This window comes from Schistocerca gregaria, unplaced genomic scaffold, assembly GCF_023897955.1.
Source record: "Schistocerca gregaria isolate iqSchGreg1 unplaced genomic scaffold, iqSchGreg1.2 ptg000394l, whole genome shotgun sequence".
Lineage (NCBI taxonomy): Eukaryota > Metazoa > Arthropoda > Insecta > Orthoptera > Acrididae > Schistocerca > Schistocerca gregaria.
In genome coordinates this window covers 1,756,543-2,333,258 of record NW_026061833.1, presented here as the reverse complement: position 1 = coordinate 2,333,258, position 576,716 = coordinate 1,756,543, and positions in this window count along the sequence as shown.

Below are 576,716 nucleotides of genomic sequence, written 5' to 3'. Positions count from 1 at the left end.
TACTCGTAGGACAACGATCATTTGGTGACCCAGGCAGTAATAGATGCTTGGAGATAAATCTGCTGGAAGACGATGTTCTGGAAACCATCGCAGAATGTGTGTTCCATCGTAATTGAGAGTATGAGAGGAATACAATTAACTGTCAGTTTTGCGTCGAATTTGAAAACTAGACTGACAAAGCGCGACCATCCGGTGACCGAAGCACAAATAGACTCATCTAGATAGTTACGCTAGACATCAATGTAGTGAATCGAGACGCTATTTGTGTGTTCCGTCGTCCATACCAGGATCTGACGGTGAGAATTAGCTGAGAGTTTTGAGTCGGAGACAGAAAACTTGACAGCCAAGTTGTACATCCATCTGGTACGAAGCAGCGTTAGACCCTCGGAGATAAGTCGGCTAGTGACCAATGTATTGAATCGCGACGCAATTTCTGTGTTGCATCGTCATTAGGATGGTGGGAATGTCACAATTAACTGTCAAATTTGCGTCGGATTCCCGAAACTTTACTCGTAGGACAACGATCATGTGGTGACCAAGGCATGCTCGGAGATAAATCTGCTGGAAGACGATAGTCTGAAAACCATCGCAGTATGTGTGTTCCATCGTAATTGAGAGTATGGGAGGAATAATATTAACTGCCAATCTTGCATCGGATATGTAAACTAGACTGACAAAACGCGACCATCCGGTAACCGAGGCACCAATAGACCCTTGCAGATAGTTACGCTGTACATCGATCTATTGAATCGCGACGCCATTTGTGTGTTCCATCGTCAATACCAAGATCTGACAATAAGAATTAACTGTGAGTTATGAGATGGAGAAAACAAACTTGACTGCCAAAGAGTACGTCCATCTGGTATGAGGCAGCGATAGACCCTCGGAGATAAGTCGGCTAGTGACCAATGTATTTAATCGCGACGCAATTTCTGTGTTGCAACGTCGTTAGGATGGTGGGAATGTCGCAATTAACTGTCAAATTTGCGTCGGATTTGAAAACAAGACTGACCAAGAGCGAACATCCGGTGACCGAGGCACCAATAGACCCTTATAGATAGTTACGCTACACATCAATGTACTGAATCGCGACGCTATTTGTGTGTTCCGTCGTCCATTCCAGGATCTGACGGTGAGAATTAGCTGAGAGTTTTGAGTCGGAGACAAGAAACTTGACAGCCAAATTGTACATCCATCTGGTATGAAGCAGCGTTAGACCCTCGGAGATAAGTCGGCTAGTGACCAATGTATTGAATCGCGACGCAATTTCTGTGTTGCATCGTCATTAGGATGGTGGGAATGTCGCAATTAACTGTCAAATTTGCGTCGGATTCCCGAAACTTTACTCGTAGGACAACGTTCATGTGGTGACCCAGGCAGTAATAGATGCTTGGAGATAAATCTGCTGGTAGACGATGTACTGAAAACCATCGCAGTATGTGTTCTATCGTCATTGAGAGGATGAGAGAAAATAAAATTAACTGTCAGTTTTGCGTCGGATTTGAAAACTAGATGACAAAACGCGACCATCCGGTGACCGAGTCACCAATTGACCCTTGTAGATAGTTACGCTGGACATCGATCTATTGAATCGCGACGCTATTTGTGTGATCCATCGTCATTACCAGGATCTGACGGTAAGAATTAACTGTGAGTTATGAGAGGGAGAAAACAAACTTGACTGCCAAAGAGTACGTCCATCTGGTATGAGGCAGCGATAGACCTTCGGAGATAAGTCGGCTAGTAACCAATGTATTTAATCGCGACGGAATTTCTGTGTTGCAACGTCGTTAGGATGGTGGGAATGTCGCAATTAATTGTCAAATTTGCGTCGGATTTGAAAACTAGACTGACAAAGAGAGAACATCCGGTGACCGAGGCACCAATAGACCCTTGTAGATAGTTACGCTAGACATCGATGTACTGAATCGCGACGCTATTTGTGTGTTCCATGGTCGATACCAGGATCTGACGGTAAGAATTAACTGTGAGTTACGAGTCGGAGACAAGAAACTTGACAGCCAAATTGTACATCCATCTGGTATGAGGCAGCGTTAGACCCTCGGAGATAAGTCGGCTAGTGACCAATGTATTGAATCGCGACGCGATTTCTGTGTTGCATCGGCATTAGGATGGTGGGATAGTCGCAATTAACTCTCAAATTTGCGTCGGATCCCCGAAATTTTACTCGTAGGACAACGATCATGTGGGGACCAAGGCATGCTCGGAGATAAATCTGCTGGAAGACGATGTTCTGAAAACCATCGCAGTATGTGTGTTCCATCGTAATTGAGAGTATGGGAGGAATAATATTAACTGCCAATCTTGCGTCGGATATGTAAACTAGACTGACAAAACGCGACCATCCGGTGACCGAGGCACCAATAGACCCTTGTAGATAGTTACGCTATACATCGATCTATTGAATCGCGACGCCATTTGTGTGTTCCATCGTCAATACCAAGATCTGACAATAAGAATTAACTGTGAGTTATGAGAGGGAGAAAACAAACTTGACTGCCAAAGAGTACGTCCATCTGGTATGAGGCAGCGATAGACGCTCGGAGATAAGTCGGCTAGTGACCAATGTATTGAATCGCGACGCGATTTCTGTGTTGCATCGGCATTAGGATGGTGGGATAGTCGCAATTAACTCTCAAATTTGCGTCGGATCCCCGAAACTTTACTCGTAGGACAACGATCATGTGGTGACCCAGGCAGTAATAGATGCTTGGAGATAAATCTGCTGGAAGACGATGTTCTGGAAACCATCGCAGAATGTGTGTTCCATCGTAATTGAGAGTATGAGAGGAATACAATTAACTGTCAGTTTTGCGTCGGATTTGAAAAGTAGACTGACAAAACGCGACCATCCGGTAACCGAGGCACCAATAGACCCTTGCAGATAGTTACGCTGGACATCGATCTATTGAATCGCGACGCCATTAATGTGTTCCATCGTCAATACCAGGATCTGACGGTAAGAATTAACTGTGAGTTATGAGAGGGAGAAAACAAACTTGACTGCCAAAGTGTACGTCCATCTGGTATGAGGCAGCGATAGACCCTCGGAGATAAGTCGACTAGTGACCAATGTATTGAATCGCGACGCAATTTCTGTGATGCAACGTCGTTAGGATGGTGGGAATGTCGCTATTAACTGTCAAATTTGTGTCGGATTTGAAAACAAGACTAACAAAGAGCGAACATCCGGTGACCGAGGCACCAATAGTCCCTTACAGATAGTTAACGCTAGACATCAATGTACTGAATCGAGACGCTATTTGTGTGTTCCATCGTCGATACTAGGATCTGACGGTAAGAGTTAGCTGTGAGTTTTGAGTCGGAGACAAGAAACTTGACAGCCAAATTGTACATCCATCTGGTATGAGGCAGCGTTATACCGTCGGAGATAAGTCGGCTAGTGACCAATGTATTGAATCGCGACGCAATTCCTGTGTTGCATCGTCATTAGGATGGTGGGAATGTCTCAATTAACTGTCAAATTTGCGTCGGATTCCCGAAACATTACTCGTAGGACAACGATCATGTGGTGACCCAGGCAGTAATAGATGCTTGGAGATAAATCTGCTGGAAGACGATGTTCTGGAAACCATCGCAGAATGTGTGTTCCATCGTAATTGAGAGTATGAGAGGAATACAATTAACTGTCAGTTTTGCGCCGGATTTGAAAACTAGACTGACAAAGCGCGACCATCCGGTGACCGAAGCACAAATAGACTCATCTAGATAGTTACGCTAGACATCAATGTAGTGAATCGAGACGCTATTTGTGTGTTCCGTCGTCCATACCAGGATCTGACGGTGAGAATTAGCTGAGAGTTTTGAGTCGGAGACAAGAAACTTGACAGCCAAATTGTACATCCATCTGGTATGAAGCAGCGTTAGACCCTCGGAGATAAGTCGGCTAGTGACCAATGTATAGAATCGCGACGCAATTTCTGTGTTGCATCGTCATTAGGATGGTGGGAATGTCGCAATTAACTGTCAAATTTGCGTCGGATTCCCGAAACTTTACTCGTAGGACAACGATCATGTGGTGACCAAGGCATGCTCGGAGATAAACCTGCTGGAAGACGATGTTCTGAAAACCATCGCAGTATGTGTGTTCCATCGTAATTGAGAGTATGGGAGGAATAATATTAACTGCCAATCTTGCGTCGGATATGTAAACTAGACTGACAAAACGCGACCATCCGGTGACCGAGGCACCAATAGACCCTTGTAGATAGTTACGCTATACATCGATCTATTGAATCGCGACGCCATTTGTGTGTTCCATCGTCAATACCAAGATCTGACAATAAGAATTAACTGTGAGTTATGAGAGGGAGAAAACAAACTTGACTGCCAAAGAGTACGTCCATCTGGTATGAGGCAGCGATAGACACTCGGAGATAAGTCGGCTAGTGACCAATGTATTTAATCGCGACGCAATTTCTGTGTTGCAACGTCGTTAGGATGGTGGGAATGTCGCAATTAACTGTCAAATTTGCGTCGGATTTGAAAACAAGACTGACCAAGAGCGAACATCCGGTGACCGAGGCACCAATAGACCCTTATAGATAGTTACGCTACACATCAATGTACTGAATCGCGACGCTACTTGTGTGTTCCGTCGTCCATTCCAGGATCTGACGGTGAGAATTAGCTGAGAGTTTTGAGTCGGAGACAAGAAACTTGACAGCCAAATTGTACATCCATCTGGTATGAAGCAGCGTTAGACCCTCGGAGATAAGTCGGCTAGTGACCAATGTATTGAATCGCGACGCAATTTCTGTGTTGCATCGTCATTAGGATGGTGGGAATGTCGCAATTAACTGTCAAATTTGCGTCGGATTCCCGAAACTTTACTCGTAGGACAACGTTCATGTGGTGACCCAGTCAGTAATAGATGCTTGGAGATAAATCTGCTGGTAGACGATGTACTGAAAACCATCGCAGTATGTGTTCTATCGTCATTGAGAGGATGAGTGAAAATAAAATTAACTGTCACTTTTGCGTCGGATTTGAAAACTAGATGACAAAACGCGACCATCCGGTGACCGAGGCACCAATTGACCCTTGTAGATAGTTACGCTGGACGTCGATCTATTGAATCGCGACGCTATTTGTGTGTTCCATCTTCATTACCAGGATCTGACGGTAAGAATTAACTGTGAGTTATGAGAGGGAGAAAACAAACTTGACTGCCAAAGAGTACGTCCATCTGGTATGAGGCAGCGATAGACCCTCGGAGATAAGTCGGCTAGTGACCAATGTATTTAATCGCGACGCAATTTCTGTGTTGCAACGTCGTTAGGATGGTGGGAATGTCGCAATTAATTGTCAAATTTGCGTCGGATTTGAAAACTAGACTGACAAAGAGAGAACATCCGGTGACCGAGGCACCAATAGACCCTTGTAGATAGTTACGCTAGACATCGATGTACTGAATCGCGACGCTATTTGTGTGTTCCATGGTCGATACCAGGATCTGACGGTAAGAATTAACTGTGAGTTACGAGTCGGAGACAAGAAACTTGACAGCCAAATTGTACATCCATCTGGTATGAGGCAGCGTTAGACCCTCGGAGATAAGTCGGCTAGTGACCAATGTATTGAATCGCGACGCGATTTCTGTGTTGCATCGTCATTAGGATGGTGGGATAGTCGCAATTAACTCTCAAATTTGCGTCGGATCCCCGAAACTTTACTCGTAGGACAACGATCATGTGGTGACCCAGGCAGTAATAGATGCTTGGAGATAAATCTGCTGGAAGACGATGATCTGGAAACCATCGCAGAATGTGTGTTCCATCGTAATTGAGAGTATGAGAGGAATACAATTAACTGTCACTTTTGCATCGGATTTGAAAACTAGACTGACAAAGCGCGACCAACCGGTGACCGAAGCACAAATAGACTCATCTAGATAGTTACGCTAGACATCAATGTAGTGAATCGAGACGCTATTTGTGTGTTCCGTCGTCCATACCAGGATCTGACGGTGAGAATTAGCTGAGAGTTTTGAGTCGGAAACAAGAAACTTGACAGCCAAATTGTACATCCATCTGGTATGAAGCAGCGTTAGACCCTAGGAGATAAGTCGGCTAGTGACCAATGTATTGAATCGCGACGCAATTTCTGTGTTGCATCGTCATTAGGATGGTGGGAATGTCGCAATTAACTGTCAAATTTGCGTCGGATTCCCGAAACTTTACTCGTAGGACAACGATCATGTGGTGACCCAGGCATGCTCGGAGATAAATCTGCTGGAAGACAATGTTCTGAAAACCATCGCAGTATGTGTGTTCCATCGTAATTGAGAGTATGGGAGGAATAAAATTAATTGCCAATCTTGCGTCGGATTTGTAAACTAGACTGACAAAACGCGACCATCCGGTGACCGAGGCACCAATAGACCCTTGTAGATAGTTACGCTATACATCGATCTATTGAATCGCGACGCCATTTGTGTGTTCCATCGTCAATACCAAAATCTGACAATAAGAATTAACTGTGAGTTATGAGAGGGAGAAAACAAACTTGACTGCCAAAGAGTACGTCCATCTGGTATGAGGCAGCGATAGACCTTCGGAGATAAGTCGGCTAGTGACCAATGTATTGAATCGCGACGCAATTTCTGTGATGCAACGTCGTTAGGATGGTGGGAATGTCGCAATTAACTGTCAAATTTGCGTCGGATTTGAAAACAAGACTGACCAAGAGCGAACATCCGGTGACCGAGGCACCAATAGACCCTTATAGATAGTTACGCTAGACATCAATGTACTGAATCACGACGCTATTTGTGTGTTCCGTCGTCCATACCAGGATCTGACGGTGAGAATTAGCTGAGAGTTTTTAGTCGGAGACAAGAAACTTGACAGCCAAATTATACATCCATCTGGTATGAAACAGCGTTAGACCCTCGGAGATAAGTCGGCTAGTGACCAATGTATTGAATCGCGACGCAATTTCTGTGTTGCATCGTCATTAGGATGGTGGGAATGTCGCAATTAACTGTCAAATTTGCGTCGGATTCCCGAAACTTTACTCGTAGGACAACGATCATGTGGTGACCCAGGCATGCTCGGAGATAAATCTGCTGGAAGACAATGTTCTGAAAACCATCGCAGTATGTGTGTTCCATCGTAATTGAGAGTATGGGAGGAATAAAATTAATTGCCAATCTTGCGTCGGATTTGTAAACTAGACTGACAAAACGCGACCATCCGGTGACGAGGCACCAATAGACCCTTGTAGATAGTTACGCTGGACATCGATCTATTGAATCGCGACGCCATTTGTGTGTTCCATCGTCAATACCAGGATCTGACGGTAAGAATTAACTGTGAGTTATGAGAGGGAGAAAACAAACTTGACTGCCAAAGAGTACGTCCATCTGGTATGAGGCAGCGATAGATCCTCGGAGATAAGTCGACTAGTGACCAATGTATTGAATCGCGACGCAATTTCTGTGATGCAACGTCGTTAGGATGGTGGGAATGTCGCAATTAACTGTCAAATTTGAGTCGGATTTGAAAACAAGACTGACCAAGAGCGAACATCCGGTGACCGAGGCACCAATAGACCCTTATAGATAGTTACGCTACACATCAATGTACTGAATCGCGACGCTGTGTGTTCCGTCGTCCATACCAGGATCTGCCGGTGAGAATTAGCTGAGAATTTTGAGTCGGAGACAAGAAACTTGACAGCCAAATTGTACATCCATCTGGTATGAAGCAGCGTTAGACCCTCGGAGATAAGTCGGCTAGTGACCAATGTATTGAATCGCGACGCAATTTCTGTGTTGCATCGTCATTAGGATGGTGGGAATGTCGCAATTAACTGTCAAATTTGCGTCGGATTCCCGAAACTTTACTCGTAGGACAACGATCATGTGGTGACCAAGGCATGCTCGGAGATAAATCTGCTGGAAGACGATGTTCTGAAAAATATCGCAGTATGTGTGTTCCATCGTAATTGAGAGTATGGGAGGAATAATATTAACTGCCAATCTTGCGTCGGATATGTAAACTAGGCTGACAAAACGCGACCATCCGGTGACCGAGGCACCAATAGACCCTTGCAGATAGTTACGCTGGACATCGATCTATTGAATCGCGACGCTATTTGTGTGTTGCATCGGCATTAGGATGGTGGGATAGTCGCAATTAACTCTCAAATTTGCGTCGGATCTCCGAAACTTTACTCGTAGGACAACGTTCATGTGGTGACCCAGGCAGTAATAGATGCTTGGAGATAAATCTGCTGGTAGACGATGTACTGAAAACCATCGCAGTATGTGTTCTATCGTCATTGAGAGGATGAGAGAAAATAAAATTAACTGTCAGTTTTGCGTCGGATTTGAAATCTAGATGACAAAACGCGACCATCCGGTGACCGAGGCACCAATTGACCCTTGTAGATAGTTAGGCTGGACATCGATCTATTGAATCGCGACGCTATTTGTGTGTTCCATCGTCATTACCAGGATCTGACGGTAAGAATTAACTGTGAGTTATGAGAGGGAGAAAACAAACTTGACTGCCAAAGAGTACGTCCATCTGGTATGAGGCAGCGATAGACCCTCGGAGATAAGTCGGCTAGTGACCAATGTATTTAATCTCGACGCAATTTCTGTGTTGCAACGTCGTTAGGATGGTGGGAATGTCGCAATTAATTGTCAAATTTGCGTCGGATTTGAAAACTAGACTGACAAAGAGAGAACATCCGGTGACCGAGGCACCAATAGACCCTTGTAGATAGTTACGCTAGACATCGATGTACTGAATCGCGACGCTATTTGTGTGTTCCATGGTCGATACCAGGATCTGACGGTAAGAATTAACTGTGAGTTACGAGTCGGAGACAAGAAACTTGACAGCCAAATTGTACATCCATCTGGTATGAGGCAGCGTTAGACCCTCGGAGATAAGTCGGCTAGTGACCAATGTATTGAATCGCGACGCGATTTCTGTGTTGCATCGGCATTAGGATGGTGGGATAGTCGCAATTAACTCTCAAATTTGCGTCGGATCCCCGAAACTTTACTCGTAGGACAACGATCATGTGGTGACCCAGGCAGTAATAGATGCTTGGAGATAAATCTGCTGGAAGACGATGTTCTGGAAACCATCGCAGAATGTGTGTTCCATCGTAATTGAGAGTATGAGAGGAATACAATTAACTGTCAGTTTTGCGTCGGATTTGAAAACTAGACTGACAAAGCGCGACCATCCGGAGACCGAAGCACAAATAGACTCTTCTAGATAGTTACGCTGGACATCAATGTAGTGAATCGAGACGCTATTTGTGTGTTCCGTCGTCCATACCAGGATCTGACGGTGAGAATTAGCTGAGAGTTTTGAGTCGGAGACAAGGAACTTGACAGCCAAATTGTACATCCATCTGGTATGAAGCAGCGTTAGACCCTCGGAGATAAGTCGGCTAGTGACCAATGTATTGAATCGCGACGCAATTTCTGTGTTGCATCGTCATTAGGATGGTGGGAATGTCGCAATTAACTGTCAAATTTGCGTCGGATTCCCGAAACTTTACTCGTAGGACAACGATCATGTGGTGACCAAGGCATGCTCGGAGATAAATCTGCTGGAAGACGATGTTCTGAAAACCATCGCAGTATGTGTGTTCCATCGTAATTGAGAGTATGGGAGGAATAATATTAACTGCCAATCTTGCGTCGGATATGTAAACTAGACTGACAAAACGCGACCATCCGGTGACCGAGGCACCAATAGACCCTTGTAGATAGTTACGCTATACATCGATCTATTGAATCGCGACGCCATTTGTGTGTTCCATCGTCAATACCAAGATCTGACAATAAGAATTAACTGTGAGTTATGAGAGGGAGAAAACAAACTTGACTGCCAAAGAGTACGTCCATCTGGTATGAGGCAGCGATAGACCCTCGGAGATAAGTCGGCTAGTGACCAATGTATTGAATCGCGACGCAATTTCTGTGATGCAACGTCGTTAGGATGGTGGGAATGTCGCAATTAACTGTCAAATTTGCGTCGGATTTGAAAACAAGACTGACCAAGAGCGAACATCCGGTGACCGAGGCACCAATAGACCCTTATAGATAGTTACGCTAGACATCAATGTACTGAATCACGACGCTATGTGTGTGTTCCGTCGTCCATACCAGGATCTGACGGTGAGAATTAGCTGAGAGTTTTGAGTCGGAGACAAGAAACTTGACAGCCAAATTATACATCCATCTGGTATGAAACAGCGTTAGACCCTCGGAGATAAGTCGGCTAGTGACCAATGTATTGAATCGCGACGCAATTTCTGTGTTGCATCGTCATTAGGATGGTGCGAATGTCGCAATTAACTGTCAAATTTGCGTCGGATTCCCGAAACTTTACTCGTAGGACAACGATCATGTGGTGACCAAGGCATGCTCGGAGATAAATCTGCTGGAAGACGATGTTCTGAAAACCATCGCAGTATGTGTGTTCCATCGTAATTGAGAGTATGGGAGGAATAATATTAACTGCCAATCTTGCGTCGGATATGTAAACTAGACTGACAAAACGCGACCATCCGGTGACCGAGGCACCAATAGACCCTTGTAGATAGTTACGCTATACATCGATCTATTGAATCGCGACGCCATTTGTGTGTTCCATCGTCAATACCAAGATCTGACAATAAGAATTAACTGTGAGTTATGAGAGGGAGAAAACAAACTTGACTGCCAAAGAGTACGTCCATCTGGTATGAGGCAGCGATAGACCCTCGGAGATAAGTCGGCTAGTGACCAATGTATTGAATCGCGACGCAATTTCTGTGATGCAACGTCGTTAGGATGGTGGGAATGTCGCAATTAACTGTCAAATTTGCGTCGGATTTGAAAACAAGACTGACCAAGAGCGAACATCCGGTGACCGAGGCACCAATAGACCCTTATAGATAGTTACGCTAGACATCAATGTACTGAATCACGACGCTATTTGTGTGTTCCGTCGTCCATACCAGGATCTGACGGTGAGAATTAGCTGAGAGTTTTGAGTCGGAGACAAGAAACTTGACAGCCAAATTATACATCCATCTGGTATGAAACAGCGTTAGACCCTCGGAGATAAGTCGGCTAGTGACCAATGTATTGAATCGCGACGCAATTTCTGTGTTGCATCGTCATTAGGATGGTGCGAATGTCGCAATTAACTGTCAAATTTGCGTCGGATTCCCGAAACTTTACTCGTAGGACAACGATCATGTGGTGACCCAGGCATGCTCGGAGATAAATCTGCTGGAAGACAATGTTCTGAAAACCATCGCAGTATGTGTGTTCCATCGTAATTGAGAGTATGGGAGGAATAAAATTAATTGCCAATCTTGCGTCGGATTTGTAAACTAGACTGACAAAACGCGACCATCCGGTGACGAGGCACCAATAGACCCTTGTAGATAGTTACGCTGGACATCGATCTATTGAATCGCGACGCCATTTGTGTGTTCCATCGTCAATACCAGGATCTGACGGTAAGAATTAACTGTGAGTTATGAGAGGGAGAAAACAAACTTGACTGCCAAAGGGTACGTCCATCTGGTATGAGGCAGCGATAGATCCTCGGAGATAAGTCGACTAGTGACCAATGTATTGAATCGCGACGCAATTTCTGTGATGCAACGTCGTTAGGATGGTGGGAATGTCGCAATTAACTGTCAAATTTGCGTCGGATTTGAAAACAAGACTGACCAAGAGCGAACATCCGGTGACCGAGGCACCAATAGACCCTTATAGATAGTTACGCTACACATCAATGTACTGAATCGCGACGCTGTTTGTGTGTTCCGTCGTCCATACCAGAATCTGACGGTGAGAATTAGCTGAGAGTTTTGAGTCGGAGACAAGAAACTTGACAGCCAAATTGTACATCCATCTGGTATGAAGCAGCGTTAGACCCTCGGAGATAAGTCGGCTAGTGAACAATGTATTGAATCGCGACGCAATTTCTGTGTTGCATCGTCATTAGGATGGTGGGAATGTCGCAATTAACTGTCAAATTTGCGTCGGATTCCCGAAACTTTACTCGTAGGACAACGATCATGTGGTGACCAAGGCATGCTCGGAGATAAATCTGCTGGAAGACGATGTTCTGAAAACCATCGCAGTATGTGTGTTCCATCGTAATTGAGAGTATGGGAGGAATAATATTAACTGCCAATCTTGCGTCGGATATGTAAACTAGACTGACAAAACGCGACCATCCGGTGACCGAGGCACCAATAGACCCTTGTAGATAGTTACGCTATACATCGATCTATTGAATCGCGACGCCATTTGTGTGTTCCATCGTCAATACCAAGATCTGACAATAAGAATTAACTGTGAGTTATGAGAGGGAGAAAACAAACTTGACTGCCAAAGAGTACGTCCATCTGGTATGAGGCAGCGATAGACCCTCGGAGATAAGTCGGCTAGTGACCAATGTATTGAATCGCGACGCAATTTCTGTGATGCAACGTCGTTAGGATGGTGGGAATGTCGCAATTAACTGTCAAATTTGCGTCGGATTTGAAAACAAGACTGACCAAGAGCGAACATCCGGTGACCGAGGCACCAATAGACCCTTATAGATAGTTACGCTAGACATCAATGTACTGAATCACGACGCTATTTGTGTGTTCCGTCGTCCATACCAAGATCTGACGGTGAGAATTAGCTGAGAGTTTTGAGTCGGAGACAAGAAACTTGACAGCCAAATTATACATCCATCTGGTATGAAACAGCGTTAGACCCTCGGAGATAAGTCGGCTAGTGACCAATGTATTGAATCGCGACGCAATTTCTGTGTTGCATCGTCATTAGGATGGTGCGAATGTCGCAATTAACTGTCAAATTTGCGTCGGATTCCCGAAACTTTACTCGTAGGACAACGATCATGTGGTGACCCAGGCATGCTCGGAGATAAATCTGCTGGAAGACAATGTTCTGAAAACCATCGCAGTATGTGTGTTCCATCGTAATTGAGAGTATGGGAGGAATAAAATTAATTGCCAATCTTGCGTCGGATTTGTAAACTAGACTGACAAAACGCGACCATCCGGTGACGAGGCACCAATAGACCCTTGTAGATAGTTACGCTGGACATCGATCTATTGAATCGCGACGCCATTTGTGTGTTCCATCGTCAATACCAGGATCTGACGGTAAGAATTAACTGTGAGTTATGAGAGGGAGAAAACAAACTTGACTGCCAAAGGGTACGTCCATCTGGTATGAGGCAGCGATAGATCCTCGGAGATAAGTCGACTAGTGACCAATGTATTGAATCGCGACGCAATTTCTGTGATGCAACGTCGTTAGGATGGTGGGAATGTCGCAATTAACTGTCAAATTTGCGTCGGATTTGAAAACAAGACTGACCAAGAGCGAACATCCGGTGACCGAGGCACCAATAGACCCTTATAGATAGTTACGCTACACATCAATGTACTGAATCGCGACGCTGTTTGTGTGTTCCGTCGTCCATACCAGAATCTGACGGTGAGAATTAGCTGAGAGTTTTGAGTCGGAGACAAGAAACTTGACAGCCAAATTGTACATCCATCTGGTATGAAGCAGCGTTAGACCCTCGGAGATAAGTCGGCTAGTGACCAATGTATTGAATCGCGACGCAATTTCTGTGTTGCATCGTCATTAGGATGGTGGGAATGTCGCAATTAACTGTCAAATTTGCGTCGGATTCCCGAAACTTTACTCGTAGGACAACGTTCATGTGGTGACCCAGGCAGTAATAGATGCTTGGAGATAAATCTGCTGGTAGACGTTGTACTGAAAACCATCGCAGTATGTGTTCTATCGTCGTGAGAGGATGAGAGAAAATAAAATTAACTGTCAGTTTTGCGTCGGATTTGAAAACTAGATGACAAAACGCGACCATCCGGTGACCGAGGCACCAACAGACCCTTGTAGATAGTTACGCTGGACATCGATCTATTGAATCGCGACGCTATTTGTGTGTTCCATCGTCAATACCAGGATCTGACGGTAAGAGTTAACTGTGAGTTATGAGAGGGAGAAAACAAACTTGACTGCCAAAGAGTACGTCCATCTGGTATGAGGCAGCGATAGCCCTCGGAGATAAGTCGGCTAGTGACCAATGTATTTAATCGCGACGCAATTTCTGTGTTGCAACGTCGTTAGGATGGTGGGAATGTCGCTATTAATTGTCAAATTTGCGTCGGATTTGAAAACTAGTCTGACAAAGAGAGAACATCCCGTGACCGAGGCACCAATAGACCCTTATAGATAGTTACGCTAGACATCGGTGTACTGAATCGCGACGCTATTTGTGTGTTCCTTGGTCGATACCAGGATCTGACGGTAAGAATTAACTGTGAGTTACGAGTCGGAGACAAGAAACTTGAAAGCCAATTTGTACATCCATCTGGTATGAGGCAGCGTTAGACCCTCGGAGATAAGTCGGCTAGTGACCAATGTATTGAATCGCGACGCGATTTCTGTGTTGCATCGGCATTAGGATGGTGGGATAGTCGCAATTAACTCTCAAATTTGCGTCGGATCCCCGAAACTTTACTCGTAGGACAACGATCATGTGGTGACACAGGCAGTAATAGATGCTTGGAGATAAATCTGCTGGAAGACGATGTTCTGGAAACCATCGCAGAATGTGTGTACCATCGTAATTGAGAGTATGAGAGGAATACAATTAACTGTCAGTTTTGCGTCGGATTTGAAAACTAGACTGACAAAGCGCGACCATCCGGTGACCGAAGCACAAATAGACTCTTCTAGATAGTTACGCTGGACATCAATGTACTGAATCGCGACGCTATTTGTGTGTTCCATCGTCAATACCAGGATCTGACGGTAAGAGTTAACTGTGAGTTATGAGAGGGAGAAAACAAACTTGACTGCCAAAGAGTACGTCCATCTGGTATGAGGCAGCGATAGCCCTCGGAGATAAGTCGGCTAGTGACCAATGTATTTAATCGCGACGCAATTCCTGTGTTGCATCGTCATTAGGATGGTGGGAATGTCGCAATTAACTGTCAAATTTGCGTCGGATTCCCGAAACTTTACTCGTAGCACAACGATCATGTGGTGACCCAGGCAGTAATAGATGCTTGGAGATAAATCTGCTGGTAGACGATGTACTGAAAACCATCGCAGTATGTGTTCTATCGTCATTGAGAGGATGAGAGAAAATAAAATTAACTGTCAGGTTTGCGTCGGATTTGAAAACTAGATGACAAAACGCGACCATCCTGTGACCGAGGCACCAATAGACCCTTGTAGATAGTTACGCTGGACATCGATCTATTGAATCGCGACGCTATTTGTGTGTTCCATCGTCAATACCAGGATCTGACGGTAAGAATTAACTGTGAGTTATGAGAGGGAGAAAACAAACTTGACTGCCAAAGAGTACGTCCATCTGGTATGAGGCAGCGATAGACCCTCGGAGATAAGTCGGCTAGTGACCAATGTATTGAATCGCGACGCAATTTCTGTGATGCAACGTCGTTAAGATGGTGGGAATGTCGCAATTAATTGTCAAATTTGCGTCGGATTTAAAAACTAGACTGACAAAGAGAGAACATCCGGTAACCGAGGCACCAATAGACCCTTGTAGATAGTTACGCTAGATATCGATGTACTGAATCGCGATGCTATTTGTGTGTTCCATGGTCGATACCAGGATCTGACGGTAAGAATTAACTGTGAGTTATGAGTCGGAGACAAGAAACTTGACAGCCAAATTGTACTTCCATCTGGTATGAGGCAGCGTTAGACCCTCGGAGATAAGTCGGCTAGTGACCAATGTATTGAATCGCGACGCAATTTCTGTGTTGCATCGTCATTAGGATGGTGCGAATGTCGCAATTAACTGTCAAATTTGCGTCGGATTCCCGAAACTTTACTCGTAGGACAACGATCATGTGGTGACCAAGGCATGCTCGGAGATAAATCTGCTGGAAGACGATGTTCTGAAAACCATCGCAGTATGTGTGTTCCATCGTAATTGAGAGTATGGGAGGAATAAAATTAACTGCCTATCTTGGGTCGGATTTGTAAACTAGACTGACAAAACGCGAACATCCGGTGACCGAGGCACCAATAGACCCTTGTAGATAGTTACGCTGGACATCGATCTATTGAAACGCGACGCCATTTTTGTGTTCCATCGTCAATACCAAGATCTGACGGTAAGAATTAACTGTGAGTTATGAGAGGGAGAAAACAAACTTGACTGCCAAAGAATACGTCCATCTGGTATGATGCAGCGATAGACCCTCGGAGATAAGTCGGCTAGTGACCAATGTATTGAATCGCGACGCAATTTCTGTGTTGCAACGTCGTTAGGATGGTGGGAATGTCGCAATTAACTGTCAAATTTGCGTCGGATTTGAAAACAAGACTGACAAAGAGCGAACATCCGGTGACCGAGGCACCAATAGACCAATAGTTACGCTAGACATCAGTGTACTGAATCGCGACGCTATTTGTGTGTTCCGTCGTCCATACCAGGATCTGACGGTGAGAATTAGCTGAGAGTTTTGAGTCGGAGACAAGAAACTTGACAGCCAAATTGTACATCCATCTGGTATGAGGCAGCGTTAGACCCTCGGAGATAAGTCGGCTAGTGACCAATGTATTGAATCGCGACGCGATTTCTGTGTTGCATCGGCATTAGGATGGTGGGATAGTCGCAATTAACTGTCAAATTTGCGTCGGATCCCCGAAACTTTACTCGTAGGACAACGATCATGTGGTGACCCAGGCTGTAATAGATGCTTGGAGATAAATCTGCTGGAAGACGATGTTCTGGAAACCATCGCAGAATGTGTGTTCCATCGTAATTGAGAGTATGAGAGGAATACAAATAACTGTCAGTTTTGCGTCGGATTTGAAAACTAGATGACAAAGCGCGACCATCCGGTGACCGAAGCACAAATAGCACAAATAAACTCTTCTAGATAGTTACGCTAGACATCAATGTACTGAATCGAGACGCTATTTGTGTGTTCCGTCGTCCATACCAGGATCTGACGGTGAGAATTAGCTGAGAGTTTTGAGTCGGAGACAAGAAACTTGACAGCCAAATTGTACATCCATCTGGTATGAAGCAGCGTTAGACCCTCGGAGATAAGTCGGCTAGTGACCAATGTATTGATTCGCGACGCAATTTCTGTGTTGCATCGTCATTAGGATGGTGGGAATGTCGCAATTAACTGTCAAATTTGCGTCGGATTCCCGAAACTTTACTCGTAGGACAACGATCATGTGGTGACCCAGGAAGTTATAGATGCTTGGAGATAAATCTGCTGGTAGACGATGTTCTGAAAACCATCGCAGTATGTGTGTTCCATCGTCATTGAGAGGATGAGAGAACATAAATTAACTGACAGTTTTGCGTCGGATTTGAAAACTAGATGACAAAACGCGACCATCCGGTGACCGAGGCACCAACAGACCCTTGTAGATAGTTACGCTGGACATCGATCTATTGAATCGCGACGCTATTTGTGTGTTCCATCGTCAATACCAGGATCTGACGGTAAGAAATAACTGTGAGTTATTAGTCGGAGACAAGAAACTTGACAGCCAAATTGTACATCCATCTGGTATGAGGCAGCGTTAGACCCTCGGAGATAAGTCGGCTAGTGACCAATGTATTGAATCGCGACGCAATTTCTGTGTTGTATCGTCATTAGGATTTTGCGAATGCCGCAATTAACTGTCAAATTTGCGTCGGATTTGAAAACAAGACTGACCAAGAGCGAACATTCGGTGACCGAGGCACCAATAGAACCTTATAGATACTTACGCTAGACATCAAAGTACTGAATCGCAACGCTATTTGTGTGTTCCGTCGTCCATACCAGGATCTGACGGTGAGAATTAGCTGAGAGTTTTGAGTCGGAGACAAGAAACTTGACACCCAAATTATACATCCATCTGGTATGAGGCAGCGTTAGACCCTCGGAGATAAGTCGGCTAGTGACCAATGTATTAAATCGCGACGCAATTTCTGTGTTGCATCGTCATTTGGATGGTGGGAATGTCTCAATTAACTGTCAAATTTGCGTCGGATAACCGAAACTTTACTCGCAGGAGAACGATCATGTGGTGACCCAGGCATGCTTGGAGATAAATCTGCTGGAAGACGATGTTCTGAAAACCATCGCAGTATGTGTGTTCCATCGTAATTTAGAGTATGGGAGGAATAAAATTAACTGCCAATCTTGCGTCGGATTTGTAAACTAGACTGACAAAACGCGACCATCCGGTGACCGAGGCACCAATAGACCCTTGTAGATAGTTACGCTGGACATCGATCTATTGAAACGCGACGCCAAACGCGACGCCAAGAACTGACGGTAAGAATTAACTGTGAGTTATGAGAGGGAGAAAACAAACTTGACTGCCAAAGAATACGTCCATCTGGTATGATGCAGCGATAGACCCTCGGAGCTAAGTCGGCTAGTGACCAATGTATTGAATCGCGACGCAATTTCTGTGTTGCAACGTCGTTAGGATGGTGGGAATGTCGCAATTAACTGTCAAATTTGCGTCGGATTTGAAAACAAGACTGACAAAGAGCGAACATCCGGTGACCGAGGCACCAATAGACCAATAGTTACGCTAGACATCACTGTACTGAATCGCGACGCTATTTGTGTGTTCCGTCGTCCATACCAGGATCTGACGGTGAGAAGTAGCTGAGAGTTTTGAGTCGGAGACAAGAAACTTGACAGCCAAATTGTACATCCAACTGGTATGAAGCAGCGTTAGACCCTCGGAGATAAGTCGGCTAGTGACCAATGTATTGAATCGCGACGCAATTTCTGTGTTGCAACGTCGTTAGGATTGTGGGAATGTCGCAATTAATTGTCAAATTTGCGTCGGATTTGAAATCTAGACTGACAAAGAGAGAACATCCGGTGACCGAGGCACCAATAGACCCTTGTAGATAGTTACGCTAGACATCGATGTACTGAATCGCGACGCTATTTGTGTGTTCCATGGTCGATACCAGTATCTGACGCTAAGAATTAACTGTGAGTTACGAGTCGGAGACAAGAAACTTGACAGCCAAATTGTACATCTATCTGGTATGAAGCAGCGTTAGACCCTCGGAGATAAGTCGGCTAGTGACCAATGTATTGAATCGCGACGCAATTTCTGTGTTGCATCGGCATTAGGATGGTGGGAATGTCGCAATTAACTGTCAAATTTGCGTCGGATTCCCGAAACTTTACTCGTAGGACAACGTTCATGTGGTGACCAAGGCATGCTCGGAGATAAATCTGCTGGAAGACGATGTTCTGAAAACCATCGCAGTATGTGTGTTCCATCGTAATTGAGAGTATGGGAGGAATAATATTAACTGCCAATCTTGCGTCGGATATGTAAACTAGACTGACAAAACGCGACCATCCGGTGACCGAGGCACCAATAGACCCTTACAGATAGATACGCTATACATCGATCTATTGAATCGCGACGCCATTTGTGTGTTCCATCGGTAATACCAAGATCTGACAATAAGAATTAACTGTGAGTTATGAGAGGGAGAAAACAAGCTTGCCTGCCAAAGAGTACGTCCATCTGGTATGAGGTAGCGATAGACCCTCGGAGATAAGTCGACTACTGACCAATGTATTGAATCGCGACGCAATTTCTGTGATGCAACGTCGTTAGGACGGTGGGAATGCCGCAATTAACTGTCAAATTTGCGTCGGATTTGAAAACAAGACTGACAAAGAGCGAACATCCGGTGACCGTGGCACCAATAGACCCTTATAGATAGTTACGCTAGACATCAGTGTACTGAATCGCGACGCTATGAGTGTGTTCCGTCGTCCATACCAGGATCTGACGGTGAGAATTAGCTGAGAGTTTTGAGTCGGAGACAAGAAACTTGACAGCCAAATTGTACATCCATCTGGTATGAAGCAGCGTTAGACCCTCGGAGATAAGTCGGCTAGTGACCAATGTATTGAATCGCGACGCAATTTCTGTGTTGCATCGTCATTAGGATGGTGGGAATGTCGCAATTAACTGTCAAATTTGCGTCGGATTCCCGAAACTTTACTCGTAGGACAACGTTCATGTAGTGACCCAGGCAGTAATAAATGCTTGGAGATAAATCTGCTGGTGGACGATGTACTAAATACCATCGCAGTATGTGTTCTATCGTCATTGAGAGGATGAGAGAAAATAAAATTAACTGTCAGTTTTGCGTCGGATTTGAAAACTAGATGACAAAACGCGACCATCCGGTGACCGAGGCACCAATAGACCCTTGTAGATAGTTACGCTGGACATCGATCTATTGAATCGCGACGCTATTTGTGTGTTCCATCGTCAATACCAGGATCTGACGGTAAGAATTAACTGTGAGTTATGAGAGGGAGAAAACAAACTTGACTGCCAAAGAGTACGTCCATCTGGTATGAGGCAGCGATAGACCCTCGGAGAAAAGTCGGCTAGTGACCAATGTATTTAATCGCGACGCAATTTCTGTGTTGCAACGTCGTTAGGATGGTGGGAATGTCGCAATTAATTGTCAAAATTGCGTCGGATTTGAAAACTAGACTGACAAAGAGAGAACATCCGGTGACCGAGGCACCAATAGACCCTTGTAGATAGTTACGCTAGACATCGATGTACTGAATCGCGACGCTATTTGTGTGTTCCATGGTCGATACCCGGATCTGACGGTAAGAATTAACTGTGAGTTACGAGTCGGAGACAAGAAACTTGCCAGCCAAATTGTACATCCATCTGGTATGAGGCAGCGTTAGACCCTCGGAGATAAGTCGGCTAGTGACCAATGTATTGAATCGCGACGCAATTTCTGTGTTGCATCGTCATTAGGATGGTGGGAATGTCGCAATTAACTGTCAAATTTGCGTCGGATTCCCGAAACTTTACTCGTAGGACAACGTTCATGTGGTAACCCAGGCAGTAATAAATGCTTGGAGATAAATCTGCTGGTAGACGATGTACTGAAAACCATCGCAGTATGTGTTCTATCGTCATTGAGAGAATGAGAGAAAATAAAATTAACTGTCAGTTTTGCGTCGGATTTGAAAACTAGATGACAAAACGCGACCAACCGGTGACCGAGGCACCAATAGACCCTTGTAGATAGTTACGCTGGACATCGATCTATTGAATCGCGACGCTATTTGTGTGTTCCATCGTCAATACCAGGATCTGACGGTAAGAATTAACTGTGAGTTATGAGAGGGAAAAAACAAACTTGACTGCCAAAGAGTACGTCCATCTGGTATGAGGCAGCGATAGACCCTCGGAGAAAAGTCGGCTAGTGACCAATGTATTTAATCGCGACGCAATTTCTGTGTTGCAACGTCGTTAGGATGGTGGGCATGTCGCAATTAATTGTCAAAATTGCGTCGGATTTGAAAACTAGACTGACAAAGAGAGAACATCCGGTGACCGAGGCACCAATAGACCCTTGTAGATAGTTACGCTGGACATCGATCTATTGAATCGCGACGCTATTTGTGTGTTCCATCGTCAATACCAGGATCTGACTGTAAGAATTAACTGTGAGTTACGAGTCGGAGACAAGAAACTTGCCAGCCAAATTGTACATCCATCTGGTATGAAGCAGCGTTAGACCCTCGGAGATAAGTCGGCTAGTGACCAATGTATTGAATCGCGACGCAATTTCTGTGTTGCATCGTCATTAGGATGGTGGGAATGTCGCAATTAACTGTCAAATTTGCGTCGGATTCCCGAAACTTTACTCGTAGGACAACGTTCATGTGGTAACCCAGGCAGTAATAAATGCTTGGAGATAAATCTGCTGGTAGACGATGTACTGAAAACCATCGCAGTATGTGTTCTATCGTCATTGAGAGAATGAGAGAAAATAAAATTAACTGTCAGTTTTGCGTCGGATTTGAAAACTAGATGACAAAACGCGACCAACCGGTGACCGAGGCACCAATAGACCCTTGTAGATAGTTACGCTGGACATCGATCTATTGAATCGCGACGCTATTTGTGTGTTCCATCGTCAATACCAGGATCTGACGGTAAGAATTATTTGTGAGTTATGAGAGGGAAAAAACAAACTTGACTGCCAAAGAGTACGTCCATCTGGTATGAGGCAGCGATAGACCCTCGGAGAAAAGTCGGCTAGTGACCAATGTATTTAATCGCGACGCAATTTCTGTGTTGCAACGTCGTTAGGATGGTGGGAATGTCGCAATTAATTGTCAAAATTGCGTCGGATTTGAAAACTAGACTGACAAAGAGAGAACATCCGGTGACCGAGGCACCAATAGACCCTTGTAGATAGTTACGCTGGACATCGATCTATTGAATCGCGACGCTATTTGTGTGTTCCATCGTCAATACCAGGATCTGACTGTAAGAATTAACTGTGAGTTATTAGTCGGAGACAAGAAACTTGACAGCCAAATTGTACATCCATCTGGTATGAGGCAGCGTTAGACCCTCGGAGATAAGTCGGCTAGTGACCAATGTATTGAATCGCGACGCAATTTCTGTGTTGCATCGTCATTAGGATTTTGCGAATGTCGCAATTAACTGTCAAATTTGCGTCGGATTTGAAAACAAGACTGACCAAGAGCTAACATTCGGTGACCGAGGAACCAATAGACCCTTATAGATACTTACGCTAGACATCAAAGTACTGAATCGCGACGCTATTTGTGTGTTCCGTCGTCCATACCAGGATCTGACGGTGAGAATTAGCTGAGAGTTTTGAGTCGGAGACAAGAAACTTGACACCCAAATTATACATCCATCTGGTATGAGGCAGCGTTAGACCCTCGGAGATAAGTCGGCTAGTGACCAATGTATTAAATCGCGACGCAATTTCTGTGTTGCATCGTCATTTGGATGGTGGGAATGTCTCAATTAACTGTCAAATTTGCGTCGGATAACCGAAACTTTACTCGCAGGCGAACGATCATGTGGTGACCCAGGCATGCTTGGAGATAAATCTGCTGGAAGACGATGTTCTGAAAACCATCGCAGTATGTGTGTTCCATCGTAATTGAGAGTATGGGAGGAATAAAATTAACTGCCAATCTTGCGTCGGATTTGTAAACTAGACTGACAAAACGCGACCATCCGGTGACCGAGGCACCAATAGACCCTTGTAGATAGTTACGCTGGACATCGATCTATTGAAACGCGACGCCATTTTTGTGTTCCATCATCAATACCAAGATCTGACGGTAAGAATTAACTGTGAGTTATGAGAGGGAGAAAACAAACTTGACTGACAAAGAATACGTCCATCTGGTATGATGCAGCGATAGACCCTCGGAGATAAGTCGGCTAGTGACCAATGTATTGAATCGCGACGCAATTTCTGTGTTGCAACGTCGTTAGGATGGTGGGAATGTCGCAATTAACTGTCAAATTTGCGCTGGATTTGAAAACAAGACTGACAAAGAGCGAACATCCGGTGACCGAGGCACCAATAGACCCTATAGATAGTTACGCTAGACATCAGTGTACTGAATCGCGACGCTATTTGTGTGTTCCGTCGTCCATACCAGGATCTGACGGTGAGAATTAGCTGAGAGTTTTGAGTCGGAGACAAGAAACTTGACAGCCAAATTGTACATCCATCTGGTATGAGGCAGCGTTAGACCCTCGGAGATAAGTCGGCTAGTGACCAATGTATTGAATCGCGACGCGATTTCTGTGTTGCATCGGCATTAGGATGGTGGGATAGTCGCAATTAACTGTCAAATTTGCGTCGGATCCCCGAAACTTTACTCGTAGGACAACGATCATGTGGTGACCCAGGCAGTAATAGATGCTTGGAGATAAATCTGCTGGAAGACGATGTTCTGGAAACCATCGCAGAATGTGTGTTCCATCGTAATTGAGAGTATGAGAGGAATACAAATAACTGTCAGTTTTGCGTCGGATTTGAAAACTAGATGACAAAGCGCGACCATCCGGTGACCGAAGCACAAATAGACTCTTCTAGATAGTTACGCTAGACATCAATGTACTGAATCGAGACGATATTTGTGTGTTCCGTCGTCCATACCAGGATCTGACGGTGAGAATTAGCTGAGAGTTTTGAGTCGGAGACAAGAAACTTGACAGCCAAATTGTACACCCATCTGGTATGAAGCAGCGTTAGACCCTCGGAGATAAGTCGGCTAGTGACCAATGTATTGAATCGCGACGCAATTTCTGTGTTGCATCGGCATTAGGATGGTAGGAATGTCGCAATTAACTGTCAAATTTGCGTCGGATTCCCGAAACTTTACTCGTAGGACAACGATCATGTGGTGACCAAGGCATGCTCGGAGATAAATCTGCTGGAAGACGATGTTCTGAAAACCATCGCAGTATGTGTGTTCCATCGTAATTGAGAGTATGGGAGGAATAATATTAACTGCCAATCTTGCGTCGGATATGTAAACTAGACTGACAAAACGCGACCATCCGGTGACCGAGGCACCAATAGACCCTTACAGATAGATACGCTATACATCGATCTATTGAATCGCGACGCCATTTGTGTGTTCCATCGTCAATACCAAGATCTGACAATAAGAATTAACTGTGAGTTATGAGAGGGAGAAAACAAACTTGCCTGCCAAAGAGTACGTCCATCTGGTATGAGGCAGCGATAGAGCCTCGGAGATAAGTCGACTAGTGACCAATGTATTGAATCGCGACGCAATTTCTGTGATGCAACGTCGTTAGGACGGTGGGAATGCCGCAATTAACTGTCAAATTTGCGTCGGATTTGAAAACAAGACTGACAAAGAGCGAACATCCGGTGACCGAGGCACCAATAGACCCTTATAGATAGTTACGCTAGACATCAGTGTACTGAATCGCGACGCTATGAGTGTGTTCCGTCGTCCATACCAGGATCTGACGGTGAGAATTAGCTGAGAGTTTTGAGTCGGAGACAAGAAACTTGCCAGCCAAATTGTACATCCATCTGGTATGAAGCAGCGTTAGACCCTCGGAGATAAGTCGGCTAGTGACCAATGTATTGAATCGCGACGCAATTTCTGTGTTGCATCGTCATTAGGATGGTGGGAATGTCGCAATTAACTGTCAAATTTGCGTCGGATTCCCGAAACTTTACTCGTAGGACAACGTTCATGTGGTGACCCAGGCAGTAATAAATGCTTGGAGATAAATCTGATGGTAGACGATGTACTGAAAACCATCGCAGTATGTGTTCTATCGTCTTTGAGAGGATGAGAGAAAATAAAATTAACTGTCAGTTTTGCGTCGAATTTGAAAACTAGATGACAAAACGCGACCATCCGGTGACCGAGGCACCAATAGACCCTTGTAGATAGTTACGCTGGACATCGATCTATTGAATCGCGACGCTATTTGTGTGTTCCATCGTCAATACCAGGATCTGACGGTAAGAATTAACTGTGAGTTATGAGAGGGAGAAAACAAACTTGACTGCCAAAGAGTACGTCCATCTGGTATGAGGCAGCGATAGACCCTCGGAGATAAGTCGGCTAGTGACCAATGTATTTAATCGCGACGCAATTTCTGTGTTGCAACGTCGTTAGGATGGTGGGAATGTCGCAATTAATTGTCAAAATTGCGTCGGATTTGAAAACTAGACTGACAAAGAGAGAACATCCGGTGACCGAGGCACCAATAGACCCTTGTAGATAGTTACGCTAGACATCGATGTACTGAATCGCGACGCTATTTGTGTGTTCCATGGTTGATACCAGGATCTGACGGTAAGAATTAACTGTGAGTTACGAGTCGGAGACAAGAATCTTGCCAGCCAAATTGTACATCCATCTGGTATGAAGCAGCGTTAGACCCTCGGAGATAAGTCGGCTAGTGACCAATGTATTGAATCGCGACGCAATTTCTGTGTTGCATCGTCATTAGGATGGTGGGAATGTCGCAATTAACTGTCAAATTTGCGTCGGATTCCCGAAACTTTACTCGTAGGACAACGTTCATGTGGTGACCCAGGCAGTAATAAATGCTTGGAGATAAATCTGCTGGTAGACGATGTACTGAAAACCATCGCAGTATGTGTTCTATCGTATTTGAGAGGATGAGAGAAAATAAAATTAACTGTCAGTTTTGCGTCGGATTTGAAAACTAGATGACAAAACGCGACCAACCGGTGACCGAGGCACCAATAGACCCTTGTAGATAGTTACGCTGGACATCGATCTATTGAATCGCGACGCTATTTGTGTGTTCCATCGTCAATACCAGCATCTGACGGTAAGAATTAACTGTGAGTTACGAGTCGGAGACAAGAAACTTGACAGCCAAATTGTACATCCATCTGGTATGAAGCAGCGTTAGACCCTCGGAGATAAGTCGGCTAGTGACCAATGTATTGAATCGCGACGCAATTTCTGTGTTGCATCGGCATTAGGATGGTGGGAATGTCGCAATTAACTGTCAAATTTGCGTCGGATTCCCGAAACTTTACTCGTAGGACAACGTTCATGTGGTGACCAAGGCATGCTCGGAGATAAATCTGCAGGAAGACGATGTTCTGAAAACCATCGCAGTATGTGTGTTCCATCGTAATTGAGAGTATGGGAGGAATAATATTAACTGCCAATCTTGCGTCGGATATGTAAACTAGACTGACAAAACGCGACCATCCGGTGACCGAGACACCAACACACCCTTGCAGATAGATACGCTATACGTCGATCTATTGAATCGCGACGCCATTTGTGTGTTCCATCGTCAATACCAAGATCTGACAAGAATTAACTGTGAGTTATGAGAGGGAGAAAACAAACTTGCCTGCCAAAGAGTACGTCCATCTGGTATGAGGCAGCGATAGACCCTCGGAGATAAGTCGACTAGTGACCAATGTATTGAATCGCGACGCAATTTCTGTGATGCAACATCGTTAGGACGGTGGGAATGCCGCAATTAACTGTCAAATTTGCGTCGGATTTGAAAACAAGACTGACAAAGAGCGAACATCCGGTGACCGAGGCACCAATAGACTGAATCGCGACGCTATGAGTGTGTTCCGTCGTCCATACCAGGATCTGACGGTGAGAATTAGCTGAGAGTTTTGAGTCGGAGACAAGAAACTTGCCAGCCAAATTGTACATCCATCTGGTATGAAGCAGCGTTAGACCCTCGGAGATAAGTCGGCTAGTGACCAATGTTTTGAATCGCGACGCAATTTCTGTGTTGCATCGTCATTAGGATGGTGGGAATGTCGCAATTAACTGTCAAATTTGCGTCGGATTCCCGAAACTTTACTCGTAGGACAACGTTCATGTAGTGACCCAGGCAGTAATAAATGCTTGGAGATAAATCTGCTGGTAGACGATGTACTGAAAACCATCGCAGTATGTGTTCTATCGTCATTGAGAGGATGAGAGAAAATAAAATTAACTGTCAGTTTTGCGTCGGATTTGAAAACTAGATGACAAAACGCGACCATCCGGTGACCGAGGCACCAATAGACCCTTGTAGATAGTTACGCTGGACATCGATCTATTGAATCGCGACGCTATTTGTGTGTTCCATCGTCAATACCAGGATCTGACGGTAAGAATTAACTGTGAGTTATGAGATAGAGAAAACAAACTTGACTGCCAAAGAGTACGTCCATCTGGTATGAGGCAGCGATAGACCCTCGGAGATAAGTCGGCTAGTGACAAATGTATTTAATCGCGACGCAATTTCTGTGTTGCAACGTCGTTAGGATGGTGGAAATGTCGCAATTAATTGTCAAAATTGCGTCGGATTTGAAAACTAGACTGACAAAGAGAGAACATCCGGTGACCGAGGCACCAATAGACCCTTGTAGATAGTTACGCTAGACATCGATGTACTGAATAGCGACGCTATTTGTGTGTTCCATGGTCGATACCAGGATCTGACGGTAAGAATTAACTGTGAGTTACGAGTCGGAGACAAGAAACTTGACAGCCAAATTGTACATCCATCTGGTATGAAGCAGCGTTAGACCCTCGGAGATAAGTCGGCTAGTGACCAATGTATTGAATCGCGACGCAATTTCTGTGTTGCATCGGCATTAGGATGGTGGGAATGTCGCAATTAACTGTCAAATTTGCGTCGGATTCCCGAAACTTTACTCGTAGGACAACGTTCATGTGGTGACCCAGGCAGTAATAAATGCTTGGAGATAATTCTGCTGGTAGACGATGTACTGAAAACCTTCGCAGTATGTGTTCTATCGTCATTGAGAGGATGAGAGAAAATAAAATTAACTGTCAGTTTTGCGTCGGATTTGAAAACTAGATGACAAAACGCGACCATCCGGTGACCGAGGCACCAATAGACCCTTGTAGATAGTTACGCTGGACATCGATCTATTGAATCGCGACGCTATTTGTGTGTTCCATCGTCAATACCAGGATCTGACGGTAAGAATTAACTGTGAGTTATGAGAGGGAGAAAACAAACTTGACTGCCAAAGAGTACGTCCATCTGGTATGAGGCAGCGATAGACCCTCGGAGATAAGTCGGCTAGTGACCAATGTATTTAATCGCGACGCAATTTCTGTGTTGCAACGTCGTTAGGATGGTGGGAATGTCGCAATTAATTGTCAAATTTGCGTCGGATTTGAAAACTAGACTGACAAAGAGAGTACATCCGGTGCCCGAGGCACCAATAGACACTTGTAGATAGTTACGCTAGACATCGATCTATTGAATCGCGACGCTATTTGTGTGTTCCATTGTCAATACCAGGATCTGAAGGTAAGAATTAACTGTGAGTTATGAGAGGGAGAAAACAAACTTGACTGCCAAAGAGTACGTCCATCTGGTATGAGGCAGCGATAGACCCTCGGAGATAAGTCGGCTAGTGACCAATGTATTGAATCGCGACGCAATTTCTGTGTTGCAACGTCGTTAGGATGGTGGGAATGTCGCTATTAACTGTCAAATTTGCGTCGGATTTGAAAACAAGACTGACAAAGAGCGAACATCCGGTGACCGAGGCACCAATAGACCCTTATAGATAGTTACGCTACACAACAATGTACTGAATCACATCGCTATTTGTGTGTTCCGTCGTCCATACCAGGATCTGACGGTGAGAATTAGCTGAGAGTTTTGAGTCGGAGACAAGAAACTTGCCAGCCAAATTGTACATCCATCTGGTATGAAGCAGCGTTAGACCCTCGGAGATAAGTCGGCTAGTGACCAATGTATTGAATCGCGACGCAATTTCTGTGTTGCATCGTCATTAGGATGGTGGGAATGTCGCAATTAACTGTCAAATTTGCGTCGGATTCCCGAAACTTTACTCGTAGGACAACGTTCATGTAGTGACCCAGGCAGTAATAAATGCTTGGAGATAAATCTGCTGGTAGACGATGTACTGAAAACCATCGCAGTATGTGTTCTATCGTCTTTGAGAGGATGAGAGAAAATAAAATTAACTGTCAGTTTTGCGTCGGATTTGAAAACTAGATGACAAAACGCGACCATCCGGTGACCGAGGCACCAATAGACCCTTGTAGATAGTTACGCTGGACATCGATCTATTGAATCGCGACGCTATTTGTGTGTTCCATCGTCAATACCAGGATCTGACGGTAAGAATTAACTGTGAGTTATGAGAGGGAGAAAACAAACTTGACTGCCAAAGAGTACGTCCATCTGGTATGAGGCAGCGATAGACCCTCGGAGATAAGTCGGCTAGTGACCAATGTATTTAATCGCGACGCAATTTCTGTGTTGCAACGTCGTTAGGATGGTGGGAATGTCGCAATTAATTGTCAAAATTGCGTCGGATTTGAAAACTAGACTGACAAAGAGAGAACATCCGGTGACCGAGGCACCAATAGACCCTTGTAGATAGTTACGCTAGACATCGATGTACTGAATCGCGACGCTATTTGGGTGTTCCATGGTCGATACCAGGATCTGACGGTAAGAATTAACTGTGAGTTACGAGTCGGAGACAAGAAACTTGACAGCCAAATTGTACATCCATCTGGTATGAAGCAGCGTTAGACCCTCGGAGATAAGTCGGCTAGTGACCAATGTATTGAATCGCGACGCAATTTCTGTGTTGCATCGGCATTAGGATGGTGGGAATGTCGCAATTAACTGTCAAATTTGCGTCGGATTCCCGAAACTTTACTCGTAGCACAACGTTCATGTGGTGACCCAGGCAGTAATAAATGCTTGGAGATAAATCTGCTGGTAGACGATGTACTGGAAACCTTCGCAGTATGTGTTCCATCGTAATTGAGAGTATGGGAGTAATAAAATTAACTGCCAATCTTGCGTCGGATTTGTAAACTAGACTCACAAAACGCGAACATCCGGTGGCCGAGGCACCAATAGACCCTTGTAGATAGTTACGCTAGACATCGATGTATTGAATCGCGACGCTATTTGTGTGTTCCATCGTTGATACCAGGATCTGACTGTAAGAATTAGCTGTGAGTTTTGAGTCGGAGACAAGAAACTTGACAGCCAAATTGTACAACATCTCGTAGGAGGCAGCGTTAGACCCTCGGAGATAAGTCGGCTAGTGTCCAATGTATTGAATCGCGACGCAATTTCTGTGTTGCATCGTCATTAGGATGGTGGGAATGTCTCAATTAACTGTCAAATTTGCGTCGGATTCCCGAAACTTTACTCGCAGGAGAACGATCATATGGTGAACCAGGCATGCTCGGAGATAAATCTGCTGGAAGACGATGTTCTGAAAACCATCGCAGTATGTGTGTTCCATCGTAATTGAGAGTATGGGAGGAATAAAATTAACTGCCAATCTTGCGTCGGATTTGTAAACTAGACTGACAAAACGCGACCATCCGGTGACCGAGGCACCAATAGACCCTTGTAGATAGTTACGCTGGACATAGATCTATTGAATCGCGAAGCCATTTTTGTGTTCCATCGTCAATACCAAGATCTGACGGTAAGAATTAACTGTGAGTTATGAGAGGGAGAAAACAAACTTGACTGCCAAAGAGTACGTCCATCTGGTATGAGGCAGCGATAGACCCTCGGAGATAAGTCGGCTAGTGACCAATGTATTGAATCGCGACGCAATTTCTGTGTTGCAACGTCGTTAGGATAGTGGGAATGTCGCAATTAACTGTCAAATTTGCGTCGGATTTGAAAACAAGACTGACAAAGAGCGAACATCCGGTGACCGAGGCACCAATAGACCCTTGTAGATAGTTACGCTGGTCATCGATCTATTGAATCGCGACGCCATTTGTGTGTTCCATCGTCAATACCAGGATCTGACGGTAAGAATTAACTGTGAGTTATGAGAGGGAGAAAACAAACTTGACTGCCAAAGAGTACGTCCATCTGGTATGAGGCAGCGATAGACCCTCGGAGATAAGTCGACTAGTGACCAATGTATTGAATCGCGACGCAATTTCTGTGATGCAACGTCGTTAGGATGGTGGGAATGTCGCAATTAATTGTCAAATTTGCGTCGGATTTGAAAACTAGACTGACAAAGAGAGAACATCCGGTGACCGAGGCACCAATAGGCCCTTATTGATAGTTACGCTAGACATCAGTGTACTGAATCGCGACGCTATTTGTGTGTTCCGTCGTCCATACCAGGATCTGACGGTGAAAATTAGCTGAGAGTTTTGAGTCGGAGACAAGAAACTTGACAGCCAAATTGTACATCCATCTGGTATGAAGCAGCGTTAGACCCTCGGAGATAAGTCGGCTAGTGACCAATGTATTGAATCTCGACGCAATTTCTGTGTTGCATCGTCATTAGGATGGTGGGAATGTCGCAATTAGCTGTCAAATTTGCGTCGGATTCCCGAAACTTTACTCGTAGGACAACGTTCATGTGGTGACCCAGGCAGTAATAGATGCTTGGAGATAAATCTGCTGGTAGACGATGTACTAAAAACCATCGCAGTATGTGTTCTATCGTCATTGAGAGGATGAGAGAAAATAAAATTAACTGTCAGTTTTGCGTCGGATTTGAAAACTAGGTGACAAAACGCGACCATCCGGTGACCGAGGCACCAATAGACCCTTGTAGATAGTTACGCTGGACATCGATCTATTGAATCGCGACGCTATTTGTGTGTTCCATCGTCAATACCAGGATCTGACGGTAAGAATTAACTGTGAGTTATGAGAGGGAGAAAACAAACTTGACTGCCAAAGAGTACGTCCATCTGGTATGAGGCAGCGATAGACCCTCGGAGATAAGTCGGCTAGTGACCAATGTATTTAATCGCGACGCAATTTCTGTGTTGCAACGTCGTTAGGATGGTGGGAATGTCGCAATTAATTGTCAAATTTGCGTCGGATTTGAAAACTAGACTGACAAAGAGAGAACATCCGGTGCCCGAGGCACCAATAGACACTTGTAGATAGTTACGCTAGACATCGATCTATTGAATCGCGACGCTATTTGTGTGTTCCATTGTCAATACCAGGATCTGAAGGTAAGAATTAACTGTGAGTTATGAGAGGGAGAAAACAAACTTGACTGCCAAAGAGTACGTCCATCTGGTATGAGGCAGCGATAGACCCTCGGAGATAAGTCGGCTAGTGACCAATGTATTGAATCGCGACGCAATTTCTGTGTTGCAACGTCGTTAGGATGGTGGGAATGTCGCTATTAACTGTCAAATTTGCGTCGGATTTGAAAACAAGACTGACAAAGAGCGAACATCCGGTGACCGAGGCACCAATAGACCCTTATAGATAGTTACGCTACACAACAATGTACTGAATCACATCGCTATTTGTGTGTTCCGTCGTCCATACCAGGATCTGACGGTGAGAATTAGCTGAGAGTTTTGAGTCGGAGACAAGAAACTTGCCAGCCAAATTGTACATCCATCTGGTATGAAGCAGCGTTAGACCCTCGGAGATAAGTCGGCTAGTGACCAATGTATTGAATCGCGACGCAATTTCTGTGTTGCATCGTCATTAGGATGGTGGGAATGTCGCAATTAACTGTCAAATTTGCGTCGGATTCCCGAAACTTTACTCGTAGGACAACGTTCATGTAGTGACCCAGGCAGTAATAAATGCTTGGAGATAAATCTGCTGGTAGACGATGTACTGAAAACCATCGCAGTATGTATTCTATCGTCATTGAGAGGATGAGAGAAAATAAAATTAACTGTCAGTTTTGCGTCGGATTTGAAAACTAGATGACAAAACGCGACCATCCGGTGACCGAGGAACCAATAGACCCTTGTAGATAGTTACGCTGGACATCGATCTATTGAATCGCGACGCTATTTGTGTGTTCCATCGTCAATACCAGGATCTGACGGTAAGAATTAACTGTGAGTTATGAGAGGGAGAAAACAAACTTGACTGCCAAAGAGTACGTCCATCTGGTATGAGGCAGCGATAGACCCTCGGAGATAAGTCGGCTAGTGACCAATGTATTTAATCGCGACGCAATTTCTGTGTTGCAACGTCGTTAGGATGGTGGGAATGTCGCAATTAATTGTCAAAATTACGTCGGATTTGAAAACTAGACTGACAAAGAGAGAACATCCGGTGACCGAGGCACCAATAGACCCTTGTAGATAGTTACGCTAGACATCGATGTACTGAATCGCGACGCTATTTGTGTGTTCCATGGTCGATACCAGGATCTGACGGTAAGAATTAACTGTGAGTTACGAGTCGGAGACAAGAAACTTGACAGCCAAATTGTACATCCATCTGGTATGAAGCAGCGTTAGACCCTCGGAGATAAGTCGGCTAGTGACCAATGTATTGAATCTCGACGCAATTTCTGTGTTGCATCGGCATTAGGATGGTGGGAATGTCGCAATTAACTGTCAAATTTGCGTCGGATTCCCGAAACTTTACTCGCAGGAGAACGATCATATGGTGAACCAGGCATGCTCGGAGATAAATCTGCTGGAAGACGATGTTCTGAAAACCATCGCAGTATGTGTGTTCCATCGTAATTGAGAGTATGGGAGGAATAATATTAACTGCCAATCTTGCGTCGGATTTGTAAACTAGACTGACAAAACGCGACCATCCGGTGACCGAGGCACCAACAGACCATTGTAGATAGTTACGCTATACATCGATCTATTGAATCGCGACGCCATTTGTGTGTTCCGTCGTCAATACCAGGATCTGACAATAAGAATTAACTGTGAGTTATGAGAGGGAGAAAACAAACTTGACTGCCAAAGAGTACGTCCATCTGGTATTAGGCAGCGATAGACCCTCGGAGATAAGTCGGCTAGTGACCAATGTATTGAATCGCGACGCAATTTCTGTGATGCAACGTCGTTAGGATGGTGGGAATGTCGCAATTAACTGTCAAATTTGCGTCGGATTTGAAAACAAGACTGACCAAGAGCGAACATCCGGTGACCGAGGCACCAATAGACCCTTATAGATAGTTACGCTAGACATCAGTGTACTCAATCGCGACGCTATTTGTGTGTTCCGTCGTCCATACCAGGATCTGACGGTGATAATTAGCTGAGAGTTTTGAGTCGGAGACAAGAAACTTGACAGCCAAATTGTACATCCATCTGGTATGAAGCAGCGTTAGACCCTCGGAGATATGTCGGCTAGTGACCAATGTATTGAATCTCGACGCAATTTCTGTGTTACATCGTCATTAGGATGGTGGGAATGTCGCAATTAGCTGTCAAATTTGCGTCGGATTCCCGAAACTTTACTCGTAGGACAACGTTCATGTGGTGACCCAGGCAGTAATAGATGCTTGGAGATAAATCTGCTGGTAGACGATGTACTAAAAACCATCGCAGTATGTGTTCTATCGTCATTGAGTGGATGAGAGAAAATAAAATTAACTGTCAGTTTTGCGTCGGATTTGAAAACTAGGTGACAAAACGCGACTATCCGGTGACCGAGGCACCAATAGACCCTTGTAGATAGTTACGCTGGACATCGATCTATTGAATCGCGACGCTATTTGTGTGTTCCATCGTCAATACCAGGATCTGACGGTAAGAATTAACTGTGAGTTATGAGAGGGAGAAAACAAACTTGACTGCCAAAGAGTACGTCCATCTGGTATGAGGCAGCGATAGACCCTCGGAGATAAGTCGGCTAGTGACCAATGTATTGAATCGCGACGCAATTTCTGTGTTGCAACGTCGTTAGGATGGTGGGAATGTCGCAATTAACTGTCAAATTTGCGTCGGATTTGAAAACAAGATTGACAAAGAGCGAACATCCGGTGACCGAGGCACCAATAGACCCTTGTAGATAGTTACGCTGGTCATCGATCTATTGAATCGCGACGCCATTTGTGTGTTCCATCGTCAATACCAGGATCTGACGGTAAGAATTAACTGTGAGTTATAAGAGGGAGAAAACAAACTTGACTGCCAAAGAGTACGTCCATCTGGTATGAGGCAGCGATAGACCCTCGGAGTTAAGTCGACTAGTGACCAATGTATTGAATCGCGACGCAATTTCTGTGATGCAACGTCGTTAGGATGGTGGGAATGTCGCAATTAACTGTCAAATTTGCGTCGGATTCCCGAAACTTTACTCGTAGGACAACTTTCATGTGGTGACCCAGGCAGTAATAAATGCTTGGAGATAAATCTGCTGGTAGACGATGTACTGAAAACCATCGCAGTATGTGTTCTATCGCCATTGAGAGGATGTGAGAAAATAAAATTAACTGTCAGTTTTGCGTCGGATTTGAAAACTAGATGACAAAACTCGACCATCCGGTGACCGAGGCACCAATAGACCCTTGTAGATAGTTACGCTGGACATCGATCTATTGAATCGCGACGCTATTTGTGTGTTCCATCGTCAATACCAGGATCCGACGGTAAGAATTAACTATGATTTATGAGAGGGAGAAAACAAACTTGACTGCCAAAGAGTACGTCCATCTGGTATGAGGCAGCGATAGACCCTCGGAGATATGTCGGCTAGTGACCAATGTATTGAATCGCGACGCAATTTCTGTGATGCAACGTCGTTAGGATGGTGGGAATGTCGCAATTAACTGTCATATTTGAGTCGGATTTGAAAACAAGACTGACCAAGAGCGAACATCCGGTGACGGAAGGCACCAATAGACCCTTATAGATAGTTACGCTAGACGTCAATGTACTGAATCGCGACGCTATTTGTGTGTTCCGTCGTCCATACCAGGATCTGACGGTGAGAATTAGCTGAGAGTTTTGTGTCGGAGACAAGAAACTTGACACCCAAATTATACATCCATCTGGTATGAGGCAGCGTTAGACCCTCGGAGATAAGTCGGCTAGTGACCAATGTATTGAATCGCGACGCAATTTCTGTGTTGCATCGTCATTAGGATGGTGGGAATGTCGCAATTAACTGTCAAATTTGCGTCGGATAACCGAAACTTTACTTGCAGGAGAACGATCATGTGGTGACCCAGGCATGCTTGGAGATAAATCTGCTGGAAGACGATGTTCTGAAAACCATCGCAGTATGTGTGTTCCATCGTAATTGAGAGTACTTGAGGAATAAAATTAACTATCAGTTTTGCGTCGGATTTGAAAACGAGACTGACAAAGCGCGACCATCCGGCGACCGAGGTCCAATAGACCCTTGTAGATAGTTACGCTAGAAATTGATGTATTGAATCCCGACGCTACTTGTGTGTTCCATAGTAGATACCAGGATCTGACGGCAAGAATTAACTGTGAGTTTCGAAACGGAGACAAGAAACTTGACAGCTAAATTGTACATCCATCTGGTATGAGCAGCGTAGGACCCTCGGAGATAAGTCGGCTAGTGACCAATGTATTGAACCGCGACGCAATTTCTGTGTTGCATCGTCACTAGGATGGTGGGAAAGTCTCAATTAACTGTCAAATTTGCGTCGGATTCCCGAAACATTACTCGCAGGAGAACGATCATGTGGTGAACCAGGCATGCTCGGAGATAAATCTGCTGGAAGACGATATTCTGAAAACCATCGCAGTATGTGTGTTCCATCGTAATTGAGAGTATGGGAGGAATAAAATTAACTGCCATACTTGCGTGGTATTTGTAAACTAGACTGACAAAACGCGACCATCCGGTGACCGAGGCACCAATAGACCCTTGTAGATAGTTTCGCTGGACATCGATGTATTGAATCGCGACGCTATTTGTGTGTTCCATCGTCAATACCAGGATCTGACGGTGAGAATTAGCTGAGAGTTTTGAGTCGGAGACAAGAAACTTGACAGCCCAATTGTACATCCATCTGGTATGAAGCAGCGTTAGACCCTCGGAGATAAGTCGGCTAGTGACCAATGTATTGAATCGCGACGCAATTTCTTTGTTGCATCGTCATTAGGATGGTGGGAATGTCGCAATTAACTGTCAAATTTGCGTCGGATTCCCGAAACTTTACTCGTAGGACAACGTTAATGTGGTGACCCAGGCAGTAATAGATGCTTGGAGATAAATCTGCTAGTAGACGATGTACTGAAAACCATCGCAGTATGTATTCTATCGTCATTGAGAGGATGAGCGAAAATAAAATTAACTGTCAGTTTTGCGTCGGATTTGAAAACTAGATTACAAAACGCGACCATCCGGTGACCGAGGCACCAATAGACCCTTGTAGATAGTTACGCTGGACATCGATGTATTGAATCGCGACGCTATTTGTGTGTTCCATCGTCAATACCAGGATCTGACGGTAAGAAGTAACTGTGAGTTATGAGAGGGAGAAAACAAATTTGACTGCCAAAGAGTACGTCCATCTGGTATGAGGCAGCGATAGACCCTCGGAGATAAGTCGGCTAGTGACCAATGTATTTAATCGCGACGCAATTTCTGTGTTCCAACGTCGTTAGGATGGTGGGAATGTCGCAATTAATTGTCAAATTTTCGTCGGATTTGAAAACTAGACTGACAAAGAGAGAACATCCGGTGACCGAGGCACCAATAGACCCTTGTAGATAGTTACGCTAGACATCGATGTACTGAATCGCGACGCTATTTGTGTGTTCCATGGTCGATACCAGGATCTGACGGTAAGAATTAACTGTGAGTTACGAGTCGGAGACAAGAAACTTGACAGCCAAATTGTACATCCATCTGGTATGAAGCAGCGTTAGACCCTCGCAGATAAGTCGGCTAGTGACCAATGTATTGAATCGCGATTCAATTTCTGTGTTGCATCGTCATTAGGATGGTGGGAATGTCGCAATTAACTGTCAAATTTGCGTCGGATTCCCGAAACTTTACTCGTAGGACAACGATCATGTGGTGACCAAGGCATGCTCGGAGATAAATCTGCTGCAAGACGATGTTCTGAAAACCATCGCAGTATGTGTGTTCCATCGTAATTGAGAGTACTTGAGGAATAAAATTAACTATCAGTTTTGCGTCGGATTTGAAAACAAGACTGACATAGAGAGAACATCTGGTGACCGAGGCACCAATAGACCCTTGTAGATAGTTACGCTAGACATCGATGTACTCGATTGCGACGCTATTTGTGTGTTCCATGGTCGATACCAGGATCTGACGGTAAGAATTAACTGTGAGTTATGAGTCGGAGACAAGAAACTTGACAGCCAAATTGTACATCCATCTGGTATGAGCAGCGTAGGACCCTCGCAGATAAGTCGGCTAGTGACCAATGTATTGAACCGCGACGCAATTTCTGTGTTGCATCGTCATTAGGATGGTGGGAATGTCTCAATTAACTGTCAAATTTGCGTCGGAATCCCGAAACTTTACTCGCAGGAGAACGATCATGTGGTGAACCAGGCGTGCTCGGAGATAAATCTGCTGGAAGACGATGTTCTGAAAACCATCGCAGTATGTGTGTTCCATCGTCATTGAGAGGTTGAGAGAACATAAATTAACTGTCAGTTTTGCGTCGGATTTGAAAACTAGATGACAAAACGCGACCATCCGGTGACCGAGGCACCAGTAGACCCTTGTAGATAGTTACGCTGGACATCGATCTATTGAATCGCGACGCTATTTGTGTGATCCATCGTCAATACCAGGATCTGACGGTAAGAATTAACTATGAGTTATGAGAGGGAGAAAACAAACTTGACTGCCAAAGAGTACGTCCATCTGGTATGATGCAGCGATAGACCCTCGGAGATGAGTCGGCTAGTGACCAATGTATTGAATCGCGACGCAATTTCTGTGTTGCAACGTCGTTAGGATGGTGGGAATGTCTCAATTAACTGTCAAATTTGCGTCGGATTCCCGAAACTATACTCGCAGGAGAACGATCATGTGGTGAACCAGGCATGCTCGGAGATAAATCTGCTGGAAGACGATGTTCTGAAAACCATCGCAGTATGTGTGTTCCATCGTAATTGATAGTATGGGAGGAATAAAATTAACTGCCAATCTTGCGTCGGATTTGTAAACTAGACTGACAAAACGCGACCATCCGGTGACCGAGGCACCAATAGACCCTTGTAGATAGTTACGCTGGACATCGATCTATTGAATCGCGACGCCATTTTTGTGTTCCATCGTCAATACCAAGATCTGACGGTAAGAATTAACTGTGAGTTATGAGAGGGAGAAAACAAACTTGACTGCCAAAGAATACGTCCATCTGGTATGATGCAGCGATAGACCCTCGGAGATAAGTCGGCTAGTGACCTATGTATTGAATCGCGACGCAATTTCTGTGTTGCAACGTCGTTAGGATGGTGGGAATGTCGCAATTAACTGTCAAATTTGCGTCGGATTTGAAAACAAGACTGACAAAGAGCGAACATCCGGTGACCGAGGCACCAATAGACCCTTATAGATAGTTACGCTAGACATCAATGTACTGAATCGCGACGCTATTTGTGTGTTCCGTCGTCCATACCAGGATCTGACGGTGAGAATTAGCTGAGAGTTTTGGGTCGGAGACAAGAAACTTGACAGCCAAATTGTACATCCATCAGGTATGAAGCAGCGTTAGACCCTTGGAGATTATTCGGCTAGTGACCAATGTATTGAATCGCGACGCAATTTCTGTGTTGCATCGTCATTAGGATGGTGGGATTGTCGCAATTAACTGTCAAATTTGCGTCGGATTCCCGAAACTTTACTCGTAGGACAACGTTCGTGAGGTGACCCTGGCAGTAATAGATGCTTGGAGATAAATCTGCTGGTAGACGATGTACTGAAAACCATCGCAGTATGTGTTCTATCGTCATTGAGAGGATGAGAGAAAATAAAATTAACTGTCAGTTTTGCGTCGGATTTGAAAACTAAATGACAAAACGCGACCATCCGGTGACCGAGGCACCAATAGACCCTTGTAGATAGTTACGCTGAACATCGATCTATTGAATCGCGACGCTATTTGTGTGTTCCATCGTCAATACCAGGATCTGACGGTAAGAATTAACTGTGAGTTATGAGAGAGAGAAAACAAACTTGACTGCCAAAGAGTACGTCCATCTGGTATGAGGCAGCGATAGACCCTCGGAGATAAGTCGGCTAGAGACCAATGTATTGAATCGCGACGCAATTTCTGTGTAGCAACGTCGTTAGGATGGTGGGAATGTCGCAATTAATTGTCAAATTTTCGTCGGATTTGAAAACTAGACTGACAAAGAGAGAACATCCGGTGACCGAGGCACCAATAGACCCTTGTAGATAGTTACGCTAGACATCGATGTACTGAATCGCGACGCTATTTGTGTGTTCCATCGTCAATACCAGGATCTGACGGTAAGAATTAACTATGAGTTATGAGAGGCAGAAAACAAACTTGACTGCCAAAGAGTACGTCCATCTGGTATGATGCAGCGATAGACCCTCGGAGATGAGTCGGCTAGTGACCAATGTATTGAATCGCGACGCAATTTCTGTGTTGCAACGTCGTTAGGATGGTGGGAATGTCTCAATTAACTGTCAAATTTGCGTCGGATTCCCGAAACTATACTCGCAGGAGAACGATCATGTGGTGAACCAGGAATGCTCGGAGATAAATCTGCTGCAAGACGATGTTCTGAAAACCATCGCAGTATGTGTGTTCCATCGTAATTGAGAGTACTTGAGGAATAAAATTAACTATCAGTTTTGCGTCGGATTTGAAAACTAGACTGACATAGAGAGAACATCCGGTGACCGAGGCACCAATAGACCCTTGTAGATAGTTACGCTAGACATCGATGTACTCGATTGCGACGCTATTTGTGTGTTCCATGGTCGATACCAGGATCTGACGGTAAGAATTAACTGTGAGTTATGAGTCGGAGACAAGAAACTTGACAGCCAAATTGTACATCCATCTGGTATGAGCAGCGTAGGACCCTCGCAGATAAGTCGGCTAGTGACCAATGTATTGAACCGCGACGCAATTTCTGTGTTGCATCGTCATTAGGATGGGGGGAATGTCTCAATTAACTGTCAAATTTGCGTCGGAATCCCGAAACTTTACTCGCAGGAGAACGATCATGTGGTGAACCAGGCGTGCTCGGAGATAAATCTGCTAGAAGACGATGTTCTGAAAACCATCGCAGTATGTGTGTTCCATCGTCATTGAGAGGTTGAGAGAACATAAATTAACTGTCAGTTTTGCGTCGGATTTGAAAACTAGATGACAAAACGCGACCATCCGGTGACCGAGGCACCAGTAGACCCTTATAGATAGTTACGCTGGACATCGATCTATTGAATCGCGACGCCATTTGTGTGTTCCATCGTCAATACCAGGATCTGACGGTAAGAATTAACTATGAGTTATGAGAGGCAGAAAACAAACTTGACTGCCAAAGAGTACGTCCATCTGGTATGATGCAGCGATAGACCCTCGGAGATGAGTCGGCTAGTGACCAATGTATTGAATCGCGACGCAATTTCTGTGTTGCAACGTCGTTAGGATGGTGGGAATGTCTCAATTAACTGTCAAATTTGCGTCGGATTCCCGAAACTATACTCGCAGGAGAACGATCATGTGGTGAACCAGGCATGCTCGGAGATAAATCTGCTGGAAGACGATGTTCTGAAAACCATCGCAGTATGTGTGTTCCATCGTAATTGATAGTATGGGAGGAATAAAATTAACTGCCAATCTTGCGTCGGATTTGTAAACTAGACTGACAAAACGCGACCATCCGGTGAACGAGGCACCAATAGACCCTTGTAGATAGTTACGCTGGACATCGATCTATTGAATCGCGACGCCATTTTTGTGTTCCATCGTCAATACCAAGATCTGACGGTAAGAATTAACTGTGAGTTATGAGAGGGAGAAAACAAACTTGACTGCCAAAGAATACGTCCATCTGGTATGATGCAGCGATAGACCCTCGGAGATAAGTCGGCTAGTGACCTATGTATTGAATCGCGACGCAATTTCTGTGTTGCAACGTCGTTAGGATGGTGGGAATGTCGCAATTAACTGTCAAATTTGCGTCGGATTTGAAAACAAGACTGACAAAGAGCGAACATCCGGTGACCGAGGCACCAATAGACCCTTATAGATAGTTACGCTAGACATCAATGTACTGAATCGCGACGCTATTTGTGTGTTCCGTCGTCCATACCAGGATCTGACGGTGAGAATTAGATGAGAGTTTTGAGTCGGAGACAAGAAACTTGACAGCCAAATTGTACATCCATCTGGTATGAAGCAGCGTTAGACCCTCGGAGATTATTCGGCTAGTGACCAATGTATTGAATCGCGACGCAATTTCTGTGTTGCATCGTCATTAGGATGGTGGGAATGTCGCAATTAACTGTCAAATTTGCGTCGGATTCCCGAAACTTTACTCGTAGGACAACGTTCGTGAGGTGACCCTGGCAGTAATAGATGCTTGGAGATAAATCTGCTGGTAGACGATATTCTGGAAACCATCGCAGAATGTGTGTTCCATCGTAATTGAGAGTATGAGAGGAATACAATTAACTGTCAGTTTTGCGTGTGGATTTGAAAACTAGACTGACAAAGCGTGACCATCCGGTGACCGAAGCACAAATAGACACTTCTAGATAGTTACGCTAGACATCAATGTACTGAATCGCGACGTTATTTGTGTGTTCCGTCGTCCATACCAGGATCTGACGGTGAGAATTAGCTGAGAGTTTTGAGTCGGAGACAAGAAACTTGACAGCCAAATTGTACATCCATCTGGTATGAAGCAGCGTTAGACCCTTGGAGATAAGTCGGCTAGTGACCAATGTATTGAATCGCGAAGCAATTTCTGTGTTGCATCGTCATTAGGATGGTGGGAATGTCGCAATTAACTGTCAAATTTGCATCGGATTCCCGAAACTTTACTCGTAGGACAACGATCATGTGGTGACCAAGGCATGCTCGGGGATAAATCTGCTGGAAGACGATGTTCTGAAAACCATCGCAGTATGTGTGTTCCATCGTAATTGAGAGTATGGGAGGAATAATATTAACTGCCAATCTTGCGTCGGATTTGTAAACTAGACTGACAAAACGCGACCATCCGGTGACCGAGGCACCAATAGACCCTTGTAGATAGTTACGCTGGACATCGATCTATTGAATCGCGACACCATTTGTGTGTTCCATCGTCAATACCAGGATCTGACGATAAGAATTTACTGTGAGTTATGAGAGGGAGAAAACAAACTTGACTGCCAAAGAGTACGTCCATCTGGTATGAGGCAGCGATAGACCCTCGGAGATAAGTCGGCTAGTGACCAATGTATTGAATCGCGACGCAATTTCTGTGATGCAACGTCGTTAGGATGGTGGGAATGTCGCAATTAACTGTCAAATTTGCGTCGGATTTGAAAACAAGACTGACCGAGAGCGAACATCCGGTGACCGAGGCACCAATAGACCCTTATAGATAGTTACGCTAGACATCAATGTACTGAATCGCGACGCTATTTGCGTGTTCCATGGTCGATACCAGGATCTGACGGTAAGAATTAACTGTGAGTTACGAGTCGGAGACAAGAAATTTGACAGCCAAATCCATCTGGTATGAGGCAGCGTTGGACCCTCGGAGAGAAGTCGGCTAGTGACCAATGTATTGAATCGCGACGCGATTTCTGTGTTGCATCGGCATTAGGATGGTGCGAATGTCTCAATTAACTGTCAAATTTGCGTCGGATTCCCGAAACTTTACTCGTAGGACAACGATCATTTGGTGACCCAGGCATGCTCGGAGATAAATCTGCTGGAAGACAATGTTCTGAAAACCATCGCAGTATGTGTGTTCCATCGTAATTGAGAGTATGGGAGGAATAAAATTAACTGCCAATCTTGCGTCGGATTTGTAAACTAGACTGACAAAACGCGACCATCCGGTGACCGAGGCACCAATAGACCCTTGTAGCTAGTTACGCTGGACATCGATCTATTGAATCGCGACGCCATTTGTGTGTTCCATCGTCAATACCAGGATCTGACGGTAAGAATTAACTGTGAGTTATGAGAGGGAGAAAACAAACTTGACTCCAAAGAGTATTTCCATCTGGTATGATACAGCGATAGACCCTCGGACATAAGTCGACTAGTGACCAATGTATTGAATCGCGACGCAATTTCTGTGATGCAACGTCGTTAGGATGGTGGGAATGTCGCAATTAACTGTCAAATTTGCGTTCTGAAAACGATCGCAGTATGTGTGTTCCATCGTAATTGAGAGTATGGGAGGAATAAAATTAACTGCCAATCTTGCGTCGGATTTGTAAACTAGACTGACAAAGCGCGACCATCCGGTGACCGAGGCACCAATAGACCCTTGTAGATAGTTACGCTAGACATTGATGTATTGAATCCCGACACTATTTGTGTGTTCCATAGTAGATAACAGGATCTGACGGTAAGAATTAACTGTGAGTTTTGAAACGGAGACAAGAAAATTGACAGCCAAATTGTACATCCATCTGGTATGAGCAGCGTAGGACCCTCGGAGATAAGTCGGCTAGTGACCAATGTATTGAATCGCGACGCGATTTCTGTGTTGCATCGGCATTAGGATGATGGTATAGTCGCAATTAACTCTCAAATTTGCGTCGGATCCCCGAAACTTTACTCGTAGGACAACGTTCATGTGGTGACCCATTCAGTAATAGATGCTTGGAGATAAATCTGCTGGTAGACGATGTTCTGAAAACCATCGCAGTATGTGTTCTATCGTCATTGAGAGGATGAGAGAAAATAAAATTAACTGTCAGTTTTGCGTCGGATTTGAAAACTAGATGACAAAACGTGACCATCCGGTGACCGAGGCACCAATAGACCCTTGTAGATAGTTACGCTGGACATCGATCTATTGAATCGCGACGCTATTTGTGTGTTCCATCGTCAATACCAGGATCTGACGGTAAGAATTAACTGTGAGTTATGAGAGGGAGAAAACAAACTTGACTGCCAAAGAGTACGTCCATCTGGTATGAGGCAGCGATAGACCCTCGGAGATAAGTCGGCTAGTGACCAATGTATTTAATCGCGACGCAATTTCTGTGTTGCAACGTCGTTAGGATGGTGGGAATGTCGCAATTAATTGTCAAACTTGCGTCGGAATTGAAAACTAGACTGACAAAGAGAGAACATCCTGTGACCGAGGCACCAATAGACCCTTGTAGATAGTTACGCTAGACATCGATGTACTGAATCGCGACGCTATTTGTGTGTTCCATGGTCGATACAAGGATCTGACGGTAAGAATTAACTGTGAGTTACGAGTCGGAGACAAGAAACTTGACAGCCAAATTGTACATCCATCTGGTATGAGGCAGCGTTAGACCCTCGGAGATAAGTCGGCTAGTGACCAATGTATTGAATCGCGACGCGATTTATGTGTTGCATCGTCATTAGGATGGTGGGAATGTCGCAATTAACTGTCAAATTTGCATCGGATTCCCGAAACTTTACTCGTAGGACAACGATCATGTGGTGACCAAGGCATGCTCGGGGATAAATCTGCTGGAAGACGATGTTCTGAAAACCATCGCAGTATGTGTGTTCCATCGTAATTGAGAGTATGGGTGGAATAATATTAACTGCCAATCTTGCGTCGGATTTGTAAACTAGACTGACAAAACGCGACCATCCGGTGACCGAGGCACCAATAGACCCTTGTAGATAGTTACGCTGGACATCGATCTATTGAATCGCGACACCATTTGTGTGTTCCATCGTCAATACCAGGATCTGACGATAAGAATTTACTGTGAGTTATGAGAGGGAGAAAACAAACTTGACTGCCAAAGAGTACGTCCATCTGGTATGAGGCAGCGATAGACCCTCGGAGATAAGTCGGCTAGTGACCAATGTATTGAATCGCGACGCAATTTCTGTGATGCAACGTCGTTAGGATGGTGGGAATGTCGCAATTAACTGTCAAATTTGCGTCGGATTCCCGAAACTTTACTCGTAGGACAACGATCATTTGGTGACCCAGGCATGCTCGGAGATAAATCTGCTGGAAGACAATGTTCTGAAAACCATCGCAGTATGTGTGTTCCATCGTAATTGAGAGTATGGGAGGAATAAAATTAACTGCCAATCTTGCGTCGGATTTGTAAACTAGACTGACAAAACGCGACCATCCGGTGACCGAGGCACCAATAGACCCTTGTAGCTAGTTACGCTGGACATCGATCTATTGAATCGCGACGCCATTTGTGTGTTCCATCGTCAATACCAGGATCTGACGGTAAGAATTAACTGTGAGTTATGAGAGGGAGAAAACAAACTTGACTCCAAAGAGTATTTCCATCTGGTATGATACAGCGATAGACCCTCGGAGATAAGTCGACTAGTGACCAATGTATTGAATCGCGACGCAATTTCTGTGATGCAACGTCGTTAGGATGGTGGGAATGTCGCAATTACCTGTCAAATTTGCGTTCTGAAAACGATCGCAGTATGTGTGTTCCATCGTAATTGAGAGTATGGGAGGAATAAAATTAACTGCCAATCTTGCGTCGGATTTGTAAACTAGACTGACAAAGCGCGACCATCCGGTGACCGAGGCACCAATAGACCCTTGTAGATAGTTACGCTAGACATTGATGTATTGAATCCCGACACTATTTGTGTGTTCCATAGTAGATAACAGGATCTGACGGTAAGAATTAACTGTGAGTTTTGAAACGGAGACAAGAAAATTGACAGCCAAATTGTACATCCATCTGGTATGAGCAGCGTAGGACCCTCGGAGATAAGTCGGCTAGTGACCAATGTATTGAATCGCGACGCGATTTCTGTGTTGCATCGGCATTAGGATGATGGTATAGTCGCAATTAACTCTCAAATTTGCGTCGGATCCCCGAAACTTTACTCGTAGGACAACGTTCATGTGGTGACCCATTCAGTAATAGATGCTTGGAGATAAATCTGCTGGTAGACGATGTTCTGAAAACCATCGCAGTATGTGTTCTATCGTCATTGAGAGGATGAGAGAAAATAAAATTAACTGTCAGTTTTGCGTCGGATTTGAAAACTAGATGACAAAACGTGACCATCCGGTGACCGAGGCACCAATAGACCCTTGTAGATAGTTACGCTGGACATCGATCTATTGAATCGCGACGCTATTTGTGTGTTCCATCGTCAATACCAGGATCTGACGGTAAGAATTAACTGTGAGTTATGAGAGGGAGAAAACAAACTTGACTGCCAAAGAGTACGTCCATCTGGTATGAGGCAGCGATAGACCCTCGGAGATAAGTCGGCTAGTGACCAATGTATTTAATCGCGACGCAATTTCTGTGTTGCAACGTCGTTAGGATGGTGGGAATGTCGCAATTAATTGTCAAACTTGCGTCGGAATTGAAAACTAGACTGACAAAGAGAGAACATCCTGTGACCGAGGCACCAATAGACCCTTGTAGATAGTTACGCTAGACATCGATGTACTGAATCGCGACGCTATTTGTGTGTTCCATGGTCGATACAAGGATCTGACGGTAAGAATTAACTGTGAGTTACGAGTCGGAGACAAGAAACTTGACAGCCAAATTGTACATCCATCTGGTATGAGGCAGCGTTAGACCCTCGGAGATAAGTCGGCTAGTGACCAATGTATTGAATCGCGACGCGATTTATGTGTTGCATCGTCATTAGGATGGTGGGAATGTCGCAATTAACTGTCAAATTTGCATCGGATTCCCGAAACTTTACTCGTAGGACAACGATCATGTGGTGACCAAGGCATGCTCGGGGATAAATCTGCTGGAAGACGATGTTCTGAAAACCAACGCAGTATGTGTGTTCCATCGTAATTGAGAGTATGGGAGGAATAATATTAACTGCCAATCTTGCGTCGGATTTGTAAACTAGACTGACAAAACGCGACCATCCGGTGACCGAGGCACCAATAGACCCTTGTAGATAGTTACGCTGGACATCGATCTATTGAATCGCGACACCATTTGTGTGTTCCATCGTCAATACCAGGATCTGACGATAAGAATTTACTGTGAGTTATGAGAGGGAGAAAACAAACTTGACTGCCAAAGAGTACGTCCATCTGGTATGAGGCAGCGATAGACCCTCGGAGATAAGTCGGCTAGTGACCAATGTATTGAATCGCGACGCAATTTCTGTGATGCAACGTCGTTAGGATGGTGGGAATGTCGCAATTAACTGTCAAATTTGCGTCGGATTTGAAAACAAGACTGACCGAGAGCGAACATCCGGTGACCGAGGCACCAATAGACCCTACGCTAGACATCAATGTACTGAATCGCGACGCTATTTGCGTGTTCCATGGTCGATACCAGGATCTGACGGTAAGAATTAACTGTGAGTTACGAGTCGGAGACAAGAAATTTGACAGCCAAATCCATCTGGTATGAGGCAGCGTTGGACCCTCGGAGAGAAGTCGGCTAGTGACCAATGTATTGAATCGCGACGCGATTTCTGTGTTGCATCGGCATTAGGATGGTGGGATAGTCGCAATTAACTCTCAAATTTGCGTCGGATCCACGAAACTTTACTCGTAGGACAACGATCATGTGGTGACCCAGGCAGTAATAGATGCTTGGAGATAAATCTGCTGAAAGACGATGTTCTGGAAACCATCGCAGAATGTGTGTTCCATCGTAATTAGGAGTATGAGAGGACTACAATTAACTGTCAGTTTTGCGTCGGATTTGAAAACTAGATGACAAAGCGCGACCATCCGGTGACCGAAGCACAAATAGACTCTTCTAGATAGTTACGCTAGACATCAATGTACTGAATCGAGACGCTATTTGTGTGTTCCGTCGTCCATACCAGGATCTGACGGTGAGAATTAGCTGAGAGTTTTGAGTCGGAGACAAGAAACTTGACAGCCAAATTATACATCCATCTGGTATGAAGCAGCTTTAGACCCTCGGAGATAAGTCGGCTAGTGACCAATGTATTGAATCGCGACGCAATTTCTGTGTTGCATCGTCATTAGGATGGTGCGAATGTCTCAATTAACTGTCAAATTTGCGTCGGATTCCCGAAACTTTACTCGTAGGACAACGATCATTTGGTGACCCAGGCATGCTCGGAGATAAATCTGCTGGAAGACAATGTTCTGAAAACCATCGCAGTATGTGTGTTCCATCGTAATTGAGAGTATGGGAGGAATAAAATTAACTGCCAATCTTGCGTCGGATTTGTAAACTAGACTGACAAAACGCGACCATCCGGTGACCGAGGCACCAATAGACCCTTGTAGCTAGTTACGCTGGACATCGATCTATTGAATCGCGACGCCATTTGTGTGTTCCATCGTCAATACCAGGATCTGACGGTAAGAATTAACTGTGAGTTATGAGAGGGAGAAAACAAACTTGACTCCAAAGAGTATTTCCATCTGGTATGATACAGCGATAGACCCTCGGAGATAAGTCGACTAGTGACCAATGTATTGAATCGCGACGCAATTTCTGTGATGCAACGTCGTTAGGATGGTGGGAATGTCGCAATTAACTGTCAAATTTGCGTTCTGACAACGATCGCAGTATGTGTGTTCCATCGTAATTGAGAGTATGGGAGGAATAAAATTAACTGCCAATCTTGCGTCGGATTTGTAAACTAGACTGACAAAGCGCGACCATCCGGTGACCGAGGCACCAATAGACCCTTGTAGATAGTTACGCTAGACATTGATGTATTGAATCCCGACACTATTTGTGTGTTCCATAGTAGATAACAGGATCTGACGGTAAGAATTAACTGTGAGTTTTGAAACGGAGACAAGAAAATTGACAGCCAAATTGTACATCCATCTGGTATGAGCAGCGTAGGACCCTCGGAGATAAGTCGGCTAGTGACCAATGTATTGAATCGCGACGCGATTTCTGTGTTGCATCGGCATTAGGATGATGGTATAGTCGCAATTAACTCTCAAATTTGCGTCGGATCCCCGAAACTTTACTCGTAGGACAACGTTCATGTGGTGACCCATTCAGTAATAGATGCTTGGAGATAAATCTACTGGTAGACCATGTTCTGAAAACCATCGCAGTATGTGTTCTATCGTCATTGAGAGGATGAGAGAAAATAAAATTAACTGTCAGTTTTGCGTCGGATTTGAAAACTAGATGACAAAACGCGACCATCCGGTGACCGAGGCACCAATAGACCCTTGTAGATAGTTACGCTGGACATCGATCTATTGAATCGCGACGCTATTTGTGTGTTCCATCGTCAATACCAGGATCTGACGGTAAGAATTAACTGTGAGTTATGAGAGGGAGAAAACAAACTTGACTGCCAAAGAGTACGTCCATCTGGTATGAGGCAGCGATAGACCCTCGGAGATAAGTCGGCTAGTGACCAATGTATTGAATCGCGACGCAATTTCTGTGTTGCATCGTCATTAGGATGGTGGGAATGTCGCAATTAACTGTCAAATTTGCGTCGGATTCCCGAAACTTTACTCGTAGGACAACGTTCGTGAGGTGACCCTGGCAGTAATAGATGCTTGGAGATAAATCTGCTGGTAGACGATATTCTGGAAACCATCGCAGAATGTGTGTTCCATCGTAATTGAGAGTATGAGAGGAATACAATTAACTGTCAGTTTTGCGTGTGGATTTGAAAACTAGACTGACAAAGCGTGACCATCCGGTGACCGAAGCACAAATAGACACTTCTAGATAGTTACGCTAGACATCAATGTACTGAATCGCGACGTTATTTGTGTGTTCCGTCGTCCATACCAGGATCTGACGGTGAGAATTAGCTGAGAGTTTTGAGTCGGAGACAGCCAAATTGTACATCCATCTGGTATGAAGCAGCGTTAGACCCTTGGAGATAAGTCGGCTAGTGACCAATGTATTGAATCGCGAAGCAATTTCTGTGTTGCATCGTCATTAGGATGGTGGGAATGTCGCAATTAACTGTCAAATTTGCATCGGATTCCCGAAACTTTACTCGTAGGACAACGATCATGTGGTGACCAAGGCATGCTCGGGGATAAATCTGCTGGAAGACGATGTTCTGAAAACCATCGCAGTATGTGTGTTCCATCGTAATTGAGAGTATGGGAGGAATAATATTAACTGCCAATCTTGCGTCGGATTTGTAAACTAGACTGACAAAACGCGACCATCCGGTGACCGAGGCACCAATAGACCCTTGTAGATAGTTACGCTGGACATCGATCTATTGAATCGCGACACCATTTTTGTGTTCCATCGTCAATACCAGGATCTGACGATAAGAATTTACTGTGAGTTATGAGAGGGAGAAAACAAACTTGACTGCCAAAGAGTACGTCCATCTGGTATGAGGCAGCGATAGACCCTCGGAGATAAGTCGGCTAGTGACCAATGTATTGAATCGCGACGCAATTTCTGTGATGCAACGTCGTTAGGATGGTGGGAATGTCGCAATTAACTGTCAAATTTGCGTCGGATTTGAAAACAAGACTGACCGAGAGCGAACATCCGGTGACCGAGGCACCAATAGACCCTTATAGATAGTTACGCTAGACATCAATGTACTGAATCGCGACGCTATTTGCGTGTTCCATGGTCGATACCAGGATCTGACGGTAAGAATTAACTGTGAGTTACGAGTCGGAGACAAGAAATTTGACAGCCAAATCCATCTGGTATGAGGCAGCGTTGGACCCTCGGAGAGAAGTCGGCTAGTGACCAATGTATTGAATCGCGACGCGATTTCTGTGTTGCATCGGCATTAGGATGGTGCGAATGTCTCAATTAACTGTCAAATTTGCGTCGGATTCCCGAAACTTTACTCGTAGGACAACGATCATTTGGTGACCCAGGCATGCTCGGAGATAAATCTGCTGGAAGACAATGTTCTGAAAACCATCGCAGTATGTGTGTTCCATCGTAATTGAGAGTATGGGAGGAATAAAATTAACTGCCAATCTTGCGTCGGATTTGTAAACTAGACTGACAAAACGCGACCATCCGGTGACCGAGGCACCAATAGACCCTTGTAGCTAGTTACGCTGGACATCGATCTATTGAATCGCGACGCCATTTGTGTGTTCCATCGTCAATACCAGGATCTGACGGTAAGAATTAACTGTGAGTTATGAGAGGGAGAAAACAAACTTGACTCCAAAGAGTATTTCCATCTGGTATGATACAGCGATAGACCCTCGGAGATAAGTCGACTAGTGACCAATGTATTGAATCGCGACGCAATTTCTGTGATGCAACGTCGTTAGGATGGTGGGAATGTCGCAATTAACTGTCAAATTTGCGTTCTGACAACGATCGCAGTATGTGTGTTCCATCGTAATTGAGAGTATGGGAGGAATAAAATTAACTGCCAATCTTGCGTCGGATTTGTAAACTAGACTGACAAAGCGCGACCATCCGGTGACCGAGGCACCAATAGACCCTTGTAGATAGTTACGCTAGACATTGATGTATTGAATCCCGACACTATTTCTGTGTTCCATAGTAGATAACAGGATCTGCCGGTAAGAATTAACTGTGAGTTTTGAAACGGAGACAAGAAAATTGACAGCCAAATTGTACATCCATCTGGTATGAGCAGCGTAGGACCCTCGGAGATAAGTCGGCTAGTGACCAATGTATTGAATCGCGACGCGATTTCTGTGTTGCATCGGCATTAGGATGATGGTATAGTCGCAATTAACTCTCAAATTTGCGTCGGATCCCCGAAACTTTACTCGTAGGACAACGTTCATGTGGTGACCCATTCAGTAATAGATGCTTGGAGATAAATCTGCTGGTAGACGATGTTCTGAAAACCATCGCAGTATGTGTTCTATCGTCATTGAGAGGATGAGAGAAAATAAAATTAACTGTCAGTTTTGCGTCGGATTTGAAAACTAGATGACAAAACGTGACCATCCGGTGACCGAGGCACCAATAGACCCTTGTAGATAGTTACGCTGGACATCGATCTATTGAATCGCGACGCTATTTGTGTGTTCCATCGTCAATACCAGGATCTGACGGTAAGAATTAACTGTGAGTTATGAGAGGGAGAAAACAAACTTGACTGCCAAAGAGTACGTCCATCTGGTATGAGGCAGCGATAGACCCTCGGAGATAAGTCGGCTAGTGACCAATGTATTTAATCGCGACGCAATTTCTGTGTTGCAACGTCGTTAGGATGGTGGGAATGTCGCAATTAATTGTCAAACTTGCGTCGGAATTGAAAACTAGACTGACAAAGAGAGAACATCCTGTGACCGAGGCACCAATAGACCCTTGTAGATAGTTACGCTAGACATCGATGTACTGAATCGCGACGCTATTTGTGTGTTCCATGGTCGATACAAGGATCTGACGGTAAGAATTAACTGTGAGTTACGAGTCGGAGACAAGAAACTTGACAGCCAAATTGTACATCCATCTGGTATGAGGCAGCGTTAGACCCTCGGAGATAAGTCGGCTAGTGACCAATGTATTGAATCGCGACGCGATTTATGTGTTGCATCGTCATTAGGATGGTGGGAATGTCGCAATTAACTGTCAAATTTGCATCGGATTCCCGAAACTTTACTCGTAGGACAACGATCATGTGGTGACCAAGGCATGCTCGGGGATAAATCTGCTGGAAGACGATGTTCTGAAAACCATCGCAGTATGTGTGTTCCATCGTAATTGAGAGTATGGGAGGAATAATATTAACTGCCAATCTTGCGTCGGATTTGTAAACTAGACTGACAAAACGCGACCATCCGGTGACCGAGGCACCAATAGACCCTTGTAGATAGTTACGCTGGACATCGATCTATTGAATCGCGACACCATTTGTGTGTTCCATCGTCAATACCAGGATCTGACGATAAGAATTTACTGTGAGTTATGAGAGGGAGAAAACAAACTTGACTGCCAAAGAGTACGTCCATCTGGTATGAGGCAGCGATAGACCCTCGGAGATAAGTCGGCTAGTGACCAATGTATTGAATCGCGACGCAATTTCTGTGATGCAACGTCGTTAGGATGGTGGGAATGTCGCAATTAACTGTCAAATTTGCGTCGGATTTGAAAACAAGACAGACCGAGAGCGAACATCCGGTGACCGAGGCACCAATAGACCCTACGCTAGACATCAATGTACTGAATCGCGACGCTATTTGCGTGTTCCATGGTCGATACCAGGATCTGACGGTAAGAATTAACTGTGAGTTACGAGTCGGAGACAAGAAATTTGACAGCCAAATCCATCTGGTATGAGGCAGCGTTGGACCCTCGGAGAGAAGTCGGCTAGTGACCAATGTATTGAATCGCGACGCGATTTCTGTGTTGCATCGGCATTAGGATGGTGGGATAGTCGCAATTAACTCTCAAATTTGCGTCGGATCCACGAAACTTTACTCGTAGGACAACGATCATGTGGTGACCCAGGCAGTAATAGATGCTTGGAGATAAATCTGCTGAAAGACGATGTTCTGGAAACCATCGCAGAATGTGTGTTCCATCGTAATTAGGAGTATGAGAGGACTACAATTAACTGTCAGTTTTGCGTCGGATTTGAAAACTAGACTGACAAAGCGCGACCATCCGGTGACCGAAGCACAAATAGACTCTTCTAGATAGTTACGCTAGACATCAATGTACTGAATCGAGACGCTATTTGTGTGTTCCGTCGTCCATACCAGGATCTGACGGTGAGAATTAGCTGAGAGTTTTGAGTCGGAGACAAGAAACTTGACAGCCAAATTATACATCCATCTGGTATGAAGCAGCTTTAGACCCTCGGAGATAAGTCGGCTAGTGACCAATGTATTGAATCGCGACGCAATTTCTGTGTTGCATCGTCATTAGGATGGTGCGAATGTCTCAATTAACTGTCAAATTTGCGTCGGATTCCCGAAACTTTACTCGTAGGACAACGATCATTTGGTGACCCAGGCATGCTCGGAGATAAATCTGCTGGAAGACAATGTTCTGAAAACCATCGCAGTATGTGTGTTCCATCGTAATTGAGAGTATGGGAGGAATAAAATTAACTGCCAATCTTGCGTCGGATTTGTAAACTAGACTGACAAAACGCGACCATCCGGTGACCGAGGCACCAATAGACCCTTGTAGCTAGTTACGCTGGACATCGATCTATTGAATCGCGACGCCATTTGTGTGTTCCATCGTCAATACCAGGATCTGACGGTAAGAATTAACTGTGAGTTATGAGAGGGAGAAAACAAACTTGACTCCAAAGAGTATTTCCATCTGGTATGATACAGCGATAGACCCTCGGAGATAAGTCGACTAGTGACCAATGTATTGAATCGCGAGGCAATTTCTGTGATGCAACGTCGTTAGGATGGTGGGAATGTCGCAATTAATTGTCAAATTTGCGTTCTGAAAACGATCGCAGTATGTGTGTTCCATCGTAATTGAGAGTATGGGAGGAATAAAATTAACTGCCAATCTTGCGTCGGATTTGTAAACTAGACTGACAAAGCGCGACCATCCGGTGACCGAGGCACCAATAGACCCTTGTAGATAGTTACGCTAGACATTGATGTATTGAATCCCGACACTATTTGTGTGTTCCATAGTAGATAACAGGATCTGACGGTAAGAATTAACTGTGAGTTTTGAAACGGAGACAAGAAAATTGACAGCCAAATTGTACATCCATCTGGTATGAGCAGCGTAGGACCCTCGGAGATAAGTCGGCTAGTGACCAATGTATTGAATCGCGACGCGATTTCTGTGTTGCATCGGCATTAGGATGATGGTATAGTCGCAATTAACTCTCAAATTTGCGTCGGATCCCCGAAACTTTACTCGTAGGACAACGTTCATGTGGTGACCCATTCAGTAATAGATGCTTGGAGATAAATCTGCTGGTAGACGATGTTCTGAAAACCATCGCAGTATGTGTTCTATCGTCATTGAGAGGATGAGAGAAAATAAAATTAACTGTCAGTTTTGCGTCGGATTTGAAAACTAGATGACAAAACGCGACCATCCGGTGACCGAGGCACCAATAGACCCTTGTAGATAGTTACGCTGGACATCGATCTATTGAATCGCGACGCTATTTGTGTGTTCCATCGTCAATACCAGGATCTGACGGTAAGAATTAACTGTGAGTTATGAGAGGGAGAAAACAAACTTGACTGCCAAAGAGTACGTCCATCTGGTATGAGGCAGCGATAGACCCTCGGAGATAAGTCGGCTAGTGACCAATGTATTTAATGGCGACGCAATTTCTGTGTTGCAACGTCGTTAGGATGGTGGGAATGTCGCAATTAATTGTCAAACTTGCGTCGGAATTGAAAACTAGACTGACAAAGAGAGAACATCCTGTGACCGAGGCACCAATAGACCCTTGTAGATAGTTACGCTAGACATCGATGTACTGAATCGCGACGCTATTTGTGTGTTCCATGGTCGATACAAGGATCTGACGGTAAGAATTAACTGTGAGTTGCGAGTCGGAGACAAGAAACTTGACAGCCAAATTGTACATCCATCTGGTATGAGGCAGCGTTAGACCCTCGGAGATAAGTCGGCTAGTGACCAATGTATTGAATCGCGACGCGATTTCTGTGTTGCATCGGCATTAGGATGGTCGGATAGTCGCAATTAACTCTCAAATTTGCGTCGGGTCCCCGAAACTTTACTCGCAGGACAACGATCATGTGGTGACCCAGGCAGTAATAGATGCTTGGAGATAAATCTGCTGGAAGACGATGTTCTGGAAACCATCGCAGAATGTGTGTTCCATCGTAATTGAGAGTATGAGAGGAATACAATTAACTGTCAGTTTTGCGTCGGATTTGAAAACTAGACTGACAAAGCGCGACCATCCGGTGACCGAAGCACAAATAGACTCTTCTAGATAGTTACGCTAGACATCAATGTACTGAATCGAGACGCTATTTGTGTGTTCCGTCGTCCATACCAGGATCTGACGGTGAGAATTAGCTGAGAGTTTTGAGTCGGAGACAAGAAACTTGACTGCCAAATTGTACATACATCTGGTATGAAGCAGCGTTAGACCCTCGGAGTTAAGTCGGCTAGTGACCAATGTATTGAATCGCGACGCAATTTCTGTGTTGCATCGTCATTAGGATGATGGGAATGTCGCAATTAACTGTCAAATTAGCGTCGGATTCCCGAAACTTTAGTCGTAGGACAACGATCATGTGGTGACCAAGGCATGCTCGGAGATAAATCTGCTGGAAGACGATGTTCTGAAAACCATCGCAGTATGTGTGTTCCATCGTAATTGAGAGTATGGGAGGAATAATATTAACTGCCAATCTTGCATCGGATATGTAAACTAGACTGACAAAACGCGACCATCCGGTGACCGAGGCACCAATAAACCCATGTAGATAGTTACGCTATACATCGATCTATTGAATCGCGCCGCCATTTGTGTGTTCCATCGTCAATACCAAGATCTGACAATAAGAATTAACTGTGAGTTACGAGAGGGAGAAAACAAACTTGACTGCCAAAGAGTACGTCCATCTGGTATGAGGCAGCGATAGACCCTCGGAGATAAGTCGGCTATTGACCAATGTATTGAATCGCGACGCAATTTCTGTGATGCAACGTCGTTAGGATGGTGGGAATGTCGCAATTAACTGTCAAATTTGCGTCGGATTTTAAAACAAGACTGACCAAGAGCGAACATCCGGTGACCAAGGCACCAACAGACCCTTATAGATAGTTACGCTACACATCAATGTACTGAATCACGACGCTATTTGTGTGTTCCTTCGTCCATACCAGGATCTGACGGTGAGAATTAGCTGAGAGTTTTGAGTCGGCGACAAGAAACTTGACAGCCAAATTATACATCCATCTGGTATGAAGCAGCGTTAGACCCTCGGAGATAAGTCGGCTAGTGACCAATGTATTGAATCGCGACCCAATTTCTGTGTTGCACCGTCATTAGGATGGTGCGAATGTCGCAATTAACTGTCAAATTTGCGTCGGATTCCCGAAACTTTACTCGTAGGACAACGATCATGTGGTGACCCAGGCATGCTCGGAGATAAATCTGCTGTAAGACAATGTTCTGAAAACCATCGCAGTATGTGTGTTCCATCGTAATTGAGAGTATGGGAGGAATAAAATTAACTGCCAATCTTGCGTCGGATTTGTAAACTAGACTGACAAAACGCGACCATCCGGTGACCGAGGCAACAATAGACCCTTGTAGATAGTTACGCTGGACATCGATCTATTGAATCGCGACGCCATTTGTGTGTTCCATCGTCAATACCAGGATCTGACAATAAGAATTAACTGTGAGTTATGAGAGGGAGAAAACAAACTTGACTGCCAAAGAGTACGTCCATCTGGTATGAGGCGGCGATAGACCCTCGGAGATAAGTCGGCTAGTGACCAATGTATTGAATCGCGACGCAATTTCTGTGTTGCATCGTCATTAGGATGTTGGGAATGTCGCAATTAACTGTCAAATTTGCGTCGGATTCCCGAAACTTTACTCGTAGGACAACGATCATGTGGTGACCAAGGCATGCTCGGAGATAAATCTGCTGGAAGACGATGTTCTGAAACCCATCGCAGTATGTGTGTTCCATCGTAATTGAGAGAATGGGAGGAATAATATTAACTGCCAATCTTGCGTCGGATTTGTAAACTAGACTGACAAAACCCGACCATCCGGTGTCCGAGGCACCAATAGGCCCTTGTAGATAGTTACGCTATCCATCGATCTATTGAATCGCGACGCCATTTGTGTGTTCCATCGTCAATACCAGGATCTAACAATAAGAATAAACTGTGAGTTATGAGAGGGAGAAAACAAACTTGACTGCCAAAGAGTACGTCCATCTGGTATGAGACAGCGATAGACCCTCGGAGATAAGTCGACTAGTGACCAATGTATTGAATCGCGACGCAATTTCTGTGATGCAACGTCGTTAGAATGGTGGAAATGTCGCAATTAACTGTCAAATTTGCGTCGGATTTGAAAACAAGACTGACAAAGAGCGAACATCCGGTGACCGAGGCACCAATAGACCCTTATAGATAGTTACGCTAGACATCAATGTACTGAATCGCGACGCTATTTGCGTGTTCCATGGTCGATACAAGGATCTGACGGTAAGAATTAACTGTGAGTTACGAGTCGGAGACAAGAAACTTGACAGCCAAATCCATCTGGTATGAGGCAGCGTTAGACCCTCGGAGATAAGTCGGCTAGTGACCAATGTATTGAATCGCGACGCGATTTCTGTGTTGCATCGGCATTAGGATGGTGGGATAGTCGCAATTAACTCTCAAATTTGCGTCGGATCCACGAAACTTTACTCGTAGGAGAACGATCATGTGGTGACCCAGGCAGTAATAGATGCTTGGAGATAAATCTGCTGAAAGACGATGTTCTGGAAACCATCGCAGAATGTGTGTTCCATCGTAATTAGGAGTATGAGAGGACTACAATTAACTGTCAGTTTTGCGTCGGATTTGAAAACTAGACTGACAAAGCGCGACCATCCGGTGACCGAAGCACAAATAGACTCTTCTAGATAGTTACGCTAGACATCAATGTACTGAATCGAGACGCTATTTGTGTTTTCCGTCGTCCATACCAGGATCTGACGGTGAGAATTAGCTGAGAGTTTTGAATCGGAGACAAGAAACTTGACAGCCAAATTATACATCCATCTGGTATGAAGCAGCTTTAGACCCTCGGAGATAAGTCGGCTAGTGACCAATGTATTGAATCGCGACGCAATTTCTGTGTTGCATCGTCATTAGGATGGTGCGAATGTCACAATTAACTGTCAAATTTGCGTCGGATTCCCGAAACTTTACTCGCAGGAGAACGATCATGTGGTGAACCAGGCATGCTCGGAGATAAATCTGCTGGAAGACAATGTTCTGAAAACCATCGCAGTATGTGTGTTCCATCGTCATTGAGAGGATGAGAGAACATAAATTAACTGTCAGTTTTGCGTCGGATTTGAAAACTATATGACAAAACGCGACCATCCGGTGACCGAGGCACCAATAGACCCTTGTAGATAGTTACGCTATACATCGATCTATTGAATCGCGACGCCATTTGTGTGTTCCATCGTCAATACCAAGATCTGAGAATAAGAATTAACTATGAGTTATGAGAGGGAGAAAACAAACTTGACTGCCAAAGAGTACGTCCATCTGGTATGAGGCAGCGATAGACCCTCGGAGATAAGTCGGCTAGTGACCAATGTATTGAATCGCGACGCAATTTCTGTGATGCAACGTCGTTAGAATGGTGGGAATGTCGCAATTATCTGTCAAATTTGCGTCGGATTTTAAAACCAGACTGACAAAGAGCGAACATCCGGTGACCGAGGCACCAATAGACCCCATGTAGATAGTTACACTAGACATCAATGTACTGAATCGCGACGCTATTTGTGTGTTCCGTCGTCCATACCAGGATCTGACGGTGAGAATTAGCTGAGAGTTTTGAGTCGGAGACAAGAAACTTGACAGCCAAATTGTACATCCATCTGGTATGAAGCAGCGTTAGACCCTCGGAGATAAGTCGGCTAGTGACCAATGTATTGAATCGCGACGCAATTTCTGTGTTGCATCGTCATTAGGATGGTGGGAATGTCGCAATTAACTGTCAAATTTGCGTCGGATTCCCTAAACTTTACTCGTAGGACAACGTTCATGTGGTGACCCAGGCAGTAATAGATGCTTGGAGATAAATCTGCTGGTAGCCGATGTACTGAAAACCATCGCAGTATGTGTTCTATCGTCATTGAGAGGATGAGAGAAAATAAAATTAACTGTCAGTTTTGAGTCGGATTTGAAAACTAGATGACAAAACGCGACCATCCGGTGACCGAGGCACCAATAGACCCTTGTAGATAGTTACGCTGGACATCGATCTATTGAATCGCGACGCTATTTGTGTGTTCCATCGTCAATACCAGGAGCTGACGGTAAGAATTAACTGTGAGTTATGAGAGGGAGAAAACAAACTTGACTGCCAAAGAGTACGTCCATCTGGTATGAGGCACCGATAGACCCTCGGAGATAAGTCGGCTAGTGACCAATGTATTTAATCGCGACGCAATTTCTGTGTTGCAGCGTCGTTAGGATGGTGGGAATGTCGCAATTAATTGTCAAATTTGCGTCGGATTTGAAAACTAGACTGACAAAGAGAGAACATCCGGTGACCGAGGCACCAATAGACCCTTGTAGATAGTTACGCTAGACATCGATGTACTGAATCTCGACGCTATTTGTGTGTTCCATGGTCGATACCAGGATCGGACGGTAAGAATTAACTGTGAGTTACGAGTCGGAGACAAGAAACTTGACAGAAAAATTGTACATCCATCTGGTATGAGGCAGCGTTAGACCCTCGGAGATAAGTCGGCTAGTGACCAATGTATTGAATCGCGACGCGATTTCTGTGTTGCATCGGCATTAGGATGGTGGGAATGTCGCAATTAACTGTCAAATTTGCGTCGGATTCCCGAAACTTTACTCGTAGGACAACGATCATGTGGTGACCAAGGCATGCTCGGAGATAAATCTGCTGGAAGACGATGTTCTGAAAACCATCGCAGTATGTGTGATCCATCGTAATTGAGAGTATGGGAGGAATACAATTAACTGCCAATCTTGCGTCGGATTTGTAAACTAGACTGACAAAACGCGAACATCCGGTGACCGAGGCACCAATAGACCCTTGTAGATAGTTACGCTATACATCGATCTATTGAATCGCGACGCCATTTGTGTGTTCCATCGTCAATACCAAGATCTGACAATAAGAATTAACTGTGAGTTATGAGAGGGAGAAAACAAACTTGACTGCCAAAGAGTACGTCCATCTGGTATGAGGCAGCGATAGACCCTCGGATATAAGTCGGCTAGTAACCAATGTATTGAATCGCGACGCAATTCCTGTGATGCAACGTCGTTAGGATGGTGGGAATGTCGCAATTAACTGTCAAATTTGCGTCGGATTTGAAAACAAGACTGACCAAGAGCGAACATCCGGTGACCGAGGCACCAATAGACCCATATAGATAGTTACGCTACACATCAATGTACTGAATCACATCGCTATTTGTGTGTTCCGTCGTCCATACCATGATCTGACGGTGAGAATTAGCTGAGAGTTTTGAGTCGGAGACAAGAAACTTGACAGCCAAATTATACATCCATCTGGTATGAAGCAGCGTTAGACCGTCGGAGATAAGTCGGCTAGTGACCAATGTATTGAATCGCGACTCAATTTCTGTGTTGCATCGTCATTAGGATGGTGCGAATGTCGCAATTAACTGTCAAATTTGCGTCGGATTCCCGAAACCTTACTCGTAGGACAACGATCATGTGGTGACCCAGGCATGCTCGGAGATAAATCTGCTGGAAGACAATGTTCTGAAAACCATCGCAGGATGTGTGTTCCATCGTCATTACCAGGCTCTGACGGTAAGAATTAACTGTGAGTTATGAGAGGGAGAAAACAAACTTGACTGCCAAAGAGTACGTCCATCTGGTATGAAGCAGCGTTAGACCCTCGGAGATAAGTCGGCTAGTGACCAATGTATTGAATCGCGACGCAATTTCTGTGTTGCATCGTCATTAGGATGGTGGGAATGTCGCAATTAACTGTCAAATTTGCGTCGGATTCCCGAAACTTTACTCGTAGGACAACGATCATGTGGTGACCCAGGCATGCTCGGAGATAAATCTACTGGAAGACAATGTTCTGAAAACCATCGCAGGATGTGTGTTCCATCGTAATTAAGAGTATGGGAGGAATAAAATTAACTGCCAATCTTGCGTCGGATTTGTAAACTAGACTGACAAAACGCGACCATCCGGTGACCGAGGCACCAATAGTTACGCTGGACATCGATCTATTGAATCGCGACGCCATTTGTGTGTTCCATCGTCAATACCAGGATCTGACGGTAAGAATTAACTGTGAGTTATGAGAGGGAGAAAACAAACTTGACTGCCAAAGAGTACGTCCATCTGGTATGAGACAGCGATAGACCCTCGGAGATAAGTCGACTAGTGACCAATGTATTGAATCGCGACGCAATTTCTGTGATGCAACGTCGTTAGAATGGTGGGAATGTCGCAATTAACTGTCAAATTTGCGTCGGATTTGAAAACAAGACTGACAAAGAGCGAACATCCGGTGACCGAGGCACCAATAGACCCTTATAGATAGTTACGCTAGACATCAATGTACTGAATCGCGACGCTATTTGCGTGTTCCATGGTCGATACAAGGATCTGACGGTAAGAATTAACTGTGAGTTACGAGTCGGAGACAAGAAACTTGACAGCCAAATCCATCTGGTATGAGGCAGCGTTAGACCCTCGGAGATAAGTCGGCTAGTGACCAATGTATTGAATCGCGACGCGATTTCTGTGTTGCATCGGCATTAGGATGGTGGGATAGTCGCAATTAACTCTCAAATTTGCGTCGGATCCACGAAACTTTACTCGTAGGACAACGATCATGTGGTGACCCAGGCAGTAATAGATGCTTGGAGATAAATCTGCTGAAAGACGATGTTCTGGAAACCATCGCAGAATGTGTGTTCCATCGTAATTAGGAGTATGAGAGGACTACAATTAACTGTCAGTTTTGCGTCGGATTTGAAAACTAGACTGACAAAGCGCGACCATCCGGTGACCGAAGCACAAATAGACTCTTCTAGATAGTTACGCTAGACATCAATGTACTGAATCGAGACGCTATTTGTGTGTTCCGTCGTCCATACCAGGATCTGACGGTGAGAATTAGCTGAGAGTTTTGAATCGGAGACAAGAAACTTGACAGCCAAATTATACATCCATCTGGTATGAAGCAGCTTTAGACCCTCGGAGATAAGTCGGCTAGTGACCAATGTATTGAATCGCGACGCAATTTCTGTGTTGCATCGTCATTAGGATGGTGCGAATGTCTCAATTAACTGTCAAATATGCGTCGGATTCCCGAAACTTTACTCGTAGGACAACGATCATGTGGTGACCCAGGCATGCTCGGAGATAAATCTGCTGGAAGACAATGTTCTGAAAACCATCGCAGTATGTGTGTTCCATCGTAATTGAGAGTATGGGAGGAATAAAATTAACTGCCAATCTTGCTTCGGATTTGTAAACTAGACTGACAAAGCGCGACCATCCGGTGACCGAGGCACCAATAGACCCTTGTAGATAGTTACGCTAGACATTGATGTATTGAATCCCGACGCTATTTGTGTGTTCCATAGTAGATAACAGGATCTGACGGTAAGATTTAACTGTGAGTTTTCAAACGGAGACAAGAAAATTGACAGCCAAATTGTACATCCATCTGGTATGAGCAGCGTAGGACCCTCGAAGATAAGTCGGCTAGTGACCAATGTATTGAATCGCGACGCGATTTCTGTGTTGCATCGGCATTAGGATGATGGTATAGTCGCAATTAACTCTCAAATTTGCGTCGGATCCCCGAAACTTTACTCGTAGGACAACGTTCATGTGGTGACCCATTCAGTAAAAGATGCTTGGAGATAAATCTAATGGTAGACGATGTTCTGAAAACCATCGCAGTATGTGTTCTATCGTCATTGAGAGGATGAGAGAAAATAAAATTAACTGTCAGTTTTGCGTCGGATTTGAAAACTAGATGACAAAACGCGACCATCCGGTGACCGAGGCACCAATAGACCCTTGTAGATAGTTACGCTGGACATCGATCTATTGAATCGCGACGCTATTTGTGTGTTCCATCGTCAATACCAGGATCTGACGGTAAGAATTAACTGTGAGTTATGAGAGGGAGAAAACAAACTTGACTGCCAAAGAGTACGTCCATCTGGTATGAGGCAGCGATAGACTCTCGGAGATAAGTCGGCTAGTGACCAATGTATTTAATCGCGACGCAATTTCTGTGTTGCAACGTCGTTAGGATGGTGGGAATGTCGCAATTAATTGTCAAACTTGCGTCGGAATTGAAAACTAGACTGACAAAGAGAGAACATCCGGTGACCGAGGCACCAATAGACCCTTGTAGATAGTTACGCTAGACATCGATGTACTGAATCGCGACGCTATTTGTGTGTTCCATGGTCGATACAAGGATCTGACGGTAAGAATTAACTGTGAGTTACGAGTCGGAGACAAGAAACTTGACAGCCAAATTGTATATCCATCTGGTATGAGGCAGCGTTAGACCCTCGGAGATAAGTCGGCTAGTGACCAATGTATTGAATCGCGACGCGATTTCTGTGTTGCATCGGCATTAGGATGGTCGAATAGTCGCAATTAACTCTCAAATTTGCGTCGGGTCCCCGAAACTTTACTCGCAGGACAACGATCATGTGGTGACCCAAGCAGTGATAGATGCTTGGAGATAAATCTGCTGGAAGACGATGTTCTGGAAACCATCGCAGAATGTGTGTTCCATCGTAATTGAGAGTATGAGAGGAATACAATTAACTGTCAGTTTTGCGTCGGATTTGAAAACTAGACTGACAAAGCGCGACCATCCGGTGACCGAAGCACAAATAGACTCTTCTAGATAGTTACGCTAGACATCAATGTACTGAATCGAGACGCTATTTGTGTGTTCCGTCGTCCATACCAGGATCTGACGGTGAGAATTAGCTGAGAGTTTTGAGTCGGAGACAAGAAACTTGACAGCCAAATTGTACATCCATCTGGTATGAAGCAGCGTTAGACCCTCGGAGATAAGTCGGCTAGTGACCAATGTATTGAATCGCGACGCAATTTCTGTGTTGCATCGTCATTAGGATGATGGGAATGTCGCAATTAACTGTCAAATTTGCGTCGGATTCCCGAAACTTTACTCGTAGGACAACGTTCATGTGGTTGACCCAGGCAGTAATAGATGCTTGGAGATAAACCTGCTGGTAGCCGATGTACTGAAAACCATCGCAGTATGTGTTCTATCGTCATTGAGAGGATGAGAGAAAATAAAATTAACTGTCAGTTTTGCGTCGGATTTGAAAACTACATGACAAAACGCGACCATCCGGTGACCGAGGCACCAATAGACCCTTGTAGATAGTTACGCTGGACATCGATCTATTGAATCGTGACGCTATTTGTGTGTTCCATCGTCAATACCAGGAGCTGACGGTAAGAATTAACTGTGAGTTATGAGAGGGAGATAACAAACTTGACTGCCAAAGAGTACGTCCATCTGGTATGAGGCACCGATAGACCCTCGGAGATAAGTCGGCTAGCGACCAATGTATTTAATCGCGACGCAATTTCTGTGTTGCAGCGTCGTTAGGATGGTGGGAATGTCGCAATTAATTGTCAAATTTGCGTCGGATTTGAAAACTAGACTGTCAAAGAGAGAACATCCGGTGACCGAGGCACCAATAGACCCTTGTAGATAGTTACGCTAGACATCGATGTACTGAATCGCGACGCTATTTGTGTGTTCCATGGTCGATACCAGGATCGGACGGTAAGAATTAACTGTGAGTTACGAGTCGGAGACAAGAAACTTGACAGAAAAATTGTACATCCATCTGGTATGAGGCAGCGTTAGACCCTCGGAGATAAGTCGGCTAGTGACCAATGTATTGAATCGCGACACGATTTCTGTGTTGCATCGGCATTAGGATGGTGGGATAGTCGCAATTAACTCTCAAATTTGCGTCGGATCCCCGAAACTTTACTCGTACGACAACGATCATGTGGTGACCCAGGCAGTAGTAGATGCTTGGAGATAAATCTGCTGGAGGACGATGTTCTGGAAACCATCGCAGAATGTGTGTTCCATCGTAATTGAGAGTATGAGAGGAATACAATTAACTGTCAGTTTTACGTCGGATTTGAAAACTAGACTGACAAATCGCGACCATCCGCTGACCGAAGCACAAATAGACTCTTCTAGATAGTTACGCTAGACATCAATGTACTGAATCGAGACGCTATTTGTGTATTCCGTCGTCCATACCAGGATCTGACGGTGAGAATTAGCTGAGAGCTTTGAGTCGGAGACAAGAAACTTGACAGCCAAATTGTACATCCATCTGGTATGAAGCAGCGTTAGACCGTCGGAGATATGTCGGCTAGTGACCAATGTATTGAATCGCGACGCAATTTCTGTGTTGCATCGTCATTAGGATGGTGGGAATGTCGCAATTAACTGTCAAATTTGCGTCGGATTCCCGAAACTTTACTCGTAGGACAACGATCATGTGGTGACCAAGGCATGCTCGGAGATAAATCTGCTGGAAGACGATGTTCTGAAAACCATCGCAGTATGTGTGTTCCATCGTAATTGAGAGTATGGGAGGAATACAATTAACTGCCAATCTTGCGTCGGATTTGTAAACTAGACTGACAAAACGCGACCATCCGGTGACCGAGGCACCAATAGACCCTTGTAGATAGTTACGCTATACATCGATCTATTGAATCGCGACGCCATTTGTGTGTTCCATCGTCAATACCAAGATCTGATAATAAGAATTAACTGTGAGTTATGAGAGGGAGAAAACAAACTTGTCTGCCAAAGAGTACGTCCATCTGGTATGAGGCAGCGATAGACCCTCGGAGATAAGTCGGCTAGTAACCAATGTATTGAATCGCGACGCAATTCCTGTGATGCAACGTCGTTAGGATGGTGGGAATGTCGCAATTAACTGTCAAATTTGCGTCGGATTTGAAAACAAGACTGACCAAGGGCGAACATCCGGTGAACGAGCCACCAATAGACCCTTATAGATAGTTACGCTACACAACAATGTACTGAATCACATCGCTATTTGTGTGTTCCGTCGTCCATACCAGGATCTGACGGTGAGAATTAGCTGAGAGTTTTGAGTCGGAGACAAGAAACTTGACAGCCAAATTATACATCCATCTGGTATGAAGCAGCGTTAGACCGTCGGAGATAAGTCGGCTAGTGACCAATGTATTGAATCGCGACGCAATTTCTGTGTTGCATCGTCATTAGGATGGTGCGAATGTCGCAATTAACTGTCAAATTTGCGTCTGATTCCCGAAAAATTACTCGTAGGACAACGATCATGTGGTGACCCAGGCATCCTCGGAGATAAATCTGCTGGAAGACAATGTTCTGAAAACCATCGCAGGATGTGTGTTCCATCGTAATTAAGAGTATGGGAGGAATAAAATTAACTGCCAATCTTGCGTCGGATTTGTAAACTAGACTGACAAAACGCGACCATCCGGTGACCGAGGCACCAATAGACCCTTGTATATAGTTACGCTGGACATCGATCTATTGAATCGCGACGCCATTTGTGTGTTCCATCGTCAATACCAGGATCTGACGGTAAGAATTAACTGTGGGTTATGAGAGGGAGAAAACAAACTTGACTGCCAAAGAGTACGTCCATCTGGTATGAGACAGCGATAGACCCTCGGAGATAAGTCGACTAGTGACCAATGTATTGAATCGCGACGCAATTTCTGTGATGCAACGTCGTTAGAATGGTGGGAATGTCGCAATTAACTGTCAAATTTGCGTCGGATTTGAAAACAAGACTGACAAAGAGGGAACATCCGGTGACCGAGGCACCAATAGACCCTTATAGATAGTTACGCTAGACATCAATGTACTGAATCGCGACGCTATTTGTGTGTTCCGTCGTCCATACCAGGATCTGACGGTGAGAATTAGCTGAGAGTTTTTAGTCGGAGACAAGAAACTTGACAGCCAAATTGTACATCCATCTGGTATGAAGCAGCGTTAGACCCTCGGAGATAAGTCGGCTAGTGACCAATGTATTGAATCGCGACGCAATTTCTGTGTTGCATCGCCATTAGGATGGTGGGAATGTCGCAATTAACTGTCAAATTTGCGTCGGATTCCCGAAACTTTACTCGTAGGACAACGTTCATGTGGTTGACCCAGGCAGTAATAGATGCTTGGAGATAAACCTGCTGGTAGCCGATGTACTGAAAACCATCGCAGTATGTGTTCTATCGTCATTGAGAGGATGAGAGAAAATAAAATTAACTGTCAGTTTTGCGTCGGATTTGAAAACTAGATGACAAAACGCGACCATCCGGTGACCGAGGCACCAATAGACCCTTGTAGATAGTTACGCTGGACATCGATCTATTGAATCGCGACGCTATTTGTGTGTTCCATCGTCAATACCAGGAGCTGACGGTAAGAATTAACTGTGAGTTATGAGAGGGAGAAAACAAACTTGACTGCCAAAGAGTACGTCCATCTGGTATGAGGCACCGATAGACCCTCGGAGATAAGTCGGCTAGCGACCAATGTATTTAATCGCGACGCAATTTCTGTGTTGCAGCGTCGTTAGGATGGTGGGAATGTCGCAATTAATTGTCAAATTTGCGTCGGATTTGAAAACTAGACTGACAAAGAGAGAACATCCGGTGACCGAGGCACCAATAGACCCTTGTAGATAGTTACGCTAGACATCGATGTACTGAATCGCGACGCTATTTGTGTGTTCCATGGTCGATACCAGGATCGGACGGTAAGAATTAACTGTGAGTTACGAGTCGGAGACAAGAAACTTGACAGAAAAATTGTACATCCATCTGGTATGAGGCAGCGTTAGACCCTCGGAGATAAGTCGGCTAGTGACCAATGTATTGAATCGCGACACGATTTCTGTGTTGCATCGGCATTAGGATGGTGGGATAGTCGCAATTAACTCTCAAATTTGCGTCGGATCACCGAAACTTTACTCGTAGGACAACGATCATGTGGTGACCCAGGCAGTAGTAGATGCTTGGAGATAAATCTGCTGGAAGACGATGTTCTGGAAACCATCGCAGAATGTGTGTTCCATCGTAATTGAGAGTATGAGAGGAATACAATTAACTGTCAGTTTTGCGTCGGATTTGAAAACTAGACTGACAAAGCGCGACCATCCGGTGACCGAAGCACAAATAGACTCTTCTAGATAGTTACGCTAGACATCAATGTACTGAATCGAGACGCTATTTGTGTATTCCGTCGTCCATACCAGGATCTGACGGTGAGAATTAGCTGAGAGCTTTGAGTCGGAGACAAGAAACTTGACAGCCAAATTGTACATCCATCTGGTATGAAGCAGCGTTAGACCGTCGGAGATATGTCGGCTAGTGACCAATGTATTGAATCGCGACGCAATTTCTGTGTTGCATCGTCATTAGGATGGTGGGAATGTCGCAATTAACTGTCAAATTTGCGTCGGATTCCCGAAACTTTACTCGTAGGACAACGATCATGTGGTGACCAAGGCATGCTCGGAGATAAATCTGCTGGAAGACGATGTTCTGAAAACCATCGCAGTATGTGTGTTCCATCGTAATTGAGAGTATGGGAGGAATACAATTAACTGCCAATCTTGCGTCGGATTTGTAAACTAGACTGACAAAACGCGACCATCCGGTGACCGAGGCACCAATAGACCCTTGTAGATAGTTACGCTATACATCGATCTATTGAATCGCGACGCCATTTGTGTGTTCCATCGTCAATACCAAGATCTGATAATAAGAATTAACTGTGAGTTATGAGAGGGAGAAAACAAACTTGTCTGCCAAAGAGTACGTCCATCTGGTATGAGGCAGCGATAGACCCTCGGAGATAAGTCGGCTAGTAACCAATGTATTGAATCGCGACGCAATTCCTGTGATGCAACGTCGTTAGGATGGTGGGAATGTCGCAATTAACTGACAAATTTGCGTCGGATTTGAAAACAAGACTGACCAAGAGCGAACATCCGGTGACCGAGGCACCAATAGACCCTTATAGATAGTTACGCTACACAACAATGTACTGAATCACATCGCTATTTGTGTGTTCCGTCGTCCATACCAGGATCTGACGGTGAGAATTAGCTGAGAGTTTTGAGTCGGAGACAAGAAACTTGACAGCCAAATTATTCATCCATCTGGTATGAAGCAGCGTTAGACCGTCGGAGATAAGTCGGCTAGTGACCAATGTATTGAATCGCGACGCAATTTCTGTGTTGCATCGTCATTAGGATGGTGCGAATGTCGCAATTAACTGTCAAATTTGCGTCTGATTCCCGAAAAATTACTCGTAGGACAACGATCATGTGGTGACCCAGGCATGCTCGGAGATAAATCTGCTGGAAGACAATGTTCTGAAAACCATCGCAGGATGTGTGTTCCATCGTAATTAAGAGTATGGGAGGAATAAAATTAACTGCCAATCCTGCGTCGGATTTGTAAACTAGACTGACAAAACGCGACCATCCGGTGACCGAGGCACCAATAGACCCTTGTATATAGTTACGCTGGACATCGATCTATTGAATCGCGACGCCATTTGTGTGTTCCATCGTCAATACCAGGATCTGACGGTAAGAATTAACTGTGGGTTATGAGAGGGAGAAAACAAACTTGACTGCCAAAGAGTACGTCCATCTGGTATGAGACAGCGATAGACCCTCGGAGATAAGTCGACTAGTGACCAATGTATTGAATCGCGACGCAATTTCTGTGATGCAACGTCGTTAGAATGGTGGGAATGTCGCAATTAACTGTCAAATTTGCGTCGGATTTGAAAACAAGACTGACAAAGAGGGAACATCCGGTGACCGAGGCACCAATAGACCCTTATAGATAGTTACGCTAGACATCAATGTACTGAATCGCGACGCTATTTGTGTGTTCCGTCGTCCATACCAGGATCTGACGGTGAGAATTAGCTGAGAGTTTTGAGTCGGAGACAAGAAACTTGACAGCCAAATTGTACATCCATCTGGTATGAAGCAGCGTTAGACCCCCGGAGATAAGTCGGCTAGTGACCAATAGATTGAATCGCGACGCAATTTCTGTGTTGCATCGTCATTAGGATGGTGGGAATGTCGCAATTAACTGTCAAATTTGCGTCGGATTCCCGAAACTTTACTCGCAGGAGAACGATCATGTGGTGAACCAGGCATGCTCGGAGATAAATCTGCTGGAAGACAATGTTCTGAAAACCATCGCAGTATGTGTGTTCCATCGTCATTGAGAGGATGAGGGAACATAAATTAACTGTCAGTTTTGCGTCGGATTTGAAAACTAGATGACAAAACGCGACCATCCGGTGACCGAGGCACCAATAGACCCTTGTAGATAGTTACGCTATACATCGATCTATTGAATCGCGACGCCATTTGTGTGTTCCATCGTCAATACCAAGATCTGACAATAAGAATTAACTGTGAGTTATGAGAGGGAGAAAACAAACTTGACTGCCAAAGAGTACGTCCATCTGGTATGAGGCAGCGATAGACCCTCGGAGATAAGTCGGCTAGTGAACAATGTATTGAATCGTGACGCAATTTCTGTGATGCAACGTCGTTAGAATGGTGGGAATGTCGCAATTATCTGTCAAATTTGCGTCGGATTTGAAAACAAGACTGACAAAGAGAGAACATCCGGTGACCGAGGCACCAATAGACCCCATGTAGATAGTTACGCTAGACATCAATGTACTGAATCGCGACGCTATTTGTGTGTTCCGTCGTCCATACCAGGATCTGACGGTGAGAATTAGCTGAGAGTTTTGAGTCGGAGACAAGAAACTTGACAGCCAAATTGTACATCCATCTGGTATGAAGCAGCGTTAGACCCTCGGAGATAAGTCGGCTAGTGACCAATGTATTGAATCGCGACGCAATTTCTGTGTTGCATCGTCATTAGGATGGTGGGAATGTCGCAATTAACTGTCAAATTTGCGTCGGATTCCCGAAACTTTACTCGTAGGACAACGGTCATGTGGTGACCCAGGCAGTAACAGATGCTTGGAGATAAATCTGCTGGTAGCCGATGTACTGAAAACCATCGCAGTATGTGTTCTATCGTCATTGAGAGGATGAGAGAAAATAAAATTAACTGTCAGTTTTGCGTCGGATTTGAAAACTAGATGACAAAACGCGACCATCCGGTGACCGAGGCACCAATAGACCCTTGTAGATAGTTACGCTACACATCGATCTATTGAATCGCGACGCCATTTGTGTGTTCCATCGTCAATACCAAGATCTGACAATAAGAATTAACTGTGAGTTATGAGAGGGAGAAAAGAAACTTGACTGCCAAAGAGTACGTCCATCTGGTATGAGGCAGCGATAGACCTTCGGAGATAAGTCGGCTAGTAAACAATGTATTGAATCGCGACGCAATTCCTGTGATGCAACGTCGTTAGGATGGTGGGAATGTCGCAATTAACTCTCAAATTTGCGTCGGATTTGAAAACAAGACTGACCAAGAGCGAACATCCGGTGACCGAGGCACCAATAGACCCTTATAGATAGTTACGCTACACATCAATGTACTGAATCACATCGCTATTTGTGTGTTCCGTCGTCCATACCAGGATCTGACGGTGAGAATTAGCTGAGAGTTTTGAGTCGCAGACAAGAAACTTGACAGCCAAATTATACATCCATCTGGTATGAAGCAGCGTTAGACCGTCGGAGATAAGTCGGCTAGTGACCAATGTATTGAATCGCGACGCAATTTCTGTGTTGCATCGTCATTAGGATGGTGGGAATGTCGCAATTAACTGTCAAATTTGCGTCGGATTCCCGAAACCTTACTCGTAGGACAACGATCGTGTGGTGACCCAGGCATGCTCGGAGATAAATCTGCTGGAAGACAATGTTCTGAAAACCATCGCAGGATGTGTGTTTCATCGTAATTAAGGGTATGGGAGGAATAAAATTAACTGCCAATCTTGCGTCGGATTTGTAAACTAGACTGACAAAACGCGACCATCCGGTGACCGAGGCACCAATAGACCCTTGTAGATAGTTACGCTGGACATCGATCTATTGAATCGCGACGCCATTTGTGTGTTCCATCGTCATTACCAGGCTCTGACGGTAAGAATTAACTGTGAGTTATGAGAGGGAGAAAACAAACTTGACTGCCAAAGAGTACGTCCATCTGGTATGAGGCACCGATAGACCCTCGGAGATAAGTCGACTAGTGACCAATGTATTGAATCGCGACGCAATTTCTGTGATGCAACGTCGTTAGGATGGTGGGAATGTCGCAATTAACTGTCAAATTTGCGTCGGATTTGAAAACAAGACTGAAAAAGGGCGAACATCCGGTGACCGAGGCACCAATAGACCCTTATAAAAATAGTTACGCTAGACATCAATGAATCGCGACGCTATTTGTGTGTTCCGTCGTCCATACCAGGATCTGACGGTGAGAATTAGCTGAGAGTTTTGAGTCGGAGACAAGAAACTTGACAGCCAAATTGTACATCCATCTGGTATGAAGCAGCGTTAGACCCTCGGAGATAAGTCGGCTAGTGACCAATGTATTGAATCGCGACGCAATTTCTGTGTTGCATCGTCATTAGGATGGTGGGAATGTCGCAATTAACTGTCAAATTTTCGTCGGATTCCCGAAACTTTACTCGTAGGACAACGTTCATGTGGTGACCCAGGCAGTAATAGATGCTTGGAGATAAATCTGCTGGTAGACGATGTACTGAAAACCATCGCAGTATGTGTTCTATCGTCATTGAGAGGATGAGAGAAAATGAAATTAACTGTCAGTTTTGCGTCGGATTTGAAAACTAGATGACAAAACGCGACCATCCGGTGACCGAGGCACCAATAGACCCTTGTAGATAGTTACGCTGGACATCGATCTATTGAATCGCGACGCTATTTGTGTGTTCCATCGTCAATACCAGGAGCTGACGGTAAGAATTAACTGTGAGTTATGAGAGGGAGAAAACAAACTTGACTGCCAAAGAGTACGTCCATCTGGTATGAGGCAGCGATAGACCCTCGGAGATAAGTCGGCTAGTGACCAATATATTTAATCGCGACGCAATTTCTGTGTTGCAACGTCGTTAGGATGGTGGGAATGTCGCAATTAATTGTCAAATTTGCGTCGGATTTGCAAACTAGACTGACAAAGAGAGAACATCCGGTGACTGAGGCACCAATAGACCCTTGTAGATAGTTACGCTAGACATCGATGTACTGAATCGCGACGCTATTTGTGTGTTCGATGGTCGACACCAGGATCTGACGGTAAGAACTAACTGTGAGTTACGAGTCGGAGACAAGAAACTTGACAGAAAAATTGTACATCCATCTGGTATGAGGCAGCGTTAGACCCTCGGAGATAAGTCGGCTAGTGACTAATGTATTGAATCGCGACGCGATTTCTGTGTTGCATCGGCATTAGGATGGTGGGATAGTCGCAATTAACTCTCAAATTTGCGTCGGATCCCCGAAACTTTACTCGTAGGACAACGATCATGTGGTGACCCAGGCAGTAGTAGATGCTTGGAGATAAATCTGCTGGAAGACGATGTTCTGGAAACCATCGCAGAATGTGTGTTCCATCGTAATTGAGAGTATGAGAGGAATACAATTAACTGTCAGTTTTACGTCGGATTTGAAAACTAGACTGACAAAGCGCGACCATCCGCTGACCGAAGCACAAATAGACTCTTCTAGATAGTTACGCTAGACATCAATGTACTGAATCGAGACGCTATTTGTGTGTTCCGTCGTCCATACCAGGATCTGACGGTGAGAATTAGCTGAGAGCTTTGAGTCGGAGACAAGAAACTTGACAGCCAAATTGTACATCCATCTGGTATGTAGCAGCGTTAGACCGTCGGAGATATGTCGGCTAGTGACCAATGTATTGAATCGCGACGCAATTTCTGTGTTGCATCGTCATTAGGATGGTGGGAATGTCGCAATTAACTGTCAAATTTGCGTCGGATTCCCGAAACTTTACTCGTAGGACAACGATCATGTGGTGACCAAGGCATGCTCGGAGATAAATCTGCTGGAAGACAATGTTCTGAAAACCATCGCAGGATGTGTGTTCCATCGTAATTAAGAGTATGGGAGGAATAAAATTAACTGCCAATCTTGCGTCGGATTTGTAAACTAGACTGACAAAACGCGACCATCCGGTGACCGAGGCACCAATAGACCCTTGTAGATAGTTACGCTGGACATCGATCTATTGAATCGCGACGCCATTTGTGTGTTCCATCGTCATTACCAGGCTCTGACGGTAAGAATTAACTGTGAGTTATGAGAGGGAGAAAACAAACTTGACTGCCAAAGAGTACGTCCATCTGGTATGAGGCAGCGATAGACCCTCGGAGATAAGTCGACTAGTGACCAATGTATTGAATCGCGACGCAATTTCTGTGATGCAACGTCGTTAGGATGGTGGGAATGTCGCAATTAACTGTCAAATTTGCGTCGGATTTGAAAACAAGACTGACAAAGAGCGAACATCCGGTGACCGAGGCACCAATAGACCCTTATAGATAGTTACGCTAGACATCAATGTACTGAATCGCGACGCTATTTGTGTGTTCCGTCGTCCATACCAGGATCTGACGGTGAGAATTAGCTGAGAGTTTTGAGTCGGAGACAAGAAACTTGACAGCCAAATTGTACATCCATCTGGTATGAAGCAGCGTTAGACCCTCGGAGATAAGTCGGCTAGTGACCAATGTATTGAATCGCGACGCAATTTCTGTGTTGCATCGTCATTAGGATGGTGCGAATGTCGCAATTAACTGTCAAATTTGCGTCGGATTCCCGAAAATTTACTCGTAGGACAACGATCATGTGGTGACCCAGGCATGCTCGGAGATAAATCTGCTGGAAGACAATGTTCTGAAAACCATCGCAGGATGTGTGTTCCATCGTAATTAAGAGTATGGGAGGAATAAAATTAACTGCCAAACTTGCGTCGGATTTGTAAACTAGACTGACAAAACGCGACCATCCGGTGACCGAGGCACCAATAGTTACGCTGGACATCGATCTATTGAATCGCGACGCCATTTGTGTGTTCCATCGTCATTACCAGGCTCTGACGGTAAGAATTAACTGTGAGTTATGAGAGGGAGAAAACAAACTTGACTGAAAGAGTACGTCCATCTGGTATGAGACAGCGATAGACCCTCGGAGATAAGTCGGCTAGTGAACAATGTATTGAATCGTGACGCAATTTCTGTGATGCAACGTCGTTAGAATGGTGGGAATGTCGCAATTATCTGTCAAATTTGCGTCGGATTTGAAAACAAGACTGACAAAGAGAGAACATCCGGTGACCGAGGCACCAATAGACCCCATGTAGATAGTTACGCTAGACATCAATGTACTGAATCGCGACGCTATTTGTGTGTTCCGTCGTCCATACCAGGATCTGACGGTGAGAATTAGCTGAGAGTTTTGAGTCGGAGACAAGAAACTTGACAGCCAAATTGTACATCCATCTGGTATGAAGCAGCGTTAGACCCTCGGAGATAAGTCGGCTAGTGACCAATGTATTGAATCGCGACGCAATTTCTGTGTTGCATCGTCATTAGGATGGTGGGAATGTCGCAATTAACTGTCAAATTTGCGTCGGATTCCCGAAACTTTACTCGTAGGACAACGGTCATGTGGTGACCCAGGCAGTAATAGATGCTTGGAGATAAATCTGCTGGTAGCCGATGTACTGAAAACCATCGCAGTATGTGTTCTATCGTCATTGAGAGGATGAGAGAAAATAAAATTAACTGTCAGTTTTGCGTCGGATTTGAAAACTAGATGACAAAACGCGACCATCCGGTGACCGAGGCACCAATAGACCCTTGTAGATAGTTACGCTACACATCGATCTATTGAATCGCGACGCCATTTGTGTGTTCCATCGTCAATACCAAGATCTGACAATAAGAATTAACTGTGAGTTATGAGAGGGAGAAAAGAAACTTGACTGCCAAAGAGTACGTCCATCTGGTATGAGGCAGCGATAGACCTTCGGAGATAAGTCGGCTAGTAAACAATGTATTGAATCGCGACGCAATTCCTGTGATGCAACGTCGTTAGGATGGTGGGAATGTCGCAATTAACTCTCAAATTTGCGTCGGATTTGAAAACAAGACTGACCAAGAGCGAACATCCGGTGACCGAGGCACCAATAGACCCTTATAGATAGTTACGCTACACATCAATGTACTGAATCACATCGCTATTTGTGTGTTCCGTCGTCCATACCAGGATCTGACGGTGAGAATTAGCTGAGAGTTTTGAGTCGCAGACAAGAAACTTGACAGCCAAATTATACATCCATCTGGTATGAAGCAGCGTTAGACCGTCGGAGATAAGTCGGCTAGTGACCAATGTATTGAATCGCGACGCAATTTCTGTGTTACATCGTCATTAGTATGGTGGGAATGTCGCAATTAACTGTCAAATTTGCGTCGGATTCCCGAAACCTTACTCGTAGGACAACGATCGTGTGGTGACCCAGGCATGCTCGGAGATAAATCTGCTGGAAGACAATGTTCTGAAAACCATCGCAGGATGTGTGTTTCATCGTAATTAAGGGTATGGGAGGAATAAAATTAACTGCCAATCTTGCGTCGGATTTGTAAACTGGACTGACAAAACGCGACCATCCGGTGACCGAGGCACCAATAGACCCTTGTAGATAGTTACGCTGGACATCGATCTATTGAATCGCGACGCCATTTGTGTGTTCCATCGTCATTACCAGGCTCTGACGGTAAGAATTAACTGTGAGTTATGAGAGGGAGAAAACAAACTTGACTGCCAAAGAGTACGTCCATCTGGTATGAGGCAGCGATAGACCCTCGGAGATAAGTCGACTAGTGACCAATGTATTGAATCGCGACGCAATTTCTGTGATGCAACGTCGTTAGGATGGTGGGAATGTCGCAATTAACTGTCAAATTTGCGTCGGATTTGAAAACAAGACTGACAAAGAGCGAACATCCGGTGACCGAGGCACCAATAGACCCTTATAAATAGTTACGCTAGACATCAATGAATCGCGACGCTATTTGTGTGTTCCGTCGTCCATACCAGGATCTGACGGTGAGAATTAGGTGAGAGTTTTGAGTCGGAGACAAGAAACTTGACAGCCAAATTGTACATCCATCTGGTATGAAGCAGCGTTAGACCCTCGGAGATAAGTCGGCTAGTGACCAATGTATTGAATCGCGACGCAATTTCTGTGTTGCATCGTCATTAGGATGGTGGGAATGTCGCAATTAACTGTCAAATTTTCGTCGGATTCCCGAAACTTTACTCGTAGGACAACGTTCATGTGGTGACCCAGGCAGTAATAGATGCTTGGAGATAAATCTGCTGGTAGACGATGTACTGAAAACCATCGCAGTATGTGTTCTATCGTCATTGAGAGGATGAGAGAAAATGAAATTAACTGTCAGTTTTGCGTCGGATTTGAAAACTAGATGACAAAACGCGACCATCCGGTGACCGAGGCACCAATAGACCCTTGTAGATAGTTACGCTGGACATCGATCTATTGAATCGCGACGCTATTTGTGTGTTCCATCGTCAATACCAGGAGCTGACGGTAAGAATTAACTGTGAGTTATGAGAGGGAGAAAACAAACTTGACTGCCAAAGAGTACGTCCATCTGGTATGAGGCAGCGATAGACCCTCGGAGATAAGTCGGCTAGTGACCAATGTATTTAATCGCGACGCAATTTCTGTGTTGCAACGTCGTTAGGATGGTGGGAATGTCGCAATTAATTGTCAAATTTGCGTCGGATTTGCAAACTAGACTGACAAAGAGAGAACATCCGGTGACTGAGGCACCAATAGACCCTTGTAGATAGTTACGCTAGACATCGATGTACTGAATCGCGACGCTATTTGTGTGTTCGATGGTCGACACCAGGATCTGACGGTAAGAATTAACTGTGAGTTACGAGTCGGAGACAAGAAACTTGACAGAAAAATTGTACATCCATCTGGTATGAGGCAGCGTTAGACCCTCGGAGATAAGTCGGCTAGTGACTAATGTATTGAATCGCGACGCGATTTCTGTGTTGCATCGGCATTAGGATGGTGGGATAGTCGCAATTAACTCTCAAATTTGCGTCGGATCCCCGAAACTTTACTCGTAGGACAACGATCATGTGGTGACCCAGGCAGTAGTAGATGCTTGGAGATAAATCTGCTGGAAGACGATGTTCTGGAAACCATCGCAGAATGTGTGTTCCATCGTAATTGAGAGTATGAGAGGAATACAATTAACTGTCAGTTTTACGTCGTATTTGAAAACTAGACTGACAAAGCGCGACCATCCGCTGACCGAAGCACAAATAGACTCTTCTAGATAGTTACGCTAGACATCAATGTACTGAATCGAGACGCTATTTGTGTGTTCCGTCGTCCATACCAGGATCTGACGGTGAGAATTAGCTGAGAGCTTTGAGTCGGAGACAAGAAACTTGACAGCCAAATTGTACATCCATCTGGTATGTAGCAGCGTTAGACCGTCGGAGATATGTCGGCTAGTGACCAATGTATTGAATCGCGACGCAATTTCTGTGTTGCATCGTCATTAGGATGGTGGGAATGTCGCAATTAACTGTCAAATTTGCGTCGGATTCCCGAAACTTTACTCGTAGGACAACGATCATGTGGTGACCAAGGCATGCTCGGAGATAAATCTGCTGGAAGACAATGTTCTGAAAACCATCGCAGGATGTGTGTTTCATCGTAATTAAGAGTATGGGGGGAATAAAATTAACTGCCAATCTTGCGTCGGATTTGTAAACTAGACTGACAAAACGCGACCATCCGGTGACCGAGGCACCAATAGACCCTTGTAGATAGTTACGCTGGACATCGATCTATTGAATCGCGACGCCATTTGTGTGTTCCATCGTCATTACCAGGCTCTGACGGTAAGAATTAACTGTGAGTTATGAGAGGGAGAAAACAAACTTGACTGCCAAAGAGTACGTCCATCTGGTATGAGGCAGCGATAGACCCTCGGAGATAAGTCGACTAGTGACCAATGTATTGAATCGCGACGCAATTTCTGTGATGCAACGTCGTTAGGATGGTGGGAATGTCGCAATTAACTGTCAAATTTGCGTCGGATTTGAAAACAAGACTGACAAAGAGCGAACATCCGGTGACCGAGGCACCAATAGACCCTTATAGATAGTTACGCTAGACATCAATGTACTGAATCGCGACGCTATTTGTGTGTTCCGTCGTCCATACCAGGATCTGACGGTGAGAATTAGCTGAGAGTTTTGAGTCGGAGACAAGAAACTTGACAGCCAAATTGTACATCCATCTGGTATGAAGCAGCGTTAGACCCTCGGAGATAAGTCGGCTAGTGACCAATGTATTGAATCGCGACGCAATTTCTGTGTTGCATCGTCATTAGGATGGTGCGAATGTCGCAATTAACTGTCAAATTTGCGTCGGATTCCCGAAAATTTACTCGTAGGACAACGATCATGTGGTGACCCAGGCATGCTCGGAGATAAATCTGCTGGAAGACAATGTTCTGAAAACCATCGCAGGATGTGTGTTCCATCGTAATTAAGAGTATGGGAGGAATAAAATTAACTGCCAAACTTGCGTCGGATTTGTAAACTAGACTGACAAAACGCGACCATCCGGTGACCGAGGCACCAATAGTTACGCTGGACATCGATCTATTGAATCGCGACGCCATTTGTGTGTTCCATCGTCAATACCAGGCTCTGACGGTAAGAATTAACTGTGAGTTATGAGAGGGAGAAAACAAACTTGACTGAAAGAGTACGTCCATCTGGTATGAGACAGCGATAGACCCTCGGAGATAAGTCGACTAGTGACCAATGTATTGAATCGCGACGCAATTTCTGTGATGCAACGTCGTTAGAATGGTGGCAATGTCGCAATTAACTGTCAAATTTGCGTCGGATTTGAAAACAAGACTGACAAAGAGCGAACATCCGGTGACCGAGGCACCAATAGACCCTTATAGATAGTTACGCTAGACATCAATGTACTGAATCGCGACGCTATTTGTGTGTTCCGTCGTCCATACCAGGATCTGACGGTGAGAATTAGCTGAGAGTTTTGAGTCGGAGACAAGAAACTTGACAGCCAAATTGTACATCCATCTGGTATGAAGCAGCGTTAGACCCTCGGAGATAAGTCGGCTAGTGACCAATGTATTGAATCGCGACGCAATTTCTGTGTTGCATCGTCATTAGGATGGTGCGAATGTCGCAATTAACTGTCAAATTTGCGTCGGATTCCCGAAACTTTACTCGTAGGACAACGATCATGTGGTGACCCAGGCATGCTCGGAGATAAATCTGCTGGAAGACAATGTTCTGAAAACCATCGCAGGATGTGTGTTTCATCGTAATTAAGAGTATGGAAGGAATAAAATTAACTGCCAATCTTGCGTCGGATTTGTAAACTAGACTGACAAAACGCGACCATCCGGTGACCGAGGCACCAATAGACCCTTGTAGATAGTTACGCTGGACATCGATCTATTGAATCGCGACGCCATTTGTGTGTTCCATCGTCAATACCAGGATCTGACGGTAAGAATTAACTGTGAGTTATGAGAGGGAGAAAACAAACTTGACTGCCAAAGAGTACGTCCATCTGGTATGAGGCAGCGATAGACCCTCGGAGATAAGTCGACTAGTGACCAATGTATTGAATCGCGATGCAATTTCTGTGATGCAACGTCGTTAGGATGGTAGGAATGTCGCAATTAACTGTCAAATTTGCGTCGGATTTGAAAACAAGACTGACAAAGAGCGAACATCCGGTGACCGAGGCACCAATAGACCCTTATAAATAGTTACGCTTGACATCAATGAATCGCGACGCTATTTGTGTGTTCCGTCGTCCATACCAGGATCTGACGGTGAGAATTAGCTGAGAGTTTTGAGTCGGAGACAAGAAACTTGACAGCCAAATTGTACATCCATCTGGTATGAAGCAGCGTTAGACCCTCGGAGATAAGTCGGCTAGTGACCAATGTATTGAATCGCGACGCAATTTCTGTGTTGCATCGTCATTAGGATGGTGGGAATGTCGCAATTAACTGTCAAATTTGCGTCGGATTCCCGAAACTTTACTCGTAGGACAACGTTCATGTGGTGACCCAGGCAGTAATAGATGCTTGGAGATAAATCTGCTGGTAGACGATGTACTGAAAACCATCGCAGTATGTGTTCTATCGTCATTGAGAGGATGAGAGAAAATGAAATTAACTGTCAGTTTTGCGTCGGATTTGAAAACTAGATGACAAAACGCGACCATCCGGTGACCGAGGCACCAATAGACCCTTGTAGATAGTTACGCTGGACATCGATCTATTGAATCGCGACGCTATTTGTGTGTTCCATCGTCAATACCAGGAGCTGACGGTAAGAATTAACTGTGAGTTATGAGAGGGAGAAAACAAACTTGACTGCCAAAGAGTACGTCCATCTGGTATGAGGCAGCGATAGACCCTCGGACATAAGTCGGCTAGTGACCAATGTATTTAATCGCGACGCAATTTCTGTGTTGCAACGTCGTTAGGATGGTGGGAATGTCGCAATTAAATGTCAAATTTGCGTCGGATTTGCAAACTAGACTGACAAAGAGAGAACATCCGGTGACTGAGGCACCAATAGACCCTTGTAGATAGTTACGCTAGACGTCGATGTACTGAATCGCGACGCTATTTGTGTGTTCGATGGTCGACACCAGGATCTGACGGTAAGAATTAACTGTGAGTTACGAGTCGGAGACAAGAAACTTGACAGAAAAATTGTACATCCATCTGGTATGAGGCAGCGTTAGACCCTCGGAGATAAGTCGGCTAGTGACTAATGTATTGAATCGCGACGCGATTTCTGTGTTGCATCGGCATTAGGATGGTGGGATAGTCGCAATTAACTCTCAAATTTGCGTCGGATCCCCGAAACTTTACTCGTAGGACAACGATCATGTGGTGACCCAGGCAGTAGTAGATGCTTGGAGATAAATCTGCTGGAAGACGATGTTCTGGAAACCATCGCAGAATGTGTGTTCCATCGTAATTGAGAGTATGAGAGGAATACAATTAACTGTCAGTTTTACGTCGGATTTGAAAACTAGACTGACAAAGCGCGACCATCCGCTGACCGAAGCACAAATAGACTCTTCTAGATAGTTACGCTAGACATCAATGTACTGAATCGAGACGCTATTTGTGTGTTCCGTCGTCCATACCAGGATCTGACGGTGAGAATTAGCTGAGAGCTTTGAGTCGGAGACAAGAAACTTGACAGCCAAATTGTACATCCATCTGGTATGTAGCAGCGTTAGACCGTCGGAGATATGTCGGCTAGTGACCAATGTATTGAATCGCGACGCAATTTCTGTGTTGCATCGTCATTAGGATGGTGGGAATGTCGCAATTAACTGTCAAATTTGCGTCGGATTCCCGAAACTTTACTCGTAGGACAACGATCATGTGGTGACCAAGGCATGCTCGGAGATAAATCTGCTGGAAGACAATGTTCTGAAAACCATCGCAGGATGTGTGTTCCATCGTAATTAAGAGTATGGGGGGAATAAAATTAACTGCCAATCTTGCGTCGGATTTGTAAACTAGACTGACAAAACGCGACCATCCGGTGACCGAGGCACCAATAGACCCTTGTAGATAGTTACGCTGGACATCGATCTATTGAATCGCGACGCCATTTGTGTGTTCCATCGTCATTACCAGGCTCTGACGGTAAGAATTAACTGTGAGTTATGAGAGGGAGAAAACAAACTTGACTGCCAAAGAGTACGTCCATCTGGTATGAGGCAGCGATAGACCCTCGGAGATAAGTCGACTAGTGACCAATGTATTGAATCGCGACGCAATTTCTGTGATGCAACGTCGTTAGGATGGTGGGAATGTCGCAATTAACTGTCAAATTTGCGTCGGATTTGAAAACAAGACTGACAAAGAGCGAACATCCGGTGACCGAGGCACCAATAGACCCTTATAGATAGTTACGCTAGACATCAATGTACTGAATCGAGACGCTATTTGTGTGTTCCGTCGTCCATACCAGGATCTGACGGTGAGAATTAGCTGAGAGTTTTGAGTCGGAGACAAGAAACTTGACAGCCAAATTGTACATCCATCTGGTATGAAGCAGCGTTAGACCCTCGGAGATAAGTCGGCTAGTGACCAATGTATTGAATCGCGACGCAATTTCTGTGTTGCATCGTCATTAGGATGGTGCGAATGTCGCAATTAACTGTCAAATTTGCGTCGGATTCCCGAAAATTTACTCCTAGGACAACGATCATGTGGTGACCCAGGCATGCTCGGAGATAAATCTGCTGGAAGACAATGTTCTGAAAACCATCGCAGGATGTGTGTTCCATCGTAATTAAGAGTATGGGAGGAATAAAATTAACTGCCAAACTTGCGTCGGATTTGTAAACTAGACTGACAAAACGCGACCATCCGGTGACCGAGGCACCAATAGTTACGCTGGACATCGATCTATTGAATCGCGACGCCATTTGTGTGTTCCATCGTCAATACCAGGCTCTGACGGTAAGAATTAACTGTGAGTTATGAGAGGGAGAAAACAAACTTGACTGCCAAAGAGTACGTCCATCTGGTATGAGACAGCGATAGACCCTCGGAGATAAGTCGACTAGTGACCAATGTATTGAATCGCGACGCAATTTCTGTGATGCAACGTCGTTAGGATGGTGGGAATGTCGCAATTAACTGTCAAATTTGCGTCGGATTTGAAAACAAGACTGACAAAGAGCGAACATCCGGTGACCGAGGCACCAATAGACCCTTATAAATAGTTACGCTAGACATCAATGAATCGCGACGCTATTTGTGTGTTCCGTCGTCCATACCAGGATCTGACGGTGAGAATTAGCTGAGAGTTTTGAGTCGGAGACAAGAAACTTGACAGCCAAATTGTACATCCATCTGGTATGAAGCAGCGTTAGACCCTCGGAGATAAGTCGGCTAGTGACCAATGTATTGAATCGCGACGCAATTTCTGTGTTGCATCGTCATTAGGATGGTGCGAATGTCGCAATTAACTGTCAAATTTGCGTCGGATTCCCGAAAATTTACTCGTAGGACAACGATCATGTGGTGACCCAGGCATGCTCGGAGATAAATCTGCTGGAAGACAATGTTCTGAAAACCATCGCAGGATGTGTGTTCCATCGTAATTAAGAGTATGGGAGGAATAAAATTAACTGCCAAACTTGCGTCGGATTTGTAAACTAGACTGACAAAACGCGACCATCCGGTGACCGAGGCACCAATAGTTACGCTGGACATCGATCTATTGAATCGCGACGCCATTTGTGTGTTCCATCGTCAATACCAGGCTCTGACGGTAAGAATTAACTGTGAGTTATGAGAGGGAGAAAACAAACTTGACTGCCAAAGAGTACGTCCACCTGGTATGAGACAGCGATAGACCCTCGGAGATAAGTCGACTAGTGACCAATGTATTGAATCGCGACGCAATTTCTGTGATGCAACGTCGTTAGAATGGTGGGAATGTCGCAATTAACTGTCAAATTTGCGTCGGATTTGAAAACAAGACTGACAAAGAGCGAACATCCGGTGACCGAGGCACCAATAGACCCTTATAGATAGTTACGCTAGACATCAATGTACTGAATCGCGACGCTATTTGTGTGTTCCGTCGTCCATACCAGGATCTGACGGTGAGAATTAGCTGAGAGTTTTGAGTCGGAGACAAGAAACTTGACAGCCAAATTGTACATCCATCTGGTATGAAGCAGCGTTAGACCCTCGGAGATAAGTCGGCTAGTGACCAATGTATTGAATCGCGACGCAATTTCTGTGTTGCATCGTCATTAGGATGGTGCGAATGTCGCAATTAACTGTCAAATTTGCGTCGGATTCCCGAAACCTTACTCGTAGGACAACGATCATGTGGTGACCCAGGCATGCTCGGAGATAAATCTGCTGGAAGACAATGTTCTGAAAACCATCGCAGGATGTGTGTTTCATCGTAATTAAGAGTATGGGAGGAATAAAATTAACTGCCAATCTTGCGTCGGATTTGTAAACTAGACTGACAAAACGCGACCATCCGGTGACCGAGGCACCAATAGACCCTTGTAGATAGTTACGCTGGACATCGATCTATTGAATCGCGACGCCATTTGTGTGTTCCATCGTCATTACCAGGCTCTGACGGTAAGAATTAACTGTGAGTTATGAGAGGGAGAAAACAAACTTGACTGCCAAAGAGTACGTCCATCTGGTATGAGACAGCGATAGACCCTCGGAGATAAGTCGACTAGTGACCAATGTATTGAATCGCGACGCAATTTCTGTGTTGCATCGTCATTAGGATGGTGCGAATGTCGCAATTAACTGTCAAATTTGCGTCGGATTCCCGAAAATTTACTCGCAGGACAACGATCATGTGGTGACCCAGGCATGCTCGGAGATAAATCTGCTGGAAGACAATGTTCTGAAAACCATCGCAGGATGTGTGTTCCATCGTAATTAAGAGTATGGGAGGAATAAAATTAACTTGCGTCGGATTTGTAAACTAGACTGACAAAACGCGACCATCCGGTGACCGAGGCACCAATAGTTACGCTGGACATCGATCTATTGAATCGCGACGCCATTTGTGTGTTCCATCGTCAATACCAGGCTCTGACGGTAAGAATTAACTGTGAGTTATGAGAGGGAGAAAACAAACTTGACTGCCAAAGAGTACGTCCATCTGGTATGAGACAGCGATAGACGCTCGGAGATAAGTCGACTAGTGACCAATGTATTGAATCGCGACGCAATTTCTGTGATGCAACGTCGTTAGAATGGTGGGAATGTCGCAATTAACTGTCAAATTTGCGTCGGATTTGAAAACAAGACTGACAAAGAGCGAACATCCGGTGACCGAGGCACCAATAGACCCTTATAGATAGTTACGCTAGACATCAATGTACTGAATCGCGACGCTATTTGTGTGTTCCGTCGTCCATACCAGGATCTGACGGTGAGAATTAGCTGAGAGTTTTGAGTCGGAGAAAAGAAACTTGACAGCCAAATTGTACATCCATCTGGTATGAAGCAGCGTTAGACCCTCGGAGATAAGTCGGCTAGTGACCAATGTATTGAATCGCGACGCAATTTCTGTGTTGCATCGTCATTAGGATGGTGCGAATGTCGCAATTAACTGTCAAATTTGCGTCGGATTCCCGAAACCTTACTCGTAGGACAACGATCATGTGGTGACCCAGGCATGCTCGGAGATAAATCTGCTGGAAGACAATGTTCTGAAAACCATCGCAGGATGTGTGTTTCATCGTAATTAAGAGTATGGGAGGAATAAAATTAACTGCCAATCTTGCGTCGGATTTGTAAACTAGACTGACAAAACGCGACCATCCGGTGACCGAGGCACCAATAGACCCTTGTAGATAGTTACGCTGGACATCGATCTATTGAATCGCGACGCCATTTGTGTGTTCCATCGTCATTACCAGGCTCTGACGGTAAGAATTAACTGTGAGTTATGAGAGGGAGAAAACAAACTTGACTGCCAAAGAGTACGTCCATCTGGTATGAGGCAGCGATAGACCCTCGGAGATAAGTCGACTAGTGACCAATGTATTGAATCGCGACGCAATTTCTGTGATGCAACGTCGTTAGGATGGTGGGAATGTCGCAATTAACTGTCAAATTTGCGTCGGATTTGAAAACAAGACTGACAAAGAGCGAACATCCGGTGACCGAGGCACCAATAGACCCTTATAAATAGTTACGCTAGACATCAATGAATCGCGACGCTATTTGTGTGTTCCGTCGTCCATACCAGGATCTGACGGTGAGAATTAGCTGAGAGTTTTGAGTCGGAGACAAGAAACTTGACAGCCAAATTGTACATCCATCTGGTATGAAGCAGCGTTAGACCCTCGGAGATAAGTCGGCTAGTGACCAATGTATTGAATCGCGACGCAATTTCTGTGTTGCATCGTCATTAGGATGGTGGGAATGTTGCAATTAACTGTCAAATTTGCGTCGGATTCCCGAAACTTTACTCGTAGGACAACGTTCATGTGGTGACCCAGGCAGTAATAGATGCTTGGAGATAAATCTGCTGGTAGACGATGTACTGAAAACCATCGCAGTATGTGTTCTATCGTCATTGAGAGGATGAGAGAAAATGAAATTAACTGTCAGTTTTGCGTCGGATTTGAAAACTAGATGACAAAACGCGACCATCCGGTGACCGAGGCACCAATAGACCCTTGCAGATAGTTACGCTGGACATCGATCTATTGAATCGCGACGCTATTTGTGTGTTCCATCGTCAATACCAGGAGCTGACGGTAAGAATTAACTGTGAGTTATGAGAGGGAGAAAACAAACTTGACTGCCAAAGAGTACGTCCATCTGGTATGAGGCACCGATAGACCCTCGGAGATAAGTCGGCTAGTGACCAATGTATTTAATCGCGACGCAATTTCTGTGTTGCAACGTCGTTAGGATGGTGGGAATGTCGCAATTAATTGTCAAATTTGCGTCGGATTTGAAAACTAGACTGACAAAGAGAGAACATCCGGTGACCGAGGCACCAATAGACCCTTATAGATAGTTACGCTAGACATCGATGTACTGAATCGCGACGCTATTTGTGTGTTCCATGGTCGACACCAGGATCTGACGGTAAGAATTAACTGTGAGTTACGAGTCGGAGACAAGAAACTTGACAGAAAAATTGTACATCCATCTGGTATGAGGCAGCGTTAGAACCTCGGAGATAAGTCGGCTAGTGACTAATGTATTGAATCGCGACGCGATTTCTGTGTTGCATCGGCATTAGGATGGTGGGATAGTTGCAATTAACTCTCAAATTTGCGTCGGTTCCCGAAACTTTACTCGTAGGACAACGATCATGTGGTGACCCAGGCAGTAGTAGATGCTTGGAGATAAATCTGCTGGAAGACGATGTTCTGGAAACCATCGCAGAATGTGTGTTCCATCGTAATTGAGAGTATGAGAGGAATACAATTAACTGTCAGTTTTACGTCGGATTTGAAAACTAGACTGACAAAGCGCGACCATCCGCTGACCGAAGCACAAATAGACTCTTCTAGATAGTTACGCTAGACATCAATGTACTGAATCGAGACGCTATTTGTGTGTTCCGTCGTCCATACCAGGATCTGACGGTGAGAATTAGCTGAGAGCTTTGAGTCGGAGACAAGAAACTTGACAGCCAAATTGTACATCCATCTGGTATGAGGCAGCGTTAGAACCTCGGAGATAAGTCGGCTAGTGACTAATGTATTGAATCGCGACGCAATTTCTGTGATGCAACGTCGTTAGGATGGTGGGAATGTCGCAATTAACTGTCAAATTTGCGTCGGATTTGAAAACAAGACTGACAAAGAGCGAACATCCGGTGACCGAGGCACCAATAGACCCTTATAGATAGTTACGCTAGACATCAATGTACTGAATCGCGACGCTATTTGTGTGTTCCGTCGTCCATACCAGGATCTGACGGTGAGAATTAGCTGAGAGTTTTGAGTCGGAGACAAGAAACTTGACAGCCAAATTGTACATCCATCTGGTATGAAGCAGCGTTAGGCCCTCGGAGATAAGTCGGCTAGTGACCAATGTATTGAATCGCGACGCAATTTCTGTGTTGCATCGTCATTAGGATGGTGGGAATGTCGCAATTAACTGTCAAATTTGCGTCGGATTCCCGAAACTTTACTCGTAGGACAACGATCATGTGGTGACCAAGGCATGCTCGGAGATAAATCTGCTGGAAGACAATGTTCTGAAAACCATCGCAGGATGTGTGTTCCATCGTAATTAAGAGTATGGGAGGAATAAAATTAACTGCCAATCTTGCGTCGGATTTGTAAACTAGACTGACAAAACGCGACCATCCGGTGACCGAGGCACCAATAGTTACGCTGGACATCGATCTATTGAATCGCGACGCCATTTGTGTGTTCCATCGTCAATACCAGGATCTGACGGTAAGAATTAACTGTGAGTTATGAGAGGGAGAAAACAAACTTGACTGCCAAAGAGTACGTCCATCTGGTATGAGACAGCGATAGACCCTCGGAGATAAGTCGACTAGTGACCAATGTATTGAATCGCGACGCAATTTCTGTGATGCAACGTCGTTAGAATGGTGGGAATGTCGCAATTAACTGTCAAATTTGCGTCGGATTTGAAAACAAGGCTGACAAAGAGCGAACATCCGGTGACCGAGGCACCAATAGACCCTTATAGATAGTTACGCTAGACATCAATGTACTGAATCGCGACGCTATTTGTGTGTTCCGTCGTCCATACCAGGATCTGACGGTGAAAATTAGCTGAGAGTTTTGAGTCGGAGACAAGAAACTTGACAGCCAAATTGTACATCCATCTGGTATGAAGCAGCGTTAGACCCTCGGAGATAAGTCGGCTAGTGACCAATGTATTGAATCGCGACGCAATTTCTGTGTTGCATCGTCATTAGGATGGTGGGAATGTCGCAATTAACTGTCAAATTTGCGTCGGATTCCCGAAACTTTACTCGCAGGAGAACGATCATGTGGTGAACCAGGCAGGCATGCTCGGAGATAAATCTGCTGGAAGACGATGTTCTGAAAACCATCGCAGTATGTGTGTTCCATCGTCATTGAGAGGATGAGAGAACATAAATTAACTGTCAGTTTTGCGTCGGATTTGAAAACTAGATGACAAAACGCGACCATCCGGTGACCGAGGCACCAGTAGACCCTTGTAGATAGTTACGCTGGACATCGATCTATTGAATCGCGCCGCTATTTGTGTTTTCCATCGTCAATACCAAGATCTGACGGTAAGAATTAACTGTGAGTTTTGAGTCGGAGACAAGAAACTCGACAGTCAAATTGTACAACATCTGGTAGGAGGCAGCGATAGACCCTCGGAGATAAGTCGGCTAGTGACCAATGTATTGAATCGCGACGCAATTTCTGTGTTGCATCGTCATTAGGATGGTGGGAATGTCGCAATTAACTGTCAACTTTGCGTCGGATTCCCGAAACTTTACTCGCAGGAGAACGATCATGTGGTGAACCAGGCATGCTCGGAGATAAATCTGCTGGAAGACGATGTTCTGAAAACCATCGCAGTATGTGTGTTCCATCGTAATTGAGAGTATGGGAGGAATAAAATTAACTGCCAATCTTGCGTCGGATTTGTAAACTAGACTGTCAAAACGCGACCATCCGGTGACCGAGGCACAAATAGACCCTTGTAGATAGTTACGCTGGACATCGATCTATTGAATCGCGACGCCATTTTTGTGTTCCATCGTCAATACCAAGATCTGACGGTAAGAATTAACTGTGAGTTATGAGAGGGAGAAAACAAACTTGACTGCCAAAGAATACGTCCATCTGGTATGATGCAGCGATAGACCCTCGGAGATAAGTCGGCTAGTGACCAATGTATTGAATCGCGACGCAATTTCTGTGTTGCAACGTCATTAGGATGGTGGGAATGTCGCAATTAACTGTTAAATTTGCGTCGGATTTGAAAACAAGACTGACAAAGAGCGAACATCCGGTGACCGAGGCACCAATAGACCCTTATAGATAGTTACGCTAGACATCAGTGTATTGAATCGCGACGCTATTTGTGTGTTCCGTCGTCCATACCAGGATCTGACGGTGAGAATTAGCTGAGAGTTTTGAGTCAGAGACAAGAAACTTGACAGCCAAATTGTACATCCATCTGGTATGAAGCAGCGTTAGACCCTCGGAGATAAGTCGGGTAGTGACCAATGTATTGAATCGCGACGCAATTTCTGTGTTGCATCGTCATTAGGATGGTGCGAATGTCGCAATTAACTGTCGAATTTGCGTCGGATTCCCGAAACTTTACTCGTAGGACAACGTTCATGTGGTGACCCAGGCAGTAATAGATGCTTGGAGATAAATCTGCTGGTAGACGATGTACTGAAAACCATCGCAGTATGTGTTCTATCGTCATTGAGAGGATGAGAGAAAATAAAATTAACTGTCAGTTTTGCGTCGGATTTGAAAACTAGATGACAAAACGCGACCATCCGGTGACCGAGGCACCAATAGACCCTTGTAGATAGTTACGCTGGACATCGATCTATTGAATCGCGACGCTATTTGTGTGTTCCATCGTCAATACCAGGAGCTGACGGTAAGAATTAACTGTGAGTTATGAGAGGGAGAAAACAAACTTGACTGCCAAAGAGTACGTCCATCGGGTATGAGGCACCGATAGACCCTCGGAGATAAGTCGGCTAGTGACCAATGTATTTAATCGCGACGCAATTTCTGTGTTGCAACGTCGTTAGGATGGTGGGAATGTCGCAATTAATTGTCAAATTTGCGTCGGATTTGAAAACTAGACTGACAAAGAGAGAACATCCGGTGACCGAGGCACCAATAGACCCTTGTAGATAGTTACGCTAGACATCGATGTACTGAATCGCGACGCTATTTGTGTGTTCCATGGTCGACACCAGGATCTGACGGTAAGAATTAACTGTGAGTTACGAGTCGGAGACAAGAAACTTGACAGAAAAATTGTACATCCATCTGGTATGAGGCAGCGCTAGACCCTCGGAGATAAGTCGGCTAGTGACCAATGTATTGAATCGCGACGCGATTTCTGTGTTGCATCGGCATTAGGATGGTGGGATAGTCGCAATTAACTCTCAAATTTGCGTCGGATCCCCGAAACTTTACTCGTAGGACAACGATCATGTGGTGACCCAGGCAGTAGTAGATGCTTGGAGATAAATCTGCTGGAAGACGATGTTCTGGAAACCATCGCAGAATGTGTGTTCCATCGTAATTGAGAGTATGAGAGGAATACAATTAGCTGTCAGTTTTACGTCGGATTTGAAAACTAGACTGACAAAGCGCGATCATCCGCTGACCGAAGCACAAATAGACTCTTCTAGATAGTTACGCTAGACATTAATGTACTGAATCGGGACGCTATTTGTGTGTTCCGTCGTCCATACCAGGATCTGACGGTGAGAATTAGCTGAGAGCTCTGAGTCGGAGACAAGAAACTTGACAGCCAAATTGTACATCCATCTGGTATGAAGCAGCGTTAGACCGTCGGAGATATGTCGGCTAGCGACCAATGTATTGAATCGCGACGCAATTTCTGTGTTGCATCGTCATTAGGATGGTGCGAATGTCGCAATTAACTATCAAATTTGCGTCGGATTCCCGAAACTTTACTCGTAGGACAACGATCATGTGGTGACCAAGGCATGCTCGGAGATAAATCTGCTGGAAGACGATGTTCTGAAAACCATCGCAGTATGTGTGTTCCATCGTAATTGAGAGTATGGGAGGAATAATATTAACTGCCAATCTTGCGTCGGATTTGTAAACTAGACTGACAAAACGCGACCATCCGGTGACCGAGGCACCAATAGACCCTTGTAGATAGTTACGCTATACATCGATCTATTGAATCGCGACGCCATTTGTGTGTTCCAGCGTCAATACCAAGATCTGACAATAAGAATTAACTGTGAGTTATGAGAGGGAGAAAACAAACTTGACTGCCAAAGAGTACGTCCATCTGGTATGAGGCAACGATAGACCCTCGGAGATAAGTCTGCTAGTAACCAATGTATTGAATCGCGACGCAATTTCTGTGTTGCAACGTCATTAGGATGGTGGGAATGTCGCAATTAACTGTTAAATTTGCGTCGGATTTGAAAACAAGACTGACAAAGAGCGAACATCCGGTGACCGAGGCACCAATAGACCCTTATAGATAGTTACGCTAGACATCAGTGTATTGAATCGCGACGCTATTTGTGTGTTCCGTCGTCCATACCAGGATCTGACGGTGAGAATTAGCTGAGAGTTTTGAGTCAGAGACAAGAAACTTGACAGCCAAATTGTACATCCATCTGGTATGAAGCAGCGTTAGACCCTCGGAGATAAGTCGGGTAGTGACCAATGTATTGAATCGCGACGCAATTTCTGTGTTGCATCGTAATTAGGATGGTGCGAATGTCGCAATTAACTGTCAAATTTGCGTCGGATTCCCGAAACTTTACTCGTAGGACAACGTTCATGTGGTGACCCAGGCAGTAATAGATGCTTGGAGATAAATATGCTGGTAGACGATGTACTGAAAACCATCGCAGTATGTGTTCTATCGTCATTGAGAGGATGAGAGAAAATAAAATTAACTGTCAGTTTTGCGTCGGATTTGAAAACTAGATGACAAAACGCGACCATCCGGTGACCGAGGCACCAATAGACCCTTGTAGATAGTTACGCTGGACATCGATCTATTGAATCGCGACGCTATTTGTGTGTTCCTTCGTCAATACCAGGAGCTGACGGTAAGAATTAACTGTGAGTTATGAGAGGGAGAAAACAAACTTGACTGCCAAAGAGTACGTCCATCGGGTATGAGGCACCGATAGACCCTCGGAGATAAGTCGGCTAGTGACCAATGTATTTAATCGCGACGCAATTTCTGTGTTGCAACGTCGTTAGGATGGTGGGAGTGTCGCAATTAATTGTCAAATTTGCGTCGGATTTGAAAACTAGACTGACAAAGAGAGAACATCCGGTGACCGAGGCACCAATAGACCCTTGTAGATAGTTACGCTAGACATCGATGTACTGAATCGCGACGCTATTTGTGTGTTCCATGGTCGACACCAGGATCTGACGGTAAGAATTAACTGTGAGTTACGAGTCGGAGACAAGAAACTTGACAGAAAAATTGTACATCCATCTGGTATGAGGCAGCGCTAGACCCTCGGAGATAAGTCGGCTAGTGACCAATGTATTGAATCGCGACGCGATTTCTGTGTTGCATCGGCATTAGGATGGTGGGATAGTCGCAATTAACTCTCAAATTTGCGTCGGATCCCCGAAACTTTACTCGTAGGACAACGATCATGTGGTGACCCAGGCAGTAGTAGATGCTTGGAGATAAATCTGCTAGAAGACGATGTTCTGGAAACCATCGCAGAATGTGTGTTCCATCGTAATTGAGAGTATGAGAGGAATACAATTAGCTGTCAGTTTTACGTCGGATTTGAAAACTAGACTGACAAAGCGCGACCATCCGCTGACCGAAGCACAAATAGACTCTTCTAGATAGTTACGCTAGACATCAATGTACTGAATCACATCGCTATTTGTGTGTTCCGTCGTCCATACCAGGATCTGACGGTGAGAATTAGCTGAGAGCTTTGAGTCGGAGACAAGAAACTTGACAGCCAAATTGTACATCCATCTGGTATGAAGCAGCGTTAGACCGTCGGAGATATGTCGGCTAGTGACCAATGTATTGAATCGCGACGCAATTTCTGTGTTGCATCGTCATTAGGATGGTGCGAATGTCGCAATTAACTGTCAAATTTGCGTCGGATTTGAAAACAAGACTGACCAAGAGCGAACATCCGGTGACCGAGGCACCAATAGACCCTTATAGATAGTTACGTTACACATCAATGTACTGAATCACATCGCTATTTGTGTGTTCCGTCGTCCATCCCAGGATCTGACGGTGAGAATTAGCTGAGAGTTTTGAGTCGGAGACAAGAAACTTGACAGCCAAATTGTACATCCATCTGGTATGAAGCAGCGTTAGACCGTCGGAGATATGTCGGCTAGTGACCAATGTATTGAATCGCGACGCAATTTCTGTGTTGCATCGTCATTAGGATGGTTGGAATGTCGCAATTAACTGTCAAATTTGCGTCGGATTCCCGAAACTTTACTCGTAGGACAACGATCATGTGGTGACCAAGGCATGCTCTGAGATAAATCTGCTGGAAGACGATGTTCTGAAAACCATCGCAGTATGTGTGTTCCATCGTAATTGAGAGTATGGGTGGAATAATATTAACTGCCAATCTTGCGTCGGATTTGTAAACTAGACTGACAAAACGCGACCATCCGGTGACCGAGGCACCAATAGACCCTTGTAGATAGTTACGCTGGACATCGATCTATTGAATCGCGACGCCATTTGTGTGTTCCATCGTCAATACCAGGATCTGACGGTAAGAATTAACTGTGAGTCATGAGAGGGAGAAAACAAACTTGACTGCCAAAGAGTACGTCCATCTGGTATGAGACAGCGATAGACCCTCGGAGATAAGTCGACTAGTGACCAATGTATTGAATCGCGACGCAATTTCTGTGATGCAACGTCGTTAGAATGGTGGGAATGTCGCAATTAACTGTCAAATTTGCGTCGGATTTGAAAACAAGACTGACAAAGAGCGAACATCCGGTGACCGAGGCACCAATAGACCCTTATAGATAGTTACGCTAGACATCAATGTACTGAATCGCGACGCTATTTGTGTGTTCCGTCGTCCATACCAGGATCTGACGGTGAGAATTAGCTGAGAGTTTTGAGTCGGAGACAAGAAACTTGACAGCCAAATTGTACATCCATCTGGTATGAAGCAGCGTTAGACCCTCGGAGATAAGTCGGCTAGTGACCAATGTATTGAATCGCGACGCAATTTCTGTGTTGCATCGTCTTTAGGATGGTGGGAATGTCGCAATTAACTGTCAAATTTGCGTCGGATTCCCGAAACTTTACTCGCAGGAGAACGATCATGTGGTGAACCAGGCATGCTCGGAGATAAATCTGCTGGAAGACGATGTTCTGAAAACCATCGCAGTATGTGTGTTCCATCGTCATTGAGAGGATGAGAGAAAATAAATTAACTGTCAGTTTTGCGTCGGATTTGAAAACTAGATGAGAAAACGCGACCATCCGGTGACCGAGGCACCAGTAGACCCTTGTAGATAGTTACGCTGGACATCGATCTATTGAATCGCGACGCTATTTGTGTTTTCCATCGTCAATACCAAGATCTGACGGTAAGAATTAACTGTGAGTTTTGAGTCGGAGACAAGAAACTCGACAGTAAAATTGTACAACATCTGGTAGGAGGCAGCGTTAGATCCTCGGAGATAAGTCGGCTAGTGACCAATGTATTGAATCGCGACGCAATTTCTGTGTTGCATCGTCATTAGGATGGTGGGAATGTCTCAATTAACTGTCAAATTTGCGTCGGATTCCCGAAACTTTACTCGCAGGAGAACGATCATGTGGTGAACCAGGCATGCTCGGGGATAAATCTGCTGGAAGACGATGTTCTGAAAACCATTGCAGTATGTGTGTTCCATCGTAATTGAGAGTATGGGAGGAATAAAATTAACTGCCAATCTTGCGTCGGATTTGTAAACTAGACTGACAAAACGCGACCATCCGGTGACCGAGGCACCAATAGACCCTTGTAGATAGTTACGCTGGACATCGATCTATTGAATCGCGACGCCATTTTTGTGTTCCATCGTCAATACCAAGATCTGACGGTAAGAATTAACTGTGAGTTATGAGAGGGAGAAAACAAACTTGACTGCCAAAGAATACGTCCATCTGGAATGATGCAGCGATAGACCCTCGGAGATAATTCGGCTAGTGACCAATGTATTGACTCGCGACGCAATTTCTGTGTTGCAACGTCGTTAGGATGGTGGGAATGTCGCAATTAACTGTTAAATTTGCGTCGGATTTGAAAACAAGACTGACAAAGAGCGAACATCCGGTGACCGAGGCACCAATAGACCCTTATAGATAGTTACGCTAGACATCAGTGTATTGAATCGCGACGCTATTTGTGTGTTCCGTCGTCCATACCAGGATCTGACGGTGAGAATTAGCTGAGAGTTTTGCGTCGGAGACAAGAAACTTGACAGCCAAATTGTACATCCATCTGGTATGAAGCAGCGTTAGACCCTCGGAGATAAGTCGGCTAGTGACCAATGTATTGAATCGCGACGCAATTTCTGTGTTGCATCGTCATTAGGATGGTGGGAATGTCGCAATTAACTGTCAAATTTGCGTCGGATTCCCGAAACTTTACTCGCAGGAGAACGATCATGTGGTGAACCAGGCATGCTCGGAGATAAATCTGCTGGAAGACGATGTTCTGAAAACCATCGCAGTATGTGTGTTCCATCGTCATTGAGAGGATGAGAGAACATAAATTAACTGTCAGTTTTGCGTCGGATTTGAAAACTAGATGAGAAAACGCGACCATCCGGTGACCGAGGCAGCAGTAGACCCTTGTAGATAGTTACGCTGGACATCGATCTATTGAATCGCGACGCTATTTGTGTTTTCCATCGTCAATACCAAGATCTGACGGTAAGAATTAACTGTGAGTTTTGAGTCGGAGACAAGAAACTCGACAGTAAAATTGTACAACATCTGGTAGGAGGCAGCGTTAGACCCTCGGAGATAAGTCGGCTAGTGACCAATGTATTGAATCGCGACGCAATTTCTGTGTTGCATCGTCATTAGGATGGTGGGAATGTCTCAATTAACTGTCAAATTTGCGTCGGATTCCCGAAACTTTACTCGCAGGAGAACGATCATGTGGTGAACCAGGCATGCTCGGAGATAAATCTGCTGGAAGACGATGTTCTGAAAACCATTGCAGTATGTGTGTTCCATCGTAATTGAGAGTATGGGAGGAATAAAATTAACTGCCAATCTTGCGTCGGATTTGTAAACTAGACTGACAAAACGCGACCATCCGGTGACCGAGGCACCAATAGACCCTTGTAGATAGTTACGCTGGACATCGATCTATTGAATCGCGACGCCATTTTTGTGTTCCATCGTCAATACCAAGATCTGACGGTAAGAATTAACTGTGAGTTATGAGAGGGAGAAAACAAACTTGACTGCCAAAGAATACGTCCATCTGGTATGATGCAGCGATAGACCCTCGGAGATAATTCGGCTAGTGACCAATGTATTGAATCGCGACGCAATTTCTGTGTTGCAACGTCGTTAGGATGGTGGGAATGTCGCAATTAACTGTTAAATTTGCGTCGGATTTGAAAACAAGACTGACAAAGAGCGAACATCCGGTGACCGAGGCACCAATAGACCCTTATAGATAGTTACGCTAGACATCAGTGTATTGAATCGCGACGCTATTTGTGTGTTCCGTCGTCCATACCAGGATCTGACGGTGAGAATTAGCTGAGAGTTTTGCGTCGGAGACAAGAAACTTGACAGCCAAATTGTACATCCATCTGGTATGAAGCAGCGTTAGACCCTCGGAGATAAGTCGGCTAGTGACCAATGTATTGAATCGCGACGCAATTTCTGTGTTGCATCGTCTTTAGGATGGTGGGAATGTCGCAATTAACTGTCAAATTTGCGTCGGATTCCCGAAACTTTACTCGCAGGAGAACGATCATGTGGTGAACCAGGCATGCTCGGAGATAAATCTGCTGGAAGACGATGTTCTGAAAACCATCGCAGTATGTGTGTTCCATCGTCATTGAGAGGATGAGAGAAAATAAATTAACTGTCAGTTTTGCGTCGGATTTGAAAACTAGATGAGAAAACGCGACCATCCGGTGACCGAGGCACCAGTAGACCCTTGTAGATAGTTACGCTGGACATCGATCTATTGAATCGCGACGCTATTTGTGTTTTCCATCGTCAATACCAAGATCTGACGGTAAGAATTAACTGTGAGTTTTGAGTCGGAGACAAGAAACTCGACAGTAAAATTGTACAACATCTGGTAGGAGGCAGCGTTAGATCCTCGGAGATAAGTCGGCTAGTGACCAATGTATTGAATCGCGACGCAATTTCTGTGTTGCATCGTCTTTAGGATGGTGGGAATGTCGCAATTAACTGTCAAATTTGCGTCGGATTCCCGAAACTTTACTCGCAGGAGAACGATCATGTGGTGAACCAGGCATGCTCGGAGATAAATCTGCTGGAAGACGATGTTCTGAAAACCATCGCAGTATGTGTGTTCCATCGTCATTGAGAGGATGAGAGAAAATAAATTAACTGTCAGTTTTGCGTCGGATTTGAAAACTAGATGAGAAAACGCGACCATCCGGTGACCGAGGCACCAGTAGACCCTTGTAGATAGTTACGCTGGACATCGATCTATTGAATCGCGACGCTATTTGTGTTTTCCATCGTCAATACCAAGATCTGACGGTAAGAATTAACTGTGAGTTTTGAGTCGGAGACAAGAAACTCGACAGTAAAATTGTACAACATCTGGTAGGAGGCAGCGTTAGATCCTCGGAGATAAGTCGGCTAGTGACCAATGTATTGAATCGCGACGCAATTTCTGTGTTGCATCGTCATTAGGATGGTGGGAATGTCTCAATTAACTGTCAAATTTGCGTCGGATTCCCGAAACTTTACTCGCAGGAGAACGATCATGTGGTGAACCAGGCATGCTCGGGGATAAATCTGCTGGAAGACGATGTTCTGAAAACCATTGCAGTATGTGTGTTCCATCGTAATTGAGAGTATGGGAGGAATAAAATTAACTGCCAATCTTGCGTCGGATTTGTAAACTAGACTGACAAAACGCGACCATCCGGTGACCGAGGCACCAATAGACCCTTGTAGATAGTTACGCTGGACATCGATCTATTGAATCGCGACGCCATTTTTGTGTTCCATCGTCAATACCAAGATCTGACGGTAAGAATTAACTGTGAGTTATGAGAGGGAGAAAACAAACTTGACTGCCAAAGAATACGTCCATCTGGAATGATGCAGCGATAGACCCTCGGAGATAATTCGGCTAGTGACCAATGTATTGACTCGCGACGCAATTTCTGTGTTGCAACGTCGTTAGGATGGTGGGAATGTCGCAATTAACTGTTAAATTTGCGTCGGATTTGAAAACAAGACTGACAAAGAGCGAACATCCGGTGACCGAGGCACCAATAGACCCTTATAGATAGTTACGCTAGACATCAGTGTATTGAATCGCGACGCTATTTGTGTGTTCCGTCGTCCATACCAGGATCTGACGGTGAGAATTAGCTGAGAGTTTTGCGTCGGAGACAAGAAACTTGACAGCCAAATTGTACATCCATCTGGTATGAAGCAGCGTTAGACCCTCGGAGATAAGTCGGCTAGTGACCAATGTATTGAATCGCGACGCAATTTCTGTGTTGCATCGTCATTAGGATGGTGGGAATGTCGCAATTAACTGTCAAATTTGCGTCGGATTCCCGAAACTTTACTCGCAGGAGAACGATCATGTGGTGAACCAGGCATGCTCGGAGATAAATCTGCTGGAAGACGATGTTCTGAAAACCATCGCAGTATGTGTGTTCCATCGTCATTGAGAGGATGAGAGAACATAAATTAACTGTCAGTTTTGCGTCGGATTTGAAAACTAGATGAGAAAACGCGACCATCCGGTGACCGAGGCAGCAGTAGACCCTTGTAGATAGTTACGCTGGACATCGATCTATTGAATCGCGACGCTATTTGTGTTTTCCATCGTCAATACCAAGATCTGACGGTAAGAATTAACTGTGAGTTTTGAGTCGGAGACAAGAAACTCGACAGTAAAATTGTACAACATCTGGTAGGAGGCAGCGTTAGACCCTCGGAGATAAGTCGGCTAGTGACCAATGTATTGAATCGCGACGCAATTTCTGTGTTGCATCGTCATTAGGATGGTGGGAATGTCTCAATTAACTGTCAAATTTGCGTCGGATTCCCGAAACTTTACTCGCAGGAGAACGATCATGTGGTGAACCAGGCATGCTCGGAGATAAATCTGCTGGAAGACGATGTTCTGAAAACCATTGCAGTATGTGTGTTCCATCGTAATTGAGAGTATGGGAGGAATAAAATTAACTGCCAATCTTGCGTCGGATTTGTAAACTAGACTGACAAAACGCGACCATCCGGTGACCGAGGCACCAATAGACCCTTGTAGATAGTTACGCTGGACATCGATCTATTGAATCGCGACGCCATTTTTGTGTTCCATCGTCAATACCAAGATCAGACGGTAAGAATTAACTGTGAGTTATGAGAGGGAGAAAACAAACTTGACTGCCAAAGAATACGTCCATCTGGTATGATGCAGCGATAGACCCTCGGAGATAATTCGGCTAGTGACCAATGTATTGAATCGCGACGCAATTTCTGTGTTGCAACGTCGTTAGGATGGTGGGAATGTCGCAATTAACTGTTAAATTTGCGTCGGATTTGAAAACAAGACTGACAAAGAGCGAACATCCGGTGACCGAGGCACCAATAGACCCTTATAGATAGTTACGCTAGACATCAGTGTATTGAATCGCGACGCTATTTGTGTGTTCCGTCGTCCATACCAGGATCTGACGGTGAGAATTAGCTGAGAGTTTTGCGTCGGAGACAAGAAACTTGACAGCCAAATTGTACATCCATCTGGTATGAAGCAGCGTTAGACCCTCGGAGATAAGTCGGCTAGTGACCAATGTATTGAATCGCGACGCAATTTCTGTGTTGCATCGTCATTAGGATGGTGGGAATGTCGCAATTAACTGTCAAATTTGCGTAGGATTCCCGAAACTTTACTCGTAGGACAACGTTCTTGTGGTGACCCAGGCAGTAATAGATGCTTGGAGATAAAACTGCTGGTAGACGATGTACTGAAAACCATCGCAGTATGTGTTCTATCGTCATTGAGAGGATGAGAGAAAATAAAATTAACTGTCAGTTTTGCGTCGGATTTGAAAACTAGATGACAAAACGCGACCATCCGGTGACCGAGGCACCAATAGACCCTTGTAGATAGTTACGCTGGACATCGATCTATTGAATCGCGACGCTATTTGTGTGTTCCATCGTCAATACCAGGAGCTGACGGTAAGAATTAACTGTGAGTTATGAGAGGGAGAAAACAAACTTGACTGCCAAAGAGTACGTCCATCTGGTATGAGGCACCGATAGACCCACGGATATAAGTCGGCTAGTGACCAATGTATTTAATCGCGACGCAATTTTTGTGTTGCAACGTCGTTAGGATGGTGGGAATGTCGCAATTAATTGTCAAATTTGCGTCGGATTTGAAAACTAGACTGACAAAGAGAGAACATCCGGTGACCGAGGCACCAATAGACCCTTGTAGATAGTTACGCTAGACATCGATGTACTGAATCGCGAAGCTATTTGTGTGTTCCATGGTCGACACCAGGATCTGACGGTAAGAGTTAACTGTGAGTTACGAGTCGGAGACAAGAAACTTGACAGAAAAATTGTACATCCATCTGGTATGAGGCAGCGTTAGACCCTCGGAGATAAGTCGGCTAGTGACCAATGTATTGAATCGCGACGCGATTTCTGTGTTGCATCGGCATTAGGATGGTGGGATAGTCGCAATTAACTCTCAAATTTGCGTCGGATCCCCGAAACTTTACTCGTAGGACAACGATCATGTGGTGACCCAGGCAGTAGTAGATGCTTGGAGATAAATCTGCTGGAAGACGATGTTCTGGAAACCATCACAGAATGTGTGTTCCATCGTAATTGAGAGTATGAGAGGAATACAATTAACTGTCAGTTTTACGTCGGATTTGAAAACTAGACTGACAAAGCGCGACCATCCGCTGACCGAAGCACAAATAGACTCTTCTAGATAGTTACGCTAGACATCAATGTACTGAATCGAGACGCTATTTGTGTGTTCCGTCGTCCATACCAGGATCTGACGGTGAGAATTAGCTGAGAGCTTTGAGTCGGAGACAAGAAACTTGACAGCCAAATTGTACATCCATCTGGTATGAAGCAGCGTTAGACCGTCGGAGATATGTCGGCTAGTGACCAATGTATTGAATCGCGACGCAATTTCTGTGTTGCATCGTCATTAGGATGGTTGGAATGTCGCAATTAACTGTCAAATTTGCGTCGGATTCCCGAAACTTTACTCGTAGGACAACGATCATGTGGTGACCAAGGCATGCTCTGAGATAAATCTGCTGGAAGACGATGTTCTGAAAACCATCGCAGTATGTGTGTTCCATCGTAATTGAGAGTATGGGAGGAATAATATTAACTGCCAATCTTGCGTCGGATTTGTAAACTAGACTGACAAAACGCGACCATCCGGTGACCGAGGCACCAATAGACCCTTGTAGATAGTTACGCTGGACATCGATCTATTGAATCGCGACGCCATTTGTGTGTTCAATCGTCAATACCAGGATCTGACGGTATGAATTAACTGTGAGTCATGAGAGGGAGAAAACAAACTTGACTGCCAAAGAGTACGTCCATCTGGTAGGAGGCAGCGTTAGACCCTCGGAGATATGTCGGCTAGTGACCAATGTATTGAATCGCGACGCAATTTCTGTGTTTCGTCGTCATTAGGATGGTGGGAATGTCTCAATTAACTGTCAAATTTGCGTCGGATTCCCGAAACTTTACTCGCAGGAGAACGATCATCTGGTGAACCAGGCATGCTCGGAGATAAATCTGCTGGAAGACGATGTTCTGAAAACCATTGCAGTATGTGTGTTCCATCGTAATTGAGAGTATGGGAGGAATAAAATTAACTGCCAATCTTGCGTCGGATATGTAAACTAGACTGACAAAACGCGACCTTCCGGTGACCGAGGCACCAATAGACCCTTGTAGATAGTTACGCTGGACATCGATCTATTGAATCGCGACGCTATTTGAGTGTTCCATCGTCAATAGCAGGATCTGACGGTAAGAATTAATTGTGAGTTATGAGAGGGAGAAAACAAACTTGACTGCCAAAGAATACGTCCATCTGGTATGATGCAGCGATAGACCCTCGGAGATAATTCGGCTAGTGACCAATGTATTGAATCACGACGCAATTTCTGTGTTGCAACGTCGTTAGGATGGTGGGTATGTCGCAATTAACTGTTAAATTTGCGTCGGATTTGAAAACAAGACTGACAAAGAGCGAACATCCGGTGACCGAGGCACCAATAGACCCTTATAGATAGTTACGCTAGACATCAGTGTATTGAATCGCGACGCTATTTGTGTGTTCCGTCGTCCATACCAGGATCTGACGGTGAGAATTAGCTGAGAGTTTTGAGTCGGAGACAAGAAACTTGACAGCCAAATTGTACATCCATCTGGTATGAAGCAGCGTTAGACCCTCGGAGATAAGTCGGCTAGTGACCAATGTATTGAATCGCGACGCAATTTCTGTGTTGCATCGTCATTAGGATGGTGGGAATGTCGCAATTAACTGTCAAATTTGCGTCTGATTCCCGAAACTTTACTCGCAAGAGAACGATCATGTGGTGAACCAGGCATGCTCGGAGATAAATCTGCTGGAAGACGATGTTCTGAAAACCATCGCAGTATGTGTGTTCCATCGTCATTGAGAGGATGAGAGAACATAAATTAACTGTCAGTTTTGCGTCGGATTTGAAAACTAGATGACAAAACGCGACCATCCGGTGACCGAGGCACCAGTAGACCCTTGTTGATAGTTACGCTGGACATCGATCTATTGAATCGCGACGCTATTTGTGTTTTCCATCGTCAATACCAAGATCTGACGGTAAGAATTAACTGTGAGTTTTGAGTCGGAGACAAGAAACTCGACAGTCAAACTGTACAACATCTGGTAGGAGGCAGCGTTAGACCCTCGGAGATAAGTCGGCTAGTGACCAATGTATTGAATCGCGACGCAATTTCTGTGTTGCGTCGTCATTAGGATGGTGGGAATGTCTCAATTAACTGTCAAATTTGCGTCGGATTCCCGAAACTTTACTCGCAGGAGAACGATCATCTGGTGAACCAGGCATGCTCGGAGATAAATCTGCTGGAAGACGATGTTCTGAAAACCATTGCAGTATGTGTGTTCCATCGTAATTGAGAGTATGGGAGGAATAAAATTAACTGCCAATCTTGCGTCGGATTTGTAAACTAGACTGACAAAACGCGACCATCCGGTGACCGAGGCACCAATAGACCCTTGTAGATAGTTACGCTGGACATCGATCTATTGAATCGCGACGCTATTTGAGTGTTCCATCGTCAATAGCAGGATCTGACGGTAAGAATTAATTGTGAGTTATGAGAGGGAGAAAACAAACTTGACTGCCAAAGAATACGTCCATCTGGTATGATGCAGCGATAGACCCTCGGAGATAATTCGGCTAGTGACCAATGTATTGAATCGCGACGCAATTTCTGTGTTGCAACGTCGTTAGGATGGTGGGTATGTCGCAATTAACTGTTAAATTTGCGTCGGATTTGAAAACAAGACTGACAAAGAGCGAACATCCGGTGACCGAGGCACCAATAGACCCTTATAGATAGTTACGCTAGACATCAGTGTATTGAATCGCGACGCTATTTGTGTGTTCCGTCGTCCATACCAGGATCTGACGGTGAGAATTAGCTGAGAGTTTTGAGTCGGAGACAAGAAACTTGACAGCCAAATTATACATCCATCTGGTATGAAGCAGCGTTAGACCCTCGGAGATAAGTCGGCTAGTGACCAATGTATTGAATCGCGACGCAATTTCTGTGTTGCATCGTCATTAGGATGGTGGGAATGTCGCAATTAACTGTCAAATTTGCGTCGGATTCCAGAAACTTTACTCGTAGGACAACGTTCATGTGGTGACCCAGGCAGTAATAGTTGCTTGGAGATAAATCTGCTGGTAGACGATGTACTGAAAACCATCGCAGTATGTGTTCTATCGTCATTGAGAGGATGAGAGAAAATAAAATTAACTGTCAGTTTTGCGTCGGATTTGAAAACTAGATGACAAAACGCGACCATCCGGTGACCGAGGCACCAATAGACCCTTGTAGATAGTTACGCTGGACATCGATCTATTGAATCGCGACGCTATTTGTGTGTTCCATCGTCAATACCATGAGCTGACGGTAAGAATTAACTGTGAGTTATGAGAGGGAGAAAACAAACTTGACTGCCAAAGAGTACGTCCATCTGGTATGAGGCACCGATAGACCCTCGGAGATAAGTCGGCTAGTGACCAATGTATTTAATCGCGACGCAATTTCTGTGTTGCAACGTCGTTAGGATGGTGGGAATGTCGCAATTAATTGTCAAATTTGCGTTGGATTTGAAAACTAGACTGACAAAGAGAGAACATCCGGTGACCGAGGCACCAATAGACCCTTGTAGATAGTTACGCTAGACATCGATGTACTGAATCGCGACGCTATTTGTGTGTTCCATGGTCGATACCAGGATCTGACGGTAAGAATTAACTGTGAGTTACGAGTCGGAGACAAGAAACTTGACAGAAAAATTGTACATCCATCTGGTATGAGGCAGCGTTAGACCCTCGGAGATAAGTCGGCTAGTGACCAATGTATTGAATCGCGACGCGATTTCTGTGTTGCATCGGCATTAGGATGGTGGGAATGTCGCAATTAACTTTCAAATTTGCGTCGGATTCCCGAAACTTTACTCGTAGGACAACGATCATGAGGTGACCAAGGCATGCTCGGAGATAAATCTGCTGGAAGACGATGTTCTGAAAATCATCGCAGTATGTGTATTCCATCGTAATTGAGAGTATGGGAGGAATAAAATTAACTGCCAATCTTGCGTCGGATTTGTAAACTAGACTGACAAAACGCGACCATCCGGTGACCGAGGCACCAATAGACCCTTGTAGATAGTTACGCTGGACATCGATCTATGAATCGCGACGCTATTTGTGTGTTCCATCGTCAATACCAGGATCTGACGGTAAGAATTAACTGTGAGTTATGAGAGGGAGAAAACAAACTTGACTGCCAAAGAGTACGTCCATCTGGTATGAGGCAGCGATAGACCCTCGGAGATAAGTCGGCTAGTGACCAATGTATTGAATCGCGACGCAATTTCTGTGTTGCATCGTCGTTAGGATGGTGGGAATGTCGCAATTAATTGTCAAATTTGCGTCGGATTTCAAAACTAGACTGACAAAGAGAGAACATCCGGTGACCGAGGCACCAATAGACCCTTGTAGATAGTTACGCTAGACATCAATGAATCGCGACGCTATTTGTGTGTTCCGTCGTCCATACCAGGATCTGACGGTGAGAATTAGCTGAGAGTTTTGAGTCGGAGACAAGAAACTTGACAGCCAAATTGTACATCCATCTGGTATGAAGCAGCGTTAGACCCTCGGAGTTAGGTCGGCTAGTGACCAATGTATTGAATCGCGACGCAATTTCTGTGTTGCATCGTCATTAGGATGGTGGGAATGTCGCAATTAACTGTCAAATTTGCGTCGGATTCCCGAAACTTTACTCGCAGGAGAACGATCATGTGGTGAACCAGGCATGCTCGGAGATAAATCTGCTGGAAGACGATGTTCTGAAAACCATCGCAGTATGTGTGTTCCATCGTCATTGAGAGGATGAGAGAACATAAATTAACTGTCAGTTTTGCGTCGGATTTGAAAACTAGATGAGAAAACGCGACCATCCGGTGACCGAGGCAGCAGTAGACCCTTGTAGATAGTTACGCTGGACATCGATCTATTGAATCGCGACGCTATTTGTGTTTTCCATCGTCAATACCAAGATCTGACGGTAAGAATTAACTGTGAGTTTTGAGTCGGAGACAAGAAACTCGACAGTAAAATTGTACAACATCTGGTAGGAGGCAGCGTTAGACCCTCGGAGATAAGTCGGCTAGTGACCAATGTATTGAATCGCGACGCAATTTCTGTGTTGCATCGTCATTAGGATGGTGGGAATGTCTCAATTAACTGTCAAATTTGCGTCGGATTCCCGAAACTTTACTCGCAGGAGAACGATCATGTGGTGAACCAGGCATGCTCGGAGATAAATCTGCTGGAAGACGATGTTCTGAAAACCATTGCAGTATGTGTGTTCCATCGTAATTGAGAGTATGGGAGGAATAAAATTAACTGCCAATCTTGCGTCGGATTTGTAAACTAGACTGACAAAACGCGACCATCCGGTGACCGAGGCACCAATAGACCCTTGTAGATAGTTACGCTGGACATCGATCTATTGAATCGCGACGCCATTTTTGTGTTCCATCGTCAATACCAAGATCAGACGGTAAGAATTAACTGTGAGTTATGAGAGGGAGAAAACAAACTTGACTGCCAAAGAATACGTCCATCTGGTATGATGCAGCGATAGACCCTCGGAGATAATTCGGCTAGTGACCAATGTATTGAATCGCGACGCAATTTCTGTGTTGCAACGTCGTTAGGATGGTGGGAATGTCGCAATTAACTGTTAAATTTGCGTCGGATTTGAAAACAAGACTGACAAAGAGCGAACATCCGGTGACCGAGGCACCAATAGACCCTTATAGATAGTTACGCTAGACATCAGTGTATTGAATCGCGACGCTATTTGTGTGTTCCGTCGTCCATACCAGGATCTGACGGTGAGAATTAGCTGAGAGTTTTGCGTCGGAGACAAGAAACTTGACAGCCAAATTGTACATCCATCTGGTATGAAGCAGCGTTAGACCCTCGGAGATAAGTCGGCTAGTGACCAATGTATTGAATCGCGACGCAATTTCTGTGTTGCATCGTCATTAGGATGGTGGGAATGTCGCAATTAACTGTCAAATTTGCGTAGGATTCCCGAAACTTTACTCGTAGGACAACGTTCTTGTGGTGACCCAGGCAGTAATAGATGCTTGGAGATAAAACTGCTGGTAGACGATGTACTGAAAACCATCGCAGTATGTGTTCTATCGTCATTGAGAGGATGAGAGAAAATAAAATTAACTGTCAGTTTTGCGTCGGATTTGAAAACTAGATGACAAAACGCGACCATCCGGTGACCGAGGCACCAATAGACCCTTGTAGATAGTTACGCTGGACATCGATCTATTGAATCGCGACGCTATTTGTGTGTTCCATCGTCAATACCAGGAGCTGACGGTAAGAATTAACTGTGAGTTATGAGAGGGAGAAAACAAACTTGACTGCCAAAGAGTACGTCCATCTGGTATGAGGCACCGATAGACCCACGGATATAAGTCGGCTAGTGACCAATGTATTTAATCGCGACGCAATTTTTGTGTTGCAACGTCGTTAGGATGGTGGGAATGTCGCAATTAATTGTCAAATTTGCGTCGGATTTGAAAACTAGACTGACAAAGAGAGAACATCCGGTGACCGAGGCACCAATAGACCCTTGTAGATAGTTACGCTAGACATCGATGTACTGAATCGCGAAGCTATTTGTGTGTTCCATGGTCGACACCAGGATCTGACGGTAAGAGTTAACTGTGAGTTACGAGTCGGAGACAAGAAACTTGACAGAAAAATTGTACATCCATCTGGTATGAGGCAGCGTTAGACCCTCGGAGATAAGTCGGCTAGTGACCAATGTATTGAATCGCGACGCGATTTCTGTGTTGCATCGGCATTAGGATGGTGGGATAGTCGCAATTAACTCTCAAATTTGCGTCGGATCCCCGAAACTTTACTCGTAGGACAACGATCATGTGGTGACCCAGGCAGTAGTAGATGCTTGGAGATAAATCTGCTGGAAGACGATGTTCTGGAAACCATCACAGAATGTGTGTTCCATCGTAATTGAGAGTATGAGAGGAATACAATTAACTGTCAGTTTTACGTCGGATTTGAAAACTAGACTGACAAAGCGCGACCATCCGCTGACCGAAGCACAAATAGACTCTTCTAGATAGTTACGCTAGACATCAATGTACTGAATCGAGACGCTATTTGTGTGTTCCGTCGTCCATACCAGGATCTGACGGTGAGAATTAGCTGAGAGCTTTGAGTCGGAGACAAGAAACTTGACAGCCAAATTGTACATCCATCTGGTATGAAGCAGCGTTAGACCGTCGGAGATATGTCGGCTAGTGACCAATGTATTGAATCGCGACGCAATTTCTGTGTTGCATCGTCATTAGGATGGTTGGAATGTCGCAATTAACTGTCAAATTTGCGTCGGATTCCCGAAACTTTACTCGTAGGACAACGATCATGTGGTGACCAAGGCATGCTCTGAGATAAATCTGCTGGAAGACGATGTTCTGAAAACCATCGCAGTATGTGTGTTCCATCGTAATTGAGAGTATGGGAGGAATAATATTAACTGCCAATCTTGCGTCGGATTTGTAAACTAGACTGACAAAACGCGACCATCCGGTGACCGAGGCACCAATAGACCCTTGTAGATAGTTACGCTGGACATCGATCTATTGAATCGCGACGCCATTTGTGTGTTCAATCGTCAATACCAGGATCTGACGGTATGAATTAACTGTGAGTCATGAGAGGGAGAAAACAAACTTGACTGCCAAAGAGTACGTCCATCTGGTAGGAGGCAGCGTTAGACCCTCGGAGATATGTCGGCTAGTGACCAATGTATTGAATCGCGACGCAATTTCTGTGTTTCGTCGTCATTAGGATGGTGGGAATGTCTCAATTAACTGTCAAATTTGCGTCGGATTCCCGAAACTTTACTCGCAGGAGAACGATCATCTGGTGAACCAGGCATGCTCGGAGATAAATCTGCTGGAAGACGATGTTCTGAAAACCATTGCAGTATGTGTGTTCCATCGTAATTGAGAGTATGGGAGGAATAAAATTAACTGCCAATCTTGCGTCGGATATGTAAACTAGACTGACAAAACGCGACCTTCCGGTGACCGAGGCACCAATAGACCCTTGTAGATAGTTACGCTGGACATCGATCTATTGAATCGCGACGCTATTTGAGTGTTCCATCGTCAATAGCAGGATCTGACGGTAAGAATTAATTGTGAGTTATGAGAGGGAGAAAACAAACTTGACTGCCAAAGAATACGTCCATCTGGTATGATGCAGCGATAGACCCTCGGAGATAATTCGGCTAGTGACCAATGTATTGAATCACGACGCAATTTCTGTGTTGCAACGTCGTTAGGATGGTGGGTATGTCGCAATTAACTGTTAAATTTGCGTCGGATTTGAAAACAAGACTGACAAAGAGCGAACATCCGGTGACCGAGGCACCAATAGACCCTTATAGATAGTTACGCTAGACATCAGTGTATTGAATCGCGACGCTATTTGTGTGTTCCGTCGTCCATACCAGGATCTGACGGTGAGAATTAGCTGAGAGTTTTGAGTCGGAGACAAGAAACTTGACAGCCAAATTGTACATCCATCTGGTATGAAGCAGCGTTAGACCCTCGGAGATAAGTCGGCTAGTGACCAATGTATTGAATCGCGACGCAATTTCTGTGTTGCATCGTCATTAGGATGGTGGGAATGTCGCAATTAACTGTCAAATTTGCGTCTGATTCCCGAAACTTTACTCGCAAGAGAACGATCATGTGGTGAACCAGGCATGCTCGGAGATAAATCTGCTGGAAGACGATGTTCTGAAAACCATCGCAGTATGTGTGTTCCATCGTCATTGAGAGGATGAGAGAACATAAATTAACTGTCAGTTTTGCGTCGGATTTGAAAACTAGATGACAAAACGCGACCATCCGGTGACCGAGGCACCAGTAGACCCTTGTTGATAGTTACGCTGGACATCGATCTATTGAATCGCGACGCTATTTGTGTTTTCCATCGTCAATACCAAGATCTGACGGTAAGAATTAACTGTGAGTTTTGAGTCGGAGACAAGAAACTCGACAGTCAAACTGTACAACATCTGGTAGGAGGCAGCGTTAGACCCTCGGAGATAAGTCGGCTAGTGACCAATGTATTGAATCGCGACGCAATTTCTGTGTTGCGTCGTCATTAGGATGGTGGGAATGTCTCAATTAACTGTCAAATTTGCGTCGGATTCCCGAAACTTTACTCGCAGGAGAACGATCATCTGGTGAACCAGGCATGCTCGGAGATAAATCTGCTGGAAGACGATGTTCTGAAAACCATTGCAGTATGTGTGTTCCATCGTAATTGAGAGTATGGGAGGAATAAAATTAACTGCCAATCTTGCGTCGGATTTGTAAACTAGACTGACAAAACGCGACCATCCGGTGACCGAGGCACCAATAGACCCTTGTAGATAGTTACGCTGGACATCGATCTATTGAATCGCGACGCTATTTGAGTGTTCCATCGTCAATAGCAGGATCTGACGGTAAGAATTAATTGTGAGTTATGAGAGGGAGAAAACAAACTTGACTGCCAAAGAATACGTCCATCTGGTATGATGCAGCGATAGACCCTCGGAGATAATTCGGCTAGTGACCAATGTATTGAATCGCGACGCAATTTCTGTGTTGCAACGTCGTTAGGATGGTGGGTATGTCGCAATTAACTGTTAAATTTGCGTCGGATTTGAAAACAAGACTGACAAAGAGCGAACATCCGGTGACCGAGGCACCAATAGACCCTTATAGATAGTTACGCTAGACATCAGTGTATTGAATCGCGACGCTATTTGTGTGTTCCGTCGTCCATACCAGGATCTGACGGTGAGAATTAGCTGAGAGTTTTGAGTCGGAGACAAGAAACTTGACAGCCAAATTATACATCCATCTGGTATGAAGCAGCGTTAGACCCTCGGAGATAAGTCGGCTAGTGACCAATGTATTGAATCGCGACGCAATTTCTGTGTTGCATCGTCATTAGGATGGTGGGAATGTCGCAATTAACTGTCAAATTTGCGTCGGATTCCAGAAACTTTACTCGTAGGACAACGTTCATGTGGTGACCCAGGCAGTAATAGTTGCTTGGAGATAAATCTGCTGGTAGACGATGTACTGAAAACCATCGCAGTATGTGTTCTATCGTCATTGAGAGGATGAGAGAAAATAAAATTAACTGTCAGTTTTGCGTCGGATTTGAAAACTAGATGACAAAACGCGACCATCCGGTGACCGAGGCACCAATAGACCCTTGTAGATAGTTACGCTGGACATCGATCTATTGAATCGCGACGCTATTTGTGTGTTCCATCGTCAATACCATGAGCTGACGGTAAGAATTAACTGTGAGTTATGAGAGGGAGAAAACAAACTTGACTGCCAAAGAGTACGTCCATCTGGTATGAGGCACCGATAGACCCTCGGAGATAAGTCGGCTAGTGACCAATGTATTTAATCGCGACGCAATTTCTGTGTTGCAACGTCGTTAGGATGGTGGGAATGTCGCAATTAATTGTCAAATTTGCGTTGGATTTGAAAACTAGACTGACAAAGAGAGAACATCCGGTGACCGAGGCACCAATAGACCCTTGTAGATAGTTACGCTAGACATCGATGTACTGAATCGCGACGCTATTTGTGTGTTCCATGGTCGATACCAGGATCTGACGGTAAGAATTAACTGTGAGTTACGAGTCGGAGACAAGAAACTTGACAGAAAAATTGTACATCCATCTGGTATGAGGCAGCGTTAGACCCTCGGAGATAAGTCGGCTAGTGACCAATGTATTGAATCGCGACGCGATTTCTGTGTTGCATCGGCATTAGGATGGTGGGAATGTCGCAATTAACTTTCAAATTTGCGTCGGATTCCCGAAACTTTACTCGTAGGACAACGATCATGAGGTGACCAAGGCATGCTCGGAGATAAATCTGCTGGAAGACGATGTTCTGAAAATCATCGCAGTATGTGTATTCCATCGTAATTGAGAGTATGGGAGGAATAAAATTAACTGCCAATCTTGCGTCGGATTTGTAAACTAGACTGACAAAACGCGACCATCCGGTGACCGAGGCACCAATAGACCCTTGTAGATAGTTACGCTGGACATCGATCTATGAATCGCGACGCTATTTGTGTGTTCCATCGTCAATACCAGGATCTGACGGTAAGAATTAACTGTGAGTTATGAGAGGGAGAAAACAAACTTGACTGCCAAAGAGTACGTCCATCTGGTATGAGGCAGCGATAGACCCTCGGAGATAAGTCGGCTAGTGACCAATGTATTGAATCGCGACGCAATTTCTGTGTTGCATCGTCGTTAGGATGGTGGGAATGTCGCAATTAATTGTCAAATTTGCGTCGGATTTCAAAACTAGACTGACAAAGAGAGAACATCCGGTGACCGAGGCACCAATAGACCCTTGTAGATAGTTACGCTAGACATCAATGAATCGCGACGCTATTTGTGTGTTCCGTCGTCCATACCAGGATCTGACGGTGAGAATTAGCTGAGAGTTTTGAGTCGGAGACAAGAAACTTGACAGCCAAATTGTACATCCATCTGGTATGAAGCAGCGTTAGACCCTCGGAGTTAGGTCGGCTAGTGACCAATGTATTGAATCGCGACGCAATTTCTGTGTTGCATCGTCATTAGGATGGTGGGAATGTCGCAATTAACTGTCAAATTTGCGTCGGATTCCCGAAACTTTACTCGTAGGACAACGTTCATGTGGTGACCCAGGCGGTAATAGATGCTTGGAGATAAATCTGGTGGTAGACGATGTACTGAAAACCATCGCAGTATGTGTTCTATCGTCATTGAGAGAATGTGAGAAAATAAAATTAACTGTCAGTTTTGCGTCGGATTTGAAAACTAGATGACAAAACGCGACCATCCTGTGACCGAGGCACCAATAGATCCTTGTAGATAGTTACGCTGGACATCGATCTATTGAATCGCGACGCTATTTGTGTGTTCCATCGTCAATACCAGGATCTGACGGTAAGAATTAACTGTGAGTTATGAGACGGAGAAAACAAACTTGACTGCCAAAGAGTACGTCCATCTGGTATGAGGCAGCGATAGACCCTCGGAGATAAGTCGGCTAGTGACCAATGTATTGAATCGCGACGCAATTTCTGTGTTGCATCGTCGTTAGGATGGTGGGAATGTCGCAATTAATTGTCAAATTTGCGTCGGATTTCAAAACTAGACTGACAAAGAGAGAACATCCGGTGACCGAGGCACCAATAGACCCTTGTAGATAGTTACGCTAGACATCGATGTACTGAATCGCGACGCTATTTGTGTGCTCCATGGTCGATACCAGGATCTGACGGTAACAATTAACTGTGAGTTACGAGTCGGAGACAAGAAACTTGACAGCCAAATTGTACATCCATCTGGTATGAGGCAGCGTTAGACCCTCGGAGATAAGTCGGCTAGTGACCAATGTATTGAATCGCGACGCGATTTCTGTGTTGCATCGGCATTAGGATGGTGGGATAGTCGCAATTAACTCTCAAATTTGCGTCGGAACCCCGAAACTTTACTCGTAGGACAACGATCATGTGATGACCCAGGCAGTAATAGATGCTTGGAGATAAATCTGCTGGAAGACGATGTTCTGGAAACCATCGCAGAATGTGTGTCCCATCGTAATTGAGAGTATGAGAGGAATACAATTAACTGTCAGTTTTGCGTCGGATTTGAAAACTAGACTGACAAAGCGCGACCATCCGGTGACCGAAGCAGAAATAGACTCTTCTAGATAGTTACGCTAGACATCAATGTACTGAATCGAGACTCTATTTGTGTGTTCCGTCGTCCATACCAGGATCTGACGGTGAGAATTAGCTGAGAGTTTTGAGTCGGAGACAAGAAACTTGACAGCCAAATTGTACATCCATCTGGTATGAAGCAGCGTTAGACCCTTGGAGATAAGTCGGCTAGTGACCAATGTATTGACTCGCGACGCAATTTCTGTGTTGCATCGTCATTAGGATGGTGGGAATGTCGCAATTAACTGTCAAATTTGCGTCGGATTCCCGAAACTTTACTCGTAGGACAACGTTCATGTGGTGACCCAGGCAGTAATAGATGCTTGGAGATAAATCTGCTGGTAGACGATGTACTGAAAACCATCGCAGTATGGGTTCTGAGAAAATAAAATTAACTGTCAGTTTTGCGTCGGATTTGAAAACTAGATGACAAAACGCGACCATCCGGTGACCGAGGCGCCAATAGACCCTTGTAGATAGTTACGCTATACTTCGATCTATTGAATCGCGACGCCATTTTTGTGTTCCATCGTCAATACCAAGATCTGACAATAAGAATTAACTGTGAGTTATGAGAGGGAGAAAACAAACTTGACTGCCAAAGAGTACGTCCATCTGGAATGAGGCAGCGATAGACACTCGGAGATAAGTCGACTAGTGACCAATGTATTGAATCACGACGCAATTTCTGTGATGCAACGTCGTTAGGATGGTGGGAATGTCGCAATTAACTGTCAAATTTGCGTCGGATTTGAAAACAAGACTGACAAAGAGCGAACATCCGGTGACCGAGGCACCAATAGACCCTTATAGATAGTTATGCTAGACATCAGTGTACTGAATCGCGACGCTATTTGTGTGTTCCGTCGTCCATACCAGGATCTGACGGTGAGAATTAGCTGAGAGTTTTGAGTCGGAGACAAGAAACTTGACAGCCAAATTGTACATCCATCTGGTATGAAGCAGCGTTAGACCCTCGGAGATAAGTCGGCTAGTGACCAATGTATTGAATCGCGACGCAATTTCTGTGTTGCATCGTCATTAGGATGGTGCGAATGTCGCAATTAACTGTCAAATTTGCGTCGGATTCCCGAAACTTTACTCGTAGGACAACGTTCATGTGGTGACCCAGGCAGTAATAGATGCTTGGAGATAAATCTGCTGGTACACGATGTACTGAAAACCATCGCAGTATGTGTTCTATCGTCATTGAGAGGATGAGAGAAAATAAAATTAACTGTCAGTTTTGCGTCGGATTTGAAAACTAGATGACAAAACGCGACCATCCGGTGACCGAGGCACCAATAGACCCTTGTAGACAGTTAAGCTGGACATCGATCTATTGAATCGCGACGCTATTTGTGTGTTCCATGGTCGATACCAGGATCTGACGGTAAGAATTAACTGTGAGTCACGAGTCGGAGACAAGAAACTTGACAGCCAAATTGTACATCCATCTGGTATGAAGCAGCGTTAGACCGTCGGAGATATGTCGGCTAGTGACCAATGTATTGAATCGCGACGCAATTTCTGTGTTGCATCGTCATTAGGATGGTGCGAATGTCGCAATTAACTGTCAAATTTGCGTCGGATTCCCGAAACTTTACTCGTAGGACAACGATCATGTGGTGACCAAGGCATGCTCGGAGATAAATCTGCTGGAAGACAATGTTCTGAAAACCATCGCAGTATGTGTGTTCCATCGTAATTGAGAGTATGGGAGGAATAAAATTAACTGCCAATCTTGCGTCGGATTTGTAAACTAGACTGACAAAACGCGACCATCCGGTGACCGAGGCACCAATAGACCCTTGTAGATAGTTACGCTGGACATCGATCTATTGAATCGCGACGCCATTTGTGTGTTCCAACGTCAATACCAGGATCTGACGGTAAGAATTAACTGAGTTATGAGAGGGAGAAAACAAACTTGACTGCCAAAGAGTACGTCCATCTGGTATGAGACAGCGATAGACCCTCGGAGATAAGTCGACTAGTGACCAATGTATTGAATCGCGACGCAATTTCTGTGAAACAACGTCGTTAGAATGGTGGGAATGTCGCAATTAACTGTCAAATTTGAGTCGGATTTGAAAACAAGACTGACAAAGAGCGAACATCCGGTGACCGAGGCACCAATAGACCCTTATAGATAGTTACGCTAGACATCAATGTACTGAATCGCGACGCTATTTGTGTGTTCCGTCGTCCATACCAGGATCTGACGGTGAGAATTAGCTGAGAGTTTTGAGTCGGAGACAAGAAACTTGACAGCCAAATTGTACATCCATCTGGTATGAGGCAGCTTTAGACCCTCGGAGATAAGTCGGCTAGTGACCAATGTATTGAATCGCGACGCAATTTCTGTGTTGCATCGTCATTAGGATGGTGGGAATGTCGCAATTAACTGTCAAATTTGCGTCGGATTCCCGAAACTTTACTCGCAGGAGAACGATCATGTGGTGAACCAGGCATGCTCGGAGATAAATCTGCTGGAAGACGATGTTCTGAAAACCATCGCAGTATGTGTGTTCCATCGTCATTGAGAGGATGAGAGAACATAAATTAACCGTTAGTTTTGCTTCGGATTTGAAAACTAGATGACAAGACGCGACCATCCGGTGACCAAGGCACCAGTAGACCCTTGTAGATAGTTACGCTGGACATCGATCTATTGAATCGCGACGCTATTTGTGTTTTCCAACGTCAATACCAAGATCTGACGGTAAGAATTAACTGTGAGTTTTGAGTCGGAGACAAGAAACTTGAGAGCCAAATTGTACAACATCTGGTAGGAGGCAGTGTTAGACCCTCGGAGATAAGTCGGCTAGTGACCAATGTATTGAATCGCGACGCAATTTCTGTGTTGCATCGTCATTAGGATGGTGGGAACGTCTCAATTAACTGTCAAATTTGCGTCGGATTCCCGAAACTTTACTCGCAGGAGAACGATCATGTGGTGAACCAGGCATGCTCGGAGATAAATCTGCTGGAAGACGATGTTCTGAAAACCATCGCAGTATGTGTGTTCCATCGTAATTGAGAGTATGGGAGGAATAAAATTAACTGCCAATCTTGCGTCGGATTTGTAAACTAGACTGACAAAACGCGACCATCCGGTGACCGAGGCACCAATAGACCCTTGTAGATAGTTACGCTGGACATCGATCTATTGAATCGCGACGCCATTTGTGTGTTCCAACGTCAATACCAGGATCTGACGGTAAGAATTAACTGAGTTATGAGAGGGAGAAAACAAACTTGACTGCCAAAGAGTACGTCCATCTGGTATGAGACAGCGATAGAACCTCGGAGATAAGTCGACTAGTGACCAATGTATTGAATCGCGACGCAATTTCTGTGAAACAACGTCGTTAGAATGGTGGGAATGTCGCAATTAACTGTCAAATTTGCGTCGGATTTGAAAACAAGACTGACAAAGAGCGAACATCCGGTGACCGAGGCACCAATAGACCCTTATAGATAGTTACGCTAGACATCAATGTACTGAATCGCGACGCTATTTGTGTGTTCCGTCGTCCATACCTGGATCTGACGGTGAGAATTAGCTGAGAGTTTTGAGTCGGAGACAAGAAACTTGACAGCCAAATTGTACATCCATCTGGTATGAAGCAGCGTTAGACCCTCGGAGATAAGTCGGCTAGTGACCAATGTATTGAATCGCGACGCAATTTCTGTGTTGCATCGTCATTAGGATGGTGGGAACGTCTCAATTAACTGCCAAATTTGCGTCGGATTCCCGAAACTTTACTCGCAGGAGAACGATCATGTGGTGAACCAGGCATGCTCGGAGATAAATCTGCTGGAAGACGATGTTCTGAAAACCATCGCAGTATGTGTGTTCCATCGTAATTGAGAGTATGGGAGGAATAAAATTAACTGCCAATCTTGCGTCGGATTTGTAAACTAGACTGACAAAACGCGACCATCCGGTGACCGAGGCACCAATAGACCATTGTAGATAGTTACGCTGGACATCGATCTATTGAATCGCGACGCCATTTGTGTGTTCCATCGTCAATACCAGGATCTGACGGTAAGAATTAACTGTGAGTTATGAGAGGGAGAAAACAAACTTGACTGCCAAAGAGTACGTCCATCTGGTATGAGACAGCGATAGACCCTCGGAGATAAGTCGACTAGTGACCAATGTATTGAATCGCGACGCAATTACTGTGAAACAACGTCGTTAGAATGGTGGGAATGTCGCAATTAACTTTCAAATTTGCGTCGGATTTGAAAACAAGACTGACAAAGAGCGAACATCCGGTGACTGAGGCACCAATAGACCCTTATAGATAGTTACGCTAGACATCAATGTACTGAATCGCGACGCTACTTGTGTGTTCCGTCGTCCATACCAGGATCTGACGGTAAGAATTAGCTGAGAGTTTTGAGTCGGAGACAAGAAACTTGACAGCCAAATTGTACATCCATCTGGTATGAAGCAGCGTTAGACCCTCGGAGATAAGTCGGCTAGTGACCAATGTATTGAAACGCGACGCAATTTCTGTGTTGCATCGTCATTAGGATGGTGGGAATGTCGCAATTAACTGTCAAATTTGCGTCGGATTCCCGAAACTTTACTCGCAGGAGAACGAACATGTGGTGAACCAGGCATGCTCGGAGATAAATCTGCTGGAAGACGATGTTCTGAAAACCATCGCAGTATGTGTGTTCCATCGTAATTGAGAGTATGGGAGGAATAAAATTAACTGCCAATCTTGCGTCGGATTTGTAAACTAGACTGACAAAACGCGACCATCCGGTGACCGAGGCACCAATAGACCCTTGTAGATAGTTACGCTGGACATCGATCTATTGAATCGCGACGGCATTTGTGTGTTCCAACGTCAATACCAGGATCTGACGGTAAGAATTAACTGAGTTATGAGAGGGAGAAAACAAACTTGACTGCCAAAGAGTACGTCCATCTGGTATGAGACAGCGATAGACCCTCGGAGATAAGTCGACTAGTGACCAATGTATTGAATCGCGACGCAATTTCTGTGAAACAACGTCGTTAGAATGGTGGGAATGTCGCAATTAACTGTCAAATTTGCGTCGGATTTGAAAACAAGACTGACAAAGAGCGAACATACGGTGACCGAGGCACCAATAGACCCTTATAGATAGTTACGCTAGACATCAATGTACTGAATCGCGACGCTATTTGTGTGTTCCGTCGTCCATACCAGGATCCGACGGTGAGAATTAGCTGAGAGTTTTGAGTCGGAGACAAGAAACTTGACAGCCAAATTGTACATCCATCTGGTATGGAGCAGCGTTAGACCCTCGGAGATAAGTCGGCTAGTGACCAATGTATTGAATCGCGACGCAATTTCTGTGTTGCATCGTCATTAGGATGGTGGGAATGTCGCAATTAACTGTCAAATTTGCGTCGGATTCCCTAAACTTTACTCGCAGGAGAACGATCATGTGGTGAACCAGGCATGCTCGGAGATAAATCTGCTGGAAGACGATGTTCTGAAAACCATCGCAGTATGTGTGTTCCATCGTCATTGAGAGGATGAGAGAACATAAATTAACTGTCAGTTTTGCGTCGGATTTGAAAACTACATGACAAAACGCGACCATCCGGTGACCGAGGCACCAGTAGACCCTTGTAGATAGTTACGCTGGACATCGATCTATTGAATCGCGACGCTATTTGTGTTTTCCATCGTCAATCCCAAGATCTGACGGTAAGAATTAACTGTGAGTTTTGAGTCGGAGACAAGAAACTTGACAGCCAAATTGTACAGCATCTGGTAGGAGGCAGCGTTAGACCCTCGGAGATAAGTCGGCTAGTGACCAATGTATTGAATCGCGACGCAATTTCTGTGAAACAACGTCGTTAGAATGGTGGGAATGTCGCAATTAACTGTCAAATTTGCGTCGGATTTGAAAACAAGACTGACAAAGAGCGAACATCCGGTGACCGAGGCACCAATAGACCCTTATAGATAGTTACGCTAGACATCAATGTACTGAATCGCAACGCTATTTGTGTTTTCCATCGTCAATACCAAGATCTGATGGTAAGAATTAACTGTGAGTTTTGAGTCGGAGACAAGAAACTTGACAGCCAAATTGTACAACATCTGGTAGGAGGCAGTGTTAGACCCTCGGAGATAAGTCGGCTAGTGACCAATGTATTGAATCGCGACGCAATTTCTGTGTTGCATCGTCATTAGGATGGTGGGAACGTCTCAATTAACTGTCAAATTTGCGTCGGATTCCCGAAACTTTACTCGCAGGAGAACGATCATGTGGTGAACCAGGCATGCTCGGAGATAAATCTGCTGGAAGACGATGTTCTGAAAACCATCGCAGTATGTGTGTTCCATCGTAATTGAGAGTATGGGAGGAATAAAATTAACTGCCAATCTTGCGTCGGATATGTAAACTAGACTGACAAAACGCGACCATCCGGTGACCGAGGCACCAATAGACCCTTGTAGATAGTTACGCTGGACATCGATCTATTGAATCGCGACGCCATTTGTGTGTTCCAACGTCAATACCAGGATCTGACGGTAAGAATTAACTGAGTTATGAGAGGGAGAAAACAAACTTGACTGCCAAAGAGTACGTCCGTCTGGTATGAGACAGCGATAGACCCTCGGAGATAAGTCGACTAGTGACCAATATATTGAATCGCGACGCAATTTCTGTGAAACAACGTCGTTAGAATGGTGGGAATGTCGCAATTAACTGTCAAATTTGCGTCGGATTTGAAAACAAGACTGACAAAGAGCGAACATCCGGTGACCGAGGCACCAATAGACCCTTATAGATAGTTACGCTAGACATCAATGTACTGAATCGCGACGCTATTTGTGTGTTCCGTCGTCCATACCAGGATCTGACGGTGAGAATTAGCTGAGAGTTTTGAGTCGGAGACAAGAAACTTGACAGCCAAATTGTACATCCATCTGGTATGAAGCAGCGTTAGACCCTCGGAGATAAGTCGGGTAGTGACCAATGTATTGAATCGCGACGCAATTTCTGTGTTGCATCGTCATTAGGATGGTGGGAATGTCGCAATTAACTGTCAAATTTGCGTCGGATTCCCGAAACTTTACTCGCAGGAGAACGATCATGTGGTGAACCAGGCATGCTCGGAGATAAATCTGCTGGAAGACGATGTTCTGAAAACCATCGCAGTATGTGTGTTCCATCGTCATTGAGAGGATGAGAGAACATAAATTAACTGTCAGTTTTGCGTCGGATTTGAAAACTACATGACAAAACGCGACCATCCGGTGACCGAGGCACCAGTAGACCCTTGTAGATAGTTACGCTGGACATCGATCTATTGAATCGCGACGCTATTTGTGTTTTCCATCGTCAATACCAAGATCTGACGGTAAGAATTAACTGTGAGTTTTGAGTCGGAGACAAGAAACTTGACAGCCAAATTGTACAACATCTGGTAGGAGGCAGCGTTAGACCCTTGGAGATAAGTCGGCTAGTGACCAATGTATTGAATCGCGACGCAATTTCTGTGTTGCATCGTCATTAGGATGGTGGGAACGTCCCAATTAACTGTCAAATTTGCGTCGGATTCCCGAAACTTTACTCGCAGGAGAACGATCATGTGGTGAACCAGGCATGCTCGGAGATAAATCTGCTGGAAGACGATGTTCTGAAAACCATCGCAGTATGTGTGTTCCATCGTAATTGAGAGTATGGGAGGAATAAAATTAACTGCCAATCTTGCGTCGGATATGTAAACTAGACTGACAAAACGCGACCATCCGGTGACCGAGGCACCAATAGACCCTTGTAGATAGTTACGCTGGACATCGATCTATTGAATCGCGACGCCATTTGTGTGTTCCAACGTCAATACCAGGATCTGACGGTAAGAATTAACTGAGTTATGAGAGGGAGAAAACAAACTTGACTGCCAAAGAGTACGTCCGTCTGGTATGAGACAGCGATAGACCCTCGGAGATAAGTCGACTGGTGACCAATGTATTGAATCGCGACGCAATTTCTGTGAAACAACGTCGTTAGAATGGTGGGAATGTCGCAATTAACTGTCAAATTTGCGTCGGATTTGAAAACAAGACTGACAAAGAGCGAACATCCGGTGACCGAGGCACCAATAGACCCTTATAGATAGTTACGCTAGACATCAATGTACTGAATCGCGACGCTATTTGTGTGTTCCGTCGTCCATACCAGGATCTGACGGTGAGAATTAGCTGAGAGTTTTGAGTCGGAGACAAGAAACTTGACAGCCAAATTGTACATCCATCTGGTATGAAGCAGCGTTAGACCCTCGGAGATAAGTCGGCTAGTGACCAATGTATTGAATCGCGACGCAATTTCTGTGTTGCATCGTCATTAGGATGGTGGGAATGTCGCAATTAACTGTCAAATTTGCGTCGGATTCCCGAAACTTTACTCGCAGGAGAACGATCATGTGGTGAACCAGGCATGCTCGGAGATAAATCTGCTGAAAGACGATGTTCTGAAAACCATCGCAGTATGTGTGTTCCATCGTCATTGAGAGGATGAGAGAACATAAATTAACTGTCAGTTTTGCGTCGGATTTGAAAACTACATGACAAAACGCGACCATCCGGTGACCGAGGCACCAGTAGACCCTTGTAGATATTTACGCTGGACATCGATCTATTGAATCGCGACGCTATTTGTGTTTTCCATCGTCAATACCAAGATCTGACGGTAAGAATTAACTGTGAGTTTTGAGTCGGAGACAAGAAACTTGACAGCCAAATTGTACATCCATCTGGTATGAAGCAGCGTTAGACCCTCGGAGATAAGTCGGCTAGTGACCAATGTATTGAATCGCGACGCAATTTCTGTGTTGCATCGTCATTAGGATGGTGGGAATGTCGCAATTAACTGTCAAATTTGCGTCGGATTTGAAAACTAGACTGACAAAGAGCGAACATCCGGTGACCGAGGCAACAATAGACCCTTGTAGATAGTTACGCTAGACATCGATGTACTGAATCGCGACGCTATTTGTGTGTTCCATGGTCGATACCAGGATCTGACGGTAAGAATTAACTGTGACTTACGAGTCGGAGACAAGAAACTTGACAGAAAAATTGTACATCCATCTGGTATGAGGCAGCGTTAGGCCCTCGGAGAAAAGTCGGCTAGTGACCAATTTATTGAATCGCGACGCAATTTCTGTGTTGCATCGTCATTAGGATGGTGCGAATGTCGCAATTAACTGTCAAATTTGCGTCGGATTCCCGAAACTTTACTCGTAGGACAACGATCATGTGGTGACCAAGGCATGCCCGGAGATAAATCTAATGGAAGACGACGTTCTGAAAACCATCTCAGTATGTGTGTGTGTTCCATCGTAATTGAGAGTATGGGAGGAATAATATTAACTGCCAATCTTGCGTCGGATATGTAAACTAGACTGACAAAACGCGACCATCCGGTGACCGAGGCACCAATAGACCCTTGTAGATAGTTACGCTATACATCGATCTATTGAATTGCGACGCCATTTGTGTGTTCCAGCGTCAATACCAAGATCTGACAATAAGAATTAACTGTGAGTTATGAGAGGGAGAAAACAAACTTGACTGCCAAAGAGCACGTCCATCTGGTATGAGGCAGCGATAGACCCTCGGAGATAAGTCGGCTAGTGACCAATGTATTGAATCGCGACGCAATTTCTGAGTTGCATCGTCATTAGGATGGTGGGAATGTCGCAATTAACTGTCAAATTTGCGTCGGATTCCCGAAACTTTACTCGCTGGAGAACGATCATGTGGTGAACCAGGCATGCTCGGAGATAAATCTGCTGGAAGACGATGTTCTGAAAACCATCGCAGTATGTGTGTTCCATCGTCATTGAGAGGATGAGAGAACATAAATTAACTGTCAGTTTTGCGTCGGATTTGAAAACTACATGACAAAACGCGACCATCCGGTGACCGAGGCACCAGTAGACCCTTGTAGATAGTTACGCTGGACATCGATCTATTGAATCGCGACGCTATTTGTGTTTTCCATCGTCAATCCCAAGATCTGACGGTAAGAATTAACTGTGAGTTTTGAGTCGGAGACAAGAAACTTGACAGCCAAATTGTACAGCATCTGGTAGGAGGCAGCGTTAGACCCTCGGAGATAAGTCGGCTAGTGACCAATGTATTGAATCGCGACGCAATTTCTGTGAAACAACGTCGTTAGAATGGTGGGAATGTCGCAATTAACTGTCAAATTTGCGTCGGATTTGAAAACAAGACTGACAAAGAGCGAACATCCGGTGACCGAGGCACCAATAGACCCTTATAGATAGTTACGCTAGACATCAATGTACTGAATCGCAACGCTATTTGTGTTTTCCATCGTCAATACCAAGATCTGATGGTAAGAATTAACTGTGAGTTTTGAGTCGGAGACAAGAAACTTGACAGCCAAATTGTACAACATCTGGTAGGAGGCAGTGTTAGACCCTCGGAGATAAGTCGGCTAGTGACCAATGTATTGAATCGCGACGCAATTTCTGTGTTGCATCGTCATTAGGATGGTGGGAACGTCTCAATTAACTGTCAAATTTGCGTCGGATTCCCGAAACTTTATCGCAGGAGAACGATCATGTGGTGAACCAGGCATGCTCGGAGATAAATCTGCTGGAAGACGATGTTCTGAAAACCATCGCAGTATGTGTGTTCCATCGTAATTGAGAGTATGGGAGGAATAAAATTAACTGCCAATCTTGCGTCGGATATGTAAACTAGACTGACAAAACGCGACCATCCGGTGACCGAGGCACCAATAGACCCTTGTAGATAGTTACGCTGGACATCGATCTATTGAATCGCGACGCCATTTGTGTGTTCCAACGTCAATACCAGGATCTGACGGTAAGAATTAACTGAGTTATGAGAGGGAGAAAACAAACTTGACTGCCAAAGAGTACGTCCGTCTGGTATGAGACAGCGATAGACCCTCGGAGATAAGTCGACTAGTGACCAATATATTGAATCGCGACGCAATTTCTGTGAAACAACGTCGTTAGAATGGTGGGAATGTCGCAATTAACTGTCAAATTTGCGTCGGATTTGAAAACAAGACTGACAAAGAGCGAACATCCGGTGACCGAGGCACCAATAGACCCTTATAGATAGTTACGCTAGACATCAATGTACTGAATCGCGACGCTATTTGTGTGTTCCGTCGTCCATACCAGGATCTGACGGTGAGAATTAGCTGAGAGTTTTGAGTCGGAGACAAGAAACTTGACAGCCAAATTGTACATCCATCTGGTATGAAGCAGCGTTAGACCCTCGGAGATAAGTCGGCTAGTGACCAATGTATTGAATCGCGACGCAATTTCTGTGTTGCATCGTCATTAGGATGGTGGGAATGTCGCAATTAACTGTCAAATTTGCGTCGGATTCCCGAAACTTTACTCGCAGGAGAACGATCATGTGGTGAACCAGGCATGCTCGGAGATAAATCTGCTGAAAGACGATGTTCTGAAAACCATCGCAGTATGTGTGTTCCATCGTCATTGAGAGGATGAGAGAACATAAATTAACTGTCAGTTTTGCGTCGGATTTGAAAACTACATGACAAAACGCGACCATCCGGTGACCGAGGCACCAGTAGACCCTTGTAGATATTTACGCTGGACATCGATCTATTGAATCGCGACGCTATTTGTGTTTTCCATCGTCAATACCAAGATCTGACGGTAAGAATTAACTGTGAGTTTTGAGTCGGAGACAAGAAACTTGACAGCCAAATTGTACATCCATCTGGTATGAAGCAGCGTTAGACCCTCGGAGATAAGTCGGCTAGTGACCAATGTATTGAATCGCGACGCAATTTCTGTGTTGCATCGTCATTAGGATGGTGGGAATGTCGCAATTAACTGTCAAATTTGCGTCGGATTTGAAAACTAGACTGACAAAGAGCGAACATCCGGTGACCGAGGCAACAATAGACCCTTGTAGATAGTTACGCTAGACATCGATGTACTGAATCGCGACGCTATTTGTGTGTTCCATGGTCGATACCAGGATCTGACGGTAAGAATTAACTGTGACTTACGAGTCGGAGACAAGAAACTTGACAGAAAAATTGTACATCCATCTGGTATGAGGCAGCGTTAGGCCCTCGGAGAAAAGTCGGCTAGTGACCAATTTATTGAATCGCGACGCAATTTCTGTGTTGCATCGTCATTAGGATGGTGCGAATGTCGCAATTAACTGTCAAATTTGCGTCGGATTCCCGAAACTTTACTCGTAGGACAACGATCATGTGGTGACCAAGGCATGCCCGGAGATAAATCTAATGGAAGACGACGTTCTGAAAACCATCTCAGTATGTGTGTGTGTTCCATCGTAATTGAGAGTATGGGAGGAATAATATTAACTGCCAATCTTGCGTCGGATATGTAAACTAGACTGACAAAACGCGACCATCCGGTGACCGAGGCACCAATAGACCCTTGTAGATAGTTACGCTATACATCGATCTATTGAATTGCGACGCCATTTGTGTGTTCCAGCGTCAATACCAAGATCTGACAATAAGAATTAACTGTGAGTTATGAGAGGGAGAAAACAAACTTGACTGCCAAAGAGCACGTCCATCTGGTATGAGGCAGCGATAGACCCTCGGAGATAAGTCGGCTAGTGACCAATGTATTGAATCGCGACGCAATTTCTGAGTTGCATCGTCATTAGGATGGTGGGAATGTCGCAATTAACTGTCAAATTTGCGTCGGATTCCCGAAACTTTACTCGCTGGAGAACGATCATGTGGTGAACCAGGCATGCTCGGAGATAAATCTGCTGGAAGACGATGTTCTGAAAACCATCGCAGTATGTGTGTTCCATCGTCATTGAGAGGATGAGAGAACATAAATTAACTGTCAGTTTTGCGTCGGATTTGAAAACTACATGACAAAACGCGACCATCCGGTGACCGAGGCACCAGTAGACCCTTGTAGATAGTTACGCTGGACATCGATCTATTGAATCGCGACGCTATTTGTGTTTTCCATCGTCAATCCCAAGATCTGACGGTAAGAATTAACTGTGAGTTTTGAGTCGGAGACAAGAAACTTGACAGCCAAATTGTACAGCATCTGGTAGGAGGCAGCGTTAGACCCTCGGAGATAAGTCGGCTAGTGACCAATGTATTGAATCGCGACGCAATTTCTGTGAAACAACGTCGTTAGAATGGTGGGAATGTCGCAATTAACTGTCAAATTTGCGTCGGATTTGAAAACAAGACTGACAAAGAGCGAACATCCGGTGACCGAGGCACCAATAGACCCTTATAGATAGTTACGCTAGACATCAATGTACTGAATCGCAACGCTATTTGTGTTTTCCATCGTCAATACCAAGATCTGATGGTAAGAATTAACTGTGAGTTTTGAGTCGGAGACAAGAAACTTGACAGCCAAATTGTACAACATCTGGTAGGAGGCAGTGTTAGACCCTCGGAGATAAGTCGGCTAGTGACCAATGTATTGAATCGCGACGCAATTTCTGTGTTGCATCGTCATTAGGATGGTGGGAACGTCTCAATTAACTGTCAAATTTGCGTCGGATTCCCGAAACTTTATCGCAGGAGAACGATCATGTGGTGAACCAGGCATGCTCGGAGATAAATCTGCTGGAAGACGATGTTCTGAAAACCATCGCAGTATGTGTGTTCCATCGTAATTGAGAGTATGGGAGGAATAAAATTAACTGCCAATCTTGCGTCGGATATGTAAACTAGACTGACAAAACGCGACCATCCGGTGACCGAGGCACCAATAGACCCTTGTAGATAGTTACGCTGGACATCGATCTATTGAATCGCGACGCCATTTGTGTGTTCCAACGTCAATACCAGGATCTGACGGTAAGAATTAACTGAGTTATGAGAGGGAGAAAACAAACTTGACTGCCAAAGAGTACGTCCGTCTGGTATGAGACAGCGATAGACCCTCGGAGATAAGTCGACTAGTGACCAATATATTGAATCGCGACGCAATTTCTGTGAAACAACGTCGTTAGAATGGTGGGAATGTCGCAATTAACTGTCAAATTTGCGTCGGATTTGAAAACAAGACTGACAAAGAGCGAACATCCGGTGACCGAGGCACCAATAGACCCTTATAGATAGTTACGCTAGACATCAATGTACTGAATCGCGACGCTATTTGTGTGTTCCGTCGTCCATACCAGGATCTGACGGTGAGAATTAGCTGAGAGTTTTGAGTCGGAGACAAGAAACTTGACAGCCAAATTGTACATCCATCTGGTATGAAGCAGCGTTAGACCCTCGGAGATAAGTCGGCTAGTGACCAATGTATTGAATCGCGACGCAATTTCTGTGTTGCATCGTCATTAGGATGGTGGGAATGTCGCAATTAACTGTCAAATTTGCGTCGGATTCCCGAAACTTTACTCGCAGGAGAACGATCATGTGGTGAACCAGGCATGCTCGGAGATAAATCTGCTGGAAGACGATGTTCTGAAAACCATCGCAGTATGTGTGTTCCATCGTCATTGAGAGGATGAGAGAACATAAATTAACTGTCAGTTTTGCGTCGGATTTGAAAACTACATGACAAAAAGCGACCATCCGGTGACCGAGGCACCAGTAGACCCTTGTAGATAGTTACGCTGGACATCGATCTATTGAATCGCGACGCTATTTTTGTTTTCCATCGTCAATACCAAGATCTGACGGTAAGAATTAACTGTGAGTTTTGAGTCGGAGACAAGAAACTTGACAGCCAAATTGTACAGCATCTGGTAGGAGGCAGCGTTAGACCCTCGGAGATAAGTCGGCTAGTGACCAATGTATTGAATCGCGACGCAATTTCTGTGTTGCATCGTCATTAGGATGGTGGGAACGTCTCAATTAACTGTCAAATTTGCGTCGGATTCCCGAAACTTTACTCGCAGGAGAACGATCATGTGGTGAACCAGGCATGCTCGGAGATAAATCTGCTGGAAGACGATGTTCTGAAAACCATCGCAGTATGTGTGTTCCATCGTAATTGAGAGTATGGGAGGAATAAAATTAACTGCCAATCTTGCGTCGGATTTGTAAACTAGACTGACAAAACGCGACCATCCGGTGACCGAGGCACCAATAGACCCTTGTAGATAGTTACGCTGGACATCGATCTATTGAATCGCGACGCCATTTGTGTGTTCCATCGTCAATACCAGGATCTGACGGTAAGAATTAACTGAGTTATGAGAGGGAGAAAACAAACTTGACTGCCAAAGAGTACGTCCATCTGGTATGAGACAGCGATAGAACCTCGGAGATAAGTCGACTTGTGACCAATGTATTGAATCGCGACGCAATTTCTGTGAAACAACGTCGTTAGAATGGTGGGAATGTCGCAATTAACTGTCAAATTTGCGTCGGATTTGAAAACAAGACTGACAAAGAGCGAACATCCGGTGACCGAGGCACCAATAGACCCTTATAGATAGTTACGCTAGACATCAATGTACTGAATCGCGACGCTATTTGTGTGTTCCGTCGTCCATACCAGGATCTGACGGTGAGAATTAGCTGAGAGTTTTGAGTCGGAGACAAGAAACTTGACAGCCAAATTGTACATCCATCTGGTATGAAGCAGCGTTAGACCCTCGGAGATAAGTCGGCTAGTGACCAATGTATTGAATCGCGACGCAATTTCTGTGTTGCATCGTCATTAGGATGGTGGGAATGTCGCAATTAACTGTCAAATTTGCGTCGGATTCCCGAAACTTTACTCGCAGGAGAACGATCATGTGGTGAACCAGGCATGCTCGGAGATAAATCTGCTGGAAGACGATGTTCTGAAAACCATCGCAGTATGTGTGTTCCATCGTCATTGAGAGGATGAGACAACATAAATTAACCGTCAGTTTTGCTTCGGATTTGAAAACTAGATGACAAAACGCGACCATTCGGTGACCAAGGCACCAGTAGACCCTTGTAGATAGTTACGCTGGACATCGATCTATTGAATCGCGACGCTATTTGTGTTTTCCATCGTCAATACCAAGATCTGACGGTAAGAATTAACTGTGAGTTTTGAGTCGGAGACAAGAAACTTGACAGCCAATTGTACAACATCTGGTAGGAGGCAGTGTTAGACCCTCGGAGATAAGTCGGCTAGTGACCAATGTATTGAATCGCGACGCAATTTCTGTGTTGCATCGTCATTAGGATGGTGGGAACGTCTCAATTAACTGTCAAATTTGCGTCGGATTCCCGAAACTTTACTCGCAGGAGAACGATCATGTGGTGAACCAGGCATGCTCGGAGATAAATCTGCTGGAAGACGATGTTCTGAAAACCATCGCAGTATGTGTGTTCCATCGTAATTGAGAGTATGGGAGGAATAAAATTAACTGCCAATCTTGCGTCGGATTTGTAAACTAGACTGACAAAACGCGACCATCCGGTGACCGAGGCACCAATAGACCCTTGTAGATAGTTACGCTGGACATCGATCTATTGAATCGCGACGCCATTTGTGTGTTCCAACGTCAATACCAGGATCTGACGGTAAGAATTAACTGAGTTATGAGAGGGAGAAAACAAACTTGACTGCCAAAGAGTACGTCCATCTGGTATGAGACAGCGATAGACCCTCGGAGATAAGTCGACTAGTGACCAATGTATTGAATCGCGACGCAATTTCTGTGAAACAACGTCGTTAGAATGGTGGGAATGTCGCAATTAACTGTCAAATTTGCGTCGGATTTGAAAACAAGACTGACAAAGAGCGAACATGCGGTGACCGAGGCACCAATAGACCCTTATAGATAGTTACGCTAGACATCAATGTACTGAATCGCGACGCTATTTGTGTGTTCCGTCGTCCATACCAGGATCTGACGGTGAGAATTAGCTGGGAGTTTTGAGTCGGAGACAAGAAACTTGACAGCCAAATTGTACATCCATCTGGTATGAAGCAGCGTTAGACCCTCGGAGATAAGTCGGCTAGTGACCAATGTATTGAATCGCGACGCAATTTCTGTGTTGCATCGTCATTAGGATTGTGGGAATGTCGCAATTAACTGTCAAATTTGCGTCGGATTCCCTAAACTTTACTCGCAGGAGAACGATCATGTGGTGAACCAGGCATGCTCGGAGATAAATCTGCTGGAAGACGATGTTCTGAAAACCATCGCAGTATGTGTGTTCCATCGTCATTGAGAGGATGAGAGAACATAAATTAACTGTCAGTTTTGCGTCGGATTTGAAAACTACATGACAAAACGCGACCATCCGGTGACCGAGGCACCAGTAGACCCTTGTAGATAGTTACGCTGGACATCGATCTATTGAATCGCGACGCTATTTGTGTTTTCCATCGTCAATACCAAGATCTGACGGTAAGAATTAACTGTGAGTTTTGAGTCGGAGACAAGAAACTTGACAGCCAAATTGTACAACATCTGGTAGGAGGCAGCGTTAGACCCTCGGAGATAAGTCGGCTAGTGACCAATGTATTGAATCGCGACGCAATTTCTGTGTTGCATCGTCATTAGGATGGTGGGAACGTCTCAATTAACTGTCAAATTTGCGTCGGATTCCCGAAACTTTACTCGCAGGAGAACGATCATGTGGTGAACCAGGCATGCTCGGAGATAAATCTGCTGGAAGACGATGTTCTGAAAACCATCGCAGTATGTGTGTTCCATCGTAATTGAGAGTATGGGAGGAATAAAATTAACTGCCAATCTTGCGTCGGATTTGTAAACTAGACTGACAAAACGCGACCATCCGGTGACCGAGGCACCAATAGACCCTTGTAGATAGTTACGCTGGACATCGATCTATTGAATCGCGACGCCATTTGTGTGTTCCATCGTCAATACCAGGATCTGACGGTAAGAATTAACTGTGAGTTATGAGAGGGAGAAAACAAACTTGACTGCCAAAGAGTACGTCCATCTGGTATGAGACAGCGATAGACCCTCGGAGATAAGTCGACAAGTGACCTATGTATTGAATCGCGACGCAATTTCTGTGAAACAACGTCGTTAGAATGGTGGGAATGTCGCAATTAACTGTCAAATTTGCGTCGGATTTGAAAACAAGACTGACAAAGAGCGAACATCCGGTGACCGAGGCACCAATAGACCCTTATAGATAGTTACGCTAGACATCAATGTACTGAATCGCGACGCTATTTGTGTTTTCCATCGTCAATACCAAGATCTGACGGTAAGAATTAACTGTGAGTTTTGAGTCGGAGACAAGAAACTTGACAGCCAAATTGTACAACATCTGGAATGAAGCAGCGTTAGACCCTCGGAGATAAGTCGGCTAGTGACCAATGTATTGAATCGCGACGCAATTTCTGTGTTGCATCGTCATTAGGATGGTGGGAACGTCTCAATTAACTGTCAAATTTGCGTCGGATTCCCGAAACTTTACTCGCAGGAGAACGATCATGTGGTGAACCAGGCATGCTCGGAGATAAATCTGCTGGAAGACGATGTTCTGAAAACCATCGCAGTATGTGTGTTCCATCGTAATTGAGAGTATGGGAGGAATAAAATTAACTGCCAATCTTGCGTCGGATATGTAAACTAGACTGACAAAACGCGACCATCCGGTGACCGAGGCACCAATAGACCCTTGCAGATAGTTACGCTGGACATCGATCTATTGAATCGCGACGGCATTTGTGTGTTCCAACGTCAATACCAGGATCTGACGGTAAGAATTAACTGAGTTATGAGAGGGAGAAAACAAACTTGACTGCCAAAGAGTACGTCCGTCTGGTATGAGACAGCGATAGACCCTCGGAGATAAGTCGACTAGTGACCAATGTATTGAATCGCGACGCAATTTCTGTGAAACAACGTCGTTAGAATGGTGGGAATGTCGCAATTAACTGTCAAATTTGCGTCGGATTTGAAAACAAGACTGACAAAGAGCGAACATCCGGTGACCGAGGCACCAATAGACCCTTATAGATAGTTACGCTAGACATCAATGTACTGAATCGCGACGCTATTTGTGTGTTCCGTCGTCCATACCAGGATCTGACGGTGAGAATTAGCTGAGAGTTTTGAGTCGGAGACAAGAAACTTGACAGCCAAATTGTACATCCATCTGGTATGAAGCAGCGTTAGACCCTCGGAGATAAGTCGGCTAGTGACCAATGTATTGAATCGCGACGCAATTTCTGTGTTGCATCGTCATTAGGATGGTGGGAATGTCGCAATTAACTGTCAAATTTGCGTCGGATTCCCGAAACTTTACTCGCAGGAGAACGATCATGTGGTGAACCAGGCATGCTCGGAGATAAATCTGCTGGAAGACGATGTTCTGAAAACCATCGCAGTATGTGTGTTCCATCGTCATTGAGAGGATGAGAGAACATAAATTAACTGTCAGTTTTGCGTCGGATTTGAAAACTACATGACAAAACGCGACCATCCGGTGACCGAGGCACCAGTAGACCCTTGTAGATATTTACGCTGGACATCGATCTATTGAATCGCGACGCTATTTGTGTTTTCCATCGTCAATACCAAGATCTGACGGTAAGAATTAACTGTGAGTTTTGAGTCGGAGACAAGAAACTTGACAGCCAAATTGTACAACATCTGGTAGGAGGCAGCGTTAGACCCTCGGAGATAAGTCGGCTAGTGACCAATGTATCTAATCGCGACGCAATTTCTGTGTTGCAACGTCGTTAGGATGGTGGGAGTGTCGCAATTAACTGTTAAATTTGCGTCGGATTTGAAAACTAGACTGACAAAGAGCGAACATCCGGTGACCGAGGCACCAATAGACCCTTATAGATAGTTACGCTAGACATCTGTGTATTGAATCGCGACGCTATTTGTGTGTTCCGTCGTCCATACCAGGATCTGACGGTGAGAATTAGCTGAGAGTTTTGAGTCGGAGACAAGAAACTTGACAGCCAAATTGTACATCCATCTGGTATGAAGCAGCGTTAGACCCTCGGAGATAAGTCGGCTAGTGACCAATGTATTGAATCGCGACGCAATTTCTGTGTTGCATCGTCATTAGGATGGTGGGAATGTCGCAATTAACTGTCAAATTTGCGTCGGATTTGAAAACTAGACTGACAAAGAGAGAACATCCGGTGACCGAGGCAACAATAGACCCTTGTAGATAGTTACGCTAGACATCGATGTACTGAATCGCGACGCTATTTGTGTGTTCCATGGTCGATACCAGGATCTGACGGTAAGAATTAACTGTGACTTACGAGTCGGAGACAAGAAACTTGACAGAAAAATTGTACATCCATCTGGTATGAGGCAGCGTTAGGCCCTCGGAGATAAGTCGGCTAGTGACCAATTTATTGAATCGCGACGCAATTTCTGTGTTGCATCGTCATTAGCATGGTGCGAATGTCGCAATTAACTGTCAAATTTACGTCGGATTCACGAAACTTTACTCGTAGGACAACGATCATGTGGTGACCAAGGCATGCCCGGAGATAAATCTAATGGAAGACGACGTTCTGAAAACCATCTCAGTATGTGTGTGTGTTCCATCGTAATTGAGAGTATGGGAGGAATAATATTAACTGCCAATCTTGCGTCGGATATGTAAACTAGACTGACAAAACGCGACCATCCGGTGACCGAGGCACCAATAGACCCTTGTAGATAGTTACGCTATACATCGATCTATTGAATTGCGACGCCATTTGTGTGTTCCAACGTCAATACCAAGATCTGACAATAAGAATTAACTGTGAGTTATGAGAGGGAGAAAACAAACTTGACTGCCAAAGAGCACGTCCATCTGGTATGAGGCAGCGATAGACCCTCGGAGATAAGTCGGCTAGTGACCAATGTATTGAATCGCGACGCAATTTCTGAGTTGCATCGTCATTAGGATGGTGGGAATGTCGCAATTAACTGTCAAATTTGCGTCGGATTCCCGAAACTTTACTCGCTGGAGAACGATCATGTGGTGAACCAGGCATGCTCGGAGATAAATCTGCTGGAAGACGATGTTCTGAAAACCATCGCAGTATGTGTGTTCCATCGTCATTGAGAGGATGAGAGAACATAAATTAACTGTCAGTTTTGCGTCGGATTTGAAAACTACATGACAAAACGCGACCATCCGGTGACCGAGGCACCAGTAGACCCTTGTAGATAGTTACGCTGGACATCGATCTATTAAATCGCGACGCTATTTGTGTTTTCCATCGTCAATACCAAGATCTGACGGTAAGAATTAACTGTGAGTTTTGAGTCGGAGACAAGAAACTTGACAGCCAAATTGTACAGCATCTGGTAGGAGGCAGCGTTAGACCCTCGGAGATAAGTCGGCTAGTGACCAATGTATTGAATCGCGACGCAATTTCTGTGTTGCATCGTCATTAGGATGGTGGGAACATCTCAATTAACTGTCAAATTTGCGTCGGATTCCCGAAACTTTACTCGCAGGAGAACGATCATGTGGTGAACCAGGCATGCTCGGAGATAAATCTGCTGGAAGACGATGTTCTGAAAACCATCGCAGTATGTGTGTTCCATCGTAATTGAGAGTATGGGAGGAATAAAATTAACTGCCAATCTTGCGTCGGATTTGTAAACTAGACTGACAAAACGCGACCATCCGGTGACCGAGGCACCAATAGACCCTTGTAGATAGTTACGCTGGACATCGATCTATTGAATCGCGACGCCATTTGTGTGTTCCATCGTCAATACCAGGATCTGACGGTAAGAATTAACTGTGAGTTATGAGAGGGAGAAAACAAACTTGACTGCCAAAGAGTACGTCCATCTGGTATGAGACAGCGATAGACCCTCGGAGATAAGTCGACTAGTGACCAATGTATTGAATCGGGACGCAATTTCTGTGAAACAACGTCGTTAGAATGGTGGGAATGTCGCAATTAACTGTCAAATTTGCGTCGGATTTGAAAACAAGACTGACAAAGAGCGAACATCCGGTGACCGAGGCACCAATAGACCCTTATAGATAGTTACGCTAGACATCAATGTACTGAATCGCGACGCTATTTGTGTGTTCCGTCGTCCATACCAGGATCTGACGGTGAGAATTAGCTGAGAGTTTTGAATCGGAGACAAGAAACTTGACAGCCAAATTGTACATCCATCTGGTATGAAGCAGCGTTAGACCCTCGGAGATAAGTCGGCTAGTGACCAATGTATTGAATCGCGACGCAATTTCTGTGTTATTAGGATGGTGGGAATGTCGCAATTAACTGTCAAATTTGCGTCGGATTCCCGAAACTTTACTCGCAGGAGAACGATCATGTGGTGAACCAGGCATGCTCGGAGATAAATCTGCTGGAAGACGATGTTCTGAAAACCATCGCAGTATGTGTGTTCCATAGTCATTGAGAGGATGAGAGAACATAAATTAACCGTCAGTTTTGCTTCGGATTTGAAAACTAGATGACAAAACGCGACCATCCGGTGACCAAGGCACCAGTAGACCCTTGTAGATAGTTACGCTGGACATCGATCTATTGAATCTCGACGCTATTTGTGTTTTCCATCGTCAATACCAAGATCTGACGGTAAGAATTAACTGTGAGTTTTGAGTCGGAGACAAGAAACTTGACAGCCAAATTGTACAACATCTGGTAGGAGGCAGTGTTAGACCCTCGGAGATAAGTCGGCTAGTGACCAATGTATTGAATCGCGACGCAATTTCTGTGTTGCATCGTCATTAGGATGGTGGGAACGTCTCAATTAACTGTCAAATTTGCGTCGGATTCCCGAAACTTTACTCGCAGGAGAACGATCATGTGGTGAACCAGGCATGCTCGGAGATAAATCTGCTGGAAGACGATGTTCTGAAAACCATCGCAGTATGTGTGTTCCATCGTAATTGAGAGTATGGGAGGAATAAAATTAACTGCCAATCTTGCGTCGGATTTGTAAACTAGACTGACAAAACGCGACCATCCGGTGACCGAGGCACCAATAGACCCTTGTAGATAGTTACGCTGGACATCGATCTATTGAATCGCGACGCCATTTGTGTGTTCCAACGTCAATACCAGGATCTGACGGTAAGAATTAACTGAGTTATGAGAGGGAGAAAACAAACTTGACTGCCAAAGAGTACGTCCATCTGGTATGAGACAGCGATAGACCCTCGGAGATAAGTCGACTAGTGACCAATGTATTGAATCGGGACGCAATTTCTGTGAAACAACGTCGTTAGAATGGTGGGAATGTCGCAATTAACTGTCAAATTTGCGTCGGATTTGAAAACAAGACTGACAAAGAGCGAACATCCGGTGACCGAGGCACCAATAGACCCTTATAGATAGTTACGCTAGACATCAATGTACTGAATCGCGACGCTATTTGTGTGTTCCGTCGTCCATACCAGGATCTGACGGTGAGAATTAGCTGAGAGTTTTGAGTCGGAGACAAGAAACTTGACAGCCAAATTGTACATCCATCTGGTATGAAGCAGCGTTAGACCCTCGGAGATAAGTCGGCTAGTGACCAATGTATTGAATCGCGACGCAATTTCTGTGTTGCATCGTCATTAGGATGGTAGGAATGTCGCAATTAACTGTCAAATTTGCGTCGGATTCCCGAAACTTTACTCGCAGGAGAACGATCATGTGGTGAACCAGGCATGCTCGGAGATAAATCTGCTGGAAGACGATGTTCTGAAAACCATCGCAGTATGTGTGTTCCATCGTCATTGAGAGGATGAGAGAACATAAATTAACTGTCAGTTTTGCGTCGGATTTGAAAACTACATGACAAAACGCGACCATCCGGTGACCGAGGCACCAGTAGACCCTTGTAGATAGTTACGCTGGACATCGATCTATGGAATCGCGACGCTATTTGTGTTTTCCATCGTCAATACCAAGATCTGACGGTAAGAATTAACTGTGAGTTATGAGAGGGAGAAAACAAACTTGACTGCCAAAGAGAACGTCCATCTGGTATCAGGCACCGATAGACCCTCGGAGATAAGTCGGCTAGTGACCAATGTATTTAATCGCGACGCAATATCTGTGTTGCAACGTCGTTAGGATGATGGGAATGTCGCAATTAATTGTCAAATTTGCGTCGGATTTGAAAACTAGACTGACAAAGAGAGAACATCCGGTGACCGAGGCAACAATAGACCCTTGTAGATAGTTACGCTAGACATCGATGTACTGAATCGCGACGCTATTTGTGTGTTCCATGGTCGATACCAGGATCTGACGGTAAGAATTAACTGTGACTTACGAGTCGGAGACAAGAAACTTGACAGAAAAATTGTACATCCATCTGGTATGAGGCAGCGTTAGACCCTCGGAGATAAGTCGGCTAGTGACCAATGTATTAAATCGCGACGAAATTTCTGTGTTGCATCGTCATTAGGATGGTGCGAATGTCGCAATTAACTGTCAAATTTGCGTCGGATTCCCGAAACTTTAATCGTAGGACAACGATCATGTGGTAACCAAGGCATGCTCGGAGATAAATCTGCTGGAAGACGATGTTCTGAAAACCATCGCAGTATGTGTGTTCCATCGTAATTGAGAGTATGGGAGGAATAATATTAACTGCCAATCTTGCGTCGGATATGTAAACTAGTCTGACAAAACGCGACCACCCGGTGACCGAGGCACCAATAGACCCTTGTAGATAGTTACGCTATACATCGATCTATTGAATTGCGACGCCATTTGTGTGTTCCATTGTCAATACCAAGATCTGACAATAAGAATTAACTGTGAGTTATGAGAGGGAGAAAACAAACTTGACTGCCAAAGAGCACGTCCATCTGGTATGAGGCAGCGATAGACCCTCGGAGATAAGTCGGCTAGTGACCAATGTATTGAATCGCGACGCAATTTCTGAGTTGCATCGTCATTAGGATGATGGGAATGTCGCAATTAACTGTCACATTTGCGTCGGATTCCCGAAACTTTAATCGTAGGACAACGATCATGTGGTGACCAAGGCATGCTCGGAGATAAATCTGCTGGAAGACAATGTTCTGAAAACCATCGCAGTATGTGTGTTCCATCGTAATTGAGAGTATGGGAGGAATAAAATTAACTGCCAACCTTGCGTCGGATTTGTAAACTAGACTGACAAAACGCGACCATCCGGTGACCGAGGCACCAATAGACCCTTGTAGATAGTTACGCTGGACATCGATCTATTGAATCGCGACGCCATTTGTGTGTTCCATCGTCAATACCAGGATCTGACGGTAAGAATTAACTGTGAGTTATGAGAGGGAGAAAACAAACTTGACTGCCAAAGAGTACGTCCATCTGGTATGAGACAGCGATAGACCCTCGGAGATAAGTCGACTAGTGACCAATGTATTGAATCGCGACGCAATTTCTGTGTAACAACGTCGTTAGAATGGTGGGAATGTCGCAATTAACTGTCAAATTTGCGTCGGATTTGAAAACAAGACTGACAAAGAGCGAACATCCGGTGACCGAGGCACCAATAGACCCTTATAGATAGTTACGCTGGACATCGATCTATTGAATCGCGACGCTATTTGTGTTTTCCATCGTCAATACCAAGATCTGACGGTAAGAATTAACTGTGAGTTTTGAGTCGGAGACCAGAAACTTGACAGCCAAATTGTACAACATCTGGTAGGAGGCATTGTTAGACCCTCGGAGATAAGTCGGCTAGTGACCAATGTATTGAATCGCGACGCAATTTCTGTGTTGCATCGTCATTAGGATGGTGGGAACGTCTCAATTAACTGTCAAATTTGCGTCGGATTCCCGAAACTTTACTCGCAGGAGAACGATCATGTGGTGAACCAGGCATGCTCGGAGATAAATCTGCTGGAAGACGATGTTCTGAAAACCATCGCAGTATGTGTGTTCCATCGTAATTGAGAGTATGGGAGGAATAAAATTAACTGCCAATCTTGCGTCGGATTTGTAAACTAGACTGACAAAACGCGACCATCCGGTGACCGAGGCACCAATAGACCCTTGTAGATAGTTACGCTGGACATCGATCTATTGAATCGCGACGCCATTTGTATGTTCCAACGTCAATACCAGGATCTGACGGTAAGAATTAACTGAGTTATGAGAGGGAGAAAACAAACTTGACTGCCAAAGAGTGCGTCCATCTGGTATGAGACAGCGATAGACCCTCGGAGATAAGTCGGCTAGTGACCAATGTATTGAATCGCGACGCAATTTCTGTGTTGCAACGTCATTAGGATGGTGGGAATGTCGCAATTAACTGTCAAATTTTCGTCGGATTCCCGAAACTTTACTCGTAGGACAACGTTCATGTGGTGACCCAGGCAGTAATAGATGCTTGGAGATAAATCTGCTGGTAGACGATGTACTGAAAACCATCGCAGTATGTGTTCTATCGTCATTGAGAGGATGAGAGAAAATAAAATTAACTGTCAGTTTTGCGTCGGATTTGAAAACTAGATGACAAAACGCGACCATCCGGTGACCGAGGCACCAATAGACCCTTGTAGATAGTTACGCTGGACATCGATCTATTGAATCGCGACGCCATTTGTGTGTTCCATCGTCAATACCAGGATCTGACGGTAAGAATTAACTGTGAGTTATGAGAGGGAGAAAACAAACTTGACTGCCAAAGAGTACGTCCATCTGGTATGAGGCAGCGATAGACCCTCGGAGATAAGTCGGCTAGTGACCAATGTATTTAATCGCGACGCAATTTCTGTGTTGCAACGTCGTTAGGATGGTGGGAATGTCGCAATTAATTGTCAAATTTGCGTCGGATTTGAAAACTAGACTGACAAAGAGAGAACATCCGGTGACCGAGGCACCAATGGACCCTTGTAGATAGTTACGCTAGACATCGATGTACTGAATCGCGACGCTATTTGTGTGTTCCATGGTCGATACCAGGATCTGACGGTAAGAATTAACTGTGAGTTACGAGTCGGAGACAAGAAACTTGACAGCCAAATTGTACATCCATCTGGTATGAGGCAGCTTTAGACCCTCGGAGATAAGTCGGCTAGTGACCAATGTATTGAATCGCGACGCGATTTCTGTGTTGCATCGGCATTAGGATGGTGGGATAGTTGCAATTAACTCTCAAATTTCCGTCGGATCCCCGAAACTTTACTCGTAGGACAACGATCATGTGGTGACCCAGGCAGTAATAGATGCTTGGAGATAAATCTGCTGGAAGACGATGTTCTGGAAACCATCGCAGAATGTGTGTTCCATCGTAATTGAGAGTATGAGAGGAATACAATTAACTGACAGTTTTGCGTCGGATTTGAAAACTACATGACAAAACGCGACCATCCGGTTACCGAGGCACCAATAGACCCTTGTAGATAGTTACGCTGGACATCGATCTATTGAATCGCGACGCCATTTGTGTGTTCCATCGTCATTACCAGGCTCTGACGGTAAGAATTAACTATGAGTTATGAGAGGGAGAAAACAAACTTGACTGCCAAAGAGTACGTCCATCTGGTTTGAGGCAGCGATAGATCCTCGGAGATAAGTGACCAATGTATTGAATCGCGAAGCAATTTCTGTGATGCAACGTCGTTAGGATGGTGGGAAAGTCGCAATTACCTGTCAAATTTGCGTCGGATTTGAAAACAAGACTGACAAAGAGCGAACATCCGGTGACCGAGGCAACAATAGACCCTTATAGATAGTTACGCTACACATCAATGTACTGAATCACTACGCTATTTGTGTGTTCCGTCGTCCATACCAGGATCTGACGGTGAGAATTAGCTGAGAGTTTTGAGTCGGAGAAAAGAAACTTGACAGCCAAATTATACATCCATCTGGTATGAAGCAGCGTTAGACCCTCGAAGATAAGTCGGCTAGTGACCAATGTATTGAATCGCGACGCAATATCTGTGTTGCATCGTCATTAGGATGGTGCGAATGTCGCAATTAACTGTCAAATTTGCGTCGGATTCCCGAAACTTTACTCGTAGGACAACGATCATGCTCGGAGATAAATCTGCTGGAAGACAATGTTCTGAAAACCAAAGCGGTAATGTGTTCTATCGTAATTGAGAGTATAGGAGGAATAAAATTAACTGCCAATATTGCGTCGGATTTGTAAACTAGACTGATAAACGCGACCATCCGGTGACCGAGGCACCAATAGACCCTTGTAGATAGTTACGCTGGACATCGATCTATTGAATCGCGACGCCATTTGTGTGTTCCATCGTCAATACCAGGATCTGACGGTAAGAATTAACTGTGAGTTATGAGAGGGAGAAAACAAACTTGACTGCCAAAGAGTACGTCCATCTGGTTTGAGGCAGCGATAGATCCTCGGAGATAAGTCGACTAGTGACCAATGTATTGAATCGCGAAGCAATTTCTGTGATGCAACGTCGTTAGGATGGTGGGAAAGTCGCAATTACCTGTCAAATTTGCGTCGGATTTGAAAACAAGACTGACCAAGAGCGAACATCCGGTGACCAAGGCAACAATAGACCCTTATAGATAGTTACGCTACACATCAATGTACTGAATCACTACGCTATTTGTGTGTTCCGTCGTCCATACCAGGATCTGACGGTGAGAATTAGCTGAGAGTTTTGAGTCGGAGAAAAGAAACTTGACAGCCAAATTATACATCCATCTGGTATGAAGCAGCGTTAGACCCTCGGAGATAAGTCGGCTAGTGACCAATGTATTGAATCGCGACGCAATTTCTGTGTTGCATCGTCATTAGGATGGTGCGAATGTCGCAAATAACTGTCAAATTTGCGTCGGATTCCCGAAACTTTACTCGTAGGACAACGATCATGCTCGGAGATAAATCTGCTGGAAGACAATGTTCTGAAAACCAAAGCAGTATGTGTGTTCCATCGTAATTGAGAGTATGGGAGGAATAAAATTAACTGCCAATCTTGCGTCGGATTTGTAAACTAGACTGACAAAACGCGACCATCCGGTGACCGAGGCACCAATAGACCCTTGTAGATAGTTACGCTGGACATCGATCTATTGAATCGCGACGCCATTTGTGTGTTCCATCGTCAATACCAGGATCTGACGGTAAGAATTAACTGTGAGTTATGAGAGGGAGAAATTAAACTTGACTGCCAAAGAGTACGTCCATCTAGTATGAGGCAGCGATAGAGCCTCGGAGATAAGTCGACTAGTGACCAATGTATTGAATCGCGACGCAATTTCTGTGATGCAACGTCGTTAGGATGGTGGGAATGTCGCAATTAACTGTCAAATTTGCGTCGGATTTGAAAACAAGACTGACAAAGAGCGAACATCCGGTGACCGAGGCACCAATAGACCCTTACAGATAGTTACGCTAGACATCAATGTACTGAATCGCGACGCTATTTGTGTGTTCCGTCGTCCATACCAGGATCTGACGGTGAGAATTAGCTGAGAGTTTTGAGTCGGAGACAAGAAACTTGACAGCCAAATAGTACATCCATCTGGTATGAAGCAGCGTTAGATCCTCGGAGATAAGTCGGCTAGTAACCAATGTATTGAATCGCGACGCAATTTCAGTGTTGCATCGTCATAAGGATGGTGGGAATGTCGCAATTAACTGTCAAATTTGCGTCGGATTCCCGAAACTTTACTCGTAGGACAACGTTCATGTGGTGACCCAGGCAGTAATAAATGCTTGGAGATAAATCTGCTGGTAGACGATGTACTGAAAACCATCGCAGTATGTGTTCTATCGTCATTGAGAGGATGAGAGAAAATAAAATTAACTGTCAGTTTTGCGTCGGATTTGAAAACTAGATGACAAAACGCGACCATCCGGTGACCGAGGCACCAATAGACGCTTGTAGATAGTTACGCTGGACAACGATCTATTGAATCGCGACGCCATTTGTGTGTTCCATCGTCAATACCAGGATCTGACGGTAAGAATTAACTGTGAGTTATGAGAGGGAGAAAACAAACTTGACTGCCAAAGAGTACGTCCATCTGGTATGAGGCAGCGATAGACCCTCGGAGATAAGTCGGCTAGTGACCAATGCATTTAATCGCGACGCAATTTCTGTGTTGCAACGTCGTTAGGATGGTGGGAATGTCGCAATTAACTGTCAAATTTGCGTCGGATTTGAAAACAAGACTGACCAAGAGCGAACATCCGGTGACCGAGGCACCAATAGACCCTTATACATAGTTACGCTAGACATCAATGTACTGAATCGATACGCTATTTGTGTGTTCCGTCGTCCATACCAGGATCTGACGGTGAGAATTAGCTGAGAGTTTTGAGTCGGAGACAAGAACCTTGACAGCCAAATTGTACATCCATCTGGAATGAAGCAGCGTTAGACCCTCGGAGATAAGTAGGCTAGTGACCAATGTATTGAATCGCGACGCAATTTCTGTGTTGCATCGTCATTAGGATGGTGCGAATGTCGCAATTAACAGTCAAATTTGCTTCGGATTCCCGAAACTTTACTCGTAGGACAACGATCATGTGGTGACCAAGGCATGCTCGGAGTTAAATCTGCTGGAAGACGATGTTCTGAAAACCATCGCAGTATGTGTGTTCCATCGTAATTGAGAGTATGGGAGGAATAATATTAACTGCCAATCTTGCGTCGGATATGTAAACTAGACTGACAAAACGCGACCATCCGGTGACCGAGGCACCAATAGACCCTTGTAGATAGTTACGCTATACATCGATCTATTGAATCGCGACGCCATTTGTGTGTTCCATCGTCAATACCAAGATCTGACAATAAGAATTAACTGTGAGTTATGAGAGGGAGAAAACAAACTTGACTGCCAAAGAGTACGTCCAACTGGTATGAGGCAGCGATAGACCCTCGGAGATAAGTCGGCTAGTGACCAATGTATTGAATCGCGACGCAATTTCTGTGATGCAACGTCGTTAGGATGGTGGGAATGTCGCAATTACCTGTCAAATTTGCGTCGGATTTGAAAACAAGACTGACCAAGAGCGAACATCCGGTGACCGAGGCAACAATAGACCCTTATAGATAGTTACGCTACACATCAATGTACTGAATCACGACGCTATTTGTGTGTTCCGTCGTCCATACCAGGATCTGACGGTGAGAATTAGCTGAGAGTTTTGAGTCGGAGACAAGAAACTTGACAGCCAAATTATACATCCATCTGGTATGAAGCAGCGTTAGACCCTCGGAGATAAGTCGGCTAGTGACCAATGTATTGAATCGCGACGCAATTTCAGTGTTGCATCGTCATTAGGATGGTGCGAATGTCGCAATTAACTGTCAAATTTGCGTCGGATTCCTGAAACTTTACTCGTAGGACAACGATCATGCTCGGAGATAAATCTGCTGGAAGACAATGTTCTGAAAACCATCGCAGTATGTGTGTTCCATCGTAATTGGGAGTATGGGAGGAATAAAATTAACTGCCAATCTTGCGTCGGATTTGTAAACTAGACTGACAAAACGCGACCATCCGGTGACCGAGGCACCAATAGACCCTTGTAGATAGTTACGCTGGACATCGATCTATTGAATCACGACGCCATTAGTGTGTTACATCGTCAATACCAGGATCTGACGGTAAGAATTAACTGTGAGTTATGAGAGGGAGAAATTAAACTTGACTGCCAAAGAGTACGTCCATCTGGTATGAGGCAGCGATAGACCCTCGGAGATAAGTCGACTAGTGACCAATGTAGTGAATCGCGACGCAATTTCTGTGATGCAACGTCGTTAGGATGGTGGGAATGTCGCAATTAACTGTCAAATTTACGTCGGATTTGAAAACAAGACTGACAAAGAGCGAACATCCGGTGACCGAGGCACCAATAGACCCCTATAGATAGTTACGCTAGACATCAATGTACTGAATCGCGACGCTATTTGTGTGTTCCGTCGTCCATACCAGGATCTGACGGTGAGAATTAGCTGAGAGTTTTGAGTCGGAGACAAGAAACTTGACAGCCAAATTGTACATCCATCTGGAATGAAGCAGCGTTAGACCCTCGGAGATAAGTCGGCTAGTGACCAATGTATTGAATCGCGACGCAATTTCTGTGTTGCATCATCATTAGGATGGTGCGAATGTCGCAATTAACTGTCAAATTTGCGTCGGATTCCCGAAACTTTACTCGTAGGACAACGATCATGTGGTGACCAAGGCATGCTCGGAGATAAATCTGCTGGAAGACGATGTTCTGAAAACCATCGCAGTATGTGTGTTCCATCGTAATTGAGAGTATGGGAGGAATAATATTAACTGCCAATCTTGCGTCGGATATGTAAACTAGACTGACAAAACGCGACCATCCGGTGACCGAGGCACCAATAGACCCTTGTAGATAGTTACGCTATACATCGATCTATTGAATCGCGACGCCATTTGTGTGTTCCATCGTCAATACCAAGATCTGACAATAAGAATTAACTGTGAGTTATGAGAGGGAGAAAACAAACTTGACTGCCAAAGAGTACGTCCATCTGGTATGAGGCAGCGATAGACCCTCGGAGATAAGTCGGCTAGTGACCAATGTATTGAATCGCGACGCAATTTCTGTGATGCAACGTCGTTAGGATGGTGGGAATGTCGCAATTACCTGTCAAATTTGCGTCGGATTTAAAAACAAGACTGACCAAGAGCGAACATCCGGTGACCGAGGCAACAATAGACCCTTATAGATAGTTACGCTACACATCAATGTACTGAATCACGACGCTATTTGTGTGTTCCGTCGTCCATACCAGGATCTGACGGTGAGAATTAGCTGAGAGTTTTGAGTCGGAGACAGGAAACTTGACAGCCAAATTATACATCCATCTGGTATGAAGCAGCGTTAGACCCTCGGAGATAAGTCGGCTAGTGACCAATGTATTGAATCGCGACGCAATTTCTGTGTTGCATCGTCATTAGGATGGTGCGAATGTCGCAATTAACTGTCAAATTTGCGTCGGATTCCCGAAACTTTACTCGTAGGACAACGATCATGTGGTGACCAAGGCATGCTCGGAGATAAATCTGCTGGAAGACGATGTTCTGAAAACCATCGCAGTATGTGTGTTCCATCGTAATTGGGAGTATGGGAGGAATAAAATTAACTGCCAATCTTGCGTCGGATTTGTAAACTAGACTGACAAAACGCGACCATCCGGTGACCGAGGCACCAATAGACCCTTGTAGATAGTTACGCTGGACATCGATCTATTGAATCGCGACGCCATTTGTGTGTTCCATCGTCAATACCAGGATCTGACGGTAAGAATTAACTGTGAGTTTGAGAGGGAGAAAACAAACTTGACTGCCAAAGAGTACGTCCATCTGGTATGAGGCAGCTATAGACCCTCGGAGATAAGTCGGCTAGTGACCAATGTATTTAATCGCGACGCAATTTCTGTGTTGCAACGTCGTTAGGATGGTGGGAATGTCGCAATTAACTGTCAAATTTGCGTCGGATGTGAAAACAAGACTGACCAAGAGCGAACATCCGGTGACCGAGGCACCAATAGACCCTTATACATAGTTACGCTAGACATCAATGTACTGAATCGAGATGCAATTTGTGTGTTCCGTCGTCCATACCAGGATCTGACGGTGAGAATTAGCTGAGAGTTTTGAGTCGGAGACAAGAAACTTGACAGCCAAATTGTACATCCATCTGGAATGAAGCAGCATTAGACCCTCGGAGATAAGTCGGCTAGTGACCAATGTATTGAATCGCGACGCAATTTCTGTGTTGCATCGTCATTAGGATGGTGCGAATGTCGCAATTAACTGTCAAATTTGCGTCGGATTCCCGAAACTTTACTCGTAGGACAACGATCATGTGGTTACCAAGGCATGCTCGGAGATAAATCTGCTGGAAGACGATGTTCTGAAAACCATCGCAGTATGTGTGTTCCATCGTAATTGAGAGTATGGGAGGAATAATATTAACTGCCAATCTTGCGTCGGATATGTATACTAGACTGACAAAACGCGACCATCCAGTGACCCAGGCACCAATAGACCCTTGTAGATAGTTACGCTATACATCGATCTATTGAATCGCGACGCCATTTGTGTGTTCCATCGTCAATACCAAGATCTGACAATAAGAATTAACAGAGAGGTATGAGAGGGAGAAAACAAACTTGACTGCCAAAGAGTACGTCCATCTGGTATGAGGCAGCGATAGACCCTCGGAGATAAGTCGGCTAGTGACCAATGTATTTAATCGCGACGCAATTTCTGTGTTGCAACGTCGTTAGGATGGTGGGAATGTCGCAATTAATTGTCAAATTTGATTCGGATTTGAAAACTAGACTGACAAAGAGAGAACATCCGGTGACCGAGGCACCAATAGACCCTTGTAGATAGTTACGCTTTACATCGATCTATCGAATCCCGACGCTATTTGTGTGTTCCATAGTAGATACCAGGATCTGACGGTAAGAATTAACTGTGAGTTTTGAAACGGAGACAAGAATCTTGACAGCCAACTTGTACATCCATCTGGTATGAGGCAGCGATAGACCCTCGGAGATAAGTCGGCTAGTGACCAATGTATTGAATCGCGACGCAATTTCTGAGTTGCATCGTCATTAGGATGGTGGGAATGTCTCAATTATCTGTCAAATTTGCGTCGGATTCCCGAAACTTTCCTCGCAGGAGGACGATCATGTGGTGAACCAGGCATGCTCGGAGATAAATCTGCTGGAAGACGATGTTCTGAAAACCATCGCAGTATGTGTGTTCCATCGTCATTGAGAGGATGAGAGAACATAAATTAACTGTCAGTTTTGCGTCGGATTTGAAAACTAGATGACAAAACGCGACCATCCGGTGACCGAGGCACCAGTAGACCCTTATAGATAGTTACGCTAGACATCGATGTATTAAATCGCGACGCTATTTGTGTGTTCCATCGTCCATACCAGGATCTGACGGTGAGAATTAGCTGAGAGTTTTGAGTCGGAGACAAGAAACTTGACAGCCAAATTGTACAACATCTGGTAGGAGTCAGCGTTAGACCCTCGGAGATAAGTCGGCTAGTGACCAATGTATTGAATCGCGACGCAATTTCTGTGTTGCATCGTCATTAGGATGGTGGGAATGTCTCAATTAACTGTCAAATTTGCGTCGGATTCCCGAAACTTTACTCGCAGGAGAACGATCATGTGGTGACCAAGGGTTGCTCGGAGATAAATCTGCTAGAAGACGATGTTGTGAAAACCATCGCAGTATGTGTTCTATCGTCATTGAGAGGATGAGAGAAAATAAAATTAACTGTCAGTTTTGCGTCGGATATGAAAACTAGATGACAAAACGCGACCATCCGGTGACCGAGGCACCAATAGACCCTTGTAGATAGTTACGCTGTACATCGATCTATTGAATCGCGACGCCATTTGTGTGTTCCATCGTCAATACCAGGATCTGACGGTAAGAATTAACTGTGAGTTATGAGAGGGAGAAAACAAACTTGACTGCCAAAGAGTACGTCCATCTGGTATGAGGCAGCGATAGACCCTCGGAGATAAGTCGGCTAGTGACCAATGTATTGAATCGCGACGCAATTTCTGTGATGCAACGTCGTTAGGATGGTGGGAATGTCGCAATTACCTGTCAAATTTGCGTCGGATTTGAAAACAAGACTGACCAAGAGCGAACATCCGGTGACCGAGGCAACAATAGACCCTTATAGATAGTTACGCTACACATCAATGTACTAAATCACGACGCTATTTGTGTGTTCCGTCGTCCATACCAGGATCTGACGGTGAGAATTAGCTGAGAGTTTTGAGTCGGAGACAAGAATTTTGACAGCCAAATTATACATCCATCTGGTATGAAGCAGCGTTAGACCCTCGGAGATAAGTCGGCTAGTGACCAATGTATTGAATCGCGACGCAATTTCTGTGTTGCATCGTCATTAGGATAGTGCGAATGTCGCAATTAACTGTCAAATATGCGTCGGATTCCTGAAACTTTACTCGTAGGACAACGATCATGCTCGGAGATAAATCTGCTGGAAGACAATGTTCTGAAAACCATCGCAGTATGTGTGTTCCATCGTAATTGAGAGTATGGGAGTAATAAAATTAACTGCCAATCTTGCGTCGGATTTGTAAACTAGACTGACAAAACGCGACCATCCGGTGACCGAGGCACCAATAGACCCTTGTAGATAGTTACGCTGGACATCGATCTATTGAATCGCGACGCCATTAGTGTGTTCCATCGTCAATACCAGGATCTGACGGTAAGAATTAACTGTGAGTTATGAGAGGGAGAAAACAAACTTGACTGCCAAAGAGTACGTCCATCTGGTATGAGGCAGCGATAGACCCTCGGAGATAAGTCGGCTAGTGACCAATGTATTTAATCGCGACGCAATTTCTGTGTTGCAACGTCGTTAGGATGGTGGGAATGTCGCAATTAACTGACAAATTTGCGTCGGATTTGAAAACAAGACGGACAAAGAGCGAACATCCGGTGATCGAGTCACCAATAGACCCTTATAGATAGTTACGCTACACATCAATGTACTGAATCGAGACGCTATTTGTGTGTTCCGTCGTCCATACAAGGATCTGACGGTGAGAATTAGCTGAGAGTTTTGAGTCGGAGACAAGAAACTTGACAGCCAAACTGTACATCCATCTGGAATGAAGCAGCGTTAGACCCTCGGAGATAAGTCGGCTAGTGACCAATGTATTGAATCGCGACGCAATTTCTGTGTTGCATCGTCATTAGGATGGTGCGAATGTCGCAATTAACTGTCAAATTTGCGTCGGATTCCCGAAACTTTACTCGTAGGACAACGTTCATGTGGTGACCCAGGCAGTAATAGATGCTTGGAGATAAATCTGCTGGTAGACGATGTACTGAAAACCATCGCAGTATGTGTTCTATCGTCATTGAGAGGATGAGAGAAAATAAAATTAACTGTCAGTTTTGCGTCGGATTTGAAAGCTAGATGACAAAACGCGACCATCCGGTGACCGAGGCACCAATAGACCCTTGTAGATAGTTACGCTGGACATCGATCTATTGAATCGCGACGCTATTTGTGTGTTCCATCGGCAATACCAGGATCTGACGGTAAGAATTAACTGTGAGTTATGAGAGGGAGAAAACAAACTTGACTGCCAAAGAGTACGTCCATCTGGTATGAGGCAGCGATAGACCCTCGGAGATAAGTCGGCTAGTGACCAATGTATTTAATCGCGACGCAATTTCTGTGTTGCAACGTCGTTAGGATGGTGGGAATGTCGAAATTAATTGTCAAATTTGATTCGGATTTGAAAACTAGACTGACAAAGAGAGAACATCCGGTGACCGAGGCACCAATAGACCCTTGTAGATAGTTACGCTGGACATCGATCTATTGAATCGCGACGCTATTTGTGTGTTCCATCGTCAATACCAGGAGCTGACGGTAAGAATTAACTGTGAGTTATGAGAGGGAGAAAACAAACTTGACTGCCAAAGAGTACGTCCATCTGGTATGAGGCACCGATAGACCCTCGGAGATAAGTCGGCTAGTGATCAATGTATTTAATCGCGACGCAATTTCTGTGTTGCAACGTCGTTAGGATGGTGGGAATGTCGCAATTAATTGTCAAATTTGCGTCGGATTTGAAAACTAGACTGACAAAGAGAGAACATCCGGTGACCGAGGCACCAATAGACCCTTGTAGATAGTTACGCTAGACATCGATGTACTGAATCGCGACGCAATTTGTGTGTTCCATGGTCGACACCAGGATCTGACGGTAAGAATTAACTGTGAGTTACGAGTCGGAGACAAGAAACTTGACAGAAAAATTGTACATCCATCTGGTATGAGGCAGCGTTAGACCCTCGGAGATATATCGGCTAGTGACCAATGTATTGAAATGCGACGCAATTTCTGTGTTGCATCGTCATTAGGATGGTGGGAATGTCGCAATTAACTGTCAAATTTGCGTCGGATTCCCGAAACTTTACTCGCAGGAGAACGATCATGTGGTGAACCAGGCATGCTCGGAGATAAATCTGCTGGAAGACGATGTTCTGAAAACCATCGCAGTATGTGTGTTCCATCGTCATTGAGAGGATGAGAGAACATAAATTAACTGTCAGTTTTGCGTCGGATTTGAAAACTAGATGACAAAACGCGACCATCCGGTGACCGAGGCACCAGTAGACCCTTGTAGATAGTTACGCTGGATATCGATCTATTGAATCGCGACACTATTTGTGTGTTCCATCGTCAATACCAGGATCTGATGGTAAGAATTAACTGTGAGTTATGAGAGGGAGAAAACAAACTTGACTGCCAAAGAGTACGTCCATCTGGTATCAGGCAGCGATAGACCCTCGGACATAAGTCGGCTAGTGACCAATGTATTGAAATGCGACGCATATTCTGTGTTGCAACGTCGTTAGGATGGTGGGAATGTCGCAATTAACTGTCAAATTTGCGTCGGATTTGAAAACAAGACTGACAAAGAGCGAACATCCGGTGACCGAGGCACCAATAGACCCTTATAGATAGTTACGCTAGACATCGATGTATTAAATCGCGACGCTATTTGTGTGTTCCGTCGTCCATACCAGGATCTGACGGTGAGAATTAGCTGAGAGTTTTGAGTCGGAGACAAGAAACTTGACAGCCAAATTGTACAACATCTGGTAGGAGTCAGCGTTAGACCCTCGGAGATAAGTCGGCTAGTGACCAATGTATTGAATCGCGACGCAATTTCTGTGTTGCATCGTCATTAGGATGGTGGGAATGTCTCAATTAACTGTCAAATTTGCGTCGGATTCCCGAAACTTTACTCGCAGGAGAACGATCATGTGGTGACCAAGGGTTGCTCGGAGATAAATCTGCTGGAAGACGATGTTGTGAAGACCATCGCAGTATGTGTGTTCCATCGTAATTGAGAGTATGGGAGGAATAAAATTAACTGCCAATCTTGCGTCGGATTTGTAAACTAGACTGACAAAACGCGACCGTCCGGTGACCGAGGCACCAATAGACCCTTGTAGATAGTTACGCTGGACATCGATCTATTGAATCGCGACGCCATTTTTGTGTTCCATCGTCAATACCAAGATCTGACGGTAACAATTAACTGTGAGTTATGAGAGGGAGAAAACAAACTTGACTACCAAAGAATACGTCCATCTGTTATGATGCAGCGATAGACCCTCGGAGATAAGTCGGCTAGTGACCAATGTATTGAATCGCGACGCAATTTCTGTGTTGCAACGTCGTTAGGATGGTGGGAATGTTGCAATGAACTGTCAAATTTGCGTCGGATTTGAAAACAAGACTGACAAAGAGCGAACATCCGGTGACCGTGGCACCAATAGACCCTTATAGATAGTTACGCTAGACATCAGTGTACTGAATCGCGACGCTATTTGTGTGTTCCGTCGTCCATACCAGGATCTGACGGTGAGAATTAGCTGAGAGTTTTGAGTCGGAGACAAGAAACTTGACAGCGAAATTGTACATCCATCATGTATGAAGCAGCGTTAGATCCTCGGAGATAAGTCGGCTAGTGACCAATGTATTGAATCGCGACGCAATTTCTGTGATGCAACGTCGTTAGGATGGTGGGAATGTCGCAATTACCTGTCAAATTTGCGTCGGATTTGAAAACAAGACTGACCAAGAGCGAACATCCGGTGACCGAGGCAACAATAGACCCTTATAGATAGTTACGCTACACATCAATGTACTGAATCACGACGCTATTTGTGTGTTCCGTCGTCCATACCAGGATCTGACGGTGAGAATTAGCTGAGAGTTTTGAGTCGGAGACAAGAAACTTGACAGCCAAATTATACATCCATCTGGTATGAAGCAGCGTTAGATCCTCGGAGATAAGTCGGCTAGTGACCAATGTATTGAATCGCGACGCAATTTCTGTGTTGCATCGTCATTAGGATGGTGCAAATGTCGCAATTAACTGTCAAATTTGCGTCGGATTCCCGAAACTTTACTCGTAGGACAACGATCATGTGGTGACCCAGGCATGCTCGGAGATAAATCTGCTGGAAGACAATGTTCTGAAAACCATCGCAGTATGTGTGTTCCATCGTAATTGAGAGTATGGGAGGAATAAAATGAACTGCCAATCTTGCGTCGGATTTGTAAACTAGACTGACAAAACGCGACCATCCGGTGACCGAGGCACCAATAGACCCTTGTAGATAGTTACGCTGGACATCGATCTATTGAATCGCGACGCCATTTGTGTGTTCCATCGTCAATACCAGGATCTGACGGTAAGAATTAACTGTGAGTTATGAGAGGGAGAAATTAAACTTGACTGCCAAAGAGTACGTCCATCTGGTATGAGGCAGCGGTAGACCCTCGGAGATAAGTCGACTAGTGACCAATGTATTGAATCGCGACGCAATTTCTGTGATGCAACGTCGTTAGGATGGTGGGAATGTCGCAATTAACTGTCAAATTTGCGTCGGATTTGAAAACAAGACTGACAAAGAGCGAACATCCAGTGACCGAGGCACCAATAGACCCTTATAGATAGTTACGCTAGACATCAATGTACTGAATCGCGACGCTATTTGTGTGTTCCGTCGTCCATACCAGGATCTGACGGTGAGAATTAGCTGAGAGTTTTGAGTCGGAGACAAGAAACTTGACAGCCAAATTGTACATCCATCTGGAATGAAGCAGCGTTAGACCCTCGGAGATAAGTCGGCTAGTGACCAATGTATTGAATCGCGACGCAATTTCTGTGTTGCATCGTCATTAGGATGGTGGGAATGTCTCAATTAACTGTCAAATTTGCGTCGGATTCCCGAAACTTTACTCGCAGGAGAACGATCATGTGGTGACCAAGGGTTGCTCGGAGATAAATCTGCTGGAAGACGATGTTGTGAAAACCATCGCAGTATGTGTGTTCCATCGTAATTAAGAGTATGGGAGGAATAAAATTAACTGCCAATCTTGCGTCGGATTTGTAAACTAGACTGACAAAACGCGACCGTCCGGTGACCGAGGCACCAATAGACCCTTGTAGATAGTTACGCTGGACATCGATCTATTGAATCGCGACGCTATTTGTGTGTTCCATCGTCAATACCAGGATGTGACGGTAAGAATTAACTGTGAGTTATGAGAGGGAGAAAACAAACTTGACTGCCATGAGTACGTCCATCTGGTATGAGGCAGCGATAGACCCTCGGAGATAAGTCGGCTAGTGACCAATGTATTGAATCGCGACGCAATTTCTGTGTTGCATCGTCATTAGGATGGTGGGAATGTCTCAATTAACTGTCAAATTTGCGTCGGATTCCCGAAACTTTACTCGCAGGAGAACGATCATGTGGTGACCCAGGCATGCTTGGAGATAAATCTGCTGGAAGACGATGTTCTGAAATCCATCGCAGTATGTGTGTTCCATCGTAATTGAGAGTACTTGAGGAATAAAATTAACTATCAGTTTTGCGTCGGATTTGAAAACTAGACTGACAAAGCGCGAACATCCGGTGACCGAGGCACCAATAGACCCTTGTAGATAGTTACGCTAGACATTGATGTATTGAATCCCGACGCTATTTGTGTGTTCCATAGTAGATACCAGGATCTGACGGTAAGAATTAACTGTGAGTTTTGAAACGGAGACAAGAATCTTGACAGCCAAATAGTACATCCATCTGGTATGAGCAGCGTAGGACCCTCGGAGATAAGTCGGCTAGTGACCAATGTATTGAACCGCGACGCAATTTCTGTGTTGCATCGTCATTAGGATGGTGGGAATGTCTCAATTATCTGTCAAATTTGCGTCGGATTCCCGAAACTTTACTCGCAGGAGAACGATCATGTGGTGAACCAGGCATGCTCGGAGATAAATCTGCTGGAAGACGATGTTCTGAAAACCATCGCAGTATGTGTGTTCCATCGTCATTGAGAGGATGAGAGAACATAAATTAACTGTCAGTTTTGCGTCGGATTTCAAAACTAGATGACAAAACGCGACCATCCGGTGACCGAGGCACCAATAGGCCCTTATAGATAGTTACGCTAGACATCGATGTATTAAATCGCGACGCTATTTGTGTGTTCCATCGTCCATACCAGGATCTGACGGAGAGAATTAGCTGAGAGTTTTGAGTCGGAGACAAGAAACTTGACAGCCAAATTGTACAACATCTGGTAGGAGTCAGCGTTAGACCCTCGGAGATAAGTCGGCTAGTGACCAATGTATTGAATCGTGACGCAATTTCTGTGTTGCATCGTCATTAGGATGGTGGGAATGTCTCAATTAACTGTCAAATTTGCGTCGGATTCCCGAAACTTTACTCGCAGGAGAACGATCATGTGGTGACCAAGGGTTGCTCGGAGATAAATCTGCTGGAAGACGATGTTGTGAAAACCATCGCAGTATGTGTGTTCCATCGTAATTGAGAGTATGGGAGGAATAAAATTAACTGCCAATCTTGCGTCGGATTTGTAAACTAGACTGACAAAACGCGACCGTCCGGTGACCGAGGCACCAATAGACCCTTGTAGATAGTTACGCTGGACATCGATCTATTGAATCGCGACGCCATTTGTGTGTTCCATCGTCAATACCAGGATCTGACGGTAAGAATTAACTGTGAGTTATGAGAGGGAGAAATTAAACTTGACTGCCAAAGAGTACGTCCATCTGGTATGAGGCAGCGGTAGACCCTCGGAGATAAGTCGACTAGTGACCAATGTATTGAATCGCGACGCAATTTCTGTGATGCAACGTCGTTAGGATGGTGGGAATGTCGCAATTAACTGTCAAATTTGCGTCGGATTTGAAAACAAGACTGACAAAGAGCGAACATCCAGTGACCGAGGCACCAATAGACCCTTATAGATAGTTACGCTAGACATCAATGTACTGAATCGCGACGCTATTTGTGTGTTCCGTCGTCCATACCAGGATCTGACGGTGAGAATTAGCTGAGAGTTTTGAGTCGGAGACAAGAAACTTGACAGCCAAATTGTACATCCATCTGGAATGAAGCAGCGTTAGACCCTCGGAGATAAGTCGGCTAGTGACCAATGTATTGAATCGCGACGCAATTTCTGTGTTGCATCGTCATTAGGATGGTGGGAATGTCTCAATTAACTGTCAAATTTGCGTCGGATTCCCGAAACTTTACTCGCAGGAGAACGATCATGTGGTGACCAAGGGTTGCTCGGAGATAAATCTGCTGGAAGACGATGTTGTGAAAACCATCGCAGTATGTGTGTTCCATCGTAATTAAGAGTATGGGAGGAATAAAATTAACTGCCAATCTTGCGTCGGATTTGTAAACTAGACTGACAAAACGCGACCGTCCGGTGACCGAGGCACCAATAGACCCTTGTAGATAGTTACGCTGGACATCGATCTATTGAATCGCGACGCTATTTGTGTGTTCCATCGTCAATACCAGGATGTGACGGTAAGAATTAACTGTGAGTTATGAGAGGGAGAAAACAAACTTGACTGCCATGAGTACGTCCATCTGGTATGAGGCAGCGATAGACCCTCGGAGATAAGTCGGCTAGTGACCAATGTATTGAATCGCGACGCAATTTCTGTGTTGCATCGTCATTAGGATGGTGGGAATGTCTCAATTAACTGTCAAATTTGCGTCGGATTCCCGAAACTTTACTCGCAGGAGAACGATCATGTGGTGACCCAGGCATGCTTGGAGATAAATCTGCTGGAAGACGATGTTCTGAAATCCATCGCAGTATGTGTGTTCCATCGTAATTGAGAGTACTTGAGGAATAAAATTAACTATCAGTTTTGCGTCGGATTTGAAAACTAGACTGACAAAGCGCGAACATCCGGTGACCGAGGCACCAATAGACCCTTGTAGATAGTTACGCTAGACATTGATGTATTGAATCCCGACGCTATTTGTGTGTTCCATAGTAGATACCAGGATCTGACGGTAAGAATTAACTGTGAGTTTTGAAACGGAGACAAGAATCTTGACAGCCAAATAGTACATCCATCTGGTATGAGCAGCGTAGGACCCTCGGAGATAAGTCGGCTAGTGACCAATGTATTGAACCGCGACGCAATTTCTGTGTTGCATCGTCATTAGGATGGTGGGAATGTCTCAATTATCTGTCAAATTTGCGTCGGATTCCCGAAACTTTACTCGCAGGAGAACGATCATGTGGTGAACCAGGCATGCTCGGAGATAAATCTGCTGGAAGACGATGTTCTGAAAACCATCGCAGTATGTGTGTTCCATCGTCATTGAGAGGATGAGAGAACATAAATTAACTGTCAGTTTTGCGTCGGATTTCAAAACTAGATGACAAAACGCGACCATCCGGTGACCGAGGCACCAATAGGCCCTTATAGATAGTTACGCTAGACATCGATGTATTAAATCGCGACGCTATTTGTGTGTTCCATCGTCCATACCAGGATCTGACGGAGAGAATTAGCTGAGAGTTTTGAGTCGGAGACAAGAAACTTGACAGCCAAATTGTACAACATCTGGTAGGAGTCAGCGTTAGACCCTCGGAGATAAGTCGGCTAGTGACCAATGTATTGAATCGTGACGCAATTTCTGTGTTGCATCGTCATTAGGATGGTGGGAATGTCTCAATTAACTGTCAAATTTGCGTCGGATTCCCGAAACTTTACTCGCAGGAGAACGATCATGTGGTGACCAAGGGTTGCTCGGAGATAAATCTGCTGGAAGACGATGTTGTGAAAACCATCGCAGTATGTGTGTTCCATCGTAATTGAGAGTATGGGAGGAATAAAATTAACTGCCAATCTTGCGTCGGATTTGTAAACTAGACTGACAAAACGCGACCGTCCGGTGACCGAGGCACCAATAGACCCTTGTAGATAGTTACGCTGGACATCGATCTATTGAATCGCGACGCTATTTGTGTGTTCCATCGTCAATACCAGGATGTGACGGTAAGAATTAACTGTGAGTTATGAGAGGGAGAAAACAAACTTGACTGCCATGAGTACGTCCATCTGGTATGAGGCAGCGATAGACCCTCGGAGATAAGTCGGCTAGTGACCAATGTATTGAATCGCGACGCAATTTCTGTGTTGCATCGTCATTAGGATGGTGGGAATGTCTCAATTAACTGTCATATTTGCGTCGGATTCCCGTAACTTTACTCGCAGGAGAACGATCTTGTCGTGACCCAGGCATGATTGGAGATAAATCTGCTGGAAGACGATGTTCTGAAAACCATCGCAGTATGTGTGTTCCATCGTAATTGAGAGTACTTGACGAATAAAATTAACTATCAGTTTTGCGTCGGAGTTGAAAACTAGACTGACAAAGCGCGACCATCCGGTGACCGAGGCACCAATAGACCCTTGTAGATAGTTACGCTAGACATTGATGTATTGAATCGCGACGCTATTTGTGTGTTCCATCGTAGATACCAGGATCTGACGGTAAGAATTAACTGTGAGTTTTGAGACGGAGACAAGAAACTTGACAGCCAAATTGTACATCCATCTGGTATGAGGCAGCGATAGACCCTCGGAGATAAGTCGACTAGTGACCAATGTATTGAATTGCGACGCAATTTCTGTGTTGCATCGTCATTAGGATGGTGGGAATGTCTCAATTAACTGTCAAATTTGCGTTGGATTCCCGAAACTTTACTTGCAGGAGAACGATCATGTGGTGACCCTGGAATGCTTGGAGATAAATCTGCTGGAAGACGATGTTCTGAAAACCATCGCAGTATGTGTGTTCCATCGTAATTGAGAGTACTTGAGGAATAAAATTAACTGTCAGTTTTGCGTCGGATTTGCAAACTCGACTTACAAAGCGCGACCATCCGGTGACCGAGGCACCAATAGACCCTTGTAGATAGTTACGCTAGACACTGATTTATTGAATCGCGACTCTATTTGTGTGTTCCATCGTAGATACCAGGATCTGACGGTAAGAATTAACTGTGAGTTTTGAGACGGAGACAAGAAACTTGACAGCCAAATTGTACATGCATCTGGTATGAGGCAGCGATAGACCCTCGGAGATAAGTCGGCTAGTGACCAATGTCTTGAATCGCGACGCAATTTCTGTGTTGCATCGTCATTAGGATGGTGGGAATGTCTCAAGTAACTGTCATATTTGCGTCGGATTCCCGAAACTTTACTCGTAGGACAACGTTCATGTGGTGACCCAGGCAGTAATAGATGCTTGGAGATAAATCTGCTGGTAGACGATGTACTGAAAACCATCGCAGTATGTGTTCTATCGTCATTGAGAGGATGAGAGAAAATAAAATTAACTGTCAGTTTTGCGTCGGATTTGAAAACTAGATGACAAAACGCGACCATCCGGTGACCGAGGCACCAATAGACCCTTGTAGATAGTTACGCTGGACATCGATCTATTGAATCGCGACGCTATTTGTGTGTTCCATCGTCAATACCAGGAGCTGACGGTAAGAATTAACTGTGAGTTATGAGAGGGAGAAAACAAACTTGACTGCCAAAGAGTACGTCCATCTGGTATGAGGCACCGATAGACCCTCGGAGATAAGTCGGCTAGTGATCAATGTATTTAATCGCGACGCAATTTCTGTGTTGCAACGTCGTTAGGATGGTGGGAATGTCGCAATTAATTGTCAAATTTGCGTCGGATTTGAAAACTAGACTGACAAAGAGAGAACATCCGGTGACCGAGGCACCAATAGACCCTTGTAGATAGTTACGCTAGACATCGATGTACTGAATCGCGACGCTATTTGTGTGTTCCATGGTCGACACCAGGATCTGACGGTAAGAATTAACTGTGAGTTACGAGTCGGAGACAAGAAACTTGACAGAAAAATTGTACATCCATCTGGTATGAGGCAGCGTTAGACCCTCGGAGATATATCGGCTAGTGACCAATGTATTGAAATGCGACGCGATTTCTGTGTTGCATCGTCATTAGGATGGTGGAAATGTCTCAATTATCTGTCAAATTTGCGTCGGATTCCCGAAACTTTACTCGCAGGAGAACGGTCATGTGGTGAACCAGGCATGCTCGGAGATAAATCTGCTGGAAGACGATGTTCTGAAAACCATCGCAGTATGTGTGTTCCATCGTCATTGAGAGGATGAGAGAACATAAATTAACTGTCAGTTTTGCGTCGGATTTGAAAACTAGATGACAAAACGCGACCATCCGGTGACCGAGGCACCAGTAGACCCTTGTAGATAGTTACGCTGGATATCGATCTATTGAATCGCGACACTATTTGTGTGTTCCATCGTCAATACCAGGATCTGATGGTAAGAATTAACTGTGAGTTATGAGAGGGAGAAAACAAACTTGACTGCCAAAGAGTACGTCCATCTGGTATGAGGCAGCGATAGACCCTCGGACATAAGTCGGCTAGTGACCAATGTATTGAAATGCGACGCATATTCTGTGTTGCAACGTCGTTAGGATGGTGGGAATGTCGCAATTAACTGTCAAATTTGCGTCGGATTTGAAAACAAGACTGACAAAGAGCGAACATCCGGTGACCGAGGCACCAATAGACCCTTATAGATAGTTACGCTAGACATCGATGTATTAAATCGTGACGCTATTTGTGTGTTCCGTCGTCCATACCAGGATCTGACGGTGAGAATTAGCTGAGAGTTTTGAGTCGGAGACAAGAAACTTGACAGCCAAATTGTACAACATCTGGTAGGAGTCAGCGTTAGACCCTCGGAGATAAGTCGGCTAGTGACCAATGTATTGAATCGCGACGCAATTTCTGTGTTGCATCGTCATTAGGATGGTGGGAATGTCTCAATTAACTGTCAAATTTGCGTCGGATTCCCGAAACTTTACTCGCAGGAGAACGATCATGTGGTGACCAAGGGTTGCTCGGAGATAAATCTGCTGGAAGACGATGTTGTGAAGACCATCGCAGTATGTGTGTTCCATCGTAATTGAGAGTATGGGAGGAATAAAATTAACTGCAAATCTTGCGTCGGATTTGTAAACTAGACTGACAAAACGCGACCGTCCGGTGACCGAGGCACCAATAGACCCTTGTAGATAGTTACGCTGGACATCGATCTATTGAATCGCGACGCCATTTTTGTGTTCCATCGTCAATACCAAGATCTGACGGTAACAATTAACTGTGAGTTATGAGAGGGAGAAAACAAACTTGACTACCAAAGAATACGTCCATCTGTTATGATGCAGCGATAGACCCTCGGAGATAAGTCGGCTAGTGACCAATGTATTGAATCGCGACGCAATTTCTGTGTTGCAACGTCGTTAGGATGGTGGGAATGTCGCAATTAACTGTCAAATTTGCGTCGGATTTGAAAACAAGACTGACAAAGAGCGAACATCCGGTGACCGTGGCACCAATAGACCCTTATAGATAGTTACGCTAGACATCAGTGTACTGAATCGCGACGCTATTTGTGTGTTCCGTCGTCCATACCAGGATCTGACGGTGAGAATTAGCTGAGAGTTTTGAGTCGGAGACAAGAAACTTGACAGCGAAATTGTACATCCATCTGGTATGAAGCAGCGTTAGATCCTCGGAGATAAGTCGGCTAGTGACCAATGTATTGAATCGCGACGCAATTTCTGTGATGCAACGTCGTTAGGATGGTGGGAATGTCGCAATTACCTGTCAAATTTGCGTCGGATTTGAAAACAAGACTGACCAAGAGCGAACATCCGGTGACCGAGGCAACAATAGACCCTTATAGATAGTTACGCTACACATCAATGTACTGAATCACGACGCTATTTGTGTGTTCCGTCGTCCATACCAGGATCTGACGGTGAGAATTAGCTGAGAGTTTTTAGTCGGACACAAGAAACTTGACAGCCAAATTATACATCCATCTGGTATGAAGCAGCGTTAGATCCTCGGAGATATGTCGGCTAGTGACCAATGTATTGAATCGCGACGCAATTTCTGTGTTGCATCGTCATTAGGATGGTGCAAATGTCGCAATTAACTGTCAAATTTGCGTCGGATTCCCGAAACTTTACTCGTAGGACAACGATCATGTGGTGACCCAGGCATGCTCGGAGATAAATCTGCTGGAAGACAATGTTCTGAAAACCATCGCAGTATGTGTGTTCCATCGTAATTGAGAGTATGGGAGGAATAAAATGAACTGCCAATCTTGCGTCGGATTTGTAAACTAGACTGACAAAACGCGACCATCCGGTGACCGAGGCACCAATAGACCCTTGTAGATAGTTACGCTGGACATCGATCTATTGAATCGCGACGCCATTTGTGTGTTCCATCGTCAATACCAGGATCTGACGGTAAGAATTAACTGTGAGTTATGAGAGGGAGAAATTAAACTTCACTGCCAAAGAGTACGTCCATCTGGTATGAGGCAGCGGTAGACCCTCGGAGATAAGTCGACTAGTGACCAATGTATTGAATCGCGACGCAATTTCTGTGATGCAACGTCGTTAGGATGGTGGGAATGTCGCAATTAACTGTCAAATTTGCGTCGGATTTGAAAACAAGACTGACAAAGAGCGAACATCCAGTGACCGAGGCACCAATACACCCTTGTAGATAGTTACGCTGGACATCGATCAATTGAATCGCGACGCCATTTGTGTGTTCCGTCGTCCATACCAGGATCTGACGGTGAGAATTAGCTGAGAGTTTTGAGTCGGAGACAAGAAACTTGACAGCCAAATTGTACATCCATCTGGAATGAAGCAGCGTTAGACCATCGGAGATAAGTCGGCTAGTGACCAATGTATTGAATCGCGACGCAATTTCTGTGTTGCATCGTCATTAGGATGGAGGGAATGTCTCAATTAACTGTCAAATTTGCGTCGGATTCCCGAAACTTTACTCGCAGGAGAACGATCATGTGGTGACCAAGGGTTGCTCGGAGATAAATCTGCTGGAAGACGATGTTGTGAAAACCATCGCAGTATGTGTGTTCCATCGTAATTGAGAGTATGGGAGGAATAAAATTAACTGCCAATCTTGCGTCGGATTTGTAAACTAGACTGACAAAACGCGACCGTCCGGTGACCGAGGCACCAATAGACCCTTGTAGATAGTTACGCTGGACATCGATCTATTGAATCGCGACGCTATTTGTGTGTTCCATCGTCAATACCAGGATGTGACGGTAAAAATTAACTGTGAGTTATGAGAGGGAGAAAACAAACTTGACTGCCATGAGTACGTCCATCTGGTATGAGGCAGCGATAGACCCTCGGAGATAAGTCGGCTAGTGACCAATGTATTGAATCGCGACGCAATTTCTGTGTTGCATCGTCATTAGGATGGTGGGAATGTCTCAATTAACTGTCAAATTTGCGTCGGATTCCCGAAACTTTACTCGCAGGAGAACGATCATGTGGTGACCCAGGCATGCTTGGAGATAAATCTGCTGGAAGACGATGTTCTGAAATCCATCGCAGTATGTGTGTTCCATCGTAATTGAGAGTACTTGAGGAATAAAATTAACTATCAGTTTTGCGTCGGATTTGAAAACTAGACTGACAAAGTGCGAACATCCGGTGACCGAGGCACCAATAGACCCTTGTAGATAGTTACGCTAGACATTGATGTATTGAATCCCGACGCTATTTGTGTGTTCCATAGTAGATACCAGGATCTGACGGTAAGAATTAACTGTGAGTTTTGAAACGGAGACAAGAATCTTGACAGCAAAATAGTACATCCATCTGGTATGAGCAGCGTAGGACCCTCGGAGATAAGTCGGCTAGTGACCAATGTATTGAACCGCGACGCAATTTCTGTGTTGCATCGTCATTAGGATGGTGGGAATGTCTCAATTATCTGTCAAATTTGCGTTGGATTCCCGAAACTTTACTCGCAGGAGAACGATCATGTGGTGAACCAGGCATGCTCGGAGATAAATCTGCTGGAAGACGATGTTCTGAAAACCATCGCAGTATGTGTGTTCCATCGTCATTGAGAGGATGAGAGAACATAAATTAACTGTCAGTTTTGCGTCGGATTTGAAAACTAGATGACAAAACGCGACCATCCGGTGACCGAGGCACCAATAGGCCCTTATAGATAGTTACGCTAGACATCGATGTATTAAATCGCGACGCTATTTGTGTGTTCCATCGTCCATACCAGGATCTGACGGAGAGAATTAGCTGAGAGTTTTGAGTCGGAGACAAGAAACTTGACAGCCAAATTGTACAACATCTGGTAGGAGTCAGCGTTAGACCCTCGGAGATAAGTCGGCTAGTGACCAATGTATTTAATCGCGACGCAATTTTTGTGTTGCAACGTCGTTAGGATGGTGGGAATGTCGAAATTAATTGTCAAATTTGATTCGGATTTGAAAACTAGACTGACAAAGAGAGAACATCCGGTGACCGAGGCACCAATAGACCCTTGTAGATAGTTACGCTGGACATCGATCTATTGAATCGCGACGCTATTTGTGTTTTCCATCGTCAATACCAGGAGCTGACGGTAAGAATTAACTGTGAGTTATGAGAGGGAGAAAACAAACTTGACTGCCAAAGAGTACGTCCATCTGGTATGAGGCACCGATAGACCCTCGGAGATAAGTCGGCTAGTGATCAATGTATTTAATCGCGACGCAATTTCTGTGTTGCAACGTCGTTAGGATGGTGGGAATGTCGCAATTAATTGTCAAATTTGCGTCGGATTTGAAAACTAGACTGACAAAGAGAGAACATCCGGTGACCGAGGCACCAATAGACCCTTGTAGATAGTTACGCTAGACATCGATGTACTGAATCGCGACGCTATTTGTGTGTTCCATGGTCGACACCAGGATCTGACGGTAAGAATTAACTGTGAGTTACGAGTCGGAGACAAGAAACTTGACAGAAAAATTGTACATCCATCTGGTATGAGGCAGCGTTAGACCCTCGGAGATATATCGGCTAGTGACCAATGTATTGAAATGCGACGCGATTTCTGTGTTGCATCGTCATTAGGATGGTGGGAATGTCTCAATTATCTGTCAAATTTGCGTCGGATTCCCGAAACTTTACTCGCAGGAGAACGGTCATGTGGTGAACCAGGCATGCTCGGAGATAAATCTGCTGGAAGACGATGTTCTGAAAACCATCGCAGTATGTGTGTTCCATCGTCATTGAGAGGATGAGAGAACATAAATTAACTGTCAGTTTTGCGTCGGATTTGAAAACTAGATGACAAAACGCGACCATCCGGTGACCGAGGCACCAGTAGACCCTTGTAGATAGTTACGCTGGATATCGATCTATTGAATCGCGACACTATTTGTGTGTTCCATCGTCAATACCAGGATCTGATGGTAAGAATTAACTGTGAGTTATGAGAGGGAGAAAACAAACTTGACTGCCAAAGAGTACGTCCATCTGGTATGAGGCAGCGATAGACCCTCGGACATAAGTCGGCTAGTGACCAATGTATTGAAATGCGACGCATATTCTGTGTTGCAACGTCGTTAGGATGGTGGGAATGTCGCAATTAACTGTCAAATTTGCGTCGGATTTGAAAACAAGACTGACAAAGAGCGAACATCCGGTGACCGAGGCACCAATAGACCCTTATAGATAGTTACGCTAGACATCGATGTATTAAATCGCGACGCTATTTGTGTGTTCCGTCGTCCATACCAGGATCTGACGGTGAGAATTAGCTGAGAGTTTTGAGTCGGAGACAAGAAACTTGACAGCCAAATTGTACAACATCTGGTAGGAGTCAGCGTTAGACCCTCGGAGATAAGTCGGCTAGTGACCAATGTATTGAATCGCGACGCAATTTCTGTGTTGCATCGTCATTAGGATGGTGGGAATGTCTCAATTAACTGTCAAATTTGCGTCGGATTCCCGAAACTTTACTCGCAGGAGAACGATCATGTGGTGACCAAGGGTTGCTCGGAGATAAATCTGCTGGAAGACGATGTTGTGAAGACCATCGCAGTATGTGTGTTCCATCGTAATTGAGAGTATGGGAGGAATAAAATTAACTGCAAATCTTGCGTCGGATTTGTAAACTAGACTGACAAAACGCGACCGTCCGGTGACCGAGGCACCAATAGACCCTTGTAGATAGTTACGCTGGACATCGATCTATTGAATCGCGACGCCATTTTTGTGTTCCATCGTCAATACCAAGATCTGACGGTAACAATTAACTGTGAGTTATGAGAGGGAGAAAACAAACTTGACTACCAAAGAATACGTCCATCTGTTATGATGCAGCGATAGACCCTCGGAGATAAGTCGGCTAGTGACCAATGTATTGAATCGCGACGCAATTTCTGTGATGCAACGTCGTTAGGATGGTGGGAATGTCGCAATTAACTGTCAAATTTGCGTCGGATTTGAAAACAAGACTGACAAAGAGCGAACATCCAGTGACCGAGGCACCAATAGACCCTTATAGATAGTTACGCTAGACATCAATGTACTGAATCGCGACGCTATTTGTGTGTTCCGTCGTCCATACCAGGATCTGACGGTGAGAATTAGCTGAGAGTTTTGAGTCGGAGACAAGAAACTTGACAGCCAAATTGTACATCCATCTGGAATGAAGCAGCGTTAGACCCTCGGAGATAAGTCGGCTAGTGACCAATGTATTGAATCGCGACGCAATTTCTGTGTTGCATCGTCATTAGGATGGTGGGAATGTCTCAATTAACTGTCAAATTTGCGTCGGATTCCCGAAACTTTACTCGCAGGAGAACGATCATGTGGTGACCAAGGGTTGCTCGGAGATAAATCTGCTGGAAGACGATGTTGTGAAAACCATCGCAGTATGTGTGTTCCATCGTAATTGAGAGTATGGGAGGAATAAAATTAACTGCCAATCTTGCGTCGGATTTGTAAACTAGACTGACAAAACGCGACCGTCCGGTGACCGAGGCACCAATAGACCCTTGTAGATAGTTACGCTGGACATCGATCTATTGAATCGCGACGCTATTTGTGTGTTCCATCGTCAATACCAGGATGTGACGGTAAGAATTAACTGTGAGTTATGAGAGGGAGAAAACAAACTTGACTGCCATGAGTACGTCCATCTGGTATGAGGCAGCGATAGACCCTCGGAGATAAGTCGGCTAGTGACCAATGTATTGAATCGCGACGCAATTTCTGTGTTGCATCGTCATTAGGATGGTGGGAATGTCTCAATTAACTGTCAAATTTGCGTCGGATTCCCGAAACTTTACTCTCAGGAGAACGATCATGTGGTGACCCAGGCATGCTTGGAGATAAATCTGCTGGAAGACGATGTTCTGAAATCCATCGCAGTATGTGTGTTCCATCGTAATTGAGAGTACTTGAGGAATAAAATTAACTATCAGTTTTGCGTCGGATTTGAAAACTAGACTGACAAAGCGCGAACATCCGGTGACCGAGGCACCAATAGACCCTTGTAGATAGTTACGCTAGACATTGATGTATTGAATCCCGACGCTATTTGTGTGTTCCATAGTAGATACCAGGATCTGACGGTAAGAATTAACTGTGAGTTTTGAAACGGAGACAAGAATCTTGACAGCCAAATAGTACATCCATCTGGTATGAGCAGCGTAGGACCCTCGGAGATAAGTCGGCTAGTGACCAATGTATTGAACCGCGACGCAATTTCTGTGTTGCATCGTCATTAGGATGGTGGGAATGTCTCAATTATCTGTCAAATTTGCGTCGGATTCCCGAAACTTTACTCGCAGGAGAACGATCATGTGGTGAACCAGGCATGCTCGGAGATAAATCTGCTGGAAGACGATGTTCTGAAAACCATCGCAGTATGTGTGTTCCATCGTCATTGAGAGGATGAGAGAACATAAATTAACTGTCAGTTTTGCGTCGGATTTGAAAACTAGATGACAAAACGCGACCATCCGGTGACCGAGGCACCAATAGGCCCTTATAGATAGTTACGCTAGACATCGATGTATTAAATCGCGACGCTATTTGTGTGTTCCATCGTCCATACCAGGATCTGACGGAGAGAATTAGCTGAGAGTTTTGAGTCGGAGACAAGAAACTTGACAGCCAAATTGTACAACATCTGGTAGGAGTCAGCGTTAGACCCTCGGAGATAAGTCGGCTAGTGACCAATGTATTGAATCGCGACGCAATTTCTGTGTTGCATCGTCATTAGGATGGTGGGAATGTCTCAATTAACTGTCAAATTTGCGTCGGATTCCCGAAACTTTACTCGCAGGAGAACGATCATGTGGTGACCAAGGGTTGCTCGGAGATAAATCTGCTGGAAGACGATGTTGTGAAAACCATCGCAGTATGTGTGTTCCATCGTAATTGAGAGTACTTGAGGAATAAAATTAACTGTCAGTTTTGCGTCGGATTTGCAAACTCGACTGACAAAGCGCGACCATCCGGTGACCGAGGCACCAATAGACCCTTGTAGATATTTACGCTAGACACTGATTTATTGAATCGCGACTCTATTTGTGTGTTCCATCGTAGATACCAGGATCTGACGGTAAGAATTAACAGTGAGTTTTGAGACGGAGACAAGAAACTTGACAGCCAAATTGTACATGCATCTGGTATGAGGCAGCGATAGACCCTCGGAGATAAGTCGGCTAGTGACCAATGTCTTGAATCGCGACGCAATTTCTGTGTTGCATCGTCATTAGGATGGTGGGAATGTCTCAATTAACTGTCATATTTGCGTCGGATTCCCGAAACTTTACTCGCAGGAGAACGATCATTTGGTGACCCATTCATGCTTGGAGATAAATCTGCTGGAAGACGATGTTCTGAAAACCATCGCAGTATGTGTGTTCTATCGTCAATGAGAGGATGAGAGAAAATAAAATAAACTTTCAGTTTTGCGTCGGATTTGAAAACTAGATGACAAAACGCAACCATCCGGTGACCGAGGCACCAATAGACCCTTGTAGATTGTTACGCTAGACTCGATGTATTGAATCGCGACGCTATTTGTGTGTTCCATCGTCGATACCAGGATCTGACGGTAAGATTTAGCTGTGAGTTTTGAGTCGGAGACAAGAAACTTGACAACCAAATTGTACATCCATCTGGTATGAGGCAGCGTTAGAGCCTCGCAGATAAGTCGGCTAGTGACCAATGAATTGAATCCCGACGCAATTTCTGTGTTGCATCGTCATTAGGATGGTGGGAATGTCGCAATTAACTGTCAAATTTGCGTCGGATTCCCGAAAATTTACTCGTAGGACAACGATCATGTGGTGACCCAGGCATGCTCGGAGATAAATCTGCTGGAAGACGATGTTCTGAAAACCATCGCAGTATGTGTGTTCCATCGTAATTGAGAGTATGGGAGGAATAAAATTAACTGCCAATCTTCCGTCGGATTTGTAAACTAGACTGACAAAACAGGACCATCCGGTGACCGAGGCACCAATAGACCCTTGTAGATAGTTACGCTGGACATGGATCTATTGAATCGCGACGCTATTTGTGTGTTCCATCGTCAATACCAGGATCTGACGGTAAGAATTAACTGTGAGTTATGAGAGGGAGAAAACAAACTTGACTGCCAAATAGTACGTCCATCTGGTATGAGGCAGCGATAGACCCTCGGAGATAAGTCGGCTAGTGACCAATGTATTGAATTGCGACGCAATTTCTGTGTTGCATCGTCATTAGGATGGTGGGAATGTCTCAATTAACTGTCAAATTTGCGTTGGATTCCCGAAACTTTACTTGCAGGAGAACGATCATGTGGTGACCCTGGAATGCTTGGAGATAAATCTGCTGGAAGACGATGTTCTGAAAACCATCGCAGTATGTGTGTTCCATCGTAATTGAGAGTACTTGACGAATAAAATTAACTATCAGTTTTGCGTCGGAGTTGAAAACTAGACTGACAAAGCGCGACCATCCGGTGATCGAGGCACCAATAGACCCTTGTAGATGGTTACGCTAGACATTGATGTATTGAATCGCGACGCTATTTGTGTGTTCCATCGTAGATACCAGGATCTGACGGTAAGAATTAACTGTGAGTTTTGAGACGGAGACAAGAAACTTGACAGCCAAATTGTACATCCATCTGGTAGGAGGCAGCGATAGACCCTCGGAGATAAGTCGGCTAGTGACCAATGTATTGAATCACGACGCAATTTCTGTGTTGCATCGTCATTAGGATGGTGGGAATGTCTCAATTAACTGTCATATTTGCGTCGGATTCCCGAAACTTTACTCGCAGGAGAACGATCATGTGGTGACCCATGCATGCTTGGAGATAAATCTGCTGGAAGACGATGTTCTGAAAACCATCGCATTATGTGTGTTCCATCGTAATTGAGAGTACTTGAGGAATAAAATTAACTGTCAGTTTTGCGTCGGATTTGCAAACTCGACTGACAAAGCGCGACCATCCGGTGACCGAGGAACCAATAGACCCTTGTAGATAGTTACGCTAGACATTGATGTATTGAATCGCGACGCTATTTGTGTGTTCCATCGTAGATACCAGGATCTGACGGTAAGAATTACCTGTGAGTTTTGAGACGGAGACAAGAAACTTGACAGCCAAATTGTACATCCTTCTGGTACGAGGCAGCAGCGTTATACCCTCGGAGATAAGACGGCTAGTCACCAATGTATTGAATCACGACGCAATTTCTGTGTTGCATTGTCATTAGGATGGTGGGAACGTCGCAATTAACTGTCAACTTTGCGTCGTATTCCCGAAACTTTACTCGTAGGAAAACGATCATGTGCTGACCCAGGCAGTAATAGATGCTTGGAGAGAAATCTGCTGGAAGACGATATTCTGAAAACCATCGCAGTATGTGTTCCATCGTCATTGAGAGGATGAGAGAACATAAATTAACTGTCAGTTTTGCGTCGGATTTGAAAACTAGATGACAAAACGCGACCATCCGGTGACCGAGGCACCAATAGACCTTACGCTGGACATCGATCTATTGAATCGCGACGCTATTTGTGTGTACCATCGTCGATACCAGGATCTGACGGTAAGAAATAGCTGTGAGTTTTGAGTCGGAGACAAGAAACTTGACAGCCAAATTGTACATCCTTCTGGTATGAGGCAGCGTTAGAGCCTCGGAGATAAGTCGGCTAGTGACCAATGTATTGAATCCCGACGCAATTTCTGTGTTGCATCGTCATTAGGATGGTGGGAATGTCGCAATTAACTATCAAATTTGCGTCGGATTCCCGAAAATTTACTCGTAGGACAACGATCATGTGGTGACCAAGGCATGCTCGGAGATAAATCTGCTGGAAGACGATGTTCTGAAAACCATCGCAGTATGTGTGTCCCATCGTAATTGAGAGTGTGGGAGGTATAATATTAACTGCCAATCTTGCGTCGGATATGTAAACTAGACTGACGAAACGCGACCATCCGGTGACCGAGGCACCAATAAACCCTTGTAGATAGTTACGCTATACATCGATCTATTGAATCGCGACGCCATTTGTGTGTTCCATCATCAATACCAGGATGTGACGGTAAGAAGTAACTGTGAGTTATGAGAGGGAGAAAACAAACTTGACTGCCATGAGTACGTCCATCTGGTATGAGGCAGCGATAGACCCTCGAAGATAAGTCGGCTAGTGACCCATGTATTGAATCGCGACGCAATTTCTGTGTTGCATCGTCATTAGGATGGTGGGAATGTCTCAATTAACTGTCATATTTGCGTCGGATTCCCGAAACTTTACTCGCAGGAGAACGATCATGTGGTGACCCAGGCATGCTTGGAGATAAATCTGCTGGAAGACGATGTTCTGAAAACCATCGCATTATGTGTGTTCTATCGTCAATGAGAGGATGAGAGAAAATAAAATAAACTTTCAGTTTTGCGTCGGATTTGAAAACTAGATGACAAAACGCGACCATCCGGTGACCGAGGCACCAATAGACCCTTGTAGATAGTTACGCTGGACATCGATCTATTTAATCGCGACGCTATTTGAGTGTTCCCTCGTCAATAGCAGGATCTGACGGTAAGAATTAACTGTGAGTTATGAGAGGGAGAAAACAAACTTGACTGCCAAAGTGTACGTCCATCTGGTATGAGGCAGCGATAGACCCTCGGAGATAAGTCGGCTAGTGACATTTGAATTGAATCTCGACGCAATTTCTTTGTTGCAACGTCGTTAGGATGGTGGCAATGTCGCAATTAACTGTCAAATTTGCGTCGGATATGTAAACTAGACTGACAAAACGCGACCATCCGGTGACCGAGGCACCAATAGACCCTTGTAGATAGTTACGCTATACATCGATCTATTGAATCGCGACGCCATTTGTGTGTTCCATCGTCACTACCAAGATTTGACAATAAGAATTAACTGTGAGTTATGAGAGGGAGAAAACAAACTTGATTGCCAAAGAGTACGTCCATCTGGTATCAGGCAGCGATAGACCCTCGGAGATAAGTCGGCTAGTGACCAATGTATTGAATCGCGACGCAATTTCTGTGATGCATCGTCATTAGGATGGTGGGAATGTCGCAATTAACTGTCAAATTTGCGTCGGATTCCCGAAACTTTACTCGTAGGACAACGTTCATGTGGTGACCCAGGCAGTAATTGATGCTTGGAGATAAATCTGCTGGAAGACGATGTACTGAAAACCATCGCAGTATGTGTTCTATCGTCATTGAGAGGATGAGAGAAAATAAAATTAACTGTCAGTTTTGCGTCGGATTTGAAAACTAGATGACAAAACGCGACCATCCGGTGACCGAGGCACCTATAGACCCTGGTAGATAGTTACGCTGGACATCGATCTATTGAATCGCGACGCTATTTGTGTGTTCCATCGTCAATACGAGGATCTGAAGGTAAGAATTAACTGTGAGTTATGAGAGGGAGAAAACAAACTTGACTGCCAAAGAGTACGTCCATCTGGTATGAGGCAGCGATAGACCCTCGGAGATAAGTCGGCTAGTGACCAATGTATTTAATCGCGACGCAATTTCTGTGTTGCAACGTCGTTAGGATGGTGGGAATGTCGCAATTAATTGTCAAATTTGCGTCGGATTTGAAAACTAGACTGACAAAGAGAGAACATCCGGTGACCGAGGCATCAATAGACCCTTGTAAATAGTTACGCTAGACATCGATGTACTGAATCGCGACGCTATTAGTGTTTTCCATGGTCGATACCAGGATCTGACGGTAAGAATTAACTGTGAGTTACGAGTCGGAGACAAGAAACTTGACAGCCAAATTGTACATCCATCTGGTATGAGGCAGCGTTAGACCCTCGGAGATAAGTCGGCTAGTGACCAATGTATTGAATCGCGACGCGATTTCTGTGTTGCATCGTCATTAGGATGGTGGGAATGTCGCAATTAAATGTCAAATTTGCGTCGGATTCCCGAAAATTTACTCGTAGGACAACGATCATGTGGTGACCAAGGCATGCTCGGAGATAAATCTGCTGGAAGACGATGTTCTGAAAACCATCGCAGTATGTGTGTTCCATCGTAATTGAGAGTGTGGGAGGAATAATATTAACTGCCAATCTTGCGTCGGATATGTAAACTAGACTGACAAAACGCGACCATCCAGTGACCGAGGCACCAATAGACCCTTGTAGATAGTTATGCTATACATCGATCTATTGAATCGCGACGCCATTTGTGTGTTCCATCGTCACTACCAAGATTTGACAATAAGAATTAACTGTGAGTTATGAGAGGGAGAAAACAAACTTGACTGCCAAAGAGTACGTCCATCTGGTATCAGGCAGCGATAGACCCTCGGAGATAAGTCGGCTAGTGACCAATGTATTGAATCGCGACGCAATTTCTGTGATGCAACGTCGTTAGGATGGTGGGAATGTCGCAATTAACTGTCAAATTTGCGTCGGATTTGAAAACAAGACTGACAAAGAGCGAACATCCGGTGACCGAGGCACGAATAGACCCTTATAGATAGTTACGCTAGACATCAATGTACTGAATCGCGACGCTATTTGTGTGTTCCGTCGTTCATACCAGGATATGACGGTGAGAATTAGCTGAGAGTTTTGAGTCGGAGACAAGAAACTTGACAGCCAAATTGTACATCCATATGGTATGAAGCAGCGTTAGACCCTCGGAGATAAGTCGGCTAGTGACCAATGTATTGAATCGCGACGCAATTTCTGTGTTGCATCGTCATTAGGATGGTGGGAATGTCGCAATTAACTGTCAAATTTGCGTCGGATTCCCGAAACTTTACTCGTAGGACAACGTTCATGTGGTGACACAGGCAGTAATAAATGCTTTTAGATAAATCTGCTGGTAGACGATGTACTGAAAACCATCGCAGTATGTGTTCTATCGTCATTGAGAGGATGAGAGAAAATAAAATTAACTGTCAGTTTTGCGTCGGATTTGAAAACTAGATGACAAAACGCGACCATCCGGTGACCGAGGCACCAATAGACCCTTGTAGTTAGTTACGCTGGACATCGATCTACTGAATCGCGACGCTATTTGTGTGTTCCATGGTCGATACCAGGATCTGACGGTAAGAATTAACTGTGAGTTATGAGTCGGAGACAGAAACTTGACAGCCAAATTGTACATCCACCTGGTATGAGGCAGCGTTAGACCTTCGGAGATAAGTCGGCTAGTGACCAATGTATTGAATCGCGACGCAATTTCTGTGTTGCATCGTCATTAGGATGGTGCGAATGTCGCAATTAACTGTCTAATTTGCGTCGGATTCCCGAAACTTTACTCGTAGGACAACGATCATGTGGTGACCCAGGCATGCTCGGAGATAAATCTGCTGGAAGACAATGTTCTGAAAACCATCGCAGTATGTGTGTTCCATCGTAATTGAGAGTATGGGAGGAATAAAATTAACTGCCAATCTTGCGTCGGATTTGTAAACTAGACTGACAAAACGCGACCATCCGGTGACCGAGGCGCCAATAGACCCTTGCAGATAGTTACGCTGGACATCGATCTATTGAATCGCGACGCCATTTGTGTGTTCCGTCGTCAATACCAGGATCTGACGGTAAGAATTAACTGTGAGTTATGAGAGGGAGAAAACAAACTTGAATGCCAAAGAGTACGTCCATCTGGTATGAAGCAGCGATAGACCCTCGGAGATAAGTCGGCTAGTGACCAATGTATTGAATCGCGACGCAATTTCTGTGTTGCATCGTCATTAGGATGGTGGGAATGTCGCAATTAACTGTCAAATTTGCGTCGGATTCCCGAAACTTTACTCGTAGGACAACGTTCATGTGGTGACCCAGGCAGTAATAAATGCATGGAGATAAATCTGCTGGTAGACGATGTACTGAAAACCATCGCAGTATGTGTTCTATCGTCATTGAGAGGATGAGAGAAAATAAAATTAACTGTCAGTTTTGCGTCGGATTTGAAAACTAGATGACAAAACGCGACCATCCGGTGACCGAGGCACCAATAGACCCTTGTAGATAGTTACGCTGGACATCGATCTATTGAATCGCGACGCTATTTGTGTGTTCCATCTGACGGTAAGAATTAACCGTGAGCTAAGAGAGGGAGAAAACAAACGTGACTGCCAAAGAGTACGTCCATCTGGTATGAGGCAGCGATAGACCCTCGGAGATAAGTCGGCTAGTGACCAATGTATTTAATCGCGACGCAATTTCTGTGTTGCAACGTCGTTAGGATGGTGGGAATGTCGCAATTAATTGTCAAATTTGCGTCGGATTTGAAAACTGGACTGACAAAGAGAGAACATCCGGTGACCGAGGCACCACTAGACCCTTGTAGATAGTTACGCTAGACATCGATCTACTGAATCGCGACGCTATTTGTGTGTTCCATGGTCGATACCAGGATCTGAAGGTAAGAATTAACTGTGAGTTATGAGTCGGAGACAAGAAACTTGACAGCCGAATTGTACATCCATCTGGTATGAGGCAGCGTTAGACCCTCGGAGATAAGTCGGCTAGTGACCAATGTATTGAATTGCGACGCAATTTCTGTGTTGCATCGTCATTAGGATGGTGGGAATGTCTCAATTAACTGTCAAATTTGCGTTGGATTCCCGAAACTTTACTTGCAGGAGAACGATCATGTGGTGACCCTGGAATGCTTGGAGATAAAACTGCTGGAAGACGATGTTCTGAAAACCATCGCAGTATGTGTGTTCTATCGTCATTGAGAGGATGAGAGAAAATAAAATAAACTTTTAGTTTTGCGTCGGATTTGAAAACTAGATGAAAAACGCGACCATCCGGTGACCGAGGCACCAATAGACCCTTGTAGATAGTTACGCTGGACATCGATCTATTGAATCGCGACGCTATTTGTGTGTTCCATCGTCAATACCAGAATCTGACGGTAAGAATTACCTGTGAGTTATGAGAGGGAGAAAACAAACTTGACTGCCAAAGAGTACGTCCATCTGGTATGAGGCAGAGATAGACCGTCGGAGATAATTCGGCTAGTGACCAATGTATTGAATCGCGACGCGATTTCTGTGTTGCATCGGCATTAGGATGGTAGGAATGTCGCAATTAACTGTCAAATTTGCGTCGGATTCCCGAAACTTTACTCGCAGGAGAACGATCATGTGGTGACCCAGGCATGCTTGGAGATAAATCTGCTGGAAGATGATGTTCTGAAAACCATCGCAGTATGTGTGTTCCATCGTAATTGAGAGTACTTGAGGAATAAAATTCACTGTCAGTTTTGCGTCGGATTTGCAAACTCGACTGACAAAGCGCGACCATCCGGTGACCGAGGCACCAATAGACCCTTGTAGATAGTTACGCTAGACATTGATGTATTGAATCGCGACTCTATTTGTGTGTTCCATCGTAGATACCAGGATCTGACGGTAAGAATTAACTGTGAGTTTTGAGACGGAGACAAGAAACTTGACAGCCAAATTGTACATCCATCTGGTATGAGGCAGCGATAGACCCTCGGAGATAAGTCGGCTAGTGACCAATGTCTTGAATAGCGACGCAATTTCTGTCTTGCATCGTCATTAGGATGGTGGGAATGTCTCAATTAACTGTCATATTTGCGTCGGATTCCCGAAACTTTACTCGCAGGAGAACGATCATGTGGTGACCCAGGCATGCTTGGAGATAAATCTGCTGGAAGACGATGTTCTGAAAACCATCGCAGTATGTGTGTTCCATCGTCATTGAGAGGATGAGAGAACATAAATTAACTGTCAGTTTTGCGTCGGATTTGAAAACTAGATGACAAAACGCGACCATCCGGTGACCGAGGCACGAATAGACCTTACGCTGGACACCGATCTATTGAATCGCGACGCTATTTGTGTGTTCCATCGTCAATACTAGGATGTGACGGTAAGAATTAACTGTGAGTTATGAGAGGGAGAAAATAAACTTGATTGCCAAAGAGTACGTCCATCTGGTATGAGGCAGCGATAGACCCTCGGAGATAAGTCGACTAGTGACCAATGTATTGAATCCCGACGCAATTTCTGTGTTGCATCGTCATTAGGATGGTGGGAATGTCGCAATTAAATGTCAAATTTGCGTCGGATTCCCGAAAATTTACTCGTAGGACAACGATCATGTGGTGACCAAGGCATGCTCGGAGATAAATCTGCTGGAAGACGATGTTCTGAAAACCATCGCACTATGTGTGTTCCATCGTAATTGAGAGTGTGGGAGGAATAATATTAACTGCCAATCTTGCGTCGGATTTGTAAACTAGACCGACAAAACGCGACCATCCGGTGACCGAGGCACCAATAGACCCTTGTAGATAGTCAAGCGGGACATTGATCTATTGAATCACGACGCCATTTTTGTGTTCCATCGTCAATACCAAGATCTGACGGTAAGAATTAACTGTGAGTTATGAGAGGGAGAAAACAAACTTGACTGCCAAAGAATACGTCCATCTGGTATGATGCAGCGATAGACCATCGGAGATAAGTCGGCTAGTGACCAATGTATTGAATCGCTACGCAATTTCTGTGTTGCAACGTCGTTAGGATGGTGGGAATGTCGCAATTAACTGTCAAATTTGCGTCGGATTTGAAAACAAGACTGACAAAGAGCGAACATCCGGTGACCGAGGCACCAATATACCCTTATAGATAGTTACGCTAGACATCAGTGTACTGAATCGCGACGCTAATTGTGTGTTCCGTCGTCCATACCAGGATCTGACGGTGAGATTTAGCTGAGAGTTTTGAGTCGGAGACAATAAACTTGACAGCCAAATTGTACATCCATCTGGTATGAAGCAGCGTTAGACCCTCGGAGATAAGTCGGCTAGTGACCAATGTATTGAATCGCGACGCAATTTCTGTGTTGCATCGTCATTAGGATGGTGGGAATGTCGCAATTAACTGTCAAATGTGCGTCGGATTTGAAAACTAGACTGTCAAAGAGCGAACATCCGGTGACCGAGGCACCAATAGACCCTTGTAGATCGTTACGCTAGACATTGATGTATTGAATCCCGACGCTATTTGTGTGTTCCATAGTAGATACCAGGATCTGACGGTAAGAATTAACTGTGAGTTTTGAAACGGAGACAAGAAACTTGACAGCCAAATTGTACATCCATCTGGTATGAGCAGCGTAGGACCCTCGGAGATAAGTCGGCTAGTGACCAATGTATTGAACCGCGACGCAATTTCTGTGTTGCATCGTCATTAGGATGGTGGGAATGTCTCAATTAACTGTCAAATTTGCGTCGGATTCCCGAAACTTTACTCGCAGGAGAACGATCATGTGGTGAACCAGGCATGCTCTGAGATAAATCTGCTGGAAGACGATGTTCTGAAAACCATCGCAGTATGTGTGTTCCATCGTAATTGAGAGTATGGGAGGAATAAAATTAACTGCCAATCTTGCGTCGGATTTGTAAACTAGACTGACAAAACGCGACCATCCGGTGACCGAGGCACCAATAGACCCTTGTAGATAGTTACGCTATACATCGATGTATTGAATCGCGACGCCATTTGTGTGTTCCATCGTCAATACCAGGATCTGACAATAAGAATTAACTGTGAGTTATGAGAGGGAGAAAACAAACTTGACTGCCAAAGAGTACGTCCATCTGGTATGAGGCAGCGATAGACCCTCGGAGATAAGTCGGCTAGTGACCAATGTATTGAATCGCAACGCAATTTCTGTGTTGCATCGTCATTAGGATGGTGGGAATGTCGCAATTAACTGTCAAATTTGCGTCGGATTTGAAAACAAGACTGACCAAGAGCGAACATCCGGTGGCCGAGGCACCAATAGACCCTTATAGATAGTTACGCTAGACATCAATGTACTGAATCGCGACACTATTTGTGTGTTCCGTCTTCCATATCAGGATCTGACGGTGAGAATTAGCTGAGAGTTTTGGGTCGGAGACAAGAAACTTGACAGCCATTTTGTACAACATCTGGTAGGAGGCAGCGTTAGACCCTCGGAGATAAGTCGGCTAGTGACCAATGTATTGAATCGCGACGCAATTTCTGTGTTGCATCGTCATTAGGATGGTGGGAATGTCGCAATTAACTGTCAAATTTGCGTCGGATTCCCGAAACTTTACGCGTAGGACAACGATCATGTGGTGACCAAGGCATCCTCGGAGATAAATCTGCTGGGAGACGATGTTCTGAAAACCATCGCAGTATGTATGTTCCATCGTAATTGAGAGTATGGGAGGAATAATATTAACAGCCAATCTTGCGTCGGATATGTAAACTAGACTGACAAAACGCGACCATCCGGTGACCGAGGCACCAATAGACCCTTGTAGATAGTTACGCTGGACATCGATCTGTTGAATCGCGACGCTATTTGTGTGTTCCATCGTCAATACCAGGATCTGACGGTAAGATTAACTGTGAGTTATGAGAGGGAGAAAACAAACTTGACTGCCAAAGAGTACGTCCATCTGGTATGAGGCAGCGATAGACCCTCGGAGATAAGTCGGCTAGTGACCAATGTATTGAATCGCGACGAAATTTCTGTGATGCAACGTCGTTAGGATGGTGGGAATGTCGCAATTAACTGTCAAATTTGCGTGGCATTTGAAAACAAGGCTGACCAAGAGCGAACATCCGGTGACCGAGGCACCAATAGACCCTTATAGATAGTTACGCTAGACGTCAGTGTACTGAATCGCGACGCTATTTGTGTGTTCCGTCGTCCATACCAGGATCTGACGGTGAGAATTAGCTGAGAGTTTTGAGTCGGAGACAAGAAACTTGACAGCCAAATTGTACATCCATCTGGTATGAAGCAGCGTTAGACCCTCGGAGATAAGTCGGCTAGTGACCAATGTATTGAATCGCGACGCGATATCTGCGTTGCATCGGCATTAGGATGGTGGGATAGTCGCAATTAACTCTCAAATTTGCGTCGGATCCCCGAAACTTTACTCGTAGGACAACGATCATGTGGTGACCAAGGCATGCTCGGAGATAAATCTGCTGGAAGACGATGTTCTGAAAACCATCGCAGTATGTGTGTTCCATCGTAATTGAGAGTATGGGAGGAATAATATTAACTGCCAATCTTGCGTCGGATATGTAAACTAGACTGACAAAACGCGACCATCCGGTGACCGAGGCACCAATAGACCCTTGTAGATAGTTACGCTATACATCGATCTATTGAATCGCGACGCCATTTGTGTGTTCCATCGTCAATACCAAGATCTGACAATAAGAATTAACTGTGAGTTATGAGAGGGAGAAAACAAACTTGACTGCCAAAGAGTACGTCCATCTGGTATGAGGCAGCGATAGACCCTCGGAGATAAGTCGGCTAGTGACCAATGTATTGAATCGCGACGCAATTTCTGTGATGCAACGTCGTTAGGATGGTTGGAATGTCGCAATTAACTGTCAAATTTGCGTCGCATTTGAAAACAAGACTGACCAAAAGCGAACATCCGGTGACCGAGGCACCAATTGACCCTTACAGATAGTTACGCTACACATCAATGTACTGAATCACGACGCTATTTGTGTGTTCCGTCGTCCATACCAGGATCTGACGGTAAGAATTAGCTGAGAGTTTTGAGTCGGAGACAAGAAACTTGACAGCCAAATTATACATCCATCTGGAATGAAGCAGCGTTAGACCCTCGGAGATAAGTCGGCTAGTGACCAATGTATTGAATCACGACGCAATTTCTGTGTTGCATCGTCATTAGGATGGTGCGAATGTCGCAATTAACTGTCAAATTTGTGTCGGATTCCCGAAACTTTACTCGTAGGACAACGATCATGTGGTGACCCAGGCATGCTCGGAGATGAATCTGCTGGAAGACAATGTTCTGAAAACCATCGCAGTATGTGTGTTCCATCGTAATTGAGAGTATGGGAGGAATAAAATTAACAGCCAATCTTGCGTCGGATGTGTAAACTAAACTGACAAAACGCGACCATCCGGTGACCGAGGCACCAATAGACCCTTGTAGATAGTTACGCTAGACATTGATGTATTGAATCGCGACTCTATTTGTGTGTTCCATCGTAGATACCAGGATCTGACGGTAAGAATTAACTGTGAGTTTTGAGATGGAGACAAGAAACTTGACAGCCAAATTGTATATCCATCTGGTATGAAGCAGTGATAGACCCTCGGAGATAAGTCGGCTAGTGACCAATGTATTGAATCGCGACGCAATTTCGGTGTTGCATCGTCTTTAGGATGGTGGGAATGACGCAATTAACTGTCAAATTTGCGTCGGATTCCCGAAACTTTACTCGTAGGACAACGATCATGTGGTGACCCAGGCAGTAATAGATGCTTGGAGATAAATCTGCTGGAAGACGATGTTCTGGAAACCATCGCAGAATATGTGTTCCATCGTAATTGAGAGTATGGGAGGAATAAAATTAACTTTCAGTTTTGCGTCGGATTTGAAACCTAGATGACAAAACGCGACCATCCGGTGACCGAGGCACAAATAGACCCTTGTAGATAGATACGCTAGACATCGATGTATTGAATCGCGACGCCATTTGTGTGTTCCATCGTCAATACCAGGATCTGACGGTAAGAATTAACTGTGAGTTATGAGAGGGAGAAAACAAACTTGATTGCCAAACAGTACGTCCATCTGATATGAGGCAGCGATAGACCCTCGGAGATATGTCGGCTAGTGATTAATGTATGAATCGCGACGCGATATCTGCGTTGCATCGGCATTAGGATGGTGGGAATGTCGTAATTAACTGTCAAATTAGCGTCGGATTCCCGAAACTTTACTAGTAGGATAACGATCATGCGGTGACCCAGGCAGTATGTGTGTTCTATCGTCATTGAGAGGATGAGAGAAAATAAAATAAACTTTCAGTTTTGCGTCGGATTTGAAAACTAGATGACAAAACGCGACCATCCGGTGACCGAGGCACCAATAGACCCTTGTAGATAGTTACTCTGGATATCGATGTATAGAATCGCGAAGGAATTTGTGTGTTCCACCGTCCATACCAGGATCTGACGGTAAGAATTAACTGTGAGTTATGAGAGGGAGAAAACAAACTTGCCTGCCAAACAGTACGTCCCTCTGGTATGAGGCAATGATAGAGCCTCGGAGATAAATCGGCTAGTGACCAATGTATTGAATCGCGACGCGATTTCTGTGTTGCATCGTCATTAGGATTGTGGGAATGTCTCAATTAACTGTCAAATTTGCGTCGGATTCCCGAAACTTTACTCGCAGGAGAACGATCATGTGGTGACCCAGGCATGCTCGGAGATAAGTCTGCTGGAAGACGATGTTCTGAAAACCATCGCAGTATGTGTGTTCAATCGTAATGGAGAGTATGGGAAGAATAAAATTAACTGCCAATCTTGCGTCGGATTTGTAAACTAGACTGACAAAACGCGACCATCCGGTGACCGAGGCACCAATAGACCCTTGTAGATAGTTACGCTGGACATCGATCTGTTGAATCGCGACGCTATTTGTGTGTTCCATCGTCAATACCAGGATCTGACGGTAAGATTAACTGTGAGTTATGAGAGGGATAAAGCAAACTTAACTGCCAAAGAGTACGTCCATCTGGTATGAGGCAGCGATAGACCCTCGGAGATAAGTCGGCTAGTGACCAATGTATTGAATCGCGACGCAATTTCTGGGTTGCAACGTCGTTAGGATGGTGGGAATGTCGCAATTAACTGTCAAATGTGCGTCGGATTTGAAAACTAGACTGACAAAGAGCGAACATCCGGTGACCGAGGCACCAATAGACCCTTGTAGATAGATACGCTAGACATCGATGTATTGAATCGGGCCTCCATTTGTGTGTTCCATCGTCAATACCAGGATCTGACGGTAAGAATTAACTGTGAGTTATGAGAGGGAGAAAACAAACTTGATTGCCAAACAGTACGTCCATCTGATATGAGGCAGCGATAGACCCTCGGAGATAAGTCGGCGAGTGACCAATGTATTGAATCGCGACGCGATATCTGCGTTGCATCGGCAGTAGGATGGTGGGAATGTCGTAATTAACTGTCAAATTAGCGTCGGATTCCCGAAACTTTACTCGTAGGATAACGATCATGCGGTGACCCAGGCAGTATGTGTGTTCTATCGTCATTGAGAGGATGAGAGAAAATAAAATAAACTTTCAGTTTTGCGTCGGACTTGAAAACTGGATGACAAAACGCGACCATCCGGTGACCGAGGCACAAATAGACCCTTGTAGATAGTTACTCTGGACATCGATGTATAGAATCGCGACGCTATTTGTGTGTTCCATCGTCAATACCAGGATCTGACGGTAAGATGCTTGGAGAAAAATCTGCTGGAACACGATGTTCTAAAAACCATCGCAGTATGTGTGTCCATCGTCATTGAGAGGATGAGAGAACATAAATTAACTGTCAGTTTGCGTCCGATTTGAAAACTAGATGTCAAAACGCGACCATCCGGTGACCCAGGCACCAATAGACCCTTGTAAATAGTTACGCTAGACATCGATGTATTGAATCGCGTCGCTATTTGTGTGTTCCATGGTCGATACCATGATCTGACGGTAAGAATTAACTGTGAGTTGTGAGTCGGAGACAAGAAACTTGACAGCCAAATTGTACAACCATCTGGTATGAGGCAGCGTTAGACCCTCGGAGATAAGTCGGCTAGTGACCAATGTATTGAATCGCGACGCAATTTCTGTGTTGCATCGTCATTAGGATGGTGGGAATGTCGCAATTAACTGTCAAATTTGCGTCGGATTCCCGAAACTTTACTCGTAGGACATCGATCATGTGGTGACCCAGGCAGTAATAGATCCTTGGAGATAAATCTGCTGGAGGAGGATGTTCCTAAAACCATCGCAGTATGTGTGTTCTATCGTCATTGAGAGGATGAGAGAAAATAAAATAAACTTTCAGTTTTGCGTCGGATTTGAAAACTAGATGACAAAACGCGACCATCCGGTGACCGAGGCACCAATAGACCCTTGTAGATAGTTACTCTGGATATCGATGTATAGAATCGCGAAGGTATTTGTGTGTTCCATCGTCCATACCAGGATGTGACGGTAAGAATTAACTGTGAGTTATGAGAGGGAGAAAACAAACTTGCCTGCCAAACAGTACGTCCATCTGGTATGAGGCAATGATAGAGCCTCGGAGATAAATCGGCTAGTGACCAATGTATTGAATCGCGACGCGATTTCTGTGTTGCATCGGCATTAGGATGGTAGGAATGTCGCAATTAACTGTCAAATTTGCGTCGGATTCCCGAAACTTTACTCGCAGGAGATCGATCATGAGGTGACCCAGGCATGCTTGGAGATAAATCTGCTGGAAGACGATGTTCTGAAAACCATCGCAGTATGTGTGTTCCATCGTAATTGAGAGTATGGGAAGAATAAAACTAACTACCAGTTTTGCGACGGATTTGTAAACTAGACTGACAAAACGCGACCATCCGGTGACCGAGGCACCTATAGACCCTTGTAGATAGTTACGCTGGACATCTATGTATAGAATCGAGACGATATTTGTGTGTTCCATCGTCAATACCAGGATCTGACGGTAAGATTAACTGTGAGTTATGAGAGGGAGAAAACAAACTTGATTGCCAATCAGTACGTCCATCTGGTATGAGGCAGCGATAGACCCTCGGAGATAAATCGGCTAGTGACCAATGTATTGAATCGCGACGCGATATCTGCGTTGCATGGGCATTAGGATGGTGGGAATGTCGTAATTAACTGTCAAATTTGCGTCGGATTCCCGAAACTTTACTCGTAGGATAACGATCATGCGGTGACCCAGGCAGTAATAGATGCTTGGAGAAAAATCTGCTGGAACACGATGTTCTGAAAACCATCGCAGTATGTGTGTTCCATCGTAATTGAGAGTATGGGAAGAATAAAACTAACTGAAAGTTTTGCGACGGATTTGTAAACTAGACTGACAAAACGCGACCATCCGGTGACCGAGGCACCTATAGACCCTTGTAGATAGTTACGCTGGACATCGATGTATAGAATCGAGACGGTATTTGTGTGTTCCATCGTCAATACCAGGATCTGACGGTGAGAATTAACTGTGAGTTATGAGAGGGAGAAAACAAACTTGACTGCCAAACAGTACGTCCATCTCGTATGAGGCACCGATATCCCCTCGGAGATAAGTCGGCTAGTGACCAATGTATTGAATCGCGACGCAATTTTGTGTTGCAACGTCGTTAGGATGGTGGGAATGTCGCAAATAACTGTCAAATTTGCGTCGAATTTTAAAACTAGACTGACAAAGAGCGAACATCCGGAGACCGAGGCACCAATAGACCCTTGTAGATAGTTACGCTGGACATCGATGTATAGAATCGCGACGTTATTTGTGTGTTCCATCGTCGATACCAGGATCTGACGGTAAGAATTAGCTGTGAGTTTTGAGTCGGAGACAAGAAACTTGACAGCCAAATTGTACATCCTACTGGTATGAGGCAGCATTAGACCCTCGGAGATAAGTCGGCTAGTGACCAATGTATTGAATCGCGACGCAATTTCTGTGTTGCAACGTCGTTAGGATGGTGGGAATGTCGCAATTAACTGTCAAATTTCTGTCGGATTTGAAAACAAGACTGACAAAGAGCGAACATCCGGTGACCGAGGCACCAATAGACCCTTATAGATAGCTACGCTAGACATCTATGTACTGAATCGCGACGCTATTTATGTGTTCCATCGTCCATACCCGGATCTGATGGTGAGAACTGGCTGAGAGTTTTGAGTCGGAGACAAGAAACTTGACAGCCAAATTGTACATCCATCTGGTAGGAGGCAACGTTAGACCCTCGGAGATAATTCGGCTAGTGACCAATGTATTGAATCGCGACGCAATTTCTGTGTTGCATCGTCATTAGGATGGTGGGAATGTCTCAATTAACTGTCAAATTTGCGTCGAATTCCCGACACTTTACTCGCAGGAGAACGATGCTTGGAGATAAATCTGCTGGAAGACGATGTTCTGAAAACCATGGCAGTATGTGTGTTCCATCGTAATTGAGAGTACTTGAGGAATAAAATTAACTGACAGTTTTGCGTCGGATTTGAAAACTAGATGACAAAACGTGACCATCCGGTGACCGAGGCACCAATAGACCCTTGTAGATAGTTACGCTGGACATCGATCTATTGAATCGCGACGCTATTTGTGTGTTCCATCGTCAATACCAGGATCTGACGGTAAGAATTAACTGTGAGTTATGAGAGGGAGAAAACAAACTTGACTGCCAAAGAGTGCGTCCATCTGGTATGAGGCAGCGATAGACCCTCGGAGATAAGTCGGCTAGTGACCAATGTATTGAATCGCGACGCAATTTCTGTGTTGCAACGTCGTTAGGATGGGGGGAATGTCGCAATTAACTGTCAAATTTGCGTCGCATTTGAAAACAAGACTGACAAAGAGCGAACATCCGGAGACCGAGGCACCAATAGACCCTTGTAGATAGTTACTCTGGACATCGATGTATAGAATCGCGACGGTATTTGTGTGTTCCATCGTCAATACCAGGATCTGACGGTAAGAATTTATTGTGAGTCATGAGAGGGAGAAAACAAACTTGACTGCCAAAGAGTGCGTCCATCTGGTATGAGGCACCGATAGCCCCCCGGAGATATGTCGGCTAGTGACCAACGTATTGAATCGCGACGCAATTTCTGTGTTGCCACGTCGTTAGGATGGTGGGAATGTCGCAATTAACTGTCAAATTTGCGTCGGATTTTAAAACTAGACTGACAAAGAGCGAACATCCGGAGACCGAGGCACCAATAGACCCCTGTAGATAATTACGCTACACATCGATGTATTGAATCGCGACGCTATTTGTGTGTTTCATCGTCGATACCAGTATCTGACGGTAAGAATTAGCTGTGAGTTTTGAGTCGGAGACAAGAAACTTGACAGCCAAATTGTACATCCATCTGGTATGAGGCAGCATTAGACCCTCGGAGATAAGTCGTCTAGTGACCAATGTATTGAATCCCGACGCAATTTCTGTGTTGCATCGTCATTAGGATGGTGGGACTATCCCAATTAACTGTCAAATTAGCGTCGGATTCCCGAAACTTTACTCGCAGGAGATCGATCATGGCATGCTTGGAGATAAATCTGCTGGAAGACGATGTTCTGAAAACCATCGCAGTATGTGTGTTCCATCGTAATTGAGAGTATGGGAGGATTAAAACTAACTGCCAGTTTTGCGACGGATTTGTAAACTAGACTGACAAAACGCGACCATCCGGTGAGCGAGGCACCTATAGACCCTTGTAGATAGTTACGCTGGACATCGATGTATAGAATCGCGACGGTATTTGTGTGTTCCATCGTCAATACCAGGATCTGACAGTAAGAATTAACTGTGAGTTATGAGAGGGAGAAAACAAACTTGATTGCCAAACAGTACGTCCATCTGGTATGAGGCAGCGATAGACCCCCGGAGATAAATCGGCTAGTGACCAATGTATTGAATCGCGACGTAATTTCTGTGTTGCATCGTCATTAGGATGGTGGGAATGTCGCAATTAACTGTCAAATTTGCGTCGGATTTGAAAACAAGACTGACAAAGAGCGAACATCCGGTGACCGAGGCACCAACAGACCCTTGTAGATAGATACGCTAGACATCTATGTACTGAATCGCGACGCTATTTATGTGTTCCATCGTCCATACCAGGATCTGACGGTAAGAATTAGCTGAGAGTTTTGAGTCGGAGACAAGAAACTTGACAGCCAAATTGTACATCCATCTGGTATGAGGCAGCATTAGACCCTCGGAGATAAGTCGTCTAGTGACCAATGTATTGAATCCCGACGCAATTTCTGTGTTGCATCGTCATTAGGATGGTGGGACTATCCCAATTAACTGTCAAATTAGCGTCGGATTCCCGAAACTTTACTCGCAGGAGATCGATCATGGCATGCTTGGAGATAAATCTGCTGGAAGACGATGTTCTGAAAACCATCGCAGTATGTGTGTTCCATCGTAATTGAGAGTATGGGAGGATTAAAACTAACTGCCAGTTTTGCGACGGATTTGTAAACTAGACTGACAAAACGCGACCATCCGGTGAGCGAGGCACCTATAGACCCTTGTAGATAGTTACGCTGGACATCGATGTATAGAATCGCGACGGTATTTGTGTGTTCCATCGTCAATACCAGGATCTGACAGTAAGAATTAACTGTGAGTTATGAGAGGGAGAAAACAAACTTGATTGCCAAACAGTACGTCCATCTGGTATGAGGCAGCGATAGACCCCCGGAGATAAATCGGCTAGTGACCAATGTATTGAATCGCGACGTAATTTCTGTGTTGCATCGTCATTAGGATGGTGGGAATGTCGCAATTAACTGTCAAATTTGCGTCGGATTTGAAAACAAGACTGACAAAGAGCGAACATCCGGTGACCGAGGCACCAACAGACCCTTGTAGATAGATACGCTAGACATCTATGTACTGAATCGCGACGCTATTTATGTGTTCCATCGTCCATACCAGGATCTGACGGTAAGAATTAGCTGAGAGTTTTGAGTCGGAGACAAGAAACTTGACAGCCAAATTGTACATCCATCTGGTAGGAGGCAGCGTTAGACCCTCGGAGATAAGTCGGTTAGTGACCAATGTATTGAATCACGACGCGATTTCTGTGTTGCATCGGCATTAGGATGGTAGGAATGATGCAATTAATTGTCAAATTTGCGTCGGATTCCCGAAACTTTACTTTCAGGAGATCGATCATGTGGTGACCCAGGCATGCTTGGAGATAAATCTGCTGGAAGACGATGTTCTGAAAACCATCGCAGTATGTGTGTTCCATCGTAATTGAGAGTATGGGAGGAATAAAACTAACTGAAAGTTTTACGTCGGATTTGTAAACTAGACTGACAAAACGCGACCATACGGTGACCGAGGCACCTATAGACCCTTGTAGATAGTTACGCTGGACATCGATGTATAGAATCGCGACGGTATTTGTGTGTTCCATTGTCAATACCAGGATCTGACGGTAAGAATTAACTGTGAGTTATGAGAGGGAGAAAACAAACTTGATTGCCAAACAGTACGTCCATCTGGTATGAGGCAGCGATAGACCCTCGGAGATAAATCGGCTAGTAACCAATGTATTGAATCGCGACGCGATATCTGCGTTGCATCGGCATTAGGATGGTGGGAATGTCGTAATTAACTGTCAAATTTGCGTCGGATTCCCGAAACTTTACTCGTAGGATAACGATCATGCGGCGACCCAGGCAGTAATAGATGCTTGGAGAAAAATCTGCTGGAACACGATGTTCTGAAAACCATCGCAGTATGTGTGTTCCATCGTCATTGAGAGGATGAGAGAACATAAATTAACTGTCAGTTTTGCGTCGGATTTGAAAACTAGATGACAAAACGCGACCATCCGGTGACCCAGGCACCAATAGACCCTTGTAAATAGTTACGCGAGACATCGATGTATTGAATCGCGTCGCTATTTGTGTGTTCCATGGTCGATACCATGATCTGACGGTAAGAATTAACTGTGAGTTTTGAGTCGGAGACAAGAAACCTGACAGCCAAATTGTACATCCATCTGGTAGGAGGCAGCGTTAGACCCTCGGAGATAAATCGGCTAGTGACCAATGTATTGAATCGCGACGCAATTTCTGTGTTGCATCGTCATTAGGAATGTGGGAATGTCTCAATTAACTGTCAAATTTGCGTCAGATTCCCGAAACTTTACTCGCAGGAGAACGACCATGTGGTGACCCAGGCATGCTTGGAGATAAGTCTGCTGGAAGACGATGTTCTGAAACCCATCGAAGTATGTGTGTTCTATCGTCATTGAGAGGATGAGAGAACATAAATTAACTGTCAGTTTTGCGTCGGATTTGAAAACTAGATGACAAAACGTGACCATCCGGTGACCGAGGCACCAATAGACCCTTGTAGATAGTTACGCTGGACATCGATCTCATGAATCGCGACGCTATTTGTGTGTTCCATCGTCAATACCATGATCTGACGGTAAGAATTAACTGTGAGTTATGAGAGGGAGAAAACAAACTTGACTGCAAAATAGTGCGTCCATCTGGTATGAGACAGCGATAGACCCTCGGAGATAAGTCGGCTAGTGACCAATGTATTGAATCGCGACGCAATTTCTGTGTTGCAACGTCGTTAGGATGGTGGGAATGTCGCAATTAACTGTCAAATAAGCGTCAGATTTGAAAACATGACTGACAAAGAGCGAACATCCGGTTACAAAGGCACCATTAGACCCTTGTAGATAGTTACGCTGGACATCGTTGTATAGAATCGCGACGTTATTTGTGTGTTCCATTGTCAATACCAGGATCTGACGGTAAGAATTAACTGTGAGTTATGAGAGGGAGAAAACAAACTTGATTGCCAAACAGTACGTCCATCTGGTATGAGGCAGCGATAGACCCTCGGAGATAAATCGGCTAGTAACCAATGTATTGAATCGCGACGCGATATCTGCGTTGCATCGGCATTAGGATGGTGGGAATGTCGTAATTAACTGTCAAATTTGCGTCGGATTCCCGAAACTTTACTCGTAGGATAACGATCATGCGGCGACCCAGGCAGTAATAGATGCTTGGAGAAAAATCTGCTGGAACACGATGTTCTGAAAACCATCGCAGTATGTGTGTTCCATCGTCATTGAGAGGATGAGAGAACATAAATTAACTGTCAGTTTTGCGTCGGATTTGAAAACTAGATGACAAAACGCGACCATCCGGTGACCCAGGCACCAATAGACCCTTGTAAATAGTTACGCGAGACATCGATGTATTGAATCGCGTCGCTATTTGTGTGTTCCATGGTCGATACCATGATCTGACGGTAAGAATTAACTGTGAGTTTTGAGTCGGAGACAAGAAACCTGACAGCCAAATTGTACATCCATCTGGTAGGAGGCAGCGTTAGACCCTCGGAGATAAGTCGGCTAGTGACCAATGTATTGAATCGCGACGCAATTTCTGTGTTGCATCGTCATTAGGAATGTGGGAATGTCTCAATTAACTGTCAAATTTGCGTCAGATTCCCGAAACTTTACTCGCAGGAGAACGACCATGTGGTGACCCAGGCATGCTTGGAGATAAGTCTGCTGGAAGACGATGTTCTGAAACCCATCGAAGTATGTGTGTTCTATCGTCATTGAGAGGATGAGAGAACATAAATTAACTGTCAGTTTTGCGTCGGATTTGAAAACTAGATGACAAAACGTGACCATCCGGTGACCGAGGCACCAATAGACCCTTGTAGATAGTTACGCTGGACATCGATCTCATGAATCGCGACGCTATTTGTGTGTTCCATCGTCAATACCATGATCTGACGGTAAGAATTAACTGTGAGTTATGAGAGGGAGAAAACAAACTTGACTGCAAAATAGTGCGTCCATCTGGTATGAGACAGCGATAGACCCTCGGAGATAAGTCGGCTAGTGACCAATGTATTGAATCGCGACGCAATTTCTGTGTTGCAACGTCGTTAGGATGGTGGGAATGTCGCAATTAACTGTCAAATAAGCGTCAGATTTGAAAACATGACTGACAAAGAGCGAACATCCGGTTACAAAGGCACCATTAGACCCTTGTAGATAGTTACGCTGGACATCGATGTATAGAATCGCGACGTTATTTGTGTGTTCCATCGTCGATACCAGGATCTGACGGTAAGAATTGGCTGTGAGTTTTGAGTCGGAGACAAGAAACTTGACAGCCAAATTGTACAATCCATCTGGTATGAGGCAGCGTTAGACCCTCGGAGATAAGTCGGCTAGTGACCAATGTATTGAATCGCGACGCGATGCCTGTGTTGTATCGGCATTAGGATGGTGGGAATGTCGTAATTAACTGTCAAATTTGCGTCGGATTCCCGAAACTTTACTCGCAGGAGAACGATCATGTGGTGACCCAGGCATGCTTGGAGATAAATCTGCTGGAAGACGATGTTCTGAAAACCATAGCAGTATGTGTGTTCCATCGTAATTGAGAGTATGGGAGGAATAAAACTATTTGCCAGTTTTGCGTCGGATTTGTAAATTAGACTGACTAAACGTGACCATTCGGTGACCGAGGCACCAATAGACCCTTGTAGATAGTTACGCTGGACAACGATGTATAGAATCGGATCGGTATTTGTGTGTTCCATCGTCAATACCAGGATCTGACGGTATGAATTAACTGTGAGTTATGAGAGGGAGAAAACAAACTTGATTGCCAAACAGTACGTCCATCTGGTATGAGGCAGCGATAGACCCTCGAGATAAGTCGGCTAGTGACCAATGTATTGAATCGAGACGTAATTTCTGTGTTGCATCGTCATTAGGATGGTTGGAATGTCGCAATTAACTGTGAAATTTCATTCGGATTCCCGAAACGCTACTCGCAGGAGAACGATCATGTGGTGACCCAGGCATGCTTGGAAATAAATCTGCTGGAAGACGATGTTCTGAAAACCATCGCAGTATGTGTGTTCCATCGTAATTGAGAGTATGGGAGGAATAAATCTAATTGCCAGTTTTGCGTCGGATTTGTAAATTAGACTGACAAAACGCGACCATCTGGTGACCGAGGCACCAATAGACCCTTGTAGATAGTTACGCTAGACATCGATGTATTGAATCGCGAAGTTATTTGTGTGTTCCATCGTCGATACCAGGATCTGACGGTAAGAATTAGCTGTGAGTTTTGAGTCGGAGACAAGAAACTTGACAGCCAAATTGTACATCCATCTACTATGAGGCAGCGTTAGACCCTCGGAGATAAGTCGGCTAGTGACCAATGTATTGAATCGCGAAGCGATAACTGTGTTGCATCGGCATTAGGATGGTGGGAATTTCGCAATTAACTGTCAAATTTGCGTCGGATTACCGAAACTTTACTCGTAGGACAATGATCATGTGGTGACCCAGGCAGTAATAAATGCTTGGAGATAAATCTGTTGGAAAACGATGTTTCGAAAACCATCGCAGTATGTGTGTTCCATCGTAATTGAGAGGATGGGAGAACATAAATTAACTATCAGTTTTGCGTCGGATTTGAAAACTAGATTACAAAACGCGACCATCCGGTGACCGAGGCACCAATAGACCCTTGTAGATAGTTACGCTGGACATCGATCTACTGAATCGCGACTCTATTTATGTGTTCCATCGTCAATACCAGGATCTGACGGTAAGAATTAACTGTGAGAGGGAGAAAACAAACATGACTGCCAAAGAGTACGTCCATCTGGTATGAGGCAGCGATGGACCCTCGGAGATAAGTCGGCTAGTGACCAATGTATTGAATCGCGACGCAATTTCTGTGTTCAACTTCGATAGGATGGTGGGAATGTTGCAATTAACTGTCCAATTTGCGTCGGATTTGAACACTAGACTGACAAAGAGCGAACATCCGGTGACCGAGGCACCAATAGACCCTTGTAGATAGTTACGCTAGACATCGATGTATTGAATCGCGACGCTATTTGTGTGTTCCATCGTCGATACCAGGATCAGACGCTAAGAATTAGCTGTGAGCTTTGAGTCGGAGACAAGAAACTTGACAGCCAAATTGTACATCCATCTGGTATGAGGCAGCGTTAGACCCTCGGAGATAAGTCGGCTAGTGACCAATGTATTTAATCGTGACGTAATTTTTGTGTTGCATCGGCATTAGGGTGGTGGGAATATCGCAATTAACTGTCAAATTTGCGTCGGATTCCCGAAACTTTACTCGTAGGACAATGATCATCTGGTGACCCAGGCAGTAATAGATGCTTGGAGGTAAACCTGCTAGAACACGAAGTTCTGAAAACCATCGCAGTATGTTTATTCCATCGTCATTGAGAGGATGAGAGAACATAAATTAACTGTCAGTTTTGCGTCGGGTTTGAAAACTAGATGACAAAACGCGACCATCCGGTGACAGAGGCACCAACAGACCCTGGGAGATAAGTCGGCTAGTGACCAATGTATGGAATCGCGACGCAATTTCTGTGTTGCAACGTCGTTAGGATGGTGGGAAAGTCGCAATTAACTGTCAAATTTGCGACGGATTTGAAAACTTGAATGACAAAGAGGGAACATCCGGTAACCGAGAGCACCAATAGACCCTTGTAGATAGTTACGCTAGACATCGATGTATTGAATCGCGTCGCCATTTGTGTGTTCCATCGTCGATACCAGGATCTGTCGGTAAGAAGTAGCTGTGAGTTTTGAGTCGGAGACAAGAAACTTGACAGCCAAATTGTACATCCATCTGGTATGAGGCAGCGTTAGACCCTCGGAGATAAGTCGGCTAGTGACCAATGTATTGAATCGCGACGCAATTTCTGTGTTGCATCGTCATTAGTATGGTGTTAATGTCGCAATTAACTGTCAAATTGGAATCGGATTCCCGAAACATTACTCGCAGGAGAACAATCATATGGTGACCCAGGCATGCTTGGAGATAAATCTGCTGCAAGACGATGTTCTGAAAACCATCGCATTATGTGTGTTCCATCGTAATTGAGAGGATGAGAGAACATAAATTAACTGTCAGTTTTGCGTCGGATTTGAAAACTAGATGACAAAACGCGACCATCCGGTGACCGAGGCACCAATAGACCCTTGTAGATAGTTACGCTGTACATCGATCTATTGAATCACGACGCTATTTGTGTGTTCCATCGTCAATACCAGGATCTGACGGTCAGAGTTAACTGTGAGTTATGAGAGGGAGAAAACAAACATGACAGCCAAAGAGTACGTCCATCTGGTATGAGGCAGCGATGGACCCTCGGAGATAAGTCGGCTAGTGACCAATGTATTGAATCGCGACGCAATTTCTGTGTTGCAACGTCGATAGGATGGTGGGAATGTCGCAATTAACTGTCAAATTTGCGTCGGATTAGAATACTAGACTGACAAAGAGCGAACATCCGGTGACCGAGTCACCAATAGACCCTTGTAGATAGTTATCTGGACATCGATCTATTGAATCGCGACGCTATTTGTGTGTTCCATCGTCAATACCAGGATCTGACGGTCAGAATTAACTGTGAGTTATGAAAGGGAGAAAACAAGCATGACTGCAAAAGAGTACGTCCATCTGGTATGAGGCAGCGATAGACCCTAGGAGATAAGTCGGATAGTGACCAATGTATTGAATCTCGACGCAATTTCTGATTTGCATCGTCATTAGGGTAGTGGGAATGTCACAATTAACTGTCAAATTTGCGTCGGATATCAAAACTAGACTGACAAAGCGCGAACATCCCGTGACCGAGGCACCAATAGACCCTTGTAAATAGTTACGCTAGACATCGATGTATTGAATCGCGACGCTATTTGTGTGTTCCATGGTCGATACCAGGATCTGACGGTAAGAATTAACTGTGAGTTTTGAGTCAGAGATAAGAAACTTGACAGCCAAATTGTACATCCATCTGGTATGAGACAGCGTTAAACCCACGGAGATAAGTCGGCTAGTGTCGAATGTATTAATTCCCGACGCAATTTCTGTGTTGCATCGTCATTAGGATGGGGGGAATGTCGGAATTAACTGTCAAATTTGCGTCGGATTCCCGAAACTTTACTCGTAGGACAACGATCATGTGGTGACCCAGGAAGTAATAGATGCTTGGAGATAAATCTGCTGGTAGACGATGTTCTGAAAATCATCGCAGTATGTGTGTTCTATCGTCATTGAGAGGATGAGAGAAAATAAAATTAACTGTCAGTTTTGCGTCGGATTTGAAAACTAGACTGACAATGCGCGAACATACGGTGACCGAGCCACCAATAGACCCTTGTAGATAGTTACGCTAGACATCGATGTATCGAATCGCGACGCTATTTGTGTGTTCCATGGTCGATACCAGGATCTGACGGTAAGAATTAACTGTGAGTTTTAAGTCGGAGACAAGAAACTTGACAGATAAATTGTACATCCATCTGGTATGAGCAGCGTTATACCCTCGGAGATAAGTCGGCTAGTGACCAATGTATTGACTCGCGACGCAATTTCTGTGCTGCACCGTCATTAGGATGGTGGGAATGTCGCAATTAACTGTCAAATTTGCGTCGGATTCCCGAAACTTTACTCGTAGGACAACGATCATGTGGTGACCAAGGCATGCTCGGAGATAAATCTGCTGGCAGACGATGTTCTGAAAACCATCGCAGTATGTGTATTCTATCGTCATTGAGAGGATGAGAGAAAATAAAATCGTCAGTTTTGCGTCGGATTTGAAAACTAGATGGCAAAACGTGACCATCCGGTGACCGAGGCACCAATAGACCCTTCTAGATAGTTATCTATTGAATCGCGACCCTATTTGTGAGTTCCATCGTCAATACCAGGATCTGACGGTAAGAATTAACTGTGAGTTATGAGAGGGAGAAAACAAACATGACTGCCAAAGAGTACGTCCATCTGGTATGAGGTAGCGATAGACCCTCGGAGATTAGTCGGCTACTGAACAATGTATTGAATCGCGACGCAATTTCTGTGTTGCACCGTCATTAGGATGGTGGGAATGTCGCAATTAAGTGTCAAATTTGCGTCTGATTCCCGAAACTTTACTCGTAGGACAACGATAATGTGGTGACCCAGGAAGTAATAGATGCTTGGAGATAAATCAGCTGGTAGACGATGTTCTGAAAACCATCACAGTATGTGTGTTCCAACGTCATTGAGAGGATGAGAGAACATAAATTAACTGTCAGTTTTGCGTCGGATTTGAAAACTAGATGACAAAACGCGACCATCCGGTGACCGAGGCACCAATAGACCCTTGTAGATAGTTACGCTAGACATCGATGTATTGAATCGCGACGCTATTTGTGTGTTCCATGGTCGATACCAGGATCGGACCCTAAGAATTAACTGTGTGTTTTGAGTCGGAGACAAGAAACTTGACAGCCAAATTGTACATCCACCTAGTATGAGGCAGCGTTAGGCCCTCGGAGATAAGTCGGCTAGTGACGAATGTATTGAATCGCGACGCAATATCTGTGTTGCATCGTCATTAGGATGGTGGGAATGTCGCAATTAACTGTCAAATTTGCGTCGGGTTCCCGAAACTTTACTCGTAGGAGAACGATCATGTGGTGACCCAGGCATGCTTGGAGATAAATCTGCTGAAGACAATGTTCTGAAAACCATAGCTGAATGTGTGTTCCATCGAAATTGAGAGTATTGGAGGAATAAAATTGTCAGTTTTGCGTCGGATTTGAAAACTAGACTGACAAAGCGCGACCATCCGGTGACCGAGGCACAAATTGACCCTTGTAGATAGTTGCGCTGGACGTAGATGTACAGAATCGCGACGCTATTTGTGGGTTCCATCGTCAATACCAGGATTTGACGGTAAGTATTAACAGTGAGTTATGAGAGGGAGAAGGGAAACTTCACTGCCAAATTGTACATCCATCTGGTATGAGGCAGTTTTAGACCCTCGGAGATAAGTAGGCTAGTGACCAATGTATTGAATCGCGACGCGATTTCTGTGTTGCATCGGCATTAGGATGGTGGGAATGTCGCAATTAACTGTCAAATTTGCGTCGGATTCCCGAAACTTTACTCGTAGGACAACGATCATGTGGTGACCCAGGCTTGGAGATAATTCTGCTGGAAGACGATGTTCTGAAGAGCATCGCAGTATGTGTGTTCCATCGTAATTGAGAGTATGGGAGGATTAAAATTAACTGCCAATCTTGCGTCGGATTTGTAAACTAGACTTACAAAACGCAACCATCCGGTGACCGAGGCACCAATAGACACTTGTAGATAGTTACGCTAGGCTTCGATGTATTGAATCGCGACGCTATTTGTGTGTTCCATGGTCGATACCAGGATCTGACGGTAAGATTTAGCTGTGAGTTTTGAGTCGGAGACAAGAAACTTGACAGCCAAATTGTACATCCATCTGGTATGAGGCAGCGATAGACCCTCGGAGATACGTCGGCTAGTGACCAATGTATTGAATCGCGACGTAATTTCCGTGTTGCATCGTCATTAGGATGGTGGGAATGTTGCAATTAACTGTCAAATGTGCGTCGGATTTGAAAACTAGACTCACAAAGAGCGATCATCCGGTGACCGCTGCACCAATAGACCCTTGTAGATAGTTACGCTAGACATCGATGAATTGAATCGCGACGCTATTTGTGTGTTCCATCGTCGATACCAGGACCTGACTGTAAGAATTAGCTGTAAGTTTTGAGTCGGAGACAAGAAACTTGACAGCCAAATTGTACATCCATCTGGTATGAGGCAGCGATAGACCTTCGGAGATAAGTCGGCAAGTGACCAATGTATTGAATGGCGACGCAATTTCTGTCTTGCATTGTCATTAGGATGGTGGGAATGTCGCAATTAACTGTCAAATTTGCGTCGGATTCCCGAAATTTTATTCGGAGGAGAACGATCATGTGGTGACCCAGGCATGCTTCGAGATAAATCTGCTGGAAGACGATGTTCTGAAAACCTTCGCAGAATGTGTGTTCCATCGAAATTGAGAGTATGGGAGGAATAAAATTGTCAGTTTTGCGTCGGATTTGAAAACTATACTGACAAAGCGCGACCATCCGGTGACCAAGGCACAAATAGCCCCTTCTAGATAGTTACGCTGGACATCGATGTATAGATCGCGACGGTATTTGTGTGTTCCATCGTCAATACCAGGATCTGACGGTAAGAATTAAATGTGAGTTATGAGAGGGAGAAAACAAACTTGACTGCCAAACAGTACGTCCATCTGGTATGAGGCAGCGATAGACCCTCGGAGATAAGTCGGCTAGTGACCAATGTATTGAATCGCGACGCAATTTCTGTGTAGCATCGTCATTAGGATAGTGGGAATGTTGCAATTAACTGTCAAATTTGTGTCGGATTCCCGAAACTTTACTCGTAAGACAACGATCATGTGGTGATCCAGGCAGTAATAGATGCTTGGAGATAAATCTGATGGAAGACGATGTTCTGAAAACCATCGCAGTATGTGTGTTCCGTCGTCATTGAGAGGATGAGAGTACATAAATTAACTGTCAGTTTTGCGTCGGATTTGAAAACTAGATGACAAAACACCACCATCCGGTGACCGAGGCACCAATAGACCCTTGTAGATAGTTACGCTGGACATCGATCTATTGAATCGCGACGCTATTTGTGTGTTCCATCGTCAATACCAGGATCTCACGGTAAGAATTAACTGTGAGTTATGAGAGGGAGAAAACAAACTAGACTGCCAAATAGTACGTCCATCTGGTATGAGGCAGCGATAGACCTTCGCAGATAAGTCGACTAGTGAAAGATGTATTGAATCGCGACGCAATTTCTGTATTGCATCGTCATTAGGGTGGTGGGAATGACGCAATTAACTGTGAAATTTGCGTCGGATTTGTAAACTAAACTGACAAAGCGCGAACATCCGGTGACCGAGGCACCAATAGACCCTTGTAGATAGTTACGCTGGACGTCGATCTATTGAATCGCGACGCTATTTGTGGGTTCCATCGTCGATACCAGGAGCTGACTGTAAGAATTAGCTGTGAGTTTTGAGTCGGAGACAAGAAACTTGGCAGCAAAATTGTACATTCATCTGGTATGAGGCAGCGTTAGACCCTCGGAGATAAGTCGGCTAGTGACCAATGTATTGAATCGTGACGCAATTCCTGTGTTGCATCGTCATTAGGATGGTGGGAATGTCGCAATTAACTGTCAAATTTGCGTCGGATTCCCGAAACTTTACTCGTAGGAGAACGATCATGTGGTGACCCAGGCATGCTTGGAGATAAATCTGCTGGAAGACGATGTTCTGAAAACCATCGCAGTATGTGTGTTCCATAGTAATTGAGAGTATGGGAGGAATAAAATTAACTGCCAATCTTGCGTCGGATTTGTAAACTAGACTTACAAAACGCGACCATACCGTGACCGAGGCACCAATAGATCCTTGTAGATAGTTACGCTGGACATCGATCTACTGAATCGCGACGCTATTTGTGTGTTCCATCGTCAATACTAGGATCTGGCGGTAAGAATTAACTGTGAGTTATGAGAGGGAGAAAACAAACTTGACTACCAAATACTACGTGCATCTGGTATGAGGCAGCGATACACCCTCGGAGTTAAGTCGGCTAGTGACCAATGTATTGAATCGCGACACAATTTCTGTGTTGCAACGTCGTTAGGATGGTGGGAATGTTGCAATTAACTGTCAAATGTGCGTCGGATTTGAAAACTAGACTGACAAAGAGCGAACATCCGGTGACCGAGGCACCAATAGACCCTTGTAGATAGTTACGCTAGACATCGATGTATTGAATCGCGACACTATTTGTGTGTTCCATCGTCGATACCAGGATCTGACTGTAAGAATTAGCTGTGAGTTTTGAGTCGGAGACAAGAAACTTGACAGCCAAATTGTACATCCATCTGGTATGAGGCAGCGTTAGACCCTCGGAGATAAGTCGGCTAGTGACCAATGTATTGAAGCGCGACGTAATTTCTGTGTTGCATCGTCATTAGGATGGTGGGAATGTCGCAATTAACTGTCAAATTTGCGTCGGATTCCCGAAACTTTACTCGGAGGAGAACGATCATGTGGTGACCCAGGCATGCTTGGAGATAAATCTGCTGGAAGACGATGTTCTGAAAACCATCGCAAATTTGTGTTCCATCGAAATTGAGAGTATGGGAGGAATAAAATTGTCAGTTTTGCGTCGGATTTGAAAACTGTACTGACAAAGCGCGACCATCCGGTGACCAAGGCACAAATAGACCCTTCCAGATAGTTACGCTGGACATCGATGTATAGATCGCGACGGTATTTGTGTGTTCCATCGTCAATACCAGGATCTGACGGTAAGAATTAAATGTGAGTTATGAGAGGGAGAAAACAAACTTGACTGCCAAACAGTACGTCCATCTGGTATGAGGCAGCGATAGACCCTCGGAGATAAGTCGGCTAGTGACCAATGTATTGAATCGCGACGCAATTTCTGTGTAGCATCGTCATTAGGATAGTGGGAATGTTGCAATTAACTGTCAACTTTGTGTCGGATTCCCGAAACTTTACTCGTAAGACAACGATCATGTGGTGATCCAGGCAGTAATAGATGCTTGGAGATAAATCTGATGGAAGACGATGTTCTGAAAACCATCGCAGTATGTGTGTTCCGTCGTCATTGAGAGGATGAGAATACATAAATTAACTGTCAGTTTTGCGTCGGATTTGAAAACTAGATGACAAAACGCCACCATCCGGTGACCGAGGCACCAATAGACCCTTGTAGATAGTTACGCTGGACATCGATCTATTGAATCGCGACGCTATTTGTGTGTTCCATCGGCAATACCAGGATATCACGGTAAGAATTAACTGTGAGTTATGAGAGGGAGAAAACAAATTTGACTGCCAAATAGTACGTCCATCTGGTATGAGGAGCGATAGACCCTCGCAGATAAGTCGACTAGTGAAAGATGTATTGAATCGCGACGCAATTTCTGTATTGCATCGTCAATAGGGTGGTAGGAATGACGCAATTAACTGTGAAATTTGCGTCGGATTTGTAAACTAAACTGACAAAGCGCGAACATCCGGTGACCGAGGCACCAATAGACCCTTGTAGATAGTTACGCTGGACATCGATCTATTGAATCGCGACGCTATTTGTGGGTTCCATCGTCGATACCAGGAGCTGACTGTAAGAATTAGCTGTGAGTTTTGAGTCGGAGACAAGAAACTTGACAGCAAAATTGTACAATCATCTGGTATGAGGCAGCGTTAGACCCTCGGAGATAAGTCGGCTAGTGACCAATGTATTGAATCGCGACGCAATTCCTGTGTTGCATCGTCATTAGGATGGTGGGAATGTCGCAATTAACTGTCAAATTTGCGTCGGATTCTCGAAACATTACTCGCAGGAGAACGATCATGTGGTGACCCAGGCATGCTTGGAGATAAATCTGCTGGAAGACGATGTTCTGAAAACCATCGCAGTATGTGTGTTCCATAGTAATTGAGAGTATGGGAGGAATAAAATTAACTGCCAATCTTGCGTCGGATTTGTAAACTAGACTCACAAAACGCGACCATACCGTGACCGAGGCACCAATAGATCCTTGTAGATCGTTACGCTGGACATCGATCTACTGAATCGCGACGCTATTTGTGTGTTCCATCGTCAATACTAGGATCTGGCGGTAAGAATTAACTGTGAGTTATGAGAGGGAGAAAACAAACTTGACTACCAAATACTACGTGCATCTGGTATGAGGCAGCGATACACCCTCGGAGTTAAGTCGGCTAGTGACCAATGTATTGAATCGCGACACAATTTCTGTGTTGCAACGTCGTTAGGATGGTGGGAATGTCGCAATTAACTGTCAAATGTGCGCTGGAAGACGATGTTCTGAAAACCATCGCAAATTTGTGTTCCATCGAAATTGTGAGTATGGGAGGAATAAAATTGTCAGTTTTGCGTCGGATTTGAAAACTATACTGACAAAGCGCGACCATCCGGTGACCAAGGCACAAATAGACCCTTCCAGATAGTTACGCTGGACATCGATGTATAGATCGCGACGGTATTTGTGTGTTCCATCGTCAATACCAGGATCTGACGGTAAGAATTAAATGTGTGTTATGAGAGGGAGAAAACAAACTTGACTGCCAAATAGTACGTCCATCTGGTATGAGGCAGCGATAGACCCTCGGAGATAAGTCGGCTAGTGAAAAATGTATTGAATCGCGACCCAATTTCTGTGTTGCAACGTCGTTAGGATTGTGGGAATGTCGCAATTAACTGTCAAATGTGCGTCGGATTTGAAAACTAGACTGACAAAGAGCGAAAATCCGGTGACCGAGGAACCAATAGACCCTTGTAGATAGTTACGCTAGACATCGATGTATTGAATCGCGACGCTATTTGTGTGTTCCATCGTCGATACCAGGATCTGACAGTAAGAATTAGCTGTGAGTTTTGAGTCGGAGACAAGAAACTTGGCAGAAAAATTGTACATCCAACTGGTATGAGGCAGCGTTAGACCCTAGGAGATAAGTAGGCTAGTGACCAATGTATTGAATCGCGACGCAATTTCTGTGTTGCATCGTCATTAGGATGGTGGGAATGTCGCAATTAACTGTCAAATTTGCGTCGGATACCCGAAACTTTACTCGTAGGACAACGATCATGTGGTGACCCAGGCAGTAATAGATGCTTGGAGATAAATCTGCTGGAAGACGATGTTCTGAAAACCATCGCAGTATGTGTGTTCCATCGTCATTGAGAGGATGAGAGAAAATAAAATTAACTGTCAGTTTTGCGTCGGATTTGAAAACTAGACTGACAATGCGCGAACATACGGTGACCGAGCCACCAATAGACCCTTGTAGATAGTTACGCTAGACATCGATGTATCGAATCGCGACGCTATTTGTGTGTTCCATGGTCGATACCAGGATCTGACGGTAAGAATTAACTGTGAGTTTTAAGTCGGAGACAAGAAACTTGACAGATAAATTGTACATCCATCTGGTATGAGCAGCGTTATACCCTCGGAGATAAGTCGGCTAGTGACCAATGTATTGACTCGCGACGCAATTTCTGTGCTGCACCGTCATTAGGATGGTGGGAATGTCGCAATTAACTGTCAAATTTGCGTCGGATTCCCGAAACTTTACTCGTAGGACAACGATCATGTGGTGACCAAGGCATGCTCGGAGATAAATCTGCTGGCAGACGATGTTCTGAAAACCATCGCAGTATGTGTATTCTATCGTCATTGAGAGGATGAGAGAAAATAAAATCGTCAGTTTTGCGTCGGATTTGAAAACTAGATGGCAAAACGTGACCATCCGGTGACCGAGGCACCAATAGACCCTTCTAGATAGTTATCTATTGAATCGCGACCCTATTTGTGAGTTCCATCGTCAATACCAGGATCTGACGGTAAGAATTAACTGTGAGTTATGAGAGGGAGAAAACAAACATGACTGCCAAAGAGTACGTCCATCTGGTATGAGGTAGCGATAGACCCTCGGAGATTAGTCGGCTACTGAACAATGTATTGAATCGCGACGCAATTTCTGTGTTGCACCGTCATTAGGATGGTGGGAATGTCGCAATTAAGTGTCAAATTTGCGTCTGATTCCCGAAACTTTACTCGTAGGACAACGATAATGTGGTGACCCAGGAAGTAATAGATGCTTGGAGATAAATCAGCTGGTAGACGATGTTCTGAAAACCATCACAGTATGTGTGTTCCAACGTCATTGAGAGGATGAGAGAACATAAATTAACTGTCAGTTTTGCGTCGGATTTGAAAACTAGATGACAAAACGCGACCATCCGGTGACCGAGGCACCAATAGACCCTTGTAGATAGTTACGCTAGACATCGATGTATTGAATCGCGACGCTATTTGTGTGTTCCATGGTCGATACCAGGATCGGACCCTAAGAATTAACTGTGTGTTTTGAGTCGGAGACAAGAAACTTGACAGCCAAATTGTACATCCACCTAGTATGAGGCAGCGTTAGGCCCTCGGAGATAAGTCGGCTAGTGACGAATGTATTGAATCGCGACGCAATATCTGTGTTGCATCGTCATTAGGATGGTGGGAATGTCGCAATTAACTGTCAAATTTGCGTCGGGTTCCCGAAACTTTACTCGTAGGAGAACGATCATGTGGTGACCCAGGCATGCTTGGAGATAAATCTGCTGAAGACAATGTTCTGAAAACCATAGCTGAATGTGTGTTCCATCGAAATTGAGAGTATTGGAGGAATAAAATTGTCAGTTTTGCGTCGGATTTGAAAACTAGACTGACAAAGCGCGACCATCCGGTGACCGAGGCACAAATTGACCCTTGTAGATAGTTGCGCTGGACGTAGATGTACAGAATCGCGACGCTATTTGTGGGTTCCATCGTCAATACCAGGATTTGACGGTAAGTATTAACAGTGAGTTATGAGAGGGAGAAGGGAAACTTCACTGCCAAATTGTACATCCATCTGGTATGAGGCAGTTTTAGACCCTCGGAGATAAGTAGGCTAGTGACCAATGTATTGAATCGCGACGCGATTTCTGTGTTGCATCGGCATTAGGATGGTGGGAATGTCGCAATTAACTGTCAAATTTGCGTCGGATTCCCGAAACTTTACTCGTAGGACAACGATCATGTGGTGACCCAGGCTTGGAGATAATTCTGCTGGAAGACGATGTTCTGAAGAGCATCGCAGTATGTGTGTTCCATCGTAATTGAGAGTATGGGAGGATTAAAATTAACTGCCAATCTTGCGTCGGATTTGTAAACTAGACTTACAAAACGCAACCATCCGGTGACCGAGGCACCAATAGACACTTGTAGATAGTTACGCTAGGCTTCGATGTATTGAATCGCGACGCTATTTGTGTGTTCCATGGTCGATACCAGGATCTGACGGTAAGATTTAGCTGTGAGTTTTGAGTCGGAGACAAGAAACTTGACAGCCAAATTGTACATCCATCTGGTATGAGGCAGCGATAGACCCTCGGAGATACGTCGGCTAGTGACCAATGTATTGAATCGCGACGTAATTTCCGTGTTGCATCGTCATTAGGATGGTGGGAATGTTGCAATTAACTGTCAAATGTGCGTCGGATTTGAAAACTAGACTCACAAAGAGCGATCATCCGGTGACCGCTGCACCAATAGACCCTTGTAGATAGTTACGCTAGACATCGATGAATTGAATCGCGACGCTATTTGTGTGTTCCATCGTCGATACCAGGACCTGACTGTAAGAATTAGCTGTAAGTTTTGAGTCGGAGACAAGAAACTTGACAGCCAAATTGTACATCCATCTGGTATGAGGCAGCGATAGACCTTCGGAGATAAGTCGGCAAGTGACCAATGTATTGAATGGCGACGCAATTTCTGTCTTGCATTGTCATTAGGATGGTGGGAATGTCGCAATTAACTGTCAAATTTGCGTCGGATTCCCGAAATTTTATTCGGAGGAGAACGATCATGTGGTGACCCAGGCATGCTTCGAGATAAATCTGCTGGAAGACGATGTTCTGAAAACCTTCGCAGAATGTGTGTTCCATCGAAATTGAGAGTATGGGAGGAATAAAATTGTCAGTTTTGCGTCGGATTTGAAAACTATACTGACAAAGCGCGACCATCCGGTGACCAAGGCACAAATAGCCCCTTCTAGATAGTTACGCTGGACATCGATGTATAGATCGCGACGGTATTTGTGTGTTCCATCGTCAATACCAGGATCTGACGGTAAGAATTAAATGTGAGTTATGAGAGGGAGAAAACAAACTTGACTGCCAAACAGTACGTCCATCTGGTATGAGGCAGCGATAGACCCTCGGAGATAAGTCGGCTAGTGACCAATGTATTGAATCGCGACGCAATTTCTGTGTAGCATCGTCATTAGGATAGTGGGAATGTTGCAATTAACTGTCAAATTTGTGTCGGATTCCCGAAACTTTACTCGTAAGACAACGATCATGTGGTGATCCAGGCAGTAATAGATGCTTGGAGATAAATCTGATGGAAGACGATGTTCTGAAAACCATCGCAGTATGTGTGTTCCGTCGTCATTGAGAGGATGAGAGTACATAAATTAACTGTCAGTTTTGCGTCGGATTTGAAAACTAGATGACAAAACACCACCATCCGGTGACCGAGGCACCAATAGACCCTTGTAGATAGTTACGCTGGACATCGATCTATTGAATCGCGACGCTATTTGTGTGTTCCATCGTCAATACCAGGATCTCACGGTAAGAATTAACTGTGAGTTATGAGAGGGAGAAAACAAACTAGACTGCCAAATAGTACGTCCATCTGGTATGAGGCAGCGATAGACCTTCGCAGATAAGTCGACTAGTGAAAGATGTATAGAATCGCGACGCAATTTCTGTATTGCATCGTCATTAGGGTGGTGGGAATGACGCAATTAACTGTGAAATTTGCGTCGGATTTGTAAACTAAACTGACAAAGCGCGAACATCCGGTGACCGAGGCACCAATAGACCCTTGTAGATAGTTACGCTGGACATCGATCTATTGAATCGCGACGCTATTTGTGGGTTCCATCGTCGATACCAGGAGCTGACTGTAAGAATTAGCTGTGAGTTTTGAGTCGGAGACAAGAAACTTGGCAGCAAAATTGTACATTCATCTGGTATGAGGCAGCGTTAGACCCTCGGAGATAAGTCGGCTAGTGACCAATGTATTGAATCGTGACGCAATTCCTGTGTTGCATCGTCATTAGGATGGTGGGAATGTCGCAATTAACTGTCAAATTTGCGTCGGATTCCCGAAACTTTACTCGTAGGAGAACGATCATGTGGTGACCCAGGCATGCTTGGAGATAAATCTGCTGGAAGACGATGTTCTGAAAACCATCGCAGTATGTGTGTTCCATAGTAATTGAGAGTATGGGAGGAATAAAATTAACTGCCAATCTTGCGTCGGATTTGTAAACTAGACTTACAAAACGCGACCATACCGTGACCGAGGCACCAATAGATCCTTGTAGATAGTTACGCTGGACATCGATCTACTGAATCGCGACGCTATTTGTGTGTTCCATCGTCAATACTAGGATCTGGCGGTAAGAATTAACTGTGAGTTATGAGAGGGAGAAAACAAACTTGACTACCAAATACTACGTGCATCTGGTATGAGGCAGCGATACACCCTCGGAGTTAAGTCGGCTAGTGACCAATGTATTGAATCGCGACACAATTTCTGTGTTGCAACGTCGTTAGGATGGTGGGAATGTTGCAATTAACTGTCAAATGTGCGTCGGATTTGAAAACTAGACTGACAAAGAGCGAACATCCGGTGACCGAGGCACCAATAGACCCTTGTAGATAGTTACGCTAGACATCGATGTATTGAATCGCGACACTATTTGTGTGTTCCATCGTCGATACCAGGATCTGACTGTAAGAATTAGCTGTGAGTTTTGAGTCGGAGACAAGAAACTTGACAGCCAAATTGTACATCCATCTGGTATGAGGCAGCGTTAGACCCTCGGAGATAAGTCGGCTAGTGACCAATGTATTGAAGCGCGACGTAATTTCTGTGTTGCATCGTCATTAGGATGGTGGGAATGTCGCAATTAACTGTCAAATTTGCGTCGGATTCCCGAAACTTTACTCGGAGGAGAACGATCATGTGGTGACCCAGGCATGCTTGGAGATAAATCTGCTGGAAGACGATGTTCTGAAAACCATCACAAATTTGTGTTCCATCGAAATTGAGAGTATGGGAGGAATAAAATTGTCAGTTTTGCGTCGGATTTGAAAACTGTACTGACAAAGCGCGACCATCCGGTGACCAAGGCACAAATAGACCCTTCCAGATAGTTACGCTGGACATCGATGTATAGATCGCGACGGTATTTGTGTGTTCCATCGTCAATACCAGGATCTGACGGTAAGAATTAAATGTGAGTTATGAGAGGGAGAAAACAAACTTGACTGCCAAACAGTACGTCCATCTGGTATGAGGCAGCGATAGACCCTCGGAGATAAGTCGGCTAGTGACCAATGTATTGAATCGCGACGCAATTTCTGTGTAGCATCGTCATTAGGATAGTGGGAATGTTGCAATTAACTGTCAACTTTGTGTCGGATTCCCGAAACTTTACTCGTAAGACAACGATCATGTGGTGATCCAGGCAGTAATAGATGCTTGGAGATAAATCTGATGGAAGACGATGTTCTGAAAACCATCGCAGTATGTGTGTTCCGTCGTCATTGAGAGGATGAGAATACATAAATTAACTGTCAGTTTTGCGTCGGATTTGAAAACTAGATGACAAAACGCCACCATCCGGTGACCGAGGCACCAATAGACCCTTGTAGATAGTTACGCTGGACATCGATCTATTGAATCGCGACGCTATTTGTGTGTTCCATCGGCAATACCAGGATATCACGGTAAGAATTAACTGTGAGTTATGAGAGGGAGAAAACAAATTTGACTGCCAAATAGTACGTCCATCTGGTATGAGGAGCGATAGACCCTCGCAGATAAGTCGACTAGTGAAAGATGTATTGAATCGCGACGCAATTTCTGTATTGCATCGTCAATAGGGTGGTAGGAATGACGCAATTAACTGTGAAATTTGCGTCGGATTTGTAAACTAAACTGACAAAGCGCGAACATCCGGTGACCGAGGCACCAATAGACCCTTGTAGATAGTTACGCTGGACATCGATCTATTGAATCGCGACGCTATTTGTGGGTTCCATCGTCGATACCAGGAGCTGACTGTAAGAATTAGCTGTGAGTTTTGAGTCGGAGACAAGAAACTTGACAGCAAAATTGTACAATCATCTGGTATGAGGCAGCGTTAGACCCTCGGAGATAAGTCGGCTAGTGACCAATGTATTGAATCGCGACGCAATTCCTGTGTTGCATCGTCATTAGGATGGTGGGAATGTCGCAATTAACTGTCAAATTTGCGTCGGATTCTCGAAACATTACTCGCAGGAGAACGATCATGTGGTGACCCAGGCATGCTTGGAGATAAATCTGCTGGAAGACGATGTTCTGAAAACCATCGCAGTATGTGTGTTCCATAGTAATTGAGAGTATGGGAGGAATAAAATTAACTGCCAATCTTGCGTCGGATTTGTAAACTAGACTCACAAAACGCGACCATACCGTGACCGAGGCACCAATAGATCCTTGTAGATCGTTACGCTGGACATCGATCTACTGAATCGCGACGCTATTTGTGTGTTCCATCGTCAATACTAGGATCTGGCGGTAAGAATTAACTGTGAGTTATGAGAGGGAGAAAACAAACTTGACTACCAAATACTACGTGCATCTGGTATGAGGCAGCGATACACCCTCGGAGTTAAGTCGGCTAGTGACCAATGTATTGAATCGCGACACAATTTCTGTGTTGCAACGTCGTTAGGATGGTGGGAATGTCGCAATTAACTGTCAAATGTGCGCTGGAAGACGATGTTCTGAAAACCATCGCAAATTTGTGTTCCATCGAAATTGTGAGTATGGGAGGAATAAAATTGTCAGTTTTGCGTCGGATTTGAAAACTATACTGACAAAGCGCGACCATCCGGTGACCAAGGCACAAATAGACCCTTCCAGATAGTTACGCTGGACATCGATGTATAGATCGCGACGGTATTTGTGTGTTCCATCGTCAATACCAGGATCTGACGGTAAGAATTAAATGTGTGTTATGAGAGGGAGAAAACAAACTTGACTGCCAAATAGTACGTCCATCTGGTATGAGGCAGCGATAGACCCTCGGAGATAAGTCGGCTAGTGAAAAATGTATTGAATCGCGACGCAATTTCTGTGTTGCAACGTCGTTAGGATTGTGGGAATGTCGCAATTAACTGTCAAATGTGCGTCGGATTTGAAAACTAGACTGACAAAGAGCGAAAATCCGGTGACCGAGGCACCAATAGACCCTTGTAGATAGTTACGCTAGACATCGATGTATTGAATCGCGACGCTATTTGTGTGTTCCATCGTCGATACCAGGATCTGACAGTAAGAATTAGCTGTGAGTTTTGAGTCGGAGACAAGAAACTTGGCAGAAAAATTGTACATCCAACTGGTATGAGGCAGCGTTAGACCCTAGGAGATAAGTAGGCTAGTGACCAATGTATTGAATCGCGACGCAATTTCTGTGTTGCATCGTCATTAGGATGGTGGGAATGTCGCAATTAACTGTCAAATTTGCGTCGGATACCCGAAACTTTACTCGTAGGACAACGATCATGTGGTGACCCAGGCAGTAATAGATGCTTGGAGATAAATCTGCTGGAAGACGATGTTCTGAAAACCATCGCAGTATGTGTGTTCCATCGTCATTGAGAGGATGAGAGAACATAAATTAACTGTCAGTTTTGCGTCGGATTTGAAAACTAGATGACAAAACGAGACTATCCGGTGACCGAGGCACAAATAGACCCTTGTAGAGAGTTACGCTGGACATCGATCTATTGAATCGCGACGCTATTTGTGTGTTCCATGGTCGATACAAGAATCTGACTGTAAGAATTAACTGTGAGTTTTGAGTCGGAGACAGGAAACTTGACAGCCAAATTGTACAATCCATCTGGTATGAGGCAGCGTTAGACCCTCGGAGATAAGTCGGCTAGTGACCAATGTATTGAATCGCGACGCGATGCCTGTGTTGTATCGGCATTAGGATGGTGGGAATGTCGTAATTAACTGTCAAATTTGCGTCGGATTCCCGAAACTTTACTCGCAGGAGAACGATCATGTGGTGACCCAGGCATGCTTGGAGATAAATCTGCTGGAAGACGATGTTCTGAAAACCATAGCAGTATGTGTGTTCCATCGTAATTGAGAGTATGGGAGGAATAAAACTATTTGCCAGTTTTGCGTCGGATTTGTAAATTAGACTGACTAAACGTGACCATTCGGTGACCGAGGCACCAATAGACCCTTGTAGATAGTTACGCTGGACAACGATGTATAGAATCGGATCGGTATTTGTGTGTTCCATCGTCAATACCAGGATCTGACGGTATGAATTAACTGTGAGTTATGAGAGGGAGAAAACAAACTTGATTGCCAAACAGTACGTCCATCTGGTATGAGGCAGCGATAGACCCTCGAGATAAGTCGGCTAGTGACCAATGTATTGAATCGCGACGCAATTTCTGTGTTGCATCGTCATTAGGAATGTGGGAATGTCTCAATTAACTGTCAAATTTGCGTCAGATTCCCGAAACTTTACTCGCAGGAGAACGACCATGTGGTGACCCAGGCATGCTTGGAGATAAGTCTGCTGGAAGACGATGTTCTGAAACCCATCGAAGTATGTGTGTTCTATCGTCATTGAGAGGATGAGAGAACATAAATTAACTGTCAGATTTGCGTCGGATTTGAAAACTAGATGACAAAACGTGACCATCCGGTGACCGAGGCACCAATAGACCCTTGTAGATAGTTACGCTGGACATCGATCTCATGAATCGCGACGCTATTTGTGTGTTCCATCGTCAATACCATGATCTGACGGTAAGAATTAACTGTGAGTTATGAGAGGGAGAAAACAAACTTGACTGCAAAATAGTGCGTCCATCTGGTATGAGACAGCGATAGACCCTCGGAGATAAGTCGGCTAGTGACCAATGTATTGAATCGCGACGCAATTTCTGTGTTGCAACGTCGTTAGGATGGTGGGAATGTCGCAATTAACTGTCAAATAAGCGTCAGATTTGAAAACAAGACTGACAAAGAGCGAACATCCGGTTACAAAGGCACCATTAGACCCTTGTAGATAATTACGCTGGACATCGATGTATAGAATCGCGACGTTATTTGTGTGTTCCATCGTCGATACCAGGATCTGACGGTAAGAATTGGCTGTGAGTTTTGAGTCGGAGACAAGAAACTTGACAGCCAAATTGTACAATCCATCTGGTATGAGGCAGCGTTAGACCCTCGGAGATAAGTCGGCTAGTGACCAATGTATTGAATCGCGACGCGATGCCTGTGTTGTATCGGCATTAGGATGGTGGGAATGTCGTAATTAACTGTCAAATTTGCGTCGGATTCCCGAAACTGTACTCGCAGGAGAACGATCATGTGGTGACCCAGGCATGCTTGGAGATAAATCTGCTGGAAGACGATGTTCTGAAAACCATAGCAGTATGTGTGTTCCATCGTAATTGAGAGTATGGGAGGAATAAAACTATTTGCCAGTTTTGCGTCGGATTTGTAAATTAGACTGACTAAACGTGACCATTCGGTGACCGAGGCACCAATAGACCCTTGTAGATAGTTACGCTGGACAACGATGTATAGAATCGGATCGGTATTTGTGTGTTCCATCGTCAATACCAGGATCTGACGGTATGAATTAACTGTGAGTTATGAGAGGGAGAAAACAAACTTGATTGCCAAACAGTACGTCCATCTGGTATGAGGCAGCGATAGACCCTCGAGATAAGTCGGCTAGTGACCAATGTATTGAATCGAGACGTAATTTCTGTGTTGCATCGTCATTAGGATGGTTGGAATGTCGCAATTAACTGTGAAATTTCATTCGGATTCCCGAAACGCTACTCGCAGGAGAACGATCATGTGGTGACCCAGGCATGCTTGGAAATAAATCTGCTGGAAGACGATGTTCTGAAAACCATCGCAGTATGTGTGTTCCATCGTAATTGAGAGTATGGGAGGAATAAATCTAATTGCCAGTTTTGCGTCGGATTTGTAAATTAGACTGACAAAACGCGACCATCTGGTGACCGAGGCACCAATAGACCCTTGTAGATAGTTACGCTAGACATCGATGTATTGAATCGCGACGTTATTTGTGTGTTCCATCGTCGATACCAGGATCTGACGGTAAGAATTAGCTGTGAGTTTTGAGTCGGAGACAAGAAACTTGACAGCCAAATTGTACATCCATCTGGTATGAGGCAGCGTTAGACCCTCGAAGATAAGTCAGCTAGTGACCAATGTATTTAATCGCGACGCAATTTCAGTGTTGCATCGTCATTAGGATGGTGGGAATGTCGCAATTAAATGTCAAATTTGCGTCGGATTCCCGAAACCTTACTCGCAGGAGAACGTTCATGTGGTGACCCAGGCAGTAATAGATACTTGGAGATATATCTTGCGGAACACGATGTTCTGAAAACCATCGCAGAATGTGTGTTCCATCGTAATTGAGAAATGGGAAGAATAAAATTAACTGTTAGATTTGCGTCGGATTTGTAAACTAGACTGACAAAGCGCGACCATCCGGTGACCGAGGCACCGATAGACCCTGCTAGATAGTTACGCTGGACATCGATGTATAGAATCGCGACGCTATTTGTGTGTTCCATCCTCAATACCAGGATCTGAAAGTAAGTATTAACTGTGAGTTATGAGAGGGAGAAGAGAAACTTGACTGCAAAATTGTACATCCATCTACTATGAGGCAGCGTTAGACCCTCGGAGATAAGTCGGCTAGTGACCAATGTATTGAATCGCGAAGCGATAACTGTGTTGCATCGGCATTAGGATGGTGGGAATTTCGCAATTAACTGTCAAATTTGCGTCGGATTACCGAAACTTTACTCGTAGGACAATGATCATGTGGTGACCCAGGCAGTAATAAATGCTTGGAGATAAATCTGTTGGAAAACGATGTTTCGAAAACCATCGCAGTATGTGTGTTCCATCGTAATTGAGAGGATGAGAGAACATAAATTAACTATCAGTTTTGCGTCGGATTTGAAAACTAGATTACAAAACGCGACCATCCGGTGACCGAGGCACCAATAGACCCTTGTAGATAGTTACGCTGGACATCGATCTACTGAATCGCGACTCTATTTATGTGTTCCATCGTCAATACCAGGATCTGACGGTAAGAATTAACTGTGAGAGGGAGAAAACAAACATGACTGCCAAAGAGTACGTCCATCTGGTATGAGGCAGCGATGGACCCTCGGAGATAAGTCGGCTAGTGACCAATGTATTGAATCGCGACGCAATTTCTGTGTTCAACTTCGATAGGATGGTGGGAATGTTGCAATTAACTGTCCAATTTGCGTCGGATTTGAACACTAGACTGACAAAGAGCGAACATCCGGTGACCGAGGCACCAATAGACCCTTGTAGATAGTTACGCTAGACATCGATGTATTGAATCGCGACGCTATTTGTGTGTTCCATCGTCGATACCAGGATCAGACGCTAAGAATTAGCTGTGAGCTTTGAGTCGGAGACAAGAAACTTGACAGCCAAATTGTACATCCATCTGGTATGAGGCAGCGTTAGACCCTCGGAGATAAGTCGGATAGTGACCAATGTATTTAATCGCGACGTAATTTTTGTGTTGCATCGGCATTAGGGTGGTGGGAATATCGCAATTAACTGTCAAATTTGCGTCGGATTCCCGAAACTTTACTCGTAGGACAATGATCATCTGGTGACCCAGGCAGTAATAGATGCTTGGAGGTAAACCTGCTAGAACACGAAGTTCTGAAAACCATCGCAGTATGTTTATTCCATCGTCATTGAGAGGATGAGAGAACATAAATTAACTGTCAGTTTTGCGTCGGGTTTGAAAACTAGATGACAAAACGCGACCATCCGGTGACAGAGGCACCAACAGACCCTGGGAGATAAGTCGGCTAGTGACCAATGTATGGAATCGCGACGCAATTTCTGTGTTGCAACGTCGTTAGGATGGTGGGAAAGTCGCAATTAACTGTCAAATTTGCGACGGATTTGAAAACTTGAATGACAAAGAGCGAACATCCGGTAACCGAGAGCACCAATAGACCCTTGTAGATAGTTACGCTAGACATCGATGTATTGAATCGCGTCGCCATTTGTGTGTTCCATCGTCGATACCAGGATCTGTCGGTAAGAAGTAGCTGTGAGTTTTGAGTCGGAGTCAAGAAACTTGACAGCCAAATTGTACATCCATCTGGTATGAGGCAGCGTTAGACCCTCGGAGATAAGTCGGCTAGTGACCAATGTATTGAATCGCGACGCAATTTCTGTGTTGCATCGTCATTAGTATGGTGTTAATGTCGCAATTAACTGTCAAATTGGAATCGGATTCCCGAAACATTACTCGCAGGAGAACAATCATATGGTGACCCAGGCATGCTTGGAGATAAATCTGCTGCAAGACGATGTTCTGAAAACCATCGCATTATGTGTGTTCCATCGTAATTGAGAGGATGAGAGAACATAAATTAACTGTCAGTTTTGCGTCGGATTTGAAAACTAGATGACAAAACGCGACCATCCGGTGACCGAGGCACCAATAGACCCTTGTAGATAGTTAAGCTGGACATCGATCTATTGAATCGCGACGCTATTTGTGTGTTCCATCGTCAATACCGGGATCTGACGGTCAGAATTAACTGTGAGTTATGAAAGGGAGAAAACAAGCATGACTGCAAAAGAGTACGTCCATCTGGAATGAGGCAGCGATAGACCCTAGGAGATAAGTCGGATAGTGACCAATGTATTGAATCGCGACGCAATTTCTGTGTTGCAACGTCGATAGGATGGTGGGAATGTCGCAATTAACTGTCAAATTTGCGTCGGATTAGAATACTAGACTGACAAAGAGCGAACATCCGGTGACCGAGTCACCAATAGACCCTTGTAGATAGTTAAGCTGGACATCGATCTATTGAATCGCGACGCTATTTGTGTGTTCCATCGTCAATACCAGGATCTGACGGTCAGAATTAACTGTGAGTTATGAAAGGGAGAAAACAAGCATGACTGCAAAAGAGTACGTCCATCTGGTATGAGGCAGCGATAGACCCTAGGAGATAAGTCGGATAGTGACCAATGTATTGAATCGCGACGCAATTTCTGATTTGCATCGTCATTAGGGTAGTGGGAATGTCACAATTAACTGTCAAATTTGCGTCGGATATCAAAACTAGACTGACAAAGCGCGAACATCCCGTGACCGAGGCACCAATAGACCCTTGTAAATAGTTACGCTAGACATCGATGTATTGAATCGCGACGCTATTTGTGTGTTCCATGGTCGATACCAGGATCTGACGGTAAGAATTAACTGTGAGTTTTGAGTCAGAGATAAGAAACTTGACAGCCAAATTGTACATCCATCTGGTATGAGACAGCGTTAAACCCACGGAGATAAGTCGGCTAGTGTCGAATGTATTAATTCCCGACGCAATTTCTGTGTTGCATCGTCATTAGGATGGGGGGAATGTCGGAATTAACTGTCAAATTTGCGTCGGATTCCCGAAACTTTACTCGTAGGACAACGATCATGTGGTGACCCAGGAAGTAATAGATGCTTGGAGATAAATCTGCTGGTAGACGATGTTCTGAAAATCATCGCAGTATGTGTGTTCTATCGTCATTGAGAGGATGAGAGAAAATAAAATTAACTGTCAGTTTTGCGTCGGATTTGAAAACTAGACTGACAATGCGCGAACATACGGTGACCGAGCCACCAATAGACCCTTGTAGATAGTTACGCTAGACATCGATGTATCGAATCGCGACGCTATTTGTGTGTTCCATGGTCGATACCAGGATCTGACGGTAAGAATTAACTGTGAGTTTTAAGTCGGAGACAAGAAACTTGACAGATAAATTGTACATCCATCTGGTATGAGCAGCGTTATACCCTCGGAGATAAGTCGGCTAGTGACCAATGTATTGACTCGCGACGCAATTTCTGTGCTGCACCGTCATTAGGATGGTGGGAATGTCGCAATTAACTGTCAAATTTGCGTCGGATTCCCGAAACTTTACTCGTAGGACAACGATCATGTGGTGACCAAGGCATGCTCGGAGATAAATCTGCTGGCAGACGATGTTCTGAAAACCATCGCAGTATGTGTATTCTATCGTCATTGAGAGGATGAGAGAAAATAAAATCGTCAGTTTTGCGTCGGATTTGAAAACTAGATGGCAAAACGTGACCATCCGGTGACCAAGGCACCAATAGACCCTTCTAGATAGTTATCTATTGAATCGCGACCCTATTTGTGAGTTCCATCGTCAATACCAGGATCTGACGGTAAGAATTAACTGTGAGTTATGAGAGGGAGAAAACAAACATGACTGCCAAAGAGTACGTCCATCTGGTATGAGGTAGCGATAGACCCTCGGAGATTAGTCGGCTACTGAACAATGTATTGAATCGCGACGCAATTTCTGTGTTGCACCGTCATTAGGATGGTGGGAATGTCGCAATTAAGTGTCAAATTTGCGTCTGATTCCCGAAACTTTACTCGTAGGACAACGATAATGTGGTGACCCAGGAAGTAATAGATGCTTGGAGATAAATCAGCTGGTAGACGATGTTCTGAAAACCATCACAGTATGTGTGTTCCAACGTCATTGAGAGGATGAGAGAACATAAATTAACTGTCAGTTTTGCGTCGGATTTGAAAACTAGATGACAAAACGCGACCATCCGGTGACCGAGGCACCAATAGACCCTTGTAGATAGTTACGCTAGACATCGATGTATTGAATCGCGACGCTATTTGTGTGTTCCATGGTCGATACCAGGATCGGACCCTAAGAATTAACTGTGTGTTTTGAGTCGGAGACAAGAAACTTGACAGCCAAATTGTACATCCACCTAGTATGAGGCAGCGTTAGGCCCTCGGAGATAAGTCGGCTAGTGACGAATGTATTGAATCGCGACGCAATATCTGTGTTGCATCGTCATTAGGATGGTGGGAATGTCGCAATTAACTGTCAAATTTGCGTCGGGTTCCCGAAACTTTACTCGTAGGAGAACGATCATGTGGTGACCCAGGCATGCTTGGAGATAAATCTGCTGAAGACAATGTTCTGAAAACCATAGCTGAATGTGTGTTCCATCGAAATTGAGAGTATTGGAGGAATAAAATTGTCAGTTTTGCGTCGGATTTGAAAACTAGACTGACAAAGCGCGACCATCCGGTGACCGAGGCACAAATTGACCCTTGTAGATAGTTGCGCTGGACGTAGATGTACAGAATCGCGACGCTATTTGTGGGTTCCATCGTCAATACCAGGATTTGACGGTAAGTATTAACAGTGAGTTATGAGAGGGAGAAGGGAAACTTCACTGCCAAATTGTACATCCATCTGGTATGAGGCAGTTTTAGACCCTCGGAGATAAGTAGGCTAGTGACCAATGTATTGAATCGCGACGCGATTTCTGTGTTGCATCGGCATTAGGATGGTGGGAATGTCGCAATTAACTGTCAAATTTGCGTCGGATTCCCGAAACTTTACTCGTAGGACAACGATCATGTGGTGACCCAGGCTTGGAGATAATTCTGCTGGAAGACGATGTTCTGAAGAGCATCGCAGTATGTGTGTTCCATCGTAATTGAGAGTATGGGAGGATTAAAATTAACTGCCAATCTTGCGTCGGATTTGTAAACTAGACTTACAAAACGCAACCATCCGGTGACCGAGGCACCAATAGACACTTGTAGATAGTTACGCTAGGCTTCGATGTATTGAATCGCGACGCTATTTGTGTGTTCCATGGTCGATACCAGGATCTGACGGTAAGATTTAGCTGTGAGTTTTGAGTCGGAGACAAGAAACTTGACAGCCAAATTGTACATCCATCTGGTATGAGGCAGCGATAGACCCTCGGAGATACGTCGGCTAGTGACCAATGTATTGAATCGCGACGTAATTTCCGTGTTGCATCGTCATTAGGATGGTGGGAATGTTGCAATTAACTGTCAAATGTGCGTCGGATTTGAAAACTAGACTCACAAAGAGCGATCATCCGGTGACCGCTGCACCAATAGACCCTTGTAGATAGTTACGCTAGACATCGATGAATTGAATCGCGACGCTATTTGTGTGTAGCATCGTCATTAGGATAGTGGGAATGTTGCAATTAACTGTCAACTTTGTGTCGGATTCCCGAAACTTTACTCGTAAGACAACGATCATGTGGTGATCCAGGCAGTAATAGATGCTTGGAGATAAATCTGATGGAAGACGATGTTCTGAAAACCATCGCAGTATGTGTGTTCCGTCGTCATTGAGAGGATGAGAATACATAAATTAACTGTCAGTTTTGCGTCGGATTTGAAAACTAGATGACAAAACGCCACCATCCGGTGACCGAGGCACCAATAGACCCTTGTAGATAGTTACGCTGGACATCGATCTATTGAATCGCGACGCTATTTGTGTGTTCCATCGGCAATACCAGGATATCACGGTAAGAATTAACTGTGAGTTATGAGAGGGAGAAAACAAACTTGACTGCCAAATAGTACGTCCATCTGGTATGAGGAGCGATAGACCCTCGCAGATAAGTCGACTAGTGAAAGATGTATTGAATCGCGACGCAATTTCTGTATTGCATCGTCAATAGGGTGGTAGGAATGACGCAATTAACTGTGAAATTTGCGTCGGATTTGTAAACTAAACTGACAAAGCGCGAACATCCGGTGACCGAGGCACCAATAGACCCTTGTAGATAGTTACGCTGGACATCGATCTATTGAATCGCGACGCTATTTGTGGGTTCCATCGTCGATACCAGGAGCTGACTGTAAGAATTTGCTGTGAGTTTTGAGTCGGAGACAAGAAACTTGACAGCAAAATTGTACAATCATCTGGTATGAGGCAGCGTTAGACCCTCGGAGATAAGTCGGCTAGTGACCAATGTATTGAATCGCGACGCAATTCCTGTGTTGCATCGTCATTAGGATGGTGGGAATGTCGCAATTAACTGTCAAATTTGCGTCGGATTCTCGAAACATTACTCGCAGGAGAACGATCATGTGGTGACCCAGGCATGCTTGGAGATAAATCTGCTGGAAGACGATGTTCTGAAAACCATCGCAGTATGTGTGTTCCATAGTAATTGAGAGTATGGGAGGAATAAAATTAACTGCCAATCTTGCGTCGGATTTGTAAACTAGACTCACAAAACGCGACCATACCGTGACCGAGGCACCAATAGATCCTTGTAGATCGTTACGCTGGACATCGATCTACTGAATCGCGACGCTATTTGTGTGTTCCATCGTCAATACTAGGATCTGGCGGTAAGAATTAACTGTGAGTTATGAGAGGGAGAAAACAAACTTGACTACCAAATACTACGTGCATCTGGTATGAGGCAGCGATACACCCTCGGAGTTAAGTCGGCTAGTGACCAATGTATTGAATCGCGACACAATTTCTGTGTTGCAACGTCGTTAGGATGGTGGGAATGTCGCAATTAACTGTCAAATGAGCGCTGGAAGACGATGTTCTGAAAACCATCGCAAATTTGTGTTCCATCGAAATTGTGAGTATGGGAGGAATAAAATTGTCAGTTTTGCGTCGGATTTGAAAACTATACTGACAAAGCGCGACCATCCGGTGACCAAGGCACAAATAGACCCTTCCAGATAGTTACGCTGGACATCGATGTATAGATCGCGACGGTATTTGTGTGTTCCATCGTCAATACCAGGATCTGACGGTAAGAATTAAATGTGTGTTATGAGAGGGAGAAAACAAACTTGACTGCCAAATAGTACGTCCATCTGGTATGAGGCAGCGATAGACCCTCGGAGATAAGTCGGCTAGTGAAAAATGTATTGAATCGCGTCGCAATTTCTGTGTTGCAACGTCGTTAGGATTGTGGGAATGTCGCAATTAACTGTCAAATGTGCGTCGGATTTGAAAACTAGACTGACAAAGAGCGAAAATCCGGTGACCGAGGCACCAATAGACCCTTGTAGATAGTTACGCTAGACATCGATGTATTGAATCGCGACGCTATTTGTGTGTTCCATCGGTGATACCAGGATCTGACAGTAAGAATTAGCTGTGAGTTTTGAGTCGGAGACAAGAAACTTGGCAGAAAAATTGTACATCCAACTGGTATGAGGCAGCGTTAGACCCTAGGAGATAAGTAGGCTAGTGACCAATGTATTGAATCGCGACGCAATTTCTGTGTTGCATCGTCATTAGGATGGTGGGAATGTCGCAATTAACTGTCAAATTTGCGTCGGATACCCGAAACTTTACTCGTAGGACAACGATCATGTGGTGACCCAGGCAGTAATAGATGCTTGGAGATAAATCTGCTGGAAGACGATGTTCTGAAAACCATCGCAGTATGTGTGTTCCATCGTCATTGAGAGGATGAGAGAACATAAATTAACTGTCAGTTTTGCGTCGGATTTGAAAACTAGATGACAAAACGAGACTATCCGGTGACCGAGGCACAAATAGACCCTTGTAGAGAGTTACGCTGGACATCGATCTATTGAATCGCGACGCTATTTGTGTGTTCCATGGTCGATACAAGAATCTGACTGTAAGAATTAACTGTGAGTTTTGAGTCGGAGACAGGAAACTTGACAGCCAAATTGTACATCCATCTGGTTTGTGGCAGCGTTAGAACCTCGGAGATAAGTAGGCTAGTGACCAATGTATTGAATCGCGAAGCAATTTCTATGTTGCATCGTCATTAGGAAGGTGGAAATGTCGCAATTAACTGTCAAATTTGCGTCGGATTCCCGAAACTTGACTCGTAGGACAACGATCATGTGGTGACCCAGGCATCAATAGATGCTTGGAGATAAAACTGCTGGTAAACGATGTTCTGAAAACCATCGCAGTATGTGTGTTCTATCGTCATTGAGAGGATGAGAGAAAATAAAATTAACTGTCAGTATTGCGTCGGATTTGTAAACTAGATGACAAAACGCGACCGTCCTGTGACCGAGGAACCAATAGACCCTGGTAGATAGTTACGCTAGACATCGATGTATTGAATCGCGACGCTATTTGTGTGTTCCATCGTAGATACCAGGATCTGACTGTAAGAATTAGCTGTGAGTTTTGAGTCGGAGACAAGAAACTTGACAGTCAAATTGTACATCAATCTGGTATGAGGCAGCGTTAGACCCTCGGAGATAAGTCGGCTAGTGACCAATGTATTGAATCGCGACGCAATTCCTGTGTTGCATCGTCATTAGGATGGTGGGAATGTCGCAATTAACAGTCAAATTTGCTTCGGATTCCCGAAACTTTACTCGCAGGAGAACGATCATGTGGTGACCCAGGCATGCTTGGAGATAAATCTGCTGGAAGACGATGTTCTGAAAACCATCGCAGTATGTGTGTTCCATCGTAATTGAGAGTATGGGAGTAATAAAATTAACTACCAATCTTGCGTCGGATTTGTAAACTAGACTCACAAAACGCGACCATCCGGTAGCCGAGGCACCAATAGACCCTTGTAGATAGTTACGCTAGACATCGATGTATTGAATCGCGACGCTATTTGTGTGTTCCATCGTTGATACCAGGATCTGACTGTAAGAATTAGCTGTGAGTTTTGAGTCGGAGACAAGAAACTTGACAGACAAATTGTACATCCATCTGGTATGAGGCAGCGTTAGACCTTCGGAGATAAGTAGGCTAGTGACCAATGTATTGAATCGCGACGCAATTCCTGTGTTGCATCGTCATTAGGATGGTGGGAATGTCGCAATTAACTGTCAAATTTGCGTCGGATTCCCGAAACTTTACTCGCAGGAGAAAAATCATGGGGTGACCCAGGCATGCTTGGAGATAAATCTGCTGGAAGACGATGTTCTGAAAACCATCGCAGTATGTGCGTTCCATCGTAATTGAGAGTATGGGAGGAATAAAATTAACTGCCCATCTTGCGTCGGATTTGTAAACTAGACTCACAAAACGCGACCATCCGGTGACCGAGGCACCAGTAGCCCCTTGTAGATAGTTACGCTGGACATCGATCTATTGAATCGCGACGCTACTTGTGTGTTCCATCGTCAATACCAGGATCTCACGGTAAGAATTAACTGTGAGTTATGAGAGGGAGAAAACAAACTTGACAGTCAAATTGTACATCTATCTGGTTGGTGGCAGCGTTAGACCCTCGGAGATAAGTAGGCTAGTGACCAATGTGTTGAATCGCGACGCAATTTCTGTGTTGCATCATCATTAGGATGGTGGGAATGTCGCAATTAACTGTCAAATTTCTGTCGGATTTGAAAACTAGACTGACAAAGAGCGAACATCCGTTGACCGAGGCACCAATAGACCCCATGTAGATAGTTACGCTAGACATCGATGTATTGAATCGCGACGCTATTTGTGTGTTCCATCGTCGATACCAGGATCTGACTGTAAGAATTAGCTGTGAGTTTTGAGTCGGAGACAAGAAACTTGACAGCCAAATTGTACATCTATCTGGTATGAGGCAGCGTTAGACCCTCGGAGATAAGTCGGCTAGTGACCAATGTATTGAATCGCGACGCAATTTCTGTGTTGCATCGTCATTAGGATGGTGGGAATGTCGCAATTAACTTTCAAATTTGCGTCGGATTCCCGAAACTTTACTCGCAGGAGAACGATCATGTGGTGACCCAGGCATGCTTGGAGATAAATCTGCTGGAAGACGATGTTCTGAAAACCATCGCATTATGTGTGTTCCATCGTAATTGAGAGTATGGGAGGAATAAAATTAACTGCCAATCTTGCGTCGGATTTGTAAACTAGACTCACAAAACGCGACCTTCCGGTGACCGAGACACCAATAGACCCTTGTAGATAGTTACGCTGGACATCGATGTATAGATCGCGACGGTATTTGTGTGTTTCATCGTCAAAACCAGGATCTGACGGTAAGAATTAAATGTGAGTTATGAGAGGGAGAAAACAAACTTGACTGCCAAACAGTACGACCATCTGGTATGAGGCAGCGATAGACCCTCGGAGATAAGTCGGCTAGTGACCAATGTATTGAATCGCGACGCAATTTCTGTGTAGCATCGTCATTGGGATAGTGGCAATGTTGCAATTAACTGTCAAATTTGCGTCGGATTCCCGAAACTTTACTCGAAGGAGAACGTTCATGTTACCCAGGCAGTAATAGTTACTTGGAGATAAATCTGATGGAAGGCGATGTTCCGAAAACCATCGCAGAATGTGTGTTCCATCGTCATTGAGAGGATCAGAGAACATAAATTAACTGTCAGTTTTGCGTCGGACTTGAAAACTAGATGACAAAACGCGACCATCCGGTGACCGAGGCACCAATAGTCCCTTGTAGATAGTTACGCTGGACATCGATCTATTGAATCGCGACGCTATTTGTGTGTTCCATCGTCAATACCAGGATCTGAAGGTAAGAATTAACTGTGAGTTATGAGAGGGAGAAAACAAACTTGACTGCCAAATAGTACGTCCATCTGGTATGAGGCAGCGATAGACCCTCGGAGATAAGTCGGCTAGTGAAAAATGTATTGAATCGCGACGCAATTTCTGTGTTGCATCGTCATTAGGGTGGTGGGAATGTGGCAATTAACAGTGAAATTTGCGTCGGATGTGAAAACTAAACTGACAAAGCGCGAACATCCGGTGACCGAGGCACCAATAGACACTTGTAGATAGTTAGGCTAGGCTTCGATGTATTGAATCGCGACACAATTTCTGTGTTGCAACGTCGTTAGGATTGTGGGAATGTCGCAATTAACTGTCAAATGTGCGTCGGATTTGAAAACTAGACTGACAAAGAGCGAACATCCGGTGACCGAGGCACCAATAGACCCTTGTAGATAGTTACGCTAGACATCGATGTATTGAATCGCGACGCTATTTGTGTGTTCCATCGTCGATACCAGGATCTGACTATAAGAATTAGCTGTGAGTTTTGAGTCGGAGACAAGAAACTTGGCAGAAAAATTGTACAACCAACTGGTATGAGGCAGCGTTAGACCCTAGGAGATAAGTAGGCTAGTGACCAATTTCTGTGTTGCATCGTCATTAGGATGGTGGGAATGTCGCAATTAACTGTCAAATTTGCGTCGGATACCCGAAACATTACTCGTAGGACAACGATCATGTGGTGACCCAGGCAGTAATAGATGCTTAGAGATAATCTGCTGGAAGACGATGTTCTGAAAACCATCGCAGTATGTGTGTTCCATCGTCATTGAGAGGATGAGAGAACATAAATTAACTGTCAGTTTTGCGTCGGATTTGAAAACTAGATGACAAAACGCGACTATCCGGTGACCGAGGCACAAATAGACCCTTGTAGAGAGTTACGCTGGACATCGATCTATTGAATCGCGACGCTATTTGTGTGTTCCATCGTCAATACCAGGATCTGACGGTAAGAATTAACTGTGAGTTATGAGAGGAAGAAAACAAACTTGAATGCAAATAGTACGTCCATCTGGTATGAGGAAGCGATAGACCCTTGGAGATAAGTCGGCTAGTGACCAATGTATTGAATCGCGACACAATTTCTGTGTTGCAACGTCGTTAGGATGGTGGGAATGTCGCAATTAACTGTCAAATGTGCGTCGGATTCGAAAACTAGACTGACAAAGAGCGAACATCCGGTGACCGAGGCACCAATAGACCCTTGTAGATAGTTACGCTAGACATCGATGTATTGAGTCGCGACGCTATTTGTGTGTTCCATCGTAGATACCAGGATCTGACTGTAAGAATTAGCTGTGAGTTTTGAGTCGGAGACAGGAAACTTGACAGCCAAATTGTACATCCATCTGGTTTGTGGCAGCGTTAGAACCTCGGAGATAAGTAGGCTAGTGACCAATGTATTGAGTCGCGAAGCAATTTCTATGTTGCATCGTCATTAGGATGGTGGAAATGTCGCAATTAACTGTCAAATTTGCGTCGGATTCCCGAAACTTGACTCGTAGGACAACGATCATGTGGTGACCCAGGCATCAATAGATGCTTGGAGATAAAACTGCTGGTAAACGATGTTCTGAAAACCATCGCAGTATGTGTGTTCTATCGTCATTGAGAGGATGAGAGAAAATAAAATTGCGTCGGATTTGTAAACTAGATGACAAAACGCGACCGTCCTGTGACCGAGGAACCAATAGACCCTGGTAGATAGTTACGCTAGACATCGATGTATTGAATCGCGACGCTATTTGTGTGTTCCATCGTAGATACCAGGATCTGACTGTAAGAATTAGCTGTGAGTTTTGAGTCGGAGACAAGAAACTTGACAGTCAAATTGTACATCAATCTGGTATGAGGCAGCGTTAGACCCTCGGAGATAAGTCGGCTAGTGACCAATGTATTGAATCGCGACGCAATTCCTGTGTTGCATCGTCATTAGGATGGTGGGAATGTCGCAATTAACTGTCAAATTTGCTTCGGATTCCCGAAACTTTACTCGCAGGAGAACGATCATGTGGTGACCCAGGCATGCTTGGAGATAAATCTGCTGGAAGACGATGTTCTGAAAACAATCGCAGTATGTGTGTTCCATCGTAATTGAGAGTATGGGAGTAATAAAATTAACTGCCAATCTTGCGTCGGATTTGTAAACTAGACTCACAAAACGCGACCATCCGGTGGCCGAGGCACCAATAGACCCTTGTAGATAGTTACGCTAGACATCGATGTATTGCATCGCGACGCTACTTGTGTGTTCCATCGTCAATACCAGGATCTCACGGTAAGAATTAACTGTGAGTTATGAGAGGGAGAAAACAAACTTGACAGTCAAATTGTACATCTATCTGGTTGGTGGCAGCGTTAGACCCTCGGAGATAAGTAGGCTAGTGACCAATGTGTTGAATCGCGACGCAATTTCTGTGTTGCATCATCATTAGGATGGTGGGAATGTCGCAATTAACTGTCAATTTTCTGTCGGATTTGAAAACTAGACTGACAAAGAGCGAACATCCGTTGACCGAGGCACCAATAGACCCCATGTAGATAGTTACGCTAGACATCGATGTATTGAATCGCGACGCTATTTGTGTGTTCCATCGTCGATACCAGGATCTGACTGTAAGAATTAGCTGTGAGTTTTGAGTCGGAGACAAGAAACTTGACAGCCAAATTGTACATCTATCTGGTATGAGGCAGCGTTAGACCCTCGGAGATAAGTCGGCTAGTGACCAATGTATTGAATCGCGACGCAATTTCTGTGTTGCATCGTCATTAGGATGGTGGGAATGTCGCAATTAACTGTCAAATTTGCGTCGGATTCCCGAAACTTTACTCGCAGGAGAACGATCATGTGGTGACCCAGGCATGCTTGGAGATAAATCTGCTGGAAGACGATGTTCTGAAAACCATCGCAGTATGTGTGTTTCATCGTAATTGAGAGTATGGGAGGAATAAAATTAACTGCCAACCTTGCGTCGGATTTGTAAACTAGACTCACAAAACGCGACCATCCGGTGACCGAGGCACCAATAGACCCTTGTAGACAGTTACGCTGGACATCAATCTATTGAATCGCGACGCTATTTGTGTGTTCCATCGTCAATACCAGGATCTGACGGTATGAATTAACTGTGAGTTATGAGAGGGAGAAAACAAACTTGACTGCCATATAGTACGTGCATCTGGTATGAGGCAGCGATAGACCCTCGGAGATAAGTCGGCTAGTGACCAATGTATTGAATCGCGACACAATTTCTGTGTTGCAACGTCGTTAGGATTGTGGGAATGTCGCAATTAACTGTCAAATGTGCGTCGGATTTGAAAACTAGACTGACAAAGAGCGAACATCCGGTGACCGAGGCACCAATAGACCCTTGTAGATAGTTACGCTAGATATCGATGTATTGAATCGCGACGCTATTTGTGTGTTCCATCGTCGATACCAGGATCTGACTGTGAGAATTAGCTGTGAGTTTTGAGTCGGAGACAAGAAACTTGACAGCCAAATTGTACATCCATCTGGTGTGAGGCAGCGATAGACCCTCGGAGATAAGTCGGCTAGTGACCAATGTATTGAATCGCGACGCAATTTCTGTGTTGCATTCTCATTAGGATGGTGGGAATGTCGCAATTAACTGTCAAATTTGCGTCGGATTCCCGAAATTTTACTCGGAGGAGAACGATCATGTGGTGACCCAGGCATGCTTGGAGATAAATCTGCTGGAAGACGATGTTCTGAAAACCATCGCAGAATGTGTGTTCCATCGAAATTGAGAGTATGGGAGGAATAAAATTGTCAGTTTTGCGTCGGATTTGAAAACTATACTGACAAAGCGCGACCATCCGGTGACCAAGGCACAAATAGACCCTTCTAGATAGTTACGCTGGACATCGATGTATACATTCGCGACGCTATTAGTGTGTTCCGTCGTCAATACCAGGATTTGACGGTAAGTATTAAATGTGAGTTATGAGAGGGCGAAGGGAAACTTGACTGCCAAATTGTCAACCCATCTGGTATGAGGCAGCGTTAGACCCTCGGAGATAAGTCGGCTAGTGACCAATGTATTGAATCGCGACGTAATTTCTGTGTTGCATCGTCAATAGGATGGTGGAAATGTCGCAATTAACTGTCAAAGTTGCGTCGGATTCCCGTAACTTTACTCGCAGGAGAACGATCATGTGGTGACCCAGGCATGCTTGGAGATAAATCTGCTGGAAGACGATGATCTGAAAAACATCGCAGTATGTGTGTTCCATCGTAATTGAGATTATGGGAGGAATAAAATTAACTGCCAGTTTTACGTCGGATTTGTAAACTAGACTGACAAAACGCGACCATCCGGTGACCGAGACACCAATAGACCCTTGTAGATAGTTACGCTGGACATCGATGTATAGATCGCGACGGTATTTGTGTGTTCCATCGTCAAAACCAGGATCTGACGGTAAGAATTAAATGTGAGTTATGAGAGGGAGAAAACAAACTTGACTGCCAAACAGTACGACCATCTGGTATGAGGCAGCGATAGACCCTCGGAGATAAGTCGGCTAGTGACCAATGTATTGAATCGCGAAGCAATTTCTGTGTTACATCGCCATTAGGATGGTGGGAATGTCGCAATTAACTGTCACATTTGTGTCGGATTCCCGAAACTTTACTCGAAGGAGAACGTTCATGTGGTGACCCAGGCAGTAATAGTTACTTGGAGATAAATCTAATGGAAGACGATGTTCCGAAAACCATCGCAGAATGTGTCTTCCATCGTCATTGAGAGGATGAAAGAACATAAATTAACTGTCAGTTTTGCGTCGGATTTGAAAACTAGATGACAAAACGCGACCATCCGGTGACCGAGGCATCAATAGACCCTTGTAGATAGTTACGCTGGACATCGATCTATTGAATCGCGACGCTATTTGTGTGTCCCATCGTCAATACCAGGATCTGACGGTAAGAATTAACTGTGAGTTATGAGAGGGAGAAAACAAACTTGACTGCCAAATAGTACGTCCATCTGGTATGAGGCAGCGATAGACCCTCGGAGATCAGTCGGCTAGTGAAAAATGTATTGAATCGCGACGCAATTTCTGTGTTGCATCGTCATTAGGGTGGTGGGAATGTGGCAATTAACAGTGAAATTTGCGTCGGATTTGAAAACTAAACTGACAAAGCGCGAACATCCGGTGACCGAGGCACCAATAGACACTTGTAGATAGTTACGCTAGGCTTCGATGTATTGAATCGCGACGCTATTTGTGTGTTCCATCGTCGATACCAGGGTCTGACGGTAAGATTTAGCAGTGAGTTTTGAGTCGGAGACAAGAAACTTGACAGCCAAATTGTACATCCATCTGGTATGAGGCAGCGATAGACCCTCGGAGATAAATCGGCTAGTGACCAATGTATTGAATCGCGACACAATTTCTGTGTTGCAACGTCGTTAGGGTGGTGTTAATGCCGCAATTAACTGTCAAATGTGCTTCGGATTTGAAAACTAGACTGAAAAGTGCAAACATCCGGTGACCGAGGCACCAATAGACCCTTGTAGATAGATACGCTAGACATCGATGTACTGAATCGCGACGATATTTGTGTGTCCCATCGTCGACACCAGGATCTGACGGCAAGAATTAGCTGTGAGTTTTGAGTCGGAGACAAGAAACTTGACAGCCAAATAGTATATCCATCTGGTATGACGCAGCGTTAGACCCTCGGAGATAAGTCGGCTAGTGACCAATGTATTGAATCGCGACACAATTTCTGTGTTTCAACGTCGTTAGGATGGTGGGAATGTCGCAATTAACTGTCAAAAGTGCGTCGGATTTTAAAACTAGACTGACAAAGAGCGAACATCCGGTGACCGAGGCACCAATAGACCCTTGTAGATAGTTACGCTAGACATCGATGTATTGAATCGCGACGCTATTTGTGTGTTCCATCGTCGATACCAGGATCTGACTGTAAGAATTAGCTGTGAGTTTTGAGTCGGAGACAAGAAACTTGACAGCCAAATTGTACATCCATCTGGTATGAGGCAGCGTTTGACCCTCGGAGATAAGTCGGCTAGTGACCAATGTATTGAATCGCGACGCAATTCCTGTGTTGCATCTTCATTAGGATGGTGGGAATGTCGCAATTAACTGTCAAATTTGCGTCGGATTCCCGAAACTTTACTCGCAGGAGAACGATCATGTGGTGACCCAGGCATGCTTGGAGATAAATCTGCTGGAAGACGATGTTCTGAAAACCATCGCAGTATGTGCGTTCCATCGTAATTGAGAGTATGGGAGGAATAAAATTAACTGCCAATCTTGCGTCGAATTTGTAAACTAGACTCACAAAACGCGACCTTCCGGTGACCGAGGCACCAATAGACCCTTGTAGATAGTTACGCTGGACATCGATCTATTGAATCGCGACGCTATTTGTGTGTTCCATCGTCAATACCAGGATCTGACGGTAAGAATTTAATGTGAGTTATGAGAGGGAGAAAACAAACTTGACTGCCAAATAGTACGTCCATCTGATATGAGGCAGCGATAGACCCTCGGAGATAAGTCGGCTAGTGACCAATGTATTGAATCGCGACACAATTTCTGTGTTGCAACGTCGTTAGGATGGTGGGAATGTCGCAATTAACTGTCAACTGTGCGTCGGATTTGAAAACTAGACTGACAAAGAGCGAACATCCGGAGGCCGAGGCACCAATTGACCCTTGTAGATAGTTACGCTAGACATCGATGTATTGAATCGCGACGCTATTTGTGTGTTCCATCGTCGATACCAGGATCTGACTGTAAGAATTAGCTGTGAGTTTTGAGTCGGAGACAAGAAACTTGACAGAAAAATTGTACATCCAACTGGTATGAGGCAGCGTTAGACCCTCGGAGGTAAGTCGGCTAGTGACCAATTTATTGAATCGCGACGCAATTTCTGTGTTGCAACGTCGTTAGGATGGTGTGAATGTCGCAATTAACTGTCAAATTTGCGTCGGATTTGAAAACTAGACTGACAAAGAGCGAACATCCGGTGACCGAGCCACAAATAGACCCTTCTAGATAGTTACGCTGGACATCGATGAATAGAATCGCGACGCTATTTGTGGGTTCCATCGTCAATACCAGGATTTGAGTGTAAGTATTAACTGTGAGTTATGAGAGGGAGAAGGGAAACTTGACTGCCAAATTGTACATCCAACTGGTATGAGGCAGCGTTAGACCCTCGGGGATAAGTCGGCTAGTGACCAATGTATTGAATCGCGACGCAATTCCTGTGTTGCATCGTTATAGGATGGTGGGAATGTCGCAATTAAGTGTCAAATTTGCGTCGGATTCCCGAAACTTTACTCGCAGGAGAACGATCATGTGGTGACCCAGGCATGCTTGGAGATAAATCTGCTGGAAAACGATGTTCTGAAAACCATCGCAGTATGTGTGTTCCATAGTAATTGAGAGTATGGGAGGAATAAAATTAACTGCCAGTTTTGCGTCGGATTTGTAAACTAGACTGACAAAACGAGACCATCCGGTGACCGAGGCACCAATACACCCTTGTAGATAATTACGCTAGACATCGATGTATTGAATATCGACGCTATTTGTGTGTTCCATCGTTTATACCAGGATCTGACGGTAAGAATTTACTGTGAGCTATGAGAGGGAGAAAACAAACTTGATTGCCAAATAGTACGTCCATCTGGTATGAGGCAGGGATAGACCCTCGGAGATAAGTCGGCTAGTGACCAATGTATTGAATCGCGACGTAATTTCTGTGTTGCACCGTCATTAGGATGGTGGGAATGTCGCAATTAACTGTCAAATGTGCGTCGGATTTGAAAACTAGACTGACAAAGAGCGAACATCCGGTGACCGAGGCACAAATACCATTGTAGATAGTTACGCTAGACATCGATGTATTGAATCGCGACGCTATTTGTGTGTTCCATCGTCAATACCAGGATCTGACGGTAAGAATTAACTGTAAGTTATGAGAGGGAGAAAACAAACTTGACTGCCAAAGAGTACGTCCATCTGGTATGAGGCAGCGATAGACCCTCGGAGATAAGTCGACTAGTGACCAATGTAATGAATCGCGACGCAGATTCTGTGATGCAACGTCGTTAGGATGGTGGGAATGTCGCAATTAACTGTCAAATTTGCGTCGGATTTGAAAACTAGACTGACAAAGAGAGAACATCCGGTGACCGAGGCACCAATAGACCCTTGTAGATAGTTACGCTAGACATCGATGTACTGAATCGCGACGCTATTTGTGTGTTCCATCGTCAATACCAGGATCTGACAATAAGAATTAACTGTGAGTTATGAGAGGGAGAAAACAAACTTGACTGCCAAAGAGTACGTCCATCTGGTATGAGGCAGCGATAGACCCTCGGAGATAAGTCGGCTAGTGACCAATGTATTGAATCGCGACGGAATTTCTGTGATGCAACGTCGTTAGGATGGTGGGAATGTCGCAATTAACTGTCAAATTTGCGTCGGATTTGAAAACTAGACTGACAAAGAGCGAACATCCGGTGACCGAGGCACCAATACCATTATACATAGTTACGCTAGACATCGATGTATAGAATCGCGACGCTATTTGTGGGTTCCATCGTCAATACGAGGATCTGACGGTAAGAATTTACTGTGAGCTATGAGAGGGAGAAAACAAACTTGACTGCCAAATAGTACGTCCATCTGGTATGAGGCAGGGATAGACCCTCGGAGATAAGTCGGCTAGTGACCAATGTATTTAATCGCGACGTAATTTCTGTGTTGCACCGTCATCAGGATGGTGGGAATGTCGCAATTAACTGTCAAATGTGCGTCGGATTTGAAAACTAGACTGACAAAGAGCGAACATCCGGTGACCGAGGCACCAATACCATTGTAGATAGTTACGCTAGACATCGATGTATTTAATCGCGACGCTATTTGTGTGTTCCATCGTCGATACCAGGATCTGACTGTAAGAATTAGCTGTGAGTTTTGAGTCGGAGACAAGAAACTTGACAGAAAAATAGTTCATCCAACTGGTATGAGGCAGCGTTAGACCCTCGGAGATAAGTCGGCTAGTGACCAATGTATTGAATCGCGACGTAATTTCTGTGTTGCATCGTCATTAGGATGGTGGGAATGTCGCAATTAACTGTCAAATGTGCGTCGGATTTGAAAACTAGACTGACAAAGAGCGAACATCCGGTGACCGAGGCACCAATACCATTGTACATAGTTACGCTAGACATCGATGTATAGAATCGCGACGCTAATTGTGGGTTCCATCGTCAATACCAGGATCTGACGGTAAGAATTTACTGTGAGCTATGAGAGGGAGAAAACAAACTTGACTGCCAAAGAGTACGTCCATCTGGTATGAGGCAGCGATAGACCCTCGGAGATAAGTCGGCTAGTGAACAATGTATTGAATTGCGACACAATTTCCGTGTTGCAACGTCGTTAGGATGGTGGGAATGTCGCAATTAACTGTCAAATGTGCGTCGGATTTGAAAACTAGACTGACAAAGAGCGACCGAGGCACCAATAGATAGTAGATAGTTACGCTAGACATCGATGTATTGAATCGCGACGCTATTTGTGTGTTCCATCATCGATACCAGGATCTGACTGTAAGAATTAGCTGTGAGTTTTGAGTAGGAGACAAGAAACTTGACAGAAAAATTGTACATCCAATTGGTTGAGGCAGCGTTAGACCCTCGGAGATAAGTCGGCTAGTGACCAATGTATTGAATCGCGACGCAATTTCTGTGTTGCAACGTCGTTAGGATGGTGTGAATGTCGCAATTAACTGTCAAATTTGCGTCGGATTTGAAAACTAGACTGACAAAGAGCGAACATCCGGTGACCGAGCCACAAATAGACCCTTCTAGATAGTTACGCTGGACATCGATGTATAGAAACGCGACGCTATTTGTGGTGTCCATCGTCAAAACCAGGATTTGACGGTAAGTATTAACTGTGAGTTATGAGAGGGAGAAGGGAAACTTGACTGCCAAACTGTACATCCATCTGGTATGAGGCAGCGTTAGACCTTCGGAGATAAGTCGGCTAGTGACCAATGTATTGAATCGCGACGCAATTCCTGTGTTGCATCGTCATTAGGATGGTGGGAATGTCTCAATTAACTGCCAATCTTGCGTCGGATTTGTAAACTAGACTTACAAAACGTGACCAAACGGTGACCGAGGCACCAATAAACCCTTGTAGATAGTTACGCTGGACATCGATGTATTGAATCGCGACGCTATTTGTGTGTTCCATCGTCGATACCAGGATCTGACTGTAAGAATTAGCTGTGAGTTTTGAGTCGGAGACAAGAAACTTGAAAGAAAAATTGTACATCCAACTGGTATGAGGTACCGTTAGACCCTCGGAGATAAGTCGGCTAGTGACCAATGTTTTGAATCGCGACGCAATTTCTGTGTTGCAACGTCGTTAGGATGGTGTGAATGTCGCGATTAACTGTCAAATTTGCGTAGGATTTGAAAACTAGACTGACAAAGAGCGAACATCCGGTGACCGAGGCACCAATAGACCCTTCTTGATAGTTACGCTAGACATCGATGTATTGAATCGCGACGCTATTTGTGTGTTCCATCGTCGATACTAGGATCTCACGGTAAGAGTTAGCTGTGAGTTTTGAGTCGGAGACAAGAAACTTGACAGCCAAATTGTACATCCATCTGGTATGAGGCAGCGTTAGACCCTCGGAGATAAGTCGGCTAGTGACCATCGTATTGAATCGCGAAGCAATTTCTGTGTTGCATCGTCATTTCGATGGTGGAAATGTCGCAATTAACTGTGAAATTTGCGTCGGATTTCCCGAAACTTTACTCGCAGGAGAACGATCATGTGGTGACCCAGGCATGCTTTTAGATAAATCTGCTGGAAGACGATGTTCTGAAAACCATCGCAGTATGTGTGTTCCATCGTAATTGAGAGTATGGGAGGAATAAAATTAACTGCCAATCTTGCGTCGGATTTGTAAACTAGACTGACAAAACGTGACCAAACGGTGACCGAGGCACCAATAGACCCTTGTAGATGGTTACGCTGGACATCGATCTATTGAATCGTGACGCTATTTGTGTGTTCCATCGTCAATACCAGGATCTGACGGTAAGAATTTACTGTGAGTTATGAGAGGGAGAAAACAAACTTGAGAGCCAAATAGTACGTCCATCTGGTATGAGGCAGCGATAGACCCTCGGAGATAAGTCGGCTAGTGACCAATGTATTGAATCGCGACACAATTTCTGTGTTGCAACGTCGTTAGGATGGTGGGAATGTCGCAAATAACTGTCAACTGTGCGTCGGATTTGAAAACTAGGCTGACAAAGAGCGAACATCCGGAGGCCGAGGCACCAATAGACCCTTGTAGATAGTTACGCTAGACATCGATGTATTGAATCGCGACGCTATTTGTGTGTTCCATCGAGGATACTAGGATCTGACGGTAAGAGTTAGCTGTGAGTTTTGAAACGGAGACTAGAAACTTGACAGCTAAATTGTACATCCATCTGGTATGAGGCAGCGTTAGACCCTCGGAGATAAGTCGGCTAGTGACCAATGTATTGAATCGCGACGTAATTTCTGTGTTGCACTGTCATTAGGATGGTGGGAATGTCGCAATTAACTGTCAAATGTGCGTCGGATTTGAAAACTAGACTGACAAAGAGCGAACATCCGGTGACCGAGGCACCAATACCATTGTAGGTAGTTACGCTAGACATCGATGTATTGAATCGCGACGCTATTTGTGTGTTCCATCGTCGATACCAGGATCTGACTGTAAGAATTAGCTGTGAGTTTTGAGTCGGAGACAAGAAACTTGACAGAAAAATTGTACATCCAACTGGTATGAGGCAGCGTTAGACCCTCGGAGATAAGTCGGCTAGTGACCAATGTATTGAATCGCGACGCAATTTCTGTGTTGCAACGTCGTTAGGATGGTGTGAATGTCGCAATTAACTGTCAAATTTGCGTCGGATTTGAAAACTAGACTGACAAAGAGCGAACATCCGGTGACCGAGCCACAAATAGACCCTTCTAGATAGTTACGCTGGACATCGATGTATAGAATCGCGACGCTATTTGTGGGTTCCATCGTCAATACCAGGATTTGACGGTAAGTATTAACTGTGAGTTATGAGAGGGAGAAGGGAAACTTGACTGCCAAACTGTACATCCATCTGGTATGAGGCAGCGTTAGACCCTCGGAGATAAGTCGGCTAGTGACCAATGTATTGAATCGCGACGCAATTCCTGTGTTGCATCGTCATTAGGATGGTGGGAATGTCGCAATATACTGTCAAATTTGCGTCGGATTCCCGAAACTTTACTCGCAGGAGAACGATCATGTGGTGACCCAGGCATGCTTGGAGATAAATCTGCTGGAAAACGATGTTCTGAAAACCATCGCAGTATGTGTGTTCCATCGTAATTGAGAGTATGGGAGGAATAAAATTAACTGCCAGTTTTGCGTCGGATTAGTAAACTAGACTGACAAAAATCGACCATCCGGTGACCGAGACACCAATAGACCCTTGTAGATACTTACGCTGGACATCGATGTATTGATCGCGACGCTATTTGTGTGTTCCATCGTCAATACCAGAATCTGACGGTAAGAATTAACTGTGAGTTATGAGAGGGAGAAAACAAACTTGACTGCCAAACAGTACGTCCATCTGGTATGAGGCAGCGATAGACCCTCGGAGATAAGTCGGCTAGTGACCAATGTATTTAATCGCGACGCAATTTCTGTGTTGCAACGTCGTTAGGATGGTGGGAATGTCGCAATTAACTGTCAAATGTGCGTCGGATTTGAAAACTAGACTGACAAACAGCGAACATCCGGAGGCCGAGGCACCAATAGACCCTTCTTGATAGTTACGCTAGACATCGATGTATTGAATCGCGACACTATTTGTGTGTTCCATCGTCGATACCAGGATCTGACTGTGAGAATTAGCTGTGAGATTTGAGTCGGAGACAAGAGACAGCCAAATCTGGTATGAGGCAGCGTTAGACCCTCGGAGATAAGTTGGCTAGTGACCAATGTATTGAATTGCGACGTAATTTCTGTGTTGCATCGTCATTAGGATGGTGGGAATGTCGCAATTAACTGTCAAATTTGCGTCGGATTCCCGTATCTTTACTCGCAGGAGAACGATCATGTGGTGACCCAGGCATGCTTGGAGATAAGTCTGCTGGAAGACGATGTTCTGAAAACCATTGCAGTATGTGTGTTCCATTGTAATTGAGAGTATGGGAGGAATAAAATTAACTGCCAGTTTTGCGTCGGATTTGTAAACTAGACTGACAAAACGCGACCATCCGGTGACCGAGACACCAATAGACCCTTGTAGATAGTTACGCTGGACATCGATGTATTGATCGCGACGGTATTTGTGTGTTCCATCGTCAATACCAGGATCTGACGGTAAGAATTAACTGTGAGTTATGAGAGGGAGAAAACAAACTTGACTGCCAAACAGTACGTCCATCTGGTATGAGGCAGCGATAGACCGACGGAGGTAAGTCGGCTAGTGACCAATGTATTGAATCGCGAAGCAATTTCTGTGTTGCATCGTCATTAGGATGGTGGAAATGTCGCAATTAACTGTCAAATTTGCGTCGGATTCCCGAAACTTTACTCGTAGGACAACGATCATGTGGTGACCCAGGCAGTAATAGATGCTTGGAGATAAATCTGCTGCTAGACGATGTTCTGAAAACCATCGCAGTATGTGTGTTCTATCGTCATTGAGAGGATGAGAGAATATAAAATTAACTGTCAGTATTGCGTCGGATTTGAAAACTCGATGACAAAACGCGACCATCCGGTGACCGAGGAACCAATAGACCCTTGTAGATAGTTACGCTGGACATCGATGTATTGAATCGCGACGCTATTTGTGTGTTCCATCGTCAATACCAGGATCTCACGGTAAGAATTAACTGTGAGTTATGAGAGGGAGAAAACAAACTTGAGTGCCAAAGAGTACGTCCATCTGGTATGAGGCAGCGATAGACCCTCGGAGATAAGTCGGCTAGTGACTAATGTATTGAATCGCGACACAATTTCTATGTTGCAACGTCGTTAGGATGGTGGGATTGTTGCAATTAACTGTCAAATGTGCGTCGGATTTGAAAACTAGACTAACAAAGAGCGAACATCCGGTGACCGAGGCACCAATGGACCCTTGTAGATAGTTACGCTAGACATCGATGTATTGAAACGCGACGCTATTTGTGTGTTCCATCGTCGATACCAGGATCTGACTGTAAGAATTAGCTGTGAGATTTGAGTCGGAGACAAATGACAGCCAAATCTGGTATGAGGCAACGTTAGACCCTCGGAGATAAGTCGGCTAGTGACCAACGTATTGAATTGCGACGTAATTTCTGTGTTTCATCGTAATTAGGATGGTGGAAATGTCGCAATTAACTGTCACATTTGCGTCGGATTCCCGTATCTTTACTCGCAGGAGAACGATCGTGTGGTGACCCAGGCAAGCTTGGAGATAAGTCTGCTGGAAGACGATGTTCTGAAAACCATTGCAGTATGTGTGTTCCATTGTAATTGAGAGTATGGGAGGAATAAAATTAACTGCCAGTTTTGCGTCGGATTTGTAAACTAGACTGACAAAACGCGACCATCCGGTGACCGAGACACCAATAGATCCTTGTAGATAGTTACGCTGGACATCGATGTATGATCGCGACGGTATTTGTGTGTTCCATCGTCAATACCAGGATCTGACGGTAAGAATTAACTGTGAGTTATGAGAGGGAGAAAACAAACTTGACTGCCAAAGAGTACGTCCATCTGGTATGAGGCAGCGATAGACCCTCGGAGATAAGTCGGCTAGTGACCAATGTATTAAATCGCGACGCAATTTCTGTGTTGCAACGTCGTTAGGATGGTGAGAATGTCGCAATTAATTGTCAAATTTGCGTCGGATTTGAAAACTAGACTGACAAAGAGAGAACATCCGGTGACCGAGGCACCAATAGACCCTTGTAGATAGTTACGCTAGACATCGATGTACTGAATCGCGACGCTATTTGTGTGTTCCATCGTCAATACCAGGATCTGACAATAAGAATTAACTGTGAGTTATGAGAGGGAGAAAACAAACTTGACTGCCAAAGAGTACGTCCATCTGGTATGAGGCAGCGATAGACCCTCGGAGATAAGTCGGCTAGTGACCAATGTATTGAATCGCGACGCAATTTCTGTGATGCAACGTCGTTAGGATGGTGGGAATGTCGCAATTAACTGTCAAATTTGCGTCGGATTTGAAAACAAGACCGACCAAGAGCGAACATCCGGTGACCGAGGCACCAATGGACCCTTATAGATAGTTACGCTAGACATCAATGTACTGAATCGCGACGCTATTTGTGTGTTCCGTTGTCCATCTGACAGTGAGAAGTAGCTGAGAGTTTTGAGTCGGAGACAAGAAACTTGACACCCAAATTATACATCCATCTGGTATGAAGCAGCGTTTGACCCTCGGAGATAAGTCGGCTGGTGACCAATGTATTGAATCGCGACGCAATTTCTGTGTTGCATCGTCATTAGGATGGTGCGAATGTCGCAATTATATGTCAAATTTGCGTCGGATTCCGGAAACTTTACTCGTAGGACAACGTTCATGTGGTGACCCAGGCAGTAATAAATGCTTGGAGTTAATCTGCTGGTCGACGATGTACTGAAAACCATCGCAGTATGTGTTCTATCGTCATTGAGAGGATGAGGGAAAATAAAATTAACTGTCAGTTTTGCGACGGATTTGAAAACTAGATGACAAAACGCGACCATCCGGTGACCGAGGCACCAATAGACCCTTGTAGATAGTTACGCTGGACATCGATCTATTGAATCGCGACGCTATTTGTGTGTTCCATCGTCAATACCAGGATCTGACGGTAAGAATTAACTGTGAGCTAAGAGAGGGAGAAAGCAAACTTGACTGCCAAAGAGTACGTCCATCTGGTATGAGGCAGCGATAGTCCCTCGGAGATAAGGCGGCTAGTGACCAATGTATTTAATCGCGACGCAATTTCTGTGTTACAACGTCGTTAGGATGGTGGGAATATCGCAATTATTTGTCAACTGTGCGTGGGAGTTGAAGACTAGACTGACAAAGAGCGAACATCCGGAGGCCGAGGCACCAATAGACCCTTGTAGATAGTTACGCTAGACATCGATGTATTGAATCGCGACTCTATTTGTGTGTACCATCGTCGATACTAGGAACTGACGGTAAGAGTTAGCTGTGAGTTTTGAAACGGAGACAAGAAACTTGACAGCCAAATTGTACATCCATCTGGTATGAGGCAGCGTTAGACCCTCGGAGATAAGTCGGCTAGTGGTAAATGTATTGAATCGCAACGTAATTTCTGTGTTGCATCGTCATTAGGATGGTGGGAATGTCGCAATTAACTGTCAAATGTGCGTCGGATTTGAAAACTAGACTGACAAAGAGCGAACATCCGGTGACCGAGGCACCAATACCATTATACATAGTTACGCTAGACATCGATGTATAGAATCGCGACGCTATTTGTGGGTTCCATCGTCAATACGAGGATCTGACGGTAAGAAGTTACTGTGAGCTATGAGAGGGAGAAAACAAACTTGACTGCAAAATAGTACGTCCATCTGCTATGAGGCAGGGATAGACCCTCGGAGATAAGTCGGCTAGGGACCAATGTATTTAATCGCGACGTAATTTCTGTGTTGCACCGTCATCAGGATGGTGGGAATGTCGCAATTAACTGTCAAATGTGCGTCGGATTTGAAAACTAGACTGACAAAGAGCGAACATCCGGTGACCGAGGCACCAATACCATTGTAGATAGTTACGCTAGACATCGATGTATTGAATCGCGACGCTATTTGTGTGTTCCATCGTCGATACCAGGATCTGACTGTAAGAATTAGCTGTGAGTTTTGAGTCGCAGACAAGAAACTTGACAGAAAAATAGTTCATCCAACTGGTATGAGGCAGCGTTAGACCCTCGGAGATAAGTCGGCTAGTGACCAATGTATTGAATCGCGACGTAATTTCTGTGTTGCATCGTCATTAGGATGGTGGGAATGTCGCAATTAACTGTCAAATGTGCGTCGGATTTGAAAACTAGACTGACAAAGAGCGAACATCCGGTGACCGAGGCACCAATACCATTGTACATAGTTACGCTAGACATCGATGTATAGAATCGCGACGCTAATTGTGGGTTCCATCGTCAATACCAGGATCTGACGGTAAGAATTTACTGTGAGCTATGAGAGGGAGAAAACAAACTTGACTGCCAAAGAGTACGTCCATCTGGTATGAGGCAGCGATAGACCCTCGGAGATAAGTCGGCTAGTGAACAATGTATTGAATTGCGACACAATTTCCGTGTTGCAACGTCGTTAGGATGGTGGGAATGTCGCAATTAACTGTCAAATGTGCGTCGGATTTGAAAACTAGACTGACAAAGAGCGACCGAGGCACCAATAGACCCTTGTAGATAGTTACGCTAGACATCGATGTATTGAATCGCGACGCTATTTGTGTGTTCCATCGTCGATACCGGGATCTGACTGTAAGAATTAGCTGTGAGTTTTGAGTAGGAGACAAGAAACTTGACAGAAAAATTGTACATCCAATTGGTTGAGGCAGCGTTAGACCCTCGGAGATAAGTCGGCTAGTGACCAATGTATTGAATCGCGACGCAATTTCTGTGTTGCAACGTCGTTAGGATGGTGTGAATGTCGCAATTAACTGTCAAATTTGCGTCGGATTTGAAAACTAGACTGACAAAGAGCGAACATCCGGTGACCGAGCCACAAATAGACCCTTCTAGATAGTTACGCTGGACATCGATGTATAGAAACGCGACGCTATTTGTGGTGTCCATCGTCAATACCAGGATTTGACGGTAAGTATTAACTGTGAGTTATGAGAGGGAGATGGGAAACTTGACTTCCAAACTGTACATCCATCTGGTATGAGGCAGCGTTAGACCCTCGGAGATAAGTCGGCTAGTGACCAATGTATTGAATCGCGACGTAATTTCTGTGTTGCATCGTCATTAGGATGGTGGGAATGTCGCAATTAACTGTCAAATGTGCGTCGGATTTGAAAACTAGACTGACAAAGAGCGAACATCCGGTGACCGAGCCACTAATAGACCCTTCTAGATAGTTACGCTGGACATCGATGTATAGAATCGCGACGCAATTTGTGGGTTCCATCGTCAATACCAGGATTTGACGGTAAGTATTAACTGTGAGTTATGAGAGGGAGAAGGGAAACTTGACTGCCAAACTGTACATCCATCTGGTATGAGGCAGCGTTAGACCCTCGGAGATAAGTCGGCTAGTGACCAATGTATTGAATCGCGACGCAATTCCTGTGTTGCATCGTCATTTCGATGGTGGAAATGTCGCAATTAACTGTGAAATTTGCGTCGGATTTCCCGAAACTTTACTCGCAGGAGAACGATCATGTGGTGACCCAGGCATGCTTTTAGATAAATCTGCTGGAAGACGATGTTCTGAAAACCATCGCAGTATGTGTGTTCCATCGTAATTGAGAGTATGGGAGGAATAAAATTAACTGCCAATCTTGCGTCGGATTTGTAAACTAGACTGACAAAACGTGACCAAACGGTGACCGAGGCACCAATAGACCCTTGTAGATAGTTACGCTGGACATCGATCCTTTGAATCGCGACGCTATTTGTGTGTTCCATCGTCAATACCAGGATCTGACGGTAAGAATTTACTGTGAGTTATGAGAGGGAGAAAACAAACTTGAGAGCCAAATAGTACGTCCATCTGGTATGAGGCAGCGATAGACCCTCGGAGATAAGTCGGCTAGTGACCAATGTATTGAATCGCGACACAATTTCTGTGTTGCAACGTCGTTAGGATGGTGGGAATGTCGCAAATAACTGTCAACTGTGCGTCGGATTTGAAAACTAGGCTGACAAAGAGCGAACATCCGGAGGCCGAGGCACCAATAGACCCTTGTAGATAGTTACGCTAGACATCGATGTATTGAATCGCGACGCTATTTGTGTGTTCCATCGTGGATACTAGGATCTGACGGTAAGAGTTAGCTGTGAGTTTTGAAACGGAGACTAGAAACTTGACAGCTAAATTGTACATCCATCTGGTATGAGGCAGCGTTAGACCCTCGGAGATAAGTCGGCTAGTGACCAATGTATTGAATCGCGACGTAATTTCTGTGTTGCACCGTCATTAGGATGGTGGGAATGTCGCAATTAACTGTCAAATGTGCGTCGGATTTGAAAACTAGACTGACAAAGAGCGAACATCCGGTGACCGAGGCACCAATACCATTGTAGGTAGTTACGCTAGACATCGATGTATTGAATCGCGACGCTATTTGTGTGTTCCATCGTCGATACCAGGATCTGACTGTAAGAATTAGCTGTGAGTTTTGAGTCGGAGACAAGAAACTTGACAGAAAAATTGTACATCCAACTGGTATGAGGCAGCGTTAGACCCTCGGAGATAAGTCGGCTAGTGACCAATGTATTGAATCGCGACGCAATTTCTGTGTTGCAACGTCGTTAGGATGGTGTGAATGTCGCAATTAACTGTCAAATTTGCGTCGGATTTGAAAACTAGACTGACAAAGAGCGAACATCCGGTGACCGAGCCACAAATAGACCCTTCTAGATAGTTACGCTGGACATCGATGTATAGAATCGCGACGCTATTTGTGGGTTCCATCGTCAATACCAGGATTTGACGGTAAGTATTAACTGTGAGTTATGAGAGGGAGAAGGGAAACTTGACTGCCAAACTGTACACCCATCTGGTATGAGGCAGCGTTAGACCCTCGGAGATAAGTCGGCTAGTGACCAATGTATTGAATCGCGACGCAATTCCTGTGTTGCATCGTCATTAGGATGGTGGGAATGTCGCAATATACTGTCAAATTTGCGTCGGATTCCCGAAACTTTACTCGCAGGAGAACGATCATGTGGTGACCCAGGCATGCTTGGAGATAAATCTGCTGGAAAACGAACTTCTGAAAACCATCGCAGTATGTGTGTTCCATCGTAATTGAGAGTATGGGAGGAATAAAATTAACTGCCAGTTTTGCGTCGGATTAGTAAACTAGACTGACAAAACGCGACCATCCGGTGACCGAGACACCAATAGACCCTTGTAGATAGTTACGCTGGACATCGATGTATTGATCGCGACGCTATTTGTGTGTTCCATCGTCAATACCAGGATCTGACGGTAAGAATTAACTGTGAGTTATGAGAGGGAGAAAACTAACTTGACTGCCAAACAGTACGTCCATCTGGTATGAGGCAGCGATAGACCCTCGGAGATAAGTCGGCTAGTGACCAATGTATTTAATCGCGACGCAATTTCTGTGTTGCAACGTCGTTAGGATGGTGGGAATGTCGCAATTAACTGTCAAATGTGCGTCGGATTTGAAAACTAGACTGACAAAGAGCGAACATCCGGAGGCCGAGGCACCAATAGACCCTTCTTGATAGTTACGCTAGACATCGATGTATTGAATCGCGACACTATTTGTGTGTTCCATCGTCGATACCAGGATCTGACTGTGAGAATTAGCTGTGAGATTTGAGTCGGAGACAAGAGACAGCCAAATCTGGTATGAGGCAGCGTTAGACCCTCGGATATAAGTCGGCTAGTGACCAATGTATTGAATTGCGACGTAATTTCTGTGTTGCATCGTCATTAGGATGGTGGGAATGTCGCAATTAACTGTCAAATTTGCGTCGGATTCCCGTATCTTTACTCGCAGGAGAACGATCATGTGGTGACCCAGGCATGCTTGGAGATAAGTCTGCTGGAAGACGATGTTCTGAAAACCATTGCAGTATGTGTGTTCCATTGTAATTGAGAGTATGGGAGGAATAAAATTAACTGCCAGTTTTGCGTCGGATTTGTAAACTAGACTGACAAAACGCGACCATCCGGTGACCGAGACACCAATAGACCCTTGTAGATAGTTACGCTGGACATCGATGTATTGATCGCGACGGTATTTTTGTGTTCCATCGTCAATACCAGGATCTGACGGTAAGAATTAACTGTGAGTTATGAGAGGGAGAAAACAAACTTGACTGCCAAACAGTACGTCCATCTGGTATGAGGCAGCGATAGACCCTCGGAGGTAAGTCGGCTAGTGACCAATGTATTGAATCGCGAAGCAATTTCTGTGTTGCATCGTCATTAGGATGGTGGAAATGTCGCAATTAACTGTCAAATTTGCGTCGGATTCCCGAAACTTTACTCGTAGGACAACGATCATGTGGTGACCCAGGCAGTAATAGATGCTTGGAGATAAATCTGCTGCTAGACGATGTTCTGAAAACCATCGCAGTATGTGTGTTCTATCGTCATTGAGAAGATGAGAGAATATAAAATTAACTGTCAGTATTGCGTCGGATTTGAAAACTCGATGACAAAACGCGACCATCCGGTGACCGAGGAACCAATAGACCCTTGTAGATAGTTACGCTGGACATCGATGTATTGAATCGCGACGCTATTTGTGTGTTCCATCGTCAATACCAGGATCTCACGGTAAGAATTAACTGTGAGTTATGAGAGGGAGAAAAGAAACTTGAGTGCCAAAGAGTACGTAAATCTGGTATGAGGCAGCGATAGACCCTCGGAGATAAGTCGGCTAGTGACTAATGTATTGAATCGCGACACAATTTCTATGTTGCAACGTCGTTAGGATGGTGGGATTGTTGCAATTAACTGTCAAATGTGCGTCGGATTTGAAAACTAGACTAACAAAGAGCGAACATCCGGTGACCGAGCCACCAATAGACCCTTGTAGATAGTTACGCTAGACATCGATGTATTGAATCGCGACGCTATTTGTGTGTTCCATCGTCGATACCAGGATCTGACTGTAAGAATTAGCTGTGAGATTTGAGTCGGAGACAAATGACAGCCAAATCTGGTATGAGGCAACGTTAGACCCTCGGAGATAAGTCGGCTAGTGACCAACGTATTGAATTGCGACGTAATTTCTGTGTTTCATCGTAATTAGGATGGTGGAAATGTCGCAATTAACTGTCACATTTGCGTCGGATTCCCGTATCTTTACTCGCAGGAGACCGATCGTGTGGTGACCCAGGCAAGCTTGGAGATAAGTCTGCTGGAAGACGATGTTCTGAAAACCATTGCAGTATGTGTGTTCCATTGTAATTGAGAGTATGGGAGGAATAAAATTAACTGCCAGTTTTGCGTCGGATTTGTAAACTAGACTGACAAAACGCGACCATCCGGTGACCGAGACACCAATAGACCCTTGTAGATAGTTACGCTGGACATCGATGTATTGATCGCGACGCTATTTGTGTGTTCCATCGTCAATACCAGGATCTGACGGTAAGAATTAACTGTGAGTTATGAGAGGGAGAAAACAAACTTGACTGCCAAACAGTACGTCCATCTGGTATGAGGCAGCGATAGACCCTCCGAGATAAGTCGGCTAGTGACCAATGTATTGAATCGCGAAGCAATTTCTGTGTTGCATCGTCATTAGGATGGTGGAAATGTCGCAATTAACTGTCAAATTTGCGTCGGATTCCCGAAACTTTACTCGTAGGACAACGATCATGTGGTGACCCAGGCAGTAATAGATGCTTGGAGATAAATCTGCTGCTAGACGATGTTCTGAAAACCATCGCAGTATGTGTGTTCTATCGTCATTGAGAAGATGAGAGAATATAAAATTAACTGTCAGTATTGCGTCGGATTTGAAAACTCGATGACAAAACGCGACCATCCGGTGACCGAGGAACCAATAGACCCTTGTAGATAGTTACGCTGGACATCGATGTATTGAATCGCGACGCTATTTGTGTGTTCCATCGTCAATACCAGGATCTCACGGTAAGAATTAACTGTGAGTTATGAGAGGGAGAAAAGAAACTTGAGTGCCAAAGAGTACGTAAATCTGGTATGAGGCAGCGATAGACCCTCGGAGGTAAGTCGGCTAGTGACCAATGTATTGAATCGCGACGCAATTCCTGTGTTGCATCGTCATTAGGATGGTGGGAATGTCGCAATTAACTGTCAAATGTGCGTCGGATTTGAAAACTAGACACAAAGAGCGAACATCCGGTGACCGAGGCACCAATACCATTGTACATAGTTACGCTAGACATCGATGTATAGAATCGCGACGCTATTTGTGGGTTCCATCGTCAATACCAGGATCTGACGGTAAGAATTTACTGTGAGCTATGAGAGGGAGAAAACAAACTTGACTGCCAAATAGTACGTCCATCTGGTATGAGGCAGCGATAGACCCTCCGAGATAAGTCGGCTAGTGACCAATGTATTGAATCGCGACACAATTTCTGTGTTGCAACGTCGTTAGGATGGTGGGAATGTCGCAATTAACTGTCAAATTTGCGTCGGATTTGAAAACTAGACTGACAAAGAGCGAACATCCGGTGACCGAGCCACAAATAGACCCTTCTAGATAGTTACGCTGGACATCGATGTATAGAATCGCGACGCTATTTGTGGGTTCCATCGTCAATACCAGGATTTGACGGTAAGTATTAACTGTGAGTTATGAGAGGGAGAAGGGAAACTTGACTGCCAAACTGTACATCCATCTGGTATGAGGCAGCGTTAGACCCTCGGAGATAAGTCGGCTAGTGACCAATGTATTGAATCGCGACGCAATTCCTGTGTTGCATCGTCATTAGGATGGTGGGAATGTCGCAATATACTGTCAAATTTGCGTCGGATTCCCGAAACTTTACTCGCAGGAGAACGATCATGTGGTGACCCAGGCATGCTTGGAGATAAATCTGCTGGAAAACGATGTTCTGAAAACCATCGCAGTATGTGTGTTCCATCGTAATTGAGAGTATGGGAGGAATAAAATTAACTGCCAGTTTTGCGTCGGATTAGTAAACTAGACTGACAAAACGCGACCATCCGGTGACCGAGACACCAATAGACCCTTGTAGATAGTTACGCTGGACATCGATGTATTGATCGCGACGCTATTTGTGTGTTCCATCGTCAATACCAGGATCTGACGGTAAGAATTAACTGTGAGTTATGAGAGGGAGAAAACAAACTTGACTGCCAAACAGTACGTCCATCTGGTATGAGGCAGCGTTAGACCCTCGGAGATAAGTCGGCTAGTGACCAATGTATTGAATCGCGACGCAATTCCTGTGTTGCATCGTCATTAGGATGGTGGGAATGTCTCAATTAACTGTCAAATTTGCGTCGGATTCCCGAAACTTTACTCGCAGGAGAACGATCATGTGGTGACCCGGGTATGCTTTTAGATAAATCTGCTGGAAGACGACGTTCTGAAAACCATCGCAGTATGTGTGTTCCATCGTAATTGAGAGTATGGGAGGAATAAAATTAACTGCCAATCTTGCGTCGGATTTGTAAACTAGACTGACAAAACGTGACCAAACGGTGACCGAGGCACCAATAGACCCTTGTAGATAGTTACGCTGGACATCGATCTATTGAATCGCGACGCTATTTGTGTGTTCCATCGTCAATACAAGGTTCTGACGGTAAGATTTTACTGTGAGTTATGAGAGGGAGAAAACAAACTTGACTGCCAAATAGTACGTCGATCTGGTATGAGGCAGCGATAGACTCTCGGAGATAAGTCGGCTAGAGACCAATGTATTGAATCGCGACACAATTTCTGTGTTGCAACGTCGTTAGGGTGGTGGGAATGTCGCAATTAACTGTCAACTGTGCGTCGTATTTGAAAACTAGACTGACAAAGAGCGTACATCCGGAGGCCGAGGCACCAATAGACCCTTGTAGATAGTTACGCTAGACATCGATGTATTGAATCGCGACGCTATTTGTGTGTTCCATCGTCGATACTAGGATCTGACGGTAAGAGTTAGCTGTGAGTTTTGAAACGGAGACAAGAAACTTGACAGCCAAATTGTACATCCATCTGGTATGAGGCAGTGACCAATGTATTGAATCGCGACGTAATTTCTGTGTTGCATCGTCATTAGGATGGTGGGAATGTCGCAATTAACTGTCAAATGTGCGTCGGATTTGAAAACTAGACTGACAAAGAGCGAACATCCGGTGACCGAGGCACCAATAGACCCTTGTAGATAGTTACGCTAGATATCGATGTATTGAATCGCGACGCTATTTGTGTGTTCCATCGTCGATACCAGGATCTGACTGTAAGAATTAGCTGTGAGTTTTGAGTCGGAGACAAGAAACTTGAAAGAAAAATTGTACATCCAACTGGTATGAGGTACCGTTAGACCCTCGGAGATAAGTCGGCTAGTGACCAATGTTTTGAATCGCGACGCAATTTCTGTGTTGCAACGTCGTTAGGATGGTGTGAATGTCGCAATTAACTGTCAAATTTGCGTCGGATTTGAAAACTAGACTGACAAAGAGCGAACATCCGGTGACCGAGGCACCAATAGACCCTTCTTGATAGTTACGCTAGACATCGATGTATTGAATCGCGACGCTATTTGTGTGTTCCATCGTCGATACTAGGATCTCACGGTAAGAGTTAGCTGTGAGTTTTGAGTCGGAGACAAGAAACTTGACAGCCAAATTGTACATCCATCTGGTATGAGGCAGCGTTAGACCCTCGGAGATAAGTCGGCTAGTGACCATCGTATTGAATCGCGAAGCAATTTCTGTGTTGCATCGTCATTTCGATGGTGGAAATGTCGCAATTAACTGTGAAATTTGCGTCGGATTTCCCGAAACTTTACTCGCAGGAGAACGATCATGTGGTGACCCAGGCATGCTTTTAGATAAATCTGCTGGAAGACGATGTTCTGAAAACCATCGCAGTATGTGTGTTCCATCGTAATTGAGAGTATGGGAGGAATAAAATTAACTGCCAATCTTGCGTCGGATTTGTAAACTAGACTGACAAAACGTGACCAAACGGTGACCGAGGCACCAATAGACCCTTGTAGATAGTTACGCTGGACATCGATCTATTGAATCGCGACGCTATTTGTGTGTTCCATCGTCAATACCAGGATCTGACGGTAAGAATTTACTGTGAGTTATGAGAGGGAGAAAACAAACTTGAGAGCCAAATAGTACGTCCATCTGGTATGAGGCAGCGATAGACCCTCGGAGATAAGTCGGCTAGTGACCAATGTATTGAATCGCGACACAATTTCTGTGTTGCAACGTCGTTAGGATGGTGGGAATGTCGCAATTAACTGTCAACTGTGCGTCGGATTTGAAAACTAGACTGACAAAGAGCGAACATCCGGTGACCGAGGCACCAATACCATTGTAGGTAGTTACGCTAGACATCGATGTATTGAATCGCGACGCTATTTGTGTGTTCCATCGTCGATACCAGGATCTGACTGTAAGAATTAGCTGTGAGTTTTGAGTCGGAGACAAGAAACTTGACAGAAAAATTGTACATCCAACTGGTATGAGGCAGCGTTAGACCCTCGGAGATAAGTCGGCTAGTGACCAATGTATTGAATCGCGACGCAATTTCTGTGTTGCAACGTCGTTAGGATGGTGTGAATGTCGCAATTAACTGTCAAATTTGCGTCGGATTTGAAAACTAGACTGACAAAGAGCGAACATCCGGTGACCGAGCCACAAATAGACCCTTCTAGATAGTTACGCTGGACATCGATGTATAGAATCGCGACGCTATTTGTAGGTTCCATCGTCAATACCAGGATTTGACGGTAAGTATTAACTGTGAGTTATGAGAGGGAGAAGGGAAACTTGACTGCCAAACTGTACATCCATCTGGTATGAGGCAGCGTTAGACCCTCGGAGATAAGTCGGCTAGTGACCAATGTATTGAATCGCGACGCAATTCCTGTGTTGCATCGTCATTAGGATGGTGGGAATGTCGCAATATACTGTCAAATTTGCGTCGGATTCCCGAAACTTTACTCGCAGGAGAACGATCATGTGGTGACCCAGGCATGCTTGGAGATAAATCTGCTGGAAAACGAATTTCTGAAAACCATCGCAGTATGTGTGTTCCATCGTAATTGAGAGTATGGGAGGAATAAAATTAACTGCCAGTTTTGCGTCGGATTAGTAAACTAGACTGACAAAACGCGACCATCCGGTGACCGAGACACCAATAGACCCTTGTAGATAGTTACGCTGGACATCGATGTATTCATCGCGACGCTATTTGTGTGTTCCATCGTCAATACCAGGATCTGACGGTAAGAATTAACTGTGAGTTACGAGAGGGAGAAAACTAACTTGACTGCCAAACAGTACGTCCATCTGGTATGAGGCAGCGATAGACCCTCGGAGATAAGTCGGCTAGTGACCAATGTATTTAATCGCGACGCAATTTCTGTGTTGCAACGTCGTTAGGATGGTGGGAATGTCGCAATTAACTGTCAAATGTGCGTCGGATTTGAAAACTAGACTGACAAAGAGCGAACATCCGGAGGCCGAGGCACCAATAGACCCTTCTTGATAGTTACGCTAGACATCGATGTATTGAATCGCGACACTATTTGTGTGTTCCATCGTCGATACCAGGATCTGACTGTGAGAATTAGCTGTGAGATTTGAGTCGGAGACAAGAGACAGCCAAATCTGGTATGAGGCAGCGTTAGACCCTCGGATATAAGTCGGCTAGTGACCAATGTATTGAATTGCGACGTAATTTCTGTGTTGCATCGTCATTAGGATGGTGGGAATGTCGCAATTAACTGTCAAATTTGCGTCGGATTCCCGTATCTTTACTCGCAGGAGAACGATCATGTGGTGACCCAGGCATGCTTGGAGATAAGTCTGCTGGAAGACGATGTTCTGAAAACCATTGCAGTATGTGTGTTCCATTGTAATTGAGAGTATGGGAGGAATAAAATTAACTGCCAGTTTTGCGTCGGATTTGTAAACTAGACTGACAAAACGCGACCATCCGGTGACCGAGACACCAATAGACCCTTGTAGATAGTTACGCTGGACATCGATGTATTGATCGCGACGGTATTTGTGTGTTCCATCGTCAATACCAGGATCTGACGGTAAGAATTAACTGTGAGTTATGAGAGGGAGAAAACAAACTTGACTGCCAAACAGTACGTCCATCTGGTATGAGGCAGCGATAGACCCTCGGAGGTAAGTCGGCTAGTGACCAATGTATTGAATCGCGAAGCAATTTCTGTGTTGCATCGTCATTAGGATGGTGGAAATGTCGCAATTAACTGTCAAATTTGCGTCGGATTCCCGAAACTTTACTCGTAGGACAACGATCATGTGGTGACCCAGGCAGTAATAGATGCTTGGAGATAAATCTGCTGCTAGACGATGTTCTGAAAACCATCGCAGTATGTGTGTTCTATCGTCATTGAGAAGATGAGAGAATATAAAATTAACTGTCAGTATTGCGTCGGATTTGAAAACTCGATGACAAAACGCGACCATCCGGTGACCGAGGAACCAATAGACCCTTGTAGATAGTTACGCTGGACATCGATGTATTGAATCGCGACGCTATTTGTGTGTTCCATCGTCAATACCAGGATCTCACGGTAAGAATTAACTGTGAGTTATGAGAGGGAGAAAAGAAACTTGAGTGCCAAAGAGTACGTCCATCTGGTATGAGGCAGCGATAGACCCTCGGAGATAAGTCGGCTAGTGACTAATGTATTGAATCGCGACACAATTTCTATGTTGCAACGTCGTTAGGATGGTGGGATTGTTGCAATTAACTGTCAAATGTGCGTCGGATTTGAAAACTAGACTAACAAAGAGCGAACATCCGGTGACCGAGCCACCAATAGACCCTTGTAGATAGTTACGCTAGACATCGATGTATTGAATCGCGACGCTATTTGTGTGTTCCATCGTCGATACCAGGATCTGACTGTAAGAATTAGCTGTGAGATTTGAGTCGGAGACAAATGACAGCCAAATCTGGTATGAGGCAACGTTAGACCCTCGGAGATAAGTCGGCTAGTGACCAACGTATTGAATTGCGACGTAATTTCTGTGTTTCATCGTAATTAGGATGGTGGAAATGTCGCAATTAACTGTCACATTTGCGTCGGATTCCCGTATCTTTACTCGCAGGAGACCGATCGTGTGGTGACCCAGGCAAGCTTGGAGATAAGTCTGCTGGAAGACGATGTTCTGAAAACCATTGCAGTATGTGTGTTCCATTGTAATTGAGAGTATGGGAGGAATAAAATTAACTGCCAGTTTTGCGTCGGATTTGTAAACTAGACTGACAAAACGCGACCATCCGGTGACCGAGACACCAATAGATCCTTGTAGATAGTTACGCTGGACATCGATGTATGATCGCGACGGTATTTGTGTGTTCCATCGTCAATACCAGGATCTGACGGTAAGAATTAACTGTGAGTTATGAGAGGGAGAAAACAAACTTGACTGCCAAAGAGTACGTCCATCTGGTATGAGGCAGCGATAGACCCTCGGAGATAAGTCGGCTAGTGACCAATGTATTGAATCGCGAAGCAATTTCTGTGTTGCAACGTCGTTAGGATGGTGTGAATGTCGCAATTAACTGTCAAATTTGCGTCGGAATTGAAAACTAGACTGACAAAGAGCGAACATCTGGAGGCCGAGGCACCAATAGACTCTTCTTGATAGTTACGCTAGCCATCGATGTATTGAATCGCGACGCTATTTGTGTGATCCATCGTCGATACTAGGATCTGACGGTAAGATTTTGCTGTGAGTTTTGAGTCGGAGACAGCCAAATTGTACATCCATCTGGTATGAGGCAGCGTTAGACCCTCGGAGATAAGTCGGCTAGTGACCAATGTATTGAATCGCGACGCAATTCCTGTGTTGCATCGTCATTAGGATGGTGGGAATGTCGCAATTAACTGTCAAATGTGCGTCGGATTTGAAAACTAGACACAAAGAGCGAACATCCGGTGACCGAGGCACCAATACCATTGTACATAGTTACGCTAGACATCGATGTATAGAATCGCGACGCTATTTGTGGGTTCCATCGTCAATACCAGGATCTGACGGTAAGAATTTACTGTGAGCTATGAGAGGGAGAAAACAAACTTGACTGCCAAATGGTACGTCCATCTGGTATGAGGCAGCGATAGACCCTCCGAGATAAGTCGGCTAGTGACCAATGTATTGAATCGCGACACAATTTCTGTGTTGCAACGTCGTTAGGATGGTGGGAATGTCGCAATTAACTGTCAAATTTGCGTCGGATTTGAAAACTAGACTGACAAAGAGCGAACATCCGGTGACCGAGCCACAAATAGACCCTTCTAGATAGTTACGCTGGACATCGATGTATAGAATCGCGACGCTATTTGTGGGTTCCATCGTCAATACCAGGATTTGACGGTAAGTATTAACTGTGAGTTATGAGAGGGAGAAGGGAAACTTGACTGCCAAACTGTACATCCATCTGGTATGAGGCAGCGTTAGACCCTCGGAGATAAGTCGGCTAGTGACCAATGTATTGAATCGCGACGCAATTCCTGTGTTGCATCGTCATTAGGATGGTGGGAATGTCGCAATATACTGTCAAATTTGCGTCGGATTCCCGAAACTTTACTCGCAGGAGAACGATCATGTGGTGACCCAGGCATGCTTAGAGATAAATCTGCTGGAAAACGATGTTCTGAAAACCATCGCAGTATGTGTGTTCCATCGTAATTGAGAGTATGGGAGGAATAAAATTAACTGCCAGTTTTGCGTCGGATTAGTAAACTAGACTGACAAAACGCGACCATCCGGTGACCGAGACACCAATAGACCCTTGTAGATAGTTACGCTGGACATCGATGTATTGATCGCGACGCTATTTGTGTGTTCCATCGTCAATACCAGGATCTGACGGTAAGAATTAACTGTGAGTTATGAGAGGGAGAAAACAAACTTGACTGCCAAACAGTACGTCCATCTGGTATGAGGCAGCGTTAGACCCTCGGAGATAAGTCGGCTAGTGACCAATGTATTGAATCGCGACGCAATTCCTGTGTTGCATCGTCATTAGGATGGTGGGAATGTCTCAATTAACTGTCAAATTTGCGTCGGATTCCCGAAACTTTACTCGCAGGAGAACGATCATGTGGTGACCCGGGTATGCTTTTAGATAAATCTGCTGGAAGACGACGTTCTGAAAACCATCGCAGTATGTGTGTTCCATCGTAATTGAGAGTATGGGAGGAATAAAATTAACTGCCAATCTTGCGTCGGATTTGTAAACTAGACTGACAAAACGTGACCAAACGGTGACCGAGGCACCAATAGACCCTTGTAGATAGTTACGCTGGACATCGATCTATTGAATCGCGACGCTATTTGTGTGTTCCATCGTCAATACAAGGTTCTGACGGTAAGATTTTACTGTGAGTTATGAGAGGGAGAAAACAAACTTGACTGCCAAATAGTACGTCGATCTGGTATGAGGCAGCGATAGACTCTCGGAGATAAGTCGGCTAGAGACCAATGTATTGAATCGCGAAGCAATTTCTGTGTTGCAACGTCGTTAGGGTGGTGGAATGTCGCAATTAACTGTCAACTGTGCGTCGTATTTGAAAACTAGACTGACAAAGAGCGTACATCCGGAGGCCGAGGCACCAATAGACCCTTGTAGATAGTTACGCTAGACATCGATGTATTGAATCGCGACGCTATTTGTGTGTTCCATCGTCGATACTAGGATCTGACGGTAAGAGTTAGCTGTGAGTTTTGAAACGGAGACAAGAAACTTGACAGCCAAATTGTACATCCATCTGGTATGAGGCAGTGACCAATGTATTGAAACGCGACGTAATTTCTGTGTTGCATCGTCATTAGGATGGTGGGAATGTCGCAATTAACTGTCAAATGTGCGTCGGATTTGAAAACTAGACTGACAAAGAGCGAACATCCGGTGACCGAGGCACCAATAGACCCTTGTAGATAGTTACGCTAGATATCGATGTATTGAATCGCGACGCTATTTGTGTGTTCCATCGTCGATACCAGGATCTGACTGTAAGAATTAGCTGTGAGTTTTGAGTCGGAGACAAGAAACTTGAAAGAAAAATTGTACATCCAACTGGTATGAGGTACCGTTAGACCCTCGGAGATAAGTCGGCTAGTGACCAATGTTTTGAATCGCGACGCAATTTCTGTGTTGCAACGTCGTTAGGATGGTGTGAATGTCGCAATTAACTGTCAAATTTGCGTCGGATTTGAAAACTAGACTGACAAAGAGCGAACATCCGGTGACCGAGGCACCAATAGACCCTTCTTGATAGTTACGCTAGACATCGATGTATTGAATCGCGACGCTATTTGTGTGTTCCATCGTCGATACTAGGATCTCACGGTAAGAGTTAGCTGTGAGTTTTGAGTCGGAGACAAGAAACTTGACAGCCAAATTGTACATCCATCTGGTATGAGGCAGCGTTAGACCCTCGGAGATAAGTCGGCTAGTGACCATCGTATTGAATCGCGAAGCAATTTCTGTGTTGCATCGTCATTTCGATGGTGGAAATGTCGCAATTAACTGTGAAATTTGCGTCGGATTTCCCGAAACTTTACTCGCAGGAGAACGATCATGTGGTGACCCAGGCATGCTTTTAGATAAATCTGCTGGAAGACGATGTTCTGAAAACCATCGCAGTATGTGTGTTCCATCGTAATTGAGAGTATGGGAGGAATAAAATTAACTGCCAATCTTGCGTCGGATTTGTAAACTAGACTGACAAAACGTGACCAAACGGTGACCGAGGCACCAATAGACCCTTGTAGATAGTTACGCTGGACATCGATCTATTGAATCGCGACGCTATTTGTGTGTTCCATCGTCAATACCAGGATCTGACGGTAAGAATTTACTGTGAGTTATGAGAGGGAGAAAACAAACTTGAGAGCCAAATAGTACGTCCATCTGGTATGAGGCAGCGATAGACCCTCGGAGATAAGTCGGCTAGTGACCAATGTATTGAATCGCGACACAATTTCTGTGTTGCAACGTCGTTAGGATGGTGGGAATGTCGCAAATAACTGTCAACTGTGCGTCGGATTTGAAAACTAGGCTGACAAAGAGCGAACATCCGGAGGCCGAGGCACCAATAGACCCTTGTAGATAGTTACGCTAGACATCGATGTATTGAATCGCGACGCTATTTGTGTGTTCCATCGTCGATACCAGGATCTGACTGTAAGAATTAGCTGTGAGATTTGAGTCGGAGACAAATGACAGCCAAATCTGGTATGAGGCAACGTTAGACCCTCGGAGATAAGTCGGCTAGTGACCAACGTATTGAATTGCGACGTAATTTCTGTGTTTCATCGTAATTAGGATGGTGGAAATGTCGCAATTAACTGTCACATTTGCGTCGGATTCCCGTATCTTTACTCGCAGGAGACCGATCGTGTGGTGACCCAGGCAAGCTTGGAGATAAGTCTGCTGGAAGACGATGTTCTGAAAACCATTGCAGTATGTGTGTTCCATTGTAATTGAGAGTATGGGAGGAATAAAATTAACTGCCAGTTTTGCGTCGGATTTGTAAACTAGACTGACAAAACGCGACCATCCGGTGACCGAGACACCAATAGATCCTTGTAGATAGTTACGCTGGACATCGATGTATGATCGCGACGGTATTTGTGTGTTCCATCGTCAATACCAGGATCTGACGGTAAGAATTAACTGTGAGTTATGAGAGGGAGAAAACAAACTTGACTGCCAAAGAGTACGTCCATCTGGTATGAGGCAGCGATAGACCCTCGGAGATAAGTCGGCTAGTGACCAATGTATTGAATCGCGAAGCAATTTCTGTGTTGCAACGTCGTTAGGATGGTGTGAATGTCGCAATTAACTGTCAAATTTGCGTCGGAATTGAAAACTAGACTGACAAAGAGCGAACATCTGGAGGCCGAGGCACCAATAGACTCTTCTTGATAGTTACGCTAGCCATCGATGTATTGAATCGCGACGCTATTTGTGTGATCCATCGTCGATACTAGGATCTGACGGTAAGATTTTGCTGTGAGTTTTGAGTCGGAGACAGCCAAATTGTACATCCATCTGGTATGAGGCAGCGTTAGACCCTCGGAGATAAGTCGGCTAGTGACCAATGTATTGAATCGCGACGCAATTCCTGTGTTGCATCGTCATTAGGATGGTGGGAATGTCGCAATTAACTGTCAAATGTGCGTCGGATTTGAAAACTAGACACAAAGAGCGAACATCCGGTGACCGAGGCACCAATACCATTGTACATAGTTACGCTAGACATCGATGTATAGAATCGCGACGCTATTTGTGGGTTCCATCGTCAATACCAGGATCTGACGGTAAGAATTTACTGTGAGCTATGAGAGGGAGAAAACAAACTTGACTGCCAAATGGTACGTCCATCTGGTATGAGGCAGCGATAGACCCTCCGAGATAAGTCGGCTAGTGACCAATGTATTGAATCGCGACACAATTTCTGTGTTGCAACGTCGTTAGGATGGTGGGAATGTCGCAATTAACTGTCAAATTTGCGTCGGATTTGAAAACTAGACTGACAAAGAGCGAACATCCGGTGACCGAGCCACAAATAGACCCTTCTAGATAGTTACGCTGGACATCGATGTATAGAATCGCGACGCTATTTGTGGGTTCCATCGTCAATACCAGGATTTGACGGTAAGTATTAACTGTGAGTTATGAGAGGGAGAAGGGAAACTTGACTGCCAAACTGTACATCCATCTGGTATGAGGCAGCGTTAGACCCTCGGAGATAAGTCGGCTAGTGACCAATGTATTGAATCGCGACGCAATTCCTGTGTTGCATCGTCATTAGGATGGTGGGAATGTCGCAATATACTGTCAAATTTGCGTCGGATTCCCGAAACTTTACTCGCAGGAGAACGATCATGTGGTGACCCAGGCATGCTTAGAGATAAATCTGCTGGAAAACGATGTTCTGAAAACCATCGCAGTATGTGTGTTCCATCGTAATTGAGAGTATGGGAGGAATAAAATTAACTGCCAGTTTTGCGTCGGATTAGTAAACTAGACTGACAAAACGCGACCATCCGGTGACCGAGACACCAATAGACCCTTGTAGATAGTTACGCTGGACATCGATGTATTGATCGCGACGCTATTTGTGTGTTCCATCGTCAATACCAGGATCTGACGGTAAGAATTAACTGTGAGTTATGAGAGGGAGAAAACAAACTTGACTGCCAAACAGTACGTCCATCTGGTATGAGGCAGCGTTAGACCCTCGGAGATAAGTCGGCTAGTGACCAATGTATTGAATCGCGACGCAATTCCTGTGTTGCATCGTCATTAGGATGGTGGGAATGTCTCAATTAACTGTCAAATTTGCGTCGGATTCCCGAAACTTTACTCGCAGGAGAACGATCATGTGGTGACCCGGGTATGCTTTTAGATAAATCTGCTGGAAGACGACGTTCTGAAAACCATCGCAGTATGTGTGTTCCATCGTAATTGAGAGTATGGGAGGAATAAAATTAACTGCCAATCTTGCGTCGGATTTGTAAACTAGACTGACAAAACGTGACCAAACGGTGACCGAGGCACCAATAGACCCTTGTAGATAGTTACGCTGGACATCGATCTATTGAATCGCGACGCTATTTGTGTGTTCCATCGTCAATACAAGGTTCTGACGGTAAGATTTTACTGTGAGTTATGAGAGGGAGAAAACAAACTTGACTGCCAAATAGTACGTCGATCTGGTATGAGGCAGCGATAGACTCTCGGAGATAAGTCGGCTAGAGACCAATGTATTGAATCGCGAAGCAATTTCTGTGTTGCAACGTCGTTAGGGTGGTGGAATGTCGCAATTAACTGTCAACTGTGCGTCGTATTTGAAAACTAGACTGACAAAGAGCGTACATCCGGAGGCCGAGGCACCAATAGACCCTTGTAGATAGTTACGCTAGACATCGATGTATTGAATCGCGACGCTATTTGTGTGTTCCATCGTCGATACTAGGATCTGACGGTAAGAGTTAGCTGTGAGTTTTGAAACGGAGACAAGAAACTTGACAGCCAAATTGTACATCCATCTGGTATGAGGCAGTGACCAATGTATTGAATCGCGACGTAATTTCTGTGTTGCATCGTCATTAGGATGGTGGGAATGTCGCAATTAACTGTCAAATGTGCGTCGGATTTGAAAACTAGACTGACAAAGAGCGAACATCCGGTGACCGAGGCACCAATAGACCCTTGTAGATAGTTACGCTAGATATCGATGTATTGAATCGCGACGCTATTTGTGTGTTCCATCGTCGATACCAGGATCTGACTGTAAGAATTAGCTGTGAGTTTTGAGTCGGAGACAAGAAACTTGAAAGAAAAATTGTACATCCAACTGGTATGAGGTACCGTTAGACCCTCGGAGATAAGTCGGCTAGTGACCAATGTTTTGAATCGCGACGCAATTTCTGTGTTGCAACGTCGTTAGGATGGTGTGAATGTCGCAATTAACTGTCAAATTTGCGTCGGATTTGAAAACTAGACTGACAAAGAGCGAACATCCGGTGACCGAGGCACCAATAGACCCTTCTTGATAGTTACGCTAGACATCGATGTATTGAATCGCGACGCTATTTGTGTGTTCCATCGTCGATACTAGGATCTCACGGTAAGAGTTAGCTGTGAGTTTTGAGTCGGAGACAAGAAACTTGACAGCCAAATTGTACATCCATCTGGTATGAGGCAGCGTTAGACCCTCGGAGATAAGTCGGCTAGTGACCATCGTATTGAATCGCGAAGCAATTTCTGTGTTGCATCGTCATTTCGATGGTGGAAATGTCGCAATTAACTGTGAAATTTGCGTCGGATTTCCCGAAACTTTACTCGCAGGAGAACGATCATGTGGTGACCCAGGCATGCTTTTAGATAAATCTGCTGGAAGACGATGTTCTGAAAACCATCGCAGTATGTGTGTTCCATCGTAATTGAGAGTATGGGAGGAATAAAATTAACTGCCAATCTTGCGTCGGATTTGTAAACTAGACTGACAAAACGTGACCAAACGGTGACCGAGGCACCAATAGACCCTTGTAGATAGTTACGCTGGACATCGATCTATTGAATCGCGACGCTATTTGTGTGTTCCATCGTCAATACCAGGATCTGACGGTAAGAATTTACTGTGAGTTATGAGAGGGAGAAAACAAACTTGAGAGCCAAATAGTACGTCCATCTGGTATGAGGCAGCGATAGACCCTCGGAGATAAGTCGGCTAGTGACCAATGTATTGAATCGCGACACAATTTCTGTGTTGCAACGTCGTTAGGATGGTGGGAATGTCGCAAATAACTGTCAACTGTGCGTCGGATTTGAAAACTAGGCTGACAAAGAGCGAACATCCGGAGGCCGAGGCACCAATAGACCCTTGTAGATAGTTACGCTAGACATCGATGTATTGAATCGCGACGCTATTTGTGTGTTCCATCGTGGATACTAGGATCTGACGGTAAGAGTTAGCTGTGAGTTTTGAAACGGAGACTAGAAACTTGACAGCTAAATTGTACATCCATCTGGTATGAGGCAGCGTTAGACCCTCGGAGATAAGTCGGCTAGTGACCAATGTATTGAATCGCGACGTAATTTCTGTGTTGCACCGTCATTAGGATGGTGGGAATGTCGCAATTAACTGTCAAATGTGCGTCGGATTTGAAAACTAGACTGACAAAGAGCGAACATCCGGTGACCGAGGCACCAATACCATTGTAGGTAGTTACGCTAGACATCGATGTATTGAATCGCGACGCTATTTGTGTGTTCCATCGTCGATACCAGGATCTGACTGTAAGAATTAGCTGTGAGTTTTGAGTCGGAGACAAGAAACTTGACAGAAAAATTGTACATCCAACTGGTATGAGGCAGCGTTAGACCCTCGGAGATAAGTCGGCTAGTGACCAATGTATTGAATCGCGACGCAATTTCTGTGTTGCAACGTCGTTAGGATGGTGTGAATGTCGCAATTAACTGTCAAATTTGCGTCGGATTTGAAAACTAGACTGACAAAGAGCGAACATCCGGTGACCGAGCCACAAATAGACCCTTCTAGATAGTTACGCTGGACATCGATGTATAGAATCGCGACGCTATTTGTAGGTTCCATCGTCAATACCAGGATTTGACGGTAAGTATTAACTGTGAGTTATGAGAGGGAGAAGGGAAACTTGACTGCCAAACTGTACATCCATCTGGTATGAGGCAGCGTTAGACCCTCGGAGATAAGTCGGCTAGTGACCAATGTATTGAATCGCGACGCAATTCCTGTGTTGCATCGTCATTAGGATGGTGGGAATGTCGCAATATACTGTCAAATTTGCGTCGGATTCCCGAAACTTTACTCGCAGGAGAACGATCATGTGGTGACCCAGGCATGCTTGGAGATAAATCTGCTGGAAAACGAATTTCTGAAAACCATCGCAGTATGTGTGTTCCATCGTAATTGAGAGTATGGGAGGAATAAAATTAACTGCTAGTTTTGCGTCGGATTAGTAAACTAGACTGACAAAACGCGACCATCCGGTGACCGAGACACCAATAGACCCTTGTAGATAGTTACGCTGGACATCGATGTATTCATCGCGACGCTATTTGTGTGTTCCATCGTCAATACCAGGATCTGACGGTAAGAATTAACTGTGAGTTATGAGAGGGAGAAAACTAACTTGACTGCCAAACAGTACGTCCATCTGGTATGAGGCAGCGATAGACCCTCGGAGATAAGTCGGCTAGTGACCAATGTATTTAATCGCGACGCAATTTCTGTGTTGCAACGTCGTTAGGATGGTGGGAATGTCGCAATTAACTGTCAAATGTGCGTCGGATTTGAAAACTAGACTGACAAAGAGCGAACATCCGGAGGCCGAGGCACCAATGGACCCTTCTTGATAGTTACGCTAGACATCGATGTATTGAATCGCGACACTATTTGTGTGTTCCATCGTCGATACCAGGATCTGACTGTGAGAATTAGCTGTGAGATTTGAGTCGGAGACAAGAGACAGCCAAATCTGGTATGAGGCTGCGTTAGACCCTCGGATATAAGTCGGCTAGTGACCAATGTATTGAATTGCGACGTAATTTCTGTGTTGCATCGTCATTAGGATGGTGGGAATGTCGCAATTAACTGTCAAATTTGCGTCGGATTCCCGTATCTTTACTCGCAGGAGAACGATCATGTGGTGACCCAGGCATGCTTGGAGATAAGTCTGCTGGAAGACGATGTTCTGAAAACCATTGCAGTATGTGTGTTCCATTGTAATTGAGAGTATGGGAGGAATAAAATTAACTGCCAGTTTTGCGTCGGATTTGTAAACTAGACTGACAAAACGCGACCATCCGGTGACCGAGACACCAATAGACCCTTGTAGATAGTTACGCTGGACATCGATGTATTGATCGCGACGGTATTTGTGTGTTCCATCGTCAATACCAGGATCTGACGGTAAGAATTAACTGTGAGTTATGAGAGGGAGAAAACAAATTTGACTGCCAAACAGTACGTCCATCTGGTATGAGGCAGCGATAGACCCTCGGAGGTAAGTCGGCTAGTGACCAATGTATTGAATCGCGAAGCAATTTCTGTGTTGCATCGTCATTAGGATGGTGGAAATGTCGCAATTAACTGTCAAATTTGCGTCGGATTCCCGAAACTTTACTCGTAGGACAACGATCATGTAGTGACCCAGGCAGTAATAGATGCTTGGAGATAAATCTGCTGCTAGACGATGTTCTGAAAACCATCGCAGTATGTGTGTTCTATCGTCATTGAGAAGATGAGAGAATATAAAATTAACTGTCAGTATTGCGTCGGATTTGAAAACTCGATGACAAAACGCGACCATCCGGTGACCGAGGAACCAATAGACCCTTGTAGATAGTTACGCTGGACATCGATGTATTGAATCGCGACGCTATTTGTGTGTTCCATCTTCAATACCAGGATCTCACGGTAAGAATTAACTGTGAGTTATGAGAGGGAGAAAAGAAACTTGAGTGCCAAAGAGTACGTCCATCTGGTATGAGGCAGCGATAGACCCTCGGAGATAAGTCGGCTAGTGACTAATGTATTGAATCGCGACACAATTTCTATGTTGCAACGTCGTTAGGATGGTGGGATTGTTGCAATTAACTGTCAAATGTGCGTCGGATTTGAAAACTAGACTAACAAAGAGCGAACATCCGGTGACCGAGCCACCAATAGACCCTTGTAGATAGTTACGCTAGACATCGATGTATTGAATCGCGACGCTATTTGTGTGTTCCATCGTCGATACCAGGATCTGACTGTAAGAATTAGCTGTGAGATTTGAGTCGGAGACAAATGACAGCCAAATCTGGTATGAGGCAACGTTAGACCCTCGGAGATAAGTCGGCTAGTGACCAACGTATTGAATTGCGACGTAATTTCTGTGTTTCATCGTAATTAGGATGGTGGAAATGTCGCAATTAACTGTCACATTTGCGTCGGATTCCCGTATCTTTACTCGCAGGAGACCGATCGTGTGGTGACCCAGGCAAGCTTGGAGATAAGTCTGCTGGAAGACGATGTTCTGAAAACCATTGCAGTATGTGTGTTCCATTGTAATTGAGAGTATGGGAGGAATAAAATTAACTGCCAGTTTTGCGTCGGATTTGTAAACTAGACTGACAAAACGCGACCATCCGGTGACCGAGACACCAATAGATCCTTGTAGATAGTTACGCTGGACATCGATGTATGATCGCGACGGTATTTGTGTGTTCCATCGTCAATACCAGGATCTGACGGTAAGAATTAACTGTGAGTTATGAGAGGGAGAAAACAAACTTGACTGCCAAACAGTACGTCCATCTGGTATGAGGCAGCGATAGACCCTCGGAGATAAGTCGGCTAGTGACCAATGTATTGAATCGCGAAGCAATTTCTGTGTTGCAACGTCGTTAGGATGGTGTGAATGTCGCAATTAACTGTCAAATTTGCGTCGGAATTGAAAACTAGACTGACAAAGAGCGAACATCCGGAGGCCGAGGCACCAATACACTCTTCTTGATAGTTACGCTAGCCATCGATGTATTGAATCGCGACGCTATTTGTGTGTTCCATCGTCGATACTAGGATCTGACGGTAAGAGTTAGCTGTGAGTTTTGAGTCGGAGACAGCCAAATTGTACATCCATCTGGTATGAGGCAGCGTTAGACCCTCGGAGATAAGTCGGCTAGTGACCAATGTATTGAATCGCGACGCAATTCCTGTGTTGCATCGTCATTAGGATGGTGGGAATGTCGCAATTAACTGTCAAATGTGCGTCGGATTTGAAAACTAGAAACAAAGAGCGAACATCCGGTGACCGAGGCACCAATACCATTGTACATAGTTACGCTAGACATCGATGTATAGAATCGCGACGCTATTTGTGGGTTCCATCGTCAATACCAGGATCTGACGGTAAGAATTTACTGTGAGCTATGAGAGGGAGAAAACAAACTTGACTGCCAAATAGTACGTCCATCTGGTATGAGGCAGCGATAGACCCTCCGAGATAAGTCGGCTAGTGACCAATGTATTGAATCGCGACACAATTTCTGTGTTGCAACGTCGTTAGGATGGTGGGAATGTCGCAATTAACTGTCAAATTTGCGTCGGATTTGAAAACTAGACTGACAAAGAGCGAACATCCGGTGACCGAGCCACAAATAGACCCTTCTAGATAGTTACGCTGGACATCGATGTATAGAATCGCGACGCTATTTGTGGGTTCCATCGTCAATACCAGGATTTGACGGTAAGTATTAACTGTGAGTTATGAGAGGGAGAAGGGAAACTTGACTGCCAAACTGTACATCCATCTGGTATGAGGCAGCGTTAGACCCTCGGAGATAAGTCGGCTAGTGACCAATGTATTGAATCGCGACGCAATTCCTGTGTTGCATCGTCATTAGGATGGTGGGAATGTCGCAATATACTGTCAAATTTGCGTCGGATTCCCGAAACTTTACTCGCAGGAGAACGATCATGTGGTGACCCAGGCATGCTTGGAGATAAATCTGCTGGAAAACGATGTTCTGAAAACCATCGCAGTATGTGTGTTCCATCGTAATTGAGAGTATGGGAGGAATAAAATTAACTGCCAGTTTTGCGTCGGATTAGTAAACTAGACTGACAAAACGCGACCATCCGGTGACCGAGACACCAATAGACCCTTGTAGATAGTTACGCTGGACATCGATGTATTGATCGCGACGCTATTTGTGTGTTCCATCGTCAATACCAGGATCTGACGGTAAGAATTAACTGTGAGTTATGAGAGGGAGAAAACAAACTTGACTGCCAAACAGTACGTCCATCTGGTATGAGGCAGCGATAGACCCTCGGAGATAAGTCGGCTAGTGACCAATGTATTTAATCGCGACGCAATTTCTGTGTTGCAGCGTCGTTAGGATGGTGGGAATGTCGCAATTAACTGTCAAATGTGCGTCGGATTTGAAAACTAGACTGACAAAGAGCGAACATCCGGAGGCCGAGGCACCAATAGACCCTTCTTGATAGTTACGCTAGACATCGATGTATTGAATCGCGACACTATTTGTGTGTTCCATCGTCGATACCAGGATCTGACTGTGAGAATTAGCTGTGAGATTTGAGTCGGAGACAAGAGACAGCCAAATCTGGTATGAGGCAGCGTTAGACCCTCGGATATAAGTCGGCTAGTGACCAATGTATTGAATTGCGACGTAATTTCTGTGTTGCATCGTCATTAGGATGGTGGGAATGTCGCAATTAACTGTCAAATTTGCGTCGGATTCCCGTATCTTTACTCGCAGGAGAACGATCATGTGGTGACCCAGGCATGCTTGGAGATAAGTCTGCTGGAAGACGATGTTCTGAAAACCATTGCAGTATGTGTGTTCCATTGTAATTGAGAGTATGGGAGGAATAAAATTAACTGCCAGTTTTGCGTCGGATTTGTAAACTAGACTGACAAAACGCGACCATCCGGTGACCGAGACACCAATAGACCATTGTAGATAGTTACGCTGGACATCGATGTATTGATCGCGACGGTATTTGTGTGTTCCATCGTCAATACCAGGATCTGACGGTAAGAATTAACTGTGAGTTATGAGAGGGAGAAAACAAACTTGACTGCCAAACAGTACGTCCATCTGGTATGAGGCAGCGATAGACCCTCGGAGGTAAGTCGGCTAGTGACCAATGTATTGAATCGCGAAGCAATTTCTGTGTTGCATCGTCATTAGGATGGTGGAAATGTCGCAATTAACTGTCAAATTTGCGTCGGATTCCCGAAACTTTACTCGTAGGACAACGATCATGTGGTGACCCAGGCAGTAATAGATGCTTGGAGATAAATCTGCTGCTAGACGATGTTCTGAAAACCATCGCAGTATGTGTGTTCTATCGTCATTGAGAGGATGAGAGAATATAAAATTAACTGTCAGTATTGCGTCGGATTTGAAAACTCGATGACAAAACGCGACCATCCGGTGACCGAGGAACCAATAGACCCTTGTAGATAGTTACGCTGGACATCGATGTATTGAATCGCGACGCTATTTGTGTGTTCCATCTTCAATACCAGGATCTCACGGTAAGAATTAACTGTGAGTTATGAGAGGGAGAAAAGAAACTTGAGTGCCAAAGAGTACGTCCATCTGGTATGAGGCAGCGATAGACCCTCGGAGATAAGTCGGCTAGTGACTAATGTATTGAATCGCGACACAATTTCTATGTTGCAACGTCGTTAGGATGGTGGGATTGTTGCAATTAACTGTCAAATGTGCGTCGGATTTGAAAACTAGACTAACAAAGAGCGAACATCCGGTGACCGAGCCACCAATAGACCCTTGTAGATAGTTACGCTAGACATCGATGTATTGAATCGCGACGCTATTTGTGTGTTCCATCGTCGATACCAGGATCTGACTGTAAGAATTAGCTGTGAGATTTGAGTCGGAGACAAATGACAGCCAAATCTGGTATGAGGCAACGTTAGGCCCTCGGAGATAAGTCGGCTAGTGACCAACGTATTGAATTGCGACGTAATTTCTGTGTTTCATCGTAATTAGGATGGTGGAAATGTCGCAATTAACTGTCACATTTGCGTCGGATTCCCGTATCTTTACTCGCAGGAGACCGATCGTGTGGTGACCCAGGCAAGCTTGGAGATAAGTCTGCTGGAAGACGATGTTCTGAAAACCATTGCAGTATGTGTGTTCCATTGTAATTGAGAGTATGGGAGGAATAAAATTAACTGCCAGTTTTGCGTCGGATTTGTAAACTAGACTGACAAAACGCGACCATCCGGTGACCGAGACACCAATAGATCCTTGTAGATAGTTACGCTGGACATCGATGTATGATCGCGACGGTATTTGTGTGTTCCATCGTCAATACCAGGATCTGACGGTAAGAATTAACTGTGAGTTATGAGAGGGAGAAAACAAACTTGACTGCCAAACAGTACGTCCATCTGGTATGAGGCAGCGATAGACCCTCGGAGATAAGTCGGCTAGTGACCAATGTATTGAATCGCGAAGCAATTTCTGTGTTGCAACGTCGTTAGGATGGTGTGAATGTCGTAATTAACTGTCAAATTTGCGTCGGAATTGAAAACTAGACTGACAAAGAGCGAACATCCGGAGGCCGAGGCACCAATACACTCTTCTTGATAGTTACGCTAGCCATCGATGTATTGAATCGCGACGCTATTTGTGTGTTCCATCGTCGATACTAGGATCTGACGGTAAGAGTTAGCTGTGAGTTTTGAGTCGGAGACAGCCAAATTGTACATCCATCTGGTATGAGGCAGCGTTAGACCCTCGGAGATAAGTCGGCTAGTGACCAATGTATTGAATCGCAACGCAATTCCTGTGTTGCATCGTCATTAGGATGGTGGGAATGTCGCAATTAACTGTCAAATGTGCGTCGGATTTGAAAACTAGACACAAAGAGCGAACATCCGGTGACCGAGGCACCAATACCATTGTACATAGTTACGCTAGACATCGATGTATAGAATCGCGACGCTATTTGTGGGTTCCATCGTCAATACCAGGATCTGACGGTAAGAATTTACTGTGAGCTATGAGAGGGAGAAAACAAACTTGACTGCCAAATAGTACGTCCATCTGGTATGAGGCAGCGATAGACCCTCCGAGATAAGTCGGCTAGTGACCAATGTATTGAATCGCGACACAATTTCTGTGTTGCAACGTCGTTAGGATGGTGGGAATGTCGCAATTAACTGTCAAATTTGCGTCGGATTTGAAAACTAGACTGACAAAGAGCGAACATCCGGTGACCGAGCCACAAATAGACCCTTCTAGATAGTTTCGCTGGACATCGATGTATAGAATCGCGACGCTATTTGTGGGTTCCATCGTCAATACCAGGATTTGACGGTAAGTATTAACTGTGAGTTATGAGAGGGAGAAGGGAAACTTGACTGCCAAACTGTACATCCATCTGGTATGAGGCAGCGTTAGACCCTCGGAGATAAGTCGGCTAGTGACCAATGTATTGAATCGCGACGCAATTCCTGTGGTGCATCGTCATTAGGATGGTGGGAATGTCGCAATATACTGTCAAATTTGCGTCGGATTCCCGAAACTTTACTCGCAGGAGAACGATCATGTGGTGACCCAGGCATGCTTGGAGATAAATCTGCTGGTAGACGATGTTCTGAAAACCATCGCAGTATGTGTGTTCTATCGTCATTGAGAGGATGAGAGAAAATAAAATTAACTGTCAGTATTGCGTCGGATTTGTAAACTCGATGACAAAACGCGACCATCCGGTGACCGAGGAACCAATAGACCCTTGTAGATAGTTACGCTGGACATCGATGTATTGATCGCGACGCTATTTGTGTGTTCCATCGTCAATACCAGGATCTAACGGTAAGAATTAACTGTGAGTTATGAGAGTGAGAAAACAAACTTGAGTGCCAAAGAGTACGTCCATCTGGTATGAGGCAGCGATAGACCCTCGGAGATAAGTCGGCTAGTGACCAATGTTTTGAATCGTGACGCAATTTCTGTGTTGCAACGTCGTTAGGATGGTGTGAATGTCGCAATTAACTGTCAAATTTGCGTCGGATTTGAAATCTAGACTGACAAAGACATCTGGTATGAGGCAGCGATAGACCCTCGGAGATTAGTCGGCTAGTGACCAATGTATTGAATCGCGAAGCAATTTCTGTGTTGCATCGTCATTAGGATGGTGGGAATGTCGCAATTAACTGTCAAATGTGCGTCGGATTTGAAAACTAGACTGACAAAGAGCGAACATCCTGTGACCGAGGCACCAATACCATTGTAGATAGTTACGCTAGAAATCGATGTATAGAATCGCGACGCTATTTGTGGGTTCCATCGTCAATACCAGGATCTGACGGTAAGAATTTACTGTGAGCTATGAGAGGGAGAAAACAAACGTGACTGCCAAATAGTACGTCCATCTGGTATGAGGCAGCGATAGACCCTCGGAGATAAGTCGGCTAGTGACCAATGTATTGAATCGCGACACAATTTCTGTGTTGCATTGTCGTTAGGATGGTGGGAATGTCGCAATTAACTGTCAAATGTGCGTCGGATTTGAAAACTAGACTGACAAAGAGCGAACATCCGGTGACCGAGGCACCAATAGACCCTTGTAGATTGTTACGCTAGACATCGATGTATTGAATCGCGACGCTATTTGTGTGTTCCATCGTCGATACCAGGATCTGACTGTAAGAATTAGCTGTGAGTTTTGAGTAGGAGACAAGAAACTTGACAGAAAAATTGTACATCCAACTGGTTTGAGGCAGCGTTAGACCCTCGGAAATAAGTCAGCTAGTGACCAATGTATTGAATCGCGACGTAAGTTCTGTGTTGCATCGTCATTAGGATGGTGGGAATGTCGCAATTAACTGTCAAATTTGCGTCGGATTCCCGAAACTTTACTCGCAGGAGAACGATCATGTGGTGACCCAGGCATGCTTGGAGATAAATCTGCTGGAAAACGATGTTCTTAAAACCATCGCAGTATGTGTGTTCCATCGCTATTGAGAGTATGGGAGGAATAAAATTAACTGCCAGTTTTGCGTCGGATTTCTAAACTAGACTGACAAAACGCGACCATCCGGTGACCGAGACACCAATAGACCCTTGTATATAGTTACGCTTGACATCGATGTATTGATCGCGACGGTATTTGTGTGTTCCATCGTCAATACCAGGATCTGACGGTAAGAATTAACTGTGAGTTATGAGAGGGAGAAAACAAACTTGACTGCCAAATAGTACGTCCATCTGGTATGAGGCAGCGATAGACCCTCGGAGATAAGTCGGCTAGTGACCAATGTTTTGAATCGCGACGCAATTTCTGTGTTGCAACGTCGTTAGGATGGTGTGAATGTCGCAATTAACTGTCAGATTTGCGTCGGATTTGAAAACTAGACTGACAAAAGCGAACATCCGGTGAACGAGGCACCAATACCATTGTAGATAGTTACGCTAGACATCGATGTATTGAATCGCGACGCTATTTGTGTGTTCCATCGTCGATACCAGGATATGACTGTAAGAATTAGCTGTGAGATTTGAGTCGGAGACAAGAGACAGCCAAATCTGGTATGAGGCAGCGTTAGACCCTCGGAGATAAGTCGGCTAGTGACCAATGTATTGAATCGCGACGCAATTTCTGTGTTGCATCGTCATTAGGATGGTGGGAATGTCGCAATTAACTGTCAAATTTGCGTCGGATTCCCGAAACTTTACTCGTAGGACCACGATCATGTGGTGACCCAGGCAGTAATAGATGCTTGGAGATAAATCTGATGTGTGTTCCATCGTAATTGAGAGTATAGGAGGAATAAAATTAGCTGCCAGTTTTGCGTCGGATTTGTAAACTAGACTGACAAAACGCGACCATCCGGTGACCGAGACACCAATACACCCTTGTAGATAATTACGCTAGACATCGATATATTGAATCGCGACGCTATTTGTGTGTTCCATCGTCGATACCAGGATCTGACGGTAAGAATTAGCTGTGAGTTTTGAGTCGGAGACAAGAAACTTGACAGCCAAATCTTACATCCATCTGGTATGAGGCAGCGTTAGACCCTCGGAGATAAGTCGGCTAGTGACCAATGTACTGAATCGCGGCGTAATTTCTGTGTTGCATCGTCATTAGGATGGTGGGAATGTCGCAATTAACTGTCAAATGTGCGTCGGATTTGAAAACTAGACTGACAAAGAGCGAACATCCGGTGACCGATGCACCAATACCATTGTAGATAGTTACGCTAGACATCGATGTATTGAATCGCGACGCTATTTGTGTGTTGCATCGTCGAAACCAGGATCTGACTGAAAGAATTAGGTGTGAGTTTTGAGTCGGAGACAAGAAACTTGACAGCCAAATCTTACATCCATCTGGTATGAGGCAGCGATAGACCCTCGGAGATAAGTGGCTAGTGACCAATGTATTGAAGCGCGACACAATTTCTGTGTTGCAACGTCGTTAGGATGGTGGGAATGTCGCAATTAACTGTCAAATGTGCGTCGGATTTTAAAACTAGACTGACAAAAAGCGAACATCCGGTGACCGGGGCACCAATAGACCCTTGGAGATAGTTACGCTAGACATCGATGTATTGAATCGCGACGCTATTTGTCTGTTCCATCGTCGATACCAGGATCTGACGGTAAGAAATAGCTGTGAGTTTTGAAACGGAGACAAGAAACTTGACAGCCAAATTGTACATCCATCTGGTATGAGGCAGCGTCAGACCCTCGGAGATAAGTCGGCTAGTGAATAATGTATTGAATCGCGACGCAATTCCTGTGTTGCATCGACATTAGGATGGTGGGAATGTCTCAATTAACTGTCAAATATGCGTCGGATTCCCGAAACTTTACTCGCAGGAGAACGATCATGTGGTGACCCAGGCATGCTTTTAGATAAATCTGCTGGAAGACGATGTTCTGAAAACCATCGCAGTATGTGTGTTCCATCGTAATTGAGAGTATGGGAGGAATAAAATTAACTGCCAATCTTGCGTCGGATTTGTAAACTAGACTGACAAAACGCGACCAAACGGTGACCGAGGCACCAATAGACCCTTGTAGATAGTTACGCTAGACATCGATGTATTGAATCGCGACGCTATTTGTGTGTTCCATCGTCGATACCAGGATCTGACTGTAAGAATTAGCTGTGAGATTTGAGTCGGAGACAAGAGACAGCCAAATCTGGTATGAGGCAGCGTTAGACCCTCGGAGATAAGTCGGCTAGTGACCAATGTATTGAATCGCGACGCAATTTCTGTGTTGCATCGTCATTAGGATGGTGGGAATGTCGCAATTAACTGTCAAATTTGAGTCGGATTCCCGAAACTTTACTCGTAGGACCACGATCATGTGGTGACCCAGGCAGTAATAGATGCTTGGAGATAAATCTGATGGAAGACGATGTTCTGAAAACCATCGCAGTATGTGTGTTCCATCGTAATTGAGAGTATAGGAGGAATAAAGTTAGCTGCCAGTTTTGCGTCGGATTTGTAAACTAGACTGACAAAACGCGACCATCCGGTGACCGAGACACCAATACACCCTTGTAGATAATTACGCTAGACATCGATATATTGAATCGCGACGCTATTTGTGTGTTCCATCGTCGATACCAGGATCTGACGGTAAGAATTAGCTGTGAGTTTTGAGTCGGAGACAAGAAACTTGACAGCCAAATCTTACATCCATCTGGTATGAGGCAGCGTTAGACCCTCGGAGATAAGTCGGCTAGTGACCAATGTACTGAATCGCGGCGTAATTTCTGTGTTGCATCGTCATTAGGATGGTGGGAATGTCGCAATTAACTGTCAAATGTGCGTCGGATTTGAAAACTAGACTGACAAAGAGCGAACATCCGGTGACCGATGCACCAATACCATTGTAGATAGTTACGCTAGACATCGATGTATTGATTCGCGACGCTATTTGTGTGTTGCATCGTCGAAACCAGGATCTGACTGAAAGAATTAGCTGTGAGTTTTGAGTCGGAGACAAGAAACTTGACAGCCAAATCTTACATCCATCTGGTATGAGGCAGCGATAGACCCTCGGAGATAAGTGGCTAGTGACCAATGTATTGAAGCGCGACACAATTTCTGTGTTGCAACGTCGTTAGGATGGTGGGAATGTCGCAATTAACTGTCAAATGTGCGTCGGATTTTAAAACTAGACTGACAAAAAGCGAACATCCGGTGACCGGGGCACCAATAGACCCTTGGAGATAGTTACGCTAGACATCGATGTATTGAATCGCGACGCTATTTGTCTGTTCCATCGTCGATACCAGGATCTGACGGTAAGAAATAGCTGTGTGTTTTGAAACGGAGACAAGAAACTTGACAGCCAAATTGTACATCCATCTGGTATGAGGCAGCGTCAGACCCTCGGAGATAAGTCGGCTAGTGACCAATGTATTGAATCGCGACGCAATTCCTGTGTTGCATCGACATTAGGATGGTGGGAATGTCTCAATTAACTGTCAAATATGCGTCGGATTCCCGAAACTTTACTCGCAGGAGAACGATCATGTGGTGACCCAGGCATGCTTTTAGATAAATCTGCTGGAAGACGATGTTCTGAAAACCATCGCAGTATGTGTGTTCCATCGTAATTGAGAGTATGGGAGGAATAAAATTAACTGCCAATCTTGCGTCGGATTTGTAAACTAGACTGACAAAACGCGACCAAACGGTGACCGAGGCACCAATAGACCCTTGTAGATAGTTACGCTGGACATCGATGTATTGAATCGCGACGCTATTTGTGTGTTCCATCGTCGATACCAGGATCTGACTGTAAGAATTAGCTGTGAGATTTGAGTCGGAGACAAGAGACAGCCAAATCTGGTATGAGGCAGCGTTAGACCCTCGGAGATAAGTCGGCTAGTGACCAATGTATTGAATTGCGACGTCATTTCTGTGTTGCATCGTCATTAGGATGGTGGGAATGTCGCAATTAACTGTCAAATTTGCGTCGGATTCCAGTATCTTTACTCGCAGGAGAACGATCATGTGGTGACCCAGGCAAGCTTGGAGATAAGTCTGCTGGAAGACGATGTTCTGAAAACCATTGCAGTATTTGTGTTCCATTGTAATAGAGAGTATGGGAGGAATAAAATTAACTGCCAGTTTTGCTTCGGATTTGTAAACTAGACTGACAAAACGCGACCATCCGGTGACCGAGACACCAATAGACCCTTGTAGATAGTTACGCTGGACATCGATGTATTGATCGCGACGCTATTTGTGTGTTCCATCGTCGATACCAGGATCTGACGGTAAGAATTAGCTGTGAGTTTTGAGTCGGAGACAAGAAACTTGACAGCCAAATTGTACATCCATCTGGTATGAGGCAGCGTTAGACCCTCGGAGATAAGTCGGCTAGTGACCAATGTATTGAATCGCGACGTAATTTCTGTGTTGCATCGTCATTAGGATGGTGGGAATGTCGCAATTAACTGTCAAATGTGCGTCGGATTTGAAAACTAGACTGACAAAGAGCGAACATCCGGTGACCGAGGCACCAATAGACCCTTCTTGATAGTTACGCTAGACATCGATGTATTGAATCGCGACGCTATTTGTGTGTTCCATCGTCGATACCAGGATCTGACTGTAAGAATTAGCTGTGAGTTTTGAGTCGGAGACAAGAAACTTGACAGAAAAATTGTACATCCAACTGGTATGAGGCAGCGTTAGACCCTCGGAGATAAGTCGGCTAGTGACCAATGTATTGAATTGCGACGTAATTTCTGTGTTGCATCGTCATTAGGATGGTGGGAATGTCGCAATTAACTCTTCAAATTTGCGTCGGATTCCCGTATCTCTACTCGCATGAGAACGATCATGTGGTGACCCAGACAAGCTTGGAGATAAGTCTGCTGGAAGACGATGTTCTGAAAACCATTGCAGTATGTGGGTTCCATTGTAATTGAGAGTATGGGAGGAATAAAATTAACTGCCAGTTTTGCGTGGATTTGTAAACTAGACTGACAAAACGCGACCATCCGGTGACCGAGACACCAATAGACCCTTGTAGATAGTTACGCTGGACATCGATGTATTGAATCGCGACGCTATTTGTGTGTTCCATCGTCAATACCAGGATCTCACGGTAAGAATTAACTGTGAGTTATGAGAGGGAGAAAACAAACTTGAGTGCCAAAGAGTACGTCCATCTGGTATGAGTCAGCGATAGACCCACGGAGATAAGTCGGCTAGTGACCAATGTATTGAATTGCGACGTAATTTCTGTGTTGCATCGTCATTAGGATGGTGGGAATGTCGCAATTAACTGTCAAATTTGCGTCGGATTCCCGTATCTCTACTCGCAGGAGAACGATCATGTGGTGACCCAGACAAGCTTGGAGATAAGTCTGCTGGAAGACGATGTTCTGAAAACCATTGCAGTATGTGGGTTCCATTGTAATTGAGAGTATGGGAGGAATAAAATTAACTGCCAGTTTTGCGTCGGATTTGTAAACTAGACTGACAAAACGCGACCATCCGGTGACCGAGACACCAATAGACCCTTGTAGATAGTTACGCTGGACATCGATGTATTGAATCACGACGCTATTTGTGGGTTCCATCGTCAATAACAGGATTTGACGGTAAGTATTAACTGTGAGATATGAGAGGGAGAAGGGAAACTTGACTGCCAAATTGTACATCCATCTGGTATGAGGCAGCGTTAGACCCTCGGAGATAAGTCGGCTAGTGACCAATGTATTGAATCGCGACGCAATTCCTGTGTTGCATCGTCATTAGGATGGTGGGAACGTCGCAATTAACTATCAAATTTGCGTCGGATTCCCGAAACTTTACTCGCAGGAGAACGATCATGTGACCCAGGCATGCTTGAAGATAAATCTGCTGCAAAACGATGTTCTGAAAACCATCGCAGTATGTATGTTCCATCGTAATTGAGAGTATGTGAGGAATAAAATTAACTGCCAGTTTTGTGTCGGATTTGTAAACTAGACTGACAAAACGCGACCATCCGGTGACCGAGGCACCCATACACCCTTGTAGATAATTACACTAGACATCGATGTATTGAATCGCGACGTTATTTGTGTGTTCCATCGTCGATACCAGGATCTGACGGTAAGAATTAGCTGTGAGTTTTGAGTCGGAGACAAGAAACTTGACAGCCAAATTGTACATCCATCTGGTATGAGGCAGCGTTAGACCCTCGGAGATAAGTCGGCTAGTGACCAATGTATTGAATCGCGACGTAATTTCTGTGTTGCATCGTCATTAGGATGGTGGGAATGTCGCAATTAACTGTCATATGTGCGTCGGATTTGAAAACTAGACTGACAAAGAGCGAACATCCGGTGACCGAGGCACCAATACCATTGTACATAGTTACGCTAGACATCGATGTATAGAATCGCGACGCTACTTGTGGGTTCCTTCGTCAATACCAGGATCTGACGGTAAGAATTAACTGTGAGTTATGAGAGGGAGAAAACAAACTTGACTGCCAAACAGTACGTCCATCTGGTATGAGGCAGCGATAGACCCTCGGAGATAAGTCGGCTAGTGACCAATGTATTGAATCGCGACACAATTTCTGTGTTGCAACGTCGTTAGGATGGTGTGAATGTCGCAATTAACTGTCAAATGTGCGTCGGATTTGAAAACTAGACTGACTAAGAGCGAACATCCGGTGACCGAGGCACCAATAGACCCTTGTAGATAGTTACGCTAGACATCGATGTATTGAATCGCGACGCTATTTGTGTGTTCCATCGTTGATACCAGGATCTGACTGTAAGAATTAGCTGTGAGATTTGAGTCGGAGACAAGAGACAGCCAAATCTGGTATGAGGCAGCGTTAGACCCTCGGAGATAAGTCGGCTAGTGACCAATGTATTGAATCGCGACGCAATTTCTGTGTTGCAACGTCGTTAGGATGGTGTGAATGTCGCAATTAACTGTCAAATTTGCGTCGGATTTGAAAACTAGACTGACAAAGAGCGAACATCCGGTGACCGAGCCACAAATAGACCCTTCTAGATAGTTACGCTGGACATCGATATATAGAATCGCGACGCTATTTGTGGGTTCCATCGTCAATACCAGGATTTGACGGTAAGTATTAACTGTGAGTTATGAGAGGGAGAAGGGAAACTTGACTGCCAAATTGTACATCCATCTGGTATGAGGCAGCGTTAGACCCTCGGAGATAAGTCGGCTAGTGACCATTATATTGAATCGCGACGTAATTTCTGTGTTGCATCGTCATTAGAATGGTGGGAATGTCGCAATTAACTGTCAAATGTGCGTCGGATTTGAAAACTAGACTGACAAAGAGCGAACATCTGGTGACCGAGGCACCAATACCATTGTACATAGTTACGCTTGATATCGATGTATAGAATCGCGACGCTATTTGTGGGTTCCATCGTCAATACCAGGATCTGACGGTAAGAATTTACTGTGAGCTATGAAAGGGAGAAAATAAACTTGACTGCCAAATAGTACGTCCATCTGGTATGAGGCAGCGATAGACCCTCGGAGATAAGTCGGCTAGTGACCAATGTATTGAATCGCGACACAATATCTGTGTTGCCACGTCGTTAGGATGGTGGGAATGTCGCAATTAACTGTCAAATGTGCGTCGGATTTGAAAACTAGACTGACAAAGAGCGAACATCCGGTGACCGAGGCACCAATAGACCCTTGTAGATAGTTCCGCTAGACATCGATGTATTGAATCGCGACGCTATTTGTGTGTTCCATCGTCGATACCAGGATCTGACTGTAAGAATTAGCTGTGAGATTTGAGTCGGAGACAAGGGACAGCCAAATCTGGTAAGAGGCAGCGTTAGACCCTCGGAGATAAGTCGGCTAGTGACCAATGTATTGAATTGCGACGTAATTTCTGTGTTGCATCGTCATTAGGATGGTGGGAATGTCGCAATTAACTCTTCAAATTTGCGTCGGATTCCCGTATCTCTACTCGCATGAGAACGATCATGTGGTGACCCAGACAAGCTTGGAGATAAGTCTGCTGGAAGACGATGTTCTGAAAACCATTGCAGTATGTGGGTTCCATTGTAATTGAGAGTATGGGAGGAATAAAATTAACTGCCAGTTTTGCGTGGATTTGTAAACTAGACTGACAAAACGCGACCATCCGGTGACCGAGACACCAATAGACCCTTGTAGATAGTTACGCTGGACATCGATGTATTGAATCGCGACGCTATTTGTGTGTTCCATCGTCAATACCAGGATCTCACGGTAAGAATTAACTGTGAGTTATGAGAGGGAGAAAACCAACTTGAGAGCCAAAGAGTACGTCCATCTGGTATGAGTCAGCGATAGACCCACGGAGATAAGTCGGCTAGTGACCAATGTATTGAATTGCGACGTAATTTCTGTGTTGCATCGTCATTAGGATGGTGGGAATGTCGCAATTAACTGTCAAATTTGCGTCGGATTCCCGTATCTCTACTCGCAGGAGAACGATCATGTGGTGACCCAGACAAGCTTGGAGATAAGTCTGCTGGAAGACGATGTTCTGAAAACCATTGCAGTATGTGGGTTCCATTGTAATTGAGAGTATGGGAGGAATAAAATTAACTGCCAGTTTTGCGTCGGATTTGTAAACTAGACTGACAAAACGCGACCATCCGGTGACCGAGACACCAATAGACCCTTGTAGATAGTTACGCTGGACATCGATGTATTGAATCACGACGCTATTTGTGGGTTCCATCGTCAATAACAGGATTTGACGGTAAGTATTAACTGTGAGATATGAGAGGGAGAAGGGAAACTTGACTGCCAAATTGTACATCCATCTGGTATGAGGCAGCGTTAGACCCTCGGAGATAAGTCGGCTAGTGACCAATGTATTGAATCGCGACGCAATTCCTGTGTTGCATCGTCATTAGGATGGTGGGAACGTCGCAATTAACTGTCAAATTTGCGTCGGATTCCCGAAACTTTACTCGCAGGAGAACGATCATGTGACCCAGGCATGCTTGGAGATAAATCTGCTGGAAAACGATGTTCTGAAAACCATCGCAGTATGTGTGTTCCATCGTAATTGAGAGTATGTGAGGAATAAAATTAACTGCCAGTTTTGTGTCGGATTTGTAAACTAGACTGACAAAACGCGACCATCCGGTGACCGAGGCACCCATACACCCTTGTAGATAATTACGCTAGACATCGATGTATTGAATCGCGACGTTATTTGTGTGTTCCATCGTCGATACCAGGATCTGACGGTTAGAATTAGCTGTGAGTTTTGAGTCGGAGACAAGAAACTTGACAGCCAAATTGTACATCCATCTGGTATGAGGCAGCGTTAGACCCTCGGAGATAAGTCGGCTAGTGACCAATGTATTGAATCGCGACGTAATTTCTGTGTTGCATCGTCATTAGGATGGTGGGAATGTCGCAATTAACTGTCATATGTGCGTCGGATTTGAAAACTAGACTGACAAAGAGCGAACATCCGGTGACCGAGGCACCAATACCATTGTACATAGTTACGCTAGACATCGATGTATAGAATCGCGACGCTACTTGTGGGTTCCTTCGTCAATACCAGGATCTGACGGTAAGAATTAACTGTGAGTTATGAGAGGGAGAAAACAAACTTGACTGCCAAACAGTACGTCCATCTGGTATGAGGCAGCGATAGACCCTCGGAGATAAGTCGGCTAGTGACCAATGTATTGAATCGCGACACAATTTCTGTGTTGCAACGTCGTTAGGATGGTGTGAATGTCGCAATTAACTGTCAAATGTGCGTCGGATTTGAAAACTAGACTGACTAAGAGCGAACATCCGGTGACCGAGGCACCAATAGACCCTTGTAGATAGTTACGCTAGACATCGATGTATTGAATCGCGACGCTATTTGTGTGTTCCATCGTTGATACCAGGATCTGACTGTAAGAATTAGCTGTGAGATTTGAGTCGGAGACAAGAGACAGCCAAATCTGGTATGAGGCAGCGTTAGACCCTCGGAGATAAGTCGGCTAGTGACCAATGTATTGAATCGCGACGCAATTTCTGGGTTGCAACGTCGTTAGGATGGTGTGAATGTCGCAATTAACTGTCAAATTTGCGTCGGATTTGAAAACTAGACTGACAAAGAGCGAACATCCGGTGACCGAGCCACAAATAGACCCTTCTAGATAGTTACGCTGGACATCGATATATAGAATCGCGACGCTATTTGTGGGTTCCATCGTCAATACCAGGATTTGACGGTAAGTATTAACTGTGAGTTATGAGAGGGAGAAGGGAAACTTGACTGCCAAATTGTACATCCATCTGGTATGAGGCAGCGTTAGACCCTCGGAGATAAGTCGGCTAGTGACCAATGTATTGAATTGCGACGTAATTTGTGTGTTGCATCGTCATTAGGATGGTGGGAATGTCGCAATTAACTGTCAAATTTGCGTCGGATTCCCGTATCTTTACTCGCAGGAGAACGATCATGTGGTGACCCAGGCAAGCTTGGAGATAAGTCTGCTGGAAGAAGATGTTCTGAATACCATTGCAGTATGTGTGTTCCATTGTAATTGAGAGTATGGGAGGAATAAAATTAACTCCCAGTTTTGCGTCGGATTTGTAAACTAGACTGACAAAACGCGACCATCCGGTGACCGAGACACCAATAGACCCTTGTAGATAGTTACGCTGGACATCGATGTATTGATCGCGACGGTATTTGTGTGTTCCATCGTCAATACCAGGATCTGACGGTAAGAATTAACTGTGAGTAATGAGAGGGAGAAAACAAACTTGAGTGCCAAAGAGTACGTCCATCTGGTATGAGGCAGCGATAGACCCTCGGAGATAAGTCGGCTAGTGACCAATGTATTGAATCGCGACGCAATTTCTGTGTTGCAACGTCGTTACGATGTTGTGAATGTCACAATTAACTGTCAAATTTGCGTCGGATTTGAGAACTAGACTGACAAAGAGCGAACATCCGGAGGCCGAGGCACCAATAGACCCTTCTTGATAGTTACGCTAGACATCGATGTATTGAATCGCGACGCTATTTGTGTGTTCCATCGTCGATACCAGGATCTGACTGTAAGAATTAGCTGTGAGTTTTGAGTCGGAGACAAGAAACTTGACAGAAAAATTGTACATCCAACTGGTATGAGGCAGCGTTAGACCCTCGGAGATAAGTCGGCTAGTGACCATTATATTGAATCGCGACGTAATTTCTGTGTTGCATCGTCATTAGGATGGTGGGACTATCCCAATTAACTGTCAAATGTGCGTCGGATTTGAAAACTAGACTGACAAAGAGCGAACATCCGGTAACCGAGGCACCAATACCATTGTAGATAGTTACGCTAGACATCGATGTATTGAATCGCGACGCCATTTGTGTGATCCATCGTCGATACCAGTATCTGACTGTAAGAATTAGCTGTTAGTTTTGAGTCGGAGACAAGATACTTTAAAGAAAAATTGTACATCCAACTGGTATGAGGCACCGTTAGACCCTCGGAGATAAGTCGGCTAGTGACCAATGTATTGAATCGCGACGCAATTTCTGTGTTGCATCGTCATTAGGATGGTGGGACTGTCCCAATTAACTGTCAAATGTGCGTCGGATTTGAAAACTAGACTGACAAAGAGCGAACATCGGGTGACCGAGGCACCAATACTATTGTAGATAGTTACGCTAGACATCGATGTATTGAATCGCGACGCTCTTTGTGTGTTCCATCGTCAATACCAGGATTTGACGGTAAGTATTAACTGTGAGTTATGAGAGGGAGAAGGGAAACTTGACTGCCAAGTTGTACATCCATCTGGTAAGAGGCAGCGTTAGACCCTCGGAGATAAGTCGGCTGGTGACCAATGTATTGAATCGCGACGCAATTCCTGTGTTGCATCGTCATTAGGATGGTGGGAATGTCGCAATTAACTGTCAAATTTGCGTCGGAATCCCGAAACTTTACTCGCAGGAGAACGATCATGTGGTGACCCAGGCATGCTTGGAGATAAATCTGCTGGAAAACGATGTTCTGAAAACCATCGCAGTATGTGTGTTCCATCGTAATTGAGAGTATGGGAGGAATAAAATTAACTGCCAGTTTTGCGTCGGATTTGTAAACTAGACGGACAAAACGCGACCATCCGGTGACCGAGGCACCAATACACCCTTGTAGATAATTACGCTAGACATCGATGTATTGAATCGCGACGCTATTTGCGTGTTCCATCGTCGATACCAGGATCTGACGGTAAGAATTAGCTGTGAGTTTTGAGTCGGAGACAAGAAACTTGACAGCCAAAGTGTACATCCATCTGGTATGAGGCAGCGTTAGACCCTCGGAGATAAGTCGGCTAGTGACCAATGTATTGAATCGCGACGTAATTTCTGTGTTGCATCGTCATTAGGATGGTGGGAATGTCGCAATTAACTGTCAAATGTGCGTCGGATTTGAAAACTAGACTGACAAAGAGCGAACATCCGGAGACCGAGGCACCAATACCATTGTAGATAGTTACGCTAGACATCGATGTATTGAATCGCGACGCTATTTGTGTGTTCCATCGTCGATACCAGGATCTGACTGTAAGAATTAGCTGTGAGTTTTGAGTCGGAGACAAGAAACTTGACAGAAAAATTGTACATCCAACTGGTATGAGGCAGCGTTAGACCCTCGGAGATAAGTCGGCTAGTGACCAATGTATTGAATCGCGACGTAATTTCTGTATTGCATCGTCATTAGGATGGTGGGAATGTCGCAATTAACTGTCAAAAGTGCGTCGGATTTGAAAACTAGACTGACAAAGAGCGAACATCCGGTGACCGAGGCACCAATACCATTGTACATAGTTACGCTAGACATCGATGTATAGAATCGCGACGCTATTTGTTGGTTCCATCGTCAATACCAGGATCTGACGGTAAGAATTTACTGTGAGATATGAGAGGGAGAAAACAAACTTGACTGCCAAGTAGTACGTCCATCTGGTATGAGGCAGCGATAGACCCTCGGAGATAAGTCGGCTAGTGACCAATGTATTGAATCGCGACACAATTTTGTGTTGCAACGTCGTTAGGATGGTGGGAATGTCGCAATTAACTGTCAAATCTGCGTCGGATTTGAAAACTAGACTGACAAAGAGCGAACATCCGGTGACCGAGGCACCAATAGACCCTTGTAGATAGTTACGCTAGACATCGATGTATTGAATCGCGACGCTATTTGTGTGTTCCATCGTCGATACCAGGATCTGACTGTAAGAATTAATTGTTAGTTTTGAGTCGGAGACAAGAAACTTGACAGCCAAATCTGGTATGAGGCTTCGTTAGACCCTCGGAGATAAGTCGGCTAGTGACCAATGTATTGAATCGCGACGCCAATTTCTGTGTTGCATCGTCATTAGGATGGTGGGACTATCCCAATTAACTGTCAAATGTGCGTCGGATTTGAAAACTAGACTGACAAAGAGCGAACATCCGGTGACCCAGGCACCAATACTATTGTAGATAGATACGCTAGACATCGATGTATTGAATCGCGACGCTATTTGTGTGTTCCATCGTCAATACCAGGATATGACGGTAAGTATTAACTGTGAGTTATGAGAGGGAGAAGGGAAACTTGACTGCCAAGTTGTACATCCATCTGGTATGAGGCAGCGTTAGACCCTCGGCGATAAGTCGGCTGGTGACCAATATATTGAATCGCGACGCAATTCCTGTGTTGCATCGTCATTAGGATGGTGGGAATGTCGCTATTAACTGTCAAATTTGCGTCGGATTCCCGAAACTTTACACGCAGGAGAACGATCATGTGGTGACTCAGGCATGCTTGGAGATAAATCTGCTGGAAAACGATGTTCTGAAAACCATCGCAGTATGTGTGTTCCATCGTAATTGAGAGTATGGGAGGAATAAAATTAACTGCCAGTTTTGCGTCGGATTTGTAAACTAGACTGACAAAACGCGAGCATCCGGTGACAGAGGCACCAATACACCCTTGTAGATAATTACGCTAGACATCGATGTATTGAATCGCGACGCTATTTGCGTGTTCCATCGTCGATACCAGGATCTGACGGTAAGAATTAGCTGTGAGTTTTGAGTCGGAGACAAGAAACTTGACAGCCAAATTGTACATCCATCTGGTATGAGGCAGCGTTAGACCCTCGGAGATAAGTCGGCTAGTGACCAATGTATTGAATCGCGACGTAATTTCTGTGCTGCATCGTCATTAGGATGGTGGGAATGTCGCAATTAACTGTCAAATGTGCGTCGGATTTGAAAACTAGACTGACAAAGAGCGAACATCCGGTGACCGAGGCACCAATACCATTGTAGATAGTTACGCTAGACATCGATGTATTGAATCGCGACGCTATTTGTGTGTTCCATCGTCGATACCAGGATCTGACTGTAAGAATTAGCAGTGAGTTTTGAGTCGGAGACAAGAAACTTGACAGAAAAATTGTACATCCAACTGGTATGAGGCAGCGTTAGACCCTCGGAGATAAGTCGGCTAGTGACCAATGTATTGAATCGCGACGTAATTTCTGTATTGCATCGTCATTAGGATGGTGGGAATGTCGAAATTAACTGTCAATTGTGCGTCGCATTTGAAAACTAGACTGACAAAGAGCAAACATCCGGTGACCGAGGCACCAATACCATTGTACATAGTTACGCTAGACATCGATGTATTGAATCGCGACGCTATTTGTGTGTTCCATCGTCGATACCAGGATCTGACTGTAAGAATTAGCTGTTAGTTTTGAGTCGGAGACAAGAAACTTGACAGCCAAATCTGGTATGAGGCAGCGTTAGACCCTCGGAGATAAGTCGGCTAGTGACCAATGTATTGAATCGCGACGCAATTTCTGTGTTGCATCGTCATTAGGATGGTGGGACTATCCAAATTAACTGTCAAATGTGCGTCGGATTTGAAAACTAGACTGACAAAGAGCGAACATCCGGTGACCGAGGCACCAATACTATTGTAGATAGATACGCTAGACATCGATGTATTGAATCGCGACGCTATTTGTGTGTTCCATCGTCAATACCAGGATTTGACGGTAAGTATTAACTGTGAGTTATGAGAGGGAGAAGGGAAACTTGACTGCCAAGTTGTACATCCATCTGGTATGAGGCAGCGTTAGACCCTCGGAGATAAGTCGGCTGGTGACCAATGTATTGAATCGCGACGCAATTCCTGTGTTGCATCGTCATTAGGATGGTGGGAATGTCGCAATTAACTGTCAAATTTGCGTCGGATTCCCGAAACTTTACACGCAGGAGAACGATCATGTGGTGACTCAGGCATGCTTGGAGATAAATCTGCTGGAAAACGATGTTCTGAAAACCATCGCAGTATGTGTGTTCCATCGTAATTGAGAGTATGGGAGGAATAAAATTAACTGCCAGTTTTGCGTCGGATTTGTAAACTAGACTGACAAAACGCGACCATCCGGTGACAGAGGCACCTATACACCCTTGTAGATAATTACGCTAGACATCGATGTATTGAATCGCGACGCTATTTGCGTGTTCCATCGTCGATACCAGGATCTGACGGTAAGAATTAGCTGTGAGTTTTGAGTCGGAGACAAGAAACTTGACAGCCAAATTGTACATCCATCTGGTATGAGGCAGCGTTAGACCCTCGGAGATAAGTCGGCTAGTGACCAATGTATTGAATCGCGACGTAATTTCTGTGTTGCATCGTCATTAGGATGGTGGGAATGTCGCAATTAACTGTCAAATGTGCGTCGGATTTGAAAACTAGACTGACAAAGAGCGAACATCCGGTGACCGAGGCACCAATACCATTGTAGATAGTTACGCTAGACATCGATGTATTGAATCGCGACGCTATTTGTGTGTTCCATAGTCGATACCAGGATATGACTGTAAGAATTAGCAGTGAGTTTTGAGTCGGAGACAAGAAACTTGACAGAAAAATTGTACATTCAACTGGTATGAGGCAGCGTTAGACCCTCGGAGATAAGTCGGCTAGTGACCAATGTATTGAATCGCGACGTAATTTCTGTATTGCATCGTCATTAGGATGGTGGGAATGTCGAAATTAACTGTCAAATGTGCGTCGGATTTGAAAACTAGACTGACAAAGAGCAAACATCCGGTGACCGAGGCACCAATACCATTGTACATAGTTACGCTAGACATCGATGTATAGAATCGCGACGCTATTTGTGGGTTCCATCGTCAATACCAGGATCTGACGGTAAGAATTAACTGTGAGTTATGAGAGGGAGAAAACAAACTTGACTGCCAAACAGTACGTCCATCTGGTATGAGGCAGCGATAGACCCTCGGAGATAAGTCGGCTAGTGACCAATGTATTGAATCGCGACGCAATTTCTGTGTTGCAACGTCGTTAGGATGGTGGGAATGTCGCAATTAACTGTCAAATGTGCGTCGGATTAGAAAACTAGACTGACAAAGAGCGAACATCCGGTGACCAAGGCACCAATAGACCCTTGTAGATAGTTACGCTAGTCATCGATGTGTTGAATCGCGACGCTATTTGTGTGTTCCATCGTCGATACCAGTATCTGACTGTAAGAATTAGCTGTGAGATTTGAGTCGGAGACAAGAGACAGCCAAATCTGGTTTGAGGCAGCGTTAGACCCTCGGAGATAAGTCGGCTAGTGACCAATGTATTGAATTGCGACGTAATTTCTATGTTGCCTCGTCATTAGGATGGTGGGAATGTCGCAATTAACTGTCAAATTTGCGTCGGATTCCCGTATCTTTACTCGCAGGAGAACGATCATGTGGTGACCCAGGCAAGCTTGGAGGTAAGTCTGCTGGAAGACGATGTTCTGAAAACCATTGCAGTATGTGTGTTCCATTGTAATTGAGAGTATGGGAGGAATAAAATTAACTGCCAGTTTTGCGTCGGATTTGTAAACTAGACTGACAAAACGCGACCATCCGGTGACCGAGACACCAATAGACCCTTGTAGATAGTTACGCTGGACATCGATGTATTGATCGCGACGGTATTTGTGTGTTCCATCGTCAATACCAGGATCTGACGGTAAGAATTAACTGTGAGTTATGAGAGGGAGAAAACAGACTTGACTGCCAAACAGTACGTCCATCTGGTATGAGGCAGCGATAGACCCTCGGCGATAAGTCGGCTAGTGACCAATGTATTTAATCGCGAAGTAATTTCTGTGTTGCATCGTCATTAGGATGGTGGAAATGTCGCAATTAACTGTCAATTTTGCGTCGGATTCCCGAAACTTTACTCGTAGGACAACGATCATGTGGTGACCCAGGCAGTAATAGATGCTTGGAGATAAATCTGCTGGTAGACGATGTTCTGAAAACCATCGCAGTATGTGTGTTCTATCGTCATTGAGAGGATGAGAAAAAATAAAATTAACTGTCAGTATTGCGTCGGATTTGAAAACCCGATGACAAAACGCGACCATCCGGTGACCGAGGAACCAATAGACCCTTGTAGATAATTACGCTAGACATCGATGTACTGAATCGCGACGCTATTTGTGTGTTCCATCGTCAATACCAGGATCTCACGGTAAGAATTAACTGTGAGTTATGAGAGGGAGAAAACAAACTTGAGTGCCAAAGAGTACGTCCATCTGGTATGAGGCAGCGATAGACACTCGGAGATAAGTCGGCTAGTGACCAATGTATTGAATCGCGACGCAATTTCTGTGTTGCAACGTCGTTAGGATGGTGTGAATGTCGCAATTAACTGTCAAATTTGCGTCGGATTTGAAAACTAGACTGACAAAGAGCGAACATCCGGAGGCCGAGGCACCAATAGACCCTTCTTGATAGTTACGCTAGACATCGATGTATTGAATCGCGACGCTATTTGTGTGTTCCATCGTCGATACTAGGATCTGACGGTAAGAGTTAGCTGTGAGTTTTGAGTCGGAGACAAGAAACTTGACAGACAAATTGTACATCCATCTGGTATGAGGCAGCGTTAGACCCTCGGAGATAAGTCGGCTAGTGACCAATGTATTGAATCGCGACGCAATTCCTGTGTTGCATCGTCATTAGGATGGTGGGAATGTCTCAATTAACTGTCAAATTTGCGTCGGACTCCCGAAACTTTACTCGCAGGAGAACGATCATGTGGTGACCCAGGCATGCTTGGAGATAAATCTGCTGGAAGACGATGTTCTGAAAACCATCGCAGTATGTCTGTTCCATCGTAATTGAGAGTATGGGAGGAATAAAATTAACTGCCAATCTTGCGACGGATTTGTAAACTAGACTGACAAAACGCAACCAAACGGTGCCCGAGGCACCAACAGACCCTTGTAGATAGTTACGCTGGACATCGATCTTTTGAATCGCGACGCTATTTGTGTGTTCCATCGTCAATACCAGGATCTGACGGTAAGAATTTACAGTGAGTTATGAGAGGGAGAAAACAAACTTGACTGCCAAAGATTACGTCCATGTGGTATGAGGCAGCGATAGACCCGCGGAGATAAGTCGGCTAGTGACAAATGTATTGAATCGCGACACAATTTCTGTGTTGCTACGTCGTTAGGATGGTGGTAATGACGCAATTAACTGTCAAATGTGCGTCGGATTTGAAAACTAGACTGACAAAGAGCAAACATCCGGAGGCCGAGGCACCAATAGACCCTTGTAGATAGTTACGCTAGACATCGATGTATTGAATCGCGACGCTATTTGTGTGTTCCATCGTCGATACTAGGATCTGACGGTAAGAGTTAGCTGTGAGTTTTGAGTCGGAGACAAGAAACTTGACAGCCAAATTGTACATCCATCTGGTATGAGGCAGCGATAGACCCTCGGAGATAAGTCGGCCAATGTATAGAATCGCGACGCCATTTCTGTTTTGCCTCGTCATTAGGTTAGTGGGAATGTCGCAATTAACTGTCAAATGTGCGTCGGATTTGAAAACTAGACTGACAAAGAGCGAACATCCGGTGACCGAGGCACCAATACCATTGTACATAGTTACGCTAGACATCGATGTATAGAATCGCGACGCTATTTGTGGGTTCCATCGTCAATACCAGGATCTGACGGTAAGAATTTACTGTGAGCTATGAGAGGGAGAAAACAAACTTGACTGCCAAATAGTACGTCCATCTGGTATGAGGCAGCGATAGACCCTCGGAGATAAGTCGGCTAGTGACCAATGTATTGAATCGCGACACAATTTCTGTGTTGCAACGTCGTTAGGATGGTGGGAATGTCGCAATTAACTGTCAAATGTGCGTCGGATTTGAAAACTAGACTGACAAAGAGCGAACATCCGGTGACCGAGGCACCAATTGACCCTTGTAGATAGTTACGCTAGACATCGATGTATTGAATCGCGACGCTATTTGTGTTTTAAATCGTCGGTACCAGATTCTGACGGTAAGAATTAACTGTGAGTTATGAGAGGGAGAAAACAAACTTGACTGCCAAGCAGTACGTCCATCTGGTATGAGGCAGCGATAGACCCTCGGAGATAAGTCGGCTAGTGACCAATGTATTGAATCGCGACGCAATTTCTGTGTTGCAACGTAGTTAGGATGGTGTGAATGTCGCAATTAACTGTCAAATTTGCGTCGGATTTGAAAACTAGACTGACAAAGAGCGAACATCCGGAGGCCGAGGCACCAATAGACCCTTCTTGATAGTTACGCTAGACATCGATGTATTGAATCGCGACGCTATTTGTGTGTTCCATCGTCGATACTAGGATCTCACGGTAAGAGTTAGCTGTGAGTTTTGAGTCGGAGACAAGAAACTTGACAGACAAATTGTACATCCATCTGATATGAGGCAGCGTTAGACCCTCGGAGATAAGTCGGCTAGTGACCAATGTATTGAATCGCGACGCAATTCCTGTGTTGCATCGTCATTAGGATGGTGGGAATGTCTCAATTAACTGTCAAATTTGCGTCGGATTCCTGAAACTTTACTCGCAGGAGAACGATCATGTGGTGACCCTGGCATGCTTGGAGATAAATCTGCTGGAAGACGATGTTCTGAAAACCATCGCAGTATGTGTGTTCCATCGTAATTGAGAGTATGGGAGGAATAAAATTAACTGCCAATCTCGCGTCGGATTTGTAAACTAGACTGACAAAACGCAACCAAACGGTGACCGAGGCACCAACAGACCCTTGTAGATAGTAACGCTGGACATCGATCTTTTGAATCGCGACGCTATTTGTGTGTTCCATCGTCAGTACCAGGATCTGACGGTAAGAATTTACAGTGAGTTATGAGAGGGAGAAAACAAACTTGACTGCCAAAGATTACGTCCATGTGGTATGAGGCAGCGATAGACCCTCGGAGATAAGTCGGCTAGTGACCAATGTATTGAATCGCGACACAATTTCTGTGTTGCAACGTCGTTAGGATGGAGGGAATGTCGCAATTAACTGTCAAATGTGCGTCGGATTTGAAATTTAGACTGACAAAGAGCAAACATCCGGAGGCCGAGGCACCAATAGACCCTTGTAGATAGTTACGCTAGACATCGATGTATTGAATCGCGACGCTATTTGTGTGTTCCATCGTCGATACTAGGATCTGACGGTAAGAGTTAGCTGTGAGTTTTGAGTCGGAGACAAGAAACTTGACAGCCAAATTGTACATCCATCTGGTATGAGGCAGCGATAGACCCTCGGAGATAAGTCGGCCAATGTATAGAATCGCGACGCCATTTCTGTTTTGCCTCGTCATTAGGTTAGTGGGAATGTCGCAATTAACTGTCAAATGTGCGTCGGATTTGAAAACTAGACTGACAAAGAGCGAACATCCGGTGACCGAGGCACCAATACCATTGTACATAGTTACGCTAGACATCGATGTATAGAATCGCGACGCTATTTGTGGGTTCCATCGTCAATACCAGGATCTGACGGTAAGAATTTACAGTGAGTTATGAGAGGGAGAAAACAAACTTGACTGCCAAATAGTACGTCCATCTGGTATGAGGCAGCGATAGACCCGCGGAGATAAGTCGGCTAGTGACAAATGTATTGAATCGCGACACAATTTCTGTGTTGCTACGTCGTTAGGATGGTGGTAATGACGCAATTAACTGTCAAATGTGCGTCGGATTTGAAAACTAGACTGACAAAGAGCAAACATCCGGAGGCCGAGGCACCAATAGACCCTTGTAGATAGTTACGCTAGACATCGATGTATTGAATCGCGACGCTATTTGTGTGTTCCATCGTCGATACTAGGATCTGACGGTAAGAGTTAGCTGTGAGTTTTGAGTCGGAGACAAGAAACTTCACAGCCAAATTGTACATCCATCTGGTATGAGGCAGCGATAGACCCTCGGAGATAAGTCGGCCAATGTATAGAATCGCGACGCCATTTCTGTTTTGCCTCGTCATCAGGTTAGTGGGAATGTCGCAATTAACTGTCAAATGTGCGTCGGATTTGAAAACTAGACTGACAAAGAGCGAACATCCGGTGACCGAGGCACCAATACCATTGTACATAGTTACGCTAGACATCGATGTATAGAATCGCGACGCTATTTGTGGGTTCCATCGTCAATACCAGGATCTGACGGTAAGAATTTACAGTGAGCTATGAGATGGAGAAAACATACTTGACTGCCAAATAGTACGTCCATCTGGTATGAGGCAGCGATAGACCCTCGGAGATAAGTCGGCTAGTGACCAATGTATTGAATCGCGACACAATTTCTGTGTTGCAACGTCGTTAGGATGGTGGGAATGTCGCAATTAACTGTCAAATGTGCGTCGGATTTGAAAACTAGACTGACAAAGAGCGAACATCCGGTGACCGAGGCACCAATTGACCCTTGTAGATAGTTACGCTAGACATCGATGTATTGAATCGCGACGCTATTTGTGTTTTAAATCGTCGGTACCAGATTCTGACGGTAAGAATTAACTGTGAGTTATGAGAGGGAGAAAACAAACTTGACTGCCAAGCAGTACGTCCATCTGGTATGAGGCAGCGATAGACCCTCGGAGATAAGTCGGCTAGTGACCAATGTATTGAATCGCGGCGCAATTTCTGTGTTGCAACGTAGTTAGGATGGTGTGAATGTCGCAATTAACTGTCAAATTTGCGTCGGATTTGAAAACTAGACTGACAAAGAGCGAACATCCGGAGGCCGAGGCACCAATAGACCCTTCTTGATAGTTACGCTAGACATCGATGTATTGAATCGCGACGCTATTTGTGTGTTCCATCGTCGATACTAGGATGTCACGGTAAGAGTTAGCTGTGAGTTTTGAGTCGGAGACAAGAAACTTGACAGACAAATTGTACATCCATCTGGTATGAGGCAGCGTTAGACCCTCGGAGATAAGTCGGCTAGTGACCAATGTATTGAATCGCGACGCAATTCCTGTGTTGCATCGTCATTAGGATGGTGGGAATGTCTCAATTAACTGTCAAATTTGCGTCGGATTCCTGAAACTTTACTCGCAGGAGAACGATCATGTGGTGACCCTGGCATGCTTGGAGATAAATCTGCTGGAAGACGATGTTCTGAAAACCATCGCAGTATGTGTGTTCCATCGTAATTGAGAGTATGGGAGGAATAAAATTAACTGCCAATCTTGCGTCGGATTTGTAAACTAGACTGACAAAACGCAACCAAACGGTGACCGAGGCACCAACAGACCCTTGTAGATAGTAACGCTGGACATCGATCTTTTGAATCGCGACGCTATTTGTGTGTTCCATCGTCAATACCAGGATCTGACGGTAAGAATTTACAGTGAGTTATGAGAGGGAGAAAACAAACTTGACTGCCAAAGATTACGTCCATGTGGTATGAGGCAGCGATAGACCCTCGGAGATAAGTCGGCTAGTGACCAATGTATTGAATCGCGACACAATTTCTGTGTTGCAACGTCGTTAGGATGGAGGGAATGTCGCAATTAACTGTCAAATGTGCGTCGGATTTGAAATTTAGACTGACAAAGAGCAAACATCCGGAGGCCGAGGCACCAATAGACCCTTGTAGATAGTTACGCTAGACATCGATGTATTGAATCGCGACGCTATTTGTGTGTTCCATCGTCAATACCAGGATTTGACGGTAAGTATTAACTGTGAGTTATGAGAGGGAGAAGGGAAACTTGACTGCCAAGTTGTACATCCATCTGGTATGAGGCAGCGTTAGACCTTCGGAGATAAGTCGGCTAGTGACCAATGTATTGAATTTCGACGTAATTTCTGTGTCGCATCGTCATTAGGATGGTGGGAATGTAGCAATTAACCGTCAAATTTGCGTCGGATTCCCGTATCTTTACTCGCAGGAGAACGATCATGTGGTGACCCAGGCAAGCTTGGAGATAAATCTGCTGGAAGACGATGTTCTGAAAACCATTGCAGTATGTGTGTTCCATTGTAATTGAGAGTATGGGAGGAATAAAATTAACTGCCAGTTTTGCGTCAGATTTGTAAACTAGACTGACAAAACGCGACCATCCGGTGACCGAGACACCAATGGACCCTTGTAGATAGTTACGCTGGACATCGATGTATTGATCGCGACGGTAATTGTGTGTTCCATCGTCAATACCAGGATCTGACGGTAAGAATTAACTGTGAGTTATGAGAGGGAGAAAACAAACTTGACTGCCAAGTTGTACATCCATCTGGTATGAGGCAGCGTTAGACCCTCGGAGATAAGTCGGCGATAGACCCTCGGAGATAAGTCGGCTAGTGACCAATGTATTGAATCGCGACACAATTTCTGTGTTGCAACGTCGTTAGGATGGTGGGAATGAAGCAATTAACTGTCAAATGTGCGTCGGATTTGAAAACTAGACTGACAAAGATCAAACATTCGGAGGCCGAGGCACACAAAGACCCTTGTAGATAGTTACGCTAGACATCGATGTATTGAATCGCGACGCTATTTGTGTGTTCCATCGTCGATACTAGGATCTGACGGTAAGAGTTAGCTGTGAGTTATGAGTCGGAGACAAGAAACTTGACAGCCAAATTGTACATCCATCTGGTATGAGGCAGCGATAGACCCTCGGAGATAAGTCGGCCAATGTATAGAATCGCGACGCCATTTCTGTGTTGCCTCGTCATTAGGGTAGTGGGAATGTCGCAATTAACTGTCAAATGTGCGTCGGATTTGAAAACTAGACTGACAAAGAGCGAACATCCGGTGACCGAGGCACCAATACCATTGTACATAGTTACGCTAGACATCGATGTATAGAATCGCGACGCTATTTGTGGGTTCCATCGTCAATACCAGGATCTGACGGTAAGAATTTACTGTGAGCTATGAGAGGGAGAAAAGAAACTTGACTGCCAAATAGTACGTCCATCTGGTATGAGGCAGCGATAGACCCTCGGAGATAAGTCGGCTAGTGACCAATGTATTGAATCGCGACGCAATTTCTGTGTTGCAACGTCGTTAGGATGGTGTGAATGTCGCAATTAAATGTCAAATTTGCGTCGGATTTGAAAACTAGACTGACAAAGAGCGAACATCCGGAGGCCGAGGCACCAATAGACCCTTCTAGATAGTTACGCTAGACATCGATGTATTGAATCGCGACGCTATTTGTGTGTTCCATCGTCGATACTAGGATCTCACGGTAAGAGTTAGCTGTGAGTTTTGAGTCGGAGACAAGAAACTTGACAGCCAAATTGTACATCCATCTGGTATGAGGCAGCGTTAGACCCTCGGAGATAAGTCGGCTAGTGACCAATGAATTGAATCGCGACGCAATTCCTGTGTTGCATCGTCATTAGGATGGTGGGAATGTCTCAATTAACTGTCAAATTTGCGTCGGATTCCTGAAACTTTACTCGCAGGAGAACGATCATGTGGTGACCCAGGCATGCTTGGAGATAAATCTGCTGGAAGACGATGTTCTGAAAACCATCGCAGTATGTGTGTTCCATCGTAATTGAGAGTATGGGAGGAATAAAATTAACTGCCAATCTTGCGTCGGATTTGTAAACTAGACTGACAAAACGCAACCAAACGGTGACCGAGGCCCCAACAGACCCTTGTAGATAGTTACGCTGGACATCGATCTTTTGAATCGTACGCTATTTGTGTGTTCCATCGTCAATACCAGGATCTGACGGTAAGAATTTACAGTGAGTTATGAGAGGGAGAAAACAAACTTGACTGCCAAAGATTACGTCCATCTGGTATGAGGCAGCGATAGACCCTCGGAGATAAGTCGGCTAGTGACCAATGTATTGAATCGCGACACAATTTTGTGTTGCAACGTCGTTAGGATGGTTCGAATGTCGCAATTAACTGTCAAATGTGCGTCGGATTTGAAAACTAGACTGACAAAGAGCGAACATCCGGTGACCGAGGCACCAATAGACCCTTGTAGATAGTTACGCTAGACATCGATGTATTGATTCGCGACGCTATTTGTGTTTTCCATCGTCGATACCAGGATCTGACGGTAAGAATTAACTGTGAGTTATGAGAGGGAGAAAACAAACTTGACTGCCAAGCAGTACGTCCATCTGGTATGAGGCAGCGATAGACCCTCGGAGATAAGTCGGCTAGTGACCAATGTATTGAATCGCGACACAATTTCTGTGTTGCAACGTCGTTAGGATGGTGGGAATGTCGCAATTAACTGTCAAATGTGCGTCGGATTTGAAATTTAGACTGACAAAGAGCGAACATCCGGTGACCGAGGCACCAATAGACCCTTGTAGATAGTTACGCTAGACATCGATGCATTGAATCGCGACGCTATTTGTGTGTTCCATCGTCGATACTAGGATCTGACGGTAAGAGTTAGCTGTGAGTTTTGAGTCGGAGACAAGAAACTTGACAGACAAATTGTACATCCATCTGGTATGAGGCAGCGTTAGACCCTCGGAGATAAGTCGGCTAGTGACCAATGTATTGAATCGCGACGCAATTCCTGTGTTGCATCGTCATTAGGATGGTGGGAATGTCTCAATTAACTGTCAAATTTGCGTCGGATTGCCGAAACTTTACTCGCAGGAGAACGATCATGTGGTGACCCAGGCATGCTTGGAGATAAATCTGCTGGAAGACGATGTTCTGAAAACCATCGCAGTATGTGTGTTCCATCGTAATTGAGAGTATGGGAGGAATAAAATTAACTGCCAATCTTGCGTCGGATTTGTAAACTAGACTGACAAAACGCGACCAAATGGTGACCGAGGCACCAATAGACAATTGTAGATAGTTACGCTGGACATCGATCTATTGAATCGCGACGCTATTTGCGTGTTCCATCGTCAATACCAGGATCTGACGGTAAGAATTTACTGTGAGTTATGAGAGGGAGAAAACAAACTTGACTGCCAAAGATTACGTCCATCTGGTATGAGGCAGCGATAGAACCTCGGAGATAAGTCGGCTAGTGACCAATGTATTGAATCGCGACACAATTTTGTGTTGCAACGTCGTTAGGATGGTGGGAATGTCGCAATTAACTGTCAAATGTGCGTTGGATTTGAAAACTAGACTGACAAAGAGTGAACATCCGGTGACCGAGGCACCAATAGACCCTTGTAGATAGTTACGCTAGACATCGATGTCTTGAATCGCGACGCTATTTGTGTGTTCCATCGTAGATACCAGGATCTGACTGTGAGAATTAGCTATTAGTTTTGAGTCGGAGACAAGAAACTTGACAGCCAAATCTGGTATGAGGTTTCGTTAGACCCTCGGAGATAAGTCGGCTAGTGACCAATGTATTAAATCGCGACGCAATTTCTGTGTTGCATCGTCATTAGGATGGTGGGACTGTCCCATATAACTGTCAAATGTGCGTCGGATTTGAAAACTAGACTGACAAAGAGCGAACATCCGGTGACCGAGGCGCCAATACTATTGTAGATAGTTACGCTAGACATCGATGTATTGAATCGGGCCGCTATTTGTGTGTTCCATCGTCAATACCAGGATTTGACGGTAAGTATTAACTGTGAGTTATGAGAGGGAGAAGGGAAACTTGACTGCCAAATTGTACATCCATCTGGTATGAGGCAGCGTTAGACCCTCGGAGATAAGTCGGCTAGTGACCAATGTATTGAATCGCGACGCAATTCCTGTGTTGCATCGTCATTAGGATGGTGGGAATGTCGCAATTAACTGTCAAATGTGCGTCGGATTTGAAAACTAGACTGACAAAGAGCGAACATCCGGTGACCGAGGCACCAATACCATTGTACATAGTTACGCTAGACATCGATGTATAGAATCGCGACGCTATTTGTGGGTTCCATCGTCAATACCAGGATGTGACAGTAAGAATTTACTGTGAGCTATGAGAGGGAGAAAACAAACTTGACTGCCAAATAGTACGTCCATGTGGTATGAGGCAGTGATAGACCCTCGGAGATAAGTCGGCTAGTGACCAATGTATTGAATCGCGAAATAATTTCTGTGTTGCAACGTCGTTAGGATGGTGGGAATGTCGCAATTAACTGTCAAATGTGCGTCGGATTTGAAAACTAGACTGACAAAGAGCGACCATCCGGTGACCGAGGCACCAATAGACCCTTGTAGATAGTTACGCTAGACATCGATGTATTGAATCGCGACGCTATTTGTGTGTTCCATCGTCGATACCAGGATCTGACTGTAAGAATTAGCTGTGAGATTTGAGTCGGAGACAAGAGACAGCCAAATCTGGTATCAGGCAGCGTTAGACCCTCGGAGATAAGTCGGCTAGTGACCAATGTATTGAATTGCGACGTAATTTCTGTGTTGCATCGTCATTAGGATGGTGGGAATGTCGCAATTAACTGTCAAATTTGCGTCGGATTCCCGTATCTTTACTCGCAGGAGAACGATCATGTGGTGACCCAGGCAAGCTTGGAGATAAGTCTGCTGGAAGACGATGTTCTGAAAACCATTGCAGTATGTGTGTTCCATTGTAATTGAGAGTATGGGAGGAATAAAATTAACTGCCAGTTTTGCTTCGGATTTGTAAACTATACTGACAAAACGCGACCATCCGGTGACCGAGACACTAATAGACCCTTGTAGATAGTTACGCTGGACATCGATGTATTGATCGCGACGGTATTTGTGTGTTCCATCGTCAATACCACGATCTGACGGTAAGAATTAACTGTGAGTTATGAGAGGGAGAAAACAAACTTGACTGCCAAACAGTACGTCCATCTGGTATGGTGCAGCGATAGACCCTCGGAGATAAGTCGGCTAGTGACCAATGTATTGAATCGCGAAGCAATTTCTGTGTTGCATCGTCATTAGGATGGTGGAAATGTCGCAATTAACTGTCAAATTTGCGTCGGATTCCCGAAACTTTACTCGTAGGACAACGATCATGTGGTGACCCAGGCAGTAATAGATGCTTGGAGATAAATCTGCTGGTAGACGATGTTCTGAAAACCATCGCAGTATGTGTGTTCCATCGTAATTGAGAGTATGGGAGGAATAACATTAACGACCAATCTTGCGTCGGATTTGTAAACTAGACTGACAAAACGCGACCAAACGGCGACCGAGGCACCAATAGACCCTTGTAGATAGTTACGCTGGACATCGATGTATTGAATCGCGACGCTATTTGTGTGTTCCATCGTCAATACCTGGATCTCACGGTAAGAATTAACTGTGAGTAATGAGAGGGAGAAAACAAACTTGAGTGCCAAAGAGTACGTCCATCTGGTATGAGGCAGCGATAGACCCTCGGAGCTAAGTCGGCTAATGACCAATGTATTGAATCGCGACGCAATTTCTGTGTTGCAACGTCGTTAGGATGGTGTGAATGTCGCAATTAACTGTCAAATTTGCGTCGGATTTGAAAACTAGACTGACAAAGAGCGAACATCCGGCGGCCGAGGCACCAGAGGCCCTTCTTGATAGTTACGCTAGACATCGATGTATTGAATCGCGACGCTATTTGTGTGTTCCATCGTCGGTACTAGGATCTGACGGTAAGAGTTAGCTGTGAGTTTTGAGTCGGAGACAAGAAACTTGACAGCCAAATTGTACATCCATCAGGTATGAGGCAGCGTTAGACCCTCGGAGATAAGTCGGCTAGTGACCAATGTATTGAACCGCGACGCAATTCCTGTGTTGCATCGTCATTAGGATGGTGGGAATGTCTCAATTAACTGTCAAATTTGCGTCGGATTCCCGAAACTTTACTCGCAGGAGAACGATCATGTGGTGACCCAGGCATGCTTGGAGATAAATCTGCTGGAAGACGATGTTCTGAAAACCATCGCAGTATGTGTGTTCCATCGTAATTGAAAGTATGGGAGGAATAAAATTAACTGCCAACCTTGCGTCGGATTTGTAAACTAGACTGACAAACCGCAACCAAACGGTGACCGAGGCACCAACAGACCCTTGTAGATAGTTACGCTAGACATGGATGTATTGCATCGCGACGCTATTTGTGTGTTCCATCGCCGATACCAGGATCTGACTGTAAGAATTAGCTGTGAGTTTTGAGTCGGAGGCAAGAAACTTGACAGCCAAATTGTACATCCATCTGGTATGAGGCAGCGTTAGACCCTCGGAGATAAGTCGGCTAGTGACCAATGTATTGCATCGCGACTCAATTTCTGTGTTGCATCGTCATTAGGATGGTGGGAATGTCGCAATTAACTCTCAAATTTGCGTCGGATTCCCGAAACTTTACTCGTAGGACAACGATCATGTGGTGACCCAGGCAGTAATAGATGCTTGGAGATAAATCTGATGGAAGACGATGTTCTGAAAACCATCGCAGTATGTGTGTTCCGTCGTCGTTGAGAGGATGAGAGAAAATAATTAACTGTCAGTTTTGCGTCGGATTTGAAAACTAGATGACAAAACGCGACCATCCGGTGACCGACGCACCAATAGACCCTTGTAAATAGTTACGCTGGACATCGATGTATAGATCGCGACGGTATTTGTGTGTTCCATCGTCAATACCAGGATCTGACTGTAAGAATTAGCTGTGAGTTTTGAGTCGGAGGCAAGAAACTTGACAGCCAAATTGTACATCCATCTGGTATGAGGCAGCGTTAGACCCTCGGAGATAAGTCGGCTAGTGACCAATGTTTTGAATCGCGACGTAATTTCTGTGTTTATCGTCATTAGGATGGTGGGAATGCCGCAATTAACTGTCAAATTTGCGTCGGATTCCCGTAACTTTACTCGCAGGAGAACGATCTTGTGGTGACCCAGGTATGCTTGGAGATAAATCTGCTATAAGACGATGTTCTGAAAACCATCGCAGTATGTGTGTTCCATTGTAATTGAGAGTATGGGAGGAATAAAATTAACTGCCAATCCTGCGTCGGATTTGTAAACTAGACTCACAAAACGCAACCATCCGGTGACCGAGGCACCAATAGACCCTTGTAGATAGTTACGCTGGACATCGATCTATTGAATCGCGACGCTATTTGTGTGTTCCATTGTCAATACCAGGATCTGACGGGAAGAATTAACTGTGAGTTGTGAGAGGGAGAAAACAAACTTGACTGCCAAAGAGTACGTCCATCTGGTATGAGGCAGCGATAGACCCTCGGAGATAAGTCGGCCAATGTATAGAATCACGACGCAATTTCTGTGTTGCATCGTCATTAGGGTAGTGGGAATGTCGCAATTAAACATCAAATTTGCGTCGGATTTGAAAACTAGACTGACAAAGCGCGAACATCCGGTGACCGAGGCACCAATAGATCCTTGTAAATAGTTACGCTAGACATCGATGTATTGAATCGCGACGCTATTTGTGTGTTCCATGGTCGATACAAGGTTCTGACGGTAAGAATTAACTGTGAGTTTTGAGTCGGAGACAAGAAACTTGACAGCCAAATTGTACATCCATCTGGTATGACGCAGCGTTAGATCCTCGGAGATAAGACGGCTAGTGACCAATGTATTGAATCGCGACGTAATTTCTGTGTTGCATCGTCATTAGGATGGTGGGAATGTCGCAATTAACTGTCAAATTTTCGTCGGATTCCCGTAACTTTACTCGCAGGAGAACGATCATGTGGTGACCCAGACATGCTTGGAGATAAATCTGCTGGAAGACGACGTTCTGAAAACCATCGCAGTATGTGTGTTCCATTGTAATTGAGAGTATGGGAGGAATAAAATTAACTGCCAGTTTTGCGTCGGATTTGTAAACTAGACTGACCAAACGCGACCATCCGGTGACCGAAGACCCAATAATACCTTGTAGATAGCTACGCTGGGCATCGATCTATTGAATCGCGACGCTATTTGTGTGTTCCATCGTCAATACCAGGATCTCACGGTAAGAATTAACTGTGAGTTATGAGAGGGAGAAAACAAACTTGACTGCCAAAGAGTACGTCCATCTGGTATGAGGCAGCGATAGACCCTCGGAGATAAGTCGGCCAATGTATAGAATCACGACGCAATTTCTGTGTTGCATCGTCATTAGGGTAGTGGGAATGTCGCAATTAAACATCAAATTTGCGTCGGATTTGAAAACTAGACTGACAAAGCGCGAACATCCGGTGACCGAGGCAGCAATAGATCCTTGTAAATAGTTACGCTAGACATCGATGTATTGAATCGCGACGCTATTTGTGTGTTCCATGGTCGATACAAGGTTCTGACGGTAAGAATTAACTGTGAGTTTTGAGTCGGAGACAAGAAACTTGACAGCCAAATTGTACATCCATCTGGTATGACGCAGCGTTAGATCCTCGGAGATAAGTCGGCTAGTTACCAATGTATTGAATCGCGACGTAATTTCTGTGTTGCATCGTCATTAGGATGGTGGGAATGTCGCAATTAACTGTCAAATTTTCGTCGGATTCCCGTAACTTTACTCGCAGGAGAACGATCATGAGGTGACCCAGACATGCTTGGAGATAAATCTGCTGGAAGACGACGTTCTGAAAACCATCGCAGTATGTGTGTTCCATTGTAATTGAGAGTATGGGAGGAATAAAATTAACTGCCAGTTTTGCGTCGGATTTGTAAACTAGACTGACCAAACGCGACCATCCGGTGACCGAAGACCCAATAGAACCTTGTAGATAGCTACGCTGGACATCGATCTATTGAATCGCGACGCTATTTGTGTGTTCCATCGTCAATACCAGGATCTCACGGTAAGAATTAACTGTGAGTTATGAGAGGGAGAAAACAAACTTGACTGCCAAAGAGTACGTTCATCTGGTATGAGGCAGCGATAGACACTCGGAGATAAGTCGGCTAGTGACCAATGTATCGAATCGCGACACAATTTCTGTGTTGCAACGTCGTTAGGTTGGTGGGAATGTCGCAATTAACTGTGAAATGTGCGTCGGATATGAGAACTAGACTGACAAAGAGCGAACATCCGGTGACCGAGGCACCAATAAACCCTTGTAGATAGTTACGCTAGACATCGATGTATTGAATCGCGACGCTATTTGTGTGTTCCATCGTCGATACCAGGATCTGACTTTAAGAATTAGCTGTTAGTTTTGAGTCGAAGACAAGAAACCTGACAGAAAGATTGTACATCCATCTAGTATGAGGCAGCGTTAGACCCTCGGAGATAAGTCGGCTAGTGACCAATGTATTGAATCGCGACGTAATTTCTGTGTTGCATCGACATTAGGATGGTGGGAATGTCGCAATTAACTGTCAAATTTGCGTCGGATTCCCGTAACTTTACTCGCAGGAGAACGATCATGTGGTGACCCAGACATGCTTGGAGATAAATCTGCTGGAAGACGACGTTCTGAAAACCATCGCAGTATGTGTGTTCCATTGTAATTGAGAGTATGGGAGGAATAAAATTAACTGCCAATCTTGCGTCGGATTTGTAAACTAGACTCACAAAACGCAACCATCCGGTGACCGAGGCACCAATAGACCCTTGTAGATAGTTACGCTGGACATCGATCTATTGAATCGCGACGCTATTTGTGTGTTCCATTGTCAATACCAGGATCTCACGGTAAGAATTAACTGTGAGTTATGAGAGGGATAAAACAAACTTGACTGCCAAAGAGTACGTCCATCTGCTATGAGGCAGCAATAGACCCTCGGCTAGTGACCAATGTATTGAATCGCGACACAATTTCTGTGTTGCATCGTCATTAGGATGGTGGGAATGTCGCAATTAACTGTCAAATTTGCGTCGGATTCCCGAAACTTTACTCGTAGGACCACGATCATGTGGTGACCCAGGCAGTAATAGATGCTTGGAGATAAATCTGATGGAAGACGATGTTCTGAAAACCATCGCAGTATGTGTGTTCCGTCGTCATTGAGAGGATGAGAGAACATAATTTAACTGTCAGTTTTGCGTCGGATTTGAAAACTAGATGACAAACCGCGACCATCCGTTGAATGAGGCACTAATAGACCCTTGTAGATAGTTACGCTGGACATCGATATATTGAATCGCGACGCTATTTGTGTGTTCCATCGTCAATACCAGGATCTGACGGTAAGAATTAACTGTGAGTTATGAGAGGGAGAAAACAAACTTGACTGCCAAAGAGTACGTCCATCTGGTATGAGGCAGCGATAGACCCTCGGAGATAAGTCGGCCAATGTATAGAATCACGACGCAATTTCTGTGTTGCATCGTCATTAGGGTAGTGGGAATGTCGCAATTAAACGTCAAATTTGCGTCGGATTTGAAAACTAGACTGACAAAGCGCGAACATCCGGTGACCGAGGCACCAATAAATCCTTGTAAATAGTTACGCTAGACATCGATGTATTGAATCGCGACGCTATTTGTGTGTTCCATGGTCGATACAAGGTTCTGACGGTAAGAATTAACTGTGAGTTTTGAGTCGGAGACAAGAAACTTGACAGCCAAATTGTACATCCATCTGGTATGAGGCAGCGTTAGACCCTCGGAGATAAGTCGGCTAGTGACCAATGTATTGAATCGCGACGTAATTTCTGTGTTGCATCGTCATTAGGATGGTGGGAATGTCGCAATTAACTGTCAAATTTGCGTCGGATTCCCGTAACTTTACTCGCAGGAGAACGATCATGTGGTGACCCAGACATGCTTGGAGATAAATCTGCTGGAAGACGACGTTCTGAAAACCATCGCAGTATGTGTGTTCCATTGTAATTGAGAGTATGGGAGGAATAAGATTAACTGCCAGTTTTGCGTCGGATTTGTAAACTAGACTGACCAAACGCGACCATCCGGTGACCGAGGACCCAATAGAACCTTGTAGATAGCTACGCTGGACATCGATCTATTGAATCGCGACGCTATTTGTGTGTTCCATCGTCAATACCAGGATCTCACGGTAAGAATTAACTGTGAGTTATGAGAGGGAGAAAACAAACTTGACTGCCAAAGAGTACGTCAGTCTGGTATGTGGCAGCGATAGACCCTCGGAGATAAGTCGGCTAGTGACCAATGTATTGAATCGCGACGCAATTCCTGTGTTGCAACGTCGTTAGGATGGTGTGAATGTCGCAATTAACTGTCAAATGAGCGTCGGACTTGAAAACTAGACTGACAAAGAGCGGATATCTGGTGGCCGAGGCACCAATAGACCCTTGTAGATAGTTACGCCAGACATCGATGTATTGAATCGCGACGCTATTTGTGTGTTCCATCATCGATACCAGGATCTGACGGTAAGAATTAGCTGTGAGTTTTGGGTCGGAGACAAGAATCTTGACAGCCAAATTGTACATCCATCTGGTATGAGGCAGCGTTAGACCCTCGGAGATAAGTCGGCTAGTGGCCAATGTATTGAATCGCGACACAATTTCTGTGTTGCAACGTCGTTAGGATGGTGGGAATGTCGCAATTAACTGTCAAATTTGCGTCGGATTCCCGTAACTTTACTCGCAGGAGAACGATCATGTGGTGACCCAGGCATGCTTGGAGATAAATCTGCTGGAAGACGATGTTCTGAAAACCATCGCAGTATGTGTGTTCCATTGTAATTGAGAGTATGGGAGGAATAAAATTAACTGCCAGTTTTGCGTCGGATTTGTAAACTAGACTGACAAAACGCGACCATCCGGTGGCCGAGGACCCAATAGACCCTTGTAGATAGTTACGCTGGACATCGATCTATTGAATCGCGACGCTATTTGTGTGATCCATCGTCAATACCAGGATCTCACGGTAAGAATTAACTGTGAGTTATGAGAGGGAGAAAACAAACTTGACTGCCAAAGAGTACGTCCATCTGGTATGAGGCAGCAATAGACCCTCGGAGATAAGTCGGCTAGTGACCAATGTATTGAATCGAGACACAATTTCTCCGTTGCAACGTCGTTAGGATGCTGGGAATGACGCAATTAACTGTCAAATGTGCGTCGGATTTGAAAACTAGACTGACAAAGAGCGAACATCCGGTGACTGAGGCATCAATAGACCGTTGTAGATAGTTACGCTAGACATCGATGTATTGAATCGCGACGCTATTTGTGTGTTCCTCCGTCGATATCAGGATCTGACTGTAAGAATTAGCTGTGAGTTTTGAGTCGGAGACAAGAAACTTGACAGCCAAATTGTACATCCATCTGGTATGAGGCAGCGTTAGACCCTCGGAGATAAGTCGGCTAGTGACCAATGTATTGAATCGCGACGTAATTTCTGTGTTGCATCGTCATTAGGATGGTGGGAATGTCGCAATTAACTGTCAAATTTGCGTCGGATTCCCGTAACTTTACTCGCAGGAGAACGATCATGTGGTGACCCAGACATGCTTGGAGATAAATCTGCTGGAAGACGACGTTCTGAAAACCATCGCAGTATGTGTGTTCCATTGTAATTGAGAGTATGGGAGGAATAAGATTAACTGCCAGTTTTGCGTCGGATTTGTAAACTAGACTGACCAAACGCGACCATCCGGTGACCGAGGACCCAATAGAACCTTGTAGATAGCTACGCTGGACATCGATCTATTGAATCGCGACGCTATTTGTGTGTTCCATCGTCAATACCAGGATCTCACGGTAAGAATTAACTGTGAGTTATGAGAGGGAGAAAACAAACTTGACTGCCAAAGAGTACGTCCATCTGGTATGAGGCAGCGATAGACACTCGGAGATAAGTCGGCTAGTGACCAATGTATTGAATCGCGACACAATTTCTGTGTTGCAACGTCGTTAGGATGGTGGGAATGTCGCAATTAACTGTGAAATGTGCGTCGGACATGAGAACTAGACTGACAAAGAGCGAACATCCGGTGACCGAGGCACCAATAAACCCTTGTAGATAGTTACGCTGGACATCGATGTATTGAATCGCGACGCTATTTGTGTGTTCCATCGTCGATACCAGGATCTGACTTTAAGAATTAGCTGTTAGTTTTGAGTCGAAGACAAGAAACCTGACAGAAAGATTGTACATCCATCTAGTATGAGGCAGCGTTAGACCCTCGGAGATAAGTCGGCTAGTGACCAATGTATTGAATCGCGACGTAATTTCTGTGTTGCATCGACATTAGGATGGTGGGAATGTCGCAATTAACTGTCAAATTTGCGTCGGATTCCCGTAACTTTACTCGCAGGAGAACGATCATGTGGTGACCCAGACATGCTTGGAGATAAATCTGCTGGAAGACGACGTTCTGAAAACCATCGCAGTATGTGTGTTCCATTGTAATTGAGAGTATGGGAGGAATAAAATTAACTGCCAATCTTGCGTCGGATTTGTAAACTAGACTCACAAAACGCAACCATCCGGTGACCGAGGCACCAATAGACCCTTGTAGATAGTTACGCTGGACATCGATCTATTGAATCGCGACGCTATTTGTGTGTTCCATTGTCAATACCAGGATCTCACGGTAAGAATTAACTGTGAGTTATGAGAGGGAGAAAACAAACTTGACTGCCAAAGAGTACGTCCATCTGCTATGAGGCAGCAATAGACCCTCGGAGATAAGTCGGCTAGTGACCAATGTATTGAATCGCGACACAATTTCTGTGTTGCATCGTCATTAGGATGGTGGGAATGTCGCAATTAACTGTCAAATTTGCGTCGGATTCCCGAAGCTTTACTCGTAGGACCACGATCATGTGGTGACCCAGGCAGTAATAGATGCTTGGAGATAAATCTGATGGAAGACGATGTTCTGAAAACCATCGCAGTATGTGTGTTCCGTCGTCATTGAGAGGATGAGAGAACATAATTTAACTGTCAGTTTTGCGTCGGATTTGAAAACTAGATGACAAACCGCGACCATCCGTTGAATGAGGCACTAATAGACCCTTGTAGATAGTTACGCTGGACATCGATATATTGAATCGCGACGCTATTTGTGTGTTCCATCGTCAATACCAGGATCTGACGGTAAGAATTAACTGTGAGTTATGAGAGGGAGAAAACAAACTTGACAGCCAAAGAGTACGTCCATCTGGTATGAGGCAGCGATAGACCCTCGGAGATAAGTCGGCCAATGTATAGAATCACGACGCAATTTCTGTGTTGCATCGTCATTAGGGTAGTGGGAATGTCGCAATTAAACGTCAAATTTGCGTCGGATTTGAAAACTAGACTGACAAAGCGCGAACATCCGGTGACCGAGGCACCAATAAATCGTTGTAAATAGTTACGCTAGACATCGATGTATTGAATCGCGACGCTATTTGTGTGTTCCATGGTCGATACAAGGTTCTGACGGTAAGAATTAACTGTGAGTTTTGAGTCGGAGACAAGAAACTTGACAGCCAAATTGTACATCCATCTGGTATGAGGCAGCGTTAGACCCTCGCAGATAAGTCGGCTAGTGACCAATGTATTGAATCGCGACGTAATTTCTGTGTTGCATCGTCATTAGGATGGTGGGAATGTCGCAATTAACTGTCAAATTTGCGTCGGATTCCCGTAACTTTACTCGCAGGAGAACGATCATGTGGTGACCCAGACATGCTTGGAGATAAATCTGCTGGAAGACGACGTTCTGAAAACCATCGCAGTATGTGTGTTCCATTGTAATTGAGAGTATGGGAGGAATAAGATTAACTGCCAGTTTTGCGTCGGATTTGTAAACTAGACTGACCAAACGCGACCATCCGGTGACCGAGGACCCAATAGAACCTTGTAGATAGCTACGCTGGACATCGATCTATTGAATCGCGACGCTATTTGTGTGTTCCATCGTCAATACCAGGATCTCACGGTAAGAATTAACTGTGAGTTATGAGAGGGAGAAAACAAACTTGACTGCCAAAGAGTACGTCCGTCAGGTATGTGGCAGCGATAGACCCTCGGAGATAAGTCGGCTAGTGACCAATGTATTGAATCGCGACGCAATTCCTGTGTTGCAACGTCGTTAGGATGGTGTGAATGTCGCAATTAACTGTCAAATGAGCGTCGGACTTGAAAACTAGACTGACAAAGAGCGGATATCTGGTGGCCGAGGCACCAATAGACCCTTGTAGATAGTTACGCCAGACATCGATGTATTGAATCGCGACGCTATTTGTGTGTTCCATCATCGATACCAGGATCTGACGGTAAGAATTAGCTGTGAGTTTTGGGTCGGAGACAAGAATCTTCACAGCCAAATTGTACATCCATCTGGTATGAGGCAGCGTTAGACCCTCGGAGATAAGTCGGCTAGTGGCCAATGTATTGAATCGCGACGTAATTTCTGTGTTGCATCGTCATTAGGATGGTGGGAATGTCGCAATTAACTGTCAAATTTGCGTCGGATTCCCGTAACTTTACTCGCAGGAGAACGATCATGTGGTGACCCAGACATGCTTGGAGATAAATCTGCTGGAAGACGACGTTCTGAAAACCATCGCAGTATGTGTGTTCCATTGTAATTGAGAGTATGGGAGGAATAAAATTAACTGCCAATCTTGCGTCGGATTTGTAAACTAGACTCACAAAACGCAACCATCCGGTGACCGAGGCACCAATAGACCGTTGTAGATAGTTACGCTGGACGTCGATCTATTGAATCGCGACGCTATTTGTGTGTTCCATTGTCAATACCAGGATCTCACGGTAAGAATTAACTGTGAGTTATGAGAGGGAGAAAACAAACTTGACTGCCAAAGAGTACGTCCATCTGGTATGAGGCAGCGATAGACCCTCGGTGATAAGTCGGCCAATGTATAGAATCACGACGCAATTTCTGTGTTGCATCGTCATTAGGGTAGTGGGAATGTCGCAATTAAACGTCAAATTTGCGTCGGATTTGAAAACTGGACTGACAAAGCGCGAACATCCGGTGACCGAGGCACCAATAGATCCTTGTAAATAGTTACGCTAGACATCGATGTATTGAATCGCGACGCTATTTGTGTGTTCCATGGTCGATACAAGGTTCTGACGGTAAGAATTAACTGTGAGTTTTGAGTCGGAGACAAGAAACTTGACAGCCAAATTATACATCCATCTGGTATGAGGCAGCGATAGACCCTTGTAGATAGTTACGCCAGACATCGATGTATTGAATCGCGACGCTATTTGTGTGTTCCATCATCGATACCAGGATCTGACGGTAAGAATTAGCTGTGAGTTTTGGGTCGGAGACAAGAATCTTGACAGCCAAATTGTACATCCATCTGGTATGAGGCAGCGTTAGACCCTCGGAGATAAGTCGGCTAGTGACCAATGTATTGAATCGAGACACAATTTCTCCGTTGCAACGTCGTTAGGATGCTGGGAATGACGCAATTAACTGTCAAATGTGCGTCGGATTTGAAAACTAGACTGACAATGAGCGAACATCCGGTGACCGAGGCACCAATAGACCGTTGTAGATAGTTACGCTAGACATCGATGTATTGAATCGCGACGCTATTTGTGTGTTCCTCCGTCGATATCAGGATCTGACTGTAAGAATTAGCTGTGAGTTTTGAGTCGGAGACAAGAAACTTGACAGCCAAATTGTACATCCATCTGGTATGAGGCAGCGTTAGACCCTCGGAGATAAGTCGGCTAGTGACCAATGTATTGAATCGCGACGTAATTTCTGTGTTGCATCGTCATTAGGATGGTGGGAATGTCGCAATTAACTGTCAAATTTGCGTGGGATTCCCGTAACTTTACTCGCAGGAGAACGATCATGTGGTGACCCAGACATGCTTGGAGATAAATCTGCTGGAAGACGACGTTCTGAAAACCATCGCAGTATGTGTGTTCCATTGTAATTGAGAGAATGGGAGGAATAAAATTAACTGCCAGTTTTGCGTCGGATTTGTAAACTAGACTGACCAAACGCGACCATCCGGTGACCGAGGACCCAATAGAACCTTGTAGATAGCTACGCTGGACATCGATCTATTGAATCGCGACGCTATTTGTGTGTTCCATCGTCAATACCAGGATGTCACGGTAAGAATTAACTGTGAGTTATGAAAGGGAGAAAACAAACTTGACTGCCAAATAGTACGTCCATCTGGTATGAGGCAGCGATAGACCCTCGGAGAAAGTCGGCTAGTGACCAATGTATTGAATCACGTCACAATTTCTGTGTTGCAACGTCGTTAGGATGGTGGGAATGTCGCAATTAACTGCCAAATGTGCGTCGGATTTGAAAACTAGACTGACAAAGAGCGAACATCCGGAGGCCGAGGCACCAATAGACCCTTGTAGATAGTTACGCTAGACATCGATGCATTGAATCGCGACGCTATTTGTGTGTTCCATCGTCGATACTAGCATCTGACGGTAAGAGTTAGCTGTGAGTTTTGAGTCGGAGACAAGAAACTTGACAGACAAATTGTACATCCATCTGGTATGAGGCAGCGTTAGACCGTCGGAGATAAGTCGGCTAGTGACCAATGTATTGAATCGCGACGCAATTCCTGTGTTGCATCGTCATTAGGATGGTGGGAATGTCTCAATTAACTGTCAAATTTGCGTCGGATTCCCGAAACTTTACTCGCAGGAGAACGATCATGTGGTCACCCAGGCATGCTTGGAGATAAATCTGCTGGAAGACGATGTTCTGAAAACCATCGCAGTATGTGTGTTCCATCGTAATTGAGAGTATGGGAGGAATAAAATTAACTGCCAATCTTGCGTCGGATTTGTAAACTAGACTGACAAAACGCGACCAAACGGTGACCGAGGACCCAATAGAACCTTGTAGATAGCTACGCTGGACATCGATCTATTGAATCGCGACGCTATTTGTGTGTTCCATCGTCAATACCAGGATCTCACGGTAAGAATTAACTGTGAGTTATGAGAGGGAGAAAACAAACTTGACTGCCAAAGAGTACGTCCATCTGGTATGAGGCAGCGATAGACACTCGGAGATAAGTCGGCTAGTGACCAATGTATTGAATCGCGACACAATTTCTGTGTTGCAACGTCGTTAGGATGGTGGGAATGTCGCAATTAACTGTGAAATGTGCGTCGGACATGAGAACTAGACTGACAAAGAGCGAACATCCGGTGACCGAGGCACCAATAAACCCTTGTAGATAGTTACGCTGGACATCGATGTATTGAATCGCGACGCTATTTGTGTGTTCCATCGTCGATACCAGGATCTGACTTTAAGAATTAGCTGTTAGTTTTGAGTCGAAGACAAGAAACCTGACAGAAAGATTGTACATCCATCTAGTATGAGGCAGCGTTAGACCCTCGGAGATAAGTCGGCTAGTGACCAATGTATTGAATCGCGACGTAATTTCTGTGTTGCATCGACATTAGGATGGTGGGAATGTCGCAATTAACTGTCAAATTTGCGTCGGATTCCCGTAACTTTACTCGCAGGAGAACGATCATGTGGTGACCCAGACATGCTTGGAGATAAATCTGCTGGAAGACGACGTTCTGAAAACCATCGCAGTATGTGTGTTCCATTGTAATTGAGAGTATGGGAGGAATAAAATTAACTGCCAATCTTGCGTCGGATTTGTAAACTAGACTCACAAAACGCAACCATCCGGTGACCGAGGCACCAATAGACCCTTGTAGATAGTTACGCTGGACATCGATCTATTGAATCGCGACGCTATTTGTGTGTTCCATTGTCAATACCAGGATCTCACGGTAAGAATTAACTGTGAGTTATGAGAGGGAGAAAACAAACTTGACTGCCAAAGAGTACGTCCATCTGCTATGAGGCAGCAATAGACCCTCGGAGATAAGTCGGCTAGTGACCAATGTATTGAATCGCGACACAATTTCTGTGTTGCATCGTCATTAGGATGGTGGGAATGTCGCAATTAACTGTCAAATTTGCGTCGGATTCCCGAAGCTTTACTCGTAGGACCACGATCATGTGGTGACCCAGGCAGTAATAGATGCTTGGAGATAAATCTGATGGAAGACGATGTTCTGAAAACCATCGCAGTATGTGTGTTCCGTCGTCATTGAGAGGATGAGAGAACATAATTTAACTGTCAGTTTTGCGTCGGATTTGAAAACTAGATGACAAACCGCGACCATCCGTTGAATGAGGCACTAATAGACCCTTGTAGATAGTTACGCTGGACATCGATATATTGAATCGCGACGCTATTTGTGTGTTCCATCGTCAATACCAGGATCTGACGGTAAGAATTAACTGTGAGTTATGAGAGGGAGAAAACAAACTTGACAGCCAAAGAGTACGTCCATCTGGTATGAGGCAGCGATAGACCCTCGGAGATAAGTCGGCCAATGTATAGAATCACGACGCAATTTCTGTGTTGCATCGTCATTAGGGTAGTGGGAATGTCGCAATTAAACGTCAAATTTGCGTCGGATTTGAAAACTAGACTGACAAAGCGCGAACATCCGGTGACCGAGGCACCAATAAATCCTTGTAAATAGTTACGCTAGACATCGATGTATTGAATCGCGACGCTATTTGTGTGTTCCATGGTCGATACAAGGTTCTGACGGTAAGAATTAACTGTGAGTTTTGAGTCGGAGACAAGAAACTTGACAGCCAAATTGTACATCCATCTGGTATGAGGCAGCGTTAGACCCTCGCAGATAAGTCGGCTAGTGACCAATGTATTGAATCGCGACGTAATTTCTGTGTTGCATCGTCATTAGGATGGTGGGAATGTCGCAATTAACTGTCAAATTTGCGTCGGATTCCCGTAACTTTACTCGCAGGAGAACGATCATGTGGTGACCCAGACATGCTTGGAGATAAATCTGCTGGAAGACGACGTTCTGAAAACCATCGCAGTATGTGTGTTCCATTGTAATTGAGAGTATGGGAGGAATAAGATTAACTGCCAGTTTTGCGTCGGATTTGTAAACTAGACTGACCAAACGCGACCATCCGGTGACCGAGGACCCAATAGAACCTTGTAGATAGCTACGCTGGACATCGATCTATTGAATCGCGACGCTATTTGTGTGTTCCATCGTCAATACCAGGATCTCACGGTAAGAATTAACTGTGAGTTATGAGAGGGAGAAAACAAACTTGACTGCCAAAGAGTACGTCCGTCAGGTATGTGGCAGCGATAGACCCTCGGAGATAAGTCGGCTAGTGACCAATGTATTGAATCGCGACGCAATTCCTGTGTTGCAACGTCGTTAGGATGGTGTGAATGTCGCAATTAACTGTCAAATGAGCGTCGGACTTGAAAACTAGACTGACAAAGAGCGGATATCTGGTGGCCGAGGCACCAATAGACCCTTGTAGATAGTTACGCCAGACATCGATGTATTGAATCGCGACGCTATTTGTGTGTTCCATCATCGATACCAGGATCTGACGGTAAGAATTAGCTGTGAGTTTTGGGTCGGAGACAAGAATCTTCACAGCCAAATTGTACATCCATCTGGTATGAGGCAGCGTTAGACCCTCGGAGATAAGTCGGCTAGTGGCCAATGTATTGAATCGCGACGTAATTTCTGTGTTGCATCGTCATTAGGATGGTGGGAATGTCGCAATTAACTGTCAAATTTGCGTCGGATTCCCGTAACTTTACTCGCAGGAGAACGATCATGTGGTGACCCAGACATGCTTGGAGATAAATCTGCTGGAAGACGACGTTCTGAAAACCATCGCAGTATGTGTGTTCCATTGTAATTGAGAGTATGGGAGGAATAAAATTAACTGCCAATCTTGCGTCGGATTTGTAAACTAGACTCACAAAACGCAACCATCCGGTGACCGAGGCACCAATAGACCGTTGTAGATAGTTACGCTGGACGTCGATCTATTGAATCGCGACGCTATTTGTGTGTTCCATTGTCAATACCAGGATCTCACGGTAAGAATTAACTGTGAGTTATGAGAGGGAGAAAACAAACTTGACTGCCAAAGAGTACGTCCATCTGGTATGAGGCAGCGATAGACCCTCGGTGATAAGTCGGCCAATGTATAGAATCACGACGCAATTTCTGTGTTGCATCGTCATTAGGGTAGTGGGAATGTCGCAATTAAACGTCAAATTTGCGTCGGATTTGAAAACTGGACTGACAAAGCGCGAACATCCGGTGACCGAGGCACCAATAGATCCTTGTAAATAGTTACGCTAGACATCGATGTATTGAATCGCGACGCTATTTGTGTGTTCCATGGTCGATACAAGGTTCTGACGGTAAGAATTAACTGTGAGTTTTGAGTCGGAGACAAGAAACTTGACAGCCAAATTATACATCCATCTGGTATGAGGCAGCGATAGACCCTTGTAGATAGTTACGCCAGACATCGATGTATTGAATCGCGACGCTATTTGTGTGTTCCATCATCGATACCAGGATCTGACGGTAAGAATTAGCTGTGAGTTTTGGGTCGGAGACAAGAATCTTGACAGCCAAATTGTACATCCATCTGGTATGAGGCAGCGTTAGACCCTCGGAGATAAGTCGGCTAGTGACCAATGTATTGAATCGAGACACAATTTCTCCGTTGCAACGTCGTTAGGATGCTGGGAATGACGCAATTAACTGTCAAATGTGCGTCGGATTTGAAAACTAGACTGACAATGAGCGAACATCCGGTGACCGAGGCACCAATAGACCGTTGTAGATAGTTACGCTAGACATCGATGTATTGAATCGCGACGCTATTTGTGTGTTCCTCCGTCGATATCAGGATCTGACTGTAAGAATTAGCTGTGAGTTTTGAGTCGGAGACAAGAAACTTGACAGCCAAATTGTACATCCATCTGGTATGAGGCAGCGTTAGACCCTCGGAGATAAGTCGGCTAGTGACCAATGTATTGAATCGCGACGTAATTTCTGTGTTGCATCGTCATTAGGATGGTGGGAATGTCGCAATTAACTGTCAAATTTGCGTGGGATTCCCGTAACTTTACTCGCAGGAGAACGATCATGTGGTGACCCAGACATGCTTGGAGATAAATCTGCTGGAAGACGACGTTCTGAAAACCATCGCAGTATGTGTGTTCCATTGTAATTGAGAGAATGGGAGGAATAAAATTAACTGCCAGTTTTGCGTCGGATTTGTAAACTAGACTGACCAAACGCGACCATCCGGTGACCGAGGACCCAATAGAACCTTGTAGATAGCTACGCTGGACATCGATCTATTGAATCGCGACGCTATTTGTGTGTTCCATCGTCAATACCAGGATGTCACGGTAAGAATTAACTGTGAGTTATGAAAGGGAGAAAACAAACTTGACTGCCAAATAGTACGTCCATCTGGTATGAGGCAGCGATAGACCCTCGGAGAAAGTCGGCTAGTGACCAATGTATTGAATCACGTCACAATTTCTGTGTTGCAACGTCGTTAGGATGGTGGGAATGTCGCAATTAACTGCCAAATGTGCGTCGGATTTGAAAACTAGACTGACAAAGAGCGAACATCCGGAGGCCGAGGCACCAATAGACCCTTGTAGATAGTTACGCTAGACATCGATGCATTGAATCGCGACGCTATTTGTGTGTTCCATCGTCGATACTAGCATCTGACGGTAAGAGTTAGCTGTGAGTTTTGAGTCGGAGACAAGAAACTTGACAGACAAATTGTACATCCATCTGGTATGAGGCAGCGTTAGACCGTCGGAGATAAGTCGGCTAGTGACCAATGTATTGAATCGCGACGCAATTCCTGTGTTGCATCGTCATTAGGATGGTGGGAATGTCTCAATTAACTGTCAAATTTGCGTCGGATTCCCGAAACTTTACTCGCAGGAGAACGATCATGTGGTCACCCAGGCATGCTTGGAGATAAATCTGCTGGAAGACGATGTTCTGAAAACCATCGCAGTATGTGTGTTCCATCGTAATTGAGAGTATGGGAGGAATAAAATTAACTGCCAATCTTGCGTCGGATTTGTAAACTAGACTGACAAAACGCGACCAAACGGTGACCGAGGCACCAATAGACCCTTGTAGATAGTTACGCTGGACATCGATCTATTGAATCGCGACGCTATTTGTGTGTTCCATCGTCAATACCAGGATCTGACGGTAAGAATTAACTGTGAGTTATGAAAGGGAGAAAACAAACTTGACTGCCAAAGGGTACGTCCATCTGGTATAAGGCAGCCCTCGGAGATAAGTCGGCCAATGTATAGAATCGCGGCGCCATTTCTGTGTTGCCTCGTCATTAGGGTAGTAGGAATGTCGCAATTAAACGTCAAATTTGCGTCGCATTTGAAAACTAGACTGACAAAGCGCGAACATCCGGTGACCGATGCATCAATAGACCCTCGTAAATAGTTACGCTGGACATCGATCTATTGAATCGCGACGCTATTTGTGTGTTCCATCGTCAATACCAGGATCTGACGGTAAGAATTTACTGTGAGTTATGAGAGGGAGAAAACAAACTTGACTGCCAAATAGTACGTCCATCTGGTATGAGGCAGCGATAGACCCTCGGAGAAAGTCGGCTAGTGACCAATGTATTGAATCACGTCACAAATTCTGTGTTGCAACGTCGTTAGGATGGTGGGAATGTCGCAATTAACTGCCAAATGTGCGTCGGATTTGAAAACTAGACTGACAAAGAGCGAACATCCGGAGGCCGAGGCACCAATAGACCCTTGTAGATAGTTACGCTAGACATCGATCTACTGAATCGCGACGCTATTTGTGTGTTCCATGGTCGATACCAGGATCTGACTGTAAGAATTAGCTGTGAGTTTTGAGTCGGAGACAAGAAACTTGACAGCCAAATCTGGTATGAGGCAGCGTTAGACCCTCGGAGATAAGTCGGCTAGTGACCAATGTATTGCATCGCGACTCAATTTCTGTGTTGCATCGTCATTAGGATGGTGGAAATGTCGCAATTAACTCTCAAATTTGCGTCGGATTCCCGAAACTTTACTCGTAGGACAACGATCATGTGGTGACCCAGGCAGTAATAGATGCTTGGAGATAAATCTGATGGAAGACGATGTTCTGAAAACCATCGCAGTATGTGTGTTCCGTCGTCATTGAGAGGATGAGAGAAAATAATTAACTGTCAGTTTTGCGTCGGATTTGAAAACTAGATGACAAAACGCGACCATCCGGTGACCGACGCACCAATAGACCCTTGTAGATAGTTACGCTAAACATCGATCTATTGAATCGCGACGCTATTTGTGTGTTCCATCGTCAATACCGGGATCTGACAGTAAGAATTAACTGTGAGTTATGAAAGGGAGAAAACAAACTTGACTGCCAAAGAGTACGTCCATCTGGTATGAGGCAGCGATTGACCCTCGGAGATAAGTCGGCCAATGTATAGAATCGCGACGCAATTTCTGTGTTGCCTCGTCATTAGGGTAGTGGGAATGTCGCAATTAAACGTCAAATTTGCGACGCATTTGAAAACTAGACTGATAAAGCGCGAACATCCGGTGACCGATGCACCAATAGACCCTTGTAAATAGTTACGCTGGACATCGATGTATAGATCGCGACGGTATTTGTGTGTTCCATCGTCAATACCAGGATCTGACGGTAAGTATTAACTGTGAGTTATGAGAGGGAGAAGAGAAACTTGACTGCCAAATTGTACATCCATATGGTATGAGGCAGCGTTAGACCCTCGGAGATAAGTCGGCTAGTGACCAATGTATCGAATCGCGACGCTATTTCTGTGTTGCAACGTCGTTAGGATGGTGTGAATGTCGCAATTAACTGTCAAATTTGCGTCGGATTTGAAAACTAGACTGACAAAGAGCGAACATCCGGAGGCCGAGGCCCCAATTGACCCTTGTAGATATTTACGCTAGACATTGATGTATTGAATCGCGGCGCTATTTGTGTGTTCCATCGTCGATAGCAGGATCTGACTGTAAGAATTAGCTGTGAGTTTTGAGTCGGAGGCAAGAAACTTGACAGCCAAATTGTACATCCATCTGGTATGAGGCAGCGTTAGACCCTCGGAGATAAGTCGGCTAGTGACCAATGTTTTGAATCGCGACGTAATTTCTGTGTTTATCGTCATTAGGATGGTGGGAATGCCGCAATTAACTGTCAAATTTGCGTCGGATTCCCGTAACTTTACTCGCAGGAGAACGATCTTGTGGTGACCCAGGTATGCTTGGAGATAAATCTGCTATAAGACGATGTTCTGAAAACCATCGCAGTATGTGTGTTCCATTGTAATTGAGAGTATGGGAGGAATAAAATTAACTGCCAATCTTGCGTCGGATTTGTAAACTAGACTCACAAAACGCAACCATCCGGTGACCGAGGCACCAATAGACCCTTGTAGATAGTTACGCTGGACATCGATCTAATGAATCGCGACGCTATTTGTGTGTTCCATTGTCAATACCAGGATCTGACGGGAAGAATTAACTGTGAGTTGTGAGAGGGAGAAAACAAACTTGACTGCCAAAGAGTACGTCCATCTGGTATGAGGCAGCGATAGACCCTCGGAGATAAGTCGGCCAATGTATAGAATCACGACGCAATTTCTGTGTTGCATCGTCATTAGGGTAGTGGGAATGTCGCAATTAAACATCAAATTTGCGTCGGATTTGAAAACTAGACTGACAAAGCGCGAACATGCGGTGACCGAGGCACCAATAGATCCTTGTAAATAGTTACGCTAGACATCGATGTATTGAATCGCGACGCTATTTGTGTGTTCCATGGTCGATACAAGGTTCTGACGGTAAGAATTAACTGTGAGTTTTGAGTCGGAGACAAGAAACTTGACAGCCAAATTGTACATCCATCTGGTATGACGCAGCGTTAGATCCTCGGAGAAAAGTCGGCTAGTGACCAATGTATTGAATCGCGACGTAATTTCTGTGTTGCATCGTCATTAGGATGGTGGGAATGTCGCAATTAACTGTCAAATTTTCGTCGGATTCCCGTAACTTTACTCGCAGGAGAACGATCATGTGGTGACCCAGACATGCTTGGAGATAAATCTGCTGGAAGACGACGTTCTGAAAACCATCGCAGTATGTGTGTTCCATTGTAATTGAGAGTATGGGAGGAATAAAATTAACTGCCAGTTTTGCGTCGGATTTGTAAACTAGACTGACCAAACGCGACCATCCGGTGACCGAGGACCCAATAGAACCTTGTAGATAGCTACGCTGGACATCGATCTATTGAATCGCGACGCTATTTGTGTGTTCCATCGTCAATACCAGGATCTCACGGTAAGAATTAACTGTGAGTTATGAGAGGGAGAAAACAAACTTGACTGCCAAAGAGTACGTCCATCTGGTATGAGGCAGCGATAGACCCTCGGAGATAAGTCGGCTAGTGGCCAATGTATTGAATCGCGACACAATTTCTGTGTTGCAACGTCGTTAGGATGGTGGGAATGTCGCAATTAACTGTCAAATGTGCGTCGGATATGAGAACTAGACTGACAAAGAGCGAACATCCGGTGACCGAGGCACCAATAAACCCTTGTAGATAGTTACGCTAGACATCGATGTATTGAATCGCGACGCTATTTGTGTGTTCCATCGTCGATACCAGGATCTGACTTTAAGAATTAGCTGTTAGTTTTGAGTCGAAGACAAGAAACCTGACAGAAAGATTGTACATCCATCTGGTATGAGGCAGCGTTAGACCCTCGGGGATAAGTCGGCTAGTGACCAATGTATTGAATCGCGACGTAATTTCTGTGTTGCATCGTCATTAGGATGGTGGGAATGTCGCAATTAACTGTCAAATTTGCGTCGGATTCCCGTAACTTTACTCGCAGGAGAACGATCATGTGGTGACCCAGACATGCTTGGAGATAAATCTGCTGGAAGACGACGTTCTGAAAACCATCGCAGTATGTGTGTTCCATTGTAATTGAGAGTATGGGAGGAATAAAATTAACTGCCAATCTTGCGTCGGATTTGTAAACTAGACTCACAAAACGCAACCATCCGGTGACCGAGGCACCAATAGACCCTTGTAGATAGTTACGCTGGACATCGATCTATTGAATCGCGACGCTATTTGTGTGTTCCATTGTCAATACCAGGATCTCACGGTAAGAATTAACTGTGAGTTATGAGAGGGAGAAAACAAACTTGACTGCCAAAGAGTACGTCCATCTGCTATGAGGCAGCGATAGACCCTCGGATATAAGTCGGCTAGTGACCAATGTATTGAATCGCGACACAATTTCTGTGTTGCATCGTCATTAGGATGGTGGGAATGACGCAATTAACTGTCAAATTTGCGTCGGATTCCCGAAACTTTACTCGTAGGACCACGATCATGTGGTGACCCAGGCAGTAATAGATGCTTGGAGATAAATCTGATGGAAGACGATGTTCTGAAAACAATCGCAGTATGTGTGTTCCGTCGTCATTGAGAGGACGAGAGAACATAAATTAACTGACAGTTTTGCGTCGGATTTGAAAACTAGACTGACAAAGCGCGAACATCCGGTGACCGAGGCACCAATAGATCCTTGTAAATAGTTACGCTAGACATCGATGTATTGAATCGCGACGCTATTTGTGTGTTCCATGGTCGATACAAGGTTCTGACGGTAAGAATTAACTGTGAGTTTTGAGTCGGAGACAAGAAACTTGACAGCCAAATTGTACATCCATCTGGTATGAGGCAGCGATAGACCCTCGGAGATAAGTCGGCTAGTGACCAATGGATTGAATCGAGACACAATTTCTCCGTTGCAACGTCGTTAGGAAGCTGGGAATGACGCAATTAACTGTCAAATGTGCGTCGGATTTGAAAACTAGACTGACAAAGAGCGAACATCCGGTGACCGAGGCACCAATAGACCGTTGTAGATAGTTACGCTAGACATCGATGTATTGAATCGCGACGCTATTTGTGTGTTCCTCCGTCGATATCAGGATCTGACTGTAAGAATTAGCTGTGAGTTTTGAGTCGGAGACAAGAAACTTGACAGCCAAATTGTACATCCATCTGGTATGAGGCAGCGTTAGACCCTCGGAGATAAGTCGGCTAGTGACCAATGTATTGAATCGCGACGTAATTTCTGTGTTGCATCGTCATTAGGATGGTGGGAATGTCGCAATTAACTGTCAAATTTGCGTGGGATTCCCGTAACTTTACTCGCAGGAGAACGATCATGTGGTGACTCAGACATGCTTGGAGATAAATCTGCTGGAAGACGACGTTCCGAAAACCATCGCAGTATGTGTGTTCCATTGTAATTGAGAGTATGGGAGGAATAAAATTAACTGCCAGTTTTGCGTCGGATTTGTAAACTAGACTGACCAAACGCGACCATCCGGTGACCGAGGACCCAATAGAACCTTGTAGATAGCTACGCTGGACATCGATCTATTGAATCGCGACGCTATTTGTGTGTTCCATCGTCAATACCAGGATCTCACGGTGAGAATTAACTGTTAGTTATGAGAGGGAGAAAACAAACTTGACTGCCAAAGAGTACGTCCGTCTGGTATGAGGCAGCGATAGACCCTCGGAGATAAGTCGGCTAGTGACCAATGTATTGAATCGCGACGCAATTCCTGTGTTGCAACGTCGTTAGGATGGTGTGAATGTCGCAATTAACTGTCAAATGAGCGTCGGACTTGAAAACTAGACTGACAAAGAGCGGATATCTGGTGGCCGAGGCACCAATAGACCCTTGTAGATAGTTACGCCAGACATCGATGTATTGATCGCGACGCTATTTCTGTGTTCCATCATCGATACCAGGATCTGACGGTAAGAATTAGCTGTGAGTTTTGGGTCGGAGACAAGAATCTTGACAGCCAAATTGTACATCCATCTGGTATGAGGCAGCGTTAGACCCTCGGAGATAAGTCGGCTAGTGGCCAATGTATTGAATCGCGACACAATTTCTGTGTTGCAACGTCGTTAGGATGGTGGGAATGTCGCAATTAACTGTCAAATTTGCGTCGGATTCCCGTAACTTTACTCGCAGGAGAACGATCATGTGGTGACCCAGGCATGCTTGGAGATAAATCTGCTGGAAGACGATGTTCTGAAAACCATCGCAGTATGTGTGTTCCATTGTAATTGAGAGTATGGGAGGAATAAAATTAACTGCCAGTTTTGCGTCGGATTTGTAAACTAGACTGACAAAACGCGACCATCCGGTGGCCGAGGACCCAATAGACCCTTGTAGATAGTTACGCTGGACATCGATCTATTGAATCGCGACGCTATTTGTGTGTTCCATCGTCAATACCAGGATCTCACGGTAAGAATTAACTGTGAGTTATGAGAGGGAGAAAACAAACTTGACTGCCAAAGAGTAAGTCCGTCTGGTATGAGGCAGCAATAGACCCTCGGAGATAAGTCGGCTAGTGACCAATGTATTGAATCGCGACACAATTTCTGTGTTGCAACGTCGTTAGGATGGTGGGAATGTCGCAATTAACTGTCAAATGTGCGTCGGATATGAGAACTAGACTGACAAAGAGCGAACATTCGGTGACCGAGGCACCAATAGACCCTTGTAGATAGTTACGCTAGACATCGATGTATTGAATCGCGACGCTATTTGTGTGTTCCATGGTCGATACAAGGTTCTGACGGTAAGAATTAACTGTGAGTTTTGAGTCGGAGACAAGAAACTTGACAGCCAAATTGTACATCCATCTGGTATGACGCAGCGTTAGATCCTCGGAGAAAAGTCGGCTAGTGACCAATGTATTGAATCGCGACGTAATTTCTGTGTTGCATCGTCATTAGGATGGTGGGAATGTCGCAATTAACTGTCAAATTTTCGTCGGATTCCCGTAACTTTACTCGCAGGAGAACGATCATGTGGTGACCCAGACATGCTTGGAGATAAATCTGCTGGAAGACGACGTTCTGAAAACCATCGCAGTATGTGTGTTCCATTGTAATTGAGAGTATGGGAGGAATAAAATTAACTGCCAGTTTTGCGTCGGATTTGTAAACTAGACTGACCAAACGCGACCATCCGGTGACCGAGGACCCAATAGAACCTTGTAGATAGCTACGCTGGACATCGATCTATTGAATCGCGACGCTATTTGTGTGTTCCATCGTCAATACCAGGATCTCACGGTAAGAATTAACTGTGAGTTATGAGAGGGAGAAAACAAACTTGACTGCCAAAGAGTACGTCCATCTGGTATGAGGCAGCGATAGACCCTCGGAGATAAGTCGGCTAGTGGCCAATGTATTGAATCGCGACACAATTTCTGTGTTGCAACGTCGTTAGGATGGTGGGAATGTCGCAATTAACTGTCAAATGTGCGTCGGATATGAGAACTAGACTGACAAAGAGCGAACATCCGGTGACCGAGGCACCAATAAACCCTTGTAGATAGTTACGCTAGACATCGATGTATTGAATCGCGACGCTATTTGTGTGTTCCATCGTCGATACCAGGATCTGACTTTAAGAATTAGCTGTTAGTTTTGAGTCGAAGACAAGAAACCTGACAGAAAGATTGTACATCCATCTGGTATGAGGCAGCGTTAGACCCTCGGGGATAAGTCGGCTAGTGACCAATGTATTGAATCGCGACGTAATTTCTGTGTTGCATCGTCTTTAGGATGGTGGGAATGTCGGAATTAACTGTCAAATTTGCGTCGGATTCCCGTAACTTTACTCGCAGGAGAACGATCATGTGGTGACCCAGACATGCTTGGAGATAAATCTGCTGGAAGACGACGTTCTGAAAACCATCGCAGTATGTGTGTTCCATTGTAATTGAGAGTATGGGAGGAATAAAATTAACTGCCAATCTTGCGTCGGATTTGTAAACTAGACTCACAAAACGCAACCATCCGGTGACCGAGGCACCAATAGACCCTTGTAGATAGTTACGCTGGACATCGATCTATTGAATCGCGACGCTATTTGTGTGTTCCATTGTCAATACCAGGATCTCACGGTAAGAATTAACTGTGAGTTATGAGAGGGAGAAAACAAACTTGACTGCCAAAGAGTACGTCCATCTGCTATGAGGCAGCGATAGACCCTCGGATATAAGTCGGCTAGTGACCAATGTATTGAATCGCGACACAATTTCTGTGTTGCATCGTCATTAGGATGGTGGGAATGACGCAATTAACTGTCAAATTTGCGTCGGATTCCCGAAACTTCACTCGTAGCACCACGATCATGTGGTGACCCAGGCAGTAATAGATGCTTGGAGATAAATCTGATGGAAGACGATGTTCTGAAAACAATCGCAGTATGTGTGTTCCGTCGTCATTGAGAGGACGAGAGAACATAAGTTAACTGACAGTTTTGCGTCGGATTTGAAAACTAGACTGACAAAGCGCGAACATCCGGTGACCGAGGCACCAATAGATCCTTGTAAATAGTTACGCTAGACATCGATGTATTGAATCGCGACGCTATTTGTGTGTTCCATGGTCGATACAAGGTTCTGACGGTAAGAATTAACTGTGAGTTTTGAGTCGGAGACAAGAAACTTGACAGCCAAATTGTACATCCATCTGGTATGAGGCAGCGATAGACCCTCGGAGATAAGTCGGCTAGTGACCAATGTATTGAATCGAGACACAATTTCTCCGTTGCAACGTCGTTAGGATGCTGGGAATGACGCAATTAACTGTCAAATGTGCGTCGGATTTGAAAACTAGACTGACAAAGAGCGAACATCCGGTGACCGAGGCACCAATAGACCGTTGTAGATAGTTACGCTAGACATCGATGTTTTGAATCGCGACGCTATTTGTGTGTTCCTCCGTCGATATCAGGATCTGACTGTAAGAATTAGCTGTGAGTTTTGAGTCGGAGACAAGAAACTTGACAGCCAAATTGTACATCCATCTGGTATGAGGCAGCGTTAGACCCTCGGAGATAAGTCGGCTAGTTACCAATGTATTGAATCGCGACGTAATTTCTGTGTTGCATCGTCATTAGGATGGTGGGAATGTCGCAATTAACTGTCAAATTTGCGTGGGATTCCCGTAACTTTACTCGCAGGAGAACGATCATGTGGTGACCCAGACATGCTTGGAGATAAATCTGCTGGAAGACGACGTTCCGAAAACCATCGCAGTATGTGTGTTCCATTGTAATTGAGAGTATGGGAGGAATAAAATTAACTGCCAGTTTTGCGTCGGATTTGTAAACTAGACTGACCAAACGCGACCATCCGGTGACCGAGGACCCAATAGAACCTTGTAGATAGCTACGCTGGACATCGATCTATTGAATCGCGACGCTATTTGTGTGTTCCATCGTCAATACCAGGATCTCACGGTAAGAATTAACTGTTAGTTATGAGAGGGAGAAAACAAACTTGACTGCCAAAGAGTACGTCCGTCTGGTATGAGGCAGCGATAGACCCTCGGAGATAAGTCGGCTAGTGACCAATGTATTGAATCGCGACGCAATTCCTGTGTTGCAACGTCGTTAGGATGGTGTGAATGTCGCAATTAACTGTCAAATGAGCGTCGGACTTGAAAACTAGACTGACAAAGAGCGGATATCTGGTGGCCGAGGCACCAATAGACCCTTGTAGATAGTTACGCCAGACATCGATGTATTGATCGCGACGCTATTTGTGTGTTCCATCATCGATACCAGGATCTGACGGTAAGAATTAGCTGTGAGTTTTGGGTCGGAGACAAGAATCTTGACAGCCAAATTGTACATCCATCTGGTATGAGGCAGCGTTAGACCCTCGGAGATAAGTCGGCTAGTGGCCAATGTATTGAATCGCGACACAATTTCTGTGTTGCAACGTCGTTAGGATGGTGGGAATGTCGCAATTAACTGTCAAATTTGCGTCGGATTCCCGTAACTTTACTCGCAGGAGAACGATCATGTGGTGACCCAGGCATGCTTGGAGATAAATCTGCTGGAAGACGATGTTCTGAAAACCATCGCAGTATGTGTTCCATTGTAATTGAGAGTATGGGAGGAATAAAATTAACTGCCAGTTTTGCGTCGGATTTGTAAACTAGACTGACAAAACGCGACCATCCGGTGGCCGAGGACCCAATAGACCCTTGTAGATAGTTACGCTGGACATCGATCTATTGAATCGCGACGCTATTTGTGTGTTCCATCGTCAATACCAGGATCTCACAGTAAGAATTAACTGTGAGTTATGAGAGGGAGATAACAAACTTGACTGCCAAAGAGTAAGTCCATCTGGTATGAGAGAGCAATAGACCCTCGGAGATAAGTCGGCTAGTGACCAATGTATTGAATCGCGACACAATTTCTGTGTTGCAACGTCGTTAGGATGGTGGGAATGTCGCAATTAACTGTCAAATGTGCGTCGGATATGAGAACTAGACTGACAAAGAGCGAACATTCGGTGACCGAGGCACCAATAGACCCTTTTAGATAGTTACGCTAGACATCGATGTATTGAATCGCGACGCTATTTGTGTGTTCCATCGTCGATACCAGGATCTGACTTTAAGAATTAGCTGTTAGTTTTGAGTCGAAGAGAAGAAACCTGACAGAAAGATTGTACATCCATCTGGTATGAGGCAGCGTTAGACCCTCGGAGATAAGTCGGCTAGTGACCAATGTATTGAATCGCGACGTAATTTCTGTGTTGCATCGTCATTAGGATGGTGGGAATGTCGCAATTAACTGTCAAATTTGCGTCGGATTCCCGTAACTTTACTCGCAGGAGAACGATCATGTGGTGACCCAGACATGCTTGGAGATAAATCTGCTGGAAGACGACGTTCTGAAAACCATCGCAGTATGTGTGTTCCATCGTAATTGAGAGTATGGGAGGAATAAAATTAACTGCCAATCTTGCGTCGGATTTGTAAACTAGACTCACAAAACGCAACCATCCGGTGACCGAGGCACCAATAGACCCTTGTAGATAGTTACGCTGGACATCGATCTATTGAATCGCGACGCTATTTGTGTGTTCCATTGTCAATACCAGGATCTCACGGTAAGAATTAACTGTGAGTTATGAGAGGGAGAAAACAAACTTGACTGCCAAAGAGTACGTCCATCTGCTATGAGGCAGCGATAGACCCTCGGAGATAAGTCGGCTAGTGACCAATGTATTGAATCGCGACGCAATTCCTGTGTTGCATCGTCATTAGGATGGTGGGAATGTCTCAATTAACTGTCAAATTTGCGTCGGATTCCCGAAACTTTACTCGCAGGAGAACGATCATGTGGTCACCCAGGCATGCTTGGAGATAAATCTGCTGGAAGACGATGTTCTGAAAACCATCGCAGTATGTGTGTTCCATCGTAATTGAGAGTATGGGAGGAATAAAATTAACTGCCAGTTTTGCGTCGGATTTGTAAACTAGACTGACCAAACGCGACCATCCGGTGACCGAGGACCCAATAGAACCTTGTAGATAGCTACGCTGGACATCGATCTATTGAATCGCGACGCTATTTGTGTGTTCCATCGTCAATACCAGGATCTCACGGTAAGAATTAACTGTTAGTTATGAGAGGGAGAAAACAAACTTGACTGCCAAAGAGTACGTCCGTCTGGTATGAGGCAGCGATAGACCCTCGGAGATAAGTCGGCTAGTGACCAATGTATTGAATCGCGACGCAATTCCTGTGTTGCAACGTCGTTAGGATGGTGTGAATGTCGCAATTAACTGTCAAATGAGCGTCGGACTTGAAAACTAGACTGACAAAGAGCGGATATCTGGTGGCCGAGGCACCAATAGACCCTTGTAGATAGTTACGCCAGACATCGATGTATTGATCGCGACGCTATTTGTGTGTTCCATCATCGATACCAGGATCTGACGGTAAGAATTAGCTGTGAGTTTTGGGTCGGAGACAAGAATCTTGACAGCCAAATTGTACATCCATCTGGTATGAGGCAGCGTTAGACCCTCGGAGATAAGTCGGCTAGTGGCCAATGTATTGAATCGCGACACAATTTCTGTGTTGCAACGTCGTTAGGATGGTGGGAATGTCGCAATTAACTGTCAAATTTGCGTCGGATTCCCGTAACTTTACTCGCAGGAGAACGATCATGTGGTGACCCAGGCATGCTTGGAGATAAATCTGCTGGAAGACGATGTTCTGAAAACCATCGCAGTATGTGTGTTCCATTGTAATTGAGAGTATGGGAGGAATAAAATTAACTGCCAGTTTTGCGTCGGATTTGTAAACTAGACTGACAAAACGCGACCATCCGGTGGCCGAGGACCCAATAGACCCTTGTAGATAGTTACGCTGGACATCGATCTATTGAATCGCGACGCTATTTGTGTGTTCCATCGTCAATACCAGGATCTCACAGTAAGAATTAACTGTGAGTTATGAGAGGGAGATAACAAACTTGACTGCCAAAGAGTAAGTCCATCTGGTATGAGAGAGCAATAGACCCTCGGAGATAAGTCGGCTAGTGACCAATGTATTGAATCGCGACACAATTTCTGTGTTGCAACGTCGTTAGGATGGTGGGAATGTCGCAATTAACTGTCAAATGTGCGTCGGATATGAGAACTAGACTGACAAAGAGCGAACATTCGGTGACCGAGGCACCAATAGACCCTTTTAGATAGTTACGCTAGACATCGATGTATTGAATCGCGACGCTATTTGTGTGTTCCATCGTCGATACCAGGATCTGACTTTAAGAATTAGCTGTTAGTTTTGAGTCGAAGACAAGAAACCTGACAGAAAGATTGTACATCCATCTGGTATGAGGCAGCGTTAGACCCTCGGAGATAAGTCGGCTAGTGACCAATGTATTGAATCGCGACGTAATTTCTGTGTTGCATCGTCATTAGGATGGTGGGAATGTCGCAATTAACTGTCAAATTTGCGTCGGATTCCCGTAACTTTACTCGCAGGAGAACGATCATGTGGTGACCCAGACATGCTTGGAGATAAATCTGCTGGAAGACGACGTTCTGAAAACCATCGCAGTATGTGTGTTCCATCGTAATTGAGAGTATGGGAGGAATAAAATTAACTGCCAATCTTGCGTCGGATTTGTAAACTAGACTCACAAAACGCAACCATCCGGTGACCGAGGCACCAATAGACCCTTGTAGATAGTTACGCTGGACATCGATCTATTGAATCGCGACGCTATTTGTGTGTTCCATTGTCAATACCAGGATCTCACGGTAAGAATTAACTGTGAGTTATGAGAGGGAGAAAACAAACTTGACTGCCAAAGAGTACGTCCATCTGCTATGAGGCAGCGATAGACCCTCGGAGATAAGTCGGCTAGTGACCAATGTATTGAATCGCGACGCAATTCCTGTGTTGCATCGTCATTAGGATGGTGGGAATGTCTCAATTAACTGTCAAATTTGCGTCGGATTCCCGAAACTTTACTCGCAGGAGAACGATCATGTGGTCACCCAGGCATGCTTGGAGATAAATCTGCTGGAAGACGATGTTCTGAAAACCATCGCAGTATGTGTGTTCCATCGTAATTGAGAGTATGGGAGGAATAAAATTAACTGCCAATCTTGCGTCGGATTTGTAAACTAGACTGACAAAACGCGACCAAACGGTGACCGAGGCACCAATAGACCCTTGTAGATAGTTACGCTGGACATCGATCTATTGAATCGCGACGCTATTTGTGTGTTCCATCGTCAATACCAGGATCTGACGGTAAGAATTAACTGTGAGTTATGAAAGGGAGAAAACAAACTTGACTGCCAAAGGGTACGTCCATCTGGTATAAGGCAGCCCTCGGAGATAAGTCGGCCAATGTATAGAATCGCGGCGCCATTTCTGTGTTGCCTCGTCATTAGGGTAGTAGGAATGTCGCAATTAAACGTCAAATTTGCGTCGCATTTGAAAACTAGACTGACAAAGCGCGAACATCCGGTGACCGATGAACCAATAGACCCTCGTAAATAGTTACGCTGGACATCGATCTATTGAATCGCGACGCTATTTGTGTGTTCCATCGTCAATACCAGGATCTGACGGTAAGAATTTACTGTGAGTTATGAGAGGGAGAAAACAAACTTGACTGCCAAATAGTACGTCCATCTGGTATGAGGCAGCGATAGACCCTCGGAGAAAGTCGGCTAGTGACCAATGTATTGAATCACGTCACAATTTCTGTGTTGCAACGTCGTTAGGATGGTGGGAATGTCGCAATTAACTGCCAAATGTGCGTCGGATTTGAAAACTAGACTGACAAAGAGCGAACATCCGGAGGCCGAGGCACCAATAGACCCTTGTAGATAGTTACGCTAGACATCGATCTACTGAATCGCGACGCTATTTGTGTGTTCCATGGTCGATACCAGGATCTGACTGTAAGAATTAGCTGTGAGTTTTGAGTCGGAGACAAGAAACTTGACAGCCAAATCTGGTATGAGGCAGCGTTAGACCCTCGGAGATAAGTCGGCTAGTGACCAATGTATTGCATCGCGACTCAATTTCTGTGTTGCATCGTCATTAGGATGGTGGGAATGTCGCAATTAACTCTCAAATTTGCGTCGGATTCCCGAAACTTTACTCGTAGGACAACGATCATGTGGTGACCCAGGCAGTAATAGATGCTTGGAGATAAATCTGATGGAAGACGATGTTCTGAAAACCATCGCAGTATGTGTGTTCCGTCGTCATTGAGAGGATGAGAGAAAATAATTAACTGTCAGTTTTGCGTCGGATTTGAAAACTAGATGACAAAACGCGACCATCCGGTGACCGACGCACCAATAGACCCTTGTAGATAGTTACGCTAAACATCGATCTATTGAATCGCGACGCTATTTGTGTGTTCCATTGTCAATACCAGGATCTGACGGGAAGAATTAACTGTGAGTTGTGAGAGGGAGAAAACAAACTTGACTGCCAAAGAGTACGTCCATCTGGTATGAGGCAGCGATAGACCCTCGGAGATAAGTCGGCCAATGTATAGAATCACGACGCAATTTCTGTGTTGCATCGTCATTAGGGTAGTGGGAATGTCGCAATTAAACATCAAATTTGCGTCGGATTTGAAAACTAGACTGACAAAGCGCGAACATCCGGTGACCGAGGCACCAATAGATCCTTGTAAATAGTTACGCTAGACATCGATGTATTGAATCGCGACGCTATTTGTGTGTTCCATGGTCGATACAAGGTTCTGACGGTAAGAATTAACTGTGAGTTTTGAGTCGGAGACAAGAAACTTGACAGCCAAATTGTAAATCCATCTGGTATGACGCAGCGTTAGATCCTCGGAGAAAAGTCGGCTAGTGACCAATGTATTGAATCGCGACGTAATTTCTGTGTTGCATCGTCATTAGGATGGTGGGAATGTCGCAATTAACTGTCAAATTTTCGTCGGATTCCCGTAACTTTACTCGCAGGACAACGATCATGTGGTGACCCAGACATGCTTGGAGATAAATCTGCTGGAAGACGACGTTCTGAAAACCATCGCAGTATGTGTGTTCCATTGTAATTGAGAGTATGGGAGGAATAAAATTAACTGCCAGTTTTGCGTCGGATTTGTAAACTAGACTGACCAAACGCGACCATCCGGTGACCGAGGACCCAATAGAACCTTGTAGTTAGCTACGCTGGACATCGATCTATTGAATCACGACGCTATTTGTGTGTTCCATCGTCAATACCAGGATCTCACGGTAAGAATTAACTGTGAGTTATGAGAGGGAGAAAACAAACTTGACTGCCAAAGAGTACGTCCATCTAGTATGAGGCAGCGATAGACCCTCGGAGATAAGTCGGCTAGTGGCCAATGTATTGAATCGCGACACAATTTCTGTGTTGCAACGTCGTTAGGATGGTGGGAATGTCGCAATTAACTGTCAAATTTGCGTCGGATTCCCGTAACTTTACTCGCAGGAGAACGATCATGTGGTGACCCAGACATGCTTGGAGATAAATCTGCTGGAAGACGACGTTCTGAAAACCATCGCAGTATGTGTGTTCCATTGTAATTGAGAGTATGGGAGGAATAAAATTAACTGCCAATCTTGCGTCGGATTTGTAAACTAGACTCACAAAACGCAACCATCCGGTGACCGAGGCACCAATAGACCCTTGTAGATAGTTACGCTGGACATCGATCTATTGAATCGCTACGCTATTTGTGTGTTCCATTGTCAATACCAGGATCTCACGGTAAGAATTAACTGTGAGTTATGAGAGGGAGAAAACAAACTTGACTGCCAAAGAGTACGTCCATCTGCTATGAGGCAGCGATAGACCCTCGGAGATAAGTCGGCTAGTGACCAATGTATTGAATCGCGACACAATTTCTGTGTTGCATCGTCATTAGGATGGTGGGAATGACGCAATTAACTGTCAAATTTGCGTCGGATTCCCGAAACTTTACTCGTGGGACCACGATCATGTGGTGACCCAGGCAGTAATAGATGCTTGGAGATCAATCTGAAGGAAGACGATGTTCTGAAAACCATGGCAGTATGTGTGTTCCGTCGTCATTGAGAGGACGAGAGAACATAAATTAACTGTCAGTTTTGCGTCGGATTTGAAAACTAGACTGACAAAGCGCGAACATCCGGTGACCGAGGCACCAATAGATCCTTGTAAATAGTTACGCTAGACATCGATGTATTGAATCGCGACGCTATTTGTGTGTTCCATGGTCGATACAAGGTTCTGACGGTAAGAATTAACTGTGAGTTTTGAGTCGGAGACAAGAAACTTGACAGCCAAATTGTACATCCATCTGGTATGAGGCAGCGATAGACCCTCGGAGATAAGTCGGCTAGTGACCAATGTATTGAATCGAGACACAATTTCTCCGTTGCAACGTCGTTAGGATGCTGGGAATGACGCAATTAACTGTCAAATGTGCGTCGGATTTGAAAACTAGACTGACAAAGAGCGAACATCCGGTGACCGAGGCACCAATAGACCGTTGTAGATAGTTACGCTAGACATCGATGTATTGAATCGCGACGCTATTTGTGTGTTCCTCCGTCGATATCAGGATCTGACTGTAAGAATTAGCTGTGAGTTTTGAGTGGGAGACAAGAAACTTGACTGCCAAATTGTACATCCATCTGGTATGAGGCAGCGTTAGACCCTCGGAGATAAGTCGGCTAGTGACCAATGTATTGAATCGCGACGTAATTTCTGTGTTGCATCGTCATTAGGATGGTGGGAATGTCGCAATTAACTGTCAAATTTGCGTGGGATTCCCGTAACTTTACTCGCAGGAGAACGATCATGTGGTGACCCAGACATGCTTGGAGATAAATCTGCTGGAAGACGACGTTCCGAAAACCATCGCAGTATGTGTGTTCCATTGTAATTGAGAGTATGGGAGGAAAAAATTAACTGCCAGTTTTGCGTCGGATTTGTAAACTAGACTGACCAAACGCGACCATCCGGTGACCGAGGACCCAATAGAACCTTGTAGATAGCTACGCTGGACATCGATGTATTGAATCGCGACGCTATTTGTGTGTTCCATCGTCAATACCAGGATCTCACGGTGAGAATTAACTGTTAGTTATGAGAGGGAGAAAACAAACTTGACTGCCAAAGAGTACGTCCGTCTGGTATGAGGCAGCGATAGACCCTCGGAGATAAGTCGGCTAGTGACCAATGTATTGAATCGCGACGCAATTCCTGTGTTGCAACGTCGTTAGGATGGTGTGAATGTCGCAATTAACTGTCAAATGAGCGTCGGACTTGAAAACTAGACTGACAAAGAGCGGATATCTGGTGGCCGAGGCACCAATAGACCCTTGTAGATAGTTACGCCAGACATCGATGTATTGATCGCGACGCTATTTCTGTGTTCCATCATCGATACCAGGATCTGACGGTAAGAATTAGCTGTGAGTTTTGGGTCGGAGACAAGAATCTTGACAGCCAAATTGTACATCCATCTGGTATGAGGCAGCGTTAGACCCTCGGAGATAAGTCGGCTAGTGGCCAATGTATTGAATCGCGACACAATTTCTGTGTTGCAACGTCGTTAGGATGGTGGGAATGTCGCAATTAACTGTCAAATTTGCGTCGGATTCCCGTAACTTTACTCGCAGGAGAACGATCATGTGGTGACCCAGGCATGCTTGGAGATAAATCTGCTGGAAGACGATGTTCTGAAAACCATCGCAGTATGTGTGTTCCATTGTAATTGAGAGTATGGGAGGAATAAAATTAACTGCCAGTTTTGCGTCGGATTTGTAAACTAGACTGACAAAACGCGACCATCCGGTGGCCGAGGACCCAATAGACCCTTGTAGATAGTTACGCTGGACATCGATCTATTGAATCGCGACGCTATTTGTGTGTTCCATCGTCAATACCAGGATCTCACGGTAAGAATTAACTGTGAGTTATGAGAGGGAGAAAACAAACTTGACTGCCAAAGAGTAAGTCCATCTGGTATGAGGCAGCAATAGACCCTCGGAGATAAGTCGGCTAGTGACCAATGTATTGAATCGCGACACAATTTCTGTGTTGCAACGTCGTTAGGATGGTGGGAATGTCGCAATTAACTGTCAAATGTGCGTCGGATATGAGAACTAGACTGACAAAGAGCGAACATTCGGTGACCGAGGCACCAATAGACCCTTGTAGATAGTTACGCTAGACATCGATGTATTGAATCGCGACGCTATTTGTGTGTTCCATGGTCGATACAAGGTTCTGACGGTAAGAATTAACTGTGAGTTTTGAGTCGGAGACAAGAAACTTGACAGCCAAATTGTACATCCATCTGGTATGACGCAGCGTTAGATCCTCGGAGAAAAGTCGGCTAGTGACCAATGTATTGAATCGCGACGTAATTTCTGTGTTGCATCGTCATTAGGATGGTGGGAATGTCGCAATTAACTGTCAAATTTTCGTCGGATTTCCGTAACTTTACTCGCAGGAGAACGATCATGTGGTGACCCAGACATGCTTGGAGATAAATCTGCTGGAAGACGACGTTCTGAAAACCATCGCAGTATGTGTGTTCCATTGTAATTGAGAGTATGGGAGGAATAAAATTAACTGCCAGTTTTGCGTCGGATTTGTAAACTAGACTGACCAAACGCGACCATCCGGTGACCGAGGACCCAATAGAACCTTGTAGATAGCTACGCTGGACATCGATCTATTGAATCGCGACGCTATTTGTGTGTTCCATCGTCAATACCAGGATCTCACGGTAAGAATTAACTGTGAGTTATGAGAGGGAGAAAACAAACTTGACTGCCAAAGAGTACGTCCATCTGGTATGAGGCAGCGATAGACCCTCGGAGATAAGTCGGCTAGTGGCCAATGTATTGAATCGCGACACAATTTCTGTGTTGCAACGTCGTTAGGATGGTGGGAATGTCGCAATTAACTGTCAAATGTGCGTCGGATATGAGAACTAGACTGACAAAGAGCGAACATCCGGTGACCGAGGCACCAATAAACCCTTGTAGATAGTTACGCTAGACATCGATGTATTGAATCGCGACGCTATTTGTGTGTTCCATCGTCGATACCAGGATCTGACTTTAAGAATTAGCTGTTAGTTTTGAGTCGAAGACAAGAAACCTGACAGAAAGATTGTACATCCATCTGGTATGAGGCAGCGTTAGACCCTCGGGGATAAGTCGGCTAGTGACCAATGTATTGAATCGCGACGTAATTTCTGTGTTGCATCGTCATTAGGATGGTGGGAATGTCGCAATTAACTGTCAAATTTGCGTCGGATTCCCGTAACTTTACTCGCAGGAGAACGATCATGTGGTGACCCAGACATGCTTGGAGATAAATCTGCTGGAAGACGACGTTCTGAAAACCATCGCAGTATGTGTGTTCCATTGTAATTGAGAGTATGGGAGGAATAAAATTAACTGCCAATCTTGCGTCGGATTTGTAAACTAGACTCACAAAACGCAACCATCCGGTGACCGAGGCACCAATAGACCCTTGTAGATAGTTACGCTGGACATCGATCTATTGAATCGCGACGCTATTTGTGTGTTCCATTGTCAATACCAGGATCTCACGGTAAGAATTAACTGTGAGTTATGAGAGGGAGAAAACAAACTTGACTGCCAAAGAGTACGTCCATCTGCTATGAGGCAGCGATAGACCCTCGAAGATAAGTCGGCTAGTGACCAATGTATTGAATCGCGACACAATTTCTGTGTTGCATCGTCATTAGGATGGTGGGAATGACGCAATTAACTGTCAAATTTGCGTCGGATTCCCGAAACTTTACTCGTAGGACCACGATCATGTGGTGACCCAGGCAGTAATAGATGCTTGGAGATAAATCTAATGGAAGACGATGTTCTGAAAACAATCGCAGTATGTGTGTTCCGTCGTCATTGAGAGGACGAGAGAACATAAATTAACTGTCAGTTTTGCGTCGGATTTGAAAACTAGACTGACAAAGCGCGAACATCCGGTGACCGAGGCACCAATAGATCCTTGTAAATAGTTACGCTAGACATCGATGTATTGAATTGCGACGCTATTTGTGTGTTCCATGGTCGATACAAGGTTTTGACGGTAAGAATTAACTGTGAGTTTTGAGTCGGAGACAAGAAACTTGACAGCCAAATTGTACATCCATCTGGTATGAGGCAGCGATAGACCCTCGGAGATAAGTCGGCTAGTGACCAATGTATTGAATCGAGACACAATTTCTCCGTTGCAACGTCGTTAGGATGCTGGGAATGACGCAATTAACTGTCAAATGTGCGTCGGATTTGAAAACTAGACTGACAAAGAGCGAACATCCGGTGACCGAGGCACCAATAGACCGTTGTAGATAGTTACGCTAGACATCGATGTATTGAATCGCGACGCTATTTGTGTGTTCCTCCGTCGATATCAGGATCTGACTGTAAGAATTAGCTGTGAGTTTTGAGTCGGAGACAAGAAACTTGACAGCCAAATTGTACATCCATCTGGTATGAGGCAGCGTTAGACCCTCGGAGATAAGTCGGCTTGTGACCAATGTATTGAATCGCGACGTAATTTCTGTGTTGCATCGTCATTAGGATGGTGGTAATGTCGCAATTAACTGTCAAATTTGCGTGGGATTCCCGTAACTTTACTCGCAGGAGAACGATCATGTGGTGACCCAGACATGCTTGGAGATAAATCTGCTGGAAGACGACGTTCCGAAAACCATCGCAGTATGTGTGTTCCATTGTAATTGAGAGTATGGGAGGAATAAAATTAACTGCCAGTTTTGCGTCGGATTTGTAAACTAGACTGACCAAACGCGACCATCCGGTGACCGAGGACCCAATAGAACCTTGTAGATAGCTACGCTGGACATCGATCTATTGAATCGCGACGCTATTTGTGTGTTCCATCGTCAATACCAGGATCTCACGGTAAGAATTAACTGTTAGTTATGAGAGGGAGAAAACAAACTTGACTGCCAAAGAGTACGTCCGTCTGGTATGAGGCAGCGATAGACCCTCGGAGATAAGTCGGCTAGTGGCCAATGTATTGAATCGCGACACAATTTCTGTGTTGCAACGTCGTTAGGATGGTGGGAATGTCGCAATTAACTGTCAAATGTGCGTCGGATATGAGAACTAGACTGACAAAGAGCGAACATTCGGTGACCGAGGCACCAATAGACCCTTGTAGATAGTTACGCTAGACATCGATGTATTGAATCGCGACGCTATTTGTGTGTTCCATGGTCGATACAAGGTTTTGACGGTAAGAATTAACTGTGAGTTTTGAGTCGGAAACAAGAAACTTGACAGCCAAATTGTACATCCATCTGGTATGAGGCAGCGATAGACCCTCGGAGATAAGTCGGCTAGTGACCAATGTATTGAATCGAGACACAATTTCTCCGTTGCAACGTCGTTAGGATGCTGGGAATGACGCAATTAACTGTCAAATGTGCGTCGGATTTGAAAACTAGACTGACAAAGAGCGAACATCCGGTGACCGAGGCACCAATAGACCGTTGTAGATAGTTACGCTAGACATCGATGTATTGAATCGCGACGCTATTTGTGTGTTCCTCCGTCGATATCAGGATCTGACTGTAAGAATTAGCTGTGAGTTTTGAGTCGGAGACAAGAAACTTGACAGCCAAATTGTACATCCATCTGGTATGAGGCAGCGTTAGACCCTCGGAGATAAGTCGGCTTGTGACCAATGTATTGAATCGCGACGTAATTTCTGTGTTGCATCGTCATTAGGATGGTGGGAATGTCGCAATTAACTGTCAAATTTGCGTGGGATTCCCGTAACTTTACTCGCAGGAGAACGATCATGTGGTGACCCAGACATGCTTGGAGATAAATCTGCTGGAAGATGACGTTCCGAAAACCATCGCAGTATGTGTGTTTCATTGTAATTGAGAGTATGGGAGGAATAAAATTAACTGCCAGTTTTGCGTCGGATTTGTAAACTACACTGACCAAACACGACCATCCGGTGACCGAGGACCCAATAGAACCTTGTAGATAGCTACGCTGGACATCGATCTATTGAATCGCGACGCTATTTGTGTGTTCCATCGTCAATACCAGGATCTCACGGTAAGAATTAACTGTGAGTTATGAGAGGGAGAAAACAAACTTGACTGCCAAAGAGTACGTCCATCTGGTATGAGGCAGCGATAGACCCTCGGAGATAAGTCGGCTAGTGGCCAATGTATTGAATCGCGACACAATTTCTGTGTTGCAACGTCGTTAGGATGGTGGGAATGTCGCAATTAACTGTCAAATGTGCGTCGGATATGAGAACTAGACTGACAAAGAGCGAACATCCGGTGACCGAGGCACCAATAAACCCTTGTAGATAGTTACGCTAGACATCGATGTATTGAATCGCGACGCTATTTGTGTGTTCCATCGTCGATACCAGGATCTGACTTTAAGAATTAGCTGTTAGTTTTGAGTCGAAGACAAGAAACCTGACAGAAAGATTATACATCCATCTGGTATGAGGCAGCGTTAGACCCTCGGAGATAAGTCGGCTAGTGACCAATGTATTGAATCGCGACGTAATTTCTGTGTTGCATCGTCATTAGGATGGTGGGAATGTCGCAATTAACTGTCAAATTTGCGTCGGATTCCCGTAACTTTACTCGCAGGAGAACGATCATGTGGTGACCCAGACATGCTTGGAGATAAATCTGCTGGAAGACGACGTTCTGAAAACCATCGCAGTATGTGTGTTCCATTGTAATTGAGAGTATGGGAGGAATAAAATTAACTGCCAATCTTGAGTCGGATGACTCACAAAACGCAACCATCCGGTGACCGAGGCACCAATAGACCCTTGTAGATAGTTACGCTGGACATCGATCTATTGAATCGCGACGCTATTTGTGTGTTCCATTGTCAATACCAGGATCTCACGGTAAGAATTAACTGTGAGTTATGAGAGGGAGAAAACAAACTTGACTGCCAAAGAGTACGTCCATCTGCTATGAGGCAGCGATAGACCCTCGGAGATAAGTCGGCTAGTGACCAATGTATTGAATCGCGACACAATTTCTGTGTTGCATCGTCATTAGGATGGTGGGAATGACGCAATTAACTGTCAAATTTGCGTCGGATTCCCGAAACTTTACTCGTAGGACCACGATCATGTGGTGACCCAGGCAGTAATAGATGCTTGGAGATAAATCTGATGGAAGACGATGTTCTGAAAACCATCGCAGTATGTGTGTTCCGTCGTCATTGAGAGGACGAGAGAACATAAATTAACTGTCAGTTTTGCGTCGGATTTGAAAACTAGACTGACAAAGCGCGAACATCCGGTGACCGAGGCACCAATAGATCCTTGTAAATAGTTACGCTAGACATCGATGTATTGAATCGCGACGCTATTTGTGTGTTCCTCCGTCGATATCAGGATCTGACTGTAAGAATTAGCTGTGAGTTTTGAGTCGGAGACAAGAAACTTGACAGCCAAATTGTACATCCATCTGGTATGAGGCAGCGTTAGACCCTCGGAGATAAGTCGGCTAGTGACCAATGTATTGAATCGCGACGTAATTTCTGTGTTGCATCGTCATTAGGATGGTGGGAAAGTCGCAATTAACTGTCAAATTTGCGTGGGATTCCCGTAACTTTACTCGCAGGAGAACGATCATGTGGTGACCCAGACATGCTTGGAGATAAATCTGCTGGAAGACGACGTTCCGAAAACGATCGCAGTATGTGTGTTCCATTGTAATTGAGAGTATGGGAGGAATAAAATTAACTGCCAGTTTTGCGTCGGATTTGTAAACTAGACTGACCAAACGCGACCATCCGGTGACCGAGGACCCAATAGAACCTTGTAGATAGCTACGCTGGACATCGATCTATTGAATCGCGACGCTATTTGTGTGTTCCATCGTCAATACCAGGATCTCACGGTAAGAATTAACTGTTAGTTATGAGAGGGAGAAAACAAACTTGACTGCCAAAGAGTACGTCCGTCTGGTATGAGGCAGCGATAGACCCTCGGAGATAAGTCGGCTAGTGACCAATGTATTGAATCGCGACGCAATTCCTGTGTTGCAACGTCGTTAGGATGGTGTGAATGTCGCAATTAACTGTCAAATGAGCGTCGGACTTGAAAACTAGACTGACAAAGAGCGGATATCTGGTGGCCGAGGCACCAATAGACCCTTGTAGATAGTTACGCTAGACATCGATGTATTGAATCGCGACGCTATTTGTGTGTTCCATCGTCGATACCAGGACCTGACTGTAAGAATTAGCTGTTAGTTTTGAGTCGGAGACAAGAAACTTGACAGCCAAATTGTACATCCATCTGGTATGAGGCAGCGTTAGACCCTCGGAGATAAGTCGGCTAGTGACCAATGTATTGAATCGCGACGTAATTTCTGTGTTGCATCGTCATTAGGATGGTGGGAATGTCGCAATTAACTGTCAAATTTGCGTCGGATTCCCGTAACTTTACTCGCAGGAGAACGAACATGTGGTGACCCAGACATGCTTGGAGATAAATCTGCTGGAAGACGACGTTCTGAAAACCATCTAAGTATGTGTGTTCCATTGTAATTGAGAGTATGGGAGGAATAAAATTAACTGCCAATCTTGCGTCGGATTTGTAAACTAGACTCACAAAACGCAACCATCCGGTGACCGAGGCACCAATAGACCCTTGTAGATAGTTACGCTGGACGTCGATCTATTGAATCGCGACGCTATTTGTGTGTTCCATTGTCAATACCAGGATCTCACGGTAAGAATTAACTGTGAGTTATGAGAGGGAGAAAACAAACTTGACTGCCAAAGAGTACGTCCATCTGGTATGAGGCAGCGATAGACCCTCGGAGATAAGTCGGCTAGTGACCAATGTATTGAATCGCGACACAATTTCTGTGTTGCATCGTCATTAGGATGGTGGGAATGACGCAATTAACTGTCAAATTTGCGTCGGATTCCCGAAACTTTACTCGTAGGACCACGATCATGTGGTGACCCAGGCAGTAATAGATGCTTGGAGATAAATCTAATGGAAGACGATGTTTTGAAAACAATCGCAGTATGTGTGTTCCGTCGTCATTGAGAGGACGAGAGAACATAAATTAACTGTCAGTTTTGCGTCGGATTTGAAAACTAGACTGACAAAGCGCGAACATCCGGTGACCGAGGCACCAATAGATCCTTGTAAATAGTTACGCTAGACATCGATGTATTGAATTGCGACGCTATTTGTGTGTTCCATGGTCGATACAAGGTTTTGACGGTAAGAATTAACTGTGAGTTTTGAGTCGGAGACAAGAAACTTGACAGCCAAATTGTACATCCATCTGGTATGAGGCAGCGATAGACCCTCGGAGATAAGTCGGCTAGTGACCAATGTATTGAATCGAGACACAATTTCTCCGTTGCAACGTCGTTAGGATGCTGGGAATGACGCAATTAACTGTCAAATGTGCGTCGGATTTGAAAACTAGACTGACAAAGAGCGAACATCCGGTGACCGAGGCACCAATAGACTGTTGTAGATAGTTACGCTAGACATCGATGTATTGAATCGCGACGCTATTTGTGTGTTCCTCCGTCGATATCAGGATCTGACTGTAAGAATTAGCTGTGAGTTTTGAGTCGGAGACAAGAAACTTGACAGCCAAATTGTACATCCATCTGGTATGAGGCAGCGTTAGACCCTCGGAGATAAGTCGGCTTGTGACCAATGTATTGAATCGCGACGTAATTTCTGTGTTGCATCGTCATTAGGATGGTGGGAATGTCGCAATTAACTGTCAAATTTGCGTGGGATTCCCGTAACTTTACTCGCAGGAGAACGATCATGTGGTGACCCAGACATGCTTGGAGATAAATCTGCTGGAAGACGACGTTCCGAAAACCATCGCAGTATGTGTGTTCCATTGTAATTGAGAGTATGGGAGGAATAAAATTAACTGCCAGTTTTGCGTCGGATTTGTAAACTAGACTGACCAAACGCGACCATCCGGTGACCGAGGACCCAATAGAACCTTGTAGATAGCTACGCTGGACATCGATCTATTGAATCGCGACGCTATTTGTGTGTTCCATCGTCAATACCAGGATCTCACGGTAAGAATTAACTGTTAGTTATGAGAGGGAGAAAACAAACTTGACTGCCAAAGAGTACGTCCGTCTGGTATGAGGCAGCGATAGACCCTCGGAGATAAGTCGGCTAGTGGCCAATGTATTGAATCGCGACACAATTTCTGTGTTGCAACGTCGTTAGGATGGTGGGAATGTCGCAATTAACTGTCAAATGTGCGTCGGATATGAGAACTAGACTGACAAAGAGCGAACATTCGGTGACCGAGGCACCAATAGACCCTTGTAGATAGTTACGCTAGACATCGATGTATTGAATCGCGACGCTATTTTGTGTGTTCCATGGTCGATACAAGGTTTTGACGGTAAGAATTAACTGTGAGTTTTGAGTCGGAAACAAGAAACTTGACAGCCAAATTGTACATCCATCTGGTATGAGGCAGCGATAGACCCTCGGAGATAAGTCGGCTAGTGACCAATGTATTGAATCGAGACACAATTTCTCCGTTGCAACGTCGTTAGGATGCTGGGAATGACGCAATTAACTGTCAAATGTGCGTCGGATTTGAAAACTAGACTGACAAAGAGCGAACATCCGGTGACCGAGGCACCAATAGACCGTTGTAGATAGTTACGCTAGACATCGATGTATTGAATCGCGACGCTATTTGTGTGTTCCTCCGTCGATATCAGGATCTGACTGTAAGAATTAGCTGTGAGTTTTGAGTCGGAGACAAGAAACTTGACAGCCAAATTGTACATCCATCTGGTATGAGGCAGCGTTAGACCCTCGGAGATAAGTCGGCTTGTGACCAATGTATTGAATCGCGACGTAATTTCTGTGTTGCATCGTCATTAGGATGGTGGGAATGTCGCAATTAACTGTCAAATTTGCGTGGGATTCCCGTAACTTTACTCGCAGGAGAACGATCATGTGGTGACCCAGACATGCTTGGAGATAAATCTGCTGGAAGATGACGTTCCGAAAACCATCGCAGTATGTGTGTTTCATTGTAATTGAGAGTATGGGAGGAATAAAATTAACTGCCAGTTTTGCGTCGGATTTGTAAACTACACTGACCAAACACGACCATCCGGTGACCGAGGACCCAATAGAACCTTGTAGATAGCTACGCTGGACATCGATCTATTGAATCGCGACGCTATTTGTGTGTTCCATCGTCAATACCAGGATCTCACGGTAAGAATTAACTGTGAGTTATGAGAGGGAGAAAACAAACTTGACTGCCAAAGAGTACGTCCATCTGGTATGAGGCAGCGATAGACCCTCGGAGATAAGTCGGCTAGTGGCCAATGTATTGAATCGCGACACAATTTCTGTGTTGCAACGTCGTTAGGATGGTGGGAATGTCGCAATTAACTGTCAAATGTGCGTCGGATATGAGAACTAGACTGACAAAGAGCGAACATCCGGTGACCGAGGCACCAATAAACCCTTGTAGATAGTTACGCTAGACATCGATGTATTGAATCGCGACGCTATTTGTGTGTTCCATCGTCGATACCAGGATCTGACTTTAAGAATTAGCTGTTAGTTTTGAGTCGAAGACAAGAAACCTGACAGAAAGATTATACATCCATCTGGTATGAGGCAGCGTTAGACCCTCGGAGATAAGTCGGCTAGTGACCAATGTATTGAATCGCGACGTAATTTCTGTGTTGCATCGTCATTAGGATGGTGGGAATGTCGCAATTAACTGTCAAATTTGCGTCGGATTCCCGTAACTTTACTCGCAGGAGAACGATCATGTGGTGACCCAGACATGCTTGGAGATAAATCTGCTGGAAGACGACGTTCTGAAAACCATCGCAGTATGTGTGTTCCATTGTAATTGAGAGTATGGGAGGAATAAAATTAACTGCCAATCTTGCGTCGGATGACTCACAAAACGCAACCATCCGGTGACCGAGGCACCAATAGACCCTTGTAGATAGTTACGCTGGACATCGATCTATTGAATCGCGACGCTATTTGTGTGTTCCATTGTCAATACCAGGATCTCACGGTAAGAATTAACTGTGAGTTATGAGAGGGAGAAAACAAACTTGACTGCCAAAGAGTACGTCCATCTGCTATGAGGCAGCGATAGACCCTCGGAGATAAGTCGGCTAGTGACCAATGTATTGAATCGCGACACAATTTCTGTGTTGCATCGTCATTAGGATGGTGGGAATGACGCAATTAACTGTCAAATTTGCGTCGGATTCCCGAAACTTTACTCGTAGGACCACGATCATGTGGTGACCCAGGCAGTAATAGATGCTTGGAGATAAATCTGATGGAAGACGATGTTCTGAAAACCATCGCAGTATGTGTGTTCCGTCGTCATTGAGAGCACGAGAGAACATAAATTAACTGTCAGTTTTGCGTCGGATTTGAAAACTAGACTGACAAAGCGCGAACATCCGGTGACCGAGGCACCAATAGATCCTTGTAAATAGTTACGCTAGACATCGATGTATTGAATCGCGACGCTATTTGTGTGTTCCTCCGTCGATATCAGGATCTGACTGTAAGAATTAGCTGTGAGTTTTGAGTCGGAGACAAGAAACTTGACAGCCAAATTGTACATCCATCTGGTATGAGGCAGCGTTAGACCCTCGGAGATAAGTCGGCTAGTGACCAATGTATTGAATCGCGACGTAATTTCTGTGTTGCATCGTCATTAGGATGGTGGGAAAGTCGCAATTAACTGTCAAATTTGCGTGGGATTCCCGTAACTTTACTCGCAGGAGAACGATCATGTGGTGACCCAGACATGCTTGGAGATAAATCTGCTGGAAGACGACGTTCCGAAAACGATCGCAGTATGTGTGTTCCATTGTAATTGAGAGTATGGGAGGAATAAAATTAACTGCCAGTTTTGCGTCGGATTTGTAAACTAGACTGACCAAACGCGACCATCCGGTGACCGAGGACCCAATAGAACCTTGTAGATAGCTACGCTGGACATCGATCTATTGAATCGCGACGCTATTTGTGTGTTCCATCGTCAATACCAGGATCTCACGGTAAGAATTAACTGTTAGTTATGAGAGGGAGAAAACAAACTTGACTGCCAAAGAGTACGTCCGTCTGGTATGAGGCAGCGATAGACCCTCGGAGATAAGTCGGCTAGTGACCAATGTATTGAATCGCGACGCAATTCCTGTGTTGCAACGTCGTTAGGATGGTGTGAATGTCGCAATTAACTGTCAAATGAGCGTCGGACTTGAAAACTAGACTGACAAAGAGCGGATATCTGGTGGCCGAGGCACCAATAGACCCTTGTAGATAGTTACGCTAGACATCGATGTATTGAATCGCGACGCTATTTGTGTGTTCCATCGTCGATACCAGGACCTGACTGTAAGAATTAGCTGTTAGTTTTGAGTCGGAGACAAGAAACTTGACAGCCAAATTGTACATCCATCTGGTATGAGGCAGCGTTAGACCCTCGGAGATAAGTCGGCTAGTGACCAATGTATTGAATCGCGACGTAATTTCTGTGTTGCATCGTCATTAGGATGGTGGGAATGTCGCAATTAACTGTCAAATTTGCGTCGGATTCCCGTAACTTTACTCGCAGGAGAACGAACATGTGGTGACCCAGACATGCTTGGAGATAAATCTGCTGGAAGACGACGTTCTGAAAACCATCTCAGTATGTGTGTTCCATTGTAATTGAGAGTATGGGAGGAATAAAATTAACTGCCAATCTTGCGTCGGATTTGTAAACTAGACTCACAAAACGCAACCATCCGGTGACCGAGGCACCAATAGACCCTTGTAGATAGTTACGCTGGACGTCGATCTATTGAATCGCGACGCTATTTGTGTGTTCCATTGTCAATACCAGGATCTCACGGTAAGAATTAACTGTGAGTTATGAGAGGGAGAAAACAAACTTGACTGCCAAAGAGTACGTCCATCTGGTATGAGGCAGCGATAGACCCTCGGAGATAAGTCGGCCAATGTATAGAATCACGACGCAATTTCTGTGTTGCATCGTCATTAGGGTAGTGGGAATGTCGCAATTAAACGTCAAATTTGCGTCGGATTTGAAAACTAGACTGACAAAGCGCGAACATCCGGTGACCGATGCACCAATAGATCCTTGTAAATAGTTACGCTAGACATCGATGTATTGAATCGCGACGCTATTTGTGTGTTCCATGGTCGATACAAGGTTCTGACGGTAAGAATTAACTGTGAGTTTTGAGTCGGAGACAAGAAACTTGACAGCCAAATTGTACATCCATCGGGTATGAGGCAGCGATAGACCCTCGGAGATAAGTCGGCTAGTGACCAATGTATTGAATCGAGACACAATTTCTCCGTTGCAACGTCGTTAGGATGCTGGGAATGACGCAATTAACTGTCAAATGTGCGTCGGATTTGAAAACTAGACTGACAAAGAGCGAACATCCGGTGACCGAGGCACCAATAGACCCTTGTAGATAGTTACGCTAGACATCGATGTATTGAATCGCGACGCTATTTGTGTGTTCCTCCGTCGATATCAGGATCTGACTGTAAGAATTAGCTGTGAGTTTTGAGTCGGAGACAAGAAACTTGACAGCCAAATTGTACATCCATCCGGTATGACGCAGCGTTAGACCCTCGGAGATAAGTCGGCTAGTAACCAATGTATTGAATCGCGACGTAATTTCTGTGTTGCATCGTCATTAGGATGGTGGGAATGTCGCAATTAACTGTCAAATTTGCGTGGGATTCCCGTAACTTTACTCGCAGGAGAACGATCATGTGGTGACCCAGACATGCTTGGAGATAAATCTGCTGGAAGACGACGTTCCGAAAACCATCGCAGTATGTGTGTTCCATTGTAATTGAGAGTATGGGAGGAATAAAATTAACTGCCAGTTTTGCGTCGGATTTGTAAACTAGACTGACCAAACGCGACCGTCCGGTGACCGAGGACCCAATAGAACCTTGTAGGTAGCTACGCTGGACATCGATCTATTGAATCGCGACGCTATTTGTGTGTTCCATCGTCAATACCAGGATGTCACGGTAATAATTAACTGTGAGTTATGAGAGGGAGAAAACAAACTTGACTGCCAAAGAGTACGTCCATCTGGTATGAGGCAGCGATAGACCGTCGGAGATAAGTCGGCTAGTGACCAATGTATTGAATCGCGACGCAATTCCTGTGTTGCAACGTCGTTAGGATGGTGTGAATGTCGCAATTAACTGTCAAATGAGCGTCGGACTTGAAAACTAGACTGACAAAGAGCGGATATCTGGTGGCCGAGGCACCAATAGACCCTTGTAGATAGTTACGCCAGACATCGATGTATTGAATCGCGACGCTATTTGTGTGTTCCATCGTCGACACCAGGATCTGACGGTAAGAATTAGCTGTGAGTTTTGGGTCGGAGACAAGAATCTTGACAGCCAAATTGTACATCCATCTGGTATGAGGCAGCGTTAGACCCTCGGAGATAAGTCGGCTAGTGACCAATGTATTGAATCGCGACGTAATTTCTGTGTTGCATCGTCTTTAGGATGGTGGGAATGTCGCAATTAACTGTCAAATTTGCGTCGGATTCCCGTAACTTTACTCGCAGGAGAACGATCATGTGGTGACCCAGACATGCTTGGAGATAAATCTGCTGGAAGACGACGTTCTGAAAACCATCGCAGTATGTGTGTTCCATTGTAATTGAGAGTATGGGAGGAATAAAATTAACTGCCAATCTTGCGTCGGATTTGTAAACTAGACTCACAAAACGCAAACATCCGGTGACCGAGGCACCAATAGACCCTTGTAGATAGTTACGCTGGACATCGATCTATTGAATCGCGACGCTATTTGTGTGTTCCATTGTCAATACCAGGATCTCACGGTAAGAATTAACTGTGAGTTATGAGAGGGAGAAAACAAACTTGACTGCCAAAGAGTACGTCCATCTGCTATGAGGCAGCGATAGACCCTCGGAGATAAGTCGGCTAGTGACCAATGTATTGAATCGCGACACAATTTCTGTGTTGCATCGTCATTAGGATGGTGGGAATGTCGCAATTAACTGTCAAATTTGCGTCGGATTCCCGAAACTTTACTTGTAGGACCACGATCATGTGGTGACCCAGGCAGTAATAGATGCTTGGAGATAAATCTGATGGAAGATGATGTTCTGAAAACCATCGCAGTATGTGTGTTCCGTCGTCATTGAGAGGATGAGAGAACATAAATTAACTGTCAGTTTTGCGTCGGATTTGAAAACTAGATGACAAAACGCGACCATCCGTTGAATGAGGCACTAATAGACCCTTGTAGATAGTTACGCTTTACATCGATATATTGAATCGCGACGCTATTTGTGTGTTCCATCGTCAATACCAGGATCTGACGGTAAGAAGTAACTGTGAGTTATGAAAGGGAGAAAACAAACTTGACTGCCAAAGAGTACGTCCATCTGGTATGAGGCAGACCTCGGAGATAAGTCGGCCAATGTATAGAATCGCGACGCCATTTCTGTGTTGCCTCGTCATTAGGGTAGTAGGAATGTCGCACATAAACGTCAAATTTGCGTCGCATTTGAAAACTAGACTGACAACGCGCGAACATCCGGTGACCGATGCACCAATAGACCCTTGTAAATAGTTACGCTGGACATCGATCTATTTAACCGCGACGCTATTTGTGTGTTCCATCGTCAATACCAGGATCTGACGGTAAGAATTTACTGTGAGTTATGAGAGGGAGAAAACAAACTTGACTGCCAAATAGTACGTCCATCTCGTATGAGGCAGCGATAGACCCTCGGAGATAAGTCGGCTAGTGACCAATGTATTGAATCGCGTCACAATTTCTGTGTTGGAACGTCGTTAGGATGGTGGGAATGTCGCAATTAACTGCCAAATGTGCGTCGGATTTGAAAACTAGACTGACAAAGAACGAACATCCGGAAGCCGAGGCACCAATAGACCCTTGTAGATAGTTACGCTAGACATCGATGTATTGAATCGCGACGCTATTTGTGTGTTCCATGGTCGATACAAGGTTCTGACGGTAAGAATTAACTGTGAGTTTTGAGTCGGAGACAAGAAACTTGACAGCCAAATTGTACATCCATCTGGTATGACGCAGCGTTAGATCCTCGGAGAAAAGTCGGCTAGTGACCAATGTATTGAATCGCGACGTAATTTCTGTGTTGCATCGTCATTAGGATGGTGGGAATGTCGCAATTAACTGTCAAATTTTCGTCGGATTCCCGTAACTTTACTCGCAGGAGAACGATCATGTGGTGACCCAGACATGCTTGGAGATAAATCTGCTGGAAGACGACGTTCTGAAAACCATCGCAGTATGTGTGTTCCATTGTAATTGAGAGTATGGGAGGAATAAAATTAACTGCCAATCTTGCGTCGGATTTGTAAACTAGACTCACAAAACGCAACCATCCGGTGACCGAGGCACCAATAGACCCTTGTAGATAGTTACGCTGGACATCGATCTATTGAATCGCGACGCTATTTGTGTGTTCCATTGTCAATACCAGGATCTCACGGTAAGAATTAACTGTGAGTTATGAGAGGGAGAAAACAAACTTGACTGCCAAAGAGTACGTCCATCTGGTATGAGGCAGCGATAGACCCTCGGAGATAAGTCGGCCAATGTATAGAATCACGACGCAATTTCTGTGTTGCATCGTCATTAGGGTAGTGGGAATGTCGCAATTAAACGTCAAATTTGCGTCGGATTTGAAAACTAGACTGACAAAGCGCGAATATCAGGTGACCGAGGCACCAATAGATCCTTGTAAATAGTTACGCTAGACATCGATGTATTGAATCGCGACGCTATTTGTGTGTTCCATGGTCGATACAAGGTTCTGACGGTAAGAATTAACTGTGAGTTTTGAGTCGGAGACAAGAAACTTGACAGCCAAATTGTACATCCATCTGGTATGAGGCAGCGATAGACCCTGGGAGATAAGTCGGCTAGTGACCAATGTATTGAATCGAGACACAATTTCTCCGTTGCAACGTCGTTAGGATGCTGGGAATGACGCAATTAACTGTCAAATGTGCGTCGGATTTGAAAACTAGACTGACAAAGAGCGAACATCCGGTGACCGAGGCACCAATAGACCGTTGTAGATAGTTACGCTAGACATCGATGTGTTGAATCGCGACGCTATTTGTGTGTTCCTCCGTCGATATCAGGATCTGACTGTAAGAATTAGCTGTGAGTTTTGAGTCGGAGACAAGAAACTTGACAGCCAAATTGTACATCCATCTGGTATGAGGCAGCGTTAGACCCTCGGAGATAAGTCGGCTAGTGACCAATGTATTGAATCGCGACGTAATTTCTGTGTTGCATCGTCATTAGGATGGCGGGAATGTCGCAATTAACTGTCAAATTTGCGTCGGATTCCCGTAACTTTACTCGCAGGAGAACGATCATGTGGTGACCCAGACATGCTTGGAGATAAATCTGCTGGAAGACGACGTTCTGAAAACCATCGCAGTATGTGTGTTCCATTGTAATTGAGAGTATGGGAGGAATAAAATTAACTGCCACTTTTGCGTCGGATTTGTAAACTAGACTGACCAAACGCGACCATCCGGTGACCGAGGACCCAATAGAACCTTGTAGATAGCTACGCTGGACATCGATCTATTGAATCGCGACGCTATTTGTGTGTTCCATCGTCGATACCAGGACCTGACTGTAAGAATTAGCTGTTAGTTTTGAGTCGGAGACAAGAAACTTGACAGCCAAATTGTACATCCATCTGGTATGAGGCAGCGTTAGACCCTCGGAGATAAGTCGGCTAGTGACCAATGTATTGAATCGCGACGTAATTTCTGTGTTGCATCGTCATTAGGATGGTGGGAATGTCGCAATTAACTGTCAAATTTGCGTCGGATTCCCGTAACTTTACTCGCAGGAGAACGAACATGTGGTGACCCAGACATGCTTGGAGATAAATCTGCTGGAAGACGACGTTCTGAAAACCATCGCAGTATGTGTGTTCCATTGTAATTGAGAGTATGGGAGGAATAAAATTAACTGCCAATCTTGCGTCGGATTTGTAAACTAGACTCACAAAACGCAACCATCCGGTGACCGAGGCACCAATAGACCCTTGTAGATAGTTACGCTGGACGTCGATCTATTGAATCGCGACGCTATTTGTGTGTTCCATTGTCAATACCAGGATCTCACGGTAAGAATTAACTGTGAGTTATGAGAGGGAGAAAACAAACTTGACTGCCAAAGAGTACGTCCATCTGATATGAGGCAGCGATAGACCCTCGTAGATAAGTCGGCCAATGTATAGAATCACGACGCAATTTCTGTGTTGCATCGTCATTAGGGTAGTGGGAATGTCGCAATTAAACGTCAAATTTGCGTCGGATTTGAAAACTAGACTGACAAAGCGCGAACATCCGGTGACCGATGCACCAATAGATCCTTGTAAATAGTTACGCTAGACATCGATGTATTGAATCGCGACGCTATTTGTGTGTTCCATGGTCGATACAAGGTTCTGACGGTAAGAATTAACTGTGAGTTTTGAGTCGGAGACAAGAAACTTGACAGCCAAATTGTACATCCATCTGGTATGAGGCAGCGATAGACCTTTGGAGATAAGTCGGCTAGTGACCAATGTATTGAATCGAGACACAATTTCTCCGTTGCAACGTCGTTAGGATGCTGGGAATGACGCAATTAACTGTCAAATGTGCGTCGGATTTGAAAACTAGACTGACAAAGAGCGAACATCCGGTGACCGAGGCACCAATAGACCGTTGTAGATAGTTACGCTAGACATCGATGTATTGAATCGCGACGCTATTTGTGTGTTCCTCCGTCGATATCAGGATCTGACTGTAAGAATTAGCTGTGAGTTTTGAGTCGGAGACAAGAAACTTGACAGCCAAATTGTACATCCATCTGGTATGACGCAGCGTTAGACCCTCGGAGATAAGTCGGCTAGTAACCAATGTATTGAATCGCGACGTAATTTCTGTGTTGAATCGTCATTAGGATGGTGGGAATGTCGCAATTAACTGTAAAATTTCCGTCGGATTCCCGTAACTTTACTCGCAGGAGAACGATCATGTGGTGACCCAGACATGCTTGGAGATAAATCTGCTGGAAGACGACGTTCTGAAAACCATCGCAGTATGTGTGTTCCATTGTAATTGAGAGTATGGGAGGAATAAAATTAACTGCCAGTTTTGCGTCGGATTTGTAAACTAGACTGACCAAACGCGACCATCCGGTGACCGAGGACCCAATAGAACCTTGTAGATAGCTACGCTGCACATCGATCTATTGAATCGCGACGCTATTTGTGTGTTCCATCGTCAATACCAGGATGTCACGGTAAGAATTAACTGTGAGTTATGAGAGGGAGAAAACAAACTTGACTGCCAAAGAGTACGTCCATCTGGTATAAGGCAGCGATAGACCGTCGGAGATAAGTCGGCTAGTGACCAATGTATTGAATCGCGACGCAATTCCTGTGTTGCAACGTCGTTAGGATGGTGTGAATGTCGCAATTAACTGTCAAATGAGCGTCGGACTTGAAAACTAGTCTGACAAAGAGCGGATATCTGGTGGCCGAGGCACCAATAGACCCTTGTAGATAGTTACGCCAGACATCGATGTATTGAATCGCGACGCTATTTGTGTGTTCCATCGTCGACACCAGGATCTGACGGTAAGAATTAGCTGTGAGTTTTGGGTCGGAGACAAGAATCTTGACAGCCAAATTGTACATCCATCTGGTATGAGGCAGCATTAGACCCTCGGAGATAAGTCGGCTATTGGCCAATGTATTGAATCGCGACACAATTTCTGTGTTGCAACGTCGTTAGGATGGTGGGAATGTCGCAATTAACTGTCAAATGTGCGTCGGATATGAGAACTAGACTGACAAAGAGCGGATATCTGGTGGCCGAGGCACCAATAGACCCTTGTAGATAGTTACGCCAGACATCGATGTATTCAATCGCGACGCTATTTGTGTGTTCCATCGTCGATACCAGGGTCTGACTTTAAGATTTAGCTGTTAGTTTTGAGTCGAAGACAAGAAACCTGACAGAAAGATTGTACATCCATCTGGTATGAGGCAGCGTTAGACCCTCGGAGATAAGTCGGCTAGTGACCAATGTATTGAATCGCGACGCATTTTCTGTGTTGCATCGTCGTTAGGATGGTGTGAATGTCGCAATTAACTGTCAAATTTGCGTCGGATTTGAAAACTAGACTGACAAAGAGCGAACATCCGGTGGCCGAGGCACCAATAGACCCTTGTAGATAGTTACGCTAGACATCGATGTATTGAATCGCGACACAATTTCTGTGTTGCATCGTCATTAGGATGGTGGGAATGTCGCAATTAACTGTCAAATTTGCGTCGGATTCCCGAAACTTTACTCGTAGGACCACGATCATGTGGTGACCCAGGCAGTAATAGATGCTTGGAGATAAATCTGATGGAAGATGATGTTCTGAAAACCATCGCAGTATGTGTGTTCCGTCGTCATTGAGAGGATGAGAGAACATAAATTAACTGTCAGTTTTGCGTCGGATTTGAAAACTAGATGACAAAACGCGACCATCCGTTGAATGAGGCACTAATAGACCCTTGTAGATAGTTACGCTTTACATCGATATATTGAATCACGACGCTATTTGTGTGTTCCATCGTCAATACCAGGATCTGACGGTAAGAATTAACTGTGAGTTATGAGAGGGAGAAAACAAACTTGACTGCCAAAGAGTACGTCCATCTGGTATGAGGCAGCGATAGACCTTCGGAGATAAGTCGGCCAATGTATAGAATCACGACGCAATTTCTGTGTTGCATCGTCATTAGGGTAGTGGGAATGTCGCAATTAAACGTCAAATTTGCGTCGGATTTGAAAACTAGACTGTCAAAGCGCGAACATCCGGTGACCGAGGCACCAATAGATCCTTGTAAATAGTTACGCTAGACATCGATGTATTGAATCGCAACGCTATTTGTGTGTTCCATGGTCGATACAAGGTTCTGACGGTAAGAATTAACTGTGAGTTTTGAGTCGGAGACAAGAAACTTGACAGCCAAATTGTACATCCATCTGGTATGAGGCAGCGATAGACCCTCGGAGATAAGTCGGCTAGTGACCAATGTATTGAATCGAGACACAATCTCTCCGTTGCAACGTCGTTAGGATGCTGGGAATGACGCAATTAACTGTCAAATGTGCGTCGGATTTGAAAACTAGACTGACAAAGAGCGAACATCCGGTGACCGAGGCACCAATAGACCGTTGTAGATAGTTACGCTAGACATCGATGTGTTGAATCGCGACGCTATTTGTGTGTTCCTCCGTCGATATCAGGATCTGACTGTAAGAATTAGCTGTGAGTTTTGAGTCGGAGAAAAGAAACTTGACAGCCAAATTGTACATCCATCTGGTATGAGGCAGCGTTAGACCCTCGGAGATAAGTCGGCTAGTGACCAATGTATTGAATCGCGACGTAATTTCTGTGTTGCATCGTCGTTAGGATGGTGGGAATGTCGCAATTAACTGTCAAATTTGCGTCGGATTCCCGTAACTTTACTCGCAGGAGAACGATCATGTGGTGACCCAGACATGCTTGGAGATAAATCTGCTGGAAGACGACGTTCTGAAAACCATCGCACTATTTGTGTTCCATTGTAATTGAGAGTATGGGAGGAATAAAATTAACTGCCAGTTTTGCGTCGGATTTGTAAACTAGACTGACCAAACGCGACCATCCGGTGACCGAGGACCCAATAGAACCTTGTAGATAGCTACGCTGGACATCGATCTATTGAATCGCGACGCTATTTGTGTGTTCCATCGTCAATACCAGGATCTCACGGTAAGAATTAACTGTGAGTTATGAGAGGGAGAAAACAAACTTGACTGCCAAAGAGTACGTCCGTCTGGTATGAGGCAGCGATAGATCCTCGGAGATAAGTCGGCTAGTGACCAATGTATTGAATCGCGACGCAATTCCTGTGTTGCAACGTCGTTTGGATGGTGTGAATGTCGCAATTAACTGTCAAATGAGCGTCGGACTTGAAAACTAGACTGACAAAGAGCGGATATCTGGTGGCCGAGGCACCAATAGACCCTTGTAGATAGTTACGCCGGACATCGATGTATTGAATCGCGACGCTATTTGTGTGTTCCATCATCGATACCAGGATCTGACGGTAAGAATTAGCTGTGAGTTTTGGGTCGGAGACAAGAATCTTGACAGCCAAATTGTACTTCCATCTGGTATGAGGCAGCGTTAGACCCTCGGAGATAAGTCGGCTAGTGGCCAATGTATTGAATCGCGACACAATTTCTGTGTTGCAACGTCGTTAGGATGGTGGGAATGTCGCAATTAACTGTCAAATTTGAGTCGGATTCCCGTAACTTTACTCGCAGGAGAACGATCATGTGGTGACCCAGGCATGCTTGGAGATAAATCTGCTGGAAGACGATGTTCTGAAAACCATCGCAGTATGTGTGTTCCATTGTAATTGAGAGTATGGGAGGAATAAAATTAACTGCCAGTTTTGCGTCGGATTTGTAAACTAGACTGACAAAACGCGACCATCCGGTGGCCGAGGACCCAATAGACCCTTGTAGATAGTTACGCTGGACATCGATGTATTGAATCGCGACGCTATTTGTGTGTTCCATCGTCGATACCAGGACCTGACTGTAAGAATTAGCTGTTAGTTTTGAGTCGGAGACAAGAAACTTGACAGCCAAATTGTACATCCAGCTGGTATGAGGCAGCGTTAGAAACTCGGAGATAAGTCGGCTAGTGACCAATGTATTGAATCGCGACGTAATTTCTGTGTTGCATCGTCATTAGGATGGTGGGAATGTCGCAATTAACTGTCAAATTTGCGTCGGATTCCCGTAACTTTACTCGCTAGTTACGCTAGACGTCGATGTATTGAATCGCGACGCTATTTGTGTGTTCCATGGTCGATACAAGGTTCTGACGGTAAGAATTAACTGTGAGTTTTGAGTCGGAGACAAGAAACTTGACAGCCAAATTGTACATCCATCTGGTATGAGGCAGCGATAGACCCTCGGAGATAAGTCGGCTAGTGACCAATGTATTGAATCGAGACACAATGTGGTGACCCAGACATGCTTGGAGATAAATCAGCTGGAAGACGACGTTCTGAAAACCATCGCAGTATGTGTGTTCCATTGTAATTGAGCGTATGGGAGGAATAAAATTAACTGCCAATCTTGCGTCGGATTTGTAAACTAGACTCACAAAACAAAACCATCCGGTGACCGAGGCACCAATAGACCCTTGTAGATAGTTACGCTGGACATCGATCTATTGAATCGCGACGCTATTTGTGTGTTCCATTGTCAATACCAGGATCTCACGGTAAGAATTAACTGTGAGTTATGAGAGGGAGAAAACAAACTTGACTGCCAAAGAGTACGTCCATCTGGTATGAGGCAGCGATAGACCCTCGGAGATAAGTCGGCCAATGTATAGAATCACGACGCAATTTCTGTGTTGCATCGTCATTAGGGTAGTGGGAATGTCGCAATTAAACGTCAGATTTGCGTCGGATTTGAAAACTAGACTGACAAAGCGCGAACATCCGGTGACCGAGGCACCAATAGATCCTTGTAAATAGTTACGCTAGACGTCGATGTATTGAATCGCGACGCTATTTGTGTGTTCCATGGTCGATACAAGGTTCTGACGGTAAGAATTAACTGTGAGTTTTGAGTCGGAGACAAGAAACTTGACAGCCAAATTGTACATCCATCTGGTATGAGGCAGCGATAGACCCTCGGAGATAAGTCGGCTAGTGACCAATGTATTGAATCGAGACACAATTTCTCCGTTGCAACGTCGTTAGGATGCTGGGAATGACGCAATTAACTGTCAAATGTGCGTCGGATTTGAAAACTAGACTGACAAAGAGCGAACATCCGGTGACCGAGGCACCAATAGACCCTTGTAGATAGTTACGCTAGTCATCGATGTATTGAATCGCGACGCTATTTGTGTGTTCCTCCGTCGATATCAGGATCTGACTGTAAGAATTAGCTGTGAGTTTTGAGTCGGAGACAAGAAACTTGACAGCCAAATTGTACATCCATCTGGTATGACGCAGCGTTAGACCCTCGGAGATAAGTCGGCTAGTGACCAATGTATTGAATCGCGACGTAATTTCTGTGTTGCATCGTCATTAGGATGGTGGGAATGTCGCAATTAACTGTCAAATTTGCGTGGGATTCCCGTAACTTTACTCGCAGGAGAACGATCATGTGGTGACCCAGACATGCTTGGAGATAAATCTGCTGGAAGACGACGTTCTGAAAACCATCGCAGTATGTGTGTTCCATTGTAATTGAGAGTATGGGAGGAATAAAATTAACTGCCAGTTTTGCGTCGGATTTGTAAACTAGACTGACCAAACGCGACCATCCGGTGACCGAGGACCCAATAGAATCTTGTAGATAGCTACGCTGGACATCGATCTATTGAATCGCGACGCTATTTGTGTGTTCCATCGTCAATACCAGGATGTCACGGTAAGAATTAACTGTGAGTTATGAGAGGGAGAAAACAAACTTGACTGCCAAAGAGTACGTCCATCTGGTATGAGGCAGCGATAGACCGTTGGAGATAAGTCGGCTAGTGACCAATGTATTGAATCGCGACGCAATTCCTGTGTTGCAACGTCGTTAGGATGGTGTGAATGTCGCAATTAACTGTCAAATGAGCGTCGGACTTGAAAACTAGACTGACAAAGAGCGGATATCTGGTGGCCGAGGCACCAATAGACCCTTGTAGATAGTTACGCCAGACATCGATGTATTGAATCGCGACGCTATTTGTGTGTTCCATCGTCGACACCAGGATCTGACGGTAAGAATTAGCTGTGAGTTTTGGGTCGGAGACAAGAATCTTGACAGCCAAATTGTACATCCATCTGGTATGAGGCAGCGTTAGACCCTCGGAGATAAGTCGGCTAGTGACCAATGTATTGAATCGCGACGCATTTTCTGTGTTGCATCGTCGTTAGGATGGTGTGAATGTCGCAATTAACTGTCAAATTTGCGTCGGATTTGAAAACTAGACTGACAAAGAGCGAACATCCGGTGGCCGAGGCACCAATAGACCCTTGTAGATAGTTACGCTAGACATCGATGTATTGAATCGCGACGCTATTTGTGTGTTCCTTCGTCGATACCAGGATCTGACTGTAGAATTAGCTGTGAGTTTTGAGTCGGAGACAAAAAACTTGACAGCCAAATTGTACATCCATCTGGTATGAGGCAGCGTTAGACCCTCGGAGATAAGTCGGCTAGTGACCAATGTATTGAATCGCGACGTAATTTCTGTGTTGCTTCGTCATTAGGATGGTGGGAATGTCGCAATTAACTGTCAAATTTGCGTCGGATTCCCGTAACTTTACTCGCAGGAGAACGATCATGTGGTGACCCAGGCATGCTTGGAGATAAATCTGCTGGAAGACGATGTTCTGAAAACCATCGCAGTATGTGTGTTCCATTGTAATTGAGAGTATGGGAGGAATAAAATTAACTGCCAGTTGTGCGTCGGATTTGTAAACTAGACTGACAAAACGCGACCATCCGGTGACCCAGGACCCAATAGACCCTTGTAGATAGTTACGCTGGACATCGATCTATTGAATCGCGACGCTATTTGTGTGTTCCATCGTCAATACCAGGATCTCACGGTAAGAATTAACTGTGAGTTATGAGAGGGAGAAAATAAACTTGACTGCCAAAGAGTACGTCCATCTGGTATGAGGCAGCAATAGACCCTCGGAGATAAGTCGGCTAGTGACCAATGTATTGAATCGCGACACAATTTCTGTGTTGCAACGTCGTTAGGAAGGTGGGAATGTCGCAATTAACTGTCAAATGTGCGTCGGATATGAGAACTAGACTGACAAAGAGCGAACATCCGGTGACCGAGGCACCAATAGACCCTTGTAGATAGTTACGCTAGACATCGATGTATTGAATCGCGACGCTATTTGTGTGTTCCATGGTCGATACCAGGACCTGACTGTAAGAATTAATTGTTAGTTTTGAGTCGGAGACAAGAAACTTGACAGCCAAATTGTACATCCGTCTGGTATGAGGCAGCGTTAGACCCTCGGAGATAAATCGGCTAGTGACCAATGTATTGAATCGCGACGTAATTTCTGTGTTGCATCGTCATTAGGATGGTGGGAATGTCGCAATTAACTGTCAAATTTGCGTCGGATTCCCGTAACTTTACTCGCAGGAGAACGATCATGTGGTGACCCAGACATGCTTGGAGATAAATCTGCTGGAAGACGACGTTCTGAAAACCATCGCAGTATGTGTGTTCCATTGTAATTGGGAGTATGGGAGGAATAAAATTAACTGCCAATCTTGCGTCGGATTTGTAAACTAGACTCACAAAACGCAACCTTCCGGTGACCGAGGCACCAATAGACCGTTGTAGATAGTTACGCTGGACATCGATCTATTGAATCGCGACGCTATTTGTGTGTTCCATTGTCAATACCAGGATCTCACGGTAAGAATTAACTGTGAGTTATGAGAGGGAGAAAACAAACTTGACTGCCAAAGAGTACGTCCATCTGATATGAGGCAGCGATAGACCCTCGGAGATAAGTCGGCTAGTGACCAATGTATTGAATCGCGAAACAATTTCTGTGTTGCATCGTCATTAGGATGGTGGGAATGTCGCAATTAACTGTCAAATTTGCGTCGGATTCCCGAAACTTTACTCGTAGGACCACGATCATGTGGTGACCCAGGCAGTAATAGATGATTGGAGATAAATCTGATGGAAGACGATGTTCTGAAAACCATCGCAGTATGTGTGTTCCGTCGTCATTGAGAGGATGAGAGAATATAAATTAACTGTCAGTTTTGAGTCGGATTTGAAAACTAGATGACAAAACGCGACCATCCGGTGACCGAGGCACTAATAGACCCTTGTAGATAGTTACGCTGGACATCGATCTATTGAATCGCGACGCTATTTGTGTGTTCCATCGTCAATACCAGGATCTCACGGTAAGAATTAACTGTGAGTTATGAGAGGGAGAAAATAAACTTGACTGCCAAAGAGTACGTCCATCTGGTATGAGGCAGCAATAGACCCTCGGAGATAAGTCGGCTAGTGACCAATGTATTGAATCGCGACACAATTTCTGTGTTGCAACGTCGTTAGGAAGGTGGGAATGTCGCAATTAACAGTCAAATGTGCGTTGGATTTGAAAACTAGACTGACAAAGAGCGAACATCCGGTGACCGAGGCACCAATAGACCCTTGTAGATAGTTACGCAAGATATCGATGTATTGAATCGCGACATTATTTGTGTGTTCCATGGTCGATACCAGGATCTGACTGTAAGAATCAGCTGTGAGTTTTGAGTCTGAGACAAGAAACTTGACAGCCAAATCTGGTATGAGCTGGCGTTAGACCCTCGGAAATAAGTCGGCTAGTGACCAATGTATTGCATCGCGACGCAATTTCTGTGTTGCATCGTCATTAGGATGGTGGGAATGTCGCAATTAACTGTCAAATTTGCGTCGGATTCCCGAAACTTTACTCGTAGGACAACGATCATGTGGTGACCCAGGCAGTAATAGATGCTTGGAGATAAATCTGATGGAAGACGATGTTCTGAAAACCATCGCAGTATGTGTGTTCCGTCGTCATTGAGAGGATGAGAGAAACTAATTAACTGTCAGTTTTGCGTCGGATTTTAAAAATAGATGACAAAACGCGACCATACGGTGACCGAGACACCAATAGACCCTTCTAGATAGTTACGCTGGACATCGATCTATTGAATCGCGACGCTATTTGTTTGTTCCATCGTCAATACCAGGATCTGACAGTAAGAAGTAACTGTGAGTTATGAAAGGGAGAAAACAAACTTGACTGCCAAAGAGTACGTCCATCTGGTATGAGGCAGACCTCGGAGATAAGTCGGCCAATGTATAGAATCGCGACGCCATTTCTGTGTTGCCTCGTCATTAGGGTAGTAGGAATGTCGCACATAAACGTCAAATTTGCGTCGCATTTGAAAACTAGACTGACAACGCGCGAACATCCGGTGACCGATGCACCAATAGACCCTTGTAAATAGTTACGCTGGAAATCGATCTATTTAACCGCGACGCTATTTGTGTGTTCCATCGTCAATACCAGGATCTGACGGTAAGAATTTACTGTGAGTTATGAGAGGGAGAAAACAAACTTGACTGCCAAATAGTACGTCCATCTCGTATGAGGCAGCGATAGACCCTCGGAGATAAGTCGGCTAGTGACCAATGTATTGAATCGCGTCACAATTTCTGTGTTGGAACGTCGTTAGGATGGTGGGAATGTCGCAATTAACTGCCAAATGTGCGTCGGATTTGAAAACTAGACTGACAAAGAACGAACATCCGGAAGCCGAGGCACCAATAGACCCTTGTAGATAGTTACGCTAGACATCGATGTATTGAATCGCGACGCTATTTGTGTGTTCCATCGTCGATACTAGGATCTCACGGTAAGAGTTAGCTGTGAGTTTTGAGTCGGAGAGAAGAAACTTGACAGCCAAATTGTACATCCGTCTGGTATGAGGCAGCGTTAGACCCTCGGAGATAAATCGGCTAGTGACCAATGTATTGAATCGCGACGTAATTTCTGTGTTGCATCGTCATTAGGATGGTGGGAATGTCGCAATTAACTGTCAAATTTGCGTCGGATTCCCGTAACTTTACTCGCAGGAGAACGATCATGTGGTGACCCAGACATGCTTGGAGATAAATCTGCTGGAAGACGACGTTCTGAAAACCATCGCAGTATTTGTGTTCCATTGTAATTGGGAGTATGGGAGGAATAAAATTAACTGCCAATCTTGCGTCGGATTTGTAAACTAGACTCACAAAACGCAACCATCCGGTGACCCAGGACCCAATAGACCCTTGTAGATAGTTACGCTGGACATCGATCTATTGAATCGCGACGCTATTTGTGTGTTCCATCGTCAATACCAGGATCTCACGGTAAGAATTAACTGTGAGTTATGAGAGGGAGAAAATAAACTTGACTGCCAAAGAGTACGTCCATCTGGTATGAGGCAGCAATAGACCCTCGGAGATAAGTCGGCTAGTGACCAATGTATTGAATTGCGACACAATTTCTGTGTTGCAACGTCGTTAGGATGGTGGGAATGTCGCAATTAACTGTCAAATGTGCTTCGGATATGAGAACTAGACTGACAAAGAGCGAACATCCGGTGACCGAGGCACCAATAGACCCTTGTAGATAGTTACGCTGGACATCGATCTATTGAATCGCGACGCTATTTGTGTGTTCCATCGTCAATACCAGGATCTGACGGTAAGAATTTACTGTGAGTTATGAGAGGGAGAAAACAAACTTGACTGCCAAATAGTACGTCCATCTGGTATGAGGCAGCGATAGACCCTCGGAGATAAGTCGGTTAGTGACCAATGTATTGAATCGCGACACAATTTTGTGTTGCAACGTATTTAGGATGGTGGAAATGTCGCAATTAACTGTCAAATGTGCGTCGGATTTGAAAACTAGACTGACAAAGAGCGAACATCCGGTGACCGAGGCACCAATAGACCCTTGTAGATAGTTACGCAAGATATCGATGTATTGAATCGCGACATTATTTGTGTGTTCCATGGTCGATACCAGGATCTGACTGTAAGAATCAGCTGTGAGTTTTGAGTCTGAGACAAGAAACTTGACAGCCAAATCTGGTATGAGCTGGCGTTAGACCCTCGGAAATAAGTCGGCTAGTGACCAATGTATTGCATCGCGACGCAATTTCTGTGTTGCATCGTCATTAGGATGGTGGGAATGTCGCAATTAACTGTCAAATTTGCGTCGGATTCCCGAAACTTTACTCGTAGGACAACGATCATGTGGTGACCCAGGCAGCAATAGATGCTTGGAGATAAATCTGATGGAAGACGATGTTCTGAAAACCATCGCAGTATGTGTGTTCCGTCGTCATTGAGAGGATGAGAGAAACTAATTAACTGTCAGTTTTGCGTCGGATTTGAAAACTAGATGACAAAACGCGACCATACGGTGACCGAGGCACCAATAGACCCTTCTAGATAGTTACGCTGGACATCGATCTATTGAATCGCGACGCTATTTGTTTGTTCCATCGTCAATACCAGGATCTGACAGTAAGAAGTAACTGTGAGTTATGAAAGGGAGAAAACAAACTTGACTGCCAAAGAGTACGTCCATCTGGTATGAGGCAGCCCTCGGAGATAAGTCGGCCAATCGCGACGCCATTTCTGTGTTGCATCGTCATTAGGGTAGTAGGAATGTCGCACATAAACGTCAAATTTGCGTCGCATTTGAAAACTAGACTGACAACGCGCGAACATCCGGTGACCGATGCACCAATAGACCCTTGTAAATAGTTACGCTGGACATCGATCTATTTAACCGCGACGCTATTTGTGTGTTCCATCGTCAATACCAGGATCTGACGGTAAGAATTTACTGTGAGTTATGAGAGGGAGAAAACAAACTTGACTGCCAAATAGTACGTCCATCTCGTATGAGGCAGCGATAGACCCTCGGAGATAAGTCGGCTAGTGACCAATGTATTGAATCGCGTCACAATTTCTGTGTTGGAACGTCGTTAGGATGGTGGGAATGTCGCAATTAACTGCCAAATGTGCGTCGGATTTGAAAACTAGACTGACAAAGAACGAACATCCGGAAGCCGAGGCACCAATAGACCCTTGTAGATAGTTACGCTAGACATCGATGTATTGAATCGCGACGCTATTTGTGTGTTCCATCGTCGATACTAGGATCTCACGGTAAGAGTTAGCTGTGAGTTTTGAGTCGGAGAGAAGAAACTTGACAGCCAAATTGTACATCCGTCTGGTATGAGGCAGCGTTAGACCCTCGGAGATAAATCGGCTAGTGACCAATGTATTGAATCGCGACGTAATTTCTGTGTTGCATCGTCATTAGGATGGTGGGAATGTCGCAATTAACTGTCAAATTTGCGTCGGATTCCCGTAACTTTACTCGCAGGAGAACGATCATGTGGTGACCCAGACATGCTTGGAGATAAATCTGCTGGAAGACGACGTTCTGAAAACCATCGCAGTATTTGTGTTCCATTGTAATTGGGAGTATGGGAGGAATAAAATTAACTGCCAATCTTGCGTCGGATTTGTAAACTAGACTCACAAAACGCAACCATCCGGTGACCGAGGCACTAATAGACCCTTGTAGATAGTTACGCTGGACATCGATCTATTGAATCGCGACGCTATTTGTGTGTTCCATCGTCAATACCTAGATCTGACGGTAAGAATTTACTGTGAGTTATGAGAGGGAGAAAACAAACTTGACTGCCAAATAGTACGTCCATCTGGTATGAGGCAGAGATAGACCCTCGGAGATAAGTCGGCTAGTGACCAATGTATTGAATCGCGACACAATTTTGTGTTGCAACGTATTTAGGATGGTGGGAATGTCGCAATTAACTGTCAAATGTGCGTCGGATTTGAAAACTAGACTGACAAAGAGCGAACATCCGGTGACCGAGGCACCAATAGACCCTTGTAGATAGTTACGCAAGATATCGATGTATTGAATCGCGACATTATTTGTGTGTTCCATGGTCGATACCAGGATCTGACTGTAAGAATCAGCTGTGAGTTTTGAGTCTGAGACAAGAAACTTGACAGCCAAATCTGGTATGAGCTGGCGTTAGACCCTCGGAAATAAGTCGGCTAGTGACCAATGTATTGCATCGCGACGCAATTTCTGTGTTGCATCGTCATTAGGATGGTGGGAATGTCGCAATTAACTGTCAAATTTGCGTCGGATTCCCGAAACTTTACTCGTAGGACAACGATCATGTGGTGACCCAGGCAGTAATAGATGCTTGGAGATAAATCTGATGGAAGACGATGTTCTGAAAACCATCGCAGTATGTGTGTTCCGTCGTCATTGAGAGGATGAGAGAAACTAATTAACTGTCAGTTTTGCGTCGGATTTGAAAACTAGATGACAAAACGCGACCATACGGTGACCGAGGCACCAATAGACCCTTCTAGATAGTTACGCTGGACATCGATCTATTGAATCGCGACGCTATTTGTTTGTTCCATCGTCAATACCAGGATCTGACAGTAAGAAGTAACTGTGAGTTATGAAAGGGAGAAAACAAACTTGACTGCCAAAGAGTACGTCCATCTGGTATGAGGCAGCCCTCGGTGATAAGTCGGCCAATCGCGACGCCATTTCTGTGTTGCATCGTCATTAGGGTAGTAGGAATGTCGCACATAAACGTCAAATTTGCGTCGCATTTGAAAACTAGACTGACAACGCGCGAACATCCGGTGACCGATGCACCAATAGACCCTTGTAAATAGTTACGCTGGACATCGATCTATTTAACCGCGACGCTATTTGTGTGTTCCATCGTCAATACCAGGATCTGACGGTAAGAATTTACTGTGAGTTATGAGAGGGAGAAAACAAACTTGACTGCCAAATAGTACGTCCATCTGGTATGAGGCAGCGATAGACCCTCGGAGATAAGTCGGCTAGTGACCAATGTATTGAATCGCGTCACAATTTCTGTGTTGCAACGTCGTTAGGATGGTGGGAATGTCGCAATTAACTGCCAAATGTGCGTCGGATTTGAAAACTAGACTGACAAAGAACGAACATCCGGAGGCCGAGGCACCAATAGACCCTTGTAGATAGTTACGCTAGACATCGATGTATTGAATCGCGACGCTATTTGTGTGTTCCATCGTCGATACTAGGATCTCACGGTAAGAGTTAGCTGTGAGTTTTGAGTCGGAGACAAGAAACTTGACAGCCAAATTGTACATCCATCTGGTATGAGGCAGCGTTAGACCGTCGGAGATAAGTCGGCTAGTGACCAATGTATTGAATCGCGACGCAATTCCTGTGTTGCATCGTCATTAGGATGGTGTTAATGTCTCAATGAACTGTCAAATTTGCGTCGGATTCCCGAAATTCTACTCGCAGGAGAACGATCATGTGGTGACCCAGGCATGCTTGGAGATAAATCTGCTGGAAGACGATGTTCTGAAAACCATCGCAGTATGTGTGTTCCATTGTAATTGAGAGTATGGGAGGAATAAAATTAACTGCCAATCTTGCGTCGTATTTGTAAACTAGACTGACAAAACGCGACCAAACGGTGACCGAGGCACCAATAGACCCTTGTAGATAGTTACGCTGGACATCGATCTATTGAATCGTGACGCTATTTGTGTGTTCCATCGTCAATACCAGGATCTGACGTTAAGAATTTACTGTGAGTTATGAGAGGGAGAAAACAAACTTGACTGCCAAATAGTACGTCCATCTGGTATGAGGCAGCGATAGACCCTCGGAGATAAGTCGGCTAGTGACCAATGTATTGAATCGCGACACAATTTCTGTGTTGCAACGTCGTTAGGATGGTGGGAATGACGCAATTAACTGTCAAATGTGCGTCGGATTTGAAAACTAGACTGACAAAGAGCGAACATCCGGTGACCGAGGCACCAATAGACCCTTGTAGATAGTTACGCTAGATATCGATGTACTGAATCGCGACTTTATTTGTGTGTTCCATGGTCGATACCAGGATCTGACTGTAAGAATTAGCTGTGAGTTTTGAGTCGGAGACAAGAAACTTGACAGCCAAATTGTACATCCATCTGGTATGAGGCAGCGTTAGATCCTCGGAGATAAGTCGGCTAGTGACCAATGTATTGAATCGCGACGTAATTTCTGTGTTGCATCGTCATTAGGATGGTGGGAATGTCGCAATTAACTGTCAAATTTGCGTCGCATTCCCGTAACTTTACTCGCAGGAGAACGATCATGTGGTGACCCAGGCATGCTTGGAGATAAATCTGCTGGAAGACGATGTTCTGAAAACCATCGCAGTATGTGTGTTCCATTGTAATTGAGAGTATGGGAGGAATAAAATTAACTGCCAGTTTTGCGTCGGATTTGTAAACTAGACTGACAAAACGCGACCATCCGGTGACCGAGGCACCAATAGACCCTTGTAGATAGTTACGCTGGACATCGATCTATTGAATCGCGACGCTATTTGTGTGTTCCATTGTCAATACCAGGATCTCACGGTAAGAATTAACTGTGAGTTATGAGAGGGAGAAAACAAACTTGACTGCCAAAGAGTACGTCCATCTGCTATGAGGCAGCGATAGACCCTCGGAGATAAGTCGGCTAGTGACCAATGTATTGAATCGCGAAACAATTTCTGTGTTGCATCGTCATTAGGATGGTGGGAATGTCGCAATTAACTGTCAAATTTGCGTCGGATTCCCGAAACTTTACTCGTAGGACCACGATCATGTGGTGACCCAGGCAGTAATAGATGCTTGGAGATAAATCTGATGGTAGACGATGTTCTGAAAACCATCGCAGTATGTGTGTTCCGTCGTCATTGAGAGGATGAGAGAACATAAATTAACTGACAGTTTTGCGTCGGATTTGAAAACTAGATGACAAAACGTGACCATCCGGTGACCGAGGCACTAATAGACCCTTGTAGATAGTTACGCTGGACATCGATCTATTGAATCACGACGCTATTTGTGTGTTCCATCGTCAATACCAGGATCTGACGGTAAGAATTTACTGTGAGTTATGAGAGGGAGAAAACAAACTTGACTGCCAAATAGTACGTCCATCTGTTATGAGGCAGCGATAGACCCTAGGAGATAAGTCGGCTAGTGACCAATGTATTGAATCGCGACACAATTTTGTGTTGCAACGTCGTTAGGATGGTGGGAATGTCGCAATTAACTGTCAAATGTGCGTCGGATTTGAAAACTAGACTGACAAAGAGCGAACATCCGGTGACCGAGGCACCAATAGACCCTTGTAGATAGTTACGCAAGATATCGATGTATTGAATCGCGACGCTATTTGTGTTTTCCATCGTCAATACCAGGATCTGACAGTAAGAATTAACTGTGAGTTATGAAAGGGAGAAAACAAACTTGACTGCCAAAGAGTACGTCCATCTGGTATGAGGCAGCCCTCGGAGATAAGTCGGCCAATGTATAGAATGGCGACGCCATTTCTGTGTTGCATCGTCATTAGGATGGTGGGAATGTCTCAATTAACTGTCAAATTTGCGTCGGATTCCCGAAACTTTGCTCGCAGGAGAACGATCATGTGGTGACCCAGGCATGCTTGGAGATAAATGTGCTGGAAGACGACGTTCTGAAAACCATCGCAGTATGTGTGTTCCATCGTAATTGAGAGTATGGGAGGAATAAAATTAACTGCCAATCTTGCGTCGGATTTGTAAACTACACTGACAAAACGCGACCAAACGGTGACAGAGGCACCAATAGACCCTTGTAGATAGTTACGCTGGACATCGATCTATTGAAACGTGACGCTATTTGTGTGTTCCATTGTCAATACCAGGATCTGACGGTAAGAATTTACTGTGAGCTATGAGAGGGAGAAAACAAACTTGACTGCGAAATAGTACGTCCATCTGGTATGAGGCAGCGATAGACCCTCGGAGATAAGTCGGCTAGTGACCAATGTATTGAATCGCGACACGATTTCTGTGTTGCATCGTCATTAGGATGGTGGGAATGTCGCAATTAACTGTCAAATTTGCGTCGGATTCCCGAAACTTTACTCGTAGGACCACGATCATGCGGTGACCCAGATGCTTGGAGATAAATCTGATGGAAGACGATGTTCTGAAAACCATCGCAGTATGTGTGTTCCGTCGTCATTGAGTGGATGAGAGAACATAAATTAACTGTCAGTTTTGCGTCGGATTTGAAAACTAGATGACAAAACGCGACCATCCGGTGACCGAGGCACTAATAGACCCTTGTAGATAGTTACGCTGGACATCGATATATTGAATCGCGACGCTATTTGTGTGTTCCATCGTCAATACCAGGATCTGACGGTAAGAATTAACTGTGAGTTATGAGAGGGAGAAAACAAACTTGACTGCCAAAGAGTACGTCCATCTGGTATGAGGCAGCAATAGACCCTCGGAGATAAGTCGGCTAGTGACCAATGTATTGAATCGCGACTCAATTTCTGTGTTGCAACGTCGTTAGGATGGTGGGAATGTCGCCATTAACTGTCAAATGTGCGTCGGATATGAGAACTAGACTGACAAAGGGCGAACGTCCGGTGACCGAGGCACCAATAGACCCTTGTAGATAGTTACGCTAGAGATCGATGTATTGAATCGCGACGCTATTTGTGTGTTCCATCGTCGATACCAGGACCTGACTGTAAGAATTAGCTGTTAGTTTTGAGTCGGAGACAAGAAACTTGACAGCCAAATTGTACATCCATCTGGTATGAGGCAGCGTTAGACCCTCGGAGATAAGTCGGCTAGTGACCAATGTATTGAATCGCGACGTAATTTCTGTGTTGCATCGTCATTAGGATGGTGGGAATGTCGCAATTAACTGTCAAATTTGCGTCGGATTCCCGTAACTTTACTCGCAGGAGAACGATCATGTGGTGACCCAGACATGCTTGGAGATAAATCTGCTGGAAGACCACGTTCTGAAAACCATCGCAGTATGTGTGTTCCATTGTAATTGAGAGTATGGGAGGAATAAAATTAACTGCCAGTTTTGCGTCGGATTTGTAAACTAGACTGACAAAACGCGACCATCCGGTGACCGAGGACCCAATAGACCCTTGTAGATAGTTACGCTGGACATCGATCTATTGAATCGCGACGCTATTTGTGTGTTCCATCGTCAATACCAGGATCTCACGGTAAGAATTAACTGTGAGTTATGAGAGGGAGAAATCAAACTTGACTGCCAAAGAGTACGTCCATCTGGTATGAGGCAGCAATAGACCCTCGGTAATAAGTCGGCTAGTGACCAATGTATTGAATCGCGACTCAATTTCTGTGTTGCAACGTCGTTAGGATGGTGTGAATGTCGCCATTAACTGTCAAATGTGCGTCGGATATGAGAACTAGACTGACAAAGAGCGAACATCCGGTGACCGAGGCACCAATAGACCCTTGTAGATAGTTACGCTAGAGATCGATCTATTGAATCGCGACGCTATTTGTGTGTTCCATCGTCAATACCAGGATATCACGGTAAGAATTAACTGTGAGTTTTGGGTCGGAGACAAGAATCTTGACAGCCAAATTGTACATCCATCTGATATGAGGCAGCGTTAGACCCTCGGAGATAAGTCGGCAAGTGACCAATGTATTGAATTGCGACGCAATTTCTGTGTTGCAACGTCGTTAGGATGGTGTGAATGTCGCAATTAACTGTCAAATTTGCGTCGGATCTGAAAACTATACTGACAAAGAGCGAACATCCGGAGGCCGAGGCACCAATTGACCCTTGTAGATAGTTACGCTAGACATCGATGTATTGAATCGCGGCGCTATTTGTGTGTTCCATCGTCGATACCAGGATCTGACTGTAAGAATTAGCTGTGAGTTTTGAGTCGGAGACAAGAAACTTGACAGCCAAATTGTACGTACACCCATATGGTATAAGGCAGCGTTAGACCCTCGGAGATAAGTCGGCTAGTGACCAATGTATTGAATCGCGACGTAATTTCTGTGTTGCATCGTCATTAGGATGGTGTGAATGTCGCAATTAACTGACAAATTTGCGTCGGATTTGAAAACTATACTGACAAAGAGCGAACATCCGGTGACCGAGGACCCAATAGACCCTTGTAGATAGTTACGCTGGACATCGATCTATTGAATCGCGACGCTATTTGTGTGTTCCATCGTCAATACCAGGATCTCACGGTAAGAATTAACTGTGAGTTATGAGAGGGAGAAAACAAACTTGACTGCCAAAGAGTACGTCCATCTGGTATGAGGCAGCGATAGACCCTCGGAGATAAGTCGGCTAGTGACCAATGTATTGAATCGCGACGCAATTCCTGTGTTGCAACGTCGTTAGGATGGTGTGAATGTCGCAATTAACTGTCAAATTTGCGTCGGAGTTGAAAACTAGACTGACAAAGAGCGAACATCTGGTGGCCGAGGCACCAATAGACCCTTGTAGATAGTTCAGCTAGACATCGATGTATTGTATCGCGACGCTATTTGTGTGTTCCATCGTCGATACCAGGATCTGACGGTAAGAATTAGCTGTGAGTTTTGGGTCGGAGACAAGAATCTTAACAGCCAAATTGTACATCCATCTGGTATGAGGCAGCGTTAGACCCTCGGAGATAAGTCGGCAAGTGACCAATGTATTGAATTGCGACGCAATTCCTGTGTTGCAACGTCGTTAGGATGGTGTGAATGTCGCAATTAACTGTCAAATTTGCGTCGGAGTTGAAAACTAGACTGACAAAGAGCGAACATCTGGTGGCCGAGGCACCAATAGACCCTTGTAGATAGTTCAGCTAGACATCGATGTATTGTATCGCGACGCTATTTGTGTGTTCCATCGTCGATACCAGGATCTGACGGTAAGAATTAGCTGTGAGTTTTGGGTCGGAGACAAGAATCTTGACAGCCAAATTGTACATCCATCTGGTATGAGGCAGCGTTAGACCCTCGGAGATAAGTCGGCAAGTGACCAATGTATTGAATTGCGACGCAATTTCTGTGTTGCAACGTCGTTAGGATGGTGTGAATGTCGCAATTAACTGACAAATTTGCGTCGGATTTGAAAACTATACTGACAAAGAGCGAACATCTGGAGGCCGAGGCACCAATTGACCCTTGTAGATAGGTACGCTAGACATCGATGTATTGAATCGCGGCGCTATTTGTGTGTTCCATCGTCGATACCAGGATCTGACTGTAAGAATTAGCTGTGAGTTTTGAGTCGGAGACAAGAAACTTGACAGCCAAATTGTACGTACATCCATATGGTATGAGGCAGCGTTAGACCGTCGGAGATAAGTCGGCTAGTGACCAATGTATTGAATCGCAACGCAATTCCTGTGTTGCGTCGTCATTAGGATGGTGGGAATGTCGCAATTAACTGACAAATTTGCGTCGGATTCTCGTATCTTTACTCGCAGGAGAACGATCATGTGGTGACACAGGCAAGCTTGGAGATACGTCTGCTGGAAGACGATGTTCTGAAAACCATTGCAGTATGTGTGTTCCATAGCAATTGAGAGTATGGGAGGAATAAAATTAACTGCCAGTTTTGCGTCGGATTTGTAAACTAGACTGACAAAACGCGACCATCTGGTGACCGAGGCACCAATACACCCTTGTAGATAATTACGCTAGACATCGATGTATTGAATCGCGGCGCTATTTGTGTGTTCCATCGTCGATACCAGGATCTGACTGTAAGAATTAGCTGTGAGTTTTGAGTCGGAGACAAGATATTTGACAGCCAAATTGTACATCCATCTGGTATGAGGCAGCGTTAGACCCTCGGAGATAAGTCGGCTAGTGACCAATGTATTGAATCGCGAAGTAATTTCTGTGTTGCATCGTCATTAGGATGGTGTGAATGTCGCAATTAACTGTCAAATTTGCGTCGGATTCCCGTATCTTTACTCGCAGGAGAACGATCATGTGGTGACACAGGCTAGCTTGGATATACGTCTGCTGGAAGACGATGTTCTGAAAACCATTGCAGTATGTGTGTTCCATAGTAATTGAGAGTATGGGAGGAATAAAATTAACTGCCAGTTTTGCGTCGGATTTGTAAACTAGACTGACAAAACGCGACCATCCGGTGACCGAGGACCCAATAGACCCTTGTAGATAGTTACGCTGGACATCGATGTATTGAAACGCGACGCTATTTGTGTGTTCCATCGTCAATACCAGGATCTCACGGTAAGAATTAACTGTGAGTTATGAGAGGGAGAAAACAAACTTAACTGCCAAAGAGTACGTCCATCTGGTATGAGGCAGCGATAGACCCTCGGAGATAAGTCGGCCAATGTATAGAATCGCGACGCCATTTCTGTGTTGCCTCGTCATTAGGGTAGTGGGAATGTCGCAATTAAACGTCAAATTTGCGTCGCATTTGAAAACTAGACTGACAAAGCCCGAACATCCGGTGACCGTTGCACCAATAGACCCTTGTAAATAGTTACGCTGGACATCGATGTATTGAATCGCGACGCTATTTGTGTGTTCCATCGTCAATACCAGGATCTGACGGTAAGTATTAACTGTGAGTTATGAGACGGAGAAGAGAAACTTGACTGCCAAATTGTACATCTATATGGTATGAGGCAGCGTTAGACCCTCGGAGATAAGTCGGCTAGTGACCAATGTTTTGAATCGCGACGCAATTTCTGTGTTGCAACGTCGTTAGGATGGTGTGAATGTCGCAATTAACTGACAAATTTGCGTCGGATTTGAAAACTATACTGACAAAGAGCGAACATCCGGAGGCCGAGGCACCAATTGACCCTTGTAGATAGTTACGCTAGACATCGATGTATTGAATCGCGGCGCTATTTGTGTGTTCCATTGTCGATACCAGGATCTGACTGTAAGAATTAGCTGTGAGTTTTGAGTCGGAGACAAGAAACTTGACAGCCAAATTGTACGTACATCCATATGGTATGAGGCAGCGTTAGACCCTCGGAGATAAGTCGGCTAGTGACCAATGTATTGAATCGCAACGCAATTCCTGTGTTGCGTCGTCATTAGGATGGTGGGAATGTCGCAATTAACTGTCAAATTTGCGTCGGATTCCCGTATCTTTACTCGCAGGAGAACGATCATGTGGTGACACAGGCAAGCTTGGAGATACGTCTGCTGGAAGACGATGTTCTGAAAACCATTGCAGTATGTGTGTTCCATAGTAATTGAGAGTATGGGAGGAATAAAATTAACTGCCAGTTTTGCGTCGGATTTGTAAACTAGACTGACAAAACGCGACCATCCGGTGACCGAGGCACCAATACACCCTTGTAGATAATTACGCTAGACATCGATGTATTGAATCGCGACGCTATTTGCGTGTTCCATCGTCGGTACCAGGATCTGACGGTAAGAATTAGCTGTGAGTTTTGAGTCGGAGACAAGAAACTTGACAGCCAAATTGTACATCCATCTGGTATGAGGCAGCGTTAGACCCTCGGAGATAAGTCGGCTAGTGACCAATGTATTGAATCGCGACGTAATTTCTGTGTTGCATCGTCATTAGGATGGTGTGAATGTCGCAAATAACTGTCAAATGTGCGTCGGATTTGAAAACTAGACTGACAAAGAGCGAACATCCGGTGACCGAGGCACCAATACCATTGTAGATAGTTACGCTAAACATCGATGTATTGAATCGCGACGCTATTTGTGTGTTCCATCGTCGATACCAGGCTCTGACTGTAAGAATTAGCTGTGAGTTTTGAGTCGGAGACAAGAAACTTGACAGAAAAATTGTACATCCAACTGGTATGAGGCAGCGTTAGACCCTCGGAGATAAGTCGGCTAGTGGCCAATGTATTGAATTGCGACGTAATTTCTGTGTTGCATCGTCATTAGGATGGTGGGAATGTCGCAATTAACTGTCAAATTTGCGTCGGATTCCCGTATCTTTACTCGCAGGAGAACGATCATGTGGTGACACAGGCAAGCTTGGAGATACGTCTGCTGGAAGACGATGTTCTGAAAACCATTGCAGTATGTGTGTTCCATTGTAATTGAGAGTATGGGAGGAATAAAATTAACTGCCAGTTTTGCGTCGGATTTGTAAACTAGACTCACAAAACGCGACCATCCGGTGACCGAGACACCAATAGACCCTTGTAGATAGTTACTCTAGACATCGATGTATTGAATCGCGACGCTATTTGTGTGTTCCATCGTCGATACTAGGATGTGACGGTAAGAGTTAGCTGTGAGTTTTGAGTCGGAGACAAGAAACTTGACAGCCAAATTGTACATCCATCTGGTATGAGTTAGCGTTAGACCCTCGGAGATAAGTCATCCAGTGACCAATGTATTGAATCGCGACGCAATTCCTGTGATGCATCGTCATTAGGATGGTGTGAATGTCGCAATTAACTGTCAAATTTGCGTCGGATTTGAAAACTAGACTGACAAAGAGCGAACATCCGGAGGCCGAGGCACCAATTGACCCTTGTAGATAATTACGCTAGACATCGATGTATTGAATCGCGGCGCTATTTGTGTGTTCCATCGTCGATACCAGGATCTGACTGTAGGAATTAGCTGTGAGTTTTGAGTCGGAGACAAGAAACTTGACAGCCAAATTGTACATCCATCTGGTATGAGGCAGCGTTAGACCCTCGGAGATAAGTCGTCTAGTGACCAATGTAATGAATCGCGACGTAATTTCTGTGTTGCATCGTCATTAGGATGGTGGGAATGTCGCAATTAACTGTCAAATTTTCGTCGGATTCCTGTAACTTTACTCGCAGGAGAACGATCATGTGGTGACGCAGACATGCTTGGAGATAAATCTGCTGGAAGACGATGTTCTGAAAACCATCGCAGTATGTGTGTTCCATTGTAATTGATAGTACGGGAGGAATAAAATTAACTGCCAGTTTTGCGTCGGATTTGTAAACTAGACTGACAAAACGCGACCATCCGGTGACCGAGACACCAATAGACCCTTGAGGATAGTTACGCTGGACATCGATGTATAGATCGCGACGGTATTTGTGTGTTCCATCGTCGATACCAGGATCTGACGGTAAGAATTAACTGTGAGTTATGAGAGGGAGAAAACAAATTTGACTGCCAAACAGTACGTCCATCTGGTATGAGGCAGCGATAGACCCTCGGACATAAATCGGCCAATGTATAGATTCGCGACGCAATTTCTGTGTTGCATCGTCATTAGGGTAGTGGGAATGTCGCAATTAAACGTCAAATTTGCGTCGGATTTGAAAACTGGACTGACAAAGCGCGAACATCCGGTGACCGAGGCACCAATAGACCCTTGTAAATAGTTACGCTAGACATCGATGTATTGAATCGCGACGCTATTTGTGTGTTCCATGGTCGATATAAGGTTCTGACGGTAAGAATTAACTGTGAGTTTTGAGTCGGAGAGAAGAAACTTGACAGCCAAATTGTACATCCATATGGTATGAGGCAGCGATAGACCCTCGGAGATAAGTCGGCTAGTGACCAATGTATTGAATCGCGACACAATTTCTCCGTTGCAACGTCGTTAGGATGCTGGGAATGACGCAATTAACTTTCAAATGTGCGTCGGATTTAAAAACTAGACTGACAAAGAGCGAACATCCGGTGACCGAGGCACCAATAGACCGTTGTAGATAGTTACGCTAGACATCGATGTATTGAATCGCGACGATATTTGTGTGTTCCTGAGTCGATACCAGGATCTGACTGTAAGAATTAGCTGTTAGTTTTGAGTCGGAGACAAGAAACTTGACAGCCAAATTGTACATCCATCTGGTATGAGGCAGCGTTAGACCCTCGGAGATAAGTCGGCTAGTGACCAATATATTGAATCGCGATGTAATTTCTGTGTTGCATCGTCATTAGGATGGTGTGAATGTCGCAATTAACTGTCAAATTTGCGTCGGATTCCCGTAATTTTACTCGAAGGAGAACGATCATGTGGTGACCCAGACACGCTTGGAGATAAATCTGCTGGAAGACGACGTTCTGAAAACCATCGCAGTATGTGTGTTCCATTGTAATTGAGAGTATGGGAGGAATAAAATTAACTGCCAGTTTTGCGTCGGATTTGTAAACTAGACTGACAAAACGCGACCATCCGATGACCGAGGACCCAATAGACCCTTGTAGATAGTTACGCTGGACATCGATCTATTGAATCGCGACGCTATTTTTGTGTTCCATTGTCAATACCAGGATCTCACGGTAATAATTAACTGTGAGTTAGGAGAGGGAGAAAACAAACTTGACTTCCAAACAGTACGTCCATCTGCTATGAGGCAGCGATAGACCCTCGGAGATAAGTCGGCTAGTGACCAATGTATTGAATCGCGACGCAATTTCTGTGTTGCATCGTCAATAGGATGGTGGGTATGTCGCAATTAACTGTCAAATTTGCGTCGGATTCCCGAAACTTTACTCGTAGGACCACGATCATGTGGTGACTCAGGCAGTAATAGATGCTTGGAGATAAATCTGATGGAAGACGATGTTCTGAAAACCATCGCAGTATGTGTGTTCCGTCATCATTTAGAGGATGAGAGAACATAAAGTAACTGTCAGTTTTGCGTCGGATTTGAAAACTAGATGACAAAACGCGACCATCCGGTGACAGAGGCACAAATAGACCCTTGTAGAAAGTTACGCTGGACATCGATCTATTGAATCGCGACGCTATTTGTGTGTTCCATCGTCTATACCAGGATCTGACGGTAAGATATAACTGTGAGTTATGAGAGGGAGAAAACAAGCTTGACTGCCAAAGAGTACGTCCATCTTGTATGAGGCAGCGATAGACCCTCTGACATAAGTCCGCCAATGTTTGGAATCGCGACGCAATTTCTGTGTTGCATCGTCATTAGGGTAGTGGGAATGTCGCAATTAAACGTCAAATTTGCGTCGGATTTGAAAACTAGACTGACAAAGCGCCAACATCCGGTGACCGAGGCACCAATAGACCCTTGTAAATAGGTACGCTAGACATCGATGTATTGAATCGCGACGCTATTTGTGTGTTCCATGGTCGATACAAGGTTCTGACGGTAAGAATTAACTGTGAGTTTTGGGTCGGAGACAAGAAACTTGACAGCCAAATTGTACATCCATCTGGTATGAGGCAGCGATAGACCCTCGGAGATAAGTCGGCTAGTGACCAATGTATTGAATCGCGACGCAATTTCTGTGTTGCATCGTCTTTAGGTAGTGGGAATGTCGCAATTAAACGTCAAATTTGCGTCGGATTTGAAAACTAAACTGACAAAGAGCGAACATCCGGTGACCGAGGCACCAATAGACTGTTGTAGATAGTTACGCTAGACATCGATGTATTGAATCGCGACGCTATTTGTGTGTTCCTGCGTCGATACCAGGATCTGACTGTAAGAATTAGCTGTGAGTTTTGAGTCGGAGACAAGAAACTTGACAGCCAAATTGTATATCCGTCTGGTATGAGGCAGGGTTAGACCCTCGGAGATAAGTTGGCTAGTGACCAATGTATTGAATCGCGACGTAATTTCTGTGTTGCATCGTCATTAGGATGGTGGGAATGTCGCAATTAACTGTCAAATTTGCGTCGGATTCCCGTAACTTTACTCGCAGGAGAACGATCATGTGGTGACCCAGACATGCTTGGAGGTAAATCTGCTGGAAGACGACGTTCTGAAAACCATCGCAGTATGTGTGTTCCATTGTAATTGAGAGTATGGGAGGAATCAAATTAACTGCCAGTTTTGCGTCGGATTTGTAAACTAGACTGACAAAACGCGACCATCCGATGACCGAGGACCCAATAGACCCTTGTAGATAGTTACGCTGGACATCGATCTATTGAATCGCGACGCTATTTGTGTGTTCCATTGTCAATACCAGGATCTCACAGTAAGAATTAACTGTGAGTTATGAGAGGGAGAAAACAAACTTGACTGCCAAAGAGTACGTCCATCTGCTATGAGGCAGCGATAGACCCTCGGAGATAAGTCGGCTAGTGACCAATGTATTGAATCGCGACGCAATTTCTGTGTTGCATCGTCATTAGGATGGTGGGAATGTCGCAATTAACTGTCAAATTTGCGTCGGATTCCCGAAACTTTACTCGTAGGACCACGATCATGTGGTGACCCAGGCAGTAATAGATGCTTGGAGATAAATCTGATGGAAGACGATGTTCTGAAAACCATCGCAGTATGTGTGTTCCGTCGTCATTGAGAGGATGAGAGAACATAAATTATCTGTCAGTTTTGCGTCGGATTTGAAAACTAGATGACAAAACGCGACCATCCGGTGGCCGAGGCACAAATAGACCCTTGTAGATAGTTACGCTGGACATCGATATATTGAGTCGCGACGCTATTTGTGTGTTCCATCGTCAATACCAGGATCTGACGGTAAGAATTAACTGTGAGTTATGAGAGGGAGAAAACAAACTTGACTGCCAAAGAGTACGTCCATCTGGTATGAGGCAGCGATAGACCCTCGGAGATAAGTCGGCCAATGTATAGAATCGCGACGCAATTTCTGTGTTGCGTCGTCTTTAGGGAGTGGGAATGTCGCAATTAAACGTCAAAATTTGCGTCGGATTTGAAAACTAGACTGACAAATCGCGAACATCCGGTGACCGAGGCACCAATAGACCCTTGTAAATAGTTACGCTAGACATCGATGTATTGAATCGCGACGCTATATGTGTGTTCCATCGTCAATACCAGGATCTGACTGTAAGAATTAGCTGTGAGTTTTGAGTCGGAGACAAGAAACTTGACAGCCAAATAGTACATCCATCTGGTATGAGGCAGCGATAGACCCTCGGAGATAAGTCGGCTAGTGACCAATGTATTGAATCGCGACGTAATTTCTGTGTTGCATCGTCATTAGGATGGTGGGAATGTCGCAATTAACTGTCAAATTTGCGTCGGATTCCCGTAACTTTACTCGCAGGAGAACGATCATGTGGTGACCCAGACATGCTTGGAGATAAATCTGCTGGAAGACGATGTTCTGAAAACCATCGCAGTATGTGTGTTCCATTGTAATTGAGAGTATGGGAGGAATAAAATTAACTGCCAGTTTTGCGTCGGATTTGTAAACTAGACTGACAAAACGCGACTATCCGGTGACCGAGGACCCAGTAGACCCTTGTAGATAGTTACGCTGGACATCGATCTATTGAATCGCGACGCTATTTGTGTGTTCCATCGTCGATACCAGGATCTGACTGTAAGAATTAGCTGTGGGTTTTGAGTCGGAGACAAGAAACTTGACAGAAAGATTGTACATCCATCTGGTATGAGGCAGCGTTAGACCCTCGGAGATAAGTCGGCTAGTGACCAATGTATTGAATCGCGACGCATTTTCTGTGTTGCATCGTCGTTAGGATGGTGTGAATGTCGCAATTAACTGTCAAATTTGCGTCGGATTTGAAAACTAGACTGACAAAGAGCGAACATCCGGAGGCCGAGGCACCAATTGACCCTTGTAGATAGTTACGCTAGACATCGATGTATTGAATCGCGGCGCCATTTGTGTGTTCCATCGTCGATACCAGGATCTGACTGTAAGAATTAGCTGTGAGTTTTGAGTCGGAGACAAGAAACTTGACAGCCAAATTATACATCCATCTGGTATGAGGCAGCGATAGACCCTCGGAGATAAGTCGGCTAGTGACCAATGTATTGAATCGCGACGCATTTTCTGTGTTGCATCGTCGTTAGGATGGTGTGAATGTCGCAATTAACTGTCAAATTTGCGTCGGATTTGAAAACTAGACTGACAAAGAGCGAACATCCGGAGGCCGAGACACCAATTGACCCTTGTAGATAGTTACGCTAGACATCGATGTATTGAATCGCGGCGCCATTTGTGTGTTCCATCGTCGATACCAGGATCTGACTGTACGAATTAGCTGTGAGTTTTGAGTCGGAGACAAGAAACTTGACAGCCAAATTGTACATCCATCTGGTATGAGGCAGCGTTAGACCCTCGGAGATAAGTCGGCTAGTGACCAATGTATTGAATCGCGACGTAATTTCTGTGTTGCATCGTCAATAGGATGGTGGGAATGTCGAAATTAACTGTCAAATTTGCGTCGGATTCCCGTAACTTTACTCGCAGGACAACGATCATGTGGTGACCCGAGCATGCTTGGAGATAAATCTGCTGGAAGACGATGTTCTGAAAACAATCGCAGTATGTGTGTTCCATTGTAATTGAGAGTATGGGAGGAATAAAATTAACTGCCAGTTTTGCGTCGGATTTGTAATCTAGACTGACAAAACGCGACCATCCGGTGACCGAGACACCAATAGACCCTTGTAGATAGTTGCGCTGGACATCGATGTATAGATCGCGACGGTATTTGTGTGTTCCATCGTCAATACCAGGATCTGATGGTAAGAATTAACTGTGAGTTATGAGAGGGAGAAAACAAACTTGACTGCCAAAGAGTACGTCCATCTGGTATGAGGCAGCGATAGACCCTCGGAGATAAGTCGGCTAATGTATAGAATCGCGACGCAATTTTTGTGTTGCATCGTCATTAGGATGCTGGGAATGACGCAATTAACTGTCAAATGTGCGACGGATTTGAAAACTAGACTGACAAAGAGCGAACATCCGGTGACCGAGGACCCAATAGACCCTTGTAGATAGTTACGCTGGACATCGATCTATTGAATCGCGACGCTATTTGTGTGTTCCATTGTCAATACTAGGATCTCACGGTAAGAATTAACTGTGAGTTAGGAGAGGGAGAAAACAAACTTGACTGCCAAAGAGTACGTCCATCTGGTATGAGGCAGCGATAGACCCTCGGAGATAAGTCGGCTAGTGACCAATGTATCGAATCGCGACGTAATTTCTGTGTTGCATCGTCATTAGGATGGTGGGAATGTCGCAATTAACTGTCAAATTTGCGTAGGATTCCCGTAACTTTACTCGCAGGAGAACGATCATGTGGTGACCCAGACATGATTGGAGATAAATCTGCTGGAAGACGACGTTCTGAAAACCATCGCAGTATGTGTGTTCCATTGTAATTGAGAGTATGGGAGGAATAAAATTAACTGCCAGTTTTGCGTCGGATTTGTAAAGTAGACTGACAAAACGCGACCATCCGGTGACCGAGGACCCAATAGACGCTTGTAGATAGTTCGCTGGACATCGATCTATTGAATCGCGACGCTATTTGTGTGTTCCATCGTCAATACCAGGATCTCACGGTAAGAATTAACTGTGAGTTATGAGAGGGAGAAAACAAACTTGACTGCCAAAGAGTACGTCCATCTGGTATGAGGCAGCGATAGACCCTCGGAGATAAGTCGGCTAGTGACCTTTGTATTGAATCGCGACGCAATTCCTGTGTTGCAACGTCGTTAGGATGGTGTGAATGTCGCAATTAACTGTCAAATTTGCGTCGGATTTGAAAACTAGACTGACAAAGAGCAAACATCCGGTGGCCGAGGCACCAATAGACCCTTGTAGATAGTTACGCTAGACATCGATGTATTGAATCGCGACGCTAATTGTGTGTTCCTTCGTCGATACCAGGATCTGACTGTAAGAATTAGCTGTGAGTTTTGAGTCGGAGAAAAGAAACTTGACAGCCAAATTGTACATCCATCTGGTATGAGGCAGTTTTAGACCCTCGGAGATAAGTCGGCTAGTGACCAATGTATTGAATCGCGACGTAATTTCTGTGTTGCATCGTCATTAGGATGGTGGGAATGTCGCAATTAACTGTCAAATTTGCGTCGGATTCCCGTAACTGTACTCGCAGGAGAACGATCATGTGGTGACCCAGACATGCTTGGAGATAAATCTGCTGGAAGACGACGTTCTGAAAACCATCGCAGTATGTGTGTTCCATTGTAATTGAGAGTATGGGAGGAATAAAATTAACTGCCAGTTTTGCGTCGGATTTGTAAACTAGACTGACAAAACGCGACCATCCGATGACCGAGGACCCAATAGACCCTTGTAGATAGTTACGCTGGACATCGATCTATTGAATCGCGACGCTATTTGTGTGTTCCATTGTCAATACCAGGATCTCACAGTAAGAATTAACTGTGAGTTATGAGAGGGAGAAAACAAACTTGACTGCCAAAGAGTACGTCCATCTGCTATGAGGCAGCGATAGACCCTCGGAGATAAGTCGGCTAGTGACCAATGTATTGAATCGCGACGCAATTTCTGTGTTGCATCGTCATTAGGATGGTGGGAATGTCGCAATTAACTGTCAAATTTGCGTCGGATTCCCGAAACTTTACTCGTAGGACCACGATCATGTGGTGACCCAGGCAGTAATAGATGCTTGGAGATAAATCTGATGGAAGACGATGTTCTGAAAACCATCGCAGTATGTGTGTTCCGTCGTCATTGAGAGGATGAGAGAACATAAATTATCTGTCAGTTTTGCGTCGGATTTGAAAACTAGATGACAAAACGCGACCATCCGGTGGCCGAGGCACAAATAGACCCTTGTAGATAGTTACGCTGGACATCGATATATTGAGTCGCGACGCTATTTGTGTGTTCCATCGTCAATACCAGGATCTGACGGTAAGAATTAACTGTGAGTTATGAGAGGGAGAAAACAAACTTGACTGCCAAAGAGTACGTCCATCTGGTATGAGGCAGCGATAGACCCTCGGAGATAAGTCGGCCAATGTATAGAATCGCGACGCAATTTCTGTGTTGCGTCGTCTTTAGGTAGTGGGAATGTCGCAATTAAACGTAAAAATTTGCGTCGGATTTGAAAACTAGACTGACAAATCGCGAACATCCGGTGACCGAGGCACCAATAGACCCTTGTAAATAGTAACGCTAGACATCGATGTATTGAATCGCGACGCTATATGTGTGTTCCATCGTCAATACCAGGATCTGACTGTAAGAATTAGCTGTGAGTTTTGAGTCGGAGACAAGAAACTTGACAGCCAAATAGTACATCCATCTGGTATGAGGCAGCGATAGACCATCGGAGATAAGTCGGCTAGTGACCAATGTATTAAATCGCGACGTAATTTCTGTGTTGCATCGTCATTAGGATGGTGGGAATGTCGCAATTAACTGTCAAATTTGCGTCGGATTCCCGTAACTTTACTCGCAGGAGAACGATCATGTGGTGACCCAGGCATGCTTGGAGATAAATCTGCTGGAAGACGATGTTCTGAAAACCATCGTAGTATGTGTGTTCCATTGTAATTGAGAGTATGGGAGGAATAAAATTAACTGCCAGTTTTGCGTCGGATTTGTAAACTAGACTGACAAAACGCGACCATCCGGTGACCGAGGACCCAGTAGACCCTTGTAGATAGTTACGCTGGACATTGATCTATTGAATCGCGACGCTATTTGTGTGTTCCATCGTCGATACCAGGATCTGACTGTAAGAATTAGCTGTGAGTTTTGAGTCGGAGACAAGAAACTTGACAGAAAGATTGTACATCCATCTGGTATGAGGCAGCGTTAGACCCTCGGAGATAAGTCGGCTAGTGACCAATGTATTGAATCGCGACGCATTTTCTGTGTTGCATCGTCGTTAGGATGGTGTGAATGTCGCAAATAACTGTCAAATTTGCGTCGGATTTGAAAACTAGACTGACAAAGAGCGAACATCCGGAGGCCGAGGCACCAATTGACCCTTGTAGATAGTTACGCTAGACATCGATGTATTGAATCGCGGCGCCATTTGTGTGTTCCATCGTCGATACCAGGATCTGACTGTAAGAATTAGCTGTGAGTTTTGAGTCGGAGACAAGAAACTTGACAGCCAAATTATACAACCATCTGGTATGAGGCAGCGATAGACCCTCGGAGATAAGTCGGCTAGTGACCAATGTATTGAATCGCGACGTAATTTCTGTGTTGCATCGTCATTAGGATGGTGGGAATGACGCAATTAACTGTCAAATGTGCGACGGATTTGAAAACTAGACTGACAAAGAGCGAACATCCGGTGACCGAGGACCCAATAGACCCTTGTAGATAGTTACGCTGGACATCGATGTATAAAATGGCGACGCTATTTGTGTGTTCCATCGTCAATACCAGGATCTGACGGTAAGAATTAACTGTGAGTTATGAGAGGGAGAAAACAAACTTGACTGCCAAAGAGTACGTCCATCTGGTATGAGGCAGCGATAGACCCTCGGAGATAAGTCGGCTAGTGACCAATGTATTGAATCGCGACGCATTTTCTATGTTGCATCGTCGTTAGGATGGTGTGAATGTCGCAATTAACTGTCAAATTTGCGTCGGATTTGAAAACTAGACTGACTAAGAGCGAACATCCGGAGGCCGAGACACCAATTGACCCTTGTAGATAGTTACGCTAGACATCGATGTATTGAATCGCGGCGCCATTTGTGTGTTCCATCGTCGATACCAGGATCTGACTGTAAGAATTAGCTGTGAGTTTTGAGTCGGAGACAAGAAACTTGACAGCCAAATTGTACATCCATCTGGTATGAGGCAGCGTTAGACCCTCGGAGATAAGTCGGCTAGTGACCAATGTATTGAATCGCGACGTAATTTCTGTGTTGCATCGTCAATAGGATGGTGGGAATGTCGCAATTAACTGTCAAATTTGCGTCGGATTCCCGTAACTTTACTCGCAGGACAACGATCATGTGGTGACCCAGGCATGCTTGGAGATAAATCTGCTGGAAGACGATGTTCTTAAAACAATCGCAGTATGTGTGTTCCATTGTAATTGAGAGTATGGGAGGAATAAAATTAGCTGCCAGTTTTGCGTCGGATTTGTAAACAAGACTGACAAATCGCGACCATCCGGTGACCGAGAGACCAATAGACCCTTGTAGATAGTTATGCTGGACATCGATCTATTGAATCGCGACGCTATTTGTGTGTTCCATTGTCAATACCAGGTTCTCACGGTAAGAATTAACTGTGAGTTAGGAGAGGGAGAAAACAAACTTGACTGCCAAAGAGTACGTCCATCTGCTATGAGGCAGCGATAGACCCTCGGAGATAAGTCGGCTAGTGACCAATGTATTGAATCGCGACGCAATTTCTGTGTTGCATCGTCATTAGGATGGTGTGAATGTTGCAATTAACTGTCAAATTTGCGTCGGATTCCCGAAACTTTACTCGTAGGACCACGATCATGTGGTGACCCAGGCAGTAATAGATGCTTGGAGATAAATCTGATGGAAGACGATGTTCTGAAAACCATCGCAGTATGTATGTTCCGTCGTCATTGAGAGGATGAGAGAACACAAATTAACTGTCAGTTTTGCGTCGGATTTGAAAACTAGATGACAAAACGCGACCATCCGGTGACCGAGGCACAAATAGACCCTTGTAGATAGTTACGCTGGACATCGATATATTGAATCGCGACGCTATTTGTGTGTTCCATCGTCCATACCAGGATCTGACGGTAAGAATTAACTGTGAGTTATGAGAGGGAGAAACCAAACTTGACTGCCAAAGAGTACGTCCATCTGGTATGAGGCAGCGATAGACCCTCGGAGATAAGTCGGCCAATGTATAGAATCGCGACGCAGTTTCTGTGTTGCATCGTCATTAGGGTAGTGGGAATGTCGCAATTAAACGTCAAAATTGCGTCGGATTCCCGTAACTTTACTCGCAGGAGAACGATCATGTGGTGACCCAGGCATGCTTGGAGATAAATCTGCTGGAAGACGATGTTCTGAAAACCATCGCAGTATGTGTGTTCCATTGTAATTGAGATTATGGGAGGAATAAAATTAACTGCCAGTTTTGCGTCGGATTTGTAAATTAGACTGACAAAACGGGACCATCCGGTGACCGAGGACCCAATAGACCCTTGTAGATAGTTACGCTGGACATCGATCTATTGAATCGCGACGTTATTTGTGTGTTCAATCGTCGATACCAGGATATGACGGTAAGAATTAGCTGTGAGTTTTGAGTCGGAGACAAGAAACTTGACAGCCAAATTGTACATCCATCTGGTATGAGGCAGCGTTAGACCCTCGGAGATAAGTCGGCTAGTGACCAATGTATTGAATCGCGACGTAATTTCTGTGTTGCATCGTCGTTAGGATGGTGGGAATGTCGCAATTAACTGTCAAATTTGCGTCGGATTCCCGTAACTTTACTCGCAGGAGAACGATCATGTGGTGACCCAGGCATGCTTGGAGATAAATCTGATGGAAGACGATGTTCTGAAAACCATCGCAGTATGTGTGTTCCGTCGTCATTGAGAGGATGAGAGAACATAAATTAACTGTCAGTTTTGCGTCGGATTTGAAAACTAGATGACAAAACGCGACCATCCGGTGACTGAGGCACAAATAGACCCTTGTAGTTAGTTACGCTGGACATCGATATATTGAATCGCGACGCTATTTGTGTGTTCCATCGTCAATACCAGGATCTGACGGTAAGAATTAACTGTGAGTTATGAGAGGGAGAAAACAAACTTGACTGCCAAAGAGTACGTCCATCTGGTATGAGGCAGCGATAGACCCTCGGAGATAAGTCGGCTAGTGACCAATGTATTGAATCGCGACGCAATTCCTGTGTTGCAACGTCGTTAGGATGGTGTGAATGTCGCAATTAACTGTCAAATTTGCTTCGGATTCCCGAAACTTTACCCGTAGGACAACGATCATGTGTTGACTCAGGCAGTAATAGATGCTTGGAGATAAATCTGATGGAAGACGATGTTCTGAAAACTATCGCAGTATGTGTGTTCCGTCGTCATTGAGAGGATGAGAGAACATAAAGTAACTGTCAGTTTTGCGTCGGATTTGAAAACTAGACTGACAAAACGCGACCATCCTGTGACCGAGGACCCAATAGACCCTTGTAGATAATTACGCTGGACATCGATCTATTGAATCGCGACGCTATTTGTGTGTTCCATCGTCAATACCAGGATCTGACGGTAAGAATTAACTGTGAGTTATGAGAGGGAGAAAACAAACTTGACTGAAGGAGTACGTCCATCTGGTATGAGGCAGCGATAGACCCTTGGAGATAAGTCGGCTAGTGTATAGAGTCGCGACGCAATTTCTGTGTTGCATCGTCTTTAGGTAGTGGGAATGTCGCAATTAACTGTCAAATTTGCGTCGGATTTGAAAACTAGACTGACAAATCGCGAACATCCGGTGACCGAGGCACCAATAGACCCTTGTAAATAGTAACGCTAGACATCGATGTATTGAATCGCGACGCTATATGTGTGTTCCATCGTCAATACCAGGATCTGACTGTAAGAATTAGCTGTGAGTTTTGAGTCGGAGACAAGAAACTTGACAGCCAAATTGTACATCCATCTGGTATGAGGCAGCGATAGACCCTCGGAGATAAGTCGGCTAGTGACCAATGTATTGAATAGCGACGTAATTTCTGTGTTGCATCGTCATTAGGATGGTGGGAATGTCGCCATTAACTATCAAATTTGCGTCGGATTCCCGTAACATTACTCTCAGGAGAACGATCATGTGGTGACCCAGACATGCTTGGAGATAAATCTGCTGGAAGACGACGTTCTGAAAACCATCGCAGTATGTGTGTTCCATTGTAATTGAGAGTATGAGAGGAATAAAATTAACTGCCAGTTTTGCGTCGGATTTGTGAACTAGACTGACAAAACGCGACCATCCGATGACCGAGGACCCAATAGACCCTTGTAGATAGTTATGCTGGACATCGATCTATTGAATCGCGACGCTATTTGTGTGTTCCATTGTCAATACCAGGTTCTCACGGTAAGAATTAACTGTGAGTTAGGAGAGGGAGAAAACAAACTTGACTGCCAAAGAGTACGTCCATCTGCTATGAGGCAGCGATAGACCCTCGGAGATAAGTCGGCTAGTGACCAATGTATTGAATCGCGACGCAATTTCTGTGTTGCATCGTCATTAGGATGGTGTGAATGTTGCAATTAACTGTCAAATTTGCGTCGGATTCCCGAAACTTTACTCGTAGGACCACGATCATGTGGTGACCCAGGCAGTAATAGATGCTTGGAGATAAATCTGATGGAAGACGATGTTCTGAAAACCATCGCAGTATGTATGTTCCGTCGTCATTGAGAGGATGAGAGAACACAAATTAACTGTCAGTTTTGCGTCGGATTTGAAAACTAGATGACAAAACGCGACCATCCGGTGACCGAGGCACAAATAGACCCTTGTAGATAGTTACGCTGGACATCGATATATTGAATCGCGACGCTATTTGTGTGTTCCATCGTCCATACCAGGATCTGACGGTAAGAATAAACTGTGAGTTATGAGAGGGAGAATCCAAACTTGACTGCCAAAGAGTACGTCCATCTGGTATGAGGCAGCGATAGACCCTCGGAGATAAGTCGGCCAATGTATAGAATCGCGACGCAGTTTCTGTGTTGCATCGTCATTAGGGTAGTGGGAATGTCGCAATTAAACGTCAAATTTGCGTCGGATTCCCGTAACTTTACTCGCAGGAGAACGATCATGTGGTGACCCAGGCATGCTTGGAGATAAATCTGCTGGAAGACGATGTTCTGAAAACCATCGCAGTATGTGTGTTCCATTGTAATTGAGATTATGGGAGGAATAAAATTAACTGCCAGTTTTGCGTCGGATTTGTAAATTAGACTGACAAAACGGGACCATCCGGTGACCGAGGACCCAATAGACCCTTGTAGATAGTTACGCTGGACATCGATCTATTGAATCGCGACGTTATTTGTGTGTTCAATCGTCGATACCAGGATATGACGGTAAGAATTAGCTGTGAGTTTTGAGTCGGAGACAAGAAACTTGACAGCCAAATTGTACATCCATCTAATATGAGGCAGCGTTAGACCCTCGGAGATAAGTCGGCTAGTGACCAATGTATTGAATCGCGACGTAATTTCTGTGTTGCATCGTCGTTAGGATGGTGGGAATGTCGCAATTAACTGTCAAATTTGCGTCGGATTCCCGTAACTTTACTCGCAGGAGAACGATCATGTGGTGACCCAGGCATGCTTGGAGATAAATCTGATGGAAGACGATGTTCTGAAAACCATCGCAGTATGTGTGTTCCGTCGTCATTGAGAGGATGAGAGAACATAAATTAACTGTCAGTTTTGCGTCGGATTTGAAAACTAGATGACAAAACGCGACCATCCGGTGACTGAGGCACAAATAGACCCTTGTAGTTAGTTACGCTGGACATCGATATATTGAATCGCGACGCTATTTGTGTGTTCCATCGTCAATACCAGGATCTGACGGTAAGAATTAACTGTGAGTTATGAGAGGGAGAAAACAAACTTGACTGCCAAAGAGTACGTCCATCTGGTATGAGGCAGCGATAGACCCTCGGAGATAAGTCGGCTAGTGACCAATGTATTGAATCGCGACGCAATTCCTGTGTTGCAACGTCGTTAGGATGGTGTGAATGTCGCAATTAACTGTCAAATTTGCGTCGGATTTGAAAACTAGACTGACAAAGAGCGAACATCCGGAGGCCGAGGACCCAATAGACCCTTGTAGATAGTTACGCTGGACATCGATCTATTGAATCGCGACGCTATTTGTGTGTTACGTCGTCAATACCAGGATCTCATGGTAAGAATTAACAATGAGTTATGAGAGGGAGAAAACAAACTTGACTGCCAAAGAGTACGTCCATCTGGTATGAGGCAGCGATAGACCCTCGGAGATAAGTCGGCTAGTGACCAATGTATTGAATCGCGACGCAATTCCTGTGTTGCAACGTCGTTAGGATGGTGTGAATGTCGCAATTAACTGTCAAATTTGCTTCGGATTCCCGAAACTTTACCCGTAGGACAACGATCATGTGTTGACTCAGGCAGTAATAGATGCTTGGAGATAAATCTGATGGAACACGATGTTCTGAAAACTATCGCAGTATGTGTGTTCCGTCGTCATTGAGAGGATGAGAGAACATAAAGTAACTGTCAGTTTTGCGTCGGATTTGAAAACTAGACTGACAAAACGCGACCATCCTGTGACCGAGGACCCAATAGACCCTTGTAGATAACTACGCTGGACATCGATCTATTGAATCGCGACGCTATTTGTGTGTTCCATCGTCAATACCAGGATCTGACGGTAAGAATTAACTGTGAGTTATGAGAGGGAGAAAACAAACTTGACTGAAGGAGTACGTCCATCTGGTATGAGGCAGCGATAGACTCTTGGAGATAAGTCGGCTAGTGTATAGAGTCGCGACGCAATTTCTGTGTTGCATCGTCTTTAGGTAGTGGGAATGTCGCAATTAACTGTCAAATTTGCGTCGGATTTGAAAACTAGACTGACAAATCGCGAACTTCCGGTGACCGAGGCACCAATAGACCCTTGTAAATAGTAACGCTAGACATCGATGTATTGAATCGCGACGCTATATGTGTGTTCCATCGTCAATACCAGGATCTGACTGTAAGAATTAGCTGTGAGTTTTGAGTCGGAGACAAGAAACTTGACAGCCAAATTGTACATCCATCTGGTATGAGGCAGCGATAGACCCTCGGAGATAAGTCGGCTAGTGACCAATGTATTGAATAGCGACGTAATTTCTGTGTTGCATCGTCATTAGGATGGTGGGAATGTCGCCATTAACTATCAAATTTGCGTCGGATTCCCGTAACATTACTCGCAGGAGAACGATCATGTGGTGACCCAGACATGCTTGGAGATAAATCTGCTGGAAGACGACGTTCTGAAAACCATCGCAGTATGTGTGTTCCATTGTAATTGAGAGTATGGGAGGAATAAAATTAACTGCCAGTTTTGCGTCGGATTTGTGAACTAGACTGACAAAACGCGACCATCCGATGACCGAGGACCCAATAGACCCTTGTAGATAGTTATGCTGGACATCGATCTATTGAATCGCGACGCTATTTGTGTGTTCCATTGTCAATACCAGGTTCTCACGGTAAGAATTAACTGTGAGTTAGGAGAGGGAGAAAACAAACTTGACTGCCAAAGAGTACGTCCATCTGCTATGAGGCAGCGATAGACCCTCGGAGATAAGTCGGCTAGTGACCAATGTATTGAATCGCGACGCAATTTCTGTGTTGCATCGTCATTAGGATGGTGTGAATGTTGCAATTAACTGTCAAATTTGCGTCGGATTCCCGAAACTTTACTCGTAGGACCACGATCATGTGGTGACCCAGGCAGTAATAGATGCTTGGAGATAAATCTGATGGAAGACGATGTTCTGAAAACCATCGCAGTATGTATGTTCCGTCGTCATTGAGAGGATGAGAGAACACAAATTAACTGTCAGTTTTGCGTCGGATTTGAAAACTAGATGACAAAACGCGACCATCCGGTGACCGAGGCACAAATAGACCCTTGTAGATAGTTACGCTGGACATCGATATATTGAATCGCGACGCTATTTGTGTGTTCCATCGTCCATACCAGGATCTGACGGTGAGAATTAACTGTGAGTTATGAGAGGGAGAAACCAAACTTGACTGCCAAAGAGTACGTCCATCTGGTATGAGGCAGCGATAGACCCTCGGAGATAAGTCGGCCAATGTATAGAATCGCGACGCAGTTTCTGTGTTGCATCGTCATTAGGGTAGTGGGAATGTCGCAATTAAACGTCAAATTTGCGTCGGATTCCCGTAACTTTACTCGCAGGAGAACGATCATGTGGTGACCCAGGCATGCTTGGAGATAAATCTGCTGGAAGACGATGTTCTGAAAACCATCGCAGTATGTGTGTTCCATTGTAATTGAGATTATGGGAGGAATAAAATTAACTGCCAGTTTTGCGTCGGATTTGTAAATTAGACTGACAAAACGGGACCATCCGGTGACCGAGGACCCAATAGACCCTTGTAGATAGTTACGCTGGACATCGATCTATTGAATCGCGACGTTATTTGTGTGTTCAATCGTCGATACCAGGATATGACGGTAAGAATTAGCTGTGAGTTTTGAGTCGGAGACAAGAAACTTGACAGCCAAATTGTACATCCATCTGGTATGAGGCAGCGTTAGACCCTCGGAGATAAGTCGGCTAGTGACCAATGTATTGAATCGCGACGTAATTTCTGTGTTGCATCGTCGTTAGGATGGTGGGAATGTCGCAATTAACTGTCAAATTTGCGTCGGATTCCCGTAACTTTACTCGCAGGAGAACGATCATGTGGTGACCCAGGCATGCTTGGAGATAAATCTGATGGAAGACGATGTTCTGAAAACCATCGCAGTATGTGTGTTCCGTCGTCATTGAGAGGATGAGAGAACATAAATTAACTGTCAGTTTTGCGTCGGATTTGAAAACTAGATGACAAAACGCGACCATCCGGTGACTGAGGCACAAATAGACCCTTGTAGTTAGTTACGCTGGACATCGATATATTGAATCGCGACGCTATTTGTGTGTTCCATCGTCAATACCAGGATCTGACGGTAAGAATTAACTGTGAGTTATGAGAGGGAGAAAACAAACTTGACTGCCAAAGAGTACGTCCATCTGGTATGAGGCAGCGATAGACCCTCGGAGATAAGTCGGCTAGTGACCAATGTATTGAATCGCGACGCAATTCCTGTGTTGCAACGTCGTTAGGATGGTGTGAATGTCGCAATTAACTGTCAAATTTGCTTCGGATTCCCGAAACTTTACCCGTAGGACAACGATCATGTGTTGACTCAGGCAGTAATAGATGCTTGGAGATAAATCTGATGGAAGACGATGTTCTGAAAACTATCGCAGTATGTGTGTTCCGTCGTCATTGAGAGGATGAGAGAACATAAAGTAACTGTCAGTTTTGCGTCGGATTTGAAAACTAGACTGACAAAACGCGACCATCCTGTGACCGAGGACCCAATAGACCCTTGTAGATAATTACGCTGGACATCGATCTATTGAATCGCGACGCTATTTGTGTGTTCCATCGTCAATACCAGGATCTGACGGTAAGAATTAACTGTGAGTTATGAGAGGGAGAAAACAAACTTGACTGAAGGAGTACGTCCATCTGGTATGAGGCAGCGATAGACCCTTGGAGATAAGTCGGCTAGTGTATAGAGTCGCGACGCAATTTCTGTGTTGCATCGTCTTTAGGTAGTGGGAATGTCGCAATTAACTGTCAAATTTGCGTCGGATTTGAAAACTAGACTGACAAATCGCGAACATCCGGTGACCGAGGCACCAATAGACCCTTGTAACGCTAGACATCGATGTATTGAATCGCGACGCTATATGTGTGTTCCATCGTCAATACCAGGATCTGACGGTAAGAATTAACTGTGAGTTATGAGAGGGAGAAAACAAACTTGACTGCCAAAGAGTACGTCCATCTGGTATGAGGCAGCGATAGACCCTCGGAGATAAGTCGGCTAGTGACCAATGTATTGAATCGCGACGCAATTCCTGTGTTGCAACGTCGTTAGGATGGTGTGAATGTCGCAATTAACTGTCAAATTTGCGTCGGATTTGAAAACTAGACTGACAAAGAGCGAACATCCGGAGGCCGAGGACCCAATAGACCCTTGTAGATAGTTACGCTGGACATCGATCTATTGAATCGCGACGCTATTTGTGTGTTCCATCGTCAATACCAGGATCTGACGGTAAGAATTAACTGTGAGTTATGAGAGGGAGAAAACAAACTTGACTGCCAAAGGGTACGTCCATCTGGTATGAGGCAGCGATAGACCCTCGGAGATAAGTCGGCCAATGTATAGAATCGCGACGCAATTTCTGTGTTGCATCGTCATTAGGGTAGTGGGAATGTCGCAATTAAACGTCAAATTTGCGTCGGATTCCTGTAACTTTACTCGCAGGACAACGATCATGTGGTGACCCAGACATGCTTGGAGATAAATCTGCTGGAAGACGATGTTCTGAAAACCATCGCAGTATGTGTGTTCCATTGTAATTGAGAGTATGGGAGGAATAAAATTAACTGCCAGTTTTGCGTCGGATTTGTAAACTAGACTGGCAAAACGCGACCATCCGGTGACCGAGGACCCAATAGACCCTTGTAGATAGTTACGCTGGACATCGATCTATTGAATCGCGACGCTATTTGTGTGTTACGTCGTCAATACCAGGATCTCATGGTAAGAATTAACAATGAGTTATGAGAGGGAGAAAACAAACTTGACTGCCAAAGAGTACGTCCATCTGGTATGAGGCAGCGATAGACCCTCGGAGATAAGTCGGCTAGTGACCAATGTATTGAATCGCGACGCAATTCCTGTGTTGCAACGTCGTTAGGATGGTGTGAATGTCGCAATTAACTGTCAAATTTGCTTCGGATTCCCGAAACTTTACCCGTAGGACAACGATCATGTGTTGACTCAGGCAGTAATAGATGCTTGGAGATAAATCTGATGGAAGACGATGTTCTGAAAACTATCGCAGTATGTGTGTTCCGTCGTCATTGAGAGGATGAGAGAACATAAAGTAACTGTCAGTTTTGCGTCGGATTTGAAAACTAGACTGACAAAACGCGACCATCCTGTGACCGAGGACCCAATAGACCCTTGTAGATAATTACGCTGGACATCGATCTATTGAATCGCGACGCTATTTGTGTGTTCCATCGTCAATACCAGGATCTGACGGTAAGAATTAACTGTGAGTTATGAGAGGGAGAAAACAAACTTGACTGAAGGAGTACGTCCATCTGGTATGAGGCAGCGATAGACCCTTGGAGATAAGTCGGCTAGTGTATAGAGTCGCGACGCAATTTCTGTGTTGCATCGTCTTTAGGTAGTGGGAATGTCGCAATTAACTGTCAAATTTGCGTCGGATTTGAAAACTAGACTGACAAATCGCGAACATCCGGTGACCGAGGCACCAATAGACCCTTGTAAATAGTAACGCTAGACATCGATGTATTGAATCGCGACGCTATATGTGTGTTCCATCGTCAATACCAGGATCTGACTGTAAGAATTAGCTGTGAGTTTTGAGTCGGAGACAAGAAACTTGACAGCCAAATTGTACATCCATCTGGTATGAGGCAGCGATAGACCCTCGGAGATAAGTCGGCTAGTGACCAATGTATTGAATAGCGACGTAATTTCTGTGTTGCATCGTCATTAGGATGGTGGGAATGTCGCCATTAACTATCAAATTTGCGTCGGATTCCCGTAACATTACTCGCAGGAGAACGATCATGTGGTGACCCAGACATGCTTGGAGATAAATCTGCTGGAAGACGACGTTCTGAAAACCATCGCAGTATGTGTGTTCCATTGTAATTGAGAGTATGGGAGGAATAAAATTAACTGCCAGTTTTGCGTCGGATTTGTGAACTAGACTGACAAAACGCGACCATCCGATGACCGAGGACCCAATAGACCCTTGTAGATAGTTATGCTGGACATCGATCTATTGAATCGCGACGCTATTTGTGTGTTCCATTGTCAATACCAGGTTCTCACGGTAAGAATTAACTGTGAGTTAGGAGAGGGAGAAAACAAACTTGACTGCCAAAGAGTACGTCCATCTGCTATGAGGCAGCGATAGACCCTCGGAGATAAGTCGGCTAGTGACCAATGTATTGAATCGCGACGCAATTTCTGTGTTGCATCGTCATTAGGATGGTGTGAATGTTGCAATTAACTGTCAAATTTGCGTCGGATTCCCGAAACTTTACTCGTAGGACCACGATCATGTGGTGACCCAGGCAGTAATAGATGCTTGGAGATAAATCTGATGGAAGACGATGTTCTGAAAACCATCGCAGTATGTATGTTCCGTCGTCATTGAGAGGATGAGAGAACACAAATTAACTGTCAGTTTTGCGTCGGATTTGAAAACTAGATGACAAAACGCGACCATCCGGTGACCGAGGCACAAATAGACCCTTGTAGATAGTTACGCTGGACATCGATATATTGAATCGCGACGCTATTTGTGTGTTCCATCGTCCATACCAGGATCTGACGGTAAGAATTAACTGTGAGTTATGAGAGGGAGAAACCAAACTTGACTGCCAAAGAGTACGTCCAACTGGTATGAGGCAGCGATAGACCCTCGGAGATAAGTCGGCCAATGTATAGAATCGCGACGCAGTTTCTGTGTTGCATCGTCATTAGGGTAGTGGGAATGTCGCAATTAAACGTCAAATTTGCGTCGGATTCCCGTAACTTTACTCGCAGGAGAACGATCATGTGGTGACCCAGGCATGCTTGGAGATAAATCTGCTGGAAGACGATGTTCTGAAAACCATCGCAGTATGTGTGTTCCATTGTAATTGAGATTATGGGAGGAATAAAATTAACTGCCAGTTTTGCGTCGGATTTGTAAACTAGACTGACAAAACGGGACCATCCGGTGACCGAGGACCCAATAGACCCTTGTAGATAGTTACGCTGGACATCGATCTATTGAATCGCGACGTTATTTGTGTGTTCAATCGTCGACACCAGGATATGACGGTAAGAATTAGCTGTGAGTTTTGAGTCGGAGACAAGAAACTTGACAGCCAAATTGTACATCCATCTGGTATGAGGCAGCGTTAGACCCTCGGAGATAAGTCGGCTAGTGACCAATGTATTGAATCGCGACGTAATTTCTGTGTTGCATCGTCGTTAGGATGGTGGGAATGTCGCAATTAACTGTCAAATTTGCGTCGGATTCCCGTAACTTTACTCGCAGGAGAACGATCATGTGGTGACCCAGGCATGCTTGGAGATAAATCTGCTGGAAGACGATGTTCTGAAAACCATCGCAGTATGTGTGTTCCATTGTAATTGAGAGTATGGGAGGAATAAAATTAACTGCCAGTTTTGCGTCGGATTTGTAAACTGACTGACAAAACCCAACCATCCGGTGACCGAGGACCCAATAGACCCTTGTAGATAGTTACGCTGGACATCGATCTATTGAATCGCGACGTTATTTGTGTGTTCAATCGTCGATACCAGGATATGACGGTAAGAATTAGCTGTGAGTTTTGAGTCGGAGACAAGAAACTTGACAGCCAAATTGTACATCCATCTGGTATGAGGCAGCGTTAGACCCTCGGAGATAAGTCGGCTAGTGACCAATGTATTGAATCGCGACGTAATTTCTGTGTTGCATCGTCGTTAGGATGGTGGGAATGTCGCAATTAACTGTCAAATTTGCGTCGGATTCCCGTAACTTTACTCGCAGGAGAACGATCATGTGGTGACCCAGGCATGCTTGGAGATACATCTGATGGAAGACGATGTTCTGAAAACCATCGCAGTATGTGTGTTCCGTCGTCATTGAGAGGATGAGAGAACATAAATTAACTGTCAGTTTTGCGTCGGATTTGAAAACTAGATGACAAAACGCGACCATCCGGTGACTGAGGCACAAATAGACCCTTGTAGTTAGTTACGCTGGACATCGATATATTGAATCGCGACGCTATTTGTGTGTTCCATCGTCAATACCAGGATCTGACGGTAAGAATTAACTGTGAGTTATGAGAGGGAGAAAACAAACTTGACTGCCAAAGAGTACGTCCATCTGGTATGAGGCAGCGATAGACCCTCGGAGATAAGTCGGCTAGTGACCAATGTATTGAATCGCGACGCAATTCCTGTGTTGCAACGTCGTTAGGATGGTGTGAATGTCGCAATTAACTGTCAAATTTGCGTCGGATTTGAAAACTAGACTGACAAAGAGCGAACATCCGGAGGCCGAGAACCCAATAGACCCTTGTAGATAGTTACGCTGGACATCGATCTATTGAATCGCGACGCTATTTGTGTGTTCCATCGTCAATACCAGGATCTGACGGTAAGAATTAACTGTGAGTTATGAGAGGGAGAAAACAAACTTGACTGCCAAAGGGTACGTCCATCTGGTATGAGGAAGCGATAGACCCTCGGAGATAAGTCGGCCAATGTATAGAATCGCGACGCAATTTCTGTGTTGCATCGTCATTAGGGTAGTGGGAATGTCGCAATTAAACGTCAAATTTGCGTCGGATTCCTGTAACTTTACTCGCAGGACAACGATCATGTGGTGACCCAGACATGCTTGGAGATAAATCTGCTGGAAGACGATGTTCTGAAAACCATCGCAGTATGTGTGTTCCATTGTAATTGAGAGTATGGGAGGAATAAAATTAACTGCCAGTTTTGCGTCGGATTTGTAAACTAGACTGGCAAAACGCGACCATCCGGTGACCGAGGACCCAATAGACCCTTGTAGATAGTTACGCTGGACATCGATCTATTGAATCGCGACGCTATTTGTGTGTTACGTCGTCAATACCAGGATCTCATGGTAAGAATTAACAATGAGTTATGAGAGGGAGAAAACAAACTTGACTGCCAAAGAGTACGTCCATCTGGTATGAGGCAGCGATAGACCCTCGGAGATAAGTCGGCTAGTGACCAATGTATTGAATCGCATCGCAATTCCTGTGTTGCAACGTCGTTAGGATGGTGTGAATGTCGCAATTAACTGTCAAATTTGCTTCGGATTCCCGAAACTTTACCCGTAGGACAACGATCATGTGTTGACTCAGGCAGTAATAGATGCTTGGAGATAAATCTGATGGAAGACGATGTTCTGAAAACTATCGCAGTATGTGTGTTCCGTCGTCATTGAGAGGATGAGAGAACATAAAGTAACTGTCAGTTTTGCGTCGGATTTGAAAACTAGACTGACAAAACGCGACCATCCTGTGACCGAGGACCCAATAGACCCTTGTAGATAATTACGCTGGACATCGATCTATTGAATCGCGACGCTATTTGTGTGTTCCATCGTCAATACCAGGATCTGACGGTAAGAATTAACTGTGAGTTATGAGAGGGAGAAAACAAACTTGACTGAAGGAGTACGTCCATCTGGTATGAGGCAGCGATAGACCCTTGGAGATAAGTCGGCTAGTGTATAGAGTCGTGACGCAATTTCTGTGTTGCATCGTCTTTAGGTAGTGGGAATGTCGCAATTAACTGTCAAATTTGTGTCGGATTTGAAAACTAGACTGACAAATCGCGAACATCCGGTGACCGAGGCACCAATAGACCCTTGTAAATAGTAACGCTAGACATCGATGTATTGAATCGCGACGCTATATGTGTGTTCCATCGTCAATACCAGGATCTGACTGTAAGAATTAGCTGTGAGTTTTGAGTCGGAGACAAGAAACTTGACAGCCAAATTGTACATCCATCTGGTATGAGGCAGCGTTAGACCCTCGGAGATAAGTCGGCTAGTGACCAATGTATTGAATAGCGACGTAATTTCTGTGTTGCATCGTCATTAGGATGGTGGGAATGTCGCCATTAACTATCAAATTTGCGTCGGATTCCCGTAACATTACTCGCAGGAGAACGATCATGTGGTGACCCAGACATGCTTGGAGATAAATCTGCTGGAAGACGACGTTCTGAAAACCATCGCAGTATGTGTGTTCCATTGTAATTGAGAGTATGGGAGGAATAAAATTAACTGCCAGTTTTGCGTCGGATTTGTGAACTAGACTGACAAAACGCGACCATCCGATGACCGAGGACCCAATAGACCCTTGTAGATAGTTATGCTGGACATCGATCTATTGAATCGCGACGCTATTTGTGTGTTCCATTGTCAATACCAGGTTCTCACGGTAAGAATTAACTGTGAGTTAGGAGAGGGAGAAAACAAACTTGACTGCCAAAGAGTACGTCCATCTGCTATGAGGCAGCGATAGACCCTCGGAGATAAGTCGGCTAGTGACCAATGTATTGAATCGCGACGCAATTTCTGTGTTGCATCGTCATTAGGATGGTGTGAATGTTGCAATTAACTGTCAAATTTGCGTCGGATTCCCGAAACTTTACTCGTAGGACCACGATCATGTGGTGACCCAGGCAGTAATAGATGCTTGGAGATAAATCTGATGGAAGACGATGTTCTGAAAACCATCGCAGTATGTATGTTCCGTCGTCATTGAGAGGATGAGAGAACACAAATTAACTGTCAGTTTTGCGTCGGATTTGAAAACTAGATGACAAAACGCGACCATCCGGTGACCGAGGCACAAATAGACCCTTGTAGATAGTTACGCTGGACATCGATATATTGAATCGCGACGCTATTTGTGTGTTCCATCGTCCATACCAGGATCTGACGGTAAGAATTAACTGTGAGTTATGAGAGGGAGAAACCAAACTTGACTGCCAAAGAGTACGTCCAACTGGTATGAGGCAGCGATAGACCCTCGGAGATAAGTCGGCCAATGTATAGAATCGCGACGCAGTTTCTGTGTTGCATCGTCATTAGGGTAGTGGGAATGTCGCAATTAAACGTCAAATTTGCGTCGGATTCCCGTAACTTTACTCGCAGGAGAACGATCATGTGGTGACCCAGGCATGCTTGGAGATAAATCTGCTGGAAGACGATGTTCTGAAAACCATCGCAGTATGTGTGTTCCATTGTAATTGAGATTATGGGAGGAATAAAATTAACTGCCAGTTTTGCGTCGGATTTGTAAACTAGACTGACAAAACGGGACCATCCGGTGACCGAGGACCCAATAGACCCTTGTAGATAGTTACGCTGGACATCGATCTATTGAATCGCGACGTTATTTGTGTGTTCAATCGTCGACACCAGGATATGACGGTAAGAATTAGCTGTGAGTTTTGAGTCGGAGACAAGAAACTTGACAGCCAAATTGTACATCCATCTGGTATGAGGCAGCGTTAGACCCTCGGAGATAAGTCGGCTAGTGACCAATGTATTGAATCGCGACGTAATTTCTGTGTTGCATCGTCGTTAGGATGGTGGGAATGTCGCAATTAACTGTCAAATTTGCGTCGGATTCCCGTAACTTTACTCGCAGGAGAACGATCATGTGGTGACCCAGGCATGCTTGGAGATAAATCTGCTGGAAGACGATGTTCTGAAAACCATCGCAGTATGTGTGTTCCATTGTAATTGAGAGTATGGGAGGAATAAAATTAACTGCCAGTTTTGCGTCGGATTTGTAAACTGACTGACAAAACCCAACCATCCGGTGACCGAGGACCCAATAGACCCTTATAGATAGTTACGCTGGACATCGATCTATTGAATCGCGACGCTATTTGTGTGTTCCATCGTCAATACCATGATCTCACGGTAAGAATTAGCTGTGAGTTTTGAGTCGGACACAAGAAACTTGACAGCCAAATTGTACATCCATCTGGTATGAGGCAGCGTTAGACCCTCGGAGATAAGTCGGCTAGTGACCAATGTATTGAATCGCGACGCAATTCCTGTGTTGCAACGTCGTTAGGATGGTGTGAATGTCGCAATTAACTGTCAAATTTGCGTCGGACTTGAAAACTAGACTGACAAAGAACTAACATCCGGTGGCCGAGGCACCAATAGATCCTTGTAGAAAGATACGCTAGACATCGATGTATTGAATCGCGACGCTATTAGTGTGTTCCATCGTCGGTAAGAGGATCTGACGGTAAGAATTAGCTGTGAGTTTGGGTCGGAGACAAGAAACTTGACAGACAAATTGTACATCCATCTGGTATGAGGCAGCGTTAGACCCTCGGAGATAAGTCGGCTAGTGACCAATGTATTGAATCGCGACGCATTTTCTGTGTTGCATCGTCGTTAGGATGGTGTGAATGTCGCAATTAACTGTCAAATTTGCGTCGGATTTGAAAGCTAGACTGACAAAGAGCGAACATCCGGTGGCCGAGGCACCAATAAACCCTTGTAGATAGTTACGCTAGACATCGATGTATTGAATCGCGACGCTATTTGTGTGTTCAATCGTCGATACCAGGATATGACGGTAAGAATTAGCTGTGAGTTTTGAGTCGGAGACAAGAAAATTGACAGCCAAATTGTACATCCATCTGGTATGAGGCAGCGTTAGACCCTCGGAGATAAGTCGGCTAGTGACCAATGTATTGAATCGCAACGCAATTTCTGTCTTGCATCGTCATTAGGATGGTGGGAATGTCGCAATTAACTGTCAAATTTGCGTCGGATTCCCGAAATTTTACTCGTAGGACAACGATCATGTGGTGACCCAGGCAGTAATAGATGCTTGGATATAAATCTGCTGGTAGACGATGTTCTTAAAACCATCGCAGAATGTGAGTTACATCGTAATTGAGAGTATGGGAGGAATAAAGTTAACTGTCAGTTTTGAGTCGGATTTGAAAACTAGAGTGACAAAGCGCGACCATCCGGTGACCGAGGCACAAGTAGACCCTTCTAGATAGTTACGATGGACATCGATGTATAGAATCGCGACGCTATTTGTGTGTTCCATCGTCAATACCAGGATCTGACGGTAACTATTAGGTGTGAGTTATGAGAGGGAGAAGAGAAACTTGACTGCCAAATTGTACATCCATATGGTATGAGGCAGCGATAGACCCTCGGAGATAAGTCGGCTAGTGACCAATGTATTGAATCGCGACGCAATTCCTGTGTTGCAACGTCGTTAGGATGGTGTGAATGTCGCAATTAACTGTCAAATTTGCGTCGGACTTGAAAACTAGACTGACAAAGAACTAACATCCGTCGGCCGAGGCACCAATAGATCCTTGTAGATAGTTACGCTAGACATCGATGTATTAAATCGCGACGCTATTTGTGTGTTCCATCGTCGGTAAGAGGATCTGACGGTAAGAATTAGCTGTGAGTTTTGGGTCAGAGACAAGAAACTTGACAGCCAAATTATACATCCATCTGGTATGAGGCAGCGTTAGACCCTCGGAGATACGTCGGCTAGTGACCAATGTATTGAATCGCGACGCATTTTCTGTGTTGCATCGCCGTTAGGATGGTGTGAATGTCGCAATTAACTGTCAAATTTGCGTCGGATTTAAAAGCTAGACTGACAAAGAGCGAACATTCGGTGGCCGAGGCACCAATAGACCCTTGTAGATAGTTACGCTAGACATTGATGTATTGAATCGCGACGCTATTTGTGTGTTCAATCGTCGATACCAGGATATGACGGTAAGAATTAGCTGTGAGTTTTGAGTCGTAGACTAGAAACTTGACAGCCAAATTGTACATCCATCTGGTATGAGGCAGCGTTAGACCCTCGGAGATAAGTTGGCTAGTGACCAATGTATTGAATCGTGACACAATTTCTCCGTTGCAACGTCGTTAGGATGGTGGGAATGTCGCAATTAACTGTCAAATTTGCGTCGGATTCCAGTACCTTTACTCGCAGGAGAACGATCATGTGGTGACCCAGGCAAGCTTGGAGATAAATCTGCTGGAAGACGATGTTCTGAAAACCATCGCAGTATGTGTGTTCCTTTGTAATTGAGAGTATGGGAGGAATAAAATTAACTGCCAGTTTTGCGTCGGATTTGTAAATTAGACTGACAAAACGCGACCATCCGGTGACCGAGGACCCAATAGACCCTTGTAGATAGTTACGCTGGACATCGATCTATTGAATCGCGACGTTATTTGTGTGTTCCATGGTCGATACAAGGTTCTGACGGTAAATATTAACTGTGAGTTTTGAGTCGGAGAGAAGAAACTTGACAGCCAAATTGTACATCCATCTGGTATGAGACAGCGATAGACTCTCTGAGATAAGTCGGCTAGTGACCAATGTATTGAATCGCGACGCAATTCCTGTGTTGCAACGTCGTTAGGATGGTGTGAAAGTCGCAATTAACTGTCAAATTTGCGTCGGATTTGAAAACTAGACTGACAAAGAGCGAACATCCGGTGGCCGAGGCACCAATAGACCCTTGTAGATAGTTACGCTAGACATCGATGTATTGAATCGCGACGCTATTTGTGTGTTCAATCGTCGATACCAGGATATGACGGTAAGAATTAGCTGTGAGTTTTGAGTCGGAGACAAGAAACTTGACAGCCAAATTGTACATCCATCTGGTATGAGGCAGCGTTAGACCCTCGGAGATAAGTCGGCTAGTGACCAATGTATTGAAACGCGACGTAATTTCTGTGTTGCATCGTCGTTAGGATGGTGGGAATGTCGCAATTAACTGTCAAATTTGCGTCGGATTCATGTAACTTTACTCGCAGGAGAACGATCATGTGGTGACCCAGGCATGCTTGGAGATAAATCTGCTGGAAGTCGATGTTCTGAAAACCATCGCAGTATGTGTGTTCCATTGTAATTGAGAGTATGAGAGGAATAAAACTAACTGCCAGTTTCGCGTCGGATTTGTAAACTAGACTGACAAAACCCGACCATCCGGTGACCGAGGACCCAATAGACCCTTATAGATAGTTACGCTGGACACCGATCTATTGAATCGCGACGCTATTTGTGTGTTCCATCGTCAATACCAGGATCTCACGGTAAGAATTAGCTGTGAGTTTTGAGTCGGAGACAAGAAACTTGACAGCCAAATTGTACATCCATCTGGTATGAGGCAGCGTTAGACCCTCGGAGATAAGTCGGCTAGTGACCAATGTATTGAATCGCAACGCAATTTCTGTCTTGCATCGTCATTAGGATGGTGGGAATGTCGCAATTAACTGTCAAATTTGCGTCGGATTCCCGAAATTTTACTCGTAGGACAACGATCATGTGGTGATCCAGGCAGTAATAGATGCTTGGAGATAAATCTGCTGGTAGACGATGTTTTTAAAACCATCGCAGAATGTGTGTTACTTCGTAATTGAGAGTATGGGAGGAATAAAGTTACGTGTCAGTTTTGCGTCGGATTTGAAAACTAGACTGACAAAGAGCGAACATCCGGTGACCGAGGCAAAAGTAGACCCTTCTAGATAGTTACGCTGGACATCGATGTATAGAATCGCGACGCTATTTGTGTGTTCCATCGTCAATACCAGGATCTGACGGTAAGTATTAACTGTGAGTTATGAGAGGGAGAAGAGAAACTTGACTGCCAAATTGTACATCCATCTGGTATGAGGCAGCGTTAGAGCCTCGGAGATAAGTCGGCTAGTGACCAATGTATTGAATCGCGACGCAGTTCCTGTGTTGCAACGTCGTTAGGATGGTGTGAATGTCGCAATTAACTGTCAAATTTGCGTCGGACTTGAAAACTAGACTGACAAAGAACTAACATCCGTCGGCCGAGGCACCAATAGATCCTTGTATATAGTTACGCTAGACATCGATGTATTGAATCGCGACGCTATTTGTGTGTTCCATCGTCGGTAAGAGGATCTGACGGTAAGAATTAGCTGTGAGTTTTGAGTCGTAGACTAGAAACTTGACAGCCAAATTGTACATCCATCTGGTATGAGGCAGCGTTAGACCCTCGGAGATAAGTCGGCTAGTGACCAATGTATTGAATCGCAACGCAATTTCTGTCTTGCATCGTCATTAGGATGGTGGGAATGTCGCAATTAACTGTCAAATTTGCGTCGGATTCCCGAAATTTTACTCGTAGGACAACGATCATGTCTAGACCCAGGCAGTAATAGATGCTTGGAGATAAATCTGATGGAAGACGATGTTCTGAAAACCATCGAAGTATGTGTGTTCCGTCGTCATTGAGAGGATGAGAGAACATAAATTAACTGTCAGTTTTGCGTCGGATTTGAAAAATAGATGACAAAACGCGACCATCCGGTGACCGAGGCACAAGTAGACCCTTCTAGATAGTTACGCTGGACATCGATGTATAGAATCGCGACGCTATTTGTGTGTTCCATCGTCAATACCAAGATCTGACGGTAAGAATTAACTGTGAGTTATGTGAGGGAGAAAACAAACTTGACTGCCAAAAAGTAAGTCCATCTGGTATGAGGCAGCGATAGACCCTCGGAGATAAGTCGGCTAGTGACCAATGTATTGAATCGCGACACAATTTCTCCGTTGCAACGTCGTTAGGATGGTGGGAATGTCGCAATTAACTGTCAAATTTGCGTCGGATTCCCGTAACTTTACTCGCAGGAGAACGATCATGTGGTGACCCAGGCAAGCTTGGAGATAAATCTGCTGGAAGACGATGTTCTGAAAACCATTGCAGTATGTGTGTTCCATTGTAATTGAGAGTATGGGAGGAATAAAATTAACTGCCAGTTTTGCGTCGGATTTGTAAACTAGACTGACAAAACGCGACCATCCGGTGACCGAGGACCCAATAGACCGTTGTAGATAGTTACGCTGGACATCTATGTATTGAATCGCGACGCTATTTGTGTGTTCCATCGTCAATACCAGGATCTCACGGTAAGAATTAACTGTGAGTTATGAGAGGGAGAAAACAACCTTGACTGTCAAAGAGTACGTCCATCTGGTATGAGGCAGCGATAGACCCTCGGAGATAAGTCGGCTAGTGACCAATGTATTGAATCGCGACGCAATTCCTGTGTTACAACGTCGTTAGGATGGTGTGAATGTCGCAATTAAATGTCAAATTTGCGTAGACTGACAAAGAGCGAACATCCGGTAGCCGAGGCACCAATAGACCTTTGTAGATAGTTACGCTAGACATCGATGTATTGAATCGCGACGCTATTTGTGTGTTCCATCGTCGATACCAGGATCTGACGGTAAGAATTAGCTGTGAGTTTTGAGTCGGAATAAGAAACTTGACAGCCAAATTGTACATCCATCTGGTATGAGGCAGCGTTAGACCCTCGGAGATAAGTCGGCTAGTGACCAATGAATTGAATCGCGACGCATTTTCTGTGTAGCATCGTCGTTAGGATGGTGTGAATGTCGCAATTAACTATCAAATTTGCGTCGGATTTGAAAACTAGACTGACAAAGAGGGAACATCCGGTGGCCGAGGCACCAATAGACCCTTGTAGATAGTTACGCTAAACATCGATGTATTGAATCGCGACGCTATTTGTGTGTTCAATCGTCGATACCAGGATATGACGGTAAGAATTAGCTGTGAGTTTTGAGTCGGAGACAAGAAACTTGACAGCCAAATTGTACATCCATCTGGTATGAGGCAGCGTTAGACCCTCGGAGAGAAGTCGGATAGTGACCAATGTATTGAATCGCAACGCAATTTCTGTCTTGCATCGTCATTAGGATGGTGGGAATGTTGCAATTAACTGTCAAATTTGCGTCGGATTCCCGAAATTTTACTCGTAGGACAACGATCATGTTGTGACCCAGGCAGTAATAGATGCTGGTAGACGATGTTCTTAAAACCATCGCAGAATGTGTGTTACATCGTAATTGAGATTATGGGAGGAATAAAGTTAACTGTCAGTTTTGCGTCGTATTTGAAAACTAGACTGACAAAGAGCGAACATCCGGTGACCGAGGCACAAGTAGACCCTTCTAGTTAGTTACGCTGGACATCGATGTATAGAATCGCGACGCTATTTGTGTGTTCCATCGTCAATACCAGGATCTGACGGTAAGTATTAACTGTGAGTTATGAGAGGGAGAAGAGAAACTTGACTGCCAAATTGTACATCCATATGATATGAGGCAGCGTTAGACCCTCGGAGACAAGTCGGCTAGTGACCAATGTATTGAATCGCGACGCAATTTCTGAGTTGCATCGTCATTAGGATGGTGGTTATGTCGCAATTAACTGTCAAATTTGCGTCGGATTCCCGTAACTTTACTCGCAGGAGAACGATCATGTGGTGACCCAGGAATGCTTGGAGATAAATCTGCTGGAAGACGATGTTCTGAAAACCATTGCAGTATGTGTGTTCCATTGTAATTGAGAGTATGAGAGGAATAAAACTAACTGCCAGTTTCGCGTCGGATTTGTAAACTAGACTGACAAAACCCGACCATCCGGTGACCGAGGACCCAATAGACCCTTATAGATAGTTACGCTGGACACCGATCTATTGAATCGCGACGCTATTTGTGTGTTCCATCGTCAATACCAGGATCTCACGGTAAGAATTAGCTGTGAGTTTTGAGTCGGAGACAAGAAACTTGACAGCCAAATTGTACATCCATCTGGTATGAGGCAGCGTTAGACCCTCGGAGATAAGTCGGCTAGTGACCAATGTATTGAATCGCAACGCAATTTCTGTCTTGCATCGTCATTAGGATGGTGGGAATGTCGCAATTAACTGTCAAATTTGCGTCGGATTCCCGAAATTTTACTCGTAGGACAACGATCATGTGGTGATCCAGGCAGTAATAGATGCTTGGAGATAAATCTGCTGGTAGACGATGTTTTTAAAACCATCGCAGAATGTGTGTTACTTCGTAATTGAGAGTATGGGAGGAATAAAGTTACGTGTCAGTTTTGCGTCGGATTTGAAAACTAGACTGACAAAGAGCGAACATCCGGTGACCGAGGCAAAAGTAGACCCTTCTAGATAGTTACGCTGGACATCGATGTATAGAATCGCGACGCTATTTGTGTGTTCCATCGTCAATACCAGGATCTGACGGTAAGTATTAACTGTGAGTTATGAGAGGGAGAAGAGAAACTTGACTGCCAAATTGTACATCCATCTGGTATGAGGCAGCGTTAGAGCCTCGGAGATAAGTCGGCTAGTGACCAATGTATTGAATCGCGACGCAGTTCCTGTGTTGCAACGTCGTTAGGATGGTGTGAATGTCGCAATTAACTGTCAAATTTGCGTCGGACTTGAAAACTAGACTGACAAAGAACTAACATCCGTCGGCCGAGGCACCAATAGATCCTTGTATATAGTTACGCTAGACATCGATGTATTGAATCGCGACGCTATTTGTGTGTTCCATCGTCGGTAAGAGGATCTGACGGTAAGAATTAGCTGTGAGTTTTGAGTCGTAGACTAGAAACTTGACAGCCAAATTGTACATCCATCTGGTATGAGGCAGCGTTAGACCCTCGGAGATAAGTCGGCTAGTGACCAATGTATTGAATCGCAACGCAATTTCTGTCTTGCATCGTCATTAGGATGGTGGGAATGTCGCAATTAACTGTCAAATTTGCGTCGGATTCCCGAAATTTTACTCGTAGGACAACGATCATGTCTAGACCCAGGCAGTAATAGATGCTTGGAGATAAATCTGATGGAAGACGATGTTCTGAAAACCATCGAAGTATGTGTGTTCCGTCGTCATTGAGAGGATGAGAGAACATAAATTAACTGTCAGTTTTGCGTCGGATTTGAAAAATAGATGACAAAACGCGACCATCCGGTGACCGAGGCACAAGTAGACCCTTCTAGATAGTTACGCTGGACATCGATGTATAGAATCGCGACGCTATTTGTGTGTTCCATCGTCAATACCAAGATCTGACGGTAAGAATTAACTGTGAGTTATGTGAGGGAGAAAACAAACTTGACTGCCAAAAAGTAAGTCCATCTGGTATGAGGCAGCGATAGACCCTCGGAGATAAGTCGGCTAGTGACCAATGTATTGAATCGCGACACAATTTCTCCGTTGCAACGTCGTTAGGATGGTGGGAATGTCGCAATTAACTGTCAAATTTGCGTCGGATTCCCGTAACTTTACTCGCAGGAGAACGATCATGTGGTGACCCAGGCAAGCTTGGAGATAAATCTGCTGGAAGACGATGTTCTGAAAACCATTGCAGTATGTGTGTTCCATTGTAATTGAGAGTATGGGAGGAATAAAATTAACTGCCAGTTTTGCGTCGGATTTGTAAACTAGACTGACAAAACGCGACCATCCGGTGACCGAGGACCCAATAGACCGTTGTAGATAGTTACGCTGGACATCTATGTATTGAATCGCGACGCTATTTGTGTGTTCCATCGTCAATACCAGGATCTCACGGTAAGAATTAACTGTGAGTTATGAGAGGGAGAAAACAACCTTGACTGTCAAAGAGTACGTCCATCTGGTATGAGGCAGCGATAGACCCTCGGAGATAAGTCGGCTAGTGACCAATGTATTGAATCGCGACGCAATTCCTGTGTTACAACGTCGTTAGGATGGTGTGAATGTCGCAATTAAATGTCAAATTTGCGTAGACTGACAAAGAGCGAACATCCGGTAGCCGAGGCACCAATAGACCTTTGTAGATAGTTACGCTAGACATCGATGTATTGAATCGCGACGCTATTTGTGTGTTCCATCGTCGATACCAGGATCTGACGGTAAGAATTAGCTGTGAGTTTTGAGTCGGAATAAGAAACTTGACAGCCAAATTGTACATCCATCTGGTATGAGGCAGCGTTAGACCCTCGGAGATAAGTCGGCTAGTGACCAATGAATTGAATCGCGACGCATTTTCTGTGTAGCATCGTCGTTAGGATGGTGTGAATGTCGCAATTAACTATCAAATTTGCGTCGGATTTGAAAACTAGACTGACAAAGAGGGAACATCCGGTGGCCGAGGCACCAATAGACCCTTGTAGATAGTTACGCTAAACATCGATGTATTGAATCGCGACGCTATTTGTGTGTTCAATCGTCGATACCAGGATATGACGGTAAGAATTAGCTGTGAGTTTTGAGTCGGAGACAAGAAACTTGACAGCCAAATTGTACATCCATCTGGTATGAGGCAGCGTTAGACCCTCGGAGAGAAGTCGGATAGTGACCAATGTATTGAATCGCAACGCAATTTCTGTCTTGCATCGTCATTAGGATGGTGGGAATGTCGCAATTAACTGTCAAATTTGCGTCGGATTCCCGAAATTTTACTCGTAGGACAACGATCATGTTGTGACCCAGGCAGTAATAGATGCTGGTAGACGATGTTCTTAAAACCATCGCAGAATGTGTGTTACATCGTAATTGAGATTATGGGAGGAATAAAGTTAACTGTCAGTTTTGCGTCGTATTTGAAAACTAGACTGACAAAGAGCGAACATCCGGTGACCGAGGCACAAGTAGACCCTTCTAGTTAGTTACGCTGGACATCGATGTATAGAATCGCGACGCTATTTGTGTGTTCCATCGTCAATACCAGGATCTGACGGTAAGTATTAACTGTGAGTTATGAGAGGGAGAAGAGAAACTTGACTGCCAAATTGTACATCCATATGATATGAGGCAGCGTTAGACCCTCGGAGATAAGTCGGCTAGTGACCAATGTATTGAATCGCGACGCAATTTCTGAGTTGCATCGTCATTAGGATGGTGGTTATGTCGCAATTAACTGTCAAATTTGCGTCGGATTCCCGTAACTTTACTCGCAGGAGAACGATCATGTGGTGACCCAGGAATGCTTGGAGATAAATCTGCTGGAAGACGATGTTCTGAAAACCATCGCAGTATGTGTGTTCCATTGTAATTGAGAGTATGGGAGGAATAAAATTAACTGCCAGTTTTGCGTCGGAATTGTAAACTAGACTGAAAAACGCGACCATCCGGTGACCGAGGACCCAATAGACCCTTGTAGATAGTTACGCTGGACATCGATATATTGAATCGCGACGCTATTTGTGTGTTCCATCGTCAATACCAGGATATAACGGTAAGAATTAACTGTGAATTATGAGAGGGAGAAAACGAACTTGACTGCCAAATAGTACGTCCATCTGGTATAAGGCAGCGATAGACCCTCGAAGATAAGTCGGCTAGTGACCAATGTATTGAATCGCGACGCAATTCCTGTGTTGCAACGTCGTTAGGATGGTGTGAATGTTGCAATTAACTGTCAAATTTGCGTCGGACTTGAAAACTAGACTGACAAAGAACGAACATCCGGTGGCCGAGGTACCAATAGACCCTTGTAGATAGTTACGCTAGACATCGATGTATTGAATCGCGACGCTATTTGTGTGTTCAATCGTCAATACCAGGATATGACGGTAAGAATTAGCTGTGAGTTTTGAGTCGGAGACAAGGATCTTGACAGCCAAATTGTACATCCATCTGGTATGAGGCAGCGTTAGACCCTCGGAGATAAGTCGGCTAGTGACCAATGTATTGAATCGCAACGCAATTTCTGTCTTGCATCGTCATTAGGATGGTGGGAATGTCGCAATTAACTGTCAAATTTGCGTCGGATTCCCGAAATTTTACTTGCAGGAGAACGATCTTGTGATGACCCAGGCATGCTTGGAGATAAATCTGGTGGAAGACCATGTTCTGAAAACCATCGCAGTATGTGTGTTCCATCGTAATTGAGAGTATGGGACGAATAAAATTAACTGCCAATTTTGCGTCGGATTTGTAAACTAGACTGACAAAACGCGACCATCCGGTGACCGAGGCACCAATAGACCCTTGTAGGTAGTTACGCTGGACATCGATGTTTTGAATCGCGACATTATTTGTGTGTTCCATCGTCAATACCAGGATCTGACTGTAAGAATTTACTGTGAGTTATGAGAGGGAGAAAACAAACTTGACTGCCAAATAGTACGTCCATCTGGTATAAGGCAGCGATAGACCCTCGGAGATAAGTCGGCTAGTGACCAATGTATTGAATCGCTACGCAATTTCTGTCTTGCATCGTCATTAGGATGGTGGGAATGTCGCAATTAACTGTCAAATTTGCGTCGGATTACCGAAACTTTACTCGCAAGAGAACGATCATGTGGTGACCCAGGCATGCTTGGAGATAAATCTGTTTCTAAGACTATGTTCTGAAAACCATCGCAGAATGTGTGTTCCATCGTAATGGAGAGTATGGGAGGAATAAAATTAACTGTCAGTTTTGCGTCGGATTTGAAAACTAGATGACAAAACGCGACCATCCGGTGACCGAGGCACCAATAGACCCTTGTAGATAGTTACGCTGGAACTCGATCTATTGATTCGCGACGCTATTTGTGTGTTCCATCGTCAATACCAGAATTTGACGGTAAGTATTAACTGTGAGTTATGAGAGGGAGAAAACAATCTTGACTGCCAAATAGTACGTCCATCTGGTATGTGGCAGCGATAGACCCTCGAAGATAAGTCGGCTAGTGACCAATGTATTGAATCGCGACACAATTTCTGTGTAGCAACGTCGTTAGGGTGGTGGGAATGTCGCAATTAACTGTCAAATTTGCGTCGGATTCCCGAAACTTTACTCGTAGGACAACGATCATGTGGTGACCCAGGCAGTAATAGATGTTTGGAGATAAATCTGCTGGAAGTCGATGTTCTGAAATCCATCGCAGTATGTGTGTTCTATCGTCATTGAGAGGATGAGAGAAAATAAAATTAACTGTCAGTATTGCGTCGGAGTTGAAAACTAGATGACAAAACGCGAACATCCGGCGACCGAGGAACCACTAGACGCTTGTAGATAGTTACGCTGGACATCGATCTATTGAATCGCGAAGCTATTTGTGTGTTCCATCGTCGATACCAGGATCTGACGGTAAGAATTAGCTGTGAGTTTTGGGTCGGAGACAAGAAACTTGACAGCCAAATTGTACATCCATCTGCTATGAGGCAGCGTTAGACCCTTGGAGATAAGTCGGCTAGTGACCAATGTATTGAATCGCGACACAATTCAAGTGTTGCAACGTCGCTAGGATGGTGGGAATGTCGCAATGAACTGTCAAATGTGCGTCGGATTTGAAAACTAGATGACAAAACGCGACCATCCGGTGACCGAGGCACCAATAGACCCTTGTAGATAGTTACGCTGGACATCGATCTATTGGATCTTCACGCTATTTGTGTGTTCCATCGTCAATACGAGGATCTGACGGTAAGATTTAGCTGTGAGTTTTGAGTCGGAGACAAGAAACTTGACAGCTAAATTGTACATCCATCTGGTATGAGGCAGCGATAGACCCTCGGAGATAAGTCGGCTAGTGACCAATGTATTGAATCGCGACGCGATTTCTGTGTTGCATCGGCATTAGGATGGTGGGAATGTCGCAATTAACTGTCAAATTTGCGTCGGATTCCCGAAACTTTACTCGTAGGACGACGATCATATGTTGACCCAGGCAGTAATAGATGCTTGGAGATAAATCTGCTGGAAGACAATGTTCTGAAAACCATCGCAGTATGTGTGTTCCTTGTAGATAGTTACGCTAGACATCGTAAATGAGAGTGTGGGAGGAATAAAATTAACTGCCAGTTTTGCGTCGGATTTGTAAACTAGACTGACAAAACGCGACAATCTGGTGCCCGAGGCACCAATAGACCCTTCTAGTTACTAACGCTGGACATCGATGTATAGAATCGCGACGGTATTTGTGAGTTCCATCGTCAATAACACGATCTGACGGTAAGTATTAACTGTGAGTTATGAGAGGGAGAAAACAAACTTGACTGCCAAAGAGTACGTCCATCTGGTATAAGGCAGCGATAGACCTTCGGAGATAAGTCGGCTAGTGTACAATGTTTTTAATCTGGACGCAATTTCTGTGTTGCATCGTCATTAGGGTGGTGGGAATGTCTCAATTAACTGTCAAATTTGCGTCGGATGCCCGAAACTTTACTCGTAGGACAACGATCATGTGGTGACCGAGGCAGTAATAGATGTTTGGAGATAAATGTGCTGGAAGTCGATGTTCTGAAATCCATCGCAGTATGTGTGTTCTATCGTCATTGAGAGGATGAGAGAAAATAAAATTAACTTCACTAGCCGGCTTATCTCCGAGGGTCTATCGCTGCCTCATACCAGATGGACGTACTGTTTGGCAGTCAAGTTTGTTTTCTCCCTCTCATAACTCACAGTTAATTCTTACCGTCAGATCCTTGTATTGACGATGGAAAACACAAATAGCGTCGCGATTCAATAGATCGATGTCCAGCGTAACTATCTACAAGGGTCTATTGGTGCCTCGGTCACCGGATGGTCGCGTTTTGTCATCTAGTTTTCAAATCCGACGCAAAACTGACAGGTAATTGATGATCTCTCATCCTCTCAATGACGATGGAACACACATACTGCGATGGTTTTCAGAACATCGTCTTCCAGCAGATTTACCTCCAAGCATCTATTACTGCCTGGGTCACCACATGATCTTTGTCCTTCGAGTAAAGTTTCGGGAATCCGCCGCAAATTTGACAGTTAATTGCGACATTCCCACCATCCTAATGACAATGCACACACAAATTGCGTCGCGATTCAATACAATGGTCACTAGCCGACTTATCTCCCAGGGGCTAACACTGCCTCATAACAGATGTATGTACAATTTGGCTGTCAAGTTTCTTGTCTCCGACTCAAAACTCGCAGTTAATTCTTACCGTCAGATCCTGGTATCGACCATGGAACACACAAATAGCGTCGCGATTCAATACATCGATGTCCAGCGTAACCATCTACAAGGGTCTATTGGTGCCTCGGTCATCGAATGTTCGCGCTTAGTCAGCCTAGTTTTCAAATCCGACGCAAATTTGACAGTTTATTGCGACATTCCCACCATCCTAACGACGTTGCACCACAGAAATTGCGTCGCGATTCAATACATTGGTCACTAACCGACTTATCTCCGAGGGTCTATCGCAGCCTCATACCAGATGGACGTACTCTTTGGCAGTCAAGATTGTTTTCTCCCTCTCATAACTCACAGTTAATTCTTACCGTCAGATCCTGGTATTGACGATGGAACACACAAATAGCGTCGCGATTCAATAGATCGATGTCCAGCGTAACTATCTACAAGGGTCTATTGGTGCCTCGGTCACCGGATGATCACGCTTTGTCATCTAGTTTTCAAATCCGACGCAAAACTGACAGTTAATTTTATTTTCTCTCATCCTCTCAATGACGATAGTACGCACATACTGCGATGGTTTTCAGAACATCGTCTTCCAGCAGATTTATCTCCAAGCATCTATTTCTGCCTGGGTCACCACATGTTGTTCTCCTGCGAGTAAAGTTTCGGGAATCCGACGCAAATTTGACAGTTAATTGCGACATTTCCACCACCCTAACGACGTTGTAACACAGAAATTGAGTCGCGATTCAATACATTGGTCATTAGCCGACTTATCTCCGAGGGTCTAACGCTGCCTCATACATGATGGATGTACAATTTGGCAGTCAAGTTTCATGTCTCCGTCTCACAACTCACAGTTAATACTTACCGTCAGATCCTGGTATTGACGATGGAACATACTAAGAGCGTCGCGATTCTCTACATCGATGTCCAGCGTAACTATCTACAAGGGCCTATTGGTGCCTCGGTCACCGGATGGTGGCGTTCTGTCATCTAGTGTTCAAATCCGACGCAAAACTGACAGTTAATTATATTCCTCCCATACTCTCAGTTACGATGGAACACACATACTGCGATGGTTTTCAGAACATCGTCTTCCAGCAGATTTATCTCCAAGCATGCCTGGGTCACCACATGATCGTTCTCCTGCGAGTAAAGTTTCGGGAACCCGACGCTAATTTGACAGTTAATTGCGACATTCCCACCATCCTAATAACGATGCAACACACAAATAGCGTCGCGATTCAATATATCAATGTCTAGCGTAATTATCTACAAGGGTCTATTGGTGCCTCGGTCACCGGATATTCGCGCTTTGTCAGTCTAGTTTTCAAATCCGACAGTTAATTGCGACATTCCCACCACCCTAATGACGATGCAACACAGAAAGAGCGTCGCGATTTAATACATTGGTCACTAGCCGACTTATCTTCGAGGGTCTAACGCTGCCTCATACCAGATGGATGTACAATTTGGCCGTCAAGTTTCTTGTCTCCGACTCAAAACTCACATCTAATTCTTACCTTCAGATCCTGGTATCGACGATGGAACACACAATAAGCGTCACGATTCATTTCATCAATGTCTAGCGTAACTATCTACAAGGGTCTATTTGGCGCCTGGGTCACGGGATGGTCGCGTTTTGTCATCGAGTTTTCCAATCCGACGCAAAACTGACAGTTAATTTTACTTTCTCTCATCCTCTCAACGACGATGGAGCACACATACTGCTATGGTTTTCAGAACATCGTCATCCAGCAAATTTATCTCCAAGCATCTATTACTTCCTGGGTCACCACATGATCGTTGTGATACTAGTAAAGTTTCGGGAATCCGACCCAAATTTGACAGTTAATTGCGACATTCCCACCATCCTAATGACGACGCAACACAGAAATAGCGTCGCGATTCAATACATTTATCACTAGCCGACTTATCTCCGGGGGTCTATCGCTGCCTCATACCAGATGGACGTACCGTTTGGCAGTCAAGTTTGTTTTCTCCCTCTCATAACGCACAGTTAATTCTTACCGTCAGATCCTGGCATTGACGATGGAACACACAAATACCGTTGCGATTCTATACATCGATGTCCGCGTAACTATCTACAACGGTCTATTGGTGCCTCTGTCACCGGATAGTCGCGTTTTGTCACTCTAGTTTACAAATCCGACGCAAAACTTGCAGTTAATTTTTTTCCTTCAATACTCTCAATTTCGATGAAACACACATACTGCGATGGTTTTCAGAACATGGAACTTGACTGCCAAAGAGTCCGTCCATCTGGGATGAGTCAGCGTTAGACCCTCGGAGATAAGTCGGCTAATGACCAATGTATTGAATCGCGACTCAATTTCTGTGTTGCAACGTCATTAGGATGGTGGGAATGTCGCAATTAACTGTCAAATTTGCGTCGGATTCCCCCTAACTTTACTCGCAGGAGAACAACATGTCGTGACCCAGGCAGTAATAGATGCTTGGAGATAAATCTGCTGGAAGACTATGTTCTGAAAACCATCGCAATATGTGTGTTCTATCGTAAAAGAGAGTACGCGAGGAATAAAATTAACTGTCAGTTTTACGATCGATTTGAAAACTAGACTGACAAAACGCGACTATCCGGTGACCGAGGCACCAATAAAACCTTGTAGATAGTTACGCTGGACATCGATGTGTAGAATCGCGACGCTATTTGTGTGTTCTATCGTCAATACCCGGATCTGACGGTAAGAATTAACTGTGAGTTATGAGAGGGAGAAAACAAACTTGACTGCCAAAGAGTACATCCATCTGGTATGAGGCAGCGTCAGACCGTCGGAGATAAGTCGGCTAGTGACCAATGTATTGAATCGCGACGCAATTCCTGTGTTGCATCGTCATTAGGATGGTGGGAATGTCGCAATTAACTGTGAAATTTGCGTCGGATTCCCGAAACTTTACTCGCAGGAGAACGATCATGTGGTCACCCAGGCATGCTCGGAGATAAATCTGCTGGAAGACGATGTTCTGAAAACCATCGCAGTATGTGTGTTCCATCGTAATTGAGAGTATGGGAGGAATAATATTAACTGCCAGTTTTGCGTCGGATTTGTAAAGTAGACTGACAAAACGAAACCATCCTTTGACCGAGGCACCAATAGACCCTTGTAGATAGTTACGCTAGACATCGATGTATTGAATCGCAACGGTATTTGTGTGTTCCATCGTCAATACCAGGATCTGTTTCTTGTCTCCGACTCATAAGTCACAGTTAATTCTTACCGTCAGATCCTGGTATTGACGATGGAACACACAAATACCGTCGCGATTCTATACATCGATGTCCAGCGTAACTATATACAAGTGTCAAATTTGACAGTTACTTGCGACATTCCCACCACCCTAATGACGATGCAATACAGAAATTCCGTCGTGATTCAATACATTGGTCACTAGCCGACTTATCTCCGAGTTTCTAACGCTGCCTCACACCAGATGGATGTACAATTTGGCTGTCAAGTTTCTTGTCTCCGATTCAAAACTCACAGTTAATTCTTACCGTCAGATCCTGGTATTGACGATGGAACACACTATTGGCGTCGCGATTCAATATATCGATGTCCAGCGTAGTTATCTACAATGGTCTCTTTGGTGCCTCGATCACCGGATGGTCGCGTTTTGTCATCTAGTTTTCAAATCCGACGCAAAACTGACAGTTAATTTTATTTTCTTTCATCCTCTCAATGACGATGGAACACACATACTGCGATAGTTATCAGAACATTGTCTTCCAGCAGATTTATCTCCAAGTATCCATTACTGCCTGGGTCACCACATGATCGTTGTCCTACGAGTAAAGTTTCGGGAATCCGACGCAAATTTGACAGTTAATTGCGACATTCCCACCACCCTAATGACGATGCAACACAGAAATTGCATCGCGATTCAATACATTGGTCACTAGCCGACTTATCTCCGTGGGTCTAACGTTGCCTCATACCAGATGGATGTACAATTTGGCTTTCAAGTTTCTTGTCTCCGTCTCAAAACTCTCAGTTAATTCTTACCGTCAGATCCTTGTATCGTCCATGGAACACACAAATAGCGTCGCGCTTCAGTATATCAATGTCTAGCGTAATTATCTACAAGGGTCTATTTGTGCCTCGGTCACCGGATGTTCGAGCTTTGTCAGTATAGTTTTCAAATCCGACGCAAAACTGACAATTAATTTTATTCCTCCCATACTCTCAATTACGATGGAACACACATACTCCGATGGTTTTCAGAACATCGTCTTCCAGCAGATTTATTTACAAGCATCTATTACTGCCTGGGTCACCACATGATCGTTGTCCTACGAGTAAAGTTTCGGGAATCCGATGCAAATTTGATAGTTAATTGCGACATTCCCACCATCCTAATCCCGATGCAACACAGATATCGCGTCGCGATTCAATACATTGGTCACTAACCGACTTATCGCCGAGGGCCTAACGCTGCCTCATACCAGATGGATGTACAATTTCGCAGTCAAGTTTCTCTTCTCCCTTTCATAACTCACAGTTAATACTTACCCTCAGATCCTGGTATTGACTATGGAACACACAATTAGCGTCGCGATTCTATACATCGATGTAAAGCGTAACTATCTAGAAGGGTCTATTTGTACCTCGGTCACCGGATGGTCGCGCTTTGACAGTCTAGTTATCAAATCCGACGCAAAACTGGCAGTTAATTTTATTCCTCCCATACTATCAATTACGATGGAACACACATTCTGCGATGGTATTCAGAACATCGTCTTCCAGCAGATTTATCTCCAAGCATCTATTACTGCCGGGTCTACCAAATGATCGTTGTCCGGCGAGTAAAGTTTCGGGAATCCGACGGAAATTTGACGGTGCGACATTCCCACCATCCTAATGCCGATGCAACACAGAAATCGCGTCGCGATTCTATACATTGGTCTCTAACCGACTTATCTCCGAGGGTCTAACGCTGCCTCATACCAGATGGACGTACTGTTTGGCAGTCAAGTTTGTTTACTTCCTCTCACAACTCACAGTTAATTCTTACCGTCAGATCCTGGTATTGACAATGGAACACACAAATACCGTCGCGATTCAATACATCGATGTCTAGCGTAACTATCTACAAGGGTCTATTGGTGCCTCGGTCACCGGATGTACGCGCTTTGTCAGTCTAGTTTTCAAATCCGAATCAAATTTGACAGGTAATTGCGACATTCCCACCACCCTAGTGACGATGCAACACAGAAAATGCGTCGCGACTCAATACATTGGTCACTAGCCGACTTATCTCCGAGGGTCTATCGCTGGCTCGTACCAGATGGCCGTACTCTTTGGCAGTCAAGTTTGTTTTCTCCCTCTCATAACTCACAGTTAATTCTTACCGTCAGATCCTGGTATTGACGATGGAACACACAAATGGCGTCGCGATTCAATATATCGATGTCCAGCGTAACTATCTACAAGGGTCTCTTTGGTGCCTCGGTCTTCTAGTTTTCAAATACGACGCAAAACTGACAGTTAATTTTATTTTCTTTCATCCTCTCAATGACGATGGAACACACATACTGCGATAGTTATCAGAACATCGTCTTCCAGCAGATTTGTCTGCAAGTATCTATTACTGCCTGGGTCACCACATGATCGTTGTCCTACGAGTAAAGTTTCGGGAATCCGACGCAAATTTGGCAGTTAATTGCGACATTCCCACCACCCTAATGACGATGCAACACAGAAATTGCGTCGCGATTCAATACATTGGTCACTAGCCGACTTATCTCCTTGGGTCTAACGTTGCCTCATACCAGATGGATGTACAATTTGGCTGTCAAGTTTCTTGTCTCCGTCTCAAAACTCACAGTTAATTCTTACCGTCAGATCCTTGTATCGTCGATGGAACACACAAATAGCGTCGCGATTCAGTATATCAATGTCTAGCGTAATTATCTACAAGGGTCTATTTGTGCCTCGGTCACCGGATGTACGAGCTTTGTCAGTATAGTTTTCAAATCCGACGCAAAACTGACAATTAATTTTATTCCTCCCATACTCTCAATTACGATGGAACGCACATACTGCGATGGTATTCAGAACATCGTCTTCCAGCAGATTTATATCCAAGCATCTATTACTGCCGGGTCTACCAAATGATCGTTGTCCGGCGAGTAAAGTTTCGGGAATCCGACGCAAATTTGACGGTGCGACATTCCCACCATCCTAATGCCGATGCAACACAGAAATCGCGTCGCGATTCTATACATTGGTCTCTAACCGACTTATCTCCGAGGGTCTAACGCTGCCTCATACCAGATGGACGTACTGTTTGGCAGTCAAGTTTGTTTACTTCCTCTCACAACTCACAGTTAATTCTTACCGTCAGATCCTGGTATTGACAATGGAACACACAAATACCGTCGCGATTCTATACATCGATGTCCAGCGTAACTATATACAAGGGTCAAATTTGACAGTTACTTGCGACATTCCCACCACCCTAATGACGATGCAACACAGAAATTCCGTCGTGATTCAATACATTGGTCACTAGCCGACTTATCTCCGAGTTTCTAACGCTGCCTCACACCAGATGGATGTGCAATTTGGCTGTCAAGTTTCTTGTCTCCGATTCAAAACTCACAGTTAATTCTTACCGTCAGATCCAGGCATCGACGATGGAACACACAAATAGCGTCGCGATTCAATACATCGATGTCTAGCGTAACTATCTACAAGGGTCTATTGGTGCCTCGGTCACCGGATGTACGCGCTTTGTCAGTCTAGTTTTCAAATCCGACGCAAATTTGACAGTTATTTGCGACATTCCCACCACCCTAATGACGATGCAACACAGAAAATGCGTCGCGACTCAATACTTTGGTCACTAGCCGACTTATCTCCGAGGGTCTATAGCTGCCTCATACCAGATGGATGTACAATTTGTCTGTCAAGTTTCTTATCTCTGACTCAAAACTCACAGTTAATTCTTACCGTCAGATCCAGGTATCGACGATGGAACACACAAATAGCGTCGCGATTCAGTATATCAATGTCTAGCGTAATTATCTACAAAGGTCTATTTGTGCCTCGGTCACCGGATGTTCGAACTTTGTCAGTATAGTTATCAAATCCGACGCAAAACTGACAGTTAAATTTATTTTCTTTCATCCTCTCAATGACGATGGAACACACATACTGCGATAGTTATCAGAACATCGTCTTCCAGCAGATTTATCTCCAAGTATCTATTACTGCCTGGGTCACCACATGATCGTTGTCCTACGAGTAAAGTTTCGGGAATCCGACGCAAATTTGACAGTTAATTGCGACATTCCCACCACCCTAATGACGATGCAACACAGAAATAGCGTCGCGATTCAATACATTGGTCACTAGCCGACTTATCTCCGTGGGTCTAACGTTGCCTCATACCAGATGGATGTACAATTTGGCTGTCAAGTTTCTTGTCTCCGTCTCAAAACTCACAGTTAATACTTACCGTCAGATCCTGGTATTGACTATGGAACACACAATTAGCGTCAGACCCTGGTATTGACGATGGAACACACAAATAGCGTCGCGATTCAATACATCGATGTCTAGCGTAACTATCTACAAGGGTCTATTGGTGCCTCGATCACCGGATGTACGCGCTTTGTCAGTCTAGTTTTCAAATCCGAATCAAATTTGACAGGTAATTGTGACATTCCCACCACCCTAGTGACGATGCAACACAGAAAATGCGTCGCGACTCAATACATTGGTCACTAGCCGACTTATCTCCGAGGGTCTATCGCTGGCTCGTACCAGATGGCCGTACTCTTTGGCAGTCAAGTTTGTTTTCTCCCTCTCATAACTCACAGTTAATTCTTACCGTCAGATCCTGGTATTGACGATGGAACACACAAATGGCGTCGCGATTCAATATATCGATATCCAGCGTAACTATCTACAAGGGTCTCTTTGGTGCCTCGGTCATCTAGTTTTCAAATCCGACGCAAAACTGACAGTTAATTTTATTTTCTTTCATCCTCTCAATGACGATGGAACACACATACTGCGATAGTTATCAGAACATCGTCTTCCAGCAGATTTGTCTGCAAGTATCTATTACTGCCTGGGTCACCACATGATCGTTGTCCTACGAGTAAAGTTTCGGGAATCCGACGCAAATTTGGCAGTTAATTGCGACATTCCCACCACCCTAATGACGATGCAACACAGAAATTGCGTCGCGATTCAATACATTGGTCACTAGCCGACTTATCTCCGAGGGTCTATCGCTGCCTCATACCAGATGGCTGTACTCTTTGGCAGTCAAGTTTGTTTTCTCCCTCTCATAACTCACTGTTAATTCTTACAGTCAGATCCTGGTATAGACTATGGAACACACAATTAGCGTCAGACCCTGGTATTGACGATGGAACACACAAATAGCGTCGCGATTCAATACATCGATGTCTAGCGTAACTTTCTACGAGGATCTATTTGTGCCTCGGTCACCGGATGTACGCGCTTTGTTAGTCTAGTTTTCAAATCCGACGCATATTTGACAGTTAATTGCATTCCCACCACCCTAATGATGATGCAACACAGAAATTGCGTCCCGATTCAACACATTGGTCAGTAGCCGACTTATCTCCGAGGGTATAACGCTGCCTCATACCAGGCGGATGTACAATTTGTCAGTCAAGTTTCTTGTCTCCATCTCAAAAATCACAGTTAATTTTTACCGTCAGATCCTGGTATCGACGATGGAACATTTTAATATTGTCGTGATTCAGTACATCGATGTCTAGCGTAACTATCTACATTGGTCACTAGCCGACTTATCTCCGAGGGTCTAACGCTGCCTCATACCAGATGGATGTGCAATTTGTCTGACTAGTTTCTTGTCTCCGTCTCAAAACTCACAATTAATTCTGACCGTCAGATCCTGGTATCGACGATGGAACACACAAGTAGCGTCGCGATTCAATACATCGATGTCTAGCTTAACTATCTACAAGTGTTAATTTGTGACTCGGTCACGGGATGTTCGCGCTTTGTCAGTCTAGTTTTCAAATCCGACGCAAATTTGACTGTTAATTGCGACATTCCCACCACCCTAATGACAATGCAACACAGAAATTGCGTCGCGATTCAATACATTGGTCACTAGCCGACTTATCTCCGAGCGTCTAACGCTGCCTCATACCAGATGGATGTACAATTGGCGGTCAAGTTTCTTGACTCCGACTCAAAACTCACATTTAATTCTCACCGTCAGATCCTGGTATCGACGATGGAACACACAAATAGCGTCGTGATTCAATACATCAATGTCTAGCGTAACTATCTACACGGGTGTATTGGTGCCTCGGTCACCTGATGTTCGCTCTTTGTCAGTCTAGTTTTCAAATCCGACGCAAATTTGACGGTTAATTGCGACGTTCCCACCATCCTAATGACGGTGCAACACAGAAATTGCGTCGCGATTAAATACATTGGTCACTAGCCTACTTATCTCCGAAGGTCTAACGCTGCCTCATACCAGATGGATGTACTATTTGGCTGTAAAGTTTCTTGTCTCTGACTCAAAACTCACAGTTAACTCTTACCGTCAGATCCTGGTATCGAAGCTGGAACACACAAATAGCGCCGCGATTCAATACATCGATGTCTAGCGTAACTAACTACAAGGGTCTATTGGTGCCTCGGTCACCGGATGTTCGCGCTTTGTCAGTCTAGTTTCCAAATCCGACGCAAAACTGACAGTTAATTATGCGATGGTTTTAAGAACATCGTCTTCCAGCAGATTTATCTCCAAGTATCTAATACTGCCTGGGTCACCACATGATCGTTCTCCTGCGAGTAAAGTTTCGGGAATTCGACGCATATTTGAGAGTTAATTACGACATTCCCACCATCCTAATGACGATGTAACACAGAAATTGCGTCGCGATTCAGTACATTGGTCACTAGCCGACTTATCCCCGAGGGTCTAACGCTGCCTCATACCAGACGGATGTACAATTTGGCAAAACACACAGTTAATTCTTACCGTCAGATCCTGGTATTGACGATGGAACACACAAATAGCGTCGCGATTCTATACATCGATGTCCAGCGTAACTTTCTACAAGGGTCTATTGGTGCCTCGGTCACCGGATGGTCGCGTTTTGTCAGTCTAGTTTACAAATAAGACGCAAAACTGGCAGTTTCTTTTATTCCTCCCATACTCTCAATTACAATGGAACACACATACTGCGATGGTTTTCAGAACATCGTCTTCCAGCAGATTTATCTCCAAGCATGCCTTGGTCACTAGCCAACTTAACTCCGAGGGTCTAACGCTGCCTCATACCAGATGGATGTGCAATTTGTCAGACTAGTTTCTTGTCTCCGACTCAAAACTCACATTTAATTCTTACCGTCAGATCCTGGTATTGACGATGGAACATACAAATACCGTTGCGATTCTATACATCGATGTCCAGCGTAACTATCTACAAGGGTCTATCGGTGCCTCGGTCACCGGATGGTCGCGTTTTGTAAGTCTAGTTTACAAATACGACGCAAAACTGGCAGTTTCTTTTATTAATCCCATACTCTCAATTACGATGGAACAAACATACTGCGATGGTTTTCAGAACATCGTCTTCCAGCAGATTTATCTCCAAGCATGCCTGGGTCACCACATGATCGTTGTCCTACGAGTAAAGTTTCGGGAATCCGATGCAAATTTGTCAGTTAATTGCGACATTCCCACCATCCTAATGACGATGCAACACAGAAATGGCGTCGCGATTCAATACATTGGTCACTATACGAGCTATCTCCGAGGGTCTAACGCTGCCTCATACCAGATGGATGTACAATTTGGCTGTCAAGTTTCTTGTCTCCGTCTCTAAAGTCACAGTTAATTCTTACCGTCAGATCCTGGTATCGACGGTGGAACACACAAATAGCGTCGCGATTCAATACATCGATGTCTAGCGTAACTATCTACAAGGGTCTTTTGGTGCCTCGGTCACCGGGTGTTCGCGCTTTGTCATTCTAGTTTTCAAATCCGACGCAAATTAGACAGTTAATTGCTACATACCCGCCACCCTAATGACGATGCAACACAGAAATTGGGTGGCGATTCAATACATTGGTCACTAGCCGACATATTTCCGAGGGTCTATCGCTGCCTCTTACCAGATGGACGTACTCTTTGGCAGTCAAGTTTGTTTTTTACTTCTCATAACGCACAGTTAATTCTTACCGTCAGATACTGGTATCGACGATGGAACACACAAGTAGCGTCGCGATTCATTAGATCGATGTCCAGCGTAACTATCTACAAGGGTTTATTGGTGCCTCGGGAACCGGATAGTCGCGTTATGTCAGTCTAGTTTCAAATCCGACGCAAAACTGACAGTTAATATTATTCCTCCCATACTCTCAATTACGATGGAACAAACATTCTTCGATGGTTTTCAGAACATCGTCTGCCAGCAGATTTATCTCCAAGTATCTATTACTGCCAGGGTCACCACATGAACGTTCTCCTGCGAGTAAAGTTTCTGGAATCCGACGCATATTTGACAGTTAATTGCGACATTCCCACCATCCTAATGACGATGCAACACAGAAATTGCGTCGCGATTCAATAAATGGGTCACTAGCCGACTTATCTCCGAGGGTCTAACGATGCCTCATACCAGATGAATGTACAATTTGGCAGTCAAGTTTCTTGTCTCCGACTCAAAACTCTCAGTTAATTCTTACCGTCAGATCCTGGTATCGACGATAAAACACACAAATAGCGTCGCGATTCAATACATCGATGTCTAGCGTAACTATCTAAAAAGGTCTATTGGTGCCTCGGTCACCGGATGTTCGCGCTTTGTCAGTCTAGTTTTCAAATCCGACGCAAATTTGACAGTTAATTGCGACATCCCCACCACCCTAATGACGATGCAACACAGAGACTGCGTCGCGATTCAATACATTGGTCACTAGCCAACTTATCTCCAAATGTCTAACGCTGCCTCATACCAGATGGACGTACTCTTTGGCAGTCAAGTTTGTTTTTTACTTCTCACAACGCACAGTTAATTCTTACCGTCAGATACTGGTATCGACGATGGAACACACAAATAGCGTCGCGATTCAATACATCGATGTCTAGCGTAACTATCTACAAGGGTCTATTGGTGCCTCGGTCACCGAATGTTCGCGCTTTGTCAGTCTAGTTTTCAAATCCGACGCAAATTAGACAGTTAATTGCGACATTCCCAACACCCTAATGACGATGAGACACAGAAATTGCGTGGCGATTCAATACATTGGTCACTAGCCGACTTATCTCCGAGGGTCTAACGCTGCCTCATACCAGATGGACGTACTGTTTGGCTGTGAAGTTTGTTTTCTCCCTCTCATAGCTCACAGTTAATTCTTACCGTCAGATCCTGGTATTGACGATGAAACACACAAATAGCTTCGCGATTCACTATATCGATGTCCAGCGTAACTATCTACAAGGGTCTATTTGTGCCTCGTTCACCGGATGTTCGCGCTTTGTCATTCTAGTTTTCAAATCCGACGCAAAACTGACAGTTAATTTTATTCCTCCCATACTCTCAATTACGATGGAACACATATACTGCGATGGTTTTCGGAACATCGTCTTCCAGCAGATTTATCTCCAAGTATCTATTACTGCCTGTGTCACCACATGATCGTTCACCTGCGAGTAAAGTTTCGGGAATCTGACGCAAATTTGACACTTAATTGCGACATTCCCACCATCCTAATGACGACGCAACACAGTAATTGCGTCGCGATTAAATACATTGGTCACTAGCCGACTTATCTCCGAGGGTCTAACGCTGCCTCATACCAGATGGACGTACTGTTTGGCAGTCAAGTTTGTTTTCTCCCTCTCATAACTCACAGTTAATTCTTACCGTCAGGTCCTGGTATTGACGATGGAACACACAAATAGCTTCGCGATTCAATAGATCGATGTACAGCGTAACTATCTACAAGGGTCTATTGGTGCTTCGGTCACCGGATGGTCGCGTTTTGTAATCTACTTTTCAAATCCGACGCAAAACTGAGAGTTAATTTTATTTTCTCTCATCCTCTCAATGACGATAGAACACACATACTGCGATGGTTTTCAAAACATCGTCTTCCACCAGATTTATCTCCAAGCATCTATTACTGCCTGGGTTACCACATATTCGTTGTCCTACGAGTAAAGTTTCGGGAATCCGACGCAAATTTGACAAATAATTGCGACATTCCCACCATCCTAATGACGATGCAACACAGAAATCGCGTCGCGATTCAATACATTGGTCACTAGCCGACTTATCTCCGAGGGTCTAACGCTGCCTCATACCAGATGGATGTACAATTTGTCAGTCAAGTTTCTCTTCTCACCTCTTATAACTCACAGTTAATTCTTACCGTCTGATCCTGGTATCGACGATGGAACACACAAATAGCGTCGCGATTCAATACATCGATGTCTAGCGTAACTATCTACAAGGGTCTTTTGGTGCCTCGGTCACCGGGTGTTCGCGCTTTGTCATTCTAGTTTTCAAATCCGACGCAAATTAGACAGTTAATTGCGACATTCCCAACACCCTAATGACGATGCAACACAGAAATTGGGTGGCGATTCAATACATTGGTCACTAGCCGACTTATCTCCTTGGGTCTAACGTTGCCTCATACCAGATGGATGTACAATTTGGCTGTCAAGTTTCTTGTCTCCGTCTCAAAACTCACAGTTAATTCTTACCGTCAGATCCTTGTATCGTCGATGGAACACACAAATAGCGTCGCGATTCAGTATATCAATGTCTAGCGTAATTATCTACAAGGGTCTATTTGTGCCTCGGTCACCGGATGTACGAGCTTTGTCAGTATAGTTTTCAAATCCGACGCAAAACTGACAATTAATTTTATTCCTCCCATACTCTCAATTACGATGGAACGCACATACTGCGATGGTATTCAGAACATCGTCTTCCAGCAGATTTATATCCAAGCATCTATTACTGCCGGGTCTACCAAATGATCGTTGTCCGGCGAGTAAAGTTTCGGGAATCCGACGCAAATTTGACGGTGCGACATTCCCACCATCCTAATGCCGATGCAACACAGAAATCGCGTCGCGATTCTATACATTGGTCTCTAACCGACTTATCTCCGAGGGTCTAACGCTGCCTCATACCAGATGGACGTACTGTTTGGCAGTCAAGTTTGTTTACTTCCTCTCACAACTCACAGTTAATTCTTACCGTCAGATCCTGGTATTGACAATGGAACACACAAATACCGTCGCGATTCTATACATCGATGTCCAGCGTAACTATATACAAGGGTCAAATTTGACAGTTACTTGCGACATTCCCACCACCCTAATGACGATGCAACACAGAAATTCCGTCGTGATTCAATACATTGGTCACTAGCCGACTTATCTCCGAGTTTCTAACGCTGCCTCACACCAGATGGATGTGCAATTTGGCTGTCAAGTTTCTTGTCTCCGATTCAAAACTCACAGTTAATTCTTACCGTCAGATCCAGGCATCGACGATGGAACACACAAATAGCGTCGCGATTCAATACATCGATGTCTAGCGTAACTATCTACAAGGGTCTATTGGTGCCTCGGTCACCGGATGTACGCGCTTTGTCAGTCTAGTTTTCAAATCCGACGCAAATTTGACAGTTATTTGCGACATTCCCACCACCCTAATGACGATGCAACACAGAAAATGCGTCGCGACTCAATACTTTGGTCACTAGCCGACTTATCTCCGAGGGTCTATAGCTGCCTCATACCAGATGGATGTACAATTTGTCTGTCAAGTTTCTTATCTCTGACTCAAAACTCACAGTTAATTCTTACCGTCAGATCCAGGTATCGACGATGGAACACACAAATAGCGTCGCGATTCAGTATATCAATGTCTAGCGTAATTATCTACAAAGGTCTATTTGTGCCTCGGTCACCGGATGTTCGAACTTTGTCAGTATAGTTATCAAATCCGACGCAAAACTGACAGTTAAATTTATTTTCTTTCATCCTCTCAATGACGATGGAACACACATACTGCGATAGTTATCAGAACATCGTCTTCCAGCAGATTTATCTCCAAGTATCTATTACTGCCTGGGTCACCACATGATCGTTGTCCTACGAGTAAAGTTTCGGGAATCCGACGCAAATTTGACAGTTAATTGCGACATTCCCACCACCCTAATGACGATGCAACACAGAAATAGCGTCGCGATTCAATACATTGGTCACTAGCCGACTTATCTCCGTGGGTCTAACGTTGCCTCATACCAGATGGATGTACAATTTGGCTGTCAAGTTTCTTGTCTCCGTCTCAAAACTCACAGTTAATACTTACCGTCAGATCCTGGTATTGACTATGGAACACACAATTAGCGTCAGACCCTGGTATTGACGATGGAACACACAAATAGCGTCGCGATTCAATACATCGATGTCTAGCGTAACTATCTACAAGGGTCTATTGGTGCCTCGATCACCGGATGTACGCGCTTTGTCAGTCTAGTTTTCAAATCCGAATCAAATTTGACAGGTAATTGTGACATTCCCACCACCCTAGTGACGATGCAACACAGAAAATGCGTCGCGACTCAATACATTGGTCACTAGCCGACTTATCTCCGAGGGTCTATCGCTGGCTCGTACCAGATGGCCGTACTCTTTGGCAGTCAAGTTTGTTTTCTCCCTCTCATAACTCACAGTTAATTCTTACCGTCAGATCCTGGTATTGACGATGGAACACACAAATGGCGTCGCGATTCAATATATCGATATCCAGCGTAACTATCTACAAGGGTCTCTTTGGTGCCTCGGTCATCTAGTTTTCAAATCCGACGCAAAACTGACAGTTAATTTTATTTTCTTTCATCCTCTCAATGACGATGGAACACACATACTGCGATAGTTATCAGAACATCGTCTTCCAGCAGATTTGTCTGCAAGTATCTATTACTGCCTGGGTCACCACATGATCGTTGTCCTACGAGTAAAGTTTCGGGAATCCGACGCAAATTTGGCAGTTAATTGCGACATTCCCACCACCCTAATGACGATGCAACACAGAAATTGCGTCGCGATTCAATACATTGGTCACTAGCCGACTTATCTCCGAGGGTCTATCGCTGCCTCATACCAGATGGCTGTACTCTTTGGCAGTCAAGTTTGTTTTCTCCCTCTCATAACTCACTGTTAATTCTTACAGTCAGATCCTGGTATAGACTATGGAACACACAATTAGCGTCAGACCCTGGTATTGACGATGGAACACACAAATAGCGTCGCGATTCAATACATCGATGTCTAGCGTAACTTTCTACGAGGATCTATTTGTGCCTCGGTCACCGGATGTACGCGCTTTGTTAGTCTAGTTTTCAAATCCGACGCATATTTGACAGTTAATTGCATTCCCACCACCCTAATGATGATGCAACACAGAAATTGCGTCCCGATTCAACACATTGGTCAGTAGCCGACTTATCTCCGAGGGTATAACGCTGCCTCATACCAGGCGGATGTACAATTTGTCAGTCAAGTTTCTTGTCTCCATCTCAAAAATCACAGTTAATTTTTACCGTCAGATCCTGGTATCGACGATGGAACATTTTAATATTGTCGTGATTCAGTACATCGATGTCTAGCGTAACTATCTACATTGGTCACTAGCCGACTTATCTCCGAGGGTCTAACGCTGCCTCATACCAGATGGATGTGCAATTTGTCTGACTAGTTTCTTGTCTCCGTCTCAAAACTCACAATTAATTCTGACCGTCAGATCCTGGTATCGACGATGGAACACACAAGTAGCGTCGCGATTCAATACATCGATGTCTAGCTTAACTATCTACAAGTGTTAATTTGTGACTCGGTCACGGGATGTTCGCGCTTTGTCAGTCTAGTTTTCAAATCCGACGCAAATTTGACTGTTAATTGCGACATTCCCACCACCCTAATGACAATGCAACACAGAAATTGCGTCGCGATTCAATACATTGGTCACTAGCCGACTTATCTCCGAGCGTCTAACGCTGCCTCATACCAGATGGATGTACAATTGGCGGTCAAGTTTCTTGACTCCGACTCAAAACTCACATTTAATTCTCACCGTCAGATCCTGGTATCGACGATGGAACACACAAATAGCGTCGTGATTCAATACATCAATGTCTAGCGTAACTATCTACACGGGTGTATTGGTGCCTCGGTCACCTGATGTTCGCTCTTTGTCAGTCTAGTTTTCAAATCCGACGCAAATTTGACGGTTAATTGCGACGTTCCCACCATCCTAATGACGGTGCAACACAGAAATTGCGTCGCGATTAAATACATTGGTCACTAGCCTACTTATCTCCGAAGGTCTAACGCTGCCTCATACCAGATGGATGTACTATTTGGCTGTAAAGTTTCTTGTCTCTGACTCAAAACTCACAGTTAACTCTTACCGTCAGATCCTGGTATCGAAGCTGGAACACACAAATAGCGCCGCGATTCAATACATCGATGTCTAGCGTAACTAACTACAAGGGTCTATTGGTGCCTCGGTCACCGGATGTTCGCGCTTTGTCAGTCTAGTTTCCAAATCCGACGCAAAACTGACAGTTAATTATGCGATGGTTTTAAGAACATCGTCTTCCAGCAGATTTATCTCCAAGTATCTAATACTGCCTGGGTCACCACATGATCGTTCTCCTGCGAGTAAAGTTTCGGGAATTCGACGCATATTTGAGAGTTAATTACGACATTCCCACCATCCTAATGACGATGTAACACAGAAATTGCGTCGCGATTCAGTACATTGGTCACTAGCCGACTTATCCCCGAGGGTCTAACGCTGCCTCATACCAGACGGATGTACAATTTGGCAAAACACACAGTTAATTCTTACCGTCAGATCCTGGTATTGACGATGGAACACACAAATAGCGTCGCGATTCTATACATCGATGTCCAGCGTAACTTTCTACAAGGGTCTATTGGTGCCTCGGTCACCGGATGGTCGCGTTTTGTCAGTCTAGTTTACAAATAAGACGCAAAACTGGCAGTTTCTTTTATTCCTCCCATACTCTCAATTACAATGGAACACACATACTGCGATGGTTTTCAGAACATCGTCTTCCAGCAGATTTATCTCCAAGCATGCCTTGGTCACTAGCCAACTTAACTCCGAGGGTCTAACGCTGCCTCATACCAGATGGATGTGCAATTTGTCAGACTAGTTTCTTGTCTCCGACTCAAAACTCACATTTAATTCTTACCGTCAGATCCTGGTATTGACGATGGAACATACAAATACCGTTGCGATTCTATACATCGATGTCCAGCGTAACTATCTACAAGGGTCTATCGGTGCCTCGGTCACCGGATGGTCGCGTTTTGTAAGTCTAGTTTACAAATACGACGCAAAACTGGCAGTTTCTTTTATTAATCCCATACTCTCAATTACGATGGAACAAACATACTGCGATGGTTTTCAGAACATCGTCTTCCAGCAGATTTATCTCCAAGCATGCCTGGGTCACCACATGATCGTTGTCCTACGAGTAAAGTTTCGGGAATCCGATGCAAATTTGTCAGTTAATTGCGACATTCCCACCATCCTAATGACGATGCAACACAGAAATGGCGTCGCGATTCAATACATTGGTCACTATACGAGCTATCTCCGAGGGTCTAACGCTGCCTCATACCAGATGGATGTACAATTTGGCTGTCAAGTTTCTTGTCTCCGTCTCTAAAGTCACAGTTAATTCTTACCGTCAGATCCTGGTATCGACGGTGGAACACACAAATAGCGTCGCGATTCAATACATCGATGTCTAGCGTAACTATCTACAAGGGTCTTTTGGTGCCTCGGTCACCGGGTGTTCGCGCTTTGTCATTCTAGTTTTCAAATCCGACGCAAATTAGACAGTTAATTGCTACATACCCACCACCCTAATGACGATGCAACACAGAAATTGGGTGGCGATTCAATACATTGGTCACTAGCCGACATATTTCCGAGGGTCTATCGCTGCCTCTTACCAGATGGACGTACTCTTTGGCAGTCAAGTTTGTTTTTTACTTCTCATAACGCACAGTTAATTCTTACCGTCAGATACTGGTATCGACGATGGAACACACAAGTAGCGTCGCGATTCATTAGATCGATGTCCAGCGTAACTATCTACAAGGGTTTATTGGTGCCTCGGGAACCGGATAGTCGCGTTATGTCAGTCTAGTTTCAAATCCGACGCAAAACTGACAGTTAATATTATTCCTCCCATACTCTCAATTACGATGGAACAAACATTCTTCGATGGTTTTCAGAACATCGTCTGCCAGCAGATTTATCTCCAAGTATCTATTACTGCCAGGGTCACCACATGAACGTTCTCCTGCGAGTAAAGTTTCTGGAATCCGACGCATATTTGACAGTTAATTGCGACATTCCCACCATCCTAATGACGATGCAACACAGAAATTGCGTCGCGATTCAATAAATGGGTCACTAGCCGACTTATCTCCGAGGGTCTAACGATGCCTCATACCAGATGAATGTACAATTTGGCAGTCAAGTTTCTTGTCTCCGACTCAAAACTCTCAGTTAATTCTTACCGTCAGATCCTGGTATCGACGATAAAACACACAAATAGCGTCGCGATTCAATACATCGATGTCTAGCGTAACTATCTAAAAAGGTCTATTGGTGCCTCGGTCACCGGATGTTCGCGCTTTGTCAGTCTAGTTTTCAAATCCGACGCAAATTTGACAGTTAATTGCGACATCCCCACCACCCTAATGACGATGCAACACAGAGACTGCGTCGCGATTCAATACATTGGTCACTAGCCAACTTATCTCCAAATGTCTAACGCTGCCTCATACCAGATGGACGTACTCTTTGGCAGTCAAGTTTGTTTTTTACTTCTCACAACGCACAGTTAATTCTTACCGTCAGATACTGGTATCGACGATGGAACACACAAATAGCGTCGCGATTCAATACATCGATGTCTAGCGTAACTATCTACAAGGGTCTATTGGTGCCTCGGTCACCGAATGTTCGCGCTTTGTCAGTCTAGTTTTCAAATCCGACGCAAATTAGACAGTTAATTGCGACATTCCCAACACCCTAATGACGATGAGACACAGAAATTGCGTGGCGATTCAATACATTGGTCACTAGCCGACTTATCTCCGAGGGTCTAACGCTGCCTCATACCAGATGGACGTACTGTTTGGCTGTGAAGTTTGTTTTCTCCCTCTCATAGCTCACAGTTAATTCTTACCGTCAGATCCTGGTATTGACGATGAAACACACAAATAGCTTCGCGATTCACTATATCGATGTCCAGCGTAACTATCTACAAGGGTCTATTTGTGCCTCGTTCACCGGATGTTCGCGCTTTGTCATTCTAGTTTTCAAATCCGACGCAAAACTGACAGTTAATTTTATTCCTCCCATACTCTCAATTACGATGGAACACATATACTGCGATGGTTTTCGGAACATCGTCTTCCAGCAGATTTATCTCCAAGTATCTATTACTGCCTGTGTCACCACATGATCGTTCACCTGCGAGTAAAGTTTCGGGAATCTGACGCAAATTTGACACTTAATTGCGACATTCCCACCATCCTAATGACGACGCAACACAGTAATTGCGTCGCGATTAAATACATTGGTCACTAGCCGACTTATCTCCGAGGGTCTAACGCTGCCTCATACCAGATGGACGTACTGTTTGGCAGTCAAGTTTGTTTTCTCCCTCTCATAACTCACAGTTAATTCTTACCGTCAGGTCCTGGTATTGACGATGGAACACACAAATAGCTTCGCGATTCAATAGATCGATGTACAGCGTAACTATCTACAAGGGTCTATTGGTGCTTCGGTCACCGGATGGTCGCGTTTTGTAATCTACTTTTCAAATCCGACGCAAAACTGAGAGTTAATTTTATTTTCTCTCATCCTCTCAATGACGATAGAACACACATACTGCGATGGTTTTCAAAACATCGTCTTCCACCAGATTTATCTCCAAGCATCTATTACTGCCTGGGTTACCACATATTCGTTGTCCTACGAGTAAAGTTTCGGGAATCCGACGCAAATTTGACAAATAATTGCGACATTCCCACCATCCTAATGACGATGCAACACAGAAATCGCGTCGCGATTCAATACATTGGTCACTAGCCGACTTATCTCCGAGGGTCTAACGCTGCCTCATACCAGATGGATGTACAATTTGTCAGTCAAGTTTCTCTTCTCACCTCTTATAACTCACAGTTAATTCTTACCGTCTGATCCTGGTATCGACGATGGAACACACAAATAGCGTCGCGATTCAATACATCGATGTCTAGCGTAACTATCTACAAGGGTCTTTTGGTGCCTCGGTCACCGGGTGTTCGCGCTTTGTCATTCTAGTTTTCAAATCCGACGCAAATTAGACAGTTAATTGCGACATTCCCAACACCCTAATGACGATGCAACACAGAAATTGGGTGGCGATTCAATACATTGGTCACTAGCCGACTTATCTCCGAGGGTCTATCGCTGCCTCATACCAGATGGACGTACTCTTTGGCAGTCAAGTTTGTTTTTTACTTCTCATAACGCACAGTTAATTCTTACCGTCAGATACTGGTATCGACGATGGAACACACAAATAGCGTCGCGATTCAATAGATCGATGTCCAGCGTAACTATCTACAAGGGTCTATTGGTGCCTCGGTCACCGGATGGTCGCGTTTTGTCATCTAGTTTTCAAATTCGACGCAAAACTGTCAGTTAATTTATGTTCTCTCATCCTCTCAATGACGATAGAACACACATACTGCGATGGTTTTCAGAACATCGTCTTCCAGCAGATTTATCTCCAAGCATGCCCGGGTCACCACATGATCGTTGTCCTACGAATAAAGTTCCGGGAATCCGACGCAAATCTGACAGTTAATTGCGACATTCCCACCATCCTAATGACGAAGCAACACAGAAATCGCGTCGCGATTCAATACATTGGTCACTAGCCGACTTATCTCTGAGGGTCTAACGCTGCCGCATACCATATGGATGTACAACTTGGCAGTCAAGTTTCTCTTCTCCCTCTCATAACTCACAGTTAATACTTACCGGTTAATACTTACTGGTATTGACGATGGAACACACAAATAGCATCGCGATTCCATACATCAATGTCCAGCGAAACTATCTACAAGGGTCTATTGGTGCCTCGGTCACCGGATGTTCGCGCTTTGTCAGGCTAGTTTTCAAATCCGACGCAAATTTGACAGTTAATTTGAAATTCCCACCACCCTAATGACGATGCAGCACAGAAATTGCGTCGCGATTCAATACATTGGTCACTAGCCGACTTATCTAAGAGGGTCTATCGCTGCCTCATACCAGATGGACGTACTCTTTGGCAGTCAAGTTTTTTTTCTCCCTCTCAACTCAGTTAATTCATACCGTCAGATCCTGGTATTGACGATGGAACACACAAATAGCGTCGCGATTCAATAGATCGATGACCAGCGTAACTATCTACAAGGGTTTATTGGTGCCTCGGTAACCGGATAGTCGCGTTATGTCAGTCTAGTTTCAAATCCGACGCAAAACTGACAGTTAATATTATTCCTCGCATACTCTCAATTACGATGGAACAAACATTCTTCGATGGTTTTCAGAACATCGTCTGCCAGCAGATTTATCTCCAAGTATCTATTACTGCCAGGGTCACCACATGAACGTTCTCCTGCGAGTAAAGTTTCGGGAATCCGACGCAAATTTGAAAGTTAATTGGGACATTCCCACAATCTTAATGACGATGCAACACAGAAATTGCGTGGCGATTCAATACATTTGTCATTAGCCGAGCTATCTCCGAGGGTCTAACGCTGCCTCATACCACATGGATGTACAATTTGGCTGTCAAGTTTCTTGTCTCCGACTCAAAACTCACAGTTAAATCTTACCTTCAGATGCAGGTATCGACTATGGAACTCACTAATAGCGTCGCGATTCAATACATCGTTGTCTAGCGTAACTATCTACAAGGGTCTACTTGTGCCTCGGTCACCGGATGGTCGCGTTTTGTCAGTCTAGTTTACAAATCCGACGCAAAACTGGCAGTTAATTCTACTCCTCCCATACTCTCAATTACGATGGAACACACATACTGCGATGGTTTTCAGAACATCGTTTTCCAGCAGATTTATCTCCAAGCATGCCTGGGTCACCACATGATCGTTCTCCTGCGAGTAAAGTTTCGGGAACCCGACGCAAATGACCAAATGACAAAACGCGACCATCTTGTGACCGAGGCACCAATAGACCCTTGTAGATAGTTACGCTGGACATCGATCTATTGAATCGCGACGCCATTTGTGTGTTCCTTCGTCAATACCAGGATCTGACGGTAAGAACTAACTGTGAGTTATGAGATGGAGAAAACAAACTTGACTGTCAAAGAGTACGTCCATCTGGTATGAGGCAGCGATAGACCCTCGGAGATAAGTCGGCTAGTGACCAATGTATTGAATCGCGTCGCAATTTCTGTGATGCAACGTCGATAGGATGGTGGGAATGTCGCAAATAACTGTCAAATTTGCGTCGGATTTGAAAACTAGACTGACAAAGAGTGAACATCCGGTGACCGAGGCACAAATAGGCCCTTGTAGATAATTACTCTAGACATCGATGTACTGCATCGCGACACTATTTGTGTGTTCCATGGTCGATACAAGGATCTGACGGTAAGAATTAGCTGCGAGTTTTGAGTCGGAGACAAGAAACTTGACAGCCAAATTGTACATCCATCTGGTATGAGGCAGCGTCAGACCCTCGGAGGTAAGTCGGCTAGTGACCAATGTATTGAACCGCGACGCAATTTCTGTGTTGCATCGTCATTAGGATGGTGGGAATGTCTCAATTAACTGTCAAATTAGCGTCGGATTCCCGAAACTTTACTCGCAGGAGAACGATCATGTGGTGACCAAGGCATGCTTGCAGATTAACCTGCTGGAAGAAGATGTTCTGAAAACCATCGCAGTATGTGTGTTCCATCGTAATTGAGAGTATGGGAGGAATAAAATTAACTGCTAGTTTTGCGTTGGATTTGTAAACTAGACTGACAAAACGCGACCATCCGGCGACCGAGGCACAAATAGACCGCTCTAGAGAGTTACGCTGGACATCGATTTATAGAATCGCGACGCTATTTGTGTGTTCCATCGTCAATACCAGGATCTGACGGTAAGAATTATCTGTGAGTTATGGGAGGGAGAAAACAAACTTGACTGCCAAACAGTACGTCCATCTGGTATGAGGCAGCGATAGACCCTCGGAGAAAAGTCAGCTAGTGACCAATGTATTTAATCGCGACGCAATTTCTGTGTTGCAACGTCATTAGGATGGTGGGAATGTCGCAATTAACTGTCAAATTTGCGTCGGATTCCCGAAACTTTACTCGCAGGAGAACGTTCATGTGGTGACCCAGGCAGTAAAAGATACTTGGAGATGAATCTGATGGAAGACGATGTTCTGAAAACCATCGCAGAATGTGAGTTGAACCGTAATTGAGACTATGGGAGGAATAAAATTAACTGTCAGTTTTGCGTCGGATTTGAAAACAAGACTGACAAAGAGCGAACATCCGGTGACCGAGGCTCCTATAGACCCTTATAGATAGCTTCGCTAGACATCGATGTACTGAATCGCGACGCTATTTGTGTGTTCCATCGTCCATACCAGGATCTGACGGTGAGAATTAGCTGAAAGTTTTGAGTCGGAGACAAGAAACTTGACAGCCAAATTGTACATCCATCTGGTAGGAGGCAGCGTTAGACCCTCGGAGATAAGTCGGCTAGTGACCAATGTATTGAATCGCGACGCGATTTCTGTGTTGCATCGGCATTAGGATGGTAGGAATGTCGCAATTAACTAACAAATTTGCGTCGGATTCCCGAAACTTTACTCGCAGGAGAACGATCATGTGGTGACCCAGGCATGCTTGGAGATAAATCTGCTGGAAGACGATGTTCTGAAAACCATCGCAGTAAGTGTGTTCCATCGTAATTGAGAGTACTTGAGGAATAAAATTAACTATCAGTTTTGCGTCTGATTTGCTAACTCGACTGACAAAGCGCGACCATCCGGTGACCGAGGCACCAATAGACCCTTGTAGATAGTTACGCTAGACATTGATGTATTGAATCCCGACGCTATTTGGGTGTTCCATCGTAGATACCAGGATCTGACGGTAAGAATTAACTATGAGTTTTGAAACGGAGACAAGAAACTTAACAGCCAAAGAGTACGTCCATCTGGTATGAGGCAGCGATAGACCCTCGGAGAAAAGTCGGCTAGTGACCAATGTATTGAATCGCGACGCAATTTCTGTGTTGCATCGTCATTAGTCTGGTGGGAATGTCGCAATTAACTGTCAAATTTGCGTCGGATTTGAAAACTAGAGTGACAAAGCGCCAACATCGTGTGACCGAGGCACCAATAGACCGTTGTAAATAGTTACGCTAGACATTGATGTATTGAATCGCGACGCTATTTGCGTGTTCCGTGGTCGATACCAGGATATGCCGGTAAGAATGAACTGTGAGTTTTGAGTCGGAGACAAGAAACTTGACAGCCAAATTGTACATCCATCTGGTATGAGGCAGTGTTAGACCCTCGGAGATAAGTCGTCTAGTGACCAATGTATTGAATCGCGACGCGATTTCTGTGTTGCATCGGCATTAGGATGGTGGGATAGTCGCAATTAACTGTCAAATTTGCGTCGGATTCCCGAAACTTTACTCGTAGGACAACGATCATGAGGTGACCCAGGCAGTAATAGATGCTTGGAGATAAATCTGCTGGAAGACGATGTTTTGAAAACCATCGCAGTATATGTGTTCCATCGTAAATTAACTGTCGGTTTTGCGTCGGATTTGTAAACTAGATGACAAGACGCGACCATCCGGTGACCGAGGCACAAACAGACCCTTCTAGATAGTTACGCTGGACATCGATGTATAGAATCGCAACGCTATTTGTGTGTTCCAGCGTTAATACCAGGATCTGACGTAGGTATTAACTGTGAGTTATAAGAGGGAGAAGAGAAACTTGACTGCAAAATTGTACATCCATCTGGTATGAGGCAGCGTTAGACCTTCGGAGATAAGTCGGCTAGTGACCAATGTATTGAATCGCGACGCGATAACTGTGTTGCATCGGCATTAGGATGGTGGGAATATCGCAATTTACTGTCAAATTTGCGTCGGATTCCCGAAACTTTACTCGTACGACAACGATCATGTGGTGACCCAGGCATGCTTGGAGATAAATCTGCTGGAAGACGATGTTCTGAAAACCATCGCAGTATGTGTGTTCTATCGTCATTGAGAGGATGAGAGAACATAAATTAACTGTCAGTTTTGCGTCGGATTTGAAAACTAGATGACGAAACGTGACCATCCGGTGACCGAGGCTCCAATCGACCCTTGTAGATAGTTACGCTGGACATCGATCTATTGAATCGCGACGCTATTTGTGTGTTCCATCGTCAATACCAGGATCTGACGGTAAGAATTAACTGTGAGTTATGAGAGGGAGAAAACATACTTGACTGCCAAAGAGTGCGTCCATCTGGTATGAGACAGCGATAGACCCTCGGAGATAAGTCGGCTAGTGACCAATGTATTGAATGGCGAAGCAATTTCTGTGTTGCAACGTCGTTAGGATGGTGGGAATCTCGCAATTAACTGTCAAATTTGCGTCGGATTTGAAAACAAGACTGACAAAGAGCGAACATCCGGTGACCGAGGCACCAATAGACCCTTATAGATAGTTACGCTAGACATCTATGTACTGAATAGCGACGCTATTTATGTGTTAAATCGTCCATACCAGGATCTGACGGTGAGAATTAGCTGAGAGTTTTGGGTCGGAGACAAGAAACTTGACAGCCAAATTGTACATCCATCTGGTATGAGGCAGCGTTAGACCCTCGGAGATAAGTCGGCTAGTGACCAATGTATTGAATCGCGACGCAATTTCTGTGTTGCATCGTCATTAGGATGGTGGGAATGTCTCAATTAACTGTCAAATTTGCGTCGGATTCCCGAAACTTTCCTCTCAGGAGAACGATCATGTGGTGACCCAGGCATGCTTGGAGATAAATCTGCTAGAAGACGAAGTTCTGAAAACCATCGCAGTATGTGTGTTCCATCGTAATTGAGAGTACTTGAGGAATAAAATTAACTATCAGTTTTGCGTCGGATTTGAAAACTAGACTGACAAAGCGCGACCATCAGGTGACCGAGGCACCAATAGACCCTTGTAGATAGTTACGCTAGACATTGATGTATTGAATCGCGACGCTTTTTGTTTGTTCCATCGTCAATACCAGGATCTGACGGTAAGAATTAACTGTGAGTTATGAGAGGGAGAAAACAAACTTGACTGCCAAACAGTACGTCCATCTGGTATGAGGCACCGATAGCCCCTCGGAGATAAGTCGGCTAGTGACCAACGTATTGAATCGCGACGCAATTTCTGTGATGCATCGTCATTAGGATGGTGGGACTATCCCAATTAACTGTCAAATTTGCGTCGGATTCCCGAAACTTTACTCGCAGGAGATCGATCATGTGGTGACCCAGGCATGCTTGGAGATAAATCTGCTGGAAGACGATGTTCTGAAAACCATCGCAGTATGTGTGTTCCATCGTAATTGAGAGTATGGGAAGAATAAAACTAACTGCCAGTTTTGCGACGGATTTGTAAACTAGACTGACAAAACGCGACCATCCGGTGACAGAGGCACCTATAGACCCTTGTAGATAGTTACGCTGGACATCGATGTATAGAAACGCGACGCTATTTGTGTGTTCCATCGTCAATACCAGGATCTGACGGTAAGAATTAACTGTGAGTTATGAGAGGGAGAAAACATACTTGACTGTCAAAGAGTACGTCCATCTGGTATGAGGCAGCGTCAGACCCTCGGAGGTAAGTCGGCTAGTGACCAATGTATTGAACCGCGACGCAATTTCTGTGTTGCATCGTCATTAGGATGGTGGGAATGTCTCAATTAACTGTCAAATTAGCGTCGGATTCCCGAAACTTTACTCGCAGGAGAACGATCATGTGGTGACCAAGGCATGCTTGCAGATTAACCTGCTGGAAGAAGATGTTCTGAAAACCATCGCAGTATGTGTGTTCCATCGTAATTGAGAGTATGGGAGGAATAAAATTAACTGCTAGTTTTGCGTTGGATTTGTAAACTAGACTGACAAAACGCGACCATCCGGCGACCGAGGCACAAATAGACCGCTCTAGAGAGTTACGCTGGACATCGATTTATAGAATCGCGACGCTATTTGTGTGTTCCATCGTCACTACCAGGATCTGACGGTAAGAATTATCTGTGAGTTATGGGAGGGAGAAAACAAACTTGACTGCCAAACAGTACGTCCATCTGGTATGAGGCAGCGATAGACCCTCGGAGAAAAGTCAGCTAGTGACCAATGTATTTAATCGCGACGCAATTTCTGTGTTGCATCGTCATTAGGATGGTGGGAATGTCGCAATTAACTGTCAAATTTGCGTCGGATTCTCGAAACTTTACTCGCAGGAGAACGTTCATGTGGTGACCCAGGCAGTAATAGATACTTGGAGATGAATCTGATGGAAGACGATGTTCTGGAAACCATCGCAGAATGTGAGTTGAACCGTAATTGAGACTATGGGAGGAATAAAATTAACTGTCAGTTTTGCGTCGGATTTGAAAACAAGACTGACAAAGAGCGAACATCCGGTGACCGAGGCTCCTATAGACCCTTATAGATAGCTTCGCTAGACATCGATGTACTGAATCGCGACGCTATTTGTGTGTTCCATCGTCCATACCAGGATCTGACGGTGAGAATTAGCTGAAAGTTTTGAGTCGGAGACAAGAAACTTGACTGCCAAATTGTACATCCATCTGGTAGGAGGCAGCGTTAGACCCTCGGAGATAAGTCGGCTAGTGACCAATGTATTGAATCGCGACGCGATTTCTGTGTTGCATCGGCATTAGGATGGTAGGAATGTCGCAATTAACTGACAAATTTGCGTCGGATTCCCGAAACTTTACTCGCAGGAGAACGATCATGTGGTGACCCAGGCATGCTTGGAGATAAATCTGCTGGAAGACGATGTTCTGAAAACCATCGCAGTAAGTGTGTTCCATCGTAATTGAGAGTACTTGAGGAATAAAATTAACTATCAGTTTTGCGTCTGATTTGCAAACTCGACTGACAAAGCGCGACCATCCGGTGACCGAGGCACCAATAGACCCTTGTAGATAGTTACGCTAGACATTGATGTATTGAATCCCGACGCTATTTGGGTGTTCCATCGTAGATACCAGGATCTGACGGTAAGAATTAACTGTGAGTTTTGAAACGGAGACAAGAAACTTGACAGCCAAAGAGTACGTCCATCTGGTATGAGGCAGCGATAGACCCTCGGAGAAAAGTCGGCTAGTGACCAATGTATTGAATCGCGACGCAATTTCTGTGTTGCATCGTCATTAGTCTGGTGGGAATGTCGCAATTAACTGTCAAATTTGCGTCGGATTTGAAAACTAGAGTGACAAAGCGCCAACATCGGGTGACCGAGGCACCAATAGACCGTTGTAAATAGTTACGCTAGACATTGATGTATTGAATCGCGACGCTATTTGCGTGTTCCGTGGTCGATACCAGGATATGCCGGTAAGAATGAACTGTGAGTTTTGAGTCGGAGACAAGAAACTTGACAGCCAAATTGTACATCCATCTGGTATGAGGCAGTGTTAGACCCTCGGAGATAAGTCGTCTAGTGACCAATGTATTGAATCGCGACGCGATTTGTGTGTTGCATCGGCATTAGGATGGTGGGATAGTCGCAATTAACTGTCAAATTTGCGTCGGATTCCCGAAACTTTACTCGTAGGACAACGATCATGAGGTGACCCAGGCAGTAATAGATGCTTGGAGATAAATCTGCTGGAAGACGATGTTTTGAAAACCATCGCAGTATATGTGTTCCATCGTAAATTAACTGTCGGTTTTGCGTCGGATTTGTAAACTAGATGACAAAACGCGACCATCCGGTGACCGAGGCACAAACAGACCCTTCTAGATAGTTACGCTGGACATCGATGTATAGAATCGCAACGCTATTTGTGTGTTCCAGCGTTAATACCAGGATCTGACGTAGGTATTAACTGTGAGTTAAAAGAGGGAGAAGAGAAACTTGACTGCAAAATTGTACATCCATCTGGTATGAGGCAGCGTTAGACCTTCGGAGATAAGTCGGCTAGTGACCAATGTATTGAATCGCGACGCGATAACTGTGTTGCATCGGCATTAGGATGGTGGGAATATCGCAATTTACTGTCAAATTTGCGTCGGATTCCCGAAACTTTACTCGTACGACAACGATCATGTGGTGACCCAGGAAGTAATAAATGCTTGGAGATAAATCTGCTGGTAGACGATGTTCTGAAAACCATCGCAGTATGTGTGTTCTATCGTCATTGAGAGGATGAGAGAACATAAATTAACTGCAGTTTTGCGTCGGATTTGAAAACTAGATGACGAAACGTGACCATCCGGTGACCGTGGCTCCAATCGACCCTTGTGGATAGTTACGCTGGACATCGATCCATTGAATCGCGACGCTATTTGTGTGTTCCATCGTCAATACCAGGATCTGACGGTAAGAATTAACTGTGAGTTATGAGAGGGAGAAAACATACTTGACTGCCAAAGAGTGCGTCCATCTGGTATGAGACAGCGATAGACCCTCGGAGATAAGTCGGCTAGTGACCAATGTATTGAATCGCGAAGCAATTTCTGTGTTGCAACGTCGTTAGGATGGTGGGAATCTCGCAATTAACTGTCAAATTTGCGTCGGATTTGAAAACAAGACTGACAAAGAGCGAACATCCGGTGACCGAGGCACCAATAGACCCTAGTAGATAGTTACGCTAGACATTGATGTATTGAATCCCGACGCTATTTGGGTGTTCCATCGTAGATACCAGGATCTGACGGTAAGAATTAACTGTGAGTTTTGAAACGGAGACAAGAAACTTGACAGCCAAAGAGTACGTCCATCTGGTATGAGGCAGCGATAGACCCTCGGAGAAAAGTCGGCTAGTGACCAATGTATTGAATCGCGACGCAATTTCTGTGTTGCATCGTCATTAGTCTGGTGGGAATGTCGCAATTAACTGTCAAATTTGCGTCGGATTTGAAAACTAGAATGACAAAGCGCCAACATCCGGTGACCGAGGCACCAATAGACCCTTGTAAATAGTTACGCTAGACATTGATGTATTGAATCGCGACGCTATTTGCGTGTTCCATGGTCGATACCAGGATATGCCGGTAAGAATTAACTGTGAGTTTTGAGTCGGAGACAAGAAACTTGACAGCCAAATTGTACATCCATCTGGTATGAGGCAGTGTTAGACCCTCGGAGATAAGTCGTCTAGTGACCAATGTATTGAATCGCGACGCGATTTCTGTGTTGCATCGGCATTAGGATGGTGGGATAGTCGCAATTAACTGTCAAATTTGCGTCGGATTTTAAAACTAGACTGACAAAGAGCGAACATCGGGAGACCGAGGCACCAATAGACCCTTGTAGATAGTTACGCTAGACATCGATGTATTGAATCGCGACGCTATTTGTGTGTTCCATCTGTGATACTAGGATCTGACGGTAAGAATTAGCTGTGAGTTTTGAGTCGGAGACAAGAAACTTGACAGCCAAATTGTACATCCATCTGGAATGAGGCACCGTTAGACCCTCGGAGATAAGTCGGCTAGTGTCGAATGTATTGATTCCCGACGCAATTTCTGTATTGCATCGTCATTAGGATGGTTGGAATGTCTAATTAACTGTCAAATTTGCGTCGGATTCTCGAAACTTTACTCGCAGGAGAACGATCATATGGTGACTCAGGCATGCTTGGAGACAAATCTGCTGGAAGACGATGTTCTGAAAACCATCGCAGTATGTGTGTTCCATCGTAATTGAGAGTACTTGAGGAATAAAATTAACTATCAGTTTTGCGTCGGATTTCAAAACTAGATTGACAAAGCGCGACCATCAGCTGACCGAGGCACCAATAGACCCTTGTAGATAGTTACGCTAGACATTGATGTATTGAATCGCGACGCTATTTGTGTGTTCCATCGTCGATACCAGGATCTGACGTAAGAATTAACTGTGTGTTTTGGGTCGGAGACAAGAAACTTGACTCTCAAATTGTACATCCATCTGGTATGAGGCAGCGTTAGACCCTCGGAGATAAGTCGGCTAGTGACCAATGTAATGAATCGCGACGCAATTTCTGTATTGCAACGTCGATAGGATGATGGGAATGTCGCAATTAACTGACAAATTTGCGTCGGATTTCAAGACTAGACTGACAAAGAGCCAACATACAGTGACCGAGGCACCAATAGACCCTTGTAGATAGTTACGCTAGACATCGATGTATTGAATCGCGACGCTATTTGTGTGTTCTATCGTCGATACCAGGATCCGACGGTAAGAATTAGCTGTGAGTTTTGAGTCGGAGACAAGAAACTTGACAGCCAAATTGTACATCCATATGGTATGAGGCAGCGTTAGACCCTCGGAGATAAGTCGGCTAATGACCAATGTATTGAATCGCGACGCAATTTCTGTGTTGCATCGTCATTAGGATGGTGGGAATGTCGCAATTAACTGTCAAATTTGCGTCGGATTTGGAAACTAGACTGACAAAGAGCGAAGACCCGGTGACCGAGGCACCAATAGACCCTTGTAGATAGTTACTCTAGACATCGATGTACTGCATCGCGACACTATTTGTGTGTTCCATGGTCGATACAAGGATCTGACGGTAAGAATTAGCTGTGAGTTTTGAGTCGGAGACAAGAAACTTGACAGCCAAATTGTACATCCATCTGGTATGAGGCAGCGTCAGACCCTCGGAGGTAAGTCGGCTAGTGACCAATGTATTGAACCGCGACGCAATTTCAGTGTTGCATCGACATTAGGATGGTGGGAATGTCTCAATTAACTGTCAAATTAGCGTCGGATTCCCGAAACTTTACTCGCAGGAGAACGATCATGTGGTGACCAAGGCATGCTTGCAGATTAACCTGCTGGAAGAAGATGTTCTGAAAACCATCGCAGTATGTGTGTTCCATCGTAATTGAGGGTATGGGAGGAATAAAATTAACTGCCAGTTTTGCGTTGGATTTGTAAACTAGACAGACAAAACGCGACCATCCGGCGACCGAGGCACAAATAGACCGCTCTAGAGAGTTACGCTGGACATCGATTTATAGAATCGCGACGCTATTTGTGTGTTCCATCGTCAATACCAGGATCTGACGGTAAGAATTAACTGTGACTTATGGGAGGGAGAAAACAAACTTGACTGCCAAACAGTACGTCCATCTGGTATGAGGCAGCGATAGACCCTCGGAGAAAAGTCAGCTAGTGACCAATGTATTGAATCGCGACGCAATTTCTGTGTTGCATCGTCATTAGGATGGTGGGAATGTCGCAATTAACTGTCAAATTTGCGTCGGATTCCCGAAACTTTACTCTCAGGAGAACGTTCATGTGGTGACCCAGGCAGTAATAGATACTTGGAGATGAATCTGATGGAAGACGATGTTCTGAAAACCATCGCAGAATGTGAGTTGAATCGTAATTGAGACTATGGGAGGAATAAAATTAACTGTCAGTTTTGCGTCGGATTTGAAAACAAGACTGACAAAGAGCGAACATCCGGTGACCGAGGCTCCTATAGACCCTTATAGATAGTTTCGCTAGACATCGATGTACTGAATCGCGACGCTATTTGTGTGTTCCATCGTCCATACCAAGATCTGACGGTGAGAATTAGCTGAGAGTTTTGAGTCGGAGACAAGAAACTTGACAGCCAAATTATACATCCATCTGGTAGGAGGCAGCGTTAGACCCTCGGAGATAAGTCGGCTAGTGACCAATGTATTGAATCGCGACGCGATTTCTGTGTTGCATCGGCATTAGGATGGTAGGAATGTCGTAATTAACTGTCAAATTTGCGTCGGATTCCCGAAACTTTACTCGCAGGAGAACGATCATGTGGTGACCCAGGCATGCTTGGAGATAAATCTGCTGGAAGACGATGTTCTGAAAACCATCGCAGTAAGTGTGTTCCATCGTAATTGAGAGTACTTGAGGAATAAAATTAACTATCAGTTTTGCGTCTGATTTGCAAACTCGATTGACAAAGCGCGACCATCCGGTGACCGAGGCACCAATAGACCCTTGTAGATAGTTACGCTAGACATTGATGTATTGAATCCCGACGCTATTTGGGTGTTCCATTGTAGATACCAGGATCTGACGGTAAGAATTAACTGTGAGTTTTGAAACGGAGACAAGAAACTTGACAGCCAAAGAGTACGTCCATCTGGTATGAGGCAGCGATAGACCCTCGGAGAAAAGTCGGCTAGTGACCAATGTATTGAATCGCGACGCAATTTTTGTGTTGCATCGTCATTAGTCTGGTGGGAATGTCGCAATTAACTGTCAAATTTGCGTCGGATTTGAAAACTAGAATGACAAAGCGCCAACATCCGGTGACCGAGGCACCAATAGACCCTTGTAAATAGTTACGCTAGACATTGATGTATTGAATCGCGACGCTATTTGCGTGTTCCATGGTCGATACCAGGATATGCCGGTAAGAATTAACTGTGAGTTTTGAGTCGGAGACAAGAAACTTGACAGCCAAATTGTACATCCATCTGGTATGAGGCAGTGTTAGACCCTCGGAGATAAGTCGTCTAGTGACCAATGTATTGAATCGCGACGCGATTTCTGTGTTGCATCTCCATTAGGATGGTGGGATAGTCGCAATTAACTGTCAAATTTGCGTCGGATTCCCGAAACTTTACTCGTAGGACAACAATCATTAGGTGACCCAGGCAGTAATAGATGCTTGGAGATAAATCTGCTGGAAGACGATGTTTTGAAAACCATCGCAGTATGTGTGTTCCATCGTAAATTAACTGTCAGTTTTGCGTCGGATTTGTAAACTAGATGACAAGACGCGACCATCCTGTGACCGAGGCACAAACAGACCCTTCTAGATAGTTACGCTGGACATCGATGTATAGAATCGCAACGCTATTTGTGTGTTCCAGCGTTAATACCAGGATCTGACGTAGGTATTAACTGTGAGTTATAAGAGGGAGAAGAGAAACTTGACTGCAAAATTGTACATCCATCTGGTATGAGGCAGCGTTAGACCTTCGGAGATAAGTCGGCTAGTGACCAATGTATTGAATCGCGACGCGATTTCTGTGTTGCATCGGCATTAGGATGGTGGGAATATCGCAATTTACTGTCAAATTTGCGTCGGATTCCCGAAACTTTCCTCTCAGGAGAACGATCATGTGGTGACCCAGGCATGCTTGGAGATAAATTTGCTGGAAGACGAAGTTCTGAAAACCATCGCAGTATGTGTGTTCCATCGTAATTGAGAGAATGGGAAGAATAAAACTAACTGCCAGTTTTGCGACGGATTTGTAAACTAGACTGACAAAACGCGACCATCCGGTGACAGAGGCACCTATAGACCCTTGTAGATAGTTACGCTGGACATCGATGTATAGAAACGCGACGGTATTTGTGTGTTCCATCGTCAATACCAGGATCTGACGGTAAGAATTAACTGTGAGTTATGAGAGGGAGACAACAAACCTGACTGCCAAACAGTACGATTATCTGGTATGAGGCACCGACGGCCCCTCGGAGATATGTCGGCTAGTGACCAATGTGTTGAATCGCGACGCAATTTCTGTGTTGCAACGTCGTTAGGATGGTGGGAATGTCGTAATTAACTGTGAAATTTGCGTCGGATTCCCGAAACTTTACTCGTAGGACAATGATCATGTGGTGACCCAGGGAGTAATAGATGCTTGGAGATAAATCTGCTGGAAGACAATGTTCTGAAAACCATCGCATTATGTGTGTTCCATCGTAATTGGGAGGATGAGAGAACATAAATTAACTGTCAGTTTTGCGTCGGATTTGAAAACTAGATGACAAAACGCGACCATCCAGTGACCGAGGCACAAAAGTGACCCTTGTAGATAGTTACGCTGGACATTGATATATTGAATCGCGACGCCATTTGTGTGTTCCATCGTCAATACCAGGATCTGACGGTAATAATTAACTATGAGGTATGAGAGGGAGAAAACAAACTTGACAGCCAAATTGTACATCCATCTGGTATGAGGCAGCGTTAGACCCTCGGAGATAAGTCGGCTAGTGACCAATGTATTGAATCGCGACGCGATATCTGTGTTGCATCGTCATTAGGATGGTGGGAATGTCATAATTAACTGTCAAATTTGCGTCGGATTCCCGAAACTTTACTCGCAGGAGATCGATCATGTGGTGACCCAGGCATGCTAGGAGATAAATCTGCTGGAAGACGATGTTTTGAAAACCATCGCAGTATGTGTGGTGTTCCATCGTAATTGAGAGTATGGGAAGAATAAAACTAACTGCCAGTTTTGCGACGGATTTGTAAAGGAGACTGACAAAACGCGACCATCCGGTGACCGAGGCACCTATAGACCCTTGTAGATAGTTACGCTGGACATCGATGTATAGAATCGCGACGGTATTTGTGTGTTCCATCGTCAATACCAGGATCTGACGGTAATAATTAACTGTGAGGTATGAGAGGAAGAAAACAAACTTGACTGCCAAACAGTACGTCCATCTGGTATGAGGCTCCGATAGCCCCTCGGAGATATGTCGGCTAGTGACCAATGTATTGAATCGCGACGCAATTTCTGTGTTGCCTCGTCGTTAGGATGGTGGGAATGTCGCAATTAACTGTCAAATTTGCGTCGGATTTTAAAACTAGACTGACAAAGAGCGAACTTCCGGAGACCGAGGCACCAATAGACCCTTGTAGATAGTTACGCTGGACATCGATGTATAGAATCGCGACGGTATTTGTGTGTTCCATCGTCAATACCAGGATCTGACGGTAAGAATTAACTGTGAGGTATGAGAGGGAGAAAACAAACTTGACTGCCAAACAGTACGTCCATCTGGTATGAGGCTCCGATAGCCCCTCGGAGATAAGTCGTCTAGTGACCAATGTATTGAATACCGACGCGATATCTGTGTTGCATCGGCATTAGGATGGTGGGAATGTCGCAATTAAATGTCAAATTTGCGTCGGATTCCCGAAACTTTACTCGCAGGAGAACGATCATGTGGTGACCCAGGCATGCTAGGAGATAAATCTGCTGGAAGACGATGTTCTGAAAACCATCGCAGTATGTGTGTTCCATCGTAATTGAGAGTATGGGAGGAATAAAACTAATTGCCAGTTTTGCGTCGGATTTGTAAATTAGACTGACAAAACGCGACCATCCGGTGACCGAGGCACCAATAGACCCTTGTAGATAGTTACGCTGGACAACGATGTATAGAATCGCATCGGTATTTGTGTGTTCCATCGTCAATACCAGGATCTGACGATAAGAATTAACTGTGAGTTATGAGAGGGAGAAAACAAACTTGACTGCCGAACAGTACGTCCATCTGGTATGAGGCAGCGATACACCCTCGAAGACAAGTCGGCTAGTGACCAATGTATTGAATCGCGACGCAATTTCTGTGTTGCATCGTCATTAGGATGGTGGGAATGTCGCAATTAACTGTCAAATTTGAGTCGGATTCCCGAAACTTTACTCGCAGGAGAACGTTCATGTGGTGACCCAGGCAGTAATAGATGCTTGGAGATAAATCTGCTGGAAGACGATGTTCTGAAATCCATCGCAGTATATGTGTTCCATCGTAATTGAAAGGATGAGAGAACATAAATTAACTGTCAGTTTTGCGTCGGATTTGAAAACTAGATGACAAAACGTGACCATCCGGTGACCGAGGCACCAATAGACCCTTGTAGATAGTTACGCTGGACATCGATCTATTGAATCGCGACGCTATTTGTGTGTTCCTTCGTCAATACCAGGATCTGACGGTAAGAATTAACTGTGTGTTATGAGAGGGAGAAAACAAACATGACTGCCAAACAGTACGTCCATCTGGTATGAGGCAGCGATAGACCTTCGGAGATAAGTCGGCTAGTGACCAATGTAATGAATCGCGACCCAATTTCTGTGTTGCAACGTCGTTAGGATGGTGGGAATGTCGCAATTAACTGTCAAATTTGCGTCGTATTTGAAAACTAGACTGACAAAGAGCGAAGACCCGGTGACCGAGGCACCAATAGACCCTTGTAGATAGTTACGCTAGACATCGATGTATTGAATCGCGACGCTATTTGTGTGTTCCATCGTCGATACCAGGATCTGACGGTAAGAATTAGCTGTGAGTATTGAGTCGGAGACAAGAAACTTGACAGCCAAATTGTACATCCATCTGGTATGAGGCAGCGTTAGACCCTCGGAGATAAGTCGGCTAGTGACCAATGTATTGAATCGCGACGCAATTTCTGTGTTGCATCGTCATTAGGATGGTGGGAATGTCGCAATTAACTGTCAAATTTCCACCGGATTCCCGAAACTTTACTAGCAGGAGAACGATCATATGGTGATCCAGGCATGCTTGGAGATAAATCTGCTGGAAGACGATGTTCTGAAAACCATCGCATTATGTGTGTTCCATCGTAATTGAGAGGATCAGAGAACATAAATTAACTGTCAGTTTTGCGTCGGATTTGAAAACTAGATGACAAAACGCGACCATCCGGTGACCTAGGCACCAATAGACCCTTGTAGATAGTTACGCTGGACATCGATCTATTGAATCGCGACGCTATTTGTGTGTTCCATCGTCAATACCAGGATCTGACTGTCAGAATTAACTGTGAGTTATGAGAGGGAGAAAACAAATATGACTGCCAAAGGGTACGTCCATCTGGGATGAGGCAGCGATAGATCCTCGGAGATAAGTCGGCTAGTGACCAATGTATTGAATCGCGACGCAATTTCTGTGTTGCATTGTCATTAGGGTAGTGGGAATGTCGGATTTAACTGTTAAATTTGCGTCGGATTTGAAAACTAGACTGAGAAAACGCGAACATCCGGTGACCGAGGCACCAATAGACCCTTGTAGATAGTTACGCCATACATCGATGTATTGAATCGCGACGCTATTTGTGCGTTCCATCGTCAATATCAGGATCTGACGGTAAGAATTAACTGTGAGTTATGAGAGGGAGAAAACAAACATGACTGCCAAAGAGTACGTCCATCTGGTATGAGGCAGCGATAGACCCTCGGAGATAAGTCGGCTAGTGACCAATGTATTGAACCGCGACGCAATTTCTGTGTTGCAACGTCGATAGGATGGTGCGAATGTCGCAATTAACTGTCAAATTTGCGTCGGATTTTAAAACTAGACTGACAAAGAGCGAACATCCGGTGACCGAGGCACCAATAGACCCTTGTAGATAGTTACGCTTGACATCGATGTATTGAATCGCGACGCCATTTGTGTGTTCCATGGTCGATACCAGGATTGACGGTAAGAATTAGCTGTGAGTTTTGAGTCGGAGACAAGAAACTTGACAGCCAAATTGTACATCCATCTGGTATGAGGCAGCGTTAAACACACGGAGATAAGTCGGCTAGTGTCGAATGTATTGATTCCCGACGCAATTTCTGTATTGCATCGTCATTAGGATGGTTGGAATGTCTCAATTAACTGTCAAATTTGCGTCGGATTCTCGAAACTTTACTCGCAGGAGAACGATCATATGGTGACTCAGGCATGCTTGGAGACAAATCTGCTGGAAGACGATGTTCTGAAAACCATCGCAGTATGTGTGTTCCATCGTAATTGAGAGTACTTGAGGAATAAAATTAACTATCAGTTTTGCGTCGGATTTCAAAACTAGATTGACAAAGCGCGACCATCAGCTGACCGAGGCACCAATAGACCCTTGTAGATGGTTACGCTAGACATTGATGTATTGAATCGCGACGCTATTTGTGTGTTCCATCGTCGATACCAGGATCTGACGTAAGAATTAACTGTCTGTTTTGAGTCGGAGACAAGAAACTTGACTCTCAAATTGTACATCCATCTGGTATGAGGCAGCGTTAGACCCTCGGAGATAAGTCGGCTAGTGACCAATGTATTGAATCGCGACGCAATTTCTGTGTTGCATCGTCATTAGGATGGTGGGAATGTCGCAATTAACTGTCAAATTTGCGTCAGATTCCCGAAACTTTACTCGCAGGAGAACGATCATGTGGTGACCCAGGCATGCTTGGAGATAAATCTGCTGGAAGACGATGTTCTGAAAACCATCGCAGTATTTGTGTTCCATCGTAATTGAAAGGATGAGAGAACATAAATTAACTGTCAGTTTTGCGTCGGATTTGAAAACTAGATGACAAAACGTGACCATCCGGTGACCGAGGCACTAATAGACCCTTGTAGATAGTTACGCTGGACAACGATGTATAGAATCGCATCGGTATTTGTGTGTTCCATCGTCAATACCAGGATCTGACGGTAAGAATTAACTGTGAGTTATGAGAGGGAGAAAACAAACATGACTGCCAAACAGTACGTCCATCTGGTATGAGGCAGCGATAGACCCTCGGAGATAAGTCGGCTAGTGACCAATGTAATGAATCGCGACGCAATTTCTGTATTGCAACGTCGATAGGATGATGGGAATGTCGCAATTAACTGACAAATTTGCGTCGGATTTCAAGACTAGACTGACAAAGAGCCAACATACAGTGACCGAGGCACCAATAGACCCCTTGTAGATAGTTACGCTAGACATCGATGTATTGAATCGCGACGCTATTTGTGTGTTCTATCGTCGATACCAGGATCTGACGGTAAGAATTAGCTGTGAGTTTTGAGTCGGAGACAAGAAACTTGACAGCCAAATTGTACATCCATATGGTATGAGGCAGCGTTAGACCCTCGGAGATAAGTCGGCTAATGACCAATGTATTTAATCGCGACGCAATTTCTGTGTTGCATCGTCATTAGGATGGTGGGAATGTCGCAATTAACTGTCAAATTTGCGTCGGATTTGGAAACTAGACTGACAAAGAGCGAAGACCCGGTGACCGAGGCACGAATAGACCCTTGTAGATAATTACGCTATACATCGATGTATTGAATCGCAACGCTATTTGTGTGTTCCATGGTCGATACCAGGATCTGACGGTAAGAATTAACTGTGAGGTTTGAGTCGGAGACAAGAAACTTGAAAGCCAAATTGTACATCCATCTGGTATAAGGCAGCTTTAAACCCTCGGAGATTAGTCGGCTAGTGACCAATGTATTAAATCGCGACGCGATAACTGTGTTGCATCGGCATTAGGCTGGTGGGAATACCGCAATAACTGTCAAATTTGCGACGGATTCCCGAAACTTTACTCGTAGGACAATGATCATGTGGTGACCCAGGCAGTAATAGATGCTTGGAAATAAATCTGCTGGAAGACGATGTTTCGAAAACCATCGCAGTATGTGTGTTCCATCGTAATTGAGAGGATGAGAGAACATAAATTAACTATCAGTTTTGCGTCGGATTTGAAAACCATATGACAATACGCGACCATCCGGTGACCGAGGCACCAATAGACCCTTGCAGATAGTTACGCTGGACATCGATCTATTGAATCGCGACTCTATTTGAGTGTTCCATCGTCAATACCGGGATCTGACGGTAAGAATTAACTGTGAGAGGGAGAAAACAAACATGACTGCCAAAGAGTACGTCCATCTGGTATGAGGCAGCGATGGACCCTCGGAGATAAGTCGGCTAGTTTCCAATGTATTGAATCGCGACGCAATTTCTGTGTTGCAACGTCGATAGGATGATGGGAATGTCGCAATTAACTGTCAAATTTTCGTCGGATTTGAAAACTAGACTGACAAAGAGCGAACATCCGGTGACCGATTCACCAACAGACCCTTGTAGATAGTTACACTAGACATCGTATTGAATCGCGAAGCTATTTGGGTGTTCCATCGTCGATGCCAGGATCTGACGGTAAGAATTAGCTGAGAGTTTTGAGTCGGAGACAAGAAACTTTACAGCCAAATTGTACATCCATCTGGTATGAGGCAGCGTTAGACCCTCGGAGATAAGTCGGCTAGTGACCAATGTATTGAATCGCGACACATTTTCTGTGTTGCATCGGCATTAGGATGGTGTAAATGTCGCAATTAACTATCAAATTTGAGTCGGATTCCCGTAACTTTACTCGCAGGAGAACGATCATATGGCGAACCAGACATGCTTGGAGATAAATTTCCTGGGAGACGATGTTCTGAAAACCATCGCATTATGTGTGTTCCATCGTAATTGAGAGGATGAGAGAACATAAATTAACTGTCAGTTTTGCGTCGGATTTGAAAACTAGATGACAAAACGCGACCATCCGGTGACCGAGGCACCAATAGACCCTTGTAGATAGTTACGCTGGACATCGATCTATTGAATCGCGACGCTATTTGTGTGTTCCATCGACAATACCAGGATCTGACGGTCAGAATTAACTGTGAGTTATGAGAGGGAGAAAACAAACATGACTGCCTAAGGGTACGTCCATCTGGTATGAGGCAGCGATAGATCCTCGGAGATAAGTCGGCTAGTGACCAATGTATTGAATCGCGACGCAATTTCTGTGTTGCATCGTCATTAGGGTAGTTGGAATGTCACAATTAACTGTCAAATTTGCGTCGGATTCCCGAAACTTTACTCGTAGGACAACGATCATGTGGTGACCCAGGAAGAAATAGATACTTGGAGATAAATCTGCTGGTAGACGATGTTCTGAAAACATCGCAGCATGTGTGTTCTATCGTCATTGAGAGGATGAGAGAAAATAAAATTAACTGTCAGATTTAAGTCGGATTTGTAAACTAGATGACAAAACGCGACCATCCGGTGACCGAGGCACCAATAGACCCTTGTAGATAGTTACGCTAGACATCGATGTATTGAATCGCGACGCTATTTAAGTGTTCCAACGTCGATACCAGGATCTGACGGTAAAAATTAGCTGTGAGTTTTGAGTCGGAGACAAGAAACTTGACAGAAAAATTGTACATCCATCTCGTATGAGGCAGCGTTAGACCCTCGGAGATAAGTCGGCTAGTGAATAATTTATTGAATCGCGACACAATTTCTGTGTTGCATCGTCATTAGGATGGTGGGAATGTCACAGTTAACAGTCAAATTTGCGTCGGATTCCCGAAACTTTACTCGTAGGACAATGATCATGTGGTGACCCAGGCAGTAATAGATGCTTGGAGATAAATCTGCTGGAAGACGATGTTTCGAAATCCATCGCAGTATGTGTGTTCAATCGTAATTGAGAGGATGAGAGAACATAAATTAACTATCAGTTTTGCGTCGGATTTGAAAACTAGATGACATCGATCTATTGAATCGCGACTCTATTTGTGTCAATACCAGGATCTGACGGTAAGAATTAAGTGTGAGTTATGAGAGGGAGAAAACAAACTTGACTGCCAAAGAGTACGTCCATCTGGTATGAGGCAGCGATAGACCCAAGGAGATAAGTAGGCTAGTGACCAATGTATTGAATCGCGACGCGATTTCTGTGTTGCATCGGCATTAGGATGGTGGGAATGTCGCAATTAACTGTCAAATGTGCGTCGGATTTGAAAACTAGACTGACAAAGAGCGAACATCCGGTGACCGAGGCACCAATAGACCCTTGTAGATAGTTACGCTAGACACCGATGTATTGAATCGCGACGCTATTTGTGTGTTCCATCGTCGATACCAGGATCTAACTGTAAGAATTAGCTGTGAGTTTTGAGTCGGAGGCAAGAAACTTGACAGCCAAATTGTACATCCATCTGGTATGAGGCAGCGTTAGACCCTCGGAGATAAGTAGGCTAGTGACCAATGTATTCAATCGCGACACAATTTCTGTGTTGCATCGGCATTAGGATGGTGGGAATGTCGCAATTAACAGTCAAATGTGCGTCGGATTTGAAAACTAGACTGACAAGGAGGGAACATCCGGTGACCGAGGCACCAATAGACCCTTGTAGATAGTTACGCTAGACATCGATGTATTGAATCGCGACGCTATTTGTGTGTTCCATCGTCAATACCAGGTTCTGACGGTAAGAAATAACTGTGAGTTATGACAGGGAGAAAACAAACTTGACTGCCAAAGAGTACGTCCATCTGGTATGAGGCAGCGATAGACCCTCGGAGATAAGTCGGCTAGTGACCAAAGTATTGAATCGCGACGCAATTTCTGTGTTGCATTGTCATTAGGATGGTGGGAATGTCGCAATTAACTGTCAAATTTGCGTCGGATTCCCGAAATTTTAATCGGAGGAGAACGATCATGTGGTGACCCAGGCATGCTTGGAGATAAATCTGCTGGAAGACGATGTTCTGAAAACCATCGTAGAATGTGTCTTCCATCGAAATTGAGAGTATGGGAGGAATAAAATTGTCAGTTTTGCGTCGGATTTGAAAACTATACTAACTAAGCGCGACCATCCGGTGACCGAGGCACAAATAGACCCTTCTAGATAGTTACGCTGGACATCGATGTATAGAATCGTGACGCTATTTGTGTGTTCCATCGTCAATACCAGGATTGGACGGTAAGTATTAACTGTGAGTTATGAGAGGGAGAAGGGAAATTTGACTGCTATATTGTACATCCATCTGGTATATGGCAGCGTTAGACGCTCGGAGATACGTCGGCTAGTGACCAATGTATTGAATCGCGACGCGATTTCTGTGTTGCATCGGCATTAGGATGGTGGGAATGTCGCAATTAACTTTCAAATTTGCGTCGGATTTGAAAACTAGACTGACCAAGCGCGAACATCCGGTGTCCGAGGCACCAATAGACCCTTGTAGATAGTTACGCTGGACATCGATGTATAGATCGCGACGGGATTTGTGTGTTCCATCGTCAATACCAGGTTCTGACGGTAAGAATTAACTGTGAGTTATGAGAGGGAGAAAACAAACTTGACTGCCAAAAAGGACGTCCATCTGGTATGAGGCAGCGATAGACCCTCGGAGATAAGTCGGCTAGTGACCAATGTATTGAATCGCGACGCTATTTCTGTGTTGCATTGTCTTTAGGATGGTGCGAATGTCGCAATTAACTGTCAAATGTGCGACGGATTTGAAAACTAGACTGACAAAGAGCGAACATCCGGTGACCGAGGCACCAATAGACCCTTGTAGATAGTTACGCTAGACATCGATGTATTGAATCGCGACGCTATTTGTGTGTTCCATCGTCGATACCAGGATCTGACTGTAACAATTAGCTGTGAGTTTTGAGTCGGAGACAAGAAACTTGACAGACAAATTGTACATCCATCTGGTATGAGGCAGAGTTAGACCCTCGGAGATAAGTAGGCTAGTGACCAATGTATTGAATCGCGACAAAATTTCTGTGTTGCAACGTCGTTAGGATGGTGGGAATGTCGCAATTAACTGTCAAATGTGCGTCGGATTTGAAAAGTAGACTGACAAAGAGCGAACATCCGGTGACCGAGGAACCAATAGACCTTTGTAGATAGTTACGCTAGACGTCGATGTATTGAATCGCGACTCTATTTGTGTGTTCCATCGTCGATACCAGGATCTGACTGTAAGAATTAGCTGTGAGTTTTGAGTCGGAGACAAGAAACTTGACAGTCAAATTGTACTTCCATCTGGTATGAGGCAGCGTTAGACCCTCGGAGATAAGTAGGCTAGTGACCAATGTTATGAATCGCGACGCAAATTCTGTGTTGCATCGTCATTAGGATGGTGGAAATGTCTCAATTAACTGTCAAATTTGCGTCGGATTCCCGAAACTTTACTCGCAGGAGAACGATCATGTGGTGACCCAGGCATGCTTGGAGATAAATCTGCTGGAAGACGATGTTCTGAAAAACATCGCAGTATGTGTGTTCCATCGTATGGGAGGAATAAAATTAACTGCCAATCTTGCGTCGGATTTGTAAAATAGACTGACAAAACGCGACCATCCGGTGACCGAGGCACCAATAGACCCTTGTAGATAGTTACGCTGGACATCGATGTATAGAATCGTGACGCTATTTGAGTGTTCCATAGTCAATACCAGGTTCTGACGGTAAGAATTAACTGTGAGTTATGACAGGGAGAAAACAAACTTGACTGCCAAACAGTACGTCCATCTGGTATGAGGCAGCGATAGACCCTCGGAGATAAGTCGGCTAGTGACCAAAGTATTGAATCGCGACGCAATTTCTGTGTTGCATTGTCATTAGGATGGTGGGAATGTCGCAATTAACTGTCAAATTTGCGTCGGATTCCCGAAATTTTACTCGGAGGAGAACGATCATGTGGTGACCCAGGCATGCTTGGAGATAAATCTGCTGGAAGACGATGTTCTGAAAACCATCGCAGAATGTGTGTTCCATCGAAATTGAGAGTATGGGAGGAATAAAATTGTCAGTTTTGCGTCGGATTTGAAAACTATACTAACTAAGCGCGACCATCCGGTGACCGAGGCACAAATAGACCCTTCTAGATAGTTACGCTGGACATCGATGTATAGAACCGTGACGCTATTTGTGTGTTCCATCGTCAATACCAGGATTTGACGTTAAGTATTAACTGTGAGTTATGAGAGGGATAAGGGAAATTTGACTGCCATATTGTACATCCATCTGGTATATGGCAGCGTTAGACGCTCGGAGATAAGTCGGCTAGTGACCAATGTATTGAATCGCGACGCGATTTCTGTGTTGCATCGGCATTAGCATGGTGGGAATGTCGCAATTAACTGTCAAATTTGCGTCGGATTCCCGAAACTTTACTCGTAGGACAACGATCATGTGGTGACCCAGGCAGTAATAGATGCTTGGAGATAAATCTGCTGGAAGACGATGTTCTGAAAACCATCGCAGTATGTGTGTTCCATCGTCTTTGAGAGGATAAGAGAACATAAATTAACTGTCAGTTTTGCGTCGGATTTGAAAACTAGATGACAAAACGCGACCATCCGATGACCGAGGCACCAATAGACCCTTGTAGATAGTTACGCTGGACATCGATGTATAGATCGCGACGGTATTTGTGTGTTCCATCGTCAATACCAGGATCTGACGGTAAGAATTAACTGTGAGTTATGAGTGGGAGAAAACAAAGTTGACTGCCAAATAGTACGTCCATCTGGTATAAGGCAGCGATAGACCCTCGGAGATAAGTCGGCTAGTGACCAATGTATTGAATCGCGACAATATTTCTGTGTTGCAACGTCGTTAGGGTGGTGGGAATGTCGCAATTAACTGTGAAATGTGCGTCGGTTTTGAAAACTAGACTGACAAAGAGCGAACATCCGGTGACCGAGGCACCAATAGACCCTTGTAGATAGCCACGCTAGACATCGATGTATTGAATCGCGACGTAATTTCTGTGTTGCATCGTCAATAGGATGGTGGGAATGTCGCAATTAACTGTCAAATTTGCGTCGGATTCCCGAAACTTTACTCGTAGGACCACGATCATGTGGTGACCCAGGCAGTAATAGATGCTTGGAGATAAATCTGATGGAAGATGATGTTCTGAAAACCATCGCAGTATGTGTGTTCCGTCGTCATTGAGAGGATGAGAGAACATAAATTAACTGTCAGTTTTGCGTCGGATTTGAAAACTAGATGACAAAACGCGACCATCCGTTGAATGAGGCACTAATAGACCCTTGTAGATAGTTACGCTTTACATCGATATATTGAATCGCGACGCTATTTGTGTGTTCCATCGTCAATACCAGGATCTGACGGTAAGAATTAACTGTGAGTTATGAGAGGGAGAAAACAAACTTGACTGCCAAACAGTACGTCCATCTGGTATGAGACAGTGATAGACCCTCGGAGATAAGTTGGCTAGTGACCAATGTATTGAATTGCGACGCAATTTCTGTGTTGTATCGTCATTAGGATGGTGGGAATGTTGCAATTAACTGTCAAATTTGCGTCGGATTCCCGAAACTTTACTCGTAGGATAACGATCATGTGGTGACACAGGCAGTAATAGATGCTTGGAGATAAATCTGATGGAAGACGATGTTCTGAAAACCATCACAGTATGTGTGTTCCGTCGTCATTGAGAGGATGAGAGTACATAGATTAACTGTCAGTTTTTCGTCGGATTTGAAAACTAGATGACAAAACGCCACCATCCGGTGACCGAGGCACCAATAGACACTTGTAGATAGTTACGCTGGACATCGATCTATTGAATCGCGACGCTATTTGTGTGTTCCATCGTCAATACCAGGATCTCACGGTAAGAATTAACTGTCAGTTATGAGAGGGAGAAAGCAAACTTGACAGTCAAATTGTGCATCCATCTGGTTGGTGGCAGCGTTAGACCCTCGGAGATAAGTAGGCTAGTGACCAATGTATAGAATCGCGACGCGATGTCTGTGTTGCATCGACATTAGGATGGTGGGAATGTCGCAATTAACTGTCAAATATGCGTCGGAACCCCGAAACTTTACTCGTAGGACAACGATCATGTGGTGACTCAGGCAGTAATAGTTGCTTGGAGATAAATCTGCTGGAAGACGATGTTCTGAAAACCATCGCAGTATATGTGTTCCATCGTCATTGAGAGGATGAGAGAAAATAAATTAACTGTCAGTTTTGCGTCGGATTTGAAAACTAGATGACAAAACGCGACCATCCGGTAACCGAGGCACCAATATACCCTTGTAGATAGTTACGCTGGACATCGATGTATAGAATCGCGACGCTATTTGTGTGTTCCATCGTCGATACCAGGATCTGACTGTAAGAATTAGCTGTGAGTTTTGAGTCGGAGACAAGAAACTTGACAGCCAAATTGTACATCCATCTGGTATGAGGCAGCGTTAGACCCTCGGAGATAAGTCGGCTAGTGACCAATGTATTGAATCGCGACACAATTTCTGTGTTGCAACGTCGTTAGGATGGTGGGAATGTCGCAATTCACTGTCAAATGTGCGTCGGATTTGAAAACTAGACTGACAAAGAGCGAACATCCGGTGACCGAGGCACCAATAGACTCTTGTAGATAGTTACGCTGGACATCGATGTATAGAATCGCGACGGTATTTGAGTGTTCCATCGTCAATACCAGGTTCTGACGGTTAGAATTAACTGTGAGTTATGACAGGGAGAAAACAAACATGACTGCCAAACATTACGTCCATCTGGTATGAGGCAGCGATAGAAACGCGGAGATAATTCGGCTAGTGACCAATGTATTGAATCGCGACGCAATTTCTGTGTTGCATCGTCATTAGCATGGTGGGAATGTCGCAATTAACTGTCAAATTTGCGTCGGATTCCCGAAACTTTACTCGTAGGACAACGATCTTGTGGTGACCCAGGCAGTAATAGATGCTTGGAGATAAAGCTGCTGGAAGACGATGTGCTGAAAACCATCGCAGAATGTGTGTTCCATCGAAATTGAGAGTATGGGAGGAATAAAATTGTCAGTTTTGCGTCGGATTTGAAAACTATACTAACTAAGCGTGACCATCCGCTGACCGAGGCACCAATAGACCCTTGCAGATAGTTACGCTAGAGATCGATGTATTGAATCGCGACGCCATTTGTGTGTTCCATCGTCAATACCAGAATTTGACGGTAAGTATTAACTGTGAGTTATGAGAGGGAGAAGGGAAATTTGACTGCCATATTGTACATCCATCTGGTATGAGGCAGCGTTAGACGCTCGGAGACGCTCGGCTAGTGACCAATGTATTGAATCGCGACGCGATTTCTGTGTTGCATCGGCATTAGGATGGTGGGAATGTCGCAATTAACTGTCAAATTTGCGTCGGATTCCCGAAACTTTACTCTTAGGACAACGATCAAGTGGTGACCCAGGCAGTAATAGATGCTTGGAGATAAATCTGCTGGAAGACAATGTTCTGAAAACCATCGCAGTATGAGTGTTCCGTCGTCATTGAGAGGATGAGAGAACATAAATTAACTGTCTGTTTTGCGTCGGATTTGAAAACTAGATGACAAAACGCGACCATCCGGTGACCGAGGCACAAATAGACCCTTGTAGATAGTTACGCTGGACATCGATGTATTGAATCGCGACGCTATTTGTGTGTTCCATCGTCAATACCAGGATTTGACGGTAAGTATTAACTGTGAGTTATGAGAGGGAGACGGGAAATTTGACTGCCACATTGTACATCCATCTGGTATGAGGCAGCGTTAGACGCTCGGAGATAAATCGGCTAGTGACTAATGTATTGAATCGCGACGCAATTTCTGTGTTGCATCGTCATTAGGATGGTGGGAATGTTGCAATTAACTGTCAAATTAGCCTCGGATTCCCGAAACTTTACTCGTAGGTAACGATCATGTGGTGACACAGGCAGTAATAGATGCTTGGAGATAAATCTGATGGAAGACGATGTTCTGAAAACCATCACAGTATGTGTGTTCCGTCGTCATTGAGAGGATGAGAGTACATAGATTAACTGTCAGTTTTTCGTCGGATTTGAAAACTAGATGACAAAACGCCACCATCCGGTGACCGAGGCACCAATAGACACTTGTAGATAGTTACGCTGGACATCGATCTATTGAATCGCGACGCTATTTGTGTGTTCCATCGTCAATACCAGGATCTCACGGTAAGAATTAACTGTGAGTTATGAGAGGGAGAAAACAAACTTGACTGCCAAATAGTACGTCCATCTGGTATGAGGCAGCGTTAGACGCTCGGAGATAAATCGGCTAGTGACCAATGTATTGAATCGCGACGCGATTTCTGTGTTGCATCGGCATTAGCATGGTGGGAATGTCGCAATTAACTGTCAAATTTGCGTCGGATTCCCGAAACTTTACTCGTAGGACAACGATCATGTTGATAATAGATGCAGTAATAGATGCTTGGAGATAAATCTGCTGGAAGACGATGTTCTGAAAACCATCGCAGTATGTGTGTTCCATCGTCTTTGAGAGGATAAGAGAACATAAATTAACTGTCAGTTTTGCGTCGGATTTGAAAACTAGATGACAAAACGCGACCATCCGATGACCGAGGCACCAATAGACCCTTGTAGATAGTTACGCTGGACATCGATGTATAGATCGCGACGGTATTTGTGTGTTCCATCGTCAATACCAGGATCTGACGGTAAGAATTAACTGTGAGTTATGAGTGGGAGAAAACAAAGTTGACTGCCAAATAGTACGTCCATCTGGTATAAGGCAGCGATAGACCCTCGGAGATAAGTCGGCTAGTGACCAATGTATTGAATCGCGACAATATTTCTGTGTTGCAACGTCGTTAGGGTGGTGGGAATGTCGCAATTAACTGTGAAATGTGCGTCGGTTTTGAAAACTAGACTGACAAAGAGCGAACATCCGGTGACCGAGGCACCAATAGACCCTTGTAGATAGCCACGCTAGACATCGATGTATTGAATCGCGACGTAATTTCTGTGTTGCATCGTCAATAGGATGGTGGGAATGTCGCAATTAACTGTCAAAGTTGCGTCGGATTCCCGTAACTTTACTCGCAGGAGAACGATCATGTGGTGACCCAGGCATGCTTGGAGGTAAATCTGCTGGAAGACGATGATCTGAAAACCATCGCAGTATGTGTGTTCCATCGTAATTGAGATTATGGGAGGAATAAAATTAACTGCCAGGTTTACGTCGGATTTGTAAACTAGACTGACAAAACGCGACCATCCGGTGACCGAGACACCAATAGACCCTTGTAGATAGTTACGCCGGACATCGATGTATAGATCGCGACGGTATTTGTGTGTTCCATCGTCAATACCAAGATCTGACGGTAAGAATTAACTGTGAGTTATGAGAGGGAGAAAACAAACTTGACTGCCAAACAGTACGTCCATCTGGTATGAGACAGTGATAGACCCTCGGAGATAAGTTGGCTAGTGACCAATGTATTGAATCGCGACGCAATTTCTGTGTTGTATCGTCATTAGGATGGTGGGAATGTTGCAATTAACTGTCAAATTTGCGTCGGATTCCCGAAACTTTACTCGTAGGATAACGATCATGTGGTGACACAGGCAGTAATAGATGCTTGGAGATAAATCTGATGGAAGACGATGTTCTGAAAACCATCACAGTATGTGTGTTCCGTCGTCATTGAGAGGATGAGAGTACATAGATTAACTGCCAGTTTTTCGTCGGATTTGAAAACTAGATGACAAAACGCCACCATCCGGTGACCGAGGCACCAATAGACACTTGTAGATAGTTACGCTGGACATCGATCTATTGAATCGCGACGCTATTTGTGTGTTCCATCGTCAATACCAGGATCTCACGGTAAGAATTAACTGTCAGTTATGAGAGGGAGAAAGCAAACTTGACAGTCAAATTGTGCATCCATCTGGTTGGTGGCAGCGTTAGACCCTCGGAGATAAGTAGGCTAGTGACCAATGTATAGAATCGCGACGCGATGTCTGTGTTGCATCGACATTAGGATGGTGGGAATGTCGCAATTAACTGTCAAATATGCGTCGGAACCCCCAACTTTACTCGTAGGACAACGATCATGTGGTGACTCAGGCAGTAATAGTTGCTTGGAGATAAATCTGCTGGAAGACGATGTTCTGAAAACCATCGCAGTATATGTGTTCCATCGTCATTGAGAGGATGAGAGAAGATAAATTAACTGTCAGTTTTGCGTCGGATTTGAAAACTAGATGACAAAACGCGACCATCCGGTAACCGAGGCACCAATATACCCTTGTAGATAGTTACGCTGGACATCGATGTATAGAATCGCGACGCTATTTGTGTGTTCCATCGTCGATACCAGGATCTGACTGTAAGAATTAGCTGTGAGTTTTGAGTCGGAGACAAGAAACTTGACAGCCAAATTGTACATCCATCTGGTATGAGGCAGCGTTAGACCCTCGGAGATAAGTCGGCTAGTGACCAATGTATTGAATCGCGACACAATTTCTGTGTTGCAACGTCGTTAGGATGGTGGGAATGTCGCAATTCACTGTCAAATGTGCGTCGGATTTGAAAACTAGACTGACAAAGAGCGAACATCCGGTGACCGAGGCACCAATAGACTCTTGTAGATAGTTACGCTGGACATCGATGTATAGAATCGCGACGGTATTTGAGTGTTCCATCGTCAATACCAGGTTCTGACGGTTAGAATTAACTGTGAGTTATGACAGGGAGAAAACAAACATGACTGCCAAACATTACGTCCATCTGGTATGAGGCAGCGATAGAAACGCGGAGATAATTCGGCTAGTGACCAATGTATTGAATCGCGACGCAATTTCTGTGTTGCATCGTCATTAGCATGGTGGGAATGTCGCAATTAACTGTCAAATTTGCGTCGGATTCCCGAAACTTTACTCGTAGGACAACGATCTTGTGGTGACCCAGGCAGTAATAGATGCTTGGAGATAAAGCTGCTGGAAGACGATGTGCTGAAAACCATCGCAGAATGTGTGTTCCATCGAAATTGAGAGTATGGGAGGAATAAAATTGTCAGTTTTGCGTCGGATTTGAAAACTATACTAACTAAGCGTGACCATCCGCTGACCGAGGCACCAATAGACCCTTGCAGATAGTTACGCTAGAGATCGATGTATTGAATCGCGACGCCATTTGTGTGTTCCATCGTCAATACCAGAATTTGACGGTAAGTATTAACTGTGAGTTATGAGAGGGAGAAGGGAAATTTGACTGCCATATTGTACATCCATCTGGTATGAGGCAGCGTTAGACGCTCGGAGACGCTCGGCTAGTGACCAATGTATTGAATCGCGACGCGATTTCTGTGTTGCATCGGCATTAGGATGGTGGGAATGTCGCAATTAACTGTCAAATTTGCGTCGGATTCCCGAAACTTTACTCTTAGGACAACGATCAAGTGGTGACCCAGGCAGTAATAGATGCTTGGAGATAAATCTGCTGGAAGACAATGTTCTGAAAACCATCGCAGTATGAGTGTTCCGTCGTCATTGAGAGGCTGAGAGAACATAAATTAACTGTCTGTTTTGCGTCGGATTTGAAAACTAGATGACAAAACGCGACCATCCGGTGACCGAGGCACAAATAGACCCTTGTAGATAGTTACGCTGGACATCGATGTATTGAATCGCGACGCTATTTGTGTGTTCCATCGTCAATACCAGGATTTGACGGTAAGTATTAACTGTGAGTTATGAGAGGGAGACGGGAAATTTGACTGCCACATTGTACATCCATCTGGTATGAGGCAGCGTTAGACGCTCGGAGATAAATCGGCTAGTGACTAATGTATTGAATCGCGACGCAATTTCTGTGTTGCATCGTCATTAGGATGGTGGGAATGTTGCAATTAACTGTCAAATTAGCCTCGGATTCCCGAAACTTTACTCGTAGGTAACGATCATGTGGTGACACAGGCAGTAATAGATGCTTGGAGATAAATCTGATGGAAGACGATGTTCTGAAAACCATCACAGTATGTGTGTTCCGTCGTCATTGAGAGGATGAGAGTACATAGATTAACTGTCAGTTTTTCGTCGGATTTGAAAACTAGATGACAAAACGCCACCATCCGGTGACCGAGGCACCAATAGACACTTGTAGATAGTTACGCTGGACATCGATCTATTGAATCGCGACGCTATTTGTGTGTTCCATCGTCAATACCAGGATCTCACGGTAAGAATTAACTGTGAGTTATGAGAGGGAGAAAACAAACTTGACTGCCAAATAGTACGTCCATCTGGTATGAGGCAGCGATAGACCCTCGGAGATAAGTCGGCTAGTGACCAATGTATTGAATCGCGACACAATTTCTGTGTTGCAACGTCGTTAGGATGGTGGGAATGTCGCAATTAACTGTCAAATGTACGTCGGATTTGAAAACTAGACTGACAAAGAGCGACCATCCGGTGACCGAGGCACCAATAGACCCTTGTAGATAGTTACGCTAGACATCGATGTATTGAATCGCGACGCTATTTGTGTGTTCCATCGTCGATACCAGGATCTGACGGTAAGAATTAGCTGTGAGTTTTGTGTCGGAGACAAGAAACTTGACAGCCAAATTGTACATCCATCTGGTATGGGGCAGTGTTAGACCCTCGGAGATAAGTCGGCTAGTGACCAATGTATTGTATCGGGACGTAATTTTTGTGTTGCATCGTCAATAGGATGGTGGGAATGTCGCAATTAACTGTCAAAGTTGCGTCGGATTCCCGTAACTTTACTCGCAGGAGAACGATCATTTGGTGACCCAGGCATGCTTGGAGATAAATCTGCTGGAAGACGATGATCTGAAAACCATCGCAGTATGTGTGTTCCATCGTAATTGAGATTATGGGAGGAATAAAATTAACTGCCTGTTTTACGTCGGATTTGTAAACTAGACTGACAAAACGCGACCATCCGGTGACCGAGGCACCAATAGACTCTTGCAGATAGTTACGCTGGACATCGATGTATAGAATCGCGACGGTATTTGAGTGTTCCATCGTCAATACCAGGTTCTGACGGTAAGAATTAACTGTGAGTTATGACAGGGAGAAAACAAACTTGACTGCCAAACATTACGTCCTTCTGGTATGAGGCTGCGAAAGACCCGCGGAGATAAGTCGGCTAGTGACCAATGTATTGAATCGCGTCGCAATTTCTGTGTTGCATCGTCATTAGCATGGTGGGAATGTCGCAATTAACTGTCAAATTTGCGTCTGATTCCCGAAACTTTACTCGTAGGACTACGATCATGTGGTGACCCAGACAGTAATAGATGCTTGGAGATAAATCTGCTGGAAGACAATGTTCTGAAAACCATCGCAGTATGTGTGTTCCGTCGTCATTGAGAGGATGAGAGAACATAAATTAACTGTCTGTTTTGCGTCGGATTTGAAAACTAGATGACAAAACGCGACCATCCGGTGACCGAGGCACAAATAGACCCTTGTAGATAGTTACGCTGGACATCGATGTATTGAATCGCGACGCTATTTGTGTGTTCCATCGTCAATACCAGGATCTGACGGTAAGAATTAACTGTGAGTTATGAGAGGGAGAAAACAAACTTGACTGCCAAATAGTGCGTCCATCTGGTATGAGGCAGCGATAGACCCTCGTAGATTAGTCGGCTAGTGACCAAAGTATTGAATCGCGACGCAATTTCTGTGTTGCATTGTCATTAGGATGGTGGGAATGTCGCAGTTAAATGTCAAATTTGCGTCGGATTCCCGAAATTTTACTCGGAGGAGAACGATCATGTGGTGACCCAGGCATGCTTGGAGATAAATCTGCTAGAAGACGATGTGCTGAAAACCATCGCAGAATGTGTGTTCCATCGAAATTGAATGGGAGGAATAAAATTGTCAGTTTTGCGTCGGATTTTAAAACTATACTAACTAAGCGCGACCATCCGGTGACCGAGGCACAAATAGACCCGTCTAGATAGTTACGCAGGACATCGATGTATAGAATCGCGACGCTATTTGTGTGTTCCATCGTCAATACCAGGATTTGACGGTAAGTATTAACTGTGAGTTATGAGAGGGAGAAGGGATATTTGACTGCCATATTGTACATCCATGTGGTATGAGGCAGCGTTAGACGATCGGAGATAAGTCGGCTAGTGACCAATGTATTGAATCGCGACGCAATTTCTGTGTTGCATCGTCATTAGGATGGTGGGAATGTTGCAATTAACTGTCAAATTTGCCTCGGATTCCCGAAACTTTACTCGTAGGATAACGATCATGTGGTGACACAGGCAGTAATAGATGCTTGGAGATAAATCTGATGGAAGACGATGTTCTGAAAACCATCACAGTATGTGTGTTCCGTCGTCATTGAGAGGATGAGAGTACATAGATTAACTGTCAGTTTTTCGTCGGATTTGAAAACTAGATGACAAAACGCCACCATCCGGTGACCGAGGCACCAATAGACACTTGTAGATAGTTACGCTGGACATCGATCTATTGAATCGCGACGCTATTTGTGTGTTCCATCGTCAATACCAGGATCTCACGGTAAGAATTAACTGTGAGTTATGAGAGGGAGAAAACAAACTTGACTGCCAAATAGTACGTCCATCTGGTATGAGGCAGCGATAGACCCTCGGAGATAAGTCGGCTAGTGACCAATGTATTGAATCGCGACACAATTTCTGTGTTGCAACGTCGTTAGGATGGTGGGAATGTCGCAATTAACTGTCAAATGTACGTCGGATTTGAAAACTAGACTGACAAAGAGCGAACATCCGGTGACCGAGGCACCAATATACCCTTGTAGATAGTTACGCTGGACATCGATGTATTGAATCGCGACGCTATTTGTGTGTTCCATCGTCGATACCAGGATCTGACTGTAAGAATTAGCTGTGAGTTTTGAGTCGGAGACAAGAAACCTTACAGCCAAATTGTACATCCATCTGGTATGAGGCAGCGTTAGACCCTCGGAGATATGTCGGCTAGTGACCAATGTATTGAATCGCGACACAATTTCTGTGTTGCAACGTCGTTAGGATGGTGGGAATGTCGCAATTAACTGTAAATGTGCGACGGATTTGAAAACTAGACTGACAAAGAGCGAACATCCGGTGACCGAGGCACCAATAGAACCTTGTAGATAGTTACGCTAGACATCGATGTATTGAATCGCGACGCTATTTGTGTGTTCCATCGTCGATACCAGGACCCGACGGTAAGAATTAGCTGTGAGTTTTGAGTCGGAGACAAGAAACTTGACAGCCAAATTGTACATCCATCTGGTATGAGGCAGCGTTAGACCCTCGGAGATAACTCGGCTAGTGACCAATGTATTGAATCGCGACACAATTTCTGTGTTGCAAAGTCGTTAGGATGGTGGGAATGTCGCAATTAACTGTCAAATGTGCGTCGGATTTGAAAACTAGACTGACAAAGAGTGTACATCCGGTGACCGAGGCACCAATACAACCTTGTAGTTAGTTACGCTAGACATCGATGTATTGAATCGCGACGCTATTTGTGTGTTCCATCGTCGATACCAGGACCTGACGGTAAGAATTAGCTGTGAGTTTTGAGTCGGAGACAAGAAACTTGACAGCCAAATTGTACATCCATCTGGTATGAGGCAGCGTTAGACCCTCGGAGATAAGTAGGCTAGTGACCAATGTATTGAATCGCGACGCAAATTCTGAGTTGCATCGTCATTAGGATGGTGGGAATGTCTCAATTAACTGTCAAATTTGCGTCGGATTCCCAAAACTTTACTCGCAAGAGAACGATCATTTGGTGACCCAGGCATGCTTGGAGATAAATCTGCTGGAAGACGATGTTCTGAAAAACATCGCAGTATGTGTGTTCCATCGTAATTGAGAGTATGGGAGGAATAAAATTGACTGCCAATCTTGCGTCGGATTTGTAAACTAGACTGACAAAACGCGACTATCCGGTGACCGAGGCACCAATAGACCCTTGTAGATAGTTACGCTGGACATCGATGTATAGAATCGCGACGGTATTTGAGTGTTCCATCGTCAATACCAGGTTCTGACGGTAAGAATTAACTGTGAGTTATGAAAGGGAGAAAACAAACTTGACTGCCAAACATTACGTCCATCTGGTATGAGGCAGCGATAGACCCGCGGAGATAAGTCGGCTAGTGACCAATGTATTGAATCGCGACGCAATTTCTGTGTTGCATCGTCATTAGCATGGTGGGAATGTTGCAATTAACTGTCAAATTTGCGTCGGATTCCCGAAATTTTACTCGGAGGACAACGATCATGTGGTGACCCAGGCATGCTTGGGGATAAATCTGCTTTAAGACGATGTGCTGAAAACCATCGCAGAATGTGTGTTCCATCGAAATTGAGAGTATGGGAGGAATAAAATTGTCAGTTTTGCGTCGGATTTGAAAACTATACTAACTAAGCGCGACCATCCGGTGACCGAGGCACAAATAGGCCCTTCTAGATAGTTACGCAGGACATCGATGTATAGAATCGCGACGCTATTTGTGTGTTCCATCGTCAATACCAGGATTTGACGGTAAGTATTAACTGTGAGTTATGAGAGGGAGAAGGGAAATTTGACTGCCATATTGTACATCCATGTGGTATGAGGCAGCGTTAGACGATCGGAGATAAGTCGGCTAGTGACCAATGTATTGAATCGCGACGCGATTTCTGTGTTGCATCGGCATTAGCATGGTGGGAATGTCGCAATTAACTGTCAAATTTGCGTCGGATTCCCGAAACTTTACTCGTAGGACAACGATCATGTGGTGTCCCAGGCAGTAATAGATGCTTGGAGATAAATCTGCTGGAAGACGATGTTCTGAAAACCATCGCAGTATGTGTGTTCCATCGTCATTGAGAGGATAAGAGAACATAAATTAACTGTCAGTTTTGCGTCGGATTTTAAAACTAGATGACAAAACGCGACCATCCGGTGACCGAGGCACCAATAGACCCTTGTAGATAGTTACGCTGGACATCGATGTATTGAATCGCGACGCTATTTGTGTGTTCCATCGTCAATACCAGGATCTGACGGTAAGAATTAACTGTGAGCTATTAGTGGGAGAAAACAAACTTGACTGCCAAATAGTACGTCCATCTGGTATGAGGCAGCGATAGACCCTCGGAGATAAGTGGGCTAGTGACCAATGTATTGAATCGCGACAATATTTCTGTGTTGCAACGTCGTTAGGGTGGTGGGAATGTCGCAATTAACTGTGAAATGTGCGTCGGATTTGAAAACTAGACTGACAAAGAGCGAACATCCGGTGGCCGAGGCACCAATAGACCCTTGTAGATAGTTACGCTAGACATCGATGTATTGAATCGCGACGCTATTTGTGTGTTCCATCGTCGATACCAGGATCTGACGGTAAGAATTAGCTGTGAGTTTTGTGTCGGAGACAAGAAACTTGACAGCCAAATTGTACATCCATCTGGTATGGGGCAGTGTTAGACCCTCGGAGATAAGTCGGCTAGTGACCAATGTATTGTATCGGGACGTAATTTTTGTGTTGCATCGTCAATAGGATGGTGGGAATGTCGCAATTAACTGTCAAAGTTGCGTCGGATTCCCGTAACTTTACTCGCAGGAGAACGATCATTTGGTGACCCAGGCATGCTTGGAGATAAATCTGCTGGAAGACGATGATCTGAAAACCATCGCAGTATGTGTGTTCCATCGTAATTGAGATTATGGGAGGAATAAAATTAACTGCCTGTTTTACGTCGGATTTGTAAACTAGACTGACAAAACGCGACCATCCGGTGACCGAGGCACCAATAGACTCTTGCAGATAGTTACGCTGGACATCGATGTATAGAATCGCGACGGTATTTGAGTGTTCCATCGTCAATACCAGGTTCTGACGGTAAGAATTAACTGTGAGTTATGAAAGGGAGAAAACAAACTTGACTGCCAAACATTACGTCCTTCTGGTATGAGGCTGCGAAAGACCCGCGGAGATAAGTCGGCTAGTGACCAATGTATTGAATCGCGTCGCAATTTCTGTGTTGCATCGTCATTAGCATGGTGGGAATGTCGCAATTAACTGTCAAATTTGCGTCTGATTCCCGAAACTTTACTCGTAGGACTACGATCATGTGGTGACCCAGGCAGTAATAGATGCTTGGAGATAAATCTGCTGAAAGACAATGTTCTGAAAACCATCGCACTATGTGTGTTCCGTCGTCATTGAGAGGATGAGAGAACATAAATTAACTGTCTGTTTTGCGTCGGATTTGAAAACTAGATGACAAAACGCGACCATCCGGTGACCGAGGCACAAATAGACCCTTGTAGATAGTTACGCTGGACATCGATGTATTGAATCGCGACGCTATTTGTGTGTTCCATCGTCAAAACCAGGATCTGACGGTAAGAATTAACTGTGAGTTATGAGAGGGAGAAAACAAACTTGACTGCCAAATAGTGCGTCCATCTGGTATGAGGCAGCGATAGACCCTCGGAGATAAGTCGGCTAGTGACCAATGTATTGAATCGCGACACAATTTCTGTGTTGCAACGTCGTTAGGATGGTGGGAATGTCGCAATTAACTGTCAAATGTACGTCGGATTTGAAAACTAGACTGACAAAGAGCGAACATCCGGTGACCGAGGCACCAATAGACCCTTGTAGATAGTTACGCTGGACATCGATGTATTGAATCGCGACGCTATTTGTGTGTTCCATCGTCGATACCAGGATCTGACTGTAAGAATTAGCTGTGAGTTTTGAGTCGGAGACAAGAAACCAGACAGCCAAATTGTACATCCATCTGGTATGAGGCAGCGTTAGACCCTCGGAGATATGTCGGCTAGTGACCAATGTATTGAATCGCGACACAATTTCTGTGTTGCAACGTCGTTAGGATGGTGGGAATGTCGCAATTAACTGTAAATGTGCGTCGGATTTGAAAACTAGACTGACAAAGAGCGAACATCCGGTGACCGAAGCACCAATAGAACCTTGTAGATAGTTACGCTAGACATCGATGTATTGAATCGCGACGCTATTTGTGTGTTCCATCGTCGATACCAGGACCTGACGGTAAGAATTAGCTGTGAGTTTTGAGTCGGAGACAAGAAACTTGACAGCCAAATTGTACATCCATCTGGTATGAGGCAGCGTTAGACCCTCGGAGATAACTCGGCTAGTGACCAATGTATTGAATCGCGACACAATTTCTGTGTTGCAAAGTCGTTAGGATGGTGGGAATGTCGCAATTAACTGTCAAATGTGCGTCGGATTTGAAAACTAGACTGACAAAGAGTGAACATCCGGTGACCGAGGCACCAATACAACCTTGTAGTTAGTTACGCTGGACATCGATGTATTGAATCGCGACGCTATTTGTGTGTTCCATCGTCGATACCAGGATCTGACTGTAAGAATTAGCTGTGAGTTTTGAGTCGGAGACAAGAAACTTGACAGTCAAATTGTACATCCATGTGGTATGAGGCAGCGTTAGACCCTCGGAGATAAGTAGGCTAGTGACCAATGTATTGAATCGCGACGCAAATTCTGAGTTGCATCGTCATTAGGATGGTGGGAATGTCTCAATTAACTGTCAAATTTGCGTCGGATTCCCAAAACTTTACTCGCAGGAGAACAATCATTTGGTGACCCAGGCATGCTTGGAGATAAATCTGCTGGAAGACGATGTTCTGAAAAACATCGCAGTATGTGTGTTCCATCGTAATTGAGAGTATGGGAGGAATAAAATTAACTGCCAATCTTGCGTCGGATTTGTAAACTAGACTGACAAAACGCGACTATCCGGTGACCGAGGCACCAATTGACCCTTGTAGATAGTTACGCTGGACATCGATGTATAGAATCGCGACGGTATTTGAGTGTTCCATCGTCAATACCAGGTTCTGACGGTAAGAATTAACTGTGAGTTATGAAAGGGAGAAAACAAAATTGACTGCCAAACATTACGTCCATCTGGTATGAGGCAGCGATAGACCCGCGGAGATAAGTCGGCTAGTGACCAATGTATTGAATCGCGACGCAATTTCTGTGTTGCATCGTCATTAGCATGGTGGGAATGTTGCAATTAACTGTCAAATTTGCGTCGGATTCCCGAAATTTTACTCGGAGGACAACGATCATGTGGTGACCCAGGCATGCTTGGAGATAAATCTGCTGGAAGACGATGTGCTGAAAACCATCGCAGAATGTGTGTTCCATCGAAATTGAGAGTATGGGAGGAATAAAATTGTCAGTTTTGCGTCGGATTTGAAAACTATACTAACTAAGCGCGACCATCCGGTGACCGAGGCACAAATAGGCCCTTCTAGATAGTTACGCAGGACATCGATGTATAGAATCGCGACGCTATTTGTGTGTTCCATCGTCAATACCAGGATTTGACGGTAAGTATTAACTGTGAGTTATGAGAGGGAGAAGGGAAATTTGACTGCCAGATTGTACATCCATGTGGTATGAGGCAGCGTTAGACGATCGGAGATAAGTCGGCTAGTGACCAATGTATTGAATCGCGACGCGATTTCTGTGTTGCATCGGCATTAGCATGGTGGGAATGTCGCAATTAACTGTCAAATTTGCGTCGGATTCCCGAAACTTTACTCGTAGGACAACGATCATGTGGTGACCCAGGCAGTAATAGATGCTTGGAGATAAATCTGCTGGAAGACGATGTTCTGAAAACCATCGCAGTATGTGTGTTCCATCGTCATTGAGAGGATAAGAGAACATAAATTAACTGTCAGTTTTGCGTCGGATTTTAAAACTAGATGACAAAACGCGACCATCCGGTGACCGAGGCACCAATAGACCCTTGTAGATAGTTACGCTGGACATCGATGTATTGAATCGCGACGCTATTTGTGTGTTCCATCGTCAATACCAGGATCTGACGGTAAGAATTAACTGTGAGCTATTAGTGGGAGAAAACAAACTTGACTGCCAAATAGTACGTCCATCTGGTATGAGGCAGCGAAATACCCTCGGAGATAAGTCGGCTAGTGACCAATGTATTGAATCGCGACAATATTTCTGTGTTGCAACGTCGTTAGGGTGGTGGGAATGTCGCAATTAACTGTGAAATGTGCGTCGGATTTGAAAACTAGACTGACAAAGAGCGAACATCCGGTGGCCGAGGCACCAATAGACCCTTGTAGATAGTTACGCTAGACATCGATGTATTGAATCGCGACGCTATTTGTGTGTTCCATCGTCGATACCAGGATCTGACGGTAAGAATTAGCTGTGAGTTTTGTGTCGGAGACAAGAAACTTGACAGCCAAATTGTACATCCATCTGGTATGGGGCAGTGTTAGACCCTCGGAGATAAGTCGGCTAGTGACCAATGTATTGTATCGGGACGTAATTTTTGTGTTGCATCGTCAATAGGATGGTGGGAATGTCGCAATTAACTGTCAAAGTTGCGTCGGATTCCCGTAACTTTACTCGCAGGAGAACGATCATTTGGTGACCCAGGCATGCTTGGAGATAAATCTGCTGGAAGACGATGATCTGAAAACCATCGCAGTATGTGTGTTCCATCGTAATTGAGATTATGGGAGGAATAAAATTAACTGCCTGTTTTACGTCGGATTTGTAAACTAGACTGACAAAACGCGACCATCCGGTGACCGAGGCACCAATAGACTCTTGCAGATAGTTACGCTGGACATCGATGTATAGAATCGCGACGGTATTTGAGTGTTCCATCGTCAATACCAGGTTCTGACGGTAAGAATTAACTGTGAGTTATGACAGGGAGAAAACAAACTTGACTGCCAAACATTACGTCCTTCTGGTATGAGGCTGCGAAAGACCCGCGGAGATAAGTCGGCTAGTGACCAATGTATTGAATCGCGTCGCAATTTCTGTGTTGCATCGTCATTAGCAAGGTGGGAATGTCGCAATTAACTGTCAAATTTGCGTCTGATTCCCGAAACTTTACTCGTAGGACTACGATCATGTGGTGACCCAGGCAGTAATAGATGCTTGGAGATAAATCTGCTGAAAGACAATGTTCTGAAAACCATCGCAGTATGTGTGTTCCGTCGTCATTGAGAGGATGAGAGAACATAAATTAACTGTCTGTTTTGCGTCGGATTTGAAAACTAGATGACAAAACGCGACCATCCGGTGACCGAGGCACAAATAGACCCTTGTAGATAGTTACGCTGGACATCGATGTATTGAATCGCGACGCTATTTGTGTGTTCCATCGTCAAAACCAGGATCTGACGGTAAGAATTAACTGTGAGTTATGAGAGGGAGAAAACAAACTTGACTGCCAAATAGTGCGTCCATCTGGTATGAGGCAGCGATAGACCCTCGTAGATAAGTCGGCTAGTGACCAAAGTATTGAATCGCGACGCAATTTCTGTGTTGCATTGTCATTAGGATGGTGGGAATGTCGCAGTTAAATGTCAAATTTGCGTCGGATTCCCGAAATTTTACTCGGAGGAGAACGATCATGTGGTGACCCAGGCATGCTTGGAGATAAATCTGCTGGAAGACGATGTGCTGAAAACCATCGCAGAATGTGTGTTCCATCGAAATTGAATGGGAGGAATAAAATTGTCAGTTTTGCGTCGGATTTGAAAACTATACTAACTAAGCGCGACCATCCGGTGACCGAGGCACAAATAGACCCTTCTAGATAGTTACGCAGGACATCGATGTATAGAATCGCGACGCTATTTGTGTGTTCCATCGTCAATACCAGGATTTTACGGTAAGTATTAACTGTGAGTTATGAGAGGGAGAAGGGATATTTGACTGCCATATTGTACATCCATGTGGTATGAGGCAGCGTTAGACGATCGGAGATAAGTCGGCTAGTGACCAATGTATTGAATCGCGACGCGATTTCTGTGTTGCATCGGCATTAGGAAGGTGGGAATGTCGCAATTAACTGTCAAATTTGCGGCGGATTCCCGAAACTTTACTCGTAGGACAACGATCATGTGGTGACCCAGGCAGTAATAGATGCTTGGAGATAAATCTGCTGGAAGACGATGTTCTGAAAACCATCGCAGTATGTGTGTTCCATCGTCATTGAGAGGATAAGAGAACATAAATTAACTGTCAGTTTTGCGTCGGATTTTAAAACTAGATGACAAAACGCGACCATCCGGTGACCGAGGCACCAATAGACCCTTGTAGATAGTTACGCTAGACATCGATGTATTGAATCGCGACGCTATTTGTGTGTTCCATCGTCGATACCAGGATCTGACGTTAAGAATTAGCTGTGAGTTTTGAGTCGGAGACAAGAAACTTGACAGCCAAATTGTACATCCATCTGGTATGAGGCAGTGTTAGTTAGACCCTCGGAAATAAGTCGGCTAGTGACCAATGTATTGAATCGGGACGTAATTTCTGTGTTGCGTCGTCAATTGGATGGTGGGAATGTCGCAATTAACTGTCAAAGTTGCGTCGGATTCCCGTAACTTTACTCGCAGGAGAACGATCATGTGGTGACCCAGGCATGCTTGGAGATAAATCTGCTGGAAGACGATGTTCTGAAAACCATCGCAGTATATGTGTTCCATCGTCATTGAGAGGATGAGAGAACATAAATTAACTGTAAGTTTTGCGTCGGATTTGAAAACTAGATGACAAAACGCGACCATCCGGTGACCGAGGCACCAATAGACCCTTGTAGATAGTTACGCTGGACATCGATCTATTGAATCGCGACGCTATTTGTGTGTTCCATCGTCAATACCAGGATCTGACGGTAAGATTTAACTGTGAGTTATGAGAGGGAGAAAACAAACTTGACTGCCAAATAGTACGTCCATCTGGTGTGAGGCAGCGATAGACCCTCGGAGATAGGTCGGCTAGTGACCAATGTATTGAATCGCGACACAATTCCTGTGTTGCAACGTCGTTAGGGTGTTGGGAATGTCGCAATTAACTGTCAAATGTGCGTCGGATTTGAAAACTAGACTGACAAAGAGAGAATATCCGGTGACCGAGGCACCAACAGACCCTTGTAGGTAGTTACGCTGGACATCGATGTATTGAATCGCGACGCTATTTGTGTGTTCCATCGTCGATACCAGGATCTTACGGTAAGAATTAGCTGTGAGTTTTGAGTCGGAGACAAGAAACTTAACAGCCAAATTGTACATCCATCTGGTATGAGGCAGCGTTAGACCCTCGGAGATAAGTCGGCTAGTGACCAATGTATTGAATCGCGACACAATTTCTGTGTTGCAACGTCGTTAGGATGGTGGGAATGTCGCAATTAACTGTCAAATGTGCGTCGGATTTGAAAACTAGACTGACAAAGAGCGAACATCCAGTGACCGAGGCACCAATAGACCTTTGTAGATAGTTGCGCTAGACATCGATGTATTGAATCGCGACGCTATTTGTGTGTTCCATCGTCGATACCAGGATCTGACTGTAAGAATTAGCTGCGCGTTTTGAGTCGGAGACAAGAACCTTGACAGTCAAATTGTACATCCATCTGGTATGAGACAGCGTTAGACCCTCGGAGATAAGTTGGCTAGTGACCAATGTATTGAATCGCGACGCAAATTCTGTGTTGCATCGTCATTAGGATGGTGGGAATGTCTCAATTAACTGTCAAATTTGCGTCGGATTCCCGAAACTTTCCCCGCAGGAGAACGATCATGTGGTGACCCAGGCATGCTTGGAGATAAATCTGCTGGAAGACGATGTTCTGAAAACCATCGCAGAATGTGTGTTCCATCGAAATTGAGAGTATGGGAGGAATAAAATTGTCAGTTTTGCGTCGGATTTGAAAACTATACTAACTAAGCGCGACCATCCGGTGACCGAGGCACAAATAGACCCTTCTAGATAGATACGCTGGACATCGATGTATAGAATCGCGACGCTATTTGTGTGTTCCATCGTCAATACCAGGATTTGACGGTAAGAATTAACTGTGAGTTATGGCAGGGAGAAAACAAACTTGACTGCCAAACATTACGTCCATCTGGAATGAGGCAGCGATAGACCCGCGGAGATAAGTCGGCTAGTGACCAATGTATTGAATCGCGACGCAATTTCTGTGTTGCATCGTCATTAGGATGGTGGGAATGTCGCAATTAACTGTCAAATTTGCGTCGGATTCCCGAAACTTTACTCGTAGGACTACGATCATGTGGTGACCCAGGCAGTAATAGTTGCTTGGAGATAAATCTGCTGGAAGACGATGTTCTGAAAACCATCGCAGTATGTGTGTTCCGTCGTCATTGAGAGGATAAGAGAACATAAATTAACTGTCAGTTTTGCGTCGGATTTGAAAACTAGATGACAAAACTCGACCATCCGGTGACCAAGGCACCAATAGACCCTTCTAGATAGTTACGCTGGACATCGATCTATTGAATCGCGACGCTATTTGTGTGTTCCATCGTCAAACCAGGATCTGACGGTAAGAATTAACTGTGAGTTATGAGTGGGAGAAAACAAACTTGACTGCCAAATAGTACGTCCATCTGGTATGAGGCAGCGATAGAACCTCGGAGATAAGTCGGCTAGTGACCAATGTATTGAATCGCGACGCAATTTCTGTGTTGCAACGTCGTTAGGATGGTGTGAATGTCCCAATTAACAGTCAAATTTGCGTCGCATTTGAAAACTAGACTGACAAAGAGCGAACATCCGGTGACCGAGGCACAAATTGACCCTTCTAGATAGATACGCTGGACATCGATGTATAGAATCGCGACGCTATTTGTGGGTTTCATAGTCAATACCTGGATTTGACGGTAAGTATTAACTGTGAGTTATGAGAGGGAGAAGGGAAACTTGACTGCCAAATTGTACATCCATCTGGTATGAGGCAGCGTTAGACCCCCGGAGATAAGTCGGATAGTGAAAAAATGTTTTGAATCGCGACGCAATTCCTGTGTTGCATCGTCATTAGCATGGTGGGAATGTCGCAATTAACTGTCAAATTTGCGTCGGATTCCCGAAACTTTACTCGTAGGTCTACGATCATGTGGTGACCCAGGCAGTAATAGATGCTTGGAGATAAATCTGCTGGAAGACAATGTTCTGAAAACCATCGCAGTATGTGTGTTCCGTCGTCATTGAGAGGATGAGAGAACATAAATTAACTGTCTGTTTTGCGTCGGATTTGAAAACTAGATGACAAAAGGCTACCATCCGGTGACCGAGGCACAAATAGACCCTTGTAGATAGTTACGTTGGACATCGATGTATTGAATCGCGACGCTATTTGTGTGTTCCATCGTCAAAACCAGGATCTGACGGTAAGAATTAACTGTGAGTTATGAGAGGGAGAAAACAAACTTGACTGCCAAATAGTGCGTCCAACTGGTATGAGGCAGCGATAGACCCTCGTAGATAAGTCGGCTAGTGACCAAAGTATTGAATCGCGACGCAATTTCTGTGTTGCATTGTCATTAGGATGGTGGGAATGTCGCAGTTAAATGTCAAATTTGCGTCGGATTCCCGAAATTTTACTCGGAGGAGAACGATCATGTGGTGACCCAGGCATGCTTGGAGATAAATCTGCTGGAAGACGATGTGCTGAAAACCATCGCAGAATGTGTGTTCCATCGAAATTGAATGGGAGGAATAAAATTGTCAGTTTTGCGTCGGATTTGAAAACTATACTAACTAAGCGCGACCATCCGGTGACCGAGGCACAAATAGACCCTTCTAGATAGTTACGCAGGACATCGATGTATAGAATCGCGACGCTATTTGTGTGTTCCAGCGTCAATACCAGGATTTTACGGTAAGTATTAACTGTGAGTTATGAGAGGGAGAAGGGATATTTGACTGCCATATTGTACATCCATGTGGTATGAGGCAGCGTTAGACGATCGGAGATAAGTCGGCTAGTGACCAATGTATTGAATCGCGACGCGATTTCTGTGTTGCATCGGCATTAGGAAGGTGGGAATGTCGCAATTAACTGTCAAATTTGTGGCGGATTCCCGAAACTTTACTCGTAGGACAACGATCATGTGGTGACCCAGGCAGTAATAGATGCTTGGAGATAAATCTGCTGGAAGACGATGTTCTGAAAACCATCGCAGTATGTGTGTTCCATCGTCATTGAGAGGATAAGAGAACATAAATTAACTGTCAGTTTTGCGTCGGATTTTAAAACTAGATGACAAAACGCGACCATCCGGTGACCGAGGCACCAATAGAGCCTTGTAGATAGTTACGCTAGACATCGATGTATTGAATCGCGACGCTATTTGTGTGTTCCATCGTCGATACCAGGATCTGACGTTAAGAATTAGCTGTGAGTTTTGAGTCGGACACAAGACACTTGACAGCCAAATTGTACATCCATCTGGTATGAGGCAGTGTTAGTTAGACCCTCGGAAATAAGTCGGCTAGTGACCAATGTATTGAATCGGGACGTAATTTCTGTGTTGCGTCGTCAATTGGATGGTGGGAATGTCGCAATTAACTGTCAAAGTTGCGTCGGATTCCCGTAACTTTACTCGCAGGAGAACGATCATGTGGTGACCCAGGCATGCTTGGAGATAAATCTGCTGGAAGACGAAGTTCTGAAAAACATCGCAGTATGTGTGTTCCATCGCAATTGAGAGTATGGGAGGAATAAAATTAACTGCCTATCTTGCGTCGGATTTGTAAACTAGACACATAACGCGACCATCCGGTGACCGAGGCACCAATAGCCCCTTGTAGATAGTTACGCTGGACATCGATGTATAGAATCGCGACGGTATTTGAGTGTTCCATCGTCAATACCAGGTTCTGACGGTAAGAATTAACTGTGAGTTATGACAGGGAGAAAACAAACTTGACTGCCAACATTACGTCCATCTGGTATGAGGCAGCGATATACCCGCGGAGATAAGTCGGCTAGTGACCAATGTATTGAATCGCGACGATATTTCTGTGTTGCATCGTCATTAGCATGGTGGGAATGTCGCAATTAACTGTCAAATTTGCGTCGGATTCCCGAAACTTTACTCGTAGGACAAGGATCATGTGGTGCCCCAGGCAGTAATAGTTGCTTGGAGATAAATCTGCTGGAAGACGATGTTCTGAAAACCATCGCAGTATATGTGTTCCATCGTCATTGAGAGGATGAGAGAACATAAATTAACTGTAAGTTTTGCGTCGGATTTGAAAACTAGATGACTAAACGCGACCATCCGGTGACCGAGGCACCAATAGACCCTTGTAGATAGTTACGCTGGACGTCGATCTATTGAATCGCGACGCTATTTGTGTGTTCCATCGTCAATACCAGGATCTGACGGTAAGATTTAACTGTGAGTTATGAGAGGGAGAAAACAAACTTGACTGCCAAATAGTACGTCCATCTGGTGTGAGGCAGCGATAGACCCTCGGAGATAGGTCGGCTAGTGACCAATGTATTGAATCGCGACACAATTTCTGTGTTGCAACGTCGTTAGGGTGTTGGGAATGTCGCAATTAACTGTCAAATGTGCGTCGGATTTGAAAACTAGACTGACAAAGAGAGAATATCCGGTGACCGAGGCACCAACAGACCCTTGTAGGTAGTTACGCTGGACATCGATGTATTGAATCGCGACGCTATTTGTGTGTTCCATCGTCGATACCAGGATCTTACGGTAAGAATTAGCTGTGAGTTTTGAGTCGGAGACAAGAAACTTAACAGCCAAATTGTACATCCATCTGGTATGAGGCAGCGTTAGACCCTCGGAGATAAGTCGGCTAGTGACCAATGTATTGAATCGCGACACAATTTCTGTGTTGCAACGTCGTTAGGATGGTGGGAATGTCGCAATTAACTGTCAAATGTGCGTCGGATTTGAAAACTAGACTGACAAAGAGCGAACATCCAGTGACCGAGGCACCAATAGACCTTTGTAGATAGTTACGCTAGACATCGATGTATTGAATCGCGACGCTATTTGTGTGTTCCATCGTCGATACCAGGATCTGACTGTAAGAATTAGCTGCGCGTTTTGAGTCGGAGACAAGAACCTTGACAGTCAAATTGTACATCCATCTGGTATGAGACAGCGTTAGACCCTCGGAGATAAGTTGGCTAGTGACCAATGTATTGAATCGCGACGCAAATTCTGTGTTGCATCGTCATTAGGATGGTGGGAATGTCTCAATTAACTGTCAAATTTGCGTCGGATTCCCGAAACTTTCCCCGCAGGAGAACGATCATGTGGTGACCCAGGCATGCTTGGAGATAAATCTGCTGGAAGACGATGTTCTGAAAACCATCGCAGAATGTGTGTTCCATCGAAATTGAGAGTATGGGAGGAATAAAATTGTCAGTTTTGCGTCGGATTTGAAAACTATACTAACTAAGCGCGACCATCCGGTGACCGAGGCACAAATAGACCCTTCTAGATAGATACGCTGGACATCGATGTATAGAATCGCGACGCTATTTGTGTGTTCCATCGTCAATACCAGGATTTGACGGTAAGAATTAACTGTGAGTTATGGCAGGGAGAAAACAAACTTGACTGCCAAACATTACGTCCATCTGGAATGAGGCAGCGATAGACCCGCGGAGATAAGTCGGCTAGTGACCAATGTATTGAATCGCGACGCAATTTCTGTGTTGCATCGTCATTAGGATGGTGGGAATGTCGCAATTAACTGTCAAATTTGCGTCGGATTCCCGAAACTTTACTCGTAGGACTACGATCATGTGGTGACCCAGGCAGTAATAGTTGCTTGGAGATAAATCTGCTGGAAGACGATGTTCTGAAAACCATCGCAGTATGTGTGTTCCATCGTCATTGAGAGGATAAGAGAACATAAATTAACTGTCAGTTTTGCGTCGGATTTGAAAACTAGATGACAAAACTCGACCATCCGGTGACCAAGGCACCAATAGACCCTTCTAGATAGTTACGCTGGACATCGATCTATTGAATCGCGACGCTATTTGTGTGTTCCATCGTCAAACCAGGATCTGACGGTAAGAATTAACTGTGAGTTATGAGTGGGAGAAAACAAACTTGACTGCCAAATAGTACGTCCATCTGGTATGAGGCAGCGATAGACCCTCGTAGATAAGTCGGCTAGTGACCAAAGTATTGAATCGCGACGCAATTTCTGTGTTGCATTGTCATTAGGATGGTGGGAATGTCGCAGTTAAATGTCAAATTTGCGTCGGATTCCCGAAATTTTACTCGGAGGAGAACGATCATGTGGTGACCCAGGCATGCTTGGAGATAAATCTGCTGGAAGACGATGTGCTGAAAACCATCGCAGAATGTGTGTTCCATCGAAATTGAATGGGAGGAATAAAATTGTCAGTTTTGCGTCGGATTTGAAAACTATACTAACTAAGCGCGACCATCCGGTGACCGAGGCACAAATAGACCCTTCTAGATAGTTACGCAGGACATCGATGTATAGAATCGCGACGCTATTTGTGTGTTCCATCGTCAATACCAGGATTTTACGGTAAGTATTAACTGTGAGTTATGAGAGGGAGAAGGGATATTTGACTGCCATATTGTACATCCATGTGGTATGAGGCAGCGTTAGACGATCGGAGATAAGTCGGCTAGTGACCAATGTATTGAATCGCGACGCGATTTCTGTGTTGCATCGGCATTAGGAAGGTGGGAATGTCGCAATTAACTGTCAAATTTGCGGCGGATTCCCGAAACTTTACTCGTAGGACAACGATCATGTGGTGACCCAGGCAGTAATAGATGCTTGGAGATAAATCTGCTGGAAGACGATGTTCTGAAAACCATCGCAGTATGTGTGTTCCATCGTAATTGAGAGGATAAGAGAACATAAATTAACTGTCAGTTTTGCGTCGGATTTTAAAACTAGATGACAAAACGCGACCATCCGGTGACCGAGGCACCAATAGACCCTTGTAGATAGTTACGCTAGACATCGATGTATTGAATCGCGACGCTATTTGTGTGTTCCATCGTCGATACCAGGGTCTGACGTTAAGAATTAGCTGTGAGTTTTGAGTCGGAGACAAGAAACTTGACAGCCAAATTGTACATCCATCTGGTATGAGGCAGTGTTAGTTAGACCCTCGGAAATAAGTCGGCTAGTGACCAATGTATTGAATCGGGACGTAATTTCTGTGTTGCGTCGTCAATTGGATGGTGGGAATGTCGCAATTAACTGTCAAAGTTGCGTCGGATTCCCGTAACTTTACTCGCAGGAGAACGATCATGTGGTGACCCAGGCATGCTTGGAGATAAATCTGCTGGAAGACGAAGTTCTGAAAAACATCGCAGTATGTGTGTTCCATCGCAATTGAGAGTATGGGAGGAATAAAATTAACTGCCTATCTTGCGTCGGATTTGTAAACTAGACTGACATAACGCGACCATCCGGTGACCGAGGCACCAATAGCCCCTTTTAGATAGTTACGCTGGACATCGATGTATAGAATCGCGACGGTATTTGAGTGTTCCATCGTCAATACCAGGTTCTGACGGTAAGAATTAACTGTGAGTTATGACAGGGAGAAAACAAACTTGACTGCCAACATTACGTCCATCTGGTATGAGGCAGCGATATACCCGCGGAGATAAGTCGGCTAGTGACCAATGTATTGAATCGCGACGCAATTTCTGTGTTGCATCGTCATTAGCATGGTGGGAATGTCGCAATTAACTGTCAAATTTGCGTCGGATTCCCGAAACTTTACTCGTAGGACAAGGATCATGTGGTGCCCCAGGCAGTAATAGTTGCTTGGAGATAAATCTGCTGGAAGACGATGTTCTGAAAACCATCGCAGTATATGTGTTCCATCGTCATTGAGAGGATGAGAGAACATAAATTAACTGTAAGTTTTGCGTCGGATTTGAAAACTAGATGACAAAACGCGACCATCCGGTGACCGAGGCACCAATAGACCCTTGTAGATAGTTACGCTGGACATCGATCTATTGAATCGCGACGCTATTTGTGTGTTCCATCGTCAATACCAGGATCTGACGGTAAGATTTAACTGTGAGTTATGAGAGGGAGAAAACAAACTTGACTGCCAAATAGTACGTCCATCTGGTGTGAGGCAGCGATAGACCCTCGGAGATAGGTCGGCTAGTGACCAATGTATTGAATCGCGACACAATTTCTGTGTTGCAACGTCGTTAGGGTGTTGGGAATGTCGCAATTAACTGTCAAATGTGCGTCGGATTTGAAAACTAGACTGACAAAGAGAGAATATCCGGTGACCGAGGCACCAACAGACCCTTGTAGGTAGTTACGCTGGACATCGATGTATTGAATCGCGACGCTATTTGTGTGTTCCATCGTCGATACCAGGATCTTACGGTAAGAATTAGCTGTGAGTTTTGAGTCGGAGACAAGAAACTTGACAGTCAAATTGTACATCCATCTGGTATGAGACAGCGTTAGACCCTCGGAGATAAGTTGGCTAGTGACCAATGTATTGAATCGCGACGCAAATTCTGTGTTGCATCGTCATTAGGATGGTGGGAATGTCTCAATTAACTGTCAAATTTGCGTCGGATTCCCGAAACTTTCCCCGCAGGAGAACGATCATGTGGTGACCCAGGCATGCTTGGAGATAAATCTGCTGGAAGACGATGTTCTGAAAACCATCGCAGAATGTGTGTTCCATCGAAATTGAGAGTATGGGAGGAATAAAATTGTCAGTTTTGCGTCGGATTTGAAAACTATACTAACTAAGCGCGACCATCCGGTGACCGAGGCACAAATAGACCCTTCTAGATAGATACGCTGGACATCGATGTATAGAATCGCGACGCTATTTGTGTGTTCCATCGTCAATACCAGGATTTGACGGTAAGAATTAACTGTGAGTTATGGCAGGGAGAAAACAAACTTGACTGCCAAACATTACGTCCATCTGGAATGAGGCAGCGATAGACCCGCGGAGATAAGTCGGCTAGTGACCAATGTATTGAATCGCGACGCAATTTCTGTGTTGCATCGTCATTAGGATGGTGGGAATGTCGCAATTAACTGTCAAATTTGCGTCGGATTCCCGAAACTTTACTCGTAGGACTACGATCATGTGGTGACCCAGGCAGTAATAGTTGCTTGGAGATAAATCTGCTGGAAGACGATGTTCTGAAAACCATCGCAGTATGTGTGTTCCATCGTCATTGAGAGGATAAGAGAACATAAATTAACTGTCAGTTTTGCGTCGGATTTGAAAACTAGATGACAAAACTCGACCATCCGGTGACCAAGGCACCAATAGACCCTTCTAGATAGTTACGCTGGACATCGATCTATTGAATCGCGACGCTATTTGTGTGTTTCATCGTCAAACCAGGATCTGACGGTAAGAATTAACTGTGAGTTATGAGTGGGAGAAAACAAACTTGACTGCCAAATAGTACGTCCATCTGGTATGAGGCAGCGATAGACCCTCGTAGATAAGTCGTCTAGTGACCAAAGTATTGAATCGCGACGCAATTTCTGTGTTGCATTGTCATTAGGATGGTGGGAATGTCGCAGTTAAATGTCAAATTTGCGTCGGATTCCCGAAATTTTACTCGGAGGAGAACGATCATGTGGTGACCCAGGCATGCTTGGAGATAAATCTGCTGGAAGACGATGTGCTGAAAACCATCGCAGAATGTGTGTTCCATCGAAATTGAATGGGAGGAATAAAATTGTCAGTTTTCCGTCGGATTTGAAAACTATACTAACTAAGCGCGACCATCCGGTGACCGAGGCACAAATAGACCCTTCTAGATAGTTACGCAGGACATCGATGTATAGAATCGCGACGCTATTTGTGTGTTCCATCGTCAATACCAGGATTTTACGGTAAGTATTAACTGTGAGTTATGAGAGGGAGAAGGGATATTTGACTGCCATATTGTACATCCATGTGGTATGAGGCAGCGTTAGACGATCGGAGATAAGTCGGCTAGTGACCAATGTATTGAATCGCGACGCGATTTCTGTGTTGCATCGGCATTAGGAAGGTGGGAATGTCGCAATTAACTGTCAAATTTGCGGCGGATTCCCGAAACTTTACTCGTAGGACAACGATCATGTGGTGACCCAGGCAGTAATAGATGCTTGGAGATAAATCTGCTGGAAGACGATGTTCTGAAAACCATCGCAGTATGTGTGTTCCATCGTCATTGAGAGGATGAGAGAACATAAATTAACTGTAAGTTTTGCGTCGGATTTGAAAACTAGATGACAAAACGCGACCATCCGGTGACCGAGGCACCAATAGACCCTTGTAGATAGTTACGCTGGACATCGATCTATTGAATCGCGACGCTATTTGTGTGTTCCATCGTCAATACCAGGATCTGACGGTAAGATTTAACTGTGAGTTATGAGAGGGAGAAAACAAACTTGACTGCCAAATAGTACGTCCATCTGGTGTGAGGCAGCGATAGACCCTCGGAGATAGGTCGGCTAGTGACCAATGTATTGAATCGCGACACAATTTCTGTGTTGCAACGTCGTTAGGGTGTTGGGAATGTCGCAATTAACTGTCAAATGTGCGTCGGATTTGAAAACTAGACTGACAAAGAGAGAATATCCGGTGACCGAGGCACCAACAGACCCTTGTAGGTAGTTACGCTGGACATCGATGTATTGAATCGCGACGCTATTTGTGTGTTCCATCGTCGATACCAGGATCTTACGGTAAGAATTAGCTGTGAGTTTTGAGTCGGAGACAAGAAACTTAACAGCCAAATTGTACATCCATCTGGTATGAGGCAGCGTTAGACCCTCGGAGATAAGTCGGCTAGTGACCAATGTATTGAATCGCGACACAATTTCTGTGTTGCAACGTTGTTAGGATGGTGGGAATGTCGCAATTAACTGTCAAATGTGCGTCGGATTTGAAAACTAGACTGACAAAGAGCGAACATCCAGTGACCGAGGCACCAATAGACCTTTGTAGATAGTTACGCTAGACATCGATGTATTGAATCGCGACGCTATTTGTGTGTTCCATCGTCGATACCAGGATCTGACGTTAAGAATTAGCTGTGAGTTTTGAGTCGGACACAAGACACTTGACAGCCAAATTGTACATCCATCTGGTATGAGGCAGTGTTAGTTAGACCCTCGGAAATAAGTCGGCTAGTGACCAATGTATTGAATCGGGACGTAATTTCTGTGTTGCGTCGTCAATTGGATGGTGGGAATGTCGCAATTAACTGTCAAAGTTGCGTCGGATTCCCGTAACTTTACTCGCAGGAGAACGATCATGTGGTGACCCAGGCATGCTTGGAGATAAATCTGCTGGAAGACGAAGTTCTGAAAAACATCGCAGTATGTGTGTTCCATCGCAATTGAGAGTATGGGAGGAATAAAATTAACTGCCTATCTTGCGTCGGATTTGTAAACTAGACACATAACGCGACCATCCGGTGACCGAGGCACCAATAGCCCCTTGTAGATAGTTACGCTGGACATCGATGTATAGAATCGCGACGGTATTTGAGTGTTCCATCGTCAATACCAGGTTCTGACGGTAAGAATTAACTGTGAGTTATGACAGGGAGAAAACAAACTTGACTGCCAACATTACGTCCATCTGGTATGAGGCAGCGATATACCCGCGGAGATAAGTCGGCTAGTGACCAATGTATTGAATCGCGACGCAATTTCTGTGTTGCATCGTCATTAGCATGGTGGGAATGTCGCAATTAACTGTCAAATTTGCGTCGGATTCCCGAAACTTTACTCGTAGGACAAGGATCATGTGGTGCCCCAGGCAGTAATAGTTGCTTGGAGATAAATCTGCTGGAAGACGATGTTCTGAAAACCATCGCAGTATATGTGTTCCATCGTCATTGAGAGGATGAGAGAACATAAATTAACTGTAAGTTTTGCGTCGGATTTGAAAACTAGATGACAAAACGCGACCATCCGGTGACCGAGGCACCAATAGACCCTTGTAGATAGTTACGCTGGACATCGATCTATTGAATCGCGACGCTATTTGTGTGTTCCATCGTCAATACCAGGATCTGACGGTAAGATTTAACTGTGAGTTATGAGAGGGAGAAAACAAACTTGACTGCCAAATAGTACGTCCATCTGGTGTGAGGCAGCGATAGACCCTCGGAGATAGGTCGGCTAGTGACCAATGTATTGAATCGCGACACAATTTCTGTGTTGCAACGTCGTTAGGGTGTTGGGAATGTCGCAATTAACTGTCAAATGTGCGTCGGATTTGAAAACTAGACTGACAAAGAGAGAATATCCGGTGACCGAGGCACCAACAGACCCTTGTAGGTAGTTACGCTGGACATCGATGTATTGAATCGCGACGCTATTTGTGTGTTCCATCGTCGATACCAGGATCTTACGGTAAGAATTAGCTGTGAGTTTTGAGTCGGAGACAAGAAACTTAACAGCCAAATTGTACATCCATCTGGTATGAGGCAGCGTTAGACCCTCGGAGATAAGTCGGCTAGTGACCAATGTATTGAATCGCGACACAATTTCTGTGTTGCAACGTCGTTAGGATGGTGGGAATGTCGCAATTAACTGTCAAATGTGCGTCGGATTTGAAAACTAGACTGACAAAGAGCGAACATCCAGTGACCGAGGCACCAATAGACCTTTGTAGATAGTTACGCTAGACATCGATGTATTGAATCGCGACGCTATTTGTGTGTTCCATCGTCGATACCAGGATCTGACTGTAAGAATTAGCTGCGCGTTTTGAGTCGGAGACAAGAACCTTGACAGTCAAATTGTACATCCATCTGGTATGAGACAGCGTTAGACCCTCGGAGATAAGTTGGCTAGTGACCAATGTATTGAATCGCGACGCAAATTCTGTGTTGCATCGTCATTAGGATGGTGGGAATGTCTCAATTAACTGTCAAATTTGCGTCGGATTCCCGAAACTTTCCCCGCAGGAGAACGATCATGTGGTGACCCAGGCATGCTTGGAGATAAATCTGCTGGAAGACGATGTTCTGAAAACCATCGCAGAATGTGTGTTCCATCGAAATTGAGAGTATGGGAGGAATAAAATTGTCAGTTTTGCGTCGGATTTGAAAACTATACTAACTAAGCGCGACCATCCGGTGACCGAGGCACAAATAGACCCTTCTAGATAGATACGCTGGACATCGATGTATAGAATCGCGACGCTATTTGTGTGTTCCATCGTCAATACCAGGATTTGACGGTAAGAATTAACTGTGAGTTATGGCAGGGAGAAAACAAACTTGACTGCCAAACATTACGTCCATCTGGAATGAGGCAGCGATAGACCCGCGGAGATAAGTCGGCTAGTGACCAATGTATTGAATCGCGACGCAATTTCTGTGTTGCATCGTCATTAGGATGGTGGGAATGTCGCAATTAACTGTCAAATTTGCGTCGGATTCCCGAAACTTTACTCGTAGGACTACGATCATGTGGTGACCCAGGCAGTAATAGTTGCTTGGAGATAAATCTGCTGGAAGACGATGTTCTGAAAACCATCGCAGTATGTGTGTTCCATCGTCATTGAGAGGATAAGAGAACATAAATTAACTGTCAGTTTTGCGTCGGATTTGAAAACTAGATGACAAAACTCGACCATCCGGTGACCAAGGCACCAATAGACCCTTCTAGATAGTTACGCTGGACATCGATCTATTGAATCGCGACGCTATTTGTGTGTTCCATCGTCAAACCAGGATCTGACGGTAAGAATTAACTGTGAGTTATGAGTGGGAGAAAACAAACTTGACTGCCAAATAGTACGTCCATCTGGTATGAGGCAGCGATAGACCCTCGTAGATAAGTCGGCTAGTGACCAAAGTATTGAATCGCGACGCAATTTCTGTGTTGCATTGTCATTAGGATGGTGGGAATGTCGCAGTTAAATGTCAAATTTGCGTCGGATTCCCGAAATTTTACTCGGAGGAGAACGATCATGTGGTGACCCAGGCATGCTTGGAGATAAATCTGCTGGAAGACGATGTGCTGAAAACCATCGCAGAATGTGTGTTCCATCGAAATTGAATGGGAGGAATAAAATTGTCAGTTTTGCGTCGGATTTGAAAACTATACTAACTAAGCGCGACCATCCGGTGACCGAGGCACAAATAGACCCTTCTAGATAGTTACGCAGGACATCGATGTATAGAATCGCGACGCTATTTGTGTGTTCCATCGTCAATACCAGGATTTTACGGTAAGTATTAACTGTGAGTTATGAGAGGGAGAAGGGATATTTGACTGCCATATTGTACATCCATGTGGTATGAGGCAGCGTTAGACGATCGGAGATAAGTCGGCTAGTGACCAATGTATTGAATCGCGACGCGATTTCTGTGTTGCATCGGCATTAGGAAGGTGGGAATGTCGCAATTAACTGTCAAATTTGCGGCGGATTCCCGAAACTTTACTCGTAGGACAACGATCATGTGGTGACCCAGGCAGTAATAGATGCTTGGAGATAAATCTGCTGGAAGACGATGTTCTGAAAACCATCGCAGTATGTGTGTTCCATCGTAATTGAGAGGATAAGAGAACATAAATTAACTGTCAGTTTTGCGTCGGATTTTAAAACTAGATGACAAAACGCGACCATCCGGTGACCGAGGCACCAATAGACCCTTGTAGATAGTTACGCTAGACATCGATGTATTGAATCGCGACGCTATTTGTGTGTTCCATCGTCGATACCAGGATCTGACGTTAAGAATTAGCTGTGAGTTTTGAGTCGGAGACAAGAAACTTGACAGCCAAATTGTACATCCATCTGGTATGAGGCAGTGTTAGTTAGACCCTCGGAAATAAGTCGGCTAGTGACCAATGTATTGAATCGGGACGTAATTTCTGTGTTGCGTCGTCAATTGGATGGTGGGAATGTCGCAATTAACTGTCAAAGTTGCGTCGGATTCCCGTAACTTTACTCGCAGGAGAACGATCATGTGGTGACCCAGGCATGCTTGGAGATAAATCTGCTGGAAGACGAAGTTCTGAAAAACATCGCAGTATGTGTGTTCCATCGCAATTGAGAGTATGGGAGGAATAAAATTAACTGCCTATCTTGCGTCGGATTTGTAAACTAGACTGACATAACGCGACCATCCGGTGACCGAGGCACCAATAGCCCCTTTTAGATAGTTACGCTGGACATCGATGTATAGAATCGCGACGGTATTTGAGTGTTCCATCGTCAATACCAGGTTCTGACGGTAAGAATTAACTGTGAGTTATGACAGGGAGAAAACAAACTTGACTGCCAACATTACGTCCATCTGGTATGAGGCAGCGATATACCCGCGGAGATAAGTCGGCTAGTGACCAATGTATTGAATCGCGACGCAATTTCTGTGTTGCATCGTCATTAGCATGGTGGGAATGTCGCAATTAACTGTCAAATTTGCGTCGGATTCCCGAAACTTTACTCGTAGGACAAGGATCATGTGGTGCCCCAGGCAGTAATAGTTGCTTGGAGATAAATCTGCTGGAAGACGATGTTCTGAAAACCATCGCAGTATATGTGTTCCATCGTCATTGAGAGGATGAGAGAACATAAATTAACTGTAAGTTTTGCGTCGGATTTGAAAACTAGATGACAAAACGCGACCATCCGGTGACCGAGGCACCAATAGACCCTTGTAGATAGTTACGCTGGACATCGATCTATTGAATCGCGACGCTATTTGTGTGTTCCATCGTCAATACCAGGATCTGACGGTAAGATTTAACTGTGAGTTATGAGAGGGAGAAAACAAACTTGACTGCCAAATAGTACGTCCATCTGGTGTGAGGCAGCGATAGACCCTCGGAGATAGGTCGGCTAGTGACCAATGTATTGAATCGCGACACAATTTCTGTGTTGCAACGTCGTTAGGGTGTTGGGAATGTCGCAATTAACTGTCACATGTGCGTCGGATTTGAAAACTAGACTGACAAAGAGAGAATATCCGGTGACCGAGGCACCAACAGACCCTTGTAGGTAGTTACGCTGGACATCGATGTATTGAATCGCGACGCTATTTGTGTGTTCCATCGTCGATACCAGGATCTTACGGTAAGAATTAGCTGTGAGTTTCGAGTCGGAGACAAGAAACTTGACAGTCAAATTGTACATCCATCTGGTATGAGACAGCGTTAGACCCTCGGAGATAAGTTGGCTAGTGACCAATGTATTGAATCGCGACGCAAATTCTGTGTTGCATCGTCATTAGGATGGTGGGAATGTCTCAATTAACTGTCAAATTTGCGTCGGATTCCCGAAACTTTCCCCGCAGGAGAACGATCATGTGGTGACCCAGGCATGCTTGGAGATAAATCTGCTGGAAGACGATGTTCTGAAAACCATCGCAGAATGTGTGTTCCATCGAAATTGAGAGTATGGGAGGAATAAAATTGTCAGTTTTGCGTCGGATTTGAAAACTATACTAACTAAGCGCGACCATCCGGTGACCGAGGCACAAATAGACCCTTCTAGATAGATACGCTGGACATCGATGTATAGAATCGCGACGCTATTTGTGTGTTCCATCGTCAATACCAGGATTTGACGGTAAGAATTAACTGTGAGTTATGGCAGGGAGAAAACAAACTTGACTGCCAAACATTACGTCCATCTGGAATGAGGCAGCGATAGACCCGCGGAGATAAGTCGGCTAGTGACCAATGTATTGAATCGCGACGCAATTTCTGTGTTGCATCGTCATTAGGATGGTGGGAATGTCGCAATTAACTGTCAAATTTGCGTCGGATTCCCGAAACTTTACTCGTAGGACTACGATCATGTGGTGACCCAGGCAGTAATAGTTGCTTGGAGATAAATCTGCTGGAAGACGATGTTCTGAAAACCATCGCAGTATGTGTGTTCCATCGTCATTGAGAGGATAAGAGAACATAAATTAACTGTCAGTTTTGCGTCGGATTTGAAAACTAGATGACAAAACTCGACCATCCGGTGACCAAGGCACCAATAGACCCTTCTAGATAGTTACGCTGGACATCGATCTATTGAATCGCGACGCTATTTGTGTGTTCCATCGTCAAACCAGGATCTGACGGTAAGAATTAACTGTGAGTTATGAGTGGGAGAAAACAAACTTGACTGCCAAATAGTACGTCCATCTGGTATGAGGCAGCGATAGACCCTCGTAGATAAGTCGGCTAGTGACCAAAGTATTGAATCGCGACGCAATTTCTGTGTTGCATTGTCATTAGGATGGTGGGAATGTCGCAGTTAAATGTCAAATTTGCGTCGGATTCCCGAAATTTTACTCGGAGGAGAACGATCATGTGGTGACCCAGGCATGCTTGGAGATAAATCTGCTGGAAGACGATGTGCTGAAAACCATCGCAGAATGTGTGTTCCATCGAAATTGAATGGGAGGAATAAAATTGTCAGTTTTCCGTCGGATTTGAAAACTATACTAACTAAGCGCGACCATCCGGTGACCGAGGCACAAATAGACCCTTCTAGATAGTTACGCAGGACATCGATGTATAGAATCGCGACGCTATTTGTGTGTTCCATCGTCAATACCAGGATTTTACGGTAAGTATTAACTGTGAGTTATGAGAGGGAGAAGGGATATTTGACTGCCATATTGTACATCCATGTGGTATGAGGCAGCGTTAGACGATCGGAGATAAGTCGGCTAGTGACCAATGTATTGAATCGCGACGCGATTTCTGTGTTGCATCGGCATTAGGAAGGTGGGAATGTCGCAATTAACTGTCAAATTTGCGGCGGATTCCCGAAACTTTACTCGTAGGACAACGATCATGTGGTGACCCAGGCAGTAATAGATGCTTGGAGATAAATCTGCTGGAAGACGATGTTCTGAAAACCATCGCAGTATGTGTGTTCCATCGTCATTGAGAGGATAAGAGAACATAAATTAACTGTCAGTTTTGCGTCGGATTTTAAAACTAGATGACAAAACGCGACCATCCGGTGACCGAGGCACCAATAGACCCTTGTAGATAGTTACGCTAGACATCGATGTATTGAATCGCGACGCTATTTGTGTGTCCCATCGTCGATACCAGGATCTGACGTTAAGAATTAGCTGTGAGTTTTGAGTCGGAGACAAGAAACTTGACAGCCAAATTGTACATCCATCTGGTATGAGGCAGTGTTAGTTAGACCCTCGGAAATAAGTCGGCTAGTGACCAATGTATTGAATCGGGACGTAATTTCTGTGTTGCGTCGTCAATTGGATGGTGGGAATGTCGCAATTAACTGTCAAAGTTGCGTCGGATTCCCGTAACTTTACTCGCAGGAGAACGATCATGTGGTGACCCAGGCATGCTTGGAGATAAATCTGCTGGAAGACGAAGTTCTGAAAAACATCGCAGTATGTGTGTTCCATCGCAATTGAGAGTATGGGAGGAATAAAATTAACTGCCTATCTTGCGTCGGATTTGTAAACTAGACTGACATAACGCGACCATCCGGTGACCGAGGCACCAATAGCCCCTTGTAGATAGTTACGCTGGACATCGATGTATAGAATCGCGACGGTATTTGAGTGTTCCATCGTCAATACCAGGTTCTGACGGTAAGAATTAACTGTGAGTTATGACAGGGAGAAAACAAACTTGACTGCCAACATTACGTCCATCTGGTATGAGGCAGCGATATACCCGCGGAGATAAGTCGGCTAGTGACCAATGTATTGAATCGCGACGCAATTTCTGTGTTGCATCGTCATTAGCATGGTGGGAATGTCGCAATTAACTGTCAAATTTGCGTCGGATTCCCGAAACTTTACTCGTAGGACAAGGATCATGTGGTGCCCCAGGCAGTAATAGTTGCTTGGAGATAAATCTGCTGGAAGACGATGTTCTGAAAACCATCGCAGTATATGTGTTCCATCGTCATTGAGAGGATGAGAGAACATAAATTAACTGTAAGTTTTGCGTCGGATTTGAAAACTAGATGACAAAACGCGACCATCCGGTGACCGAGGCACCAATAGACCCTTGTAGATAGTTACGCTGGACATCGATCTATTGAATCGCGACGCTATTTGTGTGTTCCATCGTCAATACCAGGATCTGACGGTAAGATTTAACTGTGAGTTATGAGAGGGAGAAAACAAACTTGACTGCCAAATAGTACGTCCATCTGGTGTGAGGCAGCGATAGACCCTCGGAGATAGGTCGGCTAGTGACCAATGTATTGAATCGCGACACAATTTCTGTGTTGCAACGTCGTTAGGGTGTTGGGAATGTCGCAATTAACTGTCAAATGTGCGTCGGATTTGAAAACTAGACTGACAAAGAGAGAATATCCGGTGACCGAGGCACCAACAGACCCTTGTAGGTAGTTACGCTGGACATCGATGTATTGAATCGCGACGCTATTTGTGTGTTCCATCGTCGATACCAGGATCTTACGGTAAGAATTAGCTGTGAGTTTTGAGTCGGAGACAAGAAACTTAACAGCTAAATTGTACATCCATCTGGTATGAGGCAGCGTTAGACCCTCGGAGATAAGTCGGCTAGTGACCAATGTATTGAATCGCGACACAATTTCTGTGTTGCAACGTCGTTAGGATGGTGGGAATGTCGCAATTAACTGTCAAATGTGCGTCGGATTTGAAAACTAGACTGACAAAGAGCGAACATCCAGTGACCGAGGCACCAATAGACCTTTGTAGATAGTTACGCTAGACATCGATGTATTGAATCGCGACGCTATTTGTGTGTTCCATCGTCGATACCAGGATCTGACTGTAAGAATTAGCTGCGCGTTTTGAGTCGGAGACAAGAACCTTGACAGTCAAATTGTACATCCATCTGGTATGAGACAGCGTTAGACCCTCGGAGATAAGTTGGCTAGTGACCAATGTATTGAATCGCGACGCAAATTCTGTGTTGCATCGTCATTAGGATGGTGGGAATGTCTCAATTAACTGTCAAATTTGCGTCGGATTCCCGAAACTTTCCCCGCAGGAGAACGATCATGTGGTGACCCAGGCATGCTTGGAGATAAATCTGCTGGAAGACGATGTTCTGAAAACCATCGCAGAATGTGTGTTCCATCGAAATTGAGAGTATGGGAGGAATAAAATTGTCAGTTTTGCGTCGGATTTGAAAACTATACTAACTAAGCGCGACCATCCGGTGACCGAGGCACAAATAGACCCTTCTAGATAGATACGCTGGACATCGATGTATAGAATCGCGACGCTATTTGTGTGTTCCATCGTCAATACCAGGATTTGACGGTAAGAATTAACTGTGAGTTATGGCAGGGAGAAAACAAACTTGACTGCCAAACATTACGTCCATCTGGAATGAGGCAGCGATAGACCCGCGGAGATAAGTCGGCTAGTGAGCAATGTATTGAATCGCGACGCAATTTCTGTGTTGCATCGTCATTAGGATGGTGGGAATGTCGCAATTAACTGTCAAATTTGCGTCGGATTCCCGAAACTTTACTCGTAGGACTACGATCATGTGGTGTCCCAGGCAGTAATAGTTGCTTGGAGATAAATCTGCTGGAAGACGATGTTCTGAAATCCATCGCAGTATGTGTGTTCCATCGTCATTGAAAGGATAAGAGAACATAAATTAACTGTCAGTTTTGCGTCGGATTTGAAAACTAGATGACAAAACTCGACCATCCGGTGACCAAGGCACCAATAGACCCTTCTAGATAGTTACGCTGGACATCGATCTATTGAATCGCGACGCTATTTGTGTGTTCCATCGTCAAACCAGGATCTGACGGTAAGAATTAACTGTGAGTTATGAGTGGGAGAAAACAAACTTGACTGCCAAATAGTACGTCCATCTGGTATGAGGCAGCGATAGACCCTCGGAGATAAGTCGGCTAGTGACCAATGTATTGAATCGCGACGCAATTTCTGTGTTGCAACGTCGTTAGGATGGTGTGAATGTCCCAATTAACTGTCAAATTTGCGTCGCATTTGAAAACTAGACTGACAAAGAGCGAACATCCGGTGACCGAGGCACAAATTGACCCTTCTAGATAGATACGCTGGACATCGATGTATAGAATCGCGACGCTATTTGTGGGTTCCATAGTCAATACCTGGATTTGACGGTAAGTATTAACTGTGAGTTATGAGAGGGAGAAGGGAAACTTGACTGCCAAATTGTACATCCATCTGGTATGAGGCAGCGTTAGACCCCCGGAGATAAGTCGGATAGTGAAAAAATGTTTTGAATCGCGACGCAATTCCTGTGTTGCATCGTCATTAGCATGGTGGGAATGTCGCAATTAACTGTCAAATTTGCGTCGGATTCCCGAAACTTTACTCGTAGGTCAACGATCATGTGGCGACCCAGGCAGTAATAGATGCTTGGAGATAAATCTGCTGGAAGACAATGCTCTGAAAACCATCGCAGTATGTGTGTTCCGTAGTCATTGAGAGGATGAGAGAACATAAATTAACTGTCTGTTTTGCGTCGGATTTGAAAACTAGATGACAAAAGGCGACCATCCGGTGACCGAGGCACAAATAGACCCTTGTAGATAGTTACGTTGGACATCGATGTATTGAATCGCGACGCTATTTGTGTGTTCCATCGTCAATACCAGGATCTGACGGTAAGAATTAACTGTGAGTTATGAGAGGGAGAAAAGAAACTTGACTGCCAAAGAGTACGTCCATCTGGTATGAGGCAGCGATAGACCCTCGGAGATAAGTCGGCTAGTGAAAAATGTATTGAATCGCGACGCAATATCTGTGTTGCATTGTCATTAGGATGGTGGGAATGTCGCAATTAACTGTCAAATTTGCGTCGGATTCCCGAAATTTTACTCGGAGGAGAACGATCGTGTGGTGACCCAGGCATGCTTGGAGATAAAACTGCTGGAAGACGATGTTCTGAAAACCAACGCAGAATGTGTGTTCCATCGAAATTGTGAGTATGGGAGGAATAAAATTGTCAGTTTTGCGTCGGATTTGAAAACTATACTAACTAAGCAAGACCATCCGGTGACCGATTCACAAATAGACCCTTCTAGATAGATACGCTGGACATCGATGTATAGAATCGCGACGCTATTTGTGTGTTCCATCGTCAATACCAGGATTTGACGGTAAGTATTAACTGTGAGTTATGAGAGGGAGAAGGGAATTTTGACTGCCATATTGTACATCCATCTGGTATGAGGCAGCGTTAGAAGCTCGGAGATAAGGAGGCTAGTGACCAATGTATTGAATCGCGACGCGATTTCTGTGTTGCATCGGCATTAGGATGGTGGGAATGTCGCAATTAACTGTCAAATTTGCGTCGGATTCCCGATACTTTACTCGTAGGACAACGATCATGTGGTGACCCAGGCAGTAATAGATGCTTGGAGATAAATCTGCTGGAAGACGATGTTCTGAAAACCATCGCAGTATGTGTGTTCCACCGTCATTGAGAGGATAAGAGAACATAAATTAACTGTCAGTTTTGCGTCGGATTTGAAAACTAGATGACAAAACGCCACCATCCGGTGACCGAGGCACCAATAGACACTTGTAGATAGTTACGCTGGACATCGATCTATTTAATCGCGACGCTATTTGTGTGTTCCATCGTCGATACCAGGATCTGACTGTAAGAATTAGCTGTGAGTTTTGAGTCGGAGACAAGAAACTAGACAGCCAAATTGTACATCCATCTGGTATGAGGCAGCGTTAGACCCTCGGAGATAAGACGGCTAGTGACAAATGTATTGAATCGCGACACAATTTCTGTGTTGCAACGTCGTTAGGATGGTGGGAATGTCTCAATTAACTGTCAACTTTGCGTCGGATTCCCGAAACTTTACTCGCAGGAGAACGATCATGTGGTGACCCAGGCTGCTTGGAGATAAATCTGTTGGAAGACGATGTTCTGAAAAACGTCGCAGTATGTGTGTTCCATCGTAATTGAGAGTATGGGAGGAATAAAATTAACTGCCAATATTGCGTCGGATTTGTAAACTAGACTGACAAAACGCGACCATCCGGTGACCGAGGCACCAATAGACCCTTGTAGATAGTTACTCTGGACATCGATGTATAGAATCGCGACGGTATTTGAGTGTTCCATCGTCAATACCAGGTTCTGACGGTAAGAATTAACTGTGAGTTATGACAGGGAGAAAACAAACTTGACTGCCAAACATTACTTACGTCCATCTGGTATGAGGCAGCGATAGACCCGCGGAGATAAGTCGGCTAGTGACCAATGTATTGAATCGCGACGCAATTTCTGTGTTGCATCGTCATTAGCATGGTGGGAATGTCGCAATTAACTGTCAAATTTGCGTCGGATACCCGAAACTTTACTCGTAGGACTACGATCATGTGATGACCCAGGCAGTAATAGATGCTTGGAGATAAATCTGCTGGAAGACAATGTTCTGAAAACCATCGCAGTATGTGTGTTCCGTCGTCATTGAGAGGATGAGAGAACATAAATTTAACTGTCTGTTTTGGGCGGATTTGAAAACTAGATGACAAAACGCGACCATCCGGTGACCGAGGCACAAATAGACCCTTGTAGATAGTTACGCTGGACATCGATCTATTGAATCGCGACGCTATTTGTGTGTTCCATCGTCAATACCAGGATCTGACGGTAAGAATTAACTGTGAGTTATGAGAGGGAGAAAACAAACTTGACTGTCAAATAGTACGTCCATCTGGTATGAGGCAGCGATAGACCCTCGGAGATAAGTCGGCTAGTGACCAATGTATTTAATCGCGACGCAATTTCTGTGTTGCAACGTCGTTAGGATGGTGGGAATGTCGCAATTAACTGTCAAATGTGCGTCGGATTTGAAAACTAGACTGACAAAGAGCGAACATCCGGTGACCGAGGCACCAATAGACCCTTGTAGATAGTTACGCTAGACATCGATGTATTGAATCGCGACGCTATTTGTGTGTTCCATCGTCGATACCAGGATCTGACTGTAAGAATTAGCTGTGAGTTTTGAGTCGGAGACAAGAAACTTGACAGCCAAATTGTACATCCATCTGGTATGAGGCAGCGTTAGACCCTCGGAGATAAGACGGCTAGTGAACAATGTATTGAATCGCGACACAATTTCTGTGTTGCAACGTCGTTAGGATGGTGGGAATGTCGCAATTAACTGTCAAATGTGCGTCGGATTTGAAAACTAGACTGACAAAGAGCGAACATCCGGTGACCGAGGCACCAATAGACCCTTGTAGATAGTTACGCTAGACATCGATGAATTGAATCGCGACGCTATTTGTGTGTTCCATCGTCGATACCAGGATCTGACTGTAAGAATTAGCTGCGAGTTTTCAGTCGGAGACAAGAAACTTGACAGTCAAATTGTACTTCCAACTGGTATGAGGCAGCGTTAGACCCTCGGAGATAAGTAGGCTAGTGACCAATGTATTGAATCGCGACGCAAATTCTGTGTTGCATCGTCATTAGGATGGTGGGAATGTCTCAATTAACTGTCAAATTTGCGTCGGATTCCCGAAACTTTTCTCGCAGGAGAACGATCATGTGGTGACCGAGGCATGCATGGAGATAAATCTGCTGGAAGACGATGTTCTGAAAACCATCGCAGAATGTGTGTTCCATCGAAATTGAGAGTATGGGAGGAATAAAATTGTCAGTTTTGCGTCTGATTTGAAAACTATACTAATTAAGCGCGACCATCCGGTGACCGAGGCTTAAATAGACCCTTCTAGATAGATACGCTGGACATCGATGTATAGAATCGCGACGCTATTTGTGTGTTCCATCGTCAATACCAGGATCTGACGGTAAGATTTAACTGTGAGTTATGAGAGGGAGAAAACAAACTTGACTGCCAAATAGTACGTCCATCTGGTGTGAGGCAGCGATAGACCCTCGGAGATAAGTCGGCTAGTGACCAATGTATTGAATCGCGACGCAATTTCTGTGTTGCAACGTCGTTAGGATGGTGTGAATGTCCCAATTAACTGTCAAATTTGCGTCGCATTTGAAAACTAGACTGACAAAGAGCGAACATCCGGTGACCGAGGCACAAATTGACCCTTCTAGATAGATACGCTGGACATCGATGTATAGAATCGCGACCCTATTTGTGGGTTCCATAGTCAATACCTGGATTTGACGGTAAGTATTAACTGTGAGTTATGAGAGGGAGAAGGGAAACTTAACTGCCAAATTGTACATCCATCTGGTATGAGGCAGCGTTAGACCCTCGGAGATAAGTCGGCTAGTGAAAAAATGTTTTGAATCGCGACGCAATTCCTGTGTTCATCGTCATTAGCATGGTGGGAATGTCGCAATTAACTGTCAAATTTGCGTCGGATTCCCGAAACTTTACTCGTAGGTCTACGATCATGTGGTGACCCAGGCAGTAATAGATGCTTGGAGATAAATCTGCTGGAAGACAATGTTCTGAAAACCATCGCAGTATGTGTGTTCCGTCATCATTGAGAGGATGAGAGAACATAAATTAACTGTCTGTTTTTCGTCGGATTTGAAAACTAGATGACAAAAGGCGACCATCCGGTGACCGAGGCACAAATAGACCCTTGTAGATAGTTACGTTGGACATCGATGTATTGAATCGCGACGCTATTTGTGTGTTCCATCGTCAATACCAGGATCTGACGGTAAGAATTAACTGTGAGTTATGAGAGGGAGAAAAGAAACTTGACTGCCAAAGAGTACGTCCATCTGGTATGAGGCAGCGATAGACCCTCGGAGATAAGTCGGCTAGTGAAAAATGTATTGAATCGCGACGCGATTTCTGTGTTGCATCGGCATTAGGATGGTGGGAATGTCGCAATTAACTGTCAAATTTGCGTCGGATTCCCGATACTTTACTCGTAGGACAACGAACATGTGGTGACCCAGGCAGTAATAGATGCTTGGAGATAAATCTGCTGGAAGACGATGTTCTGAAAACCATCGCAGTATGTGTGTTCCATCGTCATTGAGAGGATAAGAGAACATAAATTAACTGTCAGTTTTGCGTCGGATTTGAAAACTAGATGACAAAACTCGACCATCCGGTGACCGAGGCACCAATAGACCCTTCTAGATAGTTACGCTGGACATCGATCTATTGAATCGCGACGCTATTTGTGTGTTCCATCGTCAATACCAGGATCTGACGGTAAGAATTAACTGTGAGTTATGAGTGGGAGAAAACAAACTTGACTGCCAAATAGTACGTCCATCTGGTATGAGGCAGCGATAGACCCTCGGAGATAAGTCGGCTAGTGACCAATGTATTGAATCGCGACGCAATTTCTGTGTTGCAGCGTCGTTAGGATGGTGTGAATGTCCCAATTAACTGTCAAATTTGCGTCGCATTTGAAAACTAGACTGACAAAGAGCGAACATCCGGAGACCGAGGCACAAATTGACCATTCTAGGTAGATACGCTGGACATCGATGTATAGAATCGCGACGCTATTTGTGGGTTCCATAGTCACTACCTGGATTTGACGGTAAGTATTAACTGTGAGTTATGAGAGGGAGAAGGGAAACATGACTGCCAAATTGTACATCCATCTGGTATGAGGCAGCGTTAGACCCTCGGAGATAAGTCGGCTAGTGAAAAAATGTTTTGAATCGCGACGCAATTCCTGTGTTGCATCGTCATTAGCATGGTGGGAATGTCGCAATTAACTGTCAAATTTGCGTCGGATTCCCGAAACTTTACTCGTAGGACAACGATCATGTGGTGACCCAGGCAGTAATAGATGCTTGGAGATAAATCTGCTGGAAGACGATGTTCTGAAAACCATCGCAGTATGTGTGTTCCATCGTCATTGAGAGGATGAGAGAACATAAATTAACTCTAAGTTTTGCGTCGGATTTGAAAACTAGATGACAAAACGCGACCATCCGGTGACCGAGGCACCAATAGACCCTTGTAGATAGTTACGCTGGACATCGATCTATTGAATCGCGACGCTATTTGTGTGTTCCATCGTCAATACCAGGATCTGACGGTAAGAATTAACTGTGAGGTATGAGTGGGAGAAAACAAACTTGACTGCCAAATAGTACGTCCATCTGGTATGAGGCAGCGATAGACCCTCGGAGATAAGTCGGCTAGTGACCAATGTATTGAATCGCGACGCAATTTCTGTGTTGCAACGTCGTTAGGATGGTGTGAATGTCCCAATTAACTGTCAAATTTGCGTCGCATTTGAAAACTAGACTGACAAAGAGCGAACATCCGGTGACCGAGGCACAAATTGACCCTTCTAGATAGTTACGCTGGACATCGATGTATGGAATCGCGACGCTATTTGTGGGTTCCATAGTCAATATCTGGATTTGACGGTAAGTATTAACTGTGAGTTATGAGAGGGAGAAGGGAAATTGACTGCCAAATTGTACATCCATCTGGTATGAGGCAGCGTTAGACCCTCGGAGATAAGTCGGCTAGTGAAAAAATGTTTTGAATCGCGACGCAATTCCTGTGTTGCATCGTCATTAGGATGGTGGGAATGTCGCAATTAACTGTCAAATATGCGTCTGAACCCCGAAACTTTACTCGTAGGACAAGGATCATGTGGTGACCCAAGCACTAATAGTTGCTTGGAGATAAATCTGCTGGAAGACGATGATCTGAAAACCATCGCAGTATGTGTGTTCCATCGTAATTGAGATTTTGGGAGGAATAAAATTAACTGCCAGTTTTACGTCGGATTTGTAAACTAGACTGACAAAATGCGACCATCCAGTGACCGAGACACCAATAGACCCTTGTAGATAGTTACGCTGGACATCGATCTATTGAATCGCGACGCTATTTGTGTGTTCCATCGTCAATACCAGGATCTCACGGTAAGAATTAACTGTGAGTTATGAGTGGGAGAAAACAAACTTGACTGCCAAATACTGCGTCCATCTGGTATGAGGCAGCGATAGACCCTCGGAGATAAGTCGGCTAGTGACCAATGTATTGAATCGCGACAATATTTCTGTGTTGCATCGACATTAGCATGGTGGGAATGTCGCAATTAACTGTCAAATTTGCGTCGGATTCCCGAAACTTTACTCGTAGGACTACGATCATGTGGTGACCCAGGCAGTAATAGATGCTTGGAGATAAATCTGCTGGAAGACAATGTTCTGAAAACCATCGCAGTATGTGTGTTCCGTCGTCATTTGAGGATGAGAGAACATAAATTAACTTTCTGTTTTGCATCGGATTTGAAAACTAGATGAAAAAACGCTACCATCCGGTGACCGAGGCACAAATAGACCCTTGTAGATAGTTACGCTGGACATCGATGTATTGAATCGCGACGCTATTTGTGTGTTCCATCGTCAATACCAGGATCTGACGGTAAGAATTAACTGTGAGTTATGAGTGGGAGAAAACAAACTTGACTGCCAAAAACTGCGTCCATCTGGTATGAGGCAGCCATAGACCCTCGGAGATAAGTCGGCTAGTGACCAATGTATTGAATCGCGACAATATTTCTGTGTTGCAACGTCGTTACGGTGGTGGCAATGTCGCAATTTACTGTGAAATGTGCGTCGGATTTGAAAACTAGACTGACAAAGAGCGAACATCCGGTGACCGAGGCACCAATAGACCCTTGTAGATAGACATCAATGTATTGAATCGCGACGCAATTTCTGTGTACTATTGTCATTAGGATGGTGGGAATGTCGCAATTAACTGTCAAATTTGCGTCGGATTCTTGAAACTTTACTCGTAGGACACCGATCATGTGGTGACACAGGCAGTAATAGATGCTTGGAGATAAATCTGATGGAAGACGATGTTCTGAAAAACATCGCAGTATGTGTGTTCCGTCGTCATTGGGAGGATGAGAGTACATAGATTAACTGTCAGTTTTGAGAAGGATTTAAAAACTAGATGACAAAACGCCACCATCCGGTGACCGAGGCACCAATAGACCCTTGTAGATAGTTACGCTGGACATCGATGTATAGAATCGCGACGGTATTTGAGTGTTCCATCGTCAATACCAGGGTCTGACGGTAAGAATTAACTGTGAGTTATGACAGGGAGAAAACAAACTTGACTGCCAAACATTACTTACGTCCATCTGGTATGAGGCAGCGATAGACCCGCGGAGATAAGTCGGCTAGTGACCAATGTATTGAATCGCGACGCAATTTCTGTGTTGCATCGTCATTAGCATGGTGGGAATGTCGCAATTAACTGTCAAATTTGCGTCGGATACCCGAAACTTTACTCGTAGGACTACGATCATGTGATGACCCAGGCAGTAATAGATGCTTGGAGATAAATCTGCTGGAAGACAATGTTCTGAAAACCATCGCAGTATGTGTGTTCCGTCGTCATTGAGAGGATAAGAGAACATAAATTAACTGTGTGTTTTGCGCGGATTTGAAAACTAGATGACAAAACGCGACCATCCGGTGACCGAGGCACAAATAGACCCTTGTAGATAGTTACGCTGGACATCGATCTATTGAATCGCGACGCTATTTGTGTGTTCCATCGTCAATACCAGGATCTGACGGTAAGAATTAACTGTGAGTTATGAGAGGGAGAAAACAAACTTGACTGTCAAATAGTACGTCCATCTGGTATGAGGCAGCGATAGACCCTCGGAGATAAGTCGGCTAGTGACCAATGTATTTAATCGCGACGCAATTTCTGTGTTGCAACGTCGTTAGGATGGTGGGAATGTCGCAATTAACTGTCAAATGTGCGTCGGATTTGAAAACTAGACTGACAAAGAGCGAACATCCGGTGACCGAGGCACCAATAGACCCTTGTAGATAGTTACGCTAGACATCGATGTATTGAATCTCGACGCTATTTGTGTGTTCCATCGTCGATACCAGGATCTGACTGTAAGAATTAGCTGTGAGTTTTGAGTCGGAGACAAGAAACTTGACAGCCAAATTGTACATCCATCTGGTATGAGGCAGCGTTAGACCCTCGGAGATAAGACGGCTAGTGACCAATGTATTGAATCGCGACACAATTTCTGTGTTGCAACGTCGTTAGGATGGTGGGAATGTCGCAATTAACTGTCAAATTTGCGTCGGATTCCCGAAACTTTCCTCGCAGGAGAACGATCATGTGGTGACCCAGGCATGCTTGGAGATAAATCTGCTGGAAGACGATGATCTGAAAAACATCGCAGTATGTGTGTTCCATCGTAATTGAGAGTATGGGAGGAATAAAATTAACTGCCAATATTGCGTCGGATTTGTAAACTAGACTGACAAAACGCGACCAACCGGTGACCGAGGCACCAATAGACCCTTGTAGATAGACACCAATGTATTGAATCGCGACGCAATTTCTGTGTACTATTGTCATTAGGATGGTGGGAATGTCGCAATTAACTGTCAAATTTGCGTCGGATTCCCGAAACTTTACTCGTAGGACAACGATCATGTGGTGACACAGGCAGTAATAGATGCTTGGAGATAAATCTGATGGAAGACGATGTTCTGAAAAACGTCGCAGTATGTGTGTTCCAACGTAATTGAGAGTATGGGAGGAATAAAATTAACTGCCAATATTGCGTCGGATTTGTAAACTAGACTGACAAAACGCGACCATCCGGTGACCGAGGCACCAATAGACCCTTGTAGATAGTTACGCTGGACATCGATGTATAGAATCGCGACGGTATTTGAGTGTTCCATCGTCAATACCAGGTTCTGACGGTAAGAATTAACTGTGAGTTATGACAGGGAGAAAACAAACTTGACTGCCAAACATTACTTACGTCCATCTGGTATGAGGCAGCGATAGACCCGCCGAGATAAGTCGGCTAGTGACCAATGTATTGAATCGCGACGCAATTTCTTTGTTGCATCGTCATTAGCATGGTGGGAATGTCGCAATTAACTGTCAAATTTGCGTCGGAACCCCGAAACTTTACTCGTGGGACAAGGATCATATGATGACCGAGGCACCAATAGACACTTGTAGATAGTTACGCTGGACATCGATCTATTGAATCGCGACGCTATTTGTGTGTTTCATCGTCAATACCAGGATCTCACGGTAAGAATTAACTGTAAGTTATGACAGGGAGAAAACCAACTTGACAGTCAAATTGTTCATCCATCTGGTTGGTGGCAGCGTAAGACCCTCGGAGATAAGTAGGCTAGTGACCAATGTATTGAATCGCGAGGCGATGTCTGTGTTGCATCGACATTAGGATGGTGGGAATGTCGCAATTAACTGTCAAATATGCGTCGGAACCCCGAAACTTTACTCGTAGGACAAGGATCATGTGGTGACCCAGGCAGTAATAGTTGCTTGGAGATAAATCTGCTCGAAGACGATGTTCTGAAAACCATCGCAGTATATGTGTTCCATCGTCATTGAGAGGATGAGAGAACATAAATTAACTGTAAGTTTTAAGTCGGATTTGAAAACTGGATGACAAAACGCGACCATCCGGTGACCGAGGCACCAATAGACCCTTGTAGATAGCTACTCTGGACATCGATCTATTGAATCGCGACGCTATTTGTGTGTTCCATCGTCAATACCAGGATCTGACGGTAAGAATTAACTGTGAGTTATGAGAGGGAGAAAACAAACTTGACTGCCAAATAGTACGTCCATCTGGTATGAGGCAGCGATAGACCCTCGGAGATAAGTCGGCTAGTGACCAATGTATTGAATCGCGACACAATTTCTGTGTTGCAACGTCGTTAGGGTGTTGGGAATGTCGCAATTAACTGTCAAATGTGCGTCGGATTTGAAAACTAGACTGACAAAGAGAGAACATCCGGTGACCGAGGCACCAATAGACCCTTGTAGGTAGTTACGCTGGACATCGATGTATTGAATCGCGACGCTATTTGTGTGTTCCATCGTCGATACCAGGATCTGACGGTAAGAATTAGCTGAGAGCTTTGAGTCGGAGACAAGAAACTTGACAGCTAAATTGTACATCCATCTGGTATGAGGCAGCGTTAGACCCTCTGAGATAAGTCGGCTAGTGACCAATGTATTGAATAGCGACGTAATTTCTGTGTTGCATCGTCATTAGGATGGTGGGAATGTCGCAATTAACTGTCAAATGTGCGTCGGATTTGAAAACTAGACTGACAAGGAGGGAACATCCGGTGACCGAGCACCAATAGACCCTTGTAGATAGTTACGCTAGACATCGATGTATTGAATCGCGACGCTATTTGTGTGTTCCATCGTCGATACCAGGATCTGACTGTAAGAATTAGCTGTGAGTTTTGAGTCGGAGACAAGAAACTTGACAGCCAAATTGTACATCCTTCTGGTATGAGGCAGCGTTAGACCCGCGGAGATAAGTCGGCTAGTGACCAATGTATTGAATCGCGACACAATTTGTGTGTTGCAACGTCGTTAGGATGGTGGGAATGTGTCAATTAACTGTCAAATTTGCGTGGGATTCCCGATACTTTACTCGCAGGAGTACGATCATGTGGTGACCCAGGCATGCTTGGAGCTAAATCTGTTGGAAGACGATGTTCTGAAAAACGTCGCAGTATGTGTGTTCCATCGTAATTGAGAGTATGGGGGGAATAAAATTAACTGCCAATATTTCGTCGGATTTGTAAACTAGACTGACAAAACGCGACCATCCGGTGACCGAGGCACCAATAGACCCTTGTAGATAGTTACGCTGGACATCGATGTATAGAATCGCGACGGTATTTGAGTGTTCCATCGTCAATACCAGGTTCTGAAGGTAAGAATTAACTGTGAATTATGGCAGGGAGAAAACAAACTTGACTGCCAAACATTACGTACATCTGGTATGAGGCAGCGATAGACCCGCGGAGATAAGTCGGCTAGTGACCAATGTATTGAATCGCGACGCAATTTCTGTGTTGCATCGTCATTGGGATGGTGGGAATGTCGCAATTAACTGTCAAATTTGCGTCGGATTCCCGAAACTTTACTCGTAGGACTACGATCATGTGGTGACCCAGGCAGTAATAGATGCTTGGAGATTAATCTGCATGAAGCCAATGTTCTGAAAACCATCGCAGTATGTGTGTTCCGTCGTCATTGAGAGGATGAGAGAACATAAATTAACTGTCTGTTTTGCATCGGATTTGAAAACTAGATGACAAAAGGCGACCATCCGGTGACCGAGGCACAAATAGACCCTTGTAGATAGTTACGCTGGACATCGATGTATTGAATCGCGACGCTATTTGTGTGTTCCATCGTCGATACCACGATCTGACGGTAAGAATTAGCTGTGAGTTTTGAGTCGGAGACAAGAAACTTGACAGCCAAATTGTACATCCATCTGGTATGAGGCAGCGTTAGACCCTCTGAGATAAGTCGGCTAGTGACCAATGTATTGAATCGCGACGTAATTTCTGTGTTGCATCGTCATTAGGATGGTGGGAATGTAGCAATTAACTGTCAAATGTGCGTCGGATTTGTAAACTAGACTGACAAAGAGAGAACATCCGGTGACCGAGGCACCCATAGACCCTTGTAGGTAGTTACGCTGGACATCGATGTATTGAATCGCGACGCTATTTGTGTGTTCCATCGTCGATACCAGGATCTGACTGTAAGAATTAGCTGTGAGTTTTGAGTCGGACACAAGAAACTTGACAGCCAAATTGTACATCCATCTGGTATGAAGCAGCGTTAGACCCTCGGAGATAAGTCGGCTAGTGACCAATGTATTGAATCGCGACACAATTTCTGTGTTGCAACGTCGTTAGGATGGTGGGAATGTCTCAATTAACTGTCAAATTTGCGTCGGATTCCCGAAACTTTACTCGCAGGAGAACGATCATGTGGTGACCCAGGCATGCTTGGAGATAAATCTGTTGGAAGACGATGTTCTGAAAACCATCGCAGTATATGTGTTCCATCGTCATTGAGAGGATGAGAGAACATAAATTAACTGTAAGTTTTGCGTCGGATTTGAAAACTGGATGACAAAACGCGACCATCCGGTGACCGAGGCACCAATAGACCCTTGTAGATAGCTACGCTGGACATCGATCTATTGAATCGCGACGCTATTTGTGTGTTCCATCGTCAATACCAGGATCTGACGGTAAGAATTAACTGTGAGTTATGAGAGGGAGAAAACAAACTTGACTGCCAAATAGTACGTCCATCTGGTATGAGGCAGCGATAGACCCTCGGAGATAAGTCGGCTAGTGACCAATGTATTGAATCGCGACACAATTTCTGTGTTGCAACGTCGTTAGGGTGTTGGGAATGTCGCAATTAACTGTCAAATGTGCGTCGAATTTGAAAACTAGACTGACAAAGAGAGAACATCCGGTGACCGAGGCACCAATAGACCCTTGTAGGTAGTTACGCTGGACATCGATGTATTGAATCGCGACGCTATTTGTGTGTTCCATCGTCGATACCAGGATCTGACTGTAAGAATTAGCTGTGAGTTTTGAGTCGGACACAAGAAACTTGACAGCCAAATTGTACATCCATCTGGTATGAAGCAGCGTTAGACCCTCGGAGATAAGTCGGCTAGTGACCAATGTATTGAATCGCGACACAATTTCTGTGTTGCAACGTCGTTAGGATGGTGGGAATGTCTCAATTAACTGTCAAATTTGCGTCGGATTCCCGAAACTTTACTCGCAGGAGAACGATCATGTGGTGACCCAGGCATGCTTGGAGATAAATCTGTTGGAAGACGATGTTCTGAAAACCATCGCAGTATATGTGTTCCATCGTCATTGAGAGGATGAGAGAACATAAATTAACTGTAAGTTTTGCGTCGGATTTGAAAACTGGATGACAAAACGCGACCATCCGGTGACCGAGGCACCAATAGACCCTTGTAGATAGCTACGCTGGACATCGATCTATTGAATCGCGACGCTATTTGTGTGTTCCATCGTCAATACCAGGATCTGACGGTAAGAATTAACTGTGAGTTATGAGAGGGAGAAAACAAACTTGACTGCCAAATAGTACGTCCATCTGGTATGAGGCAGCGATAGACCCTCGGAGATAAGTCGGCTAGTGACCAATGTATTGAATCGCGACACAATTTCTGTGTTGCAACGTCGTTAGGGTGTTGGGAATGTCGCAATTAACTGTCAAATGTGCGTCGAATTTGAAAACTAGACTGACAAAGAGAGAACATCCGGTGACCGAGGCACCAATAGACCCTTGTAGGTAGTTACGCTGGACATCGATGTATTTAATCGCGACGCTATTTGTGTGTTCCATCGTCGATACCAGGATCTGACGGTAAGAATTAGCTGAGAGTTTTGAGTCGGAGACAAGAAACTTGACAGCTAAATTGTACATCCATCTGGTATGAGGCAGCGTTAGACCCTCTGAGATAAGTCGGCTAGTGACCAATGTCTTGAATAGCGACGTAATTTCTGTGTTGCATCGTCATTAGGATGGTAGGAATGTCGCAATTAACTGTCAAATGTGCGTCGGATTTGAAAACTAGACTGACAAGGAGGGAACATCCGGTGACCGAGCACCAATAGACCCTTGTAGATAGTTACGCTAGACATCGATGTATAGAATCGCGACGCTATTTGTGTGTTCCATCGTCAATACCAGGATCTGACGGTAAGAATTAACTGCGAGTTATGAGAGGGAGAAAACAAACTTGACTGCCAAAGAGTACGTCCATCTGGTATGAGGCAGCGATAGACCCTCGGAGAATAGTCGGCTAGTGACCAAAGTATTGAATCGCGACGCAATATCTGTGTTGCATTGTCATTAGGATGGTGGGAATGTCGCAATTAACTGTCAAATTTGCGTCGGATTCCCGAAATTTTACTCGGAGGAGAACGATCATGTGCGATAGACCCGCGGAGATAAGTCGGCTAGTGACCAATGTATTGAATCGCGACGCAATTTCTGTGTTGCATCGTCATTAGCATGGTGGGAATGTCGCAATTAACTGTCAAATTTGCGTCGGATTACCGAAACTTGCTTGGAGATAAAACTGCTGGAAGACGATGTTCTGAAAACCATCGCAGAATGTGTGTTCCATCGAAATTGAGAGTATGGGAGGAATAAAATTGTCAGTTTTGCGTTGGATTTGTAAACTATACTAACTAAGCGCGACCATCCGGTGACCGAGGCACAAATAGACCCTTCTAGATAGATACGCTGGACATGGATGTATGGAATCGCGACGCTATTTGTGTGTTCCATCGTCAATACCAGGATTTGACGGTAAGTATTAACTGTGAGTTATGAGAGGGAGAAGGGAAATTTGACTGCCATATTGTACATCCATCTGGTATGAGGCAGCGTTAGACGCTCGGAGATAAGTCGGCTAGTGACCAATGTATTGAATCGCGACGCAATTTCTGTGTTGCATCGTCATTAGGATGGTGGGAATGTTGCAATTAACTGTCAAATTTGCGTCGGATTTCCGAAACTTTACTCGTAGGACAACGATCATGTGGTGACCCAGGCAGTAATAGTTGCTTGGAGATAAATCTGCTGGAAGACGATGTTCTGAAAACCATCGCAGTATATGTGTTCCATCGTCATTGAGAGGATGAGAGAACATAAATTAACTGTAAGTTTTGCGTCGGATTTGAAAACTAGATGACAAAACGCGACCCTTTCCGGTGACCGAGGCACCAATAGACCCTTGTAGATAGTGACGCTGGACATCGATCTATTGAATCGCGACGCTATTTGTGTGTTCCATCGTCAATACCAGGATCTGACGGTAAGAATTAACTGTGAGTTATGAGAGGGAGAAAACAAACTTGACTGCCAAAGAGTACGTCCATCTGGTATGAGGCAGCGACAGACCCTCGGAGATAAGTCGGCTATTGACCAAAGTATTGAATCGCGACGCAATATCTGTGTTGCATTGTCATTAGGATGGTGGGAATGTCGCAATTAAATGTCAAATTTGCGTCGGATTCCCGAAATTTTACTCGGAGGAGAACGATCATGTGCGATAGACCCGCAGAGATAAGTCGGCTAGTGACCAATGTATTGAATCGCGACGCAATTTCTGTGTTGCATCGTCATTAGCATGGTGGGAATGTCGCAATTAACTGTCAAATTTGCGTCGGATTCCCGAAACTCGCTTGGAGATAAAACTGCTGGAAGACGATGTTCTGAAAACCATCGCAGAATGTGTGTTCCAACGAAATTGAGAGTATGGGAGGAATAAAATTGTCAGTTTTGCGTCGGATTTGATAACTATACTAACTAAGCGCGACCATCCGGTGACCGAGGCACAAATAGACCCTTCTAGATAGATACGCTGGACATCGACGTATGGAATCGCGACGCTATTTGTGTGTTCCATCGTCAATACCAGGATTTGACGGTAAGTATTAACTGTGAGTTATGAGAGGGAGAAGGGAAATTTGACTGCCATATTGTACATCCATCTGGTATGAGGCAGCGTTAGACGCTCGGAGATAAGTCGGCTAGTGACCAATGTATTGAATCGCGACGCAATTTCGTTGTTGCATCGTCATTAGGATGGTGGGAATGTTGCAATTAACTGTCAAATGTGCGTCGAATTTGAAAACTAGACTGACAAAGAGAGAACATCCGGTGACCGAGGCACCAATAGACCCTTGTAGGTAGTTACGCTGGACATCGATGTATTGAATCGCAACGCTATTTGTGTGTTCCATCGTCGATACCAGGATCTGACGGTAAGAATTAGCTGAGAGTTTTGAGTCGGAGACAAGAAACTTGACAGCTAAATTGTACATCCATCTGGTATGAGGCAGCGTTAGACCCTCTGAGATAAGTCGGCTAGTGACCAATGTCTTGAATAGCGACGTAATTTCTGTGTTGCATCGTCATTAGGATGGTGGGAATGTCGCAATTAACTGTCAAATGTGCGTCGGATTTGAAAACTAGACTGACAAGGAGGGAACATCCGGTGACCGAGCACCAATAGACCCTTGTAGATAGTTACGCTAGACATCGATGTATTGAATCGCGACGGTATTTGAGTGTTCCATCGTCAATACCAGGTTCTGACGGTAAGAATTAACTGCGAGTTATGACAGGGAGAAAACAAACTTGACTGCCAAACATTACTTACGTCCATCTGGTATGAGGCAGCGATAGACCTGCGAAGATAATTCGGCTAGTGACCAATGTATTGAATCGCGACGCAATTTCTGTGTTGCATCGTCATTAGGATGGTGGGAATGTCGCAATTAACTGTCAAATTTGCGTCGGATTCCCGAAACTTTACTCGTAGGACTACGATCATGTGGTGACCCAGGCAGTAATAGATGCTTGGAGATAAATCTGCTGGAAGACAATGTTCTGAAAACCATCGCAGTATGTGTGTTCCGTCGTCATTGAGAGGATGAGAGAACATAAATTAACTGTCTGTTTTGCGTCGGATTTGAAAACTAGATGACAAAAGGCGACCATCCGGTGACCGAGGCACAAATAGACCCTTGTAGATAGTTACGCTGGACATCGATGTATTGAATCGCGACGCTATTTGAGTGTTCCATCGTCAATACCAGGATCTGACGGTAAGAATTAACTGCGAGTTATGAGAGGGAGAAAACAAACTTGACTGCCAAAGAGTACGTCCATCTGGTATGAGGCAGCGATAGACCCTCGCAGATAAGTCGGCTAGTGACCAATGTATTGAATCGCGACGTAATTTCTGTGTTGCATCGTCATTAGGATGGTGGGAATGTCGCAATTAACTGTCAAATGTGCGTCGGATTTGTAAACTAGACTGACAAAGAGAGAACATCCGGTGACCGAGGCACCCATAGACCCTTGTAGGTAGTTACGCTGGACATCGATGTATTGAATCGCGACGCTATTTGTGTGTTCCATCGTCGATACCAGGATCTGACTGTAAGAATTAGCTGTGAGTTTTGAGTCGGACACAAGAAACTTGACAGCCAAATTGTACATCCATCTGGTATGAAGCAGCGTTAGACCCTCGGAGATAAGTCGGCTAGTGACCAATGTATTGAATCGCGACGTAATTTCTGTGTTGCATCGTCATTAGGATGGTGGGAATGTCGCAATTAACTGTCAAATGTGCGTCGGATTTGTAAACTAGACTGACAAAGAGAGAACATCCGGTGACCGAGGCACCCATAGACCCTTGTAGGTAGTTACGCTGGACATCGATGTATTGAATCGCGACGCTATTTGTGTGTTCCATCGTCGATACCAGGATCTGACTGTAAGAATTAGCTGTGAGTTTTGAGTCGGACACAAGAAACTTGACAGCCAAATTGTACATCCATCTGGTATGAAGCAGTGTTAGACCCTCGGAGATAAGTCGGCTAGTGACCAATGTATTGAATCGCGACACAATTTCTGTGTTGCAACGTCGTTAGGATGGTGGGAATGTCTCAATTAACTGTCAAATTTGCGTCGGATTCCCGAAACTTTACTCGCAGGAGAACGATCATGTGGTGACCCAGGCATGCTTGGAGATAAATCTGTTGGAAGACGATGTTCTGAAAACCATCGCAGTATATGTGTTCCATCGTCATTGAGAGGATGAGAGAACATAAATTAACTGTAAGTTTTGCGTCGGATTTGAAAACTGGATGACAAAACGCGACCATCCGGTGACCGAGGCACCAATAGACCCTTGTAGATAGCTACGCTGGACATCGATCTATTGAATCGCGACGCTATTTGTGTGTTCCATCGTCAATACCAGGATCTGACGGTAAGAATTAACTGTGAGTTATGAGAGGGAGAAAACAAACTTGACTGCCAAATAGTACGTCCATCTGGTATGAGGCAGCGATAGACCCTCGGAGATAAGTCGGCTAGTGACCAATGTATTGAATCGCGACACAATTTCTGTGTTGCAACGTCGTTAGGGTGTTGGGAATGTCGCAATTAACTGTCAAATGTGCGTCGAATTTGAAAACTAGACTGACAAAGAGAGAACATCCGGTGACCGAGGCACCAATAGACCCTTGTAGGTAGTTACGCTGGACATCGATGTATTTAATCGCGACGCTATTTGTGTGTTCCATCGCCGATACCAGGATCTGACGGTAAGAATTAGCTGAGAGTTTTGAGTCGGAGACAAGAAACTTGACAGCTAAATTGTACATCCATCTGGTATGAGGCAGCGTTAGACCCTCTGAGATAAGTCGGCTAGTGACCAATGTCTTGAATAGCGACGTAATTTCTGTGTTGCATCGTCATTAGGATGGTGGGAATGTCGCAATTAACTGTCAAATGTGCGTCGGATTTGAAAACTAGACTGACAAGGAGGGAACATCCGGTGACCGAGCACCAATAGACCCTTGTAGATAGTTACGCTAGACATCGATGTATAGAATCGCGACGCTATTTGTGTGTTCCATCGTCAATACCAGGATCTGACGGTAAGAATTAACTGCGAGTTATGAGAGGGAGAAAACAAACTTGACTGCCAAAGAGTACGTCCATCTGGTATGAGGCAGCGATAGACCCTCGGAGAATAGTCGGCTAGTGACCAAAGTATTGAATCGCGACGCAATATCTGTGTTGCATTGTCATTAGGATGGTGGGAATGTCGCAATTAACTGTCAAATTTGCGTCGGATTCCCGAAATTTTACTCGGAGGAGAAAGATCATGTGCGATAGACCCGCGGAGATAAGTCGGCTAGTGACCAATGTATTGAATCGCGACGCAATTTCTGTGTTGCATCGTCATTAGCATGGTGGGAATGTCGCAATTAACTGTCAAATTTGCGTCGGATTACCGAAACTTGCTTGGAGATAAAACTGCTGGAAGACGATGTTCTGAAAACCATCGCAGAATGTGTGTTCCATCGAAATTGAGAGTATGGGAGGAATAAAATTGTCAGTTTTGCGTTGGATTTGAAAACTATACTAACTAAGCACGACCATCCGGTGACCGAGGCACAAATAGACCCTTCTAGATAGATACGCTGGACATGGATGTATGGAATCGCGACGCTATTTGTGTGTTCCATCGTCAATACCAGGATTTGACGGTAAGTATTAACTGTGAGTTATGAGAGGGAGAAGGGAAATTTGACTGCCATATTGTACATCCATCTGGTATGAGGCAGCGTTAGACGCTCGGAGATAAGTCGGCTAGTGACCAATGTATTGAATCGCGACGCAATTTCTGTGTTGCATCGTCATTAGGATGGTGGGAATGTTGCAATTAACTGTCAAATTTGCGTCGGATTTCCGAAACTTTACTCGTAGGACAACGATCATGTGGTGACCCAGGCAGTAATAGTTGCTTGGAGATAAATCTGCTCGAAGACGATGTTCTGAAAACCATCGCAGTATATTTGTTCCATCGTCATTGAGAGGATGAGAGAACATAAATTAACTGTAAGTTTTGCGTCGGATTTGAAAACTAGATGACAAAACGCGACCCTTTCCGGTGACCGAGGCACCAATAGACCCTTGTAGATAGTTACGCTGGACATCGATCTATTGAATCGCGACGCTATTTGTGTGTTCCATCGTCAATACCAGGATCTGACGGTAAGAATTAACTGTGAGTTATGAGAGGGAGAAAACAAACTTGACTGCCAAAGAGTACGTCCATCTGGTATGAGGCAGCGACAGACCCTCGGAGATAAGTCGGCTATTGACCAAAGTATTGAATCGCGACGCAATATCTGTGTTGCATTGTCATTAGGATGGTGGGAATGTCGCAATTAACTGTCAAATTTGCGTCGGATTCCCGAAATTTTACTCGGAGGAGAACGATCATGTGCGATAGACCCGCAGAGATAAGTCGGCTAGTGACCAATGTATTGAATCGCGACGCAATTTCTGTGTTGCATCGTCATTAGCATGGTGGGAATGTCGCAATTAACTGTCAAATTTGCGTCGGATTCCCGAAACTCGCTTGGAGATAAAACTGCTGGAAGACGATGTTCTGAAAACCATCGCAGAATGTGTGTTCCATCGAAATTGAGAGTATGGGAGGAATAAAATTGTCAGTTTTGCGTCGGATTTGAAAACTATACTAACTAAGCGCGACCATCCGGTGACCGAGGCACAAATAGACCCTTCTAGATAAATACGCTGGACATCGACGTATGGAATCGCGACGCTATTTGTGTGTTCCATCGTCAATACCAGGATTTGACGGTAAGTATTAACTGTGAGTTATGAGAGGGAGAAGGGAAATTTGACTGCCATATTGTACATCCATCTGGTATGAGGCAGCGTTAGACGCTCGGAGATAAGTCGGCTAGTGACCAATGTATTGAATCGCGACGCAATTTCGTTGTTGCATCGTCATTAGGATGGTGGGAATGTTGCAATTAACTGTCAAATGTGCGTCGAATTTGAAAACTAGACTGACAAAGAGAGAACATCCGGTGACCGAGGCACCAATAGACCCTAGTAGGTAGTTACGCTGGACATCGATGTATTGAATCGCGACGCTATTTGTGTGTTCCATCGTCGATACCAGGATCTGACGGTAAGAATTAGCTGAGAGTTTTGAGTCGGAGACAAGAAACTTGACAGCTAAATTGTACATCCATCTGGTATGAGGCAGCGTTAGACCCTCTGAGATAAGTCGGCTAGTGACCAATGTCTTGAATAGCGACGTAATTTCTGTGTTGCATCGTCATTAGGATGGTGGGAATGTCGCAATTAACTGTCAAATGTGCGTCGGATTTGAAAACTAGACTGACAAGGAGGGAACATCCGGTGACCGAGCACCAATAGACCCTTGTAGATAGTTACGCTAGACATCGATGTATTGAATCGCGACGGTATTTGAGTGTTCCATCGTCAATACCAGGTTCTGACGGTAAGAATTAACTGCGAGTTATGACAGGGAGAAAACAAACTTGACTGCCAAACATTACTTACGTCCATCTGGTATGAGGCAGCGATAGACCCGCGAAGATAAGTCGGCTAGTGACCAATGTATTGAATCGCGACGCAATTTCTGTGTTGCATCGTCATTAGGATGGTGGGAATGTCGCAATTAACTGTCAAATTTGCGTCGGATTCCCGAAACTTTACTCGTAGGACTACGATCATGTGGTGACCCAGGCAGTAATAGATGCTTGGAGATAAATCTGCTGGAAGACAATGTTCTGAAAACCATCGCAGTATGTGTGTTCCGTCGTCATTGAGAGGATGAGAGAACATAAATTAACTGTCTGTTTTGCGTCGGATTTGAAAACTAGATGACAAAAGGCGACCATCCGGTGACCGAGGCACAAATAGACCCTTGTAGATAGTTACGCTGGACATCGATGTATTGAATCGCGACGCTATTTGAGTGTTCCATCGTCAATACCAGGATCTGACGGTAAGAACTAACTGCGAGTTATGAGAGGGAGAAAACAAACTTGACTGCCAAAGAGTACGTCCATCTGGTATGAGGCAGCGATAGACCCTCGGAGATAAGTCGGTTAGTGACCAAAGTATTGAATCGCGACGCAATATCTGTGTTGCATTGTCATTAGGATGGTGGGAATGTCGCAATTAACTGTCAAATTTGCGTCGGATTCCCGAAATTTTACTCGTAGGACAACGATCATGTGGTGACACAGGCAGTAATAGATGCATGGAGATAAATCTAATGGAAGACGATGTTCTGAAAACCATCGCAGTATGTGTGTTCCGTCGTCATTGAGAGGATGAGAGTACATAGATTAACTGTCAGTTTTGCGTCGGATTTGAAAACTAGATGACTAAACGCCACCATCCGGTGACCGAGGCACCAATAGACACTTGTAGATAGTTACGCTGGACATCGATCTATTGAATCGCGACGCTATTTGTGTGTTCCATCGTCGATACCACGATCTGACGGTAAGAATTAGCTGTGAGTTTTGAGTCGGAGACAAGAAACTTGACAGCCAAATTGTACATCCATCTGGTATGAGGCAGCGTTAGACCCTCTGAGATAAGTCGGCTAGTGACCACTGTATTGAATCGCGACGTAATTTCTGTGTTGCATCGTCATTAGGATGGTGGGAATGTTGCAATTAACTGTCAAATTTGCGTCGGATTCCCGAAACTTTACTCGTAGGACAACGATCATGTGGTGACACAGGCAGTAATAGATGCTTGGAGATAAATCTGATGGAAGACGATGTTCTGAAAACCATCGCAGTATGTGTGTTCCGTCGTCATAGAGAGGATGAGAGTACATAGATTAACTGTCAGTTTTGCGTCGGATTTGAAAACTAGATGACAAAACGCCACCATCCTGTGACCGAGGCACCAATAGACACTTGTAGATAGTTACGCTGGACATCGATCTATTGAATCGCGACGCTATTTGTGTGTTTCATCGTCAATACCAGGATCTCACGGTAAGAATTAACTGTAAGTTATGAGAGGGAGAAAACAAACTTGACAGTCAAATTGTTCATCCATCTGGTTGGTGGCAGCGTTAGACCCTCGGAGATAAGTAGGCTAGTGACCAATGTATTGAATCGCGAGGCGATGTCTGTGTTGCATCGACATTAGGATGGTGGGAATGTCGCAATTAACTGTCAAATATGCGTCGGAACCCCGAAACTTTACTCGTAGGACAAGGATCATGTGGTGACCCAGGCAGTAATAGTTGCTTGGAGATAAATCTGCTCGAAGACGATGTTCTGAAAACCATCGCAGTATATGTGCTCCATCGTCATTGAGAGGATGAGAGAACATAAATTAACTGTAAGTTTTGCGTCGGATTTGAAAACTGGATGACAAAACGCGACCATCCGGTGACCGAGGGACCAATAGACCCTTGTAGATAGCTACGCTGGACATCGATCTATTGAATCGCGACGCTATTTGTGTGTTCCATCGTCAATACCAGGATCTGACGGTAAGAATTAACTGTGAGTTATGAGAGGGAGAAAACAAACTTGACTGCCAAATAGTACGTCCATCTGGTATGAGGCAGCGATAGACCCTCGGAGATAAGTCGGCTAGTGACCAATGTATTGAATCGCGACACAATTTCTGTGTTGCAACGTCGTTAGGGTGTTGGGAATGTCGCAATTAACTGTCAAATGTGCGTCGGATTTCAAAACTAGACTGACAAAGAGAGAACATCCGGTGACCGAAGCACCAATAGACCCTTGTAGGTAGTTACGCTGGACATCGATGTATTGAATCGCGACGCTATTTGTGTGTTCCATCGTCGATACCAGGATCTGACGGTAAGAATTAGCTGAGAGTTTTGAGTCGGAGACAAGAAACTTGACAGCTAAATTGTACATCCATCTGGTATGAGGCAGCGTTAGACCCTCTGAGATAAGTCGGCTAGTGACCAATGTCTTGAATAGCGACGTAATTTCTGTGTTGCATCGTCATTAGGATGGTGGGAATGTCGCAATTAACTGTCAAATGTGCGTCGGATTTGAAAACTAGACTGACAAGGAGGGAACATCCGGTGACCGAGCACCAATAGACCCTTGTAGATAGTTACGCTAGACATCGATGTATTGAATCGCGACGGTATTTGAGTATTCCATCGTCAATACCAGGTTCTGACGGTAAGAATTAACTGCGAGTTATGACAGGGAGAAAACAAACTTGACTGCCAAACATTACTTACGTCCATCTGGTATGAGGCAGCGATAGACCCGCGAAGATAAGTCGGCTAGTGACCAATGTATTGAATCGCGACGCAATTTCTGTGTTGCATCGTCATTAGGATGGTGGGTATGTCACAATTAACTGTCAAATTTGCGTCGGATTCCCGAAACTTTACTCGTAGGACAACGATCATGTGGTGACCCAGGCAGTAATAGTTGATGGAGATAAATCTGCTGGAAGACGATGTTCTGAAAACCATCGCAGTATATGTGTTCCATCGTCATTGAGAGGATGAGAGAACATAAATTAACTGTAAGTTTTGCGTCGGATTTGAAAACTAGATGACAAAACGCGACCCTTTCCGGTGACCGAGGCACCAATAGACCCCTGTAGATAGTTACGCTGGACATCGATCTATTGAATCGCGACGCTATTTGTGTGTACCATCGTCAATACCAGGATCTGACGGTAAGAATTAACTGTGAGTTATGAGACGGAGAAAACAAACTTGACTGCCAAAGAGTACGTCCATCTGGTATGAGGCAGCGATAGACCCTCGGAGATAAGTCGGCTAGTGACCAAAGTATTGAATCGCGACGCAATATCTGTGTTGCATTGTCATTAGGATGGTGGGAATGTCGCAATTAACTGTCAAATTTGCGTCGGATTCCCGAAATTTTACTCGTAGGACAACGATCATGTGGTGACACAGGCAGTAATAGATGCATGGAGATAAATCTAATGGAAGACGATGTTCTGAAAACCATCGCAGTATGTGTGTTCCGTCGTCATTGAGAGGATGAGAGTACATAGATTAACTGTCAGTTTTGCGTCGGATTTGAAAACTAGATGACTAAACGCCACCATCCGGTGACCGAGGCACCAATAGACACTTGTAGATAGTTACGCTGGACATCGATCTATTGAATCGCGACGCTATTTGTGTGTTCCATCGTCGATACCAGGATCTGACGGTAAGAATTAGTTGAGAGTTTTGAGTCGGAGACAAGAAACTTGACAGCCAAATTGTACATCCATCTGGTATGAGGCAGCGTTAGACCCTCTGAGATAAGTCGGCTAGTGACCAATGTCTTGAATAGCGACGTAATTTCTGTGTTGCATCGTCATTAGGATGGTGGGAATGTCGCAATTAACTGTCAAATGTGCGTCGGATTTGAAAACTAGACTGACAAGGAGGGAACATCCGGTGACCGAGCACCAATAGACCCTTGTAGATAGTTACGCTAGACATCGATGTATTGAATCGCGACGGTATTTGAGTATTCCATCGTCAATACCAGGTTCTGACGGTAAGAATTAACTGCGAGTTATGACAGGGAGAAAACAAACTTGACTGCCAAACATTACTTACGTCCATCTGGTATGAGGCAGCGATAGACCCGCGAAGATAAGTCGGCTAGTGACCAATGTATTGAATCGCGACGCAATTTCTGTGTTGCATCGTCATTAGGATGGTGGGTATGTCACAATTAACTGTCAAATTTGCGTCGGATTCCCGAAACTTTACTCGTAGGACAACGATCATGTGGTGACCCAGGCAGTAATAGTTGATGGAGATAAATCTGCTGGAAGACGATGTTCTGAAAACCATCGCAGTATATGTGTTCCATCGTCATTGAGAGGATGAGAGAACATAAATTAACTGTAAGTTTTGCGTCGGATTTGAAAACTAGATGACAAAACGCGACCCTTTCCGGTGACCGAGGCACCAATAGACCCCTGTAGATAGTTACGCTGGACATCGATCTATTGAATCGCGACGCTATTTGTGTGTACCATCGTCAATACCAGGATCTGACGGTAAGAATTAACTGTGAGTTATGAGACGGAGAAAACAAACTTGACTGCCAAAGAGTACGTCCATCTGGTATGAGGCAGCGATAGACCCTCGGAGATAAGTCGGCTAGTGACCAAAGTATTGAATCGCGACGCAATATCTGTGTTGCATTGTCATTAGGATGGTGGGAATGTCGCAATTAACTGTCAAATTTGCGTCGGATTCCCGAAATTTTACTCGTAGGACAACGATCATGTGGTGACACAGGCAGTAATAGATGCATGGAGATAAATCTAATGGAAGACGATGTTCTGAAAACCATCGCAGTATGTGTGTTCCGTCGTCATTGAGAGGATGAGAGTACATAGATTAACTGTCAGTTTTGCGTCGGATTTGAAAACTAGATGACTAAACGCCACCATCCGGTGACCGAGGCACCAATAGACACTTGTAGATAGTTACGCTGGACATCGATCTATTGAATCGCGACGCTATTTGTGTGTTCCATCGTCGATACCAGGATCTGACGGTAAGAATTAGTTGAGAGTTTTGAGTCGGAGACAAGAAACTTGACAGCCAAATTGTACATCCATCTGGTATGAGGCAGCGTTAGACCCTCTGAGATAAGTCGGCTAGTGACCAATGTCTTGAATAGCGACGTAATTTCTGTGTTGCATCGTCATTAGGATGGTGGGAATGTCGCAATTAACTGTCAAATGTGCGTCGGATTTGAAAACTAGACTGACAAGGAGGGAACATCCGGAGACCGATGCACCAATAGACCCTTGTAGGTAGTTACGCTGGACATCGATGTATTGAATCGCGACGCTATTTGTGTGTTCCATCGTCGATACCAGGATCTGACTGTAAGAATTAGCTGCGAGTTTTCAGTCGGAGACAAGAAACTTGACAGTCAAATTGTACTTCCAACTGGTATGAGGCAGCGTTAGACCCTCGGAGATAAGTAGGCTAGTGACCAATGTATTGAATCGCGACGCAAATTCTGTGTTGCATCGTCATTAGGATGGTGGGAATGTCTCAATTAACTGTCAAATTTGCGTCGGATTCCTGAAACTTTACTCGCAGGAGAACGATCATGTGGTGACCCAGGCATGCTTGGAGATAAATCTGCTGGAAGACGATGTTCTGAAAACCATCGCTGAATGTGTGTTCCATCGAAATTGAGAGTATGGGAGGAATAAAATTGTCAGTTTTGCGTCGGATTTGAAAACTATACTAACTAAGCGCGACCATCCGGTGACCGAGGCACAAATAGACCCTTCTAGATAGATACGCTGGACATCGATCTATAGAATCGCGACGCTATTTGTGTTTTCCATCGTCAATACCAGGATTTGACGGTAAGTATTAAGTGTGAGTTATGAGAGAAAGAAGGGAAATTTGACTGCCATATTGTACATCCATCTGGAATGAGGCAGCGTTAGACGCTCAGAGATAAGTCGGCTAGTGACCAATGTATTGAATCGCGACGCGATTTCTGTGTTGCATCGGCATTAGGATGGTGGGAATGTCGCAATTAACTGTCAAATTTGCGTCGGATTCCCGAAACTTTACTCGTAGGACAACGATCATGTGGTGACACAGGCAGTAATAGATGCTTGGAGATAAATCTGCTGGAAGACGATGTTCTGAAAACCATCGCAGTATGTGTGTTAAATCGTCATTGAGAGGATAAGAGAACATAAATTAACTGTCAGTTTTGCGTCGGATTTGAAAACTAGTTGACAAAAGGCGACCATCCGGTGACCGAGGCACAAATAGACCCTTGTAGATAGTTACGCTGGACATCGATGTATTGAATCGCGACACTATTTGTGTGTTCCAACGTCAATACCAGGTTCAGACGGTAAGAATTAACTGTGAGTTATGAGAGGGAGAAAACAAACTTGACTGCCAAATAGTACGTCCATCTGGTATGAGGCAGCGATAGACCCTCGGAGATAAGTCGGCTAGTGACCAATGTATTGAACCGCGACACAATTTCTGTGTTGCAACGTCGTTAGGGTGGTGGGAATGTCGCAATTAACTGTCAAATGTGCGTCGGATTTGAAAACTAGACTGACAAAGAGAGAACATCCGGTGACCGAGGCACCAATAGACCCTTGTAGGTAGTTACGCTGGACATCGATGTATTGAATCGCGACGCTATTTGTGTGTTCCATTGTCGATACCACGATCTGACGGTAAGAATTAGCTGTGAGTTTTGAGTCGGAGACAAGAAACTTGACAGCCAAATTGTACATCCATCTGGTATGAGGCAGCGATAGACCCTCGGAGATAAGTCGGCTAGTGACCAATGTATTGAACCGCGACGTAATTTCTGTGTTGCATCGTCATTAGGATGGTGGGAATGTAGCAATTAACTGTCAAAAGTGCGTCGGATTTGAAAACTAGACTGACAAAGAGAGAACATCCGGTGACCGAGGCACCAATAGACCCTTGTAGGTAGTTACGCTGGACATCGATGTATTGAATCGCGACGCTATTTGTGTGTTCCATCGTCGATACCACGATCTGACGGTAAGAATTAGCTGTGAGTTTTGAGTCGGAGACAAGAAACTTGACAGCCAAATTGTACATCCATCTGGTATGAGGCAGCGTTAGACCCTCTGAGATAAGTCGGCTAGTGACCAATGTATTGAATCGCGACGTAATTTCTGTGTTGCATCGTCATTAGGATGGTGGGAATGTTGCAATTAACTGTCAAATTTGCGTCGGATTCCCGAAACTTTACTCGTAGGACAACGATCATGTGGTGACACAGGCAGTAATAGATGCTTGGAGATAAATCTGATGGAAGACGATGTTCTGAAAACCATCGCAGTATGTGTGTTCCGTCGTCATAGAGAGGATGAGAGTACATAGATTAACTGTCAGTTTTGCGTCGGATTTGAAAAGTAGATGACAAAACGCCACCATCCTGTGACCGAGGCACCAATAGACACTTGTAGATAGTTACGCTGGACATCGATCTATTGAATCGCGACGCTATTTGTGTGTTTCATCGTCAATACCAGGATCTCACGGTAAGAATTAACTGTAAGTTATGAGAGGGAGAAAACAAACTTGACAGTCAAATTGTTCATCCATCTGGTTGGTGGCAGCGTTAGACCCTCGGAGATAAGTAGGCTAGTGACCAATGTATTGAATCGCGAGGCGATGTCTGTGTTGCATCGACATTAGGATGGTGGGAATGTCGCAATTAACTGTCAAATATGCGTCGGAACCCCGAAACTTTACTCGTAGGACAAGGATCATGTGGTGACCCAGGCAGTAATAGTTGCTTGGAGATAAATCTGCTCGAAGACGATGTTCTGAAAACCATCGCAGTATATGTGTTCCATCGTCATTGAGAGGATGAGAGAACATAAATTAACTGTAAGTTTTGCGTCGGATTTGAAAACTGGATGACAAAACGCGACCATCCGGTGACCGAGGGACCAATAGACCCTTGTAGATAGCTACGCTGGACATCGATCTATTGAATCGCGACGCTATTTGTGTGTTCCATCGTCAATACCAGGATCTGACGGTAAGAATTAACTGTGAGTTATGAGAGGGAGAAAACAAACTTGACTGCCAAATAGTACGTCCATCTGGTATGAGGCAGCGATAGACCCTCGGAGATAAGTCGGCTAGTGACCAATGTATTGAATCGCGACACAATTTCTGTGTTGCAACGTCGTTAGGGTGTTGGGAATGTCGCAATTAACTGTCAAATGTGCGTCGGATTTCAAAACTAGACTGACAAAGAGAGAACATCCGGTGACCGAGGCACCAATAGACCCTTGTAGGTAGTTACGCTGGACATCGATGTATTGAATCGCGACGCTATTTGTGTGTTCCATCGTCGATACCAGGATCTGACGGTAAGAATTAGCTGAGAGTTTTGAGTCGGAGACAAGAAACTTGACAGCTAAATTGTACATCCATCTGGTATGAGGCAGCGTTAGACCCTCTGAGATAAGTCGGCTAGTGACCAATGTCTTGAATAGCGACGTAATTTCTGTGTTGCATCGTCATTAGGATGGTGGGAATGTCGCAATTAACTGTCAAATGTGCGTCGGATTTGAAAACTAGACTGACAAGGAGGGAACATCCGGTGACCGAGCACCAATAGACCCTTGTAGATAGTTACGCTAGACATCGATGTATTGAATCGCGACGGTATTTGAGTATTCCATCGTCAATACCAGGTTCTGACGGTAAGAATTAACTGCGAGTTATGACAGGGAGAAAACAAACTTGACTGCCAAACATTACTTACGTCCATCTGGTATGAGGCAGCGATAGACCCGCGAAGATAAGTCGGCTAGTGACCAATGTATTGAATCGCGACGCAATTTCTGTGTTGCATCGTCATTAGGATGGTGGGAATGTCGCAATTAACTGTCAAATTTGCGTCGGATTCCCGAAACTTTACTCGTAGGACTACGATCATGTGGTGACCCAGGCAGTAATAGATGCTTGGAGATAAATCTGCTGGAAGACAATGTTCTGAAAACCATCGCAGTATGTGTGTTCCGTCGTCATTGAGAGGATGAGAGAACATAAATTAACTGTCTGTTTTGCGTCGGATTTGAAAACTAGATGACAAAAGGCGACCATCCGGTGACCGAGGCACAAATAGACCCTTGTAGATAGTTACGCTGGACATCGATGTATTGAATCGCGACGCTATTTGAGTGTTCCATCGTCAATACCAGGATCTGACGGTAAGAATTAACTGCGAGTTATGAGAGGGAGAAAACAAACTTGACTGCCAAAGAGTACGTCCATCTGGTATGAGGCAGCGATAGACCCTCTGAGATAAGTCGGCTAGTGACCAATGTATTGAATCGCGACGTAATTTCTGTGTTGCATCGTCATTAGGATGGTGGGAATGTCGCAATTAACTGTCAAATGTGCGTCGGATTTGTAAACTAGACTGACAAAGAGAGAACATCCGGTGACCGAGGCACCCATAGACCCTTGTAGGTAGTTACGCTGGACATCGATGTATTGAATCGCGACGCTATTTGTGTGTTCCATCGTCGATACCAGGATCTGACTGTAAGAATTAGCTGTGAGTTTTGAGTCGGACACAAGAAACTTGACAGCCAAATTGTACATCCATCTGGTATGAAGCAGCGTTAGACCCTCGGAGATAAGTCGGCTAGTGACCAATGTATTGAATCGCGACGTAATTTCTGTGTTGCATCGTCATTAGGATGGTGGGAATGTCGCAATTAACTGTCAAATGTGCGTCGGATTTGTAAACTAGACTGACAAAGAGAGAACATCCGGTGACCGAGGCACCCATAGACCCTTGTAGGTAGTTACGCTGGACATCGATGTATTGAATCGCGACGCTATTTGTGTGTTCCATCGTCGATACCAGGATCTGACTGTAAGAATTAGCTGTGAGTTTTGAGTCGGACACAAGAAACTTGACAGCCAAATTGTACATCCATCTGGTATGAAGCAGCGTTAGACCCTCGGAGATAAGTCGGCTAGTGACCAATGTATTGAATCGCGACACAATTTCTGTGTTGCAACGTCGTTAGGATGGTGGGAATGTCTCAATTAACTGTCAAATTTGCGTCGGATTCCCGAAACTTTACTCGCAGGAGAACGATCATGTGGTGACCCAGGCATGCTTGGAGATAAATCTGTTGGAAGACGATGTTCTGAAAACCATCGCAGTATATGTGTTCCATCGTCATTGAGAGGATGAGAGAACATAAATTAACTGTAAGTTTTACGTCGGATTTGAAAACTGGATGACAAAACGCGACCATCCGGTGACCGAGGCACCAATAGACCCTTGTAGATAGCTACGCTGGACATCGATCTATTGAATCGCGACGCTATTTGTGTGTTCCATCGTCAATACCAGGATCTGACGGTAAGAATTAACTGTGAGTTATGAGAGGGAGAAAACAAACTTGACTGCCAAATAGTACGTCCATCTGGTATGAGGCAGCGATAGACCCTCGGAGATAAGTCGGCTAGTGACCAATGTATTGAATCGCGACACAATTTCTGTGTTGCAACGTCGTTAGGGTGTTGGGAATGTCGCAATTAACTGTCAAATGTGCGTCGAATTTGAAAACTAGACTGACAAAGAGAGAACATCCGGTGACCGAGGCACCAATAGACCCTTGTAGGTAGTTACGCTGGACATCGATGTATTTAATCGCGACGCTATTTGTGTGTTCCATCGTCGATACCAGGATCTGACGGTAAGAATTAGCTGAGAGTTTTGAGTCGGAGACAAGAAACTTGACAGCTAAATTGTACATCCATCTGGTATGAGGCAGCGTTAGACCCTCTGAGATAAGTCGGCTAGTGACCAATGTCTTGAATAGCGACGTAATTTCTGTGTTGCATCGTCATTAGGATGGTGGGAATGTCGCAATTAACTGTCAAATGTGCGTCGGATTTGAAAACTAGACTGACAAGGAGGGAACATCCGGTGACCGAGCACCAATAGACCCTTGTAGATAGTTACGCTAGACATCGATGTATAGAATCGCGACGCTATTTGTGTGTTCCATCGTCAATACCAGGATCTGACGGTAAGAATTAACTGCGAGTTATGAGAGGGAGAAAACAAACTTGACTGCCAAAGAGTACGTCCATCTGGTATGAGGCAGCGATAGACCCTCGGAGAATAGTCGGCTAGTGACCAAAGTATTGAATCGCGACGCAATATCTGTGTTGCATTGTCATTAGGATGGTGGGAATGTCGCAATTAACTGTCAAATTTGCGTCGGATTCCCGAAATTTTACTCGGAGGAGAAAGATCATGTGCGATAGACCCGCGGAGATAAGTCGGCTAGTGACCAATGTATTGAATCGCGACGCAATTTCTGTGTTGCATCGTCATTAGCATGGTGGGAATGTCGCAATTAACTGTCAAATTTGCGTCGGATTAGCGAAACTTGCTTGGAGATAAAACTGCTGGAAGACGATGTTCTGAAAACCATCGCAGAATGTGTGTTCCATCGAAATTGAGAGTATGGGAGGAATAAAATTGTCAGTTTTGCGTTGGATTTGAAAACTATACTAACTAAGCGCGACCATCCGGTGACCGAGGCACAAATAGACCCTTCTAGATAGATACGCTGGACATGGATGTATGGAATCGCGACGCTATTTGTGTGTTCCATCGTCAATACCAGGATTTGACGGTAAGTATTAACTGTGAGTTATGAGAGGGAGAAGGGTAATTTGACTGCCATATTGTACATCCATCTGGTATGAGGCAGCGTTAGACGCTCGGAGATAAGTCGGCTAGTGACCAATGTATTGAATCGCGACGCAATTTCTGTGTTGCATCGTCATTAGGATGGTGGGAATGTTGCAATTAACTGTCAAATTTGCGTCGGATTTCCGAAACTTTACTCGTAGGACAACGATCATGTGGTGACCCAGGCAGTAATAGTTGCTTGGAGATAAATCTGCTGGAAGACGATGTTCTGAAAACCATCGCAGTATATGTGTTCCGTCGTCATTGAGAGGATGAGAGAACATAAATTAACTGTAAGTTTTGCGTCGGATTTGAAAACTAGATGACAAAACGCGACCCTTTCCGGTGACCGAGGCACCAATAGACCCTTGTAGATAGTTACGCTGGACATCGATCTATTGAATCGCGACGCTATTTGTGTGTTCCATCGTCAATACCAGGATCTGACGGTAAGAATTAACTGTGAGTTATGAGAGGGAGAAAACAAACTTGACTGCCAAAGAGTACGTCCATCTGGTATGAGGCAGCGACAGACCCTTGGAGATAAGTCGGCTATTGACCAAAGTATTGAATCGCGACGCAATATCTGTGTTGCATTGTCATTAGGATGGTGGGAATGTCTCAATTAACTGTCAAATTTGCGTCGGATTCCCGAAATTTTACTCGGAGGAGAACGATCATGTGCGATAGACACGCAGAGATAAGTCGGCTAGTGACCAATGTATTGAATCGCGACGCAATTTCTGTGTTGCATCGTCATTAGCATGGTGGGAATGTCGCAATTAACTGTCAAATTTGCGTCGGATTCCCGAAACTCGCTTGGAGATAAAACTGCTGGAAGACGATGTTCTGAAAACCATCGCAGAATGTGTGTTCCATCGAAATTGAGAGTATGGGAGGAATAAAATTGTCAGTTTTGCGTCGGATTTGAAAACTATACTAACTAAGCGCGACCATCCGGTGACCGAGGCACAAATAGACCCTTCTAGATAGATACGCTGGACATCGACGTATGGAATCGCGACGCTATTTGTGTGTTCCATCGTCAATACCAGGATTTGACGGTAAGTATTAACTGTGAGTTATGAGAGGGAGAAGGGAAATTTGACTGCCATATTGTACATCCATCTGGTATGAGGCAGCGTTAGACGCTCGGAGATAAGTCGGCTAGTGACCAATGTATTGAATCGCGACGCAATTTCGTTGTTGCATCGTCATTAGGATGGTGGGAATGTTGCAATTAACTGTCAAATGTGCGTCGAATTTGAAAACTAGACTGACAAAGAGAGAACATCCGGTGACCGAGGCACCAATAGACCCTTGTAGGTAGTTACGCTGGACATCGATGTATTGAATCGCGACGCTATTTGTGTGTTCCATCGTCGATACCAGGATCTGACGGTAAGAATTAGCTGAGAGTTTTGAGTCGGAGACAAGAAACTTGACAGCTAAATTGTACATCCATCTGGTATGAGGCAGCGTTAGACCCTCTGAGATAAGTCGGCTAGTGACCAATGTCTTGAATAGCGACGTAATTTCTGTGTTGCATCGTCATTAGGATGGTGGGAATGTCGCAATTAACTGTCAAATGTGCGTCGGATTTGAAAATTAGACTGACAAGGATGGAACATCCGGTGACCGAGCACCAATAGACCCTTGTAGATAGTTACGCTAGACATCGATGTATTGAATCGCGACGGTATTTGAGTGTTCCATCGTCAATACCAGGTTCTGACGGTAAGAATTAACTGCGAGTTATGACAGGGAGAAAACAAACTTGACTGCCAAACATTACTTACGTCCATCTGGTATGAGGCAGCGATAGACCCGCGAAGATAAGTCGGCTAGTGACCAATGTATTGAATCGCGACGCAATTTCTGTGTTGCATCGTCATTAGGATGGTGGGAATGTCGCAATTAACTGTCAAATTTGCGTCGGATTCCCGAAACTTTACTCGTAGGACTACGATCATGTGGTGACCCTGGCAGTAATAGATGCTTGGAGATAAATCTGCTGGAAAACAATGTTCTGAAAACCATCGCAGTATGTGTGTTCCGTCGTCATTGAGAGGATGAGAGAACATAAATTAACTGTCTGTTTTGCGTCGGATTTGAAAACTAGATGACAAAAGGCGACCATCCGGTGACCGAGGCACAAATAGACCCTTGTAGATAGTTACGCTGGACATCGATGTATTGAATCGCGACGCTATTTGAGTGTTCCATCGTCAATACCAGGATCTGACGGTAAGAATTAACTGCGAGTTATGAGAGGGAGAAAACAAACTTGACTGCCAAAGAGTACGTCCATCTGGTATGAGGCAGCGATAGACCCTCGGAGATAAGTCGGTTAGTGACCAAAGTATTGAATCGCGACGCAATTTCTGTGTTGCATTGTCATTAGGATGGTGGGAATGTCGCAATTAACTGTCAAATTTGCGTCGGATTCCCGAAATTTTACTCGGAGGAGAACGATCATGTGCGATAGACCCGCGGAGATAAGTCGGCTAGTGACCAATGTATTGAATCGCGACGCAATTTCTGTGTTGCATCGTCATTAGCATGGTGGGAATGTCGCAATTAACTGTCAAATTTGCGTCGGATTCCCGAAACTTGCTTGGAGATAAAACTGCTGGAAGACGATGTTCTGAAAACCATCGCAGAATGTGTGTTCCATCGAAATTGAGAGTATGGGAGGAATAAAATTGTCAGTTTTGCGTTGGATTTGAAAACTATACTAACTAAGCGCGACCATCCGGTGACCGAGGCACAAATAGACCCTTCTAGATAGATACGCTGGACATCGATGTATGGAATCGCGACGCTATTTGTGTGTTCCATCGTCAATACCAGGATTTGACGGTAAGTATTAACTGTGAGTTATGAGAGGGAGAAGGGAAATTTGACTGCCATATTGTACATCCATCTGGTATGAGGCAGCGTTAGACGCTCGGAGATAAGTCGGCTAGTGACCAATGTATTGAATCGCGACGCAATTTCTGTGTTGCATCGTCATTAGGATGGTGGGAATGTTGCAATTAACTGTCAAATTTGCGTCGGATTTCCGAAACTTTACTCGTAGGACAACGATCATGTGGTGACCCAGGCAGTAATAGTTGCTTGGAGATAAATCTGCTGGAAGACGATGTTCTGAAAACCATCGCAGTATATGTGTTCCATCGTCATTGAGAGGATGAGAGAACATAAATTAACTGTAAGTTTTGCGTCGGATTTGAAAACTAGATGACAAAACGCGACCCTTTCCGGTGACCGAGGCACCAATAGACCCCTGTAGATAGTTACGCTGGACATCGATCTATTGAATCACGACGCTATTTGTGTGTACCATCGTCAATACCAGGATCTGACGGTAAGAATTAACTGTGAGTTATGAGAGGGAGAAAACAAACTTGACTGCCAAAGAGTACGTCCATCTGGTATGAGGCAGCGATAGACCCTCGGAGATAAGTCGGCTAGTGACCAAAGTATTGAATCGCGACGCAATATCTGTGTTGCATTGTCATTAGGATGGTGGGAATGTCGCAATTAACTGTCAAATTTGCGTCGGATTCCCGAAATTTTACTCGTAGGACAACGATCATGTGGTGACACAGGCAGTAATAGATGCATGGAGATAAATCTAATGGAAGACGATGTTCTGAAAACCATCGCAGTATGTGTGTTCCGTCGTCATTGAGAGGATGAGAGTACATAGATTAACTGTCAGTTTTGCGTCGGATTTGAAAACTAGATGACTAAACGCCACCATCCGGTGACCGAGGCACCAATAGACACTTGTAGATAGTTACGCTGGACATCGATCTATTGAATCGCGACGCTATTTGTGTGTTCCATCGTCGATACCAGGATCTGACGGTAAGAATTAGTTGAGAGTTTTGAGTCGGAGACAAGAAACTTGACAGCCAAATTGTACATCCATCTGGTATGAGGCAGCGTTAGACCCTCTGAGATAAGTCGGCTAGTGACCAATGTCTTGAATAGCGACGTAATTTCTGTTTTGCATCGTCATTAGGATGGTGGGAATGTCGCAATTAACTGTCAAATGTGCGTCGGATTTGAAAACTAGACTGACAAGGAGGGAACATCCGGAGACCGATGCACCAATAGACCCTTGTAGGTAGTTACGCTGGACATCGATGTATTGAATCGCGACGCTATTTGTGTGTTCCATCGTCGATACCAGGATCTGACTGTAAGAATTAGCTGCGAGTTTTCAGTCGGAGACAAGAAACTTGACAGTCAAATTGTACATCCAACAGGTATGAGGCAGCGTTAGACCCTCGGAGATAAGTAGGCTAGTGACCAATGTATTGAATCGCGACGCAAATTCTGTGTTGCATCGTCATTAGGATGGTGGGAATGTCTCAATTAACTGTCAAATTTGCGTCGGATTCCTGAAACTTTACTCGCAGGAGAACGATCATGTGGTGACCCAGGCATGCTTGGAGATAAATCTGCTGGAAGACGATGTTCTGAAAACCATCGCTGAATGTGTGTTCCATCGAAATTGAGAGTATGGGAGGAATAAAATTGTCAGTTTTGCGTCGGATTTGAAAACTATACTAACTAAGCGCGACCATCCGGTGACCGAGGCACAAATAGACCCTTCTAGATAGATACGCTGGACATCGATCTATAGAATCGCGACGCTATTTGTGTTTTCCATCGTCAATACCAGGATTTGACGGTAAGTATTAAGTGTGAGTTATGAGAGAAAGAAGGGAAATTTGACAGCCATATTGTACATCCATCTGGAATGAGGCAGCGTTAGACGCTCAGAGATAAGTCGGCTAGTGACCAATGTATTGAATCGCGACGCGATTTCTGTGTTGCATCGGCATTAGGATGGTGGGAATGTCGCAATTAACTGTCAAATTTGCGTCGGATTCCCGAAACTTTACTCGTAGGACAACGATCATGTGGTGACACAGGCAGTAATAGATGCTTGGAGATAAATCTGCTGGAAGACGATGTTCTGAAAACCATCGCAGTATGTGTGTTAAATCGTCATTGAGAGGATAAGAGAACATAAATTAACTGTCAGTTTTGCGTCGGATTTGAAAACTAGTTGACAAAAGGCGACCATCCGGTGACCGAGGCACAAATAGACCCTTGTAGATAGTTACGCTGGACATCGATGTATTGAATCGCGACACTATTTGTGTGTTCCAACGTCAATACCAGGTTCAGACGGTAAGAATTAACTGTGAGTTATGAGAGGGAGAAAACAAACTTGACTGCCAAATAGTACGTCCATCTGGTATGGGGCAGCGATAGACCCTCGGAGATAAGTCGGCTAGTGACCAATGTATTGAACCGCGACGTAATTTCTGTGTTGCATCGTCATTAGGATGGTGGGAATGTAGCAATTAACTGTCAAATGTGCGTCGGATTTGAAAACTAGACTGACAAAGAGAGAACATCCGGTGACCGAGGCACCAATAGACCCTTGTAGGTAGTTACGCTGGACATCGATGTATTGAATCGCGACGCTATTTGTGTGTTCCATCGTCGATACCACGATCTGACGGTAAGAATTAGCTGTGAGTTTTGAGTCGGAGACAAGAAACTTGACAGCCAAATTGTACATCCATCTGGTATGAGGCAGCGTTAGACCCTCTGAGATAAGTCGGCTAGTGACCAATGTATTGAATCGCGACGTAATTTCTGTGTTGCATCGTCATTAGGATGGTGGGAATGTTGCAATTAACTGTCAAATTTGCGTCGGATTCCCGAAACTTTACTCGTAGGACAACGATCATGTGGTGACACAGGCAGTAATAGATGCTTGGAGATAAATCTGATGGAAGACGATGTTCTGAAAACCATCGCAGTATGTGTGTTCCGTCGTCATAGAGAGGATGAGAGTACATAGATTAACTGTCAGTTTTGCGTCGGATTTGAAAACTAGATGACAAAACGCCACCATCCTGTGACCGAGGCACCAATAGACACTTGTAGATAGTTACGCTGGACATCGATCTATTGAATCGCGACGCTATTTGTGTGTTTCATCGTCAATACCAGGATCTCACGGTAAGAATTAACTGTAAGTTATGAGAGGGAGAAAACAAACTTGACAGTCAAATTGTTCATCCATCTGGTTGGTGGCAGCGTTAGACCCTCGGAGATAAGTAGGCTAGTGACCAATGTATTGAATCGCGAGGCGATGTCTGTGTTGCATCGACATTAGGATGGTGGGAATGTCGCAATTAACTGTCAAATATGCGTCGGAACCCCGAAACTTTACTCGTAGGACAAGGATCATGTGGTGACCCAGGCAGTAATAGTTGCTTGGAGATAAATCTGCTCGAAGACGATGTTCTGAAAACCATCGCAGTATATGTGTTCCATCGTCATTGAGAGTATGGGAGGAATAAAATTGTCAGTTTTGCGTTGGATTTGAAAACTATACTAACTAAGCGCGACCATCCGGTGACCGAGGCACAAATAGACCCTTCTAGATAGATACGCTGGACATGGATGTATGGAATCGCGACGCTATTTGTGTGTTCCATCGTCAATACCAGGATTTGACGGTAAGTATTAACTGTGAGTTATGAGAGGGAGAAGGGTAATTTGACTGCCATATTGTACATCCATCTGGTATGAGGCAGCGTTAGACGCTCGGAGATAAGTCGGCTAGTGACCAATGTATTGAATCGCGACGCAATTTCTGTGTTGCATCGTCATTAGGATGGTGGGAATGTTGCAATTAACTGTCAAATTTGCGTCGGATTTCCGAAACTTTACTCGTAGGACAACGATCATGTGGTGACCCAGGCAGTAATAGTTGCTTGGAGATAAATCTGCTGGAAGACGATGTTCTGAAAACCATCGCAGTATATGTGTTCCGTCGTCATTGAGAGGATGAGAGAACATAAATTAACTGTAAGTTTTGCGTCGGATTTGAAAACTAGATGACAAAACGCGACCCTTTCCGGTGACCGAGGCACCAATAGACCCTTGTAGATAGTTACGCTGGACATCGATCTATTGAATCGCGACGCTATTTGTGTGTTCCATCGTCAATACCAGGATCTGACGGTAAGAATTAACTGTGAGTTATGAGAGGGAGAAAACAAACTTGACTGCCAAAGAGTACGTCCATCTGGTATGAGGCAGCGACAGACCCTTGGAGATAAGTCGGCTATTGACCAAAGTATTGAATCGCGACGCAATATCTGTGTTGCATTGTCATTAGGATGGTGGGAATGTCTCAATTAACTGTCAAATTTGCGTCGGATTCCCGAAATTTTACTCGGAGGAGAACGATCATGTGCGATAGACACGCAGAGATAAGTCGGCTAGTGACCAATGTATTGAATCGCGACGCAATTTCTGTGTTGCATCGTCATTAGCATGGTGGGAATGTCGCAATTAACTGTCAAATTTGCGTCGGATTCCCGAAACTCGCTTGGAGATAAAACTGCTGGAAGACGATGTTCTGAAAACCATCGCAGAATGTGTGTTCCATCGAAATTGAGAGTATGGGAGGAATAAAATTGTCAGTTTTGCGTCGGATTTGAAAACTATACTAACTAAGCGCGACCATCCGGTGACCGAGGCACAAATAGACCCTTCTAGATAGATACGCTGGACATCGACGTATGGAATCGCGACGCTATTTGTGTGTTCCATCGTCAATACCAGGATTTGACGGTAAGTATTAACTGTGAGTTATGAGAGGGAGAAGGGAAATTTGACTGCCATATTGTACATCCATCTGGTATGAGGCAGCGTTAGACGCTCGGAGATAAGTCGGCTAGTGACCAATGTATTGAATCGCGACGCAATTTCGTTGTTGCATCGTCATTAGGATGGTGGGAATGTTGCAATTAACTGTCAAATGTGCGTCGAATTTGAAAACTAGACTGACAAAGAGAGAACATCCGGTGACCGAGGCACCAATAGACCCTTGTAGGTAGTTACGCTGGACATCGATGTATTGAATCGCGACGCTATTTGTGTGTTCCATCGTCGATACCAGGATCTGACGGTAAGAATTAGCTGAGAGTTTTGAGTCGGAGACAAGAAACTTGACAGCTAAATTGTACATCCATCTGGTATGAGGCAGCGTTAGACCCTCTGAGATAAGTCGGCTAGTGACCAATGTCTTGAATAGCGACGTAATTTCTGTGTTGCATCGTCATTAGGATGGTGGGAATGTCGCAATTAACTGTCAAATGTGCGTCGGATTTGAAAATTAGACTGACAAGGATGGAACATCCGGTGACCGAGCACCAATAGACCCTTGTAGATAGTTACGCTAGACATCGATGTATTGAATCGCGACGGTATTTGAGTGTTCCATCGTCAATACCAGGTTCTGACGGTAAGAATTAACTGCGAGTTATGACAGGGAGAAAACAAACTTGACTGCCAAACATTACTTACGTCCATCTGGTATGAGGCAGCGATAGACCCGCGAAGATAAGTCGGCTAGTGACCAATGTATTGAATCGCGACGCAATTTCTGTGTTGCATCGTCATTAGGATGGTGGGAATGTCGCAATTAACTGTCAAATTTGCGTCGGATTCCCGAAACTTTACTCGTAGGACTACGATCATGTGGTGACCCAGGCAGTAATAGATGCTTGGAGATAAATCTGCTGGAAAACAATGTTCTGAAAACCATCGCAGTATGTGTGTTCCGTCGTCATTGAGAGGATGAGAGAACATAAATTAACTGTCTGTTTTGCGTCGGATTTGAAAACTAGATGACAAAAGGCGACCATCCGGTGACCGAGGCACAAATAGACCCTTGTAGATAGTTACGCTGGACATCGATGTATTGAATCGCGACGCTATTTGAGTGTTCCATCGTCAATACCAGGATCTGACGGTAAGAATTAACTGCGAGTTATGAGAGGGAGAAAACAAACTTGACTGCCAAAGAGTACGTCCATCTGGTATGAGGCAGCGATAGACCCTCGGAGATAAGTCGGTTAGTGACCAAAGTATTGAATCGCGACGCAATTTCTGTGTTGCATTGTCATTAGGATGGTGGGAATGTCGCAATTAACTGTCAAATTTGCGTCGGATTCCCGAAATTTTACTCGGAGGAGAACGATCATGTGCGATAGACCCGCGGAGATAAGTCGGCTAGTGACCAATGTATTGAATCGCGACGCAATTTCTGTGTTGCATCGTCATTAGCATGGTGGGAATGTCGCAATTAACTGTCAAATTTGCGTCGGATTCCCGAAACTTGCTTGGAGATAAAACTGCTGGAAGACGATGTTCTGAAAACCATCGCAGAATGTGTGTTCCATCGAAATTGAGAGTATGGGAGGAATAAAATTGTCAGTTTTGCGTTGGATTTGAAAACTATACTAACTAAGCGCGACCATCCGGTGACCGAGGCACAAATAGACCCTTCTAGATAGATACGCTGGACATCGATGTATGGAATCGCGACGCTATTTGTGTGTTCCATCGTCAATACCAGGATTTGACGGTAAGTATTAACTGTGAGTTATGAGAGGGAGAAGGGAAATTTGACTGCCATATTGTACATCCATCTGGTATGAGGCAGCGTTAGACGCTCGGAGATAAGTCGGCTAGTGACCAATGTATTGAATCGCGACGCAATTTCTGTGTTGCATCGTCATTAGGATGGTGGGAATGTTGCAATTAACTGTCAAATTTGCGTCGGATTTCCGAAACTTTACTCGTAGGACAACGATCATGTGGTGACCCAGGCAGTAATAGTTGCTTGGAGATAAATCTGCTGGAAGACGATGTTCTGAAAACCATCGCAGTATATGTGTTCCATCGTCATTGAGAGGATGAGAGAACATAAATTAACTGTAAGTTTTGCGTCGGATTTGAAAACTAGATGACAAAACGCGACCCTTTCCGGTGACCGAGGCACCAATAGACCCCTGTAGATAGTTACGCTGGACATCGATCTATTGAATCACGACGCTATTTGTGTGTACCATCGTCAATACCAGGATCTGACGGTAAGAATTAACTGTGAGTTATGAGAGGGAGAAAACAAACTTGACTGCCAAAGAGTACGTCCATCTGGTATGAGGCAGCGATAGACCCTCGGAGATAAGTCGGCTAGTGACCAAAGTATTGAATCGCGACGCAATATCTGTGTTGCATTGTCATTAGGATGGTGGGAATGTCGCAATTAACTGTCAAATTTGCGTCGGATTCCCGAAATTTTACTCGTAGGACAACGATCATGTGGTGACACAGGCAGTAATAGATGCATGGAGATAAATCTAATGGAAGACGATGTTCTGAAAACCATCGCAGTATGTGTGTTCCGTCGTCATTGAGAGGATGAGAGTACATAGATTAACTGTCAGTTTTGCGTCGGATTTGAAAACTAGATGACTAAACGCCACCATCCGGTGACCGAGGCACCAATAGACACTTGTAGATAGTTACGCTGGACATCGATCTATTGAATCGCGACGCTATTTGTGTGTTCCATCGTCGATACCAGGATCTGACGGTAAGAATTAGTTGAGAGTTTTGAGTCGGAGACAAGAAACTTGACAGCCAAATTGTACATCCATCTGGTATGAGGCAGCGTTAGACCCTCTGAGATAAGTCGGCTAGTGACCAATGTCTTGAATAGCGACGTAATTTCTGTTTTGCATCGTCATTAGGATGGTGGGAATGTCGCAATTAACTGTCAAATGTGCGTCGGATTTGAAAACTAGACTGACAAGGAGGGAACATCCGGAGACCGATGCACCAATAGACCCTTGTAGGTAGTTACGCTGGACATCGATGTATTGAATCGCGACGCTATTTGTGTGTTCCATCGTCGATACCAGGATCTGACTGTAAGAATTAGCTGCGAGTTTTCAGTCGGAGACAAGAAACTTGACAGTCAAATTGTACATCCAACAGGTATGAGGCAGCGTTAGACCCTCGGAGATAAGTAGGCTAGTGACCAATGTATTGAATCGCGACGCAAATTCTGTGTTGCATCGTCATTAGGATGGTGGGAATGTCTCAATTAACTGTCAAATTTGCGTCGGATTCCTGAAACTTTACTCGCAGGAGAACGATCATGTGGTGACCCAGGCATGCTTGGAGATAAATCTGCTGGAAGACGATGTTCTGAAAACCATCGCTGAATGTGTGTTCCATCGAAATTGAGAGTATGGGAGGAATAAAATTGTCAGTTTTGCGTCGGATTTGAAAACTATACTAACTAAGCGCGACCATCCGGTGACCGAGGCACAAATAGACCCTTCTAGATAGATACGCTGGACATCGATCTATAGAATCGCGACGCTATTTGTGTTTTCCATCGTCAATACCAGGATTTGACGGTAAGTATTAAGTGTGAGTTATGAGAGAAAGAAGGGAAATTTGACAGCCATATTGTACATCCATCTGGAATGAGGCAGCGTTAGACGCTCAGAGATAAGTCGGCTAGTGACCAATGTATTGAATCGCGACGCGATTTCTGTGTTGCATCGGCATTAGGATGGTGGGAATGTCGCAATTAACTGTCAAATTTGCGTCGGATTCCCGAAACTTTACTCGTAGGACAACGATCATGTGGTGACACAGGCAGTAATAGATGCTTGGAGATAAATCTGCTGGAAGACGATGTTCTGAAAACCATCGCAGTATGTGTGTTAAATCGTCATTGAGAGGATAAGAGAACATAAATTAACTGTCAGTTTTGCGTCGGATTTGAAAACTAGTTGACAAAAGGCGACCATCCGGTGACCGAGGCACAAATAGACCCTTGTAGATAGTTACGCTGGACATCGATGTATTGAATCGCGACACTATTTGTGTGTTCCAACGTCAATACCAGGTTCAGACGGTAAGAATTAACTGTGAGTTATGAGAGGGAGAAAACAAACTTGACTGCCAAATAGTACGTCCATCTGGTATGGGGCAGCGATAGACCCTCGGAGATAAGTCGGCTAGTGACCAATGTATTGAACCGCGACGTAATTTCTGTGTTGCATCGTCATTAGGATGGTGGGAATGTAGCAATTAACTGTCAAATGTGCGTCGGATTTGAAAACTAGACTGACAAAGAGAGAACATCCGGTGACCGAGGCACCAATAGACCCTTGTAGGTAGTTACGCTGGACATCGATGTATTGAATCGCGACGCTATTTGTGTGTTCCATCGTCGATACCACGATCTGACGGTAAGAATTAGCTGTGAGTTTTGAGTCGGAGACAAGAAACTTGACAGCCAAATTGTACATCCATCTGGTATGAGGCAGCGTTAGACCCTCTGAGATAAGTCGGCTAGTGACCAATGTATTGAATCGCGACGTAATTTCTGTGTTGCATCGTCATTAGGATGGTGGGAATGTTGCAATTAACTGTCAAATTTGCGTCGGATTCCCGAAACTTTACTCGTAGGACAACGATCATGTGGTGACACAGGCAGTAATAGATGCTTGGAGATAAATCTGATGGAAGACGATGTTCTGAAAACCATCGCAGTATGTGTGTTCCGTCGTCATAGAGAGGATGAGAGTACATAGATTAACTGTCAGTTTTGCGTCGGATTTGAAAACTAGATGACAAAACGCCACCATCCTGTGACCGAGGCACCAATAGACACTTGTAGATAGTTACGCTGGACATCGATCTATTGAATCGCGACGCTATTTGTGTGTTTCATCGTCAATACCAGGATCTCACGGTAAGAATTAACTGTAAGTTATGAGAGGGAGAAAACAAACTTGACAGTCAAATTGTTCATCCATCTGGTTGGTGGCAGCGTTAGACCCTCGGAGATAAGTAGGCTAGTGACCAATGTATTGAATCGCGAGGCGATGTCTGTGTTGCATCGACATTAGGATGGTGGGAATGTCGCAATTAACTGTCAAATATGCGTCGGAACCCCGAAACTTTACTCGTAGGACAAGGATCATGTGGTGACCCAGGCAGTAATAGTTGCTTGGAGATAAATCTGCTCGAAGACGATGTTCTGAAAACCATCGCAGTATATGTGTTCCATCGTCATTGAGAGGATGAGAGAACATAAATTAACTGTAAGTTTTGCGTCGGATTTGAAAACTGGATGACAAAACGCGACCATCCGGTGACCGAGGGACCAATAGACCCTTGTAGATAGCTACGCTGGACATCGATCTATTGAATCGCGACGCTATTTGTGTGTTCCATCGTCAATACCAGGATCTGACGGTAAGAATTAACTGTGAGTTATGAGAGGGAGAAAACAAACTTGACTGCCAAATGGTACGTCCATCTGGTATGAGGCAGCGATAGACCCTCGGAGATAAGTCGGCTAGTGACCAATGTATTGAATCGCGACACAATTTCTGTGTTGCAACGTCGTTAGGGTGTTGGGAATGTCGCAATTAACTGTCAAATGTGCGTCGGATTTCAAAACTAGACTGACAAAGAGAGAACATCCGGTGACCGAGGCACCAATAGACCCTTGTAGGTAGTTACGCTGGACATCGATGTATTGAATCGCGACGCTATTTGTGTGTTCCATCGTCGATACCAGGATCTGACGGTAAGAATTAGCTGAGAGTTTTGAGTCGGAGACAAGAAACTTGACAGCTAAATTGTACATCCATCTGGTATGAGGCAGCGTTAGACCCTCTGAGATAAGTCGGCTAGTGACCAATGTATTGAATAGCGACGTAATTTCTGTGTTGCATCGTCATTAGGATGGTGGGAATGTCGCAATTAACTGTCAAATGTGCGTCGGATTTGAAAACTAGACTGACAAGGAGGGAACATCCGGTGACCGAGCACCAATAGACCCTTGTAGATAGTTACGCTAGACATCGATGTATTGAATCGCGACGCTATTTGTGTGTTCCATCGTCGATACCAGGATCTGACTGTAAGAATTAGCTGTGAGTTTTGAGTCGGACACAAGACACTTGACAGCCAAATTGTACATCCATCTGGTATGAGGCAGCGTTAGACCCGCGGAGATAAGTCGGCTAGTGACCAATGTATTGAATCGCGACGCAATTTCTGTGTTGCATCGTCATTAGGATGGTGGGAATGTCGCAATTAACTGTCAAATTTGCGTCGGATTCCCGAAACTTTACTCGTAGGACTACGATCATGTGGTGACCCAGGCAGTAATAGATGCTTGGAGATTAATCTGCATGAAGCCAATGTTCTGAAAACCATCGCAGTATGTGTGTTCCGTCGTCATTGAGAGGATGAGAGAACATAAATTAACTGTCTGTTTTGCGTCGGATTTGAAAACTAGATGACAAAAGGCGACCATCCGGTAACCGAGGCACAAATAGACCCTTGTAGATAGTTACGCTGGACATCGATGTATTGAATCGCGACGCTATTTGTGTGTTCCATCGTCAATACCAGGATCTGACGGTAAGAATTAACTGTGAGTTATGAGAGGGAGAAAACAAACTTGACTGCCAAATAGTACGTCCATCTGGTATGAGGCAGCGATAGACCCTCGGAGATAAGTCGGCTAGTGACCAATGTATTGAACCGCGACACAATTTCTGTGTTGCAACGTCGTTAGGGTGGTGGGAATGTCGCAATTAACTGTCAAAAGTGCGTCGGATTTGTAAACTAGACTGACAAAGAGAGAACATCCGGTGACCGAGGCACCAATAGACCCTTGTAGGTAGTTACGCTGGACATCGAAGTATTTAATCGCGACGCTATTTGTGTGTTCCATCGTCGATACCAGGATCTGACGGTAAGAATTAGCTGAGAGCTTTGAGTCGGAGACAAGAAACTTGACAGCTAAATTGTACATCCATCTGGTATGAGGCAGCGTTAGACCCTCTGAGATAAGTCGGCTAGTGACCAATGTCTTGAATAGCGACGTAATTTCTGTGTTGCATCGTCATTAGGATGGTGGGAATGTCGCAATTAACTGTCAAATGTGCGTCGGATTTATAAACTAGACTGACAAAGAGAGAACATCCTGTGACCGAGGCACCCATAGACCCTTGTAGGTAGTTACGCTGGACATCGATGTATTGAATCGCGACGCTATTTGTGTGTTCCATCGTCGATACCAGGATCTGACTGTAAGAATTAGCTGTGAGTTTTGAGTCGGACACAAGAAACTTGACAGCCAAATTGTACATCCATCTGGTATGAAGCAGCGTTAGAGCCTCGGAGATAAGTCGGCTAGTGACCAATGTATTGAATCGCGACACAATTTCTGTGTTGCAACGTCGTTAGGATGGTGGGAATGTCTCAATTAACTGTCAAATTTGCGTCGGATTCCCGAAACTTTACTCGCAGGAGAACGATCATGTGGTGACCCAGGCATGCTTGGAGATAAATCTGTTGGAAGACGATGTTCTGAAAACCATCGCAGTATATGTGTTCCATCGTCATTGAGAGGATGAGAGAACATAAATTAACTGTAAGTTTTGCGTCGGATTTGAAAACTGGATGACAAAACGCGACCATCCGGTGACCGAGGCACCAATAGACCCTTGTAGATAGCTACGCTGGACATCGATCTATTGAATCGCGACGCTATTTGTGTGTTCCATCGTCAATACCAGGATCTGACGGTAAGAATTAACTGTGAGTTATGAGAGGGAGAAAACAAACTTGATTGCCAAATAGTACGTCCATCTGGTATGAGGCAGCGATAGACCCTCGGAGATAAGTCGGCTAGTGACCAATGTATTGAATCGCGACACAATTTCTGTGTTGCAACGTCGTTAGGGTGTTGGGAATGTCGCAATTAACTGTCAAATGTGCGTCGAATTTGAAAACTAGACTGACAAAGAGAGAACATCCGGTGACCGAGGCACCAATAGACCCTTGTAGGTAGTTACGCTGGACATCGAAGTATTTAATCGCGACGCTATTTGTGTGTTCCATCGTCGATACCAGGATCTGACGGTAAGAATTAGCTGAGAGCTTTGAGTCGGAGACAAGAAACTTGACAGCTAAATTGTACATCCATCTGGTATGAGGCAGCGTTAGACCCTCTGAGATAAGTCGGCTAGTGACCAATGTCTTGAATAGCGACGTAATTTCTGTGTTGCATCGTCATTAGGATGGTGGGAATGTCGCAATTAACTGTCAAATGTGCGTCGGATTTGAAAACTAGACTGACAAGGAGGGAACATCCGGTGACCGAGCACCAATAGACCCTTGTAGATAGTTACGCTAGACATCGATGTATTGAATCGCGACGCTATTTGTGTGTTCCATTGTCGATACCAGGATCTGACTGTAAGAATTAGCTGAGAGTTTTGAGTCGGACACAAGAAACTTGACAGCCAAATTGTATATCCATCTGGTATGAGGCAGCGTTAGACCCGCGGAGATAAGTCGGCTAGTGACCAATGTATTGAATCGCGACACAATTTCTGTGTTGCAACGTCGTTAGGATGGTGCGAATGTCTCAATTAACTGTCAAATTTGCGTGGGATTCCCGAAACTTTACTCGCAGGAGAACGATCATGTGGTGACCCAGGCATGCTTGGAGCTAAATCTGTTGGAAGACGATGTTCTGAAAAACGTCGCAGTATGTGTGTTCCATCGTAATTGAGAGTATGGGAGGAATAAAATTAACTGCCTATATTGCGTCGGATTTGTAAACTAGACTGACAAAACGCGACCATCCGGTGACTGAGGCACCAATAGACCCTTGTAGATAGTTACGCTGGACATCGATGTATAGAATCGCGACGGTATTTGAGTGTTCCATCGTCAATACCAGGTTCTGACGGTAAGAATTAACTGCGAGTTATGACAGGGAGAAAACAAACTTGACTGCCAAACATTACTTACGTCCATCTGGTATGAGGCAGCGATAGACCCGCGAAGATAAGTCGGCTAGTGACCAATGTATTGAATCGCGACGCAATTTCTGTGTTGCATCGTCATTAGGATGGTGGGAATGTCGCAATTAACTGTCAAATTTGCGTCGGATTCCCGAAACTTTACTCGTAGGACTACGATCATGTGGTGACCCAAGCAGTAATAGATGCTTGGAGATAAATCTGCTGGAAGACAATGTTCTGAAAACCATCGCAGTATGTGTGTTCCGTCGTCATTGAGAGGATGAGAGAACATAAATTAACTGTCTGTTTTGCGTCGGATTTGAAACTAGATGACAAAAGGCGACCATCCGGTGACCGAGGCACAAATAGACCCTTCTAGATAGATACGCTGGACATCGATGTATGGAATCGCGACGCTATTTGTGTGTTCCATCGTCAATACCAGGATTTGACGGTAAGTATTAACTGTGAGTTATGAGAGGGAGAAGGGAAATTTGACTGCCATATTGTACATCCATCTGGTATGAGGCAGCGTTAGACGCTCGGAGATAAGTCGGCTAGTGACCAATGTATTGAATCGCGACGATATTTCTGTGTTGCATCGTCATTAGGATGGTGGGAATGTTGCAATTAACTGCCAAATTTGCGTCGGATTTCCGAAACTTTACTCGTAGGACAACGATCATGTGGTGACCCAGGCAGTAATAGTTGCTTGGAGATAAATCTGCTGGAAGACGATGTTCTGAAAACCATCGCAGTATATGTGTTCCATCGTCATTGAGAGGATGAGAGAACATAAATTAACTGTAAGTTTTGCGTCGGATTTGAAAACTAGATGACAAAACGCGACCCTTTCCGGTGACCGAGGCACCAATAGACCCTTGTAGATAGTTACGCTGGACATCGATCTATTGAATCGCGACGCTATTTGTGTGTTCCATCGTCAATACCAGGATCTGACGGTAAGAATTAACTGTGAGTTATGAGAGGGAGAAAACAAACTTGACTGCCAAAGAGTACGTCCATCTGGTATGAGGCAGCGACAGACCCTCGGAGATAAGTCGGCTATTGACCAAAGTATTGAATCGCAACGCAATATCTGTGTTGCATTGTCATTAGGATGGTGGGAATGTCGCAATTAACTGTCAAATTTGCGTCGGATTCCCGAAATTTTACTCGGAGGAGAACGATCATGTGCGATAGACCCGCGGAGATAAGTCGGCTAGTGACCAATGTATTGAATCGCGACGCAATTTCTGTGTTGCATCGTCATTAGCATGGTGGGAATGTCGCAATTAACTGTCAAATTTGCGTCGGATTCCCGAAACTCGCTTGGAGATAAAACTGCTGGAAGACGATGTTCTGAAAACCATCGCAGAATGTGTGTTCCATCGAAATTGAGAGTATGGGAGGAATAAAATTGTCAGTTTTGCGTCGGATTTGAAAACTATACTAACTAAGCGCGACCATCCGGTGACCGAGGCACAAATAGACCCTTCTAGATAGATACGCTGGACATCGACGTATGGAATCGCGACGCTATTTGTGTGTTCCATCGTCAATACCAGGATTTGACGGTAAGTATTAAGTGTGAGTTATGAGAGGGAGAAGGGAAATTTGACTGCCATATTGTACATCCATCTGGTATGAGGCAGCGTTAGACGCTCGGAGATAAGTCGGCTAGTGACCAATGTATTGAATCGCGACGCAATTTCGTTGTTGCATCGTCATTAGGATGGTGGGAATGTTGCAATTAACTGTCAAATTTGCGTCGGATTTCCGAAACTTTACTCGTAGGACAACGATCATGTGGTGACACAGGCAGTAATAGATGCTTGGAGAAAAATCTGCTGGAAGACGATGTTCTGAAAACCATCGCAGTATATGTGTTCCATCGTCATTGAGAGGATGAGAGAACATAAATTAACTGTAAGTTTTGCGTCGGATTTGAAAACTGGATGACAAAACGCTACCATCCGGTGACCGAGGCACCAATAGACCCTTGTAGATAGCTACGCTGGACATCGATCTATTGAATCGCGACGCTATTTGTGTGTTCCATCGTCAATACCAGGATCTGACGGTAAGAATTAACTGTGAGTTATGAGAGGGAGAAAACAAACTTGACTGCCAAATAGTACGTCCATCTGGTATGAGGCAGCGATAGACCCTCGGAGATAAGTCGGATAGTGACCAATGTATTGAATCGCGACACAATTTCTGTGTTGCAACGTCGTTAGGGTGTTGGGAATGTCGCAATTAACTGTCAAATGTGCGTCGAATTTGAAAACTAGACTGACAAAGAGAGAACATCCGGTGACCGAGGCACCAATAGACCCTTGTAGGTAGTTGCGCTGGACATCGATGTATTGAATCGCGACGCTATTTGTGTGTTCCATCGTCGATACGAGGATCTGACGGTAAGAATTAGCTGAGAGTTTTGAGTCGGAGACAAGAAACTTGACAGCTAAATTGTACATCCATCTGGTATGAGGCAGCGTTAGACCCTCTGAGATAAGTCGGCTAGTGACCAATGTCTTGAATAGCGACGTAATTTCTGTGTTGCATCGTCATTAGGATGGTGGGAATGTCGCAATTAACTGTCAAATGTGCGTCGGATTTGAAAACTAGACTGACAAGGAGGGAACATCCGGTGACCGAGCACCAATAGACCCTTGTAGATAGTTACGCTAGACATCGATGTATTGAATCGCGACGCTATTAGTGTGTTCCATCGTCGATACCAGGATCTGACTGTAAGAATTAGCTGTGAGTTTTGAGTCGGACACAAGAAACTTGACAGCCAAATTGTACATCCATCTGGTATGAGGCAGCGTTAGACCCGCGGAGATAAGTCGGCTAGTGACCAATGTATTGAATCGCGACACAATTTCTGTGTTGCAACGTCGTTAGGATGGTGCGAATGTCTCAATTAACTGTCAAATTTGCGTGGGATTCCCGAAACTTTACTCGCAGGAGAACGATCATGTGGTGACCCAGGCATGCTGTTGGAAGACGATGTTCTGAAAAACGTCGCAGTATGTGTGTTCCATCGTAATTGAGAGTATGGGAGGAATAAAATTAACTGCCAATATTGCGTCGGATTTGTAAACTAGACTGACAAAACGCGACCATCCGGTGACCGAGGCACCAACAGACCCTTGTAGATAGTTACGCTGGACATCGATGTATAGAATCCCGACGGTATTTGAGTGTTCCATCGTCAATACCAGGTTCTGACGGTAAGAATTAACTGCGAGTTATGACAGGGAGAAAACAAACTTGACTGCCAAACATTACTTACGTCCATCTGGTATGAGGCCAGCGATAGACCCGCGAAGATAAGTCGGCTAGTGACCAATGTATTGAATCGCGACGCAATTTCTGTGTTGCATCGTCATTAGGATGGTGGGAATGTCGCAATTAACTGTCAAATTTGCGTCGGATTCCCGAAACTTTACTCGTAGGACTACGATCATGTGGTGACCCAGGCAGTAATAGATGCTTGGAGATAAATCTGCTGCAAGACAATGTTCTGAAAATCATCGCAGTATGTGTGTTCCGTCGTCATTGAGAGGATGAGAGAACATAAATTAACTGTCTGTTTTGCGTCGGATTTGAAAACTAGATGACAAAAGGCGACCATCCGGTGACCGAGGCACAAATAGACCCTTGTAGATAGTTACGCTGGACATCGATGTATTGAATCGCGACGCTATTTGTGTGTTCCATCGTCAATACCAGGATCTGACGGTAAGAATTAACTGCGAGTTATGAGAGGGAGAAAACAAACTTGACTGCCAAAGTGTACGTCCATCTGGTATGAGGCAGCGTTAGACCCGCGGAGATAAGTCGGCTAGTGACCAATGTATTGAATCGCGACACAATTTCTGTGTTGCAACGTCGTTAGGATGGTGCGAATGTCTCAATTAACTGTCAAATTTGCGTGGGATTCCCGAAACTTTACTCGCAGGAGAACGATCATGTGGTGACCCAGGCATGCTGTTGGAAGACGATGTTCTGAAAAACGTCGCAGTATGTGTGTTCCATCGTAATTGAGAGTATGGGAGGAATAAAATTAACTGCCAATATTGCGTCGGATTTGTAAACTAGACTGACAAAACGCGACCATCCGGTGACCGAGGCACCAATAGACCCTTGTAGATAGTTACGCTGGACATCGATGTATAGAATCGCGACGGTATTTGAGTGTTCCATCGTCAATACCAGGTTCTGACGGTAAGAATTAACTGCGAGTTATGACAGGGAGAAAACAAACTTGACTGCCAAACATTACTTACGTCCATCTGGTATGAGGCAGCGATAGACCCGCGGAGATAAGTCGGCTAGTGACCAATGTATTGAATCGCGACGCAATTTCTGTGTTGCATCGTCATTAGCATGGTGGGAATGTCGCAATTAACTGTCAAATTTGCGTCGGATTCCCGAAACTTGCTTGGAGATAAAACTGCTGGAAGACGATGTTCTGAAAACCATCGCAGAATGTGTGTTCCATCGAAATTGAGAGTATGGGAGGAATAAAATTGTCAGTTTTGCGTTGGATTTGAAAACTATACTAACTAAGCGCGACCATCCGGTGACCGAGGCACAAATAGACCCTTCTAGATAGATACGCTGGACATCGATGTATGGATTCGCGACGCTATTTGTGTGTTCCATCGTCAATACCAGGATTTGACGGTAAGTATTAACTGTGAGTTATGAGAGGGAGAAGGGAAATTTGACTGCCATATTGTACATCCATCTGGTATGAGGCAGCGTTAGACGCTCGGAGATAAGTCGGCTAGTGACCAATGTATTGAATCGCGACGCAATTTCTGTGTTGCATCGTCATTAGGATGGTGGGAATGTTGCAATTAACTGTCAAATTTGCGTCGGATTTCCGAAACTTTACTCGTAGGACAACGATCATGTGGTGACCCAGGCAGTAATAGTTGCTTGGAGATAAATCTGCTGGAAGACGATGTTCTGAAAACCATCGCAGTATATGTGTTCCATCGTCATTGAGAGGATGCGAGAACATAAATTAACTGTAAGTTTTGCGTCGGATTTGAAAACTAGATGACAAAACGCGACCCTTTCCGGTGACCGCGGCACCAATAGACCCTTGTAGATAGTTACGCTGGACATCGATCTATTGAATCGCGACGCTATTTGTGTGTACCATCGTCAATACCAGGATCTGACGGTAAGAATTAACTGTGAGTTATGAGAGGGAGAAAACAAACTTGACTGCCAAAGAGTACGTCCATCTGGTATGAGGCAGCGATAGACCCTCGGAGATAAGTCGGCTAGTGACCAAAGTATTGAATCGCGACTCAATATCTGTGTTGCATTGTCATTAGGATGGTGGGAATGTCGCAATTAACTGTCAAATTTGCGTCGGATTCTCGAAATTTTACTCGTAGGACAACGATCATGTGGTGACACAGGCAGTAATAGATGGTTGGAGATAAATCTAATGGAAGACGATGTTCTGAAAACCATCGCAGTATGTGTGTTCCGTCGTCATTGAGAGGATGAGAGTACATAGATTAACTGTCAGTTTTGCGTCGGATTTGAAAACTAGATGACTAAACGCCACCATCCGGTGACCGAGGCACCAATAGACACTTGTAGATAGTTACGCTGGACATCGATCTATTGAATCGCGAAGCTATTTGTGTGTTCCATCGTCAATACCAGGATCTCACGGTAAGAATTAACTGTGAGTTATGACAGGGAGAAAACAAACATGACAGTCAAATTGTACATCCATCTGGTTGGTGGCAGCGTTAGACCCTCGGAGATAAGTAGGCTAGTGACCAATGTATTGAATCGCAACGCGATGTCTGTGTTGCAGCGACATTAGGATGGTGGGAATGTCGCAATTAACTGTCACATATGCGTCGGAACCCCGAAACTTTACTCGTTGGACAAGGATCATGTGGTGACCCAGGCAGTAATAGTTGCTTGGAGATAAATCTGCTGGAAGACGATGTTCTGAAAACCATCGCAGTATATGTGTTCCATCGTCATTGAGAGGATGAGAGAACATAAATTAACTGTAAGTTTTGCGTCGGATTTGAAAACTAGATGACAAAACGCGACCCTTCCGGTGACCGAGTCACCAATAGACCCTTGTAGATAGTTACGCTGGACATCGATCTATTGAATCGCGACGCTATTTGTGTGTTCCATCGTCGATACCAGGATCTGACGGTAAGAATTAGTTGAGAGTTTTGAGTCGGAGACAAGAAACTTGACAGCCAAATTGTACATCCATCTGGTATGAGGCAGCGTTAGACCCCCTGAGATAAGTCGGCTAGTGACCAATGTCTTGAATAGCGACGTAATTTCTGTGTTGCATCGTCATTAGGATGGTGGGAATGTCGCAGTTAACTGTCAAATGTGCGTCGGATTTGAAAACTAGACTGACAAGGAGGGAACATCCGGAGACCGATGCACCAATAGACCCTTGTAGGTAGTTACGCTGGACATCGATGTATTGAATCGCGACGCTATTTGTGTGTTCCATCGTCGATACCAGGATCTGACGGTAAGAATTAGTTGAGAGTTTTCAGTCGGAGACAAGAAACTTGACAGTCAAATTGTACATCCAACTGGTATGAGGCAGCGTTAGACCCTCGGAGATAAGTAGGCTAGTGACCAATGTATTGAATCGCGACGCAAATTCTGTGTTGCATCTTCATTAGGATGGTGGGAATGTCTCAATTAACTGTCAAATTTGCGTCGGATTCCTGAAACTTTACTCGCAGGAGAACGATCATGTGGTGACCCAGGCATGCTTGGAGATAAATCTGCTGGAAGACGATGTTCTGAAAACCATCGCTGAATGTGTGTTCCATCGAAATTGAGAGTATGGGAGGAATAAAATTGTCAGTTTTGCGTCGGATTTGAAAACTATACTAACTAAGCGCGACCATCCGGTGACCGAGGCACAAATAGACCCTTCTAGATAGATACGCTGGACATCGATCTATAGAATCGCGACGCTATTTTTGTGTTCCATCGTCAATACCAGGATTTGACGGTAAGTATTAACTGTGAGTTATGAGAGGGAGAAGGGAAATTTGACTGCCATATTGTACATCCATCTGGTATGAGGCAGCGTTAGACGCTCAGAGATAAGTCGGCTAGTGACCAATGTATTGAATCGCGACGCGATTTCTGTGTTGCATCGGCATTAGGATGGTGGGAATGTCGCAATTAACTGTCAAATTTGCGTCGGATTCCCGAAACTTTACTCGTAGGACAACGATCATGTGGTGACACAGGCAGTAATAGATGCTTGGAGATAAATCTGCTGGAAGACGATGTTCTGAAAACCATCGCAGTATGTGTGTTCCATCGTCATTGAGAGGATAAGAGAACATAAATTAACTGTCAGTTTTGCGTCGGATTTGAAAACTAGATGACAAAACTCGACCATCCGGTGACCGAAGCACCAATAGACCCTTCTAGATAGTTACGCTGGACATCGATCTATTGAATCGCGACGCTGTTTGTGTGTTCCATCGTCAATACCAGGATCTCACGGTAAGAATTAACTGTGAGTTATGAGAGGGAGAAAACAAACTTGACAGTCAAATTGTACATCCATCTGGTTGGTGACAGCGTTAGACCCTCGGAGATAAGTAGGCTAGTGACCAATGTATTGAATCGCGACGCGATGTCTGTGTTGCATCGTCATTAGCATGGTGGGAATGTCGCAATTAACTGTCAAATTTGCGTCGGATTTCCGAAACTTTACTCGTAGGACTACGATCATGTGGTGACCCAGACAGTAATAGATGCTTGGAGATAAATCTGCTGGAAGACAATGTTCTGAAAACCATCGCAGTATGTGTGTTCCGTCGTCATTTGAGGATGAGAGAACATAAATTAACTTTCTGTTTTGCGTCGGATTTGAAAACTAGATGAAAAAACGCTACCATCCGGTGACCGAGGCACAAATAGACCCTTGTAGATAGTTACGCTGGACATCGATGTATTGAATCGCGACGCTATTTGTGTGTTCCATCGTCAATACCAGGATCTGACGGTAAGAATTAACTGTGAGTTATGAGTGGGAGAAAACAAACTTGACTGCCAAATAGTGCGTCCATCTGGTATGAGGCAGCGATAGACCCTCGGAGATAAGTCGGCTAGTGACCAATGTATTGAATCGCGACAATATTTCTGTGTTGCAACGTCGTTAGGGTGGTGGGAATGTCGCAATTTACGGTGAAATGTGCGTCGGATTTGAAAACTAGACTGACAAAGAGCGAACATCCGGTGACCGAGGCACCAATAGACCCTTGTAGATAGTTACGCTAGACATCAATGTATTGAATCGCGACGCAATTTCTGTGTACCATTGTCATTAGGATGGTGGGAATGTCGCAATTAACTGTCATATTTGCGTCGGATTCCCGAAACTTTACTCGTAGGACAACGATCATGTGGTGACACAGGCAGTAATAGATGCTTGGAGATAAATCTGCTGGAAGACGATGTTCTGAAAACCATCGCAGTATATGTGTTCCATCGTCATTGAGAGGATGAGAGAACATAAATTAACTCTAAGTTTTGCGTCGGATTTGAAAACTAGATGACAAAACGCACCCATCCGGTGACCGAGGCACCAATAGACCCTTGTAGATAGTTACGCTGGACATCGATCTATTGAATCGCGACGCTATTTGTGTGTTCCATCGTCAATACCAGGATCTGACGGTAAGAATTAACTGTGAGTTATGAGAGGGAGAAAACAAACTTGACTGCCAAATAGTACGTCCATTTGGTATGAGGCAGCGATAGACCCTCGGAGATAAGTCGGCTAGTGACCAATATATTGAATCGCGACACAATTTCTGTGTTGCAACGTCGTTAGGGTGTTGGGAATGTCGCAATTAACTGTCAAATGTGCGTCGGATTTGAAAACTAGACTGACAAAGAGAGAACATCCGGTGACCGAGGCACCAATAGACCCTTGTAGGTAGTTACGCTGGACATCGATGTACTGAATCGCGACGCTATTTGTGTGTTCCATCGTCGATACCAGGATCTGACGGTAAGAATTAGCTGTGAGTTTTGAGTCGGAGACAAGAAACTTGACAGCCAAATTGTACATCCATGTGGTATGAGGCAGCGTTAGACCCTCGGAGATAAGACGGCTAGTGACCAATGTATTGAATCGCGACACAATTTCTGTGTTGCAACGTCGTTAGGATGGTGGGAATGTCTCAATTAACTTTCAAATTTGCGTCGGATTCCCGAAACTTTCCTCGCAGGAGAACGATCATGTGGTGACCCAGGCATGCTTGGAGATAAATCTGCTGGAAGACGATGTTCTGAAAAACATCGCAGTATGTGTGTCCCATCGTAATTGAGAGTATGGGAGGAATAAAATTAACTGCCAATCTTGCGTCGGATTTGTAAACTAGACCGACAAAACGCGACCATCCGGTGACCGAGGCACCAATAGACCCTTGTAGGTAGTTACGCTGGACATCGATGTATAGAATCGCGACGGTATTTGAGTGTTCCATCGTCAATACCAGGTTCTGACGGTAAGAATTAACTGTGAGTTATGACAGGGAGAAAACAAACTTGACTGCCAAACATTACGTCCATCTGGTATGAGGCAGCGATAGACCCGCGGAGATAAGTCGGCTAGTGACCAATGTATTGAATCGCGACGCAATTTCTGTGTTGCATCGTCATTAGCATGGTGGGAATGTCGCAATTAACTGTCAAATTTGCGTCGGATTCCCGAAACTTTACTCGTAGGACTACGATCATGTGGTGACCCAGGCAGTAATAGATGCTTGGAGATAAATCTGCTGGAAGCCAATGTTCTGAAAACCATCGCAGTATGTGTGTTCCGTCGTCATTGAGAGGATGAGAGAACATAAATTAACTGTCTGTTTTGCGTCGGATTTGAAAACTAGATGACAAAAGGCGACCATCCGGTGACCGAGGCACAAATACACCCTTGTAGATAGTTACGCTGGACATCGATGTATTGAATCGCGACGCTATTTGTGTGTTCCATCGTCAATACCAGGTTCTGACGGTAAGAATTAACTGTGAGTTATGACAGGGAGAAAACAAACTTGACTGCCAAACATTACTTACGTCCATCTGGTATGAGGCAGCGATAGACCCGCGAAGATAAGTCGGCTAGTGACCAATGTATTGAATCGCGACGCAATTTCTGTGTTGCATCGTCATTAGCATGGTGGGAATGTCGCATTAACTGTCAAATTTGCGTCGGATACCCGAAACTTTACTCGTAGGACTACGATCATGTGGTGACCCAGGCAGTAATAGATGCTTGGAGATAAATCTGCTGGAAGACAATGTTCTGAAAACCATCGCAGTATGTGTCTTCCGTCGTCATTGAGAGGATGAGAGAACATAAATAAACTGTCTGTTTTGCGACGGATTTGAAAACTAGATGACAAAACGCGACCATCAGGTGACCGAGGCACAAATAGACCCTTGTAGATAGTTACGCTGGACATCGATGTATTGAATCGCGACGCTATTTGTGTGTTCCATCGTCAATACCAGGATCTGACGGTAAGAATTAACTGTGAGTTATGAGAGGGAGAAAACAAACTTGACTGCCAAATAGTACGTCCATCTGGTATGAGGCAGCGATAGACCCTCGGAGATAAGTCGGCTAGTGACCAATGTATTGAACCGCGACACAATTTCTGTGTTGCAACGTCGTTACGGTGGTGGGAATGTCGCAATTAACTGTCAAATGTGCGTAGGATTTGAAAACTAGACTGACAAAGAGAGAACATCCGGGGACCGAGGCACCAATAGACCCTTGTAGGTAGTTACGCTGGACATCGATGTATTGAATCGCGACGCTATTTGTGTGTTCCATCGTCAATACCACGATCTGACGGTAAGAATTAGCTGTGAGTTTTGAGTCGGAGACAGGAAACTTGACAGCCAAAATGTACATCCATCTGTTATGAGGCAGCGTTAGACCCTCTGAGATAAGTCGGCTAGTGACCAATGTATTGAATCGCGACGTAATTTCTGTGTTGCATCGTCATTAGGATGATGGGAATGTCGCAATTAACTGTCAAATGTGCGTCGGATTTCAAAACTAGATGAAAAATAGCGACCATCCGGTGACCGAGGCACAAATAGACCCTTGTAGATAGTTACGCTGGACATCGATGTATTGAATCGCGACGCTATTTGTGTGTTCCATCGTCAATACCAGGATCTGACGGTAAGAATTAACTGTGAGTTATGAGAGGGAGAAAACAAACTTGACTGCCAAATAGTACGTCCATCTGGTATGAGGCAGCGATAGACCCTCTGAGATAAGTCGGATAGTGACCAATGTCTTGAATAGCGACGTAATTTCTGTGTTGCATCGTCATTAGGATGGTGGGAATGTCGCAATTAACTGTCAAATGTGCGTCGGATTTGAAAACTAGACAGACAAGGAGGGAACATCCGGTGACCGAGGCACCAATAGACCCTTGTAGATAGTTACGCTAGACATCGATGTATTGAATCGCGACGCTATTTGTGTGTTCCATCGTCGATACCAGGATCTGACTGTAAGAATTAGCTGTGAGTTTTGAGTCGGACACAAGAAACTTGACAGCCAAATTGTACATCCATCTGGTATGAGGCAGCGTTAGACCCTCGGAGATAAGTCGGCTAGAGACCAATATATTGAATCGCGACACAATTTCTGTGTTGCAACGTCGTTAGGATGGTGGGAATGCCTTAATTAACTGTCAAATTTGCGTCGGATTCCCGAAACTTTACTCGCAGGAGAACGATCATGTGGTGACCTAGGCATGCTTGGAGATAAATCTGTTGGAAGACGATGTTCTGAAAAACGTCGCAGTATGTGTGTTCCATCGTAATTGAGGGTATGGGAGGAATAAAATTAACTGCCAATATTGCGTCGGATTTGTAAACTAGACTGACAAAACGCGACCATCCGGTGACCGAGGCACCAATAGACACTTGTAGATAGTTACGCTGGACATCGATCTATTGAATCGCGACGCTATTTGTGTGTTCCATCGTCCATACCAGGATCTGACGGTAAGAATTAACTGTGAGTTATGAGAGGGAGAAACCAAACTTGACTGCCAAAGAGTACGTCCATCTGGTATGAGGCAGCTATAGACCCTCGGAGATAAGTCGGCTAGTGACCAATGTATTGAACCGCGACACAATTTCTGTGTTGCAACGTCGTTAGGGTGGTGGGAATGTCGCAATTAACTGTCAAATGTGCGTCGGATTTGAAAACTAGACTGACAAATAGAGAACATCCGGTGACCGAGGCACCAATAGACCCTTGTACGTAGTTACGCTGGACATCGATGTATTGAATCGCGACGCTATTTGTGTGTTCCATCGTCGATACCGAGATCTGACGGTAAGATTTAGCTGTGAGTTTTGAGTCGGAGACAATAAACTTGACATCCAAATTGTACATCCATCTGGTATGAGGCAGCGTTAGACCCTCTGAGATAAGTCGGCTAGTGACCAATGTATTGAATCGCGACGTAATTTCTGTGTTGCATCGTCATTAGGATGGTGGGAATGTCGCAATTAACTGTCAAATTTGCGTCGGATTCCCGAAACTTTACTCGTAGGACAACGATCATGTGGTGACACAGGCAGTAATAGATGCTTGGAGATAAATCTGATGGAAGACGATGTTCTGAAAACCATCGCAGTATGTGTGTTCCGTCGTCATTGAGAGGATGAGAGTACATAGATTAACTGTCAGTTTTGCGTCGGATTTGAAAACTAGATGACAAAACGCCACCACCCGATGACCGTGGCACCAATAGACACTTGTAGATAGTTACGCTGGACATCGATGTATTGAATCGCGACGCTATTTGTGTGTTCCATCGTCAATACCAGGATCTCACGGTAAGAATTAACTGTGAGTTATGAGAGGGAGAAAACAAACTTGACAGTCAAATTGTTCATCCATCTGGTTGGTGGCAGCGTTAGACCCTCGGAGATAAGTAGGCTAGTGACCAATGTATTGAATCGCGAGGCGAAGTCTGTGTTGCATCGACATTAGGATGGTGGGAATGTCGCAATTAACTGTCAAATATGCGTCGGAACCCCGAAACTTTACTCGTAGGACAAGGATCATGTGGTGACCCAGGCAGTAATAGTTGCTTGGAGATAAATCTGCTCGAAGACGATGTTCTGAAAACCATCGCAGTATACGTGTTCCATCGTCATTGAGAGGATGAGAGAACATAAATTAACTGTAAGTTTTGCGTCGGATTTGAAAACTAGATGACAAAACGCGACCATCCGGTGACCGAGGCACCAATAGACCCTTGTAGATAGTTACGCTGGACATCGATCTATTGAATCGCGACGCTATTTGTGTGTTCCATCGTCTTTACCAGGATCTGACGGTAAGAATTAACTGTGAGTTATGAGAGGGAGAAAACAAACTTGACTGCCAAATAGTACGTCCATCTGGTATGAGGCAGCGATAGACCCTCGGAGATAAGTCGGCTAGTGACCAATGTATTGAACCGCGACACAATTTCTGTGTTGCAACGTCGTTAGGGTGGTGGGAATGTCGCAATTAACTGTCAAATGTGCGTCGGATTTGAAAACTAGACTGACAAAGAGAGAACATCCGGTGACCGAGGCACCAATAGACCCTTGTAGGTAGTTACGCTGGACATCGATGTATTGAATCGCGACGCTATTTGTGTGTTCCATCGTCGATACCACGATCTGACGGTAAGAATTAGCTGTGAGTTTTGAGTCGGAGACAAGAAACTTGACAGCCAAATTGTACATCCATCTGGTATGAGGCAGCGATAGACCCTCGGAGATAAGTCGGCTAGTGACCAATGTATTGAACCGCGACGTAATTTCTGTGTTGCATCGTCATTAGGATGGTGGGAATGTAGCAATTAACTGTCAAATGTGCGTCGGATTTGAAAACTAGACTGACAAAGAGAGAACATCCGGTGACCGAGGCACCAATAGACCCTTGTAGGTAGTTACGCTGGACATCGATCTATTGAATCGCGACGCTATTTGTGTGTTTCATCGTCAATACCAGGATCTCACGGTAAGAATTAACTGTAAGTTATGAGAGGGAGAAAACAAACTTGACAGTCAAATTGTTCATCCATCTGGTTGGTGGCAGCGTTAGACCCTCGGAGATAAGTAGGCTAGTGACAAATGTATTGAATCGCGAGGCGATGTCTGTGTTGCATCGACATTAGGATGGTGGGAATGTCGCAATTAACTGTCAAATATGCGTCGGAACCCCGAAACTTTACTCGTAGGACAAGGATCATGTGGTGACCCAGGCAGTAATAGTTGCTTGGAGATAAATCTGCTCGAAGACGATGTTCTGAAAACCATCGCAGTATATGTGTTCCATCGTCATTGAGAGGATGAGAGAACATAAATTAACTGTAAGTTTTGAGTCGGATTTGAAAACTGGATGACAAAACGCGACCATCCGGTGACCGAGGGACCAATAGACCCTTGTAGATAGCTACGCTGGACATCGATCTATTGAATCGCGACGCTATTTGTGTGTTCCATCGTCAATACCAGGATCTGACGGTAAGAATTAACTGTGAGTTATGAGAGGGAGAAAACAAACTTGACTGCCAAATAGTACGTCCATCTGGTATGAGGCAGCGATAGACCCTCGGAGATAAGTCGGCTAGTGACCAATGTATTGAATCGCGACACAATTTCTGTGTTGAACGTCGTTAGGGTGTTGGGAATGTCGCAATTAACTGTCAAATGTGCGTCGGATTTCAAAACTAGACTGACAAAGAGAGAACATCCGGTGACCGAGGCACCAATAGACCCTTGTAGGTAGTTACGCTGGACATCGATGTATTGAATCGCGACGCTATTTGTGTGTTCCATCGTCGATACCAGGATCTGACGGTAAGAATTAGCTGAGAGTTTTGAGTCGGAGACAAGAAACTTGACAGCTAAATTGTACATCCATCTGGTATGAGGCAGCGTTAGACCCTCTGAGATAAGTCGGCTAGTGACCAATGTATTGAATAGCGACGTAATTTCTGTGTTGCATCGTCATTAGGATGGTGGGAATGTCGCAATTAACTGTCAAATGTGCGTCGGATTTGAAAACTAGACTGACAAGGAGGGAACATCCGGTGACCGAGCACCAATAGACCCTTGTAGATAGTTACGCTAGACATCGATGTATTGAATCGCGACGCTATTTGTGTGTTCCATCGTCGATACCAGGATCTGACTGTAAGAATTAGCTGTGAGTTTTGAGTCGGACACAAGACACTAGACAGCCAAATTGTACATCCATCTGGTATGAGGCAGCGTTAGACCCGCGGAGATAAGTCGGCTAGTGACCAATGTATTGAATCGCGACACAATTTCTGTGTTGCAACGTCGTTAGGATGGTGGGAATGTCTCAATTAACTGTCAAATTTGCGTCGGATTCCTGAAACTTTACTCGCAGGAGAACGATCATGTGGTGACCCAGGCATGCTTGGAGATAAATCTAATGGAAGACGATGTTCTGAAAACCATCGCAGTATGTGTGTTCCGTCGTCATTGAGAGGATGAGAGTACATAGATTAACTGTCAGTTTTGCGTCGGATTTGAAAACTAGATGACTAAACGCCACCATCCGGTGACCGAGGCACCAATAGACACTTGTAGATAGTTACGCTGGACATCGATCTATTGAATCGCGACGCTATTTGTGTGTTCCATCGTCGATACCAGGATCTGACGGTAAGAATTAGTTGAGAGTTTTGAGTCGGAGACAAGAAACTTGACAGCCAAATTGTACATCCATCTGGTATGAGGCAGCGTTAGACCCTCTGAGATAAGTCGGCTAGTGACCAATGTCTTGAATAGCGACGTAATTTCTGTGTTGCATCGTCATTAGGATGTTGGGAATGTCGCAATTAACTGTCAAATGTGCGTCGGATTTGAAAACTAGACTGACAAGGAGGGAACATCCGGAGACCGATGCACCAATAGACCCTTGTAGGTAGTTACGCTGGACATCGATGTATTGAATCGCGACGCTATTTGTGTGTTCCATCGTCGATACCAGGATCTGACTGTAAGAATTAGCTGCGAGTTTTCAGTCGGAGACAAGAAACTTGA